This window comes from Amphibalanus amphitrite, unplaced genomic scaffold (genome assembly GCF_019059575.1).
Source record: "Amphibalanus amphitrite isolate SeventyFive unplaced genomic scaffold, NRLGWU_Aamphi_draft 000289F_arrow, whole genome shotgun sequence".
Taxonomy (NCBI): domain Eukaryota; kingdom Metazoa; phylum Arthropoda; class Thecostraca; order Balanomorpha; family Balanidae; genus Amphibalanus; species Amphibalanus amphitrite.
In genome coordinates, this window is record NW_024881784.1 from 196,228 (window position 1) to 713,879 (window position 517,652).

General features: G+C 52.6%; 17 protein-coding genes and 1 non-coding gene across 67 annotated transcripts; 10 read left to right on the top strand and 8 right to left on the bottom strand.

Annotated features, from left to right (window-relative positions):
* Nucleotides 1–4,974: 4,974 nt before the first annotated feature.
* Nucleotides 4,975–23,520, top strand: LOC122387558 (DNA topoisomerase 2-binding protein 1-A-like). 2 transcript variants are annotated; one of them, XM_043377876.1, is made up of 20 exons: nucleotides 4,975–5,137; nucleotides 6,253–6,365; nucleotides 6,499–6,644; nucleotides 7,003–7,138; nucleotides 7,443–7,550; nucleotides 11,135–11,336; nucleotides 11,663–11,760; nucleotides 12,071–12,206; nucleotides 12,571–12,702; nucleotides 12,964–13,040; nucleotides 16,284–16,692; nucleotides 16,884–17,095; nucleotides 17,337–17,476; nucleotides 17,721–18,270; nucleotides 18,580–18,696; nucleotides 19,032–19,191; nucleotides 19,409–19,630; nucleotides 21,698–22,101; nucleotides 22,436–22,556; nucleotides 22,800–23,520. In XM_043377876.1, the coding sequence occupies exons 2-20, from the start codon at nucleotides 6,255–6,257 to the stop codon at nucleotides 23,129–23,131; spliced, it is 3,813 nt and encodes a 1,270-aa protein (XP_043233811.1). In that variant the 5' UTR covers nucleotides 4,975–5,137; nucleotides 6,253–6,254; the 3' UTR covers nucleotides 23,132–23,520. The 2 variants fall into 2 exon arrangements, with proteins under 2 accessions (XP_043233811.1, XP_043233810.1); XM_043377875.1 differs by lacking the exon at nucleotides 4,975–5,137 and adding an exon at nucleotides 5,523–5,543.
* On the top strand, nucleotides 13,187–13,268 carry Trnas-cga. Its single transcript has one exon. It is a non-coding gene; the product is annotated as a tRNA-Ser (tRNA).
* Nucleotides 23,521–24,423: 903 nt separating the features above from the next.
* On the top strand, nucleotides 24,424–27,372 carry LOC122387548 (glutathione S-transferase class-mu 26 kDa isozyme 47-like). The gene is made up of 3 exons (XM_043377850.1): nucleotides 24,424–24,956; nucleotides 26,072–26,272; nucleotides 26,674–27,372. The coding sequence occupies exons 1-3, from the start codon at nucleotides 24,852–24,854 to the stop codon at nucleotides 27,031–27,033; spliced, it is 666 nt and encodes a 221-aa protein (XP_043233785.1). The 5' UTR covers nucleotides 24,424–24,851; the 3' UTR covers nucleotides 27,034–27,372.
* Nucleotides 27,373–27,770: 398 nt separating this feature from the next.
* Nucleotides 27,771–61,445, top strand: LOC122387551 (cell cycle checkpoint control protein RAD9A-like). Of its 8 annotated transcripts, none has more exons than XM_043377858.1 (10): nucleotides 27,771–27,886; nucleotides 43,319–43,425; nucleotides 56,185–56,241; nucleotides 56,581–56,786; nucleotides 57,058–57,222; nucleotides 57,447–57,603; nucleotides 57,941–58,112; nucleotides 58,554–58,692; nucleotides 59,031–59,154; nucleotides 60,876–61,445. In XM_043377858.1, exons 2-10 carry the CDS (start codon nucleotides 43,374–43,376, stop codon nucleotides 61,091–61,093), a joined length of 1,290 nt encoding a protein of 429 aa, XP_043233793.1. In that variant the 5' UTR covers nucleotides 27,771–27,886; nucleotides 43,319–43,373; the 3' UTR covers nucleotides 61,094–61,445. The 8 variants fall into 8 exon arrangements, with proteins under 8 accessions (XP_043233793.1, XP_043233794.1, XP_043233797.1 ...); XM_043377859.1 differs by having other exon boundaries at nucleotides 27,794–27,886; nucleotides 43,319–43,455; XM_043377862.1 differs by lacking the exon at nucleotides 27,771–27,886 and having other exon boundaries at nucleotides 56,196–56,241.
* LOC122387549 (ubiquitin conjugation factor E4 A-like) lies at nucleotides 61,348–69,824 on the bottom strand. 3 transcript variants are annotated; one of them, XR_006257619.1, is made up of 10 exons: nucleotides 69,526–69,798; nucleotides 67,080–68,401; nucleotides 66,500–66,743; nucleotides 65,914–66,214; nucleotides 65,444–65,644; nucleotides 65,110–65,248; nucleotides 64,155–64,461; nucleotides 63,621–63,783; nucleotides 62,336–62,540; nucleotides 61,348–61,989 (listed from the first exon to the last, which is right to left on the bottom strand). XR_006257619.1 is itself a non-coding variant. In XM_043377852.1 (10 exons), exons 2-10 carry the CDS (start codon nucleotides 68,394–68,396, stop codon nucleotides 61,848–61,850), a joined length of 2,967 nt encoding a protein of 988 aa, XP_043233787.1. In that variant the 5' UTR covers nucleotides 68,397–68,401; nucleotides 69,526–69,824; the 3' UTR covers nucleotides 61,348–61,847. The 3 variants fall into 3 exon arrangements, 2 of the variants coding, with proteins under 2 accessions (XP_043233787.1, XP_043233788.1); XM_043377852.1 differs by having other exon boundaries at nucleotides 64,207–64,461; nucleotides 69,526–69,824; XM_043377853.1 differs by having other exon boundaries at nucleotides 64,207–64,461; nucleotides 69,734–69,813.
* A 372-nt stretch (nucleotides 69,825–70,196) lies between these two features.
* On the top strand, nucleotides 70,197–80,717 carry LOC122387550 (tyrosine-protein phosphatase non-receptor type 23-like). The gene is made up of 10 exons (XM_043377854.1): nucleotides 70,197–70,241; nucleotides 70,534–70,801; nucleotides 71,064–71,259; nucleotides 71,620–71,769; nucleotides 71,976–72,173; nucleotides 72,445–72,627; nucleotides 72,911–73,018; nucleotides 73,168–73,334; nucleotides 77,990–78,149; nucleotides 78,902–80,717. Exons 2-10 carry the CDS (start codon nucleotides 70,566–70,568, stop codon nucleotides 80,348–80,350), a joined length of 2,847 nt encoding a protein of 948 aa, XP_043233789.1. The 5' UTR covers nucleotides 70,197–70,241; nucleotides 70,534–70,565; the 3' UTR covers nucleotides 80,351–80,717.
* A 6,346-nt stretch (nucleotides 80,718–87,063) lies between these two features.
* LOC122387542 (unconventional myosin-XIX-like) lies at nucleotides 87,064–125,234 on the bottom strand. Of its 2 annotated transcripts, none has more exons than XM_043377834.1 (3): nucleotides 125,002–125,234; nucleotides 89,210–91,164; nucleotides 87,064–88,866 (listed from the first exon to the last, which is right to left on the bottom strand). In XM_043377834.1, the coding sequence occupies exons 2-3, from the start codon at nucleotides 91,112–91,114 to the stop codon at nucleotides 88,102–88,104; spliced, it is 2,670 nt and encodes an 889-aa protein (XP_043233769.1). In that variant the 5' UTR covers nucleotides 91,115–91,164; nucleotides 125,002–125,234; the 3' UTR covers nucleotides 87,064–88,101. The 2 variants fall into 2 exon arrangements, with proteins under 2 accessions (XP_043233769.1, XP_043233770.1); XM_043377835.1 differs by lacking the exon at nucleotides 125,002–125,234 and adding an exon at nucleotides 91,730–92,043.
* On the top strand, nucleotides 124,944–127,772 carry LOC122387546 (NADH dehydrogenase [ubiquinone] 1 alpha subcomplex assembly factor 3-like). Of its 8 annotated transcripts, none has more exons than XM_043377845.1 (5): nucleotides 125,402–125,436; nucleotides 125,710–125,970; nucleotides 126,268–126,412; nucleotides 126,737–126,902; nucleotides 127,042–127,772. In XM_043377845.1, the coding sequence occupies exons 2-5, from the start codon at nucleotides 125,912–125,914 to the stop codon at nucleotides 127,269–127,271; spliced, it is 600 nt and encodes a 199-aa protein (XP_043233780.1). In that variant the 5' UTR covers nucleotides 125,402–125,436; nucleotides 125,710–125,911; the 3' UTR covers nucleotides 127,272–127,772. The 8 variants fall into 8 exon arrangements, with proteins under 8 accessions (XP_043233778.1, XP_043233779.1, XP_043233780.1 ...); XM_043377842.1 differs by lacking the exon at nucleotides 125,710–125,970 and adding an exon at nucleotides 126,023–126,085 and having other exon boundaries at nucleotides 125,413–125,436; XM_043377848.1 differs by having other exon boundaries at nucleotides 125,416–125,436; nucleotides 125,719–125,970.
* Nucleotides 127,758–138,237, bottom strand: LOC122387545 (muskelin-like). Of its 3 annotated transcripts, none has more exons than XM_043377839.1 (15): nucleotides 138,127–138,237; nucleotides 136,854–136,927; nucleotides 136,257–136,326; nucleotides 135,838–135,980; nucleotides 134,778–134,976; nucleotides 133,748–134,047; nucleotides 133,121–133,255; nucleotides 132,257–132,370; nucleotides 131,883–132,049; nucleotides 131,402–131,573; nucleotides 130,856–131,056; nucleotides 130,234–130,313; nucleotides 129,956–130,067; nucleotides 129,476–129,615; nucleotides 127,758–129,096 (listed from the first exon to the last, which is right to left on the bottom strand). In XM_043377839.1, exons 2-15 carry the CDS (start codon nucleotides 136,922–136,924, stop codon nucleotides 128,823–128,825), a joined length of 2,178 nt encoding a protein of 725 aa, XP_043233774.1. In that variant the 5' UTR covers nucleotides 136,925–136,927; nucleotides 138,127–138,237; the 3' UTR covers nucleotides 127,758–128,822. The 3 variants fall into 3 exon arrangements, with proteins under 3 accessions (XP_043233774.1, XP_043233775.1, XP_043233776.1); XM_043377840.1 differs by having other exon boundaries at nucleotides 138,187–138,236; XM_043377841.1 differs by lacking the exons at nucleotides 136,854–136,927; nucleotides 138,127–138,237 and adding an exon at nucleotides 136,683–136,757.
* Nucleotides 138,238–138,416: 179 nt separating this feature from the next.
* Nucleotides 138,417–147,606, top strand: LOC122387544 (pre-rRNA-processing protein TSR1 homolog). Of its 2 annotated transcripts, none has more exons than XM_043377836.1 (14): nucleotides 138,417–138,653; nucleotides 140,157–140,272; nucleotides 140,565–140,835; nucleotides 141,116–141,332; nucleotides 141,575–141,784; nucleotides 142,120–142,341; nucleotides 142,783–142,948; nucleotides 143,114–143,335; nucleotides 143,735–143,952; nucleotides 144,170–144,430; nucleotides 144,610–144,720; nucleotides 145,251–145,363; nucleotides 145,527–145,621; nucleotides 146,670–147,606. In XM_043377836.1, exons 2-14 carry the CDS (start codon nucleotides 140,176–140,178, stop codon nucleotides 146,870–146,872), a joined length of 2,406 nt encoding a protein of 801 aa, XP_043233771.1. In that variant the 5' UTR covers nucleotides 138,417–138,653; nucleotides 140,157–140,175; the 3' UTR covers nucleotides 146,873–147,606. The 2 variants fall into 2 exon arrangements, with proteins under 2 accessions (XP_043233771.1, XP_043233772.1); XM_043377837.1 differs by lacking the exon at nucleotides 138,417–138,653 and adding an exon at nucleotides 139,704–139,895.
* Nucleotides 147,607–147,784: 178 nt separating this feature from the next.
* LOC122387559 lies at nucleotides 147,785–153,464 on the bottom strand. Its single transcript, XM_043377877.1, has 5 exons — nucleotides 153,195–153,464; nucleotides 150,725–151,600; nucleotides 150,051–150,351; nucleotides 149,509–149,770; nucleotides 147,785–149,113 (listed from the first exon to the last, which is right to left on the bottom strand). The coding sequence occupies exons 1-5, from the start codon at nucleotides 153,297–153,299 to the stop codon at nucleotides 148,810–148,812; spliced, it is 1,848 nt and encodes a 615-aa protein (XP_043233812.1). The 5' UTR covers nucleotides 153,300–153,464; the 3' UTR covers nucleotides 147,785–148,809.
* A 330-nt stretch (nucleotides 153,465–153,794) lies between these two features.
* LOC122387560 (thiamin pyrophosphokinase 1-like) lies at nucleotides 153,795–155,816 on the top strand. The gene is made up of 2 exons (XM_043377878.1): nucleotides 153,795–153,889; nucleotides 154,371–155,816. Exon 2 carries the CDS (start codon nucleotides 154,372–154,374, stop codon nucleotides 155,137–155,139), a length of 768 nt encoding a protein of 255 aa, XP_043233813.1. The 5' UTR covers nucleotides 153,795–153,889; nucleotide 154,371; the 3' UTR covers nucleotides 155,140–155,816.
* Nucleotides 155,817–170,581: 14,765 nt separating this feature from the next.
* Nucleotides 170,582–371,998, bottom strand: LOC122387537 (nucleolysin TIAR-like). Of its 5 annotated transcripts, XM_043377805.1 has the most exons (13): nucleotides 371,797–371,998; nucleotides 369,398–369,494; nucleotides 358,222–358,317; nucleotides 261,629–261,658; nucleotides 244,683–244,740; nucleotides 210,292–210,379; nucleotides 198,093–198,168; nucleotides 193,022–193,124; nucleotides 183,348–183,528; nucleotides 179,445–179,557; nucleotides 179,264–179,401; nucleotides 174,855–174,969; nucleotides 170,582–172,656 (listed from the first exon to the last, which is right to left on the bottom strand). In XM_043377805.1, the coding sequence occupies exons 1-12, from the start codon at nucleotides 371,820–371,822 to the stop codon at nucleotides 174,887–174,889; spliced, it is 1,089 nt and encodes a 362-aa protein (XP_043233740.1). In that variant the 5' UTR covers nucleotides 371,823–371,998; the 3' UTR covers nucleotides 170,582–172,656; nucleotides 174,855–174,886. The 5 variants fall into 5 exon arrangements, with proteins under 5 accessions (XP_043233740.1, XP_043233736.1, XP_043233741.1 ...); XM_043377801.1 differs by having other exon boundaries at nucleotides 179,264–179,557; nucleotides 371,797–371,994; XM_043377803.1 differs by lacking the exons at nucleotides 170,582–172,656; nucleotides 174,855–174,969 and adding an exon at nucleotides 178,478–179,017 and having other exon boundaries at nucleotides 371,797–371,994.
* A 3,005-nt stretch (nucleotides 371,999–375,003) lies between these two features.
* Nucleotides 375,004–398,063, top strand: LOC122387538 (mucin-5AC-like). 4 transcript variants are annotated; one of them, XM_043377808.1, is made up of 3 exons: nucleotides 375,004–375,227; nucleotides 375,357–375,508; nucleotides 392,735–398,063. In XM_043377808.1, exon 3 carries the CDS (start codon nucleotides 392,831–392,833, stop codon nucleotides 397,748–397,750), a length of 4,920 nt encoding a protein of 1,639 aa, XP_043233743.1. In that variant the 5' UTR covers nucleotides 375,004–375,227; nucleotides 375,357–375,508; nucleotides 392,735–392,830; the 3' UTR covers nucleotides 397,751–398,063. The 4 variants fall into 4 exon arrangements, 3 of the variants coding, with proteins under 3 accessions (XP_043233743.1, XP_043233744.1, XP_043233742.1); XM_043377809.1 differs by lacking the exon at nucleotides 375,357–375,508; XR_006257617.1 differs by lacking the exons at nucleotides 375,004–375,227; nucleotides 392,735–398,063 and adding an exon at nucleotides 375,742–375,857 and having other exon boundaries at nucleotides 375,238–375,508.
* Nucleotides 398,064–399,284: 1,221 nt separating this feature from the next.
* LOC122387539 (nicotinamide/nicotinic acid mononucleotide adenylyltransferase 3-like) lies at nucleotides 399,285–415,278 on the bottom strand. 13 transcript variants are annotated; one of them, XM_043377822.1, is made up of 9 exons: nucleotides 415,073–415,278; nucleotides 412,283–412,399; nucleotides 410,729–410,817; nucleotides 407,711–407,845; nucleotides 407,290–407,463; nucleotides 406,749–406,850; nucleotides 406,166–406,317; nucleotides 405,387–405,547; nucleotides 399,285–400,946 (listed from the first exon to the last, which is right to left on the bottom strand). In XM_043377822.1, exons 2-8 carry the CDS (start codon nucleotides 412,359–412,361, stop codon nucleotides 405,418–405,420), a joined length of 861 nt encoding a protein of 286 aa, XP_043233757.1. In that variant the 5' UTR covers nucleotides 412,362–412,399; nucleotides 415,073–415,278; the 3' UTR covers nucleotides 399,285–400,946; nucleotides 405,387–405,417. The 13 variants fall into 13 exon arrangements, with proteins under 13 accessions (XP_043233757.1, XP_043233749.1, XP_043233752.1 ...); XM_043377814.1 differs by having other exon boundaries at nucleotides 407,711–407,890; nucleotides 415,073–415,166; XM_043377817.1 differs by having other exon boundaries at nucleotides 415,095–415,128.
* Nucleotides 415,279–415,608: 330 nt separating this feature from the next.
* LOC122387541 (cytochrome c oxidase assembly factor 7 homolog) lies at nucleotides 415,609–417,909 on the top strand. 9 transcript variants are annotated; one of them, XM_043377830.1, is made up of 3 exons: nucleotides 415,609–415,772; nucleotides 416,468–416,600; nucleotides 417,085–417,909. In XM_043377830.1, exons 2-3 carry the CDS (start codon nucleotides 416,501–416,503, stop codon nucleotides 417,678–417,680), a joined length of 696 nt encoding a protein of 231 aa, XP_043233765.1. In that variant the 5' UTR covers nucleotides 415,609–415,772; nucleotides 416,468–416,500; the 3' UTR covers nucleotides 417,681–417,909. The 9 variants fall into 9 exon arrangements, with proteins under 9 accessions (XP_043233765.1, XP_043233764.1, XP_043233762.1 ...); XM_043377829.1 differs by having other exon boundaries at nucleotides 415,616–415,772; nucleotides 416,482–416,600; XM_043377827.1 differs by having other exon boundaries at nucleotides 415,634–415,696.
* Nucleotides 417,910–426,350: 8,441 nt separating this feature from the next.
* LOC122387553 (neural/ectodermal development factor IMP-L2-like) lies at nucleotides 426,351–433,439 on the bottom strand. Its single transcript, XM_043377863.1, has 10 exons — nucleotides 433,213–433,439; nucleotides 431,669–431,735; nucleotides 431,328–431,388; nucleotides 430,442–430,581; nucleotides 430,107–430,241; nucleotides 428,184–428,253; nucleotides 427,806–427,905; nucleotides 427,451–427,559; nucleotides 427,046–427,168; nucleotides 426,351–426,786 (listed from the first exon to the last, which is right to left on the bottom strand). The coding sequence occupies exons 2-10, from the start codon at nucleotides 431,732–431,734 to the stop codon at nucleotides 426,775–426,777; spliced, it is 816 nt and encodes a 271-aa protein (XP_043233798.1). The 5' UTR covers nucleotide 431,735; nucleotides 433,213–433,439; the 3' UTR covers nucleotides 426,351–426,774.
* Nucleotides 433,440–450,695: 17,256 nt separating this feature from the next.
* Nucleotides 450,696–502,534, bottom strand: LOC122387554 (tetratricopeptide repeat protein 28-like). Of its 2 annotated transcripts, XM_043377866.1 has the most exons (14): nucleotides 502,283–502,534; nucleotides 482,525–482,672; nucleotides 469,852–470,078; nucleotides 468,253–468,457; nucleotides 464,293–465,435; nucleotides 463,664–463,896; nucleotides 458,439–458,569; nucleotides 457,633–458,127; nucleotides 456,804–457,368; nucleotides 455,052–456,578; nucleotides 454,144–454,783; nucleotides 453,661–453,768; nucleotides 451,566–452,990; nucleotides 451,192–451,534 (listed from the first exon to the last, which is right to left on the bottom strand). In XM_043377866.1, exons 1-14 carry the CDS (start codon nucleotides 502,445–502,447, stop codon nucleotides 451,377–451,379), a joined length of 7,170 nt encoding a protein of 2,389 aa, XP_043233801.1. In that variant the 5' UTR covers nucleotides 502,448–502,534; the 3' UTR covers nucleotides 451,192–451,376. The 2 variants fall into 2 exon arrangements, with proteins under 2 accessions (XP_043233800.1, XP_043233801.1); XM_043377865.1 differs by having other exon boundaries at nucleotides 450,696–452,990.
* Nucleotides 502,535–517,652: the final 15,118 nt, after the last annotated feature.

Sequence of the window (517,652 nt, forward strand, 5' to 3'; positions counted from 1 at the left end):
GGTCCCAGGCGATTCCCCGGGTCGATATCTAGCCGCACCACCACTAACTTCACACGTGCCTCATATCCCTTATCCCTTAATCGTCCCTTAAATGACGGGGCGCGCCAAAAGTGCCTCAGGGGTTCTTCTGATCGCGAAAATAATGGTCCCAGGCGATTCCCCGGGTCGATATCTAGCCGCACCACCACTAACTTCACACGTGCCTCATATCCCTTATCCCTTAATCGTCCCTTAAATGACGGGGCGCGCCAAAAGTGCCTCAGGGGTTCTTCCGATCGCGAAAAGAATGGTCCCAGGCGATTCCCCGGGTCGATATCTAGCCGCACCACCACTAACTTCACACGTGCCTCATATCCCTTATCCCTTAATCGTCCCTTAAATGACGGGGCGCGCCAAAAGTGCCTCAGGGGTTCTTCCGATCGCGAAAAGAATGGTCCCAGGCGATTCCCCGGGTCGATATCTAGCCGCACCACCACTAACTTCACACGTGCCTCATATCCCTTATCCCTTAATCGTCCCTTAAATGACGGGGCGCGCCAAAAGTGCCTCAAGGGTTCTTCCGATCGCGAAAAGAATGGTCCCAGGCGATTCCCCGGGTCGATATCTAGCCGCACCACCACTAACTTCACACGTGCCTCATATCCCTTATCCCTTAATCGTCCCTTAAATGACGGGGCGCGCCAAAAGTGCCTCAGGGGTTCTTCCGATCGCGAAAAGAATGGTCCCAGGCGATTCCCCGGGTCGATATCTAGCCGCACCACCACTAACTTCACACGTGCCTCATATCCCTTATCCCTTAATCGTCCCTTAAATGACGGGGCGCGCCAAAAGTGCCTCAGGGGTTCTTCCGATCGCGAAAAGAATGGTCCCAGGCGATTCCCCGGGTCGATATCTAGCCGCACCACCACTAACTTCACACGTGCCTCATATCCCTTATCCCTTAATCGTCCCTTAAATGACGGGGCGCGCCAAAAGTGCCTCAGGGGCTCTTCCGATCGCGAAAATAATGGTCCCAGGCGATTCCCCGGGTCGATATCTAGCCGCACCACCACTAACTTCACACGTGCCTCATATCCCTTATCCCTTAATCGTCCCTTAAATGACGGGGCGCGCCAAAAGTGCCTCAGGGGCTCTTCCGATCGCGAAAATAATGGTCCCAGGCGATTCCCCGGGTCGATATCTTGCCGCACCACCACTAACTTCACACGTGCCTCATATCCCTTATCCCTTAATCGTCCTTATCCCTTAATCACGTGTGAAGTTAGTGGTGGTGCGGCTAGATATCGACCCGGGGAATCGCCTGGGACCATTATTTTCGCGATCAGAAGAACCCCTGAGACACTTTTGGCGCGCCCCGTCGTTTAAGGGACGATTAAGGGATGAGGGATGTGAGGCACGTGTGAAGTTAGTGGTGGTGCGGCTAGATATCGACCCGGGGAATTGCCTGGGACCATTATTTTCGCGATCGGAAGAACCCCTGAGGCACTTTTGGCGCGCCCCGTCATTTAAGGGACGATTAAGGGATAAGGGATATGAGGCACGTGTGAAGTTAGTGGTGGTGCGGCAAGATATCGACCCGGGGAATCGCCTGGGACCATTATTTTCGCGATCGGAAGAGCCCCTGAGGCACTTTTGGCGCGCCCCGTCATTTAAGGGACGATTAAGGGATAAGGGATATGAGGCACGTGTGAAGTTAGTGGTGGTGCGGCTAGATATCGACCCGGGGAATCGCCTGGGACCATTCTTTTCGCGATCGGAAGAACCCCTGAGGCACTTTTGGCGCGCCCCGTCGTTTAAGGGACGATTAAGGGATGAGGGATGTGAGGCACGTGTGAAGTTAGTGGTGGTGCGGCTAGATATCGACCCGGGGAATTGCCTGGGACCATTATTTTCGCGATCGGAAGAACCCCTGAGGCACTTTTGGCGCGCCCCGTCATTTAAGGGACGATTAAGGGATAAGGGATATGAGGCACGTGTGAAGTTAGTGGTGGTGCGGCAAGATATCGACCCGGGGAATCGCCTGGGACCATTATTTTCGCGATCGGAAGAGCCCCTGAGGCACTTTTGGCGCGCCCCGTCATTTAAGGGACGATTAAGGGATAAGGGATATGAGGCACGTGTGAAGTTAGTGGTGGTGCGGCTAGATATCGACCCGGGGAATCGCCTGGGACCATTCTTTTCGCGATCGGAAGAACCCCTGAGGCACTTTTGGCGCGCCCCGTCATTTAAGGGACGATTAAGGGATAAGGGATATGAGGCACGTGTGAAGTTAGTGGTGGTGCGGCTAGATATCGACCCGGGGAATCGCCTGGGACCATTCTTTTCGCGATCGGAAGAACCCCTGAGGCACTTTTGGCGCGCCCCGTCATTTAAGGGACGATTAAGGGATAAGGGATATGAGGCACGTGTGAAGTTAGTGGTGGTGCGGCTAGATATCGACCCGGGGAATCGCCTGGGACCATTATTTTCGCGATCAGAAGAACCCCTGAGGCACTTTTGGCGCGCCCCGTCATTTAAGGGACGATTAAGGGATAAGGGATATGAGGCACGTGTGAAGTTAGTGGTGGTGCGGCTAGATATCGACCCGGGGAATCGCCTGGGACCATTCTTTTCGCGATCAGAAGAACCCCTGAGGCACTTTTGGCGCGCCCCGTCATTTAAGGGACGATTAAGGGATAAGGGATATGAGGCACGTGTGAAGTTAGTGGTGGTGCGGCTAGATATCGACCCGGGGAATCGCCTGGGACCATTCTTTTCGCGATCGGAAGAACCCCTGAGGCACTTTTGGCGCGCCCCGTCATTTAAGGGACGATTAAGGGATAAGGGATATGAGGCACGTGTGAAGTTAGTGGTGGTGCGGCTAGATATCGACCCGGGGAATCGCCTGGGACCATTCTTTTCGCGATCGGAAGAACCCTTGAGGCACTTTTGGCGCGCCCCGTCATTTAAGGGACGATTAAGGGATAAGGGATATGAGGCACGTGTGAAGTTAGTGGTGGTGCGGCTAGATATCGACCCGGGGAATCGCCTGGGACCATTCTTTTCGCGATCGGAAGAACCCCTGAGGCACTTTTGGCGCGCCCCGTCATTTAAGGGACGATTAAGGGATAAGGGATATGAGGCACGTGTGAAGTTAGTGGTGGTGCGGCTAGATATCGACCCGGGGAATCGCCTGGGACCATTCTTTTCGCGATCGGAAGAACCCCTGAGGCACTTTTGGCGCGCCCCGTCATTTAAGGGACGATTAAGGGATAAGGGATATGAGGCACGTGTGAAGTTAGTGGTGGTGCGGCTAGATATCGACCCGGGGAATCGCCTGGGACCATTATTTTCGCGATCAGAAGAACCCCTGAGGCACTTTTGGCGCGCCCCGTCATTTAAGGGACGATTAAGGGATAAGGGATATGAGGCACGTGTGAAGTTAGTGGTGGTGCGGCTAGATATCGACCCGGGGAATCGCCTGGGACCATTATTTTCGCGATCGGAAGAACCCCTGAGGCACTTTTGGCGCGCCCCGTCGTTTAAGGGACGATTAAGGGATGAGGGATATGAGGCACGTGTGAAGTTAGTGGTGGTGCGGCTAGATATCGACCCGGGGAATCGCCTGGGACCATTATTTTCGCGATCAGAAGAACCCCTGAGGCACTTTTGGCGCGCCCCGTCGTTTAAGGGACGATTAAGGGATGAGGGATGTGAGGCACGTGTGAAGTTAGTGGTGGTGCGGCTAGATATCGACCCGGGGAATCGCCTGGGACCATTCTTTTCGCGATCGGAAGAACCCCTGAGGCACTTTTGGCGCGCCCCGTCATTTACTTTTGGCGCGCCCCGTCATTTAAGGGACGATTAAGGGATAAGGGATATGAGGCACGTGTGAAGTTAGTGGTGGTGCGGCTAGATATCGACCCAGGGAATTGCCTGGGACCATTATTTTCGCGATCAGAAGAACCCCTGAGGCACTTTTGGCGCGCCCCGTCATTTAAGGGACGATTAAGGGATAAGGGATATGAGGCACGTGTGAAGTTAGTGGTGGTGCGGCTAGATATCGACCCGGGGAATCGCCTGGGACCATTCTTTTCGCGATCGGAAGAACCCCTGAGGCACTTTTGGCGCGCCCCGTCGTTTAAGGGACGATTAAGGGATGAGGGATATGAGGCACGTGTGAAGTTAGTGGTGGTGCGGCTAGATATCGACCCGGGGAATCGCCTGGGACCATTATTTTCGCGATCAGAAGAACCCCTGAGGCACTTTTGGCGCGCCCCGTCGTTTAAGGGACGATTAAGGGATGAGGGATGTGAGGCACGTGTGAAGTTAGTGGTGGTGCGGCTAGATATCGACCCGGGGAATTGCCTGGGACCATTATTTTCGCGATCGGAAGAACCCCTGAGGCACTTTTGGCGCGCCCCGTCATTTAAGGGACGATTAAGGGATAAGGGATATGAGGCACGTGTGAAGTTAGTGGTGGTGCGGCTAGATATCGACCCGGGGAATCGCCTGGGACCATTATTTTCGTGATCGGAAGAGCCCCTGAGGCACTTTTGGCGCGCCCCGTCGTTTAAGGGACGATTAAGGGATAAGGGATACCTGCTAGGGCAAAATTAATGTCATATTCGTGCTCCCCGTCCCCGAATTGACCAGATATGACGTTTTCAAGTGATTCGGTACTCGACGCTGAATACGAATCCGAATCCGACGCCAACTTCACGCACATTGGCGGCAATTCCAAGGACCTTGGATGAAGAAGTTGTGATAATCCTAGTGGTATAATTTTTATTAACAGCCTTTTTCCCATGATGTTAGCTAACTTCGGAATTTAGTTTTCAATTTTTCAATAAAATATTTTTTTGATGTTTTTCAAGGTCAAAAATACATCAAAATATACATAATAGTTTTGTTACTGCAAATCTCAACTTTCTACCACTTCGGAAACGATTATAATGGAACTATTTACCAGTAACCAGTAACCACAAATGCAAATTGAAATGTTGTGCCGAATGTTGTTGGGGTCGGATGAAGTTATAATTGAAATATTAATAGCATTGGATCTTGGTGTTGGCACTATTAATTAAGGCATCATAATAGAGGCGTCAATAAATGGTTCTTTGTCTGTGAAGCTTATTTTGACCCTGACAGTAATAGTGTAAGTGGTTCCGTTATGCGAATTACCTTGACCTGTATTTAGGGCCTTGCCTTGACCTATGTAGTGTTATTTCGGAAATCTGAGGGCTGTTCACGAGCCCTATGTGCGGTACTGCGGTTACAGTAGGACTGTACAGTTACACAGATTCCAAGCTCCGCCCACTGTCTCTACTTCAACCTTCCGTCACCGCACACAGCAACCGCTGTGGGACTGGCCACAGCATTGGCTGTGTACGGTCCACTGCACGTAACTGTGTAGTGTGTGACATGTCACACTGACTACCCCTCCCCTACCCCCACGCCTCCTGCGCACACCACACTCAGCAGTGTGCGGTGCCTGTGAACAGCCCTCAAATTTCAATTATAATATCAATATGTACCTGATGCTGATTGCTGAATCAGAATGCGTAAGTTTTCATTTAGCTTTCATTCAGTATGCCCAGCCTGCAAGATGTGAATGGTAGGCGGCTAGGTGCCATTCAGGGGTCAGTTGTACGAGCCAGCCATAGGTGTTCTCAAGGTTATATAAACAGTTTTCCCATACTGACATGTTTTACCAGTCACCAACCTATGTGAATACAACTTGAGTCTTGAACTTGCTGATATTTCATGACCTCATTGTTTGTCCACTGCATTGGAAAAATTCCATGGCAAATCTTTGTTCTAGCATTTTTTTTGTACGAGTATGTTCAAGCAGATAAAATGGAATAAACAAAAGATGACCTAACCTGGTCTTAACTAATCTAGGCTGCCCAATTTAAATATTGTAAATTAACCTTACCATACATACCAAAGATAGTTTGATTGACCCAATAAAAAAGTTAAAAAAGCATGAATGCAGGGCTGAGATTACAAATTTTGTTTGTTTATGTGTAAGGAACAGTTTCACATTTTGCATTTTTTGTAGTTCACACACCAATTCCACCATTAAAAAATGAGAAATGCGTGCCAGCTAACTACATTATTGATTTGAGTGATTTTAAAATTTTAAACTGTCTCTGGATGGTTTATATAGCCTTGCTCTGGATGACAATGTTGTGCTTTTTTTTGCAATATTTCTAAATGACTTCTTAGTTTGTTTCTTGAAAACATAATATCAATGTCTTCTTTTTTCAGAAATGGAGTCTCTCTTGTCTCAAGAAACCCAGGATCAAGTAAATCTCTATTTTGTTCTTCCTAAGGACACTACAGAAACTACTTGCAGTGAAAAGTTGGCATCATCCTATCAGGTAAGGTTTTATGATTATGATGTACTTAGTACTTACTGTTTGCTGAAATCTTTTTACACATGTTTACACTTTGCCACATTTAATGTGAGTATATCCTGACTGTGAATTAACTGATTTTCTAAATGACCCACAGGCATGTCTGGATGTTGGTTTTCCAAGTCAGTGGATAAAAGAAGAAGATGTGCTCAAAATGCAACCAGTCAAGCAAGATGTGTTCATCTGTGACCCATTTGAAGGACTAGGTTTTGACCACTTATCATCTGGAAAATTCAAGTGTGTGTAAGTGTTGATTGTCTACTGTCCAGTCATTCTTCTCCAGCAGCTTTTGATATGTCAAGTATGATGTGTGTTTGTGAGTGTTTGTGTGCTGGGATCTGTTTGACAATGCTACCATTGGAATGTTTGACAAGGGGATGTAATAGCCATCATTAGCCACCAAATGACACCAATGCAAGAATGAACATTATGGTTCCACTGTTATGAAGTATGTGTATAATTGTGTAAGTAGGTTAAGTAGCCAGCTAATGACAGGGTGGCTGTCATGTCGGGCAGGCATTGTGCTCTAAGCACACAAGTGTTAACACATCTATGTTGTCACTTGTCAGTACTGACTGGGTTTATGGTGTTGGCTGTCCAGCAGAGTGCTGGGCCCACCATGCCTGCTGGCCTGTCTGAGTCGCAGCGAACCAGTGCCAGAGCATCCCTATCCCCTCTACACAGCCGCCATGAGAGGCATGGTGGTCACTTCAACTGGATTCCAAAAAACAGAAAAGGTGAGAAATGGACTTGCAATTGTTGTTTATTGTGTCCGCCTGATTTTAAAATGCATGTTCTCAGCTTCACCATAAGCTGATGCTTCAATAGAAGCTGTTGATATTTGATTGCTAATAGCTGAGTTTGATGTCTTTTAGTCAGTGATCAGAATCAATGGATTTCTTAGTACCAGATCCGGCTCTGAGCCGAGGTTACAAGCCACAGCTCTGATTTCGTCTGCCTACTGTCATTGTATTTCCTATTATTTGCCTTCATACTGTTCAATTGGGTGTAATTCTCACACTCTCTGACCACCCGTTTCAGAACCGTCTGCAGCGGCTGGTGCGGCAGATGTCGGGCGTCTACTCGTCCGACTTCCACGAGGGCATCACCCACCTAGTGGCAGGCGTCGTGGCCAGCCCCAAGTACCAGGTCAGTCAGGTGGAGAAAGCTACCTCGTCTGGTGTTACCGTTACTGCAGTGTCCGTCGTAACCAGGCGTTCACTGTGCCATCGGAAGGGTTGGTGCTTCGGTAAATCCCAGCTCGCTGATGTTCGCGACAAATGACTGTATGCCCCATAATACCAATTTCCCGATATAACGGACAGCTGGTGGCGTCCACCGTAAGCTCAGCTTGCCGGTGTCGGCGACAGGTGGCGGGGTCAGCCGTAAGCTCAGTTATCCGGTGTCGCTGACAGGTGGCGGTATCGACCGTTGCTCAGTAGGGTTGTTAAAAAAAAACGAATTTTGGAAAAGTATATGGGCTCATGGCTCATGTGGTGCGGTATTCTTTTCTGAGTCCAATGATACCCCTTTTTTCGAAAAGTATTACTGCTAGGCGCTGCTCAAACGGCTTAAAGAGGACCATGTTACGCCCGCCGACCGGCCGGTGTCAATAAGGGCGAGAATTCGACGCCGCACGGCGGCGGCAGCGCCTTATCGGCACCGCGCGCCACGACATCTGCCGGGCGGCCGGCTGGGCGGTGGGAAGTTACAAGTGCGTGGTCTTATTGCACACGATCGGGGTGAACTATCCCATGTTTTCGGGGCGGAAAGTTTCAGTGCAGCATCGGTGCGTCTGCCACGGTGGTCTTTGTCGATGGTATAGAAAATAACTCAAGCAGAGCTCAGAAAAGACTGAATGATTCCGGGTACTTGTCTCGAAACAATCCGTTTCAAGAATACAGCTGCCTTCTTAACGTACTGTATCACTTGTTAATTCTTCAAAAAGCAAGCTCTGAGAAATAACAGACTTCTTTGCATTGCTGTTGACAATTTAAGTTGCTTTTGGACGGTGGCTCGCAGCCCCAATATGCTGCCGCGTAACTCTATTCCAACGACGAAACGGCAACGTAGCGAGAATCGAAAATTTAACGAAGTAGGTACAACAGGAGCTGGCAAGGCTCCTGCATTGGTCTATCCGTCATGAGTGACACGCCGGGGTAATGTGTCACGTCAGGGCAGAGCTGTGTTCTATGCCGGGTCTGGATTCGGGTCTTGATCGGCATCGGTGGGCACGGCCGCCCTGGCCGGACTGCCGGCGTCGCTTATGCTCGAAGGACTGGATAAACGGCGCTTGATTTATATGAGTAGGTACTCCGGCGAATGTCTCTACTCATGTCTCACTTCGTCACACTGTCAGGGTGGCCACCCTGTCATTCCCAGACATGTTATGTTTTCTTTCGACCCGCTAATCTAAGCTACACCTGGCGTCGATTCTGTTGGCCCAGCATCTGACATCAACGTATCTGAATAATGACATTGGTGACGCCTATGCTCGTCAAAGCCACCCCCAAACTTGGGCCGATGACTGTCGGGTCTCCTCCATATTCTGTCCTTGTGCATACTGCATTGCCAGCCCCTGCTGTACGTACAGGGTGTCTCAAAAGTTCGCTTACAGGTACCAGCCATGCTTTTTTGTCAATAATTCTGAATCAACATGAAATTCACAGTCGAAATTTTGCATGGGCATTGGTAACAACCTTCCTCAAGCAGCTTCATTGTTTTCAAGCGCATTCGACCCTTCATGAGCACACAAAAAGGGTTCACCTCTGACCATGGATCAGGCATGAAAATGGAGGTCGCATACTCGGGTCGGCTGAGAAACTCTCTGCTTCACGAGTAATGGGAATGGTTAGGTCGGAAATGACACATGGCAAAGTGTCGGCGAGGATGAGTACAACATGATGGTCATCTAATAAAAACGGTGGCTAAAATTTTTGAAGGACAAAACCATGCGAGACTAACAGCGCTTTGAACGACCCTTGTACCGCAGCAGACTCGTGCTCCGGAAAGCAGCTGAAAATGCAGTCCTAACTATTGAAAACTGACTAGAAGCTCACAGACAGAGGTTACCCAGTTTCAAAAATTGCAGGTCATCATAAAATAAAGACAAAACATCATTTAAAATTGTTTATAATATCTATAACGCTAAATTTTGAGGGAAAATAATGCGAAAATCGTCAATGCCGAGGACAAGTGACCCTCCAAAAGTGTCAATTAATGTAAAGTTTTATCTAACGAAGTTTCAAGAGGCAGATCTGGAGCAAATAGCTTTCTTTTACACACAAAATCCGGACAAAACCGCACGATGGACAGGTTTTGGCCATTTACAAAGCAGAACCTCTCCTGAGGAAAACACTCCGGAACCCAGCGAAGGTCTTGGCATTGGGAATGACGAGCGTTCGGGATTTGCAAATTTTGCAAAATGTGTCTAAGAAACAGATGGCCGACACATTCTGCTACGATATGCTGCGAAAAATTTGCCCCTGGCACTTCCCATTTGTTCAGGAATGGGGTTGTTTTGAAAAGGAAAATGGTGCTTGGGAGGTCGGCGCCAGTCATTCATGAAGGAGTTAGCGCCAGAGAAGACCTACAAAATACTCACGGATGGTGTCGATGCAAGCTATCGGCTTTCAGGGAGAAGCGGATGTTGCCGGGGAGCTCGTCAAACCTAAATCCGACGCAGAAACTGCGGGGGATTCCCCTACAAGAGCTTGAAAGCTGGTAACCTTTTATCAGCCTCCGGCAGCTGACGGAGTGACGAAAATCGGTATGGGCAAATATTTTTGGAGATACAGCAAAGGGTTTGGTTTCCAACCTTCCGAATCAGTTGTCAAAGCATGCATATTTGTCTAGTGTACACACGGACACCAAAACCTTAGATTTTTGGCCGGTTCTTATATGCTTTATTGACATGGGAAATGTGTAAGCGAACTTTTGAGACACCCTGTATATCGTGAATTTTCGATTCTCGCGAAGTTGCCGTTTCGCCGTTGGAATAAAGTTGCGCGGCAGCATATTGGGGGTGCGAGCCACCGTCAAAAACTAACTTAAATTGTCAACAGCAATGCAAAGAGGTGTGTTATTGCTCAGAGTTTGTTTTTTGAAGAATTAACAAGTGATACGGTACGTTAAGAAGGCAGCTGTATTCTTAAAACGGATTGTTTCGAGGCAACTACCCAGAATCACTCACTCTTTTCTGAGCTCTGCTTGAGTTATTTTCTATACCATCGACACAGACCACCGTGGCAGACGCACCGATGCTGCACTGAAACTTTCCGCCCCGAAAACATGGGATAGCTCACCCCGATCGTGTGCAATAAGACCACGCACTTATAACTTCCCACCGCCCAGCCGGCCGCCCGGCAGATGTCGTGGCGCGCGGTGCCGATAAGGCGCTGCCGCCGGCGCGCGGCGTCGAGTTCTCGCCCTTATTGACACCGGCCGGTCGGCGGGCGTAGCATGGTCCTCTTTAAGCCGTTTGAGGAGCCCCTAACAGTTAATACTTTTCAGAAAAAAGGGCATCATTGGTCTCAGAAAAGAATACCGCACCACATGAGCCATGAGCCCATATACTTTTCCAAAATTCGTTTTTTTTGAACAACCCTATTGCTCAGTTCCTCTGTGTCGCCGACAGGTGGCGGTGTCCGCCGTAAGCTCAATTTGCCGGTGTCCGCCGTAAGCTCAGTTTTCCGGTGTCCACCGTAAGCTCAGTTCCCGGGTGTCGCCGACAGGTGGCGGTGGCGCGCGACGTGCCGGTGATGCGCGCCGCCTGGGTGGACCGGGTGTGGGAGGCCAGCCGGCAGCAGACCGTCTCGGCCACGGACCCGCAGTTCGCCGACCTCGCCTGCCCGCCCTTCCAAGGCCTGTTCGTGTGTGTCAGCCAGATCAGCCGCCGCGACAAGGAGGCCATCAAGCGGCTCATCGAGACCAACGGTGCGTCGTGGGGACTCTCGGTGCTCTGGGTGGGGTCGGATGACGTCCGGTGGGCCGTGTGGTTCCTCGTGCTCACGACTGCTGCGTGTTTTTTTTTTTGGAGGGAAGGGCGGGGATGATGGAATTTCACCGAACGATAGGAGAGGTAGGACTGGACCGGACCTGGCAAGGAGGTAACAACGCTAGCGTGATTCATTCTACTTACATATTCTGGACTGTTGCAGTAGTGTTTTAATGCATTTTAGCTTACCTGCATGGGCCCTACTTTGTGGTATATCGTCTGGGTAATCGCTAAGCTCTCGCCATTTGTCCCTGTCTTGCTTCAGGCGGCAACTACATGACTCAGCTGGAATGCGAGAAGACCAATGTGCTGATCTCACCCTCGGTCGAGGGTGAGAAGGTCACTTTCGCCAGACGCTGGAAGGTGAGAGAAGAACTATTCTCACTTTTCATGTGTAGCTCAGCTCTTTATTGTTGTCCATGGTTGGTGAGCTATGAGACATTGTTTTAGGAATGGATTTACTTTTCAGCGTGATTTCTTCTGGCAAATGCTGGAGTGGCTGTATGGCAGTGGATCTACCATTCCCGTCAGATACCGTGCGTGATTCCCGAGTGGCTGTCGCCGTGTGTTGTACCGGACTCCGGAGTTGCCGTGTGACATCGTCTCCCGTCTCCATCAGATACCGTGTGTGGTTCCGGAGTGGCAATATGACAGTGTCTCCGGTCTCCGTCAGATTCCGTGCGTGGTTCCCGAGTGGCTGTATGACAGCGTGGAGCGCGGCTCCTGTCTCCCGATGGAGCAGTACACGACATCGGACAAGATGGCCAAGCGTTCCTCCACGCCCACCAAGAACCATACCATGGCGAGCGGTAGGTCTCGCTTGTCAGAACCGACTTAAAATTGTATTGCTTTCTTTGCCAGTTGAAAGAAGTAAATGAGAAGTCGCACACGATGTTAGCGAGCGATAATGCAGGGTAATATATCTGTGTAAATTTGTCCAACTTGAATTCTTTTCGGGCAAAGTAAGCGGATGATTAGGTGGTGCTAGTTTGTTAGTAAACCTAATTCTCAAACATTGTAACATAGCATGTGATTGCCCAACGATGTGCTGCATGAAGAGTACCCATTCGGAGCTTGTTGCAAGTTCCGTATCGCATCGGCACAAAGAGCACCGGTCTGATTTCTGTCTGCTGGTGCCCGCCTGACGGCTGACTGATGGCTGGGCCCCCTTAGCAGGCGAGCTGGCCGACCTCACCATGAGCACCATAGTGGGTGCCAACGAGAGTCGGCTGAACCCCGTCAACGAGACGTTGATGAACGAGACGGCGTCGTTCGCCGTGCCGGCACCGGCGCCCTCGCCCGCCCGTGAGTCCGCCCGCCTAATCAAACACACGCTCTCGGTGGTAGTTGATGTTTGGTGATTGCTAAATGTGCCGTTATTTCACCGTAGACTCACGTAGTGCTGTGCTTGCTGGAGTGTTTGCCTCATTTTTTTTTCATAGTTTGTGGCTGAAGCCTAATACTGAAGAACAGAATCCTGTTGTTCGTCTAACCAGCCAGGTCGTTGATTGTCGTACTTTGTAAGAAATGCATTACAAAAGCTCATTTATGTTTGATTTTCTGCAGAGGAGGAACTGGCTGAGCTGGACAGGGTCGACCTGCAGGAGGTGGCCAAGGCAGGCGAGTTCCTGGACGGATGCAAGGTAAGCAAACTGTCTCAATGCTAATCGTGGTTTTCACGTATGTTTGATGCGTTAGGAGGGAGGGGGGGGGGAGTGCGCTCTCAACACATCGTTTTAGGAGGATCCTCCCTCCGTCCTCGATAACGCTTTTCTTCCATGTGGTCGTAGCAGTCGTGGCCGAGTGGTTAAGGCGTCAGACTCGAAATCTGATGGGGTCTCCCCGCACAGGTTCGAATCCTGTCGGCTGCGTAGCTCTTTTCAGTTCTTGGGGTTATCAGACCAATCGTCGCAGCTATGGTATCAAGTGGTCGTTTGCATATTTCGTTTTTCACATTTTGCCTTTGTTGTGGACGTATGTGTTGTGCGGGTTCCAATTGGGATCTGCATTGTCGAAAATTTTGCCTTTGGTTAGACGTAATTACAGTGACTTACACATCTTGGGGAGTTCACCAAAATGTACCGTTATTCTTGTATGCCATAGAAGCTAGAGCGCTGCGAAGTGGGCTAGGTAGACTAGTTTCAACTTCAAGTATGGCATGACATTCATCTTTCAGCTTGTGACAGCTGCGTTTGGCATCTACGGGGGAAAATGAAAATTAAAAATTCAAAACCTGTCAAAACCACTCGGATGGCACCTTCCGGCATGGAAGTGTGCTTGCCTCTGACTGCGTCTAATGGTCCACAGGCTCGGCCCACAGGAGTTCGTATGCAGCGGCGTATTTAGAAAATCGCGAAGGGGGGGGGGGCAAGGGTTTGGAGGGCGCCACCTCACCCAAAGAGGGCGCCATACGGTCGCGAGATTAAAATCCTTAACGATCGCTCAGCGGACGGGGAGGCCTTTTTTACTACGCCACCAGTTTTTTTGCGTACCTTGGTATAGGTTATGCTGCATTGATTTCGCATCGTGTGTATTTTGTTTTTACTCCAGGTCACAAAAGGTCAAGTCACCCGCTCAGACTATGCTTAAAACTTGTTTTAAAGTTAGGTCACTCGACATAATTGCCTGATGACCTTGCTTTTAGCGACTATGGTTTGCATTTTATAGAGCACGTGTAAAAGCAATTTACCAAAAGGTGTGCCCCTTTCGCTCACCCAGTTGCCTCCCCCAACAGGAAAAAAAACGGAAGCTCGTAGCGTAGTGGCACCTTTTTCGGATTTTTTTTTTTTAAACCGCATGTCTGAAGAAATGTCCTGGCGCGGGTTAATCTCATACGTGACGAAAAGGTTGCAAGTGATTGGCATAGGTACTAAGTTCCTACTAAAGAAGTGTTGTTGAAGTGCGCGCCGGAGGCGCGCGAAATTTTTGAAAACAACCTTTTCCTCCGCTTTTTAGGCACATCTTTTACGTGCTCACTGTTCAAAACTCTTCTCGCTCTTTTACCAAATTTGAAGTTGTACTGTAAAAATGTCTAAGGTTTAGTGGGGCCGGTGCCACACAAACTGTATAGGAAGCTTCGCCCATGAGTGACGATGTAGAAAAGTTTATTGGCGGTGGCATACACACCAGACCACCATATCGGATTGATACCGGAGCGCGAGGTGCGTAAACACAAGCGCACAACGAGAAGGCGGCAGCAACAGAAAGATAAACCATAACAGTACTGTTCCTCATGAGATCGATTAGCCTCCTCGGGCTTATCCAAATTACCTCGACCAGCCCTCATGACCTTCTCACAGATGCATACAGTGTTGAGTACCTAAATAACCAGCTTCAATCACCGAAACTTCAGGTGCCTGCGGTTGCGGCCGAACCTGTTGACAATACTTATCGTGATCCATATAAATGTCATGATGCACATAAAGTAAGATCAATCCGTTAAGACCAAAGACGTGTTTTATGCATGGTCCAGAGCGTATACAGTTTTGGTAAACTTCATTCATTATGCTGAATGCACGTTCATTTGTGGCAGTTTTCACAGGAAAGACATCAAATATGTGCAAGAGAACTGCTAAGTTGGGAAACATGCCAAAGGAGTAGATAAATTATAGGAGAGCAGCGATCAACGGAGGTCGCCAATTGAGGTAGAAGGGCTGCGATCGACATGAGGTCGCTAATAGGTAGGAGAGCCCCGATCAACATCCTGAGTTTCGACAGGAGGGCACCGAAAGGTAGGAGGGTGGCGAGCAGCAGGAGGGCGCCAATGGATAGAAGGGCGGCGATCAACAGGTGGGCGCCAATAGGTAGGAGGGCCCCGATCAACAACCAACAGGAGGATGTCACCAGGTGAGAGGGCGGCAAGGAATAGGAGAACACCAATAGATAGAAAGGTGGCGATCAACAAGAGGTCGCCAATGGGTAGTAGGGCGGTCATCAACAGGAAGTCGCCAATGAGTGGAAGGGTGACGATCAACAGGAGGATGGCAATGGTGAGGAGGGTGCTTTTGCCCAAAAGGATGACATTGAACAGGAGGGGACCTGTGAGGAGGGCGCCAATTTAACAGGAAAGTACCAGTGGATAGCAGGGCGGTGATCAACAGGAGGGCGCGAGTGGTTAGGAAGGCGGCGATTAACACGATGGCGCCAATAGGTAGAGGGGCCCCGATTAACATTCAACAGGGGAGACTAGGGAACCAACAGGTAGGAGGGCGCCAATGTCTAGAAGGGTGGCACTCAACTAGAGGGTGCCAAAAGGGAGGAGGGCGGCCATCAAAATTTCACGAGGACGCAATAGGTGGGAGGGCGCCGACCAGTGCAGCAGAAGGGCAGCAATGTGTAGCACGGTGGCGACCTACAGGTGGGCGCCTTCGGGTGAGTGGGCGCCTATTTACAGGAGAGCGCCAATAGGTAGGAGTACACCGATCAAATGAGGGCGCCAGTGGGCAGGAGGGCAGTGATCAACAGGCTTACATAGGCAACTACCGCTACGCTTAGAGAGCTACAGCCTACAAATGCGGTTGGAGGGCGCCCGAGGGAGCCCTCCAATCGTATTTGGAGGGCGTATTTGGAATGGCGCCCTCCGAGGGCGCCCTCCAACTGTATTTTCCCTGCAAACACATTCGCGTTTGGAGGGCGCCTTTGGCGCCATCCAGTCGCGATTGTTTTTCGATTCGATTCTATCACAATCGCAAAGGGCGCCTTCGGCGCCCAAGGGTTCAGTGACCCCCCCCCCCTGCCTACGCCCCTGGTCGTGTGTGTCGGTGGGGACGTACTCAGCTCAGCACGCTTTGCTGAGCAGTGATAACAGCTCTCCCTCCTATCCCGCAGGTGGACTGTATCGGTCTGAGGTGTCAGGTCCCTGGCTAACCGTCCTCCCCGACTCGCAGGTGCACTGTATCGGCCTGGACGCGCGCCGGGACGACAAGCTGCGCCGGCTGCTCAACACCTCGGGCGCCATGCGCTTCTCCCAGCTGCTGCCCTCTGTGACGCACGTGGTGGTGGCGGGCGGCGCGGGCGTGCCGGAGGCGGCGGCGGCCGCCGCCTGGCGCCCGCACCTGGTCACCCTGCGCTGGGTACTGGCCAGCTGGCGCGCCGGCCGGCCGCTGCCGGAGGCCGAGTTTCTGCCGCCGGGGGTGGCGCCGCCCGAGCCGCCGGCCGGGGGTGGCTCCGGAGCCGGTCAGCCGGGCCCGGAGCCGGAGCCGGACGCGGCCGGAGAGGAGACGGTGCTGCCGGGTGCCGAGACCACCGCCGCCGGCGAGGATACCATGCTCGAGGCCACGCAGACTCTGTTTGGAGGTGGGTGGGCATAGTGAGCCTGTTGGGAGGCGTTTGGAGGTCACGTGCACGTTATTCGGAGGTACTAGTTGGGTCGGGGGAGGTGCAGCGGGCGGGCACGCAGACCGGCTCAGTATGTAGCCACAGTCAGACTGTGGCTGACTATGACTGCGGCGGCTGAATGTGACTGACTGTGACTGCGACTGTTGCAGGGCTGCGGTTCCACCTGAGCCGCCACCTGGACGACCAGTCGCTCCAGGAAGCGGTGTACATTCTGGAGGAGCACGGCGGCCGCCAGGTGCCGGAGCCGACCGCGGCCCGGTTCACCGTGGTACCGCTGGTCCACCCGGCCTCGCCAGAGGACCCCGAACCCGACGCTCTGGTTACACTGGCCTACCTACAGCACTGCGTCGAGGCCGATAAGGTGGGTCTCGCGGGCATGGCTGAGCGAGATGGCATGGTTGATAATGTCTTCAACCTTTTTTCTCCTGGGTCCCTGACAAATGTGTAATGATCGTAACCAGTTTTAACGTGATGTTTTTACAGTTCGCGTATCTCTTTGTGTTGTCCTCTATTTTCGTTACTGTGCTGGTCGACCAGAGTTCTGTGGGCGCCGGCGCGCACGACCGCTGTCTAATGAATGCGTCTGCGCGCTGTGTTGCCAGCTGCTAGAGCCGGAGTACTTCCACCGGCCGATCAGCACCACCGAGCACGACATCCTGACCGGCTGTGTGCTGGGCATCAGCTCCTACAGCGGCCGCGAGCGGCAGTACCTGGCGCTGCTCGGCGAGAGCATGGGCGCAGAGTGAGTCATGGCGCAGACGCTGAAACATAGATGGCATGCAGGGGAATGGAGATGCAAGTGGTGTCGCACGTGACGCTCACGGACTTACCAGGGACGGGATATCTGTGTGGATTTCAGCTTAGCTATGTCGTGTTTTGCTTAGCATATATGAAACAGCATGATAATGGCGTCTGATGGTCTTCGCCATACCATCTGACCGTGTCGGATGGTCTGTGTGTGACGCCGATACCGCCCGCGTCCGCAGGTTCCAGGAGGTGTTTGCCCGCCGCGACAACCCGTCCAAGCACGCGCGCGCCTCCACCCACCTGGTGTGCCAGGCGGCCGAGGGCCACAAGTACGCCGCCGCCCGCAAGTGGGGCCTGCCGGCCGTCAGCCGCGAGTGGCTGCGAGCGTGCGCCGCCGCCGGCCGCCGGCTGCCCACCGACGAGTACGCCGTGGAGGGCGGCGCCGAGTCGACGGTGGCGTCTGTGACTTCCAGCGCCGTGTCGGCGGCGCCGGCCCACACCCCGGCACCGGCCGCCCCCGCCCCCGCCGCCGTCCCGGCCGGCGGCCTGCCCAGCTTCATGCAGCCGCCGGTGGAGCTGACGCCGGTGCGGCCGCCGCAGCTGCCGCCGGCCGACTCGGTGGCGCGCGCGGCGGCGGCGGACGGCACGGCAGACATGGCCACGCCGCAGACGCCGTACGGAGCGCTGGTGGCCGGCTCCAACCCCAGCAGATCGACACGGAAGGCCTGGAAACGCTGGGTGGACGCCATGGAGGAGACGCCCGAGAACAAACGGCGCCGCGTCAGCACGGTACGGCGAGGGGAGGGACAGGGGCCGGGGAGTGGAACAGAGTGAACCGGGGCTGGCGGTGGGACGGAATGGGACGGGTAGGAACCGGGGGTGGGACGGGTAGGAATCGGGAATGGGACGGGGTAAGATTTCCGGGAATGGGAAGGATGGGACAGCTAGTGGGACGAGAAAGTGGAAGGAAAATGGGATGATGGGGTTGAACGATGGAACGACCTTCCGAATGTGGGATGAAATGATATTGGATAACAATTTCGCTTTTTTGGGGTGCTGGTTAAGCAGCACACCGTCTAACGATGCCTGTGTTTACAGCCCATGTCCCAGCTGGTGGTACAGTATTTCAAAACCAACTTCAGCCAGAGAGACAGCCAGGCCGACCCCAGTGCGTCCACTGAAAACAGTCCCGTCGTCAACTCGGAAGATGTCAACGTAAGACCGTGAAATCACCCGATATTTCGGTTGATGACAATAATTGTTAACATTTTGTTTTTCTCACTCAGAACTGTAGGTACTCGGTAACATGGCTTGAAATTTGAAGACATATAAACAGCATTGTATCATTATCAGTATGTTGATGGCCTCTTGTAAACATGGTTGGAAATGTAGTGTTTTCATCCATGGTTGTATAATTGTGGGCTCAGTCTGCTTTCGTTTAAACCCTGTATCTTACGAGCTTCGATTGATTTATTGCAGAGTTCCACGTCATTGTTCGTGTTCTGCCCAGCCGCACTGTGTTGACATGCAGTTTGCTGCCGTCCCGCCAGGCGGCGCTTCAGTCTGAGGCGGCCGGATCCGGACGTACCCCTGCCTCTGCCGTGAAGAGTTCCAAACCCGGCCCGTCGACGGGCACGGCGCCTCGGACGCTGCACAAACGTGGCCGTCCGCCGGCGGCTGAGCTGGGCAGCAGTCCCTGTCTGGGGAACGGTGAGCGGCGGCTGGGGAGAGGCAGATGGTGGCGCTGTCAGTAATTCTGTTTATTGGGGAGAGGCAGAGGGGACGCGACTTTCAGTAATTCTATTTATTGAGCCACTTGGCTTCGTTTCGTCGTTCATTAACCACCACTTGGCGCTGAGTCACTGTCTGTGAGTGGCCGGTTGGTTGTGTCCCCGCCGACGCCAATGACGGCTGCCCTGTCCGACAGGCTCGGTCCGGGACCGCGGCGCGACCGCCGAGCCGCCGGCCGCCGACCGCACCGTCACAGAGGAGGGGGAGGCGGCCGGCGACGTCAGCCGGCAGCTGGCCGAGCTGAACCGGCTGGTGTCGCGGCGCAGCGCCGACGGCAGCGGCGCCAGCGGCGAGCACCGCATGCCGGCCGGCCTGCTGGACCCGCCGCCGGCCGTGGGCGGCTCCGAGTCGGCGCCACGTCAGTACCCCGTCTGCTCCTCCCTGTCCCACCGCCCGGGGAGAGGCCGGGGTCCATGACCCACCGGCAGGGGGAGGGTATGGTTCTGCTGCCCAGCCCGCCATCGCGGTTCCTTGGCCCACCGTCGCTGTGAGAATGTCCCTGGCCCCAATCTCTGCCGGGTAGGGGGTCCCTGGCTCCACCGTCTACCGGGGCGGGGGTCCCTGGCTCCACCGTCTGCTCTACTGTAGTCCGCTAGTCGCCAGTCACGGCGCTCTGTTCCCTGTCGGCGGTCTGTCATGTGCCGTGTCCGGTGACCTGATATCGTGTCTGGCCCCTGTCGATCCGTCCGTGTCCGGTTACCTGATATCGTGTCTGGCCTCTGTGCCGTGTAATTCGTGCCGGTCGGCTGGTCGTGTCACCAACTCCGCCAGCGCGATAGACCGTGTCGGTCGGCACGATCCGGCTCGGAAAGGGCAGAGCACTTTCCGAGCTGTTTCCATTATCGGCACTGCATGCTACCGTGGTGTGCATATCGTGGATGCGGTACCAAGTGTCCGGTCCGTAGGAGCTAAAAACAACCTGGTCAACACCTATTCCAGCCATTCATCAACGAAGGACAAGACCCATTAGCCTCGCCTATTAATGAACACCACTTAGCCCATTGAGGTTACGCTGGATATTTAGTTGCAGCTGTAGGCCCACCGTTTAGGCTATCATGCCACAGCCTGTCCTTGGTTGGACCACAAGCTTCCATTCCTATGGCGACGATTTCAGTCAATGGCCATCCGGTCCTGATAGGTCTGATAGCGGGAGGTGCTCGCCGCCACGTCGGGTCTTCAGGTTGTAAAAACTTATCTATTTATTGACAGACCAAAGCCTCGGTCCTTGAACTGATACACACATCAGAAAACGACTTGATCAATCCAGTACGTACCAGCTAGCAGCCTTACCCGGTCTCTTCTCTGCTGTCTTTGACACGTTGCTGTTGTATAGTAAGATCGGTGCTGAATTACTTTGATGATAATCGTGTTTGTACATTTATGTGTTTTTTGTAGTGTTTGTTGTACACATTTATAATTAGGCCCTGCATATTCCGCTACAAATGAATGATTATAGGAAACAATTCAGTGACTTCCCACGAGCATTATATGTTGCCCTATTTACTTTTTTATCAATTTACCCCGCGTTCTCTTGGACGAGGAATATTCTACGTCGTCCGGCCAATCCCGTTCCATAACCGCAGCCAAGCCCCCCACTGACCTTGAACGTGATTGGCTGGACGACGTAGAATCTTCGTCGCCCGAGAGACATCGAACGCGGGGTTAGTCCGAACCTTTTGAATGGAAGGATTTCCAAGGACAGAGCCTGCGAAGCGAAGCTTGTTGCGTTGACCCTGCCCTCTACCCTCCGATCGCGCAAATCCGGTTCTGTGGCAGAATTTGGAGTCCAAAGTTTAACGTGCGCATGTAGTCGCGCACGGCCGATCCCCTAACTGACTTCGCCTGGCTACGGCCTGCCATCAACCGCAACCATACCTGTCAAGAGGCCCATAAACGTCAAGCGCCCGTCGCGCTTCGAACCCGGACTGTTGTGACCGGAAACGCGTCCTCTCACCACGTGGAGTCTGACGCTGTACCGACTGAGCTACGGGACCGCTATTGGGAATTAAAAGCAAGTTTTTGTGACCACGAAACAAAGCACATAAGCTTATGATCAGCACAGTTAGTGGGCAGTGGGTGTCAATAACCGCGGCCACTCCGCGTGTCAGAACTGTGTGCCGTTGTCCCGTCCTACTGCTGCCGAGAAGGCTAGGCGGCTCTCAAGATCGGCTATTCTGTCTCTGTGTAAACTAAGGCGAAAGGGTGTTTGTTCGCGGTACTGTGGTATGTTTGCCCATTTATCAAAGCTGTTTGATTGTCGCGTTGGAGGTTCGGGTTATGTCAACAGTCAACAGTGTGCTGTTTCGTTTACGCTTCTGTATTTATGATGCGTCATCCTTCCTCCCAGCCCATGTCGTTTCAACGTATGCAACGGGGCTCAACGCATATTACATGGCCGTGACCTGGGCTGACCATGGTGTTCCAGAGGCCATGGAGCTCAACACGCAGGGAACGGCAGTGACCTGGGACGACCCGCGCGAACGGCAGGCTCGTAACAATCTCATGCAAGAGGAGGCCGCCCGCCAGGATGCCGAGAACGTGTCTCCCAACGTTCCGGCGGCGCCGGCCGCCGCTGCCGCCAAGTGTCCGGTGGCTCCGGTGCTGGTGTTCTCGGGCCTGGAGCCGGCGGAGCGGAGCCGCTACACGGCGCTGGCCGAGCGTCTGGGCGGCTCCGTGCTGGACTCGGCCACACTGGAGCCGAGTGCCACACACCTGGTGACGGCGCGGCCCAACCGCAGCGAAAAACACCTGGCCGCCGTGGCCTCCGGCCGCTGGCTCCTGCAGCCCGGCTACCTGGACGCGTGCGAGCGCGCCGGACGCTTCCTCAAGGTGAGACTGGCGGGCGGGACTGGCGGGCGCCGCGCAGGGAAGGATGGGGAGTCACTTGTCAGGCTGATGGGGCGCTGTACTTACCGTGAGAGACACTTAGTGTGCTTTGGAGAGGCGGAGTAGGAGTGATGAATGTCTTCACTTGCGTAGTCACTCGTTTGCCAGCTGGAACTTGCAAGAATATTCCGATCACCATTTAAACAACCGGAAAGGATAAGTCTGACGCCTTGCTGACTTCGGCGTAGAGGCAGGCGCCCCTTGGTGTTTAGTAAACGCACACAGCTTTTAGGGCCTTGAGCTGACCTGTTCTGATCGCTCCGTTTGCCCGCCACAGGAGGACGGGTTCGAGTGGGGAGACCCGGAGTGTCTGCGGGCGGCCGGGCTCTCAAAGGACTCCACCGAGTACAAACTCTCCACCGCCGCCTACAGGTGGCGACGGAAAATCCAGGACGAAGGTAATTGAGTGTCAGAATCCTCGTCATCTCGCGATAATCGACTCTTGTTTTCTTTTAAGCCTTTTGTTGGTTATTATAGTCGGTAAGCGATTATTGCGACAATTGCACTATAGCTTCATACTCTTTAAACCTACCTGACGTGTTCCGGATGCTGCTTTCGATAGTGACCTGCCCTGACCTTTTCCAGACAACCATGCGTATTCCACTCCATATTGTTACCTGACATGCCCTGACGTCTGGCAGGTATCCCGGGCGCGTTCCACTCGATGGTGGCGGTGCTGCTGACGGCCAGGGAGCGCAGTCGGGCGTTCGAGCGGCTGGTGACGGCCGGCGGCGGCCGCGCCGCCTCCCTGGACCAGCTGCGCCGCCGGCCCACGGACGTCACCCACGTGTTCATCGAGCCGGCGCGCGCCGACAAGCGCCAGCTGACGGCCGAGCTGTGGCGCGAGCTGGCCGAGCGCCGGCTGCCCTGCCTGCAGCCCGTCTACCTGAACGAGTGCCTGACGGCGGCCGCGGCGCCGCGCACCGAGGACTGGCTGCTCGACGAGTACAAACGGCTCCTGGCCGAGACGTGACGCGCCGGGAGCGGACAGATGGGGCGGACGGACCGCGCCGGGACCGTCGGACGGGGAACCGTCCCTGGCACCGGCTGAGGAGTGACGTCTCGCTCAGACGGTGGGCGAGCCCCGTCCGTGTGGGGAGCACTCCGTGAGCGGTAAGCGCCGTGCTCTCACGGAAAGGGTATCTCCCCAGCCAGCCATGTGTGCACATTGTGTACCGATTGAAGTGTTTGTGAGTGTGGAAATATCGGATGTCGCCTCTTCACTGCCTATCCTGAAGCGTTGTGGTTCTTTTTCCATAGGCTTCGTATTTTCGCGAATGAAGCCGTGATATTCGTTGTCATGCTTTCCAGTATGAATGAGATTGGGATGGAAATAAAGCAGGTATACCTTTTACTAATCTACCCTTACGTTTGAGCATATTGCATCACTATTGCAAAGGGCGGCACAGCCAAATCAAGCGCTCTGGAATGAGATGAAGGTGACAGTTGGCAAAGGAAGGATTCTACACATTGCGCTTTTAAGGGCGGGCAGCGATCGGATAAAGTTCGAAAACATTTAGAACTTCCGCAGACCGCACAGTAACAGCGTTGAATAAGCGAACACGTCTTGTGCTGCTCGGCACGATACACTGATGCAGCCATCGACACTCGCGACTCGCGAGATCTTCACTTAGCATCCCTCATCATACTCTAACTCCGTGACCACAATGGCGGACACTACACATTCGCCGAACAGGAGGTATCCCGGCGGATCGGTGACAGAATGGCTCTCGGCACACCGCTAGGCACTCCCGGACACGGCGGGTATACGCCATCACCTCTGGCCATACTGTCACTGATCGCTCACAGAGGTGCAAACATTGCGGAACCCGCCGCACAGGCAGCTGCTTAACATACCGCGGAATGTTCTGTGTGGCCGATGCAAGCTGATGCCGATATCCGCCTAGTACCAAGGTCGGCGAGCTTTAGACATCGTTTACATCGACATATGTATCGAATTCGATCAGATGACACCGAATTTGTAACCATAAACAAGTTCTAATTGAGAGCCGGTCGTGTTACGCGGTTCACCAGACTAGCGCTTGTTAAACTGCCGCAATAGGAACATGTTTCGGGGGTGCTGTACTGACGTGTGTATGTACATACATAGCTATGGCACATAGGCAAGCTTGTGAAGAAAGTGCTTAGTGCTATGGTTAGCAAAGATATTAAAGTCGACGACCCTCGGAGTTATGCGTTAGAAGTGTGGCCCTCCCGGATCTATTTTGTCATCGATATTTGTGTCAGTGATGTATAACTTCAAGGTGATTGCCAATTGCCATTATTGCCCGACTGGGTCAGCCATTCTGCAATCACAGCCGTGAACTCGGGCTGCGATTCTTGTTTCGTTTGAATGCTAACCTCGGGAGGGCTGAAGACGCTTGAATTGGTATTCCCGCTGGCTCGCAGTGCTTGGATCCCGGTATCATTTATTAGCGGTCGGCGCGGACAAAAACCGGGGAGGCGGCGTGGCCTTGGTGCTGGCGTTAGGGAGGTGCGATGACCGCCGCCGCCGCGCGTCCCGCCCGTGAGTCAGCACGTTTGGAGTGCCGGCGCGTCGTCAGGGGGCGGGGCCAGCGGCTCGGCGCAGGAGAGCGATCGGAGGTGTGCCGCCGCGTCGCGGCCCAGTCCGACCGGAGCCGACCGGCCAGCCGCCCGCCCGACCGACCCAGTCAGCGCCAGGAGCTGTCGCCATGCCGTCCATTTTCGGCTACTGGACTCTGAGGGGACTCGGCCAGGCCAGTCGCTTCATCCTCGAGTACACTGGCGAGGAGTACCAGGATGTCCGCTTCGACGCGGTGAGTAGCACCCGTGTGCCCGGGTGGGTACCGCGGGCTCGGCGGCGCGTTTACGGTTCTGCCGGGCGGACCCATCCCTATAAACCAGGAACAGTTGAGAACCTAAATTTCCCATCTTTGCACTCGATACCTGATAGTTCAGGATCCTCTAGCATGTTATTGCATCTCCAACGCTTATTTTCATTATCGTGTTGCTGTCCCGTAATTACCAAATGCGACAACAAATAAGCGATATCCATCTACGACAGCCTATTGCCACGTCATGGCGCTATTCGAACCGGGGAACGGCACTTACGATTAGGGTGAGGCAGGCCATCTAGTCGATACCATGACTGAGTGACGCCTGCCGAGCTCATCCTGCGTCCCCGTGGCAGTAGCCGTATTTTCCCAGTCCACCCTCCCCTCCCCTTCACCTCTCCCCTCGCCCCGCAGCGGAAATGGTCTGTTGTGTTGTGCACCGACGAGGGATCCCCGCGGTGGCAGATCGCTGGGGCCGGGCCTGGGGTCACCTTGCCAGCCGAGCGGCAGCGAAGCAGTACAGCGGTGGCCGCTGGAATCCATAATTGGGCCCAGGGACAACCGGTGTCCTTAGAATGCGGCCGCTCTGTCGGGGGAGGGGCTTTGGTCGGGTTAGTGGAACGAACAGACGACGCAGGGAAGCATGGAAATGGGGATTAAATCCGTATCCAGAAATGATGTGTTTTATCCCTGCGGGGGTTTCCGACTGATTCACGCGGAATATTCCTACAAAAACGATTTGAGAGAGGGCTGCTTCAGATAATCTTTCGGGTTGAGCGTTTGGCTCAATCTGCGACTAAAATTTCACTGTCGAAGTGTCGACGGCTGATATTTATATCGGGTCACTATCAGACATGTCACTTCCCACTTTTTAAACGAAATGATGAAAAACACACCCGTAGGTTATAGGTATAGTGAATGGTTGCGTTTTGCGTTGATGCATATCGTCTGTAAGTTTTTTTTTGTATCATAGAAAAAAGCGTGCACAACACGTCATTTCTATCCTTTTTTTTGGGTACGGTGATAGGTATATCCATTGTTGATTGTTCGCCACCTGTCATAGCAAGTAACGTGTGATTTGTCTCTGTAATTTGCAGATTAACGCCAAAGAGAAATGGCAGGAGGAGAAGACCAAGAACCCGCATGGACTCGAGTTTCCCAACCTGCCGTTCTACGTGGACGGCGACATCAAGCTGACCCAGAGCGCCGCCATCCTGCATCACCTGGCCAAGAAGCACGGCCTGGCCGGCGCCAACACAGAGGAGGAGTGGCGCCGCCTCGACTTGCTCGAGGGCGTGGTGAGTGCTGCAGCGAGGGGAGGGGTCAGGGGATGCTGGCCGCACATCGGTCGGAGGCGGGTCCCGGTGTGTCTCGGACTCTCCGCTCAACACGGCGGACGGCTGTATATGTACATCTGTAGCTGTGGCTGCAGCGCTAAATGCGTCGTCTTGTCCCGATACGGTCCCGACATCGGATGCTGGTTCAGTGCCGAGCCTGAAAGGCTCTCTGATTATATGTGCTGTCTTTTCTCAAAACCTCGAATGGTTCGTGATTCGTCATAATACAATGCCGTCTCTTCGTACGACGAATTAATGCTTTACTTTCTCCTCCTTGTGGTGTGGTGGCCCAATATTTAACGGCACCCTGACCGCTGCAGCTTCTGTATGCTCACTATGCGCCTCTCTGCCGCTCGTTCCAGCTGGGTGACGTGCGGATGACGTTCGCGTGGCTCTGCTACGGCTGCCGGGACGAGGCCAGCTTCAGCGCCCAGCGGCCCGTCATGAGGGAGCGCGTCACGCCCGTCATCAAACAGCTGAGCGCCTCGCTCGGCTCCAAACAGTGGCTGCTCGGCGACAAGATCAGCTACATCGACTTCCTGCTGTACGACGTGCTCTCCAACTGGCTGGAGCTGGAGAAGGACCTGCTGGACGAGCTGCCGAACCTACAGCAGTTCAGGGCCCGTTTCGAGGCGCTGCCCGCCATCAAGACCTACATGCAGTCGGAGCGTTTCATTAAGTGGCCGCTGAGCGGGCCAGACGCCTTCTTCGGCGGCAAGTAGGGTCGTCGCCGCTGGGCTCTCACGCCGAGTGCCGCGCTCCATACCCGACTCCATAAGCGGCTTCAGTGGCGCAGCGAGCAGTCGAGGCCACTCCAAGGCTCACCGCTGCCTCACCAACTGACCGAGCCGGCCGGTGTGCCACCGCCTCCATCGTACTGATGGAAACACTTCCGACCACCCATCGGACTGATGGAAACACTTCCGACCATCCATCGGTGATCGGACTAATGGAGACGCCTCCGACCACCCATCGGACGGTCTTTTCAATCACCTCACCGAGTGGTCAGTGGTATCGTCACTATCATTTGAATTCGATGTTAATAAAATGTCTTCGCCCAATTCGTGTTTGAAGCGTGGATTTTAAGACATCGGGGGAGCGACTCGGTTGGCATGCGTCTACCGGACCGACTGGAACCTGGGCCCTGTTTCACGAGTCGCGACACACCGCTGCCTGACGCCACCGGGTATTAGCGTCCGGTTTCCACGGACCATGGAGGCGCAAGCAGGGTTGCCGATATTTGCTTACGTTTCGCATGTCCTGCACGGCTGCGATCGAATTGCTTGAACTGCGAAGGCCGAAGGTCAGAGAGGGCATCGAATGAATACGTCCGTGAACGAATGATATTTTATTTTTATTACTTTGTAGTGCCTTATCGAAAGGATATGGCAGCATAACAGAAGGTACCAAATTTTCCAAATAATGGCGCTACAAAGACAACCTAACTTGATGAAGTTGCAAAAATATAGTGATTAGTGAATATTTGACGTATATGAATATGTATGGACAAATTTTCAGTGATAATCTTGATATTTAGAATCATTTTGATGCAACAATACAATTTTTTGCAAGAATATTATTGTAATGTACTCGTGATGCCGGCGGCTGCGCTACCGCCGACACCCGTGCAATCCTCCAACAGCCGTCTGCCACCCAGCTGTGGTGGTCCAACTATTATCTTTACTTTACTTTGGCATCCGGTGGACAGGGAATGCATCACCTTTGGGCACACACGGTTGGGTCGCGCACCCTCGTGGGTTGCGGTGTGCATTACACCGTCTTAATTGCAAGTTACGTTATTATTACATTTACGTTACGTTGATGTTTAAACTCCGTGACTCATTCATTATCTCCGTCTTTCGTCTCTCGTCTCGAATGTCTCTCTCTGCCAAACAAGATAAAGATTTCTGCTCCGTTATTATTTACATAAAACAAGTATAACGCCAAAGAATGAAACAAGACTGCTCGGGAATGTACGTCTACGGGAAATTACGTCGCCTCAGAATAAACGCGCAGATTAGCCTAACATACCCTAACACGCGCAATCTACACATTTACTTTACCTTGCTCCTAGCCTAGCTAGGGAGGCGGGGTGAGCACAAAGCCCCATCCTCCGGGTCAGCGGGACACCTACCTCGAGCGAAGCCACCACACGAGAGCCCCGATCGGCCGGTGCTCACGCGTTATAACCCAGCTCGAGGCGGGAGTCGGAACGGTCAGCCCGCCCGAGGTGAAAGCCAGCCTCGCGTTCCGACGCGGCGCCCGTCGACCAGGAAAACCTATTCCTACAGGCGCGGGCTTTACATAAATACCCCCTTCTCCGCAAGGTGGGTTAAATCCCCTTACTTCCGGGGAGGGGGTCTTTAGTAAAGCCTTACAATCGACAGACTAAGACGTTCCGAAATGCACAGATCGCGATAACATAGTAGCAGGGATACGGAGCAGCCTTCAAGCGGAGCAACAGCAAGTCATACACACATTAGACATGTTTACAGACATCAAACATATACTCAGATCAGACATTCAGATGCATGAGAGTAGCAGCGTTCGGCCACCTCTGGGGCGGCATTCCCTGCTCTGCGGCAGCGGGCGGCAGCAGATAGCAGGCAGCCGGTGCAGCAGCTTCGGGCCGCAGCAGGCGGGCTTCTGGCAGCGGGCAAGCAGCCGGCAGCCGGCAGGCAGCGGGCAGGCAGCCGGCAGCGGGCAGGCAGCCGGCAGCGGGTAGCAGCAGACAGCAGGCAGCCGGCAGCAGCTTCGGGCCGCAGCAGGCGGGCTGCTGGCAGCGGGCAAGCAGCCTGCAGAGGGCAGGCAGCCGGCAGCGGGCGGCAGCAGACAGCAGGCAGCTGGTTCGGGCCGCAGTAGGCGGGCTGCTGGCAGCGGGTAAGCAGCCGGCAGCGGGCAGCAGCAGACAGCAGGCAGCCGGTGCAGCAGCTTCGGGCCGCAGCAGGCGGGCTGCTGGCAGCGGGCAAGCAGCCGGCAGCAGGCAGCAGCAGACAGCAGGCAGGCAGCCTGCAGCAGCCTCGGGCCGCAGCGGGCGGGCTGCTGGCAGCGGGCAAGCAGCCGGCAGCGGGCAGGCAATGCAGCCGGCAGTGGACGGTACTCGGCAGCTTCGGGCCGCAGCAGGCGCGCTGCTGGCAGCGGGCAAGCAGCCTGCAGAGGGCAGGCCGCCGGCAGCGGGCGGCAGCAGACAGCAGGCAGCCGTTTCGGGCCGCAGTAGGCGGGCTGCTGGCAGCGGGCAAGCAGCCGGCAGCAGCAGCAGCAGCAGACAGCAGGCAGGCAGCCGGCAGCAGCTTCGGGCCGCAGCAGACGGGCTGCTGGCAGCGGGCAAGCAGCCCGCAGAGGGCAGGCAGCCGGCAGCGGGCGGCAGCAGACATCAGGCAGCCGGTTCGGGCCGCAGTAGGCGGGCTGCTGGCAGCGGGCAAGCAGCCGGCAGCGGGCAGCAGCAGACCGCAGGCAGGCGGCATGCAGCTGGCGGGCTGCTGGCAGCGGGCAAGCAGCCGGCAGCGGGCAGGCAGCCGGCAGCGGGCAGCAGCAGACAGCAGGCAGGCGGCATGCAGCTGGCGGGCTGCTGGCAGCGGGCAAGCAGCCGGCAGAGGGCAGGCAGCCGGCAGCAGGCGGCAGCAGACAGCAGGCAGCCGGCTCGGGCCGCAGTAGGCGGGCTGTTTCGTCCGCAGCAGGCGGGCTACTTCGTCGGCAGCAGGCGGGCTGCAGGCAGCGGGCAGGTAGCCGGCAGAGGGGCTGCAGCCGGCAGCAGGCGGCAGCAGACAGCAGGCAGCCGGCTCGGGCCGCAGTAGGCGGGCTGTTTCGTCCGCAGCAGGCGGGCTACTTCGTCGGCAGCAGGCGGGCTGCAGGCAGCGGGCAGGTAGCCGGCAGAGGGGCTGCAGCCGGCAGCAGGCGGCAGGCCCGGACCGCAGCAGTGGGCGAAGGAGCCCGGGCTGCAGCAGCAGACCGCAGCAGTGGGCGGCGGAGCCCGGGCTGCAGCATCAGATCGCCATAGTGGGGCGCAGCGGTGGGTGGCACCGCTTGGCTGCCACCGCAGGGGGCAGCACCCGGTCGGGTGCAGCAGCTCCTTTCCTTGAGCCGCCTCTGTTGGCGGCTCCCAGGCTGATCCAGCAGCAGGCCGCCCGCAGCGCCACCTGTAGTCGTAGGGTCTTCCACCACCGGCGGCGGCCTCGGCTGGTGACGCCCTCTTGGTCGCGCCGTCTGCTGCCACTTGGTGGCGCTAGCAGCGACGCTCTCTCGGCGAGCGCCCTCTTGGTCGCGCCGTCTGCTGCCACTTGGTGGCGCTAGCAGCGACGCTCTCTCTCGCTCGCTTCAGGCGGCGGACGGCAGGCGGCGCCCGTGGCGACGACGCTCGGTACTCCGGCGGCGGCGTCCTTGGCTGGTGACTCTCTCATGGTCGCGCCGACTGCTGCCACTAGGTGGCGCTAGCGGCGGCGCTCTCTCGGCGACACCTCTCTCCTTGCGGCGCGCGGCGGACGACGGCGTGATGCCTCCGACATTCCGACCGACGCCTCCATTCCTCTCTCTCGTCCTTCTCTCGCGGCGGCGCGGCGACTCCCTCTCTCTATCGCGGCGGGCGGCGGTCGGCGGCGCGGCGCTCCGGCGGCGGCGCCCTCGGACGGCGGCGCCCTCGTTTGGCGGCGCCCTTTTGCGTCGCCCTCAGCTGGCGACGCTCTCTCGGCGGCACCGCTATTCTCTAGACTCGCGGAGGACGGCGGTGCGACGGATTGCGGCGCCCTCGGATGGCGGCGCCCTCAGCTGGCGACGCCCTACTTTGTCACTTCCTTCTACCGCGACGGCGTCATCTGCTGCTACTTCTGTTCACTTCCTTCTACCGCGACGGCGTCATCTGCTGCTACTTCTGTTCACTTCCTTCTACCGCGACGGCATCATCTGCTGCTACTTCTGTTCACTTCCTTCATCCGCGACGGCGTCATTTGCTGCTACTTCTGTTCACTTCCTTCTACCGCGACGGCGTCATCTGCAGCTACTTCTGTTCACTTCCTTCTACCGCGACGACGTCATCTGCTGCTACTTCTGTTCACTTCCTTCAACCGCGACGGCGTCATCTGCTGCTACTTCTGGTCATCTGCTGCTACTTTCGCGACGGCGTCATCTACTGCTACTTCTGGTCATCTGCTGCTACTTTCTTCATCTCTACCGCGGCGGACGGCGGGGCGGCTGGGCGGCGCTCGTGTCGCGCCTTCACTCGATCGACGGCGGTGCTGGCGTTGACGCCCTCACTTTGCGGCGATTACTGCGGCGTCCTCATGACGACGCTTATAACGCCTCCATTTGGCGGCGTCCTCATGGCGACACACTTCACAACCTCTCTGCATCCGCGACGGCTTCTACTTCCTCCTCTTCTCTGCTACCGCGACGACGACATCCTCTCTCTTTCGGCTTTCCGACGGCGACATTGACCGAGCCGAGAGCGACGCGGCTCCCAGTCGTGTAGGGCGATCTGTCCACACCCAGCGGCTCTCGTCGGCGATCGCCAGCCGTGTACCTGACGATAAAAACAAACAACTCGGCAGAAAAATGTTCGATATGCAATGCCTAGCTAAACAGTTACATCACATTCATCACACCTCGCACATTTAAACGTTTCTAATTAACAAATTACATAACACTTCATAATATCTCGCACACACAACGTTTCATACCTTTGTCACAGAGCACATGCTTAATTTAATTTGCCTGATGAAAGGAGAGAGTATTGGATGTATGGAAGGATAAACGGTACATACCAGCCGCGGTCATAGGGGCACCTCTGGTTGTTAAAGACGGCTTACATCGGCCGTGGGGCGTGACATCACAACACCGCGGATGATTGTCCGTAATTCTTGGCCCTTTTCCGATTGATGGTCGGACTTTAAATCTGCAAGCTTCGATCGTTAATGAAATTTGTATTCCATGAGAAACTGGTTAAGACTGAACTTTTCCGAAATTGTACGTTTAACACGTCACAGTCGACCATCCGACCTGACCACGTGAGCGGCCGTCTCAGTGGTCACAGGTATTGACCGGTATGATCATGCTAAACGGGCCATTTATTTCGCAAAACAAATCATTTAAATTTCCTTCCGCCTAAACTGAGTTTAGAGCGACATTACCAGTGGTCACAGGTAATGGTCGGCATGATCATGCTGAATGGGCCATGAAATTTTGCACAAACAAGTCATTTAAATTTATGTCCGTCTAAACTGAGTTTAGAGCGGCATCTCTCGTGGCCGGCCCTTTGGTAACGGTTCAGTGACAGAGCCGACTGTGGGTCGGGTCACCGTCACTGGCACATGGCGAGCGGGAAGTGATTAGATTGTGCGTGGGATCTGGTGAAAGAGAAAGTGGGACATGGTTCGACTCCCACTGCGCAGAGAAGCGGGTCAAATGTGCGTGCGGCGCAGCGCCGATGGCTGTGAAAGCCAGGAAGAGGAAATGACCGATCGCTGAGAGCGCAGAGATGCGGGTCGAATGTGCGTGCGGCGCAGCGCCGATAACTGGGCGAACCAGGAAGAAGAAATGACTGATCGCTGAGATAATGAGCGGGACCGGGATGGAATTGACTGGGAGACGAGGCTCTGGCGCATTTCGCCCATGGAGGATAATAGTCTGCGGAATTGCGGTACCGCATTCCACTAGTCTCCGCCATTACAGCGCTCCGACGCATGCCCAGCGGCGCTGGAATAATGGATTGGGACGACTGGCCAAACAGCAAACACACCGGCTAGGTCGGGGACCAGCGATCAGGCGGTCGGCGCTGGCGCTGAGGATAACGTCGGACCGGCGGTGTTGGACTCGGTGCACTCAATGCGTCGTCCGAATCGCCATCTGGACCTTCGGGTGAGGAATGCTCGGATGATGCTCCTGATGATAAATGTAGTCCATCGGTGGACTCCATTGTTACGGACTCCCTGGCCGAGTCGTAATCGGACGGGGTACTGGCCGGTGCCGAGGAGATCGGCGATTCCTCTGCTGGTGACTTTGGTGGATCGGGCGGCTTTGCCCGTTGAGGCCGGTTTATCGGCCGACTGGAACCATGGTCATGGACCGACTCAGTATCCCAATCAATAGCGGAGTTTCGGGATGATGGCCGACTTTCATTGACCTCTGGCGCAGCCTCAGCGTGACCACCTGCAGGAGGCGATGAGTTCTGATGCTGGCCTTTATCATTTCGTTTGTCCAACGGGGAGCGCTGCTGTTTGATACGATCGACATGCACCAATTGCATACGCCCCGTGGTTTTGTCTTTGATCAGATAGTTCACATTGCCGAACTTGGCAATCACCACAAATCCAGGTTTCCACAACATGGCCAGCTTACGTGTTTCCCCGCCTGTCAATTTCGGGGTATACAAAAGCACATCCTGACCGATTTCGAAGGTTCTGAGCCTGGCCTTTGAGTTGATGCGCCGCCGGTTTCGCTCATTTGCAGTCCCCATTCGTTTCTGGACCTCCGCAAATGCTAAGTGCGTGTGCCGTAGTAGCTCATCTACATGTTGGGAATATTTTCGCCACTCTGGAGGAGGATCGTTGAGCAGCAGAGCATCCGGTGGCAGCGTGGGACGCCTGCCATACACAAGGTGGTAGGGAGAGTATCCGGTGGCGGAATGAACCGATGAATTAATGGCCATCATACATGAAGCGACAAACAAATCCCAATTTTCATGACCGGATGACACAAATTTGGCAAGAACATCCGCGATCACGCGGTGTGTCCTTTCGATTTTGCCTTGACTGGCCGGATGATAGAATGTGTTGGTGCGTGAATCAATTCCGAGTAGACGATAGACTTGTGACATCACCTCACCGACAAATTCCTTTCCTGAATCGGACACAATCTGACAGCACCCGTGGCGAAAGAAAACGCTACGAGTCAGTGCCGCGGCAACCTCCTTGGCCGTTCGATTTGGTAAGGGAATGAGCTCTACCCAGCGGCTGTAACAGCAAACGGCTGTCAAGAGCACGGTATTTCCACGATCGGTGGCGGGTAGACCTGTCATAAAGTCAATGCTCACCTTTTGAAACGGGCGTGTCGCCTGGTAGTTGTCTTGAATGGGCGCTCGGCCCTTGAAACCGGCGGATCGTTGCTCACATTGGGAGCAAGACTGTACAGTGGATCTAGTTAGGATCTCCAGACGTAACTAGATGGCGTTGAGCCTTAGTCGAGTCCATGTCAAATTCAAGGGGAGGTCAGTACCGAGCTGGGCCCGGTGGGGAGGTGGGGAGGGGCGAGGTCACGGTGCGGGTGACCTGTCAAACAGCCCCGGCGCAGCTAGGCGCTGCCGTAGGCAAAGCACGCATTCTAGCCGGTTCGCTGTTCCATATCGCGGTGGCGGGCCTGGCGGCCCGTAGCCTGGCTGCTTGGAAGGAAAGGATAAAGGCATGGGTTTGCCGTGGTCGGTTCATCTATTGTCACCTATATGACGCACTCAAAGTGCTGCATATGTGATGTTGGTAATGCATGATGCTATGGTATAGGTATTATTGTTGGTAATGATTGTGATGTTGGTAATGCAGCTGGCAGTGGAATACTAGCGAGTGCTCCGAGCGCCGAATAGCTCAAAGGATTAAGATTCTAAATATAGCCTGAAATTTTCATTGAAGATAATTCCAGCACCAGAAATATCCTTCACCAGTTTTGGACTGGCTGGTGTTTCTTGCGTAGAGCGCCTTTTGACAAATAATTGTCATGGAGGCAATTTTTTTTTTTGTATGACGGGTCACATCGGACTAAGGTCAAATTTAGTCGCTAAAAGGTGATGAGAAAAAGTGGACGAGTATCGCATTTTTGTGCATAAGGTTTCGTATTAAAAAACTAAGCCAAAATAAGTTAAACAATAAACAAATTCATAAGAATATATGACCTGAAACTAGCTTCTGTTTTGTATGATCATGATTGGGTGTAAGACCCCGGTCCAGCCTGGTTCAACCCGGTCTAATGTGTGCTGGAAATGAGGCCGCTTTCTGGTCCAGGCGTTTTATTATCCGGGCGTCCAGCGTTTAGCCTTTCGAGACCCACTCAGGGTCGCGGTTGTTTTCGCCGCGCGCCCCAGTCGAGATGCAAAGTTAATAGTCACACGAAGCTTATTTAGGGCCAGCCAAACCAGCCTAATCTGGAGTCACTGTTAAATGTGTGCATATAGATGAAAGAAAAAGGTTTTGTAGAATCGATTAGTTTCGAAGTCGTATATTCAGGGGCCTCAAATAAAGTTCGTGTGACTATCCAACTTTGCATCTCGAATGGGCCGAGCGGCGAAAACAACCGCGGCTCTGAGAGGGTCCCGAAAGGCTAAGCGCTGGACGGGGCTAACCCACCTGGAGAATAAAACGCCGGGACCAGAAAGCGGCCTCATTTTCAGCACCTGGTTCGGCTCCCTCATTTACCTTCGGGCTTGGCCTCGTGACATTCACAGACGTCAGACATTCAACAAACAATTTTGGCAGAAACACTATCCAGCAAGCTGCGCAGGGGCGCAGGGTGACAGGTGTTCGTAGCGTTGGGGCTGGGTGATCTGTGTGCCGAGTGCGGTGTCGTGGGTTCGAGCCCCACACGGCTCTGGTTTCATCTAGACACTAGCCAAAACCTTTCCTTTTACTGCAATACTGACAAGCACGGTGATTTATCTTTCCCGATATCCTCTTAACAAAGTCAAAATTGTCGCACCCATATATTTATTTTAATGTTTTGCTGAGTTTCATGAGTTTTCATTTTTTATTTTTGGTCGTTTCTCTGGACCCATTTCAACTCGTGATTCTTTTCGATCCGACAAAAACCCATCAAGGCTGAGCGTGCCAAATAGTGCCTAATGAAAGAAATTATGCAACTGAATATAAATTTTAGAAAAGCCTTTCAGATCATGCAAGGATCGACTGAAAGTATAGGTCCTAGATTTCAATTATGTTTGGTTAACATTTTTGCTGCAAGTTTGAGGCGTTGCCTTTCGCTTGCCCGTTTGTTTGAGATAGCTATTCCCTTCAGTCGCATTCTTGCTGGCTTCACATGAACAGGGTGTTGTTTCAACGGCGATCGCAGGACGCTGCTATTACTACGTGTCAAATTGGGTTTCCATGGAGACGTCAACAAGCCCATTGCTCCAACACTACCACAAGTGTGACGTCAGCAGATATCACCGGTGAAACACCACCCTGGATACCACCATACCTGAGGGAGCGCACCCGCAACCAGCATCCCCTCCCCTCAGCCGCGGCGCAGTGGCGGGCGGCCCACTCCCGGCGCTACGCACGCTCCACGCCGCGATAGCAGCGCGTCACCCCTCCCCCTCCCTCCTTCCCCCACAATGACCGGTGACCTCGCTCCCCCCGGGAGTTGGACTCGCCCTACCCCGACCGTAGCGCCACGTGGTGGCTCTGGAGATCTTAAATAGACCCACTGTACATGCTGGCACACATCTGCACGCATGTCTGGCCAGAAATACCGTGGTCTCAGCGCGTTTAGCATGGCTCGGGCGCCTCTGTGGCCGCCCATAGGTCCCTCGTGATAGCCTTTGAGCAGTAATTCGCACCACTGTTTAGGCACAACTCGGACCCGCTTGCCCTTAGCGCCTTTTGCGTATGTTAAAACGCCGTTTTCGTCGAATTGGTAACTTTTGTATCGTATCGGTCCCATGGTTTGTTTGTCCATTTCCATGCCGCGCATTATCCTTTGCAGCTGCTCGTCTGAAAGCTGCTCTTGCTTCCATTCCCCCAGGGAATAGGAGCCGAGACCTGCTTCCATAACGGCACACACCGGATCTTTGGGCGCATCCAAATCGATATCGGCAGTCTCTATACCCACCTCCTGTTTCAACGTTGTCCAGGAGACGCGGGTGAGACCATCCACATGTGGTATTTTCTGGCCAGGAATATGTTGGATGGTGAAGTCATAATCCAACAATGAGATGGCGTCTCGGGCCAGCCGAGCGGAGGAGTGTTTGGGATCTTTCACTGATTTGAGAAGATGCTTCACGGCAACATTGTCACAATACAATGTGAAATGCCGCCCTTGCAAATACTTTCGAAATTTATCGGTGACCGCAAATACCACGGCTAGGGATTCGCGGGCATAAATAGGTTGGCATATTTCTGACGGTGTCAGCACACGACTGGCATATGCGATGGGGTGTGTTCCGTCTGGGAAGACCTGTTGCAGCACCGCGCCTATGGCTCGGTCACTCGCATCGGTATATACTTCAAATGGGTATTTGCCGGAGAAATCTGGATATCTGAGCACTGGGGCCGTCGTCAAGATGGTTTTCAAGGATTTAAACGACTCAGCACATTGATCGTCAAACACAAATGGTACGTTCTTCTTCAATAAGTTGATCAATGGTAGGGCGATCTTTGCATAATTCGGAACAAAGCGACGATAGAAAGCCGTGATCCCTAAGAAAGCTCGGGTTTCCGACTTGTTTGTGGGCGGGGAGATCTTCGTGATGGCGGATACTTTGCTGTCGTCCACACGCACTCCCTGCGGCGTGATGACGTGCCCCAAGAGTTTGATGGAATTGCGAAGTAGGTTGGTTTTGCTCGGCTTGTATTTCACGCCATATTGTTGAGCCAATCGGAATACCCTTTCAAGCACTTCCAGGTGCTCAGACTCATTCGGGGTGGCACAGATGAGATCGTCCAAATAGCAGCGCACTTTGCCCGTGGCCAGCACGGGACTGTATATCTGATCAACAACTCTTTGCAATGTTTCTGATGCTCCCTTTAGCCCCATGAGGACCACCTTCGGTGTAAAGTCTCCCAATTCAGTGGTGAACGAGGCGTACTTTGCGCATTCGGGTCGGATTCTAAGTTGCCAAAAGGATTTTGTCATGTCCATGGAGGAAAACCATCCTCTATGGCGCCCCAAATCTTCAAGAATCTGATGCATGTTCGGCAAGGGATACCGAATAGGTTCTGTGACGGCATTTAACTTTACAAATGATTGCACTAGACGATATTGATCTGACTTTGATGTTGCACCGGCCTTTTTCACCAACAAAACGGGAGATCGATAGCCCTCATATGCCGGCTCAATTAGTTCATGTTTCAGCATGAGCTCCAGCTGACGGCGCAGCTCCTCCCTCTCAAATTCAGAACATCGATAAGGCCGGCAATACACTGGTTCAGAGTCAGGCTGGATTTTTATGGTGTGGGTCGCAATGGGGATCTGACCCAGGTCGAAATCGTGTGAAGCGAATATGCTCTCGTAGTCACACAGAAGCGTCTCGACCCGCTTTCGCAATTCCTCCGGCAGATGTTTAAGATCGAAGTTTTGGAGGAATGCGTCTCGGCTGTCCCAGCGCCCCGCCCATCTAGGACGGCTCGTCCTCTCTCCAGCCCGCAGGGCATCGGCGCTCGCAGCTTTCTCCCTTGTTGGTGTTTCGGCCCCTGAAGGTGAAAGTTGGCCGAAATTCACCGTCGCGACGCATCCCTCAACGTGCGTGGTGGTACCGAGCACATATCCTGTCGGCAGTTCGACAGTCTGGTCGGTTGGATTGCAGAGTTGGATTTGGATATATCCAGCCTCGCTGGTTTCCCCGATGAGGTCACCCACTCTTAGAAAGGGGTACGTCGTATTGGAAGGATCCAACGGAGTGAATTCGACAATTTGTCGTCCTGGTTTTAGAAGATCCGATTTAACAGTTAAAATGACACCTTGGAAGGGTTGGATAGTTACTGCCTGCGTTGTCATCACGGCCCTCGGGCCATTGTAGCCCCCGCAACGTGACGTGAAGGGCACCTTTTCCTCTCCCACTTGTACGCAGTTGTCGGCTGCTCGTAAAATAAGATTTGCCTCCCTAATGAAATCAATGCCCAAAATACACGGAAACGGGATTCCGGTAATAACATGAACTTTCGCCGAGGTAGTTTGATTTCCAATTTTAATAGGCATGTCCGCTTCTCCCAGGTCCGGGAGCAAGTTACCGGTGACTGATCGGAGCTGAATTTTAGTTGATGATCGCAAAGTCGGTTTATGTATCATCTGGCTCCAGGCAGTGCTCGAAATGAGTGTTGCCGCTGAGCCTGAATCGACAAGGGCGGTCAGATTTTGTCCTAGAATTTGTACAGGGATATGAGGCAAGTCTGCTTTTCTTAGCATTATGTGATTTATGGATATCTCCTGATCAGGGCCGGAAAATGACTCCGCTCTGGAAGGGTCAGACACCGTCTTGGCGAGCGGCTTCAAAGCCGGTGCTGGCCGTTTAAAGCGGGCATTCCAGCATGTGACGGAAACGGTCCCCTTTCATTGCCCGGGCGCACGGTGCTCATCGGAGGCGGGCCTCTCCACATCATTCGTGGGGGAAACGCCCCGGTGGGGCGGGTAGGTCTGGCGGGGTGGCCAGCTGTCGCTCCGGACCGCGGGAAGCGGGCCTGGTACGGGACCCCCGGAGCGAAGGCCTGATCATATGCCAGCTTCTGGCAGTGACGCCACATATGGGGACCACCACAATAGTTGCACCCCCCACGAGGTCCAAGTTGCGCCTGTCCGGACGGCATTGGAGGCCGCACAATTGGGTACTGAGGTAGTCGGGGATGAAATCCGACTGCGTTCACCATCTCATAATGTCCCTCTGCACCGGCGGCACTCCAGTCAGGAATCGGATAATCAGGACCATTTCCATCAGCCACGCCAGCTGACGCGGCAAGGTTGTAATCATCCCCCATAGGGAAATCAGCCCAAAACGGCTGATTTGCGCTGTAGGGAGCGGCGGCGGCCATTTGGTCCCGCACCAGTTCCGTTGTTTCAGCCATGTAGGCCGAGACAGTGGTTTTCAACTCGGCCATCTGTTTTTGCAACTGGCCCATCGCCTCCGTGCTGTCGCTGCCGCTGGTAATCATATTCACCTGGCCACCATACCTCTCTCTTTGGGCTTGGTCGAACGACTCTTTTCGAGCTAATTCGATCACGGCCTGCTCCATGGTTTTAATGTCCTTCAGATTGAGGTACTCCAGAAGGTGCTGGCGGAGTCCCTTCTGGAAATGTTGGTAGACCAGGGAATCGGCCACCTCCTGACTGGTCGGCTCGGAAGAATGTACAAGAGAAGGCCAGAGTTTAATTGCCATTCCCTTTACGCGTTGAGCGTAGGCTCGCACACCTTCCTTTTCACCTTGATGGCAATTAACCAGATCCATGAGCGTGGTTAGGGAGTCAGCCGACCTCTGGAAACGTTCTCGCAGGGCAAGCCGGAATTCCTCCCAATGCGCGCCTAGCGCCGGGGAGGTCGTACTCAGCCCTTTCCCTTCCAAGAATGTCCGGTAAAAGGCTTTGGCCGAGCCTTGCAGGCGCATAGGCATGACCTGCATAAGGTCGCCGCCGTCCAAATTGCCCAGCGTGGCGGCACCTGCAGCTGACTCCAGAAAGTCACGAACCGTGACGCCTCCTCGCTCCTCTCGATCAGGGTCGTACACAACCACCTCCCGGAGGGCACCGAGGTTTTTTGGTCCCCGAGCCGGTGGTGACACGTAAGGGTCGCGGTCCGCTTGACCTCGGCCCGTATACATTTGTCCTTGGTAGGGACTACGGGATGCGGCGCCGATACCACTGACCCCTAAGCGAGCGGCCTGCGGCGGCAATCCCGACCCGGTCAGTCGTCCGGGCAGAGGCGGCGGAGGAGGCCTGGGCCGTAACAGCCCAGAGCGAGGTGTAACGCCCCCGCCGGCCTGATCGGCCCCATAATAGGGTCCATACTCATATGTATAGTCAGATTCATCTCCCTCTGGCCGCGGTGGGGCAGTCGGGTTCTCCTGCCCCCCTGGTTTATCGGAGGGTGAAATTGGTGAGGCGCCCGGGGGAGGCATTGCCAATTACAAAGGTGAAGTGAGACAACTACGTCACGACACACGACTCTTAACCTCCAACGGTACTCACTCGGTGTTGATCAAGAGCGACCGGAGTGAATACCTGCAGGTGTAGAAGAGTCCCGTATCGTTGCCGTGGATCGTCTCTGATGACAATTTGCCAACCCTGCGGGAGAACAGAACATCAGCAGCAATATGACCCTTCGAGTTCCGTGATAGTGAAAGTAATCAGCGCTGTCTTCCTAAATTTCTCATGCCTACTCGCGCACACACAGCATCATTATTACCGCTGTCTAGATAACGTTATTGACGAGATGACAAATTTTAACCATTTTAACGACCTCCAGTAAGGTCGGTAGTGACAACTATAAGTTTATGAAAAACGAAGGTCACTGGCGAGCACGACAAAAGGATTTCGAGCATTTGTACTTCATGCACCATAAAACTTTAAACTTTGATGCCCAGCAAGAATTTAATATTTTTACATAGGTCATAGGTTTGTCGGCCTATCAACGTTCAAACGATTTTTGATGAATAGGTACATTTCAATAACAAAACTCAGCATATTTTGTATGATGCTTCTGCAACATTTAAGCAAACCTCAGGTTATACTTAACGAGGAAACCAACGATAATCTCGATCACATAATTACGATTTGGTAAGGCTTTACAATTTCCTGTCTAGCAAAGATTGATTTGACCACTTATAGGGTTTTGAAAAACGCGAAAATCATCAGTGAGTATGAGTAGATCAAAAGTTCTCTAGCATTTCATTCATAGCAATGGTTTTCAGGCATAACAATAAATTGAAGTTCTCTTCAGGACAGGCCTTTATCCGTGACGAAAACATTTCAATTTCATCACTCGCACAACATTCAATTATATCAATCATATACTTTCATCAATCAATCATACGGTTCGCCGTTTATCGGTCAGATATTTCCTCCCACCTATGTCTCATTATTGCAGTCGTCAACAAAATTTTCCTAATGAATTTTGGTGGCTGGCTCGCTCGATTGTCCCTGAGTAATGAATATTTCACGGAGTGAGCAAATTAAATCGGCACATCGACTGGGGCTGTTCGGTCGAGATTTACGGGCTTCTCCAACCAACTAATGCAGTTTAAGACTTATATAGCGGTCGGACAAGGGTCACACCGACTACAGCACAAAGCGCACGCAAGACAAGCTAGTTCGGTCGAGACTTATGGGCTTCTCTATATCAAGAGAAGGGATCGCTGCCGACTTGCACAACATGCCGCCCAAACAACAGGTGTCTGGGTCGCGGATTTACGGGCTTCTCCAACCAACTAACGCAGTTTAAGACTTATATAGTGGCTGAACAAGGGTCACACCGACTGACATGATTGTGCACGCGAACTAGCCTGCTCGGTCGAGACTTACGGGCTTCTCCATATCAGAAGAAGGCTCACTGCCGACTTGAGCGCAATGTGCACACGTAACAGCGATTCCCGGCCGATGCACCAAATTTATGTAATGTACTCGTGATGCCGGCGGCTGCGCTACCGCCGACACCCGTGCAATCCTCCAACAGCCGTCTGCCACCCAGCTGTGGTGGTCCAACTATTATCTTTACTTTACTTTGGCATCCGGTGGACAGGGAATGCATCACCTTTGGGCACACACGGTTGGGTCGCGCACCCTCGTGGGTTGCGGTGTGCATTACACCGTCTTAATTGCAAGTTACGTTATTATTACATTTACGTTACGTTGATGTTTAAACTCCGTGACTCATTCATTATCTCCGTCTTTCGTCTCTCGTCTCGAATGTCTCTCTCTGCCAAACAAGATAAAGATTTCTGCTCCGTTATTATTTACATAAAACAAGTATAACGCCAAAGAATGAAACAAGACTGCTCGGGAATGTACGTCTACGGGAAATTACGTCGCCTCAGAATAAACGCGCAGATTAGCCTAACATACCCTAACACGCGCAATCTACACATTTACTTTACCTTGCTCCTAGCCTAGCTAGGGAGGCGGGGTGAGCACAAAGCCCCATCCTCCGGGTCAGCGGGACACCTACCTCGAGCGAAGCCACCACACGAGAGCCCCGATCGGCCGGTGCTCACGCGTTATAACCCAGCTCGAGGCGGGAGTCGGAACGGTCAGCCCGCCCGAGGTGAAAGCCAGCCTCGCGTTCCGACGCGGCGCCCGTCGACCAGGAAAACCTATTCCTACAGGCGCGGGCTTTACATTATTTGAAAAATTTCAAAATGTAATGCTCGTGCTTCGGTGCTTCAAGCCTTGAATGTACGGAATAATACTCTACGTCATTCTTCTGCAATTTCTTTCTCATCGCTGTGAGTTTGAGTTTGGCTTTGCTGTAACTTGTAAGTTCGGTTAGTGCGGTAACTTTGGAATATTTTTTAGATATGGTTCGACGCGTTTTATGCTCATTTTTTTTTGTGATTTTCCACGGTGCCTATAAAGTGCTTATTCCATGATAAGCTCAAGCTGTACACTTACTGTGTACTCTATGAACAATATTGATATAGGGTACCTACACTGTATAGGTATTCAATCTCTGTTACAATTATACAGGTGCCTCGGCTCATATGGGTATAAATGGAATTATTCAGGTTTAAAAGCGGAAAGGAATTGGTATACCTGTAACGAATTAAATCACACTCTGTATTGAAACCCATGTTGAAAAGAGAATACTTCAAGCATCGATTTCAGCCAAAAAAGAACAAAAACGTCCGATCAAGAACTTCAGACTTCAGAATCACTCGAAACTAGCCGACAACAACAATAAGGCGCAAAATACCAGCCTTGACAAAGATCACGTGGCTCACCACGACCGCACCTCCCAGCGCGGCAAAAACACTCAACTCCAATTCGCACGTCCGTGACATCAATTAAATGCAACACAACAAAACGACGCAGATCTAATAGGGAGTCACAACTAAATTCACAACATCCTCCCCGCCTTTGGATTGCCTTGACAATCCAAACCTATTTTGCCTCAATCCGTCCAGCCCTTTCTCATTCGAACTGTCTATGAGGGGACAGAGGTAAGAAGAGGAGTGCGCTGCCTGCTGCTGTCAGGTGGAGGGCATCAGTCGAGTAGTCCCAAGTCATAGAGTCTCTGGACTGCCCGGGTCCTCAAGTGCCCTCCCTGGGTTCGAACCTCAGCAGACCTGGTCACCCCATCTCTGCCAGGGAACAGCTTAGTGACGGTCCCCATCCATCACCCACTTCATCCGGGGAACGTTATCCTCCCTGACGAGCACCACCGACCCCGGCTGTAGCTGACCTTGATGCGAAAACTTGCGCACCGAGTGAGGGAGGTTCCGCAAGTACTCATCCCTCCAGACCGTCCAGAAACGGTTCAGACGCCTCTCGCGTACCCTAGCCCTGTCGGAGAGCGCTCTACCACTTACCGCTTCTGGATCCTCCAGCAGCCTGGCCTGGAAGCCGGCGCCACGTCCAGTGAGGAAATGAGTGGGCGTCAGTGGACTCTCGCAGTCGATCGCGTCAGTCACCTGAGTCAGTGGACGTGAATTCACACATGACTCGACCTCAGTTAGCACAGTCTCTAACTCCATTTGAGTGAGACATCTTGTGCCGAGCGACTTCCTGAGTCCCACCTTCACGGAGCGCACCAGTCGCTCCCACCAACCGCCCCACCACGGTGAGTTTGGCACGATAAACTTCCACCGGGGAGCGAGATGGCCAAAGTACCGCTGCATCAGCTGATCGGCTCCGCTGAACCTTCGCGCGTTATCTGAATAGATAACTGACGGCAGAGTCCTTCTGGCAGCGAAACGCCTGAGCGCCATCAAAAAGTCAGCCTGTGACAGTGATCCTGTCAACTGCAGATGCACTGCGCGTGTTACAGCGCAGGTGAATAGGCACACATAGAACTTTCTTCGCGGGCAGTCCACCGCGAAAATCGGCCCCGCGAAATCCACTCCTGTGACCGAGAACGGCGGCGCACGGGTTACCCTGTCGCGAGGGAGCGGCGCCGCCGGCTCGTTACACTGGACAGCATCCTGCCGCTGACAAACCAAACACGAGCGTTTGATGCGCTTTGCCAGGCAGCGGAGACCCACGATCCAAAAGGCCGCTCGGAGTGCAGTGATCAGAGTAGACACACCACAGTGGCACATCATACGATGGTGGTCCCACACCAGCAGTTCGGCCACCCGTCCCTTTGGAAGCAAAACAGGGTGTCGCTCCTCACTGGTCAGCTCAGACTCCTGAAGCCTGCTCCCGATTCTCAGGAGCCCGTCGTCGCCTATGAAGGGGGACAGACGGTGTACCCTCGAACTTTTAGGTACTGGCTTGCCCCGTTGTAGGGCGCTGAACTTCGCTGCAAAGGCCAGTCGTTGTTCCTCTCGCAGCAGCAGGTGCCTGGCCGCCACCAACTCCTCGGCCGAGAGATCGCCAGTGGACCGATTGTGACGCCCAGACCGCGCGTTGTGGCGGAAGCGGTTCACCCAAGCCACCACTCTGACCGCCTTGTTCATAGACGACCAGCGGCTGCAGTCGAATATTGGGGCACTCTGTGCCGCAGTCACCAGAGCTGGGAGGCCGGCGCTCCCAACCACCGAGACACCGGCATCATCCAGCTCGCACGACAGAAGTGTTGCCTCCGGCAGCTCTTCACTGGACACGAGAGGCACTGACTCATCAGCCCCGGGACGAGCCTGAGGCGTAGCCAGCCACCTGGGACCACGGAACCACAGCTCCGATCCGCTCAGACACTCAGCCGATACTCCGCGGGTCGTCAGATCTGCTGGGTTCTCCTCACCTGGACAATGAGACCAGTCCGACGGAGCGGTCAGACCCTGTACCTCCGTCACTCGATTTGCAACAAATTGCTTCCATCGCCTAGGCTCGCCACGGATCCATCCTAGTGCGATCATCGAGTCTGTCCAGCACCGAGTCTCTGTGTCATCAGGAATCCTCAGAGCCTGCCTCACAAGAACGGCTAGGCGTGCAGCCAGCAGACTTCCCAGTAGCTCAAGTCGTGGCAGAGTAACACTCTTCAGTGGCGCCAACCTCGCCTTGGCCATGACCAAGGTCACCTCAATAGAGCCATCTGACTGGGAGACCCGGAGGTAGACCGCTGCCCCGTAGCCCTTAGGAGAGGCGTCACCGAAGGCGTGAATCGAAACGCCAGCACCACGGTTCCAGCCCTCAGTCGAGTAGCAGCGGGGAATGTGAATCTGCTGGAGCAGCTCCAGATCTTTCAGCCACTCCATGAACATCAGGCTGGACTGCGAGGGAAGCTCATCATCCCACCCAATACCGAGCTTCCACAGCTCCTGGAAGATGCGTTTTGCAACCATCACGAACGGAGCAACAAACCCCAAGGGGTCGAATAGCCGAGCTATGCAGCTCAGCACCACACGCTTGGTCGGAGTCACATCAGCAGGGACAGTGAGGCCCTCGAACGAGAAGACGTCCTCAGCTGGACTCCAACTCACCCCCAGGACCTTCACACTCTCGAGCTCGCCTGTGCCAGAGGCAGCGTGAGCCTTGTCGAACATCACTGAGCTGTTTGACGTGCACTTCGTCAGGGTCATACCGGCGTCAGCCATCACGGTCTGAGCCTCCGTCAGCAGAGCGCTCGCCTCCTGCTCAGAGTCGGCTCCCGAAAGGAGGTCATCAACATAAAAGTTCTCGAGCATCTCAGTTATCGCGCGAGAGGAGGGATACCTTGAAAGGTGATAGCGGATAGTCGCGTTCAACAAGAACGGACTGGAGCTGACCCCAAAGGTCACCCTTCGAAAGCGCATCACCCGCTTCCGACCCTCATGAATCCAGAGGAACCTGTGAGCGTCCCTGTCTTCCTTCCTGAGGCCCACCTGCAGGAAGGCTTTGCTGATGTCCGCCGTCACGGCCACCTTCCAGCGTCTGAAACGAAGCAGCACGTCTACAAGACTGGGAATCAGACACGGTCCCACCTCAAGGCAATCGTTGAGCGAGACACCATTGGGACCGGTTGCAGAAGCGTCAAACACCGGTCTCACCCGAGTGGAAGTGCTGGATTCCTTTACAACAGGACGGTGAGGCAGGTAGAAGCAAGGATAAGGACCATCCAGCTCGAGGCTGGGAACCTCCTCCACCACACCCGCCTGCTCCATCTCCTGGAGTGCCTCCGAATAGGCCACTCCCAGCTCTGGGTCTCTGTCCAGCCGACGAGACAGACCCGACAGGCGCGCCTCAGCGGCGGACCTGTTCTCTTGGAGCTTCTTTTCGCTGCCAGCCTTCCACGGCAGCGCCACCTCGTACCTACCATCAACTTTGCTCACAGATGCATCAAAGTGGGTAAGCACCTCAGAATCGGTCTCCTCTGGCTCACTGATCCCAATCCCTTCGAGGGACCACAACCGCCTCAGAGACTGCTCGTGAATGTCACCAAGACACAGCAGACTTGTGGCGCTGCCCACCGTCCTAGCACCATCTGGCGCACTCACCTTACCGGAGATGATCCACCCCAGTGCGGTCTCCTGCGCCACGGGTCCCCCTTCCAGCCGAATCTCACCCTGTTCCATCAGATCCCAGTAGCAGTCCAGCCCCACCAGTATGTCTACAGTCAGTTGTCTGTCAGAGGGCGGATCAGCCAGCTCCAGGTGACTGAAGGACTGCAGCACAGCTGCAGCAGGCATGCGTGGGCGCTGGAGTGGCATGCATATCACAGGGATCCTGATAGCCTGAACGGAAAGGGCTGTCGGAGAGGCTACATTGGAGCCAATCATCTCCACTCGGTACACATCTCTGTGCTCAGCAGATGAGCCAGTCCCTCCAAATGCCACATAGGACACTGTCTCAGAGCCTACCCACTCGGGCTCAGCTGACTTAACGAGTCTGTCACTGACATATGTCCTATCACTACCTGTATCGAAAAGCGCAGTGGCTTCTACTCGCTGTCCGCCGCGACCTACTACAGTTACACGAGCGGTGGGCAGCATTGTGCAGCTCCTCTCTAGACCACCACTCTTGCATGACAGGGATGGATGCTGAGCTGGGTTTGAGCCACTGCTACGGATACTGCTATCACTGGCTCCTGTCGCACCCCCTTGATCGCGCTGCATACCCCCTCCATGTAGCTTGAAACAGCACACTACATTGTGCCGTCCACCACACTCAGCGCACACTGCCCCACACTTTCGTGCAACATGCCCAGCATGCAAGCAGCGGAAACACAGTCCTGCCTGTCGGATGGCATCTCTACGCTCGGGGACAGACAAGGGCTGAAGCTTGACACATACCTCAGGCTGGTGTGTCTGACCACAGAAAGGGCACCCCGGACTCGCTCCTGACTGCAGAGCTGCTGCTGCTGGCACCCTTTCACGCGGCTCCTTCTTCCTCCTTTGCTGAGGGCCGTTTGTGGTCTTCGGTCGACTCTCGGTGGACGCAGCAGTCTCTCGAGGAGACGCCACCTGTAGTCTGCTGAACGCACAGGATCGCTCCCTGCGGTTGATCTCTTCAGACAGGAAGCTCATCAGCCAATCCAGGTCCGACTCCCTGCCACAGCCCTCACGGGCCCACTCGAGGCGAATGTCTGGGGTCAGCTTCGACAGAATCAGAGGGACCAGAACAATACCATAACGGTCACCTCCGACATCCAGTGATGCCAAGCTGCGAATGTGGACCTGAAGACGGTCTTGAAGCTCTCGAAGGGATGGGACGCTCGAGGATGACGCCTCCGGAACAGAGAGCAGCTGTTGAATGTGGGAGAAGATAACCACCTCCTTCCTCCCAAATCTCTTCATCAGCAGGTCGCAAGCACTGCTGTAGTTTGCTCCAGTCAGAGGCAAACCAGCGACACTCTCCTTGGCTTCATCCACGAGGAATGATCTCAGATAAGCGAATTTGGTCACTTCAGGCAGATCAGCATTGTGCACTGCGGCCTCAAAACACTCCCAGAAGGACTGCCACTGCAGCACATCTCCTCCAAACTTTGGTAGTTCTAGTTTGGGTAGCTGCAGGTGGCCTGTTTGCGAGGATCCAATAGAACTTGAGGGCTGCTTGCTCAGTACAGCACAGGGGGGTACGCTCCGGCTGTTAAAGGAAATAGTTCACTTTTTAACATGGGTTTTGAACTGGAATAGCAGTTCCGTAGCTTGGGCTGAGACGAGCATAAATCAGGAGCTTTTACAGCCCAACGATCACCCTAGGCAAAGATATTCTATTTCTCGTCCCGAAAAAGGTGTCTTGCGTTGAGGATGTGTGCCTTGCATATATTTCCATCCAGTATGAAAAGAGCATGGGTCCCGAAAATTCTTCAGAAACTAGAGAAATTATCTACGAGAACTCTAGAGAAATTCTCGTACTGATCAATTAGGACATTCAGGGGAACATTATCAGATCGAGCAGATCGCCCAAATGCCGGTGGCTGCGATAATTTCTCTGTTTCTGAAGAATTTTCGGGACCCATGCTCTTTTCATACTGGATCGCTTGTGCCTTACAGAAACTGAAAAGTTCTTCCTATATCAAAATATAGAAAAGAAATATTTTGTTATAAAAAGGTTTTATTTTCTTTGCTGATTATTTTGAACATAAAAAATAATAAATCGTTGCAAAAAAAATAATTTTGTGAAAGTGAACTATTTCCTTTAAGCATTATGAAAAATGGTGACAGACGTTTGTGGAGGATTGTCGACGAGCTCTTGTTCCGTGAGCAGTACTTACACGCTAGCGGAAAATTCACCAATCAGCGCTCGGCGGTACTCGACGCTGATTGGTCCGACGCTCGTGACGAAATTGCGGGGGACCGCAGTTATTCTCTATGGACCCGAATAGGCTTTTGGATTTCGGAGGGGTTTCTTTAAAATTATATGCTGTTTCGAGCTGTTTTCGGCTCTCTCTATCGTCTGGAGGTTTCGAAAGATGCTCTCCAGAGATGGCGCTAGTAAGTTTGGCTGACATGACGTCATGCTTAAAAGTGATGGGTTTTGTGAGAGCAAATTTAATAATAGTTGAAAATTTTGTACTTTTGCTAAATTGAGAAAAAATAAATATACAATTGTTCAAAACAGCGTTTTCCTCATTCATCCTTCATTGTTTTGAGAGAAATATAGACAGTTTAAATCTTTTTTCTTGACCGCAATTCGCACACGCACTAAATTAAAAGCTGGAGTTTTGTGTGTTCGTAAATCGTGATTTGAGAAAATAAATTGACAATAATCTTTTGCACTTTTGCTTTACAATCATTTTTTAATGCAGATGAATGCATAAATTATTCAAAAATAGGCATATCTGTGAAACATTATGATTTTCCACAAGCAAATTTTCTAAAAACTTGAACTACTTACAACTGACGAACGCATCCAATAATCTGGATGTCTTAGGATGAGTTCGTCATTTTTTTCCCAAGGAAATACGATACAGTTTAAGCTACTTTACCGATTTATTAGGGTACTTTTGCCAATGAATTATTAAATAAATGACAACAATTAATCTCATTATCAACCATACTCGCAAGAATTTTCTTCGCATAAGCGCGAACACATCCGCGCTTTCATGAAAAGTAACGCCTGTAGATGTCAGGACTGCTGCTTTATGTTTCGCAAGGTGGCGCAGCGCGCAGGGTACCGACTACCGAGGCTGAGGTCTCCAGACTTTCCACCACGATTTAGCTTGGAAATGGCCAATGGGGAAGGTCTCACCAAAAAAACGGACGCCCTTTTACACAGCTGCAAAACGAGAATGAATTATTGGCATAGCTGACCATACGTCCCCTCCCCCTCTCCGCCCCAGCTCAATTGGAAATATCGCCTATTTTCCTTAGTCAGTTATATTTTGACTAATTTCTCCACTCTTCCCAGTAAACCTTAACATGCATGATGCAGATGTCCACTGCGTAAGTCGTGTGCTTGCGTAAGTGTGCCAACTATATAGTGCTGCCTACACTCTACAGTGCCTACTGCTTCCACCATTGTCGTTATAATTGGTGATTCTCAGGTCAAAAGTTACACAGTGGTCTCAGAGAACAATAGAGTTTCAACAAATTAACGATTCAAACCGTTGCATTCTACTTATATTCCGGTCAGTTCTGCTACTAAACGATTCCGGCAAAACACTCTTTAGCTTATGTATTAGCGAACCACCACACAAAATTCGCCCAATCAATGGTCAGTTATTACTGCTGGGCTGAACCGTCATACGCTATATAGCCTATTGCAGTCAATATTTTCAGAACGATACCGACTGACGAAACACAACGTATTCGCGGATTCGCACATACGTTGGCACCCAGGTGGCCTGTCAGCAGCCGCACAAATTGAGATGGTACACCGTAAAGCATGCCTTTCCACACAGGCACAAGCATAGAGACACAAATTCTCAAAATCCAAACTTATTCCAATACTGGTCAAATACTAATAGGCATAAAGTTTTGAGGTTTTCTCATGTTCATTCTTCTTTCAACACACGCGGCAGACTGCAGCAGAACATCTCACAGAGCTGCGCTGGATGCAGTCATGAGCTGGGACACGGTTTGTGACCAATGGCCGATCGGGGGTGCCAGCCTCCTCCCGGCACGCGATGCACTGGCCGCCGCGCAGTCGATGTCGGGGCACCGCCGGCATTCGCCGACAGGGTTCCATCCGATTCGGTGTATTGGTGGCAGCCCGAACAGTGACCCACGCGAAGCTGGTGGACGTTGTTGTTGTTGTTGTTTGACCCCCCGGCTACCGCCGGGGCGGTAGCGTAGCCGACCCGCTCTTGTGGGCCATGTATCCGGCGGCCAAGGCCGCCACCACGTCGTCGCGCCGGACATCGTAGGCCGCGCCGATGATGTTGCCCAGCGCACGGAGCCGGGGGCCGTACAGGCACGGGCATTCCAGCAACACGTGCGCCGGGGTGTCCGCTGCTTCAGAGCAGACTAGGCAGCGGCCCGCAGGGCATTACTTGTCGTCGCATTGAGCGCACTCAGGTGTAGGTCTTCGACCAATCCGGTGGAGGTACTGCTCCGATCGGGCCCAGTGGCCAGACCGGAGCTGGTGGATGTCGACGGCCTCCTCCCTGGTGGCGGTCCGGACCGGGGCGGGGGCGCGGTCCCCCATGACGGTGCGGTACCAACCGGCCGGCCAGTCCGCCTGCCACTTCCTCTTGGAGTGCCGCGCGACAGCCCGCGTAAGAGTGCGGACATCCACCGGCGTTGACTGCTGGGGGAGAGCGGCCGCCTCCTTGGCCAGGGCGTCCGCTCTTTCATTACCGGCGAGCCCACAGTGGGCCGGGACCCATTGCAGCGTGACCGTGCTGCCGTCGGCCGTCATGCGCCGGAGCTGGGCCCACAGCCTGGCGCCCAGTGTCGAGGCCTGGGCCGCAGCGCCTCCAGCCAGGAGCAGCAGAGCCGCCTTCGAGTCGTGGACGAGCTGGTGGACGTCGATGGCCGATGAGCGATGCCCTTCCGCGACCGGCGGTGGCAGTCGGTCCCACATCAAGAACAGATACCAGTCATGCGGTCAGTCGGCGACGGCGCGGTCGCGAGCCGATCTGATGGTCGCGCGGTGGGCGTTGCCGACGTCCACCGGGACCGTCGACTGGGGGAGCGCGGCCGCCTCTTGGCCGCCGCCTCTGGTCGGCGCGCTCGTTGCGCTGTGGGACGGCATCCACTGCAAGTCGTTCACTGTGAAGCGGTCGTTTGACCGGGCCTGGCAGGCGGGGAAAGGGGGCCTCAGATGAAGTAAAACCATCCCTCAGGCCAGCTTGAGCTGGCTCTCCACCTCACCATGTTAGATAAGCGGACATCCTCGTGATCATCGCAGCGATGATTGCCAATTGGTGTGTCATTATGGGAGAGGATGCCAGCCTCCTTTGCAAGATAGTCTGCCTTTAATATAGTGCAGCCCGACCCATTGCCTGTGGCAGCAGACTGGGATTGATAATGCAGTGCAGGACACACCAAACGTAAGCGGCCATCTGTACCCCCTGTGCAGTAGGGCTGACTCAAGAGCCCAGAGTTGCCCTCCCCCACCATTCTGTGCACGTGATAACTGGATGGGGCATGCCATGGTCAGCATCTGTTCAAAAGCTGCCCTAAGCATGTAAAGCTCCACTGGCATGCTTGAGCATGGTCACAGTCAGTTCTCACTTCTCAGTTGAACCTCCAATGGAAACCCATCACAAAGTAGAGATCAGGGCGCCTCTCACACTGCAGCACACTCAACGACTGAGGCACCATCTCTGTGGCATCTCATCACTTGCAGGTGGTTCTTGCCAGGAGCAATGCCAGCCACGCACATCAGGTGATAACAGCAGTGTACAACTGCCATCTACAAGCATCCATGTTCTTTCTGGTTTTCTCTTGTTGAGATCCACTGCCATGCATGAACTTGATGGGCTTTTGCTGCGCTCCTCCCATGTGCAGACAGGTTTCTGCTGAAACAAAGCAAAACAAATGTGATTAATAATGGCCCTGTTTCACCATCCAGACACTGTGTGCACTGGTAGCTACGGCATACCATAGCATCACTCAAATGACATTGCATGTGATACCTTAGTTTATGATGAATCACGTTTGGAACAGAGTGAGAGGTTCTGAAAAACCGTACCAAGAACAGAGGTTTGAGTTCAAATACTGCTAGCATGCTGCTGGTGCTGGTACCGCAGCGTGCTAGCGTTCTGGGATGCTGTCATAGCTTAGCGTCACAGTGAAGTTTGTTGACACTGCCATGGAAACCCAATGCTCTGACACACGCAGCGCACTGCAGTGCTCTGCCGTGAAACACCACCCATGAACGTTGGTTGCATTGGCATGACCAGGATCGGAGCAGTGTGGCAGACAGTGATTTTAATTTTAATTGCACTTCCTAGAGATTAACAAGTTGTTGGTGAAATTGCTATTCATTATTCCTATTACCATTGTCTAAATTTCACATTTCAAGACAGCATTGACATGTTATATAAAATAAGGTTTAGACTTCAGGTGGTCCCGGATTCAGTTTAAGTAGCACAAGGGCAAAAATTAAAAAATTGTCAAAAAATATTTAAAAAATACCTGCCTTCATCAACACCTCATCTAATGACATGCAATGCAATCAAACACAACAATTGTGGCCCTAAAAGCAAAAACCGTTTGAATAACAATGTCAATGTAATATTTTGCAACCGCTGCACCATTACTGTCACGTACGCTATCCCTAGATTGGTTGCTGGTAAGTAGTGGTTGTCGTCATCAACTCGTCATGCAGCAGCTGATTGGGATGGGCGGGGCCTATTTTTATCCAGACGATAGAGAGAGCCCTGTTTTCGAGTTGAGTGTTTTTGCCGCGCTGGGAGGTGTGGTCGTGGTGGCACTCGGGTTTATATAGCCTTGGTACAGCATCAGCTCTGTTCAGCATATCAGTTATCCCCTCTCGGAACTCGGCAGCACTCTCAATATCATCTAGCATCTCTGCCTCTGAGGGGAAACTGAGCTCGGCTTCTGACTGTGCTTCATCCAACAGTGCCAGTCTTTTCTCACAATCACCTTTAGCTGTCTGAAGGGCGCTTACATCAATGTCTTGGCACTCGAGCAACTCCTCCAACTTACGGCGACAGCGACTCATCCATCCTCGCGCTGCCGCTCTCTTTCGAAGCTTCTCAGTGCTCATCTTGACGCGAGATCACAAAACGAAAATCAAAGATCCCGTTCCCGAGCGTTTCGGCACCAAATATAACGAATTAAATCACACTCTGTATTGAAACCCATGTTGAAAAGAGAATACTTCAAGCATCGATTTCAGCCAAAAAAGAACAAAAACGTCCGATCAAGAACTTCAGACTTCAGAATCACTCGAAACTAGCCGACAACAACAATAAGGCGCAAAATACCAGCCTTGACAAAGATCACGTGGCTCACCACGACCACACCTCCCAGCGCGGCAAAAACACTCAACTCCAATTCGCACGTCCGTGACATCAATTAAATGCAACACAACAAAACGACGCAGATCTAATAGGGAGTCACAACTAAATTCACAACAATACCTAACCCATATTTGCTCAATATAAAAGTGGCTGCCATCTGATGAGAAGCATATTCTGCAAATAATTGCTGAGCACTTACCGCTCCCTGATTTAGATGTGACTTTGATATCGACCTGATATCACCTAGATTTGTTTTAGATGGTGTGTGATTTGCAGTCAACTAGAACCAGCTGCTGAATAATTAGCTGATAGTGCTTTAACATCCATTTGGCGCACATATGTTGTAATCAGTACAAAAAGAGCATGCTCCCAAAAACAATATAACCTCCCTCACCTGACCGGTATTAGTAAGCCTGGCGTCCCAGGAAGATGCCAGATTGGGACGATGGAGATATATAGACCAAAACAAACCTGACCTGACCTAACCATACCTACAACCTACAAACCTACAACCTACAACCTACAAACCTACAACCTACCCTACAAACCTATAACCTACCCTACAAACCTACAAACCTACACCTACAACATCTGGCATCTTCCTGGGATGCCAGGCTTACTTATACCACCTGACCTAACCAAATCTAACTGGCCTTAATCCTACCTGGCCATTTTTGACCATTTTTACTGGGTCATGGCCATACTCTTTTCATACTGGATTTCAATGCACACATTTGGCACTGAAACTGCAGTTGGCCCGCAGCCCATATTCTATAAAGGCATTGTATTCAGTATTCAAACAGATGTACCTAACCAGAGGACGGTCTGCCTTATGCCCTCAACTCAGCCAACTCAGTCAATTTATTTATCTACTATACTATTTGTTCATTGGCTTTATATTTTGTAATAATGGTATGACTTTTTTACATTGTATGTCCAGTGAAAATACTGAATAAGGAACTTTTCACACACTTAAAGGAAGATGTATTTTTTACATGTGCTCTTGTTTCCCCTTTGTGCTGTAAATGTCAAAGATAAGTTGTAATTGGCATGTCATACTGGCTCAGAAAATGTCAAAGATAAGTTGTAATTGGCATGTTACCTCAAGTTAAACATTTTTTGCATACAAATACCAAGCTTCACCTTAGGTTTACCTGTAAGTAGGTAAGTTATATTTGCTAATGACCTTTCAGACTTTTCCATCTTTTTAGTGTAATTTCTCCTTCATTGTTATCACTTCTGCCATCAGTTTGTCTGCAGAGAGCATTGACAATGCAGTGTATTATACCGGGATCAAATATCAAAGGTGAGTTAAATGTTACTATTTAGAAACACATAGCATGCTATTGCTATGTTTATTATTTATTCTTCTTCTTTCCCCTGTTTAAGCCAAAGTGTTCTTTGTAGTGTTAATATTTTTCACTCATTTCTGTTCAGCGCCTGAAAGCATTTTGTTGCCCCTTGGGTATCTTTCATTGCTAAACTTTGTGAACTATGTGATGTCTCTCAGAGGCATGTTATTATTGTGATGTCCAGTGCTCATGATAGTTTTGCTTAGAACATCATCTTGGATGTAGGTAGTCCTGCTCTAATAGCACTTGGCTGACGGCCCGGCGCCTCTGCCGGTTCCGCCGCCGTCCGGCAGTGTTTGGCCGCGCCGTGCACGCGCTGGCCAGGATCGGTGACGAGCTGTACGTGGACCCGGAGAGGACGGCCGTCTCGCTGCGCACCGTCAACTCGTCACGATCGGCGTACGCGTCGGTCGAATTCCAGCCGACCTTCTTCGCGCAGTACCAGTGCGGCGCTGGTGCCGGCGGCCAGGAGCCCGTCAAGTGCAAAGTGGCCCTCAAGGTAAGATATCCTCCAGGAAGGTCGGGTGTCCTAACTATCACCTATTATGAACCCAGTTGGTCAGTCTGGATAGATGCGCCAGTCCATGGCATTTGAAAACATTTCTATGAGGTACATATGTCAGAATGATCTACAGTTACCTATTGAATGGTCTTGTTTTTGAATGTAGTGGACATCCTAGGATAAATGAAATGTGAAACACTGGTGTTTGTTATTTCTAGGCTTGTTTTTCGGTGTTGGGCCTGACGGCAATATTCGCCACTGTTTCCAGGCATGTTTGTCGGTTTTTCGGTCTCTGGCATCGCTGGACAAGTCAGTGGAGCGTTGCAGAATAGCCCTGGAAGAGAGCAACTCCCGTATGGTCGTGCAGCTGGAATGCAAACACAAAATAAAGAAAACCTATCACATCGCCTTCATAGAATGTGAAACACTGCAGGCATGTAAAATACTGGATTGGATGGATTGCTACAGTCATCTGTGACTGGAAAATACGCGCACTAACAATATTTAGGCGTCGTAGCGCCATGCTAACACAGTGCTATCAGTCTGTTTCCGCGGTGTCTGGCATCTGTCGGCGAGTTTTACCGTTGCTCTGATGGCGCCGAGTCCACCATCCCGCTGAGCCGTTTGCTGGTCCGACGGTCCCGTCCGTCTCCGCAGGCGGTGTACTCGCCGAGCGAGGCGTCCAACCGTCTGACGGCGGCGCCGCGCCTGCTGGTGGACGCGGCGGCCAACTTCCTCACCGGCCAGGAGGAGGTGACGCTAGCCGTCTCCCACCGGCAGCTCGGCCTCCGCAACTACACCGACGACGAACCGGGTACGACCGCTGCGCCGGTCACCGCGAGTGGGGTACAGGTACTATACACTCCATAACGATAGACACGGCGCATCAGAGGCGGACCTCGAGCCGCATAGTGTTGGGGGCTGGGTTACATTGGATTGAGCATTGGAAGCGCTGTCTCTGTTGTAACCACGATACGATAGGTTTAATAATGACTTAGTTTCCGTGGTTGGAGCTGTAATGGCACTCGGGACTTGAAGCTGTTGACTGCAGCAAACGACCGTACTCTTCCGTTGATGTGCCCCACATCCATCCACAGCGGTCACCCCTCCCAAACCGACACGGATTCTGACCTCGTGTGTCCGTCCGTCAGACCCGGGGAAGGCGATCCGCACAGCCCTAGCTCTGAACCCAGCCGAGTTCGACGGCTACTCGATCGGCGCAGAGTGCGAGGTCACCTTCTGCCTGCGCGAGCTGCGCGCTGTGCTGCTCTTCAGTGAGCCACTGGCGGCGCCCCTCACAGTCAACTTCGACGGACCCGGACGGTGAGAAGGGGAGGGAGGGGTGATGCGGGGGATCGGGCGGAAAGAAGAAGAAAGGGAGGGAGGGGGCGGATGCAGAGGGAGAGAGGGAGGGAAAGTGAGTACGAGACACGAGTTCGCGTTTATAGAATGCGAAACACTACAGCTGGTATACTTATACTTAAAATACTTATAATGGATAGCTACAGTCTCATGACTGGAAAATAAGCGCACTAACATTATGTACAGTAACATAATCTAACAAATCTCGTAGTAACCGGAGAGTTGGAGGGAAACTGTTAGGACCGTCCCGTCAGAGTTCAGACCCATCCCCCACTGACCGTCCCGTCCGGGCCGACCTTTTCCCACTAACCTACCCCTACCCCTACTCTACTACTACTACCTACTAACCTACCTACCCCTACTGACACCCCTCTCTTTCTGACCGTCCCGTCGCTCCGTCAGGCCCATCGTGTTCTGCTGCTCGGCGCCGTCCACCCTAGAGGCGCACTTTGTACTGGCCACTCTGGCCGAGCGGACCGAGTCGCAGGCGGGCTCGCAGCCGGCGCCGGCCGCCGGCGTCACAGCCCACACGGGGAACGGGGTGAGTCCAACGGCTAGAGCGTGTTCCGATTGCCGAATAAATACGGTGTCTTATGTTACAGCTCAGCATCACTTGCGGATAAGATAGGGTTCGAAATTAAATTGCTTTCAAAATATCGAGTTAAATGTTATTATCAGACATGTACCCGGAGTTGTGATGGTGGCAAGTGAGCAAAATTTCAAGACATCGCATTGACCATTCAATGCATTATTCTCCTTCGGCCACGTTGTGACGTTGTGATGAGTTGGTATTTGGTAGTGACTGGTGACGGTGGTAACTCGTGACGATGGTGATGACGCCGTGATGGTCTTGTGAAGGTCGGCCTGTCCGTCTCCCAGGATCACGTGTCGGCGGCCGCGACGTCCCACAACGGGACTCTGAGCGGCATAGTGCGGCCCAACAGCCGGTGTAACGGGCGCGTCTCGGACACACCGACCCCGCGCCTCAACCCCGGACAACCAGGTGAGACTCCCCAGTGGCGAGTGCTCACTCTCCGACAGGGAGTGAAATGTTCGGCCCTTCCTCTTCTCGGCATTTTAGATTCTCGACTTGCAGGTTAGGTGCCGTAAATGAGTGTACCGTAAACTGGGGTGGCTTTGAACTTCCGGGTGACTTTGAACGCCGTTCACTTCTTAGAGGGAATCACAAATATCTTAAAAATGTGAATTATAAATGCAGCCATGTTTTTTTACAGATAAGAATGCACATTTTTGAAAATGTACATGACATATTGGAAGATATGTACCTTAGTACATAGGAGTAAAAAATCAAAAACTAAATCAATGTTTTTAGCTTTTTGAGATATACCCGTAAACTTCCATATGGCATGGACTAGTCATTATGGTCATGGAACGGAATGACATATTTTTGCCATCCTCGATGGTTGTCCTATATTGCCTAATCATAATTTTTTAGCTTGCTTGAGCATGGCCAATGCTGTGAAGGGATTTGTAAAAGCATGACATTTTTGGAACTTTGCTGGGGTGACTTTGAACGTGTTCAATGTAGCCCCGGTGACATGCATGCCTGACTTGTTGTTCAAAAGACTTGTTGATCAAAGTAACCCCACCAAAATACACTGCATACATTTTGCGCTACAAGATAGGGGTGTAACAGAGATCGACCAGCTGGTGTGCATTGTGCAAGCTAAGCCAGCCTGACATGGACAGGAAGGGCAGGCTCCACTTCAAGAGTGAGGAGCTCTCACCGTCACCATACAAACTGATGCTGGGGTAAACTCATGACTGACGTGTTCTGACGCTAGCAGGTGTACCTAGTGTTAAGTGTTAGTATTAAGGTGTTAAGTCGGGTGTCAAGTGTTAACTGTGTCCAAGGATACTCTGTACTCAGGTGTTCTCAGGTGTTCTCAGGTGTATTTCATGCATGCAGACCTAGTCGAGTGCATGCATCACACTTGAGTTGAGTTGAGTTGAATCAAGTGATTTCATATCCTGTGAGTGTTGCTCCACAGTGCCTATGCAAGTGTTAAGGTGAGTAAGTAAGGTGTTTGCCATGAAAGATGCTTCTTTTTACTCACTGTCTGTGTGCTAATTTCTGTGAATATGGTGTTTGATTCATCAGCAGAGGCTGCTACAAGAAGTTGTGTTTTTTTGCTTGACGAGCTCGCCTTGTTTTGACTACTACCCCCAGAAGGACTTTTGCAGGCATAAATTGTTTTTGGCCTCTTTTTTAAAAAGCATCAGGGTGTTCAAAGCCACCCCAACCGGCACGAGAAATTGCACACCTACTGAGATAAATGATGAAAAACACAGACTGTTCAAATTCACCCCATTGCATGGTGACTTTGAACACCAGACATTTTTTTTTTAAAATAGGGAAATGGCCATACCTAATTTTTTGTTGACACCATGGATGGATAAGGCCAGACTCAGCCCACAAAATAGTCCATGTTTCACATTCCTATCTACAGTAGCTTTCAAGATATTCACCGATAAGTCTCAAAACTGTCCAAAGTCGCCCCGTTTTACGGTAATTGGAACTCTTTCCATCTAAAGCTGTTTTTATATTTGATTCTGCACTGCATCGCTACCTCATTCTGCCGTATCAACGTCCAGTTGACTGCATAAACCGCGTGCCGTTTACGCCCGGGTGTTCTGACCTCACTGTCCACCCACGATGATGGCTGTTTGCTGTGTGTGACGCCTCCGCCGTCTGTCTGGCAGCGTGCACCAGCACACCTCTGGACCTGGAGCCGGGCGCTGGCGACGGTCCGCCGCCGTCCCCGCCCTCTGCCGCGGCGGACGGCGATGACGCCATTCCCGGCACGCCGCCGGCCAAGCGGGCCAAGTTCACCTTCCAGCGGTGCTTCAACCTGACCATGGACCCGCTACGGGTGCCCGGCCACGAGCGGGTGCTGGCGCCCGACTCTGACGAGGATTGACGGACCGGCACGCTGTCGGACCGGGCGGCACAGGGCGTGCTCCGGCCCGCGGCGCAGGGGATGAGGGGAACGCGGCTGTGATTCGTGAATCGTGATACCGTGGCAGTACAAAGAACGGCGGCGTGGGGAGAGAAACCACGTCCGCCACCGGGTGGGTCTCACGGCGAGGTCTGGTCGGCGCATGGTCTATCCCCACGGTGTTTTTGCGGGTAATGTCGATGTAAGTAAAATCGACCTTTGTTGCCATTATTCCATTTTCATGCCTTGTTCACCAATTGTTGTGTATTGTCTCATAGATAATCAATTTTCATACGTGATGTGCACTCCAGGTAATAAACAACATAAAACATAACTGCAACTGACTGCACCAGCAATCTGAGCCCGCCGTCACATAGCGAAACCGATCCACACGCAAACACCGGCTCCAGGGCTGCCATACGCACAGAGCGCTGCCACACGGACCGACCAGCGGCCTCCGACAAGTACTCTAGCAGCTCAGAGACGCGGCGGGCGGCACACATACAGCTGGTGGATGGCAATATCTGGCCTCATAACCCGGGAAACCACGCACCCCGGCTGATAATCTGAATGTTACGCTCGCACGCCGTATATACATTTTCTAGTAGACCCTCTTCGGTTTCCAGGCCACGTAGGCTGGAATGTTTCTGCGGTCACTGTGAGCGGCCGGCGGCACGGAACGCATCTGGTCCACGCACCGATCACCGGTCACAGCTCACCAGTCACGGGTCACAGGTCACCGGTCGCCGGCGGAGCGCTCGGCCAGCTTCTGTCGGCGCCACTCCTCGATCTCCGCCTTGAGCTCGGCGGCCGGCTCCACCTGCTCCATGGTAAGCGGCTTCCGGTTGAACGGGTCCGACTGGTCCGACAGAAGGTGCCTGTGGCGGCGGACGGAGAGGGGCGGGTCAGTCGTACTGCCGTGGTATACGACCAACACATTTCAAAGCACGGTGATAAAGCGTAGGTGCTTTGCGAGATGGCATCGAACGAACGTCTCGATACGAAAATAACTAAGGAGTAAACCCATCAGCAGGACATTCCCTTATCGCAACATAAAGCCTCTGAAGGTCATCGTCTGGCGAAGGTCTACCTGTCAGATTTAACTGACTTTAGTGGACCGGTTACAGACTCACCGGGATGGGGCGTTAAATACCTGACAGCTGTAGCGATGGTGAACCCGTCACACAAACTCACCAGGCAATAGTGCTTCTGTCGTAAACTCACCGTGCGATGGTGGACCTGTCGCAGATGATGCCGGACGTGGGCAGCCGTACCGGGTCCGCCATCAGGCTGGAGATGATGGGGTCCAGGAAGTGGTCGGGCGCCTGCGCGGCCAGGTCCTCCTCGGCTTTGAGCGCGGCGCCCGAGCCGGCCACCTGAGCGGCCACCGACTCCACGGCCGGGATCAGCTGGCCCTGGCCGATCCGCGCTGGTGGGACACACAATCAAAGAGTCAGTAAAGGCTAAAGAGTACAGCTGAGCACAGAGAGACAAACAGCCACCGACCCAACGACCGGGATCCGCTGGTTCTGGCCGATCCGGGCTGGTGGGACGCACCGATTCACAATACGAAGTACAAAACAATAAAGCATTCCACGGCCGATACTACCACCAGTAAAACGCCTTTTGGGCGAAGAACGAGCGAGCGAGATAGTGAGCCCTGCACGTGCGGAAGGGCGAGAGGGTGCTTCCAACGGGCTTGCGCAAAGCACTCTTCTAACTGGTCGCCAGCGGTGTGCCAAATTTGAACGCAATCGGCCCAGCCGTTCCTGAGATCTGGAAGCGGCATTCTGCACGTGCGCACGTGCAAACGGGGTCCAAAATGACTTTTGCACGGCACCCTACTAACTGGTCCCCAACCGTGTACCAAATTTGAGCGCAATCGGCCCAGCCGTTCTCGAGATCTGGAAACGTCCCCTGCACGTGCGCACGTGCAGTAGCACCCTAACCGCAACACATGGGAATGCATTGCCTGGTGGGTGCCTACCTGTATGCCAAGTTTCAGCGAAGTCGCCCCAGTAATTACCGAGTTACTGAAATGGGAACAAATTTGGCACCTCTTATTGTTGTATTTTGCACGTGCACTGGGGGTGACCCACATGCATCGAGAGTATCCTATTTTGGGTAGAAGGGATGCTGCTACCCTACAAAAATTACCGCAAGTCAATCGCCCAAGCGGCTGCTGAGATATGAGCCTCTCAAAATCACTACTTTTGCAAAACAGCTTGAACACCCTTGACTTTTCACGTGGCACGTGCCACGACGGTCACTGAGATGTATCAAAAGTAGTCAATTACGGGGTAGAAGGGATGGGGCTACCCAACAAAAAAGACCGCAGGCCAATCGGTCCAGCGGTTGCTGAGATATAAGCCTCTCAAAAGCGTTACAGGCCGGGCCGGGCCGCTCATACTTAGATTTTTCCGTTATATTGAAAAGACTCACTTCGCTCGCTGCGCTCGCTCGCTCGTAATAATCCCTCTCTCCACTCGCGGTAGCGGCGGCGTCTTACCGAGCACTTGGATGGCGTCTGTGAAAAGCTGCGGCGAGTAGGAGCGCTCGTCGGCCGCCACCGCCGCGCAGAACTGCTCACACTCCAGCTGGGTGTAGATCTTGCAGATACCAGTCACCAACTCGCCCGGCTTGAAGTCGTAGTCGTCAGAGGTGTCGCGTACCTGGCAAGTGGAGGGAGCAGACGGGTGTCACTTGCACATTTCGACCGTTAGGTAGCTTTCACGATCCCCCCTCCCTGATAGTCTTTTGGTACCGGAAAAGTGTCAAGGCCGCAGCCTACCGAGTTAAATATGTTAACACCTTTTTGCTCATGACGCGCACAAGTTTATCATCTGCAAGCGTCCACCAGAGTAGAAAGGCAGTAAGTCAAATATTGCAGTTCATCTATGATAAACACTGGTTTATATAGCTGAGTGAAGTGAAAAACTTCAGTTACGGCTCCAGCTCAATTGGATCGTAATGCTGCTCACTGTAACTGACCATGAGCTCCCTCTGTTTCGGCTCACCCCGAGCTCCCCGCGTTTGGGCCCACCTTGAGCTCCCCACGTCTGGACGCGCCCCGAGCTCCCCGCGTTTGGGCCCACCTTGAGCTCCCTGCGTTTGGGTCCGACCAGCTGCAGCAGGAAGTAGTTGAGCATGGCCACCACGCGGTCCACGATGGCCGGCTGCAGAAAGATGGAGCGGATCCCCGAGGTGAGCATCTCCAGCGCGCTGATCGTCTCCCGCGCCATGATGTTGTGGAAGCGCGCCAGCATGCCCATGTGCCGGAAGTTGGCCTCCTGCTGGTGTCGCTGCTGGGCCGGCAGGGCGCTGTACTCCTCCGTCTGACGGTGCTGGACCTGGACGTGGGAAGGGGAGGTGGTCAGGGCGCTGTACTCCTCCGTCTGACGGTGCTGCAGCTGGTGGGAGAGGAGAGGAGGGGGGAGTATGCTCAGATCGCTGTACTCCGTCTGACGATGCTGCAGCTGGTGGGAGAGGAGAGGAGGGGGGAGTATGCTCAGAGCGCTGTACTCCGTCTGACGATGCTGCAGCTGGTGGGAGAGGAGAGGAGGGGGGAGTATGCTCAGAGCGCTGTACTCCGTCTGACGATGCTGCAGCTGGTGGGAGAGGAGAGCTGGAGGGGGGAGTATGCTCAGAGCGCTGTACTCCGTCTGACGGTGCTCTACCTGGAAGGGGGAGGGGTCAGGGTGCTGTACTCCTCCGTCTGCGGTCTGACGGTGCTACACCTGGTGGGGAGAGAGGGGGGGGCGTTCCACGCTCAAAGGCCAGGCAAGGCGGTGTACTCCTTTGTTTGACAGTGTTGTACCTGGTAAGAAGGGAGAGGGATGTTCAATGCCCTCAAGGCATTGAATTGGCAGGGCGCTCGCTGAACTCTTCCGACTGGCGGTGCTGGAGCTGAATACACGGATAAAATCGTATTGAGGGACCCCGCTGGTAACCTGCCGGCTAATACTGTCGCGTAGCTGTGTTTAAGATCGAGTCTTTACCTGGTCCCTGAGCTGCGTCATGTAGCTGAGCGCCTCGTCCAGAAGAAAGACGGCGTCGTTCATCAGCAGGTTGATGAAGCGCAGGAAGATTGGAGGTGTCGCCGAGTCCATGTCCCGTTCGGCCGACTCGGACAGAGAGCTGCAAGGAGCATCGGAGGGTAATCGACGGTGATCAACCCAGCACTAGTACGTGTAAATCAGTTAGGAAATGTAAGAACTAAAAACAATTCAGCGAGTGCGAATGCTCAACTGACACGCTTGCGCTCCCCCTCCAGCCTCCTGACTCCTAGCGTTGCCCTAAAAAATCGCGCCATACCTTATACAGCGTACTTACAAGAACATGTTTCGGTGCCGGTCGACGCTCCAGAGGTACTTCATGATGACGTACATGGGCCGCCGGTAGTTGAACTTCTCCTCGAACTGCACGCTCTGGCCGGTCATCTCGATGCTGACGAACACGTGCAGCAGGGCGGGCACTACCTGGTCGGCCAGCTCGTGCGACAGGAACAGCTGCTGTCGCTGGTAGCCGGCGCTCCTGCGGCCGGACGTGGGGTGGTCACTGGGGGTGACCGGCTGGGACTGCATGTACGACAGAAATCAATGGAGGCGCTTGTTGTTGAGCTTCTCTTTCATACAACTGCTGACTGTAGCCGTCTTTGACATCATTGAACAGATTTATCACCCCTGTGAAAACTATGTTAGCAGACACAGTTTAATTGATTTAACCCTACACACTACAGCGGCATCTACCTCAACACCGCGCAGACGACCTCCTTCGCCCCACACTCGCCCTTCCCCACTCACAATAGGCCGTGGCCGTGCTCCTCTCCAAAGTCGGGCAGCAGCACCTCCAGACAGGCGGCCAGCTGGGCGCGCAGGTGCGGGTTGCGCATCCGCTCCGTGGAGCCCATAAAGACGAGGATAAATGAGAACATGTGTCGGCAGGCGTCGGGCGCCACGCTCCACTGCTCGGGGGTGAAGCGGCCCACGGCCAGCAGGTGGGAGGTCAGGTTGTCGGCCAGCATCTCGGGGATGCAGGAGAGGCTCGGGTGGACTGGGGACGGGAGCGGGAACGTCAGCTCGCGGCGGCTCCGCAGCGGCTCGTCTGCGAACGGAAACGGACCGAGTCACAACCGTGGAAGCTGATATATGAAACGCAACCAGATGTTCACGGGTGATTGAGGTAAGTCGTATTGGAAGAAATCACTGGAACCAACAGATATCCACATGGAAGCAAAGTTATCACAATATCATCGATCAATCTAACAGATAATCACATAAGATTGCGGCAGAGGACGTCTGCGCATCTGTCGCGCCGTACCCGCGCCCATCCCGGTGCCCACGGCTGCTCGGCTCGCCCCGGTCAGCGCCGCGGGCACCTACTACCTACCGTCTGCGGGCCGGGCGGCCTGCTGCGTCAGCCACACGGCCGTGGCCGTCAGGAACTGCGAGGCGTGCTCGGTGCGGCTGGGCTCCGTCAGCGCCGCCTTCAGGCACAGGTAGCGCTGCATCAGACCCTCGAACCGGCCCTTGATGCCCTCCAGCTCGGCGTCCTGGCCGGCGGCCTGAGTCAGCGCGTCCCGGTACACGCGCTGCATCCGGCCCAGCTCGCCGTTCAGCTTCGACAGCTTGTCCTGGCGGCACGGACAGAGCGCGGCGGCACGCTCAGCGACCACGGAAGTACACGGCGGCAGGCCAGTGACCGGTCGGAATAGCCCGGAAACGCAGCTGCACGAGGTAGGTAGCACGGGAATCAACACAAAACACTGATTCATGGCCGCAAAGCTATGTAACACTCGGACAGCAATAGCAAAGGATTGCAAATAGAACACAAGGACAAGAACGAACGCATTGAATGATAACTGAAAACCTGATAATGAGTGGAGGCTTAGAAGAAAATAAAGCATTGACCATGTTTAGCACAGTACCGAAAATTCCTAATACAGATACACAGCGGCGTCAGTCATTACCTGCAGCACCTTGAGTCCCAGCTGGAGCGTCTTATGACAGAGATAGAAGCACTCGGTGCGAAAGTTGAACTTGCCGGGAGCGGGCGGCGGCGCGTCCTCTGGCCTCGGCACCAGGCACGTCTCCTTGTCCAGGTCAGCCAGGTGCTGCCACCGAGCCGCCTGCTGCTCCTCGGAGGTGGGCATCGGCGCGGCGCAGTAGGTCGGGTCCACCTCCAGCAGCTTGGGGCTGTCCAGGTCGCGGACGAACGGCAGCGACAGCCGCAGCAGCACCGAGCCCAGGTTGAGCATGAAGCCGTCGGGCGCCATGTGGCCGCCGCTGCCGTCCATGTCCGTGTGCCAGATTTTGGCGCGGCCGGCGTTGGCGCGCAGGCAGGCGGCGATCCAGCGCAGCAGCAGCTGCCGCGCCCGGCCGCCGCAGCGCAGGATGTTCTCAAATACCTTGTGCACCGTCTCGGCGATGAACCGCTCCGACGTCCAGATGCTGCTGTTGACCACGTCGACGCTCTGCTGGGTCAGCGTCACCGGCTGGTCGAAGAACTCTCCGACTGGGTTCAGCGCCGAAGGCCAGAGCAGCGAGCCGAGCGGCACGCGACAGTAGAGCACACCGCCCAGCGACAGCGTGTCGGGCACCTCGCTCAGCGAGACCAGCGTCTCGGCCAGCGGCGCCATCGTCGACATGAACGTGGCCAGGCTGTACACGAACCGGTCCATGTTCATCAGCGAGCCCTTGGTCTCGCCAACCACTCGCTGGATGTACTGGAACGTCTCCTGGAATATGTCGCGCAGCGGCGCCTCCTCCTCCACGAGCCGCAGCACCACCGCGCGCAGGAAGTCGTCGAACCAGCCGTCGATGGCCAGGTGCGCGCGCAGCGACTCGAAGAAGCTGCGCCGGTTCTCCATGCCGAAAATATCCGGCTGCTGGAGCACGGTGGAGCCGTTCTGCACGATCAGCTCGCGGACGGCGGCGCGCTGTTCGTCGGGCAGCTGGGTGGACGTCTCGGCCGCCACCCGGCCGCTGCACCTCACCAGGTAGGTCCAGGCGTCGCCCTCGTCTGCCGGCCGGTCGGTGACCATGAGCCGCTCAAAGACCGCCTCCTGCAGCGTGTCCAGAGAGAGCGGCGCCCCGGAGGCGGTCAGCTCGGGCAGCAGCAGCGGCGCCGGCCCGGAGCCGGCCGCCGCCAGCCGCCGGCCCGTGACGCCGAACAGCCGCTCCAACAGCAGCGTGCTGCGGTCCGGCGCCGGTCCAGAGGAGCAGGCCGACTTGGCCGGCAGCTCGGCCGCCGCCCGGTCCCGCGGCTGCTGGTCCTGCTCAGACATCCCCTCTGAAATGCACCAGACAGACACTACAATCAGAGGGAGGTGTAGACTAATGCAGACAGATGTGGTGCTCATTCACATTTGAATTGTCACCAGAGAACAAAAGCAGCGAAGTCAAATATATTTATTATTCATACCCAGCTATGAGCTAGTGTCTAGAGGGTATGTAATACAAACTACTCTGTGTAGTTCATTTGCCCCTAGTCTGATAGGAACAACCAAAGTTGGTACTAGTAACTAACCAGATTTTGGTGCTTACTATGCCTGTGGACATGTTACACTTAAATATTCCCTTAATTGCTATAGAATCAGTGCAGCTTTGGTTCCAAACCAGAAAATATCCAGTAAAGATAAATGCCACTGAAAATACACTGCATTCATTTTTCACCACTTCAGTTGAAAATGAAAGTGCATCCTGCTAGTAAGCTTCTATTCTTTTTAGACATTATGAATGTCAAGCTGAAGCATACTGCATAGGTATGTACTAATTGTCCTTCCAGTTATTTACTGATTAAATACCTATATGCACTTTGTACATGACATATAGGTACCTAACTAAGGTTATTGACTCATTTTACCATTCAAAATTTCCACAGATGAAAACTGCTTAGCAAAAACTTGTCATAGATCAATCTAGTTTTGATATTAAGAAAAATAACTATAACATCTGACTAGGGTAGGTAACCATGAATATGATCCATGGTCCTACGATACATGCTTGATGCTATGCTATCTCAAGAAGCTTTATGCAGATTAACAATATTGGGTATCACAGGCAGATCCAAAAAGATGGTCTCCTATGCAGGCTATGCTACAGGATGCATACCTTCCCTTAACGTCTTTTATTTCCAAGAACTCCTAGGGTTTCTATTCCTATATGCCCTTCGGCCTCCTGTGCGGTTTTTGTGCAGTTTCCTGAGCACATTTTCCGAAATAAAATTAGTTCAATTTTCTTTCTATTCTTGAAAAACAACAAATTTTCACCAAATTATGGTGCAGCTAGAAGGCGTTTGCCCAAAGGCCTCCCTCACACACCACATCCTCTCAGGTTTGGGTTACGATTTGCCAGTGATGAGTGAATATCATTCAGCAATAACAAATCACAATGTCCTGGGCCAAAAATTCTTACCAATGCAATAAGTGCTCGCCAATTTACGATGGTTTTGTTTATCTTCCACTGATAATCCAAACTGAAATCATCTATGCTGCAGCAAGGCAAGCTGTGGCTTTAAGATACTTTGGTATTGTGATTGGTATGAACTGGTCAGTTTACGTGCTCTGTATGTAAAACAACAAGCTTATTATGAAGATAACTGCTGATTCACAAATTGAAATACCTGTCTATAATTTGCAAAAATTACTCCTCCTCTGCAAGGCTCGTGCAGCAAATAAAATAAGCAATAATGTGGACAATCACGACGCAAATGTAGTGTCATTTTTGTCTTTTGTTTTATTGCTGCCATATCTCCGTTCGGCATATGAAAAATTGAAAAATGAGGGAATATTATCCGGAATCACTGGTAATTATCTGGCATTGCAGGGACCATCGATGCAATTAGCCACATTTTTAGATTTATTTTGCTTCACTAATAGCTCTCGTTTTCATGTCTGTTTTGCACAGCGTCAGCCACATAACATACACCGAATGATCCGGGTAATCCCGAATAATTATCCCTTATTTTCCAGATGCCGAACGCAGGGCAAGCTGCTTTCGTGTTTATTTTGGTCATGGACGGTCTGGATCGTCTGGATCAAGGTCTGGGTCCAAGGCAGGGTCGTGATCACGGTCATTGAATACTAGGTTGTGATCACGGTCATTGTCGTGATTTTGGTTGTGTTTGATGGGTAGGTGTTTTTGGCCATATTTGGCAAGTGTTTAGATGGTATATGCGGTTTCATTTTGATAATTTTCTGCAAGTTAACATTCCTAAGAGCTTCTGAGAGCAGTCTACGTGGGTCTCGAATTGGAATTGAATGCACGCTATTGCTTTTTTATATTCTTATGCTTATAGGTACAAATCAAGGCACAACATAAAATTATTGTTACAGCCTCAGATTTAGGGCATAAACATGTATACTGTACAGATAGTATTTCGTTCACTTCACCTTCCATTTCCCCTGGTACTTGAAATTACAGGTGTCCTGTCTCAGCTACCTACTGCGTAAGTGATGCTGAACAAGCTGCGGGTGGCAGTGTATAGCGCTGTTGGTGGCCAGGAGGAGCCAATTGCTGCGGGGCCTCGACCACCAGCCGATGAGCGTCTGCCCAAGTTTCCCTACAGCCGGCCATCATTCCTGCGGCTGGCTTCAGAGGATGAGGTCCAGGTGGCGGCAGACAGGTCAATCAGACCCATCATGGTGCCCAGAGATATCTCCTGCATGCCCTGGATGGCTGGATATGCAGAGTGAGTCACTGTGATCATGAAAAGTCTTGTAACCAGGACGTTGTGCTGCATGAAATATGAAAAATACATTCTGAAAAATGACTTCACCAATGTTAAGATATTTTGTGGAGCTTTGCATAATAAGTACCTAAGTGTTAGGTGGCTGGGTAAAAAAGATTAGGAAAATTGGATTGACTGGATTTTGAAATCATGTCAGTTTTGTAGCTAGGTGTAATGAGATGTAGGGCTGGCAGTTCACATAGATTTGCTGTTTCTTTTACAGGGCAGTGAATGCTGGGAAAAGCAAGCGTAATGAGGACACTGCACATCTGCACGTGGGCTCACTGCACCGGCCGGACGAGAGAGGCTCTGACACAGGCGCTCGCTCCGTGCCCTACTACTACTTTGGCCTGTTTGATGGTCATGCTGGCCACGGGGCGTCGACGGCTGCCGCCAACCAGCTCCACCACATTGTGCATGTCAGTTGAAGGAATTAATTGGCTCATGGAACATTCCCTTGGCAGGGGGCTGTTTCCTAGCAATCTTACTCATATGTTTCTAGGAATGATATGGGGCTGTAGTGTAGCTAATGTTTGCAATGCTTATGATTCATAAATCATACCAGTTGGTTATTGATTCTAATAGTGCTGGAATCGGGCACCTGATTGATATGGATATGCTTTTATCTGTGCTACCAATATAGTTACAAAAGGAGTTAAAGTTTTCTGAAAGTCCTCGCATCAAAGACCCCAGTAAACGCCGATTTGGCACCGGCCTGCCCTAGCCGTCTGTCGCCGTTTCCGCGTTTTCTGACCGCCTCTGACGGTCGTGTCCCGCAGGAGCGGCTGATGGACATAGTGGAGCACCTGCTGCCGCCGGACGGGGCGCCCGAGCCGGCCGCGCGCACAGACTTCTTCTGGGTGTCGTCCAGAGAGCTCTCCGTGGACAAACTGGTCACGGGCGCGCTCGAGGCCGCCTTCAACGAGATGGTGAGTGACGACCGAAAACATAAAATATAACATCTGTCCTCTAAGCATATCAGTTATGTAGAGATAAGTTAACACATCAAGCAACTACATAACTTTCAGCGCCCCGCATCATGTTTATTCATTTTTTTTTTCATTCGTGCCACTCTCACATGTCGCACCCTCTGTTTTAACGCTCTGTTGACTCTCGCGGCGCCGCCACCCGCCAGGACGAGCAGATTGCCGAGGACCGCCGCCGGTATGACATGCGCGGCGGCTGCACGGCGCTGGTGGCGCTCTTCCTGCTCGGTCGGCTGTATGTGGCCAACGCAGGCGACTCCCGCGCCGTCGTCTGCCGCCGCGGCCGCGCCATGGTCGCCTCGCACGACTTCACGCCCGAGACGGAGCGGCAGCGCGTCAGACAGCTGGTCAGTGCGGATGGGGAGGGTGTCGGTGGGTCAACCAGCTGGGTAAGGGTGGCAGTGGGCAACCGGGGGTTCATGGGAGTATGCTGGGTAGCCGGTGAGCAGGCGGACACCGCCTGTTGCTGCTATATTCTAGAAAGTTTCATATTTGCTTATACTCTGATGTATTTTCGATTATGTTTGCCATTCTCCGGTAATTTGTACGCGTCTTACATAAACAGGTGCCGTGCGTTGGACACTGACCTTTCCTGTGCCATCCTCCGAATATCATCAGGCGAGTCGGCAGCCGTCACTGTGCGGCGGCGAGTTCACGCACCTCGAGTTCTGCCGGCGGCTAACGCGGCGCGACCTCGGCCAGCGCGTGCTCTACCGGGACGCCCACATGACCGGCTGGGCGTACAAGACGGTCACAGAGAGCGACATCAAGTTCCCCGTGGTCTGCGGCGAGGGCAAACGCGTAAGTGAAGACAAAAGTGGAAACAGATACGTCGCATATATTCTGAACTCGGAGCGCGGCATTGGTGATAATTATGTGTCTAAGAAAATCATGCTGATGCTTTATTCGACTGTAGATGATATTCTGTCATCGATCGAATCATTTATTAGTGTGCAGTCAGCAGTGTGCACTATATCTGATAGCACCACCCAATCAATCATTATTTATGTGTCAAAATGAACGTCGTGCCCCCGGTGGCCGTGCGAGCATCCATGACTGTTGACCGCGCCCCACCCGCCCCCAGAGCCGCGTGTGCGCCACGATTGGCGTGACTCGTGGGTTCGGCGACCACAACCTGCGCGCTCAGAACACCAACGTCTACGTGAAGCCGTTCCTCCTGTCACAACCCGAGGTAAGTTCACCGAACACCGCCGGTACGAGACTCGTCAACCATGGCTTCTCACTTTTTTGGCGTCTCGCCACGCTGCCATTTCGATTCGGTTTCTGTTCGGTTAGCTCACTACCCCTGGATGATCCTTGTCCCCTGTCTCCCGGTGCCAGGTGCTCATCATTAATCTGGAGGAGGAGGCGGCCGTGACCGAGTCGGACGTGCTGGTGATGGCCACCGACGGCCTCTGGGACGTGGTCTCCAACCAGCGGATGGCCGAGCTGGTCGAACGGGCGCTCAGCCACTTCCCGGCGCACGACCAGAGCATGCGCCGATACAGGTGAGCGGGGGCGGGGGACAGCTCAGCACTCCTGCCGGCCGGTCTGCTGCCTTATAGGAGGACCGGGTAATGCACTGCACTGATCCCGTCAGGACGTGTATATCGTAGGGTGTCGGCGGTAACTGGTACCCTGGGCTGTGTGTGCCCTTCAGCTGCATGTCGGCCAGGAGCGTAACTCTGTGTTTTTCATTGTTGACGTTTTACTGCAGTGCAGGGGGGGGGGGGGGGTGCGCTCTGGCCTTTCAACATTACGAAAAGTGGAGACATTTGCGCTAGCGCTGTCATGAGTGCCGTGAGCATTCCGAACAACAAATGCAGTTATCCCTCCAATCAGCGCAAGTCAATACTTGACGCCCATTGGCTGATAACTGATAAGCCAGTAACGATTTTGGGGGCCAGAACGTTAGAGGTAACCTATGGCAGCATGGGCGTTCAGCTTAGGACTTGATTTTGATATTATTTAGGCCAGTCTGATAAAAACTTGGATCGCTTATGAAAGCTGCAAGTCAATCTTGGAGTGGTCCAACAAGTTTTTTTTCTGAAATAATTCGTTCAAAAATGCACAGTGCATATAAATAAATGAGTTAGACAGGAAGCAGTTGGCAGGATTTAATGGCAGGAGTTAGACAGGAAATGAGACAGGAGGGAAAATGAGTTATTAGATGCATACTCATGCCAAATGTGCCCCGTTACCATGGCGACCCGAGTTTGTTAACAGTATAGTAGACAAGCGGTTGTGCCACTTGCTCCGCGACGTGGTCATAAAATGCGGCAGCAGCCAATTTGCTTTCGAACGGTGTTCGTTTCAAATTGATGTGTCGCCTGTAAGCAGAGATACAGACGGATACGCGGAGAGGAAAATGTAGAACGAAAGAACTGTTCGGAGGGCTAAGTTGGATAAAATTTGGGTGATACGGGTCAAGTCAGGGCAAGGTGGTTATCCCCTCTCACATTGGGTCAGGCCAGGTCACCTTCGGTCATGCCAGGTCGTAAAGGTTACCTCGTGTCACATTGGATCAGTGTGGACCACACTTCTCCTACTTCTACCCCTACCACTAACGCCTGCCACTACCCATAACGCTACTCCTACAAAAAAAAAAAACAACAACAACAACAAAAACAAAAAAGGAATGATTCGCGTTTGATTCAGCCAAAACGAGTGAACGATTCTTTTTTCGATTCAATTAAAAAATCCCTGATTCAGGAATAGTATTGTGTTTGTTGTGCTCTTTTTGTTGTCATGCAATTATCATCACATGGCAGTATCGTTGATAATGAACTACGTTAACTTCACTTTTTTAGTTCATGAACTTTTTTTATTCAAACCCTGATTCCCAATGCGTTTGATTCAATCATGGCTTGTGAATCGAACAATCCTGACGGTGAATCAAACCTTTTTGATTCAACAAATTTTGTTTGATTCAATATTCAATCCAATCGATTCAATCACGGGTGAATCGAACACCAGTCTGGTCAGAAGAGCGCTAACTTCGGCTGCAGAGGCACTTTTATGAACTGGTGAGTGGTGGGGCGCTCCATCTAATCTAGCCAAGTGTGCCGTTTTTTACAATGTTAATGACATATGGCCTAACCCGGACGGGCGATAGCAAGAAACCGACGCGCAGAAAAAAAGAGAGGAGATATGCCGACCCTCATACACATGATTTCATAAACAGTTTATGCTCTCCGCCTATCACAAGTGCAAAGTATTTGACGGAATCCACACAGCACGTCTGGCATATCCTTTTATCCGCATACGTTTCTGATAATATAAACGTTCTCCGGACCGTTATGGCTATACGGCTCGGTATCTCATGGTATAAACAGCGATTCGTCCTTGGCGCGGCGGGCGCTTCTCGTCCCTCGCGGGCAGTCTCTCGCGATGTCCAGTCACGGTAGCGTCATGCTCCGGGCCCTGCTGCTCTGGGGGACGCTCGGCCCGCTGCTGTGCGGGCCGTCAGCTGCCGAGCCGGTGCCGGCGGCCGTCACTCTGGAGCAGCTCAGCTCTGAGCTGGCCCGGCTCGTGGAGAGCTCGGTCAGCTCGGCGGCCTCCGAGCCCCTGCTGCGGGTCGCCGAGGCACTCACCGGCCTCCAGTCGAGCCTGGCGGACATCTCGTCCCGGCTGGATGCCGCCGCCGCCTTCCAGCTCCGCGTGGAGCAGGCGCACGCCGAGACACACACCCGTCTGCGCTCTCTGGAGGAATCTCTGCAGGGTACCTACGGCACGGCGGCCGGCGGGTCGGACAACCTGGCTGTGACGACTGAGGTCACTCTCGGCTCTGACGAGATCACCCCGGACAGCGCGGACGTCACGGAGTCCGGCTCGAGGGGTGTGGACTGTCCTGACGGGAATGGCACCGCCGACCACCAGACGACTGCCACCGCGGCTCCATCGCCACCCAGCAGGGTAGCGCTGGGCCAGCCGTGTTTAAGCGATACTGAATGTTCCGAGGTGCAGCCGAATACGGAGTGCGGCGAGCGGCGCGTATGCGCGTGCGTGGCCGGCTACCGCCAGGTGTCTGCCGGTGAGTGTCGCCGCCGCTCCGAGCTCAGCCAGCCCTGCGCCGAGGACGCCGACTGTCTTTTGCCTGACGCCGTATGCGCGGATGGCGTTTGCGATTGTGTTCCAGGCTTCTGGAATCGACTCAACACTAGCTGCCGGCGCTTATCTCAGTCATCAGAGGGCGGGAAGTGCGCTGGCGATCCAGACTGTGACACCGGTCTCGAATGTTTATCAGGAAGATGCAAGTGCAAAGCGGCCGTCCACGGTCAATACGAGTTCCGCGTCGCGGGCTCGTACAACTGCTCGGTCGGCACAGTGGAGCTGCGTGTCAGTGGTGGCGACTGGGGCTTCGTGTGTGACGACGGGTGGGGACTTGTGGACGCCACCGTGTTCTGCCGCTCGCTGGGCTTTGAGTCGGGCAAGGGGTACGGCGGAGCGAGGTACGGCCGCGGCTCCAACTTCTACATGGACGAGGTGGACTGCGACGGCTCGGAGCCGCACCTCCTGCGCTGCGCCTACGACGGCTGGGGCCGCCACAACTGCAACGCCGGCGAGGTGTCGTCCGTGGTCTGCTCGCACTTTGCTTGAGCGCACACTGTCTCACTCGTACGTGTGTGTTCGTGCGTACATACAGCCTTCAGCACACTGCGTGGTAGGTATTCGCTTTTCGACAAAACCGATAACATCTCAAAGGATATGTTATCAGTCGGTCAGAAATCATTGCACATAGATGCGCCATGCCCCACTCTTTCGATTGGGTCTATCACTGAACAAAGTGTGCGCCTAGTGTGGCAACAAAAAGTAAAAGTTTGTTTTTGGGGCAAATATATACTTTTGTGTATTGTTGCCAAATTGGAAGGAAAATGTATACCATGATAATCTAAATCTAAGGTACGGAGCCTCGCGCGTCTTGCTGTTACGATTTCAGAGTGACCGATAGCACATTATTCGAATTATTATTGGTTTTGTCGAAAAAAAGAATGCCTGCCACGCAGTGTGCAGAGGACTGTACCTATGTGTGGCCGTGCTAGTGTGCATGTATCAGACCCAGACTTTGGGCCTGGTTTTGGAGGCTATGTGCAATAAACTGAGGTAAATAAATAAAGGTAGCTAAAAAAGGACTCGAAGGGGAACCCTAGAATCGTTAGGGTCACGCGCTGCAGAAGGGCGCCAAAACTGGCTCGCGGGGCGCCTTCAGAAACCAATGGGACAACCTACCGGCCTAGAGGTGCTGCTCTAGCAACAGCGATGACAAAAAGTATTGACCAAAGGGGCGCTTCAACCGTCTCGTGGGTCGCGTTAATGAATGTTGAATGGGCGCCGCCCTGCCGGGCGAGGGGCGCCATGATTTGCCAAATAGATTTGTTTGGTTTGTTGGGTTAGGCCCATTAGGCCTGACGAGACCATTTCAGGGCCGGAAGGATGATAGGAATCAGGGGGAGATATTGGTCTGGGCGGGAACCCTAGTGAGCCACCTGGGCTGAGCCCATCCAATGAGACAGGCCACCCAGCCCTCTGGTACTCACTGCACCGGCTACGGGCGTGCTCCTGTGGAAACTTCCCGCATGGGATACAGGTGCCTGTCCAGTCCGGAACGGGGGGCTGAGGTGTGGAGAATGATTTGACTGTCCTGAGGATGGAAATGATGGAACGATTATGCAAAATAGATGTCATCATTCACTAGTATGGGGCACTAATTTTGGTTTGAGGAGCGCCTTTTTAACCAATGGGGCGCTTAACCTAGCAGTTTTAGTTCTTATGTGCGCTGTTCTTACAAGAGGGGCGACATAAGAAGCACTACTCAGAGCGGCGATGGTAACGACTCGAGGAGGACCCTTATGAGTCGGTGGGTTCTTTTCCCTCTTGCAGGCGCCTTTCTGGGCTTAAAGCGCCTGTGTTGGGGGGGAGGAGGGGGGATAAAAGTCGCGATGGCAAACGGAGTATTGGGGCGGCAGACTGCTTCCCCAAAAGTAGGTATACAAAGCTACGCTGCTAATATCGGCCGACTGCCGGTTCAGGTAGTTTAGGCACTACGTACCGTGTTTCCGCCAGGTGTACGTATATCACCCGGTAACGGTACTATACGGATAGCGGTACTATGTGTCCGCCAGGTGTATATCGGCCGATAACAAAGGTACTATGTGTCCGCCAGGTGTATATCGGCCGCCCAGGAGCTGGTGATGGCCGCGCGCGGAAAGCTGCGGGACAACCGCCAGTGGCGCCGATCGGACGGCTCGCCGGCCACCGTGGACGACATCAGTGTCTTCGTCATCCCGCTGCTGGCCTATCGGGAGGAGCACCTCCAGTGGAAGGTACGTCCTCGTGCTCCCCCTGTTGGCCTACCGGGAGGAGCACCTGCAGTGGAAGGTACGTCCTCGTGCTCCCCCTGCTGGGAGGAGCACCTGCAGTGGAAGGTACGTCCTCGTGCTTCCCCTGCTGGGAGGAGCACCTCCAGTGGAAGGTACGTCCTCTTGTTCCCCCTGGTGGGAGGAGCACCTCCAGTGGAAGGTACGTCCTCGTGCTCCCCCTGCTGGGAGGAGCACCTCCAGTGGAAGGTACGTCCTCGTGCTCCCCGTACCGGGAGGAGCACCTGCAGTGGAAGGTACGTCCTCGTGTTCCCCCTGCTGGGAGGAGCACCTCCAGTGGAAGGTACGTCCTCGTGCTCCCCCTACCGAGAGTAGCACGTCCAGTGGAAGGTACGTCCTCGTGCTCCCCCTGCCGGGAGGAGCACCTGCAGTGGAAGGTACGTCCTCGTGCTCCCCCGGCTGGGAGGAGCACCTGCAGTGGAAGGTACGTCCTCGTGCTCCCCCTGCTGGGAGGAGCACCTCCAGTGGAGCGTACGCCGGCGAGGCCCGTACCGCGGGGCTGTCCTACAGTGTCTGCTCACGGAGGGTCTATGTTACGTGTTGGATTTTGTGTTTGCTCAGCAGTCAGCACTGGGTTATGCAGATTGTGTTGCTAATATGTCAAGCGCGTTTAATAGACACTAGGGTCTCTTTGCCATGCATGTGTTGGTCCTGGCTTCTGCGGGGCGGTGCACTGATTCGTTGCGCCCGTTTGGCAGGCGGCGAATGCCCCTTCAGCTCCAGTGCTATGTCCGCCGCTCACCAACGGCCTGTGCCCGGAGCGGGCCACCGCGGCTGGCGAGGGCTCGGCGCCGGACCGGAGCGGCCAGCCGCCGGCCGCTGACGATCACCGCGACTACGACCCCGCCGCGGCCGCGCCGCCGCTGGACGCCGGAGACGGGGGCCCGCAGGAGCTGGTGCGTCCCGCGGTCCCCCGGCCGGCGCACACGGTGCTGGGGACAGTGGGCGGGTCTGACGGCCGGCCGACCGGCGACGGACCGCCGCCGGTGAGCGGCGGGCCCGCGGCTCCGGCGGACGGGCTGTTGGGGTCTGCCCTGTGTGGTACTGCGGTGAGCACGCACCCCGCCACTGCCGCGGGGACAGTCCCGCCCAGAGCAGGGGGTACTCCGTCTGCCGGCTCAGTGACACACCCAGTGCCTTATAGTCCAGCGGTACCGGTGTCCACTGTCTCAGAGGTAGCTGTGACCTCTGGCCCAGCTGCGACACCCGTGTTCCCCAGCCCAGCGGCGCCTGTGCTCCCTGTCATAGTGGTGCCCACTGCCCCCAACACATTGGTGTCGTCCGTTCCAAGCAGTGCCAACGTTCGCGATCCACCCACCACAGCAGTATCTGTATCTTCCACTCCAGCGGCAAGTGCCTCAGCGGCACCAGTGGCGGAGTCCGTTCTCCCTGCCCCCGCGGCACCACCTGCATCAGTTCTCCCCTCTAGCCAGGTGGTGGCACCGGTAGTGCCCGCTCTCCCCGACCCGGTACCCTCACCTGCAGTATCCGTCCTCCCCAGTAGTCCGGTGGTGCCAACGGTAGTGCCCGTTCTCTCCGACTCGATGACGTCGGTCGCTCCGTCTAGCTCAACTGATCACACCCCGCCCGACCCAGCTGCGTCGCCCGATACCATTCCAGCAGTGCCGCCTCTCGCTGCCGCGGCGGCAGTGTCATCTCACGGCTCAGTATTGGTTGACGCATCTTCTCCGGCAGTCTCTGACCCTCCCACCGCGTTAGGTTCTGCTCCCTCCTCCTCCTCAGTAGTCCATACCAGCTCATCTCGGGTGGTGAACGTCCCCTCTTCCCATGTAGAAGCCGCTCCTCCCTCCCCAGTAGTACCTGCTCCTCCCTCCCCCGTAGTGCCAGTGCCCTCCGTCCCTGGAGTGACCGCCTCTCCGTCCCCAGTAGTTCCCGCCCTCTCCGTCCCAGCGGCACCGGTCACCGCCCCAGTACCGTCCTCCGCTCCCAGTCCGTCCAGTCCTTCGGCACTCCCGTCCGGGCCGGAGGAGCCGTCTGCCGCTCCGCTGATCGTGGGCCAGACCGTCCCGCCGACCCTGGTACAGACTGTACCCCGGTCCAGCGTCCAGCTGCTACCCCCTGCCCCGGCCCCGGCCCCGGCGCAGGAGCAGGAGCAGGAGCAGTCGCCGAGCGACCCGCCTGGCTAGGGTTAGGTCCTATCTCACCGGCCGGACGGGGAGTCGGGGGCTGCGGGAGCAGTGCAGTGTGATACTGTAATCCTATTAAACCGTGCCTTATCGAGACAGCCCTATCAATAGACAGGCATATCACAAACACCTGTGTTGGTTAGCGTAGTCAATTTATTTATTACAGTCGCCTAGCTCTGCTGTGTCTGACGTTTCGTGTTCACATCTTGTAGCGTGTTCTGAAACTCAGAATTCTCACTACTTACACGGTTTGTGTTGTTACTTATGTGTTAGATGAAATAACGAGAGGTAATTGAAATAGTTGCTTTGGCAAGTTGATCCACAGAGCTCAAGGAATAATGTTTTTTTTTTTTGCGTACTAAGGACAGACACTTGTGCTGGTCTGGCCAAAACGACAAAGTGCACAAACTCTGAATATATTGTCGGTAACAACTCCGTCACCACCCGGTGCCGACGAGGTCGCAATCACAACTCAGCGCGGAACTCCCCGCTCCGCGCGCCGTCCCGATTCCCGCCAGACTCCCAGCCGGCCCGCCGGCAGCCCCAGCCGCCGGCGCCGGGCCTCAGGCGATCACGTGATCCGTGGTCATGCCCCGCGGCCCGGGCCAGGCGAACGGAGCAGCCGGCACCGGCCGATGAGGTGCCAACCTAGTGGAGATGCAAACCCATCACATCTCCCCCTCCCCCACAGTCACATCTGCTCACATTTCCTCGATTAACCGTTTCACGCGCCTTCTCACACGCGTGGATCGTCTCAACCCGAGCGGGGCCGACGGCGCCGCGGCCGCAGGCTCCCTCTGCTGGAGCACCGGCGGCGGCCGGCTCACCACCGGTGGCACGCACTGAGCCAGTTCGTCAGGGATGGCATGGCCATAACGACGCCGCAGATGCCTACGATTTCGCGTCAGCACACGCCCGCTGGACAACCGCACAAAATACCTCCGATGGGGCCCAACCTCACACACGACACCGTAACGGTCCCACCGCCCGGTGCGGTCGTCCTGGACAGACACCTGGTTACCGACGGCCAGTGGCTCCAGGTCCCGAGCCTGCCGGTTATAGAGGTCGTCCGCGCGCTGCTGTTGCTCCGACAGGCGGCCAGCGGCCGCATCGGCAGCGATCTGCCACTCGGGGGCGAAGCTCCGCCGATGAGCAGGCAGCGTGTCTCTCACTGGATGTCCGAAGACGATCTGTGCTGGCGACCTTCCTCCTCTCCCGGGGGTGTTGCGGTGCTGTAGAATTCCTCTTGTCCACCGTTCCTCGTCCAGTTGATTCCTGCAATCATCCCAACAGCACCGGATCAGTTTCTTGGCGGCCTTCACCGCTGCCTCCGCCCTCCCGTTAGATTGGGGGTAGTGGGGAGATGACCGTCTATGCTCCACACCCCACCGACACAGAAAGTCTTGGAACGCCTTGGATGCGAACTGGGGCCCTCCGTCTGACATGATCCATTGAGGTACACCCACTTGACAAAAGATCTCACGCATTGCTGACATCAGCTGTTTAGCCTGTGCACAGTTCCCCAGCAACTTGATGAAGCGCCACCCCGAAAATCCGTCTACAGCAATCAGGTACTTACGCCCAGCGTGTTCTGCAAAGTCAAGATCAAGTGACTGGAACGGTCGCTGTGTAGGCTGGTGGTGTAGGACGGTCTCTCGCTGCTGTGACGGGAGCTGGGCCTGGCAGTTCCGACAGCTTCGTGTCACGTTCTCGACATCGGCGTCCATTCCGGGCCAGTAGGCGACCTGACGAGCTCGGCTCTTCGTCCTCTCCTTGCCCAGGTGTCCGTCGTGGAGGGCAGCTAGCCGCTAGGACGGCCTTGCGCAGCTCCTGTGGGATAACCAGCCTGCACCCACATACCACGAGTCCGTCATCGACAGACAGTCGGTCACGAACAGTCCAATATCTGCGGATAGATTCTGGTGTGTCATTCTTGGTCTGGGGGAACCCTTCTTCAATAGTGCGTTTCAATGACTGATACTCGGGGTCATACAGGGCAGCGCGGCGTACCTCGTCCAGCCTGACGTCGGTGCCTGACGCGTGCAGCTCTGCGGCTACGACCGCGCACACCCGGAGCGATGCGGCGTCCTCACCAACCTCGTCCCCCGGCTCAGGATCCTGGACCGGTGCTCGGGAGAGAGCGTCCGGCGCGACATGTTCAGCTCCAGCCCGCCAGCTGGCGGTGAAGACGCCAGCTTCACCGATCTTCATCCGAAGTCTCTGAAGGCGTGGGTTTTCGATCTCGTCCATCATCTTGCTGTTGAGTATCGGAACGAGAGGGCGGTGGTCAGTCAGAATCTGGAACAACGGCAGCCCGCTGAGGAAGATATGACACTTCCGCACCGCCCATGCCACACTCAAGGCCTCCAGCTCTATTACTGCGTACCTTGTCTCGGCATCGCTCAGGAAGCGTGACCCTGCTTGAATCACGCGCCAGGTGCCGTCGGGATGAGCCTGACGAAGGACGAACCCTAGCCCCCGCGCTCGGCTGGCGTCCGTCTCCAGCCGGGTTGGTAGCTTCGGGTCGTAGAAGGCGAGAGTTGGAAGAGAAGTCAGGGCGGCCTTGGCCTTGTCGAATGCCAGCTGATGGTTCTCGTCCCAGATGAACTCGCGCCGTGAGCTGAGGAGGCTGCGGAGGGGCGTCAGCAGTTCGGCTACGTCGTCCACGAAGTAAGCCACCTGGTTGACGAGCCCGAAGAAGCTCCTGACCTCAGTCAAGTTGCTGGGTGTCGGGAACTGTGAGAGGGCTTCAGTGAGCTGCGGGTCTGGTCGGTAGCCGTCCCCGGACACGATGAATCCAGCAAACTTGACAGTCTGCTGTGCCAGCTGCAGCTTGCTGGCGTTGAGAGAGACTCCCCGATCCTGGCAACGCTGCAGGAACTGCCGCACGTGCTGAAGATGCTCCGATCTGGTGCGGCTGAAGATGATCACGTCATCCACCACTTTTCTGAAGCCGGTCAGTCCCTCAAACGCCTCATCCATTCTGCGGTTGTAGTGCTCGGATATAGAGGTCACTCCGTACGGGGCCCTGAGAAACGCGAAGCGTCCGAAGGGGGTGATGAAGGTGGTCAAGAGTCTGCTGTCCTCAGCCAGAGGGCACTGATGGTACCCTTTCAGGGCGTCGAATACGGTGAACCAACGCGCCTCAGACGAACGGATGGAGGCGACTTCTTCGATCGGTGTGGGCGACTGGTACCGCTCCCGCCGAACAAACTTGTTTAGCTGAGATAGGTCCACGCATAGCCGCACACCTGCGCCTCCCTTCTTGGGCGTTACTACGATGGGGGCACACCATTCGGTGGGAGCAGTGACTCGGCAGATGACTCCCTCTGCCTCCAGTCGATCAAGTTCTGCCTTCAGTGGTTCCCGTAGGGACAGCGGGATGCGCCGAGGGGTCGTCACGCAGAACGGCCGGGCATCCTGTTGGAGGTGAATGGTAAACTTTTCCCCTGGCATCGTGCGAATGTGGCCATCAAACACTCGTTCGAACTCCGACATCAGCCGATATCGGTCAGTGTACTCACGTGACTCTGGTGAGTGGTCGCTCCCGGCAGGTCTCTGAATGCTGGTTGGGTCCTGGGCGTTCTCTAACCCTCCAGCAGGAGGCGGCGTCAGCGGGCCCGCCAGGTCGGCCGTCGTGCTGGGGTTGGCCGTTGGCGTGCAGTGGCCGACTCCAGCGGTCGGATCGGGACCCGAGCTCAGGCGGCGCTCTGCGGTGGCGGCAGTGGTGGACTCCGGCTTCCCTACCGCCGCGATCTGCCGGGGGTAGTCTGCTGGGATGAGCTTCAGGGTCCTCGTGACCTCCCAGGACAGTAGAAGTCCTCTGACTCCCGGCAGAATGTGTACCTCCTCCTCTGCTTGGATGTCCCCCAGTGCGATGGTGACCGGCAGAATCCCCACCGACGGGATGACGCTCCCATTGGTCGCGCGCGGGTGGTGCACTGGTCGGCGGAGATCCTCCCGGGACGCCCCCAGCTGTGCCAAGAGGTCCTCGCCGCCCACCGACAGGTCAGCCCCGGTGTCAGGGAGGGCGTCCACGGTCACTCTCCGGTTCCCTGCCTCCACCCGGACGGACACCCTCGGGGCTCCCTCGGCAGCGGTAGACGCGATGATCGCAGAGGTTGAGGGCCACGGCGGCCCGCCCTGGACTTGTGAGCCCGGGAACGGCCTCACCTGCGTCGATCGGCAGACGCTGGCAAAGTGGCCGACCCTCCCGCATGCGCGGCACTCCCGGCCCCGGGCGGGACAGTCGTTACCGCGCCGGTGGACGTACCCGCAGCTGGCGCAGCGGTCGCCCCCAGGAGTCGCCGGGGCAGACTGCCGCTGTGACGGTCGCCCCGTCGAGGGCTGAGCTGCGGGACCGGGCCGCCGGTCATGGACCTGCTGCGGGCCGCACACGCGACACGCCGCCGGTGGGGAGAGATCGTGATGACCTCTTGGCTGGCCCTGGTCGAAGGTCGCGTCGCGGTCCACGCAAGCGACGGTGGCGTCGGGCCCTCGGATCCTCGAGGCGTCTCGGTACGCTGCCTCCTCCGACCTGCAGAGAGATATAGCGGCGGACAGAGAGAGTTTGGGGATGGCACAGAGCTTTTGGACGGTCTCTGCCGACCTCAGACCAATAACAATACGATCCCGTATCAGTGATTCATTGCACGACGAGCAAAATTTACAAGATCGAGACAAGTCACGGAGACATGTAAGAAAATCATCAAAGGTCTCCCCCTCACCCTGAACTCTGCTGTTGAACCGCTTTCGCTCAAGGACCTCATTCACCTGGCCAATGGCGTACGTCTCTAGCTGTGCCAGCACAGCGTTGACGTCCTGTCGTTCCTCTGGAGTCAGGGGCAAGTTCCGAACGACGCGGTTCGTGTCGTCCGTCAGACACGATCGGAGGGCGGCCATCTGAGCGTTCGGCTGCATGCTGGCGATGCCGGCGAGGAGGTAAAAGTCGTCCCATCTCTCCTTCCAGGAGCGGAACGCGTCGCCCCGATCCGTCGACAGATCCAGACGGTCCGGCTGCGCGGCTCTTCCCAGCCACGATGTGTTGTTCTGTTGCGTCCCGGCCGCCGCTGTCGTCGCAGGCTGAACGGCTCCAGCCACCGCCGCCTCCTGTGCCACCTCCAGTTCTTGACGCTCGTCAGGCATTTTCAGCGTTACGTTATTTTACTGCAGGTTTACGTTAATGACCACCGACCGCGCCATGTGCTGGTCTGGCCAAAACGACAAAGTGCACAAACTCTGAATATATTGTCGGTAACAACTCCGTCACCACCCGGTGCCGACGAGGTCGCAATCACAACTCAGCGCGGAACTCCCCGCTCCGCGCGCCGTCCCGATTCCCGCCAGACTCCCAGCCGGCCCGCCGGCAGCCCCAGCCGCCGGCGCCGGGCCTCAGGCGATCACGTGATCCGTGGTCATGCCCCGCGGCCCGGGCCAGGCGAACGGAGCAGCCGGCACCGGCCGATGAGGTGCCAACCTAGTGGAGATGCAAACCCATCACAACACTGTCGATTGCTTCACTTATGATTTATGAACGCTTTTGACAAGTTTATGATCCTACTTTCTTATTGGCTCCATGTTGTTGCCGATCGCTGTTTATTTTTGTTTGTTAAATGATGTTTATCTTATTCTACCTCCTTTCGTGCTATGAAGTCTCTGCATCAGTACAGCACATCAACATATTCTAGAAAACTTTTTGCTTTTTGTGAAATTGAAGATGTGTTATCGCTCAATGTTTTAGATATTGATATTTTCGTTATGTTATAGTAAGACGGTTTGGGTATGGAAAATAGCGAACCATCCGCTACGTGCATAAAGTGTCATGTTTTTTGCCTGCGTAACAGTAAGTGCAGGCCTGTGTGCCGCGTTTTATACCGTGCTTCAGTTTGCATGACATGATACACGCCTTTTGAGTATTCATGACCGCGTCAATGAACTTGTTACACGGCTTCTGTTTATGTACGTTTATACTCCAAAGCCAGAATACCCGTGGGCCGTGTTACTCCGAGTACCAGAGAACTGCAACTGATTTTACGTCGTAAATAAAGAATGCAACAAACACATGACATATGGATGTTCCTTCCAGGCCGGATTAGGTAAACTGAACAGTGGTACAGGCGGTGTGACACAAGACTGCCGTACACGTTCCGGTTCATCAGTCGTCACTGGATGTGTCTACTGATGGTTTGATGACTATCATAATGGTGCTGTCTTATAACCATGGTCCTCAGCATAAACTGATGATCATCCACTTCCGGTTGTATAAGACTATTTCTAAGACGAATCTTGAATGTAGGCTACGAGAGCTCAGCTGTGCTCCCAGGTCCGGGGCGTGACCTGTCTTCATAACTATAGCGATATTTCGTCTCGGAACACGCCAACGAAATATTCAAATATTGTCCACTACCTACATATTGACCGTAATGCCGCAACTTATATTAAAACGGGTCCGAAGCTGAAACACTACCAAAGCTCCTCTGTGGAAGCTTCGGGGAAATGTTCGCCATGTGGCGCTATGACTTGCCTTTCGGCGAATAGAGCTAATCGCGGATCACCTCCAGTAGCCACTGATGCACACTGAATCCACCAGAGGGCTGAGCGATCACGGCGTCGGCGTCCGTGCTTACCGGGTGCAACAGAAACGCGTCCTCGCACGGTGCGGTCACTGGTGGCACCGGTTGTCGTCTGAGGCATTCGCCAGGGCAAACATCGCACACTATACAGCGAATATATTGCAACAACATGTCTCGACATAGCAGCGTACGAAAAATAAAGTTTGGCACAAGACAATCTAAGGAATTATAGATTACCATTGGTCGTAATTCGGCACAACGGACATCGAAGATAACCACATCACTCACTACTGAAAGTGGCTACCGCCCAGGACGAGACAATATCAGTATAAATTGCACTTGCCTCTCTTCCTAAAAATAGTGCTGCCAGCTCACTGGATGGCAGGAGTGAGACTTCTCCTATTATGACTTCTATTATGACTACATGCTGCCACTACGCCTGGCATGTAAAGCAACTGAGCAAACTCTCTGGCACAGACTGTTCCCATCTTCATCCACATTTGGACCCTGCGTAAAGCGTGTGGCACCACGCACCTCACATCTCCACTTTAAGTACCTACCGCAGGTACCGACGGCGATCGCTCGATTCGAGAGACCCCGTCGCCGCGCAGTTACGGGCCGACCACAACTGATCTGGTTAGTACACACGCGAACAACGGCAAGAGTATCACCGACTACGGGCCGCCGGCCTACCGACTGTGGCACCTGCACCCGTCTCCAGCTCGACTGAAAGCTCATGTCAAAAGGCAAATGGTACCCAGCAATCCGCAGTGCTAACACCAACATACTAATTCCCTTTCGGTTTCAGGTTTCATGTAGGACGACATAGCTGGAAGTAGATAATTTGATCATGTTGACAATTTGATCCTTTAAGAGGTTACTCGACGGCGTCAAAAATATTACCCACACAGCCTACAACCAGTGCGCCACTTGAGCAATTAAAACAGACTCATCAAACTAAAACCCAACGGCAAAGAATACCAGAGACAGAATACCCGACTTCGGGTGTTAGTAATAGCTACAAATGGCAGATATCGACTTGGTCACCGATCTACATAAAACCGGACCCGCACGTCAACTTCACGCATCACACAGCACTAGCTACCTATACCTCACCTACACCTCTAGCCTCTAGCGGACGACTACGGTCAGCCTGGCGCCGGTAGCGGCAGTGCGCGGTCACACCAAGTCCACCAGACCGGCCGGAACCAGGAACCGCGGCAGCTCGCACGAGAACGGCAGGCACGTGCGCCGCGTGTGGAACGGCAGGCGGTCGGCGAACACGTGCCGCACCGACACGATGCCGCGTGCCATGTGCAGCGGTTTGCCGGCCAGCAGACTGTCCGGGGGCAGCGGCCGGAGCTGGGGCGGCGCCGCGCCGGCCGGCGGGCTCGGCGTGCCCGCTCCGCTGCCCGCCTGCCAGCGGCGCTCCTCGCCCGGCGGCGACTCCAGACTGCAGACTCCCGAGTCGAGGCAGCTGACTCCCGAGTCGGCGCCGTCCGACACCATCGAGTCGGTGAGGTCACGCCGATGCCGGCGGGCCGCCTCCAGCCGGCGCCGGTAGCAGCGCTGCAGCACGGCCGCCGCGCGCTGCCGCCGCCGGCCGGCCAGCCAGGCGCGCACACACCGCTGTAGTGTGAGCGCGGCGCGCAGCCGGCGGCACTGTCTCCGCGCCAGCCAGCCGCGTGTGTGCCGCTGCAGGGTGACGGCCGCCCGCAGCCGGCCGTAGCGCCGCCGCGCCAGCCAGCCGCGCACCCAGCGCTGCACGTGCAGGGCGGCGCGCAGCCGGCGGCGGCGGCGCCAGCAGCGCTGCAGCCGACCGGCGGCGCTGCGGCGCGCCAGCTGACACAGGTCGCCCAGCCGGTACCAGGCGCCCCGCGTCAGGAACACGTGACCGGTGCCGACACGTACCCCGGGGTCGTCCGGCGTCCACCGCTCGATCGTCTGAAAACGGACACACGAAACGTCTCTGAGATATCAGGCAATATGCATGATTATGCGGCAATTATCACATTAGCTCAGTAATTCCAGGAGAGATGTTAACCGAATTGGTCTCCAATAATAACTGTGCGATATATTTGAGCTCTTATTGGCTTATGGTGCACCAGGGTTGTGCCAAAGTGGGCAACTATTTGGTGAACTAACTATTAGGAGTTCCCCTGTGCTAGCAGCTGGTTACCGGTTGGTGGCTGTTACTTGTCATACAGTTCATGCGTGATCAGTTATTTGATGGACTGTGAATTGCCAAATGGTTTGGTCAGAATGCACAGAATATAGGAGTACGCACCTGTGTGAGTAGCAGGTTGTTTGGCCGCGGCTCGGCGCGCTGCCGCAGCTCCACCAGCTCCGTGTAGCGGGCCACAAACTCGGCCGGAGTCAGACGGAACGGGAAACCAGCGGCGCTGAGCCGGGCTGTGGCCAGCACTCCGGCGGCGCGCAGCTGGCGCCGCATGTACGCGTCGGCCACCAGGCCGGGCGCGCCGGCGCCGTTGGGCCGCACGCAGCGCACAAACTGCACGTCGGAGCCGTCCAGCCGGCGCAGCAGCGCTCCCACCGACAGCTGCAGGCGCGCCAGCACCGTGTTGCGGCGGCGCGCGCCGCGCGGCGTGCCCGGCGCCGCCGCCGGCGACGGCAGCTGGCGCACTAGCCACTCCGAGCTGCCCGCCAGCAGCGCCGTCAGCGTCGCGTCCACACGGTCGCGGTTCTTGGCGACCAGCGCGCGCGCGTCGTACGACACAGGTCCGCAGAAGTGGCGCACGGTGAAGGTGTGCTCGCCGCCGGCGCCGGGGGCCGCGCAGGCGGCGCGCTGCGCCTCGGCGCTCAGCTGACTGGCCGACACCACCTGACGCAGCCCGCTGGCCTCGTCCAGCGCGCCGAACACGGACGGCGCCGGCCCGTCCAGCGCCACCAGCAGCCGGCCGTTGTCTGGGTACTCCAGCCTGGCGCCGATCAGACCCTCCTCGAGAAAGGCGGCCTCCAGCCGGCGCAGAAAAGACGCCAGGAAGAACTGTTGCAGCCGCTCGTTAGCGTAGTTGATACACAGCTGCTCCAGACTGTTGGTCTCGAGACTCTCGAACCCGGAGATGTCGAGCAGCGAGATGGCGCGCGGCGCCGCGCTGCCCGAGGCGATCTGGCCGTTGATCCACTCCACCAGCCAGCGGAACAGGCCGTCGTATAGCTCGCGCACCAGACAGTCGCGGCGCGCCAGCAACTCCTGCTCTGTTTGACAGGGCCGGCGCACCACGCTGCTGCGGCCGGCCGCCAGCTGCTGCTCCGTCAGCGTCTCGGCCAGCTGGGGCGCGCTGACACCCAGCAGCCGGGCCGCCCACTGCAGCGCCGCGTCGTCCTCCACCTCGAACTGGTCGTCTGTGCGCGCCACCACCCGCAGCCGACTGAGGTGCAGCAGGGCGGCCAGCACGGCGAACACGGCTGCGCGCTGCTCCCCGCTCAGGCCCAGCTCGGCCATCGCCGACTCGGTCACCGCGAAGTCGGTCGCGTCCGCGTCACAGGCGTGGCCCGAGAGTTCGCTGAGCGAGGCGTGCCGATCGAGTCCGAGCGCGTGCAGCGAGCCGGCCGGCAGTCCGGCCACCATTTGGTAGAAGATGTGGAAGCTGCGCTCACCGGCGCCGCGCCACATGACGCGCGTTTTCTCGAACAGGCAGGTGTGTACGGCACCGCCGCGCAGCCGGCCGCCGCCGTACTCCAGCCGGAACAGCTTGCAGAAGCGGCTGCTGTTGCCGTTGTTGGTGGTGCGCGCGTTTCCGAACGCCTCGAGCAGCGGGTTGGAGACGTTCAGCTTCTGCTCGACGGTCCGGCCGGTGCCCTGGCTGCCGCTGGCCTCCAGCTGCACCAGGTAGTGCAGCAGCCGGTGCGCCGAGAACGTCTTGCCGGCGCCGCTCTCGCCGCTGATGATGACGGTCTGGTCGGTGCCTGCCTGCAGGCCGTGGTGCGCCGTCTGCGCGATGGAATGCACGTGCGCCGGCAGCGGGCCGCGCGCTCCGTCCCGGCGCCGGATCAGCTCATTCAGCGCCGGGTCTTCGGCGCCGGCCACGTCCTCGAACGGGTTCACGGCGATCAAATTGGAGCCAGCCCATGTGTAAATGATCTTGGAGAGCAGTCTCCTTTTCAGAAACTCAATGATGCTCTCCTCCGAGACACATGGAAGCTTCCCGAGGTCGGACGTTTCGGTCATGGTGCCTAAAGTGATTGAGTTTCTGACAGCCTCGCCGTTCCTAGTGCCACCTAAAACAAACATATCATGGGAATTACAGATGAGATGTTCTTACTGCATATGCTAAATATGCCTTAACTAAATGTCTACAATTATACAAACACAAATTATGCTTAGGTACACCAAACTCAAGGCAGCATGTCTATTGCTGACATTGACATGTAAGTTGGCAAGTATGCATAAATATATCAAGAAGCCTAACAGCATGGTTTGAATGAAAAAATAAAATAAAAATTATAGTGAGTTGAAGGCGATGTTTACATATCTAAGAAAGTGGATATGTAAATTTTGAATGTATCACTTTATAGGTAGTGGATGTTATCCATGTCATTAAATTCACCAGAGCTCCATAAACACTTGGTAGCTCTAACTGACAGTTGGTTTTTAAAGCTAAAATCCAAATGAAACTAAAAAAAACAACAAGCAGATTAAAACCAATTAACTCAAGCCCAAAACAAACAAATACAGTGCAAATGCAATTAATATTTCAATATCTGGATCAGGCAGAAGGTAAAAATTGCCCTTTCCACTCTGACACTGGGCTCAAAATTGATTAAAACACATACTTTCACTTACCATATAGTGACCTAGAAAATTGTCCATATGAGCACTGACCATGAAAAACAGGTATATACTAGCAGGATTCCAGAATTTAACTTAACAAAAAATAGGCACCTAGCCTGGTATATGTATACATGGAGTAAGAATGGAAGGTTAGTAGGATGCAGGTTGGAATGGTGGGATATAGGTTGTGGGCTTAAGGTTGGTAGGTTGGTAGGTTGTAAGTTGTAGGTTAGAAGGTAGGGTTAGGTCAGGCATTGACCTCTAGAAGTCTTTTTTGGGTCAATGAGGTCAGGTTAGATTGTTTTTTTCTTCACCATAGGGGACGACGGTGAAAACCGGGCGCCTGGGGCGATTTGATCAAGGTTCGTGAAATTTACACGTGACGTTTGGCATATAGAAGGCCCTTGGAGTGGGAGAAGTTCCAAATGTCACGTGACTAATATGCCCTCCGGCGCCCTGTTTTCACCGGCGTCCACCATAGGTACTTAATCTTCACAATTCACATTTAACCCTAAAGGACCTAACCTTACCACACTCTGCAGGTGGTTAACTGTTAAGTGTAATTTATCAATATTCTATGTCAATGTAAAAAATATTGTATCAATTTGTTGTGTTTAAGCTTAGAAGGATGTGTTCTACCCTTTCATTCTTATTTTGAGAATTCCTACTGTTCTTAGAGGGTACTTACGGCTCGTACCATCGTACCTACACAAACCAGCAGCATTGAAAAAAAATCAATAGACCAATTTCAAACCTGATTTCAAATTCAATCAAACTCGAATAGGTCAGGTGGGCGCAAAATGACCTCACACTTCGCAGTCGGCGCGCCCCTAATAACCTAACCCCCAACAAACAAACTCGAATAGGTAGGTAGGTATCTACTCCAAGATTCTTACAGATAGCCTACCTAGTACCTACGATTTGTATCTGATCAGTCGGGCACACTGTGGTATTTCCGATCCATTTATGGAAACGTTTCCATTTTTGGAACAATGTTCCAAAAATGGATACGCCGTTTCCAAAAATAGAAACGATCTGTTCCATAAATGGAGACGCTGTGTGCATCGCTACCTTCACGGTTCGTCGGAAGGTCATCTCAGGCTCAAAAGAAACGACATATACCATTCGAAAGCTGACGGTGAGCTGAATCCAAAAATGTAATTTTTATCAAAATCGATCGATGGCCTTTTTTGAAAAATGCGTTTTTGTAAAAACTTAATAATCTTTTATTCAACGGGCTGTCCTGGACATTCTTGAAAACATAAACATGTATTTTTGAGTTCCAGTGAAAGCTGAATGCCAAAAGAACAATATTTAGCGAAGCAACATTTCCAAACATTAATATGCGTCTCCCACAGCCGAAAATAAGGCGCAATCACACAGCTCAGAGTCACGATGGACCAAAGTCAGCCACACAGAAGCGTGAAATGACCCTTATCGACTCGCAGACCCGGCGCTCTAGGCCCGCCTGACCGGCCACGGAAAGAACGTTCGGCTCTCGTTCTACTAAACAAATGTCATATTTGTCAGTTTAAAAGTCCACATCGCTATTAAAGTTATTCAGGATACCTGTGAAGAAAATTCATTGTTCTGTCATCCTCACATCATGCATTAATTTGCATTTTTTCATGTCTACTTTGCTCAATTGAGCTTGGTATCATGCCCATATAAGGAAAATTGGCCGCGCTGAAATGTCAGAGGCTGCACCGGCCTCAGCTCGGGTGGAGTGGGGGTAGCGCCCGGCGGGGCAGGGTAACCTTTGACCGGTCGCACGGCCGAGCAGCTGTCACCAGTACAGCCTCTGACAGTGAAACCCCGCTCACTTCCCCTGCGCGGGCACTGATCGCAGCTGGATGGAACAAAACATGCATAAGAAAAATGTAAATTAAAGCATGTTGTAAATCGAGCAGAACAATGAATTTTCTTCACAGGTATCCTGAATAACTTTAATAGCGATGTGGACAGCTAAACTGACAAATATGACATTTGTTTAGTTGAACGAGAGCCGAACGTTCTTTCCGTGACCGGTCAGGCGAGCCGAGAGCGCCGGGTCTGCGAGTCGATAAGGGTCATTTCACGCTTCTGTGTGGCTGACTTTGGTCCATCGTGACACTGAGCTGTGTGATTGCGCCTTATTTTCGGCTGTGGGAGACGCATATTAACGTTTGGAAATATTGCTTCGCTAAATATTGTTCTTTTGGCGTTCAGCTTTCACTGGAACTCAAAAATACATGTTTATGTTTTCAAGAATGTCCGGGACAGCCCGTTGAACAAAAGATTATTAAGTTTTTACAAAAACGCAATTTTCAAAAAAGGCCATCGATCGATTTTTATAAAAAATACATTTTTGGATTCAGCTCACCGTCAGCTTTCGAATGGTATATACCGTTTCTTTTGAGGCTGAGATGACCTTCCGACGAACCGTGCCTTTAAAGCAAACTGGGCATTGATTGGTGCAATTTGGCATGCGCAGGATGCCACCAATCGACAGCCAGCATTCTAGTTTATGTTCCTGTTCTCCGACTTTCCGATCAGAAAATCGAAAGTTGACGAACGAGGCGATGCTTATAACATGTTGACGTGATAAAAAATTCACAGGTTTTTCTAATCGAAAATAAAAACATTTATGAATATTTTGAACAAAAAATAACGTTTTTAACAGACTACTGAAAGACTGACCCATTGATTGGAACAACCACATCACCGGGAACTTCAGTTTTTCATTCATTATCACGCTGCGTTTTCCGGTGTACCAGCGGCCTGGTGGTCGTCAATCTTTTATTAAATCGCATGAAAGTTGTTGCAAAGCCCTATTTGGAGACTTAAGTGGGCATTTTATGATATTTCAAATGTGCTGAATATGATCGTAGGCTCGGATCAACGTAAATCTCCGTGCAAATACGTAAAAAGCAGGATGGAAATAAGGTCTGCACCGTCGTCACACCAAATACCATTGCATTCTGACGATGAATTTATTCATTCTAGCTCATGTGTAACATGGATATTAATTTTATATATTGAAATGATATCTACGCTTTATGTATTGCCCACTTTGGACCACATCTGTCCAGTAGTTTCTGGGAAATCTTAGTTTTAGTTGACTTTTGAATGTGCTCAAGTTGCGGCTCGTAAGGTATTATTATCGAACCCGGCGTCCAAGGTAACTGCCGAGAGCCGAGATGCTAAACCAGTCCAAAAACATCAAATTTTTAGTTGCATGTGAATTTTAAAAACACATTTAAGCTAAGTTTGCACACATTTGAACTTCAGCGTTTCTATTTTTGGAACATCGGCGTTTCCATTTTTGGAAACTAAGTCTCCATAAATGGATACGATTCAGGAACATTTTAAAGACGTGAATTTTAATGCATACGACAGCTTTCCATGCAAGAAGACAAGTGCTTTTGGTGTATCTGAGCTTGTTTTACGCGAAACAGTTGTTATACATCGAATCCAGCCACCCTTGGCAAGAAAATATGTGCGGAGATGTTAGCGTTTCTATTTATGGAACGAGCGTTTCCATTTTTGGAACAGAAGAGTAGTCAAAATTGGAAACGTTTCCAATAATAGAAACGTCTCCATAAATGAATCGGAGATACCACAGTGCGCCCGACTGTGATTGCCTCAAAATTCAAATTGAAATCGCCTCAGCCCACGGTACATAGAATACTAGGTAACACCGGTTTGTCCGCTCAACACAGGGCCAATGGTCACCACTTTCTTCAGCTGACGTCTGTGACCTTGAGCTGACCTAGGATGATAAACAGCTGACAATTTAGGCCATTTGGAGCTCACTTGACAGCTGAAGAGCGTGATTTAAAATATAAATATTTGTCAGGCACTGACAAAAGATATTATTCACCAGTCATTTTTTAAGCACATTCTGTCATAAATTAGCTGACTCCCTCTGGTCTTCCACACGGCAGAAAATGTAAGTGCAAATTATGCCGTCTTGAAGTGAGCCAAACGCTTATGATACACATGATCGTTTCTCTCAGATCACAACGGAAACTGCGAGAAAACAAGAGAGAGTCGGACTCTACAAATGAATGAATTTGTAAGAAAAATAGCTGTATTTTTTCCTGTGGAAATGTTGACTTTGAAAACATTGGCCATCAACTTTAAAATTGCCCCCAAAGCTGAAAATGTGTGAATTGACAAAACAGGCAATCTGGCTGTTTTTGCCCAAGTTTGTTCATGATTGAGAGAGATTCGATGCGAAAATGCACTGATATATACTTTTGAAAGCGAGGTCTCGATCAGTGTATTAATTTTGATTTTTAACTTAACGCTAGTCCCACTGTTCCCTCCAAGAAAATATATTTGTCAATTTTTCAATAATCATATTATTCGTCATTGCTTTAAAAATAAAGAGAGTCGGACCGTAATTCTTTCAAAATGACTGATCGTGCTCAATATCTATCGGAATATATCAACAGATTGGCCAGACTCATTGGCTAAATATGTTTAAATTGCATTTTTCTTACTTTCTGCAGATTTTCCTGCAAAATTTTACTGTAGTTTAAGCTGCGTTTCCTGCAGATTGTGTTCACAGACCAATGGGAGACAAGTATTTCTTCATCAACAGGTTTATTCGCCATCAATTGGTCTAGCGGGTGTTTTTCGTATGCGCAGCTTATGTCACAGCTGCGTAAGAACACGTTCGCTTTAAATCATTATGGGTATTTCTTTTCGGAATATCAAAGGTAAATGTTGATTGTTTCATAAGATTTGTGGTGGCGCCGGTGGCGGGATTATCGTCATTAGCTAATTACTTGATATATTTTAATGGGGAGTGGTGTAATGCCCGCACGACTGTTGACTTTCATTGTAATTGCTTGAGCTGGTTCCTGGGCCGCCTCAGATAGCAGGATTGTGTGTCAAGTAGGTATCATGGCCTGACAGGAAGGTGGGTTCCCAGACCCCTAGCTCAATATTAATCTCAGATGAAGCCCGTATATATGTCTTAGAGCTTGTTCAAGTTTTAACCTCACCTACATATAACCTAACATAACCTGAAATAACCAGACATGCTAGAACCCTTATTTTGGTCAAATGCTGATGAGCAGAAAAATATTTACTTTTTGACGATTTGCCATGCCTACCTATTGCTATGTCTGGATGAGGGTTTCTCGGTTACTGTGTAGATAAACTATGGTGAAGATAAAAAATATCATCTACCCTAGCCTAACCTTTGCGTAGGTACTAAACTACCACTTTTGGTAAATGTTCAGAAAGTGATTCACTTTTCAGGCATACATTTTGTACATTCTTGCACTATTTGACATCCTGAATCCAGATATGATATTTACATGTGATACAAATACAAAACAAAAATCAAACCTTACCTAACCCCATGCCAGACTGGAAAACATCCATACACTACGCCGGATGCCCGTGAGACCATCTTGCGCCAAAATTCGGCGCAAGCGATTTTGCGCCGAAATTTCTGAGTGATTTGAGCCAAAAATTAGGTGCCTATTTCAATGTGTGCGAAAATTAAGCCCTTTTCATATAAAGCACATGTGCACATATACTGATCAAGGCTATATCAACCAGGCAGAGTGTTTCGGGGCTTTGTACGCTATCCCATGTTTGAGCGTCTGAATTGGTTTTTATTTCCACGTAAACCCAATACCTCGGTGGGAGCCAGCGAGGGCCCGGCAGCGGAGCAGCACGTGCTCCGGCACATCAGCCTCTTCTCGGCTCACGCTGCAGAGCGCCGCTGGGCATCGCTTGTCTGGGCACTGCTGACACGCGGCGGAGTGGAGACAGCCGATTCGGTGCCGTATTGGAGCGAGCTGCCCCGGTGGCCCGCCCTCATCTGGTGCAGCCCCCTCCAAAGTCATATGGCAGCATGGGCGTGACTTTTCCTACTAGCCCATAGGGTTGCGTGTTAAAATGCGACTTTTCGCGCTCGATTTTCAAGGTTTCGTAGTGTGGGCATCCACATACAAAGTATGTCAAAAGATAGCTACAACATTTTTATTTCCATTTTTGGGACGAAAAGTTCAAGCCCATCCAACCGTTTTCGAGATATTCGTCTATATATGACCCCATGTTTTTGATACATCGGAAGGTCCTGTGTTCGAATCTCGGACAGATCAAAACTTTTATCGTTAATGTGCGGCAAACCATTGCTGCAAAGTAAAGTAGGGGTGAGCGCGCTGGTGATGGAGGGTTGTTAGTTGGCATACCTGACCTTTGATTCAAGCCGAATTTTGTGGCACCAACCTCATTTTCAGGTCAGGTCAGGTCACTGACCTATGACGTCATAAGTGAACCTCTGCACGGTCTAAAAAACGTAACATAGCAACTCCATCAATTCAAGGAGATCTATCACAGGTAGATGAAACTTACAGAACTTATCAAACTCCCTTATTCTCAAAAGTCGTTAACTTCGGATTTCTCCTAAGGGTCACCTAACGTCAGGTCGGTCAGGTGATCTGGCCATTATAAGCCGATGGGGGGGGGGGATATAGAGACAGCTATTTTGGCGCTGACAGTGATCTTAGACGGAAAAGACACAAATAGACTCAGAAAGACCTGCCGAATTGAATAACGTGCAACTTGATCTCATCATGAGGTAATGACCTGACCTGACCTTGGACGGAGGTCAACATCCTAAATTGACCTCATCCATACAAAAAGCATATCATTCGACGTGGCTGAGCATCACGAACACGATGGTGTCAAAATTGCAGCTCTGATACCATTTTAGGCGACTACCGAACAATCCACTTCCTGGTATGCCAATGCTTTTATTATCTAAAGACGATGAGCATTGAACATTCTCATATATCCAAACATGCCACTTTGGGTTACAGAGTAAGTGGTTCCCAATCGTACTTACTACACGTTCCACACATCACACTACCGCTCGTAATTGCAATGCAAATAAGCTTTGGCTCGTTGAAAATAAACTTTGGCATTGGAAGATGTCACGGTATTACACTAAACATTGACCACAATTAGATATCAGGTATCAATATCAGTAACATTCAGCTCATCCTCAACACATAACAATCAGACGGAGAACACTACGGTAAACCTCAAAGAGGTTTTGGCCATGGTAGGCAATGAGGCATAGCTGCGAGCAGGATCTTCGATCTGAGAAAACATGAAGATGAAATTACATGCATCACACTTGCAATAAAAACAAACGCAAGTGATACTTATCTTTGAAAAATCAGGATGAAAGAACATGAACCTATTTGAAAACATAACAAGCATTATCAGAGGAACAGTTAATGCATGGTTATTTAAAAGACCTGTTAATATTAAGGTAGTGGATTGTTAACAGGATCTTAGAATGGTCGAGAGATGTTACCTTCAGAAGGGTTTCCTTTTGTGGTCACACATTATTGATGTTAACAAATGAATACTGGGTGGTGCACACCCTGAAAGTGACAGCTTCACACAAGCTGTTGTCTATGTTGAAAACTAGGCTTCCTTCCTGTTCAGATTAAGACAGTTGATGGCACCTTTGGTTAGCTTTGTTCAAGGAAGCATTCATTTTGCCAGTGTCGGTAGGGCAGCCTGGCTACATATAGGAATCTTGAGCCAGGCACAGCATACATGTAGTAGTGCACGTCTTGTCCTGAAAAAGGATCAGAGATATATGGCTAAGGAAGTCATGAATGGAATTGACTCAGGCTGCTCTGAAGATGATTGACCACAAAGACATGGCTATTGTGAAAGCCCTGAAATAACTTATGAACTGGTGTGTTTTGAGTGAAGTGGAATATCAAGAACAGCATTAAAAAAGAAAAAGTAAAAATTGACCTAAAAATTATCTTCCATGTTTAGTTTCAATCACCTAAATCTTACGCGTTTTCATACAAACTAAAATTACCAAGAAATTGCACAATTATCACTAGCATGTGGCAACAAATGCTTCTTTCTACTTACTATCCACTTTCATGGATGCAGGATGCATGTGTTTTGATTTCATTATCACAGCAGTCAGCAACACAGTTGTACGAGATGCTTACACAAAGTATTATGTTATATATTGATGTTATTCAGCTAGAGCCTGGGACAGTGATGTTGTATTGTTAAGTTTGTTCAAAACCATTGTCCCAAAATTTGCCAGTTTTGGGTGGGGAATGATATCCAACTGAAATCAATTTTCCACTTTCATCTCCAATTTTCAAGAACAATTTTTCACTCTGAAATAAAATTTTGGGACACTGTTCACTGTTCATAAGTCATAACACCAGCTTCATTTCTTAGTAATGATAGCTTTCAGAAGACTTCAGTCTTCCTTCATCAGCCTGTCAGGGCTCTAAAAATACATACAAACGAGTAGTGACCAACATAGAAAAGACAATACACAAATGTCGTACGAAAGCTGCCATTGCAAATAGATAAAGCTGGTGTACACAATCTTTGCGATACGATTATACCAAATATGCTCACAGCTAAGTCGAAAGGTGTCGCCATGCACCACAATTGATAAAATTCCGGACATGCCTAAGAGCTGGACTTTTTGCACGCGTTCCCCGCCAGGGGGCGCCACTGAAGAAGCACCCTCTGACGTCACGATAAAACTGCGCGCACTGTGCGCACGGTTCTGTAAGCAAGTAATATAGTGGTGGTTTCATGGTGGAAATTGGAATAAGTATTTTGACGTTGTAAAATTTTAAGCCGTTTTTGTGAAATTAATTGGTAAATGCATTTCAAAAGTATTTATTTAAAGTGTGAAAGGAGAATAATTTGGAGAATATGGATATTTTTGTTCCAATAGCTTATTATGTGAGACATGATCGGTACTAACGGGTACTTCTAAGAAGTAGTGAAGAAGTACCAAACAGCCTGCTCGGCTACGATCGTCAGCTGTCCTTTGGAGCTGGACTTCAGCATATTTACGTCTGGACAACGAGTTGCGGGGAAAAGTGCTGATTGTGTTGCAGTTTTAGGAGCCGGTGATTAGGCTGGATTTTTGGGTTACTTTTTCGTTCTGATTCATGTATTTCATAGTGTTTGGCTTTTGAATATTTTAGTTCTTCCAGATAAATATTACTTGCCTTACAACTTTTGTAAAAACGTTTCATTTTTTTTTATAAGCCGACGTTCAGAGTCCTAAAAATACATCAGCACTACAATCATTGTAAACAAACAAATGGAGCACCACTTGGCTCTGTTCCAAGGCCATTTTTAGTTTATCTGGTGGTTTTCTTGCTCTTGTACGTCGTTTTGTTGGATGTTTTGAATCCCTTAAGATTGACTTATATCATATTTAAGAAGCATGTTGACTGAAAACAATCTGAAGTACCCAGGAGGCTGACAGAGGTCCTGACTACTGAGCAATATCAATATCAAGTTGAACAAGTTATTAAATTTTGGTTGATAAACGCAAGGTGATCGGGCTCATATATCAGCAAGAAAAAGTAAAATTAAAAGAGCTTATTGTCCAAAAACAAGCTACAATATTGCAGACCTTGGAGCAATACTGAAGAGCACGCTGAGCAGGATCATGCCAGAAAATGTTGACTGATGAGCGCATATTGATGTATTGGTATGAATATTGAATGATAACTTACAACAGCAAGATAAATTAGTGCTAACTATCAAGTTAAAATCTAGAATGAATGGACTTGGGCAGTTTTACTATGCTTAGATGCTATGCAGATTGTAATGTGCATCAGGTACTCAGTGTCTGGCAAATGAAACATGCGATCATTCCGTTGCTACTGGAGTAGAAAGCTTGGATCACTAAATCCACTTTATGTTTATTTTGATTTTTGATGTTAATCATCATCACTGTATTTCTTGAAAAAAGGATTGTAGTAAAATTGTCAATGTGACAATCCATGCAACGATGTGATCATATTATGTGTTCATAGTCATTCGTGATAGTCATTATTGGTCCAATATACAATGGCAAAGCTCTCAGTCTCAGCGTTTCTTCCTGTGGATGGTCGGCAGTGACTCAGAGCTTAGAAGCAGGTATTAGCTTTCTTCACAGGGCTGGGATAAAAAGTACTGAGGGTCATCTTCCACCAAGGAACTCTACTTTGACATGGTATGAGATGTAGGCACAAGTAGGTAGGTGCTCAGTTCCTATAGTCAGTAGTGTATGTTTAGTCGGGTTAGCTTAGATTAGATTGTTAGTTTTTTAATTTGCCAAATGTCCATAAAAATGTGACCTGAGCAATGAGCATACCTGAACCTGACTAACCTGACAGCTGACCTAACCTCAATCATCACACATATTTGCAGCCTACCCAAGACCTGCATGGCAGTAGCACCCAGTTATAGGTAGGTACTCGCCCTAACTCAATCTTACCTGCTAACCTTCAACTTGCCAAAAGTTAGCTCACATTGCCAAGCTGCGTCCAGGGAAACAGTCAACTGAGGAACTGGCTCATTGGGTGGCTGGTGTGAGTCTGTGCATTTAAAGTGTTTTTTTCTCTGAAGCTGCTCTGCACTGCTGTATGTCATGTTAGATGCTCAGAAAATGTGGGAAATGATTACTAAGCTACTTTAATGCTTTGTTAATGCTCGAGACATGAACAAGTACAGATCCTGCAGGGTACAGCTATGAGTTAGGTGCTAGGTGAGTATGTTATGTGAATGTGCTGTTCCCTGTTTGACTGTAAGTATAAAAACAAGCACAGAGTCACAGTTATATTTAATCTCCACATAAACATACAACAAAACCGGCCATATAGTCTAACTCCGAACACACCACAGATAACTTAAGCCTTTGTAGGCACAAAAATGTTTTGATTAACAGGACAGGTTTACAATATATCCTCTGTCCTTGGGGGATCTTGCTGCCAAGTTCAGGTATGAATTATGATGACTGAACTTCAGGATTGATCAACCTTTTCTTAGCCACTGCTTATATACGAGAAAGACCAAATGCTTGTTTGTTTTGATTTACAGGACATGTATACAATATATCCTCTGTCCTTGGGGGATCTTGCTGCCAAGTTGAGGTACGATGACTGAACTTCAGGATTGATCAACCTTTTCTTAGCCACTGCTTATAAACGAGAAAGACCAAATGCTTGTTTGTAAACTGCGTTGAAAATTTAATGATCCACCTTCAATTCTGACATGAAGGCACAAATGAAATAGTTCCCTCTCCTTTTGGAATACACAAAGCAAAATAATTAATAAATTTTAGTGGATGGACAAGAGCAATTAGCATAGCTTCCCCTCAAGTTAACTTCTGGCACTGTTGATGAATTATACTGACGCTTATTCGCTTCATATTTTGTAACAAACGCGCTAAAACTGCAATATAACAGCACTATATGCTTCTTGGCAAAATGCAATAGTATTAAAAATTTAGCCCTGATGGCATTCATTCTTGGTGGAAACGTAATCACAAAATATTTTGTAGTAACTATTAAATTCCGGCCGAAAACAGTGCACGGTTTAAAAAAGAATCACTCCAATGACGGTCCATTCTTGCGGTCCTGAAATCGCCACTATTTCCGGCCTCTCCAACGCAACTCGTTGTCCAGACGTAAATATGCTGGACTTCAACGCTGTAAAAAAAATATGTGCTGAATTAATTTTTAGTTTCACCAAAATATGAGCAATTTATCATTTCTTTTTCACTTTTGTAATTATTGTTGAGTGAAGAGATATGTTGCTAGTTCTGACAATATAAATTATTAATTAAAAAAACGAAATGCGACGGTAAGTATCTGCTACTAAATTATCACTTAAACCAAATACATGAAGAATCTTGCTACCATTGCTTATAAAACGTGCTTATCAATACACAAATGTTTTATTTCAGACGAGAAGGATTCATTTGCCTGAAGTCTTGCGTCATGTGCTACTGCTTTGATTCCAAAGACGCTCTCCGGGTCGGGGTAATTTAGTTCTTCATCGATCGATAAGATTTTGATTCCATTGATATCCAAATTTCCCACAGCCGGCAATGGGAATCTCCTGTCGGTGTAAACGCCACGATAGTCCCATCCAACTCAAACACTGGGGAATATCCCCGCACTTTTGAGGACGGAAATCTATGGACCTGCTCGAAAAATAGTGGATAAGATACGGCGAGTTTTATGGTTGGGTCTCCCTTCCGAGGCACATATTTACGGGGGATATTGGGTCATATTCCCCCGGTCATATTCCCTGTGAAGGTGCCCAGGTTGCTGCCGCTCGAATTTTGGTCGCCTACTTAACAAAACCTCCGTTGGTGCCATCTCAGTTTCCTCGAGGTCAGGCAACCTTCACACGCCGTTGGCTACCTTGGCTGGCCGGCGACTCGTTCCCCTCGTGGCGACGCTCTTGACATCCAGTCAAAAGTTGGAGTGGCTGGCGCCCCCAGTGGGGGCCGGGGAAGGGGCAGTGGGCCTCCACGTTGCTCTCTTCCCGAGCCTATGGTGACTTGGCTCAACTCTCCTCAATAGAATCTGGATTCTGCACGCTGTATTAACATGGGCGTAGACACCACTACGGACAATACGGACAGTGGGTGTGACAATCAGTAGTGCCATTCATATAGAGGGTGTCATATATGAGCGGAGAGGCAACAGTACAGCTGAGCGGAGAGACAACATTAAAACAACAGTACAGCTGGCGTTGCATGGAGCTGCAGGCAACCGGACAGCGGAGGCTTGCGAAAAATAAACAATTCGTCACTTCAACGTATAAACAATAGTAAAAGCAACATAAACACACATTCTCATGGTCGAACCCATGCACTAGCGGCTCACGGCGGGCACAGGCACGCAGTGCGGTAGCGGTACCGGATCACACGTCATGGGCGTTGTCTCAGCATAGGTTGTTCGCAATCTAGTTGAAGCCTAAGAAGACGGCCAGTGGGGTCTCACTGATGCTGAGGCGACCTCGGAGACGATGCGTCGCCCCTCCTGTCGGCGACCTGCGGTGAGCAGGACTCCAGATAGCTGTCTGGCACGTTGCCGACACTGCCAGACGCTGTCAGCAGGCCTCACTTCTGCAAGTGATGTGCAGATGGACGCCAGGTGACTTCGTCTGCAGGCGATTCCGGAGACCGCGGCCTCACCAGGCAGTACCACCTGCATCGCCATGTCGGTGTTTCTAGAAATGGAAAAATAACAGTATCGGTGAAGGACAAGCAATACAATGTATTCTGTTTTCCTCTCTTGCAGGTATACGTAATCTACAATTATCATTGTTCCTATTTCATTCAACTGAACCTGAAAATTCCATATTGGCACATTGTTTGACTAAATCTGTGTAGTTGGAAACAGGGGCGACGCCACGGTGCGACGACTGGAGGGGACATTGACCATTTTGGAGGGGCTCGGACCATTTCAAGTTGATTCTTTCCATGCAACGCCATAGGCGTAATGTTAAAAATTTTAAAAAGTGGAGGGACGAGATCCCCTCCGTCCCCCCCCCCCTGTGGCGACGCCCTTGGTTGGGAAGCAGATTGTTTGAAATACATGTTTGGCTGAACAGTGCAGAAAATCTTTCATTGATCACTATAGCTGCAACAAAAAGACTGAGACAGAAAACATTTGCGCTTACCTGGCTCCTTAGACAGTCCCGCGCAACGGAAGTGGTACCATTTATCACAGCCGTCGCATCTGACCATTGGTGCTGCACTGATGCTGCTGCACTCCCCACATTCCCAGTACATTAGGAGCGTGTTGGCTGTGAAAAGATTACATGAGTCATGGCGCATACATGAATAGTAAGATGTTTTATATGTTTAACATCGCATAGCAAAGACAAAACAGCTGGGAGTCAAGTGTAAGCCAAAGTGTAAGCCCTGCCATGTTTTGCAGACTGGATTTTAAGCAAGAAAAGCTTTGCTAAAAATGACGCTTGACGAAGCCTCATCCTACTGGGCTGTCTGACATGTCTCCCTGTAAAAAGCATGTGGCCCTTATATTGTATATATGATGAATATGTTAATAATGCAGAGAAAACACAGTATAAATTATACCCAACGTTTCATCTTAATCGACTTTGTCAAGGGTGTTTGAACAGCTTGAGATGAGTGAAGTGTAAGGGTACCTAGGTACATCTGAAAATAAACTGAATCTGCGTTCAATAAACATTGATTTTGATAATACATTTCACAACTCAACTGCTAATAAGTTAGCACGACAGATAACTAACAATCGCATGAAGAACTTCTTGATTCGCCTTGACATCACATTGTCGGGCCTTGGTAACAACTGGATTTCCATTACGTCATGGGTGATGATGTCACACCACGGGTGACGTTTCACTGCTGCTGCTGCTGTCCACGGACGGCAGCGTTTGTGAGTGGAAAACAGTAGCAACATTGTAAATGAAGGCAGTATTGGCGCTTATGCTGCATATGAAATTTATAACAACATGTTGATATCAATATTAGTGAATGTTTATTTTTGTTACTTTTCATAAACCCTCCATTTCAGGGTCTGCATGCAAAATTTCTGTTATTTTAGGGTCAAGCTATTGTACTAAGGGATTTATTTTGGCAATTAAGTCATTTGTTAGGTTGTAAGGCTTCATAAACTTTTAGTTGAGGTTGGTATCCACTATCCAGTTGCAGCTATAATTGTGTCATATTTTGTATCATTTTCTGAACATGTAAACACCTACCTATATGAATTCAAATATTGTGATTGTAGAAAAGCAGTTACCCTCACATTGCAGCGGGGATTAGAACAATTAACCACACTTGTTATACAAAAAGCCTGTTTGCCATCAATTTTGGGAATTCAAATTGGGTATTGGTAAGGTAGATGTAGCACAAGCTGCCCGATGCACGAGAATGGGTCTTTCTAACCAAACCTTACCTAACCTGACCTACAACCTACAGCCTTAAACCTAAAATTTACAACCTACGACCTAGTCCTACGGTATGGCATATCACAACAGCTTGTGCTACGTCTGCTACCATGACCCAACTTTGTGCCAATTCATACCAACTTGGGATGACAGTCACTGCAGATGTGTGCTGACCATGCAGGTCTTTGTTACAATTGCAATTCTATTGTGTTACAGGTTCAGCATTCTACAGCTGCGACCCGCCATGGCTGGGCCACCGCGGCGGCATCACCTTCAGGGTGGACCTGCCCATGGCCACCCGCCGGTCGGACCCGCCTGCAGTCTGCAGGGAAGCTGCCCTGCGAGCCATTGCAGAGCTCCCGCACCCGGACGTCACTATCTGGTCGGACGGCTCGGCTCGCGGCGGACGGAACAGGGCGGCGCAGGCGCTGATCCAGTTCCACCACCTCAACAGAGAAGAGACCGTGCGCGCTCCTGCAGGGGCGGTCTGCTCCAGCCTAAGAGCAGAACTGACCGCCATGCGCGAGGCGTTCGCGGCTGTGGCCGGCCTGGAGGACGGGGAGTTGGCATCGACCAAGTCGGTCCGCCTCCTCACCTCACCGACTCAAGGTCTGGGCTCCAACTACTCGGCCGCGGCCCAGCTAACTAGACCATGGCCCTGGCCGCCGAGGTGTGGAGGCTGCTGAGTGCTGAGCACCCTCGCCGAGAACGGCACCGAGACGGTGCTCCAGTGGGTGCCAGGCTATGCCGGGCTGGACGGCAACGAAACCGCCGACCGCCTGGCTGGCGAGGCCACGGCGGGCGACCAAGACAGCGCACCGATCGACCTGTCGAGTGCGCGGGCCGCCGTCATGCGCCATGTCCGGGAGCTGTCGCGACAGAGGGCAACCGCTGCCCACCCGCACCCGGACCCCACGCCTGGTCACGACTCCCTGGCGCGCTGGGGGTCGGTGACGCTGTCCCAGCTGAGGACCGGCACATCACCGCTGACCCGTGATACGCTCCACAAGATTGGCCCGGAAGTCGACGACGAATGCCCCGCGTGCGGGGAGCCCGACAGCGCGGCGCACCTACTGACCGATTGTCCGGCCTATGAGGCGGCCCGCCGCCGCCGCTGGGGTGTCGACCCTCGCCTGGTCGACGTCCTCGGCGGCCCGGCGACGAAGGTCGTCACCTTCATCGAGGATGTTGGGCGGACCGAGCCGCCGCTCGACCCGCCTGCGCCGCCGCCCCCCTGAGCGGGTTGGCGGTGGGATGCAGAAGAAGAAGAAGAAGAAGCAACTGCCAGCGCGCCACGGCGGCGAAGCCGAGTTCCGCCGCTGGACACCCGCGCAATGGCCAGCACAGACAAGAGACAACCGAATCACAACACCTACAATTACGTTATTGTTATGGTATTGACATTGTTACAATTAACCCTGCTCTTTCGAGCGTGGATGCACGCTGAAATTGTCGCATAATTCCATGCAGCTTCCACCCTTCTGCAATACAAAGTTTGAATACAAAGTAGTCTTGCAATAGGTTTAGAACTTATGTGCAGATTGTCGATGCTGGTTGACTTGATGATTGGAATTGTGTTTACCTGTTTCATCTGTTTTGACTTAAATATATGGCCATGGACTATGGCCTACCTTGGGAAGTGTCTCTGATTTCAACAAAACATTTTTCATCAGGATACGCTGCAGGGTACATAGTACATACGTAGTGAAAATTTTGAGCATGTATGGGTGCGCATGTGGAGATGTAGACTGCGAATGAGACGGACTACGACGGTTTTTGAACCAATTAAATCTGATTGACAACATAATGTAGGACTAAAAACTGACTGTCAGAAGAATATTCACAGAATATTCACTTCACCCGGTACAACGAAAAGGGAAAGTCAGGGAACAGAGGCAGGTTACATCTCGAAGATCAATCAAATTGCAGGTGCCGATTGGTTATGGATCATCGCAGCTCAAGGTACTGCCTTGTGCTGCTTTATTGTTAACTGAAATTGCTTCCACCTTGTATTGAAAGAAGTCATTATGGAAGATTTTAAAAAGGTTCTTGAAAAATTTAAAAACTTTGAATTTATATTTCTGCAGAATTATACACCCGTATCATTCTTTACATGTCAATATTAGTATATTATCTAGCATATAAGAAAATAGTGGCCTCAAGTTTCTAGAAAATATCTGATTTTGCTCTCTGGGCCAATGCAGATCCCTAAAAAGTTAGGAGCCGTCTTCATTATTTAATGTATAAAACCAAATAAATTATCACTGCTCAAAATAGGAAGAAATGACAAATGAAAAAAAAGTTTTCCTACAGCGCTGCAATCCAGATTTCAAGATAGTGATGGGCACACTAGAAAGCAAGTAAAAGTACTCCACAAGGTAAAAGTAAGAAAGAAGAATATCCTTATACTGTTTCAGAATTGGGTTACAAATATTTTTTATGTGTTTTAAATACCCAAAGCAATCGATTCCACAATCAGTCTTGATGATATTATATGGTTTTTGTATGGTGTTGGTGGTACTTGAATGACCAACGTCAGTACATGTCCATCACCTTTCGATATTTCCGTGGTGCTCGCTCCCATTTCATAGCTGCTCACGGTGTTTTCTGCTGACGTCATATGGTGCTGCTCCACTAGCGCCACCATACGGCGTCAGCTGGCGAATTATCCAGTTAATACCAGAGCCCACATTGTCGTCCGAACGAATGTTGTCTGAAGTTACACATTTGTTTTTTCTGCGCAGCATTTGTGTTTGCCATTTACCGCACTAAATGTTCGCCAGCGGTGGTGACTTTTCCTTACCTGCTCACGAAACGTCACACACGACATGACGTCACCCGAAGACGTCATCAAAAAGTCCAGCTCTTAGGCGTGTCCGAAACCGGACACGCCTAAGAGCTGGACTTTTTGATGACGTCTTCGGGTGACGTCATGTCCTGTGTGACGTTTCGTGAGCAGGTAAGGAAAAGTCACCACCGCTGGCGAACATTGGTGCGGTAAATGGCAAACACAAATGCTGCGCAGAAAAGACAAATGTGTAACTTAAGACAACATTCGTGGACATGCCTAAGAGCTGGACTTTTTGCACGCGTTCCCCGCCAGGGGGCGCCACTGAGGAAGCACCCTCTGACGTCACGATAAAACTGCGCGCACTGTGCGCACGGTTCTGTAAGCAAGTAATATAGTGGTGGTTTAATGGTGGAAATTGGAATAAGTATTTGAACGTTGTAAATTTTCAAGCCGTTTTTGTGAAAGTAAGTAGCAAATGCATTTCAAAAGTATTTATTTAAAGTGTGAAATGAGAATAATTAGAAGGACATGGATATTTTTGTTCCAATAGCCTATTATGTGAGAAATGATCGGTACTAACGGGTACTTCTAAGAAGTAGTGAAGAAGTACCAAACAGCCTGCTCGGCTACGATCGTCAGCTGTCCTTTGGAGCTGGACTTCAACGCTGTAAAACAAAATATGTGCTGAATTAATTTTTAGTTTCACCAAAATATAAGCAATTTATCATTTCTTTTTCACTTTTGTAATTATTGTTGAGTGAAGAGACATGTTGCTAGTTCTGACAATATAAATTATTAATAAAAAAAACGAAATGCGACGGTAAGTATCTGCTACTAAATTATCACTGTAACCAAATACATGGAGAATCTTGCTACCATTGCTTATAAAACGTGCTTATCAATACACAAATGTTTTATTTTAGACAAGAAGGATTTATTTGCCTGAAGTCTTGCGTCATGTGCTACTGCTTTGATTCCAAAGACGCTCTCCGGGTCGGGGTAATTTAGTTCTTCATCGATCGATAAGAGATTTTGATTCCATTGATATCCAAATTGATAAGCTCGGCACCATGGAGTAAGGGCGTCCCCACAGGGGTGACGCAGGAAATATGAATGGCGTTTACACCGACAGTAGTTTCCCACAGCCGGCAATGGGAATCTCCTGTCGGTGTAAACGCCACTATAGTCCCATCCAACTCAAACACTGGGGAATATCCCCGCACTTTTGAGGACGGAAATCTATGGACCTGCTCGAAAAATAGTGGATAAGATACGGCGAGCTTTCAGTTTTATGGTTGGGTCTCCCTTCCGAGGCACATATTTACGGGGGATATTGGGTCATATTCCCCCGGCGTCCTGATGATCGGCGCCCAGCTCAACGTCGAAGGCGCACTGATACGCGGCACTGCTATGAGCTATCTGTGAAGGTGCCCAGGTTGCTGCCGCTCGAATTTTGGTCGCCTACTTAACAAAACCTCCGTTGGTGCCATCTCAGTTTCCTCGAGATCAGGCAACCTTCACACGCCGTTGGCTACCTTGGCTGGCCGGCGACTCGTTCCCCTCGTGGCGACGCTCTTGACATCCAGTCAAAAGTTGGAGTGGCTGGCGCCCCCAGTGGGGGCCGGGGAAGGGGCAGTGGGCCTCCACGTTGCTCTCTTCCCGAGCCTATGGTGACTTGGCTCAACTCTCCTCAATAGAATCTGGATTCTGCACGCTGTATTAACATGGGCGTAGACACCACTACGGACAATACGGGCAGTGGGTGTGACAATCAGTAGTGCCATTCATATAGAGGGTGTCATATATGAGCGGAGAGGCAACAGTACAGCTGAGCGGAGAGACAACATTAAAACAACAGTACAGCTGGCGTTGCATGGAGCTGCAGGCAACCGGACAGCGGAGGCTTGCGAAAAATAAACAATTCGTCACTTCAACGTATAAACAATAGTATAAAAAGCAACATAAACACATATTCTCATGGTCGAACCCATGCACTAGCGGCTCACGGCGGGCACAGGCACGCAGTGCGGTAGCGGTACCGGATCACACGTCATGGGCGTTGTCTCAGCATAGGTTGTTATGAGCGGAGAGGCAACAGTACAGCTGAGCGGAGAGACAACATTAAAACAACAGTACAGCTGGCGTTGCATGGAGCTGCAGGCAACCGGACAGCGGAGGCTTGCGAAAAATAAACAATTCGTCACTTCAACGTATAAACAATAGTAAAAGCAACATAAACACATATTCTCATGGTCGAACCCATGCACTAGCGGCTCACGGCGGGCACAGGCACGCAGTGCGGTAGCGGTACCGGATCACACGTCATGGGCGTTGTCTCAGCAATCAGCATAAGTTGCTATGAGCGGAGAGGCAACAGTACAGCTGAGCGGAGAGACAACATTAAAACAACAGTACAGCTGGCGTTGCATGGAGCTGCAGGCAACCGGACAGCGGAAGCTTGCGAAAAATAAACAATTCGTCACTTCAACGTACAAACAATAGTAAAAGCAACATAAACACATATTCTCATGGTCGAACCCATGCACTAGCGGCTCACGGCGGGCACAGGCACGCAGTGCGGTAGCGGTACCGGATCACACGTCATGGGCGTTGTCTCAGCATAGGTTGTTCGCAATCTAGTTGAAGCCTAAGAAGACGGCCAGTGGGGTCTCACTGCTGCTGAGGCGACCTCGGAGACGATGCGTCGCCCCTCCTGTCGGCGACCTGCGGTGAGCAGGACTCCAGATAGCTGTCTGGCACGTTGCCGACACTGCCAGACGCTGTCAGCAGGCCTCACTGCTGCAAGTGATGTGCAGATGGATGCCAGGTGACTTCGTCTGCAGGCGATTCCGGAGACTGCGGCCTCACCAGGCAGTACCACCTGCATCGCCATGTCGGTGTTTCTAGAAATGGAAAAATAACAGCATCGGTGAAGGACAAGCAATACAATGCATTCTGTTTTCCTCTCTTGCAGGTATACGTAATCCACAATTATCATTGTTCCTATTTCATTCAACTGAACCTGAAAATTCCATATTGGCACATTGTTTGAATAAATTTGTGTAGTTGGGAACAGGGGCGACGCCACGGTGCGACGACTGGAGGGGACATTGACCAATTTGGAGGGGACGAGGACCATTTCAAGTCGATTCTTTCCATGCAACGCCATAGGCGTAATGTTGAAATTTTAAAAAGTGGAGGGGACGAGATCCCCTCCGTCCCCCCCCCCTGTTGCGACGCCCTTGGTTGGGAGGCAGATTGTTTGAAATACATGTTTGGTTGAACAGTGCGGAAAATATTTCATTGATCACTATAGCTGCAACAAAAATACTGAGACAGAAAACATTTGCGCTTACCTGGCTCCTTAGTCAGTCCCGCACAATGGAAGTGGTACCATTTATCGCAGCCGTCGCATCCGACCATTGGTGCTGCACTGATGCTGCTGCACTCCCCACATTCCCAGTACCTTAGGAGCGTCTTGGCTGTGAAAAGATTACATGAGTCATGGCGCATACATGAATAGTAAGATGTTTTATATGTTTAACATCGCATAGCAAAGACACAACAGCTGGGAGTCAAGTGTAAGCCAAAGTGTAAGCCCTGCCATGTTTTGCAGACTAGATTTTAAGCAAGAAAAGCTTTGCTAAAAATGACGCTTGACGAAGCCTCATCCTACTGGGCTGTCTGACATGTCTCCCTGTAAAAAGCATGTGGCCCTTATATTGTATATATGATGAATATGTGAATAATGCAGAGAAAACACAGCATAAATTATACCCAACGTTTCATCTTAATCGACTTTGTCAAGGGTGTTTGAACAGCTTGAGATGAGTAAAGTGTAAGGGTACCTAGGTACATCTGAAAATAAACTGAATCTGCGTTCAATAAACATTGATTTTGATAATACATTTCACGAATCAACTGCTAATAACAATCATACTAAAATAGCACGACAGATAACTAACAATCGCATGAAGAACTTCTTGATATTCGCCTTGACATTGTCGTCCGAACGAATGTTGTCTTAAGTTACACATTTGTCTTTTCTGCGCAGCATTTGTGTTTGCCATTTACCGCACCAATGTTCGCCAGCGGTGGTGACTTTTCCTTACCTGCTCACGAAACGTCACACAGGACATGACGTCACCCGAAGACGTCATCAAAAAGTCCAGCTCTTAGGCGTGTCCACATTCGTTCGGACGACAATGTCAAGGCGAATATCAAGAAGTTCTTCATGCGATTGTTAGTTATCTGTCGTGCTATTTTAGTATGATTGTTATTAGCAGTTGATTCGTGAAATGTATTATCAAAATCAATGTTTATTGAACGCAGATTCAGTTTATTTTCAGATGTACCTAGGTACCCTTACACTTTACTCATCTCAAGCTGTTCAAACACCCTTGACAAAGTCGATTAAGATGAAACGTTGGGTATAATTTATGCTGTGTTTTCTCTGCATTATTCACATATTCATCATATATACAATATAAGGGCCACATGCTTTTTACAGGGAGACATGTCAGACAGCCCAGTAGGATGAGGCTTCGTCAAGCGTCATTTTTAGCAAAGCTTTTCTTGCTTAAAATCTAGTCTGCAAAACATGGCAGGGCTTACACTTTGGCTTACACTTGACTCCCAGCTGTTGTGTCTTTGCTATGCGATGTTAAACATATAAAACATCTTACTATTCATGTATGCGCCATGACTCATGTAATCTTTTCACAGCCAAGACGCTCCTAAGGTACTGGGAATGTGGGGAGTGCAGCAGCATCAGTGCAGCACCAATGGTCGGATGCGACGGCTGCGATAAATGGTACCACTTCCATTGTGCGGGACTGACTAAGGAGCCAGGTAAGCGCAAATGTTTTCTGTCTCAGTATTTTTGTTGCAGCTATAGTGATCAATGAAATATTTTCCGCACTGTTCAACCAAACATGTATTTCAAACAATCTGCCTCCCAACCAAGGGCGTCGCAACAGGGGGGGGGGGGGACGGAGGGGATCTCGTCCCCTCCACTTTTTAAAATTTCAACATTACGCCTATGGCGTTGCATGGAAAGAATCGACTTGAAATGGTCCTCGTCCCCTCCAAATTGGTCAATGTCCCCTCCAGTCGTCGCACCGTGGCGTCGCCCCTGTTCCCAACTACACAAATTTATTCAAACAATGTGCCAATATGGAATTTTCAGGTTCAGTTGAATGAAATAGGAACAATGATAATTGTGGATTACGTATACCTGCAAGAGAGGAAAACAGAATGCATTGTATTGCTTGTCCTTCACCGATGCTGTTATTTTTCCATTTCTAGAAACACCGACATGGCGATGCAGGTGGTACTGCCTGGTGAGGCCGCAGTCTCCGGAATCGCCTGCAGACGAAGTCACCTGGCATCCATCTGCACATCACTTGCAGCAGTGAGGCCTGCTGACAGCGTCTGGCAGTGTCGGCAACGTGCCAGACAGCTATCTGGAGTCCTGCTCACCGCAGGTCGCCGACAGGAGGGGCGACGCATCGTCTCCGAGGTCGCCTCAGCAGCAGTGAGACCCCACTGGCCGTCTTCTTAGGCTTCAACTAGATTGCGAACAACCTATGCTGAGACAACGCCCATGACGTGTGATCCGGTACCGCTACCGCACTGCGTGCCTGTGCCCGCCGTGAGCCGCTAGTGCATGGGTTCGACCATGAGAATATGTGTTTATGTTGCTTTTACTATTGTTTGTACGTTGAAGTGACGAATTGTTTATTTTTCGCAAGCTTCCGCTGTCCGGTTGCCTGCAGCTCCATGCAACGCCAGCTGTACTGTTGTTTTAATGTTGTCTCTCCGCTCAGCTGTACTGTTGCCTCTCCGCTCATAGCAACTTATGCTGATTGCTGAGACAACGCCCATGACGTGTGATCCGGTACCGCTACCGCACTGCGTGCCTGTGCCCGCCGTGAGCCGCTAGTGCATGGGTTCGACCATGAGAATATGTGTTTATGTTGCTTTTACTATTGTTTATACGTTGAAGTGACGAATTGTTTATTTTTCGCAAGCCTCCGCTGTCCGGTTGCCTGCAGCTCCATGCAACGCCAGCTGTACTGTTGTTTTAATGTTGTCTCTCCGCTCAGCTGTACTGTTGCCTCTCCGCTCATAACAACCTATGCTGAGACAACGCCCATGACGTGTGATCCGGTACCGCTACCGCACTGCGTGCCTGTGCCCGCCGTGAGCCGCTAGTGCATGGGTTCGACCATGAGAATATGTGTTTATGTTGCTTTTTATACTATTGTTTATACGTTGAAGTGACGAATTGTTTATTTTTCGCAAGCCTCCGCTGTCCGGTTGCCTGCAGCTCCATGCAACGCCAGCTGTACTGTTGTTTTAATGTTGTCTCTCCGCTCAGCTGTACTGTTGCCTCTCCGCTCATATATGACACCCTCTATATGAATGGCACTACTGATTGTCACACCCACTGCCCGTATTGTCCGTAGTGGTGTCTACGCCCATGTTAATACAGCGTGCAGAATCCAGATTCTATTGAGGAGAGTTGAGCCAAGTCACCATAGGCTCGGGAAGAGAGCAACGTGGAGGCCCACTGCCCCTTCCCCGGCCCCCACTGGGGGCGCCAGCCACTCCAACTTTTGACTGGATGTCAAGAGCGTCGCCACGAGGGGAACGAGTCTCCGGCCAGCCAAGGTAGCCAACGGCGTGTGAAGGTTGCCTGATCTCGAGGAAACTGAGATGGCACCAACGGAGGTTTTGTTAAGTAGGCGACCAAAATTCGAGCGGCAGCAACCTGGGCACCTTCACAGATAGCTCATAGCAGTGCCGCGTATCAGTGCGCCTTCGACGTTGAGCTGGGCGCCGATCATCAGGACGCCGGGGGAATATGACCCAATATCCCCCGTAAATATGTGCCTCGGAAGGGAGACCCAACCATAAAACTGAAAGCTCGCCGTATCTTATCCACTATTTTTCGAGCAGGTCCATAGATTTCCGTCCTCAAAAGTGCGGGGATATTCCCCAGTGTTTGAGTTGGATGGGACTATAGTGGCGTTTACACCGACAGGAGATTCCCATTGCCGGCTGTGGGAAACTACTGTCGGTGTAAACGCCATTCATATTTCCTGCGTCACCCCTGTGGGGACGCCCTTACTCCATGGTGCCGAGCTTATCAATTTGGATATCAATGGAATCAAAATCTCTTATCGATCGATGAAGAACTAAATTACCCCGACCCGGAGAGCGTCTTTGGAATCAAAGCAGTAGCACATGACGCAAGACTTCAGGCAAATAAATCCTTCTTGTCTAAAATAAAACATTTGTGTATTGATAAGCACGTTTTATAAGCAATGGTAGCAAGATTCTCCATGTATTTGGTTACAGTGATAATTTAGTAGCAGATACTTACCGTCGCATTTCGTTTTTTTTATTAATAATTTATATTGTCAGAACTAGCAACATGTCTCTTCACTCAACAATAATTACAAAAGTGAAAAAGAAATGATAAATTGCTTATATTTTGGTGAAACTAAAAATTAATTCAGCACATATTTTGTTTTACAGCGTTGAAGTCCAGCTCCAAAGGACAGCTGACGATCGTAGCCGAGCAGGCTGTTTGGTACTTCTTCACTACTTCTTAGAAGTACCCGTTAGTACCGATCATTTCTCACATAATAGGCTATTGGAACAAAAATATCCATGTCCTTCTAATTATTCTCATTTCACACTTTAAATAAATACTTTTGAAATGCATTTGCTACTTACTTTCACAAAAACGGCTTGAAAATTTACAACGTTCAAATACTTATTCCAATTTCCACCATTAAACCACCACTATATTACTTGCTTACAGAACCGTGCGCACAGTGCGCGCAGTTTTATCGTGACGTCAGAGGGTGCTTCCTCAGTGGCGCCCCCTGGCGGGGAACGCGTGCAAAAAGTCCAGCTCTTAGGCATGTCCACGAATGTTGTCTTAAGTTACACATTTGTCTTTTCTGCGCAGCATTTGTGTTTGCCATTTACCGCACCAATGTTCGCCAGCGGTGGTGACTTTTCCTTACCTGCTCACGAAACGTCACACAGGACATGACGTCACCCGAAGACGTCATGTCCTGTGTGACGTTTCGTGAGCAGGTAAGGAAAAGTCACCACCGCTGGCGAACATTGGTGCGGTAAATGGCAAACACAAATGCTGCGCAGAAAAGACAAATGTGTAACTTAAGACAACATTCGTTCGGACGACAATGTCAAGGCGAATATCAAGAAGTTCTTCATGCGATTGTTAGTTATCTGTCGTGCTATTTTAGTATGATTGTTATTAGCAGTTGATTCGTGAAATGTATTATCAAAATCAATGTTTATTGAACGCAGATTCAGTTTATTTTCAGATGTACCTAGGTACCCTTACACTTTACTCATCTCAAGCTGTTCAAACACCCTTGACAAAGTCGATTAAGATGAAACGTTGGGTATAATTTATGCTGTGTTTTCTCTGCATTATTCACATATTCATCATATATACAATATAAGGGCCACATGCTTTTTACAGGGAGACATGTCAGACAGCCCAGTAGGATGAGGCTTCGTCAAGCGTCATTTTTAGCAAAGCTTTTCTTGCTTAAAATCTAGTCTGCAAAACATGGCAGGGCTTACACTTTGGCTTACACTTGACTCCCAGCTGTTGTGTCTTTGCTATGCGATGTTAAACATATAAAACATCTTACTATTCATGTATGCGCCATGACTCATGTAATCTTTTCACAGCCAAGACGCTCCTAAGGTACTGGGAATGTGGGGAGTGCAGCAGCATCAGTGCAGCACCAATGGTCGGATGCGACGGCTGCGATAAATGGTACCACTTCCATTGTGCGGGACTGACTAAGGAGCCAGGTAAGCGCAAATGTTTTCTGTCTCAGTATTTTTGTTGCAGCTATAGTGATCAATGAAATATTTTCCGCACTGTTCAACCAAACATGTATTTCAAACAATCTGCCTCCCAACCAAGGGCGTCGCAACAGGGGGGGGGGGGACGGAGGGGATCTCGTCCCCTCCACTTTTTAAAATTTCAACATTACGCCTATGGCGTTGCATGGAAAGAATCGACTTGAAATGGTCCTCGTCCCCTCCAAATTGGTCAATGTCCCCTCCAGTCGTCGCACCGTGGCGTCGCCCCTGTTCCCAACTACACAAATTTATTCAAACAATGTGCCAATATGGAATTTTCAGGTTCAGTTGAATGAAATAGGAACAATGATAATTGTGGATTACGTATACCTGCAAGAGAGGAAAACAGAATGCATTGTATTGCTTGTCCTTCACCGATGCTGTTATTTTTCCATTTCTAGAAACACCGACATGGCGATGCAGGTGGTACTGCCTGGTGAGGCCGCAGTCTCCGGAATCGCCTGCAGACGAAGTCACCTGGCATCCATCTGCACATCACTTGCAGCAGTGAGGCCTGCTGACAGCGTCTGGCAGTGTCGGCAACGTGCCAGACAGCTATCTGGAGTCCTGCTCACCGCAGGTCGCCGACAGGAGGGGCGACGCATCGTCTCCGAGGTCGCCTCAGCAGCAGTGAGACCCCACTGGCCGTCTTCTTAGGCTTCAACTAGATTGCGAACAACCTATGCTGAGACAACGCCCATGACGTGTGATCCGGTACCGCTACCGCACTGCGTGCCTGTGCCCGCCGTGAGCCGCTAGTGCATGGGTTCGACCATGAGAATATGTGTTTATGTTGCTTTTACTATTGTTTGTACGTTGAAGTGACGAATTGTTTATTTTTCGCAAGCTTCCGCTGTCCGGTTGCCTGCAGCTCCATGCAACGCCAGCTGTACTGTTGTTTTAATGTTGTCTCTCCGCTCAGCTGTACTGTTGCCTCTCCGCTCATAGCAACTTATGCTGATTGCTGAGACAACGCCCATGACGTGTGATCCGGTACCGCTACCGCACTGCGTGCCTGTGCCCGCCGTGAGCCGCTAGTGCATGGGTTCGACCATGAGAATATGTGTTTATGTTGCTTTTACTATTGTTTATACGTTGAAGTGACGAATTGTTTATTTTTCGCAAGCCTCCGCTGTCCGGTTGCCTGCAGCTCCATGCAACGCCAGCTGTACTGTTGTTTTAATGTTGTCTCTCCGCTCAGCTGTACTGTTGCCTCTCCGCTCATAACAACCTATGCTGAGACAACGCCCATGACGTGTGATCCGGTACCGCTACCGCACTGCGTGCCTGTGCCCGCCGTGAGCCGCTAGTGCATGGGTTCGACCATGAGAATATGTGTTTATGTTGCTTTTTATACTATTGTTTATACGTTGAAGTGACGAATTGTTTATTTTTCGCAAGCCTCCGCTGTCCGGTTGCCTGCAGCTCCATGCAACGCCAGCTGTACTGTTGTTTTAATGTTGTCTCTCCGCTCAGCTGTACTGTTGCCTCTCCGCTCATATATGACACCCTCTATATGAATGGCACTACTGATTGTCACACCCACTGCCCGTATTGTCCGTAGTGGTGTCTACGCCCATGTTAATACAGCGTGCAGAATCCAGATTCTATTGAGGAGAGTTGAGCCAAGTCACCATAGGCTCGGGAAGAGAGCAACGTGGAGGCCCACTGCCCCTTCCCCGGCCCCCACTGGGGGCGCCAGCCACTCCAACTTTTGACTGGATGTCAAGAGCGTCGCCACGAGGGGAACGAGTCGCCGGCCAGCCAAGGTAGCCAACGGCGTGTGAAGGTTGCCTGATCTCGAGGAAACTGAGATGGCACCAACGGAGGTTTTGTTAAGTAGGCGACCAAAATTCGAGCGGCAGCAACCTGGGCACCTTCACAGATAGCTCATAGCAGTGCCGCGTATCAGTGCGCCTTCGACGTTGAGCTGGGCGCCGATCATCAGGACGCCGGGGGAATATGACCCAATATCCCCCGTAAATATGTGCCTCGGAAGGGAGACCCAACCATAAAACTGAAAGCTCGCCGTATCTTATCCACTATTTTTCGAGCAGGTCCATAGATTTCCGTCCTCAAAAGTGCGGGGATATTCCCCAGTGTTTGAGTTGGATGGGACTATAGTGGCGTTTACACCGACAGGAGATTCCCATTGCCGGCTGTGGGAAACTACTGTCGGTGTAAACGCCATTCATATTTCCTGCGTCACCCCTGTGGGGACGCCCTTACTCCATGGTGCCGAGCTTATCAATTTGGATATCAATGGAATCAAAATCTCTTATCGATCGATGAAGAACTAAATTACCCCGACCCGGAGAGCGTCTTTGGAATCAAAGCAGTAGCACATGACGCAAGACTTCAGGCAAATAAATCCTTCTTGTCTAAAATAAAACATTTGTGTATTGATAAGCACGTTTTATAAGCAATGGTAGCAAGATTCTCCATGTATTTGGTTACAGTGATAATTTAGTAGCAGATACTTACCGTCGCATTTCGTTTTTTTTATTAATAATTTATATTGTCAGAACTAGCAACATGTCTCTTCACTCAACAATAATTACAAAAGTGAAAAAGAAATGATAAATTGCTTATATTTTGGTGAAACTAAAAATTAATTCAGCACATATTTTGTTTTACAGCGTTGAAGTCCAGCTCCAAAGGACAGCTGACGATCGTAGCCGAGCAGGCTGTTTGGTACTTCTTCACTACTTCTTAGAAGTACCCGTTAGTACCGATCATTTCTCACATAATAGGCTATTGGAACAAAAATATCCATGTCCTTCTAATTATTCTCATTTCACACTTTAAATAAATACTTTTGAAATGCATTTGCTACTTACTTTCACAAAAACGGCTTGAAAATTTACAACGTTCAAATACTTATTCCAATTTCCACCATTAAACCACCACTATATTACTTGCTTACAGAACCGTGCGCACAGTGCGCGCAGTTTTATCGTGACGTCAGAGGGTGCTTCCTCAGTGGCGCCCCCTGGCGGGGAACGCGTGCAAAAAGTCCAGCTCTTAGGCATGTCCGTGAAACCATAAGCCGCCTTGTGTATAAATATGAAGCGCAATGTATTGAAACACGAGCGCCAGATGCGCCGCGCTTCAGCGCAGCCATATCCTAGGATAATTTTCGGTATGTAGTAAAAAGCTCCCAGTTCTAGTTGTATTTCTAGATGATATAGTATAATTCTAGTATATACTAGGAAAAACTTTGGAGTACCCGACTCTTTAGTGCCCTGATCTGGTGTACCGAAATGGCATCCTCTCGGTCGTCTCCGGGGAGAGGGAGCGGCGGCGTGCTCCCGAGGAGTGGCTTGAATAGTGATTCTGAGCAGTTGTCGCGCCACTGATGCGAGGCCGCACAATGAACCGCCCTGGTCAGCGATCGGGCGTTTGAGGGCAGGGCGGCCGCCAGTTTTGCCAGATCGTCCACGCTCTCATTCCCCTCGATACTGCAGTGGGCAGGAACCCACTGCTATTGCTTAACGACGCTTGGCGACGTTCAACAAGGTTTTCCATGCCTATCTCTACGCCGAAGGTTGAGGCCTCACCTGGGCGGCCGTTCCTCCGCTGAGTAGACTCAGGGCGGCTCGCCAGTTCGAGCACGCGACGCCCGGGGCGGGGACGTCTCGTCCCGCAACCTCTCCAGGGCTGCCCACGGGGCGAATCTGCTGCTAGATTGACCAGCGTACCGCATAAATTTGGTGACTGTCTTTCGCCAAAAAATTATGCGACCGCCCTACACCGAAAAATTCGTCCGCCGCCATGCGCTGAATTCGGGGCATGCGAAGTTACGCCGGACGTGCGCTTAAATTTTCGGCGCAATTCCGCCACTACGCCGGACATATTCGGCTTAACGTGTATTTTTTCCAGTCTGGACCCCATGTTGCATATTCATATGAACCGTAGATCAGATATTTTTTGAACAAATACCCATATTTCATCCTTTCAGCATGCCTACAACCTACTAAACAGCCTTGGTATCAACCTACCATTCGTACTTTATCTACACATACATATTGATATATGGGGTATGTTTGGTTCAGTAGGTTATAGTAGGTCCAGAGGCGGATCCAGCTCAGAGTTTTTTTTTGGGGGGGGGGCAAACCATAACAATTTATCGATTATTTCCATGCATCGTCCATAGGCGTAATGTTAAAATTATGCCGTTGGGGGGGGGGCAAATGCCCATTTTGCCCCCCCTGGATCCGCCACTGAGTAGGTCAGGTGCCTACATGCTATCATTTGTCATGCTTTGATTTCAGGTGGTGTGTCTTGTGGGCTTTATAGTGGGCTTTGTGGCCCTCTCTAAGTGCAAGGGTTAAGTGTTGATGCACATAATGCAATGTGTTTTTTTTTCCATGGGCGCAGGAACCTCACGTAAAGTGTGGTGGGGGAGGGGGGCAGAGAACTTCAATGTCACTTTGTGGGAACCCCAATACCCCTATGAACAAATTCTTTGCAGTTTCGTGCTTATCTCACCTTGCCGAACAATTTCTTGCTCTTAGTTTTGAATTTAAATGAAAAATAAATATTTTACTTTAAAAATTAGCATAGCTGAAAAGTGGGGACACCCCTCCCCGATCCTAGGCCTATGTTTTTTTCCTTAATGGTACAAATCATCCAGATTCATATGAGAAGGGTAGGTAGCTACCTACAAAATCAAATCAATGCCTCAATTGTTTATTGTTTTATTACAATAAGTCCCTCCTCTGCCAATCACACTAAACTATCTACTGTCACAATACAGTGTGCGTCATGATTTCTCAACTCTATGCATACAATATATTTCCATTTGTCAATCACATATTGTTTTTTTTTACAGGCTTTCCGGTTATGACTGAGGCCAGCATCTCACGTGTCCTGGCTACGCCAAATCACTGCGGATGCCGGATGCCGAGGACCGGAGAGCCAACCGCTTTTAGGCGTGAGCTCTGTGGCGTGGCTCGAGTGATCACCAGGTTCTGACGGCTACGGCGCCGTCGACCTGGTTGAATAGCTGGGGCCTGGACGAGGGTGCCCTTAGTACGGTGGTCGATCGGTTACGTCCGAGGGGCGCTCGAACACGCTGCCGTCGCGTGGCTGCCGGCGGCCGCCCCCTCGCACGTGAATCTCCTGGAGCGAGGACTGCGGGAGGCGGCCGCATCATCACCTGTGTCCGCGCTCAACACCGTGCCACGCACTAATGGCGGAAGCCCGACTTTCTCCGATGGAGGAGAGAAGCTGGACGCTGGCTGCCAGGCTGCTGGGGAGGGCGCTGGGTCTGCCATCAGGGGACCCCCTGCGCGCGACCGCCGAGGCCTCGGCACCGGCGCGCCTGCCTTCGGTCCGAGGCTGGAGATTGCGAGGCCGCCAGGCCTGGGCGAGAGCGAGAATCCCACCGTGGCAACAGACGGCTGGCGTCACCTTCCGGTTGGACGTGTGCCCGATCCGGGCTGGGGCCACGGCGGCGGAAAGGGAAAGCGCGGCTACGCTGCACCTCGCGTTCCTGCCCCTGTGTGCTGTCCGGCTTTGGACGGACGGATCTGTGGAGGGCGGAGTCTTCAGGCGCTGGGCGGGAGCCGTGCTGGTCTGGCTGGACGAAGAGGTCGAGGAACTGCGGGTCCCGGCCGGAGAGATGTGCTATAGCTACCGCGCGGAGATGGTGGCGCTGGTGACCGGTCCGGAGACCGTACTCGAAAGAGACAGAGACCAGGACCTGCGGTCCGTACCTATCTGCTAACCGTGCGGTAGTGCTGGTGTAGTGCAACATTTTTGGATGGCTAGCTCCATTTCACGATTAAATAGCTGGTACGTTTCAGTGCTTGCAGGTGGCGTGACGAACAATGTATCTGTTGGCCACTTCTGCGGCCGCTGCCATTTTCCACTCGAAGGCGGGCGCGCTGTTTGGCTGGGCCGGCAGGATGTTCCCATTATGTGTCGACGACAAAGCGAGTATATTCATGTTCTTTTAATGCACAGAAGTCTGTTGTATATCTGAAGTTTTTTTTAGGTTGACGATGGCGAAGGGCAGATTCATCTTCTCTCTTTCATTTGTGTTGCCACTTTAGCGTTCATGTTTGTCATAAGTGTCCTGGTCCGGTTTGGTTGTCATCTTTATTCGTGATGTATTTTATTTTACGAACATGCTGGTGATCAATGCAATACACTTTTGATTAATAATACTGCTTTAGCTCTGATCCTTTGTGGTATGTCTTGATTGTACTAACTGCGATGTTACTGCGATAGTGATTTTTCCTCACCAAAATATGCAGGCAACAAATGTAAATGCTGCCAAAAGTTTGTCATTGCGTGATGTATCTAAAAGACATCAACTTTCTGAACGTGGTCGTGTACTACGCAACCGGAAACTCAATAGGACGTGGAATGCTGTGAAGCAAAACTACAGAAGTGAGGCTGGCCACGCCAAAATCAAGTGAGATATGTCTAGCCTTTCTTCAGCCGCCAAGGCTTCGACAGACTATCCGCGGGTTCGGTGTCTCGAACTACGAAGATTCAACGTCGTCCGGCCAATCCTGGTTAAGGTCAGCGGGGACTTAGCTGTGGTTATGGAACAGGATTGGCCGTCCGAGAGACTCCGAACCTGGGGTATGTTGCAGCACAGCTATGTCGACCGAGTGTCGTCGCAGGCTGCCCCACTCGACGAGAAAAAGTAAAACCGTCCCGTCCTAGGCTGACTAGGCTTAGCTAGTTGGCAGCACAGTCGCGCCGGCAGGGGGCAGTGCCACAACCAGCCGACTGATATTTTCGTGTGACGTCAGAACCGGTGCCTCCCTGCCTCAGCCCAAGCCTCGCTTTGACTTCAACTTACCGTGCGATGAATATCAGAATCAACCACACTTTTAAGGTGATAAAACAAGCTCAAACATCTACATTAGAATTCGCTGAGATAATCACATCTCAGTATAAGCCTGTGTAATAAAAATCAACTAAAACCAACGCCTTTCACATAAATTGAGACAAGAACGAAACTTCGTTTCTGAAAAATGCCTGAGGCGAAAATCCTTATATCCCCGCGTTCGATGTCTTTCGGACCACGAAGATTCTACACCGTCCGGCCAATCCCGTTCAAGATCAGTGGGGGCTCGACTGCAGTTATGGAACGTGATTGGCTAAACGGCGTAGAATCTTCATCGTCCGAAAGACATCAAACGCGGGGTATGACTCGTACGCGTCATTAACGTATAGAAAAGTAGAGGTAGGCGTGTAGTAAATTGTTATACCTGCCATGGACCTTGCCTGCCATGTTATATCAATATTGTCAAATATTAATTAAAATATTTCAACTCCTTTGATTTGTTCCTAGCCTTTTGAATGTCAAATGCAGCGATACTTCCAGTGTGTAAACGAATTACTGATAAAATGTCAAACTACTTAGGTGCATGGCATGTAATTCGTTGCAGGTTTTTAATTTTTAATCCTCATTTTTTCATTATCCTCATTCTTTCATCTTGCTTCCATCACCTTGGAAGCTTGGTGGGAGTTCATTTCGTTCATTTGGTTCAACACTTCATTTCAGAGTGAATAGAATTCTATTTTTCGTCAAATTTCCACCAAAGTTGGACAGAGGAAGCGCGCCTGGCACACTGCTCCACTGTCCTAAATTGAAATCGTCTTGCAAATATTGCCTTCTCTGAATGATTCACTCTCATTGCTGTTACATAATTCTGGCCAAGGCCCCTAAAGATTGTCTTGTTTTTTGTGATAACTGATTTTCAGTTATGATGCTGAATAGATGGAAATTGTTTTCCTCATGCTTCTATGGTGCAGCAAAACAAAGGTAATTTTGATGTTTATGGGAGTATTTGGTTGTGACTTTTTTCTGTTTGCAGTTTTAGTGTGAATATATTTTACTCAATGTTGAGAACCCCGAGACTCTGCTCACCTGACAATAGGTAATCTTATGACATTAAGTTGAGCACAATATTCAAGGGTCTAAATCAGTTATTGAATATACCTATAGTTATTGATGATAAGGTGACAGTTACCTAGTCCTGTTCGCTGTGCTCAACTTTGATTTGTGTGAAGATGGCCAATTGTGCTTTATAGTGAGTGTTAATTGATATTTTCTCTGTAGTGTTTGCAGCTCAGTGAAGACAAGAGGTCTTTCTGTGACACCTCAGAGGCTTGAGTACTCAGAGCACAATGAAGACCAGAAGACCACAGTCACATTCCTCAACAGGGAGATGGGAGACATGATCAGTGTGGATGGAATCAGCCAGGTACCTAAATACCATCCCTGATCTCTGAATGGACTGTTAGTAAAATGTGGCATTTGCTCAGGCAAAGAGATGTAGCTATCATATGATATCAAGGCCTACTTCTAGTTTCTCTGAGCTAAGCATGGTTTCACTTCCTATCTGGCTCTTATCTGAGCTAACTCAATTGCTGAGTCAGCTGATGTGATGCCTTGTCTTCTAACTGAACTGACCTTTCACCAGGACATAGGCTCAAATTGATGAAATGAAAATCCTATCTAAGCATTTACTTTGAAAAGGCTGAGATGGTTTGACCACCAGTTATCACTGTTCTCCTACCTCTCACAGTATGGATTTCACCTGAACTCTGGTGTGGTGGTGCTGGGGCCGATGGCCGTCTTCCCGCGCACGGTGCTCGGTTGGAACGTACCCTCGGCACCGCACATCACGCCCGCCTCGCTGGCGCTGTTCGCCATCCTGGAGCCGCGTCTGGACTGCCTCGTCATCGGCACAGGTCAGCAGCTGGAGCCTCGCTCCACCGGGCCCAGCGGGCGTGGGGTCCCGACGTCTGTTACGATATTATTAGAAAGAACATCTGCCATCACTGTTGACGGGTTACCGGTTGCGTTACCAACCCCGGCCGTTTTTCACAGGCGACCGCGGCACCACTGTCAGCAAAGAGGTGATCGCCTTCCTGCGTCAGAAGAAGATCTCGTTCGAGATCCTGCCGACGGAGCAGGCGGCGGCCACGTTCAACTTTATGAACCTGGAGCGGCGCTGCGTGGCCGGCGCGCTCATCCCGCCCGTCGACGTGCGGCTGGTGGATCGCGACTACGAGCAGCACCAGAAAAGCCAGCGGCAGGCGCTGCTCGAGGAGCCCTAGTGGCGCCGGCCGGCTGGAGTGCAGTAATAGCGAGTGATAGTGCCGCGGTGGTGACATTGTGTGGCCCTGGAGCGGTATGTAATGAGACGGCCGGGGGATGCCTGATAGCCGTAACAGCGATGGCGCCCCAGAGAACTCTTTAGCCGTGGACAAAGCGCGGAACGCCGAGTGTGCCAAGTCACAACGGCCTGCCGACAACTCCGTAATGTCTGTTCAAGGACATTTGTGTACTTTTCGGTCTAATGTTACATGACTCATGAGCATTACTGACCTCAGAATATGTTCTGTGACATGAGTCAAATGTGTTGCCATTTATCATGGGTGTGCCGCTAGTTCACAACTAGGCGCCTGGTCGGAAGGCTTTATTTATATGCCTATTGCCTACGAGTATAAACGTGTACCCAGGTTTGCAGTGTGGTGTGCGTATAATTTTGCTCATCGTTTCGATCGCTCCTAGTCTGTCGAATACCCAGTAAGACAGCATGCTTATGAACATTGCAATTCGATGTATTTCGGCACGTTCGATAGAAACATTCCGCTCACACGCAGGACACAGTCTCCTGAGACCAGTGGCTCAAGCGACAAAAACGGTCGCGACTCCAGACTGACTAGTCTCGCACAAACATTCGAGTCGCCCTTTCACAAACCATGAGCGAATAACTCGAAAACGAATCACTTTTAAAGCATCGCAGCCAGCTGCAGACATTCGCCATGCCAGACGTGCCAGCTGCCAGACATTTGAAAAATGAGATTACTGGGCGGAAGAAGTACGGTGCTCCGGAGATAGCATCAGTTATGGTTTATGAAGGTTACTGATGCGAGACAATTTGTCGACGGAGCGCACGTCTAGCCCAGTGCATTGTGGCTCGGTCGAATGACCGTAAAGCTCTCTTTTTATCACCGAGAATATTCGATAGACAATTCATACCGTTCAGTCGGGCTGCAGCTGACACATGACTCACGCACAACGCGCAGGGTTTTACTCGACATTCAGTCCGCTTAATCATACAACCTGCGTCACCGGCAGGAGGCGGTAAACGTGTCGCTGTCTGGCAATCTCGGGGCAGGCCCGCGTCCGTGTCACTTAAAACACCACAAATGTCTCAACGGTAAGACCAGATAGCCGAAACTGCGAGGCACCGGTCGTAGTACTACATCTCCACGAGGCAGTACATATTTACTGGAAGGACAAGGCCGTTGCGAGTTCAACTCTCGCTAAGCTGACTCAATGGTCAATTGAAGTCGACCTCGAACACTCCACCCAGACGGCGACGTCATTCTTGCTTCATCCGTGAGCATATGTAACACCCCGTGGAAGTATGGCTCGAACAACCGAAACATCTCGCACGTATAGTCCGAACAGTCAATGTAACCGTGCAATCCTTCTCAGCGCTCGTTCAGTCACACCGCCAGGTATCAAACAGTTGGGCCTCGCACTCCCAGCGCTCGAGCAGAGGTCCAAGCCAGGCGATCGCAGTGCTCCCGGATCGGAGCAGCCGCCCGTTAGGTCGTTTGTGCCGCTCGGTCCGACAGATGTCTGTACGGTGGCGCTCACTTATCCAGTCGGATCAAGTCGGTCAGGTTGGAGCGCGGCTGCGCCATCTCGGCCGGAAAGAACACGGTCAGCTGGTCGAAGAGCCGCGAGCGGGCGGCGCGGCGCGGCTCCGGGTCGGCCGGGTCGGCGGCCGGCGGCGCGAACAGCCGGCCGGCAAGCAGCTGAAACTGGCGCTCCTGCTCGGCATCCGCGTGGTCGACGGCGGCGGCCACCTCCGTCTGCAGGTACTGCAGCGCGGCCACCGGGTCCGACGGCACCAGCTCCTCGAACCTGACCGGGCGGCAACAACACGGTCAGTATTGGGGCAGGCACCAGCAGCTCCTCGAACCTGGCAGGGCGGCAACACGGTCAGTATTGGCGCAGACACCAGCTCCTCGAACCTGACAAAGCGGAAACAGCACGTCAAAGAGGGCCAGGTCATGGCCAGCTTAGGCGAAACAGCACACCTCCAGGAAGAGCCAGGGCTAGTTGAGGCGCAACCCAGTAGGTACGGTCAGGGCCAGGCCATGCACCAGGTTAATAAATAGGTTACCTTTCTGCGAAATTCGCACACAATTCTACGAACAGAATGAAGGAATTCTATTGATCGCCCGATACATTCGCTCACAATCCGTTCCAGCCCATCGGACAGGCGACTGTGGCGACCTACCTTTGTTTCCTGAGCAGCAGCCTGCACTGCCGCAGGACTTCCGAACAGGTAGGTCGGGTGAGCTTCAGACGCCAGAAATCGTCCAGACGCATCTTTGGGTTGCCCTTGCGGCCTGGGTTGCCACCAAACAGGTAGAATATCTATAAAGGGACAGACATATACGACGTTAACGCCAAATAGGACAACCCATTTGACATCACAGACGTCAGATGGACACACGCCGGCGGCGGTGGACACACGACTCACGTCGCTGATGAAGTTCCGTAAACACTCGTTACTCCGTTGGCACGCACAATGAACGCATTCTCGTTTGATAACATTTTATAATGACGAACACGTTATTTTTGGAAGTTCTGCGAAAATCACGAGCGAATACCTCCCAGCTAGCTGCACAGTGCACACTATGACCCCGATGAGAAATACTGACCATGTTCGGACTAGGTATTTCGTGGCAGTGTGACTATCGGCTGAACTACGCACCTTTCGTATGTGGTCAAACACCAGCTGGTGTGCGAACCGCGGGCACGGCTCCACCAGCGGTTTGGAGTCGTCCGATCCGCTCGGCTCAGCACGGTTCCGGTAGATGCACGACCTGACGGTGCATTATATGTAGGACAGACCGTGAACGGGACGTAACAATCGCTGAATAAAAAAAATCAAAGAGCACTGTGCCAGCCACAACAGGGAGCATGGTTGGCGGAATGCGCAGACCCGGTAGCTCGGGGATGAAAATCAAACCAGGTGCTACCAGTACTCACCACCTATTCTGTTTGATGTCATACACCCAGAACGAGTTCTTCAGGTTATCCTCCTTCTTTTCTTTGTCTTTGCTCAGCCCCTGAAATGATAACAGGAGCTAGTAAAAATGATAACATCTGACCATTTATCGTGGATCATAGACCTCTGTACACCTCAACGTACAGAGGTGACTCATGGATATTCATCAAACACTCACCTGTTAGTCTCTGTTCCACATGTTTTACTTACAGTAAAAAGATGCAAGTGTATCAGAAGTACTACCGTGACGCATGAAACAGCGTTGGAAATCCACGTGAAATACAGTGTACTGTGTAACGCACCGTCCTGACGGAACCCGTTCCCTTTCCTTGTCCACTATCTCTCCAAACCACCGAGAGGAAGTGTATCTCGGCCTCCCTTCCCTTCAGTCCCCCCTCTCACACCCACCGAGAGGACGTGTATCTCGACCTTCCTCTCCGTCCCCCCTCTCGCACCCACCGAGAGGACGTGTATCTCGACCTTCCTCTCCGTCCCCCCTCTCGCACCCACCGAGAGGACGTGTATCTCGGCCTCCCTCCCCTTCAGTCTCCCCCTCTCGCACCCACCGAGATGACGTGTATCTCGCCCCCCTCTCGTACCCACCGAGAGGACGTGAATCTCGGCCTGCTGGACGTCGATGGTGGCGCGCTGCGTGGTGCCCGCCGCCGGCACGTCCACGCTGCCGTCGCCGCGCGTGCCGTCCGATATCATCGTCAGCTCGTCTGTATCGGGCGAGTAGGTGAAAAAGTCGTTCAGGTACTCCTTGCTCCGCTGGCCAGCGAGGATGTACAACTTACGACTCTTCTGCGGGGCGGACAGGCACACGGCGGGGTCAGACTTGGTGTGGGCGACCGGACTAGACTAGCAGACCGGGCGGGTGGTGACTGAACCTCAGAGGCTTGATGTTTCAAATGATTTGCGATACATAACTGTTATAACTACAGTGTAAGTGAGTGAACCTCCTGTTGCTTCCAAAACAACACCAGGTTTGTTATGCCACTACATACCTTAACCTGACCATGACAAAGGCAAACATACCTAATACAAAACATACAGAAGCATGTCCTGCGTGTGTTGAGGGGCAGATAAAACATACAGATTACAGAAGCGTGCCTGCCGTGGGCCGAGGGGCAGACGCGACACACCCACCTGGTCGAAGAGCATGCAGTGGGAGACCCGGGAGCGGATCGTGCCCGGTCCCGGGTGGTACGAGTCGGCACGCAGGCGGGTCCACGTGCTGGTCGCCACGTGGTACGCGTACAGGCCCGAAAACACCGGGTCCACTGAGCTCAACGTACCCGTCCGATCATCCAGCGAGCTCCTGAGAATGGCATCACATCAGAGTTCAGGGGAGGGACGGGACACGGTGACCGACCAGTGAACTCCCGGAGACGTCTCAAGCACTTAGTGCCAACATCAGCTTCATTAAAAGCTATCTCTAGGTGTAAATATGTAATCATTGAAAAGGTTCCATGGCTTTCCATATGCATACTGTACCGCACCTTTGAAACAGAATCGAATCTCTGTTATAAGTTCTCTTGACGCAACACGTGAATTAGCGCTGATGACAGGCGACACCCAGGCAAATGGAGTCCCTTAAAATAAGAAACAAGCGGCTGAACGAACTCACGGCGCGGTACAGGTCAGCTCGCGGCCGCCGAACACGTAGAGCGTGCGGCTCACGGGGTCCAGGCACATCTGGTGGTCGAAGATGAGCGCCGGCCCGCCCATACTGGCCGTGTCGTCTGTGATGAGGGTCCACCGGCCACACGGGATGTCGTACATGTAAAAATCGCCCTGCAGACGGAGCCAGGCCGGAACGTCAGCTACTATACGCTAAGACAGCAAAGGCATTGATTTTGGATATCCTACATTCAATAAAAATACATCGAATGATAAGTAAAGCCTTGACTTCAGAGAACTTCATGCAGATCGATGACCATGTTGAAAACCATAGGCGCCCGATAAGGGCCCACTAAAGGTACACCATCGGCCTCTGCGTACCTTGAGGTTTTCGGGGATGCGTTGCGCTGAGTCGACGTAACGTCCGAGCGTGAACAGCTGCTGTCGCTCCACGTCCAGACACATCTTGTGGCAGCTGCGAGCTGTGGGACCGCCCTGGAATCACATCCGCACGGCTCCACTCAGTTACAGGGTTCTCCACTGCGACGGGCGAGCTTATAGAGGACACGGTGGTGACGCCTCTCAGATACGGGATTTCTACCGCGATCGGAGGACTCTGGGAGACCTGGGCCCTGTTCATGAAGTCTGCGGTCGCTGCGGCCGGCCGCAGGTTCTAAGCCCCGCCCATTTTTGAAACGTCATCACTCACTCGGCCGCAGCAGCGTTCCATGAACAGCGTCTGCTGCCGAAATAGTTTCCGACAATTGTTTACAGCTGACGCACACCCGGCTACATAATTTGTTTACAAAATCGTCTCCATGACAACACGGCTTGCGCCTATTTGACTTCAGTGCGCCAAGTTCACTGCAATTAGTTTTCTTGCGGCTCGGCGGTTGCTGGATTGCGGCCGCAGCGACCGCCGGGGTTCATGAACAGGGCCCTGGCACGGAATACGGCTCGGATGTAGCGAAGGCGGTGATAAGTCGTACTGTTCTCGGCCTGGGCGACCACCAGCCTGAAAATAACGGCCTGTATGCGTTCTGCACACTGTATGACGTATACCGTGTATAAACGATGACTACCCAGCAGGTCTGGAGACCGGCGATGGGCACCGACCTCTGACCCACGCCCACTGACCTCTGTTGACCTCTGACCTCCACCCACTGACCTTGGCCCACTGACCTCTGACCTTGGCCCACTGACCTCTGACCCTGGCCCACTGACCTCTGACCCTGACCCACTGACCTCTGTCGAGGTGTCGGCCGACAGCCTGGTCCACTGTCCCTGTCGGATATAGAAGGCCCACAGGTCGGACAGGTCCTGCGTGCCGTCCCAGCCGCCGAACAGGTACATCACCTCGTGGGTCGGGTCGAAACACATCTGAAACGAGGCCACGTCAGTCTATCGGTGGTCGCTGCGACAGAGAATAGAGCGCCGCAGTTCCCATCCGAGGGAGATGAGAGATGAGCACGACATACACAGCACGATGAGGAGGCAGATGCATTCGGCACACACAATGTCAACTCATTGCGGAGCTCCTGTAATAAAAGCAAAAAGATATGAGCCAGTAGGTTGGTGCTCTGACGTGGTGTCCGCCGCGCATGCCGGGTCGCCCGGCGACAACTGTCCCCCCTTCCCCTCCCCACTGACCTGGTGCCCCCTTCCCCTCTCCCCACTGACCTGGTGCCCCCTTCCCCTCTCCCCACTGACCTGGTGCCCCCGCGGTCGCTCGGTGCCCACTCCAGCCCCTTCTGCCCCTGTTCTCCCCCCCCCCCCTCCACTGACCTGGTGTCCGCCGCGCATGCCGGGCCGCTCGGCGCCCACCCCGTCCCCCCCACACTGAGCTGGTGTCCCCCTCCCCCCCCCACTGACCTGGTGTCCGCCGCGCATGCCGGGCCGCTCGGCGCCCGGCTCCGGCACGATGGGCCGCCACTCTGGCCGGTACTCGTGCTGGTTGATGTACTCGCTGAAGAGGCCGCTCTCCTGCGCGCGCTGGACGGCCTCCTCGGTGGCGGCAAAGTCTCCGCGCTCCACCAGCGACTCGAACAGCTCCGTCAGCAGCGGCGCCTCCAGCTGGACGCGCGTGCGCTTCTGCAGCGAGCTGAACGCCTCGCCGTAGTTGTGCTGCCGGAAGTGCTTCAGACACAGCCGGATCGCCTCCTTTTCCCGGTACTGCCGCGGGGGAGGGGGGTGGGTGAGGCCGTCAGCTGACGAGGGACGTGCGACGCCGGGATGGGACGGAAGCCCTGGTGGCGCAGTCGGTTAAGGCGTCGACCCGCGGTGCGGGCGGTGCCGGGTTCGGGTTCGATTCCCGGTTCCGCCCGTTCCGCGGGCGTCGTCCCCGGCTGTGTCACCAGGTGTGGGGTAGGCTCCCACTTCAGCCGTAGCCTGGGGGGTGGGGGAACATGGGCTAGGAGGAGGAGGAGCCCTCCTGTAAATGGGCATACATGAGCCCGTTGGAGGGAGCCCTGAATAAAAATAAAAAAATAAAATAAAAAAAGGGCAGTTAACGAAGGGCATTTACCAGATTAGCACGTCAAACTCACAACTGTAAGATATGACGCCCCGTGATTTAAGTGAAAATAATTATTGATGAAAATGAATGCACTTATAACTTAAACGACCATTATTCGCGCAGAAATGTTGCGCATATCTTATGTTAAAAGTGCGGGACATAAAATCACATCAAGCAACTACAACGTAGTGATCAACTATACCAGTTACCACAGCAGGAAATAAATTGAAAACCCTATGAAACTCATGAACGCAGCTGCTATTTGACATAAAAAAACACCTCGCACTTTTAACAAAGTATTTTCCCGAGCAGGTCAGCACTATCCGAATACAGTGACCTCTCCACGGAACACAGCGACACTTCAGTGCTGTATCTTCCTCGACTTACGGCGTTGAACCAGTTCATGTGGGGCAGCACGGTGTCGTGGTCGTCGACGCCCCACAGCTCGACGTACCAGATGCTGTAGTTGAAGCTGGGCCCCCACGAGTGCAGCGGCACCACCTTGATGTACTGGCAGGGGAACGGGTTGTTCTCCAGCTTGTAGCGCAGGTAGAACGTCTCCGGCTGGTTGTCATTCTTCAAACCGCTGTGTCAACCAAAAAGGCACTATGAGCCTAACAGCTGTTTTCGTCTGGTAAAGCTTATCAGCCATCTCTAGCCATACGTCTAGCATCCTAGTAGGTATGCAAGGACCTACCAAACGGGACACGGACACAGCGACCAGGTTCTTATAATATCAAGAAGCAGCAGGGCAAAACGCTTGATGTTTGGATTTTCCCATGCTTTTGTTACACCAGCGACACTAACAAAATGAAGTGTTTGTGCCACCATCTCCAAAACTGCGGATCAGGAGGTAACTGACCGATGTTATTCCAGCCCTGCTCCCCCCCCCCCCCAGACACTAACGTCCAGGGTATATTAACACGCCGGCCGACTCGGGTTGGTAGCGGTAAACGGAGCCGACAGTGAAATCCGAGCCGACAGCGCAGGAGCAAAGCAATATCAGCCGCCACGATCAGTGGCGGCGGAGGGGAGGAGAGGGGGAGCGGGTGACGGGAGAAGGGGCAGGTGCAGTAGGGAGGGGTACCGAAAGCTGAGACCACACGCGAGCGAGACGACGCACGGCGGTAAGACAAGGACGACTAACGGAACCGCTGGTCAAAAGGATGAGACTGAAATGTCAATTCGATGACGTTGAATGTAAATTAAATGTTCGAAAGAAGATATTTAAATATCTGAAAAATAATGTCACATGCAATAACATAATGCTGTCTGAAAAAGGTAAAATAACGATATGCATGAAAGAGGCAGCGAAAGTGTACATCATGCGGCATCCTCCATGCCTAGAATTGCTCGAACAAAGAAGTAACAAAAAGTAACACCTTCCGCCTCCTCCTACATTCCAGCAAAAGTGGATGTGTGAAAGCGATTTAGTAATGTCACCCACCTGTCCAGAAGCTCAATCAGATTGTCTTCGCAGAGACCACCGTACACTTTGAACTTTTTCAGATTACACACATGCGTCTTTTCGTACTTTCCAAACGTAATGGTTCTTACAATGGCCGGCTGTTTTAGCTTCAGGGTGATGTACTGTAAATAAACGAAAAGTAATCAGGCACAGCCGCCTAACCAATGCAAACGAACAATTATGTGATATAGCTGATTATAAACAGCACCAAGGACATGAGTAAATAACGGACTGCTATCGCTAGTCTTCCGTACCTCTTCGTACACATTCCTCATACATCATACATTAGTACCTTTAGATAGGTACCTGACATGCATGATGTAAATATGTAAGACAATTTGAAATGGGGAAATCAGTGGACCGCAGTCACTGCAGTGCAAACAATGACAGGATCATACCTGAGGTGGGTTGTTGTTTTCTGATGACCATCTTGAAGCCTGGTCGTTTGGCTTGTCCTCAGCAATATTCCTGAAGAACAGAGTTAACATGCTAATTATAAACACACATGTACTCAGAACTACTGAATGAGTGCAGAATGAAGTTAAATGAAGAAATTGTCGAGTACATGCCCTACAGGACATCGTGCCTCTTTCCCCTATTACATGAAGATGAGAACATAATCCAAAATAAACTTTTGTTACATGTAGAAAGAAATGTGGCTGAAAAATCAAATCCTGAGTAAGCTATGACATTCACTTTTCCAAGCAGTCACTGTAAACAGTTGATATCTTGTTAATGCTTAGGATGCTGACAAGTATATCTGTTATCACCATTGTTAAACAGGCTAATATTGCCACACTACTGCTATCATGCAAGCAACTAACATTTCAGTAATCTATAATAACGTGTAGTAGGTATACAAAACTAAGCAAATGTGGCTGAATGCATCAGGAAATGTTGATTTAAAAATCAAATCCTGAGTAAGCTATGTCATTTAGCTTTCCAAACCCAGTTGACACAACACCAGTAGACTAGAAGGATGAACAGCACTTTACTTTGGCAAATAACTCCCAGAAAAGCTTGAGTAATCATGGATGGAGTATGTGAGCTTCACAGTTTGATCCATTTCCTGGAAAAAAGGAAACACAGTGTAAAATCAGCAGTACCTATTGATCGCTACAAAGTTGGCACCTGGCACAACAAACCTGAAACCACATCATATCATTTCAGTGCAGACAGACAAAAAGTCAGTGAAAATATGGCATCTGCCAAGCTGTCAATAGCTCCTTCTTCAGCAGCTGCATGTATGGTGTTCAGTTATGGAATCGGAGCCCTTGGGTGACTGCAGATATTGACACCAATCTGATACACATGCATAGTCTAGCATTATTTGACCACAGAACTTGTAACCCTTTGCCATAAAAATTTGTTTATCTCAAGTGTTGGGTAGATGTTAGGTACCTATAGGAAAAGGTGTTAGTGTGTGTTCACCCAAACAACAAGACAAGGCAAATTTCAACAAGTTCTTAATCTCAGAAGTCAGATCACAGATGTGAGCCCCAGCCTCCACTAGCTCTTGCTTAGGTGCATAGTTGGAACTTTGTGCTGGATTGGGGATGCCCAAACTCTACCTATTCCAAACTGGCTTAGCTTTGAAGCCATAACAGACAGCACTAGCAGAGGTCAAGTTATCTGCTATGGCGGCAGTAACATTTGTTGCGCCAAGACACTCTTGGCTCAGCAGAGTCTACCTATGCTCAGGTGTGTGCTGACATTCATTCATCCATTCATTTGTTTATTGACCATGGGTATGTATTGGGGGGGGAGAGCCACAGACATGGTATTTAAAAATGATGAAAGGCAATACAGGATAAAACACAAGCAAATATTGCACATGCAATTCAAGACCCAGCTCTTAGCTTGCCAAGTGACAGGTGTGCACCCCATTCCTGAACCAATTCATCCAATTCAACAAAATCTGGAACTAATTTCCTGTTCCTTAGCCTCTATGCATTCAGGAACCTACATAGGTTCTTGGTAGGAATACCATGACACCAGAAAATGGCAACTTTTCCAAGCTTGCGAATTGCAACGCGCATCAGTAGAGTACCTAGGTACCTGCACGAGCAGCAACTGTCACACATTTCAAAAGCCATATGTACCATAAGGCATGAACTTTAAGGAATTAAATAATAAACTATTGCATCACAAGCACTTAGCATACTCGCGCAGTGCAAACTGCAAAGTGCCCGTTAGGCGTCGAGGCCGCCCGTATGGCGTATACGCGCTTCACCATTGATATTGATTGAAAATTGAAATAAACTTTACCTCAGCTTCTTTTTCCTTAAGTTTTGCAGTCGGTTTTCTCAAATTCCTGTGTTTTCAGACCTATAGAAACTGCAGCCACAGCTTGATTTGTTTTCCGTTTTTCCAAGGTGTTTTCTCAGTGTTTTACAATCAAGTTCTTTCCTTTGATATTTCGATTATTTGTGAAGTTATTACTGTAAATGACGTCATTTTCAACAAAATAAAATGGTTTGACTAAATTCAGACAGTGATTTCCCGCAAATTAATGCAAATATTAAACTGTAAATACATCAGCACAAGTTAATCACTTTTTAATGTAGTGGATAATGAAAAACATAAAACTATCGAAATAAAAAGTATAAAACGCTTAAGCCTTACAACATGTAACCTTACAATTTATTACACTTCTTGCGCAGGCAAGACAATATGCTGTATGCTGCAAGCGCCAACCACGTGTTACACAAATTTCTTGTGTTTCCCATGTTGATTCGTGTGCTTGTTTGTGTGGGAGCTTACAAGCGCTGCGTATATATTTAATGATTTTCAGAGTAAGTATTTTCATTTTTCCCTATATCATTCTGCATTTTTTCTGTAGCGGCTGTGCCATATTCCGTGTCAGCTGCAAAACAGAACCTTAGGTAGGTACTCTTGATTTGTCTTTCACAAATTCAATGATACCTACATTTGTGTTTTGTGTCAATGGCTGTTAATATTTTACCATATTGGTTGCATGCATAGAATTTGTGTACATCATCACCTGTAGAACCAGTTAATTGGCTTGAGGTTGATGATTTGAGGTTGATATTAATAATAAGAATTGAGGTTCTGTGGAGTTCAAACCTTGACCTATACTTATGAGAATGATTGAGATAGGCTTGAACTGGAGGCCAAGCTACACTATGCGTTGTCTGAGTGCTGTTCACGGGCACCTGCGGTAACTGCGGTAGCTGCGGTAGATCGCAGGCTGTAAGTCCCGCCCACTTGTGCGCACGTCATCACGCGTTCGTCTGAGGCGGCCGTGTCAATTTTCCGCCCAAGTTACACGAATGTGCAACTGCCGCGCCACTTTGCATGACAAATGGTTTCTGCGGCCGCTGCGGTCGGATCGTTTCGACCGCAGGAGACGCAGGCGACCGCAGCCGTATGACGTCACACCACCCGCCCCATCCCCACTTTCTGTGACGTCATTACCCGGCTGACCGCCGAGCCGCAGCTACCGCAGGTGCCCGTGAACAGCACTCTGCATGCAATATTTGCGGATTTGCATTTTTTTGTGTAATATCGTTCTAGAAAAAAAGTTAAAAACCATTAACTTTTACATTAGTTATATTCAAAAGTTACTGAATCTCTTTTATGAACTAAAATTTAGGGTACAAAACACCACAAAAACATAATATCCTTCCTTTTTCTAGAACGAGCACTGAGCAGAGTGTCAGTGGTTTTAATATGAATCAATAATCATGATATGTTTTGCTAATTGTTTGTAATACTGTTAAATTTTGCCTGCCAAGATTTGCAATACTCAGATAGCCTGGGAATCTAAGAATGAAATGTGTGAAATAAGATAAGTGATAATGAATTCATGACTAATCTTACTTCACACATTTCATTTTGACTATGACTATATGACTATAGTATAATGATGACTGTAATAATGTATAGAGAATGACTATATTGTAATCTCTTTACATGAGTTCCCTTCTTCATACCTCATACTTGGTTACTCAAGGTCTGCTCAGTTGTTTTGTTATACTGAAAGACATGTTTTGTTGGAATATTGCTTACAACTGGTGAGTGGTGATCAGTAAATGTGGTGAATAAATGTGCAAAAGTGGTATCTTGTGTAATGCATATGAGTACCTGGGTAGGTAGGTACATCTAGCATCTTGGACCTGGTTCCTAACCAATCTTAATCAATGGAAAGTGTAGCAACTGGCAAGGAATGAATATCAATCTAACCATTGGTAGGGAATCTGAGAATATGTCTAGATCATAACTGATGCTGTTTGCTAGAAGTAAGCTGATTAAACATTAAATTCAATTATTTACAGGTAATTTAAAACTTGAAAAATGCATTCTCATAGAGCATCAAATTTGAAACAGCAAAATAAACAACATAAGACTGGGAGACATAAGAGCAACAGGTCTCTAGACAACATCAGCAAGGGTAAGTTATGTCTGGTTTGCTTTCACATTATCATATACATTTTAGTGCATCCTACCCATAGTGTTGCTGTCATAATATCAGCAACATTCTTTTTTCATTGAAAATGAACTGATCCTGCATAAGTCACTTCATTTATATTATCTTTCCTCTATTTTTGTGGTGGTATATATGACACACTTTGTCTCAAGAAGAATCCTTACCTCACTTGAAGATTGAACTGATATGTAATGAACCCTGGACCACATGCCGAACAGCTGACACTGATATGGTGTGACGCGACGCTGACTCACAGGCAAGGTTCAGCTGAAGGCGCTCACCCGGCGGAAGCAGCACGAGCAGAAGCGCCATGAGCGCCGGCTGCTGGCGCGCCAGCTGCGCGACAACAAGCGCCAGGAGGCGCTGCAGCGCGCCCGGTGGCGCGGCACGGCCGACACGCCGCCGCTGCTGGTGGCCGTGGTGGCGCTGCACCAGGCGGCCGCCGCCCAGTCGGCGCTCCGCCTGCTGACGGCCGCCGACCCCGACGTCACCGTCACCCGCTCCGAACAGGGCGTCACCCACATCAGGTCAGCGAGCGACAATCTGGGGGACTGGCTGGGAAGAGGTACATCTCTGTTGCGATCCTCTGGCTCTGAAACACCACTGCCAGGTGTTACCATCAGTTTTGTTATTAGTGTTATTTATACATATACGGTCACTGTTCAGTTGCAGTGCAGAGCTGTAGGTGTCTCATACATTGTATTTTTATGGTGATGGTGCGAGTCTCTCAGTCTCTGTCACACGTTTCTTGTCCGTGGCGAGTGGCCTGCTCTCCGCCCTGACCGGTCCCTGGCCCGCCGTCGGCAGTGTGCCGCGCCTGAAGAAGCGCGTGGCGCTGCTCTGCCCGCCCGCCGGAGACCTGTACGCCGTGCTGGACGCGGCCAAGGTGGCCGACGCGGTGCTCTTCCTGCTCGCTCCTGATGGCGCTGACGAGGCCGGCACGCGGCTCTTGTCGGCTGTGTTCGCACACGGCGTCTCCTCGTGCGCGCAGGCCGTGCTCGGGCTGAGCGAGGCCACGCCAAAGGTCAGCGGCGGGGTAGTTTAGGGACAGCTAGGAATGGTGACTTACTGCAGCCCCTGTCAAATGAAAACGCCGTTAGCTGCTCTGTCAGCCCTCGCCGTCCTGGAATGAACTTGTTCCTAAGTTTTAAGACGTTCAGTTTGCAACTGTTCTTGCGACTGTTTTTCATGATCCATTATGGTGTTTGTGCCTCACGTGATCATGAAGCCCGCTGTGTGAATGACGCCGTCCGTAATCTTCGCCAGCGTCAGAGCGAGGCCAAGAAGGCGATCCAGAAGCAGCTGGAGCGGTGGTTCGCCGGCCGCGACTGTCGGCTGCAGGCCCTGTCGGCGCCGTCGGACGCGGCCGCGCTGCTGCACCACCTGAGCAGCGGCCGACTGCGGCCGGTCACCTTCCGCGAGCGGCGGCCCCACCTGCTGGCCGAGCGGCTCGAGTTCACGCCGGACCCGCAGCAGGTCAGTGTGTGTGTGTGGGGGGGGGGGGGGGTGGAGGTGCACTCCGGACCCGCAGCGGTTCAATGGGGAGGGGGGGGGGGACACTGAGGACCCTCAGCCGGCCAGTGGGGAGAGATAGGGCATCCGATCCCGCAGCAGGTCAGTTGGGATTACACTACAATCTGAACAGATCAGGAGATTATGAGTTCCTTAGCATCTCCTATTGAATTCCGTCTGTTCTTCTAGATCATTCCTCTGGAAGTTGAACCATAGTAACTGATGTCCGTTTCAGCGAGATTAGGCTTTGTTGCGTCCTCGCGGACTGCGCGTTACCAACCAGTGTGCTCTCTGCGCAGGCTGGCTACGGCACGCTGTCGGTGTCTGGCTACCTGCGGGGCCGGCGGCCGCTCTCCGCCAGCCGGTTGGTGCACGTCAGCGGCTGGGGTGACTTCCAGATGTCGGAGATCACGGCGCCCAGCGACCCGCACCCGCTGACGGTGCGGCGACGGCCCGACGCCGATCAGGCTATGACCGAGGCCGGCGAGACGGTGCTGAGCCGCGCCGACCCCGCCACACAGGTCAGTTACAGACGCCGGCACCCAGGTCAGTCGCAGACCACAGACCAGACCAGACCCGCCTCATAGGTCAGTTACAGTGTACAGATCAAACCAAATCTCGCCACACAGGTCAGTTACAGTCTACAGACCAGACCATTTGCTTCATTACACAGGTCAGTCACAGCCTGCAGACCTGCCTCACAGGTCAGTTGGAGACCTTGCCAGACTAGACCATTTTAAAGACCGGGGAGCTGATGGTACTGTGCCGTTTTGACCTCGCCACTCATGGCAGCTACACCCGACCACCTCCGTGCTTCACTACCTGTCCAAGCGCTCCACTGTCCGCACTTGAACATCCTTATCCACCCTGGCCTTACTACCACCCCTCCCTTTATTTGCCCTCACCGCAGCCCGCATCTTACCCACCTGACCGCACCTGCGCCCGTCCGTTGCCGCCGCCAGGAGTCGCTGCAATCTGAGAACGTGCCCGATGACGACATGGATGGCGACGATCCGTGGCCGGAGGATGACGCGCTCAGGGACGCCGAGACACTGAACAAGGTGGCGCGCAAGAAGCGCGTGCCCAAGGGCATGTCCGAGTATCAGGCGGCCTGGATCATCGACAGCGGTCAGTGCGACTCCCCTTCTCATAGGGTAGCGGGTGTGTCAGTCGCCTACGAGCATTGAGTGGACAGGCTCCGGTCCTACGAAACTATTTTGCCCCCGCTCCACAGACGGTGAGGAAGTGCGCGCCAGTGATATGACCTGTCCTTCCTCTTCCCCCGCTCCACAGACGGCGAGGAAGTGGGCGCCTCCGACTCCGACGACGGTATGTCGTGTGACGAGGAGGGCGGCGAGGCGGGCCCGGCGGCCGCCGACGAGCCGGCCTCCGACGGAGAGGAGACGGGAGACGCGGCCGAGACGGCCACCGTGTCCGAGGCGCCCGTCGACGACGACAAGTACGACCGCGACATGGACATGGACGAGGAGGAGGCCACGCTCAAACGCATCAAAGGTCAGTCACACACACCGACAATCTAACAATGACAGTCAACGAGAACAAGTTGGTACCAAATGTGTGATGGGCCCCACTACACACCAACCGCGGAGGAATCACTAAATGATGTATGTTATCTACCTACTAAGCGGTGTGGGGCCAGCTGCATGTAACGGTGTCTGACAGTGTGTGCCAGTATCCTAACGGTATATGTCAGTATAACGGCGATTTGGGGCATCATGCGGCATTGTTTGGCAGCATCTGGCGATATCTGATGATGTCTGTTGTTGTCTGACAGCATCCGAAGTTGCTTGTGAATTAACCTGACAGTGCCTGCTTAATTAGCTGGCGGTGTCTTGTCTGGTGTTATATACCGCTGTTTGTTAGTGTCTGACTGGTGCCATCGTTTTGCGACAGAGGCGCGTGAAGACGAGATGTTCCCGGACGAGATTGACACGCCCAAAGAGGTGCCGGCCCGGGTGCGGTTCCAGAAGTACCGCGGCCTGGCGTCGTTCCGCGGCTCGTCCTGGGACCCCAAGGAGAATCTGCCGGCAGAGTACGCCCGCTGCTTCCAGTTCGCCAACTTTGAGCGCACGCGGCGCCAGGCACTCAAAGAGGAGACCGATGGTGCCCAGGTGAGATGACAGCGGGGGCAGAGGGACAGACTGACGGAGGACGGAAATGGGTGAGTGTGTATCGGGATGGTGCCGAGACTGATTAGCCGCGGCGGTGCAGGTCAGATGTCAACTCTGAATTCCGGGCGCTCAAAAATCTCATCATCAGGCAACGTCATTGGTCGACGTCTCTCGACTTGCTTGACCCGATCTGACGTGACTCCTCTCCCAATTACAGCCGGGCCAGTACGTCACTGTGAAGCTGGTGTCGGTGCCGTCGCACCTGTGGCTCAGCCGGGACCCGGCGGCGCCGCTAGTGCTGTTCGGACTGCTGGCGCACGAGCAGAAGATGTCGGTGATCAACTGCGTGCTGCAGCGCCACTCGGCCGGTCACCAGCGGCCCATCAGAGCCAAGGAGAGGCTCATCTTCCACGTGGGCTTCCGGCGGTTCGGCGCGGCGCCCATCTTCAGCCAGCACACCAACGGAGACAAACACAAGGTAGCGCCGAGTTTAAAACTACGGCGTCTGGGCTATACATAGACTATTGACTTGTTGTATCTACTATCTATGAGCGTCTTATAAGAAATATCTGTTGCTGATGTCACCCTCCCCTCCCCCCCCCCGCTGTTCGTAGCACGCTGTCTGACCCCCTCGTCTGGTCTCGTGGTGTGCCGCAGATGGAGCGGTTCTTCCGCGCCGACCAGGCCGTGGTGGCCACGTTCTTTGCCCCCATCACCTACGGACCGGCGCCGGTGCTGGTGCTGCATGAGGACAGGGAAGGAAACCAGGTACGGGACCGGGGACAGGGACGAGAACCAGGTACGGGACCGGGGAATTAGGGACTGTAAACCAGGTACGGAGGGGAAGGGACAGGGGCGGGAACCAGGTACGGGACGAAGGGATGAGGACGGGAACCGGGTACGGAGGGAGGGGACAGGGGCGGGAACCGGGCACGGGACGGAGGTACAGGGGTGGACACCAGGTACGAAATAGAGGACAGAGACGGGAACCAGGTACGGGATGAAGGAACATGGATCAGGTACGAAATGGAAGGACGGACATGAAAGCCAGGCATGGACCGGATGGTCACATTGACGAAAAAACATAAACAAAATGAGCTGGTTAACCCACACCGATTTAAGGACATGAAGCCAGGCCTCTGAGGGGTCGCGCAAACTATATTTAGCTTTGATGATTGTGTGGGGTTGACTGCAGCTCTGTGCCTGCTGTTCGGTTGTCGGAGAGCTTGTTCGGAGTGTCCCCCTTCCGACCGCGCGACCTCTCCACTGACCAGCTGTGTTCTGGCGGGCACCGACAGGACCTGGTGGCCACCGGTTCGATCCTCTCCGTCAACCCGGACCGGATCGTCACCAAGCGCGTGGTGCTCAGCGGACACCCGTTCAAGATCAACAAACGCTCGGCGGTGGCCAGGTAACGAACGGCCGAGGGCGAGACGGAGGCGTTACACTAGGGGCTTGACTTGTGTTGGTTCACAGCCACATAAAGTAGGAAGCTCAATGATGAACACGCCATAGTCATAGTGGAACATGGAGACGACTGCATGTTTTGACCAGGCCACGTGTTTCGTTTGCAGGTATATGTTCTTCAACCGTGAGGATATATTGTGGTTCAAGCCCATCGAACTGAAGACCAAGTACGGCCGGAGAGGAAACATCAAGGAGCCTCTGGGTAAGCACTCTACAGTCTGAAAACCATTAACACGCGCAGTGGAAGGGTTGCGAGTACTACGCCCAGTGGAAGGGGGGGGCGGATGTCGCCCCCCCCCCCCTAAGATCTCAGCTCCCACTGGAGCTAGAAAGACGAAATTTGGAGGGTAGGTGGGGGCTATGGGGAACTCTGTTGTGTGTGAATTTCATGACCCTAGGTCAATATCTTCAAGGTCAAATGAGGTCAAATGTGGTCAAATCTGCCATATGAGCGACTTTTTTGCGTTTACACGCCGATAACTCAAAAAGTTACCGGCCGATTTTCTTTTTTCTTTCACTATACGAAAGGACAAACATTTGTTAGTATGTATGGTGAATTTCTAGATAATCCAGCAATAATTATGGCAGGTAGAAGCCTGCTAAGAGTAAGATGTCGCCGGCTGAAGCGGGATCGGCGGACGCGGGAAACGCGGCAATCACAAATTTTGTGTTTACACACTCATAACTCAAGTTGTTACCGGCCGATTTTCAAAATTCTTTGATCATATGATTGCCTGTACATTTCTCAATCTTCTCACCGACTTTGACGCGAATCTAACTTAACCAGCGGTAAGGAGCGCGATGTAAAGACGGAACTGTCCCGCCCCGGCACAGTCTACAATTCAGGCGGCGCGTAACGGCTAGCGCCGGCCGCCGCGCCGCCGCGCCGCCGCGGCGGCAGGATGTTTGACTTTACACCGCTATTACTAGAAAAGTTGTGAACCGATTTTCTTATTTCTTGCACGAGAAGATCCGCAATTCAATTCTGGACAGGTAGCCGAAGTTTCACATTAATATTATGTTTGCGGCGCGAGTTATTGGCGAAAAACAGGAGGGGTGGGCGAAATCCGCCCCCCCCCCCCTTCCACTGCGCGTGTTAACCGTACCGGTCCGAGTGCTTTTTTTTCTTCTTTTTTCACCATTGCTATTTGCTGGTTTAGTAGAATCTTCCCCGGTCCCTCCTTACTTGGCGCTCCCATGGCGTTACGATGAGCTCGGCCTGCGTCTGACGCGCCACCTCGCTCCGTCAGGTACACACGGACACATGAAGGTGGTGTTCAACGGGCCCATCAACTCGCAGGACACGATCCTGCTGAACCTCTACAAGCGCGTCTTCCCCAAGTGGACGTACGACCCGCACGTGGCGGCACCGGCGGCGCTGTACCGGCCGGGTGGCGAGACTGGCGCGCTGCCGGCGCTACCTGAGGGAGATGAGGACGAGGATATGGAGTGACCTGGGCAGTGTGGGGTCATTGGTGACCGGAGCAATGCTGCCGCCTCTCCCTGAGGGAGCGGAGGACACGGAGTAATTACTGCGACAATGTGCCGTTACCAGTGACGGCAGTGAGGTGTGGCGCGCGGTGAACACTGAACATAACACCTGGTGACTCAGCCTGACGCCCTCCTTCAGCTGAATGAAACCGTGGTGCTGCGCGCCGCAGGACAGTCGTTATGTGGCACAGGAAAGGACTCGTGTCACGAGACAAATATGTCGGTATTTAACATCAAGAACTATGATGACGTGCCTTCAACGCTATGTGGCTGTTACGCCAGTTTTATCACCAGCCTGTGGGCGTGGCAGGTCAGCTCATTGACATGTCACCCGACTATGAAGTTTGATGTGTTGCTCACCTAGTTGTTCCGTGCCCTAGCGAGTTGTTGTCCAATGTGTAACGCCACTCGCATCACAATGGTACTGCCGATGCAGCTGATGTGGCGTCCCCACTCAGTATACGCGCAAGCCGACGCTGACGTCTGTACAACTTGACCGTACCCGACGGAGTCTGCCACATAATGTACGGAGGCCGTTTGATCAGGTCGGTCATATGAAACCTCATCTAGTTGCGCGTCTGAGTGTGTACCATGGCAGGGTTTGCTGGGCTGCTGTGTACTTGAACAGGTGGGGCGGGCTCTATTGTTGAACATATGTACGTGGAGCGGATGTTGAAATATATGCCCCGTACCGACTATTCCGTACAGGATTCCCGAACAGTGGTTGGGAGGGACGGTGAGAGACAGGGTGACGAAATTAAGTGATATTTTGGTTTTAGGGGTGCCCGCTTAGATGACAGAAGAACAGCTTCGTGAAATCATCGTCATTCAGGTGCCACCAACTACAAAACTAGAGGCTGAGTTAAATATGGAACACATTAGTCAGCCCCGACTATATTTATTCAGTCAATGCCAACAACGTCCATATACTGGAGAATAAGTTAACAATTCGCGCCACAAAGTAACAACGCACAACACCCAACTCAGGCGATGGAAGCTGCGCTATTGTACAGCTTTGCACAGCCAGCAAATCGCCGGGCCAATTCGAAAAGCCTAGCTTCGCTCGCATCCCCACTCTCCACTTTGTCGGATCCCAATACCAACACAGTAGCCCCAGGTATCCTGTGTGTACAAACGTACTGGCATCGCCGGGACATCACCCTGTACTCGGAACATTCACAACCCATAGATTGTTGCCCGGAAAAAGACACCCTGTTGGCCCACATAGTCCCGTGGCCATATATCGTATAAAATTACTCCTTACAAAAATAGTTTCGTAGTTAGTGATACATCACCATCAACACCGGATCACTGGCAGACATTACAAGGCACAGCACGCCGTTACCTTCAGACGGGATACCGACAGAAACTGCCCCACTAGGTGGCTGACCCGCTGACACAGCGGCAGTAACCTACTTAACCCATGTGTCCACCCAGCGCCGCATATAGGATCACAAGACACATCTGTCCACGACTCCACGCCCCAGAAGTCGATATTCGGCGAACATTATCGGCGAACAACTTGCCCATTGTGAAAAGGGCAGTAATCATACGAATATCAACAACATTCAGCAAAACTGACTGACAACCACAAAGCTGCGCCCGTCTCAGGCAGACCAGTCGCTTGTCTAGCCTCAAAGCTATCGCCCAGACCAGGTTTGGTGTTGAGCCCCATAATGAAACTGACCTACTCTCTATTCTGCCGGCCCAGCCGATCAACCAGATCGGTAGCCCGTCTTCAGCGACTCACCAGATTCACCAAGCCGCATTCATAGCCTGCAAAACCTACACAAGGATGCCTCACCGAGCCCAGTAGACACTCAAATACAGTCGGGTCCCGATCAGTCCCGATTCCCCTCAGCAGTTTGTCTGACGGCAGCCAGCAGCCAGCAGCGGCTCCTAGAGCGCCATCAGGTCCAGCAGGCTGTTGAGCTTGCCGCTGAGGTACTCTGTGTGTCCGGGCCGCAGCTGGGCGAGCAGTGTCGCCGGCAGGCCGGCCAGGCTGCTGCGCGCTCCCAGCAGCGCGCCGCACAGCGTGCCCCGCACGCTGGCCCGGCCGCCCTGCAGAGTAACCAGGGTGACCAGGCGGCGCCAGTCGAGCGGACCCGCGGCTGACGACCGCTCCTCGCGCCGGCAGCCGAGCCGCAGCGCCGCGACTGCCACCGAGAGCGTGGCCAGGACGCCGCCTTCGCTCGGATCCACGCTGCCGAAAACCGGGGAGGGAGTAACTGATCACAACAGGGCACCGACAGCGACGGCCGTAAACGGTCATAGATTACTGAGACAGGACCTATGACAAAATTCAGATCAGCTGAAAATAATCAAGATATCCTAGGATACATAGATCCATGCAGTGATTATATGCCTTGAGATCATACCAAGCAAAGAATGACAGTCTACTCTAGAATTTATAAAATTGAAATTGGAATCAAAGAGGGACTGACTGAAGAGGCGTCTTTTATGCAAAAAAAAAAACGACAGAAAAAAAGACATCAATTTTGAAACACAGATACAGTGAATTATTCAACACCACAGCAGAGTGCTGTCAGCAGACAATGTCCATCGGTCTGGCCGCGCGCTCCGCCGCGCCGGTCTCACCTGCCGCTCTCCGTGTCCAGCAGGCTCTGTTCTAGGGCCTTCCGCTCCTCCTCCCCCGCCGTGAACTCTCCGGCCAGCGAGGCGGCCGTGCGCAGCGCCTCCTCCAGCTGGTCCGCAGAGTGCGCGGCGCCCTGCAGCAGCTGCGCCACCAGCGCCGCCAGCGCCACACACGCCGCCACACACACGGGCGCCGCGTGTGTGGTCAGACAGACCCGCTGCGCGTTACCGGCCACCTCGGAGAGGTCGTGGAAGCGCGGGATTCCTGTCAAAGAATGGACCATACACGCTCAACGGGATATGACAGCACGGTCACGGGCGTCTGTGGTAATGTCGGCAAGAACATTACATCATTAATTCACATTTCTTTACTGTTGCATGGTGACGCGAGAGAAAAGTCTTGGCAATCACAAAAGCAAACAATCGGTGCAGTGTCGTCCTACCTTCACTAATTTAATTGAAAACTGTAAAAAAGGGTCTAGATCATATCCCAACCTTCAGCATCCTCAACCTGTCATAACCCCAAATCGTTCACAGCCACTCACCGCAAATGACGGCCATCGGCAGGCAGCCGTCGTCGGCCGCCGCCGCCGAGGTGCCGGGCCGCGCCGGACTCAGGTTGTTGTTGGCCGAGCTGGCGACGCCGGCGGCTCGGCGTGCGGCCGCGTGCGGCGACTCTGTGAAGCCGTCCGTGTCGATGGCCCGCACCACGTGCAGGTCTGCGGCCGGCCGGCGGGCGTCGGCCACCTCTGGCAGGCCGCGCTCTCGCCAGCTGTGCAGCCGCTGCGCCAGGTCCAGCTCGTCGAGCACGCCGCCCCAGTGGAGCAGCGAGTCGAGCGCCACCAGCTGTCGGACACCACGGGCGGCACCCGGCGGTCAGCAGCCGCGCCAGACACGGAGACATTTGTTACAGAACTCAGCGCCTCCGACTCTTATGACAGAGGTTAGCATTGTCGTCTGGTATCAGCCATTCAACTGATGCCGGCAGAATTAGTGGCTACTGGGTACTGTCAGACGAGGAAACTGCTGTACCTTCCGGTAAAATAATGAACTCACTACGGCAAATACGGCTACGCTACCCATCACCAAAGAAATCTAGCTAGCAAGACAGATACAGACAAGACCTGTCGTGCATAGGTCGTAAGTTCAGCACTGAATTTAGCAGAGGTGGATCATCCAGCCGACAAGTGGACTCACACGGCTCCATTCGGCCACTCACCATGAGGTCAGTGTTGCTGGTCCAGTCGCCGTCTCTGTAGCGCACGCGCCGCTCGTCCCGCACCGTGTCGGCCAGTGTGTACTCGGCCGAGTAGTGGAAGCGGCACTGGTCGCCGCTCAGGCCGTCCGTGGCCAGGCCGAGCGCGTCGCCCAGCGCGCCGCCGTACAGCAGGCCCACCACGGCGTCCCGCAGTCGCTCCGGCTCCAGTCGCGAGGCGCCCGACGGCGGCAGCAGCGGCGTACGCGTGCGCCGGCCCGTCTCCACCTTCTGCGCCTGCAGCTGGGCGAACTGGCCGCGCGCCGGCGCGTTCTGCCGCGTGAACACGGCCTGCGCCGACACCGGCGGCGCCACGCTCGGTGCCGGCGCTGCCTCGCGCAGCTGAGCGAGCACATTGTCTGAGCCGGCCTCGTAGATGGTGCTCAGGAACTTGTTGCCGTCGACGAGCAGCACGTCCAGGCTGGGGCTGGTGCCCAGGGAGGTCGGCAGCAGCGACAGCTGGTTGTGGGAGGCGTTCAGCTTCTGCAGGCCAGGAATGTCACCGATGTCGTCCGGCAGCCGCTGGAACTGGTTGTGCGAGATGTCGAGCACACAGAGTTTGCGCATGTTTGTGATGTTGCGAGGCAAAGCCGACAGCAGGTTGAACGACACATTCAGCTCTTCCAGGTGGAAGAAGAGCGCGATGCTCTCAGGCAGTTCCTTGATCCGGTTGTGACTGAGGTTGAGGTGCTGAAGATGTGGCAGCCGCAGTGGTAGCTCCACGGGCAGTGTGGTGATGAGGTTGAATGACACATTGACACGCTCGTAGAGAGACACCTCGTCCACAATTTCCCAGGGAAGATCGGTGAGGCAGCCCTCGATGTCCTCGCCTTGGGTGTGCTGCGAAATTAGGATTGGTAAGCCAGGTGTGTACTATTGGTCTAAAATAAGGGCCCAGGCGACCTGTAGTTCGGGTGTGGTGAATACCCTCACCCTCGCCACAACTCGAGTGGGCTGGGCGAGGGTAAGGGTATGGGTATTCACCGCATCAAAACTACAGGTCACCTGGGCCCTTAACTTGAGACCAATAGTGCATGAACAAGACTCTAACATCACTTTTTTGTTTGGCGACTACTGATAATCCTCAAAACCATTAGTCATTTGCTAAAGTGCAAATAAGCACAAAGAAATGCAGAGTCAGAGTCGATCAGGGTCGACAGTTCTGTCTGGACTCTGGAGTTGGAGTCAGGATTACATGGCTCAAAGTCATGCTTGGCAGCTGTCTGCTAGAAAGTTTTGCTTTCGCTGACCTCCACAAAACAGATCTTGTCACAGCTAGGGGCTAGGGCTATACTTCTGTTTTGGATAAGCATTTACAGCAGGGTTACAACTTACAGAGTAGATTTGACTCTGCAGCTCTGGTATAACCATATATGGTCACAGGTCACACCAATTACTCAAGCTATAATGATAAAAGTTTGGATGGTCACAATATGGAAAAATTGAAATTATTTGAAAACATCTGAATGGCTAGTGTCACATATTGACCTGGTAGTAAGAGACTCTGCAGCATACCCGGCCTTGCATGATACAGGGAGGCTCTGCCATGGATGCTGTGCTGTGAGATAGGCGTGTGTGCAAGTGTAACTTTAAAGCTGATACACCATGTCCATGTGACTCTGTGACTGTGTTGCTGAGCCCAGCACACCCTTCCTAAGTGACTGGTGAGAAACAATCGACAACACCTCAATAGATGGCCTGCATCTCTGTGAGGTATAGAGTATAGACCCTGCTGCTCCCCACCCAGCCCTCCCTGTGTGTAACTGTACAGTATGTGGGCTCCACCATAGTATGGTGTGAGAACTGAGGGGCTGTTATAAGTCAGTATGTCACTGGCACAGACTGGCAGGCTGCACCTTCTTCTTCTTCGTGGATTAGGGCACGTAGCCGTCAGGCTCAAGCATCCAACCAGGCTGCAGCACATTTGACTCAACTGAAGAGACCCCCAAACTAGCCCACCCCATGTGTACTAGAGCTGGGCTCCATCATTCTCATGATTTAGACTGCCATTGAGACCAATCTATACACAGTACATTTTTTTGAAAGCTCATGACCATCCATCACTTGACAATGGCCAATGGAGTCTGATGAGATCAGGGACCCCACGGCCCACCCCTGGCTGGCATAATGAGTCATTGTTAATGACTTTCAATTCTGATTCCCAAACTGAATACGGTAAGTTAAGTAAGCACAAGTTGTTAGAAGTTGGTGAAATGTTACAAACAGACAAGCACAAGTTTTCTTGCATCAACATTTAACCAGCATTTACCACACCATGTTTTCAGTTTTGTTGTATAAGGCAAACAAGACACTAGATCAAGATACCTAGTCAAAAAATCAACCTACAGTCCTACAGTGTAAATTTTGAGCATCTCTGACACACGCGTACTAGCAAGTTAAGTTATCCGCAATAAAGTTATCAGTAGGTACTCACTCTAACATATGAAGAATGAGATAACTTCTTGCTTATATCCAGTTCACGTTTATTGGCCAATGAAGCCATCAACACATCTTGTTCGTGACTTTGGTTGTTGCCCATGGTCAAAAAGAATGAACAAATTAATTGCTCATCATCACAACAACCTCATTCCTTTCGGAAACGGACGAAAAATGAATTGTTTATCTTCTTCCCAAAAACTCAATGAGAGACCCCCACACCATCCCCTTGCTTCCCCTCACTTCCGCACCTTGACCATGCATAAGCACACGTCAAATGATGAGGTATTATGTCAAATGTAAATACAAAATAAGATCACTATTGCGTCATTGAAACAATAAAAACAAGACAATAAGAACTTCATTGGAACCAGGAACATAAAAAATAGATCATATCTAAGTTGAAATTTTGGCTAAATTGAAAAAATCGAAACTTTAAAAATATCTTTGATGAATTACGTTTCTATTGAAAAGCATTGGTTCAAATTCATGCAACCATTGGATCGATAGCTATGACGTCATTAAACTTTTCATGCTGTCGTATATTTTTTTTCGGTGAAACTTTGAGTTGTAGCACTTCTGACGCACGCGAGACGATGAACGCCGCAAAATAACGCAATGTGGGCGGGGACGGCGGGGGATATCCGGTGCGGTGCAGAGTAAAGATCCGGTCATCAGAGTGCTTGGAATTGGGTGAGTTGTTTGTAGTTACCTTATGTTGCCGGCCCTCATAATTATTACAGTCATGGTCAAGAGATCCAAGTGTCCGTTAACGGTTGCTGGTACAACACATCAGGTTATCACTTACCTATCTGACGCTAATTGTTTGGTTAGGTATGCTTTCACTGATTTGCCAGTTCAAGTTGTGCTCATTTATTTCAAGATTCTCATTATTTATAGACATTCCTTATCTATGTAGCCCCAACAACACTAGGCAGTCAAGTTCTTTTGTTAGTGTCCATCTCGGGGCCGGAAATTTTCACCTCCAACTCTATGCGAAGCGGGGCATATACCTAACATCAGGCAGGCAATGCGCGTTGGTTTCCTCATCCTCCTCTACCCTTCCCGGTCTGAAGTTTCCAATGGCAATGCCTTATCTCTATGCTACGCACATTCGTGTGGTTCTGTATAACTGTCATCGAAACATCTGACCTAACCCATGTGGCATCCACAGCATGTCGACGAACGACGCGGAGAAAACCGCAAGGGTCTGGCGCCCCGTCGAAGTCCTTACGTACTTGGACGCCCCTGGCGGAGCAGACTACGCCTGCCTGCTTCTGAATCGTCCCGTAGATGGCAGGGAGGTGGAGGTTTCGCGCGTTTGGAACCGCGCGAGCCTTCGCTTGTCTGTGGACGGCGGAACAAACGTGCTCAGGAAATTAATAGAGGATCGGGACAAGCTCGCGCTGGAAGCCGCCAAACTGCCGGATTTCATAACGGGGGATTTCGATTCAATCACGGACGAGACACGGGCGTTCTTTAGCGGTTGTCGTTTCATCGCGACACCGGATCAAGACGAGACGGACTTCACCAAGGCGCTGCGGGTGGCGGCGGAGCGCGGCCCGGCTCACCTGGCCTGGGTGACCGTGGTGGCGGAGAACACTGGCCGCATTGACCAGGTGCTGGCCAACATCAACACGCTGTTCACGGCGCGCACGCTGCTCGCGGCGCCCGTGTACCTACTGGCGGCCGAGTCGCTGTCGTTCCTGCTGCCGTCGGGCCGCCACGAGATCCACCTGCCGCCCGAGCTGCGCTCCGACTGGTGCTCGCTGGTGCCGGTGGGCGCGCCGGCGGCGGCCGTCACCACCAGCGGCCTCCGGTGGGACCTGGCCGGACAGCCGATGGCGTTCGGCCAGCTGATCAGCACCTCCAACCGGCCCGTCAGCGAACTGGTGACGGTGGACACCTCCGAGCCGCTGCTGTTCTCCGTGGCCCTTCCCTGACCGCGCGGAGCCCGGCCGACCGCTGCGGCTGTCCCCGGGTGGGCGGGGTGACCCGACCCCGGCCGGTCGTCCCTGTAGTGTTACTCACCATGTAAACTCGAGGAACGTGCTGTCCCATGTAATTGCAGGGGACGTAGTGGTTTGTAAATGAAACTTGTCATTTACAGCGTAACCATCACTCGATGGGATTCATTATGAACTCGATTTGAGGTGTGATTTTTCGGTGATCTCGCTTATGTACGACATATCGTGCGTTATCGTTCGCAGGGGCTGTTATTGAGTCGTACTTAATTGAAAGTTGCGCAACATGCCGTTTACTAGTCTTCCGTTTAAATTGTTAAGGAATTCGGATGCTTTGATAATTGTATTTTGAAGTATGCATAACGTGAATTTGATAAAAGCATGTTATTCATAATCATGTACGTATCACTCGTGCCCACTCATATACAGGCCGGCATCTAGCGAGTAAAATTCACTTCAGTATTCGATACGCCAGCCGTTCTGCTCAATCGTTCGCCGTGTCTTACGATGGCAATGAAGCTGATTTAATGGTATGTCGGCAACTGATATAAGGTACCCTCGTACTTATTGGAGAGCTGCTTCGCTTGCCATTGGTTGATTTCGGAATGAAGTGTTGCATGATTGAGGCAAAGAATAAACGGGGTCAGGTCGCTTGACATCAGTTTATTTTACGCAATTTTTCAAAGCAATATCAATTTCAAAACAAAAGCAAGCAAGATTCAAAACAATATCTTGCTTGCTGCAAGCGGTCAGCTACGCTCGACAGGCCGTTTAATTGGGAAAGTCAAGTCGCCCAGTTTCACTCAGGAGTGGGGCATACCGTCGTCGGCAGGTGACGTGGTGCAAGCCGAGTTATTTGCCCCTTCATCGCTTCGCGCTTCGTCACTTTTGAACTATAGCTCTAAAACGAGTGTGGACGCTCCGAGACGCCGTGCATTGAAACATGAAGGGGTATTAAAAAAATTACAATTTTACTTTTAGAACCTCCAGTCAAACGCTGACTAAGGAATAATCGTCTCCGGATTTCTGGATACAAAACGCTTTCGACAAAACATAAACAAACCATTTCAATGTTTCCCCGTTCAGTTTAACTTTATTTTTATATTCCAGAGACGGAAGGATTATAGGAATTAGGGGGCAGACATTGGCCCGGGCGGGCACCCTGGTGACTCGTGGTGGGGCCCCACCCAGTGGACAGGCCAACCAGCCCCCCCCCTAGCAGTCACCGCACCCGGCTACGGGTCTGCTCGAGAGCTATCCGCATGGCCCATGCGGCATGGGATAAAGTTCCCTCCACGGTTACATATATAGAGAACTCTTCCCCCCCCCCCCCCCAGCCCGGAACAGGGGATGGAGGCGTAGAGGAGAAGGATTTGGCTATCGTGAGGATGGAAACGACGGAACGGAGGATTCAGTTAAAAATATCTAGGGAAAGGTCATGTGAGTCGACTCGAGACTGAGCTCAGGTGCCGATAACCACAATCCATCCGCGCTCCATCGTTCCAAAATCCAAACATCATGAACTAGAGCTTACAATTCAGACGATAGATGTCGCACAAGGACAGCGCCTGATCGATGCTGTGCCGGATGGCTCGTGCGCACACTGTTCCAAGTGTCCCAGGTTATATGTATAAGGTTTCAGAATTCAGATGCGGGCAAATTATTTTCAAATGCAATAAAATGTAACCACTAACTAGATGACATATTGGGACGACATTTTCAGGTGATGAGGAGTTTTCCATCAAGTTACTAAGGTTAAAGCTCATATTGAGATTTGAGACCCATGGCATTAGGTACCTATCATTTTGAACAGTAACTTCTGGCCGTCACCAAGACCTAAGTGAAAAATTTGCTAAAGATTTTGTTTAAATATCTTAGGAACTGCATTGGCAATGGATGGACTGCAATTTCGTACCTTTTATGTACTCTGTGTGCACGTTTCCTACATATATCTTTCAAAATTCAAATGTTATTTAGGACGAAAAACTCAGATGACCAATTACAATAAGACCATATTAAAATTCAAAGGTCAAGGTGGAGCATCGGCCCTTGCATGGAGTGTATAAAACTTATCTAATTTGCGTGATCATTTGCTGATTATTTTAACTGATCATTTACCTACGGCGTCAAAATAGCAGTAGGTATCCATATTTCCCCTACTCCCTAGTTGCTAACTTCTGACAATGCTGAGCTCACGTGGCCGATCTGACGTCAGGTTGGTAGGTAGGTATTGCCATGCATTGCCTACCAGACATGTTCTACCAGACCAGCTAATGCACGGGATGCGGGGCACGTATATACGACTACTTTACGGAAAGCTCATCATTTGTGATAGTCATGAGCTGGACGTGTAGGCTTTAGCTTTTATGTAGACTTATAATGGCTGATATCCTACGAGCCAGTGTGAGCATCGCCCATGCTCGCAGTTGTGCTACGCTGCCTGCGCTGTACCTACCTATATAATTACAAATATGTCAGCTACTGCAGTATCCGTCCCTGCATTGTACATCAGCCTTGGGGTGGCTGTCTTGACAGATCGCTCGTCTTTCACAGCAAGCTGTTGTGGTTGTCTTAAGTTACTGTTGCGCGGAACCATCAGCATTCATTGGCCGTAACAAAGAACTCCGCCTCCGTTAAATTTACGTTCGAAGCAAGCCTTAAAATTAGTGGTGGTCTGAACGTCCGGCGGCCGGCCCGGCCGGCCTGTCACCCGATTGTAAGAAACCCACCGCCGGCATGAGTTGTGGTGACTGTGAAAAATATCTCGGCCCAAACGGCACTACAAAGTGGACTGGAAATGCTCGCCACGGCAAGCAAATTGGAGCTGCATTGTACCGCATGAAGAAAGAGGCTTAGATAGAAGTTACAGATGTCTTAGAAAATGACACGTTTTGTGCAGAAGTTCCACTTACAACAGCAGCTCATTGCATGCGACGACACGCCTTGCAGAGCCATCCAAAACATGCGTCTGAACTCTGAGGCAATAAACATACAATTGCAGATTAGCTCTCATGGAGCGCACAGCCCTCCAGTAAAAGGGTGGTTAGTTAACCGATGTGTTTTTGGCATAATAACTTTGAATGACAGAGACACGCCAATAAAATGACCCATTACCCAATAGAAATGATAAGAGGGTTCGTGCGGACACTTCGGCAACGGTTTTCAACAACCATTAGACGTACTTTCATGAAAGCAGATCGAGATCGACTATTGTGAAGTTGGCAACTAACCACTTAGTGCCTGGAGGGCCGTATTTAAATACCTACCCCGAACATTAATCGGTAAGTAAGCAGGGGAGAGTGGGGTAAGACTCTCATTTTCCCTTTAGGGAAAATGAAAAGCACTCTCCGCATAATTGCATCCACGATTGAGATATGTGTGCATTAGGAGACCAACTATTTCTCCTTCTTTGCGAGCTGGAAATTGTGCGTTATCACCTATACGTACAGTGTAGGTGTATGTAGGTGTAGTGTGCGACACAGATGTTTAAAAAAGTCTTGCAAAAGGGCGTCTTACCCATGGGGTGGGTAAAACGCCCCGGGGAGGGGCGTGTTACTTTATACTAATCTTATATGCTTACTTATACTAACCTCACTTACCTGATACTTACCTTATATTATAGTCAACTTATAGTCGGAGCCGATTATGGAAGTAAAGCCGGAGCCGGAGTCGGAGCCACCGAAAATCCATCGACTTCGCAGCGGTCATAGCCTTGTTGCAGTCATTCAAGGTCTGCCGAGTCTGAGTCGGAATTGGAGTCTATCGGAGTCGACAGTCGGAGCCCGGAGTTAAGAGTCGAAGTTTTTTTGGAAACCGGAGTCGGTGTCGGCATTGGAGGCGTCGAAAAGGCATAGATTCCGCAGCCCTGACGCAAACAGTGAATTGTATGGGGGGGGGAGGTGTCTTACCCTCAACTACTAAATATGTTTGAGCTCCATTTTTTTTTTCAAGAGATTCAATCATGAGGCACAAACAAACTAGTTGCAGCACGTAAAGCCCCTCTATGAGTTATGGACAAAATGCATCGGCAACGTAATTTAACCCTCGCCGGACCTATTGGTTTTCTACATACGCGCCGGCCGAGGGGGGGGGGGGCGGGTGCGACCCCCCCTCGCCGTTTCGCCCCTGATGGAGCTAGCGCGTCGCGGAAAAAACGAGCGTGTGTGCCGTTACGAGACGCAGAGATTGGTACCCGATTTTAAGGTCCTAGGTCAACCGGTGACCTCTGAGGTCAGGTCAAGTGCCCCAGGGTACGGTTCAGTTTTTGGTGAATAACTTCGCAAAAAACGGCCGCAGAGCCGCGATTTTGGCAGCATCGTGTTCGCCTTGCTCAGGCGCGTCGAATGATATACTTGTTGTTCGGGTCAGGTCAACTTAGGGTGTTGACCTCAGTCAAGGTCAGGTCAGCACCCCCAGGTCACGAAGCTGGTCGAAAGAGGTCATGTCGCATATCATTCGATTCGTCAGGTCTTCCTGAGTCCATTGGTGGCTTTCCCGACTCGCTAGCTCAATTTGATCGGGAGTTATTGACGAAAAACTAATATGACCTTGATGACGTCATAAATGACGTCACGGAAGGTCAACATTGCAAAAGTGACGCATCTAACCTTGCAAGGAGTGCATCAAATCACGATTCTGTGTGCTTGAGATAGTTGGAGATCGTTTCCGGCGCCAGAATAGCAGTTTGAATTTTTCCCCATTGACTTATAATGGTGAGGTCACGAAAATGAGTAATGACCTGACCTCATATGACCTTTAGGAAAAATCCGAGATATACAAGTTGTGAGACTCATAATGGATACTAGATCCTGCAAGTTTCATTTCCCTGTGACATCTCCTCTGGCAGTGAGGGCGTTGCGAAGTTGCGACATCTGAAGACCGTGCAGAGGTTCACTTATGACGTCATAGGTCAGTGACCTGACCTGACCCAAAAATGCGGTTGGTGTCAAAAGATGCGGCTTGGATCAAAGGTCAGGTATGCCAAGTTTCAGCTCTCTATCGCCAGCGTGTTCGGAGCTATCGCGAAAAAACCCTATGGAGGGGGGGCGGCACCCGCCCCCCCCCCCCCTCGGCCGGCGAGGGTTAAATGGCCTCTCCCAGTTATTAGATGGAAAACAGTGGGACAAAAATGTATATAAAAAAAATATGTAAGAACATAAGAATGCACATCGCCTGCAAACAACACCACCTCGGAACCGAAAATATTGCCACTACAAACAAAACGCAGAAAGAAACGTTGCAAGAACTTATACAAATATACCTAACAGGTATATGTATATTAACAGTTTACCTGCTAAATCGAAAGGGCGTCTTACCCCACCTTGGCGTCTTACCCCACTCTTCCCTATTAATCGGAGCCTTTTTAATGACTTGCCCTTTTAGACACCTAAGCATTTTTAGATTTGGAAGGCATAGTGCAGTCTTCTCACTTTTTCGACTTTTTTGCGTTTGATGAGCCTATTCGCGTCCGACTTCCTCCGTAAGTATCTAACCATTGAATTGAAAATAGTAATATAGGAAAAGCCGAGTACTGTACCTAATTTGAAAATAGTAATGATAGAAAATCATAAAATGTACTTTTTCTGTGGTGCCGTATAAACCAAAGTGCAGAGTCATACTAGATCACCATAAAACCACAAAACATTTTGTTTGCAAAAATTTGAATCCACTTTCTTTTCTGCGAAAGGCTGAAAGGCTGAAGCATCTGGCTATTCCCACGCCCTCTCCAGGATGACAAAAACGGCCTGTTGGCGAACTGTTTCGGTGTGTGGACGGCCCGCCGCGGTGGCGCCCGATGTTTTGTGCGGCGGTCTGTCCGACCCACGGTGTCCACTGCGCCCTCTCTGATTGGTCGAGCTCAGGTGGCCCGGGTGGACTGTGAGCAGCTGCCGCACGTCGCTCCCCGTAAATGATTAAGCAGCGCCCGGGCGACCGTCCTGTGGTCCCAGTGTGACCCGCTGGGCCCGACACCCGCTCCCTCCGCCCATCTCGGCGGGTACCGCATGGCGCAGCGATGGACAGAGGACAGCTGTGGGTTTTGGCATGTGTGCCTGACTGTACCCGACTGTAGTCGAGTCATAGATAACATGATTCATGTTATCTATGGTCGAGTATATACAGTTTGATCTATAGGAACTCATCCGCCGGTCACCTATGCCTCAGCAGTTCAGCACTGGCAGCAGCCGCCTGGCACCGTTAGACTGTGCCGCATGACACAAGTGCTTAGCGGTACAGCCTATCCACGCCGAAACGCACATGTGCTAGCGGACATGGGCAGTTTGTCAGCCACGAACAAAATCGTCTTGGCATCCAAATAAATAAGGACTTAATGCAATGAAGATCGGAAGCGGCATCAATGCCGCGGTGAATGCATGGAGCCCAGTGACCTGGCTCGGATCGGCGGCTGGCGCGGGCCGCAGGGCAGGGAGTGGTTCAAGACGGGAACGTGGACCGGGGGCTGGGCGAGTGTGATCACTTGTCGCGTTGCGTACATACGTCGCCTATTCAAAGTGCTCTGCAGACTTTGTTCAGTAAGATGCCCAAAAGATTAAATATCACTTAGTTACATACCAAGATACCAAATTATTGCTTCCACATAACGTCATTATAGGAACAGCGAAGGCCCAAAAAATAAACAAAAATAAAAGTCTAACATCTCGAAAACCGGTGAATACTTTTCAGTTTTCGGTGAAATTTGGTAGAGATTCGTTTTTGCTCTTTCTGAACCACAGTGTATCACCTTTATGCCAATTCATAAACTTTTTTGAAGGTGGGAGGGTCCCTTTAAAGTGATGCAAATACCTCACTTCAGAAAGAGCATAAATGAATATCTAGGTACTAAATTTCCCCGAAACGTGTCCACCTTTTTTCAAATATGACTTTTCAATTTGGGCCTGTGTTATTCCTGTTAGGTGCGTCATAAAGCGCGCGGCAATGACCTGCCAGTAAGGAACACATGAGCAGGCGCCGCCGAGCTCCATTACATACACCTGCCTGCAGGAGCGTTTGATGAACTCGTGCATTATCTCCTCGGGACGCTCATGGGAAATTGTCTGTTCGATTGGGTAGGACCCACTGCGCCCGTTCCACGAGGGCTACGCCTCTTCAGGGAATCATTCGTCTTTATACTGCTGATTAAACACGGGTATTAGACCCTCCCCTGAATCCCTTGGCTGGCATTCTCAATGACTTAAAAACCAATAAAGCTGTCGAAGCAGCGAAACCTTACGAGCTTTCTTTTCTTTGCCAACATTTCTGTCTTATCCTATTAGCTATTTTCTAGACATATGCCTATGCGTTGAGATCGTTCGAATGAGTGAAAATCTTTTGGATGTGTGAAGCTACAAAAAAGAAACACTGAATGCAATAGTTGATTTTATTTGTCATGCATCAATCAGTTCCGTAAATCAGATATGCTGCTGATGTCACAATGATCCTACAATAGTTTGATAGCTAAAATATTGTGCTAAGTAAATAGTTACGGCTCTCGCGAGATTAAGCGGTAGGTTTTGCAATTTTACATTTCCGGTTATATCTCAGAAACTAATCGATCTACGATGAAGACATTTTACATGCTCATGGCCAGTCTGTGAACCAACAAGCCGATCGCATCTTCAACACTTACAAGCTTAAGACGACGAAGATATAGCCTAAAGTACACTAAATTTTCTAGGTGCAAAACCTACCGCTGAAACCCGCGAGACCTGTACCTACAGAAGTCTTTGCATCTTTTACCGCATGGCCTTGGTATGGGGCATACACAGGTATGGGTATGCCCAATACCCGTACAAGTGTGATAATTGATGTGAGCTCAAGTTCATTGATGTGACATTGACAGTCCCATGAAGCAAGGCTGGTACAGCTGAGCTCATTTTGGCATAATTTCTCATCATTGTCGGGCTTAGCGCTAGGCCAGTGTGAACTAATTTCCAGCTCGTATGCTAATATCCGTCTCACAGCGCCACTAGCATTGGCAGTTCCAGGACAGTTCCACCTCCATCGGTGCGCCAGTGGCTGACACGGAAGGACGTCACACGAACAGCCTCACATATAGCCAGGCCCGGCTGCGCTGGTATGTTGGAGTCGGCTTATCGGCTATCACATCCGGTTAGGCACGCTCTCGGAGAACGGAATCACACAATGCTGCAGACACTGGGCAAGAGGACATGTGAAAGCGTAGGCGGTTTTCGGAGTCTAATATTTCACAGCCGCTTTAGCGATAGTGCCGGGGAAGCCGACAGGGACAGCTCGTAATATTGCCACCCTCAGACACGGTCAGAGATTAGAGAAACACTCCCAGCAAATAGACTGGGGATCAGAAGCCGTTGTTTCAGCAAAATATTTTCCTTTTTCGAAGATGACCTTGATATGCATGTAAGGTTAATATCCCCGGCCAAGGACAGGGTGCCTGATTTATTTTCACTTTTACTTTTAGGTGCCTATCTTTTATTGTATCTTTATTGTAGATAGACGGCCGGGATTTTTGAACATGCTCTTTTCGTATTAAAAGCTCTTCCAGCTTCAAAATTTTGATTTTCTTTTGGTATCAAAGACTCATCGCAGTAGCATTCAACAGGAACATAAACAAATACAGGTTGCAAGACAAATGCAAGTTATATTCGGCTATCCGGCTACCGCTAGAGCCTAGAGGTGTATCTGATATCCGCCAGAGGATGCTGTCTGAATTTTGGATGTTAAATTCTTGGAAAAACTTAATAATACGCACTGCCAGCCTTTTTCTTGAGAGTAAGCACAGCGTGTGCCTGTACCTATTGGAGGCGGGAGTGTTTGTTGTTTGTCGTGGCGACGTGCGCCGCGGGTCCACGCCACCTATTCGGGGAACGGCGAGGCCCGCACGAACGGACCTGACGTGACGGCCGATCTGATAATCTGCCGGGCAGCAGCCGCGTGTCGCCCCTCCGCAGCGTCGCGCCGCTATCGTGACGGCCGCGCCGCGCCACGCCGCGCCGCCTGTGTCGTCAATATGGGGCGAGGTCGGCGGCGGCGGCGGCGGCGGGCCGGACGCTCCCTCCGGCGACACCCAGCTGCGTCAGACGGCCGTGCGTGGGGACGGGCGCGGTCTCTGCCGAGCGCGCACAACACCCGCACAGGGACGGGACGTGCGGCACTCCTGAGTGGGCATGTCGCACGAAAAGCAGCTTCCGATCAGCAGAGGGTAGGTAGCTTGTTGGCGATCATTCTGTCCAGCAAACAAGTCAGGCTAAGGTAAACATGAGACGGCATTTTTACCTATTACCTACTTAGTTTAAGAATGTAGTCCTACTACCTCACCGCTATCCTCCATACCTCAGCCCTCTGTCTGGTCCCAGGTGCACCAGCAACTGTCCCCATCCCCTACCTTGACCCAGCGCGGCTGTCCCCAGTACCATGTGCCCCAGCAGCGCCGGCCGGGCGGCGTCGCAGCTGCCGTGGCCACGGCGCGCTACATCAGTCTGAAGGCCCGTTAGCGGGCGGTGGCTGCCGGTGCGCCGGCGGCCGTACCGTATGCAAACTGGCGGCAGGAGACATCGCGGCCGGCTGCGATGTGTCTGTCCGGCCGGCAGTGTCTCATAAACTGCACCGCCGGCCGCGCACCACCGCCAGACGGCCGTGGCTGGGACCGCGGGCACCGCCAGCACAGCCGCGCCGCGGCCGGCCAACGCAGCCGTCATGGGCCGGCTGGTCAGCCCACAGCCGCCTACGCCCTGATAATAGGGGAATACCGACAGATAGAACGGCGAGCAGCCCCCACAGGCACACCGACACCGCCATTGTGACGAAATGTCTTCGGCCCGAGAAAATATTAGTGAAACGTCACGGATCGTAGGCGCAAAGTAGAGGAGGAGTTCTTTCTGAAACAATTGATTCACTTCGCCGTATGCATTCATCATATGACCATCATTCTTTGAAGACCACTACGACTGCGAAACCGAATAATCGGCGACCGCGAGAGGTATGAACAGTGGCTTGACCAAGGCTATAGAACTCCAGGTAAGGACACCAGCCGTTTGACCTTGAACGCCGCCGGCCGGCCGATGACGTCATTGGAGGCAAGCCGGCTCGGCGGACACATAAGGCGAATGCATATCGGAGGGGCGTTGGAACGTTGCAGGAGCCGGGGAGACATTTCAATTTTAATGTGGTTGCATACCACCATTATGTTGATTGATCTACAGACTGCATTCTTATAAACCTCGATGCATCCTAGGCCCATGGATGGTGCGCACATTGTAGAAAGATCACCCCGTCCGAGCACAATTGTACTCATGGGCGTATAACCATCAGAGGTAATGCCTGAACGTAGGCAAACATAATTGGTCTGTCATATTGTTTAGGAATATAAAATCTTAATGGACATTATTGAGGATATGATCTCTACATTACGGGAATTCACTAATTACTACGGCCCATATAGGGGCACCGCCGGAGCTGTTGTTTTACCATCGGTCCCAGGCAACTCCAGGGAGCTGCAGTACCCGGCGGCCAAAGCGGCCACCTCGTCGACTCGCAGGTCCTGTGGGATTCCGTGATGCTTCAGTGATTCACCCACAGAATCACGGGTATAGCAGTAGGATGTGGGGTTAGGTGGCTGTCCACCTCTTCCTTGTAGGTACAACGTAATACAGCGCCTGGTCCCGCCGAAGCTCGGTATCGACCGTGACTTATTCATAACTGGCGGATCCAGGAAGCGGTCTTGGACACTGCGGGGGCTTACCCCAAAAAGGTTTCTCCTAATTGATTTAAAAAAACTCGGATGATTTCGATTCCTTGCGTACTGTTGTGCAGTGTGATTAACCAACATTTCCTAAGAAAAATTGTGAAGTTCTTTTATTCTCGAAAATCGATTTCGGGCGCTGCCCCGGTTGTGGGGAAAGACATTTGCCCCAAATGCCTTCCCCTGGATCCGCCAGTGGGTTGCCACACCCCGAGCCTAACTAAAAACGTCTTCAAACCCCACCAGAAACCGATGGTAAGGTGAATTTAAATCCAATAACTCATCTCTGTCTGCCCGCCTAAATATACTACACATGGTACGGCACCCGGCCCTGACGCAGCTTTGAGCCGATCGTGACATTTTCGGCTTTCCCGGCCCAAGCTCGATTAGAAACGTTCTCCTTCCCCACCCGACTGCTGATGTCAATTAAAATTCAATGCCTCATCTCTGTCTGCCCGCCGATAACCCATTCATTGCACACCTTTCAGCGCCCGGCCCCGCCAGAAGCATCCTAGCGCGCTGAGCAGTTGCCTCCAGCCGCGTCATCCCGAGGCCCCGCGCGGCCCATAACTGAATACATTGCGCGAATAGCCGTGTCGCCCCCCTGGGCTTGACAATCAAGATTTTTTTGAAGAAAGTCAGGCGCTAGAACTTGCCGAATGCCGATGCATAGGTCATTGTACCATTTCAGTCGATTTCTAAGAAATCATCTCGAGCAACAGTTGAGCAGGCAGCAGCTAATCCCCTTGAATATTGAAGCACTAAGGTAATACGATTTCTTTTTAACCTTCACCCGGATGGGGGGGGGGGGGTTGGCCACATCTGCCAGTTTTTTTTTTGCGAGCGTAAAGAAAACCATGCGGAGAGCGGCCCCGCAAAACTTGGTGTAGCTTATGATACATCAATTTCGCATCGTGTGTGAAATTTTTGACTCCAGGTCACATAAGCTCAGGTCACCAGGTCAAGTTAAGTGACCATACCTCTAAAAACTTTGTGATTCGGTCATTCCTACAGCATACATTTCAGAAGTTTAAAACTCAGGCTATTGCATGAAAGAATCAGCACCAAAAAATTTGCATATCTCGGAATTTTGATATCGGTGACCTAAGGTCGGGTCAATGTTGTGACATCTCCATCATAAGTCAATGGGAGAAAATTGAAGTGCTCTTCTTTTGGCCAAAAATCACCACATCGGGACACTGATGAATATAGGTAACACACTGAACCGGAAAATTGCACCTGTTTGCCCCTAAGGTCATCTCAGGTCATGAAACGTCTTCAACAGTTCTTAAAAAAAGTCAGGATAGAAGCATGTAGAGCGCTGAAAACACCAGTAATGTGCTTAGCTCAACAATACGAATCGAATGACGTCAGACATGCAACGCCACATGCCTTTTCCGTGAAACCCGAGGTCAAATTTTGAAGTTGACCTTTTCACGTCAAATTATGATTCATTCAACGCGTATCGACGAGACAAGCGCGATGCCAGTAAGATCAGCGTAATACGAGTACATGTTTGGACTGGAGTCAAAAGTTATTACACAAAAACCTATTCCGCAAAAACGTCAAATTTTGAGTTTTTGCCCTCTGGGCCTCGTTTCATAAAGCCAGTCCGTACCTAACTTACGGCGGTTTTTGGTCTTGTATTGCAAGTGCATGTGAAGCGATGACGTTAGTTTGAATCGTTGAATTTATTTATCTTGCAAGCATGAACAAAAGGGTGAAGGGTTAGGGGAAATAAATTTATCGCTTCACATGCACTTGCAATACAAGACCAAAAACCGGCGTAAGTTACGGACTCGCTTTATGAAACGAGGCCCTGGAGCCTAAATCGTTTATCACAGGTCAGATCTGAAAACAATGCTTAGAAAGACCTTTGAAAGAGCTATCGAATGCGCTTTTCCGCTGCGCTGTAACTTTGTTGGTTCCCGACTTACGCGCTGATTTGTGAAAAACTGTCAAAAATCGGGAACGAAAATTCGTGCAAATTTTACCTTTGGTGACCTCCAGTGACCTCAGCAATGACCTGATCAAAAATGACATTTATGCTTCTGAATATCTTACGGCAAACTATCTATTTTTTTCGCGTCTTTCAAGCTTCCTTACTTTCCGAGATGACCTGGCGTGGCCAAAAAGCCCCCCCCCCCCACATGGCGAAGTTGGCTGAGAGGTCCATCCGGGCGCGGGTTAACTGCCTCCCAGAAGTTCAATCGTGAATCGATAGTGAGAACTTGTCCGCAGTAATTGACACAGAAAAGGTCAGGTCATGCCATGAGGACACTTGGTGCCAGCATTCAACCATTTAAATTCTCTGAAGGTCATGTCCAAAGCATGCAGTAAAAGAATGTTGTACAATGTCACACAATGTATGTTGTACAATGTACAATGTTTAGCCGACGTCCGATGGCGCGCCGTAAAAAGTTAGCAGCACGGCGAGACGGAAGGATTCGGTTTGAAAGGCTGGAAGATGTTCACAAATAAAGGAGTTTGGTGCCGTCTGATATCGTGAGTAATGATCCACGTTAGCATTTTGTTTATAGAATGTTGTAACCAGCCCATAACCAAGCAGCCAGATAACAACCTCATGGAACTGTTTCTCTATAAACCCCCTGACCGTATATGGTGGTAAGCGGTGCCGTGTCCAGCCGTGACCAGACGAGCTATACCATCATCTCAACACAATGAGGTCACTGCAGGGCGGGCAGACCAGGGGAGTGGGAAGGAATCTTCAGCAAATCTTCTTAGCAATACCTCCAATCCAAGTGCGTGAATGCTGGAACCCGAGCTCAACGGAAACCGAACCCGAGCGAGGGCACGAACGTATGAGCCACTATAATAAACACTATAATAAATAAAGTCATATACCAAACCTCCCAATATTCTTCAAGCCTTAACAAAATCTGTAAAGGCTTCTTTTTTAAATAGCTTCAGCTTCTGTAGGTTATGTAGGTTTAGGTAGTCATCCCCACCATGGCGAGGCTGGCTAAGAACCAGCCGCTCAGGCGGTGACTAACTATAACGGTCGCTACTCAAACCGTTCCCAACTTACAAACCGTTCAGGGCCAAAATTCAGGCGTACCACCATTTGTCGAGCATTATAGAGCCCACCGGCAGACCTATAGTATAGGGTGCGGCCAGTCCAGTCCGCTGCAGCTGCAGCCACGTCCGGCGCCCCACGGAGGCCGGTTCAGTAGGTACCCTGTAAGTACTTGCAACCGCACCTCCGCTCCCATACGAAGACCAGTCCAGTCCGCTGCATTTGCAGCTTCAGCTCGCAGCCGTGCAGAGTGCTACTGCCCCATGGTCGCCGTCCAACACATTGACATAGCGGCCCCGGTAAGTCGCTGCAGTTTACACCAGCGGCCGGATAATCGCCGTGTCAGTCGGCGGAATTTCCGCCGTGGCCGTGTGTGCCTTCTGGGTCATTAGGGTCGATGTGGGCCGTGCATGAGCCGGACGGCCGCCGTCCTCCTCCCTCTCCCTTCTCCGTGGCTCTCTCTTCAGGAGCCGGACCTGTCTACCATCGGAATTAATTACCAGCCGCCAAATTATGATAGAAGGCAGGGGCACGAACGCTCGCGTGCCCACCGTCCCGGCATGTGTCACACGCCAATGGTAATTGACTGCGCGAAAATGCTGGACGGACTGTATATACCGCTCGCTCGCAGGACAGTATCATCTGATGTGCTCCTCGCTAGACACGATAGCTAATACCACAAATAGTGGACATTACCTTATACCGGCGTCCAGAGCCCTAGGTACCTATATGTTGTTATGCTTGGATCTGCACCTACCTTTACTTCATGTGCAGACATACCTAAGTAACCAATGCAATGGTTGTTAGAGCACTTGCCATTTGCCAACCAACCTATAAGAGGAAGTATGACGGCATGAATTTTCCATTGTTCATGCATATGCGTCATGCTTTTGACCTGATCGCTTGCCCTGACCTTGGCTTGAGGTGAACTTTTCATGTTAACCTTTCAAAGTCAAATTACAGTTCATTTAACGCGTCTCTACCAGAGAAAGACGATGGTGGCAAAATAAATGTTATGCAAAAATTGAGTATTTTTTAGCGGGGCAAACTCCTTCTACTTTGGCGGTTTCCGCCTTCTAGGGCCAAACCGTTGACCTGAGGTCGTGGCGAAAGAGTTTTGAATGAGTTATCGAACGCCTTTTCCCGCAACGTAATTGCTTCTTTGTTTCACGAATTATGTGCCGGTCTGTGAAGAAAAATGTGAAAAAAGAAAATTTGACGATACGTTTTGCCTTTGATGACCTCTGCTCTCTAGTGACCTCAACATTGGCCTGAGCTAAAACAGATGACATCCTATTTCTTTAAGAACTTATGGGGGGCTATCGAGTGTTTTTTCGCGTCTATCTAGCCTTCTCCGTTCGTGAAATAATCAGGTGTGGCCATAAAGCCCCTTCCCCGGCCCCCACCCTGGCTAAGTTGGCTGAGACCGACACCTTGGCGCTAATTGTACACCTCAGCTAGCCGAAGGCTTCAGTTCGGAAAAGGATATCTAAGAGTGCCAGTCGTCAGTCGTTGGTCCAATTTCTTAGTTCGAAACCACGGACGGCCTCCTCAGTCCCCTCTCCTGCCCTACGTTGAAAAATGGTGCGATCCGGTACCCAAAGTTCATAGCGGCCTGGGCCCTTCTGAGGTCAGCCAGACGATAGAAGAAAAATCAGCCAAAGACAGCCTGGTTTTCCCCGCTTTATTCTCACCTCCGTATCGTAGGTAGTCACTACAGTCTATGTACACTTGCATATTATACAAACCACTGTTTTTTTCTTCTGGGAGGCGGCGCCGGCGACCTGGCGCCTCCAGGGGGACACGTCGGCAGACCTGGCGCGCTGGCCGGGCAGCCCTCGTGGCTGGGTCGTCCGACCGGGTCCGATCGCGACGCACGACACGCAACAAATGCACGCGCATGTACACAGGCGCACACCCACCCCATCACACACAAACACACACACACACCGACACAGCAGCGGCCACCGTCTGCCGGGGACACCCAGTCGGCAGCTCTCCCGTCCGCCCGCAGGGCACTGGTATCAAAACTGAACGGTACAAAACCACGGCGGCGACGGCAGCGGCGGCCAGCCGAGGGTGCGGCGCCGCGCAATTTCGAACCGAGGACAGGCGGTACCGGCCCGACGGGGACGCCCAACGGAAGAGGCGGCGCGCTGCTGGCAGGTCAGAGGCTATCGGTAGCCTCGAGGCAGGACACAGACTGCATAGATGCCGCCGTAGACGCGAGTTCCGGAGCAGAAAGACGCGGTTTCCTTCGATTCCCATGTGGTGATAAGCCAACGCCGCGCATATGTATATCCCTCTGGTGTCAACAACGTTCGCTACATCATCACATATACCAACACCGCACAGTGACGCCGCGCTAATCTCTCTGTAACAGTGCATATCTCTCGTATTTGCCTCCGTGCTGATCTAACCATGCAAGATAATTTTACGTATTTGGCATCAGGCGGCATGTTCAGTTTCCTGGTAACAAATGTCCAAACAGTCCGCACCTGAGTCGGCGGGAGGTCGGTAAACGTCAACTCAACACGCTGCTGAGACCTGGCAGGCGCGCTGCCCCTAGTAGCTACAGCATCTATTCCTCCCGGCGCCGCCCACCGGACGGGCCCGTGCGGCGACCACGAACACCCACCTCTCACCGTAACGGCGTCGAGCGAGGGGCCCACGGCGACCGCGCACCCTACCAACAAAGCAGCACCATCGCAGCGAGGGGGTGGCGGCCGCGCACCCCGCGAAAACCCGCACATACACGCGCGCACACACACCGGCAGTACCTCCAGCCACGGGCCGCCAGAGCGCCGCACACGGGCACACGCGGCGCAGGCGCTGCCGCTCTCTGCGCGCTGAGCAAACGGCACAGGTGCCGGCCCGCCGGCGCAGCACACGGTAACACCAACGGCTAGCCTCTAGCACGGCTCGAACACAGAACACGACTCTCTTAGCGCTATGTGTGGGACACACGGTAACTTAACGGCTACTTAACCTAAGCTACGCCACGCCCGGCGCCTGGCACTACACTAGGTCTCTCTGCTTACGCCTAGGACACGGCATCACCACCTGGCGGGGGCTTTGTTTGTACACACATCGACATGCAGCCGCGCGGCTCGGAGTCGCCGCTCGGTACCCACCACACAGACTTAGCAAAATAGAGGCCCCGGCCGGCGGCCGTCCCGTCCGGGGCGACCACGGATCGTCGCGGGCCGCCGGGAACGGCCCACCCGTCAACTCAGGCCGCGCAAAAATAATGCCCCAGTAACGCGCCTCTGGCCAGTAACGAGTCAGCAGTCTCCGCTTGAAAACAGAAACTTGAGCCCGATTGTCTTCCCGATGGAATGTCAGAAGGTCGCGTAAGCCGTCGTCTGAATCCCGCAGTCGTCGATCATGTCTTCGCATGCCTGCGTGTGCGTGGACGTGTACATCTCTGCTTATCCTAGTATATATTGCAACCATGCCGGGCTCTGTGTGTAATGTATCGATGAACATGTCGCTGGCATGGATCGAATGCTGTCTGACGTTTGTATGTGTGTGTCTGTGTGTGTGTATGTGTGTGTGTGTGTTGCTGTGTGTGGTGGCTGGAGGCGACGGCGGCGGCCGCGCTGGTCTGAGCGGGTCGGTCTCCCTGGCGCTCTCCTGTCGCTCCAACTGCGCCGGCCGGCCGCGCGCCCCGCCTCGCTCGCATATATCACACTGCAAACGCGGCGCTGACCGGTCCGTGATCCAGGCCGGATCGTTACAGCACCTGGCGACAAACAAAGGGGATCCGTCAACAAACAAACAAAGGAGACGGTTACAGCACCTACCAACAAACAAACAGCCAGGGGCGTTACAGCACCCACCAAAAAACAAACAGAGGGGATCGGTCAACAAACAAACAAAGGAGACGGTTACATCACCTACCAACAAACAAACAGAGGGGCGTTACAAAACCTGTTAACAAACAGAGGGGACGATTACAGCACCTGTCGACAAAAAAAACACAGGGAATCGTTAGAACACCTGTTGACAACCAAAACAAACAAACATACGGGGAGGTTACAGAGACTGCTACAAACAGAGGAGAGGTAACTGCACCAGTCGACCAACAAATAGAGGATAGTTAAAGCACCTGTCAACAAACAAACAGGTAAGTAAGATCGTTACAGCACCTGTCGACAAACAAACATAAGAAATATTTACAGCGCCTGTCGACAAACAAACACAGGGGATCGTTACAGCTACTGTCGAAAAAACAAACATGGGGGATCGTTACATCACTTGCCAGCAAACCGATGCGAGGCTCCCCTCTCCCTCCGTCAGCACGTACAGATGACCGCTCTGTCCTTGCGGTGCGCCCCTCCCCTCCCTTCTCCCGCCGTCAGTTGGTCCACTGACCTGACCGCGCTGTCCCTGCGAGGGTCCCCTCCCCTCTCCCGCCGTCAGTTGGTCCACTGATCTGACCGCGCTGTCCCTGCGAGGGTCCCTCCCCTCCCCTCTCCCGCCGTCAGTTGGTCCACTGTGACTGACCTGACCGCGCTGTCCCTGCGAGGGTCCCCTCCCCTCCCCTCTCCCGCCGTCAGCCCGTCCAGTGACCCGACCACTCTCCCAGTGCCATATCATCCGGGCCGGGCCGGCCGTTATTATTGTTTTATGTGCCCGGGGCGCGTCGTTTTATTACACCTGGTAATGGAAGATACACGCCAACCGCTGACGGCGCGCTGCCCCGTTCAAGATAACGCCGCCGATAGCTGTACCAATTCGGGGGCAGGCTCCTGTGCCAGGTGGGTGGGCGAGCGGCCCTTTCATTATGCATACTGACGGGTGTGCCATAGGACAGCCAATTCTGCCACCGTTCGAGACTGTGTTTTAATTGAAGACAAGCAGCCAATGCTATCTTTGGTAGATAATGCAATGTTTGACAATTACGGCTTTGTCCGACTGCAGAACAAAAACCTCACTTTCTATAGCTATAATTGAAGACCACATTACTATTCTTTTCGATATTTTCCTACGTAAGTATATTTGCATTTGATTTTCATACCATGTATAAATATAGGTTTGACTTATTGAAAAAACTTCTGGTAACAGTTGTTTTTAATAAAAACAAGGTACTTGGCGAATGCTTTCCATTTTGCCGTCTCGTTTGCTTTAAATTGAACACCTCTCAATAAAACGAAAACGGTTCCTACACATAGGAAAAACTGAAAAAGTACTCGCCATGTAGAATACCAGAGTTTCAAGGAAGTGACTTGATCGAGATTTAACATTTCTTTTTTTTACGTTGAGACTTTGGAAAGTACATAGTAATGTGATGAAAGCACGAATAATTATATTTTCATTCTATTTCGACTCTAATGATAGGTGTAGCTCCGAGATACTGGAACTTTTAAAAATGGCTCCACCTTTGAAACGGCGGAGACTTCGAGATTAGACTAATCAGCGGTGCAGCGGCAATCCGACGAGTGCCCATGTAGGCAATCATTATCACGCTATATCGAAACATCCGGGAAAGGGCACCGTTTATCGTCCGACTAAATTAGCACTTACTCCAATGAAGTCCCGCGACAAAAACTCATTTTGGCTGGCAATCCTCCATTACGGAAAGCACCATTCCAGTGAGCCCGGCCGCCATTCTCGCGCACTATTCGAGCGCGCCGGGCACAGAGCTAACGGAAATTACGGCCAATGAGGCGGCCCGGCCTGACCTGGCCGGCGCGACGCTCCGGGCGGACCGACACGGCGGTGGCAAGCCGGCTAGATGGGGCGCCCACGGCGGGGCAGGGACGCTCAGCGCCGTGACTCACTCACCGGGCGAGTTGGCGTTAGATGATTAACGCTGTCGAGCATTAGGACTTAACACTCCCGCCAAGGTGTTACGTAAAACGCTAACGAGGCACTGCAGCCAGAGTGCGACTGTTGACTGACCCATGGAGCTGTTGGACCGGGTATACGCGGACTGACCTGGAACTGTTGGACCGGGTAGGCGGCGCCCATCACGCCCGCCGGCTGCTGCACCATCTGCTGGCCGGCCATGTGCGGCTGGCCGGGCATCGCGTACGGCACCTGCATGCCCATCCTGTGAACAGCCATACACGGTCAGCACTGATCACAGGGGGAGGGGCGATAGTGTCGAGACGCGACGCACCGACACCTCGTTACTATTGTTGGGTGACGTGCAAGATGACTTTGTATCATTTCGTATGTAAAATCAATGATTAATAATATAATGTAAATTATGTTAGCAAATGGCCTCAATTAAATCTAATTGCCGTTTAAATCAAAGCACATCCCTCATTGTGCTTATTTAATGCGTGATTAGGTATAGACGTCAAGGGCAAAAAAGCAACTTTTACGTCTAATATTCATACAGACATCGGGGACAAAAATTTACTGACGTTATTGAGCATTACCTATACTTATTAAAAGATGTCCGCTGAAAATACCCACCTTTATATGCGCATTCAATTCCTCTATTGTGACAACAATGATGCTTGGAGAATCATGCAAAGCAGCGAAAAAGTGTTTGTGTCTTTTCACTGCGTCTTGAACACACAACATCGTAGAATGTAGGCATAATTTACATGCATAGATATAGAGATATTGGCGTTGATCGTTCACACAATTTAACTGAAGCATATTGCTTGAAAAACAAGTTGACTGCACACTACCATTGCATAATATTGCATAATATGGTATATTGCATAACACATATGCATGCGGTTCCATTCACAACATCCTAGATTTATCACTGATGCATCATTGCAATGTTGCCTCTTACTTCAATGATATCTACTGATATTCGTTGGTGATGGTTTAATTCAATGCCACCTCTGCAGTTAAAATGTTGAAGATTTATCTCTTTTCAGGTCATTGATATCAAAGGTACCACGTTCCTTCTGGTCTAGAGCGTTTTATCAACAATAAAGCACATTAGTCAATGTCAAGATGACCGAAAAGGTTTGGCTAAATTCGCACAACTGCGCTGGATTTAGAATTAAATTTCGTTCAGCCCTTGCGAGGGCAAACCTACCTCGTGCAGCTGAGTATTTCCGTTTACATCGGGTCGTCTGCAGTTCGGGTGAAACTAAACGCCAAACTACACACAACCATGCACTAGTTATATGTATAAATGATGAACCTAGAAACCCGAAGGAGACCGATAAACTGCCGCGAACAAATTATTACTTTTTTACATTATGTGCGGCGCGTCTGTGTGCATTTGTACACTGTACCGGATAACACGATATGTGTGTATCTGTACGTTAACTGTACCAGATAACACGTCTGTGTGTATCTGAACGTTTGCTGGGCCGGATAAAACGTCACTGTGCACTGTGTCATACCTTCAACATCTACTTGCACACTGTGGCCGATAACACGCCTACATCCACTGCAATTTACTGTGCCGTCTGCACGCAATATGCATAATGCCGGATAACGCACACTCAGTACAGAGCTGTATTTGTATTGTGCATGCTAATCGCTGCAGCTGCGTCTCGCACAGGTTCTGTGATGACTGATGCATAAGTGATGCATATTGCTCATCCCGGCCTTGCCACCGTGTTACACATTGAACAATTGGTATTTACGTACTAATCTAAGAAACCATTAACGTTGAAACAAGTATCTTCATTTCCGATCTGAATTATTCAAGTTTAATTGTACTTGCAGAATAAGAATATTAAACATTGATCTGAAGAAAGCAGGTGGCAACTACCCAAAACAAAGCGTCTTTCGCTGCAGATCTTAGCGGGAGAGCAAAGGCGGGACAAAACAAAGCACCCGTTTCAGGTGCTAACACTGGAACAAATCGCATTATCTGAGCCTCCACTAGCAGCCTGCGATAGTGAATAAGACGTAAAATTAAGTGGCGAATCAAGATTTACGAGAGCTCTTCGCTAGCGGCTTTACTGAGGGCAAGTCATCAAACAAAAGCTCGTTCACACTACCGGGTCCTAACAAGGCTGTCATAGGCAAAATAGCATTACGAGGCGAAAGTACTCAGAGAGGATTACCAGCATCTCCACTTGGGAACAATGGCGTCTGTATTTTTTTCCACTGTTGATCCGCAGGATTAAATATGCGTGCGAATGAGGCAAACAGTTTGAGACCGTCAAAATGATAACTGAATTATCTTCCAAAGAATAGTGTGTTGGGGTAGGAGAGAACGGCCGGCATTCTCACCCCCGCAGATGGCCGAGTACGACCATCCCAGACGGTTCGGCAGACGGGATCTCCCAGCACTACACGAGCCTACATACCCCTGTCCGTGGTCAGACTGACCTGCCCTGGTCATCCGCGGACGGTGTGAGGCGCGGAGCCGGTCCCCATCCCCTCAGATGGTCCGTCACCCCGCCGGGCGGCGACTGATCCACCGTCGACGGCGGCCCCGCGGCGTCCGAGGTCCTCTCCCAGCCATACAGGCCATGGTTTAAACATGAGCCGGCCGCCCGCCCGGCCGCCGCCGCACCGCGCCGCCTTCAAAGCAGCATAACAACGCGTGTGAATGTGCATGAATATTTAACTGGTGGCTGCCGTGGCGGCTAAGAAGGCGGCGTTTTTCTGCGGCCGGGACGGTGCGGCGGCCGGTCCATGGCCGTGGCGCGCGGCGCCGGACGCGAGACGGACGGCGCCGGTCCGCCCGGTACGGCGACGTGCCACGCCGCTGAATGGGCCTCATCTATCCTGTCCGCCGCCGGACGTCATATATAACGGCCGCTCGGACAGTGTCTCCAGCTCCTCAAACAAAGCGCTCATCTGGACCGGCACGATTGTTTTCAGACTCTTGGTTTCAATGAAAACGGAGCTGCAAAGCCCTTTGCAAGTGATCATTTTGGACATCTACCGTATTTGCATTCCTGCTTTTGAAGTTATGATGAAGGACACTATTCAACTAACATTTTTCAGAGATGAATTCCGAATGGTTGACGTGACGCCAAATAACGATTGTGCTCTTGTCAGGTGCAATACGCTGCTCTTGCATTGAATATGTTAGCATCATCTTCGATACGGCCGTATACTGTATGAAAGCGTCAGCTCTAATAGTTAGTTATATAAAATAGAAAAGGGTTACCTGATCGTTCTGACCGAAATGAGTCATAACGAAACAGCGTTTTATTCACCCGTTCAGAGAGATAGAGCCTTGGGTCACCGCCCCTGGGATGGTCCGCGGATTCCCCTGCCCTGCTCGGTGCACGGTCCCGCTGCCGAGTCCGCGCCGCTCCGGGCCGCTGCGCCGGACCAGCACGCACGGCCTGGGAGCGAGTCCCTCCCCCGGCGCGGCGCCGCCGGCCGGACGGGCATATTTGGCGATTTGATTAGAGTTTTTATATGACAGCGCCGAGGACGGCCTGATTTCCCGCGGGACAAGGACAGATCCTCGTCAGTAGCAGCGCCTGCTCGGTGAGCGCTGCGCCGCGCCCGACCGCCGCCGGCGCGCTCACAAAAGGAGCTGGCTTAGTTAAAACAAACTTCTCCGCACGTAATGCCGACAGATCGTAAAGCGCCCTCGGTAAGAGCACCCAGCTCACCCACCGCTCAGTCCAGACCGGCAACTCAATTAGCCGCGCGGGAGGCCAGTGAAAGTTTGGACACTGAATGTTGTATTTGTGTGCCACTATTCGCGGTGTCTGAGTGCACCGCGCGGGCAGTGTGCCGGCGGTGCACAGTCACGTCTGTCACAATGCACAGGATGGGACGCGTGCTGACAGGTACGGAGCGGCGCGGCCGGGCCGGCCGGGGCGCCGCCACTCCCTGTCCGGCAGCTCTGAGACGCTGCCGACATGCACCGGCGGACGGGCCTTCCGACGGTCATACCATGCCGCCGAGCCGGGCCGGCCGGCCAGTCGGACCCCACCAACGTTCACACAAACACACAGCCACACATAGACGCACAGTGGAGCTGCCCGGCCACCCTGGGGCGCAGGCGGCGGCCGGCTCCTTAGCCCGGTCCGTCTCTGTCCATCAGATCGAGCGCGTCTGCCGACACGGGCCGACACCGGCCACCTGGTCTCAGTCTCAGTGCGGCGCGCGCCGCCGCACCGGCCACCCACTACGACGGCGGTCCGCCCTGCGGTCCACCCTGCGGTCCGCCCTGCGCTCCTCCGAAGTTCGGCGGCATGCCACTAAAAAGAACCAAATAAAACCAAGTAAACAAAAGCTGACGACTGCCGCCCAGCAGCCCGCTCGAGAAAACAAACTGGTCAAAGGGCAACAATGATAATAAACCAGAGCCAGGGATGCAGCAGCGCTCATTCCTTCCAGATGCAATAATCAACAACGTAATCAAAATGCGAGGTACTGATAGAGAGAGAGAGGCGCCGAGTGGCAAAATGTGGGGTGCGGGCGGTGCGGGCGCGTGCAGCACTCACCCCTGCTGGTAGCCGTACTGGTAGCCGTACTGGATGCCGTAGCCCTGCATGCCCTGCATCTGCGCGGCGGCCGGGTAGCCCTGCGGGTACCAGTAGCCCATCTGGCCGTAGCCGTTGTACGGGTACTGGGCGCCGGCGGCCGGCAGCGGCGCGAAGCCGGCCGGGCCGCCGGCGGCCGGCGCGTGGTTCGGGTCGCCCGACTCCTTGCCCCAGGAGCACTTGACCAGCTGGCCGTTGATCTCGGTGTTGTGCACAGAGACGATGGCGTTGGTGGCCGACTCTTTGGTGGAGAACCTGCAAGGAGTGGGGGGGGGGGGATGTCGGTCAGAGGGCGACTGACGGGGGGGGGGGGGGCAGTCTGTGGGGTTCTGCGTCTATCAGAAGTCAGCTGAGGGGTTCAGAGTCTGTCAGCGGCCGTCTGAGGGGCCCTGTCAGAGGCCACGGCCGAGTGGAGGTCGGGTCGGCTGTCCGGCTGCCGTCCGGACAGGGTCCCTCCCGGTCCGTCTGACAGCGGCGCCCTCCAATCAGCCGGCCCGGCCCTATCGGCGCTCGGAGTCAGTTCGGGTCCCGTGCGAGCCGCTGACCCCGCCGGTCGCCTCAGGCCATCAGCGGGCGGACCCGGCGAAATGCACTGACGGCCATCGAGCCCGACAACACCACCCCGATACATCGGGCGAGGCTGTACGGCGGGCCATCGGCGCCGATAAAACAGCCGTAAAGCCCGCCCGGGGGCTGGCGCACTCCGCCCAAGACGCCTGCTTAGTCAAACAATCTAAAACCGATGCATACATCTGGGCGCAGCACGTCCGACGGCCGCTCCGGTCGATGCTTAGGTCGTCCTCGGACGAGCACGTATCAACAGAAGAGCCGACACGAGGCACGCGATGGCTTCATTGTATAACCCGACGCGGCGCGGCGGCGGCGTATCGTCAATCCGTCATCTGGGCAGCGCATAAATCAGCTGCAAATAAGGCCCATTGCGAGCCGGTGCGCGCCGCGATGGATCGGCCGGTGGCGACGGCACCCGATCGACTTTCCGGCCGCGTATGAGTGCCGCCGGCCCGCGGGGTGGGGACCGGGGGAGGGGAGGGGGAGGGCGCAGCTGGAGCACCGCACCCGACCGCGGGGAATCCCACCCATATACCCGCCGGAGAAATGGTCAGGTGCTCCCCGGCTGAGAAAGCTCAGTACATTTCTCCGATATTTTATCGCTGAACAGCAAAGAGTTACCTTTTCATTTGCTTTGAAATAGACGGCACGCTATTCAGGTATTTTTTTAGGTGCAAGAACACATTGATCCATATGATTGGAACAGACGGAGTCAAACAGAACTTCCCGGTTTTCCATGTTGCGACAGCTGCTGTGCCGCAGAGGCGCCTGGTAACAGCGGCCGGCGGCACAGCCCGACACACTGGCCTTGGCGTGTGACCGAGCGGTGGCCCTGCCGAGAGCCAGGCGCCGCCAACGTATTGGCCGCGCACACGGCCGTATTGGTCCGATTATTGATGTGTGTGCCTTCAGCGTCCTGCTCCCGCTGGGAGAGTTGCAAAACACAGACCTCCGCACCGGCCTGAGGTAATGCTCTAGTTTCAGTAACTTCACGGCCTAAGTTAGTGATATCTACGGGTTCAACTGTAAACTTAAATGTAAACCCGTATGGGCGGACCATCAACCTGTACACGACTGTACTGCAAATAAGACCCGCTATTTTAGTCCCTCGTGCTTTATTTTCGCCAACGACTGAGCAGCTTCTTTCATTCATGCGCTGACTTCCAATGTTAAAATAAGCTTCATCTATAAATTCCTATCCCACGCCACTTTTCAGACCAGTCAATCAATTGATCTCTGACACTAAGGTCCGGCCGGTTACATAAGACCGGTCCGGGGCGGTCCCTGCGGGGACGCGGTCTCGTTCGGACCAGCCGGGCGGTGCCACCGGCAGGCGAAATGGACCGACCCGGAGCGCGCCGCGCGCCGCGTTAACTTTTAACCTGGCCCACCAGCACCGTGCATCAATGACTGATCCGTGCTGCCCATAACGAATGAAGCCCGCCGGCCGCTGAACAAATCAAATTTGGCCGACGGGAGCGTGGGGAGAGGTGCGGCCATCGACGGAGCGCAGACCCGCGGCCGAGCCCGCCCCGGTCAGCGGAGGGGCGCGGCAGGCGCGGCGGCCGGTGACAGAGACGGCCGGCGCGGCGGCTGGTGACAGAGATGGCGGGCGCGGCGGCTGGTGACAGAGACGGCCGCCGCCGGCGGCCGGTGACAGAGACGGCGGGCGCGGCGGCCAGTGACAGAGACGGCCGGCGCGGCGGCTGGTGACAGAGACGGCGGGCGCGGCGGCTGGTGACAGAGACGGCCGCGGCGGGCGCGGCGGCCGGTGACAGAGACGGCCGGCGCGGCGGCCAGTGACCGGCCCGGTCGGTGGCCGGGGTCACGCCGGGCCGGGCTGGGGCGACGTGCTGCCCTCCGGCGGATTAGCCGGTGACGACAAGGGTCGGCCATCAGGGGCGGCGGCCGGCCTGTCGGCGGCGGCCGTCTGCGGCCTGTCCGCCGGTACACCGGCCGCGGTGGCTGGGGCGGGGTCACAGTTCAGCCCCCAGGACCGCCCCGCCGCGCCGGGCCAGTCTCCGGGTCCTGCAGCCGGCCGGTACCGCCCTGTCGTCAGCGACAACTGACGGCCCGGGACAGTTAATTGGGCGGGCTACATGGCGGTAATGCATGGCGCCGATCCAGGGCTGTCAGCTCACTGGAGCTCATATGGGCGGCGGTGCCAGCGGGCTCCGGCGTGGGATCCGGCGGGCCGCGAGGTGCTCCCCCAGGGGACTTGACCTCCCCGTGACCCAGCCGGCTCGGGAACGCCCTATCGGTGACACTGACGTCAATGGATAGATAGCGGTCATATTCCCCCAGAAGCCGAGATCCAGATCTAAAAGGTCAAACTTCTCGACAGCCAATGGCCCAAGTCCCAGTCAAAGCGCAATAGATCACCAATGAGTTAGCCAACATGTGATGTTTATACCCGACCAAACGGGATCCCCATGGTCCATCTGGGGCCTAGCAATGCCCACAACCGCTCCCACAGCCACCGGTGTGCTGCCCCCATTCCGACAATACAAGGCATGACTTTCCCCACACCGCATGCCATATGTCAACGTAGGCGCCCCGCCGATCACCCATCGAACAAAAAACCTAGCGACAACGCCCATGGGAAATACACACTAAAGAGGCAACACATCCATTAATCACAATCGCTGCGACGAAACGATAAACGAGAGCCTAGCGACCGCACCGCTGCGTTACTCCAGCGGACGAGTGTAGTTTGCAAGAGGCAATTAACTTGTTTGCGACAAGATGAAAGGCAAGCGAGCCGCGCAGCATGTCATATGGCCAACTTTACCGGAGCAAATACATAACTTGAGTAACTGCACGACACTAATGACTGACTCAGCCAGCGAAATCGATAGCTGGACGAGCCAGAAATGAAAACTACCATCAGAGTGCCGCTATTTAGAGCGACGGAAAAAATGAATGATTATAGTACACACACGTCAAAAACAAACGGGTAAAAATGAAATCGTACTTCAGCTCAGAGTGGGAGGCCATTTAATCACATAATGTCACTCCAAGCCGGGAATGATCATTGATCAGTCCACCCCATCCAAACATCGCTGCAGAAGAGGGACTGGCTCGCCTATTCCGCCACATTCTCGCTCTGTCCCATCCCGTCCCCCCGTCCCCCCCCCGTCCCCCCACGACAGCAGTAATCGGCTGCGACACACCGGCCAGCCGGCGACACGACATTCCTCTCTGGACACGCGGCACGCTAAATTGCATCAACCCACGTCAGAGCCGGCACGTGCGAGCCAATGGTGCAGCGGCGCTCTGCATCCCCCACCTTCCATAACTCTCCCCTGGTCACCCAGCTACACGGCCACTTTAACGGCACACGGAGAAGCGGCAACATTGCAACTAACTGACAAGAACACAGCCCCGTCCTGTTTGACAAGTCGCAGCTGCTCAGTTCACTCACTACCGTATCCGCGGCATCTCCATGCCATAATTACGGCGGTGGATGGCTCACCTGACGAAGGCGTATCCCTTGTCCTTGAAGACCCGGATCTCGTGTATGAGGCCGTACGGACTGAAGGTCTTCTGTATGAGCTCCTCGGAGAGGCCCAGCGTCACGCCGCCGCAGTAGACAGTGAAGTTGGTCGGCGAGCTCTGGTTGAACACTTCCTCGTAACTGAGCGGCTTCGCGTTGGCTGAAACATAGAGGGACTGGGATTTAGACGTGATGAACTAAATCAGTGATCAGTCTAAACTAAAACAAGACGCACAGCTATCTCATCCACGGCAAAGCGACACGCAATAAGTTAGGTCGTTATCACAATCCGGACATGGCAACGTCTGATAAACACACTCGGGGACCAAAACGTGACACTCCCAGGCGGCGATTCCACAGACTGAGCCCTCCGCACCAGCCGAGGCGGGAACGGGGAACGGCAGGCCGCAGGGCCTCGTCAGTCGCTAAGGCACGTTTCAGACGCCCGCCAGACAGGTTCATCACAGCCGCCAGCGCCGCAGGTGGAGCCGCGCACCACATAAACCCCACTTTAGCGGAATAGAGGGCCGCCACACGGAGCCTCAGACTAGGATATTTATAGCCAAGAAATCGGCCCATTTGGGAGTCCATGGAGCCGCCGGCGTACCGATGAGCCATGTCAATACATAATACACCCGGCGGAATGCCTAGTCTCAGTGACCCAGAGAGCCCTTCGGCACCTGGGACGCTGCGCTCGGGATCCGTCCACCGAACTGGCAGCCAGACAGCCGGCGGTGGCGGAAACAACACTTGCTAAACGGGGTTATGTAATCCTCCAAACACTAAACGAAGGGTAGGTAAGTAGCTCCTGACAAATCGTCGCCATTGCGTAAAATGTGATAAATGAAATGCGCTTCAAACGATAACTACGACACCGTGCCGACTGTGGCTTATTTGTTGCATCTACGCAGCGATAGCGAGCTGGTAGCTGTCAAAGCCGGGAGAACTGAAACTGACTGGTAGTCGTCAGGATTTCCCAGCGGACGAAGGGCCGGACGCCGGTCAGGTCAGGAGTCACCCAGCTGTCAATCAGGGGCCTGGGCTGTCTATGTCACCTGCGCCCATCCCACACCGTGTCACTACCGTCCGCCACATACCATCCTCCCCTACGGGCCACGTGACCGCCCCACGGGCGCCACCGTGCGCCCCGCTTCGGGCACGTGACCACCGGCGACCCGGGCGGCGCGGCGGCGTGCGGGGCGGCCGTTGGCGGCGCAGACGGCCGTGCTGGCGTGGCGAGCACGGCCGATAGACGTGTCGAGCGGCCACGCCCGGCCTGCGGCGGCCGCATAAAAAGGCCGTAAACTGGCCACCTCGGTGAGTCCCGGCGGACCGGCGACGGCGGCGGAGGGTCACCGACGGCACGCCACCGACGGGCACTGGACGTCACTGGTGGCCACTGGAGGTCACTGAACGTCACTGACGGTCAATAGACGTCACTGGTGGATACTGGAGGTCACGGGATGTCAATGAACGTCACTGGACACCACTGACGGTTACTGACGGTCCCTGGAGGATACCACAAAGGTCACGAACAGCCGAATCGAAGATGTTCGACACAGATCACTAACGGGCAGGGGGTCGTGGAGTTCACCCCGCCAGCAGCGCCATTTGAGCTTCTGCTGACGAAGGGTCGGTTCCGGCCTGCGTCCACACGAAGCGGAGGTCGCGCCCGTCCGCATTGTTCACCTGTCATTTTCCACAGGGTGAGCGATATCGACCGCGCCCCTCCGCCCCGCCCGTAAACAGTGACCCGGGGGAGGGCGCGGGGGGGGGGCGGCCCGTCGCAGAATTAGCTCCATAACGTCGGTGTAAACTGGAGCACTCATTACCTGGCGCTGTGCGCGGCGCACGGCCGGAACGTATAGGCATACCCGCCGCGGGGCTCACTGCGCAGTGCGCACCGAGCTCCGGCGCCGCACAAGTCATTAAAGAAGCCGTGCAACTTTACCTAAAAGTGAGCCCTTTCAGATAAAGTCGTCGCATAGGGCGCGGTTCGTTAGCTGAGTGAATACTGAGGAAGTGCCGAGCGACCGGTGAACGGGTCTCCGTAGGTGTATAGTACCGTCAGCCGGGTCTGCCGGCCGCCGGCCGATCGTCAGGCCCGCTCGCTCGGATGAATGGTCTTAGTTTGCAAGGCGTGCAGCTTGTCTCCGCTCGGGCACCAACTCAAAACGATCAATTATATTCCGCCGTGCGCGCCTGCAGAGGTACAAAGCTCTAATTAAAAACTTCTGCGTCGCCGCCGGCATTTAATCAACGCAACGGTCTCGAGGAGGGTGTTCGAAGCATTCGCCCAATTAACAACAGACAATAATATGGGCCCGGGACCAAAGCGGCGCCGTTCCGCGGCCGGCAGAGACGCTTTGGAGTGGGCCGAGTTTTGGATGAGCCTGAAGGCCGGCTCGCCGATCAGGTCCGCAGAGTTCAACGCCCACCGGCTGACACCCCTCCGTGGTGACCGGGTCACAGAGTCGTGTAAACCGTGCACCCACGCCGTGGCATCTTCCATTGGGGACCTACTGCGTGCCGGGGTCGGAAGGTGTGCCGGATACTGTGCGCACTGCGCAGGGGTCGCAGAACCAGTCGGGAATCGGTCGGGAGGGGGTCATTCGGAGGCTGTGCGCCGGGGTCGGTGCCAGCGGCCAGCGGCATGCATTTAAAGCGCCTGCTCTGTACATTGCATCGGCGTGGCGAGACGGCGATCAGACGAAACTACTGCCGGGTCAATCGCAAACGGAGCGGCTGGCAGGTCCGGGTCTACCGGGTCAATCGCAGCGGCTGACCCCTGCACTCTGGCGCCACGCGCTTGGCTGAGGCCAAAGGACGAGGGCGGGGAGAGAGAGAGAGAGAGAGAGAGAGAGAGAGAGAGAGAGAGAGAGAGAGAGAGAGAGAGAGAGAGAGAGGGGCATTCGCATTTTTGTTCTGGTTCAAACTGAGATAAGGCTAAGAGACTCGTGAAGAGCCAATACATACAATGGACAAGCAGAAGCTACTGTCATGACGCCAATTTACCTGCCGCTCCACATCAATCAAGAAGGGGCACTCGATGGCTCGAGTGGGTATCCACTCCGTGGCTGGATCTATACACACACGCAGGCGACAGTGGCGGGCGCGGCGCGCACACCGCGCTTCGATAACACACTCGCATGGCACATCGATAAGCACCCTCCCACACCATCGACAGAGCCCCCCCCCCCCCGGCACACCGTCCATCAATGGGCGGCGTCCAATACAAACGACACGTCGGCGGTCGGCGGTCGACCCTGTGCGGCGCCCCGGAGCGGTGTGTCCCGACCGGTCAGCTCGGCCGTCTCCGCCACCATTTATCGAGCAGCGCCGGAACGGGCCGCCCGCCGCAGTGACAGCCGGCTTCCGCGCCGGTTAGTGGTCGGACCGGGCCGCCGCAGCCGCAGCCGCCCGGGGCCGGCGCAGCTGCCACAGCCGCTTCCCGTGCGGGACGCGATCGAGGGCCGCCTTCCGGGCCGTGTCCGCTGCAGTGTCCGCCGGCACTGTGCGGAGCGGCTCCGCCGAGCGACAGCCGAACAATGGAACCGGAGAAACGCCGACTCAACCCGACTACCGGATCCGGCGGCCACCAGCAGCCAGCACGACAAAAACGAACAGCCAACAACGTCCGAACTCGACATCAACCCCAACCGCTCTGGTCCAATGTAACCCCGGCAGTAACAACTCAGAATCTTTAGCAGAAGTGTAATCATCCATCCTTTGGACATGGGTACAGCGTTATCTTTCCTGCGTTGTCCACTGGCAGTTGACACGATGATTTGCGACTATGCCCATGACAGCATGGCACGCAACTCCTTTCGCGAGTGGATATCATTCCGTAGCACCCTCTGTTCTCTGTTGATTCAAGGAGCGACAGCCGCCGACTCCCACCAACCAGTGTTCGCCACGGGCCGCAAAATCCCAGTCCAGCCCGGCCCAGGCCCATGGGTTCACAGCCCGGCCCAGCCCGAGCCCATTCATGGTAAAAGCGTCAAAGCCCAGCCCGGCCCAGCCGGTCAAAATGAATGGATTAAAAATTAATGACACCACACAGGCATCCATAGGTATTAGCAAACAACAATCTTTTGCTAGCAGCATGCACAATGCACATTGCATGTGTGCTTTATTAACTCGTTTGCGATTGCTCTACATGCGATTAACTCGTCTTGCACAGTAATAAGCCGTGTATGTAGTTATAGTTATTGTCTCAGTTGCGAACCCCCGACTCAACTTAACAGTCCCTGGCCCAGCCCATCCACAGCCCATCGATCCTGCATATTTGAGGGCCCAGCCCAGCCCGTAGCCCAGCCCAGCCCATGGCTCATTGGGCTGGCCCGGCCCATAACGAACACTGCCACCAACGGCGGTAAGCCCGTCTTCCACAGAGGAGGAGGAGGAGGAGGAGGAGGAGGAGGAGGAGGAGGAGGAGGAGGAGGAGGAGGAGGAGGAGGAGGAGGAGGAGGAGGAGGAGGAGGAGGAGGAGGAGGAGGAGGAGGAGGAGGAGGAGGAGGAGGAGGAGGAGGAGGAGGAGGAGGAGGAGGAGGAGGAGGAGGAGGAGGAGGAGGAGGAGGAGGAGGAGGAGGAGGAGGAGGAGGAGGAGGAGGAGGAGGAGGAGGAGGAGGAGGACTCTGCCGCCGCGTGGTGCGCGGACGACTACCAGTCGGCCCCATGCGACACTAACTGGTATATAATGGCGTCCGCACCACGCCGGCCGCTGATCTCACTAATTATGAATAATTTCAGATGAGCCAGCTAATTAAATTATGAGCACTTAGCGCCATAAAAAGGATGCTTTACAGATGCAGATAACGAGGTAACAGTAGCATAAAGGCTAGATTAAGTTTGTATTCGAGTCGTAACTCTTGCCGAAACGGTTTGATTAGGTGTATCTCTGCCGCGTTTCTGTTATCGTAACGGTCTTAATCTAATAATTTGAACGTTGTTAACAGACCAAATGCAGTAATTCTGGCAACATCTTAGAAGCAAAAACAACGATGCCAAGAATTTCATTGCAAATATAGGAATAGTTTCCGGTCTCGTTGGCATGGTAAATGAGAATCCACCACGTCGAGTGCTGACGTCCTCAGTGAAATGGAAGCCATGAAAATAGTTATCCCAGTAACATAGACATTTCCTATAAAGTCAGCATTACTCTATCAATACCGTCCAATATTTTGTTCGGTGAACAGATCGGTACGCCACCCAATACCCCGTGAAGATCAAGCCACTCAATCAAAGACTCGGCGGTGCTGTGATGGTTTTAGCGGAAACGCCCGCGGGGGATTCCTCGGGCTGTTCCGTGAACAATGAAACATGATCCGCTTTATTTATTGTCAAAATTGAATGTCAACTTCACAGCGGCATTTCCAACAAAATCCCATTTCTACGTCAATGGGTGTTGTGAGTCCGTTGCTATGTTGTTTGATTTTGGAGGATGTTGCCCTGTCCGGGGATAGCACGATTGGGATAAAATCACAGAATGATCTAGCTTCGCCGGCAGCCAGTTAGTCATTCTCCACCCATTACCTTGGACAAACCGGACAAACGTCACCCAGGCTGAGCCATCAGTTAACCTCGATTAATAATGCTGCACCAAAATATCAAGCTGATATAATAAAAAAATAAGATGATTATTTGAGGTTGTGATCATACTGTCAAGTGGAGGTGGTACAGGCAAGTCTACAGGGGTAAATCAGTAATGTTTCTTTCAGACCGTTGCGCGTCATGATCGGTTCGAACGTTCACCCCACTCCATGTCGTTAGCATTTCAGCACTGGCGGTGCTCATGCCCCCCGATGTACCCCTCCCTCCTCGGGCCACTGGCGACGCCCATGCAGCCTATGCCCCCTCCCCCTCCCGCCGGTGGGGTTCTCAGTAGCGCTCAGCGCACGGCCGTTCGGCCGGTACGGCCTGGTGACTGGACTGCACGACAGCCGGTCATACTCGGCCACTTGCCGAGTGGTAAATGATAGGGTCACGTCGCAGACGGCGGCGGCCGGCGGTCGCAGCGCTGCTCGACCGTGTTCCGAGTGATACCGCACTCCGCCTTGGACCGAGCATGGAACATCAAAGGTGGGCGGCGGGCGGCAAAGCGCAGCCGGAGGTCATCACTGGTCGGCGCCTCTGCAGCGCCGCCGGCCGGCTCATACCGACTGCCCTGTGCAAACAGTAATTAGTCACAGCGAGGGCTCATTTCATAATGCGGCTGGGGCGGTCACAGCCGGCGGCGCGTGCTACGCCATCGGTCACGCGCGCCGCTGTGTCACTGGCGGCGGCGGCGGAGCGCCTCATGAGCCGGCCGCCGGAGTCGGAGTCGGAGTCGGCTCCCACCGGCGGCGGCCGTCGCGGCGCGGCCGGGACAAAGGCGCGCTCATTGGCCGCTAATCGATGCCGCCCGGACGGCCGGCGACGGAAACTGAAGAGCTGCCGCCGCCGCCGGCCCGGTGGCCATTCTTTACCGGCGCTCATAACGACACCGGATGGAAAAACAATCGGTCCGCCCGCCCCTGGTGCCCGGTGTCGGCGGCGCTGGGCCGGCGGGCCGGGCCGGACCGGACCGTCCGCCGCGGATCGGACCGGGCCGGATCGGCGGACCGGACCGGGCCGGATCGGCGGATCGGCTACAACCGGACATTTCCTTAGGAGGCTGAAAACACACACTGCTTACGATGGGAACACGAGTACCCACATTTTTGCAAGAAGTGAGTCAACAGCTGCTGAAGCCGCTATTTATCATATATCCGCTCATTTGCTGTTGACAACCAACGCTCAAAGTGACGTGCCGATGTTGTCGGAGGAGCATCAGCTTCGATTGATTTACGTTTGCATTCCCCTTGTTCACATTCATAGCACGTATCAAGGAGGGAAGAAACAATCCAAGTTTTCATGCGTTCTCATGCTTCATTTGGTTTACTGCTTCTACCATCGATCTCGCTGCTATCAAGTCCCATCGAACATGAGGCACAACACCAGCTCTCGTGACCACGGCACGCAACAGCCTCCCATGAGGCCGCCAACGACCGCCGGCTCACCCCAACTTGGAGACAAACTCATCCGGGCATTTATTATTGGTCGTGGCTGGCCGCAGCGGCTCCTCTAAGCGCCACTCCAACCACATCCGGGCCAGTTATCGGCGGCAACATCAAACGAATCGAAAAACTTGGTCGAAGCCGCCACATAAAACGGCAACTCGCCGAGAAACATGGACTCCTCGGGCCGATCAGCGGCACAGACGTCGCCGTGAAAACAGCGCCGCAACTGCGGACGGCGCCGATACGATAGCGTGCAGGTCGCGACCGTGGCGAGCGAGCATCCCAGTGTCGTGGACGACTCGGCTGCAGCGGTGGCGGCAGCGTCGCGCCATAACCGTGCCGGCCGCGCCATAACTCGCCTTTCGCTGACGTGTTGGTCGCCGCCGTCGGCATGCGCCCGAGCCGTAACCGCGCCATCATTTCATGCGCGGCTTTGTTTGCGCCGCCAGTGTCATGGAAACATGTCGGTAAATTATCTGGGGCGCCGGGGGAGGGGCGGCTACGCGGGCCGGCGGACCATCAGCTCGCCCCACCACAGCACTGACACCACGGTCGGCGCGGCCACTCGCGTGCAGGATCACTCCAGATCCGCCATTATTGTCTCAATAGTACAGCATTACGTGAGGTGCAGCTAGACTTAAACCGACAGCGATATTTCTTTGGCAGGCCTTTTGGAAATAGATATGACAAACATTTGCGGAGGAATAACTATAAAGTGAAAGCCATTAAAAACAAGCTTTGTCACTAAGCTAGTTTTGAGAGACAACGCTACATCGTAACGCAAGCATGATGGAGCATAAATGTGTCAAGAACAAGAAAAACACATCCGATACGGACGGTGCATTTTCAGCACGGAAAAAGGATACCGCGCCGAGCGCACATATGAAGACAACTCTGCTGTAATTCGATTCCCGAACAACAAGATCGCGACTCGCTAAGAAAATAAAGGCCTCGAGAACGGCTTATTTTGAGCACGGTCGCCCGAAACCTGAGTGGCACGCATTGCAGGGTCTCTTCCAAAGCATTCCATTAGCTGTAACTCAATAAGGAGTGACGAACATCTCCCACGGGATGGTCAGTAGACTGTAGAACCGTGAATAAATACGTCCACCTCCTTCCAGTACAGTGCAAGCTCAAAACAAAACTAAATAGACCAACAAATACGTGTCCAAGTAGGACAGCCATCTCGCCTCCGTGGTCAACTCAATTATGAGTCTGAAGGGAGCGGACACACTCAGCACTGATCCTGTTCTCAGCTAACTAGGTGAAGCCGAAGACCATTGACATGCCACAACTAGAGCACATCATTTGTGCAGCCGTATTGGGATGTTGACGCTCAAAGTAGCACATTTGGCCACCAGAGTGATTTAAGCAGAAACGGATAAGAGATTTACTGTTGTCAAGTGACAATTTTGATGAACGCGCCCAGCACTCCACACGAGCAGCCTAAGGATTTACAGACTGGCTGGGGTTACATAATCAGTAAACGATTGACAAAACGGCGCCTTCATCGATCCGCTGCCTTTCTGCTAAGATTGTCCATTTTTAAGTGCTTTGAAATTACCTTGGTATGATCATCTAGTTGACGAGTGTAGCTAGGTATTCTTCAAGACATGTGACGGCAAAACTTCGCTCTGCATGCCAGCATAATGGACAAGAGCCGAAGGGAACGCGGAGAGAAAAAGGAAGCGGGCGAGAGATAGAGAGGACAGGAGGGAAGTAGTAGGGAAGAGTAATGATGAAAGCGAAAGAGGAAGTGAGAGAGTCAGATGACGCGGGTTCAAGACGGGATGGATTTTAAAGCTGGGTCGGCTCTGGGCCGGCACATAAATACGGGCGGTGAGTGTGACCGTCAACGGCGGGTCGGTCCGGCCGAGGCAGGATCACAGAAGCCACCCGCACCGCTGCCAGGGGCGACACAGCACCGATATTGGGGGAGAAGGAAAGAAAGGAGGGAGGGGAGAGAGGGTGGAAGAGAAAAAGAGAGAGATAGAGAGCGAATAGGAAAGAGAAAGGAGAGAGAGGGAAAGAAAGAGGGAGCCAAGCTTTGAGAAATCGCGACGAATCGGAATTGGAGACTGTCCGATCATCGCCGTGTCGAATGTGACGGCTCTGGCCGGTCGCCTGTCATCCCAGCAATCAGAGCAGTCACAACTGGAGCCCCGCGCGCCGCCTGGCCTGTCAGCGCGGCCGATGACAGAGCTGTCATAGCATAGCCGTCACCCAGCTGTCACCGACCTCACCACCTGATGCCGATCGGGCCGCGCGAGCACGAGCCGCCTCCAGACACCTTATCGCCGACACTCGTTGCATATTCAGGGCCTGAGCACACTCTAATGGTTTTCCTAACACCAATGAATATGTATGGTGATGCACGCTAAGCTGCGGGAGACGCACCATCAAAAGCCAGATAAGAACTGGCCCATCCGCGGTAATGTGACGAAAGAACGGCACGGCGCCGCCGTAACGACCGGCCGCTTCCTGCCGAGCGCCGGCCGGTCATCACTGGCTGGCGGTGTGTGTACGGAGGGGGGGGGGGAGAGAGCCCCGGGACGGCACACAGAGGGGGGGGGGGGGTGGCGCACATAGGGGACGGCACAGCGCGCTACTCACGGTCGTTTTTGGGAGCCGGCGGCTTGCGCGTGGCCCAGTTGGTTCGGATATTTCTGCTGCCCAGATACTGCCCGCTCATGGCTGTGATCGCGTTTTCCGCCTCCTGAAAGAACACAAGCGCGTGTGTTAGTGGTGTGCGTGCGTTTCCACAGACAATGGTGAGGGCAGATACGCGCGCACACAAACGTCTGAGCTTGACCCGGTTGGGACGGGATGCGGACTGTCAGACTGGCACTTAAACACGACCTCCTCCGACGGCACAGCAAACACACATCGCGCCGAACAAAGACCGGACGGAAGGGTCCCCATTTGGCGGTGCCTCCATTCTCCGTGTGTGTGTGAGCCGGCCCAGACTGAGGCACCAAAGCCCGTGCCATGAAGCAGCCCGGTCTGCCTGCCCACCGACCACCGCGCCGCGACCAGTTGGTTTCTTTCTCCGAGACGGTCACGGCGGTACAACAGAGGTCATTCGAGGGCCATCCCATTGCCTGGGCGGCACCATTGCGGCGAATGTGATGTTGCCGTTCGGCAGGGTAGTACCGGCGCCCCATGTCGGCCGCTATGAATGACTAAGTTACGGCACACACGGCGCAGTCCCGGATGATTGAGTTTTCATGTCATTAAACCTGCCGCCCAGACCATGAATTCCGGAGTGCCTGAGGCGATGAGCGCGGCGGGGGATGAGGCACGCGGACGAACAAGACACCTCGTCTCGGCTCATAGCTAGCGGTGTCAGATGACGGGCGTTGTCGCCGTTGGCAACCGCCGAAACGATTGCGGCTGGGAGACCATGCCAAGTGAAGTGTCGTATCAAAAGTCATTGAGTAAAAAGGTTTCATTGATTGTTCAGCATTCAGTACATAGATCGAGACAAGTAAATCAATGTCATTTTCCTAGCTACCAGACACATCAGTGTGGGACACCTTTTTCCCATCCGGCTGGCAGCACTGACGGCGTTTCGGAGCGGACCGACCGACCGTTCGAACGTCCTCAGCCCTAAGCCCCATTCCGGTGTGTAGCGATCACCAGTCGGCCGGAAGAGCGGCACGGACAGCCCGCGAAGGCCGGCGACTCCCCATTAACCCGAGTGGCTGGGCGGCCGGCGAAGTCAGAGGCCAAGACCCGGGGTGGGGCGCCAGATTTGACGTCTGAGGCTACGGTCGGGGAGGAGAGGCAAAAGGAGCTCAATGGAGCGGGATAGTAGAAACGGAAACCAATGAGCGGCGACATCATCGGAAAGCAATGTCTTATTGATCTTCGATATCCGTAATCCCAAAATTGGTGCTATGGGGAAAAACAGGAACCATTTTTTTTTCACGGATCACAATGTGCATGCCTTTAACAATGTTAGGAATAGGATGCAGCTATACACACTGCACAGTGCACGTAAGTACCTTGGATATAGTCAGTAGTCCCCGATGGAAAAAGCAACCATCATCGTATTTTATTTATTTGCAATTTCGGAGTGATTCACGCAAGACAGTTGTAGTTTGGAAAGCTTTTGTTTACCTTGATAGTAAATGAGACGAGCTGATTTTGTCGAAATCAATCCATCGGATACAATCCGACTTACCGAGGACGTTGTAATGGAAAAGAAGAGTTCAATGACGGGTCGCTGTGCACATAATACACAAAACATTTCCCAGATAAATCCAAATACCTAAATCCCAATGATCACGACGAGCAGAATAGAGCTAATAATCTCAATGGTTCAAGAGGGGCAGATTACATTCTCTTTTTTAATCTTACTCTGTTCGGGCATAGCACGTGGGCGTAACATGAGTAAAATATTACGATAATAAGTCCAACCTTTTGGAAACATAATGTCAGAAGCAGCGCAGTGCACTCATATATAACTCGCCATAAGACATAAAACATAACCGTATCATCTCGCCCTTATTGCTTCATTTATCTCAATCCGCTTGCCTAGCTTTCTCAGTTCTCATTACGACGAATGGGCGTCAAATGTGCGGCCCGCTGGACCATAAAACTCGTGCCACAAACGGAGAGCGGCCGACTAGGGGCGGTGGCGACGACTGTTAGTGCTGGCGCAGAGACGCGTCACTGCTGCACTCTGGGGCTGGGACAGTAGGGAGACAGCGAGAGGCAGGAGACAGAGATAGAGGCAGAGACGCGGCACTGCTGCACTCTGGAAGCGGGGACAGCGAGGGGCAAGAGACAGAGACAGAGGTAGAGACAGAAACAGAGGCAGAGACAGAGACGTGGCACTGCTCCATTCTTGAGGAGCTGAAACATCAGCGCCTCAGAGTACGAAAATGGTGAAAAGCAGGAGACAGACAGATATAAATACAAAAAAAAAAAAACAGAGCAAGGTACGCAGATAAATAGACACATCGCAGTCAGAACAGAAACAAACAGAAAGCCTGACACATGGGAAATATAAAATAAGTGAAAACTTGGATGTATGTGGATTGGAATGCGGCGATAAAGAGGGCTTAGGCAGTAGCACTGAACTAGGACCAACGCCGCCGGCAGATAGCAACCGGATACGCATCCTGGCGAGATAGAGCGAGGCAGAGCGAGAGGGGAGCAGTTTGAAGACTCGCAAAATTTCGACAACAAAACAAAGTTGGACTAATTAGTAGCAATTTGCATGCGACTGCGCGCCAACGGCATGGCGTGGACCACGTCTGCCAGGCTACCGAGGTTAGAAAGTCACCCGGCGGCGCCGGCACCCAATATATACGAGACGTTTAATTACACTATTTTCCCTATTGCCCCCGTAACTGACGCTGAGGGCGCACTAATTCCACACTTGCGGAGACCGCGACTGAGTGAGCGGCCCAAATTGGCCGAGCCATTTAAAGAAACACCGCCCGCTGGACTGGGGCGACGGTGCTATGGGCTCCAGCCGGCGCTAGCGTGGCAGTTAGCAGGGAGGCTACCTGAGGGAAGCGGAGCGCCTCAACGGGACAACACCGCCAGACTGCCGAACAACCAGAGAGGAACGCTGATCGGCAGTGACTCATTATCTACCCACAGTGAGAGCATGGACTGACACAAAGAGTACTGTGAGGCATCCACAACGCAGCACGGGACGCCACCGGTGCTGATAGGGGTCCCGACATATACCCACGTCAGTAAATCAGCGCGGGACTTCAGGCGCACTTCCTCTGTCTGAACTTCGTCGTCTCTGTCTCGTATAATTTATTTTGACGGATAGTCGTGGTATCCAGCTGAGCACGGAAACCGGTGAGTCCCCGCCCGTTTAAGAAGCTGACTGGCTGGTTTAATGACTGCCTCACGCTCTCAGCTATTCCGCGCTACAACGACTGAGTTGAAAGTTAACTGGAAACGTCTGCATACTATTCACAGAGTTATGGTGTTACTATATTCACTGAATCGTTCAGCATCTTGCCCTTTAATATTTTCAATCCGTGACTCCGAAACAGCCCACAGCAGGACAGCACACGACATCTCAATACAAGACAAAACACGATGACATCTGACATCGGACAGAACACACGGACATATCAAGACATGACAGAGCACACAGACATCTCACAGCATACAACGCAAGCTCTGCCGCAACGGATACTTAGAATCACATGTATAAGTCATCAGAGACACAAAGCTGGAGGAACTTTTCAAACCAGTCTACTGCAGGAGTTTATGTCAACCCTCAATTCCAGGTGGCAGGTCGTGGGCTAGCAATGAACAGAACAGCAGCGCAGCAGCCAACTTGCGAAAATAACCACCTCTGCTAAAACATCGCGTCTCGCTCCTGGACCTCCGTGGGGATGGCTGAGGAGAGAACAGAGTCCTACTCTCCACACTCATAATTCTTTCCGGCCCCGTCACGGCTCGAGTTTTCGTGCTGCACACGCCTCTCGTACGCTAACTCAAAGACAAACCGACAGAGCACGAGAGGGTGAACACGAGAATGACCGCAGCTATGTTCTAAATGAAACTTCTTCAGTGAAAACAGGTCACCCCACCCACGTTCGACACACGAAATGACAAATCTTGAAAACGTAATAATGTCCCGGGAACGACCAAACATGATGCTTAGTTTTAGGGACCGAATCAATCATGCTGTCCCTCAATAATACAACATTCGGCGTTGGAACACCCTGGCGAAGTCTTCTGATGTCACAAAATCCTGGCCAAGTCTTCTGAAGCCACATGTTTCTCGCCAGCAGCGAATGACGAATATCCCGAGAAACAGTCTGACGGCAAATTATTTTGAATTATTTTTGAACACGCCGAGCAGGGATAAAAACGAGTCATTTAACAAACCAATAAAGCCAGATTACGCTCATTGCGAGCAATTAGGTAAGTACCTACCTACAAATGACGGTCCTGAACATAGTTACAAAAGATGCTGGTTTGTCTAGCACAAGAAATGGGTCCAACAAAGTGGATTACAAACCGTCCTGACCTCGGCCGAAAACTTGACCCTGACAAACAGAGTCAGACTAGATATAACTTTTGAAAAGGGACGAACCATGAAGATTAATGGCGGAACCAAATGGTCTGTTGCATGCGCTATGGAATCCAGGAGATAATATACATCTTCCAAGGCAGTCACTTCTTCACCACTCTGATAAGTTGTTCCAACTATGGTGAAGATTGTGCGGAAGTTCAGACCCATTTGCCAAACTAGACAATGAACATTGATACTTGTTTAGACGACTGGGAAAACACAGTAAAGAAGAAAAAACTGGACGTCGATGACGTGTGTATCCCTCAAATGCTGAAGTTCATGCGGTTTGATGCACTAAGTGGTTTATGACAGGGAAAGGGTGAAACACTAATGAGCAGTATTAAAACTCCATTAAAACAGAGGTAATATAAGTTTTAATGAAGTGACTAACATATAGGTACCGTTGGCAAATCACACGGCATAATCACACAGGCACCGGCACCAGCAACAATGACAGGCTCTCTGCTATAATAATGCCTAACACATACCTAGTCGTCACCCGTCAGCACCCGCGTGGCCACAGATTAGCTGTGGCCATAGAGACACTCACAGGCCTAGTGACACTCACAAGTCACAGTGGTACTCCCAAAGACAGACTACTGCGAGGAGCGCAGCGGTACTCACCATCTTTTTGACGAAGGAGACGAACCCGTAGCCTTTGGACTTTTGCGTCTGAGGATCACGGACCACTCGACAGTCTCTGCAACAAAGGACAATACGGGGTCAGTAGCGCCGGCGACATACTGGGACCTACCGCGGCACCGCCTCCCTACAGCTGACATGTGCGACTTTTACTAACCGCCAAGGATGGAAGCAGAGGCGAACCAGGTGAACAGCAACGCCTTTTCGACAGAAAATTACCGCTGCCCTGTTTGGGCCAACACGGGCGCGGCCGCCCGAGGCCGGCGCGCGGCCGACCTCATGTATGCTCATCAGACGGCGGGTCATCACCGGCCGTCCAATCAGCCGGCCGGCAGCCAGATAGCGCGCCCGTTTGGGCCAATAAATGACCGCCGGCCAAATCAGCGTCCAGCCGCCGCCCGGCTATTGGCGGCCGCCGCGGTCGGCAGAGCAGCGCCCGGCTCGGCCATGCGCTGGGAGCGGGCGGCGCTCCGCTCAGGTCGGCGGCGCTCGACTCAGGTTGGAGGCGCTCTGCTCAGGTCGGCGGCATGGCGCTCGCTCCACATACCTACTCAATGCCGTTGCCGCCGACAGCCAGCAGGGAACGCCAACAACGATCGGTCCCCGATACCGGCACGGAGCAGGCCGTGCGCCACCGTCGCCGCCACGTCCGCTCCATCGGCCGACAAAGTTGAACAATGCACTCTCCAAGATTCGGTCCGGCCGACGACGCAAGACCGGCCTCAACTGCGTCGTTCGTATTCAGTTAAGCCTCCTATCGCAGGCGGATCTAAATTTGATTGCACTAATGCACCAATTACATAAACAGGCGCGCGCGGCGCCCGCTGAGGAAAAACAGGAGCGGCGGCCCGACAGGAGGGGAGGGCCGGGCCGGGCGGGGACAGGCGGAGGGCTGAGGGAGGGGGAAGGAGGGCCCATCCAGGCAGGCAGCTGACCCAGTGAGCGAAAAAGCGGCGCAGCGCGGCGGCGGGGCAGGGTAGGATAGACCATGACGAATTCAAACTGGAATAATCTTACTGACAGTAATAGCAGTTGCCGATAACAGCAACAGTATTTGTACCGTATCATGCATCAAATTTGCAAATTAATCATGATGTAGGCATGCATTTTCCTCGTGAAGCGATGGCATGAATTGATTGCACGACCAGAGAAGCCGAACCCAGAGTCGGGAGTCGGGACTACATAGGGCTGGCCGTGACCGGCGCTGACCCCGACCCGCTGGGCCGGCCGGCCGGAGCATTAGTTTGTCTGTGGCGATGTGGTGCCAGGAGGCCCAGGCGACGTTGTCATGCCACTACGGAAAACAATGCCGCGCCGGAGCGGCCATTGTGGCGGCGGCCGCCGGCCGGCCACGCAATCAGCCCGGCTGGAGCACGCCCTAATGCCGGGCGCAAACAGCCAAATCCGCGGATACGTGCCGGTGAAGGGGCAGTGATTGCCCAGCCGTATCATTAGGGTATTCAGGCGGGGGTCGGGCCGTGAGGGCCGGCCGGGCCGAGTGGCCCGCCGGCCGGCCGGGGGTGCGGTCGATGGTCGGCCATACAGGGGTGCCCGGGGCGCAGGGTACGACCCCCGCCGGACGCTCACCCCGGCGAGCCGCCACTGTGTCGGCCGCAGGCATGCACGCGCCGCTGTGTGTGTGTATGTGTGTCGGCGGTGTGTGTGCGGCCCGCCGCCAGTAATTACCGTCGTGATGGCGCCGGCCGCGGCCAACGGCGCGGGCCAATGGCACCCGGCCACGACACGCCACCGCCGTACCGTCCGAACACGGACCACAGCACAGGGGCACACACTGGCCGCAGACCAGCGCCTTCTCACGGACCGGACGCATCCAAATCGACTTTCGTTTAGCGTGCTTGGCGGCCTGAAGACGCCATGAGCTTCCTAAGGAGCTATATCCGTTATTCGCCAGCGGACAGTTAGCACGGACAAATGTCGCCGGTCGCCGGAGCCCGCTCGAATTCGATCCCATTGCCGGCAACAAACGGCAAATACATTCCGAGCGGCCCAGCGCAGCCGATCAACAAACGAGCCGACTCGATCCGAGTCAACGACTCTGGTCTCCATGGAGCGCGGCAAGAGTCGGCGAACCACGGGCCCTTCAAACAAACTAATTGTCGTCTTTTGGGCTTCGATTGCGCCCTTTTCTCTGTACCTCGCACATATGTAGGTACTACCAAATCTCTACTCCCTACATATGTATATTAAGTATACATATGCAGGTTATGTGCCTATCAGCACATAACCTGCTTGAATTGATTAATGAATCAAATCGCCCAGGGAAGTATCGGTATAAATCACGAAGGACGTACATTTCAACCAAAAAATTGGCCATAAATTCACACCACCTGGAGGGACTAAGGCTCGTGATCCCGTCAACCACAGACTATCCCCATCAGGAGTCTCGTGTATCGAACAACAGAGTGACTCGAACCCAGGTTCTCAAACCACCGGGAGTCTACACCACTAACTGAGCTACGGGGCGGAGCATTGTGAAGTTCATTTAACTAACAAGATCCCTCATCTTATTGCTAAGCAGCTGCCTATTTGTCTATCTGTCTGCCGGTCTCGTCTCTCCTTTCTCCCAGATTCGCCACCCCTCCAGCCTGTTTCTTCTCGTCCGTTTCCTTCCGTTCGCACTTGTCGTCGTCGGCGCGGCCTCCGTTCGGCAGGGCGGTGACAAACGAGCTCGCCGACGCGCGGAAAACACCGGCACGAAATCCAGCCGGCCGCATGAATTCCCGCCCTGCGACGCTGTAATTTTATGCAGCCAGCACCAATAGTTTAAGCGCCACTGAAAATAGACAGTAAAGAATGAAAGCAAAGATTAATTGTCGGGAAAAGTAGGTGAGATACGCCGCTTAGGACTGTTGTTATGCAAATGAGACAGACTGAAGCCAGTCAAGCAAAACAAAACCACAAAATAAAACACCACGAGCAGCAAACCGCAGCGGGGTTCCTCAGAACAGTAGCACGCGACAGAGGCAAATGGGTCGTGAGTCACAAAATGAAGCCGCTAATTATTAACTACTCAGCACTGAGCGCACCAAGGAAAACACGACCATTCTTTGTAGAGCAAATTGTCTTGAAAGAGAAGGCTGAAATTAAAATAGCTCCACAGCTAGAACAAAAAGAAGAGACAACACTCAACACCAGAGCATGCCAAAAAGAAGACGAGTGGAGCAGAGAAAAGGATCAAAAATAGAATAGTTAGCACTGGACCGCAGAGTTCCTCATGATCTCGCTCACGACCAACATTTCCTAAAATAAATGTAAGAAACACCCCACTCAGAAGACCACTAAGCGAAACAATCACTTACGGAGGCAGTAGCGCAGGCTCCGGTACGGGACTATGGCACACTGCGCTCAGCGGCGCGAGCTAGCCAGGTGAAATGTGCTAATTTCAGTAAGTGGACGGCTATGGCGACGACGATCGTAAACGGAGTGCTTTGGCGAGCGGTAGGGAAGACGGCCATCGCCCGGCGTGAGAGATTGCCGGCTCACTGGCGGCCGTCACGGGCCGGGGACCATCACAGAGAGGACCGTCACGGGCCGGGTACCGCCACAGAGAGGGACCGTCTCGGGCCGGGCCGCGTCACAGAGGGGACCGGGTGCCGTCATACAGGGTGGGGCAGAAAGATTTACCTCTTGATTTTCTTAAATATTTCGGCCCCGAACAAAGATATCAAATTGATTTCTGGCACATATTTGCAGTAACATGTACACATCTCAGCGACGGCATAATGACTCAATATGGTCACCTTTGTCCTTCACCACTGCTTCGAATCGTCCCTCTGCGGAGGGGCACGAGCGCCGCACTGTGTCCCCGCCAAGATTCGACGGTGCCGTCTCGAGGGCCAGCTTCAGGGCGGCGATTCTGCTGTGTGGCACTGCACACACCCTCCTCTCTCAGATGGCCCAGATTGCGAAGTCCATCGGGTTCAGGTCTGGACTTGATGATGGCCGAATGTCTTTGTCCCAGAACCCAGGCATGTGGGTCTTCCACCACGGTTGAGCGATGTTGGCCGTTTGCGGCGGCGCACCGTCCTGGACGAAGACGTATCCGTCTCAGAACGACTGAGTGACCCAAGACAAAGCATGTTCCTCCAGCAGATGGACTTGAACCTCTGAATTCACTTTCACAGCCTCCTTGATGAAGACCAAGGCTCCTTTTGAGCCGTCGGATGCGACGGTAGCCCAAACCATGACACCAGCAGGCTTCAAGCAACAAAAAATGGTGCGAATAGCAGGATCAATGCTGGATGGACCATCTGCCAAAATGTTGACGCTTTGGGAGTGTCTCTGGGGCTCAGGCATGAACATGTTGTCATTGGACCAGCAGAATGCCTTGTTACCGGCGCTCCTGATCTCCTCCAATGTCTTTTGGATCCTGTGTAGCCGGTTTTCTCTGGATGCCGCCGAAATTAGGTGTCGACGTTGCATCCTGTATGACATAAAGCCTAAGCCGTCGTTTATGATTCTCTTGGCGGTTCTGGGCTAAACAGAGAGTTCCCTTGGCAGTTTGCGCATGCTTCGCCTAGGAATTGAAACACCTTCTTGTGCACGATATAAACTAGCTTTTTGAAGCGGAAATCCCTTGTTCTGCCTGGCATGTACTTCGACGACACTAACACTGTCTTTTTAAGTCATTTAATTATACTGCAAACAGTTTTTACGGCAACACCGAGCTGTTTGGCAACGCTTCGGGAGCTGTGGCCAACCTACTTCAGCGCCGCAATTTGGGCTCACTTAGTCATCTTCGCCATAGCTCACCAACAACTATTACAAAAGGTAAAAACGATCTTAAAGTTGATACATGAGTCAGTTGGGAAGCTGCATGTAAATTTTATCAAAATCCGTTCATAACTTTTTAAGCAATGGACTGAAAACAAACAGGTAAATCTTTCTGCCCCACCCTGTAGAGGAGACCGGGTACCGCCACAGAGGGGACCGGGTACCGTCACAGAGAAGAGAGGTACCGGGTACCACCTCAGAGGGGACCGGGTACCACCAAAGAGGGGGTCGGCTACCGTCACAGAGGAGGCCGGGTACTGTCACAGGGGGGGGGGGACCGGGTACTGTCACAGGGGGACCGGGTACTGTCACAGAGGGGACCGGGTACCGCCACAGAGAAGTACCGGGTACCACCTCAGAGGCGATCAGAGGCGACCGGGTACCGCCACAGGGGGGGGGGGGACCGGGTACTGTCACAGGGGGGGGGGGGACCGGGTACTGTCACAGAGGGGACCGGGTAATGTCACAGGGGGGACCATAGAGGCAGGGCATCGTCACTGGCCGGAGACCGGGCCGTGATCCGTCACTTAGGAGACATGGGCAGTGTCACAGGGCAAAAACACGAAGACGTCTAGAAGACTTTGTGAACTAAACCCCGTCACAGAGGATACGCAAGGACCCTATGAAAGATGACTGCACCTACAACGGGGATTTACCCACCACAAAGATCACGAACAAGGAGAGATCTCTCGCGCAGAGATCACCGGCGCGACGCGCCACACCGCCGGCGAGGGAGCGTCACACCGGGCCCGAGTCCCAGGGCAGCCGTGCTCCGCATCGGCCAGGTAAAAAATGCATAAGCCCGCCGGCCGACTTTGGATTGGTCGCAGCTAGCGGGGATCTGAATAATGAATGGGTCGCTTGAAATGCCCGCAGCGGCGGAGCGAAGGCAGCCTACCTCGACAAACACGGCGGCTGAACCGCCGAGCTGATCGTTGGTCTGTTTTGATACGGTCCCCCGAGCCGACGTCGTGGTGTGGAGAGACGGAGAAGCCTGAGAAGAAAGAGGAGAGCGAGAGGGAGGGAGGGAAAGAGGGAGAATGAGAGAGGAAGACAAAAGATAAATGGAATGCGAGACAAGGAAGGAAAGAGGAATATACACAAAGACAGGTAAATAAGATATAGGACAGCAGTGAAAGACCAACGACAGATACAAGAAGTAAATGAGGTAGCTGGACACAAAGGCCTACCACAGGCCGCATATCACTTAGCCCAATCGACCGCAGTATTTTCCTTCCTTGAAACAGAGGGAATAATTGACAGTGAGATGAACTTCGAGCAATTTTCGCTTGTAAGCGTTACATTTGTTGAAGCCACTGGGCTGGCTGACCAGTTTGGTGTTGTGTTCCATCCCCAGCACTGCTGGATCTTCGCACAAGGTCAAGTATCCACGACAGAGCAATGACAGCCTGCCACCACACCGCCATGGCGTCCCCCTTCTCACGTGCCGTCCTCCAGCGACCACGAGGGCCAACATTTGCTCAGCGAATATTTGACGGCTGTGACGGACGGACGGACGGACGGGCGGTTATGTGAGCGCTGAACAGACGAGTTGGCGGACGGACAGACGGACGGACGGTGGACGGCAGGAAGGCGTGTGGGCGCGCGAGCTCGGTCGGTCAGGTAGTCAAAGCCCCGCGTCCGTTGGAATACCAATCGTTCGGAGACGGGCGGCGGCCGCTGTCAGCGAATAGCGCCATCAGTGGGCGGCGCGGTCCGCGCGCCGGGGACGACGGGCCGACTCGTCACCGCCGGCCAGCGTCGAGAGCGACACCAAAGCCGAGTCGAGTGACCGGCCATTAGATGCGCCAACAGACGGCGGCGGCCAGAGCGGGGCGGCACGCGCGGCAGCCGGGCCGCCCACAGACGGCCGCGCCGCGCCGGCTGTTTATTTGAGCGCCGCTGGTCCGTGCGGACGGCCTCATCGCACGGCGTTTCCGGCGCTTAAACACATCTCAGGAAATGAGATCCCGTCGCCAGCCGGCCGTAGGAGAGAGGCTGCGGCGACAGTCGCCACCCGAGCGGATACCTGCCGTCTGACTCCAGTCACTGCACCGCCAGATATCTGCCGGTCCCGACAGATACCACCGGTCGGCTGGCTACAGTCAACATTTCTCCAGGTACACTCGGGGGCAGATTGATGTTCCACAACTCTTTATCCACCGGGTTCCTATGGCTCAGCATTGGCAGCAGCCGCCTGGTACCGGTAGACTGTGCCGCTTCACTTACTTGTCAAGCGGCACAGCCTACCCACCTGTATGACACCGGTCTGGGTCGGTGGCTGGAAGGCGATGTGGGCCGCCTGTGACGTCAGCGCAGCGGTGAGGGCCGAGCCCGGAGGCATGGCTCGGGTCGGCGCGGCGCGGCGGCTGGCGACGACTGGGGAGTGAGGTGGGGTGGGAGCACGGACATCGCGTGGCTGAGCGAGTGTAGTTATCTTTCGCATCTCAAGGCGCCAATTATTCTACCTAACAATTGTGCTAAAGCAGTTGTTAAAATGTCCTATCCCCAAGACAGCGCCTATCATCATACTTGCAATGCACATTACGACACAATTCAGCGTGGCAATGGGACAGCCGATAGAACTTATGTCACTCGTGCATCGAGGTGCGGAGCTATATTTTATATAACACATTAGTATTAAGGCCTTGATTGAGCAGATTGGTGTCTATTGTTTCGCACGGCAATCGTCCAGAGACGTGGGAACTGGGGGTTATGAGTAGTGCCGCAGCCAACGCTCCAATTTAAAGCGATTATTACTGTTGCTCTAATACATGTATGTGGTCGCAGCCTCCAATAGCAAACCGTTCCAACTAGGAGCCAAAAAGTCGGCCACTCAGGGGGGTTCGAACCGGGCTTCTCCCACCGGCCAATCCACGACACGAGCGTTCATCCACTGAGCTACCGAGAATGGCCCTCGTCCGCACAAAACAAAATGACATTCACCCGCTGACCGCCAATGACAGTATTGTGACATTTGATCGCGTTTGACCGCGGCGGGTGGTCGCTGGTTTCGGCAGCTCAGTGGATACACGCTAGCGTCGTGGGGTGACCGGTTGGAGAAACCCGGTTCGAACCGTCCCAGGTGCGCGACTTATTTGTTCCTAGATGGAACGGTTTGCTATTGGTGGCTGCGACCACACATTAGAGGAACATAAGAGTTTTAAAGTTGGGACACCGCGCTATCCAAAAACCCCAGTTCCCACGTCTCTGGACGATTGCTGTGCGAAATAATAGACACCAATGAGCTCAATCAAGGCCTTAATACATATCTGTTAAAAACAATGTAGCTCCGCAACTCGATGCACGTGTGATATAAATTCTATCGGCTGTCCCAATGTCACGTTTAAGTGTGTCGTAATGTGCATGGCAAGTATGATGATAGGCGCTGTCTTGGGGATAGGACATTTTAACAACTGCTTTAGCACAATTGTTAGGTAGAATAATTGGCGCCTTGAGACGCGAAAGTTAACTACACTCGCTCAGCAGCGCGATGGTCCGTGCTCCCACCCCACCTCACTCCCCAGCCCTCGCCAGCCGCCGCGCCGCGCCGACCCGAGCCATGCCTCCGGGCTCGGCCCTCACCGCTGCGCTGACGTCACAGGCGGCCCACATCGCCTTCCAGCCACCGACCCAGACCGGTGTCATACAGGTGGGTAGGCTGTGCCGCTTGACAAGTAAGTGAAGCGGCACAGTCTACCGGTACCAGGCGGCTGCTGCCAATGCTGAGCCATAGGAACCCGGTGGATAAAGAGTTGTGGAACATCAATCTGCCCCCGAGTGTACCTATCAGCCATCTTGGGTTACCGCCAGACCAGATACTCGTCGGTCGGCTATGGTTACCGCCAGACCAGATACCGTCGGTCGGCTATGGTTACCGCCAGACCTGTCCGCCGGTCGGTCAGCTACAGTTACAGTCTGTCCTGAGTGTCCACATACCTACCGTTCGACCATCATACACTCACTGCCTGTGCAGATACCCGCCGCTGGGCCTGCTACATCTACCGTCCGAGCGCCGACAGGGCAGATCCGCTCCGCAGACCGGCGTCCGATCCAGCCTTTCCGATCGAACAAAGATGGCCAAATTGAAATTCGGCGCGCGGAGTTGTTGGGCTGGCTCGGCCGGCCCGGTGAATGCCGAGCCGATTTTAATGAGGACAGCGGGAGGACCGCGGTAGGCGGAGGCGGGGACGGCGGAACAGACCTTAGCTTCACCACTCAATGGCTGCAGTGGCATGATCTTCGGCGCTCAACAGTATGACGGGTTAAGTGACGTTTAAATGGCATCTGACGTTTGCTTCAATTTCATCTTAAGCTTCGTTTTTTTTTTGTACGGAGCATAAATCTTGCTGAATGGTTCCGTTGTTTTAACATTTATTTTTAGATTTAAGCATGCTAACTTCTAACTTAAATCTTTGTACGGGTAGATCCCCGAATCAAACATCAGTGTAAACCTTTCGAAAACTATGACCACCATACTGTCCGCCAAACAGAGTGATAGCACCGATAAACCTTGGACTTTTTCTGCATACTTATTTTTAAAGTGACCATCCCACCTTAACATAAGTTTTGAGCTGATATAGCCAAATTGGTGGCCATGGCCTGCAAATACCGGTTTGGGCACTCACAACATCGAAAAATGCTTTAATTCGGAGATATGGAATTTCAAACTTGCAGTTTTTGGATTCTAAGGGGATAATGCATTGGAATGCCCCCTTATAATTTGTGACGTCAGCGGAGATCTAACGATTTTTAAATCTTAGACTAAAACTATCGTTAACACGTGGTGGTATACACTGCTTTGCGCGTAACGTCTGCCGCACTTCGAGGCTGCCAAATTATTGCTTTCAAATAAGTCGCTAGGAACAGCGGAGATCCCAAAAAGTAAACAAAAGTAAATCTTGAAAACCAGTGACTATTTTTCGGTGAAATTTGGTAGATATTCATTTTTGATCTTTCCGAACCAAGGGACCAATTTTTTATGCCAATTCATTAACTTTTTTGAAGGTGGGAGGGTCCCTTAAGTGCAAAACATCCCCGCATTTACATGGATGAAGACTCCGGCCTGAAATACTACCGCGGCTGTGATTAGCAGCACATCACTAGCAAAAAAAAAAGAGCACCGAACATTTATGTACCAGGTAAGTACCTATTTATCTACGATTATCATTAAGGGCTCAATCTCTTCATAACGATTTGCAACACTCTTATTGAGCCTTATGTTGATGTCCAGCGCTCGGAGCGGCACGGAGACCTCAGGACTATGAGGCCCAGCTGGTCAGCGCTACAGCTCAGCTGGGCAGCACCAGCCCTACCCAACTGGTCACCACTGCCGCTCAGCTGGGCAGCACCAGCCCCACCCTGCTGGTCACCACTGCCGCTCAGCTGGTCAGCACTGCCCCTCAGCTGGGCGGCACCAGTCCCACCCTGCTGGTCACCAATGCCGCTCAGCTGAGCGGCACCAGTCCCACCCAGCTGGTCACCACTGCCGCTCAGCTGCACCAGTCCCACCTGCTGGTCACCACTGCCGCTCAGCTGGGCAGCACCAGCCCCGCCCGCCGCCGCCCGCCTAACGGCCAACATCACCGGTGCCACGCGCCGCACCAGCACCTAATAAGCCGGCAATGAATTTAATCTCCTACGAACCGAGCACGCGTCGAGAGGTAATGAAAACCAACAACACATCCGCCCCCGGGAACTTGTTTTTGTCTCGAAGTTGCAAAGCTCTGAAAGTTTGTTTTTCAATAACCTCCCTTGCTTATCATCAGAGGTGCAGCTATCACCATGCAAGAGAGCACGGAATGCATTTGAAGCACCGGGGAGCCAGTAACCGATCAATCGGTTCAGAACAAAGAACGAAAGCACTTTGTCAGAATGAATTCGAATGCTTTTCCTTAAGCCGGCGCAGCCTCTCTCTTGCTCTCATTTTGCTCCAGGCACGTCCAGATTAGCAACCGGTCTCCAACAATGCATACGTAATTCCAATCAGTTATGATAACTAGGACTTGAATTAGAAACTTGGCTCGAGGATCCCAATCGTGTCTGAAGGGATAAATTTCCGCTCATACTGAGTGCATCAGCATTCCGGGCCGGGCTCTGTCCGGCGCAACTCTGTTTGAGTTTTGAAATGTTTGGCGTTGGACGCCGGATAACTGAGTTTCATATCCCCAGGTACCGTGGCCGCGAGCCGAGTTTGGCCAAACGTAGCCAACTCCGAGACACCGGCCGCATCCCGCCGAGCAGCAATCGCGGCGAGCGGCCGGGCCCGATCGGCGGCCAGCAAAGTCAGGCACCGATCGCGGAGCCGCGCTGCCGTGCCGCGTCCAACGTGACACTCCGCGGCTGGCAAGGGCAGGCCGTAATACAGCGTTAATCGACAGCTACCCATTTAACTACCTGCTCTGTCAGATGGTCTGGTCTGCCGCTGGTCTGTGGTAGGTGTGACAGCGACTGATAGGAGCGGCAGTTAGCGCGTCGTATGAAGGGCCCTCTCTTCTTCACCCGTAGGAGCAGTAAGGCTCTCCCAAACGTCCTCCCTGCTAATAGCCTCTTCCTCCCTGTCGGCATTTATGTGAAACCTCTAAAATTGTGGTTCGGGAAATGTGGAAATAACCATCTGACATAAATTTCATCACAATAACGAACAGCACTCTTCAATGGTGAAATGTCTCTAATGGAATTACCAGCACCAACAGCAGCAGCTGTTAGATTTCAAATGCACATAGCTGAGGTTTGATCAATAGCAAAGCCGAAAAAGAAAATAACAAGCCTTACAAGCCTTGGCAGCAAACACCGATAAATCCTAAGCAGGCGGTGCCTACATGCCGGGCCAGGCATCCCATTTCCTCTCCACCCGAGCGTCTCCGGTTTTATTTCATCAAACTTTCCGACAAGCCATATTTCATAGTACGCATTTACCTTTTGGAGAGGGTTATCACCGTCACCGCGCGCCCTCCATCAAAGTCGGCGGCGGAGGCGAGCGACGGCGAGAGAGAGAGAGAGAGAGAGAGAGAGAGAGAGAGAGAGAGAGAGAGAGAGAGAGAGAGAGAGAGAGAGAGAGAGAGAGAGAGAGAGAGAGAGCCGGCGAGTGTGTGGCGATCCACGCGAGGCTCACCGTCGCGCCGCCCGCTGGTCTCGTGCGCCGTTCACCGGGCGCTAACCGAATGTTTTGTTCCGTCGCGGGCCAGCTCAAAATACACCTTCGATCGCGCGCGGCGAGACCGCGTGTGAGCGCGCCCGGAGAGATCTGACGGTGTTCCAAAATAAATTGAAGGCGGCGCCGCAGTGCGCAGTGCCGTAATGGAGAGATCTGCTGCCACTTATGTCTCGCTGAGTGCGGCCCGCATCAAAACAAACCGGGCGGGGTCGGCGCCGCTGCGATACTCACGAGATCTCGCCGAACGGAGCGAAGGCGTCCCGCAGGGTGTGCGTCTCGATCTCAGGACTGAGGTCGCCGACGAATATGTGAAAATGCTCTGAAACGAGAGAAGGAGAAAATCAACATTTATGTCTCAGTAAAAATTCCCTCTCACCACACACGAACACAACCGGAGCTCAACACGGGACCCAGGAATTGTCTCGTCTCACACACATACACACAGGTCAGCGCCGGTTACTGTGTGCGGTGACGATGAGAGCGCAGGTCCATCTGACGACGCCTTCCGCCGTGCGCAGCTCGGCCGGCCTGGGACACTGCAGCTCGGCCCGCCGGGACATGGGGGCCGCCAAACGAGCCAAGTTAGCCGTCCGGACGGCCGGGCGGGGCGGCGCGGCGAGCCGCAGTGTCAATACGGAGCCGACACGCCGTAAACAGGGGCGCCGCGCCGCGCCGCGCCGGTCGGCGGCGGGCGTGGCCGGCGGGGCGGGGCGCGGCGCGGCGCGGCGGGGTGGGGACGGTCGCCGGGTATCGCAGCTCGTGCCGCTCCCACGCCCCGCTGCGGCCACTCTCAGCGCCCCAGGCAAACAGACGGAGCCGGGGATTAACACTGCCCGGCGGCCGGCAGGCAGGACTGCCGCCCAAGCCCGATAGCTGGCACGGTGCGACGCTGCCCCCCACCAACACCTGGAGACCCACTACACACTCATTATATCAACAAGCGCAAGCAAACAGGACAATATACCCCGGTAATGCAAAACTTAATTATTGATAAAACACTTTATTTTGTCGAGACGACACCTATGGGAGAAATTAACTGGACAAATTGGGAAGCTTAACTCTGGGTTAGCGTTCTTTCAGGCGAAACGGGCTTGATGGTGTGATGTCTGGGAACGCTTAACATTTTTAATCTGCAGCTACGCATCGGGCGAGCACGAATAACACACGTACTTAACCACCACCACGTCCCTAACCAATTTGGGCAGCTCACCAACAGTTTGCTCCCATTTGGATAGCTTTCATTTTCTACATATATGAACGGCTATTTCAGTAGCGGAACAAACAATGGCTACCGGCCAATATGGAGGTGAGCCATCATATGGTAAAACGATTGGGTGCAGCCCCACTTTCAATCAAAGACAATCTAGCCGTTCACAAATCGCTCGGTCCACAAACATGAATACGACATTATGCAGTAATAACCCAGCGACGAAAACAAAGGGAAACATATTCAGGACAAAAAATGTATCAACGTTAGTGACGGAAAACTGCTGCACGAAGAACGCAGGCTATTCGTGCACGAATACTCGTACAGCCTATTCGTCAACGAAACAAAGGCGAAATAACCGTGAACAGCATACAATTTTTTTACCCATTTCAACACAAAAGGATTGGGACTGTTTCATTTTTGTATGAAAACTTGAACGTTACAGCTGCCATGCTACCTATTCATCAGTTTTTATACAACTCGAATGTAATCGTAGTTTTTCATTAATACGTTGGTAAAAAACGCAATTTTTCGAGATATTCAGTAAAAGCTTTGATGGTAGTCATACGTTAGATCCATTCTTTTAACAGAAAAGAGCGATGCTCTTACTAAGAAGCATCTTTACATAAATGAATGAAGAAGAAAATAGAAAGAAGCCACTTCAACACAAAAATATGTAAAAAGACAGTATTTGATGAGCCATGCTAGCTCGAAACCTGAAAATATGTACCTACTTAACAAGCCCATTGATATTCCTCAGCTGACTTAGTCCTAAAATCTTTGCAAAGGAAAATCGATAAATAAATGCCTCGAATTGCTAAGCAACGGGTTTTTTTAACAGCGGGCCGGCAATGGGCGTCGTTTAGCCCCTTTGGGCGTTCCCGTGGCAGCCGGGTCCCTGGGATCAGAGCCCTTCGCTAAGCTGAGCCAATTTGGTGGACCCTGCCGCCTCCCATCCGATCTCGCAATTCTTGTTCACCGGCGGAATTTAGATCGAATGCCTGCCGGTGTGCTGGGTTCAGCCGGGCCCTGCCAGTCGACTGACCTTTCCCACCGCGGAGGGCCGGCGCCGGTGCGTGGCGTGACGGCGGCAGCCGGCCCGTGACCGGCCACACGTGCCGGCCGTGACCACAGGTGCCGGCCGTGATGGCCCACAGGTGCGCAGCAGGACACCGGCCACGTACCCAGAGCCGACGGTCCCGCCGTCCGCCCCGCTCGGCCACCGCGGACGGTGATATTAGAATTTCATAACTTGGAATCTTTCTAAGGCAGATTTTACTGTTAACCATAAGTAGGTACGACTCCACATATTGCAGTTTCTACAGCAGATGAAAAACTTAGTTCAGGTGTATTATTGAGGAATTCTAAGCTCCAGCTCTGCAGACAGTGTGCTTTGAGTGTCATCGCTCTGTCGTACTGAAGGATGCTGGGCCGCGCCTCTCCTTTCGCTCCCGTCTGCGGCCGGCCCTCTCCGCGGGTCCGTCGGCGCGATGCGGCGGCTATATCCCGGTCTTCGGTAGCTTATTTCCGGCGCAGCTCGGGCCGGCGGCGCCATTCGGACCGGCCATTGGCCGAATACGCCCGCCAAACCAAGACAAATAACGGACAGCGTCGGATAAGACGCTTTAATCACGGCGACACGACCAACTCCTGGGGGAAATAAGCAGGCAGATCGGCCGACAGCGGTGAGCACCTCGGCCGGGCCATTACCGGCGGCGCACCAGCCAGCAGCCGGCGCCGGCGGCGAGGTCATTTGCGGCGCCTCCTACGGGGCACCAAACGAAGAGCAATGCTCCTCACGATGCTGCGTTCGTTGCCGGGAAAGGCGATAGAGAGGAGAGGAGGCTCGAGCAGCGGCGCGGGATAATCAGCTAAGCGGCTCTGACCATTGACTGGCGAACATACATGACAGGAGAATTTGTGTAACATTGAACAGCATCGGCGTGTGAGCTGACCAGGTTCGGCCCGGGCACACCAGAGGGGCAGCGCGCCGGTCGGGTTGATCACCAGAATGCTGCACGGACCCGTCTGTACCATTAGGCGGGCCCAGCTGTGCCATTAGGCACACCCAGGCGGGCCATTCGACCGGCCAGTTTTGCGATGGAGCGCATCCAGCGCTTTCCCTCCGAGAGGTCGGTGTCTGTCGGCCCTCGCAGCTACCCATCCGGATGAGGCGTGCAGGCCGCCACCAGCGGCGCGCGGCTGACATTTCGGGCATTAACTATTGAGCCGAGTGTCGAGCCGGGCGGGTCGACGGTGCGGAGCGGCCGTCCGGGTGCGTCGGATTGGCCGCGCCGCGCCGCGATGGCCTTCATTCGCAGCTACGCCAGATTGCATGTATTTTGGATGCTGCCGAACAAATGCAATGAATGCTACATCGTGAAAAATGGAAGCAATTAACACGATGCGACCGATCCACAGCTGGCGAGAGATGTACATATGTTGATTACAAGGTTGGATGAATTTTTCCCCTTGAGGTCCAGTCGCAGCAGACTGGGCCGCAAAAAAGGCTCAACGAAATCGCCACCGAAACACTTTCCCAAGAAAGCCCGTGAGACTCCTTGAATATGCGAACTTTACAACCAAAGTCGGGCGAAGCACACATTTTCACGCCTGAATTTATGTCCGAAACTCACACTGTCGGAAGTGTCGGGAATAAAGGCCGACATTAGATGCACTCGCCGGGCCGACTGCGGCGCCGCGGCAAACTTTTGATTCGGCGAATGTGTTTCTGCTGAATTCGGGACACCTCATTCGGGCCCATATTTTTCACGCCACATCCCACTACTAGCCCAGTCAGAATGGGGTGGATCCGGCCTTAAAGTCGCCCGTTTAGCTGATCAGCAAGAGCGCTAAAAGCCAATAACCTCTGATGACATCAAACAAGATCGTACGCTTCTGGCTCAAGCCATTTTCTCTGCAGCGAGCATGTCTAACGTAGCCGTCTGATATATGTTGAGGAAGCGCATTTAACTCGGCTGTCACTTTCACGTGATGTATGAAATGATAGACGCCGTCATATGTGCGAAAATAGCAGCGGATGAATAATCACCGCATTCCAAACCAGATGAAAACATTGTCACCCTCACCACGACAACATAGTTGCTCATTTGTCTCGAGTGCGTTTAGAAGGTACATTTGTTTGCTATGTAATCGAAATCGAAGGTAAGTTGTACGTCGAAGGTAACGGAAACTAAAAATGTGCCCTAGCATTAGGAATATGATTTTAAAATATCAGTGAGTGTACGCGCCTCACATTCTGTGAGGATTTATCCCTTCCGATGATGGGTCGTTGTGAGCCGTCAGTGGTATCTAGACGCTATGCAGCTACATATTACCTGAGCGCGTTTCCGGCAGGCCGAGTCGGCCGCTCGGGAGCAGTAGCTACGTGCCGAGTTACATCTGAAGCCGAGCCGACGGCCGCGCCCGGCCGGCCCATCGGCGCCAATGGACGAGCGCGACCGCACGCGCATACTAACCGGGCCCCGGTCAATTGAGAGCCGTCACCGGACACATGCCCGCGCTAAGCTGCCGTTACATGGCCGGCGAGCCGCGCACACAGCTGCGGCTACATGTCCTTCCGGGAGCCGTCCTAACAGCCTCAGCAGCTACTACGTGATTTTCGAAAATTACACTAATGTGAATTGAAGATGGATTGGCAAACGTAAAAAAGTGAATTTTAGCAAAAAGGCTACTGTGTAAAAAATGCATGTCGCCGAAAATAGGGCATGCGAACGGAATGTCGCACAACTACATAGGTCAACAACCCTGCAGCCATGCATTCGTCTAAAAAACTCTAATGGCAACGAGACACTGTCAAACGCCGAATGATGTGCGACATCACTTGGCACACCTTCCGGATGTAAGTTGACCCCGGCGACACCTATCACGACGCCCGGGGTCGCTGGGGCCCGAACTGCGCTGCCCGCCCAGGGGCAGGTGTGCCGGACCTCCACCGGCACGAGTCGGCTGTAATTCGTCTGATTGCCAAACTCGGTAAACCCGCGCCCGATCGGCGACCGGCGGCCGATTGTACCATTCTCCCGGCAAGTTTCCTCTCTAGCAGCCGGGTCTATTGTGGAAACGTCGCCGGAGGGGCCAGCTGGGCTCCAAGGGCCGCCGAATTTCTCCACCATTGAATTGACCGAACTGTCTTTCTATTAAAGTCTTAAGCCAATGGGACTTCTATTGTGCTCTTCCAGCTACGTGAAGTTAATCCGAAACAATTCCGGCAAAATGAAGAATAAATTAGATCAGCTAGGAAGGGCACGCGCCAATCGGACTCTCGGTCGAGACAATAACTTATGTGAGGACACGGAACCCAGAGCAGGGGACCGGCGCGTGCCGGCCACCGCTCCGCTCCACTCCACTCCGTTCCGCTCCGGCGCCCTCCCTCAGGTACTCGCTGCGCCCGGTCGGACGCGTTCAATCGGGCCGCTCGCATCGAACAGAGGAGCGAACGGGCGCATTAATCGGCCCGGAATATCCGCCGGGCCGCGGCGCCCTCGTGAAGCGCGGATCGGATGCGGCGCGGACGTCCTTTCAGGGCGGCGGCGGCGCTCGGATGAAGCCGACAGCAATGTGACTCGGCGGCGGCGGGCCAGCCCCCAGCTGCACGGACCAATCTGACCTCTGCGGCAGGTCGCCCGGCGGCCGGCCACTTTACCCAGGAAACGATCGGCCCGCAAAATCCGGCTGCCATTGTCCGACACGGCCAATACAGCGTCCCCAGACAGGGGGAACTCTACAGACGGCCATCGCGACTCGATGAGCTCCGTTTCGTTATTAATATAAACTCACGGGAACTCGGCAAAAGTTAGGCATTATTAACAAAACGGTGAAATTAGCGTACGGCGAGGCGACATTACAGAACACCATAATTGCATGAACAGCTAGAGCTCAGAAGTTGAGTAGTAGCTCATAAATAGAGTCGCTGAATAGAGCAGCAGCCACCACCACGATGAGCCAAGCCCGGGCAGACATATCTATACGGCAATGCCTTAGCGCGAACGTCGAACAAGCCTGCATCTTGACCAGTTCAATTCCAACAGGATTCGTTCCGAAATAAGTATTTGGTCGGGAATAAGATAGTATCAAGGGATTTAGCCAGACGCGGGAATCTTTTTCGACCGTCAAGAATTTGGCCATAAATGACGAAAATACTTATTGCCCGGCACGATATACGGACCCACTAAGCAATACATAACCTGCTAAAGGCAAAGCTTATACGGCCCCGGATTGCATTTAATGTCTAAGGATAACGAGCTGCGATAACAAGACAAAATTAATGAGCATAAGCTGTACCCGCCGACATTGCTATTACGAAACACAGAGCCGTCACGCTGGAACTGCATCGTTACTTGGCCAGAGACTGCAGCAGGCCTGCCTGCCTGCACCGGTAGACTGCCACGCAGTGCGTGACTGTTCAGCGGTGCAGTCTACCCCCGCAGGTAGCGGCAGGCGGCCGGCGCCGCGCGGCAGCGGGAAGGCCATGCCAACGGCGCCGCTCGACAGGCGCCGCATCGCCCGATCGGTGTTTATCCTGCCGTCAAGGAGCGCGGCTCAAACCGGCCAGTTTAACATTAGCAAACAACAGCGTCACCCCGAGCGGGTACTTGATGTGGGAGCCGAGTGGACTCCAGTGTGTTGACAGCGGCCGGCGGCGGCGCGTCACCGTCGCAGGCGGCCCCCGATGGCCGCCCGTATCGGCCGCCGCTGCCGACGCCGCGGCGTCAGATAAGCCGCCGCCGCCGTCACTCTCATTATATCGTCGGCGGGCAGGTAATCTTTTGGGACGGGTCGGCTCGTCGTTCCATCTCCTGTGCTTACGGCGCGTGCTCCTCGGGGGCCGGCGGCGCGCCGGTCGGGGACCGAGCGCCGCGCGCCGCTGATGGCGAGAACATGGGCACGCCGCGCCGCAGATGAGCGCTCAGGCCCAGCGCCGGACAGAGCGCCGGGGCGGCGCACAGGAAGACAGAGCAGTCGGCGCCGCAGACGGACCGACGGCCGCCCATCCCACCCTCCCAGACCAATGAGACGGACGGAAAGATGGACAATGAAAGACGTCCTTTGGGAGGAGCGACGATCGCAAAGAGCTCGGCTGTCCGAAGAAAATGAGCCGATGAATCATTCTGAGAAAAGAATGACCAGTCACTAGTCTACCCTAGAAAAGCGGAAGTTAAACAACCATTAGTCTCTGTGCTTATAAATGGGCCTACAAAACACCAGGTCACCACTCGACGAATAAAAGGCGGCAGGAAGATCAGGCACGATGAGCGGATCTCGACAGGGCGCGGGCGGCCGGGCGCCGGGGACACGGGCACGGATTGGACGGACGGGACACCGACACGGCCGGCCGGTCGGTGTCGTCCCGCTGAGCCACGGTACGCTGACGCCGATATATGGCGTCACTTTCAGCCCTTTGTTTTCCCAGACGGCGCTAAGACGCGATAAGAGCGTCATTATGCAGTTCCGCAGCATGTAAGACATTCGTTTCAGCCACAAGGAACCCTCGCGGATGCTCAATGCGCTTCACTCAGCCTAGTGAAACAGCTCGGTGACGACATCGCCGAATAAAGGACGAACCATTCCGACGACCTTTGCGCGATTGTTTACGACCGGTGCAATCAACTGAGTGATACCAATCCCGCTCGCTCGACTGATCACAGCTGCTTTACCGGGCAAGGGGAAATAACAACTGTACATGTATAAAGAGACGGCGGAGACGACACATCAAAGAAGGGTAAACTCCTTCGGAGATAGATAAATACGTTCTGTCGATGAGCCAGAAGCCAATGCATGCTATTTGATCAAGCGTTCGGTCATATTTCATGGCGTTTTGACAATCATTGCCTGCAATAGCATGAATTCACGCGAGGTTATTCGTGTGGCAATGCTATCACCAGCGGACGGCCTCAGAGACCGTATTTAAAGGATCGCCTCAGCACCGCAGGTGCGGCGGCTCTGTCCAATGGTGAGATACCACAGCCGGAGCGGAGCTTAAATAACCCAACGGGGAGGTGAATACGCAGACTCGGCCGGCTGAAATCCAAAGATATTGGCCGACATGGCTGGTGCAGATTGAATTTCGCGGAGGTTTGCCGGCTGCGCGGACACGAATGAATGTCGCCGGCGGCCGGACCGGTGGGCGGTGAGGCCGACCAGAGCGGCCGCCCCTCCCCACCCGCTCGGTATTCCGCGTAACGGAGCAGAGAGCGCCCTCCACCCATGCATATTTATTTACTGCATGCGGCCAATTTCCGGACAGACGCCCACTTGAACGAGTTCTGTGCAATCAGCGCTAGGTGGCACCGCGGTGGCGGTGAAGCTGGCATCCACTGAGTGATGGCTTTGATCGGAGGCGACTGATTTCTGGTCAGCGCCGGGGCTTCTGCCGGGACGGCGGCGACCGGCACCCAAAGACATCCGTGGCGGCACAGAGCCTCAGCCGGATGCACAGTAACTGTGACTGGTTCATGCCGGCGCGGACTGGTGAGAACCAATAAGAGCCATACCACATACATACAAGTGCTATATTTGTACCGTAACAGGCAACGCTGGAACAGAAGATCGAAATACATACGACTCGTCTACATAAATGTAGACAGCAAAGACACTCCTTTCTATGAGAATCACACTGGTTTCCATTTCTGTTGAACGTGGTCTGCAAGTGTCCACCGTCAGTGTAAAACCGTCCCATGCTATCTTCCGCTTCGGCCTCCGCCAGCACTCAGGCGTGCCACTCCATGAATCATGGCGCCAACGTTAACTGTCGACTTTGCGATGTCGCAGCCCGGAACAGCGGCCCGGGAGTCACAGCATGCCGCCGCGACACGCCGCTGAAGGGTGCGCGGCACGTCCCGGCGGGCGGGGGACGATTATAGCGCACACCTGAGCAGCGCTGCTGCTGCCGCGCCACGCGTTCCGCCCCGAATGCAGTATTCACGAGGCGGCCGAGTAAATGATGGGCAGGGAAAGGTGGCCGGCTGGCTGGCCTATTGATCGCCGAGGGCCGTGCTGTGTCCCTGTAGGTCTCATCAGGCCCGCTCCCATAGCGCCGGCGGCGCTCCCACCGCTCGATATATGTACACTGACGGCGCGAGCGGGCAGGGCGTGCGGCCGCGCGGCGACCAGCATTCCACCGGCGCCGGGCCGCCGCCCAAACGGCCGCCCGGCGCCCGGAGCGGCGCCTTTTACGGCCGCCACCGTGGCAGCGCGTTTTACAATGGCACGGATCGTGACCTTTTTCGTTGGGGTCCACCGGGCGCCGACTGCCGCTGCCCTCTGCTGACGGCCGCGACTGCTGGCCGGCCCGGAGACTGCAATATCCGTCCGCCCGCAATGGCCTGGCGACCGCGGAACGCCGCGCCGTCCGAGTCCGGAGATCGGCCAACGCGGCACCAGCAGGGCTTCCTCTCACCGTGAGAAACACGGCACCTAAAGACAGCGACTGGAGGAGCGATCAGAGACTGAGCCACGCTCTCCGTGGAGGGTCAGCGGGCGGCCTCAAAAGCAGCTGGGTAACTGCCGTGACGGCGGCAGAGCGGTCTTCTCCACAGACACTAGCCAGACAGCACTCGAAAAACGTCCGGCCAGCCTGGTCACTCTGGGTAATCGAACGAGGCAGTCGGACGAATCACCGACGATGCCCAGACACCCAAACGAGACACAAGACAGCCAGCGCTGCACGACACCCAAACAACTTCCAGACAGCATTCAGACGACACAAATAGCACTCCGTCCGGGAGCCGGACTCCTCGCGACTGGCCAGTGAGCAGCCACTGCAAAACGCATTCCAAAAGTAAACAGGACATACCGGCTGTTCAATTTCCCCGACCGGGTCCCAATATTAGGTTACTATTTGCCGGGCTGACGGGTGAAAGGCCGTTCCCAAGCGGAGCCGCTGATCGCCGGCCCAAGTTTTCCGAACACAGGCGCGACAGCGGCCGAGATCTCAGAGCGAAAGAAATTGTCACCGAGAAGCGCCCAACACATAAAGCAGACGAGCAAATCAAACTGGCTGGAAATAGGCCAAGCTATCAGAGAGGCACGGTCTGAAGAGAGCTCCTAACAGCGCTTTCGCATAAATGAGGGAGAAGGAACGGCGCCAGAAACGCCTAGATTTCCGTCCACATGAGGAAAAGAATGTGGCCGAATAGAAAGACAAAAGAAAAATGGCACAATCGCATGGCGCGGGAACGGCCGATATTCCAGCTTGTGGCTAACAAGACTAGAATTGTGGCACACAAAGGCTGACCAGAAATATGCAACCAAATTATTGACGCGAGGATGACAAATCATCAAACAGCCTTCCTCAACAGTACGAGGGCCAGCGACACAAGTGAATGTGTAATGCTGAATGCCGGATGACCGACTGGGGGCCACCAGCGGCCGCTGAGCCTCAGTGGGGGCCACGCGGCCGACCCGGGCCGGGCAGACGAGGCCCAGAGCGATATTTTGATACGCTCGGCTGGCGCGGCGGTTAGCCGGCGGAAAGGAGCCATCGGCGCCGGGCGGCCGCATGGCGTCCCCGGCCGGCGCCGCCAGCGGCGGACAGTGCCGGACACACCCCATCGCCGCGCGGCCGACGGCGAAACAGGCGAGCACCGGTCGATCCCAGACGGACAGTGGCGCGACCAACGGAGCGTGACGCCGGCGTCACGCCGCCCAGACAGAGGCGTCACAGCACCGTGCCACTGGCCCGCCGCAGCCGTTTGGGGCCATGGCCGGGCTTTCAAAGCCGGCTACTGGGCCGGCGATGGCGCCCTTACAGTCGTCTGGTTTGTGATGGGGGTACCAGCGAGCGTGACGGCCCCATAGCGGCCGCTGCAGACGCCCACGGCCTGACGATGTCGTCCTGGCCGTCCCTCGAGACACGGCCGAGCAGGGCGCGGCCCGCGGCGCACACAGCACACTCCCCGTACAACAATACAGCACCGGTGCCATCCGTCAGTATCTGTGCGCGCTGACAACGGCTGCGGCACTACATCATGTGCCGTCACCGTCCAGAGAGGGCTGCGACACGGTGAGGTCTGCCGGCGCCGCCTCTATCACAGATGAGAGCGCGGCGCCGCCGATACCGGATAGGTAACAGTGCCGCGTCTTCAGACCAGCGAACCGACAATTCACGGCACCTAGAACCGCGTCACTTGGCCAATGGAGGCAAAAACGGCGTGAACGATCCCGCAGGACCGTGGTTGGCACATTTCTCCCCATTTCGGCGACCCGACAGGCTAACACCGTGACACGCGGCTCATATCCCTACAACGCACCCATAAATTTGGCCGATTCAGGCGGCATAAATTATCGCCAAGGGCCCACCGGCCGTGGAATGGAAATCTGATCGCCAATTGACGATATATTGCTTCCGACAAATTTATAATTAAACCTTTAAAAGTGTCGTTGTGATTGTATTTTACTGCGGAGCTCTGTTCCTAATATCCCGGCGAGTGGTGGCAGCGAGTGTGTGAACTATTGGAGCGTTGGGTCAGACCGGCCAACGCGCCGGGGAGGGCGCCACTAGCACTGGGAGGGGACAAAGCGAATCCGGACCGACTAGACTGCTGAAACGCCGGAGGCAGGGAGATGCACAGCAAAGGACATATTGGGCTTAAAATGCACATCATGTTAAGTGTAGAGCGGAGGCCAGAAAAGTGGAATAATGTGATAAACAAAAACAGAAAGATCAGATTCAGAACTGGACAGAGTGAGCTGGATATAGTGAGCTGGATAGAGTGAGCAAGTGCGACTTAACAAAGAAGATGGTGATGGCGAAAAGGCTGTAAGAAAACATACATGCATGAAATAGAAATGACAAATGGAAACAAGTTCATGAGACACGAACGCTGCCGCAGTGGAACTGTGTTAATTGCCGCATTGGCGCAAAAACAACTGACAATTGAAGCATACAGATACAAAATAGCAAAAAGAAGAAAACTACCAAGTAAAAAGATGAAACTATACTTGAAAGAGATACGATAAAACAGAAAAAAGAGATCAAAGGAAAATGGTTAAGAGAAGAGAGACAGAAAAATAGTGGACACCCGTAAAAAAATGGCCGGGATCTGAGCTGAGAGGACGGCTGCGGCGGCGGGCCGGCTGTGTGCAACGGCGTCCAATCAGGGAGCGATAGGAGGGAGCCGGCGCGCTGAGCCGCCGCTCGGCCGATCTACGAGCGGGCCGATGACGCCGCGCGCCGACTCGGCGCCGCAGATGGAACTCGCCTGTTTTGATGCCGGTCCGGTCGCCACTGATAAAAACAGAGCTCATCGCGTCACCGGCCGGCCCGCGCACGCTGCGCACGTTCCTCCATTTCTCATCGGCGACGGCGCCAAACAATTTGTAGGCGATGCGCCTTCCGGCACGGGCCGGCCTGCCGGGCGCGGCTGGGGCCGCCACCACACAGTTCCGCAGGGCCGAGCCGACAGTACTCGCGGTAATGTCCTTCGGTGGACGGAGAGTCGTGCCAGTGGCCTGGCAGCAGGCATAAACACACCACTACGTCACCATTAGCGTGCGTCGGGAGCGGCGGCCGGCCGGCGCGCGGCGGCCGCCGTCCACAGTCGCCAGATAATGTCGTTAGCCGACCGAGAGAATGACCGGCCGAGCGCCGGTGGGCCCCGCGGGGGCTGTGCCGTCGGCTAAACAGCCGCCAACTTGCGCCGCAATGGACCGAGCGCAGAGACCGCCGTCTCCGTGCGTCACCACGGTCCCGGCAGGCGGACCGGCGGCGCCACCAGTCACCAGACCCCGATGGCCGTCCTCAGAGCTGCTGGGCGTACCCGGCCAGGTCACCGGACCCGGTCAAATGGGCTCCGACCACAACGGCTAGACAGCTGGACGGGGAAGACCAGCTCGGTCCCGTGGGGGGAGGCCGGACCGGCGCCGGCAGTCAGCCCGAATTGACTTGTGACCATGGGGAGGCGTCCTGAGGCGCCGGCCGAACACCACCGCCCACCGCCACCGCCGCGGGCCGGACGGTGCCAGTCGGACATGCAGTCGGTCGCGGCGGACTGCACCAGGACAGTGGGCCGGTCCGGAGCCCGGCACCGGGTCAGTTCAACCAGCGATGGGTCATCGCCGACAGAGGGGTGACACGGGCCGGCTCCGCCCCTCTGCCCGCCGCGCCAGGAGCCCGCCGCCCGGGCCAAGCGGCGCTCCTAAAGGCCGCCATTGGACGCCAGGCCCCGTCAAATAGCAAATGTAACGGAACGTAGTGAATGGCGCGGGCCGGGCCGTAATTTAGGGCCGGTCGTTCTGGCGGCGCGGACGGCGCTCGTTCTCTGCGCAGAGTGGCGCGCCGGAGACATTAAGGCGATTTCCGCAGACGGCGGCGACACCGCGGTGTAACCCCAATGCCATCTCACGGCCTCTCCAGTGCGGTCCAGAACACGGAAACGTCGTCCGTACGCCAAAATCTAGGCGGTTTTTGAACAGGAGTTGCTGTGGTTCTCCCTAGATGAGACTCTGAAAATGTTTGTTTGTAAGAATGATATTTCCTAGTAACATCAGGCCACCGTCATGCGAGCAGTATGTTCTGTGACTCTAGGCTAAATATTGTGACAGAAAAACTTAGGGAAAACTCACGTTTATGAGCTCGATAGGTTATTACATAGGTTGGCATGCTAGATACTTGGTGGGCAGAAGGTGATACATAAGAGCGTCTAGTTACACTACGCTGTTTCGCTGAACTGCCTCGTGTTTCCTTAAAGGCATTAATAAAAGTGACTAAAATTAAACATGACACACAACAGGAAACACAAACATTGATGCAGGTCTACAGGAAAAAGCGAGGTCAGGCTTAAGTACTTCTAGCAGGTGTTAAAGTTGATTTGACATTTTTTTTTTGACAATCAATTAACCAGGAAATAAGCAAAAGTGTGGGTAACTTTCAGAGAGCATACATACAACTGAAGTCTTCAAACACTGGTAGGACTGGTAATATTAGGTATAGTTGAAGTTGTCGACACAGATCTTTGAGTTTTGACGAGTCTTTGAAGATCTTCATAAATATCTATAAAACATATCGATCTCACTAAGAAATAACTTCAGGGGAGATATAAGTGAATGTGCACTGCCCTTACTCATGCTGCAAAGCTAACACCATCACATCACACCCATACGAACAGGAATTAGCATCGTGCTGAACTGCAGACCCTGGACCGGCCATGCCATTGGTGGTGCATGAATAATGCGGGTCGAGTTGTCCGGACAATATCAATAGCATCGTGACTCGTGAGTCAAGTTTGAACATTGCTCCTAATGAGGGTAGTATTGCAAAGCATATCCTGCTGAATATTTTAGCGGCATGTCAGGAGGCGCGCTACCTAGGAATGTTTATAGTCTGAACAGCGAACTCGGGGCGCATAAAGCGGCCGTGCGCGGCCCTCGCTGTAAATTGCATGAAACACTTGGACGAACTGTGCACCAGGTGAACCGGAACGTGACAACGAGCGAGCAATTATCGAGACTGGACTGGCGATTTATTGTTTCAGAGAGTCTAGGTCGATCTGAATTCGACCTTAATCACGCGGTTCAAGAGAGCAGCATCTTGCTGCATTATTACCACCTTCGCTTTACCTTACGCATGTGAGGCTAGTTAGCTCCTAGAATCCAGATCTAAAGACAAGAAAAAAAAACAATCAGAGGTTCCCCAGAAATGAGGACTCTTCAAAGGCGCGCGGCAGCAGCCCATCCCGTCGCAATATAGAGTGAAGGCGGACAGTCTAGCGATACCTACTACCAGTAAAGAACCAGGCGCTTCCACCATCCGTTGTAAAGTACCTCTTACAAACTATGCGATCGGGAAACCAGGGTTTGCTACTTATATATTAATTTTGAACAAGGCGAAGCGTACAACGAATTAGCAGAACCGTTCGAGCTGCGTAACAGTTACATTACTAATAGCTTATGCATATCTAGCTCGAAAATCTAGCTCAAAATACTTCACTGCAAAACGTTATCACTGACATTGCTTGCATAAACTACCACGACTTAAACCGTGGCAACGATCTACACACAATTATGCTGGCACTTTCAATCTAGGTACACCACTGCTATTTGCTGTTCCAGAGCATCAGACAGCGCACACCGTAACTGCTCGCTTAGGCTTCCGGCGCACTCGACGCCACCAAAGTAGCCTGATCAATTTTTGTCATCGGCCCACAGGCTTCAGCTCTCCTTTCAAAGTCCGGGCGCTCTTTGATACTCCTTTGATAGCTTGAGCACTCAGCAATAACGAAATAAATTGCCTCCATCTTCCTAAGCCCGATTTAAGGTTTCAAGAAATAGAGTCGAGGTTTCTTTAGTAAAAGACATGGAGCGAAGTATTTCAACAACCAGCCAGGCACGGTAACGAAATAATAACGAAATGACACGGTAACTACCCACTAATCGACATATAGAAGCAACAGATCTGGAATGCGTGAATACAACTGCACAGATAATATACTTAAAGCCGTCTAACAATGGCATCCGAGCGGTGGACTGTTCATTTCCAAACAAACAGCCTGCTATGCAATTATGGTGGGCCCAGCCAAAGACAGTGCATCAACTTTGGCCGGCAGGCTCAATAGGCTATCAGGCTGGCTTTGAGCTGCCGTCAGGCGCAGGCCCGACTTGAGTTGATGCGGTGGTGGGAGGCGGGACGGCAGAGAGCCGCCGTGACCGAGACACACGCGCGCCCTGGGCCTGAAAATAGCAGCCGCACCCGCGGCGCCGCGGGGGAGGGACGGACGGAACACGTGGAGAAATATATAGGGATAAATATAAGCACTACCAGAGGCTAGAGATGGGAGGCGACATTTATTGTGAGGTAATTTTCAACGCAAGTGCTGTCACGCTCATTTCAAGGCAATTAGCACAATTGCCAACGGGAAATTGATCAATGGATCGTGGCACAGAGTTGACAGCCAAATGCGCCTATCAACGGCAATCTTACAAATGCAGCTGAAATCCAGCTGACATTGCCAGCAAACTCGACACGACCCTCGTTACGTCTCCGCGCGTTCCATACCACACTCTCCGACCGTTTTCCTCTACCAAAGGTATCCCGTTTGCCCCACAATACAGAGTGCAGTGCGTCAGTCTCCCGCAAACGGCAGACGCCGGCCGTCCGAGAGCACCATTTTGCATGATACGGGCGCCGTAAATTTGCCCACAGCGTGCGCGGCATTATTCAGGCACCTGAATGGCTTCCTCACGGCGGTTGGTCCGTGCCGATGGACGGGGAGCAGCCGCTCCGGTCTCTGAGGACGGGGCGCGGCTGGCCGTGCAGGTCCCCGGTCACCGCCGCGCCGGCCGCCGCACCACGTCTCGTCAGCGCCAGTGCCGCGGCGCCGCAACTGATGCGCGGCTCTGGGGACCGCAGGCGGACGGCCGCCGGCCTCTCTCATCACAGACGGCGCGCCGCTCCGCCGCCCGGCGAGCCATTTCGGTGTCACGCAGACACACCTAAATCACCTCTTGATGGCCTAAATAACAGAAAAAAGGATAGCAGCCGGAAAGCATTGCGGCTGTAAAGACGCAAATACAAGCGTCGGCGCGTGTCTTCTAACAGAAGAACAACCAAATGAATCCAGCGTCGCAGATGTATTTCGTATTTTCGTCAACTGGCTGGCGATTGCTGCCGCTAACAAAAGCCGACGACGTCGAGACGCGGCGTGTGGCAACCGAACCAGAAGAGGGCGATTTCCGCCTCTGAACCGATTCGGCACAGACTGACTCTATGCCGCCCAGAACGATATCCAGCAGATAAAGGGATGAATTAAAACATTTGAAATTCGTAACCATAGGAGATTAGCACCCCTACTATGATTATCAAGTAAATCATGCATTCAGTAATTATCTAAGGGTAGAAAAACCAATCAACATCAATTGAGGTCCTGTGAATAACGCTAAATCTTACATATAAAGATAGGTTGCCGGACGCCTATGCATACATCGTACAAACGCCTATCTTTGAAACTCAATATACCAAGGTTTTAAAACTAAAAATATAAGAGACCGCACAGGTAAAATCAGCCATATGATTAGTCATCCGAAGACATTACGATCGGCGGGCTGGCAGATGACGATGACTGAGTGAAGCGAGAAGAACGCGAGTTCGCCGGCAGCGTTCTCCACTCTCCTGCCTCCTTGTAGCCCGTCTAACTGAGGTCATGTCGCGGCCTCGACTGAGCATCGACCACACAGTGTGGCCGGGCTAGAGCGGCCGGCGGGACAGGCCAGTGCGCGGACCCCCTGACCCCGAGAAACTATTCCTATCCGCTACATCGGACAAGAATCGGAAATGAATGTTAAACGCCTGAGTAGTTGGCATGATTTAAATATTCGCGACTTCTAAGTGAAATTTTGATTAGCTTCCTTGGAAAGCCGAAAAGGAATAGCTAAAAACAGATTGCATTTAAATATGAAAGAGCATGTAATAAGAAGAATATACCTAGCTCGGCAACAAAAGAAATACGACACCTGGAAACGGCATTATTCAATAAGCCAATAAATGCACCTAAAAATGACAAGACTGTTCTCCACAGAAGCTTACAAAATAAAAATGAAAAAACTTTCTAAAAACGTTTCCGCAGGAATGCCTTCCCACTTAGCTGCCGGGTAAAGAAGACAGTGAGGACCAATGTGTGATCAACATGCCAATAATTTGCGCGGCCCCTCTCGTCCAACGGAGGGTCCGCACTTCCACCGTCGGCGCCGAGGCCGACGAGAGCCGAAAACAATCGACGCGCCGAACGGGACGACAAATAACGCACGACGATATTAATCCAGACCGGCAAACGAACTGAAACAAACAGAAACATCGGCGCGCGGAGGGGCGGTAGCGAAAATAGCCGGCCGGCTGCCTCAGGAGGCGGCGCTTCCTCTGCTCACTGCGGCGCGCTCCACCCGGACAGCCGCGGCCGTCGGCCACCAGCCCAGAGCGGGATCAGAGGCGGCTCTGTTTCAATCAGAATTATCGCGAGCTCCACTCGGGAGGGCACATCAAAGTCGGCAGCCGGGCCGGATAGATGTTTTGCGCTGCGCCGCTGGCCGGCCGGCGCTGGGCAGCCGGCGGGTGACCCGTCTCGGACCAGAGCCCGAGGCGGTGACCCCGCTCAGATCAGAGCCCCGCGGCCGGCGGCGCCAATCAGCGGCCGCACCTGGACGGCGCTCTGGTCGGATCAGACAGCGGTGGACACAGTGCTGCTCCTAGCTCAGAGCCGCGGGCTGGTGGACGTCAGTTTCCCGGTTATCTGATTGATCTAGCCAGCATGCGTGTAGTACGGCGAAGGACAGCCGGAGCTCACTGCCTTTAACCTCATCTGATCTGAACGCTGCACAGAGAGATGGCAAAGGACACTGTGGCTATTCGATGTCCACCAATGTTATTGTAGTGCTTTGTTTGAAAGTGTGAAACATGTTTAACCCGCTGAGCCACCGTTGGAAACAAGTTTCCTCTTGACGCCTAATCATGTTAAAAAATATGTTGACTAATTTCGCGTCAAGGAAAAGTTTCTATTCAAAATTTAGTTTTATTTTATTCTTGAACTGAGACATTCGCACGTGTGCCTTTGTCAAGACTCACGTGCCAGCAAGGGCAGCCTCAGCAGTGCCATATAAACTACCCCGACTTTTCCAGTTCCGAGCCGGCGGTGCTGAGTAACCTGTCCGCGAGGCTGTAAATCGCCCGGGTCATACCATCAGACGCCGTCGTTTCGCTCTGCATTTCTCGCCAGTAGACCCCCGGCCGGAAGGCGTTAAAGGTCAACGGGTGATGACGACCGCGGGCCCGGTGGCGGTACAGGAAAGGTCACCGGCGGCGCGCACGGAAGGACTGGGACAGCGGGCGCGCGGCGGCTCCTACCTGACTTGTTGGACGAGCCGGCCTTGCTGTGCGGCGGCGAGCCGTCCATCTTGTGCTGCGCCACAGGGATGGGCGCCGGGTTGGCCATGGTGGTGATGGTCGGCGCGCCGGGCATCATCAGCGTGGGCATGGCGGCCAGCATGGCCGTCAGGTGCTGGCGCTCCAGGCTGGCGCGCACGTACGGATCCGCGTCTATCTTGGCGGCGGCCAGCTGCGCGCCCTGCTTTCCGAACACGACGTGGAAGGGGGCGTGGGCCTCCAGGGTGGCGGCGTGCGGTGGCGGCGGCGGGCGGCTGTGACGGCGGGCGGCAGCGGCAGTAGCTGGCGAGGCACGGTCACATGCGCGTGCCGGACTGGCGTCAGGAACGTGCGCCCCGGGCCACAGCAGCAGACGCACTGGTGGCGCGGCCGCCGACGGTGCCGGCTCGTCGGCCCGCCGCCGCCGCCGCCGCCAACCCATGCGCAATGCCGACACGGCCGGTGTAACGTCGAAAATCGATGGTCAACGAAAAGTGGTCTCAGCGCCGGCGGCGCGCGGTGACCGAACGGCGCCGGTGCTCGTGATAATGGACAGCCATCGACGGTGTGACAGCCGCTGTAGGTCGACCCCCGTACGTCCGTCCGGCTTCTCTCGTCAGCCGGGCCGACCAGGTGACACACCGTGCGGTGTGTGTGTAGGGGAGGGGTGAGTGTGTGTCGGAGGCTCAATAGCGCCTTCTTTGTCGTGCGCCGGCGGCGGTGCCGGCGTTGGAAACGCGAACGAAGGAGAGCAGGCCGGGCGGGCGATACATTACAAATGAACGCCGCCGGCGCGCTAAGACGGATGACGCCACCGAGCGAGTGACGCGCCGAAAATGGATCGCGCGGCTAACACGTAGGCCACGGCGGCCGGCCGGCCCGCCGGCCCCGCCGATCGCACCAAACGGCGAACGTGCCGAGCGCAGCGCCCGAGGCGCCCAGTCCCCGCCGGGCAGAGGCGCTCCTTTGAGTTCGATTTCCCAACTGTTATGAGAGAACGTTGCGATGCTTTTTCTTCAAACATTGGAAGGCTTTAGTGAAATGCCCGATGCTGCCTCAAAGCCGACATGACAGCATAACCGCAGCTGCTCTTGCAATCAGAACCCTGTGAAACCATGCGCAAATAAAATTGCAGCTCAACGGGATATTTTTCAAATAAGTCAGCGGATTCGAAGAGGGCTTATTTGAGCGGTGCAGTGCACGGTCGAATGACGACGACAGGGCGACATTTTCAGGGAGCTCTGGCCGAAATGTTGGGCCCAAAACATATGGCCAGCTCTGCAGCTCAGGCTGGCGGGCCGCCTCTCAGACTTCTCGGAGCGGCCTCCAAAGCCGATGATTGGAGGGTGCTAACTTCCGGCCTTAATGCTGAGCACGAGATATACAATCACCTCGATATTGGAATCCGGATGTAGTCTCAAACTTGTGATATGAAAGCAAACATCAGTGTTAGCACATTTAGCCAACTAGCAAACTAGCCGAGCCGCCGTCTATATATAACACAGGTGGAAGTTCGGCCTGTTAAATCGACTGCTCACTTTCCACGCAGACGCCATTGTTCTGCGCGCATTACTCGCTGATATGCGCGCTATCTGACCCGCCAGTGTTGCTGTATGCTCTTCGGCGCGGCGCGGCTGGCGGTCTCCGCCACTGGATGGGTCGGCCGGCGCGGATGGAAGCCGACCCGCCCTCCGGCACGGGAGTGCTGAAGGCCCTCGGGCGGCGACGGCGAGGGGCGGCCGATCCCCGGGGATTGCGGCGGCTCCCCTCGCGGCCGGCGGCGCCCGTGCGTGCTCCGCCGCCCCGGCCCCTCTGTAGACCGAGCGCTCAACTAGGGCGAGCAGCGCCGCAGAGCGGAGGGCAGGGGACGGCGCCACAGAACGAACGGAAGGGGCGAGCGCGATATGAATTGAGCGGAAGGGAAGGAAAGCAATGATGAAATAGAGTACACGGAATGAGAGAGACAAACAGACGAAAGATGAGAGCTGGAACAAAGGAGAAGTGGCCTGATGGCTAGGGAGGGACAAGGACAAACAGCGATGTCACCGAATAGGCCTGGCGAGACGGTGCCGAAGCGGCCCTCGATCATCACCTGACGTTAATTTTCTGCGCAAACCGTCCGCGGGAGATGAGGAACGTAACGAGATGGAAAGCGTTGCCCTACACTTTCACGAAAGCCAGGGTGGTTACTGGTTTAATAACTAGTTTGAGTAGCACGCAGCTATGTGGGGACATGCATTGATAACGAAAATAGGAGATAGTCACAAGAGAATCAATCTTATCCCGAGCGTGGCAGCCATGACGGCCAGGTCCCATCAGCTAGTCGGAGATTTCACGGTCCAGCCGGTATGAGATGGACCGGCGGGGTGGGCGATGACGGGCTGACGGGCTGCGGCGGTTACTGACGGACGGTGACAGACTCACTGCGCCGCCACGACCCGCACTGCGGCCGGTCAGTCGCCGGGCAAACTCATAGCGCCATGAATAAGTCAGCTCAGGCTTGAAACTATACCAGTTATGACCAGAATTCCTCGGGCGACACGGCGCACTGGCCCCTAAATAGTGGAATGGATCGGCCGCTGGCAGTACCTGTTTATGACGGCCGCCCGCGACGGGCCGCCATCGACCCGTCACCGACACGGAACACACAAGGTTATGGCGTACGACGGCATTAACATGGCCTACCAATGCTCCCCAGGTCTGACTTGAATCTTACACGGGCGCCACTCTATTAGCTAATGGAAATTCACCGGCAACACTTCCCGAAACACAGCACAAACACGGATTCACACCCCTGCAGTATCGGGTAAACCAGGCCATTAGGCGTCTGTTGGCTGGCCAATCAGTGAAAACAAAATGTATTTTGAAAGAGCGCCATTGAACGATAATCGCTTGAAAGCACGATGGGTTGGAAATAAAAAACGACTAATAGATATGTGAAAGTTATCGCAAGGTCCTGAAAAGTGGTACGACTTAACTATGTAGTTTATAATAGCTCAAAGCCGGCTTGGGGAAAACGATGTGGGGGGGGGGGGGGATATGGGTCAAACCAGAGCAGGTATTCATTACATTTGAAAGCATGTTTTTAAACACGTAAATAAGCGATATGAATGTAGCGCATAGACGATAGGTGAAGATACAAACACTATTCTTATCAGCATTTTTGTGTAAAATATTACATACATATGCTAAAACGTATTGAAATTGGACACTGCGCAATGCCTACTAAGCCGAATCCCCTGCCGAAGAGCAGCTGGCTGTCGCACAGACTGCCCGCCAGTCTATCCACCTGCTCCAGTCCTCCATCCCTCTGTCCACCCGGTCCCGCTCCGCCCCTCTCTCTGTCCACGCCGCGCGCGCGGCACCATCGGCCGCGGCACACGCACCTCGTCAATGGCCTAACGACCGCAGCACAAATAACCGCCCGCCAGGGCCTATTTCAAGACGGCTTTTGTTGCGATAAGTGTAAACATTTTGTCATTATAGCCGTAATAAAGCTTTTGTCGCCGTCGGACAGGGCCATTACGGTATGGCCGGAGCGGCGTCCATCAATAGTGGAGCCGCACGGCCGATAGCGCTCCTAGGTGCCGCCGGCCGGCGCTAACGACCGGCGGCCGCCGCGCGCCGTCCCAGCGGCCGCTGGGTCGCCGCCTCATGGGCGTCCGCCGCGACTCACGATGGTCGGCAGAGTCCAGCGGTGTCCCGAGCAGTCTCCGAGTTCTACCGTTGGCGACCGACGGCGGTCTCTTGAGATGTGTCTGGGTGTCGGGCCATCTACCGCAGGCGGATGTCCTATAGCGTGTGAGCGCCGTTTTTTGGGCGTTGTGGCCGGAGCCGTCTGTGGCCAGTCGCAGCTGCGATCATCCCCGTCTCAGCCGTCCCGAGGGAAAGGCATGGCGACACTTGTGTCAGTCCAGTTCTCAAAGTCGCCATCGTCGGCAGCTGGTCACTTTCAGCCAGCTTCCGGCATGCCGGAGCCATACCATCCGAGCGACAGAGCCCAGCTCCAGCATGGTGTCAGTCAGACGGAATGGCGTTTGCGGAGGGACTTCCCTGGCGCCCATCGACACTATGTCCTATTCAGCCTGGCTGCCCTGCCTTCATCCCTGTTCCCAACTCGACGGATGCCGCCTCAGCCCTGCACCGCTCCATTACTGCCGGTCGGGTCATCGCCGTCCGTTTGCCGACTGTCGGTGACGGTCTGTCGGGTGACGATGTCGTCATCGACCGTCATTAGTCGTCACAAGTCGTCATCGAGTCGGCGCGGCCGGCCGTGTAGCCTGCGCGCCGGTTCAAAGGGCCGTCGGCCGCCGGACCGCCGGCCACTGACGGCCATTCGGCGCTCGTACGTCATGCCCATTACACTTAATAAGCCGGTTCTTAGAACGGCTTTATACGGTCGGCACGTCCCCGTTCGCTCGGGCTAACACGAGTTTTACCACTCGTCACCGGCGGCGAGGGGCGCGGCCTCTGGCGACACACCGTTCAGAACGATACCCGATGGCAGGACGGTGCACAGAAAGGCAGAGCGAGAACAAGGCGGGAACAAAGCGAGAACAAGGCGGGAACAGAGCAAGATGGGAGCGAGAACAGAGGTGAACAGAACGAAAACGGAGCGAGCCGACACAGTGTGAGGACGAACAATGCCAGACAGCTGCTCTTGATTTGACTTGTGTACGCCTCAATCCAATCACGAGAAACCAATCTAGTGACTGAATTACATAAGTCATTCACCATTCCTCGCCCAATGCACCTTCAATAGTTCGTGTCTCGAACTGTTAATTCGATTCCGTATGCCCTTTGCGACGCCGGTGACACGAGTGTCCTGCTCCCAAACTCGTTGATTCTGTGTTCATTTGTCAGCGCAGCTCTGGTCTGCGTGCAGCGCTGGCCGCCCGGGGTCTGTGCCGAGACCAGAGATGACCTGGTGACCTCTGGTCGGCGGCCGGTGGACACGGCACAGGGGACGGCCGGCGGCACACACAGATGACCGCCATCTCGCCGAGACGGCCGGCCGCCCGGGACCGACGGAAAGTCGGCGCTCGGCGATGGCTCCTGGACACGCGGCCCGTCCGGCACACAGGGCCCGGCCGGACGGAACAGAGCGGCCGTCCACCGCACCAAATGGACGGCCGTCCCTCAAATGGTGATTTGATGGCAATGGACAAAATAATACATTCATACGTTTTGCATTATGAAATTTGTTTTTGGGCAGAATTTGACAGCTCACTGCAAATGGATTGCATTATACGTCTCTTGATAAAATGTGAAAAATGATCCACTTTGTAACCCTCGTTACTACATACGTTAGATTTGATTTCAGCATGATCTCCAAAATGCTACCATCTCTCAAGGTAAGGCTTCTCGCAGTATTAAAATGCTAACCGTTGCGCGACTTCTAGAGCACGTTAGATTGCGCCCGTTCCAGGCGGGTTAATAATGAAGAGCCGGCACGCAGCTCGCGCTGGCTGATTTTACGAAGCGTCCGCGGGTGAGTGATCCGGGTATCCGACTGTGTGACGGGCACAGCGGAGCGGCAGGCGCGGCGAGCGATCGCCCGACCCAGCCGTCAGACAGTGCGGAGCTCGGCCGAGACCGGGTACATACCGGGCACCGCTCCGATGGCGAGTCTCAACACCAGCTGCGACCGGGCCAGTCGACCCCGCTGGGTACGCGGCTCTATCAACTGCGGACGCAGGAGTCGCCGAGGCGTCGTCGCGCCAGGGTACGGGTCGTCGCCGCGCCAGGGTGCGGGTCGTCGCCGCGCCAGGGTGCGGGTCGTCGCCGCGCCAGGGTGCGGGTCGTCGCCGCGCCCCATTCGGCGCCTCACATCGCCTGCATAAGTAACGGCCGGCTCATGTCCGGCGCAGCGCCAGTTAGTTGTTCAAGTTTGCACGAGCTCCCGCCGACAGACGCTAATGGGCGGCTCGGCAGACTGGCAGAGAGCACGGCCGACAGGAATTACGGCCCGGCGTCGGGCACGGCGACCCGTGTACGGACCGTCAGCGGCGGAGGGAACCGGTGTACAGCCCGTCAGTGACGGAGGGGACCGGTCCCACCGCCCGCCAGCACCAGAGGGGGCTGATCCTTTGGGCTGTCCCGGCGGCAGACGCCTCATGGCGGACAGGCAGACTGCTTTCCCTGTTAATGTGGTGGGAATACCCACTGTAGAGCCAAACTGAACAGCGCCAGGAGCATGCTATAATTTAGTCACGCGGGGCGGACAAGGACACTGCGATGCGTGATATGACCTTACAACACTGATAATTAGCACAACACTGATAATTAGCTTAAATGCTATGGAATATTTGAACCTTTGCTTTTATGAGGCATTACCACAAACCATGATGACACCTTATCTGTTTTTCGATGTTAAGGACATAAAAGGAGCAAAGGAATAAGTGTCCGGTTGACATAAGAAAATTGTCATCATCAGCCGGGACATCGCCCAGCAACACGTCAGAACAGAGCGCTGCTCCGGTCCAGAACCGCTCCTGATTAATCATGCCGAGTCCGTCGTCTGTCTTGAATTGGGCGTGACGTTGTTACGAATGATTTAAATAAAAGTCGCTCAGCTGCATGTAGCAACTAGCAACGGACATGTTTCACTGTAGACGTAGAACTCAGCGTGGGTTTGTTTTCAGAAGCAGCATCAGAGTCACAGGATCAGTGACATAACAGCACCATTAGCCATTCCCAGCCAAATGTTGTGAAGGCTGAGAATAGCCCTTCAGATCAAGTGCTAGCTGGTGCCAGCCTATATCAAACAGTTACCATGAGCTCTGGCAGGTACCAGCGACCGACGACGGGCCTTCAGCATTAGAAACAGTGGTGTGATCTCGCGAGGGCTGGGAAACACTTCCAAAGCTTTCAGCGTCCTCGCCAAACGGTCGGTCGGCGGGTGCGCCACCAGAGACGGGATAGGACCGAGTGAACTCGGCGTCTGGCTGTGCCTGGGGCTACAGAGGGCATCTCCGTGTAATAGCCCGGCTGCGGGTCGTGTCTGGAATAACACTTAGTGCCCCGCTATTTGCATAATTTATTTACCGATGGAAAGATAATACCAGACACTGCCCTGTAGCAATAAAATCAGCGGGAGCAAACGCCATCGTTTTTACAGCACTGCACATTCCCGAAAGTATTGACACATGGCACATAACATGTAACTAATGACGGGAGAGCGGCAATATTGGCGACTGTGCGACGTTTATTACAGCTAACAGAGTTTTATGGTGTCGGCGTCCGAGCACCCATCACGGCGGCCGGCCCATCACCTGTGACTCTGTTACCGGCGCCGGCTTGTTCCTACTGTCCATCCGAGGATACCGGCTGTCGCAATCAGTGCCGACCACCGATCTATTGTCACGGGGCGGTGACATGTGCTCAGGCCACCGGCCGACGTGTGTTGAACAAACACAAACACTGCCGAGAGCGCCACCGGGGACCGGTGCGGCGCCGGGCCCGGTCAGCGCGGGGACGGGGCCGCCCGACGGCGGTGCTATGACGAGACCTGGGGTCGTGGAGAAGTCCACCGGTGAAAGTGCGAGCACATGATCGAGACCAGGGGTGGCGGTCGTTATAGCGTGGGAGAGGCCCAGCTCTGCGGTCCCATTCGGACCCGGTCTGGTCGAGGAGAGTCGGTCTGTGACCGTCTGGTGACCCGCGGCCGGTCAGAAGGGCGGCTGCTCGGAGATCAGAGAGGCGGCTGCTCGGAGATCAGAGAGGCGGCTGCTCGGAGGGCAGAGGGGCGGCTGCTCGGAGGGCGGCCAGCGGCGGCGTCCGGTGCCGTCTCGGCGCCGGACGCGACTCTGGCGACCGTCACCAGAATGGTCCGGCCGTGACCGCGCCCGGCCACTGCAGATTAGCCGGCGGACGGAGCACTTCCGTGAACGGCTGCCGGACGCCCGCCCGCGCCGCCTGAGTGATTTGAATAGTGTGGGCCGTCGCCGCGGGCGTGCGCCCCCATCCGAGCGGTGGCCTGCTCGGCCGGCCGGCCCACATCCGGCCGACCCGAGAGGGCACATTTCTCGTGCACGTGCCCGCCGACCGCGGCCGTAAACTAGCGGCCGCTTCCCGCGAATGGACCACAAAGTCTCGGATCATCGCGGACAATCACTAACGCGAACTGTATGACAGCAACACTTGCCAGGTCGGCCGGCACAGCGGCCGCCGTATGCCTCACTTCATTTTACAGCTCACAAGCCCCGGTCAACAAATTGTCTCCGGCGCGCGAATGGGTTTTAATTTTCCTCGCTTGTCCGGGCGGTGAGCGATGGCTCCCCGGTGAGGAGGCCGCTGATATGGCAGCGCAATGCGAACTGGTTGGCGGCTGTGAATTTCTCACTACCTGAGTCGAACCGGAATCTAAATGTCACCGGCGTCGGCCGTCTCTCGATTGGACGGCGCGTGTCGGCCGAACAATAGTTGGAACTAGTTCCCTGTCAGGTAAGTAGGATTCCGCTCCAGCTGCAGCGAGCACGGCGAGTTCAGTGCGCCGAACATGATCCCCTCATTTCGGCCTCACCTCCGGCCGGCCGGCTGGCCGGGCTGATTGGGCCGACGCACATATCTCCGCTCTGAGCCGGATCAAATCGCCGCCTGACGGCATCCCCGTCCCAGTTACCGGGGGCGCCGAGACCACCCGATCGGCCCGTCTCGCCGGCCCCCCACTTTACGGCGTCTTAAATCGATAGCTTATTACTGGCCATGATTAGCGTCACTTTGAGCTAAACTTGGGGAATCTTTCTCGCAAAGTTGCCTGGTTATCGGCGTCGGAGCGCGAGTGACGGCTCCATTATAAGCACCGGCTAATCACGCACAATTATCATGGCTAGCCTGACGGACACTGTACGGTGGACGGCCCTACAACGAGTGGCCGATGAGCAGTGCCCGGAAGGTAGTTGTGACATCCAGGCAGTCCGGAATGGGAGGGATACATGTACTTCCCGCAGCCAATGGAGATGCCATGGGAGGAGAGAGAGGAGGACACGCGGCCATTAGAAGAGCGACCGATCATGGTCGGCATTGGCAGTCTCAGAACTACTTCTAAATATAAGGGCCACAGCCACCCATCCATACCTACCAACAGATGACATACGGACAGGCAACGCAGGCTGACTGTCAGGGCTGCGCAAATGAGATATCCCACGGACGAACTAACTAACAAGAGGAACAAACAGCGCTATCATATACGGAAATGGAATCATTAGTCACCAGAATAGTGAGTGAGCTAATCAATTGGTCAACACTTCGTGCCGAGCGGGCATTAACGAGTCTGAGCCAGCTAAAGCCCAGCATTAAAATAAACTGCAGCACCTTCGAGAAATCACTGAGCGTAGTGCCAGCACAGTGGCTGCACTAAGCACTGACCATGAGGGGTAGCACGCAATGCAGCGCGTCAAGCCGTCACGGAAACAGTGCACCGCTCGGGCCGCACGGCTCAACACGGCCCAAGTGACTATCCTGCTCGGCATCGCATCGGCATCGCATCGACATCGCCATTGGCAGCAGTGTTTCACAAAGGCCAGGCAGACGAAGTGTCAGCTCCTCCATGTCCCTGGTAACAGTCTATCGCCGCATCATCGGCCGGCTCCGTTCGATCTCTGTCGGGTGGCTGGGCCGGTCGAGGTCAGCCGGGGTCAGCCCGTCGGCCGCAGGTCACCACATCAAACGGCGCCGGCCGTCGCGCTCCGAGCGCCGGCCGCAGTCGACCGCGGCTAAATGTTTAATTAGCAGGTGCCGGCAGCAGCAGGCGCGCTTGGACGGCTGAGCGGGCGCGCCGGCTCGCTGGCCGCCGCTCGATTCATCGCGTCGAGCGGTGCAATATCTCTGACTGGTGGGCCCACGGGATCGGCCGTCACGACCCGATGGCCGCCGGCAAACTGAGCTGCATAATTTACCCGTCTCCATTAAACAGCACCGTATAACTACATAAACGCTGCCATTTTTAAGCGACTGTTCCAGCTGGATATTCCAGAAACACTTTATCGTATGCTAGACACCGAGATGGTCTCTAAGGCTTTCAGGTTCGGAGCCATTTTACGAGTTGGCCTAAGGGCCTCACTTAGGGCTGAGCGACCTCCGCCGTCCAGGACGGGGCGACGCGCGCAGCTGGGACTGGTGGCAGCGACTCGAGCGAACTGACGTGAGTTCACTCGTCAGTTCACCCAGGAGAGGCCGCCACGGCGGCGCCCTCCCCGCCAGGAGTGTCATAGCGTCAGGGCTGTCCATTTCCCAATGACCTACCCGACAGCAGTTCCATCCGACCAGCCCAGATGCCGCCAATATACCTGCCAGGAGAGGTCACTGGCCATTCCGTCCCTCCCGATACTGACCAGCCGACCCTGCCCTGTTCCCAGCAGGCGGTCCCCGGTCGCGGTCCCGCCGGCCCGGCCGGGGACCTGCCGTGCTGACGGCGCTCCCAGCAGGCCGGCCGGGTGGGGCTGTGCCACCATCGACTCCGACGCCATCAGCCTCCCGTTGATCCCCTCGGATCCGGCCACGTCCCTCGCCGGACCAGAAGCCGCACAGGAAAAACAATTACGCAGATCACGATAATCGCCAGCAGATCTAAAGTAATATCAATGGGCTCTGGCATTAGCGCTGACGTGCCCGGCGCCAACAAGCAATGACACGAGATGTATTTGTCGGTAATAACGCGCGGCGACGTCGTGCGCCGTATATCGCCGGCGGCCGGCGGCGCTGCGTGCCCGGCGGCACGCGAGCCGCCCGCTGGGGCACGCGGCGCGGATAAACGCGCCCGTATCATCACTGTGTGCCGTGTCCCGGCCAGGTAATGGGTCTCCAGTCGCACGGTGCGTGGTGCCCGCGCCGCGGCGGCCCGGCCGGCATTAGCATGCCGGTGCCGAGACAGGGCCAGGACGCGCCACCGGGTATCATTGCCGCCATATATCTGGTGGTGCGGCGCTCATGGAGCGGTGCTCGCTCAGTGCAGTCATCCATTCCGGCCGCGCCGCCGCCGCTGTTTGCCTCCGACGGCGGAGAATTAACTTAGAAATGCAGTAAGGCACGGCAGCCTCAATTTTGCAGCATTTTCCCAAGGTGCCGATTCATCATGCAATATTTAAGTAGTTGAGAAATTCAAGATCGTGCCCGACAAGTTGATTCGATACAGTCAGCTATTCCTCTTAAACTACCATAATTCATGGTGCTATATTTGTTCAGAGAACTTGGTGGTAATATAGTGAAATAGGAAAGCACTATCCCTTAGATAAGTCCTAAAATTGCATCTTTCGGGAAAAGCCATGATCTCAGGATTTCCTAAAAGTCATTATAGAAATCCTTTTTTTACAACATTCATAAGCGCCATGAAAGTCCAGCAGCAGAACATTGGAAGCGGCCATGTCTCATTTCTCATTTTCATTTTTTTCTTCTCATTTTCATTGTTCATGACGTTCACTGTTACGCGACACAGTTTTTGGATTGTTTTGTTCGCAACCCATTCTGCTGACTTTTTATTCTGTTACGAATTTATTGAAAAGCTCCAATGTAATACACAAAGCCATAGACAATTTTGCAATACAATACCAAGCAAGTAAAACGAGATGATCACCACAAACAGCAGATTCTACCACAAAACCAACAAAAGAAACCACGCGGCACGAACAGCTGCGCAACTCCTTCAGCCCTCCCATAGCCTAATACTGATCAATAAGTAGCGGTTATCCGAGCTGTGGTTTTGACTGAACTACCGCCGAATTGTCCGGGCAATAATCGTATCGAATAAGCCGGGCATCACACATCACACACAGAGAAAAAATCACCCCAAAAAATAGGGTACTACAGAGTACCGATTCTGCACTACTATTTCGGGTATGTTTACCTTAAAAATGCAGGTAATCACATCCCAGTCGTGTCTTGCTACCACCATAATCAAGGTACCCGAATTCCATTACATCTTTTTCCTACTCTTGATTTTCCGTTCATTCGAAGACGCTTTTCAGGGTACACCGCTATTTGAGGTAACGCTACGCAATTATTACGGGTAGTAATACACTACTTTCGGGTTTTTGTACCATGCCCCAGGTTCATTTACCTCGTATTTTGGGGTAGTGTAACCTATTATGAGCGCATAAATATGGGTCGGATAACCCAATGTGGTGTAAATGTACGCCAATCGCTCTGCAGAGTGCCAAATCTGTACCATTTTTGCGGGTACCACGGTTCTGAGGGTTTCGTAACCAGGTGCTCGTATCCAGTGTCATCAGGTACTTGTACACCACGCGTCGGTTCTGCTACATTCCGCTACGCAGTTCACCGGAACAATCTGCTAAAATACGCACACCGCAGTATCCCGCGCCCCGCTGGGCTATTCAGCCATACGCGCCCTGCTGGGGGGGGCAGATTCTGCCCCCCCCTGTCTAACTTCCGAACCGATGGTCGTAGAAAGACGGGGAAAACGCCGGCCGGCGGACGCCGCCGGCCGGCGTTTGCCGGGACGGCCGGCGATTCCAGCGATCTGTTTGGTCGAGCGCTTAGTTGGTAGGAAGCTGGTAGGCATTTTTGTAAATTGAAAAGTATGATGTTTTAAAATAATTTTCCTTTACAGAATCGCTTAAATGAATTATTCGTTGAGAATAAAGGCGTCTTGCACGACAAAATATTTGTATTTCGTGTCGCTTAGTTGCGCCATCTGTTATATACCAACGTTGGTATATTCGTTATCCTAGCAGAGGTGGGGATGGAATCGAAAAATTTTCGTTTTTTCTTGCGTCGCAAGCAATTTTAAAAAATCGTACTTGACTTTCCAAACACATGCATGTGTTGTCACATGTGACATGGTCATTTGGCTTTATTTCAGCCACACTCGTTTGCACTCACCTGGTGTCTGGTACTGTTCCTTGACGGCGTTTCTTGACATCCCAGTGCTGTTTCTTGTTGACTTGACGGCTTGGTGCCCTTGCAAAACACGATCCACCACCACACTCGACCGGGAAAGAAAGTCGCGCAGCTCACTTGCACAATAAAACGCGTGAAACGCCATTAGCACTCGCCGTGCGGCTCCCAGCCTCACACACACACACCCATCACGCCGGTCACGGCGGCACAAACTGAAAGCCTGCGCGCCAAAACAGTCAAACGCGGAACGATGATTGGTGGAGAGCAACACCCTTCTGCGCATGCGCGACTTAGGTCACGCCCCCTGAGTTTCTGACAGCATCAGGTAAAATTACTAACAAAAAGGTAACTCTACCTAAAAATTAGTCAGAAAACCGCATTTAAGTACTTATACACCCTTGTGAGTTGATGCATGTTACAGGTACCTGCTTTTCAGTGACAAGTAGTAAAAAAACATGCTGCCAGAGTAGCTCTATCATGACCGATTCTGATTTTTCGGGTAAAGATACCACTCTGTTTGTTAATGATACCCCGAATTTGCAGGGTACTGTGAACCTTGAAGGTACATTTACTAGTATGTGTGTAAAAAGAACCATTGGTGTACGGGAACCCCAAATAAATGGTGTGTAACTATTCCTATTCAGGTTTTCATACCTGAGAAATAAGGGTACTGGTACTCCTCATATGTAAAAAAATCCCATAGAGGGGTAATTATTTTTCTGTGTGCAGGCGTCGAGATCAGTCCAGACCGGCCGGCGCTGGAGCTTCTCTGGAACCGGTGGACCCAGGGGACAGGCGCTTCTTCGAACAACTTGCGATGCCTGGCAGCGATTCCTCATGAATTCAAGTCCAGAAAGTTGGTTTCCGTCGCCGCCGACTGACGCAAAGGCTTTCAGTGTCGACCTTTGGCGGCCACAGGGGGCGCCCGGCGGGACAGCGACCTGATCGGCGTCCTCACCCGGCCGGCACCGAGCTCTCGGCGTGTATCACTGCTCGGTGGAACTCATCGCCCTCTCACCACCGGGGAAATAAACGCTAACAATGCTCACCTTAAAATAGCCACTTATCGGTTATCAACGTTAGAAAACTTCGTCAGTTGCCACAGTTATCAAATTGATATGCCTCCAGAAAACTTAACCTTCTCAGTTCTCATGTTAAAAGCCTCAGTGCTCTACAGCTTTCAAACTCACCATCCACATAATATGCAAATTATACCCCTTTCGACAACCCGCAAGATCGTATTGTTTTGTGACCAGGATCGGCGACATCTTAGCTATTTGGAGGTACGATTGACATTTACCTACAGAAAGCGTTAAACTCACTGGGGCGTCAGCAGGCATCTGTGACAGAGCTACAGTGTACGTTGCCGCAATTAAATCTGTAAAAGAGATATGGTGCGCACTGCCAGTGTCCTTCCGTGACAATACTGCGGTGCGCACTGTCGCCACTCAGCTCGTCTTGCGCTGAGTCGGCGCTCATTCGACACAGTCGGGGCAGGCACGCCCAGTTCGCTGGTATTTCCATATCAACTGGCACGGAGACACGTGTCTTCGTCGGACCAGCGAATGTCACAGTCGAGGAGCTAACGTCACAGCCGACGAGCTAACGTCACAACCGGCGAGCTAGCGTCACAGCCGACGAGTTAACGTCATAGCTGTGGTGGCATCCTGCTGCCGAGCTGACGTCAATTATCACTCCCTGACGGGCAAACTATGAACTGACAGGTGCGTGGGTATCCATCCATGTGGTGAATGACTTCACTATAGCGGCTCTAAGAGAGGGGCAGAGAGGGGCCTATGACTTTGCCGCAGCGTCTGAACTGTTGTTTTTCTCGCATAAAAAGACAAGAGAGCGACAGTTTGAAAACAATACGATTTTTACTCCACAAAGCACAAGAACACAAATTTTCTGATTTCTCCCTGGAAAATGATAAAATTGGTAGAGTACAATTGGTAGAGTGTATGTATACTACCCGAAGCGTTAAGTGTCCAATTTTTCTTATCCAATAATGAATACTTGTGATTTGCTAGGTTTGTTACTGCAAACATCTAGTAAAACATAAATAGATAACATTGGCATGGAAACTATTCCCCAACTTCATTATGACTTCACAATAGACGGTTAGTAATAAGTGTTGAAATTTCAAATGATACCCTATATCGTATGCAATATGTACTGAAAATTTTCAACAGTTGACTGGAAATATAAAAAATTCATGTATCTTAATGTTATACAGCTCAAAAGAGAAGTTTCTTTTTACGACGGCCGGCAATGCTCAAACAATGTAGAAGGCAACACAACTCTGGAAAATGACCATTCTAGGGTTACACCAGGCATTTGTCGATAGATCAGAACAAAACGTTTAATTTGCGATGCTGTAAGTTCAGGAACATGATGGCTTATCATACATGAAACGTTGTGCCACTATTGTTGTAGGTTGGATAGACAGAAAGACACTCTGTTCTCGCACACAACTGAGCTTCTGACCAGCACAAAGGCTTTTACAAAACTCCCTGTAGCAGCTCTGGCATCTAGGATAGGCCGCCAAGACAGGATAACTAAACATCTATGAAAAAATGTTCATTGGAGACACGTCTGAGTACGAGCCAGTGACACCTGCCCTGAAAAGTGACACCAGCGGTGTTGTTGACTGTCTCATTGGACAGCGCTGGGTCCAGTGGTACTCACTGCTTGTGTCGACCTTCGTCTGTGCGCCCGGTGTTGTCGCCCAATTCACTTTCAACTCCTGAAAGACACAGAAAAGACAAGTTTGAAGTCCATAACGAATGTGTCAAAAGAAGATTGTTGAAGGATATGCCGAGAGACTAAATGGCGGCCTTATGTGTTTATTTCGCAGACTTATCAAAACGGGCGTACCTATAAGCATTACAAATAGATCCCAGATAAACATTCTAAAACAGTACCTTCCGCATCTTTCACATTTACACTTATAAATCTGCCTCCAAGAAAATGGAAGCTAGTCAACTTGCATCCCAAATTTTTGCAATAATTCAGAATAGTTGCAAATAATTTCTCACCGGCAATCCCAACCCATGGGGAGAGCTTAAAGAAACAAGCGGGAAATTTTCAAAGCACAAATGATTTTCATGGCACGAATGAAATTTTCACGCACAAATGACTGCATCGCACAGTCAACGACCGGTCACTGCCACTGCGGCAAATACCGATCAGTGGGAAAGCCTTTGATGTTTTAACTTACTTCCCACTGGGATATGTTCGAGAGGAATGTGCATATTCAAGCCCGATTCATTCGTTCAATTATATTATTGGTTGAGGCTGGCAGATTGTCGGAAATGCCTTAGAATATTCAGTAAAGGCCTCACACTTCTTACAGCATGCAAAATCGAAAGAAAACTAAAAATACCTAGAGAAAATATCAGAGCAAAGTCACCATTGCGGTTGTCGAGAATGACTCATGATTGCACCTATCGCGGCACCCGAGTCCCTGGGTGCTCGTTATAGCAGTGGGACCGTAAGAGGCAGACCATGTTCAAGTCATGCCGCATGCGCCAGCTGGCCGTCGGCCCAGATCGACAATTGCCTTTCGACTAGAATTGCTGCGATTGATATCACGCTTAGCAGCATTAAATGAGCAACAGCCAGCGGTGAAAATACTGGTGTGAATTATGAAATGTCGCAGGTCACTATATGGAGCTCATCTCAGTCTAAAACTAAACAAGAGTGAATAGAAACACAGCAAAATGAAAAAAAAATCAGCTGTTTCGCTTCAGAGCTGTTTCGTTTGACTCGCGCTTCAGTGCCGTGCACACTGGTCGGATACGCCCTCACGAGAGGCCACGGGCGATTCCGGAGTTTCGGATTATTTTTTATATAGATCGATTTGAAATTGATCAAATTATTATAATTAGGCCAAAAAAACTAATCCGGGTGACCAAAAATAACTGTAATCAGCCCCCGAAGATGGGGTATCCCAGAACTCGGAAACTGACGCGGAGCAAGATGTTTCTTGAGCCGGATATTCAGAGTCTTATTGCTGATAGACACCAAATTGAAATCCCACATATTATGCATCAAAATGTTCGTTATGAAGTTGCCGACTGGTCAGTGCACAATTTTTGGTATACTTTTTCCCTAACTAAGATTTACTGTAGCTTTTTTATGAAGGCTCTCCTACAGTGATTCTGGAATATAACTGCAAAGTTTAGGTAAGGAAACAACAGGTAGTCCCATCTAGTTCCACTCTGATTTTTTGTGAGATGAAGCAGGATTTAAATTTACACCAGGGCAACATAAAAGCTAACTGCGCATATTTGCGCAAAATTTGCAGGAGCCGCTCTTCCTACCCAACTACCGCCCGCCCCGCCCCAGTTTCGGCTCAGCCGCCGCGCCCGGCTTACGCTGACCTGTCTGGCCTGCACGCATCCATGCGTAGTTAGTTGACTGGTCATTAAAAACAGATGCGCTTGAGTTTATGAATTTGGTGAAAAAGCGCGTTTTATGTATGCATTTATGTATGTATTGACATCAAAAGCCTTCCACATATTGCGTGGCGAATGGCGATTACGGCTTGCATTTAGAGAGCCTTGCTATTGACAACCATCACTCGGCTGAAGAAAGTGGAAATTGAAACCTTCGTGTCGTGAATATAAGACGCTGCAAATATAGGACACCTGTCACTGACGTCGGGTTACCTTGGGCCGTCTTTTTACATTAGATCACAATTCCGGTATTTAACCCTGGCCGGACCGATTGGTTTTCTATATTGACCGGGGAGGGTTGGTACAACTCCCTCGCCGTTTCGCCTCTAATTGAGCTAGAGCCTCGCGGAAAAAAAACGAGCGAGTGTGCCGTTATAAGACGCACGATTACTAACCGATTTTAAGGTCTTAGGTCAGCCAGTGACCTCTTAGGTCAGGTAAGTGCCACAAGGCACGGGCTCGGTTTTAGGTTAATTACTTTGCCAAAAATGGTCGCACTGCCGCGATTTTGGCATCATCGTGTTTGTCTAGCTCAGGCGCGTTGAATGCTATACTTGGTGTTCGGGTGAAGTCAACTTAAGGTGTTAACCTCGGGTCAAGGTCAGGTCGGAGCCCCTCAGGTCACGAAAATGGTTAAAGGAGGTCATATCGCATATCATTCGATTCGGCAGGTCTTCCTGAGTCCAATGGTGGCTTTCCCGACTCTCTAGCTCCATCTGATCAGGAGTTATTGACGAAAAACTTATATGGCCTTAGTGACGTCATAAATGACGTCACACAAAGTCAACAATGCTAAAGTGAAGCACTGGACCTTGCACGGAGTGCATGAAACCATTCCCGGTGCCCGAATAGCAGCTCCCGATTTCCCTTGTTGACTTAAAGTGGTGCTAGATCCTGTATGATACTCAATTATGACGTCATAACTTAACAGATTCACGTCATATATTTAGTGCTTGACATCCAAATGATAGCTTACATATGACAGAGAAGGTATGCAAAGTTTTATGAAGTTTGCTTCACTAGTTGTGGAATAACAAGCAAAAAACTTTTGCGGAAAGGCCGCTGGCCTCTCGCTGGAGCGTTTCCGACCAGTGTGCCGTGGCGCGCTGTTCGCACAGCTCTGAGGACGGCAAGAGGGTAGACTGTCCCGGCGTACAAGGGTGTCTTGCGGCACAGTCTATAGATTCAGGTCAGAAAATACCGCTCGACGACCAGCGGCCAGTTTCTGAATAATTCCAAACGCGTGGAAGCTAACGGATATTTCTTACAGTACAGCCGACTCAAGGTGAACAAGATATAGCATCTAACTGAGAAGAAACCAGCCCGTAGCCTTGCAAAGGCCAACCAACACAATGCATAAAAAAACATGAAAGCGGTCACCCGCAACACGCAAACAGACAGACACGACTGTGAAATAGTTTCGCTTGCCATGCTAGAACCCGAAATTGATTGTGTGCAGCTGTATTCTGCACACAATCAAATATGCAACTAAAAGCCAACCAGTGCCGTCAGGGGCTGTCCGGTAAATACATTCGGTGCCGTCTGGGGCTGTCCGGTGGATGTGCCGTCTGGAGCTGTCCGGTGCCGTCTGGAGACTGGGACTGTCCGGTGGATGCGTCCGGTGCTGTCTGGTTGTCCGCTGGATGTTCCCATTGTCGTCTAGCCTGGCGAATGCCGCGCGCCGCTCCCAGCTCACGAACCGATGGGCGGCGTGCGGCTGGCGTGCCGGCCGTGCATGTGACGCGTGTCGACGGATGGCCGCCGGCCTCCGTCCCATGTCCGGCCGAGCGGCTCCGCTCACCGTCCGCTGATGAGATACTAACTGGCGGACGAACAGGCAAACGGACAGACGGACGGATGGACGGTCGGACGGACGGATGGACATACACACAGACAGACAGAAAAACAGACAGACACACGGACATACAGACAGGTAAACAGTTATAGACGGACAGAAGGACATCCAGCCATACAGCCTGCCATACAGACAAACTGACAGACAAACAATTACTGTGCAAGATTAACAGACGCTTAAACACATACAATACATACATGGGCAGAACGGGCGTTGTTTAACGACACAAACAACGCCCTTGCGCGAGGGACGGTTCATGAATTTCTGTCCGCAAGCAGTCCGTCGAAACAATAAGCTTACAGGATACGGCAGGCTAGCGATTCAATAGTATCAGTCACGAATTCGATCAAGGTATAAATGATGACTTCTTGCGAGAAGATTGGACAGGCATCCGTCTTAATAACAACATTGCCTACTTGTTATTTAAAACTGAGATAAACAAAAAATGTGTTCAATTAAGCATGCTCGACGACGTAAATTTAATCATTTATATGAACCAGAACCACGCACCAAAATATGATAAGTAAACAGTTACAAAGCGTGGCGAGCTCATATGAAGAAGATATTAGCAATTGTGGCGGCTCATGTTTCGCGGATGCTCGACCGCGCTCGAAAGAAACGTCGAGAGACATTCAAGGTGACCGGGAGGCGAGTTTCGCTCGGCGCTGGTGCGACCACCGGCAGTGCCATCCAGCGCGGTCTTGGCAGCCGCCGTCCGGCAGCCTAATGCGGCTGTTTTGGCAGAGGAACACAGCGGAGCGGTCCGTTTCTTCCAATGGCAACGCCCGATGTCTCCTCCCACAAGAAAAGAGTGCTCTATTCTCGGCGCACCAAATTACATATTTAGAATACCAAATGGCGTGGGGAGTATGGCGGCAGAGGCCGCGCGGCGGCGCTCGCAGGACGACGCGACTCCGGCCGCCGATGTAAACACCTGCAATAATAATGCGGTCCGCCGCCGACGGCGTGTCGCCCCGTGTATTTGGATACAGGACAGAATGCAGCGAGACGCCTGGCAGCATCACAGTCGCTCTGCCGGCGATACCGATCCACCAGAGACGTCTGCTGACCGGCAGAACACCCGGCCCGGCTATGAGTTTATATTGTCGGCCGCCACTCAGCTCGACACGCTGTGTTCTCTGGTATAAATCATGACGCAAAAGCAATGAGTGAGTGCGCAAAAAAAGGTACATTCATCAAACGCTCGTAGCATGATATTCTCTGCTTCTTTTACACAATGTTTGGTGTCGAATCAACTGTCGAATCCATCGAACACATTGAGTTTGAGCCCATTTACTACCCCGCCTGGTCAGTTCCTCAGCAGACCTCTCAGCGACTGTCGCCCTTCCCTCTCGGGCGGACGGTGCCGCGATCCGCGGCCATTTTAACCAGTTTCAATAAGCCGGCGTGCGCGACGCATGCTGAGCGCGACCGGTGCTGCTGACCGGCGGCCACATAAATGATGCGGCGGCGCGTCGGTCCGCGGCCGAAATCAGGCCCGTCAGCAGAGCGGCCGTAAAAACAGCGCACGACAGCCGCCGCGTGAGAACTCAATTAGGACGGCGAATCAGAGCCGCCCGCCGGCCGGCCGGCCGGGCCGTGGCGTGCCGGCGGAGCCCCGGCCGCCGTTTAAGCCGCGAGTTGACGGTGGGCCGCGAGCGACCGGGTGAGTGTGAACGTTTGGGGACTGGGGAGTGTCGCGCGCAGCCGACACAGAGCCAGTGCACCGCAGTTAGCAGCTGATCGGAGAACGTGCAACAAGATCATATTACCTAGCGTGTATTCGGCATCTGAGAAATGAGGGATAATTTTCCGGGATCACCGGGATTAGTCGGCGTTTTAGGCTGACACCTCGCACAACGGACATGAGAACGAGTAATAGAACCATTAGCGAAACAATAGCAATGTAAAAACATGACTAATTGCATCGATGGTCCCTGCAATACCAAATAATTACCGGTGATCTCGGAAAATGATAATTCATTTTCCAGATGCAGAAAGCACGCCTGCCGCCTGGACGACTTTGCCCAGAATGTTCCCAGCCATAGGAGGAGTAAAAGGTGAGAAACAAATATCCCAAAAACTGAAGCAGCATAATGACGATAAGGACTTCATGTTACCACAACAATGTAAAGGTATCACAGAATTTTCAGGCAAAATAAACGAATGGATAAAGAGGCCCTGCAGCAATCCCGCCAGGAAATCCGCGACAGAAAGGTCGGAGAGCCGAAGAACAAAGAGAGCCGGCGCGCCGGCGGAAAGTCGTGCCGGTAATTATCGGCCCGTCGGCGCGGCCGGGGCGGCCGGACCGCCGCAGTCGACGGTGCGTGCCATCGCGCGGTGCCGGCAGCGCGGAACGGGTCGATGGCGCCGACCGGCCGACCACGGCCCGGTTGACACTAGCGCGGACAAAACCCACCGAGGAAACGCGGACATCTACCGTCGGACGTCTACATATAGCCAACCTTCCCGAACACGGCGTGGAGCTTTGAAAGGCTGGCGGCTGTTTGGCAGTGTCAGTGCCGGCGGCCGTGGCAGTTCATGCGTGTCGGGTGTTCATCGCCATAATTTGATGTCGCTCAGCGAGCTGGTCTGATGTCGAGTCAAACATCCGCGTAATTATGAATTTATTCTGAGTCTGGTCATAGCCGTGACCTCTCCCTCGGCGCATATCATTGAGATGGGCAATAACGCATTCTTGCGCCCGGGAAATGAAGCAAATTTGGCCAGAGCAGAACCGATACATGCTGGTGAGTATGGCTGTATGTATAATCCATAGTTCTTTAGGAATCAATAGGATTATGTTTATCTCAACAGGTCTGTTACATTCAATTGGCGAAAAATCGCAGGCTGTCACTGAACCATAACTGCCCAGCAATTCACGAATTCACAATGCCAGAGCCCGCGCTAGGCGGCCCTCGACCTGCACCCGAGGTGGGCCGTAACTACCCGATCGAGGTACGACGCTATACACGAGCGGAATCGGGATAACACGTAAATGCACCGGCCTGGAGCGCACTGGGCGCCATTTCTCCTTCCTGCGCAGGGTGGAGCGGCAGCGGTGAGCAATGATCGGCCGTAGCCACCGGCCATCTGACCGCCGTCGGAGAGGTGCCCCGATCACTCAGCGCGCCGACCCGAGGAGAAACTGTTGCTGCCTGGCCACCGTGGCCGTACCCCGGCGCAGCGGCCAATGGCACTCCGGCGCAGCGGCCAATGCAACCCCTGCCAATGGAACCCCGGCGCAGTCATCAGGGGCACTCGAACCACCATCCACCACGGTAGCCATGACTGATGCACTGCTGGATATCGAATGTCGCCTCGGCTACCACGGGAGGTCACTGTCCTCACCCGGAGACCACTTCCGACCTTACCATCTACTGTCATCAGGTTTAAGGTAAGAGCTTCCATCGGTCAATATTTCATCCTAAGAAAAGCTTCCATCGGTATAGCTCTAGCAAAGTTTTTATCTAATTCAGTCGTCAACGGGATTTACATCAGTAAAAGACGCGTAAAAGGAAAACATTTTAACCAGCGCACGTAATGTTCGTTGAATTCAAAATCAAAACTGCTCATATCCGGAAAATAAGGCGTTTCTTTACAAAGCGTACAAATCCGAAATGAGCTTGCATCAACTTCGACAGTTCGTTTCTCAGTCTGGATACCTCAGTGAGAAGCATAGCTACCGCGAACTAGCCCGCGAGCTGTCCTCCCCCGCATCGCTCGCGGCGTATGTCACTGAACCACCACCCCTCTCCGAGAACTTCCCAACACACTGAACAGAGCCGCCAGTCTCCGACAGTATGTTCAGACTACCACATCCTCAGACAACATGCGCCGGACAACTTGAACGAACGCCGCCGCCTGTGAATACACTGAAACTTTTGTCGTCTGCCACCGCCTCCGGCGATTCGGCTTCCGCGCTGTGATTGGACGTTTGGAAAGGCCGCAGCCGTACAGGAGCTGCCGGTTTGCTATTGTGCCAACACGGCTCTCAAAGCTGAGGGCGCAGTCTCCTGAATCGTTCCCGTGGATGGCCTGGCGACGCCGGTGAGACAGCACACAGCGATGGTTGAATTTACGACCGGGCCAGCGCCGCTCCCAGTGCCAGAGTCGCGCTCGGCCGGCGAGGACAGGCGATGGGCGATGGGCGACCGACGAGGGACGATGGTGGGTGGCTTGGCGCTGCAGAAGGTAGCGATTCAGGCCGCCGAGTGGACAGCAGGGTCGGAGCCCCGGGCGGTGTCGGAGATGGCCAACGCTACTAGCCAAATGGCAGGAGACCGTGCCGGAGTGCGACATCCTGATATGTTTATCGTGTATCCCGCTTGTTATCAGAAGACTGCAAGCTGTTTTATGAAAAAGCGAAGAGGGCTGTAAAAACTAGCCTTTTATCAAGTGTGTGGCATCAACCTGACACTGAAGGTAAAAAACAGCCCGATAAGGCCGTAAATGCCCCGGGACGATAATGCTGCCATTAATTTATCACTGGACTGTGATGGGATATCGTTTGTCTCCCCGCGAGAGGCACCAGCCAGTCGTACACGGCTGCGGGCTGGGTACCGACACATGTGAGAGAACAGTGGCACCGGGTGAGCTCCAAGACACACTTTTCCGATTCCAGCTGTGATTGGGTCCGGAAATGTGTTTGCGAACTGCAATAAATGCTGGCAGTCCCGAAGTTGGCGGTCGTATTGACTAAGTCAGGCTTTTATTTGCAATGATTTCGTTTCGAACAGTGATGAAACTACAATCGAGGAGCTACAAGTTATTCAAACAATCTACGAGCCTCCACATGGCGAGGCGCGCGACTGGGCGGACCGTTCGGCTGGCGGCTCGGCCCGATGAGGCTCCGACTGGCTGCCTCCGCTCGCCCGGGCGACGTACCTCCAGCGTGCGGCACCCGAGTTCAGGCGGCACATTGGAGCTGGCGTCTAAATAATTCAATTGAAATCCTACGGAAGTGGTTTGAGCGTAGCGAATAGTTCAATAGAAGAAGTTGAGTTTAGCCTCGCGAGACCCCAAAGGCAAGGAAGGTGGTCAGCGTGGTCCGTAATTCGGCCCCTCCGGAATTATGCCTTTGTGCTGCGCTGACCGTCTCTGAACCCACTCCTCTGCTGCCGGCGCCTGTTCCAGCTGGCTATATGAAATTAGATTTGGTTGGATAGCAGCACACAACCGCCGCGCTGCAGTTCTCCGGCCCTGCCGGCGGGAGTGTGTCCATCTGCAGTCCACAGTCAGTCCAGACACCTGCGCACCACACTGCACTGGGCGCCTGGCGAGCCCGCGGTGCCGTCCGGCCCGCTCCGCAGCGCCGCCGCACCGTGCACATTCGGGCCGGTGCTGGGATAGACACCGGGCCGCTGTCAGTGGGGGGGAGGCTGGAGGGGGGGGGGGGCGCTCCGCCGGCATCCAGCGCCCATCTGGCGACCCTAACGGCCGCCGATCGCACCGCGGCTTATTCAACAGTAGCGGTGCCTCCACATGCTAACAGCCCCATTTCTCGGCTAAACGAGCATCTGTAGCGGATCCCGGCCCAAATTACACGCTTCTGCCATCACCGCCACATGGGTAAACAAAAATATAAAGATGAAAATGGTGTCGGGTTGCGCGGTCGTCTCGCATATGTAGCGACGCCGGCTGCGACCGCGGAACGTGCCGCCCGCTTCAACTGAGCGAATCACTCGTCGGGATGTGCGTCTCTCGCCGCCGCCCGCCGCCGCCCGGGGCGCCGGGCCGACCGGTGGCCGCTGTGCGTGATATTACCGGCAGTTGGCCGCTTTTAATACCTGTTTCATTAAAGGAGGTGGCCTCGGAATAGGTTTGTTTGCCTCACGATTGGTCCCCGGTGACCAGTGGGGCACTCAGGTGCGGTGTTGGGCCCACGCCGTGGCACGCGCCGGGTGGCTGGTCGTGAGACGGTAACCGCTCCCCTGAGCCGCTCACGGCAGGAAGCCGCGGCCCAGTCACAGGCTCCAACAGCTCCATGCAGTGGGGTCTGAAAACCAATGGAAACTAGCCATGACCCGTACCGAGCTAACCGTCGCAGGTTGCCCGCCTCATCCGATGGGTAGGTTTGCCTTGAAGTCCAGTGCAAACATACATATTCACGACAGCGGTACGGACAAGCTACGACCATCCAAAAGACAGTCACGTACACGACAGTACCGGACTAGTCAACAGCTAATAGCCCATTGCGCGGCTCGGCCCTCGGTGGTCGCAGGGGTCCCGGTGCGTGCACAGAGAAAGCACGGACGCGTTTCTCTGTCGTGCTCGGCGGCCAAGTAAACAGAGTCATTTCACGAAGGCAATGCGCTCCAGCGCACCATAAACCGCAATGTAAAAACCAAGTTGGAACTGACAGCCGGCCTAGACAAGAAACTAAGAGGTCCCAAAACGCTGAGCATATTAGGAAGATGACAAAACACATATACTGGTAAAAAATGCAGCTCTAATGGTTTTAAACAGATGCATTGTATGATGATGACAGCGCTTGTTTACCAGATGCATTTCGGGACCTCCTTTCAAAACGCGAATAGCTGACTGCTGAGTCTGCTGGTTTTCCATTACCCTGCTAGAAACGCTTCCGCCTGACCTGGCTTCCAAGCAACTGTATCAAGTGCCTGTGGCCAAGTAGCCTTATGAGGATTCAAAGGAGCACGGCAATAACTCAGGGATTTTCTTTGGGCGAAGTAAAAAACTTTGTGCCAGCACCATTGACATTGTTACAGGACGAATTTTGCGATGTTTGTCGTCCATAATGAGCATTTTGGTTAACGGTACTGTGGCTTTTATAGAGTGAGATATCGGCGAAATGAAAAAAAAAATCAGTGGGCATACTCGTAACTACTTCTTACAACTCCTTCGGGTTTGTGCGGTAAAGTGATTCTTTCGGTAGATCGATTTATAAGACTGGGTTCGCAATGACGAAATGTTGATAATATTGTCGACATGAAGACCACCATATTATTCCAGAAACAAGAAGTGTAAGTTAAGTACAGCAGTGCTCGTACAAACACTCCCGCATCACAATGAGCAGCTCAGTTTACTTCTTCAGGGGAGGAGAGGAGTTGCAAGCATGGGACGAACAATCGTTAAGCAGTTAATTTTTTTGTGTCTCATCTTGTCCACAGTAGCGGCGGAACAGCTTCAATTAAGGGGGGGGGGCACTGCCGACTTTTGGTCCCATTCTTTACATGCAATGCCCATAGGGCTATGTAATGTTACAATGCCAAAATCAAAGGGGGGCACGGTGCCCCGGTGCCCTCCCCGTTCCGCCGCCTATGCTTGTCCAATCTATAAATGATCTCTGTTTGCACCTGTAATCAAACTGCGAAGAGAGTTGGCAAATGTACTGAGTTCCCGTGAATCAATTAAATGAATTAGCCTCCGGCTGGTTTTCCGGCTGGCGAATGGAGTTCGAATGGGAGCGGACCTTACTAATGGGCTCTGAGTAGCAGGGCGAGAAGCGCGCCGCCAGTGATACGGCCGGCCGGCCCGCTCCGACCGACAAACTTGGGCCATGCAAATGTCCTGGAAACGTCTCACGGGTCCCAAATTGAATACGGGCAAGTTTCCGAGCGTCAATATTCCGGCGTCGATTCACGGATCTCCCGGAAAACTTGGGAGGAGCAGGGGCGCTGGCCGGCGAGCGTGGGACGCGGGGCCGCCAGGCGACCCAGTCCGGCTCAGAGGACGGCGACCGGTGTTCCGGGGTTTACTACGGCGTTCAAAAAGTCGCCGGACGAGACCATACACACGCCCAGGACGGATTTGCTCTCACTTCGGCTTTCAACACCCTTTGCATGCATCAGCCAGAGCCCAATGATCCTAAGGCATAAGAGTGATCTTGCTAAATAACTCTTTTTGCCGCCCTCAAACCACAGCATCGACGCCGATTCACCGTCGCGAAACTCCCTCCATGCATGCACATGCAATTACAGGCCTATGAACTTTCGCAAATCGTTTGGGGCGAGATCTCAGCCGCAAGATGGGAGATAGGTTTTCAAAAGCCTCTCGCGCAGCAACTAAGGAAGCGTCGGATATGTAGAGCAGAGCGTTGTTGCAGAGCAGCGACGGAGTAGCGACCTAAATCCCAGTCAGAGTGTGGCTTGCATCAAGAAGCTCAGGGAAATAAGAAAAACAATTTTACTGCTGAGGCATGACTCCACCTAAGGGATTCAGCATAAGATGGATTCAACATATAACATATTCGGCCAAATGAAAACATTACATACGAGTACATATTTTGGGGAGCCACGTCGATGATGTGAATCATTGATTTGGAGCATCATATGTCTTTGCGTTATGAATTCCTATGCACAGTGGTGGTGCATCCAAAGCAATCCAATACATAGTGGTTACAAAATGTACCCACCTTCTCAACCGCTATACAGTGCTCTGTTTTGATTAAAAAAGCAAAACAAGCTGCAAAATGCATCAGGCAATGATATTTAAAATTGTATTATGTATTAGAAAGGTGTGTACATAATACGACCTTAGCATAGCATAACATACTTTTGAGTGTCAAAAGTAATTACAAGCTGTGAAAAAAGATCATAGGAACCACAAATTTACAATTATTTGTCACCTTATCGTCATTCAACCAGCACAAGCCGCATTTTGTATAAATGAAAAGTCCTGACCCTATCATGGTGGTCTCCACGTTACAGCCATTTTTGTATTATTCAAACTGTGTCCCGCACTGCCTCTCACTTTTATACGGGCGGCGGCTACTGCTTCGCAGAAGCTATCTCTGGCAGCCTCCAAGGTCTCGGAACCGCTGCGGTTTGCCCAGTAGATCGTGAGATCTCGCCTACACCGTGGCCAACATATTTTATGCAAAGGCGCCGTTTGTTCTCGCCGCCGGCAGATCTGTCTCTCCTTTGTCCGCGGTTTTCGGTGCGGCCGACTGGGCCCGTTTGGGCGGTCCTCATGATGTGGATGGCCGGAGAACAGTCACTAGCGCCACTGCTACCGGCGCCGCCGCCGCCGCGCTGCCTCAATTTGTATGTTAACGCCGAGTAATAGATGTCACCGGAGTGAAAGCGGCGCTCGCCGGCGCGAGTGGCCAGCCATAATACAGAGCCATGACAAATGGACACCGGCGCCCGGTAATAAATGCGCCCGCTAATGAAGCGCGCCAATATCTCGGCCGCGCCGGCTCCGGTCGCCGCGCGCCGCACCTCGCCGCGCGGGCACAGTTGCGGTGCCGTGCGCGACAGACGTGCATAATTAGAGCGGCGACCGTCGACAGCCGGCGGCCGGGCCATTTGTCCGTCCCGCCGCGGGGAGACGGTCGCGCCGTGACCGGGCGGGCGGGCGAACTCTACACCGCCCGCGCTGCGCGGACGCAGGGGCACACGGTGGCACTAGAGCCGTCCGTCCTAATATTCACCGCGACAGATGAAACGGACACGACACAGGGGGTGCGAACGTGAACCATATCCGGCGGGCCTGTAACCACGTGAGGTGAGCTACCGAGAAGACATATCCAGGCCGTGTCAGATACTAAATGAGCTTCCTAGTTGAAATTCAGAACCACGTTCGGCTTGATGACATGAACTACGGGAAATGACTTCAGTAACAAACTTATTGTCTCCATCTGTCGTTGGTTATTATTTTCCAGCACATTTATTTTCGACGGATAGAGACGTTTCTTAGAAATGAAGTTAAACTTATTTTCCTCCTACCCTATCAACATTTGGGCTATTTTTCATTTGGTGTGAAACGCCTTCACACGACTAGCACCCACACAGTATATAGCTAATTAAATAACAGGCTCCTTCTTTACTTAGCTCTGAGCCATACCCAATTCTGCGCTTGCCGTGCAGGCGCGCTGCTCGCCGACTCCACTGCCGGCCTCGTACGTATCGCGTCGACAATTCCATGCCCACATGGATCCAATTGGACGCACTCACCGGCGCAGGCATCGGCAGAAACTACTCACTTTATTCTTCGGAGCGAGGCGGCGAAGTTTAAACGCGAGCCTTAACGAGGCGTACATTCGCTACCTGGAACTATCCGGGGCGGGAGAAATGGCGGCCGCTGTGGCCGGCCCGGTAATGGTCGCACTAACAGTGCCGCCTGTTACCGAGCAAACGGCGCCGGCCGCGCTCCCATGGCGCCGATACCGCCGCCGGCCGTGACCGCGGCGCGCCGGCCACAGCCAGCCGCCCGAGGCAGCCGAGAGCGGCCCGGGACAGCACGGGCAGCCCACAGTAGCAGCGAGAGCAGCGGGCCAGGGAAAAGCAAAAGACGGAGCTAGGGAGATCCATGGAAATCAAATTCCGTGCGAAACAGCTGGGAGACGTGGAAGCGGGCTGCCGACAGTGAGAGCGGCTGCGCAGACCGTGCGCTCACTGGCAGCGTAAAGACACAGTCCCCCGCCCTACTGTCACAAAAGAGCCCGCTTCGGAGACACCACACATCATCCAACAGCCGGCAGGCCGGCGGGTCGCCATGTTTAAACACTCCCCGGAGCTTCTCCGTGTCGCTCGCAGACAAAAACACAGCGACTTGCAACTGCGCGAGTAAAAACGCCCGCCGCACCTGGGCTGTTTTCTGTGCGGTGCCGGCGGCGCTCCGGTGCGCTGTAATCAAAAGCTGGGCCCGCCGCTCGGCGCTCGTCCAGGTGGGCCAGCGCGCGCCGAGTACAGCTCTGCACCAGGCCGGCTTCTCATTCCATCCCGCTCCCCCGGGCGCCAACAGATTGAAAGAATGGAGATTGCGTTCTGGCAAACGTGCAGATTGGATCAACACCATACATAAAGTACAGAAAACCAGTCCCGCGCGGACCCATAGTTCAGCCGGGGCTCGGCTCGACATCAGCCATCCGTCTTCACTTGCTCTAAACATGATATGCGCGCGGCGGCCGGCCCGCGGAGGGATTTGGCCCGCGAGTGCGCGCTGCCTTATTGAAGTCGGGCGATTTTGACCTGGCGGAGCGGCGGTGCAGCCAGCGCGCGCTGCCACCGGCCGAGGCGCGCTCCATTCCTCCTGAGATACGCCCATTTGAAAAACAATTGCATATCGTATGAGCAGCGGGACCATAGCCGGTCCGTAATCGAGCCGCGAGACGGCGGCGCCGGCTAACAGCGTTACCTAGCTCGGTCGTCCGGAGGGCCCCGGGGGCCGGCCAGCACGACACGGCGCAGAAACGGAGACAGAACACGGGCGCCGGAGGCAGCAGCGGCATGACGATGACATGTCATGTCATGACATAGCGTGATGACATGGCAGACCACACGAAACGAGAACGGGGACGAGCCAGGAATATGAAACGGAGCGACAGCGTGTTCATGTGGCGCGTGGGTGGACGGCGGGCGGCCAGGGACCGTCAGTGGCCGGTCGTCAGGTCGTCGCCGACGGCCGCTCGACTGGACTGCGCTCATTACGCCGCGCCGACGACTAACGACCCAGGCTGACGACAGGCGCGGAGGACGGAGGCTAACGGAGCGCGATAGACCGGCGGCGGATGGCCGCGGCGTCCGCGGAGCGCCGAGATCGCCAGGGACCGACGGCAGGCAGCACGGAACACCGTCCGACACGGCCGGGAGAGATGGTGGAACACGGAGAATGACTGTAGGCAACGAGCGCAACTAAAAAGGTGGGCGGTAGGGGAACGTGGAAGACCGCAGGACGATGGACGGAAAGGAGCGACGGAAGATTCCCCATGGCAGCGGAAAATAGCTGACGCTAGAGGCAACAACAGAAGACTACAATACTGCAAGGACCGCCGACAGTGAAAAGGACGGCTATCTGATCGAAAAAAGTCATAATGATAGAAGGCAAATGATATGGCCGGGTCTGAGCAGGAGAAAAAAAAACTGAAAGCCGTTTAGCGTCTGATCGACGTCTCATCGACGACGCTACCCAGCCACTGTAAGTACAGCAGTCAGCACAAGATGTTGTTGCATAAGTACGAGCAATAGTTGTTTATATGGGGCGTGTAATTGTACTTATCGGTAGAAAGGTTCCGGTGCGGAAGTGGGACGACACTAGGACGGCAGTGGGACGGCACTAGGACGGCAGTGGGACGGTAGTAGGACGGCAGTGGGATGGCAGTAGGACGGTAGTAGGACGGCAGTGGGACGGCACTAGGACGGCAGTGGGACGGCACAGGACGGCAGTGGGACGGCACAGGACTGCAGTGGGACGGCAGTGGGACGGCACTAGGGCGGCAGTGGGACGGTAGTAGGACGGCAGTGGGACGGCACTAGGGCGGCAGTGGGACAGCAGAGGACGGCAGTAGGACGGCAGTGGGACGGCACTAGGACTGCAGCGTCACGCCAGGACGCTGCAGGAAGCCAGTAAGACGGTGATGGTGGCGTGCCACCGCGGCCGATCGGAGCGTTCCGTGCCGCTGATGACAGCCGGTGAGTCGGGACGGCACGCCCCCGGCCCCGACTGTCCCCGTCGCCGGCGACCCCGTAGCCCCGACCACCGCCGACTCAGTCAACTGGGTGACAGCAATCGACCCGAACTCCCTAAGACCGATCACCACCTGCCGGAATCAAGCCCGCACGTCGGCAAAGTTTTGACGCAATGACTGTTTTCCCTTTCAATACTAGCACATCGCTTACTTTTTAGTGTAAGATATTCGTGGTTTTTAGACATTTGAGCAGCTGGAGGATCCGTTGTCATTTTTCTCATATAGAAAAAATTAACAATGTCTTACAAGAAAATAAAAGTTTTTACAACCCAGCAACGCATACGGAGACGAAATACCAGCACTTCAATTGGAGGAGCTATTTGGGGAACCACTCCCTGCAGCGTTTCTGCAACCGCTAATGGTCTAAGTCCGATGCGGTTCCATACCGGATCCATCGACCGGCTCCATATCCGTTTCACAACGGCTCCACAACGGTCCCTGCAGGTTGCCCAATAGGCGGTCTCACACAAATAGATGGGACATCTTTAATAAAGAAATAAACAAACTGTCCATAAACGATAATGGGATGTATAGATGATCACTGCTCGTCGACCAGAGACACTGATCTATGGTCCGTCCAATGGCAGAGCTTCGCCACTGGCACAGAGGCCGCGCTTACAACTCTGGCCACCCTACCCGTCAGCAAACAGGCAGAACTTCCACTCCTACTTGACTGGACGCAGTCGATTCCGACTCTCACCACCCTACCTGACCTGATGGCAGCTGTATTCCGACTGTGATCATCCTACCTGACCTGATAGCGGCTGGATTCCGATTTCCGACTGTGATCACTGATCATCCTACCTAACCTGACAGCCGCTGAATTCCGACTGTGATCATCCTACCTGACCTGATGGCAGCTGGATTCCGACCGTGATCATCCTACCTGATCTAGCAGCAGGTAAGCTGGACTCACCTGAAACAAGAGAGACAAGGTCAGAGCTCGCCAGTCCAACACACTGAATGGAGCATGGAACACCACATTTCAATGCAATCATTTGCATTTAGACAAGGAGCCTTGAATTTACATATGTCAAGGTAATTATTTCGGAAATCAGGGTCACGTATTTTACATTTATTCATGCCCGTACATTTTTGTACATTATTATGGATAATTCAAAGATTTCAGCCCGCCGGACCCGTCCACTGTAAGCCGGCCAGGCCGTTCGACAGCCCCGCAGCGCGACTGGACCAGCCCACCGTCCGGTGACCGGCATTATTACCTAATAGGTGCAGGTGGGCCCAACACTTGGCGATCGGAGACTGATACGGTGGGGACCATCTGTACCGCCGCCCCCCTCTCCCCAACACTGACCGACCTGCCTTCGCGGGAGGGGGGGGGGGGAGGGCGCCGCACGCAAAGCCCACATTAGAATATGGCGGATGATTACAGAGTCGTACAGCCGGTGGCGACCGACCGCGCCCAATCCCATGATTGCCCTCGGGCCAGCTGGCCGAGGACTGGGAGCACTGGTGACCGCGGCAGCGGCGGCACCAGCCCGACCTCCCGGCCAGGCCGGTCCCCCAGGGCCTGGCGACTGCAGGCGCAGGTGCCACGTCTTGTCCCTCCGGCGCGGCGGCCGTCGCCCGAAACGAGAGTGGAGGCGCCACTGAGCGTCGTCCCAGCCCACAGCTCCCGGTGTAGCGCCATCCCCTCTGTGACCCCAATTTCGGACCTCTCTAAGCACCGGGCGTGGTTTTTCACCGCAGTAGACGCTCGCCACACTCAGCGAACAGGCTCTCGCGACTAATGTGAGCTAGTAGCCGACGGCAGTTCACATCTATATTTCAGAGTGCATTCAAACTCCTCCAACTACTGCGTGCACTAAAACAGAGACTGAACTTTCCACTTTTCCGTCTAGTTGGGCCAAGTTTCATACCTTGTCGCGAACACCTGCTTTCCTAACAGATGCCTACTTAGCTCAAACAAGCCCCACGCTGTACTTAAGCTGTTAGAACTGTTGACACGTGTAACATATCAGGATCTTCTCTGCTTCACAGAGACTTTGAAATAAGCGCACGCCATCTTCAGAGGGTTTCATGTTGTTTCATTTTACAGTGCCGCAGAAAAAGCGGGATCCAAGTCGCTACTGAGACGATACCAGGTGACGGGTTAAAAGGCGGACCACTTCATTTCGGTCCCCAGGGCCTGTGACAGGGTTCGCCGAGCGGTTCCTATCACGTAACACATGGGTAACAGAACACCGCAACACCGACCGACAACAAAGTAGACCAGGGCAAACACCGGCCTGACAGGACTTTCAGGCCGCTCCTTCAGGAGTGGGATGAGCACGGACTTCCGGGGGGAGCGTGAGTTGACGAGTTTAATTCTTCATTGGTTGCATGCTTTAACCCCCACCCTGGTGGGGTCTGTTTATAACGCGACCTGGTGGGGGGGGGGGGTATTTCCCCCCCCCCTCGTATCTCCGAAACTACTGGACGGATCCGTAAAATTCAAAATGAATTCGAAAGCCCTGTCAAATTTGTCGAGGGAAATCCAAGTTTCATTGACCATCTCGGGGTCACCGATAACGTCACAGGTCAGGTCAAAGATAAAATGTTTTGCCGTTCACGGGTCTTCTAGGAAATGCGCTATAACATCGAGTAAAACACATTTCATCGAAAATCAGCAAAAGGACGTCAGAGTACAGGTCTCGCGGGTTTTAACAATAGGTTTTGCACCTAAAAAATTAAGTGTACTTCAGGCTATATCTTCGTCGTCTTAAGCTTTTAAGTGTTGAAGATGCGATCGACTTGTTGGGTAACAAGCCAGCCATGATCGTGTAAAATGGCTTCGTAGATCGATTAGTTTCTGAGATATAACCGGAAATGTAAAAGTGCAAAACCTACCGCTTAATCTCGCGAGAGCCGTACATATGTTGCCATCAGAGGCCACTGATAGGGGAGAGTGGGGTAAGATGCCCAGGGTGGGAAAGACGCCCCACCCCCTCTAGCGGCGAAACAAAGAATTGAACCCGGAAATTAATGTTCTTAGCGTAAAGCGGAAGCCTGCCTTGTTAACTGCACAAAAATTCGCGAAGCTCAGTTGGGCAACGGCTGGCTGGTGAATGCATGTTTTTTATTTGCTGCTTTCGAAAAATATTTTGGTGTTAAAACATTGTAAATATCAAAGAAGGTAGATAATTTTTGCGTCCCTTGATATAGTCGTGATACATTAACATGCGTGTACTGTGTCCCAAACAGTTTGTTTCAGGGTGTAGTTTTATGGCTAACATATTGTACTGATTTAATGTTACTTCGGTACCTTGGGGTAAGATGCCCCCTGTCCTGATGGGGAAAGACGCCCCCCTAAATCCGTAGGCTGTCCTTCAAGCAGCCCGTCAAATCATTTATTACATGCTTGTGATGAGAGACAAAAGCCGATCTGGGACTATTGAGAGTTCAGTACGGTCGGGTGCTCCCCATGCCGGTCTCTCGGCCCACACAGCGACTTTTTGGGCGGCATCCGACTCTGAGAGCCCTCACGACGGCCTCGGTGGGCCCCATTATTGGCTCCAGGGCCCCTCACGATATCCTTTGAGGGCTCCCACGTTGGCTCCACGGGCCGCGCTGGCATCTGAGGTCCCCACGATGGGCTCGAGGGCCCTCAAGCATCATGAAGACCTATGTATAAGGGCCCCACAGTGGTCTCCGAACGCCACCACGGAAGCTTGTTTGGCCGCGCTGGACTATGATGACCCTAACGATGACCTCTGAAGCACCTTACGACCACTTTTGAGGGCCCTTACGATGACGTTTGGTGTCTACTGCAGGCTCGAAGGGACTACTGATTCGTTCAGGCGATTCACGTGCCCATTTATGTCACTTATAGTGCAGGGGGCATCTTCCCCAACGCCAGGGGGCGTCTTCCCCACCCTGTGGGGTAAGATGCCCCCTTTGACTTCTTCAGGAAAATGCTTTATAGCAAAAAAAGTTATCATATTTCAGGCACGAAAGTGTTATGTTTTTGGAGAAAAATGATGTCGACTTCCGTTGAAACTCCAAGTTTTTGCTTTCCGATCGTCATTTTCGAATAATATATGACATAGTAAAACCCTGGGCATCTTTCCCCACTCTCCCCTAATACCAGGTCAGGTCACAGGTCAGGTCACCAGGAGTCAGCACATACATCCAATTTTACTAGGGCTGTGCGATGCATGTTTTATGGCCATTTTCGGGCATTAAATGTCCCAAGGGTCACCTGACCATCATGACAGCTGGATCGGTATGGCTCTGCTGGCCGCTGGATAACCTCGGTATGTTTTCAGCCTCGCCTGCCTGTCACCTACGCTATCTCCAACACAGTACGCTACTTCCAACTCTCGATAACAGAACTCTTAAAGATAGTCGAGATAGCTTATACAGGTACGATAAAATATGTGTCAAATGAAGTAAGCACTATAAAACACCAACATGATTAATGATACTCCAAATGCAATAACCATAATCATTTCATCCATTCCAACAGTATCACTCGAGACCAGAAGAAGCCCCCATGCCATCACTACGTCGACAAAAGTCTGTATTACCAGCAAACTCAAACCAACACCAACACCATCACCAAGAGCAAGAATCACGCGGCAGGGCAGCGGACGGCGGCCCATCGCGTGTCCCGGCCCATAGAGCGCGCTCACATGTCAGACTTACTCCGGCCAGTGCCAGCAGAGAGGGACACGGCTGCACGTACACATCTCGGACGGCCAAATTATGCATGGTCCGGGCGGCGGGCGCCTCTGCCGCCGCGCCGTGCCGGGACAGATCCACAGTGCACGTGCCGTCTAACCGGCGCCACAGACCGAGCTCCCAGCCGCCTCCCAGCCACGTTCGAGCGGGGCCGGAGCGGCAGATGGAGCGCGTGCCTGCAGTGAGCGCTGCTCCGGTCCGAGGGAGAGACTCACCCGCTCGGCCGACCGGCCACGGTCCCAGCGACTGGCGGCCATTAGCCAAGTGTTCGCAGGGTCATGGGGCACACCTGAACGCCGAGTCACCCAGAGGATAAGGGATAGACGCCGGGAGGAGACTACATAAGGATAACGGACTTGGGAACAACCTGAACCCAGAGAGGCCACGACGGGAGCTGGAGGAAGGAGCGACCAGACGCTGCGACGTCGGGAAAATAATGGCGTGCCAAAGAAACGACACCGAACGGCTCTGCAGACAGCCGGAACGGGGCGGACTAGTCGAACACACGCGGAGCGGGCTAGTCGATTTACTACTTTAATCCGCTATGAAGTATAGATCCAAGACCGGGACATAATCACACATACCCCTGCGCCCGGTGTTGCTGGGGTTGACGGCTGACGCTGGATGTTTATCCCGCCCCGGGGCTGACGACTGCGTTAGGCGCGGCGCCTGCAGACCATCCGCTCCGGCGGCGCCATCATCGCTCCAGAGAGAAGCACAAACCCTCAAAGACGTCATCAATTAGTGAACGCTACGGTGAGCGTTTTCAGCGCCGAGGCGGGCCCGGCGACTCGTGGTGCTCACGAGGCGAAAAAATGGCCCCCACCATTACACCTCCGTCCCGAGCGCCAAACGGAAGAAAATAGGACGTGATGGCGCTGTTTTCATCTAGCATACACTATAATAAAGACGAGCATTTCATCAACACCAAGAAAAAGACTAAAGCCAGCGCTGTTTCTTTAAGCCCGTCGGGCAAAGAAACAAATTCACCAGCGTTTAGTACCTCAGAGAAAAGGCAATGTCTCAAAAGAAGAGTGCTGTTTTTTCCGTATATTAGCACAACGGAACGAACTCTGCGTACTCCACCAAAGGGTTGCGTCTCATTAAATCCGGCGCTGAATGACTGGCCGGGAGTGGGGAGCCCGGGGCGCGCTCAGTCACTCGTTGGACACACACAGAGCGCAGCCAAGCCTGCAGAGCGAACTAAACAATTCACCGTGTTTGTCTGCGCGGAGACTAGGCGCCGAGGCCCGGCTCCCAGTTGTCGCTGCGAGCGGGAAGCGCTGGGACGAGCGCGGGCCGCCGCCGCCGCTGTCTCCGGCCGGCAGGGCGCGCCGCCACTCCGCCGTCCCACCCTGCCAAATGACGCCGTTCGCACGCGCGCCATCCACACGCCAGCCGCTGCCTTGTGACAGAACGCGAGTGAGACGGCGTCGCATGAAATCCAATAGCACTTATGCGCCATAGCCGGGGCCGTTTCCGCGCCGGGAGGCGGTCGGCAGAGGTGCCGTTCTGGCACTTGGTTGCAGCCGTAAGCTGCCCCGGCCCGGCCTGGCACCAGCCCTCCGGGCGGCAGCACCTTTCGCCGCCAAACATCTCAGAGCGCGCCGGCAGTGATTTGTTTCCTCCGAGATAAGCTACGTGCTTCATTTACAGGGCAACGGAAAGAGGCTTACGGAAATTGGAAAGTGGGCAGGTGAAGAATTGGTATTCATTGAATACCTTCCGAGGCGTATCCATCAATTACTTTGAGCCCCAGTCAGATGATGATAGAGCCGGTCAATCACAGGGCGTCCGACACAAAGACGGACGAGCCGAGACGGGACGGACGGCCGCTGACTTCCTGCGAACGGGGCGCCGGCGCGAGCGCGGCCACCAGACGGCGCCGCACGCGACGGCCATCACTTAGAGGCCCACCTTCCTGCTGCCGCTGTAATATCCCGACAGAGACGGCCTCGGGCGCAACCTCAACGCCGCCCGCCGGCAGCCAGCGGCAATAATTAACGCCATACATCACACCCGAGACGTGATCACCTTCTGCTTAGTGGCTGGCCGGGCAGTTTCTCAAACAGTCGGCCCTGTGAGGGAGTGCGCCCCGGGGTGCGACAACCGGCCCTCCGGGCGCACCAGCTACCGAGCACCATCTACAGCCGGCCCAGCGGGAGCCGGATGATGGAAATCCTACCATAGCAGCACCGGCGAACGCTGATGTCAAACAATAATTAGAACAGCGGCGTGCCCCGTGCCATCTCCCACCAGGGGCGTTAGACACTTTATCCCATTAACCCAATAAATTGCTACCTATACATTACACGTTAAGTACGTGTGGCAACAAGAATGCAGGACACGGGCAGTGCATGCACTGTGAAGACAGCACAGTGTAAAAACTAAAAAGGCTCACATCGCGTTGTTACGATACCTTTGAAATCGTAACAGCGTGAAATATAGTAGATTCTATCGCACGCTTATAAAAAATATTTAATATTATCCTGCAAAGTATAAAAAAGAGATGCAAAAGGGCTGTAAAGTGTCGTAAAGAGCTGTAACAACAATCAGTATTCCTTTTTTATAATGCTGCATAAATTGTGGTTGACAGCTCTCCGAGGAGACCGACCACCTGGTCACACAGCCCCAAAAGACGGTAATACATTTTTTGAAAATGACGACTCAAGTGTCATAGACATTTGTTTGTAGGCCTTTATCGGTGGTAAGGAGCGCGGCCTGTGTGCGTGTTGGACGGTGGTGGGGGACGGCGGCGCGCGGCAGAGCCCAAGCGCGCCCACAGGCTCACTCACACGAGACGGGAGCCATTCGGCCGCAGACGCTGGCGCGGGAAGGATGTGTTTGACTGCCCTCCGCCATCCCAGAGCTCCACCTCTTTATCTCATTATACCTAGCATGTTAAGTTCATACCTCGGTGTACCCTATTCGCGTGTGTCGCTGTGAACTGGTATTGCCACTTCACAAAACACGATCTCCATTTTGATGATATACAACTAGACCAGATGTTTGCGAGGAATCTGATGGTATCATTCATGAAATTGGAATAATTCAAGTTTTTGATATATTTTCAATTTTAAGTACAGCATGTATTTTTTGGCGACGTCGTAAGAACACTGGATATTAGACATCGGATGCTAAACAGAATCATACAACATGCCATTTAAAACACTTTCTTTTTCATAATGTCTGATATATAGGCATAATTATGCCTCGGAAACATATTCGATAACCATATTCAATTTCCTGGATATTGGACCAGTATAACGCCTTTTGGGGCGACTAACGGAGCGAGCGAGAGGGTGGGCCTTGCACGTGCGAAATTGCGAGGGGGTACCTCCAACTGACTTGTGCATGGCATCCTACTAACCGGTCTCTAGCGATGTGCCAAATTTGGGCACAATCGGCCCAGCCGTTCTCGAGATCTGGAAGCGGCACCCTGCACGTGCGCACGTGTAAAATGGGTCCCAACTGACTTGTGCACGGCACCCTACTAACCGGTCCCTAACTGTGTACCAAATTTGAGGGTAATTGGTCGAGCCGTTCTCGAGATCTGGAAACGACCCCTGCACGTGCGCACGTGCAGCAGCGCCCCAACTCTAGCACATGGATATGCAGTGCCTAGTGGGTGCCTACCTACATGCCAACTTTCAGCGCAATCGGCCAAGTAGTTACCGAGATATTGCAACAATTACAAAACGGACACCTCTTCGTTTTGCACGTGGCACGTGCATAAGGGGTCACCCACATGCATCAGGAATAGTCCAATACTTGGTAGAAGGAATGAAGCTACCCTACAAAAATTAACGCGTGTAAATCGGTCAAGTGGTTGCTGAGATATAAGCCTCGCAAAAGCGTGACCACGGCCGGCCGCTCATACTCAGAAATTTCCGTTAATCTAAGGAAAGACTACGCTCGCTTCGCTCGCTCCGTAATAACCATACTCGACTGGTTGATATTATCGCCTACCCTACCCTGGTTCGAGTGGTGCTAGGTTTGTCCCGATCGGCCCAGTGCAGTGGTTGGTCGGCGTCGAGGGTGGCGGTCGAGGAGTGTTGTCCCCCGTCCCCTCCCTCACTGGGCCGACGGCCGGATCGCTGCCACTTTGCGGCCAACCCGTCCGCCCCATGCTGCAGCTCGTAGGTCGCCGGCCATTCGAATCCTTAGCTCTTTAGGGGGAGGGGCACCTTTTACCAAAAAGTACAAGCATATTTTTGCCCTGCATCCTTAAAATAGTTTCCACCGTTGCCGCGCCATTGGTGTCAAACCTAATTCATTGATAGCTAAATGTTGATGTTTTGCGATGATGCTGACATCATACAAAAAATGTAGAAATAAAAAACTCGTATTTTTCTCGTGCTATTGACATTTACACCTTGTTGATAATGCTGATGAAAATAGGTAATGGAGGATTGTCGAGTCCGGATGTTTTGTTGTCTCGCTACAATAAGCCTTAAGTCTCATGCTGAGTGTCGTGACTGATGCTTGCTTCTTTCTTAACCCTCCCCCGTATTGGTGTTTTTCCAGCCATGAACTATAAGGGGGGGGGGTCCGTTGGACCCCCCCCTTGCCGTTTCGCCCCTGATCGAGCTAGAGCTTCGCGGAAAAAACGAGCGTGTTGCCCGTGACGAGAGGAAGCCGATGATACCTAATTTTAAGGTCCTAGGTCATTGGTTGACCTTGCAGGTCAGGTCAATGACCCAAAAGTCGGGAAAATCGGGACCTGTTAGAACGTCGTACAGTGTGGCTGCTAAGGGGTTTTTCGGGGCGCTGATCACGAATATCAAGTTAGTTTTGATCACAGATGATGTCTTTATGCATTTAGTCAAGGTCGGGTCAGGTCAGGTCAGGTCAACCAGTAGGGGTCCTGCCGGGTATTCCTAGTAGGTGTCAACCGCCTCTGACAGCTTCGTAACATGTTACGAAGGCACCAAAACTACTTCGTAAATGTTCATAGGTTGCTAAATTCGAATTCAGCTCCAAAAACTGGCCTAGAAACATGTAAAACTCGAAAAAGTGAACCGAGGTCACCAAAGGTCAATGACCTGACCTGACCTTCAGGTGACCTTGACACCCACCCTAATGCATGGGGGCAACGTCATATCACATGTTTGAACGCTTGAAACCACGAAAAGACTGCAAACGCGCGGCTAATGCGAGCCGACATACGCCGAATCGCGATTCCGGCCAAACATGGTCTCGAAAAGTAGGTCACAGGTCAAAGGTCATTGGGGTCAGGGTCATGAAATTTTCAGGGCAGGTGTAAAATTGATTAACGCGAGGGTACTGAAAGTTTCGTCGCGATCGGCCGCTTTTTACGCGAGTTATTCTTGAAAAACCATGGGGGGTCCGTTCGACCCCCCCCCCCCTATACGGGCGAGGGTTAACTCGCACCAAATATTTTTTAACGTCTTACTGCAGTTTTCTAGTGTTGTCAAAGGCATGTGTGATACATCACTGCTAGTAATGTTCGGCTTATCTTGAATAAAGACAGACACTTGATAAATAGACATAAATATCTTATTCATGAAAGTACCTAAAACATACATAGTACTTGTCAGTTGTTTAAACGTAACTAGATGCACAGCCATCTGAACGCAAGCTTTACAAAAAGACCAATGGAATGCTATGACTGAACCGCCACATTCCTTTTAAAAAAGTCTACAAGCCTTTCAAGGCTGGCTGCCCGGTATCACAGCCCTGTGCAGCACCGCGTGGACTTCACGCTGCTGAGAGGCAGCAGGTGTTACTGGCAAGTGGCAGGGTCACCGCTGGTCCAGCGGGTCGGCCTTCTGCAGTCACCATAGGATCCCCAGCACTCCGAGCGCGCTGACCAGCGCTGTGCCAGTCAGAATCCACCCAAACGTCCAGAGGCCGAACCGAGCCAGCGCCGCCGCCGACCCGGCCAACAAGACGGCGTGGGCGGCCGCCCAGACCAGCAGCGGCCAGCGGCGGACCAGCAGCGGCCAGCGGCGGACCAGCAGCAGGACGACCAGCGCCAGGAGCGAGGCAGATGTCAGCAGGGTGCCCGCCGCCGCCAGCGCCGCGCAGGAGGCCCGCAGCCGACCCTCCACCTGACCGACGGTGTCGGTCCATTTCAGCTTGAAATGGACCGACGCAGTCCATTTCAAGCTGACCATGCCTCCACAGAGCAGGGCGCAGACCACCATACACCGTTTCCTCACATACAGGCGGGCTGCGCGCCCGTGTTCCAGGTCCAAAGGCCGATACATCGCTGTGTTGACCGATCACAGGTCACACAGCGGCCGGCCCTTGGAACGTTCCGGATTGTTGCGGATCGATCGGCCGCCGCCCCCACTTCACGGCGCTACGTAAGCGACTGACGGTCTCGGGTTGCCGCTAGGTAGCAGAGGCGCCGCTAGGTGGCAGCACGCGTCGCGTCGGCGCCGTCTGTGCATGCCGCGGCGACCACGTCACTGTCGGAATGTGTTGCGCCGCTCGGCACTGGAGTGAGGTGCCCGGTGCCGGGCGCGCAGATGCACACGGCCGATGGGAGGGTTTACAGACGTCGAGCGAGCACTCCGTCGCGCTTCAAGCAGTGAGATACCTTGTGAACAATTATTCGAGGATGTTGTGTTGTGACATAGCTGATGAACTGTATCGTCGTTATCAAAGCCTGTTTGTTTGTTAGCACTGGAGGGCGAGATGTGCGTACTTGCTCAATGGTGGGTTTCGGCGGAGTTCCTCGGGGCACAATCATCGTTCAGGAGATGCGCATTTTGCGCAATCATGGGTTAGTTGCTTCATGCATCAGCATTCAATATAAAATGAGTCTGCGATAATTATTCACGGTGTTTTGGTGACACTTTTGCGTAGGACTGCGGCTGTTTGTTTTTAATTGTTGTTTTCCTCCTTTTCCATTTCTTTTGTATTTCGCAGTGCTTGCGGTGACATGTTGGGCTGGCGCCGGGCTGCGGGCGGGCGGAATGGGCTATTTTTATTTTTTTCCCTTTCTTGTTTATTTTATTTTCGTCTTAAAAATCTAAAACTAAATCAAAAATTTTAGACAGGACGGCGGGGCCACGGGCGTCAAATTTGCAAGTCTTATTACGATACCACACGCCTGCAGGCCCTGCATAGGTACGCTTCATCATGAGAAGCGTAACGAAGTTTTCGCAAATACCTAATGTCGAAAGGCGAGAGGAAAGAGGCAAGAGCCGCGGGTGGGCAGCGGCGGGCATGAGTAGTTGCATGTCTTCCAAGAATATACATATTCATTTTGGAAAGCATTGTTAGACACATCAGCTAGCCGTTTTGAACACCCAGGATAAAACAAGTAGGAGGATTGTAATATTATGCATCCCCATGGGTAGGGCGATTAAGCTGTTTACTGACAGTCGCTGGCAAATGCAAATTACTGTCATGGCTTACGCAGAAATGCCCTCATCATTTAGCAAAAAAAAGGCCAATACCAAAACGTCAAAGACCCCTGTTCACCGCTGTGAAGATTCCAATCGATTGTTGAATTACTCCTTTCGTACATGCAACAAAAACGATGCATATCATATGATATTGAACAAAATGAATAATGAATATATGACATGTGATATAGAAACATAAAGGGTAGAAACACCTAACACAAGGGATGAGAATAATGTGATTACGCCGCAAAAAGCCAATATGGTAAATGGCTGGGTGAGTCCTGGGCAGGATCTGGCGGCCACAGGACGGGAGGCACTCCTGCCGCGCGGCGGTGGCCTGCTGTTTCCCTGCGGACACGGACATGAAGTAGCTAAGACAGCTCGGCTGGCGGCGGCAGACGGATGCCACCCGAGGACACAGGCGGCAGCCGCAGCCTGTTTACGTCAGCGGCTCATACGCGGCTGACGCGCACCACCGACCGTCGGATAAATTAGCGGCATCAGACCAGCCTAAGTGGATTACGCCGTCCATTACCCAGTTATCACTTTATTCAATTCACGTGCGTGTCTGCAGCGGCGCGCGGCGGTGGGCGGCGCGCAGTAGGCAGCGCGTGACCGGCGCGGCGGCGCCGGCGGCCCGGTCAACAGTCGCTCCGCCGGCCGCCACATGGCCCCCTGCTAATTGTGTTGGCCGCCGCTCTCATTTGCCGGAGAGTAGCGCCGCTCTGGGCCGTGGTTGGGGATGGTAAGGTCGCAGGGGGGGGGGGGTGCAGTAGCGCGCGGCTTTGGCCCGAAGTTGGGGGTGGCAGGGTCGCGGGGGTGGGGTGGGGGTGCAGCAGCGCTACTGAGAGCGGGGTTAGACAGGACAGTTAAGGAAGGATTTGCTCACTGTTCGGCCGTACTCTAAAAAACATCGGTTTGGAATGAAGAAAAAGTATATCCTTCAAAGATACAGCCTATCAGATCACGACAGTAAGCTGGCGAAAAGCAAGAATGTGGGCGTCAAGAGGAACTTCCTGACAATCATGGCACTATTTCCCAATTACAACATACATGGTGCAACTTATAGCAGCAGGAAGTGCAAGGGTTTCATAGATGCACAGCAGAAAGTGATTACGAGGCCAAGCACCAGCAGGTATGATCATAGTTCGAAGAAGGAGGCAACTATAAAATACAAATGAAAAAGCACCATGCCAGTTAACACTGAAAATCAATATACCTGTATGTAGAATTGAAGCACCACTACCGACTACACTATCATAAAATCGAAGAACTGCTTCAAAACAAGGATGGTGACATCCCGTTTAAGGACCATTTAGCCAGTGCTGTGGACACAGTACACTGTGACGGGATTATCCCGTATAAAGTGGCGGTCCGTGGCATACTGCCGCCGGCAGTGGCCCCTCAAAGGTCAGGGCGACCGCTAACAGCGCAAACTTAACATAAACAACGCCAGCCGACAGCTCTTTGTGATAAACTTCCAGCCTACACGGTCGCTTACAGTGCGGCTGTTTATTTTTCGACTAGCCTGTGTCCCGGCACCTGATTTTATATTTCATTTTTGAAATGAAATATCATGTCATGGGGTTCATGTGTGAGAACAATCCGCTAAAATGTTGGAAAGGCTGTACACATTTGGTACTTCAACTAAAAAAAAAAAGATAAATCATTGCTGTTCAAGAAATCGGACTTATGAAGCCTCGAGGATCAAGTGAGCTGACCATTGTCAGCTCACTTGATCCTCGTTTATAAAAAAACACATGTTGGTTTCCTTGTTGAAACAATAAATGCACCCACGCCTAAATGCGTACAAAAATAATATAAAAAACGACAATATATTCAAATACACAATTAATTGTGTTTTTGAATATATTGTCGTTTTATATATATATATCTGTCATGGATAACACACAAGTACAAAAATAACTTTGGACACGACCTTATCACACAAATGAATAGAAGAGCAAAAGCAGCAAAACCAGGCGATGATTATGGGCTTTAATAATGTATTTTTTTCAACTTCTGCTGCTTAAATCACGAAAATATATTCGTTCGATTGAAATTGAGACAGTTGATGTTTATCGATGCTCTATAATAGCGATCATGGAAATAGCAGCAAAGGGCAGCCCAGAGGCCAGACCTAAGCTACGGCAGGTCTGACGACATCACTGGGAGAAGGACAGGACTAGAACAAACGACGCAGGGGACGAGGCCCTATATAATAGAAATACGGCAAAGGCAGATGACCGAGAGCATAACAAGGACCAGTAGCAAGACCAGGACCAGGACCAGGAGCAGGATCAGGACCAGGACCAGGACAAGGAGCAGGACCAGGACCACCGCTGAGCGTGACCCGGGAGCAAGTGTCCTCACGCCGCTGAGGGCGACGCGTCGACACATGCTCGGCAGTCTATCCACTAATGTCGGCTCGGTATCGTCACGAACAACACACTCGACTAATTACCGGCCGCAGTACAGCCGTGGAGGAGAGGGGCGGTCGGGGGGGGGGCAGTCTGGGGGGGGGAGGAGCCAGACGGAGGCAAAAAAGGTACTGGCTCTCGACGGCAGGGGAGGTGGAAGATGATCGTCCACAAAGCCTCGGATCCACGGCCGTCCAAGTCTCCATGGAATGTTTGACAATGTCCGGTGTCATAGAGCAACGCAGCCGACACAGCGTGAGTGACATCAGCTCCCTTGGATTGGTCCCAGCTCCCTTCCCCCGCCCCCTCCGGTTAACTGTTAGGACTGTTGAAACTGGACACACTACGACCACGCCTTACAGTGAATGGACCGCTAACGGAACGAAACAGAAGAATAGCCTTTGTTCCAGTACAATGCAGGTTGCAGTCGTAGTTGGGGCATTCCACGTCAAATCGAACAAAAATCGGCTGTTTTGCACCTTACCATCAGCGATTTCATTATAAATTTGTGAGCGAGTTCCTGTGTCCCCCCGAACATTACATTGATGTTTTTTGCACATTCTGACCACAGGTCTTCTAAATATAGGGCATCGAATTTTTACAAAATGTTGCATCTTTATATTTTTGAACGACCATAACTTTGGTTGTACTTGTTTGATTTGAATGAAATAAACCTTACTGTTTAGATCATTTCTTAAGCATTTGTTTAGAATTGCACCTACTTAAATATATGACCTTGAAATTTGCTTAACTCTGTTCTTAAGCACAAAAATTGAAATAGCAAAAAACACGTCACCTTCGATTTGGCTAATTTTCATATATTTTATTGCCTACCATATTCTTAACAGCCTGTGAAAAAATTAGAGTGGGCCATTCATAAGTTTTGAAGAAAATGGCACATATGCAAACGTATGTTAGCACGCGCAGTGGAGGGGGAAGAGTGAATTTCGCCCCACCCCTCCTGTTTTTCGCCAATATCTCATAGTATTAATGCAAAATTAATTATAGCTACCTGTCAAAAATTGAATTGCACATCTCATCGTGCAAGCAAGAAGAAAATCGGTTCACAACTGGTCTAGTAATAGCGGTGTAAAGTGAACATCCTGTCGCCGCGGCGACTCGGCGACTCGACAGCCGGCGCCGACCGCTAGCCGCCGCCTGAATTGTAGACTGTGCCGGGACGGGACGGAACGGAACGGTTCCGTCTTTACATCGCGCTCCTTACCGCTGATTACGTTCGATTCGCGTCAAATTTTGTGAGAAGACTAAGAAATGTACAGGCAATCTTATGGTGTAAGAATTTTGAAAATCGGTTGAAACAATTGAAATATGAACGTGTAAACACAAAATTGTGATTGCTGCGTTTCCCGCGTCGGCCGATCCCGCCTCAGCCGGCGACATGTTACTCTTAGCAGGTCTCTAACTGCCATATTTATTATTGGATTAACTAGAAATTCCCCATACATACTCAAAAATGTATATTCTTTGGTATAGTGAAGATAAAAAGACGTGAAGATATCGTCGCGTGATAATGTTTTCGTTGAATTTTTGGCTTCATGATGCATTTCCACACGGCTCAAAATTCACCGCAAAATACCGTTTGCCTGAGACACTTTTACTATGGAACTTGAATGCTTGACTACGATGACTATGTATTTCCATTCTCGCAGAGTTTGGGATATCACTAATCAGCAATCATTCATTTCAGGAAGTGTACACAAGCAAGCATGTCTTGACTCTGTCTTTCAAGGTCACGCGCGGTTGCGTGATGTTGATGCATGAAAACGGCGTTTGCCGCGAGAGTTATGAATGGCCCACTCCAATTTTTTCACAGATGGTTAGGAACATTGTGACGGACATAATATGTAAAAATTACCCGAATCGAAGGTGACGTGTTTTTTGCTATTTAAATTTTTCTGTTTTAATTCAAGGTCAAATGCATTTCAAGGTCACTTCAATTTAATTTTGTAATTAAAAATCAAAGCCTTATCAATTGCCTACAAGACCCTGTTAATATCATTTTGATACCAGAAAAGGAACCAGAGTTATAGACATTTAAAAAATTGATGTGTGGCATTTTTGGCTGTATTCGATGACCTATATCTCAGCGATACTTTATCAAATTTCGAAAATAATATACGTAACTCAGTTTTGAACCATGCCCAGTCTGCCTACAAATTTTCAGAAAAATCGAAGGGGATGACGGATTTCGGTGTTTGATTTGACGTGGAATGCCCCAGTTTGCCCACCCAGATCGGCTGCTGAATCGGACAATTATTGGATTATACCTACAATGGTACCTTTGGCTACACTGACGAGCGGTCCTGCTGCATAAGATTTAACATTGAAGAACGGCTTACAAGCTTTGGTCATGTACTGCGCCATGGAGACTAACATGCTTTCTCAGTTGTGCATATGGGTCCAGAGCTGCAACCCCGTGGGATTAGTATATTTTCTTTTTCGTTCCAGGACAGCCGTGATGACTGTAGGGAACTGTGCCTACTGGAACAACGTCGCTAAAGTAAAATAGCTGAGTACCTACACATAACTAAACAAAATAGTCGTCAGGATTCAGCGTACAACGTTGCGTAATGCGTATCGAGAGGTTTAGAGAAATTATTTCAACTACGCATTAAAGACGAAGACATGCCTTCAATTCTAATCAGTTTTAAGCCATTCACATAATCTCGCAAATTAGAAGACGAGACCCATTTGCGACAGGCATCTTTGATCAGACAATATGAATCCTCCTTCTAAGCACAGTCAATTCATCGCATGAGCATTGTATAGCAGCAAAAAGATCCTGCTCTGCTCTGATCGTCACAGTGCGACAACAGGAAGTTAATTCACACCGAACATCTTACCATCGTGACCTTTGTCGTATAAGTAAACATCAAACAATATTGATATTGCTACGCTACTTACGTCAGCCGTCAGTAATAAAATAAGTTATGTCTGCAAACAGGAGCTAATTTTACTTTCTGCCGGAGCACCGGTTACCTCTATGGGTAGTCACCCATCCTCTCATCCCCTGACGGCGGACTCCTCTACAGCACAGCAGCCGCATCTGTCTCATCAGCGTCCGTTTCCGCGCCAGCCCCCAGCACGGTGACCCGGCAGACCGTGACCGAGACGGCAGGCACACTCACGCCATATTTGCCGAGGCGTTTGCCGGTGTTTGTCCAGCGGATGCCGCCTTACGCAACGAGGATGGTAGTTAGCCGCGGACCCTATTAGCACTGCGGCTTAGGTGAGAGCCACCAGAGCACACCAGGAAGGGGCGCCGCAGGATCGGTCACTTAGGTAACAGCTCGTACGCAGTTAAATCCAGTAAAGGGCGCTTCCCACGAATAAATTGTTCTTTAATGGCAGCTCCTTGGTTACCAAGAGCGTTACAGCCGATACATGGTCGTCCGGTTTAGACATTATCAAAGCCATAAGATGCAAATGCTGCAACATTAACCGGGTTAACGAGGAAAAAGAGCTGAAGCGTGGAGCAACATCCATTAAGCTAGATAAAACAAAAAATAGGAAAGAACTTACTAATGCGTCAGTGCCTTACAGAGATCCCCTAAAAGTAGCAATAACGAGCCGTAACACTTACGAACAGTAAAACACCACTTATGCATTATTTAACCATTATTATCCTTCGGTCATTCTTATCTATAAATCTAAGAGCTGTGAAGTGCATGGAGTATCAAACTATTAGAAATATTACATCATAATCATCGGCGTCCGCGGAAGGGAAGATGGGTCCAATTCGTTGCGAGAGTCTACCGTAGGTGACCTGTCCTCCGGCTAGAGAAGCCGAGAGGGTACCATACTGATGAAATGGAGAGTATAAGCTAGAGCCCAACCATCGACCATTCAACCATAGGAGTGCGCGATTTTTCTTCGCGAATCTGTCCGGCGCAGCTTCCCGACGCTGCCACAGATGTCGCGACGGTCGGACCGGGCCGGAGAGTGGCGGAGATGGAGCCACCGCAGGTCCGGGCAGACGTCCCGAAACTCCGGCCGGACGAACGCTCCGGGCGGCAGCCGAGTAAACACAAACAGTGCTGCCGTATAACCCACAATAGAGGCGATAGGCTACAGTCACATGATTTGAAAAATATGAGAGCTGAGGCCAGTTTTACCAAAAAATACCAGCCGGCCGCCGAAATAAAATATCCAGCCGAAAAAATAGACGCCACACGGCCACGAGTTTCACCAACAAAAAATTCCAGCAGACTTCGGACGGAAATTATTTGTCGCCGGTAGTCAGCTGATATTCTGTTACGATATCAAATTACGATATGTCAAGGAGATTAATAAATCATTTTAAGCATGTTTTCAATCAAATTGAAGCGTGATTTCTAATGCAAATGCTATATACATTTCGAAATATTATTATCGTAAATTATTACATTATTTTCAAGAGTAATAACAACAAAGTAGAGCATTATCAACTTTCATATCTATATTAACATTCTGGTGCCCAGCAAAAGCCAATACAATACAAAACTACCAAATTGTAAACGTAGGCACGTCATTCATAAAGGTGACGTAGGGAAGCTTGCATTTAAGGCAAATTTAAGATGGATCTTTTTTCCTGTCAGCCTATTATATTAATTTTTACAATACCTTCAACTTGTTATGTACCTTTTTGGTCTGTTTTTAGTCGCACCTTGTAGAAAATCATCGTGTAGACCGAGAACGCAATGTGTGGACCTCCAGCTATGAGGTGGGGACTAGATGAGACCCACTCCAGTGGCAGTGGAACACCTTCAATTAAGGGGGCGCTGCCGACTTTTGGTCTCATTCTTTCCATGCAACGCCCATAGGGCTAATATTAAAATGTCAAAATCAAAGGGGGGGCACGGTGCCCCGGTGCCCTAACCGTTCCGCCGCCTATGAGTCCCGCTCCCGACAGATCCGGGAGCCGCACCTCTTTCCTAGCTTTCAAAAGAGCGGCAAATAAGCGGTCAGCATTGCTCCCAGAGACGCCACCTGAAGCTGGACGGACGACGGACAGTTCCGCTGCCGAGCGATTGAAGTTGAACTGCGGTGCTACGAGGCGGCTTCGCGTGCACTGCATTAGCACCTTCAAGCGGGAGTAAGAGGGCTAACGAACTCACCAAGTGTTGTATATATGTAAAGCATTGTGCAAAGGCGAGTGTCCTACCTTAGGAAAATACCTACCCAGATTAACTGTTGCACCGCGGTCATTGCAGGGCTGAGGGTACGTCGTTCGCTCCGCTTCGGCGAGGTGGAGGTCAGACTGCCCGGCTAGGTGGTTTTAGCCGATATGCAGGCCCCGTTTGCCGGGCCCGGTCGAGAAGAAGGAACGCCACACAGCAAAGAATATTTGCTCCGGGCCCGCTACACTGGTCCGGCTCGTAAGTCGTAACAAATTAACAATACCTGCGCTAGCGTCGTCGACCGTCGTTCGACTGCGCCCAGTACCGCTCAGTGGATAGTCCTGCCGAACTCCTCTGCGTGTGCCCAGATCATTCGTTGCGCGCGGACACAATCGTCCGACGGAGACCGCTGTGCATTATGATCGGGTGTTCACCACCTTGGTCGCCGGCTTTCACACCCAGCCGAGCCGTCTGGCTACGCCCCAAATGATCGTCTAAGCCTTTCGATTGGTTTGTAACTCGGGTCTAATATCGAAATGTTTGGAAGTTAGGACATGTTAAATCCGTGTTCATGAACAAACATACATTATGCAACTAAAACGCTTTACTTACTTTAACTTTTCTAGGCTGATGACAAGGCATACATCTATTTCATTGCAATATTTCTAAAATGTAAATAAATCATGAGCAATGAGCATAAAAAACAGCGATCCACTAGAAGCTAGTGTGGATATCCACTGACGTAGGTCGCCTCGTACTGGCGCAGCTCGTAGCTCGTCCAGCAGCGCCAGCGTCTACCGCACCCGGCCGCCCGCCTGCACTATCAGCCGCTGGAAATTGCTGCGCTGCCGCTCCAACATTAGCTTGACCGCCTGGCCGGCCCGGCGGATGCGCGCCGTCCGACGCACGCAGTGTACGTCTTCAACAGCGCCGGGATGTCGTACGACACGACCGCGTCCACTGCGTCCACGTCAATACCGCGCGCTATAGCCTCGAGCACACCAGCGCGGCCATCTCAGCTAGCGCGTGCCGCCGCCGGCACGCCGGCACTACCCCACAGAACTCAGTCACGCGCGTGCCCAGCACAGACAGCGGTAGCTCCAGCTGGTGCGCCACCTCGTTCCAGTTGACCAACACGAGCGAGCGTCGCCAGTCGGGCTGTCGGAGCAAATGGTGCATCAGCAGCGGCTTCAGCGGCTGCGGCGCCACCACGCTGAACGACTCGCTCAGCTCGGCCGGCGTGGTGAACCTGCCGACGAACTGACCGGGCAGTGCGACGGCGGCGGCCGCCGTGCCGACCACCAGCAGTCGCGGCTGGAACAGCGACATTCGCTCCAGCTTCTCCGGCCTCCGGGTTCTGTGACAGGGTGGCCAAGAATGGCAGCTTCTGAAGCGGCAGGTGAGGCGCGCAGACGGCGGCGGCCGTCAGCCGGCCGGCGATGCAGGGCGGCGGGCCGTGGCCGCCGCCACTCGCTCCACCGCTTTCAGCCAGCCCGTCTCGGCCATCTCGATCACCCGGTCGGCTTCGTCGATCACCAGGTAGCGCAGGTGCGGTAGCGAGAAGCCCTCGGCGCTGGTTATGTGATCCATCAGTCAGCCGGGAGTGCTCACCAAGATCAGCCAGGGAGGCCGGGCCGCGCGGCCCCACCGCCACCAGTTGGCGCCCCCTCGTGCCACTGTGTCTCCACCCAGCAGCTGGACGCAGAGCGGCGTGTCGGCGTCGTACTGGCGGAACACGGCGGGCACCGAGCGGCCGGCCGGCGCCGAGACTCAGAGGTCGGCCGGTGGCAGTGGCGACTCTGCGGCCGCCAGCAGCTCGGGCAGCACGGTCACCTGCACCAGGAACACCTGTTCGATGCCCTCGGCGGCCAGCCGGGCGCGCAGCTCGGGGCAGAGCGCCGGCAGATTGGCCGGCGCCGGCCGCCGGTCGCCAATCGGCTGCAGGTGCGCCAGCCAGTCGGGCAGCGCACGCGGTGCACGGTCTGTCGGCTCGAGCGCTCCACCTCGTCCAGCACGGTGAAGTCGTCAGCGGCGGCGTCTCCGTCCGACTCGGAGGTGTCCTCACTGTCGTTATTGGCGACGGCGGCTGCCGCTGTGCGCTCAGTCAGGTCGGCCATCACAGCAACACTCGCCGATGATTGGCGTCATCGAAACCGTCGGACGATGGTGGATTCATCGCCGTTTTTGCAGCAGAGACTGGAAAAACCTCAGCAATAAACAAGGAAAAAACTCATAACATGCCACAGCCTGCAATTTTGCATATTGTTATTATATTTCTCACATGACAGAAAATATTGGCTGCTTTATTCTAGGAACTGGCATGAAAAACATAAGCTAAAATCAAGCTAAGTGAATTATTATTGTATTTCAACATGAGACTGGGAAAAAATCCTTGTCACTGTCAACATGACCAGTGTAACGGATGGGCTGCATGAACATTTCGGCGCATGATCTGAAAACTCTGTGAGCAGAAATTTCAGCGCTGAGGTGAACAAATAACATTGCGGCCGCAATTTGCCTGGTGCCTCCACAATTTGGCAAAACTAGCTCATAATACTTACAGCCAGTTTTAACATGATCCCTGCATGACTCATGCATGCAAGATACACATGCATTCAATATCAGCACAGTGCACACACAACAGTTATGGATTCATTTACATTTTACAACATTACTATCATTTTCTTTTCCTTCAATATTGGCAGCATGACTTGCTGAGCTCAGTGGCACAATCTTACGACAGCAAGTTTGTTCGGGTTCGCAACCATGCAAACTTTGCACGTTTGGCTTCAAAAACAAGCCTTTATACATTTCCTTCATGCTATTCAATTTCTTTTTTTAAATTTACTGTCATTGATCTTGAAAATCTTGCCATTTTGGTCTTAGCCATGTCAATTGCACCTTCCCTATTCCGCACAGCTCAAGTAAGTTCCACCCAAAAGTAGTAGTGGTATCAGTAGTTGGCGCCTTGCATTGTCAAATGTAGCTGAATATGTGAAAACAGTGACATATTTATTTAAAATCTTGAGTCCAATGAGCCTACCCTCTCTGCCTCTCCTTCCAGCATTTTGTTCAAGCACCTTCAATTTTCGAAAATGATCTTCCATCATTATTTTCCACTTCCGTGCGACTCGCACAAGCAATGAACTTGTAAGCTGACCACTAGTTAATAATGTGCTATCATCTTGCTGTTGGGTGCTTGTAGCAAAAAGATAATATAAACGAAAAAACTAACACCACAACACCAAACACCAGTCTTGTTGGTTCCTTTTGGTCCTGCCTGGTGACAAAGGCTCTTTCTTTACGCAATATCATCAGTATTCCTCTTCTAATCTTGAAGCCCAGATGCTTTACAAATTGGCCATGAATGATACTAAATTATTATATCAACTGGGATGCGCAAATCACGACAATTAGTAACAAATGAGGCCAATTGTTCCAACACGACATCAAAAAAATAGACGGGGTCGCCCGTCTATTTTTTGGGCTGTTTTTCTACAAATAATGGCGCAAAATAACACTCCATTAATGCCGCATTTGCCGTTGGTGAAACTCATTGGCTATTTTTCTGGCTGATACTTTTTCACGCCGGCGGATATTTTCTCGCCTGGTTGGTGAAACTCGTCGGCTGGTTTTTGACAGAAAAATTGCGCCGGGCTGCTATTTTTCTGTTGGTAAAACTGGCCTCTGTGCTATTTTTTACTAGAGGCAACGGGGCTCACGAACGCGCTACCGGTAGTTGTGCCGGTGCGCTTCAGAGCTTACGGCTACCGAAGCCATCAAAATTATATAGCATATAGGATCTCACGAGTGTTTCGATGGCAACGTCACATAAAACCATCGCGATCACCGGAGTCTGACCTGCGAACTGGTCGTGATGCTGGTGACGATGAAAGCAGCAGCCCAAGTGTCAGCAGCGACAGTTAGGCAGCTGATCAGAGCAGCGGCAGCAGTTCGCAGCTGGTCAGAGCAGCTGCCGAACCGGTCACACTAGCTCAGAGTGCGAACCAGCTGCTGAAACCCGCCAGCCAGCTGAAACTCACCTGCTATTGATTGATGCTCGATTCGGCTCAAATTCCTCTGGCCACCAGGCTAGATAGGAATACGCTCGTCAATCATATTTACCGAATCCCTCCTTCACATTGGGCGATCGCTGACTACGTCCACACACTGCCCTGGGTAAAATGTAATCGTCTCGCAACGTACTCAGGCAAAATGTGATTGTTCTAATGATGCAGCAAGGCGGTACCTTTCCATTGTACCGTTAGCGAACCCAGCGCCGTCGGGGCCGCACCCGAGCCCCGGACAGCGCCGAGGCTCGTCGAGATGGTGACTGGGTGGGTGGTAGGCTGTGCCGCCGCACACGAGTGTCGCGCGGTACAGACCGGCCACCAGGCGGCTGCTGGAGACCGGGCGGGCGGGCGGCGCGGGAGACGGTCCGGCGGCACAGGGAGGGACGATCAGGCGGCTGCCGAGGAGTTTAGTGGTTCGCTGAAACTGCCTCGCTACCGGCATCAACCCATGCAAGGGAGCTGATGTTAATCTGTGTTGAGCGGCCGCTTCCTTTAATCTGTTATATCATCTTTTAATTGTTTCGGTTTCACCGCGGAACCAATGCATACATAGATATCGGTATATATCGCAGATAGATATTGGCAGCCGCACTAACATAAAATGTCATGCTGGGCGTAGGTTTAAATGAGCTCGCAAGTTCATCAGCATTTCATAGCTTGATCATGTTGCAAATTTTTCGATATCAATCACAATCACCATAGGACAGCGTTATACATAAGCCAGCTTTACCGAGCGAATTCGGGTTATTATGACATAATAATTCCGAGCAAAGGTAAGCACGGGCTACCATAGCTGTTTACTGAAGGATTATGCAATGAATATGGGCTTTACGGTTCATGACAAGCGAGATATTGAGCTTTATAGCCATGCTTACGACAGAGGCAAACATAAATTAGATGAAAGAGACTCGTATTTTAGCGATAATGAGGCATACAAGACCACCAAGCGCCTACAGAAAAAGCCCTTTTCTTAATGTTTTACTTTTCAAAACGGCTCTCCTGGATGAGCCCAACATTATACACGGAGATGTGCTCGAGCCACACATAATTGACGCAGGGTGACAACGCCTGCCCCAAGAGAGAGTTTGGACAGCGGCGGGATGACAGCGGCGGTATGGAAGCAGCGGTATGACAGCAGTGGGATGACAGCAGTGGGATGACAATGGCGGTATGACAGCGGCGGGATGACAGCGGCGGTATGACAGCGGCGGTATGACAGCGGCGGAATGACAGCGGTGCAGTGACGTGAGACGAGGGGAAGGGCGTAACAGCTTCTGGTGACGAGGGTGGCGCTGGCGACAGGAGCAGAGGGGAGGGTGGCGGGGCGGAGGGGAGGGTGGCGCCGGCGACAGGGGCGGAGCAGGGGGAGACGGCGACGGGGCGGAGGGAGCGGAGGGGAGGGTGGTAGGGCGGAGGGGGCGGAGGGGGATGGAGACGGCGACGGGGCGGAGGGGGACGGCGACAGGGGCGGAGGGGAGGGTGGTGGGGCGGAGGGGAGGGTGGTGGGGCGGAGGGAGCGGAGGGGGAGGGCGGCAGCGTGCGGCGGCAGGAGCGGCGGTTGTCGGACGACTCTGTCGATCAGCAGTCAGAACAGGTCCACGCGTCCGCTGGCGTCTTTTAGACGGCAGCGGCGCCACAGTCACTGTGCGGGCGGATAAACAAGGGTCTCGGCAGCCGTCGCAGTACAACACGGACGCGCCACTCCGGCCGGGCCTCCGCGTCATACCGTAAGGTTTTGGGAAACGCTCTGCATCCGAACTACTAGAAATACAGCAGACTGGTGGGTAACATATAAACGGAAAACGCACACGGCTGCTGGCAACAGATAACGGTTGAAGCCTTCTAGCAATAGTCTTGCTGCATTGCAGTCAGGAATTTCTATTAAAGTCGTTGGGCGGTGCCATTCGGAATTCTGTGCGGTGTCAATAATACCAGGTGCTGGGACGGTGATGTCAGACGGCGGCTCTGCTGTGCCGCCAGTTCCACCGGTAAGTACCCACCAGCGCGGTGACCAGCACGGCGCTGTCGCCGACACCGAGCTTGTCGGCGCGACTCGCCGGCCGACTGCCACAATTTATCGGCCAGTCCGGGACTGAATCATGCCGCACGTCCCATCGGGCGTGTACAATGGCGCCCGCGTCCAAGGACCGCTGACTAACGAGTCATTCGAATGCAAATGTCGGCCGTAGCAGAGGAACATTCCACTTTTCAGACGGCTACTAGCCCGTGTCCAGACGACAGAGACAAATGTGCAGTGCTCGCGATTCCGTGTTACATATGAACAGCTGTGCGGACAGTAGGACTTTATATCAGCGTGGAGATCGTGAGAGTTATCCATCCGGCAGCCCAGCGTCAATCGTGTTATGCAGATCACAGATACGACAAGCACGGTAACGAGTCGCAAATAAGGCTCAGTTCACACTATGCACGAAGGGTGAGAAAATCTGAACGGTGACGCCCGTGTGATGTCAGATCCTCATTGATGGCCGCATTACACAACCCGCAAGGTTTGCGAGTGTGAGTGCGTTACACTGGCCGCGGTCGTGAACCCCTCCAAGGGAAGACGACGCGGCTGTCATCGGCCATCTTCTCCAGATCTGGGTCAAATCTCCAATTTTCCCGCACCGCGCCGGAGAAAATTCCGAGTGTCAAACTTCAAACCAAAGCCGAGACAACAGCGTTGGTGGCCGCCGTCGGTGGGATTCGGCCCCCTAATCCCGTCCTCTCCGGGAGCCGCGGCGTCCGTGGAGCAGAAACTATCCGGGAACTCGGCAATCTGGCCGGCCCGATAGCCCGACGTCGGCTTCATCTCCTTCAATTTGTCCCTTATCGCGGATGCCAAGACATCGCGAAGACGAGCGAGTGACATCGGCTGAATGGCGTCTCACACCCACACAGGCAGACAGCACAGACAGAAACACGAACGGATACACATTGTGCTGCACTCTTGTCGTTCGATAATCCAACACCGACAATTGACATTGACCTCTTAACTGAATCAGAAAGAGCACCACCAAACAGCCTTCATGAGCACAAACATGCACGATCAGGCACGACGTTGCGATAATAAACACTGTTATCACTGATGAGCACTGCGCAGCCATAATCCGATGTCATTTTCAACCGATGACCGTCGATTTCGCGCGGCATTGATCCAAATTAAGACCAACCAAATGCAGATTGGCCAAATCCGCTCAAACGGCGATAAGGCAAGACACTACAGCGGAAACCTATAGCGTTCAGGACAATTCAACCGCCTTCTACTACATCGACACGTGCGGCTCCAACAAAAGAGCTTGGCAGTGTCTCTAGGGCCGTGAAATTTCCGACCAAATGAAAGCTTACTGAACAATGGAAGCCTTCGATAGCATTGACAACTTTCTGTTCTCCGATCCCACGGGAACTCAAGACACCACGAACGGTTCAGAAAGTGCGGTGCGATGTTCCTTAATAGATAAACAGGATTTACTATAAGCAGCAGTGAAAGAAAAATGTCAAAACCACAGGAAAATAAAACGATCCAAGGATGAAGATAAGTATCTTATTGTTCTACTCGCCGTAATTGCTAAAGTATAAACAAAATGATGTTATGTAAATGAAATAAAGTTGCGCATAGAAACGGGTTCGTGAATAGAACTCAGTAGATACAGTACCTGGCTAATGTAACCGCCCTAAAAAGCGATAAGAGCCGACTAGATACAATGCTGCCTTCAGGATGAGCACAGGAGCATGTTTTTTGTCGTCTATGGAGGTCACAGCCGCTATTCCTTTATGCCGACCCATTTCCCCAACTCGTCCGCGGCAACGCACCTGCCGGGCAAGGGCGGCGTCGTTGTTAATGCACAAGGAAAAATTAGTTTTCCAACAGCGACAGGAAGCGTCGGCGATGTGGCGTGTTGGCCAACTGGAGAGACGACGGCATCGGACGCTCCGGGCCACCAGATAAACTACCGGCCAACTTTTTCAACTGCCCCCGAGAACAGCGCCGTACGTGCCGAGCAAACTTAGCGCGCTTACTCACCAAAACAGCGTCCGCCGAAAGTCAATTACACGCCAGAGAATGGATGGACTGTCGGCTAGCGGCGGCCGAGGACTGGAGCACACGCGCCGCTGACGAGACTCCCGATAGATATGTTTTCAGCGGTGTTGACAGAGACGCAAGAAAACAGCACCATTAGTTTTCAATGAGGCGGCCGCCGAGAAGCCGCGTCGCTTCCGGAGGCGGCGGCTGAGACGGAGACGGTAGTAGCAGCTGAGCCACCGCGGGGACTCAGAACTCACTGAGCGGCGGCGGCGGCCGGGCGGTCTCTCCGTCTCGGGCCGGTCCCGTCACAGAGCCGCGGACTGCCGGCCGGTCCCCATCGACCGACGGGCCGTCAGCCGGCCGGCGGCCGAGCCGGGCGGGTCGGGACACTTCATCACGGCCGCCCGGAAGCGGGTCAGATCGCCGGGATATCGGCACATGACGAACTGCCACCCGGCCGTTTACAGCCGGCCCCTCATGAATATGCAGATCCGGCGGCCGCCAGTGGCCGGCGGACGTCCAGACCGCTCGAAATTTGAGACGGTCATCGGGTCGGATCAAGCCCTGACAAATATCCTTAGATGAGCTCACTGTCTTTCGAAGAATGGTCGCTTCCAACCGGAAAGATCAGAGGTACGCAGTTCAAATGATAATTTAATAAAAGGAAAAAAAAAACACGACGCATAAGTAAAGAAAGCTTATCGGCAGGCGGAGGTTTTTTATCGATCAACTTCTTCGAGGAAGCCATAAAAGTAGAAAGCGCCTCATATGATGTACCCAAAATATAAATGTAATAAAAAAGCAACGTACCAAATGTACTTTAACGCGTTATTGACTTCACTGTGATAAAAGCATTCGATCTTAGTGAATCTTCTCCGGACTCCATTGTCGACATGGGTAAGTCCGGCGCGACTAGCTGCGCTCCTTTAGTGGCACGACCTGTCCAACAGGGTTTCCGTGGAGGTCGTACGCGGTAAGCCGGGACGGGGAGCCGCTCGTTCGGAGCCGGGAGACCGACGGCCGGCTCCCATTCTGGTCGGGTAGCCGCCGCCTCCCGGGAGCCTCCCATGGGCGTCATCGGCCCGCGCGCCGGCAGAGACTTCACGGAACACTCCGGGAGTCGGCCGCTCGGCCCGGCTGCCGCCGCAGCGCTGAAGGTGGCCCGGAGCTGGGTCAGAGAGGGCGGCGCTGTGTCAGAATGGTCTGTCTGCTGAATATCCACAGGCGCCGCCCGATGATCCGCCTCCGCAGCCATCCAACCTACCCCAGCCTCGGCCAGCTGCGACGCCAACGCAAAGTAATCACGCCGAAAGCATCGCCAAAGTCCCGCTGACCTTTCTAAGAGGATGTCGCCGTTAACGTGTCCGCTAAGACCCGTTCATGGCAGCACAGCCAGTATACTGCCCTCCTCACTGTCCGATGGCTCCATAGCCGACGCCGACGACAGAACGAGGACGAGCTTACGACCGCAGCGTCATTTATGCCGCGTCATTTTAATCCTATTTCCTCTACTCAGACATGCCTCTATTTTTAACTATTTCAGCAAACATGTTATCGTAAGCCCAGCACCCAACAACGCACAACTTCGTTTGAAGCCTTTCATAACGTGCCTAGTCATACACAATGGGAGGGCGGGTTAAAGTTCAAATTTAGACGAGACCTGTACGAGGGATTTTCCGCTGGCGTTTTTAACCCGCGCACCGACGGGGGTCTGCGTCAACTTAGTACCGACGGGGGGGGGGGGGGCGGATGACCGCCCCCCCTGAGATCTCGAGAACGAAGCAAGATAGCGACAAGCGGTAAACGGCATCGGATACGCACGGACAAGGTCTACAATTTTTACTAAGGTCATTTTCAGGTCAGGTCAAAGATGACGTCACAGGGGTCGAAAAAGTCAAAATGGCGGCGCTAGATATGGAGAGGGTTTTTCTCGAATAACTTTCGAAGTAGTCAAGATAGGAACAAACTAAGGGCATTATCGTGATCCTCTCGTCAATCCGCATCGAATGATATATATGTTGACCTCGAAAGGTCAAGGTCAAAGGTTGACCTCAGGTCACGTGACCTCGAGGTCATCATGTATATCATTCGATGCGTCTTGACGAGCTGAACACAATGAGACCATCCGCACGGCTGTATCTTGTTCCTGTAAGGAGTTATTGGCAAAAAACCTTTGGTGACCTTTGATGACGTCACATGACCTTACAGCTGCCCAACAGCAAAACAGACCTCAAGGTAGTGAAGGTTGATCGTATGTGAAGTCATGTATGGTATATGGGGCCATTCCGACCCGTTTTAGTGGTAAAAACAGGGAGTTGATTTTTCCCCCATTGACTTATAATGGGGAGGTCGCGAAATTGACCTGACCTTAGGTCACCGACATCAAAATTCCGAGATATACAAATTGTAGCTACTAATGACCTAATAACATCCTGCGACTTTCAAAGGCCTCCGACATCTACTGTAGCTCTGGCACGGTGACAAAGTTGCAAAAAAGTGACTTGAGGTTGGGTCATTCAAAGTGACCTGGTGACCTGACCTTAAAAGTTAGGAGGTTCAAACTTGCACACCATGTGTAAAATTGATAAGAGAATAGTCATACCAAATTTCGCGGCGCTACGCGCCGCGGTTTTCTCGCTATCCGCGAAAAACCTCAGGGGGGCGGATATCCGCCCCCCCCCCCCGTCGGTGCGCGGGTTAAACATCGATACAACGCCAGTCATGCCCATATCCAGTGGGAAAGTAAAAAAAAAAACAACATGGGGAAGAAAATCACTGACGCACCACCGCGCCATTCTGCTGGCTCCACCGGCACCGCAAAACTGAGGCCATGTTTCACCTCCATGCAGTTGCTTTTCTTCTACTCGAAACCTGCGTCTCCTCCATTCTTCCTCGAGTCTAAGATCTGCGCCGCCATCTCGTCTATACGTTCATCTCCGCTTGTCTCAGCTGCCGGGCCGCAGGCGGTGACGGCGGTAATTGACATAGCTTCAGCGCGTTCGGACCAGCTTCACAAACCATAACGAGTCACTGGGCTGGCCGTTGGGCGTCTTAATTAGGTAATGGAACGGGGCGGGACGGGACGGGACGGCGCGGCGCGGGCGGGGAAGGAAGGGGGGCGGGGACAGACACAGACGGTGCCTCCCCGAGGACGTCTCAGGGCGGGCGCATAAGCTACCGGAGACGCAGGTGGCTTCTGCAGCGGCAAATTGTTTCTAAATCATTGTGTGGAATGGCGGCGAGCGGGCGCACATAAATCCACCGCCGCCGTCCAGCGACCGCGGCCGAGCGGCCGGGCGCCGACGCAGGCCTGCGGGCGGCGGGAAACCCCAGCTCCGCCAGCCGCATCGACACCATACAGCGACAACAAGTAACTGGGGAAGTGCGATCAGCTTTGACTTTATACAAGGCACATCCAGCTTTATGTTCCTTTTGACCCCAAATTTTTACTAGCTCTATACGTTTCAACGTAAGTCCAACACCACAAAGGTAGTCCTATGTGTCATTTTTGTGTGATCAATTCATTATCTATGTTTACTTAACCGCCTATGTTTTTTTTTTGGGGGGGGGCAGTTTACTGGAGCGATACCATATTGCAATCATGTTGCAGATATTTTGAATGTTTCTTCGATCTAGAAACTGCGACCCAGCATCATAAACAATATCAAACTAGGGTAATTGAAGTAAGACAGGATATTAACCACGTGCTGTCGTCCCGTGCTTCTCGTTGATGTGCATTTCGACTAGCATCTCAGACCACCAGCTCGCTGACTGTAATTGAGTTTAAACATTCCGGTAGATTATCTGCTGCATATTCTCCGGCCAGCTCGAGCCTCACAGCCACGAATTTTACAGAATGACTGGCCGCCGGGGACGCATCGTGAAAAGTGGATGCAAAATAGCCACTGCATCACAAGTTTAGAGACAATTACTACACGATGGGGACTAATTTCTGGAGCCCGTGTAATTTGGGAGTCTGCCTTTGTAACCCTGGAGTTTTGTGGTCGCATTTAGCGGCAATTACTGTGACCCAGGAGCGTAAGATAAGCCGCAGTCAGCTTTATTTATGGGTTTCTGAAAAATAAGCCACAACACAAACATAATCCATATAAGCGCACAACACAAGGCAACAAGCTGTTCGAAGGAGGCCGACCCCGTATTGCAGCCCCCGCAGTGCTCCCACAAGCAGAGACCAAATCACAGCAGCGGAGTCCCGCAAGCTGCGAGCGGGACACCGAAGCGAGGCGACGCACCATTCCCAATGCAGCTGATCATATCGGGTGATATATCATTTAATCTGTGACGGCGGCGTGGCGCTGCTGAGTAATCAAACCTAATACCCCCTCCATCACAACACCACTTCTTGAAATTAGGGCGCAGGATCCGGCGGCGCCTTGCTGACCTTTGGAGGCCGCACGCCTCTCATCACGAAATCATGACCGAGGCCAGAGGTGGTTTGCATGGGCTGCGCGTCCTGCCGGCGGCACAGACCATTTGCAGCCATCAACTGATATGAATGGATAAAGCCGCACGAGGCGTGGCCTGCCCACCCGGAGCGGACGCCCCTCCCCGCGGACAGCCCCCTCCGAGACGTCACCCTTCGACCGGTCAGATTGCCGCCGACGTGCAGACTGAGCGTGACATTTTGTCGGTACCCGCAGAGCGGTTAGTGACCTGGATGACGCGCGCCTCGCATATCTATTGTTAGTAGGTTGGCCTACGCGGCAGAGAATCCGACGTGCTTGATCCTTCCACAGAATTTAAGGCAAATGTCAATGTTTCTCTTTTACTGTGTAAACTATGATACAATTTCAGCGTTACAGTCCACGGCCCACGGCGGAAAAACGGCCCGCTCAGCTGTCGTGCGCTCTACTAACCATAGGACGCCGCCTTAAGAGACGCCCATGTAAAAAGAAACTGTCCCAGCCGCGCGGCTAAATCGCGAACGGAAGACGCCATTTCCGTCGACCAGCATCGCCAGAAACGACACCGCAGCAGAATCGCCACTGAGCTGTGCAGTCACCGACAGGGGACTCTTCCATAGCGACAGTCTCACACCCGCGGCCATCGACCGAGAGTCGTCCCATTGTCTGCCGCAATATCCGACAGGCAAAAACCATAACCGGTACGCACAGCGCGCAGGAACGCGCGCGGCCACGGCTCTCTGTCGGCCCTGGGCCCTATTTGCAGCTGAGGGCGGCCGCGGGAGGGGAGGGTGGGCCCGTCAGGGCGGCGTGCCCCGCGGCGCCGCCGCCGCTGGTCGATGCGGGACGCGGCGGCCGCTGCCGCTGGCGTGGCCGGCCGCTCCCAGAGGGCCCGCCATGTAACAAATAACCGATCTGGGCCGACACAATAACACACCGCCGGCCAGCGGCCGGACCCGGCCGCCAGTCAATGAAACGGTCTTCGGCGACGGCTGTGCCCCGATGGAAGGGTGACTGCAGATAACGGCGAGAAGACCAACTGACCCAGCTATCGGGGAGGCGCCTGGTCAATGAAGCTCCCGTCTCAGCACCGCAAAACTATTTTATGTTTGTTATAGATGGCATCGTCGAAACAAAAAAATTAAGAGAGAGTTAGACAGGGTAGGGAGGGAGAGGGAGAGGAAGAAGAGAGAGAGAGAGAGAGAGAGAGAGAGAGAGAGAGAGAGAGAGAGAGAGAGAGAGAGAGAGAGAGAGAGAGAGAGAGAGAGAGAGAGAGAGAGAGAGAGAGAGAGCGAAGTCAGAGGCGCGCCTATTTGTCCCTAAGTCCGCCGTGGCGGCACTGGGGCCGACCAGGCAGCACCGCGTGCCACCGTTTTGCATAATTCACGCACGTCGGTGTAATCTGATTAAAGGTCAATATGTGCGGCGCGCGGCAGAGCGGCCCGCCGCACAGTGGGCCGATATGCCATTCTAGCGCGACAGGGCCTGAATCTTCGAACGGAACCCTTGGTTTTTCGCGAGTAATTCGCGTAAAAAGCGGCCGATCGCAACGAAACTTTCAGTACCCTCGCGATAACTACTTTTACAGCTAACCTGAAAATTTCATGACCCTGACTTTAATGATCTTTGATCTGTGACCTTCTTTCGAGACCATGTTTGGCCGGAATCGCAATTCAGCGTATGTCGGCTCGCATTAGCCGCGGGTTTGCAGTCTTTTCTTGGTTTAAAGCGTTCAAACATGGGATATTATGCTGCTCCCATGCATTAGGGTGGGTGTCAAGGTCACCAGAAGGTCAGATAAGGTCACTGACCTTTGATGAACTTGGTTCCCTTTTTCGAGTTTTACATGTTTCTAGGGTAGTTTTTGGAGCTGAATTCGAATCTAGCAACCATTTGAACATTTACTATGTAGATTTGGTGCCTTCGTAACATGTTACAAAGCTGTCAGAGGCGGTTGCCACCTACTGCAAATACCCGGCCAAACCCTTACTGATTGACCTGACCTGACCTGACCCGACCTGGCCTAAATGTATGAAGACATCATCTATGATCGTAAATAACATTATATTCGTGATCAGCACCCAAAAAAACTCATAGCAGCCACCCTTTACGACGTTCTAACAGGTCCCGATTTTCCCGACTTTTGGGTCATTGACCTGACCTGGAAGGTCAACCGATGACCTAGGACCTTACAATTGGGTATCATCAGCTTCCTCTTGTCACGGGCAACACGCTCGTCTTTTCCGCGAAGCTCTAGCTCGATCAGGGGCGAAGCGGCGGGGTGGGGTCCAACGGACCCCTTATGTACGTTCGTGGCTGGAAAAACACCACTAGGGGTGAGGGTTGAGCCAAATCTGAGGGTTTATTCCAGAAAGACCGCTAAAAGAGCAATTGAATGCACTTTGCCGCGACGATGTAGCTCTATTGGCCCCCGAGGTATGGGCCGATTTTCGAGAAATGTTGATATATGCAACATTTTACCTTTGATGACCTCTGGTGACGTGACATTTGACCTGACCTAGAAATGACTGATTACTCCATCTGGAATTTCGGGCGCTCTTTCGAATGCCACTTACTACGTGTCGCTATGTTGCCTAAGAGCCGAGTTAGAAGGGGAGTGTTCAATCAACACCTCCCGGCCCGGCGCGTTTGACGCCGAGCACCGGTCCGGCGCGGGTTGATGTTTGGCTGCTACATCCAAAGTCGCAAAAAGTCGCAAAAAATGACTGTTGGATCTTGTAGTGCAATGAATCATTGACATGTAGCGAGATTTTCGAAGCGGTACTCTGCGGTACTTTTTTAAAAGTCTATTTGTGTGTGACATCAATTATGTGAAATTATATTTTCGTCTTTAAATCTTTGCGGTGCCAATACATGATAATCAAGTAAGAGTTCGCCATTTTCATGTGGTTATGTGTGTTCTGCAGACCCGGAGCTATCGTTTGATGTACATAAATGTGGAATTCCTCCTCAAATTGTGATTGTTTTCGTGGATCAAAGATACGTTGTCGAAGAGTGCGGGGGACGAGTTCGGTCCAAACGATTCCGAAGTTCGTGTTTAAGCTGAGTTTTCGCCATGAAATAGCAATTGTGTTGGAAAACAAAGACCACAGCAATGTAGTATGATCATTTTTGAACAAATTGGTATAGGTTTCATTGCACATCCACAAAGTTCGATTTTTTACCCATGTCGTGCTAGACCTGGCGACCGGCCCAGTGTGCGCCGGCCAGCGACAGAGGAGGCGCGCGCGTCAGGCGACGGGCCGGAACGGGCGCCGAAACGCACCGCCGCGCCGGCCCGCCGCCGGAACAGAGCCCAACGGGAGCCGATGGCAGCCGGCGACACCTTCGATCGGCCGCCGGAGCAATGGCGCGCACATCCCGGCCGCACTCACTGCGGCTCGGCGCCATTAGAGGAGACGAAATCAAAACTTCAGTAGCGTCCACAGAGAGTGATTCACAATGATTTATCTAGCTCCGAGGAGTGGAAAGTCATCGGAGAGGGGCAAAAAGTGGCCGCCTGTCGTCCTCGGCGTCCAGTGTTGGATCGGTGTGTCGGCGGCCGTACTCGTGTAACAGTGGCCCACACTCCGGAACGGCAGTCAGAGGGCACCCAGAGTCGACAGCGGCTGGTCGGCACACCAGGACCGCCATTGGGCGAGGGCAGTAATCCCACCTGGTATGCGTGTGTATGCCCGACGTCTACACTGGCAACTATTCATGAAAAAGACGCCCAACTACAGGGAACTATCGGTCGGACACCCCTGCCGGGCCGCGCTGGGAGTAGCTGAACGTATTCTCATGGTCGGCGACACGTACAATAATCTCCGACGGTCGATATCAGCACAAAAAACATACCTATTTCCTCCAGCGTCACAAAAAAACGTCCCATCGCCACACATCACGGAAAGGGAGCCGAGCACGGGAGAAATGGACCCAGTCGTCACATCGAGCGCACACTTATAAATGCATGGCTGATTGGCCGGTCGACACGGCCAGCCGGGCGGCGGCGAGGGTGGCGCGGTCGTGTGCCGCGTACACCACATCATTACGGGTGGCGCCGGCCGAAGCGGCTGCCGACAGGCGCTGTCAGCGCCGGCTTAAGTTGCCAGCCCGTATCGGCTCTCGTGACGGCAAAGCCGACGGCCTAGGGCCGAGGACCGTATCAGCCCAGATTCAGCCGGCGAAAATGTCAAACACGGGCGGCGGCGAGCGGAGGGGCGCCGCGCTCAAATGAGCAGGTGAGCGAGCTGTTTCGAATGATAGCATGTTGGCCATCAGCGGCAGCACGTGTGTCCGCTGGCGGTCGTGCTCCGCGCCGTCAGGGCGGCGGCCGTTTCCGGCAGCGGCCGGCCGCCGCTACCGTTTTCCGCGGCGGCCTGCAGACCATATCGCCGCGTACATCGTGCCGCAACGACCCGGCCGACTGCCGGGGCGCGCGCGTAAACCGACTTTATCGGCGAACCATCCGGCGCTGTGGCAAACGCGGCGCGGCTGTACCCGCTGACCGCCGCCGGCGCGCCGCAAACGCCACCCGCCGACACAATGAAGCCATCGGGCGGGCCGGCGCGTCATATCATGACTCCCAGCCGTCCCCTGGACCAGTCATCAGCCACTGGGGACGGCCCGCCGAGGGGGGGGGGGGGGGGGGCAGACATAACACCGGCCTGCGACATCCCAGCATCGGCCGGCGGGGTCAGGTCAGACCCAGCGGGGACCACTGCGACAGCATCAGATGGCGAGCGCGCCGCTCCGCTCCAGAATCACAATGAGCCGACCGACCTTCGACAGAGCGCCCGCGGACGATCGGAACACGCAGGGGAGACTTGGAGGGACGCCGTCGGCCGCTGGCGGACCGACCGGCCACTCTGGAATGGGGCCTGGTCGGCGTCTGGTGGCCTCACCAAGCACAGACCAGCAGCGCTGGCTCCACTATCCGCCCGCAGTCAGTGAGGTGCGGACGGCCGTTATAGCCAGTTCTGCCGCGTGGAGCCTGTTAGTACCGAACGGCACACCACCCCAGTGGACGGCCATCTCGCCTCGCTGCGCCCCCCAGACTGACATACTGACATACATCGCCTCTCCATGACATCAGTGACCGGCCGGCAGCACCATCTCCATCGGGCGCTATCACAGGCCACGGGCGCAGACCTGCCCCGCCCTACTCCACGGAACGCTGCGTCCCGCGGCCGCTCGGCGTGTCCCACCACGCGGTGCCGGTATTGATGCAGCCGCGTCTGTGGAGTCGCGCCCAGCCAGGCGTACGGTTCCCATTTCGGCAGCCACGCACCCGTCCGCCGGGCCGGAGCTGGGGGGGGGGGGGCGGAGCGAGGACGGGGGGGGGGCGGAGCGAGGACGGGGGCCGGGCGGTCGCGTTGGGAAACGCTGCCGAGCAAGAACGTCTCCGGACTCGGCGACAGCGGGCGGGCGTGGCGGCGACTGTGGCCGGTCTGGGAGATGGACAGACGGGCCAGACCCAGGCCTTGGACGGCCCACGATACGGCTACGGTCAGAGGACCGGGACGTGCGCACGGCAGGGATCGTGACCAGGACCACGGACGGGCGGAGGAAACAAAGGGACGCCTAGGAACGGGATCAGAGAGAAAGTCGCAAATAGGGAGATAAGGAGCCGAAAGGAGGCCTAAGAGGAGATGGACGAAAATGAAGAAATGTGGAAATAAGAGGAGAGACGAAGATGTTTCGCACTTGACACTCGTTTACGCCCATTTTTTCAAAACTTCATTAAGAGCTACAAAACTAACTATCATGTGGTTTGTAGCTTGTAGTAACAAAACTACAAAAGTACATTACATACAAAACAACAATCTACACTGCATTACCAAATTGAGGTCTAACAACACCAATGTCACCGGGTGATTCCAAATGATAAGAAAGGATTCATCTCCAAGCGATTTCATATCACCATGTGGAAGCGAATGTCAATGGAGGCCAGAATCTGAACACATGTGGTTGTAAATAAAGTCCATGCTCGACGAAGGGAAATCAGCGTGACGGTCTCAGAATTTAACCCGGCAGGCGGTGGGCCTACCAGCCACCTTCCACGCGGTGGGGGGGGGATTTTTTTTGCCCCCCCCCCGTATCTCCGAAACTACTGGACGGATCCGGAAAATTCAAACGGCGTTCGATAGCCCTGTCAAATTTGTCGAGGGAAACCAAATTTCATTGACCTCGGGGTCACCGATGACGTCACAGGTCAGGTCAAAGATAAAATGTTTCACCGTTCACAGGGCTTCTAGGGAAAGCGCTATAACACCGAGTAAAACGCATTTTGTCGAAAATCAGCGATAAGGCGTCAGTTGTCTAGTACATATGTTGATATTAGAGGTCACTGGTCATACCAGGTCAGGTCACAGGTCAGGTCACCAAAGGTCACCAAGGGTCACCACATGAGCCCAACTTTACTAAGGTTATGTGATGCATGTTTTATGGCCAGTTTTTCATTTCCAACTCAATGGTGTTGGTTATAAGACCATCAGGTACGGTTTAGGTCACTTTCTGGTGGAGGTCAGGTCAAGGTCAGGTCAAAAAAGGTCAAATTTCAAAGTTGATATTTTTGCATAAAATGGGTATCGATTCGATACAGCTCGTCACGGGGAGTCTAATGGTGGTCTTTGTTTTGCGCTACGAGGTCTAGAATTGCTAAAAATTGAGTTTGAAAATTTGACGTCATCAATTTTGAACAGTTTTTTTCGCTATAACTTGGCCAAAAAACGAGGTATCGATCTCAAATTTGGTATGTAGATAGAAGGCGATAGGGACTATCACATATATTCCGTTTTTTTTCGAAATTCAAAAAACTTTTTGGATTTTTTGGCTATTATATTCGAAAAATCTATTTTTTGATTTTTGGGGGTCAAAATCCAAAAAAATCGAAAAACCGAAATAACAGTTTTGTAGCCCTTTTGATTTCACACCTTTTATTTCCTAAACATTTTTCTGTATCTCTAAAGCTGTAGGCCTGACAGCTCTTCCCGCGAAACCTTTTTTTGGGTCGAAAATGGCAAAAATGACGTCACTCTTACGTCATTAGCGGCCAACCTATCATAGCCTTTGGAAAAATTTTTGGTCACCATGTGTGCTAGCTGCTCCCGGGAGGGTACTGAAAGTTTGGTGACGATCGGCGCAGCGGTTCTCGAGATATATCGAAAAAAGTAAAGGGGGGCAAAAAAATGCCCCCCCCCCCCCGCCTGGAAGGTTAAATTCACTATTTCATCAGTTCATCACTGACTTTCCCTTGGCACCCTAAATATGGCTTTAATTATGTCCGTGCCAGCCTATATCAAAGTAAGTACGCCTGAGCCATCCACGCATAACAAAACACAAAGTAAATCAGTATTCAGACACCTATCGCATAACGGCAGCAAGAGTCTCAGCCGGCAAAACCGTAGTAAAAACAATGAAACTTAAATGAAAACTGGCTGTGCCAGCAGTCGACACATAGTTAAGAAGCTTAACACAGATTATATCTCAAACAGCGCAGTGTTAACTACAAGAAAACTTGAGTTACGCACCAGGTTCAAAGGATACAAAAGATTTACTCGAAGCTCGTAAGACAGAAGTGCACTAATAGAAAGATCCTTTCAGGCTGTCTTCGCTCACAAAGTGGAATGAAATGGTCTGCACAGTAGGTAAAACTCTGTCAGTTCATTAAAACTGATTGCATTACAGTCGCGCACGATGCTAGTCGGTAAAATCCGAGGGCGGAAGCGCCCACATATCCCTGCCGAGCGACCTTCGAAATATAGCCTCACAAGTTGCAGCGAATTGAGCAGCTTGTTCCTGCCGACTGCATGGAGTTGGGATCAGTTGCCGTCGAAATATAACCCTGTAAATAGTGTCACGGACGAGACAGGTCGATCGGCCCAGCCGACGGGAACTTGGCCCATAGGTCACACACGGGCCGGCCGGCCGGGGCGCGGGGGCGCGGGGCCGCCGCGCCGGCTGAGGTCAGCCTCCGGGTCGGCCGGTCGGCCACCGCCGGGTCACCGGGGTCACACCAGATGGGCAGCCGGCCAAACAGCCCGCCCAGAATCCCCCGACTCAGACCGCGCCGGTCGCGTCCGTATTGATAGCCTCCGTCCAACTTTATCCCAGATGTGTTCCGCATCAGCCGGCCGGCCGGCGCTGTGGAGCGCGGCTCTCGCGACACTAGCTCTGTCCGCGTCAGAAGCGTCCTCAGCGACTCCCGCAGGACGTGTGGCCCCCAGCCGACAGCCGCCTCATACCTTCCCGGCCACGTTTCCAATATAGTGCGCGCGCCCGGCGCCGCTGTCATCCATCACACTATCGGCCTGATCAGGACGGACAAATGCGCACGCTGTGGGGTCCCGCGTCGAGCCCGACGCCGCCAGAGACCGGCGCGACTGTCGACCGACTTTTTAGCGGTCGGCCCGGGGAGGCGGGTGACGGGACACGCCGTGGGTACAGGAGGGAGGGACGCGGGGCGGAGTCGACATGGCGCGGGGGCGGGCCTCCAGGACAGGACGCAGGGGGAACGTGGGGTGCCGCGGCAGAGACGGAGCGGAGACGGAAAACGGTGGCCGGGAGCAGCCGAGAAATATCACATACCTACGTCCCATCGCGAATCGTGAATGTCACTCATATGTATCATCTTGAATATAATAAACAAGCAACTGGATATGATTAGCAGTAAGACGCAAATACGGCGGCACACAGAAGGCGGTAAAGGCGATTAACCAAAAGTGCCATTTGAGGTTACAAAACAATGTAATCTGGTGATCAGCAGAATTCTGAGTTTTGTTTATAGATGGAGAAGATCTAACATCAAGAGACAAGTAACTTAACTAAATGGACATCAAATTATCAGACCCATCGGCGGGCAAAAAACACTCTAAAACCACGGACTACCGCGTGGCCTCAACCACGGACGAGAACCTGCGGCCAGCCCTGAGAACGAGGGGGACCACAGCCCAGTCTACGAGCAGCCGGCGGGGCGGGGAGCAGCTGGCGCGATCAACACCGCAAACAGGCGCCGAAAGACCTTACAAAGACCCCCCCCCCCATCTTCCTCACCGCGAGGGAGAAAGGTAGGGAGAGGAGTCCAGGCACAATCTGCGGCGAGTCTGGCCGCGCGATCGTCCGCGGAATGCTTAATAACCAGCATCGCCAGAGTAATCGACAAATGTAGTGCATCGAGGCGGTATGTTAATGGGTTTGCGTCCCATCAATTCGCGGTGGACACAAAGGAATGAGCAAATGTCAACAGACAAAAACAATAAAACACATTCCAACGTCAGAGATGAAAGCCGTGTTTAATCTTAGCTCATATGATGTGCCCAATAACCATGCATGTGTTCTATCACATTGTTCCCGTATTTAACGCTTTGGGTTCAGCTCACAAAACTCTCTATAACAGCGGCGAGTGAGCCGCTCACTAGCAGCCCTCCTCTATCGCTCCCTTTCCGTGGCGAGGCGTCGTCAAGAGAGAAGCGTGACCCGCCGGTCGGCCGCGTCACAGGAAATGAAGCTAGCGACGATCTGTCAGCGTCTGCCGGCGTCCGGCCGGGTCGCAGAGAGGTCGCAGAGGTCAACGGACATGTCGGAGGAGTCTCGACGCATCAGCAGTGAGGCTTGAAGAAACCGCGAGGACTCCAGTTGGCTGTCATGAGCCGCAAAGATTGTGAGAATAAGGGATTAAAATTATGATTTAAGGGGCGGCGAGGACTGAGGTTTGCAGTGAGAGTTACTAGTCATGAGGACTAAAAGTCAGCGATGAGGTCTTAGCGATGGTGAAAAATAGTGGTGAGAGCTTAAGGGTTATGTCGATTAAGGGCTGATTCAGAGAGGCCGAGAGATTAGCGGAGAGACTTAGGGAAGTGGTACATGCTGCAAGGCAGCAAGAATATGATTTGTTCATATTGGTGAGTGCAGTCTTACATAAATGCAGTCTTGAGGTCCTCCCAAAATATAATAGGTAATATAATAGGTATAATAGTTAACTGAATATCACGATTAATGTAAGTGATTGGAGTTTACTAACACGGCATAATGACAAGAAAATATACATAAAAAGTTGGGCAGTTATGAGAGCATTGACTAATGAGCCATCACTAAAGAGGACCGATGTTGAGTACGAACTCAGCTTTGTCGGCATTACTGTCTCACATCCAGCAGAATAAATCAGCACACTGCAGCACGGTTTGCTGGAGTCATCCCTTATCGTCGAGATAGGCCTGCTATAGCTGGATATTCTCAATTTGAAACGTTATCAATCTTGCATTGATCGAGCCGTTGTCGAATTTGTCTGAGTGAGATTGACTGCATCTGATTTGTGGATACACCATTAACTCCGGGGAGCGCCGCGTCTGACCCGCTCACAGGGCCCGAGGGTGAGCTCTCTGAGCTCTCCGAGACGTGATGGGCATCTCACAGAGGCTCCACCTCACCCACACGGGGTCGGCTCACACTAGCCTGGCAACAATGTCCGTGTAGAACTCGGCCGTCCAACAACTATCCCGGCTCGTCCAATGAACTCGAATCGGCTTCACTTACAATAGTTCATTCGTGTCTGGTACGCCCACACTGCAGACTTGTGTCGCGGTAAAGGCAGATGTGACCGCAAAGCTTTTGCATTTAAATGGAAAAGTCGAGTCTATGAGCTGCTATAACTTGTCTGGAGGAGTCTAGCCTTGCTTTGCATATTGTCGCTTTAGTGCTAATTGGCTGAGGAGTTGAGTGTTACGAGACATTCAGGGCCGGCTGTGGTCGGTCAGTGCCGCCGACACCGCCGAGTGCTGCTCCCAGCTCCACGGACCGCGGCCGCTTCACAAGGCCCCAGCGTTCCAACAACACGCCGCTCGCCGGCCTCTGTTTGCTCACATCCCCACTCTGCCGGCGCTCCGCCCCTCTCTCCTCGTCCCAAACTCTCTCCTCCCATCCATCTTGGGCTTAGGGCGGCCGGCTCATGGCGGCGCACATTGCCGACGGTTTTATAATAGACCGGCGATAAATTCTGTCACCCACACCAGGCACGCACACACGCGGAAGGAGAGCCAATTTCAGGCAAGCGTTCTGGCACTCCCCATTTGGTTTTGCATTTTCCCTGGCATACTTTGTTGTGTGTCTTCAGCAGAAAACAATCTTTAAAGGTATCCTTCAAGTTATTAAATTCCAAGCCAGACTATGATCAACATATTGTACATTTATTGCTATACATTTTGACAAGAAAGCAATCATACGCGTCAAATTACGTTCATTCGGCTTTTCTGAAAACACTTCAAAACTACAACAGATCCGTCACCAGCCAACAGCGTGAGGCCAAGGCCACAAAGCACACACCTCTGAAAGAACTGTTGAAATCCCTCTCATTCGACAGGGCGGTGTGTGTGTGTGGGGGGGGGAGGGCTCTCCCCACGGCAGCTCACCAGACGGCTCACGTCGACCGGTCATTCAAGAGCTGGCGCTGCGCTCCAGACGACCGTGCTGGGTGTCTGTCGGTCTGTCGGGCCGGCTGGAGCGGCAGACCGTCGACCAGACCTGCTAATGGTGGGCGGTCGGCATCGTCCGACCGACCGGACCGCGGCGAGCAGACGGCCCCGGTCGCAACCCTGTTTAATGCGCCACTCCGCCGGCCCGGCCGAGCAGACGGGCGCCCCGACCCTGAGAGCCAGATTGGTGGGCCGGGTATAACTCAGCCGTGCGCCCTGACGTCGGTGAGCCCCCGCACCACCCCGACCCGACCGCCCTCCGCCTCAGGCGAGAGTGACCGCGAGACGGCAGCCGAGCCGACCCCAAAATACAGAGACATACTGTAAGCCACCCAAACCGCAGAGTTATTCTGGTTTCCAGCATATTTCAGAATCAGCTTCTAGAGAGAATGCAGTTGGAACATCCCTAAAGGCAACAGTGTGTCGTGTGATTTACGGACTTGGGTATCAAACGGTTGCCGATGGACAGAGAAATGTGCTGCGATTACCATTCTGGACCTTGATGGCAAGATAGCTTCACGAACCACAATCTATTCAAGATGATACGCACGTCTGTTTCATGGCATATACATAACTCGTCAAACTTCGACGTAAGGTATTCCCTGGCAGCATGGTATGCTTAGCGTCCATCGTAAAATTGTGTAGATCATCAACGAGAGTGAGGTCGGGTTTCCAAATCAAATGTGCGTCTCGTTTTGGCCAGGAGTCGGTCGAACGGCACCCGCGGGAGGCGCGGACGAGTGGCTGCGGAATGGGCAGGTCATCATCGATATACCGGCACTCGGCAGCGACACCACTACCCGGGTCACTGTTAGGGCCCGTGTCGGAGTCAGTCGCGGCAGCTAAAATAGGCTATCGGCCACCCGATGGCATAGAGGAACGGGACTTTCAAGTGAACGTAATATGGTAGAAAAACACGGAACAAATAGTGCATGGACGCGTTTCGATTATTAAATCTTCATCAGCATGACATAATCACAGAGAAAACAAGATGATTATGTCATGCTGATGAAGATTTAATAATCGAAACGCGTCCATGCACTATTTGTTCCGTGTTTTTCTACTTGTCGAACGTAATATGTCACAACAATGGCCGCGCAACTCACCACAAAGTCAATCTCTTCTGTGTGATGGTGCCTGAACAATAATAAAACTTAATTCCTGCTTGTAAAGCTGAAGCTGTATTCGTGAGGCTACTTCAGCGAAACATGATTTCACCTCCGCAGCCAGCTCTTTCTGCACGCCTACCTTTAGTTCATAGCGGACCGGGCGACGAATTCAATATTGTCCCGCTGGGCCCGGCCTGGAAGGTCAATATTTGGTCAGGGGCCGGCGCGATCGGCCGGGACCAGATAGGTCAGCACGACCGTCCGTCCAAGGGCCGGCAGCCGATCAAACACGAGAGCGTACGTCGCGCCGACGTGTCACAAACGGCGGACGAACAGCTTTCCGAAACGTTAGCTAAGCAATGAGAATTCGCATTTCTCATACTCGCACCTTTGCATTGAATGTGCATTGCTATCAGGTTCGTGCATGTTAAGACAAATTGTTTTTTTTCAGTAAAACGAACTCTAGTCGGAAAACACTGGCTGATCTTCAAAAGAAGTCGGAAGATGAAATTGATGAGGCACAACACACATTTGATCCGGAAGAGAACGGAACATAATTGATAAGAGATGCGTAGAGCTATTGAAACTCGTTCAGATACTCTCAGAAATATAATTAGGCAGCGGCATCATCGAGCACGTTCAAGAAGGTAGACTCATTTCGGTTTTAATTTCAACTCAGGCAATATAATGGTAATGAAGTGAAACCTGTTGGCATTAAGAAAACTACACCAGCCTTCATGATGCCTTCTATGCAATTCTAGGCTTCTAATTCAGCCAGGTTTTCATGCGTGGACATGGGTTTTGGTTAAGTGCTTCTTGACTTCTGCGACGGAAAGACGATGTTAACCTTCCGCCAGTGGGTAAATACTAAATAACCCAGTACTAACATGCTAAATGCACATCAATGGCAGCAGTCCGCGGTCCGGCGCTGGCGCGCTACGGCGGCGGCGTCACTGCGGCGCTGGAGACGGGCGCTAATCCGTCCGGCCGGAAATGGCTCATGTTCCTCCTGATTTGTGGCGGCACCATCACAAACACGGACACATGACCCACTTGGCCGCGTATGAACAGCGCCAAACCGACGGGATAATCCCCACCGGCGACCCTCTTCGAGGCCCTGTTTACCAAGCCGATGGGGATATAGTGTTTGTATAGCAGACTATCCACTAAACAACGGTACGAGGAAATGTGCTACATTTCAACACAAGAACCTTTGAAGAGATAATACTACTCATGGTACTTCAAGGATATTCCAGGGTAGGTACACAAATGCTAAAAAGAAGAGGCATTGTTAAAACAACAGATACATAACCGTATCCACACGGATAACCATAACTACACGGATCGAAACACGCAACCACTGTTAATTGTTTGAAAAAAGGCATTGGGTTCGGTATCCGGAAGTTTTTAACAAACAGCGCGGCAGCTTCTAATATTATATCTTCGAAATCCTCTATTGAACAGACTTAGTTCAATGCACCCTTGCGCCTCAGCTTCTACAGAAACGGAAAGATGAGAAGTGGCTCGTCTAGATCCCTTCAGCCGTCATAAGACGCCTTAATCTAACCACGTGTCGCCAGTCGCCGGTCCGACCGACATCTCGGTATGACAGCTAATGCCCGCCGGACAGCACCCTTCATCTCTCCTGACCGATAAATTAAGTCGATTCTTCCTAACGAGCCGGTCAATTAAGCGGCCTTTACGTCGGCCGGCGCCGGCTATCCGTTGGGGGGAGGGGAGGGAGGGGTACAGGGGGAGGGGAGACGCACCAGACCAGTGCTCGTCCATCACGACTGGCAGACTTTGAGCCTCGCCGTCGTTAGCCACACTTCGGCGGCGACCGTTCAGTGGCCGAGCGCTTGATAAAACGCTAAATTATACGCGAATAAGTACAGTGATGGCCGCCTTTATAGCGCTGTGATGAATGCACTACTGGTCTGACAGGTAAAATAAATGCCCCGCCGCTAAATAACGGAAATCATGATTTCGCCGCGCGGGCCTCGGAAGCCATGAAGAATGGGTGCCACTTGGTGTGCTCTCGGTGGCGACCGGCGGACACAGAGCAGAGCTCCGCTGACACCGGACAGAGGACAAACCGCACCGGACAGAGGGCAGACCGCACCGCACAGAGCACAGAACACACGGGTCATGGAACAGGCCACCGCTGACACAGAGCAGAGCTCCGCTGACACCGGACAGAGGGCAGACGGCGACGCACAGAGTACAGACCACACGGGTCATGGAACAGGCCACCGCTGACACAGAGCAGAGCTCCGCTGACACCGGACAGAGGGCAGACGGCGCCGCACAGAGTACAGACCACACGGGTCATGGAACAGACCACCGCTGACACAGAGCAGAGCTCCGCTGACACCGGACAGAGAGCAGACGGCGCCGCACAGAGTACAGACCACACGGGTCATGGAACAGGCCACCGCTGACACAGAGCAGAGCTCCGCTGACACCGGACAGAGGAGACCGCGCCGAACAGAGAGTGTACCACACGAGACGTAACAGGCCGCCGCTGACACAGAGCAGAGCTCCGCTGACACCGGACAGAGGGCGGACGGCGCCGCACAGAGTACAGACCACACGGGTCATGGAACAGGCCACCGCTGACACAGAGCAGAGCTCCGCTGACACCGGACAGAGGGCAGACGGCGCCGCACAGAGTACAGACCACACGGGTCATGGAACAGGCCACCGCTGACACAGAGCAGAGCTCCGCTGACACCGGACAGAGGAGACCGCGCCGAACAGAGAGTGTACCACACGAGACGTAACAGGCCGCCGCTGACACAGAGCAGAGCTCCGCTGACACCGGACAGAGGGCGGACGGCGCCGCACAGAGTACAGATCACACGGGCCATGGAACAGGCCACCGCTGACACAGAGCAGAGCTCCACTGACACCGGACAGAGGGCAGACGGCGCCGGACAGAGTACAGACCACACGGGTCATGGAACAGGCCACCGCTGACACAGAGCAGAGCTCCGCTGACACCGGACAGAGGGCAGACGGCGACGCACAGAGGGCAGACCACACGGGTCATGGAACAGGCCACCGCTGACACAGAGCAGAGCTCCGCTGACACCGGACAGAGGGCAGACGGCGACGCACAGAGGGCAGACCACACGGGTCATGGAACAGGCCACCGCTGACACAGAGCAGAGCTCCGCTGACACCGGACAGAGGGCAGACGGCGCCGGACAGAGATCAGACGACACGGGACAAACAGCAGAGCTCTGCTGACAGGACAGAGGGCAGACCACACCGGACAGAGATCAGACGACACGGGAAGCCGCTGACACCAGACACGTGCTCTCGGTGGACAGAGCAGACACAGAGCAGACCAACTCACTCAAACTAAACTCAGACACAGAGCAGAGAGCATACCGACTCAGACATAGAGCAGGCTGCCAATGACACCAGGCAGAGAACAGCACAGAGCAGACTGTCACTGACAACGAGCATATGTAGAGCAGACCAACTCAGACATATGTAGAGCAGACCCCACTGCCACCGGACATAGAGCACACCCCAATGGCACCAGACACAGAGAAGACCGTCACTGACACAAGACACAGAGCCGACTGTCACATACACCAGACACAGAACAGACCCACTGTCACTGGACACAGGCCGACGGTGCCGACCAGGTCAACGCATACACGGAGGCCAAGGCCCTGTGAAGAACGGAGCTAGCCTTCATCCGTGTGCATCTACCAACCGTCCCTCCACAAACAGCACGATGAGCGCCGCCTCTTACACGTCGCGTCACATCCCCCACCTGCGATCCTTCTCCGCGCTAATAGAACGGCTTCGTAACTGGAAATAATGGCCAAGGACGACACAATTTCCGGCGCCGCCACGCGGCCAGCACGGCGAATGCCCAGACATCCACGGGGACGGCAGAAGACATTCAGCTTCATCGACAGGACACAGAGGCACACAGAGGCGAACTAAGGAGGGGATAGAGCGGCAACAGACCAGACCAGTCGACGGGCTTATGATATAATAATTGCCGTTTTGTATGTGTGGTGGAAAAGTAGTAATAAGGAGAATAGCCATTAGCCGCCCAGAAACAGAAAGCGTAGGATCAATCACTACGATGCACTTTAACGGATTGAACGAACACTTTAACAAACAAAATAACGACGAAACGGATGGTGAACCCAATTGAGTGTTCAGTGCAGAACAAATCAAAAGAAGTGCGGAATTGTGTTAAGTCATAAGATGTTATCGAGACTATATCCACAGTGGCGACTCAGTCGCTCACCAAGAAAATATCAATATATTTGCAAGTATCTATTCAATCAATGTTCAGACCAGCAAAGCCCAACCACTGTGAATTGATTTGACCAGTGAGCACTCAAATGAAGACATTCATATTGAGTGAGCGGTTCACGCATCACTTATCGCCGGCAAAAAGAGCAATGCTCTTTGACATAACGTAATACTCGTCATAAATAAGAACCCATCACTGCAAACGGTGCTGAACTATTGATTCCGAATCATTCGTAAACATCAAAAGGAAAAATGATGCTCGTAAATTCTATGAAACGCTTCATTAGTCAATGCCTTTGTCCATTCCACGTCGACGTCGTGTTTTCATTCGTAGAGTTCCCTGAATTTCAGAGAGCATCCATTCATAGAGGGAGAGCCAGCACAGCCATTCGGGGTGAGTAATGTACCTAATTACCGTCCGGAATGTGCTAAGTGGCATTAAAAACAATCGCGCACTTTGGCAATTTGCTGAGCATCCAGTGCTGACAACACTCGTTAGCAGGCTGTCTGCCATTACGGAGATAAGAGCCAGGCAAAACAAGTGATATAGTGCAGATGATGAGAATGGAAAGACAGAGGACAGCGGGAGAGGGAGGAAGACTAATTGGAGGCAGAAACGAGGACATCAAGGGAAAATGTGGGACGAAAAGAGTGAGTGAGCAACAGACCAGAGGCAAAGGAAAGAGATGCGAAGTGTGAACCGCATGTGAACCCAAACGATTCTTCAAGCTGAAAAAAATTCATCGCCGGGCATGTTAAGAACCAAGACGTCTTGTTTTAACTTGTTGTTTTAACAAGTAATAACATCTGCAAGACCTAGCATGTATTTTTTCGTCCAATATGTCGCCTCCCCCAACACTCCCTGTGAGCGTGACGCAGCGTGGACGGCTGAACATTCTGTAAATCTCCATCCACTTCTGTTCTGGCGCAGAATTGGTGGGGCGATCAGCGCGCCGTCGCGTCGGTCGGGAGCGGCTGATGGCGGGGACGATTGGGGCGCCGCCCCCCTCTGCCCCCACCGCCCGAGGGCCACTCGCCCTGGACCGCTCACAATGGGGCACGCCGCCATCGACCGGGCGCTAACCGGGCCGATTCGGGGGCCGACCCTGTGGGCCGACAGCCGCCTCGGGCCGGGGCGCAGAGAGGAGCCTTAAGAAATGGGACGGCACCGCGCGTCGAACAGAGACCGGAACAGTGGAGGGGTGGGAGCCGCACGAGCATTGCGCACCGGATAGATCAGCCACTATTACACACATAAATAGGACTGGCCAGAGCAAAGGCCTTGGTAAAGAATTAAAGGATTTATGTCATATAAAAATAAGCATTGCCTTCATTTCAAAAGCAACTCGTGAGACATGTATAACTTCATCGAAGAGTCGTCGCGATAAAACAGCTGGACGTCGACTCAGATATTGGTCCTGAACGCCTTTAACGGTTGGTAGAGCTACGAGCACGTCAATTCTGGCGTCTAGTTATACCAAAATAGGGTCCGCTATTTTCCCGACAATTCACGATTGCCTTTTAGTTACAAAGACTCTGGGCAGCTGGACGCGAGGAAAAGCCGTGCAGCGCCAGACCATCGTGTCCAGTATTCATTCATCATGGTGGTTCTGACGAAAGCTCGTCTGGAGTCGGCACCAGCTCGCTGGTAGGTACACAACGATCCGCTTCACTACTTTCGTTACCAGCTGCATCATTCTTATAGTTCAGCGGGGTTCCGTGGTCAGGTGCAATCCATTCAACTCGCGTCATAACCCCAACACTCGTTGACCAGCTGCTACACGTAATCACTCGATCGGTCCGCATCTAGGCTGCGATAAATTTCGCGTGAGCATTGCAAAACAAGGTTTGTTCCAACAGGTTTCACAACAAGTTGACTTCTTTAATAATTACGCACCAACATTTTAAAATAATATATCCTTATTTTCAGATAAAGATCGTCGAATTCGGTGACGGGAACTTCCCACACTGAATACTGTATCCTGTCTTGTGTATACTTAAAATATGGAACGGAACATGATTGAGCATGCTACTGAATGCCACGTCCCGCCTATTACAGAAATGAATGGTTCCATAACGTGACGCTCACGCGTGTTTCTGTGTTTACGTATAATATACGGGTCATGCAAGGAGCCATTCTCTCTCAATAATGTGTGCTTACAGCAGACACACACAGAACCAGAATCTTACGGGAAAACCATACCTGTGTGTCAGGAAACTTTGGATAGTGAGCTTCGATCCTCCGAACTCCTTCAACAGCAAACCTTCAATGCCACCAAAGAAACTCTCAATCAAAGTAATGGATGCCTGGCTGTCTGAAAATCGATTTGAATCGCCTGGTCAACTATCGCCACACGGACAGAGGGTAATTACCATTGTCCGAGGCCATCGATCACACGTGGGACCCTTCAGGCGGCTCAGCAAACAGCAAATAGGGCGGGCTCCCGCTGCATTGAGGCCAATCTGGAGCTGGTATCGGAGACAATACCATGTGCGGGGTAGGAACGGGTTGTGCTTGGGGAAAGCGACTCGCAGGACGCCTGGAGGCGTTTAGTGAAAAGGAAACTGAGAAGTTGGGATAATAGGCGACAAGACCTATCGCAATCACCAGGCAGTTCCTTCCAGACCCAGACTGTCAGACTGCGTCCCCTAAAGACCCAGTCTGTCAATCCCTATAGACCCAGTCTGTCAGACTGTCCTCCAGAACTTGTGTGTCAGATTGTATCCCATTCAGACCCAGACTGACAGACTGCGTCTCCTCTTAGATTCGACCTGCCGGTGTCCTGAGTGTCGGTCTGCCCGACTCGTCTGTCGCCTGCCGGCAGTCCCACGGCGACTCGGCGCCATCAGCGGCGACCGCTCCCGGAATAGCCTGAGGCGGTCAGTTCGCAACCGTCCGGGCCGGCGCACCTCGCCGCCAAGGTCGACAGGCCACGGGAGGAGCCCCGTGTCCCGTCCGCGATCGTATGGTGATGTCAGAGCGAAAACCTCGCGCAGGTAACAAATCAGCGCCCATAAATATATTTGAACAAAGTTGATGAAAGTTGATAACTGAAGTTATTCGAGGTTCGATTAGTTATGAACCAACGCAATCATACGCTTCAAACATAAAACTTGCGGCACCAAACGCTTAATTCTGGGTCAAGTGGGTACCGTTTTAAGCCACCCAGCCCGGCGCCCGATCGCGATGGTCTGCGATGCACGGCGTGCTAAAGGGCGGGATATACCACTGTAACGCCGTCGGTCAGCGGGCGCGCTCCAACCAGCAGTACGAGCGGTAACGGTGCTATCGTAGCGCGCTTACCGGGTCCGACCGACCACTACCGGCCGCAGACATGTGTAATCTAATTCAGCGCGCGCCGCCAATCGAGGTAAGAGCCGACGATGGCCGCTGCAGCGACAGAGGCCCGCCGCCCGCGCGTCCCCGCACTGCTGAGGCAGGGATCCCCCGTCCCCACCCCACGCGTCCCCACACTGCCGCGACAGCTGACGGGATCCCCCACCCCCCTCCGCCCCGCGCGTCCCCACTCCTCGGCAAGTCCCTGGTCCCAGCCCCAGGCCAGCGGTAACTGACGACACGTGACCGATCAACCTAAAGAACAGTACGACAGGTCGGACTGGCCCTCCATGATCCGCTTAATCCTCCTTATTAATGTATGTATTTCTCCAAACATGCGGCAGTGCCGAGCTCAGGCGGCAGTGGTTCGTATACCACCCAGCCAGACAACACGTTTGAAGTGAGCCAGCGTCAAAGGCGGCTCTGCGTGTATTTGGGGACTGGTGCTGACGCGGCGGGCCCGATGCTGACGCGAACGCTGCGCTGGCTGTCGTTTGTCGCGGTTTCCACGCCGGGAGAGTCAGCTGGGCCGGCGCCGAGGATGGTAGGTATACTGCGCCGGCGACACTGCTGCCCGGCGGGACAGTCTAACTTCCAGGCAGTAGGCGGGTAACGGCGAACCGCGACGGTAAAGGAGGGAAATAAACGAAAGTCTCACCGTCCTCGCACACGACAAAACGCAATGGTTCGCATCTGGGTTCGCATGCAACAACGAGCATTTTAATGAGTCTGCCTTCCACACACCTGAAGTTGTCTGATAACGCAAACATTTATTGTTTTTGTGTGTAGCAAGAGCGGAAGCACACTATCAGCCAAAGTTCCATTTTTCATCCTCCCTGAGGAGAAGTAGTCATCTGTATGCACCAGTCGTTAGGAATCGAGCGACCGAGACACCATTTATCATTCATAATTGAACTTCGGTAGGATATATGGGTGTGTTCTTGCCTCTATGTCCTTGGATGCAACTAAACGCTTAGGTACTGTAAAAAAAAAATCCGGGAAAGACAAACGTCCGAACAGATTGCCAACAACTGAAATGTGTGCAACAAAGTCCTCCTACTTAGGACATGTCGAGCAAATACCAGCAGCCATGATCTCTTATATCATGAGCTATATTTGAATATTGCGATTTTTTGCTCACATACCTATTACCTACCTATATTTTTCATATGGAGCTCTTGAATATAGCATCTTGTCATGGATTTGACGCGACGTCCATTTTGATGCACATCAAAACGGGCCGACTATCTAATGTGACAACATTGAGTTCGGAGGCAGGGACAACGTGCCAAATTGGCGACCAGCCTCCCACAGCCCACCCAGGACAGCGTCCACAGCAGTCTCTCCGACTCGGCAGTGCTCGTCGATGAAATGGAGTCGCTCCGGACCATAAAGCTAACACGGCCACGGGGGGGGCCGGCCAGGTGACCCCCCCCCTATCTACCACCCCAGCCTCAGCTCGACCAGCCAGCTGCAAACGTCGATAGCCGCTGCAAGCAGCAGCGCGACAGAACGCGCGCCGCGCAACCTAATAAAAGTGCCACCTTACATTCCGGCACGCAAGCCTGCCGGAACAAATTCGCCAACTTTCACAGTCAGACGGGACCGGCACCAAGTTGGCGAACCCGATGGCCGACCGGCAGCTCTCCGGTCCCTAACTCGGGGCCGAACGACGCGCGGCACGGTCCCCAGGGACGCGGCACGCCTCAGCCCGCCGGTCGAAAAAAGAAGGGAGTTTCGGCAAGACTGGCATTGGTTTTGAATGCAACGAGCTGTCAGCTGACCATGAGCCCCGTCATGCTCCACGGAGCCGCGCTGTGTCGACGGACTGTCTATAAGGTGCGCTCGAAGCACCTTTAGTGGCCCCTGGCGTAGAAGTTTGGTCTACCGCCAGAGAGGCCCGATTGGTCCGCAGAACACTTACCTAAAAGAACCGAGCGCGCAAAGTCGGTTTATACCCCGTGTTTCTTATTACGGAACATATGAACAGGCCATAGGCTTATATCACCAAACATATCGCAGCCAAAGCATTTCCAGTACTCCATGACAGCGCACTAGCGTATGGTGATGTCCAGGCCGCGTGTTCGGGGCAGCGGACCTATGTGGGATGCAGGGGACCCTGAGTGGCACCAGCGTGCGGTATGCGGTGTGTCAGACAGACACAGGAAGGCGTTGAAGGGAGACTAACCTGACCGCGTGTTCCGACACAGGGAGCTCTTGAAGTGACACTAACTATCCGCGTGTTCAGACACAGGGAGGCGCAGGAGCGATACCGGTGGGCGGTGTGTTCTGACACAGGGAATCGCGTTGGCGCGGCACCGGTGGAGTGGGAGGTGTTGGAGCAGCACCGGTGGACAGTGTGAGGTGTCGGACACATTGGGGGAGGGGCAGGGGAGGTGTTGGAGCAGCACCGGTGGACAGTGTGAGTGTCGGACACAAAGGGGGAGCGGCAGGGGGAGGTGTTGGAGCAGCACCGGTGGGCGGTGTGAGGTGTCGGACACATTGGGGGAGCGGCAGGGGAAGGTGTTGGAGCAGCACCGGTGGGCGGTGTGAGGTGTCGGACACAAAGGGGGAGCGGCAGGGGAAGGTGTTGGAGCAGCACCGGTGGGCGGTGTGAGGTGTCGGACACAAAGGGGGAGCGGCAGGGGAAGGTGTTGGAGCAGCACCGGTGGGCGGTGTGAGTGTCGGACACATCGGGGGAGGTGTTGGAGCAGCACCGGTGGACAGTGTGAGGTGTCGGACACATCGGGGGAGCGGCAGGGGGAGGTGTTGGAGCAGCACCGGTGGACAGTGTGAGGTGTCGGACACATTGGGGGAGCGGCAGGGGGAGGTGTTGGAGCAGCACCGGTGGACAGTGTGAGATGTCGGACACAAAGGGGGAGGGGCAGGGGGAGGTGTTGGAGCACCACCGGTGGACAGTGTGAGGTGTCGGACACATCGGGGGAGGGGCAGGGGGAGGTGTTGGAGCAGCACCGGTGGGCGGTGTGAGGTGCCGGACACATCGGGGGAGGGGCAGGGGGAGGTGTTGGAGCAGCACCGGTGGGCGGTGTGAGTGTCGGACACAAAGGGGGAGGGGCAGGGGGAGGTGTTGGAGCAGCACCGGTGGACAGTGTGAGGTGTCGGACACATTGGGGGAGCGGCAGGGGGAGGTGTTGGAGCACCACCGGTGGACAGTGTGAGATGTCGCACACATTGGGGGATGGGCAGGGGGAGGTGTTGGAGCACCACCGGTGGGCGGTGTGAGGTGCCGGACACATTGGGGGAGGGGCAGGGGGAGGTGTTGGAGCGGCACCGGTGGACAGTGTGAGGTGTCGGACACATTGGGGGAGGGGCAGGGGGAGGTGTTGGAGCAGCACCGGTGGGCGGTGTGAGTGTCGGACACATTGGGGGAGGGGCAGGGGGAGGTGTTGGAGCAGCACCGGTGGACAGTGTGAGGTGTCGGACACAAAGGGGGAGGGGCAGGGGGAGGTGTTGGAGCACCACCGGTGGGCGGTGTGAGGTGTCGGACACATCGGGGGAGGGGTAGGGGGAGGTGTTGGAGCAGCACCGGTGGACAGTGTGAGGTGTCGGACACATTGGGGGAGGGACAGGGGGAGGTGTTGGAGCACCACCGGTGGACAGTGTGAGATGTCGGACACAAAGGGGGAGGGGCGGGGGGGAGGTGTTGGAGCAGCACCGGTGGACAGTGTGAGGTGTCGGACACATCGGGGGAGGTGTTGGAGCAGCACCGGTGGACAGTGTGAGGTGTCGGACACATCGGGGGAGGTGTTGGAGCAGCACCGGTGGACAGTGTGAGGTGTGGGACACAAAGGGGGAGCGGCAGGGGGAGGTGTTGGGGCGGCACCGGTGGACAGTGTGAGGTGTCGGACACAAAGGGGGAGGGGCAGGGGGAGGTGTTGGGGCGGCACCGGTGGACAGTGTGAGGTGTGGGACACAAAGGGGGAGCGGCAGGGGGAGGTGTTGGGGCGGCACCGGTGGGCGGTGTGAGGTGTCGGACACAAAGGGGGAGCGGCAGGGGGAGTTGTTGGAGCACCACCGGTGGGCGGTGTGAGGTGTCGGACACAAAGGGGGAGCGGCAGGGGGAGGTGTTGGAGCAGCACCGGTGGACAGTGTGAGGTGTCGGACACATTGGGGGAGGTGTTGGAGCACCACCGGTGGACAGTGTGAGGTGCCGGACACATCGGGGGAGGTGCTGGGGCGGCACCGGTGGACAGTGTGAGGTGTCGGACACATCGGGGGAGGTGATGGGGCGGCACCGGTGGGCGGTGGGCGGCGTGTCGAACCGGCCAGAGCCGTCGACCAGCTGTCACACTCGGCCGTCGACCGAGCCGTGTCGGCTGACAAACTTTCCCAATATGGCGACCGGGTCGAGTGACGCGGCTCTCGCACCAGAGGGACTGAGGGATAGAGAGACGGAGGGACGGGAGAGGGGACAGAGGAATAGAGGAACAGAGGGACAGAGGGGCGGAGGAACAGAGAGATAGAGGGGCGGAGGGTAGAACACGTCCGGAGAGCGACTGCCGGAGTTCGGGAGCGGGAGGGGGGTCTGCAAGTGGCAGCAAGCGCTAGTATGATCTGGCGCTACAAATACCAGTGAACAACAAAATAAGTGCGTCAACTTGGTAATGAAGCATCGGTCGCCTGTTTTTGGTACCTACGATACTATTTCTTGTAAACTTGCATCTTTTCACAAATGTCAAATCATCAAACCAGCTACCTAGAACACTATACGCTCATTTAAGTCATTTTAGTGGTAAAAAAAAGAAAGTTTAATGATCTTTCAAAGTTTAATGCTTCTCCCGTTCATGTTATGTACGCACTACAGCTTTAAAGTTTGTACATCAAATTGGTGTGTACTTGAAACGGTTCTAGCTATTTAGTTTTACTTTCTTCAAAAGAACTCATTCAAGATCAAAACCATTTTTTTCTGGTCTGAAAAGACTGCGGTCACTGACGTGGAGAGCCACGCACGGTCCCTTACACACGACTGGAAAAGTCGCGGTCGGCTTAACGTCTTTTCAGCTTGTAGGTTACCGCTGCCATACCGGCACCATTAAAATGTTACAAATTGGGTCTGCACTTCAAAACCTCAACCCAGATAACTCGCTCATTCCCAAAAGAAAATGTTCAGCGACAGTGCCACGCCTACAAGCAGCAGCGCCCGGATAGTCACACCAAAACACCCTGCGGATACGAACACATCAGTGAGTGGGCCAGTGCCGCTCGCGACATTACCGGTGACCGCTAGTCGGACAGAATACTGAATGTTGCGACTCAGATGTCCGCTATTTGCATAGCTTCACTCCTGTAATTTTCCTTTTTCAATGAAGTGTGATACAGAGTCATTCTACAACATTTTTAAAAGAAAAGAAAAGCGCATTTTTGGTGGCATGCAATGTTACCCTCTAGAGTAAGTCATAAAATGCAACCAAAGAAAGCTGTTTCACGCACGCCTTTGGGCTGACATTCTCCTGCAGCGGTGCGCGGAAGAAATTATTTTCCTGACGGACCAGCCCCGCACACCTTCAAGCCCCGATGCCAGGACGGCTACCCCCGCTGAGAGCGCGGAGCCGTCCGGAAGCGGCTCAGAGGAGCGGTCTGAAATCCGCCCGGCACCGGCGGCTCTGCGGTGGAGCGCGGAGTGGCGGCCGGCCGCGCTATCCGCCATTTCTGGCCGTTCCGTCCCAGTGAGGATGACGCCGACACGCCGCCGGTTGTAGGCGATCGTCTCGACACGCTCGGCCCCGCAGCCGTGCCGTTTGTCAATGAGCACGTTGCCGCCGATATGGCGCCGCAAAGCCCATGGAGCCGACTCGGCAGGCGAAATTGAAAGCTGCGTCGTCCGGCCCTCAATAAAGCCGACAATCGCGGCTCCAGACAGATTATGGGGATAGCGGTAACTTTTGAAAATAACAGCTTCCCGTGGGGCAACAAAGGCGAACCGAACCCGATCGCACTGGTGGCGGCAGTTGTTAGATCTCATACAGCTGACGGCCGCAGTTTACGATCGCAATCGCAGTCGACATGACAAACTTTCCGAAATTCATGAATCCGATAGCGGTGGGACGCGTCACGATACGTCCGCACGCTGAAGAGTGGAGTCGCGCTTATCTGGCGTCCGGCGGTGACGGCCATCCGTGGCAGCACGGAGGGACAGATCTGGCAGCAGGATACCACAATGCTGATATCAGGCTTGTCGGTCTGGCTGGCGAGACCCAGCTAATCTCGCTCAGAAGCGGAGACACAGCGCGGCGGGATCCGTTAGACAACGGCGCGGAAACTCTGCTATTCAAGCGGTCCTGCACCAACACAAGTAGGAAATCGCATACACTCTTCAGAACACTGCAGTTCGCGGGAAATAACGGCGTCACCGGAGCCGGCCGTCGGTCTCCGCTATTTTCGACCGTACATGCATCAGCCAAAATTGAATGCCGCCCCCTGCAATCGTTAGCTGCGTTTGACGGCGCCGCGCCGTCGGGGGTCGGCCCCGAAACGGGCCAATATGGGCGGCCGCCGGCCGGGCCGTGACAGGCCATGGGAGCTGCAAGACGCTAATGGCTCATTGGCGCCCCTACGGCCGACCAGATTGGCAGAGATCTCGATCGCCGGCCGTTAGCCTTCCAATAAAGCCTTCTCAAACGTACCATTCTCACTGAAATGAGCTGAAACCGGCGGTTCACACCAGTGCCGGCGCTCGGCGGAGGGAAGAAGGCCCTCCGTACGCACGGCACACGCCGAAACAGCGCAGAGAGCTGACAACATCCATCAGATTTATTGGCTCATTCAAAGTTGGTGGATCGCGCGCGATTTGCTAACCGTAACATCGCCTCCGTTTTAGGCCGATGAATATTGAAAGCTTCCTTGAGCGAAACTTGACGCCCATCGGAGTGCACACAATTCGTCTCGTCAAACTTTGACAAGAGTTCATGGATAAGGCTGATAAAACTCGCTTGAGCAGTGGCGTGTAATACAATAACCCGGGGCGATAGTCTCTCCAGTCCACGGAGTTGACAGAATCGAGCACTGTCTAGCCCGGACCGTACTTCATCATCGCACACACTTGAGTAACAAAGCTAGCATATATCCTGGTTACTTGACCAGAGACCGACCTATGAACCTCGATATGTAGCATGAAACATTTTATTAAGTCAGAAAAGGTCGCAATTAAGGATCTCAACAGGAGAAAAAATGTCACTTTCTTATGCATATGAAAATGGAGGGGAACCAGGCGCCTACACAAAGCAGGAGATAGTCGAATGAACCTCATACCGAGGGACCGTAAGCCCCCACGACGGTCGGACACTGCTACGAGAATGAATAGGCCTACCGAAGGTAGGGGCCTGCATGGAGGGGCTGATAGGAGTCCAACACTGCATCGCATCGCGATCTGAAGATAGCCCGAGGGAGGGATTTACTCACATGCAATATCTCTCAGCCATGGTCAAACATAGGTAATACGCACCTGCTCAACATTGGTTTTCCAGTCGGCGCGACAATTTATCGCCGCTGGATGGAATCGTTGTTCAAGGGAGGCGTGTGTCTATCGAATTCGCCGAGACGAAACAAAGGCGATGCTGAACCTCATCAGGAAGAGCATCGGCGCTTCGTCGACTGCTTCGATCGGCTCCAGCGAGCCAGCGAGCTCTGGCCACCACGGCCGGTCGCCGGCCACGCACACACTACCTGCACGAGCGCTCAGTATTCTGGAGTTGTTTCTAGTTATCCAAATAGCACTACAATCGAAGCGGGCTTGTCTTTGGCACGGCGCTGTGGCATGTCAATGAGAGGCCGTGCGCGGCCGGGGCCCCGTTCGACCGCGGCGGTCCGCCTTCGAGGGGCGGGTCCAATCGCCTCTCCCGCTGGGGCATTCCACGTCAAATCGAACAAAAATCGGCTGTTTTGCACCTTACCATCAGCGATTTCATTATAAATTTGTGAGCGAGTTCCTATGTGGCCCCTGACATTACATTGATGTTCTTTGCACATTCTGACCACAGGTCTTCTAAATATAGGGCATCAAATTTTTACAAAATGTTGCATCTTTATATTTTTGAACGACCATAACTTTGGTTGTACTTGTTTGATTTGAATGAAATAAACCTTACTGTTTAGGTAATTTCTTAAGCATTTGTTTAGAATTGCACCTACTTAAATATATGACCTTGAAATTTGCTTAACTCTGTTCTTAAGCACAAATATTGAAATAGCAAAAAACACGTCACCTTCGATTTGGCTCATTTTCATATATTTTATTGCCTACCATATTCTTAACAACCTGTGAAAAAATTAGAGTGGGCCATTCATAAGTTTTGAAGAAAATTGCACATATGCAAACGTATGTTAGCACGCGCAGTGGAGGGGGAAGAGCGAATTTCGCCCACCCCTCCCGTTTTTCGCCAATATCTCATAAGATTAATGCGAAATTAATTATGGCTACCTGTCAAGAATTGAATTGGACATCTCATCGTGCAAGCAATAAGAAAATCGGTTCACAACTGTTCTAGTAATAGCGGTGTAAAGTGAACATCCTGTCGCCGCAGCGACGCGGCGACTCGGCAGCCGGCGCCGACCGCTACGCGCCGCCTGAATTGTAGACTGTGCCGGGACGGGACGGAACGGTTCCGTCTTTACATCGCGCTCCCTACCGCTGATTACGTTCGATTCGCGTCAAATTTTGTGAGAAGACTAAGAAATGTACAGGCAATCTTATGGTGAAAGAATTTTGAAAATCAGTTGGTAAACAATTAAAATATGAACGTGTAAACACAAAATTGTTATTGCTGCGTTTCCCGCACCGGCCGAGCCCGCCTCAGCCGGCGACATGTTACTCTTAGCAGGCCTCTAACTGCCATATTTATTATTGGATTAACTAGAAATTCCCCATTCATACTAAAAAGTTATGTTCTTTCGTATAGTGAAGATCAAAAGACGTGAGGATATCGTTCCGTGATAATGTTTTCGTTGAATTTACTTCATGATGCATTTCCACACGGCTCAAAATTCACCGCAAAATACCGTTTGCCTGAGACACTTACTATGGAACGTGAATGCTTGACTACGATGACTATGCATTTCCATTCTCGCAGAGTTTGGGATATCACATTCATTTCAGAAAGTGTACACAAGCAAGCATATCTTGACTCTGTCTTTCAAGGTCACGCGCGGTTGCGTGATGTTGATGCATGAAAACGGCGTTTGCCGCGAAAGTTATGAATGGCCCACTCCAATTTTTTCACAGATGGTTAGGAACATTATGACGAACATAATATGTAAAAATTACCCAAATCGAAGGTGACGTGTTTTTTGCTATTTAAATTTTTCTGTTTTAATTCAAGGTCAAATGCATTTCAATGTCACTTCAATTTAATTTTATAATTAAAAATCAAAGCCTTATCAATTGCCTATAAGACCCTGTTAATATCATTTTGATAACAGAAAAGGAACCAGAGTTATAGCCATTTAAAAAATTGATGTGTGGTATTTTTCGCTATATTCGATGACCTATATCTCAGCGATACGTTATCAAATTTCGAAAATATTATACGTAACTCAGTTTTGAACCATGCCCAGTCTGCCTACAAATTTTCAGAAAAATCGGAGGGGATGACGGATTTCGGTGTTTGATTTGACGTGGAATGCCCCCGCTACAACAAAATGAGGAAACATGGACGGCACAAATGAGTTTCGATTTGGCTGAAAAGTGCCAAAAAGAGTAGAAAGAAAACATAAGTTGTATGTGGACCACGAAACAGTAGTAAGCGAATCGGGGAACGTTTTTTTCTTCTTACATCTTCTAAGATTCGGTATCACTCTAAAAAGTGACGTTAGTGCTTTGATGTCTAGAACTCCACTACAGGTAGAGAACAATAACAAAAGATAGCTTTACCATGACTTATGGGCTTTAAAAAAATCCTTCCTGCTCTCTGCCAAACGCGGTAAGGAAGAAATCTGACACCCACCTCTTAGTTCTTAAAACCTTAACTCGGAGGCATCGCATTGTAACAGTGATGTAAAGTGACCGCATTTGCAGAATGGCAAGACACCCTACCGGTATTTCATAAACAGAGCGTTCCAAAAGTCCAAAAAGGTCGTTCTGATAGAAAGAAGTTCATTCCACCGACGCGAGTCACGACTCCCCATTCCTGATGTAAGTTACCCCGCAGAGAAATCTTTTACGCTAGGCCAACGGCTTCCTCCAAATGGAAGAAAGCCATGGCATGTCACAATCAATCATTCCAAATATCTACCATAAACTATTCGCTAATTTGCATATCAAAACGCCTCGTCTGCGAACAATTATGGTTCGGCCATTTGATTTCAGCCGTCCCGTGCCGACCATCCTGGCCCCTTTCTGGCTCCCTCCCCCAACAATAAATCGTCGCGGCTGGGATCGACTGCAGCGCCCACGCAAACCAATCAGCGAGTCTAATAAACATTTGGAACGGCGACCGGCGCCGACGGCCAAGGGCCTCTTCCAAAGACGAACGAGCAGGAACAAACTTCCAGTGTACACAAACGAAAATTCATGATGGAACGGGCGGCGGGCCGGCCGTCAATCGTCGGATACATCGCCGGCCGCCGGGGCTCGGTTACCGCGGGCGGCCCGCGCACATGGCATCCCCTGCCTGTGACGCTCGCCCCTCCCCGCGGCAGCTGGGTGTACGTAGTCTCGTAATCTGGGAGCGGCGGCCGCGGTCCGGTCCGGCCGCGGAGACCAATCGGACCGCCATCGGCATCGACCCCGCGCCGCCGCCGCCGCGGCAGACCCACAAAAAGCGCCGCCGGCGATTCTCCGACTGTCAGCCGGCGGCGATGATGAGCGGCCTCGCTACCAAACACGACCCGCTGGCGACCGGAGCCGGACCGGGCTACCAAACACGACCCGCTCCCGAGCGGAACCGGACCCGGCCACCAAACAACAAACAGGGACCCGCTCCCGAGCGGAGCCACCAAGCACAACCCGAGCGGAACCACCGAACACGCTCTGCTCCTGAGAGGAGTCCCAAGCACGACCCGGATGAGACCAATGAGACCAAGTCCGGCTGAGCGGTTTGGAAAACCTTATTAGAACTGGGGAAACTATTCAACGAAACGGAACATGGATAGGGTTTGGACAGCTCAGCACTGGATAAATAAGCGATCCCAACAGCAAAACCAGCCTTCGGAAAAAGCGTTCAATCAAAAGGATGGCGCGGATAGGCAGATACCGCGAATGACAGGTCGGCGGGCCATGACAGACCGATACAGCAGGGAGTGGACCAAGAGGGTAGAACTATGGCAAACGCGTGATGGCGGCCCAGCCTCTCCCCAACGGAGATGGCTCCGGACTGAAATGGGTTACTGGGCCACTGGGCTACTGGTTGACTCAAATGGGGCTGAACCGTGCCCATCCGGCCCGATCGCCGTCACTAATTCACCCGATGCCCGGAGAGCGCATCAGCTGCCGATGGACGAGGGGCGCGCCTGGCCCTCCGGACAGCCTGGCTGGGGCCGGGCAGGAGCGGTCACCGGGGTGGTCATCGCCAAACCTGAGGAACGCGCGCACTGTACAGACAGACACCCCCTGACTAGTATGGAGCCAGCTGGTTCCAATTCTAACAGACGCAAATGTTCATTGGCCCGTTCCCAAATTCCTCGAAGGCACTTCAGTGATAAATGTATTGGACAGGGACCCTGAAATAGTTGAGGTGCGCCCACCTAACGTTCAGCCCTGTTCACCACTCCGTTGCGGGCCGTCTCACATCAGACGCTGCCAGTTGGTAACCAGCCGGCCGGGCCGATTACAGCTCGGGGAGCGTGTCCCGATGCGGCGGCGGCGGCGGCTCTGTCGGCGGGACAGCGCGGTCGTCGGGCCGACGTCAGCCCGCGGCGGCGGCCGACGTCAGCCGACACAAGCCTCCGGTAATGGCAGCCGCCGACCACAGGGCGCTGGACGAGCCGACGACTCGTCTCCACAGACCGCCACTCGGCTCCGGTGGCGGGAACAGACGGCCACTCGGCTCCGGTGGCGGGAACAGAGCGCGGGCAGAGCGCCGGGGGAGCGCCGCCGCCCAGCTCTGTCCGGAAGACGTCTGCAGGCGGCGGCGGGTGGAGCCGGTGCGGGCCGATGCTCCGGCCGGGATCGGGCGGATCAGCCTCCCACCGCGAGCCGAGTGGCCGCCGGCCGGGTCACCGGGTCCGAGACCGGCTCAAATGGAGACCGGCCGCCCCGCCCGCCCAGAGACAAATGGGACCGGGAGAGAGCGGCACAGGAGGCCAGCTCATGACCCCAGCTAAGGCCTGTATTTGTAAACTAGAATATCAACCACTGAAAGCCAAGCGATTCAATACGTAATGAGCACATCCGTCAGCGTGTAACTGCAACATTCGAACTGATACAGGTATGGATGAACGTCATGAATTCAAATTAATTTGCGGCATTCCTGAGCCACACAAAAAATATGATAACAATGACGATTTGGGAAAAGCAATTTGGGAAAATCGGTAGCAGCAGGCCACGCAGAGTGTTATTAATCGTGAGATATCAAGGCACTGCGTGACTTATGACGCGCCGTCTTCCCTAATGCATGTATATGTAGTAAATCAACAAATCTAATATAATGTAATGGCGTCTGCGATGGGCGTTTCCGTGCCGTGTCCGGAGCCTCTGGCGGCCAGAGGCAGCGCCACTGATGTTCCACTGGCCCAGTGACGCAAATGAGCCGGCGGCAACAGCGGGAAGCGGCCGGAGGCGGGGCGCGAGCAGAAGGGGGAGGGGCAGAGGGGCGGAGGACGGCGGAAAGATTAACCCGAAAAGCGAGAGCCGGACGACGGGCGAACCGACAGTAACATCACAGGGCAGTAGACAGCGGATATCGGAATGAAGAAAACGGGCATCGGATTGCGAGAGGCAGGGACGGAAGGGAGATGCAGGACCATGCTGCCGGCACTGCGTGCCCGAACAGCGGTCGACGAGCTGATGTAAGGTCTGATGCCCAGATGCCGGCCGCGCCGCCTCCTATCCACTGATAACATGCAAATTGCGGTGTGCGGAGTGGGACCGCCTCCCCGGCTGGAGGGACCGCCGGCGACCGGCCGGGAAATTCCGCGTGTCTCCGGACGGTGACGGGCGCTCTAATGGTGGTCCGCGCTGGCCGGGGAGGGCCGTCGGTCGCCGCCACACACAGCAGGCGTCATCCATCGCCGGCGGCCGGCGGCGGCACGGAGCGCGCCCGGAGGGACGGGGGGAGGGGGCGGCCGCGGCCCGATCGGTCGCGCCCGCTGACAGGCCGTCAGCGGGCCCGTGCCGCCATCAGCGCCGGCCACTATCGGCGGCGCCAGCAGCCGCGCCGGCCGGCGCCGCTGCTCTAATAACAGCGCCGGCAACTGACTGGTCAATCATTACCCGCTGCCGAGTGGCCATTCAATTACCTATCCAATTACTAGGTGATGGCCGCGAGATATGATAGCCTCCACAGGTCATTTTCCGGGTGCGAGCCAGCGGTGGAGGGAGATCATCAGACTGGAGCCGGCGGACACAGCCGGCCGACAGGCAGACGGATGGCAGACGGTACGACGCCGCCAGACACGGGCGCAGGTGGCTCCGATACAGGGCAGATGGCCGGCGTCATGACCGGTGCCAGCATCGCATGCGCTCTGCAGCCTGAGCAGAATTTATGTGCGAGGATTAGCCGAATCAACAGGATCCACTAGGCATCATCAGGCGGCAAATACCAGCCGCATCAGGGAGACGTATCTGCCTGTGTCGCGGGGGAGACAAACGACATCTGGATGAGCCGGAGGGCGTCACGGCCGGACGGGCGATACCTCAGGGAGGAGACGCCGCCTCCGCGGAGACAAATGGGCCGCGCTGGGTCGGCCGAGCAGCCCGGACCCGGGGCGACGCGGAGCGCTGTGGACCGCCCCGGCCGCTCAGAACACGGACGTCACTCACGGACGTGATGACCCGACTCGGCCGGCAAAGGTCACGGACCCAACAGCGAGTCCGGTCATCGGTTCAGGTCAGACAGCTGTCGCCGCCGGTCCGTCCCGGCGGTTACGTCTGCGGAGCCCGGACTCCACCCCGGTTACGTCTGCTGGACTCGAACTCCACGCCGTCTCGATCAGCGGGGCCTGCTTCCTTATCGGTCCCGTCTGCTCGGCCAAACTCCACGCTGTCTCCGTCTGCGCTGCGAGCTCGGGTTCCTTGCCTGTCCCTGCCGGGTCGAGCTCCCTGCCGGCCCCGTTTGCCGAGCCGGGCTCATTGTCCACTCCGTCTACCGGACGTTAATTGCCGCTGTTCAATCATGGGTGTAGTTTGTCGAAATCAATCTAATGTCGTTACGTTTATACATATAAATGGGCAATATATAAACATAAGTACATTTTCAGTTCATATAGGACTCAAGAATATACCTAATGCATAACGTAATATTCCAAGAACGATCTGAGGCCGATAGACGTCTCCGACAGTTCATATAAATTTGTTATCTCCATTCCTTTATGAAACTTCGTCCCAGCTGAGATCAGGTTAGCCAAGCTCAGCTCGATCTTCAATCGAGATTCTCACCAGTATAACGACATCGAAAAGATGCCAAAACCTCTGCAGTCAGCGTCATAATCAATGTGACGGCTTTCAATATCGTCTTCCTCCAGCCAAAGTTAAAATCCGTCAAAATTTGACTAGGTTATGGCAGGAAGGCTGGCATAACGATTAGTTTCATCCGCAAAAAGCAGTTGTGATTTCGGCGCACAATCTTGTGGATTTCATTTTACAGCATAATATGGGGGCTTAGTACAGCGTGCATCAGAAAGTCGTGAGCCGGCTCTGTCGTTTTCCGAGGGCAAAGGGTTGCTCAACAGAAATACATTTAAATGACATCAGACGTTGGCTGACAAAATCGACCTGAGAAACAGCCGTCCAGAGGACTCCGCCTCCCCGCGGTGGACGGTGGGGGGAAGGCCGGCCATGGCCGACCCCAGGCATGTGCGGCCCGCAAGCTGCACAAGCAAACCAAATGGAGTCCGAACTGCCCCCGACGTGCGGGGTGCCGTGGTGCTGGTGCCCTGCGGCCCCGCCGTCTCGCAGCCGTTCCGGTGGCGCCGGGGGACTGGCAGCCCCCTGGTGCCGTCGTCATCCTACCAGACCACCATCATCTACACATCTCCGCGGGTTCGGGCGCGCCGTGTGGCACCGGCGTGGCCCGGCCCGCGTAGATAAGTGAGGCCAGACACCCCCGTCGTGAGGCCCGACGGCGGGGGTCTGCGAGACCGTGGCCCGAGGGTGCCCCGGGGCGGCAACAGCCGGCGCGCCAAGAACCGGAGATACCGCCACAACTGCCAAGTCCGAAGCCGCCTGCTGCTGGTCAGCTGGAACGCGGAGGGAGTCCTCAACAAGACCGGAGAGCTCAGCCGCTGGCTGTCGGACATGAAGGTGGACGTGGTGGCACTTCAAGAGGCCCAGTTGGCGGGCGGAGCGCTGGCAGTGCCGGGATACCAGACGGCCGCGGTAACGCGGAGGGCCCGTGGCAGGCGAGGTCAGGGGTCGTTCCGAGGAGGAGACGTCGCTATCCTCGTCAGGAACGGCCTCAACTTCCAGACCATCCGGGAGTCGCCTCTCCAGCCGCAGGACGACACTACCGAGTGGTGCGCCATACGCGTCATCTTGAGCGCACCAAGACCAACCACCCAACTCAGACACCACCTCGACATCTACAACGTCTACCGCCCGCCCATCAGGACGTCCGCGACTGACGAGCGGGTGGACTTCTTCTCACTGGAGGCCTTCCCGACCCTGGACAACGTCATCATCATGGGAGACGTTAACGGTCACCACCCCGCCTGGGATGTTCATTGTTATAACCCAGACGAGGTCGGCCGACGCGTCTATGACTGGGTCAGCGAGAAGGACTGGCAGGTCCTCAACACCGGCGCATCGACAAGGAGCGGCTACGGAGAGGAGGCACAGCACAGCACCCCGGACGTCGCGCTGGCACACAGCAACCTGGCGCGGCGCTGCACGTGGCAAGCCGGAACAGACCTGGGCAGCGATCATCTGCCTCAGGTCATCACGGCTGCTATCTCCGGCTCTCGCCCTCGCCGAATCAGGAAGGAGCGCTGGGCCTTCCACAAGGCCGACTGGGCTGGCTTTGCCGCTGCCTGTGAGGTGGCGGCTGGTGCCATGTCCGGGGAGGACTCTGTGGAGCGGCTCGCCACGGCCTTCAGCGGTGCCATCAGCGGAGCGAGCGGGAAATACATCCCGCGGGGCGCTCGCGCAGACCCGCAGCCGTGGGCTCTCGACGAGGAGCTGGTGCGAGCCGTGGCAGAGCGCCGGGCAGCGAGGACAGCCGTCCAGGTGGACCCGTCTCCGGAGAACCAGGCTCTCTGGAAGGAGAAGAAGCGGAGAGCTGCGGACGCTGAGGTGGAGGCCAGGCAGCGCTCGTTCCGCAAGTTCGCCTCGACAGAACTCAACCGACCGGCGGCACTCGGACGTGTGACGAAGCTGCTGAGGAAGATGGAGGGTGCAGTGATGGACGCCTGTCCTGGCCAGGCAGTGAGCGGGGACCGCGGCCAGCTGGTCGCGGAGGACCGCTCCAAGGCCGAGGCGTTCGTCCGCACCTACGCCAGCGTCAGCCGCCACACCCGCCATCGTAAGAGGGACCGAGCCGTGAAGGCCAACCTGAAGAGAGCCCACGCGGACCCGTGCATCTGCGAGGGACAGCGGAGCGACGCCTGCCGACCCTTCTCTAGACAAGAGATGCTGGACCAGATGCGGAAAATGAAGAACAAGAAAGCGCCGGGGATGGACGGTGTCTGCACCGAACATCTGCGCCACCTGGGTCCACTCGCCCAGGAGGTGATGCTACGCCTGTTCAACCTGTCATGGCGCTCCGCTGAAGTCCCGTCCGTCTGGAGAAGGGCGGTCATCATACCGATTCCCAAGGCCGGGAAAGACCCACAGGACGTCACAAGCTACCGGCCCATCTCGCTGACCAGCCACATCGCGAAGCTGATGGAGCGGATGGTGTCGGCGAGGGTGACGCACCTGCTGGACCGCGACAACGTCATCCCGGCCGAGCAAGTGGGCTTCAGGCGCGGTCGATCGGCGGAGGAGAACCTGGGACGCCTCATCCAGGAAGTCCAGGATGGATGGAACCTGCCAGCCCCGAAGGGACGTCCATCCGACGGCAAGACAGCCGCCAGGTTCGTACTCACCGCCTACGACTTCTCCAGAGCCTACGATGTGATCGACCACCAGATGCTGCGTCTGAAGATGCTGCACCGACTCCCACGGTGTTACGCAACGTGGATCTTCCACTTCCTGCGAGACCGACGTGCATGCGCGGAGGTCAATGGCGTCCGCAGCAGCAGCCGTCCCTTCCGAGCGGGCCTCCCCCAGGGCTCCGTGCTCGCCCCGACCCTGTTCACCCTGTGGTCGGCGGACTTGGTGGAGGAGCTCCGGAAGGTTGACGGCACATCGATCTACATGTACGCCGACGACACCGCCACCCTCAGCTCCGGAGCGACCATTGCGCAAGCGAAGGTACGCGCTCAGAGAGCTGCAGACGTGATGGCGGCCTGGGCGCGGAAGTGGAAGATGCGGCTGGCGGGCAGCAAGACGCAGGTCCTGGTGCTGTCCCAACGGCACGAAGATGCCCGCGACATCGTGCTGAGGGTGGACGGCACGGCAGTCAAGGGCACCCGACATCTCCATCTGCTCGGCGTGACCTTTGACAGATTGCTCCACTTCGGGGAGCACTGCTCTCGTCTCCGCCGCAAGGTGAAGCCGCGTGTGGCCCAGCTGAGGAAGCTGACGGCGCGCTCGTGGGGCCTGCAAGAGCCGCAGCTGCGAACCGTCGCCAACGGTTACGTCCGTGGTGCACTCGAGTACGCGGCGGCGGCATGGCTCCCGGCGGCGTCGGAGTCGCACGTGGAGCTGCTTGAGAGGGAGATGCGTGCCACAGCGCGCGTCGTGACCGGCTGCCCGATCAGCACGCCGAGAGACCCGCTGATGGCGGAGGCCGGCATGGTCCCGGTCCGGGCGCGCAGGGAGGCGTTGGCCGTCAGGCTGACCGCCACTGCGGCGTCGCAGAGGACCGATGACCCTCTCCGTGAGGTAGCAGCGAGGACAGCCCCCCGACGACTGCGGACCACCACCGGCTGGCGTGATGTGGGACGGGAGGCCCTCACCCGGCTTGGTCTTCAGGAGACACCCGTGGAGGAGCGACTTCACATCACCCTCCCTCCATGGTCGGACTGTTCGGGGGTGGCGATCCGGCTGGACGTCGGCGCGGCTATTAGCAGGGAGGCACGCGACGAGGTCCGCCGGGCGGCGGTCGAAGAACACCTCGCGACCCTGCCAGACCAGGCGACCTGGATCTGGAGCGACGGCTCGGCAGAGGGCGGTGTCGCGTCCGGGGGCAGTGGTGCCCTGATCACCCTGCCCTCTGGAGAAGAGAGGACGACCCGGACGCCGGCCGGCGCCGTCTGCAGTAGCACCCGCGCCGAGCTGGTGGCGATGCGTGCCGCTCTGGAGGAGGTGCAGCAGCTGGAGGACGCAACGTCTGCGACCCCGCTGGTGCTCTGCACCGACTCCCAGGCTGCGCTCGCCACGCTCGCGACGGGCGCCGGAGAACAGCGGACGACGCTGGGAGCCGAGATATGACGCCTGCTCCTGGCGGCCCCGGACAGACCGACATGGCTGCAGTGGGTCCCGGCCCACTGTGGCCTCCCAGGCAACGAACGGGCGGACGAGCTGGCCAAGGAGGCCTCCAGCTTACCACAGGCAGCCGCGCCTGTGGACGTCCGCAGCCTCACTAAGGCAGTCGGCCGCGCCGCCTCCAAGGCCTGGCGAGATCGCTGGCCCGACAGCTTCTTCAGGCGGATTATGAGAGACAGGTTCCCGACACCTGTCCTCAACGAGACGAGGGAAGACGCGGTGAATGTGCACCAGCTTCGAGCGGGCCACTGGGGGCTCTCGTCGAGCTACCTGCACAGGATCGGCCGTCGCCCAACACCGACCTGCCAGCAGTGCGAGGACCTGAAGTGCCCGGCGGCACTGTGTCTGGTCTGCCGAGAGGAGGCCGACACGCCGGAGCACGTGCTGCTGCACTGCCCCTGCCTGGCGGGCAAGCGACTACGCCTGTTCGGGACCATACACCCCGATGCGACTCGGCTGCGGGACGGCGGGGCCGTGGCGGCGCTGGCCCGCGGCTTCCTCCGCCACCGAGAGCCTGCGGGCTACGGCCGGCCGTAGGCCGGCCCGCGGGGAAACAACAACAACAACAACAACCTGAGAAACAAGCATCAACCAGCCAAAACATTGTTTTTACGAATTAGGTCTCACGCTCACACTATGACCCATCCCCGTGGCCCGCATCCTATACACTTGGAGCCGCCGCGCCGGTGCACTGAACGGTCGGAGTTGGCGCCGAGCGATGGCCTGAAAGATAGGCTGTACCGCAGCGCACCGATGTAATGCGGAACGGACACCACGGTGCCAGAGTCGCAGGCGCCGAATGCGTATGAAACGATTTCTCGTCGCTCGCTGCATTTCCACCTACCATACAGATTTGAGGCACCTGACAATTAAAGACGGTCGTGGAAATCAAGCACAAATGGTACAATTCAAATCAGCGATAGGAAGGCGGAATGTCTCGCCTGACGCTAAAAATAATAGAAAGCACAGAAGTCGGGTTGGGGCAAAACATTTGCATACCAGCTTCGCATTACATTATTTTGTAGCCAACCAACGATACAGCAACAGTTGTCAGCTCCCGAAGTCCAGGAGGATGCTAAAATATTCATCGCCGGGTAAATGAAATATTGCAATTTACCGCCGTATCCATTACATAGCACTGTAAAACAACATCGAATGTGATTGGAAGCAGGATTGCGGCGTATGACATGTCATGAACTGGATATGGATAAATGCTACCGAAAATAAAACCAATCACCCCAAGAAGCCGAACTGCGCAAAAAGCTGACGAAAGTTCGGACCTGGATTCACAAAGCGCCCGTTTTGGCCCGCCCCACAGCGTTTGATCGCGTCCGTCCGGGCCAGCCGTCAGCACCGGTCCGCTCTCGGGCCGGCCGGTGCGGTCCCATCCGACCCACCGCAGCCCGCCGGCCCGGCTGTTCCGCCATCGACCCGTCGCCAGAACCAGCCACTCCGGTCTTGTTTATCGCCGCTTCACCAGTTGACGGCGGCCAACTTCGAGCCAACTCTGTCGCCGGCCGCATTTGCATGTTATCAGCGCGCGGCGATTAAACTGATCACGGTCGATGTGGCCGTATGGGCCATCGTCCGGCCGAGATGGTCGTCTGCTGGCGAAGCGACCGACCGACCGACCGACCGACCAGCCGGCCGGCCGACCGACCGACAGTCCCACAGTGCGGCTCATGACGCGGCCCTGCTCTATGTAGGGGACTGAAGGGACAGCTCCAGTGGTCAGGACAGCATGGGGATTGTAAATAACGCACTACCCCGTGGTTCACACAAAATGATCGTTACCTCATGATCTACTTTTGACTTTATAATGACCCCTGAATGAGCGACGGTGGCAATGTTGCAATAACAACTCGGCACAACCAAGCAGGCAAAACCAAGCACAATTCATTCAGGGACGCTCGATTTTATTTTGTTTTTCATTTGTTTGTTTTTAATGCCACAAAATTAATATATCAGCCAAGACAAGCTTTTAGACCGGCTTGCCTATAATTCGTTCTTTTTTTTTAACAAAATGACTGTTTATGAATGGCAGCATGAATGCTTCAAGTCTGTGTCCAAATACGTCGCACTATTAAAGTGAGAAGATGTCGAAATATTATCCTACATCCCCCGGAGCGCCGATTTGTTTGTTTGTTGGTGGAGATTTATTACAGTGACAGATAACCACTGAGGTTGACGGAGATGGCAGGCTACCGCCTCCCAGCTCCTTTGAATGCTCTCCCGAAGAAGCCCGAATGCCGCTGCATCATATCTTAGCCGCATCAGTACATAAAGCACAGACCCCCGGGTCCTGCTAACCGTTCATTCATGCGGCATCTGAACACAAGATCGCCACGGCAGCACACAGGCGGCTTCCTGGACATGGCGATGTTGGCGGTAATGTTGAACCACCTTGGTCGACCGGCTATCAGCCGCAGTCACCTGATTACCGGTACCCCCATCTCGGCGGTGGGGGCGGAGGGGGGGGGGGAGCTAAGCCGGCACAGTGGTCATGGTAGGCACTGTGCGACTCGTCAGCAGATGGCTATGGACTAGTCTGTCCTCCAGCGGCACCTTAGCAGCTCATATGTCAAATATTTCTGACCCGAGATTTCATCCAAAAATTCCTCGTGCATTTCTCCCCTCGCCCCCAAGAAGTGCGATGCAAAACACGTTTACCTACCATGACAAATCACGCATTAAACACGCTGAAGATGCTCAGGGTTGTAATGGTGATACCAATAAATGGGGCAAAATTATGGAACACTTTGACCTAGGCTTAATGCGAATTTATTTGACCAAGCACTTCTGATCAATGTAGTTTTTATTTTTTAATGAATATGAAAATAAATTAAATTCTTCGTTTAATTAGACAGACAGCAACACAACAAAAGGGCACCACGGCCTGTCCAAAATTGTACCGCCCACCAGTCTTGTCCTGTCTGTTCAGGTTTTAAAGACGTTTACCAACACCTTGCTATCAAGAGGACCATCAATCCCTCGTTTCAGTGAGGGCTACCAAAATGCTAGTCGCGCACAGATGACTGAAAATCTTCCTTTTGACGCCCCGGGTTGGTCAGCGCGTGGACTAAAGCGCGCATTGCGTTTCGATGAAAGCACTTGCCGCCGCATAATGACATTTATGCAAGACGATAAGCTATGGAGCTAAGCTAAGCACACTTAACGGATTCCCAGAGAAGCCATACCACGAAGTGCAGCTGAACGCCAACTCGATGATGGCACAGCTTGACGGTCGCCATGTTTCTAAAAGCAGTCGCTGACTTATCGAGTGCTCCAGGAACCAGCCCAACGACAGTGTGCCGCAGATGAAGGTCAACGATATACAGCACTAACTATACACGAATAAAGCGAATATCAACAAGTTCGTAAAATCATTTCTAATGAATATCAACAATAAATGAATAACAGTGTGGCAAGTATCTAGATGATGTTGTTTGGCTGAAAACATTTCGGACACTCCTAATCGATTTTCATTAATGCTACCCACAATGACATGCCCGCATTCTTTTTTATAACAAGCAGTTCATTCAGAAAAGATTGACTGAAACGTTACATCTATTAGTGAAACGGTGACGTTTAGTCTGCGTGGCTAATATGGAGCGTAAAACGAACTGGGGCATGTCCCGTTCAACCACTGGACTCTGACACGCCACATACACCCAGCTGGCGACAATACCGAGTGGTGATGACTACTCGGCCTGATCGCCTGACAACGCGGCCCGTTTCCAACAACAGCCACGGTAATTAGCAACTGCGGCTAAACAGTGCATCGCAAGCAACGAGAAGCCATAAAACATCCTCGTAAGCAAACCAAACCGAACAAAAACACTTCCCCGTGCCATTGGCTGACTGCAGCAAATCGAAAATGAGCCTAAATGGTCCTAAACCTTAAATGTGGACTTCTAAAGCCATAAATATCCGGAAATGTTGGGTTATTTAATACTGAGACAACATCGAAACAGGGAAATCAATGAATGGAGAGTGCTCTATATTTAGCCTGAGGGCCATGCCTATATTGATGACGTGTTGGCTCGCCGACGGGACGGCCCGCGAGTCCCCGGTCTGAGTGAGCGAATTTTCGGCCAGCGCAGACCGAGACGGCACAGTCGGCCTGATTTGGTCATTTTACAAGGCTCTGATGCATAGGGCTCGATCGCGGTAGCGACATCCTCCGCTATACCAATTACCGGTGTCGCCTAGCCAGTGCGACTGAGATCATGGATTGAAAGCACGGGTCGTGACACCTGTTTCAGCACCTGTAACTGCACCACCGTTCAGCTTCAGCTAATACCGAATCCCACTGAAATACCGACACGTCTAGACATGAGGATACCGTGAGCAGTTACCGAAAACACACAGCTAATACAGCTGCCCGACTCAGGTCGACGGGTTCAACACCAGCCAACTCGTCTGACAGCTGCGTAATCGTGTCTCTTTCGTGAGCGGCCTCACCTTCCGGTGCGATCACCACACCGCGCCGAGCCCTCCCCTTCACCAACGTCCCATACCGCTCGGGTACCGTCCGAGCCCTCCCCTTCACCAACGTCCCACACCGCTCGGGTCCCGCCGCCGCCCTCCCCTTCACCAACGTCCCACACCGCTCGGGTACCGTCCGAGCCCTCCCCTTCACCAACGTCCCATACCGCTCGGGTACCGTCCGAGCCCTCCCCTTCACCAACGTCCCACACCGCTCGGGTCCCGCCGCCGCCTCCCTGCGCCGCTGGGCCCGCGCTCCGCCAGAGACGGCGTCGGACAGCCCGCTCGGACGTGAGGACCGGGTCGGGACCAACAGAGCGAGAACAGCCGGTCCGGCGGACCGCGGACCACGCAGTCAGCCACAGACGGTCGCCCCGTCTCCCACAAACACTTCCGTGCTGCACACACGTTACTGCTAGGTCGAACAGAGAACTCGTAGTAAAGGACCTGGCGTGCCCTGGAAGCGCACATCCCAAAATCCAAAAAAGTACCTACCCTAACGAACGGGCCTAACCCATACCCTTCCATGCTTCCTTGGCCTGATAAGACATGAAGGCGACAGGCGGACTTCAGTATAAAATCACTGAATGTCGTCATGTGAGTTAATACCACGATTTGAGAGTCCGACCGCAGACTTCGGGTCGTCAGTCGGCCACAGGTCAGCCGACCAAAGATCGCGCCGATCTGTTTGACGGTATCAGACTTGACCCAAGACGACGACGCCCGACAACCGAGAGCAGACTCAGACGCGGCCGCGCACCGGCCGCGCTGCAGTGGCGCAGCCAGAACTCTGGCGACGGGGGTGAGAGACGTTCGCGATGGGCCCCCCCAGCAAAGTGCCCCCCCCCTCAACCTAATGGGGGCCCCTTACCAACAACGAAAGTTCAGATCATTGTCCTGATCATTACCAGCCAAATCGGGGAAAAGGACAAATATCTCTTGATCTGAAGAGGCACGTAAAAAACAACAGCATATTTACAGAAACACGACCATTCTGCCCATATTTGATGGACAGCGTGCAATTGATGGCCAGCGGCCACTCAAATGGTCGGGCTAGGTCAAAAAGCTTTTAAAAAAGCTCAACATCAGTTTTTCGACTATTACTTTTGATATAGGAGACGAGGTAGAGTAATGAAATTGTCTTGAAGGTGTTAGATCATACATACGGATGAGTTGATGACCATCATGAACTTCTCAAGTAGGTAGGTAAGGGCATGACCTTGATCTGCGGTCACATTTTGAAGTTCAACTTTTTATGTGAAATTATAGGTGTTAACATTCGATGCATGTTAACGAGAGAATGATGACGAAGTAAATGTCTCATAATTTTTCTCACCAAAGTTCTTGCAAAAGTTTTTAGCAAAACTATTTTGGTAAAATGCGACTATTTAGATGGTTTTGCCCTCCGCTCTGTAGCCAAACCATTGACATGAGGCATTGAGGTCAAATCTTAAAAGCGACAGCGTTTTGAAAGGCCTATCGAATGAGTTGTTCCGCGAAGCTCTAGCTCTTTGGTTCACGAGTTATACGGTTATTTGTGAAAATATAAAAACTAGATTTTTTTTCGTCGTAATCTTGTCTTCGTGTTTATCATAATTTTATCATAATTTCATCTTCGATGACCTCAGCGATGACCTTATCGAAAAATGACCTCTACGATTCTGAAGCATCCTACAGCTATCTGTTGCTTTTCTCGTCTTTCTAGCCTTCTTAAACTATGATCGGGTCGACGGGTTTGGCCGATACGCCCCCCCCCCCCGCCCATGGCTGATTGCACGCGTTAGAGACTAGAGAGCTATCGAACCCATGCTTGCAGCGCGCTATAGCTTTATATGTCCTCGAGTGTCGAAATAGGCGAAACTTTTCCTTCGATGAACATGATGACGTGGGCTTTGGTCTGAACTGCAACATGACTGAAGTAATTTCTTTATGATTTTCGACGCTCTTTAGAAAGCCGCCTAACCGCCGCACTTGTCGCTACGTGACCCTGGAGTCAGGTTAGAAGGGAATATTCAAACACCCCTCAGGGGCGTAAAACTGGAAAGCCTGGGGCCCTGCTCTGCGGGGCGCGGTCGAGCGAGGCTAGTGCCAGCTCGGGATGTTTACAAGCCCACGTAAAGCCCTCAAGAATCTGCATAGAGCACAGGCCTTTCAAGACTTAGGGGGTTAGCTATCAACAATCGACATGGTCTTTTGAGACCTGCGTGGTGGCTATCAGAGGTCGGTGCCGGTGGGCCCCTCAAAAGCCGGTGCAGGAGCCTCAGATGTCAGTTTGGAGCCATCATGGACCGGTGTGGAGTCCTGATGAATACCTAGGCGTCAAACCCCTAGACGTTAGGGTGGGGCCGGGCGGTGAGGCAGGCACAGGCCTGAAGAGAAGAGGAATTTTCAGATGTCGGCTTGGCATCTTAAGGGCCCTGCATGCGCCTTCTCAGAGGCTGACATATCGTACCGCGGGACCTCCATGAGCCTCAAAAACCTCTATGGGCCCCCTCACGCCTGGGGTATGCTTGCTTCCTAGTTCCTGAAGCATAAAATCTCTGAATCTTGAGATGGGCCCATTAGACATGAACTGGGCCCTCAATATACATGTGGTGAGTTGACCTATATCAAACATGATATCGGCTCAATCAGGATTGGGATAGGCCCTCTCAGACCCAGACCAGGCACGGAGTACGGACCCTCCCACACATAGGATGATCATTTCATTCCTGGGATGAGTCTTCTCAGGCCTGAACTGGGCCCTCTCAGACCTGAAATGGGCCCCTCTCAGGGCTGAAGTGGACCCTCTCAGGCCTCAAATAGGTCCTCTAGGGCCTGAAATGGGCCCTCTCAGGCCTGACATTAGCCCTCTCAGATCTGAAATGGGCCCTCTCAGACCTGAAATGGTCCCTATCATGTCTAAAAAAGGGCCCCTCATACCGTAACTGGGCCATCTCAGGTCTGAAATGGTGCCTCTTATGCCTGAAATGGGCCCCTCTCAGGCCTCAAACGGGCCCTCTCTGGCCTCAAACGGGCTCTCTCTGGCCTCAAACAGGCCCTCTAGGGCATGAAATGAGCCCTCTCAAGCTTGAAATGGGCCCCCTCAGGCCTGAAATGGCCCCTCTCAGGCCTGAAATGGGCCCCTCTCAGGCCTGAAATGGGCCCTATCAGGCCTCAAACATGCCCTCTAGGGCCTGAAATGGACCCCTTCAGGCCTGAAATGGGCCCTCACAGGCATTAAATGGGCCCTCTCAGGCCTGAAATGGGCCCCTCTCAAGCCTCAAACAGCCCCTCTAGGGCCTGAAATGGACCCTCTCAAGCTTCAACTGGGCCCCTTCAGGCCTGAAATGGGCCCTCACAGACCTGAAATGGGCCCTCACAGACCTGAAATGGGCCCTCTCAGGCCTGAAGTGGCCCTCTCATGCCATGGAACGGGCCCTCCTAGGCCTTGGATGCACCCCCTTAAATCATAAAATGGGACTATAAATCCTAAAGGGGGGCTATCAGGCCTGAAAACTGTTTTTCAGTCCTATGACAAACCTTGACATTAGTGATAAAAAATTGTCAGGCTGCATAACGTTACAGTTCGAATCGACGGTGGGCCCCTAGGATAAGAGACGGGGGTGAGATCTCACCCCTTTCACCCCCCCCCCTGGCTGCGCCACTGCGGCGCGCTGGTTAGGTGTGGTGGGAGGCTCCGATATAGCGGCGGTCGGCACGCGCTGTCACCGGACAAGGGGCGGACCCGAGCACACTGTGCGTGCCCGGTACCAAGAGCACGCAGACACCGCACGCGAGCAGTAGCGTGATTTTGGGACAGCCGACATGACATGTCACAGTGTAACGTGAACTGATGTGACGTTGGCGACTTTGTTAGGCAGTGCGTTTTGTAAATGGAAGTGTCATGTTTCAACTAGGATACCTAATGCACTCGTTGCAAAATTCATTTGGCATGCTTCCACTCGTGGCCAGCGCGCGGTCAGGAATCTATGGTAACCTTCCCCGGTCTTGCCTTCTCATAACGCATTTTGACAAGTCTTGCCATTCGCTAACTTTAAGCACAGAAGTCGATTGACTATAATTTGAGACCGGACTGCTACAACTATTAGGGGAATTCGCATCGACTAATCATATCTAAACCATGTCACTGGACCACCATACCATCTAAGCGATTAATTGAAAATGAGGCAATGGAAATGAAGTTCGAATGACGACAAACCTATGAATATTGCATTCTGTTGTAGGGCTAGGGCCTAGGGGCAATGTACCCTTTGAACCGTTGCCATCAAAAGTTTTTGTGAGAGAGCTATGCATGATGTATAAACTAGTTATGTAACTGAGAAATGCGCCCTAAGCGAGTCGTGCAACTACCTACCAGGTGAAAGTGTTTATTTATAGACGTCATGTGTCATGCACACACTGAGACTGAAGGCTATTCTAAATATCGTAGGTAAGTAGGTACAAACTCAACGGGTTATGGGAAATACTCGGCGATATCAGAGAAAAAAATACCATGAGCTTATCCGTTTATAATCAGAAAAAATATATATAAAAATGAGCTAGCTTACGCAATCGTGAAGGAAGACCCATACATACTTACATGGTGAACAAAAAGACTACCAAAGTCCAAAACTGTTTCTGCTAGTTCTGCTTTTGTACACACTCGATTTATTTCTAACTTCTGATACCTACGACCATGTGGAAGTGGGTGGCTTCACTTGCTGACAGTTACTAGCGAGCCGATGTTCTTATCAGTTAGGTGGCATCCAAACATAAATGTGGCATCGTTTTGTAACACCGTCCTGATCTTTCCACAAAACAGCGAGCAACAAACTGATGAAGCATTTAAAACATAAATATTTCCATTTCATACTACACCACTGACCAACCAGTACCTACATATTGCCATCAGGTACTTAACAGCAGCCCATGCAGAAAAAAACGTTACAAGTCGGCGGTCAGTGGCTGCCGATTCGTCCTGGGAATTTCCGTGGGAATGGGATGATGGGGCACGTTTGCGCAGCTGTCAGCGGACTGAGCGGAGGCAGCGGGACTGGTCGGGACGACACTGTCATCCGTCCGTCCGTCTGTCGGTGTACAACACTGTCTCCGGGCGGGTGTCGGGAGACAGCGCTCTAGTCCACCCGGGTGTCGGGGGGCCGAGCGTGCGGCGACAGGACACAGACCTCGTGGGCTGACAGTGACTCACTGGCATTGAGCACCAGAGTAGGGCATTTTGAGGTCTATTGAGAAGACTGATCGTGATCCATCATACAACTCATCACTGAACAAAGTCTCGACCTCGACCCGAACCGACATAACTCGGCCTGACCAGTCATAAGTCGCCACCCGGCCCGGCCCAGCCGCACCGGGAGCCCGGGAACTCCCCGGCCGACTGGCCGGCCGGTCGGCACGCCGAGCGCACGTGCCCGGCACACGAGCTGCGTGCCCCCTCCCCAGCGGCTGCGTGCCGACGCGTGTCCGGTCTGCCCGTGCGGGCGGCGCCTACCTTGTGCGAGAGGCCGGCGGCCGGCGGCGGCGCGCTGCCCGGGTACGGCCCGCCCAGCAGGCTCGGCAGCGGGATGGGCACAAACACCATCTTGAGGTCCGCCAGGGCTGCGGCTGGTGCTGCTGACTCGGCCGGCCAGCGCTCACTCCGGACGGACGCGCTCCGACGAGAGCGGGCGAGCGGGCGCTGCAACCGGCGCGGCGCGGCGCTCCCTCCGCCAACAGGGGGCACCGAGGGCGAGCGGGCACAGCGCCGCACAGAGCACCCGGCCAGCAGTCGACAGCGCCGCAGCCACCGTCCGACACTCGCCGCCGTACAATGCGGGCCGCCGCTGACGGGCGCCGCCCGCCCGCCGCCGCCGGAGAGAGGGAGAGAGGAGCACATCGATTTTCGCCGCCGGCGCCTCACCCGTCGTCAAATATTGTACTTCGAAGCGTGGAAGATACGGCATCATTAATGGCGATTCGTGCGGGAGGTGGAAGCGGTGGCCGATGTCAGCTGGCGGCGCCCGTCTGCCGCCCGTGGCGCCGGCCGGCCAGCAGAATCCATCAGCACGAGATGGCCAGCGGACGGCCGCCCTCACATAAAAACGGGCCTGGTCCCCGCGGGCTGAGCGGAGACGGCACCAGAACAGGGCGGCAACACGGCCGGGGCGGGCCGAGCGCTCAGGACTGGGAGCCCGGACCGAGCGCAGCACTCTGCAGAACGGCCTGAGCAGAGGAGCCGACATGGCGCCACGGGGAGCTGGCAGGAGCTGACAGCCGGGTGGCAACGCCGGGCGGCCCACACGAACCGAGGATCACACGAAAATAGCAAACTATTCGAGACAAACCCCAATGCAGATGAGGTTGTCCCATTTTGTCACCTTATTGGGGCTTAAGGAAGCGCCGACTACCATCGTTATTTGTGGCCATAACGTAGAGGTCGTCACATCAACTATTATTGTAATAAAAGAGCGCACTGCAGTGAACTGTTCAATAACGTTCTTTGAAATGATGACATGTTGGGATGCAGCAAATGTCGACTGCTCCAAAATGACGATCTCCCACTTTATGTTCCAGTCACCCATTGCCCTTCAGCGTCTCCATGCCGTCATCACCTGCCGATCAGCCCGGCCCTGCGGCGTAGGCCGGCCGCCGTCTTTGTGACGGTCGACGTTCGTTCGTTCCGTGCGGCGGCGGCGGTGGGCGCGCCGTCACGGTCGGCGCCGCCGGTTTCAGGATGACAGAGTGCGCCCGGCCGTACCAGCGGGCCACAATGAGCACGCGGCCACCCGCCGCCGGGAACGGAGAGCCGCGCGGCCCGGGGAGGGGAGGAGGGGAGGGGCGGGTGACGGGTCACGCGCAGTGAGACAGGAGGAGCCGGGTGGGGGACAGACAGGGAGACAGGCCTGTGCCCGGTGAGGAGGTCTCTGTCATGCTACATAGCAGCAAGGAAAGACAAAATGTGAGTTACTATTGTGAAACCGTCAAAATTGGGAGCAACACTTTATACATGCGTTCATTTCAAGAACATGGCAGTGCCTAAGCGTTCTAATTTTTCTTACATCAATTCGAGAGCGAGACACCTACTTTCTCGATCTATTGCCCTCAAGAAAAAAAAATATGATGGCTAATTCGAGCCAAAAGAATCGCCGTAGCTATGCGAACAGCACACTGGCCTGAAATGAAATTCCGTATGCCTCGCAAGCATTTCGGTATTATTTGTCACTTGAGGTTCGACGCGGCAGTGGAATAGGCCTGCTGATAGAATTCGGCAGCTCTATATCGGGCCCTGCTCGCTCCGTGATCTACCGGGTTTAGCGCCTAATATCGTTCGCCCTTTAAAGTGGCCGCTGTCCCTGAAAGCTTTACGAGCCATCGGCGTCGGTCGTTTGGCGCGGGCCGGCCGGTCGGACGGGCGACGGAGGGGCCGCCGCCGCCGCAGCCTCCGCCGGGCCCACGCCCTGCTCAGCTCTCCACGCCGCCACCAGCCCAGCGCCAATCGATCCCGTCCACAGATGAATCATGAACGAGAATCGGTCAGAGGAAATGAGGTGCCTTATCCATACAGCGCTGCCGCCGCGGAAGATAAACACCACTGTCCGGTGCGCGGCTCAGTGCGCGGTCTCGCCGCCGACCATCCGACAGTCGGCGCCCGACTCTCTCCTGTCGACCGCGACGGTCGGCGCTCCGTCGGCCGACAGCCGGTGGGAAAACGGCCCCGGGCCGCGGCCGGCCACAACTGCGGCGGCCTAGTACGAGCCGATAAATCCCATCGGGACCGCATCCGCGCAGATGGAGCGGCCGCCGGCGCCGCTGGCAGAACTCGTCCAGAGTGCCGACAGAGGCGCGAACAAAGTGCCGGCGCCGACAGAGAGCGCCGCCGGCCATACAGCGAGTGGGACCGACCGTGAATGGAAAACAGAGCAGCCGACCTGACACGGGCGGCCGCGTAGTATCGGAAAATGAATGTAGATGGCAGCACAAACGACGGCCTGGACTGTTAGAGTGTACCGCATGGCACACTCCTCGAAGTGAATGGCGCATCGGCTCCAGCCAGACAGCACAAGGCGCGGCAGTCCATAGTTTTGAATCCCTGGAGCGCTACACTGATGAGGGACAAAAGCAAGGGGTAGGAAAAAATAAATGCTTAGTGACAGTTACACCATCATTCGATAAGCGTGACAACATCATTACCATAAAAAATATGTATTGCATATCGTGAAGCAATTAGTATTGTTAAATACATATGTGGTTTCCTTATGCAGTTAGCACACAATGGCCCACACCAGTCACCCACTCTTGACACCCCTGGGCCACCAGCTGTGTTCGGCCCCGTAGGCCGTAGTTACCTTGAGTACCTACGCTGGCGACCAGACCCGTGAGTGTCCTTTGCCAGGTGATCAGCAGCGCTCACTTCCCATCTGTTATGCAGACGTGAAACTCGGCGCAGTTCCGCCGCCAGGAGCCCACTTTCGCCACCAAACGAGGCCACATAGCAAGGTATTCAAGTTTACGCGCCCACTGAGCCGGCCGACTAGGCACGCTCGGAATGCATTATATAAGCCCAGGGATGTCGGCACGACAGAGGACAGCGTTTGGCTATTCCCGTACACGGCTGCTTCAGTTCCTCAATAACCACGTAGCAAATGTCGCTGTCTGTAATAATCAGCATATCAACATAATAACAGAAATTCAGCAGGTCGTGATGATAGACACCATTCCCGTCCCTTATGAGAGGCCGAGACAACTGCCTCTCCATCACATCTAGACTTCACCAATAGAGCCTCTTCACGATCAGTTTTAATGACCAAGGAAATCGTTCCATCCTTGAGACCGTATTTGGAGAGGAAGTGGAGACAGCTGTTTCGCGACAAATGCCTATAGTCAGGGTAACGCCGAGGGACGTGGGGATGTGGGGAGGAGGCCCTCGTAGTCGGGAGACGTAGCAGGGCGCGGGGGAGGGAGGGCCGGGGACGGGGACGCGGGGGGGGGGGAGAGAGACGGAAGCGGTCGGAGACGCCGGATATCGCCCGAGGTCGCTCTAGCCCGTCCCTCCACGGAGCGGATATAGGCGCCGCGGCCTGCCCCTTCCCCGCGCCTAGTCAGACATCGGAGGGCATCGTGCTGGGGGTTATAGTCGGGAGCTCCCCTGTCGCGATTACGCCTCGCTGATTTCGTCGTGCTAGTCGATTAAAAAGTCAAACGTCACGATATCCATTCAGCCCGCGATAAATGTCATTCGTTACTGACAAGAACGAATCCAGTACCAGGTCTGCCTGATATCCTACAATAAGTAAAAATTTGCCGTCCCTGAAAGATATGCCTAGAAGAAAGGAAACTGACGGCCAGCATGAGGCCCTTTAACCACAAAATAACCTCGAGCAGCAGATAGTATTTAAGGCCCACCTTTGCACTGTCACCGAGGCGCTGGTAAAAGGTCGTCCTAAATATTGTAGCGTCAGACGTTCATTGCATTAATTATTCCTCGCATGGAGCATGATATAAGCATTCGCATACCTAACATCACCTATATATATTGAGACGGGTTACACAGCACATTGGGTGGACGCGTTTCGTCTAAATGACTTTTTCGACACCCTCTCGGAAATTAAAACAATACAAACACACAAGAATAAAACTAGCACAGCAGTCTCACACTCTGTAGAAATACAGCATGCTAAGAATGCGCATTACTACAAATGATAACCTTCGATAAAAACTATTTGTCGGTACACAGCTACTGTTACATAATCATCGACGAGAATAAAAATAGCACACTTATAACGACTCGAACGGTAAGTTTTTTAAGTCAAGTTTTTAATGCTGAACACTGCTGCTGATTTTGCCCACTTAATAAACCCTACCCTGGTATTGATCGTATCGTTCGTTGTAATAAATGCCGCTTCGGTCGCTCTCCGACATCCCTTGTTCCCACAATTCGCTAACACTTTCGCCCCGTCCCAATTTGGCAAATGACTAGTGGAATGTGCGTGAACAACAAAGGCACTGTGGTCGGCGTCGTTTCGTATGTCTCGCTTGTGCTCTTTTAAGCGTGTTTGGATTCCCCTACCAGTTTCTCCAATATAAGATTTGTCGCAGTTGCCACACGGTACCTGATAAACTACGCTAAGTTCTCTATTTCTAGAAGTTTTCTTTTGAGTTAACTCACCTATCTTCTTTCCAGTGGTCAGTGCCACCTTGAAGCCTGTCGTTTCGAGTTTCTGAGTGATGCTTTCGGCTACTTTTGAGTTCGGTATTGAAATAAATCGTGTGTCTTTCTTTCGAGCTGTTTCGTTCCTCGTTTTGTTTCGAATGTCTAAAGCCTTCTTTTTCAAACGAATGAGAAGACCCTTTGGGTACTTCAGCTTCATGAAAGATGAAAAGATATGCCGGATTTCGTCATCGAGATATTCTTCGCTGCATATCCGGAAAGCCCTTAAAAAGAACCCCAAGACTATCCCACTTTTGACCCTCTCGTTATGGCCTGAAAAATAATGAACGTAGTCTTCCTTATTTGTAGGTTTACGATACACTTTGAATTTTGCATGACTACCACTTCGTACTACTTCGGTATCTAAGAAGGGAATGGAGCCGTTTCTCTCTGTTTCTATAGTGAACTGGATATTTGGGTCAACCGCGTTCAGTTCGTCAAGTTTCGTTTTCAAGTCAATGTCTTTTGGCGCTACAACTAAGACGTCGTCAACATATCGCACCCACAATACATTTTCACCCATGATATTTTGGTACCTGTGTTTTTCTAGCCACTCCATATAAAGGCAAGCAGCCACCGGACTGAGAGGCGATCCCATAGCTAGCCCGCTGTGCTGAACATACTCATCTGACTCGAACCTGAATCCTCCAAATTTCATGCACATTGATACAAGGCTAATATAGTCAGATTTTGCGAGCGGTAACTGATCTGAATCCATCTTTTCGACTACATTTTTGATAACCCTAAGGGCATCATCTACTGGTACATTAGTAAAGAGAGACTTCACGTCAAAGCTGGCCAGGTACTTATCTGTTAAGTCGGTGTTCTTAAGTCGTTCGATCAGATCGTCGCTGTTTCGTAAGTGTGCATCACTGACCGCCCCCAGGTTCGCGGTGAGCGGCTTCGCAAGTGTTTTCGCTAGTCGATGGGGTGCGCTACCGATGCCGGATGTAATCGGTCGTAATGGTATGCCGTCTTTATGCAGTTTCGGGAGGCCGCGCATCTTCGGTGCTTCTGGTGCTTCCTCTAGTAGGTGTAACATGTTTTTGCCTTTCTCTGTTTTCTTCAGAACTTTTCTTGCGTCTTTATTGAACTGTTTGCTGATCTTGTCAACGAATCCATGCGGCTTTTTTGTGTACGTATCACTGTCGTCGAGAAGAACTTGCATTTTTTCTACGTAGTCTATTTTGTTGATGATCACCACTCCTCCTCCTTTATCTGCGGGAGTGATCACTATGGACGGATCATCCGCTAACGTTTTGAGTGCCTTCATATAACGTCTGGGTAGCTTGTCTGGCTCACTATCAGCTAGTGCCTTGCAACATAAAATGATACCTTGAATGAATCCTTTTTCTATATCATCTTCGCTGCTCTTGTAATTCCGCTGGACGTGCTCCATGTAACTGTTCCTATCCTTTCCAGAGTCGAATTTCATACCCAATGCTAAGGCATCCTTTTCGTCATCACTTAACTGCCGAGACGAAAGATTGGTCAGAATATCAACGTTACCCACTTCTTTCCAGGGACTTGTTTCACAAAGCGTCCGTAGTTTTCGTGTCAGATTCGTCTTCTGGCTGTCGTTAAAGTCGCTAAGTTTCGTTCGTAACGCTGCAGGTAGCGGTAATCCCTTGACATCATCGCGTAGTTCGTATATTTTGTTCTGCAGATCAGTACACGCTTCTTCTAGATATCTTCGAGCTGAATCACCAAACGGATGAGCTTTACTTTTGTTCTTGAGATATTGTGGAGCTGATTTAGGTAACACCTGTTCCACTAAACATTCACGAAGAAATTTCAGGCGGTTTAAACTGCTTGCTAGTTTTTTCTTGGTGTGGTATTCTTTCATTTCCGTGCTGCTTATTCCGCTCATGTCTGACAAGTTGAGTAGTAATAGACAAATATATATATTGAGACGGGTTACACAGCACATTGGGTGGACGCGTTTCGTCTAAATGACTTTTTCGACACCCTCTCGGAAATTAAAACAATACAAACACACAAGAATAAAACTAGCACAGCAGTCTCACACTCTGTAGAAATACAGCATGCTAAGAACAAAAGTAAAGAACAAAAGTAAAGCTCATCCGTTTGGTGATTCAGCTCGAAGATATCTAGAAGAAGCGTGTACTGATCTGCAGAACAAAATATACGAACTACGCGATGATGTCAAGGGATTACCGCTACCTGCAGCGTTACGAACGAAACTTAGCGACTTTAACGACAGCCAGAAGACGAATCTGACACGAAAACTACGGACGCTTTGTGAAACAAGTCCCTGGAAAGAAGTGGGTAACGTTGATATTCTGACCAATCTTTCGTCTCGGCAGTTAAGTGATGACGAAAAGGATGCCTTAGCATTGGGTATGAAATTCGACTCTGGAAAGGATAGGAACAGTTACATGGAGCACGTCCAGCGGAATTACAAGAGCAGCGAAGATGATATAGAAAAAGGATTCATTCAAGGTATCATTTTATGTTGCAAGGCACTAGCTGATAGTGAGCCAGACAAGCTACCCAGACGTTATATGAAGGCACTCAAAACGTTAGCGGATGATCCGTCCATAGTGATCACTCCCGCAGATAAAGGAGGAGGAGTGGTGATCATCAACAAAATAGACTACGTAGAAAAAATGCAAGTTCTTCTCGACGACAGTGATACGTACACAAAAAAGCCGCATGGATTCGTTGACAAGATCAGCAAACAGTTCAATAAAGACGCAAGAAAAGTTCTGAAGAAAACAGAGAAAGGCAAAAACATGTTACACCTACTAGAGGAAGCACCAGAAGCACCGAAGATGCGCGGCCTCCCGAAACTGCATAAAGACGGCATACCATTACGACCGATTACATCCGGCATCGGTAGCGCACCCCATCGACTAGCGAAAACACTTGCGAAGCCGCTCACCGCGAACCTGGGGGCGGTCAGTGATGCACACTTACGAAACAGCGACGATCTGATCGAACGACTTAAGAACACCGACTTAACAGATAAGTACCTGGCCAGCTTTGACGTGAAGTCTCTCTTTACTAATGTACCAGTAGATGATGCCCTTAGGGTTATCAAAAATGTAGTCGAAAAGATGGATTCAGATCAGTTACCGCTCGCAAAATCTGACTATATTAGCCTTGTATCAATGTGCATGAAATTTGGAGGATTCAGGTTCGAGTCAGATGAGTATGTTCAGCACAGCGGGCTAGCTATGGGATCGCCTCTCAGTCCGGTGGCTGCTTGCCTTTATATGGAGTGGCTAGAAAAACACAGGTACCAAAATATCATGGGTGAAAATGTATTGTGGGTGCGATATGTTGACGACGTCTTAGTTGTAGCGCCAAAAGACATTGACTTGAAAACGAAACTTGACGAACTGAACGCGGTTGACCCAAATATCCAGTTCACTATAGAAACAGAGAGAAACGGCTCCATTCCCTTCTTAGATACCGAAGTAGTACGAAGTGGTAGTCATGCAAAATTCAAAGTGTATCGTAAACCTACAAATAAGGAAGACTACGTTCATTATTTTTCAGGCCATAACGAGAGGGTCAAAAGTGGGATAGTCTTGGGGTTCTTTTTAAGGGCTTTCCGGATATGCAGCGAAGAATATCTCGATGACGAAATCCGGCATATCTTTTCATCTTTCATGAAGCTGAAGTACCCAAAGGGTCTTCTCATTCGTTTGAAAAAGAAGGCTTTAGACATTCGAAACAAAACGAGGAACGAAACAGCTCGAAAGAAAGACACACGATTTATTTCAATACCGAACTCAAAAGTAGCCGAAAGCATCACTCAGAAACTCGAAACGACAGGCTTCAAGGTGGCACTGACCACTGGAAAGAAGATAGGTGAGTTAACTCAAAAGAAAACTTCTAGAAATAGAGAACTTAGCGTAGTTTATCAGGTACCGTGTGGCAACTGCGACAAATCTTATATTGGAGAAACTGGTAGGGGAATCCAAACACGCTTAAAAGAGCACAAGCGAGACATACGAAACGACGCCGACCACAGTGCCTTTGTTGTTCACGCACATTCCACTAGTCATTTGCCAAATTGGGACGGGGCGAAAGTGTTAGCGAATTGTGGGAACAAGGGATGTCGGAGAGCGACCGAAGCGGCATTTATTACAACGAACGATACGATCAATACCAGGGTAGGGTTTATTAAGTGGGCAAAATCAGCAGCAGTGTTCAGCATTAAAAACTTGACTTAAAAAACTTACCGTTCGAGTCGTTATAAGTGTGCTATTTTTATTCTCGTCGATGATTATGTAACAGTAGCTGTGTACCGACAAATAGTTTTTATCGAAGGTTATCATTTGTAGTAATGCGCATTCTTAGCATGCTGTATTTCTACAGAGTGTGAGACTGCTGTGCTAGTTTTATTCTTGTGTGTTTGTATTGTTTTAATTTCCGAGAGGGTGTCGAAAAAGTCATTTAGACGAAACGCGTCCACCCAATGTGCTGTGTAACCCGTCTCAATATATATATTTGTCTATTACTACCTAACATCACCTGTTCATAACCGCACTCCATTCTTTTAAAAAGTCTGATTTTTGCACATGGCGATCAATATAGATTGGAATTTGTCAGAAGTCCGTATATTTCACCGCGTTTGAAACTGTTAGCATCATCAACGCTCCCCACGCTGGATAGGTAAGGCGCCGCGGGCCGCGAGTCGGCCTCAATGTTCAGCGGCACAGTCTACTTTCCAGGCGTTCACACTAGTGCCATCTAGCGACAGCGGCCCTTATCACCCGAGCGGGTGGGCGGCGGGCACGCGACCTATTCGCTAACCGCACCGCACATCGGAATCTGACAGCGCCACGGTCACCGGTGTGGGTCGGGCCACATTAGTGGCAGCCGCCGCCACACCGCCGGCGACTATCGGCCACACGGCGACGGCGATATTGGTCTGCGCACGCCGGCTGCGGTCGGGTCACAAAGGAGACGGCGGCCAGGTTTCCAGACATAGCGAGGGGGTTGAACGTGGCAGTGGCAGCAGTTACTTGAAAACGGTCGGATGTAGGAATTGAAACAGCTTATTTGGGTAGCTTCGAAGGTTAAGCAGGCATAGCACCAATACGAAGCTTGTAGTTTAACTCCGAATAACCACTGTCATTAGCGACATCTCCCGGACGACATTGGCATACCAAATAGGTACTTACTGCACACAAGAGAGCACTCGATGGAACTCAATAGTTGGTGCAGTGTAAGCTATGGTGGACGGCGGCGGCATAGAAGATGTAATGGTGTGCCATGGGATGTGGAAGATATCTGTTGCCTCGGAACGCAGGGGTACCATTGGCCGGTCATTTGTAGTGCATCAGAGGCCACATTGGGTCACATGGCGCCGTGACCAGCACCGTCGATACGACCTGACCCCACCGGGGCGGCCATTCGTCCACGGCCAGCCGGCGCCACACCGTCTGCCAGCTCCCTTTATCGCCACGAAGGGACCCCGGAACAGGCGCACCTGCCGGGCTCGTGGAATCGTAATGACCCGCTGCGTGATGTGCCTGCGTACGAACGAAGATGGGAGCCATGGGCAGCCGATTCGTGTGTGCTTTACACTCATAATTCATCCATTGTTTGATGTCAGACAGACCTATGAATTACGCCTGAATGACACTCGACTCCCTAATTGCAGGGGTGAACTCTAACCACCTGGCTAGCCGTCCATTATCATTTTCAGTGTTCCTCAGGTCTGATCGTCCTCCGTTCTGGACTTTTCCCATGACCTTTCCGGGGTCTGCCGCCTACCCCTCCCTGTCCCCTCAGACTCCCACCGACCCCGTCCCCGGTTCGTCAAGCCTGGTCTGTCGCCCTGGGTCCCTCAGCGTGTCCCTTCGCCCCGGCCCGTCATCGCTGGCTCGCCGCCGCGCCTGCCTGTCGACCGTGCGCCGGGGTTCATTAGGGTAGGGCGCACTTCGGGCCGGCGGCGCGCCACACGGCACCATGCATAATACAGGCGGGCCGGCAGCCGGGCAGCCTGGGAGCCGGCCTGTGCGCGCCGCGCCGGAGGCGAGAATGGCACGGCATGGATACGGCATCGACACGGCCGGCAGACACGAGGGGTGGGGGAGAGAACCATCCGTCCTACCTCCAGTGACTGTCCAGTGTCCGTCCCACCAATGCACAACTACACAACGAGAGAGCCGCAGGTAGGTCACTGTCTCAACACGAGTATCTACACATCAGCAATCAATTACCTACTGAAAAACACCAGAACATGGCATGTCGGTTACTGTTAAAAGGCCACCCCTTTAGTCGTTCGGGCTAAATTTATATGGACGCCAGCAAATACTTCGTTGCGTGTTCGGCGACCCGAGCTCATGTCAGTTGCCACTGAACTACCTGCAAGCATCGCAATATGTATATCTGACTGGGCTAATGACGTTAGATGTGGCCATGGATCGATCAGCGAACGGCGGGCCGGCGCGGCTAACTGCCGGTCCGTCCGCGCCCATCACCCCGGTCCATGTGGATGTGCCATAGAGGCCGACCGGCGCGCTGCAAACACTGGTTAAAAATGCACCGCCCGGTAGTCGGCGGCGCCGCTGACCGGTCGTCACGTGCCGGTCCGCGCGGCAAATGTCCGCACAAAGGGCCGACTGACGGGCGAGCGACGAACCGTCCACGCGCCGCCGGCAACCGCACTGGAGAAACGTAATAGCACCCGCCAACCATGAATTAGACGGCCTAAATCATACTAATGCCCGAACCTTTACCACACACAGCTTTACACATGCCGCCCAGCGAGCGCCACCGAATTACAGCGCGGCAACTAGCGGCAGCACCTATCTTTAAGCCCTGTATACAGGCGACTATCATTATTAACTGCCAGTTGACACGAGGAAAGCGGGACGAAAACAAAGGAGAATATTTGATAACACGAACACTATTGGAGTTCGTGCTACTTTGCTTGGTGAAAACGTTTATTTGGATAATGAAACGATTCGGGTACCTATGCATCAAGGAAAAAAAATAAAACAACACGTTAAAAAGCCGAATTATGTTCACTGCACAATTCTAACAATTTTAACACAATGTACCGTAGACTTAGGCATGCTCACTCCCCCCGCTGATGCCTTGCCATAAGAATGGGTCTGGATTACAGTCGCTAGTTTTGTTGAATGTTAGTTAGGTATTGGTCGGCTCTCAGCAGTCACCAGTCACCACTACTCGATCTTGAAACCGAAAATACGAGCATATCCATAGCATTTGCAATGCAATTGATCTGAGAACGTCCGAGATGAATACAAACATGAATACAAATGCCAAGCCAAACATCCACAGTCGTGCAAGTGAGCGCTGAGTTGTCGCCAAGGAGGACAATCCTTGCCAGCCACATGTTGTCTGAAGATGACAGTGTCGCCGGATCGGAACGGCCATCCGCCCGCGGCGTGCCGACCGATCCTCCACTCCCGTGCCGGCGCCGCTCCTCTGTGGGGGACGGGACGGAAGCACGACTCGAAGGGGGCCGGCACAAACGCGGCCGTGGACAACTGTACGGGAACGTCTCACGGGAACGTCCTCTGCACTACCGGGAACGGTTCACGCATGCCCCACATCGGCAGGAATAACCGATAGGTACCTAAAAGGACAACTAAGAGACGTCCGTGAGATAAAACAGTCCAAGTAGCTCTCGCCACTGTGATGGGGCCCAGCAATGTCATGTCACGGCTACTCAGTAACCTGTGTCAATTCTGCACGGTGTCACTTCTTGCCAAGAACGGTGGCACTCATGAGTCGGGAGTCAGGGCCTACCCCCCCCCCCCCCCCGCTGTAAAGAAACAGCAATGACGACGCCGACCTTACCAAGAAGTTCTTGGTAAGGTCGGCGTCGTCAGTGCTGGTTCTATGCCTACAGCGGGAGGATAGGCCCTGACTCCTGAGTATGATAGTTGGGGTCCATGCTAAGGGTAAGACGGAACGAAGCAAGGGTTGCTTAAATCAGCCACCTCCGTTGAGTGGGACGAAGAACGGTTCCGAGTCAAACACCTTCCAGTATAGCAAAGCGCGGCCTCCTCGTCTGTCAGTTCGTGACAGTCCCCACTCTACCCCCATCCCCGCGCTAAGCGACTCAGAGTCTGTCCAGTGTCCACAGAGTGTCCCGCAGGCCAGACCAATTTAGATTCAGCTCTAAATATAGCCAGAGTTGACACGAGCTGACTCTGCGCAGACCCAGCTCATACACTTCTCAATGTCAGCTCGGGCGTGTCCAGATCAAGCGACATCAGAACGATTCATGCACGGAGCTAATGAGCAGTGTCCGAATAGAACCGGTAACGGCGGTCACAGACTTCTACGAACGTTAATTAAATATCCCGCCCAAAACGAGCGTCCTCCAATCATAATCAGTTATCGATGTTGGTAATTTGGACTAAGCGTTTCGCGGAAGTACCAGCTGACGCTATTGGACCACCATTACTGAAATGGTTTAACTTGCACAGCAACTTCGCCGCAGTACGTAACGACATTACCTACGCTGGTAAAGTGGATTTAACTGGGCGGCGCTGCTTTCACGCGGGTATGACGTCTGGATCGAGGCAAACCGTCACCGAACCTCGGTCAGTTTCAGCAGATTTCAAGGATGCTCCAGGTGTTGAGAGAGCTAATAGTATACCTGAATGCCATGCTTGGCGAGCCCCGGCGAATATGGCACCCCAGCGGATAGGGAACAGAGCATCGGTGAACCCAGATGGAGCCCTGCCGCCGGCCACCGCTCACTGGGCGGCAGCCGCCCCGTGCCCGCCCGACCGTGATTTAGCGCCGCCACGACAGGCCGAGCTCCGCGCGGCGCACCGCCGGCCCTGATAGATAAATAACATCCCGATCTGCATAATGGAACGTCTGGGGGCGCCGTTCGCAGCTGCGGAGCCCTAAGTTTCCGTTACGACCCAATCAGGACATTAAAGACGGCGCTGATCGAACGGGAGACCCGTCAAAATCATCCGGTCGGATTAAACCATCCATTCACAGTTCGACATTACGACGCCGGCTGGCGGACACCGGTGCGCGACCGGACGACTCGCGACATCGCCCCTCCGCGGCCGGCGTGGACACTGACCAGCAGAATGTCGCGGCCCGGCGACTCTTCTCCAGCCATGACTCAGCCGTCTGTCGGCGCCCATGACTCGGCGATCTTCCCAGGTCGTACGGCTCGGTCGGTCCGTAAGCACAGCATAAAGCCCTCCGGGACAGGAGTTCGTCCTCCCCTATACACCCATACTCACCACCGTAATAGCGGAGGGGGCCCGCCGCCCCTCGGTCATTTTTCAGTGTTCGCTGACAATCAAAACTGTTAATGGCAGCGAGCAGGGGGAGGCCATAGGACATCGCGACACACAGCGTCGCCTTTTAGACGTCCAACCACCAAGGCGCCGCGTTTCCTGGTGCTCTTACAGACGTTGAGATGATATCCCCATAAACACATATGCACACTTGAAAGGAATTCAGATTTCTTAGTACGATTATGCGATACGCAGACTCTTAAACCGTTCTGCCGCTTTGCTCGATTGCCGTCCCGGTGAGTCCTTTACGTCTGTCGTCTAGCCAAAGTCTCTGGTCCATTTCACCCTCTAGTCTAATCTTTCTCTTCTCCCTGCTTCATCCCCTCGCTCTATCCCTGAGCTCATCTAACGCTCTATCCGTGTCGCTCTATCCCGGAGTGCACCGTGCCGCCCCATCCCGGTTCCGCGGCGGCCCATACCCTGCTCATTGATTTCGGCCCAGTTCGCGCGTCCGACCCCGCTCGTGTAATTAATTACTGGGCGCCGGCGCCGGCTGTAAAATTTCCCGCGCCGCGCCGGTCCGCCGACGACCATCGCTCGCTCCTCACACACCAGGCAGAGTTACGGCCGGTACGGGTGCGTGACGCCGCCTCACAGATTGTCAGAGAATCCTCCTCAAACGGCCAGTGCGTGCCGTGATCCTACAGATTGTCAGAAAATCCACCTCAGACGGCCGAGGCGTGGTACGATACCACAAATTGTTAGATAATTACTTGGACGGACATTGGGCGAAAAAAAAATACACGCAGCACAAGGGCTTGTCCTGACACGACAGTTTTGCATTGTTATCGTACTAGGAAACCGAAAAGATTGGGTAACCGGTAGTATCCGTTTTTGCTTTTTGTGCTGTCTGCGATGTTTCATTTCGGGCGCTGTGCTGTAAATGCGCCGGCGGTGAGCGGAAATTGCAACTCTATTACTCATCTTCCCTCCATCCGGGCGCGTCACATTTGTTTCTGGCCTACAGCTGTTGCCAGCGGTGCGCCGCGAAGGAGCACCGGCGGCCCACGCGCCAGGCCGACTCTGCGCCCAGCTGCATCGATTCCACACGACATTTGGCAAATCAGACGGGCCACGTTTAAACAGGCCGGGGAGAGCCGGCTCGCCGCCAGTCGAGCGAGTAGAGTCAGCGTGGCGCTAATAACAAACTGTTCCACCAACAGTTCGTACCGGCAGGCTGGCTGCAATCGCCGTGGCAATAGGACGCTTCCAAATAGGTATTCCATGAAATATTTATGTGCGCTTGTGTCCTATGAAGCTAAACCATCATGTAGATAAACGGTGGTTAACTGTTACCGGGCGTTTGTAATGCATCAAAACCACCTCGTTACTAACGGTCTTAGTGTGAATCAGAAAAAAAAAACGGTGCATACTAAGCTCTACGCGTAAAGCGGCACTAACACACGTGTAGGTGCATAAATAACTAGCATACCTATGCTGTTTTCCCCTGGCAGCAGCACGTCACACGGCGAAACGTTTGACAGATTTCGGTTATTGCTGAGAGCGAGTTGTTTTATCTCGTGGTGGTGTGCATGAGTTTAGCACACAAAGCGTAATAACTATTAAAAATACAGCTGCTAAATAATGTTGCCGAACCAAGTACCTTATTGCTCATCATCACAACAGGGGTTGAAGCTCCTCAGGGGTTTAAAATGTCTCATGTCTGTAAAACCCCACTTGATGATGGACAGCCCAGCTTTTCACCGGGTGAACAAAAAAGTTTGCACGCAAGTCAAAATGTGAGATTTAGTCCATCATGTGATAGCTCCCTGTTCACAGAGCTTAACATAGAGCTAAACCATGTTCCATGAGTTAGACTAATTCAGCAAGTCGCGCAGGACTGTTAGAATTCTCCAATTTAACGGTGGGTTATTTCATTAGTTCACAGGATTTCTGTTTGGGGCACCTCATACGGGACCAGCCCCTTGTTCCTGTTCGCCCATACACCGCTAGCTCTAAACGAGTTACTGCGCCTCACGCCATTTCTGTAGCCAGATTTCGACCAACTGTCTGTTACGGCCTGTGTGTTACGCTGAGGGGACAGGCCCCGACCGATCTCCAGTCCACCCAGTGTCTTGTTTCTGGTCGAGAACACGCTAGCTAGTCGACCGCTCCTCTGTTCATGTTATGCAACTGGGCACTGGCCTCTGGGAGGCACTCACCTACCTAGGAGCTGCGCGGTGGTAGCGCCACCTACGTACCCACCGCCGCCGTCGCCCGACGGCGACGGCGCTGCGGCGAGTGTGCGGCCGTCGCCGCCTCCGGCGCGGGATCCACCTAAATCGGCGGCCCAGTGTCGCTTCGTACTGATTAAGCCGGCACTTAAGCAGCGGGAGTTGTACTGAAGTAATGTACAATCGCTGCGTCCACAATGCCGTCAGCACGGCGAGTTCGGTGGGTTCCGTTGTGCGCCGTCCCACCCGTCCCAGCCGTCACCTCCCGGCGGCCGCCCGCCCCGACCCACAGCGCGACGCAGCACGCCGCTCGGACCCACCTTGTCGAACAGTTTGCGCCTGTTCATCGTGTTGATGGCCATCTCCGCCGTGGACGGGTCGCCGAACTCAACGAAGCAGTACGGGTCGGAGGCGCTCTGAAAGCAGACGGCGTGGTGTGCCCGTCACTGGACCCAGACGCCCCCCCCCCCCTCCTCGCAGTCTCCCCTACCACTGCACTGCACACTGCACAGTGAACACAGGGACAAGACCAGGCCCAACATACTCGTACGGACCTACAGGCCTCGAGAACACTATTCAAGGCAATACTGTAACATCTGATTGACAAGTGAAGTGTGCTGCAAGCTTTCCCGTGCCAGTACCTGCATGTAATTGAAATCGCTAGCCCATGTGTGATAACCTATGTGTGTAAAATTGCGACGGCTGGTGCAAGTGTGGTGAATAAATAACGTAACTGAAACGGCATATGAATTACTTCCATGGCTTTAACATTTAGTTTGTTAAGGAATCCGGGCTATTTGGGAGTTTGCGTCCATTATCCATTTTGGAATGGATCGTTGAAAGACGGCGAGCATGAGTAAAAAAAAAAAACGCACAGCTTGGTGGTTTCGATTTTAGGGCATCCAATGGCGGCAATGATCGGTGACGACGGACACCACATCACTGCAACATTCAACAAAAAGGCGTGGCGAGAGGAAGAATCGTGACTAACCGATCAGTGGCGGATCCAGGATTTTCACTGGGGAGGGGCTGCAGGTCATAATTGGGCGCCACGCCCCGGATGGGCGCCATAGTCGCATCGTATTGGCGCTGAAATATTGGCGCCCAGTGGCCCTGACAAGAGGCGCCCAGGATCAGTATGTACAGTGACACCACACGATTGGAAATATCGGTGCGGAGCGTACTGAAACGACGTTATTCGACTGATTTTTGCATCCTAGTCCTAGTATGCGGCACTCCGATGAGTTGCGAATTGAAAATTGGCGCCACTGCGCCTTCGGCGCAGTGGCGCCAGTTTTCCTTGGGTGGGGGCTGCCAGCCCCGCAGCCCCCCCCCCTGGATCCGCCACTGTAACCGATACCCTACTATACTCGCCTCCAACAGCCCACACACTGGCCCGTATACCGGTCAACTTTGACACTATAACTCCTAAAAGCACAACTCCCTGACAGTGAATGACCTCGCTTGCCAAGTCACGCCATTCTGAACCGCCCGGCTCATCCAAATTCACGCCATCACATTGATGCAGGTCGTCCGGTGTACTAGGTTCCGCGTGATATTGGAACTGACCCCGGGCATCGCATAGGCTCTGGCTCCGTGGCATGCATAAGTCGATGCGGGAGGCCCGCGAGAATACACTGGAGTGGCTCCACGAGACACAGTGGACCACCTTATACACAAATCGAAAGTTACCCGTGAATCAATTATTGTTAACCTTCCAGGCGGTGGGGAGGGGCATTTTTTGCCCCCCACCCCCTTTAGTTTTTTCGATATATCTCGAGAACCGCTGCGCCGATCGTCACCAAACTTTCAGCACCCTCCCGGGAGTAGCCAGCGCACATGGTGACCAAACATTTTTCCAAAGGCTATGATAGGTTGGCCGCTAATGACGTCAGAGTGATGTCATTTTTGCCATTTTCGACCCAAAAAAGGTTTCGCGGAAAGAGCTCTCAGGCCTACAGCTTAAGAGATACAGAAAAATGTTTCAGACATAAAAGGTGTGGAATCAAGAGGGCTACAAAACTGCTATTTCGCTTTATCGATTTTTTTTTATTTTGACCCCCAAAAATAAAAAATAGATTTTTTGAATATAATAGCCTAAAAAACCAAAAAGTTTTTTGAATTTCGAAAAAAAACCGGAATATATGTGATATTCCCTACTACCTTCTATCTACATACCAAATTTGAGATCAATACCTCTTTTTTTGACCAAGTTATAGGCTATAGCGAAAAAAACTGTTCAAAATTGATGACGTCAAATTTTCAAACTCAATTTATAGCAATTCTAGACCTCGTAGCGCAAAACAAAGACCACCATTAGACTCCCCGTGACGAGCTGCATCGAATCAATACCCATTTTATGCAACAATATCAACTTTGAAATTTGACCTTTTTTGACCTGACCTTGACCTGACCTCCACCAGACAGTGACCTAAACCGTACCTGATGGTCTTATAACCAATACCATTGAGTTGGAAATGAAAAACTGGCCATAAAACATGCATCGCACAACCTTAGTAAAGTTGGGTTCATGTGGTGACCTTTGGTGACCTGACCTGTGACCTGACCTGGTATTTCGAAGCGTCTCGACGAGAGGAAACCGATCTTAGCAAGATAAACCGTTGTACCTTTCTTGAGTCAAAGGTAATTGAAGAAAAACATTTTTTAAACGGCTATTTTTCCAGTTTTTACCCTCTGGAGGCTAAATCTGTGGACACACTCCAGAAAGAGCGCTAAAATAGCTATCGGATGCGTTTTCCGAGGCGCTGTAGCTTTCTTGGTTGCCGAATTATGCGCCGGTGTTTCAAAAAAAAATGTTGAAATAGACAATATGTTATCTTTGATGACCTCTGGTGATCCGACCTTTGAATTCTGACCTAAAAAATGACCCAGCATATTATCCTCCTGATTTCGGACGTTTGGACGTTCCTGGGCCGCGTATCGCTACGTGGCCCAGGAGCCGATTAGAAGGGAGGTGAACACCCCCGGCCCGGCGAGGTTGGCGCCGAGCACCGGTCCGGCGTGGGTTACTGACCTGCCAGCCACATGTCAGAGCCTAAGATAGGAGTATACGAATCACCAGGACTGAAAGTGGTTAGGTTAACGTCCCTACAGCTAGAACCAAAGACGCAGTGCTCGGGCCCATTCCTTATCGAAAATCCATCGACTCCGCAGCCCTGGCACGAACACACCATTGTTTACCAGAAAAAGGTAAAGTACGTTTGCTGATAATACCAAAAATGGGAAGATTAGGTCACGAAAGAAGTTTTGGCTAGTGGCTGCTGCATGACAAGCTCCGTTTAGCGATAAAACGTCCGTCAGTCTATTAACTACTTCATTTCCAGCATCTGAAGTCATTCGCATACGGCATGACATTGTGACAAGCCCTGTTTAGCGATAAAACGCCTCGTCAGTCTATTTTATTCTCTACTTTGACTTTAAAGTACCTATCAGGTCATTTTCATTTAATGACCAGCATTTTAAAAACATTAACAGCAGTTTCAATAAAAGTGAAACTTAGAGTGAAGGGTAAAAATTCATATCTTAAATACTTTATCTACACTATACTCACACGGGTGTCGTATATACATAGCCCTGTTAGGGCATGAACCCATCAAATAATTACGAAATTTTAGCACCTTTTGGTAAGAATGGCCTTGATATCCTAAAATCAATCATTGCATCCCCACCAATAAAAAAGTGAGCCCGTGATAGCAAACATGGCCTACGAAGTACGCAGTTCGCAACACCAACCAAGGTGCCGATGCACTTATAATTTCAATACCAAAAGCAGCGTTTTAAATAGTTTCCTATATTGCCTGCCGAACACAATGAAGTCTGGCGTTGTTTCCCTATAGCCCGTGCGATGCACTATTACTAATCAATGCCACTTTTATCAGACCTATAGTCGCTGCCATTTATCTACGGGAACTGTTCTCGCGTCATGTTATTGCTCTCATTTCTCACAATTACACCACATCTCCGAACCTCGCTATTTACATTTATTAGCAGAGCAATGCCTCACGGCGTAGCGTCCGATACGGCATTTCCGTAATGGATATACGCATAGTAGCCTGGTGGGTATAAATCAACAGTGACCTATTGCGTAGGTCACACATCGTCAAGCACAGCAGCGCACGGATTATGTAACATACCACAGGTGAATCCCTACCAAATGAAGAAAGAAAATGTTTACAAGCAGCCAAAAGAAAACACAATACAGTAAACAGTAGCGTCGGAACTTCAACATTGCAGAAGCGCAATAGTAACCACATAAATCGGTTCTATTGATATTTCCACCCGCGTATAACGTCTGATTTCTCAGCGAAGTTCTAAATTATCTGTAAATTTTATTTAACTTTAAAGGGAATAGTTCACTTTCACGAAATTAGTTTTTTGGAATGGATTTATGATTTTTATGCTCAAAATGATCAGCAAAGAATATAAAACCTTTTTATAAAAAAGATTATTTTCTATATTTTAATATAGGAAGAACTCTTCAGTTTTAAAAGAGCGAAATGACCCCTGCAAGGCACACATCCCTGAAGTAAGGCACCTTTTTCGGGACCAGAAATGGAATATATTTGCCTAGGGTGATCGTTGGGCCGTAAAAGCTCCTGATTTGTGCTTGTCTCAGCTCAAGCTACGGAACTGCTATTCCGGTTCAAAACCCCATGGTGAACTATTTCCTTTAAGACTATTTAAATATAGTGGTAAAAAATATTTTGCTGATGAGATTTCGCATTGTTTACTTTTCAAGTAGGTATGGCTTGAGCTGGAAAGTAAGCACAACACTTTCGATTATTTTCTTAATAGCTTTTGACCTCGATATGTAATTAGAGGTTATGAGGAGCCGAGAACAAGCAAGGTGCTCGGTCTCCACCCACATCCTCACACATTTGGTAGTTGGAGTTTACCGACGGCAGGGCGGCGGTTGAGTTGCGTTTAGATACAGAGTCAGGTTTGCTTTCACCAGGCAGAAATCAATCATGCATTTCATTTTCGATATGAACTGAAGACATAAGCGTATCCGCAAACATCGCACACAATGAACATGCACTGACGGATCCAGAAAAGTGGCTTTGGAAGCTGTGGGGGGCGTACTCTGTAAAAAAAAAGTTCTACAAATTCGAAAAAAAACTCGGAATCGCTTGCTTTTGCCGCTGTTGTGCAGTTTAACCCGCGCCGTGCTGGGGGGGGGGCGTTTTTACGCCCCCCCCCCTCAGGTTTTTCGCGAATATCTCAAAAACGGCGGCGCGCAGCGCCGCCGTTTTTGGTACACGTGTTCCTACATCATTTCCGCACATGTTGTGAAAATTTCAGACCTAGGCCGTTCAAGGTCAGGTCACCAGGTCACGTCAAGTGACCTTACCTCAGAAAAAGTTCAAAGGCTCGCTATAGCTACACCGACTGAACGATCACTTTGAAACTTTCAGCGATTGATATGAGTAACAGTATGTATAAAATGTATATCTCGGATTTTTGATATCTGTGACCTAAGGTCAGGTCAATTTTGAGACCTCTCCATTATAAGTCAATGGGAGAAAATTGAAATGCGCCTCTTTTGGACGAATATCATTCAAAACGCTCTCAAACATCGGTTCATAGGTAAACATGACACACTGAATAGGAAAAATGCACCTGTGACCCCACTGTGTGCCCCTGAGGTCATCTCAGGTCATGAACGGTCGCCAGCAGTTTTTTGGCTATAACTTTTGATAGAGACGTGCTAGAGCGGTGAAAACACGTCAGATGTGTTCAGCTCGACGATACGGATCGACTAATATGCAACATGACCCTTTTCGGTCAGGTCATGACCTTGACCTGAGGTCAAATTTTCAAAATGACCTTTCAAGGTCAACGAATAGTTCATTCGACGCGTCTCGACGAGAGGAACACGATGCTGGCAAAAGTAATGTCATGGCGCTTATGAGTCAAAAGTTATTGACGAAAAAACGTTTTTCGTAAAAACGGCTATTTTTGGAGTTTTTGCCCTCTGGAGGCTAAACCGTTGACCTGAGGTCAAATCTGAGAACATTACTCAGAAAGGTCTGTAAAAGGGCTATCGAATGCGCTTTTCCGCGGCGCTGTAGCTCTATCGGTTCCCGAGATACCCGTTGGCAGTTTCCAAAATGTTGAAATAGTCAACATTTTACCTTTGGTGACCTCTGGTGACCTGACCTTTGACCTGACCCAAAAAATGACCGAAGTGTTTTCGTCCTTATTTTTGACGCTCTTTCGATTGCCGCTTACCGCGTGTCGCTACGTGGCCCAGGAGCCGAGTTAGACGGGGGGCGTGAAAACGCCCCCCCCCCCAGCACTCGGCGGAAAGTTCAGGCCACCAGCACGGCGCGGGTTAAAGCAAACTTTACCAATACAGTTGCTAAGTTTCCGGTTCAGCGAGGAACATGACAAATATTCACCGAGTTCGGATCCTGTAGGAGAGAAAAATGTCCCAAATGCCCTCTCCGATCCGCCAGTGTATACATCTTCCTGAGGAGAGAAAAATCAACGCCGAAAACTTTCAAACCACGTTCACCTTGAATCCATCCACTTTAGCAGACTAGCTTCCAAGTACCTGAAAAAGATAACGTTCCACCAAACCCACTAAACACAATCTTGCAGTTGTAGATTTGCGACCTCAGGAGCTCTTAAAGTTTCTGTTAGTAGAGAGAAGCGAGGCAGGCATCCGCGCCTTTTTGGTGACACCACAGGCATCTTCGGCAACGGGGTCACTGGCAGATAACTGCCGTGACCGACACGACTGATCTGACCATTCTCAACTTCGGACGAGAGCACCGGCGCCACCCATCGGCGGGCTCGGATCAGCGCTGTGTGGCATCCCGTTGTCTTGTCAGCCCTCCACGCTGCGGCTCTTCTTCTTCAGCAGCACCATCGCTAACCATTAGTAAATCATTGCCAAATTGGCCCGGTCAATCAATGAATGAAAGTTTGGCCGCCCAAATATACTGGACGGTTCCTCAAGACGGACGGACGTATGCCAACACAACCAAAGCATCCTTGTACAATGTAGATTATACATGTAGGTACATTGTACATTGTACATACGATACACATAAGAATTAGGATCCAAACGCACACATCATACAATCGCAACTTCACGTTAAAAAGAAAAAGAAAATCTGATGGATCCCAACAAGATGGCTTTCACGGATCCACTTAAAATAGTTGGCCAACCAATAGCATAGATCATTAGGTAAAATATATGGCTATTCTGATTGAGAATGCATCGAGATACAGAAAGTCTATGCCATAATTCGATCGTTATCGATCACTGACAAGGTACTAAGGTAGGTAAAAGAAGCTGCACTAAAACTAATTTCTATTCATGGAATGAACCCGAGCCAGCCTTGCTTGCACTGAGCATTATGAGCTCATTTCAAAGCAAACCAGCATCCATATTGTCGGGAGGCTCTAAAACCACAATACTAGTTACAATGAAGAAGATTGGATAATATTGAAATGAGCCGCGAGGCATAGAAACGATCAGCCGACAAACGTTTAAACTTTGGCATCTACATAAATGCTCCCGTTTCTCGGGACCGCGCGATCAGATGGTAAGGGGGTCGAGGACTGCGCAATGAGCTCTGCTTACCTTCAATCCAAGCCTTGGCTCGGTCAATCCGTCCATTCAAATTTTGAGTTATTTCTTTTTTGCAAATATCATTAACTACTTGATACATGTGCTCATTAAAGAAGGGATGAACAAATAGAAAACAATGAATCAATAGAACGCATAATATGTCTTCAAAATACTTCAAAAACACTTCACACCTGAGAAACGAAGCAAGCCTGTATGTTTTATTTGGTGCCAGTCGTTGGACCAAATGAAATGACGCTCGGATGGTGGCATTACTTCATTGGGGTTTAAGAGCGCGTCAACTACAGGTCATTTATGTTGGTGGAATTGTAGTGAGACAAAACACAACAGCAAAAATGAGAAAGCACGCAATAAATCTATGACGGCAAACCAACATCAATCCGGTTCCTTGGAAACCAAAGACCGAGTCGTGTTTTCTTTGGAGATTCATTATGAAGCCATAATGTCGTGATTGTTTGGGAGCCAAAATGACTGATGCGTTCTACGTCGAATTTTCATTAACTCCCATCAGAGAGAAAAGTGAGTCCTATGGAAGCCATTGCGAGAGCGAGGTACCTGTTCGCTAGATCAACATTTCGCGGGATACATAACTGCAATTTCAAAGCACAGGAGTTGTAGCAAGAACATGTTGAACCGTCAATGAGGAGTCCTAAGATTTAATTGGTCTTGGGTCATCAGAGTACAAACAATGCGCGGTAATGTCAAATGTTCAATTTTAAGCCTGAAAGCAATATTTCTGCAATATTTTCTGCTGAAACCTTTAAAATTTGTACGCATATTAGCGCCCGCGCCCCACTGGGGGGGGGGGGCTGTTCATAGCCCCCCCCCCTCCCGTTTTTCTGCAATAACTTCCAAACCACTGACGTATCGACGCCAAACTTTCAGTAGGTACCTTTGGCTGCATCAATTTGACACCTTGTGTCAAAATTTGAACTTCGTACGGCCGAACATGACGTCAGAGTGACGTCATGTTCGGCCGATTTCGACGCAAAACATTGAACCACGGCAATCGCTCCCAAGAGCTCAGTTTTTGAGCTAGATCCAAGTTCTTTGCATGAAAGCACTCAAAACTGACTGCGCTATCAAACTGCAATCTCGGATTGTCAAAATTTTTTGAAAATTGTATAAAATAATATTCAAAATTTATATTTTTATATTTTTTCAAAAAGTTTTTTGACTTTTCGAAAAAAAAAACGGAATATATGTGACAGAACGCAGGCTTATGACTATCGCTAGCAAGTTTTAGCTAAATATCTTCAAAAATGGCCAAGTTATACGCATTATTGCAAAAAATTCACAATTATTAATTTTTATAATCAATTTTTCAGTACGTATTTGACATCGTATACCAATATAAACAGCACCATCGTGTTCCTGAGCTCAAACTGCATCCAATAGACACCGTTTTTGTTGAAAAAATTAAACTTCAAAATTTTAACTTTTTTGACCTGAAAGTGACCTGACCTAAGCTAAATTCGACTCAAAATGACCTCGAATGACACATACGACATCAAATTCGAAATATATGGCCTAAATGGACCATAAAACATGTGTCACGTGACCGACGCATGATATAATATTTCCGTGACCTGTGATGACCTGACCCTGACCTGAAAATCAAAGTACATGTTTGGTACCCTCAAGGTATCTAGGGCATCTGTTCACGAGTGTGTAAACCAAAAATGAGCCTGATCTGACTTGTAAGACGGCGGCCAGAGCCCAAAATGTGAACAAGCTGAAATGCTAATAATTTTTACTTTGACCTGACCTGTGACGTCATCGGTGACCTCGAGGTCAATGAAATTAGGTTTCTTTCGACAGTTTTTCCGGGGCTATCAGACGCCGTTTAAATTTTGACGATCGGCCCAGTAGTTTCGGAGTTAGGAGGGGGGGCTATGGAGAGCCCCCCCCCCCCCTCAGTAGGGCGTGTTATACGCAGATCCCAGTGGGGCGCGGGTTAGGGAACATCATGTGGCCAAAAACACTTTGGCTTCGTACATTTTGTTATTTAAAGCTTAGATCTCCCCCAGTTAGGGCGAGGATGCGAATGATCTAAGAACTAAGAAGCGATCAAATAAACATTACAGCTTTCCTAAAATACTGAATGAGAATCGGACATTCGGGAGAGGCGCAGATAGTGCGATCTGGAAGGTGCCGAAAACTGGAAACGACTGTGTGAGCCGAACCAACGCAGGCCTCCGGTCACTCTGAAAGATCGGGCTATGCGGCGGCTAAGGGCACGCGACCGGCCTCGAGTCAAACACCACCACTGAACACAAGGAACAGGAATCCTGACAAACCGGCAACGAGCTTAAACTAAGAGAGAAAATGTAAAATGTTACCGAGCCCGATGCACGCCAGAAGTCACTCCCAGGCGACGCCACTCCGGCATCTGTAGAGGAAAGTGAAGGTTCATTTAGCCCCTATGTGGAAGAAATCATAACGCTAATAAAAGGAGAGTAATATTGATTGGAAAACAACGGTAAGAATAAATGTTACATTAATCGGATTTACACGGCATAAAAACGTCCACGATAAGGTAGCAACGGTTACTCAAGTTCTGATAAGGAATAATGTAAAACTGGCTTACCGATTTTGCTAGTCCGATGCGGAAGCTTTCCACGATAGACCACTGCGGCTTTGCGGTCAGCAAAACGGCAAAAAAACAGCGAGGGCCGCACAGTGAAGGGCAGCATGCAGTGCCCTACTACGGACGTCAACCAAACAATGGATCGGCATGAGTGACAGCTTCAGACAGGGTAGGACTTGAAAGAGATTGGGATTGGGAAGTCGACACTCCAATACTAGTAGAACGCGGGTTATTGAAGCCAATAGATAAAATGTGAAAGCTTACCTGAATGAGATTATAATGTGTTTACTTATCCCCTCAGGGATAAGCACCAGCTTATTAAGTAGGTTCGTCCAATCAGCCCCGGAATGTCTGTACAATTGGCTAAGTTCAAGATACTGGCTTTATGAATTAAACATCTATATCCATTTGAAGCAGCTAATGGGAATAGTTCCTAATGCTGTTCTTTTCAGTAAATGTCTTGATATCTTCTGCTGAGAAAAGCATCATTAATTTATAAGCATTGAAGAGTTGAACTGAAGGATATACAGGGTTATATAATAATTGAAAAAAGGTTCTTCCTTAACTGATAAATCTAGAAAAATAGTGAAGCAACGTGTGCCAATTTACATAGCTTACAGTATAATTATCAAGTTTAAGTTGTTATGCACATCAGTTAGTTTGATGACCAGACCAAAAGCCACACTTTGGTGTTGTTCCAGTTGGCAGTGGTATGTGATTAGGGGCACTCATACATGGTCTAATTTCCCAAAAGAAGTAAAAATATACCTTTTGCTGCATCCATTGGTCCACCATCCCATCAAAGAATAAAAAAGTACCTACTCTGGTAATTCGTCGCGTGTTTTCCGGCATCGCCAGCTCCATTGTTGCTCATAACACAGAGAAAAGTAAAAATAATACCTTGGTCTCGGATCCATCTGTAGACCCTTGCCAACACCATGCATGGCCTCAGTGTGTTAAAGATAATTAAAGTGTACAGACCTGGCTGTATACTTTTTACCACACCAGACGAGTCTGTGAAAAAAGAGTGATGGTACTAAGAATTGAGCCCTCAGTGTCACACTAGTTCCCCAATTGTAGGTATGAGTATACTGACACAGAAATAAACACCAGCACACTGATCAACAGATGGATATTTGATATGTCTGCACTAAGCAAGTGGATACCCTTATCTTAAAAGTGAGGGATGCCTGAGATAAGTACACTTGCTTTCAATAATTACCAACACATTTCAAAGCAGCGCTGATGTTTTGCCTGCATTAAGGAAACAAAGACAAAATCTTACCTCAGCAATAATTTTGCAGCTCTTCACTTGACCTATGGTGCTGAAGAGTGCAATGACAAGATCCTCAGTGACAGCTGGATCCAGGTTTCCAACATAGCTGGAATAAACCAGAATACCAAATCAATACATATGCTAATCAGAAGGTACCTAGTCTAATAGGTACAGCCAATGATGGCGTGCCAATTTATTTCAATAGGTATTGATATGTATTCACACCACACACCTATATTTTATAAATAAAAACATTTTATGACGGTACACCGTTATCTACATTTCAAGGTAAAAATGAATATATTTATATCTTTCTACTGCCGATTTATAACAGACTTCTGCTTATAGTTTTGCTGTACCGTAAAATGGGGTGTTAAGGGACAGTGGGGTGTTAAGGGACAGTTGCATGGGAAAAACTTTGAGTCATATTAACTTCCTAATTTGAGAAGGTTCAATAAAAACTTCAGTGTGGTAGTTGACACTGTTTTGCTCTTGACCATAGGAGAAAATGGTATGGTTTTTCATGCAAGTGATTTGGTTCAAAAATGGATTTGAAAATCATGCTACATTTTCACAAAATTGAAACATCTCCAAAACTCTGTGTGTACCACATAAACTAGTGGGTGTACAGGGAAAATGAATGCATAGGTGTATTGTCACATGTATTGCACATGTTTCCTGAAAAACTTGTGCAAATCCACCCATTCATTCATCATCCTCTTCCTCTTTTCCGGATACATGCATATTTTGAGGTGGATGTGGGGTGCTAAGGAACAGGGAAGAAAAAATAAAAATAATATCTAAATATAATTTAATTAAGTAGGCATGGAAAACACCAAATTCCACATAAAATGCTGGCAAGTTCATGCTTTTATCTCCAATACATCTTAAGTTATGTAACAAAACATCTCAACACTCTTTTACAATGATGGGTCAATGGAGACTGATGTAAGTAAATGTGATGTCATCATAAAAAGGCTAAAACAAAGAGGGCAACATAATGACAAGTGACAAGCTTCAACATGGGTTTTTATTGATGACAGAAGATTACTTTTTGGTTCTGTTTACCTTATAATTAGCACATTTTCCACAAGCGTAAACAGCATTACACGTAATTGGCTAAAAAGGTCATTAGTGGTGAATGAACCTGACTTGTTTTGTGACAGAATATGCAAAACATTTCAATAAATAAATTGTGTGCCCTTCCACACCCCAATTGTGGGCATTTGATGACCATTTCTTGGAATAATATAGGTGTCCCTTAACACCCCACATTGGGGTGCTAAGGGACAGTGATGAAAAATAATAAAAAATAATATGCAGGCATAAATCTTAAAAACTTAAATGTGGCAGGCATGTAAAGCACCAAATTCCACATAAAATGCTGACAATTTGATGCTTCTATCTCCAACCCTTCTTGAGTTATATAACAAAACACCTCAAAACTGTCCCTTAACACCCCGTTTTACGGTATTTGTATTTTCATCGTCAGCAATGCATGGTTATTTGAATCTTATAGTTTATGTTGTTATTGAACATCAAAAGCAAATGCTGACAGAAAGGGCAAATTTATTAATCTGCTTATTCATACATGGTAGGTAAGGTAAATAAGGAACTTTAAGCATAGGAAATATAGTGATTGTCAATGAAAAATATTACTATCCTAAAGGCTGAGCTACAATATGCGTGACCATCCAGGAAATTCAAATTATGTACATGATCTGCAGTTCTGTGATTGCGAGACTCCCTTGATATCGGTTTCTGCGATTTTCCAGAGCTTCCGTGAATTATTGTATGCTGACGTAATAATAACAACTAATAAATGGTTTCGCAACAAACACCTAAGTTTGCTGTCTTCTATACTATTTTATTGATAATTAGTTTATTTTGTTATAAAACATCAAAAACACATGAAAATTAAAAAAACAATTATTAATTATGTCACTTGGATTCATACTGTCCGCCACCAAGTGCGCCAACAACTGTCTCATATCACGCAATCTCTCAGATTCTGCAAACAAGTTTGTAGCTCTGTACTGAACGTCCGGGATTTCCTTGACTGAATCTGCGTGACCCCAGTGTAGCCGACCCTGTGTATTTCCTATAAGCTGAACTTGACCTGCGTACCGATTTTCTGCAAAACCCGCAAACTCGCAGATCACGGACGTAGGATCCTGCGTTGTGTAGCTAGACCTTAATCCAGACCATAGAGCGAGTCAAATAACACAGTACCTAGCAACTTTTTAAATGTGACAAACCATCTGAAATCACTACCTCAATAACATATATTAATAAGAAACAGGCAGTGGCTAGCAAATAATAATTAGGTATTTTCTACACATCAAAAGTAAAATCACCAGCTTGCGCTACATCAACATCATGACATGATGATCGCAATCCAAACTTACAGCGTGCGTTTCGTAGCGTCGCACATAGTGGAAGGCAAAATGCTGTAACTTGAAAATTATTCAAATATCATAAGCAGCGTCAATTTCGACTCTGTCATAAAATCATTAGCTATTCAATAAAAAAAAAACATTCAAGATGCTTTTCCCCCCTAAGAGGCGGGAACGTCGCGCCACAAACGCCGCCAACGCCGCCAAACCACAAAATAATTTCAAGGATTTGTATAAAAATAAAATATCTATTATGGATAAATATTACGTCATCGAATAGAATCTAAAAACTGAATGCAAAGTGCATGTGACTATGCACTGTGACTATAAAAAAATTAAAAAATGTATAAATGTATGTATAATGTATGCATGTATATAAATGTAAAAGGTAGAATGTTAAATGTATACTCAAAGATCAAAGTAAAAAACATTAGTGTCTTTAGTTATTGTTTGAAGTTGTGTTGGCAGTTGCAGTCTGCCGTGTGCACTCTGTGACTTACATCGAGATGGTTCAAACAAGAATCTTGGTTCAAAACAAGATTCTTGTTCAAAACAGACATCTTCGACAGCTACCACGCAGTTACCTGTAGTTTTTTTCAGAATGTGTTTGGCTCGATTCGAAGCTCATTATTGAAGCTCTCCGTGAGTTTTGGCAGCTTCAGCGTCTGGCTAAGAATTTATTTTACAATTTGGTACAATTCTACAAAGGCACAATTTGGAATCGAATATTTTAGCGGTATGCCGCTAAAATATTCGATTCAAAACTTCTCTACAAATGCATGGAAATTCAAAAATGAGCAAGAGACGGTTATTACGTCATGAAGACGTCATTCGTGGCTGGTGGCAGCTGCCACCCAATGTCCGTTTTAACCCTCGCCGGAACTATTGGTTTTCTACCAAGGCCCTATATACCAGGTAGGGTCGTCCGGCGATTCTACCTTTTCGTGACGTCAGCTCGTGACGTCATTTGGAGTCAAGTCTCGAAGCCCCGTTCAATCTCCATGTAAATGAGCGATTTTCGAAGCACTGTAGAATGAAGTCTGCACAAGATATATCAAACCTAAGTATCTTATCTGAAAGAGCAGACAATTTTCTGCAAGTTATCTATTACCTGTTTTTCGCTAAATCTTTTGCTTTTTTCACATGTCCCCCCCCCATGTCTCCGCAGCCTCCCTGCCGCCGGCCGCCGCGCGGTCGCGGTAGTGTAGTGGTTAGCGTGCCCGCGCAGTATTCCGAAGGTCCCGAGTTCGAATCTATGCGGTGCGGAACTTTAATTGCAATTCCAAGCTGAATATACGCACATCCATAATAAATTATTATTCGTATAGCTAAACTGTCACCAAGCTATCCATATAAATTGACTTCACCCAAAATATCGGCAAGATTCTATTAAAATATAAATTCAAATATGGCGGCTTGGACTGCCGCGTGCGTTAGGCTCCGCCCATAGCTCCGCCCACATGCGTGACGTCATTCGTGTTAGTGGACACGCAGATAGATAGGGGACGACATGGGCCTGGTTTTCTACATACGCGCCGGCCGAAGGGGGGGCGGGTACGACCCCCCCCCCCTCGCCGTTTCACCCCTGGTGAAGCTAGCGCGTCGAGGAAAAAACGAGCGCGGAGCGTGTGCGCCGTTACGAGACGCAGAGATTGGTACCCGATTTTAAGGTCCTAGGTCAACCGGTGACCTCTGAGGTCAGGTCAAGTGTCCCAAGATACGGTTCAGTTTTTGGTGAATAACTTCGCAAAAAAACGGCTGCAGAGCCGCGATTTTGGCAGCATCGTGTTCGTCTCGCTCAGGCGCGTCGAATGATATACTTTTTGTTTGGGTCAGGTCAACTTAGGGTGTTGACCTCAGGTCAAGGTCAGGTCAGCGCCCCCAGGTCACGAAGTTGGTCGAAAGAGGTCATGTCGCATATCATTCGATTCGGCACGTCTTCCTGAGTCCATTGGTGGCTTTCCCGACTCGCTAGCTCAATTTGATCGGGAGTTATATTGACGAAAAACTAATATGAGCTTAATGACGTCATAAATGACGTCACGCAAGGTCAACATTGCAAAAGTGACGCATCTAACCTTGCAAGGAGTGCATCAAATCACGATTCTGTGTACTTGAGATAGTTGGAGATCGTTCCCGGCGCCAGAATAGCAATTTTCATTTTGAGATACCTGCGAAAAACCACATGAGGGGTGTTCAAGCACACAACCCCCCCCCCCCCCCCCCCCCCCGCGGGTTAACCATCGCATCGCCCGTATAGGGGGAAGGGGTCGAACGGACTCCCCTCCGTTTTTCGCGAATAACTCGCGTAAAAAGGAGCCGATCGCGACAAAACTTTCAGTACCCTCGCGTTCATCAATTTTACACCTACCCTGAAAATTTCATGACCCTGACCTAAATGATCTTTGACCTGTGAGTCCTACTTTTCGAGACCATGTTTGGCGGGAATCGCGATTCGGCGTATGTCAGCTCGCATGAGCCGCGCGTTTGCGATCTTTTCGTGGTTTCAAGCGTTCAAACAAGTGGTATGATGCAAAGTATGTATGATGCTGGTCCATTAGGGTGGGTGTCAAGGTCAGCTGAAGGTCAGGTCAGGTCATTGACCTTTGACGACCTCGGTTCACTTTTTCGAGTTTTACATGTTTCTAGGCTAGTTTTTGGAGCTGAATTCGAAGTTAGCAACCATATGAACATTTACGAAGTAACATATGATTTCAAGCTTTTACGACTAGACATCTTAATTCAAGGTAGGTACGTTTTTCGGCTACTAGTCGTTTATTGTTAAACAATAAACGACTAGTAGCCGAAAAACGTATCTACCTTGGGTTTAGGAAGTAGTTTTTGTGCCTTCGTAACATGCTACGAAGCTGTCAAAGGCGGTTGACACCTACTACAAATACTTAGGTACTCGGCAGGATTTCTACTGGTTGACCTGACCTGCCCTGACCCGACCTGGCCTAAATGCATGAAGACATCATCTGTGATCAACGCTAACATGATATTCGTGATCAGCACCCCGAAAAACCTCATTGCAGCTACTCTTTACGGCGTTCTAAAGGGTCCCGATTTCCCCTACTTTTGGGTCATTGACCCGACCTGGAAAGTTAGCCAATGACTAAGGACCTTAGCCTGGCAGGCGGTGGGCCTCCCGGCCACCTTCCGCGCAGTGTGTGTGTGTGTGGGGGGGGGCACTTTTTTGCCCCCCCCCCCCGTGTTAATGGCGCCCGCGGTCCGCATTGAATCCCTCACCCTTCCTTTGATGCCACACGTCAGCAGCTCTAGCTGAGTCGGACTTGCACCTCTAGCTGAGTCGGGCGAGTGCCGATGTGGCAGCTGGCCGCGGTCACGTGACCGAGCGTGACCCTTGTGCGGGCCGAGTAGAGGGCGTTGTTTTGTGCCCGGTGTGCTGAGGGGCGGACGTGTGAGCTGGAGCTGCGCGAAATGTAAGTGGATTTTGTATTTGAATTATACTTTGTTCTTTCTTGATATTGCTATAAACATGCTGATCGATTCATTAACGTAATATAGTTGTTTGTTCGAGTTTGATTTATGTACGTGTTTACTTTCGCTAGGCAGAGTGAGCACCGCGGAGTCGGGCTGCTCGTGAGTCCGGGGATGTTTGGCGGCCGAGCTGTGGCTGTGGGTTCCCCCGTGACGGACTGTGTGGACGGAGCGATCTTCGTGATGAGATCGACTTGTTGAGCGCCGGAGACGTGAACAGCCGGTATGTCAAACGTTGCGTCTGAATTACTGTACGAAGTTGCCCGAATTGTTAAGTGTTAATTAATCGAGTAAATGATAGCGCTAATAGTAATTTTGGTTCTAGAATTGCAGCAATATTTATTTCATGTAATGTTCAATGCACGGCTCACAATATGTCGTTTTGTTCGGACATGTCGGTTGTGGACGTGATTGTGTACTGACCGGTGCATTGTCTGTGTGTTTGTGTCCGGGCAGTAACGGACAGTTTCGGACTGCCTCGAGAGCTGATGCAGACGAATAGAGGTCCAGTTGACGGCACAGCGTGTGTGACTACGAGGGCGCTCGGTTTGGCCCACGGCTGAGGCCGTGGCGGCTACACCCCGTATCTCCAAAACTACTGGACGGATCCGTAAAATTCAAACGGCGTTCGATAGCCCTGTAAAATTTGTCGAGAGAAACAATTTCATTGACCTCAGGGTCACCGATGACGTCACAGGTCAGGTCAAAGATAAAATGTTTTACCGTTCACGGGTCTTCTAGGGAATGCGCTATAACACCGAGTAAAACGCATTTTGAGTAAAACGCAAATCAGCGATAGGGCGTTAGATGCCTAGTACATATGTTGCTATAAGAGGTCACTGATAATACCAGTTCAGGTCACAGGTTAGGTTACCAAGTCAGCACATGAAGCCAACTTATTATGCGATGCATGTTTTATGGCCAATTTTTCATTTCCAACTCAATGGTGTTAGTTATAAGACCATCAGGCACGGTTTATGTCATTTTCTGGTGGAGGTCAGGTCAAGGTCAGGTCAAAAAAGGTCAAAGTTTAAAGTTGATGGTTATGCATAAAATTGGTATTGATTCGATGCAGCTCGTCACGGGTAGTCTAATGGTGGTCTTTGTATTGCGCTACGAGGTCTAGAATTGCTAAAAATTGAGTTTGAAAATTTGACGTCATCAATTTTAAACAGTTTTTTCGCTTAACTTGGCCAAAAAGGAGGTATCGATCTCAAAGTTGGTATGTGGATAGAAGGCGGTAGGTAGTTAGTAGGTGCTATCACTTATATTCCGTTTTTTTTCGAAATTCAAAACACTTTTTGGATTTTTCGGCTATTATATTCAACCAACAATTTCAACAATCCGAGATAGCAGTATTGTAGTTAATTCTGCACCTTTTATGTCTATTTTTTTTTTGGTATCTCTAAAGCTGTAGGCCTGATAGCTCTTCCCGCGAAACCTTTTTTGGGTTGAAAATGGCAGAATGACGTCACTGTGACGTCATTAGAGGCCAACATATCATAATCTTTGGAAATTTTTTGTCAATGTGCAAAAGCTATTTACGAGAGGATACTGAAAGTTTGATGAAGATCGGCGCAGCGGTTCTGGAGATATCTCGAAAAAAAACTTAAGGGGAGGCAAAAAATGCCCCCCCCCCCCTACCGCCTGGAAGGTTAAAATTGGGTATCATCGGCTTCCTCTCGTCACGGGCAGCACGCTCATTTTTCCGCAAAGCTCTAGCTCGATCAGGCGAGAAACAGCAACAGGGGGGGGGGGTCCAACGGACCCTCCCCGTATACGTTCGCGGCTGGAAAAAACACCAATACGGGCGAGGGTTAAGGCACAAAGCAAGCACAAAGTGTCCGAACAAATTTTGGGAAAACTTCTTTTCACACAGTTATCGTGCAGTCCGAATCGAGTGAGCGGTTCAGTCCATGGTAGTTATACTGTAGAACTATACATGGCATTGTACTGCAAGTTCCACAGCATGACATCACCATTGTTCCATTCAGTCAATGAATCGTGAATTAATCAATCTTCAATTTATTATGCGTCTTTTCGAGAGACCAAATACAACATACCTACCTACAGTAGAATATAAGACACAACAGACAACAGTTGAACATAATGACTATGTAGCTCCAAAACGCACGTATGGAATTTATCGGGAATAATTCACATGTTAACCCTCGCCCGTAAACGGTGTTTTGCCACCTTCGCCCATGCAGGGGGGGGGGGGGTTGGTGCGACCCCCCCCCCTGGCGTTTGAAAACGGAGCGTCGTAGAGCTTAGCGGAAAAACCCACGGATTGCTCTCAACGAGATCTCGCGATTGGTGGTATATTTTTTGGTCCTAGGTCAACATTTGACCTACTTATGACCGGTCAAAGGTCAAATTTTCGGAAAAATCTAACGTTTTCAGATTTCCGCGCCGATTGCGGCAAAACGGTAAGAGATATCGACTTGCAACCTTCACTATCGTGATCCTTGATCAATTCTCTATCGTTTGGTGTGTATTTCGATGTCATAACTCTAAAAATGATGCGCTGGGAGCATCGGAAGTCTGCAAGGTCATTTGTGCATTGGGTCACGTCAGGCGTGTGACGTCACTGACCTGACCCTGACCCAAAATGAACTACAAGAAACAACCGACGATGCCTGAAATGGATAGCAAATTCGAATTCAGGGCATTAAAATACCCCGAAAAGGCATACAAGTGCAAAAAGTCATTACAGGTCAACCGAGGTCACTGACCTTACCTTGACCTTTAGTAACCTTCAAAATGTCAACGGACATTGTGCCAATGTCAAATCAGCCAGTTGTGATTATAAAACAATCCATCAGGTCAGTCGGCATTTATACCAATGTGAAGCAATCTCCAATTTAGCGTAAATCTGGCCGGAGGTTGTTCCCTTTATGACGTCATAACTCCGTGACCTGACATGACCTTGACAAAAAAAAATTACCAAAAGTTGCGCAAAGGATGCCCCAAAAGGTACTGAAAATTTGAGCAGGCTATCTGAAACGGTTCGGCGTGCAGCTAAGAAAAACCTCAGGGGGGGGGGGGGTTACATGGGCGAGGGTTAACATCAAGGTTAAAATTAGGCAACGTTTGATTTTCTCAGGTTCAGTTTTGCCGGTTTCGCTGGCTAAAACGCGTGCTTAGTTGAAAAAAACGTACTTGGAGCCAAACACCTTTTGAAAAAACTAAGTTATAGGAAATCATTGGCGGACCCTGAAAGGTGGTCTCGGACGTTGCGGGGAGCGGGCATGCAAATTACTTACCTACCTTGTGGGAGGCTATTGATGTCAACACATACATACATACATGCACACATACATGCACACATACATACATACATACATACATACATACATACATACATACATACATACATGCATACATACATACATACATACATACATACATACATACATACATACATACATACATACATACATACATGGGGCAAGTCTTTCTCGTTGAGTCTTCGAGTGTTGAGGTACTGAAGCAATGAGCAGTGTTCGCCATGGGCCGGGCCAGCCCAATGGGCCATGGGCTGGGCTGGGCCCTCAAATATGAAGGATCGATGGGCTGTGGATGGGCTGGGCCAAGAACTATAAAGTGGAGTCAGGGGTTCGCTACTGAGACTTCATTTTTGACGGGCTGGGCCGGGCTGGGCTTTGACGCTTTTACCAGGAATGGGCTCGGGCTGGGCCGGGCTGTGAACCCATGGGCCTGGGCTGGGCTGGACTGAGATTTTGCGGCCCGTGGCGAACACTGGTACTGAGTCTCGAGGCCGAGACCGTACAAGCTGTAGCTTTGGTAGAGCAAATTCACTAGTTATGAGGATGGCGTGGCTAGGGGCTGTCACGCTCATTGTCCAGCATGACCCAGAGACCATGTCTGGGGGACATCTCTGAGGACGTGACTTCCCGCCCCGCCTCCAAATCTCTATACATACCTAGCTGTGCTTTCACCACTGTAAAAAGTACACGTGGAAATAGAGGGCATCCGACATTTGAGACATTTGCTTCTTGGCTCTCCGGCAGGATCCAAAGTTGATAAAAATGTTGTTGTTTTTCTCGCATAGAAGCTTAACAACTTTTGTAGAAAAAGTTCGCAATAAAGTGCTCGGGAAAGGCCCCGCAGAGCAGAGCATTCAATACAACCATTGGGATCCACCAATCACGTAGAAAGTCGAGGTTCAGGAATCAGGGTTCAACCAATGTGCAGGTAAGGCATCAGAATTCCTCCTCCACGCTCAAAAACTTTTCGGCTGCACTATCGGCTTCCGTAAGCGTCGATGACCCAACTGCACGGCTTATCAATGTGAGCATGATGTGCCCCAAGCCGCCCTTTGTGCACCCGGAGGCTCTCCCTTACGGAGCGGGGACACGCATGAGCAGACACTTCGGTCAGGATCCAGTCGCAGACATGTCGACAATGTCTGACAGCGACACGTTTCTGGCCTCGCCACACTGTGAAACCAGCCTGAATTTAATATAAATAAAGTTCATCAAGGCTAAGATTTCTATGCTCATTGCCTACCTTCTGATTTCGCAGCCAAGTGCCGACATACCTACATAAAGGGCGCACAAGCCGATGTGCGCATAGATATAATAAGCAACATCTCCTGCTGTCGTGCGGAATAGTAAACGGCCGACAGGGTAACGTCTAAATTTGTTTTTTCCTACATGCCGGGGTATGTCTTAAGCACAGCACGAGCCGGGCAGTAAAACTATGACCAAGAAACTGTCGGTGTCAAAATGCCATGTTATTTGATAGGCCGGGCAGGAAACAAAAGTTTACTGCCCGAGTTTACTGCCCAGGGCAATGACCTCTAAACTACAGTTTATCGCATTAGTCGAGAGGAGGTATAATTGACAGGGAATGTATAATTGACATCATTATTGCATGATATTTGCCGCGTAAAATTAGAAAACTAATATTTTTTGGTAAATATCTGCTCTGCTTATCAAGGGTTTTGAAATATTTTGTATTGGTTACAAAGCCGAAATTATGGTAAGAATGCACCTACTAATCGAAATCCGTTATCGCTTGTTGTCTCATCTTCGTTTGATATGTCCAGTGGTCCACTGATGCCTTGGGCCTGAGTTAATGCGTTTTTATTTGGCAGTTGTAGTCCTTTCCTCGAAACAAACATGTTAAACATGGAAAATATAATGTATTTAACGAACGTTTAGCCATAGGGCATATCAGCAAAGTACGATTAAATAAATAAAGCAAAGATTCTTGCAAGAGCACTGGGAAAATTCGCGTTTAATCACTAGGAATATTATACCTTCTTCTTGTTGTTATGTCTGGCAAATCATTCAAGTATTATGTTTCTTGGATATCCATTTGTTGTGCCATTCTGAGATGATATTTTCAGACGTGATTCTTTTTGAAGTAAGGTATTTTGATGCATTTTCTTCTATAAATTTCCTTTAACCCGCGCACCGACGGGGGTCTGCGCCAACTTAGTACCGACGGGGGGGGGGGGGGCGGATGACCGCCCCCCCCCCCTGAGATCTCGAGAACGAAGCAAGATAGCGACAAGCGGTAAACGGCATCGGATACGCACGGTCAAGATCTACAATTTTTACAAAGGTCATTTTCAGGTCAGGTCAAAGATGACGTCACAGGGGTCGAAAAAGTCAAAATGGCGGCGCTAGATATAGAGAGAGTTTTTCTCGAATAACTTTCGAATTAGTCAAGATAGGAACAAACTAAGGGCATCATCGTGATCCTCTCGTCAATCCGCATCGAATGATATATATGTTGACCTCGAAAGGTCAAGGTCAAAGGTTGACCTCAGGTCACGTGACCTCGAGGTCATCATGCATATCATTCGATGCGTCTTGACGAGCTGAACACAATGAGACCATCCACGCGTCTGTATCTTGTTCCTGTACGGAGTTATTGGCCAAAAACCTTTGGTGACCTTTGATGACCTCACATGACCTCACAGCTGCCCAACAGCAAAACAGACCTCAAGGTAGTGAAGGTTGATCGTATATAAAGTCATGTATGGTATATGGGGCCATTCCGACCCGTTTTAGTGGTAAAAACAGGGAGTTGGTTTTTCCCCCATTGACTTATAATGGGGAGGTCGCGAAATTGACCTGACCTTAGGTCACCGATATCAAAATTCCGAGATATACAAATTGTAGCTACTAATGACCTAATAACATCCTGCGACTTTCAAAGGCCTCCGACATCTACTGTAGCTCTGGCACGGTGACAAAGTTGCAAAAAAGTGACTTGAGGTTGGGTCATTCAAAGTGACCTGGTGACCTGACCTTGAAAGGTAGGAGGTTCAAACTTGCACACCATGTGTAAAATTGATAAGGGAATAGTCATACCAAATTTCGCGGCGCTACGCGCCGCGGTTTTCCCGCTATTCGCGAAAAACCTCAGGGGGGGCGGATATCCCCCCCCGTCGGTGCGCGGGTTAAGGCTTTATCCACAGCAGTAGTGCAATCATTGTTAGGAAAATATGGACAAAACAATTGCATAAAAGTGTCACCAAAACCTGTCGAAACTAACCTAGCAGGTATGCGGCATGTAGGAAAAATCTTACTGACCTCAGCCGTACGAAATTATTTGGAAACTCGGCTTGCAAAATTTGACTCCGGCCCTCGTGCTTCGCACTCGGGCCTACGTCAATTTTGCAAACCTCGTTTCCAAATAATTTCGTCGGCCCGGTCAGTAATATATAATCTTCGCCATACGAGTGTATGTCGATTATGTCAGCGCTGTTGTGCAGCACACACGGGTGGAGAATGTTTGAAAAAGTTACCCCGGCCGGCGACCGAAAGTCAGAAAGACGATGATGCTCAAATATTTGTCAACGGTTATCAACAAACCCCTATTCTGTGGCATAGAATAATGGATGTCTGCGTACGTTTTTAGGGGAAACTGCTGCACGCAGGTGCGGAAGATTTCGTAATTGTTACAACAATTTTGCAACACGCCTTAAAATTTCGGACGCATGTCACCTAGTGCTAGGTCAGGTCATCAGGTCAAATTTGCTGGATGATCGTGCTAAAAATGCCATCATGCCCTTTGCAAAGCTTATTCCGTGGAACTTGCAACCTCCCCCACAAAACAAAATGTCAAATTTGACCGTTTTGACCCTCTTATTGATTTGAGCTCGCACCTGAAATATTATTCGCAACCGAGCCTTAAACGAGTAATCGAATGTTTTGTTTGCAGTGTTTAAGCTCCGTTATGTTCATGAACTGTGAGAAAAGTTGTCGGAGAACGCTAAAATCAGAGAAATTTGGCTTTTGATGATCTATGATGATTTTATAATTGAGCTTGCCTAAAACATGACCAGATTTCTCTAGTCACGTTTGTCGCTCTTTCAAACGTCGTTCCGCTTCTCGCCTCGTAGCCCAGCAGCCGAGTTAGAAGGAGTGTGAAAAGCCCACCTCTCGACTCAACGTGTTACGATTAGGCCACCACCCTGGCGGCCTTGGAGGAGCCTTGAGCCCCAGCAGCTCGTCCTTCTATCTCACTGATATTACACGGCCCTTAAATATGATTTACTTCTGTTTGATGAAACATGTCGGGCTCCGCGATGAAAAGACTTAAAAACATCAAGCTCCAAAATGAAAATAAAGTAAATTTTCAAGAACTTTTCAAGGTAGATAAGAATAATGAGAGACACTTTTATAGATGGCAGTTTTTTCGTATGGAGACAGCTTTTAGGATTTACAAAAGTGGAAAAAGTTACCCCGGCCGCGCCGGGGTCGGCTGAAAGTTACCCCGGCCACGGCCGGGGTGGCCGGGGTAGGTTCTCCACCCATGGCAGCACACATCACTCTGTCGTGTGGGGAAATCTGCGTTCAGACCTTTGCTGGCACTGTCAGCGACCGTGAAAGCTCTAAATACCAAGCATGGCTATTACGTAATGCTCCTGTGGCCAAACGCTCGTTTTTTATTGGTCATTACCGTGTCTGCAGGGCCAGAGCCTTCCCAATAGGATGCAACAGCCAAGGCGATGCAGTTAAGGACTTGATATTTTGATGTAATCGCGTCAATTTTCTGTATGTGATGATAAAGATGAGGTGGCACTTGAATTCGGTCTGTAGATCATACATATGCAGTACTGCGTAATAATTGTCGGTATAATCAGATCAAAAGTGGAAGATATCCAACTGACATTCACCTGATAACCGTCTCTTGAAAAGGTTAGGCTTAACTCGTGAACTGAGAAGGGTGTCAACAAAACCGAATGTTTCTTTTCACTTAGTGGTTGGAAAGGCCTTAATATGATTTTGAAATGACTTGGTGTGTTACTGGTATCAAGGCATGCTCGTAGTTTCACTTTTCCATTAAAACCATGTCTTGATGGACGTATAAACTGTCAATAAGCTGGGAGTCCGGCCGCTGCAGCTCTGCTCTCATGAGCCGAAATGCAGCCGGTCCGGTCCGGTGGGAAGTGGCCGGCTCCGGAGGACCGGACACTCCGGTCCCATGTCCGGTGGCACGTGCCGCCATGTGACACGGGGCGCGGCCTCCTACACCGGCTCCCGTGACCCGCCGCCCCGCCCCGCGCCGACCGGTCCCCGAGCTGCACAGAGCTGCCGGGAGAAACGATGTAAGTGGCACGGCAGACTGCACCGTCAACGAGACGACTGCGCCGAGACCGCCGGCCAGGCGACATTCCAATCGGCTCGGAAAACAGTCGGTGTAACAGCGGCTTAATAAGAGGAATCTGAAACATTTTCTGATGTCCTGATTTTTTTCAATGGTAGGTACCATGGATGATATAACACTCATTATCTCATCCATGGTAGGTACCTTATAAATTGAATTCAATGGAGTAATGAACCAGTCCATGAATCAATGAAATAATGAAACTAATAAACCTTCGCATAACTCTTTTATTCCACAGAATAATCCGAAAGGCTTTTCATTGTATCGGATATCAGATTTCTTTTTTAAAATTATCTTTTGTGATTACACCTTGATCATGTATAGTTACTTTTCGGATTATTCTCTGGGATAATAATATCTAACTCACAAGTCCATATATTTCGGATGATGTTGCTCACCCTTGGTCACTGGACAAAATAAAAACAATTACATATATATGAGCCAAGGGTGAGCAACATCATCCGAAATATACGGACTTGTGAGTTAGATATTTTTATCCCAGAGAATAATCCGAAAAGTAACTATACATAGCTAATTTCCTGGGAAAAAAAATGACTTTAAAACAACATATTACACCTTATCATTGAGCAACCAACTCTTCGACTTCATCGTTAAAACTCTGCACTCTGAATATTGTTGGTCCTCCGGACATTAAGCATAGTATGATCTATACATGTACCTATTTTTCCGGTGCGATGCGGATATATAGCTACAATAATAGAACATCACTTTAGCGATGTTCTTCCCTGTTAACAAAAAAAAAAAAAACATGGATGCCACCAGGTGTTCAGCAATCATGCAATGTTCCAGCTCTGTGTTAAAATTGGACGAGCCGATCTCTGCCAGCTGATGCGATAGGTGAAAACTAAAGCTGGACTCAAGTCCGCGCAAGTTTGAGCCCTCAGAAAGTAAAAGCTACGTTTTACCGGTACCTAAATCCTCCGTTACCGGGACCGGAGCACGGGTTACGCAGACACTGTGAACTTCCCCTTCGCTGCTTCCAAAAGTTAGCACGCTGCCGATCATAGGCCGCTCCACACGGGTGTTTGGGCGGTCCCTCAGAATGGACGGCGCTCGAAACCGCGCGGTGTGACCGCCGCCGGCCGCGCCGGTAAGAGATAGGGTCAGTCGTCTCCTCGGCCCGTGATACGTCAGTACAGGCTCGTCTTGTTACCTCAAAACAGCATAATCACATCACATTACGCTTTGTTGTGTATTGGTAATGTTTCGGAGAACAGAATATGCCAAAATTATCTTTCGGCATGTTTTATCTATATGGCACAAAATCAAAGAGGCGAATCGATCGGTGGTTATAAAGGACAGCATCTCAAAGTTTCGGAGCATAGGCGTAGGAACAGGGGGGGCCAGGTGGGCAAGTGCCCACCCACTTTTCGAGGTGGGGGGGCCAACCATGTGTTTTGGCCCACCCACTTTTTACTCGAGGCCCCTCGTCTCGATTTGAGAGGACGTCGTCGCCTTCCAGAATAAACAAACTCGGTAAAAATAAGTTCCACGAATCCCCACGGACTCCAAGGGGCCGTGATGGATCCAAGGAGGCCCTCTGTTCATACTTGTCAGTCGAAGTCCCTGAGACTGATGGCCTGAGAGACCCTAGTGGATCTGAGGAGGCCCCAATATCCACTGCATCTGGGGAGGCCCCTGACACTGGCGGTCTGGGAGGCCCCTCTATCCACACTAGTCAGAGGTCTGAGACTGGTGGTCTGGGAGGCCCCTCCATCCACACTAGTCAGAATAGGCCCCTGGCACTGGCGGTCTAGCCGAGGCCCCCTACCCTCACTAGTCAGAGGAGGCCCCTCTATCCTCAATAGTCAGAAGAGGCCCCTGAGACTGATGGTCTGGGAGGCCTATCCATCTACACTTTAGTCAGAGGAGGCCCCTGAGACTGATGACCTGAGAGGCCCTTATAAGCACACCAGGCAGAAGAGGCCCATGAGACTGATAGACTGAGAGGCCCTTCTATTCATACTGACCACAGGGGACCCCCAAAACTTTCGGTCTGGGAGGTCCCTCAATCCGGCACCAGTCAGAAGAGTCCCCTGAGAGTGATGGCCTGGGAAGCCCTTATATTCACACTAGGGAGAGGAGGCCCCTGAGACTGATGGTATGAGAGGCCCTCATATTCACACCAGTCAGAAGAGGCCCCCGAGGCTGATGGCTGTGAGGCCCTTCTGTTCATATAACTGGCCACTGGAGGCCCCTGAAACCGGTGGTCTGGGAGGTCCCTATGTATATCCACACTAGTCAAAAGAGGCCCCTGAGACAGATGGTTTGAGAGGCTCTTATATTCATACCGGCCACAAGAGGCCCCTGAGACTGATAGTCAGAGAGGTCCACTCCTAATGAATCTGAGGGGGCCCTCTATCCACATTTACACTTTTCTAGGGAGGCCCCCGAGACTGATGGCCTGAGAGGCCCTTTTATTTATACTGTCCACAGGAGCCCCCTGAGATTAATGGTCTGAGAGGCTCTTCTATTTATACTAACCAGAGGAGGCCCCTAGGATTGATGGTCTAACAGGCCCTTCCATTTATACTAGCCAGAGAAGGCCCATGAGACGGATGGTCTGAGAGGCTCTTCTATTCAAACTAGGCAGATGAGGCCCCTGAGAATGATAGTCCGAAGAGCATTGCGGCGGCAACTGGCCGTGGCCATCTTTCGGCTCGGTAGGGCCCCACAGAGCTCATGAGAGCACCTCAAGGGCTCCTAAGTAGACACGCTTATGCCCATAAGGGTGCCACGCCGGCTTCTGAAGGCTCCTTGTAGGCATCTAAGGGCCCTTTCCGGCCTCTAACGGCTCCACCCGCCTCACGCCTGTGATGGCTTCACACCAGTGTTTATGAGCGCCACACAGCGGCGCCTTTGAGGGTCATACTACATAGTGTCTCTTAGGGCCCTATATTGGTGGCTCTGGGGGCCCCACACCGGCTCCTCTGTGGGTCGCCACACCTGCGCATCTCAAGGCTCTATAGGTACATCTGAAGGACCCACACCGACACCTCTGAGGGCCCCACACCAGTATCTCGGAGCTCTGAAGGCCCCACACCGGTGACTCTGAGGACTCACCGGCTCCTGAGAACGCCATGTTGATGTCTAACGGCTCCACAAGGCCACTGAAGGCACCACACAAGCTCTCACTGAGCTCTTATGTCCATGTACCGGCCTCTGAGAGATTTAAGCCAGCGCATTCATAGAGTCCACACCAGCAATTGTAAGGGCTTCACATTGAAGTATCTGAGGGTTCCACACCGGTGTCTCTAAGGGCCACATACCGGGCACCGGCATCTCTGAGGGCCCCATACCGGCATCTCCGAGGGTCCACATCTGGCGGGCACCCATCAGCGACTGAAGGTCCCACACTGTCGACTCCGAGAGCGCCATCTGCGTCTGGGAGCACCATGCCCTCTCGAAGAACCACAGCGGCTCCTCCGTACGAAAGATGGGTGTCTGCATGCCAAAGGGGAGCGGTTCTGAGACAGTAGGGCACCTACGTGTAATAGAGGGGCGCCTATGAAGCCCATAGGGGCGCCTCAATGCGAAAGAGGGGCGCCTCTGAGGCATACATATATGGGCGTCCACATACAATAGAGGTCTGCAAATTGCAATTGATCAATGCCATGGGGGTGCATTCATAAGAAACAGGGGCGCCGGCATGGCAAAGAGAGGCGCCTTCAAGTGTCCATAAAAGAGAGACGCCTATGACAAGCGCACATTGTATGCGACAACGGGGCGACTGTGGGACCTATAGGGATGTCTCTGATGACTATGCATAGGGCGCTTATATGCCAAAGAGGGCGCCTATGAAGCTAATGGGGGCACCTGGGAAACGAGGAAGACATTTGTGTAAGGGTTTTCAGGGGTCATGCGCCGTTTGCGGCAAATAGATTCTAAAAAAATCGGAGGGGGAATAAGTTTTAAAAATGGTGCGGACTTTCCGCACTGTTCGCTTAAGCGGTTACGCCCCTGGGTACATCTGCCCGATCTCAGAAGCTAGATTTGGAGGTCATACTTGAAAGCAGCCAGCAGGACGAGGCAAAAGTTGGAGGCCCCTGAAAATAGGAGGCCCCCTGGAAAAGGAGGCCCCTTGACAGAGTGGCCCACCCACTTTTCATGACGTTCCTACGCCCGTGTTTCGGAGCGTTCCTTAAAAATAAAGATGCTATTTAAAATTCGAGAAAAAATGTTCAGGCTCATTGCCATTATCTCACTAGATCTTTCTTCGATATAAGTAATAGGTTCAGCTTGTTGATCTGATCGAAGAAATGCCTACCGTAAACCCATTTCCAAGGCCTCGTAAGAATACAACAGTAACCGACTGCACAAGATAATGTTATCGGTCTGAATAATGGTCTGGATCAGACTGGCCTTCCACTTCCGAGCTCGATGGCAGCACAACCAATCGAGGAAGACCGGCTCCTTGATCACTGGCTGAGCAGCGAGCAGCCGGTGCTCCCTAGTCCCTCTTGTGCAGATCAGCAGTCACCCGCCGCCGCGCCGGCTCAGACCGTCACACGATATAGGGACCGTCCCGTCCCGTCCCGACTCATCGCGACAAGAGGAAACCGCGTGTTCTGGTACAACCATAAACTTGTTACCTTTTCCGGTCTTTGAAATGCCACCCGTCAAGGACCACTGGCAAAATTTCTCATTTAGCTGATCACTTCTTGGACCAGCGGAAACAATACATGGAGAGGAATATCTAATTTAATCGAGAAAATGTGTGGAAGTGAAATCTCCAACAACGCCCGAATAAATGCCAAGGAATGTCTGCAATAGATTTAGGTACAGTGATGATTATGTGGTGACAATAGGGACTCGTTTTTCTTTTCCACACGTGCTTATGTATCTCATCCGCAAACGAAAGCAAAACAGCATATTTCATCCGGATGAGCCAGTTATCGTATAAATTAATATCCAATTGGTCAATCTATAATTCGAAATCATCCCGATATTCCATTCACTGTCTGTTCTAAAAATTTCATTAATCATTCGAAAAAAAACTCAAATCGCACTGATAAATGTAGCGTAATCCCTAGGTGCCTTATAAAAATTGCTACATTGTCTGTGCGCAGCAGGACAACAGAGCATTCTTCAGTGCCCTCGCAGCTCGATTTCTAAATATTTTATCCAGTAGAGGCATAGGTAAGTAAGAATTGGGTAAGGTTACGCCATCGGGTCGGCGCTCCGGGTTTCGAACTTCACGCGATCCCGTTACCACATCCGGCCATCCCGGACGCTCACAGAAAAAAGAACACCAACTATCGGGCATTGCGTGACGGAACGAAATAATTAGCTGAGCAAAGCAAATAACAATCTCACTGATCAGACATCGCAAACAATGCGGCTGAGAGCACTAGAAAGAGTTTGTGGTGCCATAGGCGGCGGAACGGAGAGGGCACCGGGGCGCCGTGCCCCCCTTTGATTTTGGCATTTTAACATGGGCGTAGGAACCTCACGAAAAGTGGGGGGGCCAGCGAAACTTCAATGTCACTTTGTGGGAGCCCCAATACCCCTATGAAGAAATTCTTTGCAGTTTTGTGCTCATCTCACCTTGCTGAACGATTTCCTGCTCTTAGTTTTGTATTTGAATCAAAAATAAAGATTTTACTTTGAAAAATGTCTGAAAAGTGGGGGGGCCATGGCCCCCCCGGCCCCCCCTGTTCCTACGCCTATGCATTTTAACATCACCCCTATGGGCGTTGCATGAAAAGAATGGGACCAAAAGTTGGCAGTGCCCCCCCCCCCCCTTTGAAGGTGTTCCGCCGCTACTGTGTGGTGCGACTCTAACGTCACAAGTAGATACTTTTCTGATAACTAGCAGTCAGCAGTACATAGGTAAAACATAGCACAGACCGTGCCTTATAAATTACAAAGCATACCTACAATTTGGCGGATTTTTTACACGGCCGCTTTTGGTTGATAAAGTACAACAGTAAAAGACTAGAGTGAAAACAGCCGAGTCTGATCATTTGCAGTGGAGACAAATGTTTGGGGTAAACGGTTACATAATCTGGACAAGGCTGCTTATGAAATCAGTAGGGAAATACATGTAATCTGGTGTAGAAAAGACAAGAAGAGAGCACAGACAGACGTACAGACAATGCCCTGCCGTATACCGGCTCATCTGGCACCAGCAAGGGAAAGTGGTCAATCGGCTGTAATGGAATGCAAGGTCCGCAGAATTAAGCCAAAGCACCCTTCACATTTCCGGAAGGAACTGGTTCCGCGTGTTTCAGTGCACGCAGGGATTGACGAACTCTGACCAGTTGCATTAGCCTGCCTTCAAACTGGTCTGGATTGTCTATTCGTCAGTAAAGCCAGAATATGTATGAAAGAGAGTGGGCCGTGGGCGACGCTTCAAATTTCTTACATATCGGCTTTTGAATGGGTTTTTATCTCCAATGCTTGCTACTCGCTTCACCTTTTCTTGTCAAAACGACAAACATCAGTGGACAATGAAGAAACTGTATACCTAATATCTTTGGGACAATAACTCATCGCCTTATAATCCCATCGGGGCAATAACTCATTCCAATTACCGGGCTCTATGTGGACTTCACGCCCAACGCTTTGGGTACTGGGATAGGGCTATTGAAGGGCGAGTGGATGCTTCCATTTCCAGCTTGACTCGCAGTTACATTTTTAAGGCGCAACATAAGTTTTGACGTTGTCTGAAGCCTCCACAAGTCATCTTTATATGTGTTACAGAAAGTATGAGAAATCCGTTAGTTTGCAACGACCCTAGGGTCGTTGCAACCACCTTAGGGTCGTTGCAACCACCCTAGTTTGTATGTGAAATCGACGATGCATTAGGCGCCTCATTCAATCGCTGCATTTATAACATCCTTTTTTTGCTAAATGATGACGTTAGGTGACCTGGAATGATGCATTTATATTTAAGTTTTAGTGCCGATATCGCCCACATGTTGTTGTCGATCCTCCCACAGGTTTTGCTGGAGGATCTCACGCAGGTTTTTAATGGGATTTAAGTGGGCATTGTCATCCGATGACTCCTCTTTCACCCAGGGGTACTTCTCGTTGCCACGGAAGAATTGTTGGTCGCGCTGCAGTTCCATCCTCCTCGGGGTGATTTTCGACCTCTCATATACCTATGTACATATAACAGTTATGTTGCATACCTGCTAAGTGTCAGGCTCAGTCTTGGGTGAGATCTCGTGATGCTATCACTGCTCTTTTACCGGACGCTGTGTTACAAGAATCGTCGAGTGAAAATTTTGAGGGCAAATATTATTTTTATCTCCAATGTGAGAAAACGTGAGAAATAAAAGTTCCCATTGCATTCAACTGTGTTGAATGCGAAATCGGTCATCACCAGAATGACCAACGTAACTACAACAAAGGATACAACTCGCACTAAAACTAAAGCCTCAGATTAGCGTCATGGCCGTGCCAAAATGATCAACCACCCCAAACATTTGTTTCACACGTATAAACAAGATGGAAACAATTTCTACCAATATGAAATTCTCTTGCAGTGCATCATATTGCTAAATATATCTACAGCCGGGCCCCAGGAGCAGATAGTGCCGGGGTGCCGGCAGCCCGCCAGAAATTCATGGTAATATGTCGTCAGGATCGCGATCAGTTTGCTCTTCCAATATGTCAAACGGCGTTTCAGTTATTGTCCTTCCCGGTTCGAGTTGGCGGGTGGCCGCCGTGAGACTTTCACTCTCACCGGGCTCGCTGCCGGCGGTGCCTGCACGAGCCGTTTTTATTCAGACTCGAGAATGCTTCATCCCCCCCGCTCCGGTATCTGGTAAAAAATCGCGTATCTGAGCCTGCTCGCGCCAAACTGGATCTTGAGCGGCCGAAAGGAGGCCGCGGTGACGGGCGGACGCTCACTTTCGCGACGGGGGGCGCTGACGGTGCCGCAGAGAAACCGCCCCGCTCCCGTGGCCAAAACCGGAAGGGCCACTGCACGACGCCGGCCGGCGGCGAGGGTACATTTATGGCCGGCGCCGGACGCATCTCCAGTCAGTGTGTGAGTGAGCCCGGCGGCGACCGGAGCCGAGAGCGAGACAAACGGACAGAGCTGCCAGCGGAGCGCCACCGGCAGCGAGTGCCGAGAGGCCGCACCATGACCAAGGTGACCACCGCAGTGCCGCCGAGGGAGTGTGCGGGTGGAGACTGGTGACACACAGCTGCCGAGGGCTGCCACAGCTCGTGCGAAGGCCGTGTGCTTCGATAGTGCTTCATGTGCATTTCTTCCTACTGCAGATAAGAAGGCAGTTGCCGGTTGGAAGGATAATTATTGACAACTGTGTGCCTATAGGAATCTAACGTGACTAATTCGATAATGTATGAGGTTAACAATTAAATTTCGACTCATTGTAATGAAGTGCAGAGTAGCATAACTGCATGTAGCGTTTAGTAGTGCTTTTAAACATACTGCGAACGATTGATTGTAGTCGTTTTAACCAGACCTCGTTAAGCTTGTAATTGATTAAAACATTAGCTTTAGGTACTCTGTGAAGGTTTGTCATAGCTAATGCAATTGTTCCAAGAGCTCACACCAGAATGTTCGGGCAATGATGGCTAAGTTTGGACAGACACTCAAAACACAAAAGATAAAATAAGAATAAGAAATATATAGGGGGACGAGAAATTAGGCGATGTCTTAACTATCTGACATTACATTACATAGCATAATATATGTACTGTGTCATATGAACAGTCACGCAATAGGTTTCTTCTATCTATCATCGTCTCCATTTGCCGCAATGACTGATTGCTGATGAAGCATTGTGTCTGCCCGCAGAGGAGCCTGGCCGCCCTGATAGCGGCGGGGCTGGTGGCCGCCTGCGCGGCGGCCGAGCCGTCCGCCGCCGACACCTCTCTGCCCAGCGACTCCAAAATGGACCGCATGCTGGTGGGCTGGGACGCCTCGGCGCTGGCAGACATGCCCGCGGCCGCTCCGGTCGCCCGCGAGGACCGCAAGACGGACCGCACGCTCGGACTCGCCGCCGCCTACTACGCCTACCAAAACCTGCCGGGCGTGGACTTCTTGCGGCGGGAAGACTCTGCTGCCCTGGGAGGCGGCCTCATGCTCTCTAGAAACGACGAGGAAGGCTTTACCAGGGTGGGCGGAGGCGCTCCAGCCGGGCCGCAGGAGCGCAGCGGCGGCAAAGGACACGGACAGGCTCACGGTCGTCAGCACGGGTTTGGGCCGCGCCCGAGGCCCGCCAGCCACGGCGGGTACCCGGGCCCAGTGCCGGGATCTCACTACGGCGGCCAGCCGCAGGGTGGAATTGGTCTCGGCGCGCACGGAGCCGGAGGACACGGCAAGTACCCCGCGGCAATTAAAGGCCCCTCTCACTACGGAGGGGGTCCGGGAGGTCACGGCAAGTACCCCGCGGCAATTAAAGGCCCCTCTCACTACGGAGGAGGGCGTCCGGGAGGGCGCGGCCACGGAAAGGGACGTCCAGGACATGGACCCGGAGGGCGCCCGGGAGGATTCGGTCTAGGAGGACGTCCGGGAGGACACGGCTTTGGAGGACGCCCGAAAGGACATGGTCACGGCGGAGGACGCCCAGGCGGAATCGGATTCGGAGGGCACCCGAAAGGACCAGGTTTCGGAGGACACCCGAAAGGACGCGGCCACGGAGGAGGGTACCCGGCGCCCGTTAAGGGCTCGTCTCATTACGGAGGAGGACGCCCGGGAGGTCACGGCAAGTACCCCGCGGCAATTAAAGGCCCCTCTCACTACGGAGGAGGACACGGTCACGGCGGAGCCGGCGGCGGCGGAGGAAAGTACCCAGCTGCCCTGAAGGGCCCGTCTCACTATGGAGGGGGACACTCGGGAGGGCACGGTCACGGAAAGTACCCAGCACCCGTGCAGGGCCCGTCTCACTACGGCGCTCCGGCTCACCCTGCTCCGATTCACCCCGCACCGGTTCATCCCGCCCCGGTTCACCCCGCACCTGTTCATCCCGCTCCGGTTCATCCCGCTCCGGTTCACCCCGTTCCAGTCCACCCTGCTCCGGTGCCCGGCCACGGCATTCCCAGACATCCCCAGCCTAAGGGCGCCCCGGTTCACCCAGCACCCGTGCATGGCCATGACGCCCCCAGGCACCCGGCGCCTCACGCCGCCTTCGCCGACGACCAGCACTCCGGGTTCGGTCCGCCCAAGAACGCCATCTCTCTGCCCGGCCCCGTGATTGAATCAGCAGGAGAGGTCAGAGGTCACCACGGCGGAGGGCCTGGCCCGGTCCACCCGCCACCCGTCGGCCGACCCCACCAGGACAGCGGCCGGCCGCAGCACGACGTCGGTCCCGTTCACCCAGTCCCGACGCCGCAGTTCTCCGGAGGCCGGCCACCGGCCCCTCAGGGCGGATTCGTTCCCAGTATAAGTCATCAGGCTCCCCAGATCCCGCCAATTTTCCGGGACGATGTCCAGGTAAACCCGCAGTTTCCTCCCTCGCCACCACCGCCGTCTCAGTTCTCCTCTAAGCCGCCACCGCAGTTCCATAGCCAGTTCAGCTCGCCGCCTCCCCCTGCACACCCGAGCCCGTCCCCGCCGTTTGGCACTCAGTTCCAGCAGGACCAGACCAGCTTCAGTCTCGGACCGGTCCGCTCACCGTCCGTGCAGGTCGGCTCCTCCGAGATCGGCCACTCCAGCTCACTGGGAGCCATCCGCGAGGTGTCCGGTCCCGTCTTCTCCCAGCAGGCTGGCATCGTCTCCAACAACCTTGGTCCCCTGCGGGAGGTATCCCGACCGAGCCAGCCGCAGGGCTTCAACCGGCAGCCCAAGTTCAACAGTCAGCTCAGCTCTGCCAACGAGATTGTCCGACCAGTCGAGTCTGCGAACCTCGGACCGGTGAGGGAGACTGCCGGTCCCGTTACCAGCCAGACCGCCGCCGACGGAGCCGGCTCCCCACTGCTGCAGTCACAGACGGTGGCCGACCTGCTGGGCGGACCGGCCTACGAGTATACGCAGCCCGCGGCCGAGCCAGTAGCCGCTGACAGCGACGGGGCGCCGCTCTACGGCAGCGCCGGCTCGGCGGCCGCCAACCGCGTACCCGCTCCCGTCGGCAGCAGCGACGAAGTCGTCTTGGTGGACGAAGACGGATGGCAGCCAATGAACGACGCCCCGACTCACAGCCTGAGCGCGAGCCGACCGGTCGGAGGACAGTTCGTCTCCCAGTCGGGCCCTACGGTTTCTCTGTCCGATCCGGTACCTGTGCCCAACAGTCTGGGTTTCGTCGGGCAGTCCCTGTCAGAGCCCAAGGAGATCCCCAGCACTCTCGCTCTAACAGGAGACTCGCTCTCTAACGCCAGACCAGTTCCCAGTCCTATTGGCCTCACTGGAAATGTTCTATCCGACGCACGGCCGGTCTCCGGCAGCTCTGGTTTTGCCGGCCAGTCACTGTCGCAGCCACGGCCGATCGGCGCTCCTCAGCCGGTGGGCCGTCTGCCGATCGACGTCAGCGCTGCTCTGAGTGACACCAACGCCAACAATGGCCTCTACCTGCCGCCACCGCGCGCCGCTACCGCTAGCGGCGTCATCAACCCGCCCATCCACATCAACACGGGCCGCGGCGGTGGCGGCTCTCAGCCATCCTCCGATGCCGGCTTACTGGACCTCTACAGCTCCGGATCGTCTGGAGCACCAACCGTGGCTCAGGTGCTGCTCTCCGTGGCTGAAGACGACAGAGCAGCGGACGAAGAAGACGACGCCGACATCAGCGCGTCTAGCAGTGTTACCAGCGGCGTGGTGGCCACAGCGGAAGAGGAGGAAGAGAAGAAGTCAGAGAGCAAAAATGGAGTTCGGAGACCCGGCCGGGGGCGAGCCATCCTCAGTAAACCAAACCAGACCACCTCTTCCGAGAGGGTTAAGTTTTCTGGAAGACGAAGGCCTGTCGTCAACGCAAACATACAGCCACGTAACCCGAACGTGGTTCGTGTTCCCACCAGCAGCCCCGCAGCCACAACACTTCCATCAGGTCTCAGCGGCCCTGTCAGCAGCGCCCTGGCCAACCTCTCTGCACGTATGAAGGCGCGTGAGCAGGCCCGTCGCCGCGGGCCGGCTTCTGCCACGGCGGTCTCTATCGTTAGCGTGTCCTCGACGGCGACCACCCGCACAGTACTGAGCCCCACCACGACGCAGGCGCTGCCACTCCGGGTCACATCCATCACCTCCACCGTGTCGGTGGGAGTCACCTCCGCCACCACTTCACCGAGCGGCAGCTCTGCGGCCACCACCAGGGTGTTCCGAGGCAGCACGTTCACCATCTCACCGACCAGGACGCTGCAGATCGCACAGGCCACGTCGACACGGTCATCGTTTGTCCCCGTCAGCAGCCTGCCCCCAGCGACGTTCAGTCCCCAGCCGACGTCAACCACTCTCAGGAGCCCGCAGTCAACCACAACGACCAGTTTCGTGCAGCCGACGCTCTCCTTCAGTCTGTCCAGTCCCACTCCCGCAGCATTCAGCCGCTCACAGCCGAGCCCCACGGTCTTCAGCCGTCCGCTGACGACGTCTTCAACGTTCAGCCGCCCCCGTCCGACTCCCACCGCCTTCCGGGCGACGACGTCCACCGGCTGGCGGTTCGCGCACCGTCCCATCAGCTGGAGCTTCTCCGCCGCAACGGACGACGATAAGGGCACCCTGTCGGTGACCCGCGGAGGCGACCAGTCCAACACCGTCTTCAGCTCCGAGGACAACTCATCTTCTGAGAACAAGGCTAACGTTGGAGCAGTCGCCACCACCGTCACCAACTCACCAGCGCCTGCGACGAAACCCTCTCCAACGCCGACGATCTCCCTGTCCCAGACCACTACCACCACGGCTCCAGCCAGTCTCGAGCTAGCAGCAACCATCCCGACGATCAGCAGCTCGGACAACTCTCTGGATAGCAAAAACGAGTGGGAGGGCGGCTTCTCTCCCAGCCTGACCCCCGCCAGTCAGCCTCAGGGAGCAGTGAGCACGTCCTTCCCCAGCATCACTCTGCAGGCAACCGTTACAGACGAGGTTCCGGCGGTGACGGAGACATCCTCTGTTGAGGCGACGTCTGCCACTCCTGTCACACCTTCCCCTACCACCAGTCCGTTCAACGTCCGCCGGCCGTCCCGCGGCAGGAGGCCCGGCAGTCGGCGCAGGTTCAGGCCCAGCGCTGCACGGACGCCCTTCAGCAAGAAGGAAACCAACACCCCCGTTTTCAAAGTCGGGTTCAAGCAGCAGCCTGTGAAGCCGCGGAAGCCGTTCACTAACGCTGCCCAGCTGAGACCTACCGCCAACACTGACACCCCGGTAGAACCACTTTCCACTGAAGCTGAGGAAACTACCCCCACCAGCCAGCCGGAGGTGGAATCCACCGACGCGCCGACGCCCGAGACAACCCCGGCTACAGTGAGCACCACACCACGGGTCTCCCAGCGAGGTCAGCGCTGGGGCCAGCGTAAGGGTGTGCGGGCCCGCGGCCAGCGGCGCTACCAGGGCCGGCGGAGGTACTTTACCACCACCGAGGCTCCCGAAAAGAGCGGCGAAGTCGCAGCTCAGTCCACCGGTACCGCCGTCATCGGACAGACCACGCCCAGGACCATCCGCATCCGGCGCAAGAAGCTGATCCGCAGGAAGAAGCCGGCCGCGCTGAAGAAGGAGGAGCCGGAGGCGGAGGAGGAAGACGAGGAGGCGGGTACCCAGAGCGCTAGCCGCACGCGCTCGCAGCCGCCGTCCGGTCGCCGACGCCCGTTCCGTCGGGGTGGGCCGTCGTTCCGGCGCCGGAGGCGGTTTAGGGGCGACCAGCAGGGGGATGATGACGCAGAGGAGCAGTAGAAAAGACTCAGCACTTAACTGGGATGCAGTAGACCAATAATGATCCCAGCGAACTGATGAATCACGTCATAGGCCCGTGGTGGTATCACGAGTCATGACTTCGCCTTTTGTACCGGTCTGATGTAAGCGTCAGATATTGTTAATTGTCCGTACCCTGGACATTTTGTATTCCAGTGTTGCAAGCCTGCAGGGCCATTAACATGTGCTGTTTGTTGTTGCTGTATGGTACCGGAATTGTTATTGTTATGTGCCTATTTAAACATGTTTACATGTGCTGTATGAAGAGGTGTTTGAAATAAATAGATGAAAGGCATGTTCTCTGTTCAAAAGGGAATGGAAAGAGACCTAATGAATCGCCGCACAGGACGATGCACCAGAACATGATGTGTGCGAGGGGAGCAAATTAAATGGACAGCTGAACAACAGCTATGACAAAAGCAGCACAAGTGTGAATAGATAGGTATCGTATTGCCAAGGTCAGGAACATCGACCAAAGTGAAATCATTCAGATCGGGTAAATGGAAATCTTGAAAGCAGCCGTTTTCTATTCGGCCATGGTTTTTGGCTGGTAACATAAAGCTGACAAATCTGCAGAGCATTATGCACATTTCCACACACAAAGCGTGGAAACGTAATTGGGCATAAATCCGAGCAAAGGATCGTCAGACTGGGGACGGTTGACACGATCATTCAATGGTAAATATAATCAATTAGGGGAAAAGTCGGCCATCAAGCGCAGTTCAAAGCAGGTTAACGCAGAGATCTCTCATCAGGCGTGAGGCGAATGTCATGCGAGTGCTCGTTATGCTCGCTGAGCCCAAGAAGTAGGACAATTTTTTTTAATTGGTGAGAATTCCTAAGGATGTTGGGGATATTTATGAAACGACGCATCAGCAAAACCATTTGACCCGTCCGCAGTGGGGTTGGGATGATCGGGCCTCGTCTGCATCACGTCACTTAACCCATTAAAAAACAAGCCTGTAGTTTGTCCAGTTTCGCCTCAGCCATATCCGACGATTCAACATAGAAAAGCGGACAGCTTAGCATTCTTTAATGCACCGGTTTGTTTACTTTCAAACGACTAACTGTCGCTTTCAACTCTCCCTGAGCTACATGACTATTTCGTCTATAAGATCATATTGGTATTTGATTACCGCGTCTCGAGGTACGAACGTAAATCGTTGGACAGACTAATCCCTCAACAAGCGCCGAGTTTCTAACGACAAAAGCTCGGGGCAAACCCGTCATGCCATTTACGGGCGCAGATAGCGGATGTCAGCCAGAGTTTCTCCCAAGCATTGCTGATGAGTTACACAGATCTGAAGATCGCGTTTCTGTCATGAGCCATCCTGACGTGCGGCCGCAGTCGTGACCCAAAGAAAATGCCTCCGATCCGCGGACGATGGCCCGTCCATCCACCACATAGTGACCACAGCGACGTCCGTGCGCGGCCGTATTTATGAGTTGCACAACACCATCCGCCAGCAGGATGCAAATCTCAGAGATGCTGCAATACTCAACAAGAAACTCGAACGTTCGTGCGTGTATGTATTCAACTCCGTCAGCTTTGCACTGTGTTCGTACCGAGACCTACTCCCGCAATACTTTGTTCTAAAACCGCAGCCGACAAAAATATAAGCTCGATTATCACATTTCGCTGAAGTACTACACACGACTACGTGAAAATCCAAGGCTTGAACAAAGCACAAGATTTTCATGACACATCCGCCGATCCTATTACAGCCTCTGATCAGATCCTGCGAATCGTTAGCTTGTCCCTATATTGCACGTGATTTAAGTACCAACTACTTACTACTGAAGAATCGGAACCTGAAGCATAAAAAGCCGTTCTAGTCCTGAGAGGGAGTAAGCGAGGCAAACATGAAGTAAAAAGCCTGAGTGTGGACACGGATACCGTAGGAATATGTAGAAAGCAGAGATACGAGCATTACCGCGTGAGACGCGAGTGTAAGGTAGGGGAGGCAGAAGCAACACTGAGAGCCGAGTGGCGGACGGACAATTTCACTGGAAGCTGGGCGGCAGCCGAGCGCTACATGTCACCGCTGGCCGCTGGGTAACGGGAGTCGTTCGTCGAAACAGCACACCTTAGCCTACCTGACTCGAAACGTTCAGCGACGCAACTATCTATCCACCCTATCGACCCACTCCCGATGTTTCCGCCACTTCCCGCCAGTCTGCCGCGCTGTCCACTCCATCAGCCACACATCCTTCCTCTACCATTTCGGTACTACCCTGAGCTGAGCCACAGGCCCTCCGTCGCCGGCACTCCGTCAGAGGTATAGCGTCTAACGGGTCCCGCTCCCCGCCAGCCTCCTTGCCCAGACGCCGCGACGCGGACGGTGACGCGGGTGTCCTGCGCGGTCAGTTACGTCAGGTGTGCAGCCGAGGCGCGCGCGTCGTGCATATGCTCAAACACGCCGGGGAGATCTCACCAGACCGGTTGTCACGCTGCACAGCACGCATACCGGCCCCGTGGCCCTGCGAGGGGCGCGCCCTACCTGCCCTCCGCAGCCGGGCAGCCCAGCCGGCAGCAGCAGCGCGCCCAGAGCCGGCAGCCGGCCGGTGAGAGCCGCGCGGTCATTCCTGTTGGACGGCGCAGGTGCGCCCGGTCCTGCCGATCCCGCGATCTGCCGATCGGCAGCCGCTGGCCGGCTCGACCGCTCTCACTTTCAGTAGGTACGGCACGGGCCGGACACCCCGCCGGCCGTGCAGCGTGCACCAGCGAAAGTCGGCCGGAGACGGGCAGGACAGGTCCGACACGGGGCCAGCCGCCCACACGGACGGCGGCTCGAGCGGTTCCGCAGATTCCGGACGCGCCGCTACCGAGTCGCAAACGCTCGCACGTCGCTCGTGCGCGCTGCGTGTCGCCGTGAGCTCCGCGCCGACCCAGTGGAGAAGCAGGAGCGCTGTGTGGGAGCGCGGTCCGTTACAGCGGCGGACACTAACCGTTCGTGCAGCAGCAGGCGGCGCTACAGAATGCAGAGGGGCGCGGGTCGTCGGGAGGGTCGAGCGGCGGTCGGCCGACCGTGCGGGCGGCGGCCTACACATAGTCGCGGCGACTGACGGGTCGCGCCGAGCCGGGCACACAGGTCAGGCAGCCGGGACACGAGGCGCACCCCTTCAGGCGGCCGGCGGCCGGCACCGGCGACGGCGCCTCGCTCCAGGCCGGCGCCGCCTGCGAACCAGCCGACACAGCCGGTCAGCCGGGGGAGGCAGTACGAGGCACAGCACGAGACACCGACTGAGGCACACTACGGGACGAGGCACAGAGCGCGGGACCTGAGAGAGGGCGGGACATACATACAGATCAGTCAGACGGACATCGATGTTACAGAACTACGTAATACTACAGTCTGACGGAAATCACAGGAGAGCAAGCCATCTTACATAGCATACCGGAAGGGGGAGGGCAGCCAGCGGAGAAATGTATCTACGTAGCACAACTGAGAGCGAGGGAAAGAGAGGACTATCTGAACGCAGCGACCGATAGGTCCATGCCGAACGGGCACCGCAGACGAATTGACCTGAAGACGAGTTAGTAGAACTTATGGTGGCAAGGACGGGATGGGGGCTAAAAATAAAATAACTGAACAAGGGAGGACATAACGGGCAGAACAGAACATGGTACGTCGGCGTAGAGGAAGAACAGAGAAAGGATGGGCAAGGAAAGACGGGGTTGGTTAACACAAACCTGGACATTGACAGGACAGGACAGGACAGGGAATAACATGACACGTCACGGATGACAGGGAAATAAGCAACGTAAAAAAGAAGGCGACCTTGGTAGCACAAAACAAAACAGATAAGGGGACCGTTTGAAATGTGTGCAATGTTAGCAACTGCAAAACTTGTCCAAACAAACACCACAATCGGCAATTCGTATTTGTATTTGGCACTTACTTGCGGTTTGGCACTCCCACAATCCAGACAGTACAACACTGGTACCAGCAGGGCTTAGCTAGGGAATGCAGTACACTACAGTGCTAATGGTCCTAATTTCACTACCTAACACAGCACTAAGACAACTATCATGTAGTTACTATATGTCCAGTAACTGTGCGTTTAAAACCGGAAACGAATTTCTACAGATACAAATCCCCTGTACGGGCTCGGCCGATACATTTCCATACAGATACGCTCATGTCTCACAAAACCCGCACCCAAGGCGGTGTCACGAATATATTAGTATGATGCAAAAAGTGCAAAAACTGTGCGTAGGTTTATACTTCCCCACGACCTGTCCAGTCCACGGTATCATGCAGTATATCCAACCAGTCACGGTCGGAATCACCCATGTCGAGATCCTCGTCTCTAATTGCACCAGCCGATGATTAGAGTCGCAGCACAGGAACAAGAAGCATGGGGCAAGGATAATAATATGAAGAAAGGCGAAATCGACGTTAAAATTAGCATAATTATTGAACACCACAGCTAAGCTATAGCGGCAGAAAAACACAGGATGAACGGAAATGAATGCGGTTCGTATTGCCTCGAGAGCATCACTCCAACGCATTCAGGCCTTTCATCACGTGCCACGCGACACCACTACGATACATGCCGCACGTAAAGAAGGTGCACTTGGTAAGGCTTTGAGATATATCCACTTCCTCAACAGCTAGCGTAAGGTAACGTTCTTAAGATAAGGGTTCCAGCAACCAGTAGCGATTAAAACCCTAACGACCGCCCCTGACCAGGAAGTGGTTGAGCTCACTCGGTCTGAGTCTGGCAGCTAGGTCGCTCTGACAGCTGACAGCTGAGTCACTCTGGCAGCTGGCAGCTGACAGCTGGGTGGTCGGTCTGACAGCTGACAGCTGGGTCGCTATTACAGCTGACAGCTGGATGGTAGGTTTGACAGCTAGGGACATTCACATTTCGCTGTATCCCAAATTACTCGTGGCTGGAGCCCTTACCTTGAGACCAATAGTACCAGATCAGAACATGCCAGCGAAAGATGAATACATATGTCGCAGACAGTCATTTGTAGGCAGCAATAAGTGCGGTGTTACACATAGCATAGCGAACACTTTCAGAAAACCTCAACACCACAAGCAAAGTGATGGTTTCAACTTAAAAGAACGATGAGAGAAAGACAGGTATTCTCTGTACGCAGAACGTAAAAATACATCGCACAACAGCCCTCGATAAGAAATGGATAGTTCAAGTATCACAGCAGGTTATGCGAATATGCAAAGCAACACTCCACTCAAACCCACGCAAAACCACGCAGTTGTAGCACAAATAAATGGTTTAGTAATGGCTAAACAGCAGGCATTTTCATCTTCTAGCCTTTTGTATTAGTTAAGCAGCTTTCAGCATGCCCGAAAGAGCCACTTTTTTTTTGTCAATGGAAGTACCAGCGTCCAGCTGAAAAGTTATGTCTGGCCTTCATCAGTCTCGAGAAAATTACTTCTTTAATATAAAGAGCGTATGAATTATCGCAGGTAGAGTAACGCCAATGCAGTGTTGAACTTCACTGAGAGTCGAAAAGCGAAACTCAGCCTTCAAAATATAATACGAAAAAAAAAAACGTTTGCCACTGCCGTGTAGTCACACCTTTGCACATTTACCACCAAGCAAAGCTCAACGAGGATCCACTGAACGTTTTGACACACATTTGGCACCTTTGATTAGTTCCAACCAGTCCAGGTATCCTTCACGTGGCTCGCAATACCCAGCTTTCAGAGCTCAATACGCCACTATCCCATATCCCTCCCACATCCATAGCCCTCCGACATTCATCGCGTATAAAGCTACCTCATATGTCAAACATGAAATCTACAAATGTCAAAAGTGGGGACTACGTGCCCCTAGGACTTCACAGGCGGCGTGCAGGGTCGGAAACGCAGACCGAGCATTGAATATTGCAGGCTCGAGGCCATCGTAATATTATGTACAATCCTACACAGACACAACAAACAGGTGGCGCTAGCTATGACCGGTTCGCAGGTTAGAACATCAGAGGATGCCGGCCAATCAATTTACCGGCCATTAAACCCGTATCATGCTGGATATGATTGTCTCACAGTACGTCATGAGCCAAGTTATGGATAAACAATTTTACGCATATGCTGAAATGCAGGTAAAGATAGCTGAATGTGCTTATTAGAAAGTAGAAGCCAATAGAGAAACTGGAGACAAGGTAAATAAATGAGCGTGTAACTTAACATTGAGGATGGATAAGAAAACGATTCCATTCAAAAGTTGCTTCATATCGATCTCATCGATTCACTATCGAATCGAATCCTTTAAAAACTACGCATTTTCCATAAGAAACCTTAAAACTTGGCAGCTTGGCTGCAGCTGCGTTCTTTGTACCTATTCTACGGAAGGCCTCGACCGTTTGGCACGCTACAGAAGCACATAAGCAGGGTGAATCACAATACAACTTCAGCGCCATAAATATTACTAATCGGTGAAGCGCAGGTGGTCATATTTAGACATATACAGGGGTGCGCTCATTCGAGCGGCGAGAAGTCTTTCTCCCGCGAGCCACATCAGCCGGCCGTGTAGTCTGCTGTGCCTTCCCTGCCCGCTGTGCCGTCTCAGTCGGCCGCGAGGTCTGTTGTGCCGTTTCTGCCCACCGCGGTGCCTTTCGTGCCTTCTCTTTCCGCTGTGACGTCTGCTGTGCCTTCTCTGACCGCTGTGACGTTTGTTGTGCCGTCTCTGTCGGCCGTGGCGCCTGCCGTACCGTCTTTGCCGGCAGTTGAGTTTGTTGTGCCGTATCTGTGCGCATTGGCCTGTGTTGTTCCGTCTCTGTCTGCCGTGTCGTCTGTTGAGCCCTCTCTTTCGGCCGCGCCCCCTGCGTCCACCAGGCCCTCTGGTGCGCTGACAGCGGCGCGCCCGTCGGCCGGCTCTGTCAGAGATACGTCTCTCGGCCGCCGATCACGACGATACCGTCCTCCCGCACCTCGATCCGGATCAGCTCCCCGTCCGGGTACGGATCCTTCTCCGGGCCGACCGGACCGGGGGCGCCACTGGCGGGGGCAGGCTCGCCTGCAGAACTCGTCTGGGAGCGTCTCTGGTCCGCGCTAATAGACGGGGAAGGCGGCGACGGCGGCGGCGGATTGCCGTCACCGTCCAGCTCGTCATTGGAGTTAGTGTTGATGTCGGGCAGTGACGTGCAGTTCATCTGCACGATTCTCTCAGGAAGAGGTGGCGGCGACTCGACCTTTCCGTCCCTCTCGGTTTCTGTGTTAGTCGGCGGCTGCTCGCAGCCCCCACGGTCGGTGGTGTCTCTCTCCGAGGCCGGCACCGGCTCGGAGTCGGTCCCATTCGGGTCGCCGTCGCAGCCCCGTCCGTCCACACCAGCACGGTCCACCTGGTTCGGCTCGGAGGTGCCGCGATCAGTAGTATCCCCACTCGGAGACCCGTGGGGCTGCTGCCCGTCTAAGCCCCGTTCACAGTCCCCCTCCCTCTGGGCCGCTATGTCGCCAGCGCGAGACTCGCGAGGACCCGGCTGGTCACCGTCTCCGTTCGTTTCACAGTCACCTTCCTCGGACTGCCGCGGCCCATCACCCTCCCCGTCATCTGCGCATTGTCTGGACGTGTCCACCGCCGTCTCCGACGGCCCCCGACCGCCCTCCCCCTCCGGCGGCCCGTCGGCCGCGACGCTCACCTTGGCTGCCGGCTCGGGGCGCACGCGGCGGCTAGAGCCGGGCTTCTTTTCGCCGGCTCGCTTCCAGGTCCGGCCGCGCACGTTTTCCGGCGGCGGGGTCGTCCGCGGCGTCTGTGCAGATGTCGGCTGTGCCGTTTCGCACGCCGGCTGCGAGCGGTCGTCTGGAGTGGTGCCGGGGGTGGTCAGAGTGACGGTCGGCCGCGACTCGCAGTAGGTCATGTCCACATCGCACGGTGACGGGGTGAGGAACGAGGGCGGCATACCGGGCACCAGCAGCAGCGACAGAGGCCGCACGTACTCACTGCGCGTCCACGGCGGCCGCAGGGGCAGACAGAGCCAGACTCAGTCAGCACACAGAGCCAGACTCAGTCAGCACAGTACGGGAATAGGGAGGGGCAGGCGCGACACAGATGGTGCCCCCAGATACGATGCAGATCAAGGTGACGGCACACTTGATTGTCATATGTCATATCATGACATACTTTTTATGAGGTTACCAAAAATGCTAGGTAACTTCAATCAGAAACAAATTAAACATGAAGCAAACACTTTAACGTTAAACCTTAAGGTGAAAACTACAGAAAAAGCCAAAGTTCAAATGCAGCTTGCTTCCACAAATGGCGACAGAACAGGCCTATCTCTCCATTTTTTTTTTTTATATTTCGTGCGCAGTTATCAATTATAAACCCGACTGAAAATAACGATCCACGCTGCTACAACACATTGACAGTTGGCCTAAAATAGCTGTATAACAGCTCAGAGACTCTCCCGCCGCTCACCTGCTGGCCCCGTACAGGCCGCGCTGGTGTACATAGTTGATGACCGGGTCGGGCATCAGGTACTTGACGCTCTCACACCGGCCCAGCGCGCGGCGGATTCGCGACGAGCTCACCTCGTTGGCGATCCACTCGGTCACCAGTTCGATGTTACGCTGGGGGCAGCGGAGAAAATATACACTTTGTCATCAGGACAGAGGAGATATCCACTCGGTTACCCGCTGTTATGCTGGAAACAGGGGAGATATTATCTGGGATAATAGCTCAAAGCTGGCAAATAGCATCGATACTTAAGTCAATTCTCATCACAAGCACCGTTACACAATACACATTGTACCAGGAAACGCTCAATGAATTCATGTTCTAAATTTAGCTAGGATCATACAATGACCAGGAGGGAAGGCGAGTGTAATAAGAACAAAAGCATTATTCAGGACGTCCAACAAATACAAAATTCATACACGTTGCGTCATTAAAGCTGTCTTGAACTGACACCCGCAGCGGGTTTGCAGATGCAGCGGGTGACCCGCTGCAGTTGGCGGCTCCTTCAGCCGCACTCGTCATTAGTCTAGCCCTCAGAACGTACCTGCAGTCGGGTGAGGACGTCCGACTCGTAGATGAACCTCAGAGGGTTGCTCCCCTCCCTCGTGATCACCACCAGGCCATAGGCGCCGACAATCGCCTCGATCTGAAGATGGAAAGGCAGCAAATGACCAACTGCTGCCGAGACCTGAGCATTGTTTGGTCGCTGTTTTCAAAAGTGTCTACAAAACACACTATATAGGCGGTTACGTGCCAGTTCGCAAACCAGTTAGCAGTTCACAAGGGCCAAGCAAAGACTGTGTTCTTTTCGAATAACGGAACGAGCAACTCGAGTAAGTTGCATCGATGATTGAAAGAACAAGTATTCGTTCTCATAAAAAGCTACTACCGAACAGCTCCTTGGATAAACATTATGACAGCCGAGTAATTCATTACGGACGAGTTCATAATTTTAACGATCCTGTTGAATGTTGCTGTTCCTACGGTCAAGCTAGGAAATCCAAATACCCGTAACAGCGTCCCTGAACTGAGGACAGCGCTACTGTGCCAGTAACAGCGTTTCCCGACATCGCCGCATCACTCACATCCTCGTCTTTCCAGAGTCCGGGTCTGTCGAACGACTCGAGCAGGTCGCCCCCGCAGAGCAGTTTCACGTGCAGCTGCTCGGAGCCGAGCTCGCTCGCCCAGGACAGGCCGTCCGTCCGCTGGCGCTTGGTGCTGTTGTCCAGGTTACCGTTCACGATGGAGTCGATCAGCTCCTGTAACGGCAACGGATACACATCATCGTGTTGGTACATGCACATTGCACTGCCCGCCCGGGTCGCAGAATATTTGATGATTTGTTGTGCATTAGTACTCAAAGAAGCCAGAAAATGTATCCACCCGACAAGAGAAATTATCCATCTGTTTTCGGTAGGCAGCTGTGTGTCGCGGTATACTACTGAGTCCAATCACTGACGCTCCCCGTAGTTTCGCTCGGCGGTGCTGTGAGAACGCTCCGTTTACCTGGTGGTGGTGCAGCACCTGCCGCGTGGGCGTCCAGCCGGTCTGGCGGCACTCCCAGTCGGAGAGGTGGATCCAGTTGGAGGTCTGCAGCGAGCGGCGCACCATCTCGCACCGGTCCGACGCCGAGGCCAGGTCCTGCGGCCGCAACCCCAACGGTCGGACACGGCCCGCGACCGTACACTACCAATGCACTATGGTTGGAAACGGCCTCACCGATGGCCGTGGGCAATTTCGGAATATATGTATATTTGGGGTGTCATTCTGTTGGAAATTGATGAAATGTTTTGAATTGGGCAGAAAAAATTATTTAGTTGCGCATTTAGTCTCCATTATTGTACGTGGAATCGGGAGTTTCTGACAGTGACTTTTTTGGTGCGCCGTCAAAGGTTTAAACAACCGCGCTGGTGATAGCATGTGGAGTACCTCCATGACGTTGTAAAACTGGATTTTTATATATCAAAATAATCCTTGTTATGTTGGCTATCGAGTGGAGTGACTCTTTTTCCCATGCGTGTTCAAAATCAGGAACGGCATTGCATTCTGTTTGCAGTGTCACCACAGCAATATTTGCAAAATTGCGTTTATGTTTCATTGGACATACAAAAAGTTCTCCATCGACCTCCATTGAGCTTTTTGGCAGAATAAATCTCTGTTCAATTCTGCGTAAGGGGAACGTAAAAGCAGACTGCGCACTTGTGCGCAAAATCGTCCGTGAAGCTTCATCTCCCGAGGCGTACCTACCCGTCGCTTCGTTAGCACCAGGTCGGCTCGTCAGTCTTGCAATCGCTTATCCTTATAAATGATGGTAAGAAGCAGGGTTTCGGAGTCGCGGTGGCGCCAAATCCGACTCCGACTACGACTCCGACTCCTGACTCGTTGCCATGACTCCGGCCGACTCTGTCTCCGACTCCGGACCCCTGCCAGTGTTTCGGAGTCGCGATGGAGCTGTTCCGATTCGGACCGACTCCGACTTCCACTGCGGGCTCCTGACCGACCCCGACTCCGACTCCGACTCCTGGCTCGTTGCCACGACTCTGGGCGACTCTGACTCCGACTCCGACTCTGACTCCGACTCCGACTCTGACTTCGACTCCGCACCCCTCGTAAGAAGTAACTGCTCGCCCCTGCACCTGGAGTATGAATATCGTGCAAACGTGTATGGATATCCTGGAGTATGGATATGGATATCCACTGACAGAACAGACATACAGACATGCTGTAAACTCCATTACACTGCCAATACCATGGCAAATCAAATGGCTATCTATGGTTTTTGATCATCGTTCTACATTTTCCAAAATCTTGAACTGAATGCTGGCAATGTCTCGTGACTACTTCACGACCATGACGCATGCATTTCTGAAATTGATCTTTTTTCAACCAGCCACGTACTCGTATGATAAAATGAATGTCACCATCGTGTTCTACGCCCAAAAGTACCCATAAAACATGTGTCATGCATGGGCTGCGAATAGGTACCAGTTTTAATTTTCGGGGTTATGTGCTTACCTGATTGACCTGACTTTGACCCTGGCCAGTGGCCTATGCTTGACTGACCCCTACATTGATCTGACACTCTTTTAGCACTTATATGAAGGGTTGTGACAATTGTGACAGTTGTGACAGATTGTTTAGGACCAACTGATGACTGAATTTATTTAGGACCAACTGATGACGATATAATCGAAACGCGAAACGCGAGGCACCGATTGCGAGGTTCTAAAGTCCATGCTACTGAAAGCCCGATTTTAAGTGTTTGACCTGACCTTGACCCGACCTGTGACCTCGAAATTCAGCTTTAAAGTATTCATGTGAATCGTCTCGTCGCGTTCTTCTTTCGTTTGCCGCGCCTCGTGCGTTTCGCTGCGCCTATTTGTTCGCGAGTTATCGGCTGGGGGCGTTGAACGCCCCCCCCCCGGCAAACGGTGGATGGGGGAAATACCCCAGCAACTGCCGGGTTAATCTGACGCATGTTTTGTCATTTGATCGTCATTTTATTTCTTACTTTTTAGCCCAATCTAAAAAAAAAATCATAAATACTCTTTCTCCAAATTTTTGACCATTTATGACCAATAGTAAGACACTGTGCGTCACTACGTTGATATGTCTCGCCCTAAAGCATAACAACAATATCCATTCAGTAATAGCAGTATTCAAAACATGTTCAAAATGCCTCGCGATATCGATAACATAACGAAAGACATAGGCGACTTATGACATACTTGCAATGATGACGTCACACACGCGTGACGTGACGTGACCTCGTCATTTCTGAGTTACTGTATGATACACGAAAGACACTGGTATACCTATGCAAAGTTTCATCGCAGTCGGTCAACGCATTAACAAGTTATGGGCAAAACATTTTTTCGCGTTGACCCCCGGCCATCCGTGAGGCCGTTTCCAACCATAGTGCAATGACACGGCTGGACACTTTGGTGGGATAAGGCAGGCACAAGGGCACTGCAGACGGACACAGTCAGATACTATAGTACGATGAGGCAGGAGTTACGACATCACAGACGGACACGGTTGGATACTATGGTAGGATAAGGTCGGAGTTAGTTTAGAATCCGGACACCAAGGTAGGAGGTTCGACACCACGTTCAAAGCGGATGTTATTCGTACACTACTGGCGAAAACGGTCAGAGCTCGAGCGTTCAGTTGAGTTCGGATGGTAGGTATGATCAGAGTTAAGACACTTCGGTCAGAATTCGGACGTTGCAGTCGGGAACGCTTGGAATTCGGACATTGCGGCGGTCAGAAAAAGGGCGCTACAATCGAATTCTTCAGAGTTAGGACACTACGACCGGGAACAAAGCAACAGTAAACGCGGCGTCAGTCGTCCCATATTCCCCGTTTGAACGTTTGTCATTGAATGATGATATTGTAAGCTGACGAAACAATGAAAATGTAGCCTGATACTGCTTAGTGCTTATCAAATGATTAATGTCAATGAAGAAAAATCCCTAAGACTGTATATCTTTTCTAGTTAAGGAAGGACCAACCAAACCTTACCTTCTTTCCATAGGAGTCATGCACTGGAGACATGAGTCCAGCCACCACTTGGTACTTGCCCATTCTATGAAGGTAGTCTCTGGCTATCTCTGTTGGAAGAGACAAGTTTGGGCATTGCTGCATCAGATAACCATGAACACTAAACAGCTTATAACCAACATTAATGATGAAAGTGATATATTGGTTGACAGCACTTGTTTAGCCAATTATTCATCCTAGGGCCGCAGAGCTGACTTGAGAAAAAAAACTATGTAGGTACAAATGTAGGCATTCTTTTGCTGGGACCTAGGAGAAAACAATTTTAAATATGAAAACAATTAACCCGCGCCCCGTAGGGCTACCGGCGGACCCTACCACCCGTAGGGGGGGGGGGGGGGGCGTTTCGGCCCCCCCTTAAGATCTCGGAAAGTTACCGGCCGATTTTCAAAATTCAAACGGCGTTTGATAGCCCTACCCGGGAACTACCTTGTGACCAAATTTCATTGACCTAGGTCAAACCGATGACGTCACAGGTCAGGTCAAAGGTCAGATTTTCACCGTTCACAGGCAATTCAAGAAATGTGCTGTGAAATCGAGTAAATTGGTAATTTATTGAAAACCATCGATGGTATATTGTTCGTCAAACACATACTTTGCTATCTGAGGTCACTGATACCAGGTCAGGTCGCAGCGAGGTCAGGTCACCGGGGGTCACAATATGAATGTGTCGTGTGATACATGTTTTATGGTCAATTTTACATGACAAATGCGATTATGTGGGTTAGGCAGCCTTTGGGGCCAGCCTAGGTCACGTTTTGGTGAAGGTCAGGTCAAGGTCAGGTCAAATTAGGTCAAATTTCAAAGTTGATATTTTTGCATAAAATGGGTATCCATTCGATGCAGCTCGTCACGGGGAGTCTAATGGTGGTCTTTGTTTTGCTCTACGAATTCTAGAATTGCCAAAAATTGAGTTTGAAAATTTGACGTCATCATTTTTGAACAGTTTTTTCGCTATAACTTGGCCAAAAAACGAGGTATCGATCTGAAATTTGGTATGTAGATAGAAGACGGTAGGTACTATCACATGTATTCCGGTTTTTTCGAAACTCAAAAAACTTTTTTGATTTTTTGGCTAATATATAAAAAAATGCTTTTTTGATTTTTGGGGATCAAAACTCAAAAATTTCAAAAATCCGAGATAGCAGTTTTGTAGCCCTGTCAATTCTACACCTTTTATGTCTTGATCATTTTTTCTGTATCTTCAAAGCTGTAGGCCTGACAGGTCTTCTCGCGAAGGTCTTTTTTCGGTCGAAAATGACAGAACATGACGTCACTCTGACGTCATTTGTGGCCAACCTATCACAGCCTCTGGAAAAAATTTTTGGTCACAATGTGTAAAATTGATGCCCGGAGGGGTCCTGAAAGTTTGGTAGCGATATCTTAAGCCGTTTAGGAGATATCGACCGAAAAGGACAGGGGGGGCCGTTTCGCCCCCCCCCCCTACGGGGCGCGGGTTAAGTGAAAAAGACAGCTAGTCATATTACAAACCAAGCCACAAATACTCATTGGCATTACCAAATATCCTTAGATGCATATGGGTTGGTGGATTGAAGGACCCACAGGCAAGAAGAATTATCTTCTTTGGGGTGGTCATGTTGTCTTGTTCCCTTTGCTTCAGGAAAACTGCAGCATCTGCAAACATTGCAGAAATTGAATTAACATGTTTAAACACTACTAGCTATCAAATCACTACAGATCAAGTGACACTGATGAAAGCATGGGCATCTATTTCACTCTATCATGCATGTCATTTGCAGCAAGTCTTCCTGATCATTGGAATGGAAATGGAATACTGGTCTACTCTAATATCATGAGCATCAATTTGCAATAGTAGATACCTACTACCTATCATGACTGGTAGTTCAATGTGTTACTTTGTACTAAGAGGGTGTTTGATTTAAGTGGCTTGTCCAACATTGCATAGGTACACAGAAATATGTCATATACGATGCATTTTTAGTGGGATAGTGACTAGTGCTGGGCTGTCATTTAATTGGTAATGTGATGAGCCTAGTCAGTCTCAGACCAGACTGCAAAACAAGGTATCTCATGTCAACACAATCTCATTGGTGCAACAGAGACACACAGCTGGTGTGCTGTGTCAGTGTGGTGTGGATTTATTGTGGTGTGGTAGCGGTGCAGGTTTAGAGTGGAGTGGTGGAGGCTAACTGGGTGCCATGCAAAACTGCTGTTCTGACATAGTTATCAATGGAAATCATTAATCTGAAACATAAATGGTTAGCCAAGTGCAACTTGCCCTCTCATTGCAATTTTCTCCAAAAACAAATGTTTCATGAGTTTGTGGGAAGATTTATACTTACTTACTTACTTATACTTATAAAATGCGGAATTTAGGAAGGCCTTTTGGCCTCTTGGATCCGGACGTGACGAGCTTTGTGTCAGTGTGTCACTGCATCAGTCGTTGGAATGTATGGTGTACTTGGCGTGAGCCCAGTGTTCGTCAAGCCTGGCCTTGAAGCTATTGACTGAGGGCGCATCGACGACAGCGGATGGCAGAGAGTTCCAGTCGTTCAGGACTCGTATGCTGAAGGCGTTCCGCCGCACTCTGGAGACAGCTCTTGGCTTGGACAGCTTCCACTCATGCCCTCGAGTTCTGGTCGTCGTCGCCGCAGTGAAGAACTGAGATGGGTCAACATCCACTCCCCGTCGAAGCACCTGGTAAACCGAGATCATGTCGCCTCGTCGGCGCCGATAGTAGAGCGATGGCAAATTCAGGCTCCGGAGTCTCTCCTCGTATGGCAGGTGGCGGATGCTGGCAACCATCATTTATAAGCTGTGTTTGGTGAAACCCCTTTAGGCAGGTGCAGATTTCCAGCCTGGTTGATGTCAGCTGGTGGCTGGTGCATATTTGTCACCCTGGTTGGTGAAGCTCATCAGCCATGCTACCATGCTTTGCATTTATAGGCTGGGCCTGAACAGGGAGCCTAGATGTTTGGAAGCCAAATCAAAGCTGTTATTGTTTACATGAGGCGACAACACCAAAAAAAAAAATTGAAAGGCCACACACAGACAAGATCAATATACATTGATATAGAAATAAACATAGGTAACACAATCAACACAGCACTGGTGACATCATAGCTTCTACTACAGTGATATCTAGGTGGTGTTTCAGGACAGAGCGCTGCAGTGCGCTGCACGCGTCAACATGTTGGGTATCCATGGAAACATCACAAACTTGGAAGCCTCGCAATGCTGAAGCGTCAAGCCAAATTAGTCTTGAAAGCCCACAAACACCGCACCAGCACGCTGCGCGGCTGCAGCTCATGCTGTTCGGATAGTGAAACAGGGCTCTAATTTACAGTAGGTAACCTAACCACCACAAGACTGATGCTGAGTTGATGCCTGATGACATCAGCACTTGCACTACTGCTAATATTTGCAATACCGATATATGTTGACTTCCACGTACCCAGCAAAAGTATGAAAAAACAAGGATTTGATATATAGATGGCCTTGGATTTAATCACATCAAAGGTTAACAATTTGCAGCAAAACTTGAACAATTTCAACCAATCGATGCAACACCGCAACACCAAAAAATAATTATGCAAAAAAGAAGAGTGTGGCTTTTGCCAAATTCAAGGTCACCAGCTTCAAGGTCATCGAATCACAATGGGAATAAAAGCGCTGCAAATTATTTGTAGCTCAATGGCATGCACAGCACATAACACGAATAGCAAAATCAATTGGAAATTATCGTAAGTAGATGCTAAAAAAGTAAATATTTTTACTCATGGTCAGTAACTATCTTTTTTCACTTTTTAACAGCAACACGGCCTTTTGAGAGTGCCATTAGGTAGTAGTTACATCATACCTATCATAAGGTTTGATCGATAAACAACGTTTTATTTTCGCAGATATTTACACAGTCTTGCGAAACTGTTATCTTAGCTTTAACAGGATTTCATTTAAAAAATATTAGGAAATCGAACAAAGCAAAATTACCAGCAAAAAAAGGTATTTTTACAAAAGACGGCTTAGCGTATGATAGCCAGGCTGACGGAAATAAGCAGCAAAGTAGTAAGATCACAAATAGGGTTCATATACTGCGCTCTAGTGACAAAATTGAGCATTGAATGTGTTGTGATATTGGACGTGATATCACATAAGATAGTACTCTGAGGGGTATTTATTTACTTTAGGACCGGCAGCCTTTACTTGCGTCGCGAACCCCAAGTGATAGTAAGAAGCATATCACATGACATAATTTGACCTTTTGATTTCATAGCTGATAGTCATTCATGGCACAAACAAGTTTAAATGCACCAATACAATATTTACCGTCACCGCCGTAGATCCCCACCGAATGCGTACTCCACCGGCCACGCACTGCGCTCCAAGACTTAGTGAATACACATTAACGATAATATTCAACTGTGAGGAAAGTGACGTCATGAAATTTCTCGTCGCGAAGCAGCGGCAGTGCCGAAGGCAATGCCTTAGGAGAGATTACAGGCAATGGTAGGTCAAATATTTTTAGGTTAAGTGGTTGTGTATTTGGCTTCAGGCCGAAGGCCTGAAGCCTAATGCACAATCACTTAACCTAAAAATATTTGACCTACCATTGCTTGCAATCTATTCATGCGAGCAACTTTTTCCTTATCCCCGGGTAGGCAAATATCAGTAGGTCAGGTTAGGTAAGGTTAGGTTATGTTCTGATAATTTTTTCCGTGTTTAATTTGCTATCCTACCCCATTTGCTCCCCCACCCAAAAACCCCGGTTCCCAACCTTTTCCCTGTTTTGTTTGGTATTATGACGTCATTTTCATTGAATTAAACATGCACACATTTTTCCTTTTCGCAAATGGCAACGGCGTCAACACGTTGTTTATATCCTAATCGCCGCATTCGTACAATGTCGTCCATAATCATTTCGTCGGTGCCTATATATGGCCTTGCGTCGGTGTACGTTACGTGACGCGGGGTGAGATGGCTGGATTTTATCAAGTTTTTGTGTGACTTTTTGCAGTTTTGGTGACATGTAAGTATCATTTCTTGATTAAGGATGTCAAATAATGGAAGATTGTCGAAAATTTCCCTTTGAAAAAGCGTGCCGGTCCTAAAGTAAATATTTACCCTTTGAGGTCCAGTTTTGAGGTTTGTTTTTGCTTTCAGTCTTGTGTTTGAAATCGATGACATTGTTTCATGGATATTTTTCGGTTTTGGTGATTGGCATAGGTTTTTGTAGCATTCGAATGTAGACCGATCACTCAGACGTATGGTTTGGTCATTGGTGATGTTACATAATAGACTATCCTATCACTATACCGATACTGACTTGTGAGGCTTCGGTCAGCTTTAATGGAAAGTGTGAATGTCTAACGTCAATTCAGTCTCTTTGGAATAAAGTGCCTTCAGGAATAAGAGACCGATTTGGGCAGTGAGATATTTGGGAACTCCGGTCCCAAAAATGGGAAGTGGGAACGTTCCTATATTTGGGTACTCATGACCATAGTTCTGCCTACTGAGGGTATAGTGAAGTGAAGGTCAAACCTGGACTGAAACACACTTTATCTTCTCAGTCTCTAGGCTTCATGGAAGATGAAATGGTACTGATATGAGAGCTATAAGTATAATGTATATGGAAATTGGAACAATTGTATATGCTTAACACCATTGCTGCAGGGAATTAATGCCTTTCATGTTATTTGCATCTGCATGGTATTTTTCTTTCAGCTTTTTATTTTCAGATATCTTCAGCAAGCAAACATGTCCTTTGATCTGAAGTCAGAGAAGGATGTAAAAGAATATGTTGAAAATTTGGGCATTGAATATAGATTTGGATGTTATAGTGAAAAGAAACCTGAAAGTGAGTTGTTTCTACATTTATGAATTATAACTAGTGCCTCTGCTTACTGCTAAATCACCTGGTATAATGTAATGTGTTGCTCTGTAACTATATTTTGTTTAAAAAATGCATAGAGCTTAGTGTTATTGCTGTCTGCTTTTAGCACAATGTAGTAAGTCCATTTCACTTTTGTTTTGTTAATTTTATTTCTTTTTTTTAGTTCATTCTTATCAGTTTTTATATGTTGCATGATTGGGGTTGTGTTTGATGGATAAGTGTACCTACTTGACGCAGAATTGCCACTGGGGCGGGAGTGGGGCCGTGGGCATGGATAGACAAAGCATCATAGATATCAGATGACCTAGAGCTGGCATTCAAATGCATGATTGATGATTGCTCTTGTTAATACAAAGATCAACAATGCTTATTGCTCATCATGGAAGCATTTTGTGATCTGTGTTCAATTTGGTCATTTTAAGTGGATAACCCAGCTGATGCCTCCCAGGCTGTCACCTATTGGCCGACTACTTTGAGGGGATTAAGAAGGACTTTGAGCGAGCAGCAATAGTCTACAAGAGCACATGCGACGACTATGGGTTGGCTGAAAGCTGCCACAAGTATGCCTCATATGCGTTCACGGGCAAAGGCTGCAAACAGGACGTGGAAGGTGCGATGCGCTACTTCACGCGCGGCTGCGAGGCCGGCGGTATGCAGTCGTGTCTGAACGCGGGCCTGATGCACCTGACGGGCGCCACTTCCAACGGCCAGACCAAGGACGTTCCACGAGCCTTGGAGCTCATCGAGAAGAGCTGTGCCGGCAACAACCCGACGGGCTGCTACTACCTGTCCGGCCTCTACATCAGCGGCGTCAAGGGCCACCACGAGAAGGACATGAAGACGGCGTTCCGGCATGCCCTCAAAGCCTGCGAGCTGGGCAACATGTACGCGTGCTCGAATGTCAGCCAGATGTATCGGAAAGGCGACGGCGTGGAAAAGAACGAAAAACTGGGCGCCGAGTTCAAGCAGCGTGCTTTGGACATGCAGGAGCAGGTCAAGAGCCAGCTCAATGTCGGCTTCCAGCAGGGTGCCGAGGGATCATGATCCCGGTGTGGTTGGCTTTGTAGTTTCTGTTTGTGATAAATGTGAATGCAACGAATTTTTGTTGTACATGGCCTAATCAGAATGTTACATTCTGATCATTTTAAGCAGTCAATAGCGTTGTTGCTTGTTATTGTTTAATGAACGCAACATTAAGACGCTTTATTGCCGATGATATAAGTCACTGGCTGTAGTCGAGGAAATCCAACAATAATAAACAAAACATATGTTCTTTGTTTTTTTTTTTACTGCACCATTTTTCGTTTTCGCTGTTTTTAACGGAACCAGGGCAAGAAACAGAACATGACGTAAGTCGTGGAACATCGCACGAAGGCTCGCTAGCTTAGGGGGCAAATAAAGGACCGCATCAATGAACTCGAATTGATTCGAGTTCTGAGTACAGCGTGAACGTCACATTTAACATTCTACTAGTTTCTCCTTTCTCGTCGGCTATCCACTGATCCAATAAAGATGCAAAATCACACGAGAGCTAGCAAAATCAAAGACGCTGTCGATATTTTTAGGATTCGCCGCCGGAGAACCGCCGCCCTGCCCCAGTGATGGTGCCGCCGTGGTAACAGGGTCGCGCTGACCCAGTCTGCTCGGGAAGCCCTGGCTCCACCGATCGCTGATTGTTCCCTCCGTTCCCGGCTCCGTCCGTGGCGACGCTAATGAAACCGCGGTCCCCACCCAATGAGCCATCGTCAGTCTTCCCGGTGAATTGCCCGAACCAGGCACCGAGGTCAAAGTGTGTGACGTGCACCCGAAACACCCATGATGAAGTTCGCTACTCAGTTCAGGCAATTGATTGTTTCCGTGAAAATGTTTGGTTTATGTAGGTACACAAACTGCGCAAACTACCTAATACCTATTTTTACATGGTGTCTTGATGCTTCTTCTCTACATAAATGCACGTGAGAACTTCCGGGAATTTCATTGAGCGGTTGCGCCCGTTGCGCTACTGGCATTTTAACCCGCGCCCTGCTGGGGGAGGGGCAGGGGCAGATCCAGGAAAACTCCAAAGGGAGGGTCATGAATCGAAGTGGTGCCCCTACCCTATACCCAAAATTAAAAACTCAACGGATTTCGTCCACTTCATTTTGGTGGTGCCCCCATTTTCAGTTTTTTTATTTTTAGTCAGTATCTTAGCTCTTAGCCACAACCACATTTACCAATTGTAAGCAAGTATATATGAATGTGCTATGTGTATATATGTTGTGGACGCTGAGTAGTGAGTACTTACCAGGAACGTTATCAGGTAAGCAAATCGTTGTCAGTCCGACGAACTTGACCCTGGCGTCTAAAGGGTCTGTCCTTGACACTTCAGGCTTGTCAGGGGGCAGGGGCACCAAAGTCCTTCCAGGGACACCACAAACCTGTCAGGGGCACCTACGGCCTTGTAGGGGCGCCACAGGCCCGCCAGGGACACCACAGGCCTGCCAGGAAGCAGGGGCACCACAGGTCTAGCAAGTATACACGACAGGCCTGTCAGGGGCACAACGGGCCTGTTGGGCCCATGAGCACCCCTAGGGGCAGGGGCACCACAGTCCTTCCAGGGGCACCGCAGGCCTGTGAGGGGCACCAGCGGCCTAGTAGGTGCACCAGTCAACACAGGCCTGCCAGGGGCACCACAGACCTGCCAGGGGCACCAGAGGCCTGCCAGGAGCACCACCGACCTCGCAGGGGTAACATGGGCCTGTCAGGGCCCAGGGGCACCACGGGCTTGTCGAGAGGCACTTCAGGCTTTTCAGGGGCGCCATAGTCCTCTCCGGGCGCAGGGGTAGCAGGGGCACCAGAGGCCTGCCAGGGGGCACTACAGGCCTAGCAAGGGCACCACTGGTCTATCAGGGGCACCACGAGCCTGTCATAGCCAGGCATCTCAGGCTTGTCAAGGCCCAGGGGCACCACAGGTCTGTGAGGGGCACCAGCGACCTAGCAGGGGCACCAGTCAACACAGGTCTGCCAGGGGCGCCACAGACCTGCCAGGGGCACCACAGACCTGCCAGGGGCACCACCGGCCTCGCAGGGGCACCTTGGGCCTGTCAGGGGCACCACGGGCCTGCCGAGGGGCACTTCAGACTTTTCAGGGGCACCAGTCCTCTCCGGGCGCAAGGGCACCAGAGGCCTGTTAGGGGCACCAGAGGCCTGCCAGGGGCACCAGCGGCCTAGCAAGGGCACCAGAGGCCTGCCAGGGGCACCACAGGCCTAACAAGGGCACCACGGGCCTGTCAGGGGCACGGCACCTCAGGCTTGTCAGGGCCCAGGGACACCACAGTCCTTCCAAGGGCACCACAAGCCTGTCAGGGGCACCAGAGGCCTGCCAGGGGCACCACAGGCCTAGCAAGGGCACCACTGGCCTGTCAGGGGCACCTCAGGCTTGTCAGGGCCCAGGGACACCACAGTCCTTCCAGGGGCATTACAAGCCTGTCAGGGGCACCAGAGGCCTAGCAAGGGCACCACAGGCCTGCCATGGACACCACAGGCCTGCCAGGGGCACCACCGGCCTTGCAGGGGCGCCTCAGGCCTGTCAGGGGCACCACGTGCCTGCCGGGGACACTTAAGGCTTGTCAGGGGCGTTACAGTCCTGTCAGGGCCCAGGGGCACCAGGCCCGTGGTGTCCCTGTTAGGCCTGTGGTGCCCCTGGCGGTCCTGTGGTGCCCCTGTCAGGACTGTGATACCCCTGATAGGCCGGTGGTGCCCCTGGCAGGTCTTTGGGCCCCCGGGCCTCAAGGGGGGGGGGCATGACCCATGTGACCCCCCCTTGGATCCGCCCCTGGGGAGGGGAGGGGGTTGAACACCTCGTGCGATTTTTGGCACACCTTACCATGCATCTTTTTTTGCACATATTGGGAAATTTTAGAGTAAGGTCAGGCCAGTAGGTCACGTCAAGTGACCTCACCTCAGAAAAAAAGTTGTCATGCTTGCCATGCAGCTACACCGAGTGAGGATCCCTTGAACATTCAGCGATTATAAGAACAGCTGTATGTTCAAAATGTTTATCTCGGAATTGTGATATCGGTGACCTATGGTCAGGTCAATTTTGCGCCCTGTCGATTAGGGATAAGTCAATGGGAGAACCCCTTTTAGACGAACGTCATTCGAACACCGAAATATAAGTGACCATGACACGTTGAACCAGAAAATGACACATGTGGCCCTTTCGTACCTATGTCCCTGAGGTCATCTCGGGTCACGAATGGTGTCCAACAGTTTTTCGCCAATGCCTAGGTACATACCTATCTATTGATAGTAAAACGCTACAGCGATGAAAACGCTTTAGATATGTGACGATACGGATCATGACGGTACGGATCGACTGATATGCAACACGACCTTTTCCGGTCAGATCACGGGTCATGACCGTTTGACCTAACATCAAATTTTTAAGCTGACCTTCCAAGGTCAAAGTACAATTTATTCTAAGCGTCCCGTCGAGAGGAGCACTGTGGTGGTAAAAGTGAGCGCGCGCAAGTTTTGAGTCAAAACTGTTAGTTCAAGAAACGTCTATTTTGACTGTTTTTGCCCCTGAGTAGGGTAAGGTGCATGCCTAATTAGCGACCCCCTTAATTTGAACCGTCATTGCTCACGCTCTGTGGGTGCCACTGTGTTATTGGCCTGATTTTCGGAGAGATCGTTCATTTTTCTATTAAAATATAGTCATTTTCTGCCCCAATAGGTATTCACTAACTTATTTGTAGTGAGCATTTTTGGCAAACCATTGCAAAAAACGCTAATAGGGAACTCTTCCCGATTAGCGACCGGGGAGGGTCGCTAATAAGTCTATGGGTTTCCCCATATTAAAAATGGCAAAAAAATGCGACGCCGGAAAAGATGAAATATGATCTCAAAAAGATAACCTATACGCAAAGCACTCAATCACTCGAACAGGAACGTTTATCCAACACATTTACGTGAGTAAAAACTGATTACGTGATGCACCGAAGGCGAAAAGAAGGCGGAAACCCACGTTTTGCGGGCTATCTTGTATGATATTCGAGGTCCGCCCTGAATTCGGCACACCTGCAGTCGGTGACGACATTTGGCATCCCCTGCCACACATTGCAAGCTTCAGCAACACCTCATTTTCATTTCTCTCTTTTCCCCTTTCTTTCCCTTCTTGAGCTATTTGCGACCATGTCAGGCGCAAATAGGAAATATGAGTTGCGACACATTTTTAACCGCCATGCTGTGCACAGTTGAGCGATTCACTATGGGAAAACGGCAATCGATTAAAAAAGGAATGTCGAATCAGAATAAAAAAGGTGCATCATCCTAATGTGCATCGCTTTTCATCAGAGAGGGCCCAAACACACACGTTTTGGATAAGAAATTCGTCATTTTCATTTAACCCTCGCCCGCACATGCCATTTTCCCATCCTAGAACGCACATGGGGGGGGGGGTGGTTGCCACCCCCCCCGCGCCATTTCGTTCCTGTTGGAGATAGAGCTTAGCAGTAAAAACCAAAAAGATTCTTTGGGAAGAGACGAATCCAATGATACCCAGTTTTACCTTCTCAGGTCAGTCATTGACCTTCCAGGTCAGGTCAAACTAAAAAATGTTGCTGTTTTGGGTCACCGTTGGATATCAAGTGCGCTGCTTATCAAATACCGATGACGATGCTGTTTTCTGGTGCCAAGCCAGCTAGAACCTCTTTGTCACACTATCCGACCAGAATTTTGCTGCTGAGGTCATTTCAGGTCAAGTTAGGTCAAGGTCAATTATATGTGTTTGTATGTCTGTGTGTGTCTGTGTGTATACTGATGTGTGCACCGATTGTTTTTGGGTCCATATCACATGAAGTCATGATCTGAGAAGCTTTTACCAAAAATGCAGTCAAAAAACTTCAAAAAAAGTAAATTCAGCTTGCCTAAAACGCAATTATCTTAGATGACCTAGGTTGACCTTGACCCTGACCTTGACCCCTGTACATCGTCGAACAACACGTTCCATGATAGGTGGGAGGTAAGACTGGCAAAAAAGGCCGAAATCAAGGTGTCAAAAGCTCACAAGACCCATGGCAAACGCAAGATGTTGAGAATTGGCCATTTGGGTCATGACATGACCTGACAAACAAGGTCATATCTCCGAAACCAAAAATCACAGAAACTTGAAATTTTCAATGGACATCAAGAAAGGATAAACGAGCAGCTATACGAAAAATCAGCCTTCTAGCTCTAAAAATGTTGAGTGCAGAGCAGAAAGACTGCCTGGGGGGGGGGGGTGGCAACCACCCCCCCCATGTGCGGGCGAGGGTTAAACTGACCTGAAACGTCCCACCAGAAACATCGACGACCGGAAAATAATTTAATTTGATAACCAAAGTATGGCTGACCTTTTGACGATGCTTTTACCCCGTTTTCTCCTGCCAGTTTTTCTGTAGGGAGGTAGGTCGCAAATCGGAAAGGGTCGCTAATTAGGCACCTTACCCTACCGTAGGTCAAATTTGGGGGCAGGCTGGAAAAAACGTTAAAAGAGCTATAAAGTGCATTTTTCCGCGGCGCTGTAGCTCTATTCGTATTCGCCGCCGTGTGGCGGTTCACTACATGGTGGTTTCCATTGGCGGCGGAACGGGGAGGGCACCGGGGCACCGTGCCCCCCTTTGATTTTGGCATTTTAACAGTAGCCCTATGGGAGTTGCATGGAAAGAATGGGACCAAAAGTCGGCAGTGCCCCCTAAATTGAAGGTGTTCCGCCGCTACTGGTGGTCGCTTGTAGCCATGCAGGTAAGTCCAGTGCAATAAGTCTAGTTTAGTACAATAGGGTAACTGTGGGGAAAACGCACCCCTGGGTTAAACGCCTCCCCTAAAAAAATCGTATTTCTTATCGACGGATAGGTGTTTTATCCTGTCTTTCAGAACAGTCAGCTGCTTGTTTACGTAGGTCTCTATTTCCGGTTCTGCGTCTTGAGGAGCAGCGTGGGTAGGTGCTGATGTTGGTTTTGGGTGTTGTTTTTGTTGTTTTTACAGAAGATTCCTAAGATTTTGATGCCCTCTTTATATCACAAAACTTGCTATTATACACATCACTCAAAACTGCGTTTTATTGTCATTCTGTTGAATGTATTATGCTGCGGCGTTAGTGGCGCGTTTTTTGTCAATATTTTGTTGACCGGAAATGGAGTGGATGGGGCAAGACGCCTACTCGATGCATGGGGCAAGACGCCCCCAGTTTTCTGAAAGGGGGGCGTTTTGCACGGTGGGGAGAGTGCATGGTAGCGCCCTGTAGGTCGGGGTCGAAAAGGCCTCTCCCTGTCCTTTTTTGCTGATATATCCTAAACGACTGCAGATATCGTCACCAAACTTTCAGGACTCCTCCGGGCATCCATTTTACACATTGCAACAAAATTTTATTCCAAAGGCTATGACATGTTGACCACAAATGACGTCAGAATGACGTCAAGTTCTGCCATGTTCATCATTTTCTGTTGATGGAAGGGGTAGGGGCGCTTTGCACATGGGTGTGGGCGTATTACCCAGGGTATGGGGCAAAACGCCCTTTTGTAAGGGTATGCGAAAACTTTTTTGGGGGGTTAAATACCACACGCAGGTGTCTTTTCTTGGTCTCAAAGCGTAGTGAAAAGAATGAGCTACATGATGGTGCCCAAAGGTTTAAGTAATCTGTGTTGGGTTGAGTGTCAGAAGGTTTCGCGCTTAAGGGGGGCGTTTTTGACCTATTCACCCTAATGGTTAGGAATGAGTTCTACATGTTATAAATGTAGCAGTGATATGTAGCAGTGATGGTATCGACTTGCACTGCCGCCCTACACTAGGTAGGTACCATGGGCGGCGCCACCGGGGGGGACGGGGGGGACAGGTCCCCCGCTATCGAAAGTTAGGGGGGTACAGTACCCCCCTATCGGCGAGGCCCGTTCAATAGTTGATAATAATGCATTGTAGAGTTATCCGTCGCATTTAATGCATCGTTGGTTAATCAAGGCAGATTCTGAGTAAAGATTGCTGTTGGGATGTATCGCAGGGGGTCCTGGTCATCTGCAAAAGGTGCATGGAGCTGTGATGCCTGTAGTTATAAGGTGATCGGCAGCCGGCAGGGCCTCGGGGATCGTGCCCCCCCCCCTTCTTGGGGCGCCAGGCAGGGTTATTACCTCCCCACCCCACTCCACTGCCAGACCCCATTGCCGACAAAACCAAGTTTACTGAAATTCCATAGAGTTCCGTTACTATATGGATATTTTCCATTCCTAATTAGTCAAATTCAAGCATGGCAGTTCTACCACAGGAACTATTTGAAATCTATGCCATTTAAACCCAGCACTTGTGGGGACAAGTGTTCGGATAGATCACAGGCATGACCAAAAAAGCACGCAGTAGCCCAAGACCTTATAATTGGGTAGCATCGGCTCCCTCTCGTCAAGGGGTTCGATAGCACTCGTTTTTTTTTTCTGCAAAACTAAGCTCGGTCGGCGGCCGAACGGCTGGGGGTCTAATCGAGCCCCCCCCTCTCCCCTTCTTACGTCAGCGGCTGTGAAAATGCCATTACCAGCTGTTGAAACATGGCAGTTGCTTTTGCATGAGTGCACGAAAGGGTTTTAGGTACGTGATACGTGAAAGGTTCTACATGAAAATTGAGATACACCAGCTTACCAAATTGTGCTCACTGTGGTGCGCTCGGTTTTACCTTGACTAGTCTTTGAATTCTGGGGTGAAACAGACCAGTCAAGAAACCTGTTCCATAAGGAGAGCCACTAATGCTAAAGAGATGAGGGATGAGGTTTCCAGAGACCTTCATTACCTCCCAAAGGGGGTGCCCCGCCATTTGCCAATCCCTGCTGTAGTTGTTACGATTGGAGGGTGAATATGAGAACGACTGCAGGTCGTGCCAGCTCGATCATGACGAACACAATGGTGCCGACATCACAGCTCTACTGCCATTTTTGACGAAGTTAATCAACAAGGACCGGAATCCTACCCTGGGGCATTTCACCTGCAGAGGTCGCCGGACCTGAGACCCTTTCACTCAATTTTTTTCAACGGTGCATGCGCTCGTTTTTTCCCGCGAAGCTCTTGGTAAGTAAAATCCATCAGAAAGTGTGAACAAATAACGGCTGGTGACCTTCCATGACCTAGCATGACCTTTTGAGTGACCACTGACCACCGATGACATGACCACTGACGGCTAGCCATTAGCTGCACCCTGCCCGTTGCATATGGATCAGGTAGTGATGTCATGATTCTGAAATTATATTGCAGTTTTGACGCACTTGTTAGAACAGAAGACATTCCCACTTTTCCTCCATGACTATATGATGGTGAAGCCATGAAGCTGACCAGACGTAAGATCGAAAATTTTAAAGTACGAAACGTAAGAATAGCTACTCATCATACCTAAGCAATTCGCAGCTTGTAGGAAACCAGCTTTAAGTTGGCAAGACTGCAAATTTTGATTTAGAGGCAAGGAGGCCTGAAAAGGTGATCGATCTTAAGTGTCCTAGGATAAGTTTGGAAACGGGATGCACCATTCGATGTGTTTTGGGCTTTGCCAAGTTTCACGGCATTACGTGCCTCGTTTTTTTTTTTGCATATACGATCAGTATCTACTTTTGGGATTTTCGGTCAGGCAAGTCCCCCGTCCCCCCCTATCGAAAACCCGTGGCGCCGCCCCTGGTAGGTACGAATATTTTATACGGCGTCTGCCATTATAGAACAGGGAACACATTGCACATTGATTGTGTATTTCATCACTGAATTCAATTCATAGAACACAACGTATCTTCACAGTATGCGATTGCCGCCGACTCTGAGTCGCTGGCCTTAATCATAACAATGGGTGGACTAGCACAGTATGTGATCACTGTGTCGGAACGGGTGTCTCATCTGGTGGCTGATGCGGACCCGACTCTCGGATTGGCGAACCCGACTCGGGAACGGACGGGTCCGGCTTGGGGACCGGCGGACCCGCCTCGTGGACTGGTGGGTCCGCCTCCGGGACCCGGGGGTCCGACTGGTGGATCCAACTCTGGGTCCGGCTCGAGGACTGGCTGGCCTGGCTCGGACCGTCTCGGAGTTCACACGACAGTTCAGTCCACGGCTCTCGTCAATCCATGAGACGCCTCCAACGGTGTGCCACAGCAGCTGCCGTCTACTTACCGGCCTGGAAACAACAGACGGTCCCGGTCAACCGAAACTCGGCTCACATATGGACTGCAGATGAGTGGAAGATGGTCTGACCCTGAACCGAATGGGTTAACCTGAACTGAACTGAACTGAGCTCTGATTTCGAACGATCCCACAGTGACACACCAGTTGAGGGTCATTAGATTTTAACCTGAACGGACCTTTTTAGATTTTAACCTTAAACGTTGACCTCGATTGGTTAATAGCTGTGACCTTGAAGGGGACATAGCTCTGACCTTGAACGGGTAGAGGAAGGTCGTCACTGAGTCGGACGAGATCTCGTTGCTGGCGATACACTGGTACTGGCCCATGTCGGACCACTGAAGGTCGTCGATGATCAAGTCCCCGCTGGGGGTCACCTGAAGCACCGGGAGAGAGGTCACGCCTGGTATGGAGGTCATCGGGCTAGGACGCCTATCAGGCACACTACACTGGGTAGAAAACAAATCCGCATAAGATATTTAGCCCCTGACTGACTGATCATAAGGGGCTGATTAACGGATAAATTAAAATATCGGCAGACCTTGACTCTGTAACCGTCGAACGATTTTTTGTCAACATTCCGTGATTCCCTGTCTACGTCGACCAAACGTGCTTCTACCATCAGAATTTCCGTGATTTCGTGAATATCATCTACCTACCGTGATTCTGCCCGATCCGGTCTCCAGCGGCTGGTAGTTCCGTGTCCAGCTAATAGATGGCGCTGGGAAGCCGCTGGTGATGCAAACCAAGCGAGCCTGGGTGCCCATCCTGGAAATGTTTTAAGCGCTACTCAGTACTCTTCTATTTATCTAAATGTATGCTTTCCATAGATTTGATAGGTAATCCAGCATTCGAATAAGGCATGCAGTAGCAAAGGCTTGGACATGGTACAAATGTGCATGCATTAGGATATCATTGCAAGGCACGTAATAGCTAGGTATGCATCGTGACCGTTTGCTCATTAGGCCGGCTAGGTTAAGTAGATAATTGTTGCGGCTGATTCGTTTCACTCACATGGCGAGAATCTTTGGTCGCCACTGGACGACGCGGACAGCCTGGAACGGCGAGCCCTTGGCCTCCTCGCAGGCCAGGATGGACTCCTCGCTCAGCGGCTCTGTCGTAAAATTAGTCGGTCGGGAGTCATCGGCTTAGACACCGATATGAGAAATTTAATCGTAATATTTTGAAAAAAGTTAAATATAGGGAATGCCAACCGAAATGCATTTCTGCCCTATCAGATGTAAAGGTTTGTAAGTGTTTATAGCATTTGGAAACATAGATAAATCAATTTTTGTCATTGCTTAATAATAATGCATTAATAATTCTATTGACTGCTTCCATAGTCAGACGTCATGCTGTTTTGTCCTTATTTTGGCTAATTCCTATGGTTACCTGTAACGTAGAGCTGCGTTGTGGAGCTGGCGACCTCACTGGGCGTTCTTCCTTGGCAGGTATACTCGCCCTGGAGACAGATGAACGGGTCAAATGTCTTATGTATGTAAACGGGTGATGAGCTGCGGGACTGCAGGTTCAGTCGCCGGTACGAACAAAACATAAACGGCGATACGGATCACACCCTGGCTCGGTCAGCTGTGCCTTATTTTGCAGAGTGTGCAGATGAAACTGAGGAGATTCCAGCTGTGAAGCGGAATGAATTAGTATGACCGTTTTGGTTCCAAGGAATTCGTTAAAAGAAAACAGTTTCTCTGTGACCTGGCCGACAGACAGGGCTGTTGAAAACATCAGTCTTTTTTTCCCCAATATAGTTTCCAATTGTAGCTGTTACTGATATAACGGATAGCCTATTGCTTCTGACTTTCTGAGTTTGCCAGGTTCGGGTTGGGGAGAGGTTGTCGGTCGATAATGTTTTACGTTTCATTGTTAGGTGTAAAATAGCCGTTTTCACGACGGCCATCTGGTACACATTTGGTGCACATCTGGTACAGATTAGGTGAAGATTTGGTCAAATCAGGTTCAGTGTGTCTCTTAGCAGCTATCAGCTAGGGTTGCACTAATTGCTTAATGCTTATATGCCTGCTTTGTCATATTATCAGAGAGCATCATCGATTAAAACACTGAAACATATTCATAAAATGAAGATATTTGCTGTAAAAGAAATTAGGTGCAGATTTGGTCAAATCAGGTGCATTCGCCGGATAGCCCGTCGTGAAAACGGCTAATATACGGCTTGCAAGTTCTAACAGAAAGTAACGTTCCAGACTTTAGTTGTAGCTACTGCGATCTTCGAGATATATCGTTGGTTTACTTTCAACAGATGACCGATTGTGTACGCATCTTTTGAAATGGAAACTACTTTTATTGAAACACCAGCCCAGTCTCCATTATTATCCACCAGGTACCAGATACCTATTTGGTTTGGTATTATGGTATTATGTAACAACAAGCGAATACGTAAGACGGCAGCTGACCGGTTGTTTTGCCAGTACCGTTTCCACCTTTCTTTGACCCTGAGCGGTAACGGTGCCAGTGACAGCCCCCGGCCCGACATTTCGTCGTGGGTGCAGACCCAACGGCAAACCGGCTTTACCGATATCAATTTTTGACACCGTATTTGGGAACAGTCGTGTAATACCCGACACGAATACCTTTACCAGGGCACCGGTTACAAGGGCAATGTGTTTCGATGGCTGTATCTTGATTCGTGAGACGCCTTTACATGAACGAAGGCTTTATTTTGTACCGATAAGCATTCCTGAAGCTTCACCATTCGTTTTCCCTTTTCCAGATGCCAAATAGGACCGATTTGGTGAGCCCTCCACACATTGCTAGGTTTCAGCGACGATGCTTTGTTCTGGATGGCACGATAGAAATGCCCGTTTCTATTAAGCCAGCAGGGGACGCCCATTTGTCTGAGCCCGTGGACAAGGAGGCTGATGCATTGCAAGCCTTTGTAACAGACAGACGTGTAGAAGTTTCCTTGGATCTTTCCCTATTACATGGATTGATTATTCCTGTAGGTTGCCGTGCAATCCATTGGAGTGGCCGTCTGGCGCCATTCGATATACTGAAGCCCAATTATATTGACCGCAAATTTGCCTGCACCAATATCGCCTTTGCAAAGGCCTCATTTAACTTTCGAATGCTGAATAAATCGAATCACACATAATCCCAGCTAGTTATTTTCTGGTGTGCCCTGATCTGGAGATTGGGTAATTATTGGTATCTGATACCGATGCTGCTCAGTGCTCACGGCGCGGCGGCCACGAAGGCTGACCTGATCGGAGGGGCTGACACAGTCGAGGTGCCAGACTGACCTGGTCGGCGGGGCTGACACGGTCGAGGTACCAGACTGACCTGATCAGAGGGGCTGACACAGTCGAGGTACAGCCGGGCGCGGGTCGCCCCGATACTTGTGGCCGAGTCCAGCGGCAGAGGCTCCATACCCGACAGCTCGCTCCGCAGCTCGGCGAGCTTGTCACTCGCCCGGTCCTGAAGACATGTTACATGAACATTTCAAGGTTCTTCGAAAAAAAAGAAGAAAATAGTTCATTTCATTCACGGTTGTCATTCCATTCACGGACGGTTGTCATTTTTAAAGATGTGCTTTCGCCAGATATTCTGTATAGTGACGAGTGACGACATGGCATTGGTATATACCGACTGTGTGCGGCACCGGCCTCGCGTCTCACCTGGGCATGGACGGCCTTCCCCCTGAGCCACTGGACCACAGGCGGCGGTGAGCCCATGAACTCGCACTCAATCATCGCTGAGCCCGACTGGCGGGTCGTCTTCAGCGGGCCGGTGGCCTCCCCCAGCTGTAGGAACTCGCCTGCGGGCAGCACGGGGACATACAGACACGGTCAGCGGGCCGGTGGCCTCCCCCAGCTGTAGGAACTCGCCTGCGGGCAGCACGGGGACATACAGACACGGTCAGCGGGCCGGTGGCCTCCCCCAGCTGTAGGAACTCGCCTGCGGGCAGCACGGGGACATACAGACACGGTCAGCGGGCCGGTGGCCTCCCCCAGCTGTAGGAACTCGCCTGCGGGCAACACGGGGACATACAGACACGGTCAGCGGGCCGGTGGCCTCCCCCAGCTGTATAGGAACTCGCCTGCGGGCAACACGGGGACATACAGACACGGTCAGCGGGCCGGTGGCCTCCCCCAGCTGTATAGGAACTCGCCTGCGGGCAACACGGGGACATACAGACACGGTCAGCGGGCCGGTGGCCTCCCCCAGCTGTAGGAACTCGCCTGCGGGCAGCACGGGGACATACAGACACGGTCAGCGGGCCGGTGGCCTCCCCCAGCTGTAGGAACTCGCCTGCGGGCAGCACGGGGACATACAGACACGGCTCCGCTGGGGAGGGGTATCGGGTATACATTGGACCCGTTAGTGTCTGCTGACTAAGGCGAATTCGTCATGGGTGCTAATCGCCTAATGCCAGCATCAACGCCTCAGATACGTTGTTGCGATACTCAACTCTGAATTGCTTCAGTTGCGGTACTGAATAATCCGATTGCGCTTTAGTGAGGCTGTTTCGTGCAGCAGAAGATGTCGGTATTGCGAACTTACCCAGTTCGGTAGATGCAGGAGCTCGTCTGCTCATCCGACCTGGCGGTGCCCTCGCTAGGATCTATATGGAAATGGTCAGTAATGAAGTTAGTGAAGGCACATTTGCCTCGGCTTGAATAAATATTGCAATCAGTTACCTCATTTACGATTCGCTATTGGTACGGAAACTCGGGACGGAAAATAGAAAGAATGCCACGGGAAGATAGTTTTTATTTAGTTCTGTCAGGTGTTTGCCTACATTTAAACAAGTCAAGCCAATGGGTGGCCGCTGTCCTGGCACTATGCAATAATTTTTCACAGTTATTTCCTTTAACATGACTGTGCAACATAGCGGCGAATACCTGTGATGTGATCGCTGTGAGACAGAGCAGCAGCCGCACCGCCCATCGTCCCACGGAGCTGGTCATCCTGCGGGACACAGCCACGTCGGTCACCGGGAGTACATCCAGACACCGTTAAACATTCGGACAGGCCCGCCGAGATACGGCGACACCCGTGTACGCTCGGCCGCCGAATACTGACACCTCGGCCGCCACTGCCATAACGGACCGACTACGCATTTAGGCGGTGACATCGGCGCCTCAAATGGCTACCCTACACGTGTCCATGGATGATTGAAGTCGTGTCAGACGGGCCCGCGCTCGTATGATAGCTGGGGTCCGCGCGACGCTGGACAAACACCCAATACCGTTCGACTGTGGTCACTCGTCTTCATGCAAATGTATCGTACTATGCAGTGGTGCAAACCCTAATCCATGAAGCCGCCGTTCATCTTTTCTTTTTCAACACGAGATAGACACGAGGGGTTGGTGCTTTGGGCCTGATTCGAGGTATTTCTCTCACTGCGCTCCATGAAAGCTAAGATGAAGGGGTTCATGCCACGGCTATAAAATAATTATTGGCCAGAAATACAATGCGCAGTAGGTGCATGGGGTGAAGAATTTCGACGGATTCCTGCATCACCATTGCACTCCGCTTGTGACGGCTAGGCGAGAACAACTTACTGACTGCCTATAGCCTGATGCACGCATGCATAATACAGGTAGAGAGGAGTCCAGGAACCTGAGGCGACGGACGGGTACTTCCCGTGAGCAGATGGTGGAGGCCCAGTGGGGACTGAAATTATGCTGAGCTGACTAGCTGCCTGCAGGGAAACTCAGCGCTCTCAGGTGCAGCCCAGCCGTGAGTTTTAAAAGGGACGACCCGCCTTAACGATACATTGCTAGTTAAGACCCCCAGAGGTCAATCAAGGACCATTGAAAATATAGACGTAAATTATACGTTCCAACTCGCTAAACGTATCCTTAATCCTGTGGTGACTAAGAACGATTTGACCCCAGGTCATCGTTGCAAGGGATTGTTCTTCGTTCTATAGCTGTTTAGGTGCGCGCTGCCGTCTGATCGCGTCGATGTCATTCCATGCTTACCAAACGTTCTTAAGATCCTTCAAATTTTCGTAGCCCGATAGCCCGGTAACAGGAAGGCCTCACAGTATTTTGCAGCACTAGATAAGTAAATGAGACAGTGATTTTGTGATGTCATTAAAACAAGTGAATTATTTGCATGTTTTGTTTCTTCGTGCTATCATCGCGAAGAAAAACAAGGTGTCTTTCTTAGCGAGGTTATTAAATACAGTTTGTGAGTATTTTTAGCCTATCAACATCGGTCAACTGTTAACGTGCCTATGATGTATACGGTGCTGAACATTGGACACTGCACATGGTGAACACGCCTCACCAAAGTTAGCCGACTGATACTGCAGCAATGCGCGCGCCCGCAGGTCTACGCAAAAAAAAAGAATAGCGAGCGCTGTGGCGACCAATGCTGCCTAACGGTCGGAGCCTGACATTCAGAACTGAGGGCACTGATAACACCGAGAACTGACCTGAACTGTGCTGTTGTGTCGGCCGGGGGACGTCCGATGGCGGTGTGGTCTGCCCGGGGCTCTGTGCTGGTCTCCGGCCGGAGGTGGCGGCCCCGGATATATGGGGAGCGCCCGGCCGCCCCAGCGCAGGCGCCCAGCCACCGCGGTCTCCCCACGGCGCCAGCCAGCCGGTCCGCTGACCGCTCTCAGCCGAGCCGGCGGCGCGAGACAGCTGTGAGAAGCCGGACATGGCCCCCTCGTTATCTGGCCCTGCCGATGGTCAACTCCCTGACAGGCGTGCCACGGGGAGGGCCTCGTAATTACGTTTTGGGTAGGAAGTGGCAACTCGCGTGACAATAACGTCGTTTCCCGACCCTGGCCGTGCTTCTGAACGAAAAGATGCATCGCTTAGGCTGAGAGGATTAGGATATGATGAGAAAAGGAAACGGTGCAGTTGAAATTTTGAAAATGTTAATGATTTTAAAGCATGCCGAGATGTCCGCTATGCGTTAGCGTAGGTGTGTGCGTGTCAAAAAAAAAAAAAAACATTACAGACCATTGCACTGACGGATCCAAGGGGCCCCCTCGCATCGCCCAATGTCGATGAAAATTTATGGTTTCTCTTTAATAGAATGAAAAGTAAATAGCTTTTATTGGAAAAATAGCTTTTAACCCGCGCCCCGCTGGGGGGGGGGGGGGCGTAGAATCTGCCCCCTCCCGTTTTTCGCCAATAACTTCTAAACGCGTTATGCTAGCGACGCCAAACTTTTAGTACCTTATTAAACATCAATTTAACACGTTTCCTGAAAATTTGAGCGAAATCCGTCGAACAATTTTTGAGAAAATGACGTTAAAGTGACGTCATGTCACCCATTTTCGCCTCAAAAACGGCAAAATTTCAAACGCCGCTAACATCTTCATTTTTAAAGGAATCAAGACGTTACAAAAAGATTATAAGTGATTCTACTTTGTCTATCTAATGACTATCTCGGTTTTTGAAAATTTTGGATTTTGTCCCCTTTTTTGTTAAAAAACTGACTTTTTTGGGAAAATAATTATAAAATCCAAAAATTTTTAGTGTATCGCAAAAAAAAAACAGAATATATGTCAGAGAAGTATTCTATGTGAACCCACATACCAATTTTTAGAAGAATCGGTTTAAAAATGTGGGAGTTATTAAAAAATTTATTACGGATCACCACACACAAATTTTTTGAAAAATATTTTTTTTGGAAATTCTAGACCTCGTACGGAAACAAAAATAGCACCATTCGATACGCCGTAAAAAACTGCTTCAGATAGACACCTTTTTAGGTCGTAACAACCAACTTCAAAATTTGACCTCACTTGACCTGACCTTGACCTGACCTCGACCTGAAATTCATCCATAGGTGGTCGATATCACTTATTGAGTGTGCCTATTGAATTTTATGAATAAAATGACCCATAAAACATGTGTCGCACATGCCCTTTTCCATATTTTGTTTTTGGTGACCTGACCTGACCTGACCTGACCTTGACCTTGACCTTTGAATGCTATTGTATGCAACGAATATTGTCTTGGTAGTCTAAGAACACGTTTTGGGCAATCAGTCTCAGTCCATTCTTCGGCAACTACGGTGCAAGACCGATACTTTTTTTTTTATTCAGGCCACCCTCCAACGGGCACTTATTTCCCATTTACAGGAGGGCTTCTCCTCCTCCTGACCCTTGTTCCCCCACCCCCAGGCTACGGCTGAAGTGGGAGCCTACCCCACACCTGGTGACACAGCCGGGGACGACGCCAGCGGAACGGGCGGAACCGGGAATCGAACCCGAACCCGGCACCGCCCGCACCGCGGGTCGACGCCATAACCGACTGCGCCACCAGGGCCAGGGCCTATTTTAACATGTTAACTGGGGTGGCAAAACCCACCCCAGTGGTGCGGTTTTCCACCCCAGTCGTCTTACTTTGCCACCCCAGTGAAAAACAGCCCAAAAGTCCGCCCACATATATTGGCTGCCGACAATCACGGATGCGACACATTCTTGGGGCGCAACTCAGCTTGACAGGGGGAAAAGGGCTCACTGAGGCGCCACCACCACCAATGGGGGTGCCCTCTCACTACTGGGGGTGCCCTGCCGCAAGTGCAACTGTGGCGCCCTACTTCGATTGGGACACACTACCGGCAATGGGGCGCCCTACCAGCACTTGGGCGCCTACCACGACTGAAGTGTCCTATCAACATTGGGGCGCCCAGACACGATTGGGGCGCCAACCACCTTTGGGCGCCCTATCAGAAATGGGACGCCGTACCACTACTGCGGCGTCGTAACACTACTGTGACGTTCCGCTGGTGCTGGGGCGCCCTAAGTTTCTGGTGCACCCTACCGCCACGAGGCGCCCTACCACCACTGGGGCGCCCACCACTACTTGGGCGCCCTACCACTACTCCGGCGCCCTGCTACAACCGGGGCGCCCTACCATCACTGGGCGCCCTGACACAGCTGGGGCGCCCTATCACAACGGGTGCACCTTACCACAACTGAGGTGCCGTACCACTACTGGGGCGCATTTACTCTAGCAGTAAGTCAAGTAACTAACTCGCCCTTACTGCCACTACTGGGGCGCTATGCCACAACTGAGACGCCTTACAACCAGTGGATCGCCCACCGCTGTTTGGGCTCAATGCCGCTACTGGGGCTTCATTACACTACTGAGGGGTGCCCCGTCACGCCTGGGGCGCCCTACCGAGACTGGAGCGCCCTGTCACTACTGGGGCGCCCCTCAGGGACGCCATACCGCTACTGGATTGTCCTACTATTCAGGCGCCTTACCACAACTGAGAAGATATCTCGGTTGAGGTATCAATGGCGCATCGATGACAAATAGCAATATACAAATTACAACACTGGTCAGTGGTCACCAATGCATCTTTCTTGGCATTACAGAGCCATAAGCTCTTCAAAATCTGGAGAGCGTCTCGAGGCAGTGGCGTGGCGAGATATTGGCCGCAAAATTGAATTGTGATGTGGCTTTGAGACTGGCCGCGTGATCAACAGCGGATTTTCAAACGCACGTGCACGCATTGCTTCTGACGAGGGTATTTCCAAGAGAAAAATCTGGCGGGCGGCGGTTTAATCCTCGCCCGTATTGGTGTTTTTCCAGCCGCGGACGTATAGGGGAAGGGGGGGGGGGGGCGTTAGACCCCCCACCTTGCCGTTTTGCCCCTGATTGAGCTAGAGCTTCGCGGAAAAAACGAGCGTGTTGCCCGTGACGAGAGAAAGCCGATGATATCCAATTTTAAGGTCCTAGGTCATCGGTTGACCTTCCAGGTCAGATCAATGACCCAAAAGTCGAGAAAATCGGGACCTGTTAGAACGTCGTAAAGGGTGGCTCCTATGGGGTTTTTCGGGGTGCTGATGACGAATATCATGTTAGTTATGATCATAGATGATTCTTCATGCATTTAGGCCAGGTCGGGTCAGGTCAGGTCAGGTCAACCGGTAAGGGTTTTGCCGGGTATTCGTAGTAAGTGGCAACCGCCTCTGACAGCTTCGTAACATGTAGTGAAGGCACCAAAACTACATCGTTAATGTTCAAATGATTGCTAAATTCGAATTCAGCTCCAAAAACTAGCCTAGAAACAAGTAAAACTCCAAAAAGTGAACTGAGGACATCAAAGATCAATGACCTGACCTGACCTTCCAGTGACCTTGACACCCACCCTAATGCTGGCATGGGAGCAACATCATATCACATGCTTGAACGCTTGAAACCACGAAAAGACTGCAAACGCGCGCCTAATGCGAGCCGACACGCCGAATCGCGATTCCGACCAAACATGGTCTTGAAAAGTAGGTCACTGGTCAAAGGTCATTAGGGTCAGGGTCATAAAATTTTCAGGGTAGGTGTAAAATTGATTATCGTGAGGGTACCAAAAGTTTCGTCGCGATCGGTCGCTTTTTACGCGAGTTATTCGCGAAAAACCGAGAGGGGTCCGTTTGACCCCCTCCCCTATCCTGGCGACCGGTTAAGTGACCTCGAGTGACGCCGCTGCCTTGGGATGGGAAGGTGTTTTGTTTATCATGGACGGATCGGGGGGGGAGGGATTTTAGGGCCATCGGCATAAGCAGTAAAAGTTCTCTGACGAAAGGGGGTTGCACCATGCACAGCCGACTTTTGGCTGAATTCTTTCCATGCAGCGCCCGAAAGGGCTATGTTAGAAAAAAAAACTATGCCAATAAACGCCTCCAGACACTTTCCCGAAACATTAGCCCTTACGTACTACCGTCACAAATAAAAGATTAAAAACTATGCCAATAAACGCCTCCAGACACTTTCCCGAAACATTAGCCCTTACGTACTACCGTCACAAATAAAAGATTCTGAGACTCGATTGTGTCGCCCCCCCCCCATCGAAATGCTGCGCACATCAGCATTTCGGTGGGGGGGGGGGCCACACAAGAGACAGGGGCGCCACCACTGCCTGGCCACCCCAGTCAAATTGTCTTAAAATAGGCCCTGACCAGGGCCGCATGCTGTTTACCTACTTAAGCAAAAACATTGGGCTCTTAAGATCCGCCTTGTTAAGAGCTTTCGATTGCCGTTTTCCCCGTCTTTCTACGACCATCGGTTCGGAAGTTAGAGGGGGGGGGGGCAGAATCTGCCGCCCCCCAGCAGGGCGCGTATGGCTGAATAGCCCAGCGGGCACGGGTTAACTGAAAGTAGTGCACAATGAATGGGAATCACAGAAGTTTTTGGAATTTAGAGAAACGTTCTGGAGGTATGCACTGTGCCCTCTCCAAAGCGTCCGAGGGGCCTTCTTTCCGGATCTGCCTACGGCTCTTTGATCTTGTAAGACATTTTTGAGCATGGTTAGCACCTTTATCCAAAAGAAATGTAAGTATTACGAATAAATGCGATTAAGAAACGGCACAATTGCATACGATTGAATTTGCGGGATAGTGTTAGAAAAATAGAGCCACTTTTCGAATCCACTTATTGAAACAAGCCCCTTTCATTCGGTATGTGTTCTACAACATCGCTCTCTTACCGTATTTATGGGTATTGTGTATGATTGGATAGATCAATAGCATCATATATCCGAGATGTCATATGGCACTGTGAGTATTTTGGGGTACACAATACGCATTTTATATCATGTGACACCACAGTCATTGTAAATCACATTTTCTCATCCACTGATGCTGGTTTTTAGTTTTTCCCACATTTCTCTGATTCCGATTTTATCAACTTCTGTAGACTAACTAATGCATATTATTGCTACCAAATACCAATACATATACCTAACCACCGTCTTCCGTTGGATTATTTGTCCGCGAGGTGAGACAACTGCAATTATCTTATTTTCCTTCGTATGAGGTCAGCAGTCTTCATGTTTTAGTTTGCTGAGCCCTGTCATCGCTTCCTTGAAAAGAGTAACAAACATTCGTATTTTCATCTAAGTCATAAATTAGCCACATAAATTAGTCTTAAAGGACCCGTGAAGACATAAGGGCAGATATTGCTCAGTTTTGGGATATACTAATTGCTCGTCTATTTTTCTTTTTTTTTGTACGGTTCATGTGGCTTTGCGGGGATATTTCCATTTACAGGTAGCGAATTTTTCATCATAGTGCTTTACACAAGCCGCACGGAATGACCTATGGATGACCTTACCTAAATCCAGAGCAGTTCAATTAGTTTGCCTCTTTACAACTCAGCTATAATGTCACAAGTTAAACTTGACTAGCAGAACGAATTGAGGAGCGTCCAATCAACATTGATCCGTGGTGGATAATGCATGCAATGATGATACAATTATGGAGACTGAATAACGGTCAAAGGTGGCACCAAGGTCTTCAAAATGAGGTTTACACGGTTCACCCAGCAATACTGTAACCGTCATCAGCTTTTTACACTTCGCTGTACCCTCAACCTTGTGTAAGCTCCGGTTGGACATATAATACCAAAGCAATTACCGCTGTAATTAGAAACTCATTCCGCACGGAAGCACTTAGGTTTTTACAACTTCTTGAAGTTATGCAATGTGAAGGAAAGCTGACAAGGAGCGGTGGTGGCTGTTAATTGACATGCGACATTCACCAAATGCGTCGCCGGGGAGAAACGAGTTCACTGGGTGTTGACGGGTACTATAAAGCAGCGCGACACTGACCCATCCAGACACCGCCGCCGGGTCACAGAGGAAAGCAACAACAGGAGAGCACTGACCCAAAATCCATAGTCGGCGGAGCGGGGTGGCACCGGGGCACCGTGCCCCCTTGTTTCTGCCATTTTAACATTAGCCCTATTGGACGTTGCATGGAAAGAATTGGAACCGAGTCGGCAGTGCCCCCCCCCCCCCCCCCGTACTTGAAGGTGTTCCGCCGCTACTGCCAAAAACCAGCTGAAGCTTCACTCAACGTATTACTATTTTTCGATGACGGCTATATTCAAAATATCCGGAACAGAAAATTGCAATACCTTTTACCATGCTTTGAAGATACAACCGAGAGACAAATATAAGCTACAAATGTGGTGGGCCCTCGCGTTTCACGTTATCATCCAGAGCTTCAGTCAGCGGTCTGTGCAGGTCAGTCGACTGTCAGGTCTTTGACAGACAGCCGAGCTCGTTACCTGTTGACGCACACTGGTGCGCGCTCGAACCTTTGGCCCGCCTCCGTAACACCAGGGAAGTTCGACAAACTTAATAACACGCTGGCCGCCCGGCTGCAGCAGGTAGCTCGACCGACTGCACAGCGAAATTCCCGCTCGGAGTGATACCTTCGATTAAGAAATGGGCGGCGAAGTTAGCGGATTACGTCACAAACACTGAACAGACCAGGGACAGACCACACAAAGGTCACGAAGGGTCGGCGCCGAATCGGTCCGAACCGTTTCCGATCTAACTATAGCCAAATGGTCGGCCGTGTGTCAATTGACGCACCGCATTGTAGAGGAACACAATGGAAGGCTATACCCATTCTTGTTTGGTTTATGCATGTTCTATTCAGTGACGTGAAAAGACGGTAAAGAGAACAACTAAAAACACAGTCGTGCCTGCTAGTTGTTTATTGAAGGTAAAATTGAAGGTAGCTGTGTTACCTTTTTTGCGGATGCAAACAAAAAGTTCAAGAGCTCAAACTTTTGCAAAAGTTGCGGCTTTTGCGCAAACTTCTGCGGATCCACACCATGGTGTGGAGCCGATAATGGCCATGTTTCAGAGAAAAGCCAATAGCCAAAATTTCTCATTTATTCTTCAAAGCTGTATGAAAGGAAACTTTCCCCGCCGTCAAATAGCATAAAATAACCCTCAGCATTCCGCCTGGAGCATTTAGGTATTGAAGCAAGCTTCCAAGCTCGCCTTGCTCGATGCGTCGTTTTATCGTTTAAATTTGATTGGAAATGACAATAATCAACAATATGTTACGCTTACATCACTTTGCGAGTTTACCACCGCCCTCCAACAGCTGACTGAATTGAATCACCTGATAAAACAGCTCCTGCTGTTAGCTTGGCTGTTAGTCCAGGGTGGGCGGAAGGTGTCTCTGCGATGGTTTCTAAGTTGAGATTTGTTTTCGTACCTAATTATGAATATTAGTTACAATACATGAGAGGGGTTTACTGCTAATGAATAAGACATTAAGAGGCATGTCCAAGAGATACCATACCGGACAACCCATAGTGATCAATGAAGTTAGATAAAACGGCGTAACGCATTTGGATCGGAAGTGGTGGAAGGTGATGGCTGCACTTGATTGCAGGTAGGAACCGGCTTACTTATGTTATGCCTGCCCTAAAACTTTTGAAGCATTCGACTCTCGATTTTTTTTTTGCCTACGGTGAGCCGGTTTTGTGAGCCGAGAGAAAAAGTTTACCACGTCCACGGCGATCTAGCTGGAGCCATTTTCGGCATTTTGTTGACAGCTGCCTTTTGGACTTCTGCATTTGCCTACATGCGATGATCAAGAGTCACTGAGGACCTAACTGGAGCAGCATGAGGGAGGTGAAGGCGCCAAGCGTCTACATTGATGTTTGGGAGCTCAGATTGTTTCTATGTACTGCCATAACATGGATTTCCATAAATTATGCTTAATTAGGGGTCCCAAAGTTAGACCATGTCCCCCATGTCCTCCGCGGCCGCCAATGCAAGTCGCACATCATGCCTATTGCAGGTAAAGGCGACCGTCTAGCTCAGTCCGGACATTAAGTCAGCACAGCGCCGGTCACATGCGGGCCGTCCATTTGCATATCACCGTGCCTCGGATGGGCACGATGGCCTCGACAGACAGCATGTCCAGCGAGACTGCCCGGTGCGGGGCAAGATGCGCCGCCTGTCGATGAACCAATGTTCATATATGATGGGCCGAAGTTCTGGCAGATATATCAGGTGTGCACTGTGTGGATATCTTCGATGGCATGCGCTTGTTGGCTCTATCCAAGCGTATTTTCGCAGTTCAGGTAGTTTGATGGACGTTTAACCTGACCCTCGCTTATCATACAAATGAAGCTCAGGGGACTAGGTATCCGATTATTTAAGCGGCGCTTTACTGTCAAGGCTCCCTGGAACTTGGAAGTGCAAACATGAAAACAGTTTTATTGTTAAAAGTTCGAAGAGATCGAAAAGTAACACTTTATAGAGATAAAAAAGTAAAAACGTATCATTTGTCATTAACGCTAAAAACAATAACACACATTCAACGTGAGAGGAATTCATAACACAAGTCGAATATGTTGTTATTGCAGAGATTTCAATGCACCTAGCTTCGTGCATCCATTTATCGTATCTGCACAAGACATAACACCTAACCATATCCATCAATATCTACAAAGCTACGCACATTATCCCGTATTCTATGTATAAAAGTAACAACATGATTTATTGTTTCTGATGAATTATATAAAACAGGAGCGTATCCATGCGCTCCTTCGAGTTGTACTGGCACAGCGCTGGTCAGTGAACAAGTATGCATAAGCAATTTAATATGCACCCATAAACATTGCACGGCACATTGTTTTACTTCTCGCTTCAGTCCAGCGCAGGGTCAGACCAATGGAGCTTATCCCGCATTACTTGGCTTTTCACTGCGATCGTCCCCGCTGCTCCAGCTGGGCACACACTGACGGTATCCTGCCAGCCCCCCTCACTGCCGCGGGGGTCAGCCGGCGAGTAGGGCGGCGGCGGTTCGTCGGGCACCACAGCTGCCCCCAGCCGCTCCCACTGGCACTGGTACTGGCGCGGCGTCAACGGCTGCGGCCGCGCCGGCTCGCTCTGCGGTAACCCGGCGCCGTCAGCAGCTGCGCCGGCCGGTGGCGGCTGCGGCTGCGGCTCGCAGGCCTCCTCGGGCGGCGGAGCTCCGAGCTCCGATCTCGGCGGGCGGCTCAGGGACGCCTCTGTCGCCGGAGGGACGGTATCTGTCGGCGCCAGTGACGGCCCGGCCTCGGAGTACTCGGGCGGCGGGTCACACTGAGCTGCCGGGCCGGCAGCGGACGGCCTCCAGCCGGTCTGATGCAGCAGCCACAGGGCCGGGTCCAGCGGCTGCCATGCGCTGAGTCCCGGGGCAGGCGGCCGCCGCCACTGTGGCACGCCGTAGCCCGTCGGTGGTGCGGCGTCCAGCCTTAGCCGGCCCGCTGTCGCTAAGTAGTGAGGGCGAGCCGGACGGCCGCAGCGGCTCTGATGCGTCGGAACTGCTATCGGTGCGGCCACCTCTCGGCTGCCAGTTCCCCCTGCCAGGTCCTCCTCTTCAGTATAGTCCGGCGGAACCATGGGGTTGTCGACGCCCCGCCGCTGCTCGGCTTCTGCCGTCACGGTGGCCAGCTCGGTGGCCGCTCCGTCCCACCGCCGTCGAGTCCTGGCCTCTCGTTTGGCGCTCACCAGGTGGTCGCGCAGACACGGCGCGTAGAAGCACACCAGCACCACACCGGCCACGGTCAGGCAGAACGCCAGCACAGTGATGATGAGCGCCATGACGGCCGGCGGCGCCGCTGCGCGCCCCGACACCCCTCGGCGCCGACTGGCAGCTGCACCGGCCGGCCTGCATAGCCGATCGAATCATGTGACCGGCACTGGCGGCCCCCAAGGCCTGTCATGGTGACGGCGGCGGCCGGCGGCGCCGGCACGGGGCGACAACCACTGCTCGTCCGTAAGTTTCCTGGTAGGCCGCTGCACGCGCTGCTCAATGTCAGTGTGGAGGAAGACAAGGATAGGGCTGTCAATCAGTCCGCTTCCGGCTACAAGTGTCAGGTCCCGGTATATGCGCATAAGGGATCACGAATGAAACTCAGATGCCTTATGCCTTAGCTCGGCTCAGCCCCAAACCCGCCTACCGTGCGTTGGTCACGGTGTACGACCGCGGTGCTCACCATTCTATACAGTGGAAACTGTTGCGCCTGAAAAAAGTCAGAGGAGTGGCTTATACGAACACTTATCAGTCTTAACTACCCGCATACGAATCCTTTCCGTCTCCGCTCGCTTGCGATTTGGCATTTACAAAATGGGGGCAAACGACTTCTGAAGGTGGGAGTCCGTCTCTTGCACACTTAAAATGTCTCAAAATCAAAGCTGAAAATACAAAAAACTGTTGTGTAGCGGAAATGGCTAGCCAAAGATAACAGTTCTACTGTTTCTGGGCTAGCATTTAAAAATGTTCACAAGCCACCGTTGGACAAACTGTATGAGCACATAGGTATTAGGTAAGTACAATATCAGGTTTTGGAAATTTTCCCATGTTTTGGACACATATTATGAAGGGGCAAAAATAAACGTTTGCCCTCCTCCAAAAGTTTCTTGTGGGATGATGCCTCCTTTGCCGCCCCGTATCCGTCGCCCCGGAAGCAGCCATTTAACCCGCGCCCTGGTGTGTGTGTGTGTGGGGGGGGGGGGCTATTTTTTGCCCCCCCCCCCCAACTCCAGACTTTTCGATGTATCTCCAGAACCGCGGCACCGATCGTCACCAAAGTCTCATTACCTACCCTCCCGGACATTAATTGTACACATTGTGCCCAAAAATTATTCCAAAGGCTATGATAGGTTGGCCGCAAATGACGTCAGAGTGATATCATGTTCTGCCGTTTTCTACCCAAAAAAGGTTTCGCAGGGATAAGCTGTCAGGCCTATAACTTTGAAGATACAGAAAAACCGTTAAAACAAAAAAGGTGTGGAACTACCAGGGCTATCAATATTTTATCTTCAAATTTTGAAATTTTCGATTTTTGACTCCTAAAAGTGAAAAAAGTTTTTGAATACAGTAGCCACAAAATCCAAAAGTTTTTCGATTTTCGAAAAAAAACGGAATATATGTGATAGCCTCTACCGAATTCTATTTTTGGCCTGACATTGACCTGACCTTTACCAGGAAGTGACCTAAACCGTTCCTGATGGTCTTATAACCAACACCATTAAGTTGGAAATTAAAAATGGCCATTAAACATGCATCACACAGCCCTAGTAGAATTGGGTTCATGTGCTGACAATTGGTGACCTGACCTGTGACCTGACCTGGCATTATCAGTGACCTTTAATAGCATTATATGTAGGTATACTGATGCCCTACTGCTGATTTTCGATGAAATGCGTCTTACTCGATGTTATAGCGCATTCCCTAGAAGACCCGTGAACGGCAAAACATTTTATCTTTGACCTGACCTGTGACGTCATCGGTGACCCCGAGGTCAATGAAATTGGCAATCCCTCAACAAATTTAACGGAGCTTTTAAACGCCGTTTAATATTTGCGGATTCGTCCAGTAAATTCGGAGATACGAGGGGGAATAGGCCCCCCAACAGGTCGCGTTATAAGCAGGCCCCACCAGGGCGCGGGTTAAGGCCTGGGCGGCCGCTGCGTCACATCGACGCTTATAATGGCTCCAAAACGAGGTTGAAGAGATGGGAACTTATACTGAAGGCAAACACTTGTCTTTTAACCCTCGCCGGACTTATTGGTTTTCTATATCCGCGCCGGCCGATGGAGGGGGGGGGGGGGCGGGTACGACCCCCCTCGCCGTTTCACCCCTGGTGGAACTAGCGCGTCGCGGAAAAAATGAGCGTGTCCGCCGTTACGAGACGCGGATATTGATGCCCGATTTTAAGGTCCTAGGTCAACCGGTGATCTCTGAGGTCAGGTCAAGTGCCCCAAGGTATGTACGGTTCCGTTTTTGGTGAATAACTTCGCAAAAACGGTCGCAGAGCCGCGATTTTGGCAGCATCGTGTTCGCCACGCTCAGGCGCGTCGAATGATATACTTTTTGTTTTGGTGAGGTCAACTTAGGGTGTTGACATCAGGTCACGGTCAGGTCAGCACCCCCAGGTCACGAAGCTGGTCGAAGGAGGTCATGTCGCATATCATTCGATTTGGCAGGTCTTCCTGAGTCCATTCGTGGCTTTCCCGACTCGCTAGCTCAATTTGATCGGGAGTTATTGACGTAAAAACTAATATGACCATGATGACGTCATAAATGACGTCACGCAAGGTCAGCATTGCAAAAGTGACGCATCTAACCCTGCAAGGAGTGCATCAAATCACGATTCTGTGTGCTTGAGATAGTTAGAGATCGTTCCCGGCGCCAGAATAGCAGTTTTCATTTTTCCCCAATGACTTATAATGGTGAGGTCACGAAAATGACCTGACCTCATATGACCTTTAGGAAAAATCCGAGATATACAAGTCGTGAGACTCGTAATGAATACTAGATCCTGCAAGTTTCATTTCCCTGTGAAAGCTCCTCTGGCAGTGAGGGCGTTGCGAAGTTGCGACATCTGAAGACCGTGCAGAGGTTCACTTATGACGTCACAGGTCAGTGACCCGACCTGACCCGAAAATACGGTTGGTGTCAAAAGATCTGGCTTGAATTAAAGGTCAGATATGCAAAGTTTCAGCTCTCATCGCCAGCCTGTTCGGAGCTATCACGAAAAAACCGTGGGGGGGGGCACCCGCCCCCCCCCCTCGGCCGGCGAAGGTTAACCCGCGAGTTGCTGGGGGGGGGCGTTAAACGCCCCCACTTTTTTCGCCGGGCCATAGCATAAAAACGGCGCGCCGCAGGCGCGCCAAATTTTGGGTACCTGTAGGGAATTGATTGAAGTTTATTGTGACAAAGTTTCAAAAAAATCGGTCGGAAAATTTTTGAGATATCGAGGTTTTAGTGACGTCATGATTTTTGAATTTTCGACCAAAAACGGCGTATGTTCAAAAAATCATATAAAATCACAGAATAGACATACAGACATGCCGTAAACGCCATTAGACTGCCAATACCATGAACAATCAAATGGCTATCTTCGATTATTGATTATCGTTCCGCATTTTCCAAAATCTTCAACTGAATCTTGACAATTTCTCGTAACTACTTCACGACTATGATACATGCATTTCTTAAATTAAACTTTTTTAGCCAAACACGTACACATATGATAAAATGAATGTCACCATCGTGTTCTACGCCCCAAATTACCCATAAAACATGTGTCACGGGCTGCGAATATCAGTTTTGATTTTCGGGGATATGTGCCTACCCGGTTGACCTGACCTTGACCCTGACCTATGCTTGACTGACCCCTACATGGAGCTGACACTCTTGTAGGCCTTATACGATGGATTGTGCACCATTTTGACAGAGTTTATGACGAGAGGCGCCCATTGCGAAGTCCTGAAGTCCATGCTACTGAAAGGCCGATTTCAGGTGTTTGACCTGACCTTGACCCGACCTGTGACCTCAAAACTCAACTTTAAAGTACTCATCTGAAGCGTCTCGTCGCGCTCTTTCGTTTGCCGCCTCGTGCGTTTCGCTGCGCCTATTGGTTCTCGAGTTATCGGCTGGGGGCGTTTAACGCCCCCCCCCAGCAAACGGTGGGTGGCGAAATACCCCAGCAACTGCCGGGTTAACTCTCGCCAGACCTATTGTTTTCTACAAACACGACGGCCGAGGGGGGGGGGGAGTGTACAACCCCCTCGCCGTTTCGCCCCTGATGGAGCTAGAGCGTCGCAGAAAAAAAACGAGCGTGTGCGCCGTTACGAGACGCAGCGATTGGTACCCGACTTTAGGGTCTTAGGTCAGCTGGTGACCTGTGAGGTCAGTTCAGGTGGCCCAAGGTACGGGCTCGGTTTTTGGCAAATAACTTCGCAAAAAATGGCCGCAGAGCCGCGGTTTTGACAGCATCGTGTTTGCCTTGCTCAGGCACGTCGAATAGTATGCTTTTTGTTTGGGTGAGGTCAACTTGAGGTGTTGACCTAGGGTCACGGTAGGTAAGGTCAGAGCCTCCCAGGCCATGAACTTGGTCGAAGAAGGTCATGTCGCATGTCAATCGATTTGGCAGATCTTCCGAGTTAATTGGTGTTCTTTCCGTCTTGATAGCTCAATTTGATTAGGAGTTATTGACGAACAACTCTTATGATCCTACATGTAGTAGCGTCATCAACATGCTACTGGAGACCATGTGAAACACGACCTTTTTCGATTAGATCATGAGTGACCTTGACCTGAGGTCAAATTTGAAACTTTTTGACCCGCGCCGTGCTGGTGGCCTGTGTTATCCTTGCCGTGCTGGGGGGGGGGGGGGGAGGGTTCACGCCTCCCCTCTAACTCGGCTCCTGGGCCACTTCAAGTGACCTCACCTCATTAAAAGTTTCAATGTTTGCCATAGCTACACCGAGTGACTGATTGCTTTGAAACTTTCAGCGATTTATAAGAACAATAGTATGTACAAAATGAATATATCTCATAATTTTTGTATCGGTGACCTAAAGTCAGGTCAATTTTGCGACCTCCGCATTAGGTAGGTAAGTATAAGTCAATGGGAGAAAATTAAAAGGTGCCTCTTTTGGACGGAAGCCGTTACAAGCACTCTCAAACAATGAATTATAAGTAACTTGGACACACTGAACATGAAAATGGTACCCGTGACCCTTGTTTATGCCCCTGAGGTCATCTCAGGTCACGAATGGTATCTAACAGTTTTTCGCAAATAACTTTTAATAGAGGCACACTAGTGCGATGAAAACGCCTTGGATGTATTCGGCTCGACGATTCGGATCGGCTGATATGCCACACGACCGTTTTGGGTCAGGTCATGACCTTGACCTGAGGTCAACTTTTTAAGTTGACCTTTAACCCGCGCCCCGCTGGGCTATTCAGCCATACGCGCCCTGCTGGGGGGGGGGGGGGGGCAGATTCTGCTCTCCTGTCTAACTTCCGAACCGATGGTCGTAGAAAGACGGGGAAAACGGCAATCGAAAGCTCTCAACAAGGCGGATCTTAAGAGCCCAAATTTTTTTGCTTAAGTAGGTCAGAGGTCAGGTCAAAGTCAGGTCAAGGGTACAAAATGCAAGTTTCTACAGTATCGGCCTTGCACCGTAGTTGCCGAAGAATGGACTGAGACTGATTGCCCAAAACGTGTTCTTAGACTACCAAGACAATATTCGTTGCACACAATGTCATTCAAAGGTCAAGGTCAAGGTCAGGTCAGGTCAGGTCAGGTCACCAAAAACAAAATATAGAAAAGGGCATGTGCGACACATGTTTTATGGGTCATTTTACTCATGGAATTCAATAGGCACACTCAATAAGTGATATGGACCACCTCTGGATGAAATTCAGATCGAGGTCAGGTCAAGGTCAGGTCAAGTGAGGTCAAATTTTGAAGTTGGTTGTTAAGGCCTAAAAAGGTGTCTATCCGATGCAGTTTTTCACGGCGAATCGAATGGTGCTATTCTTATTTCCGTGCGAGGTCTAGAACTTCCAAAAAATCATTTTTCAAAATTTTTGTGTGTCGTGACGTCATAAAATTTTGAATAACTCCCACATTTTTGAACCGATTCCTCTAAAAATTGGTATGTAGGTGCACATAGACCACTTCTTTGACATATATTCCGGTTTTTTCGATAAACTCAAAATTTTGGATTTTATAAATATTTTCCCAAAAAAGTCAGTTTTTTGGAAAAATTTTGGCCAAAATCCAAAATTTTCAAAAAACCGAGATAGCCATTTGATAGACAAAGTAGAATCACGTATAACCTTTTTTGTTACGTCTTGTTTCCTTTAAAAATGAAGAAGTTAGCGGCGTTTGAAATTTTGCCGTTTTTTAGGCGAAAATGGCGAACATGACGTCACTAAAACGTCAATTTCTCAAAAATTTTCCGACGGATTTCGCTCAAATTTTCAGGGAAAGTGTCAAATTGATGTATGATAAGGTACTGAAAGTTTGACGTCGCTGGCGTAACGCGTTTAGAAGTTATTGGCGAAAAGCGGGAGGGGGGCAGATTCTGCCCCCCCCCCCCCAGCGGGGCGCGGGTTAAAGGTCAAATTATAGTTCATTCAATTATAGTTCATTCATTCGTCAAATTCGCTTGAGTCAAAAGTTATTGCAGTCAAACTTTTTCCGAAAAAATCGGTTATTTGGGCAGTTTTTCCAACGCTAAGGGCATAACTCAGAAAGACCGTTAATAGGGCTATCGAATGCGCGTTTCCGCGGCGCTGTAGCTCTATGGGTTCCCGAGTTATGCATTGGCTTCTTGGAAATTGTCCACATTCGACCTGAAAATCGACGAAATTTTGCCTTCAATGACCTCTGGTGACCTGACCTTTGACCTGAACAAAAAAGTGACCAAAGCGTTTTCGCTATCATTTTGGGTGTCTTTCGAACGCCGCCTTCCGCGTAAGTCGCTACGTGGCCCAGGGGCGAGTTAGAAGGGGGTATTCAAACACTCCCCACCCCTCGGCCCTCAGCAGGGCGTGGAAATACAGGTACCCCAGCGGGGCGCGGATTATAATGGAGAGGTCGCAAAATTGACCTGACCTTAAACGAACAGGTGTAACCAAAAACAACGGTGGCGGGCAATTCGCCAAAACCTGGGGGGGGGGGGCGTAAAACGCACAGCACTCGCGGGTTAAGGTCAAAATGTAATTTACTCAAAACGTTTACACGAGAGGAAGACAATGCTGGTAAAAGTACACTCTTGCAAGTTTTGAGAGAAAAGATGGTTTAGAAAACCGTTCCAGCAAAAAACGTCTATTTTGGCCGTTTTTGCCCTCCGCGGGACACTAAATCGTTGACCTTAGACCATGTCTGAGAGCATGTTCAGAAAAAGTGTTAGGACCTTTAATGCTATCAAATGTGTTTTTTTTTCCGCCGCGCTGTAGCGTTTCCTATTTCCGAGCTATGCGCCGGTTTGTCGAAAAATGTCAAAATATTCAAAATAGGCGAAATTTAGCCCTTGACAACCTCTGGTGACCTGGGCGGTGTTTCACCGACGCTGCCAGCGCATCTCGTCACACTGCTGACGCCACACCTGTGGTAGTGTTGGAGCAGTGGGCTCCGTGTGTGACGTCAGCTCGCGAGATGCGCTGGCAGCGTGCTGGCAGCGTCCGTGAAGCACCGCCCTGACCTTTAACCTCACCTAAAAATTACAAGCAGGCACCAATATGTTATATGAGTTTAATACCACTTCAGGTAATGAATATCAGTTGAAATATTAAACGACGTCACATCCATATTCTGCACGAGGAACCATTCCTCTAAAGAAAAAGGGAAGTGAAACCCCACGAGGGTTTATTGGGCAGGCATGAATTTGTACGATATCATACAGCAAGTTAGCAATCTCAACATATAGATGGCAGCACAACCGCCGTACATATCACGACACAAACAGCGGGCATGAAGTGAGTACGGTGGTGACCAGCCACACATTTGGCAACTCGATATTTCGTACGGGGACCCGCAGTTGCTACTGTACAGCGACCCTGAGTAAATTGTCCCAGCACACTCACAGGGAACAAAAATAAGCTGTCAGAGGGCACGCACAGAAAATTTCAGCTGCTCTTACACAGGGACCGGCAGTCGGATATCAATGTTATCGGTTGTTACTGGACAGGACAGACGGCTAGAGTTGGGGTTCGTGTACAGTAGCAACTGCGGGTCCCCGTACACTCATCACAACAAAATAAAATATCGCACGCGAGAAACATCGCATAGGCACTTGAGCTCACATGAATATAACATCGAACGAGCGTCACACAAGGCACATGTCACGACGGCAGCTAGCACTCTGCCGGCGGGTGGCCCGTCTGGGTGAGACCCTTCTGGCCAGCCGCCTTCTGTTTGGCCCAGGCCAGTTTGGCAGGCCGCCGCAGTGTCCTGGCCCGGTCGGCCTCGTCCTTGCCACCCAGCACCTGGTCCATGTACTCGGCTATCTGATCCGTTTGGTGGCGCGTGCTCACAGAGATCCCCTGCGACTCGGGCTCGAAGCACGGGTTAAACACGCCGAACGCGTCGCCGCCGGCGCCGGCCGCCAGCAGGTGCTCCTTGCTGGCCACGCGGCTGAGCGCGGCCGCGTCGCGGTGCACCTCGGCGGCCGCGTAGAAGGAGAGCTCGCCGCCGCGCGGCTGCGACGGCGAGTAGCTCGAGTAGTTGGAGTCGGTCATGGAGCGGCCGTCGCCGTCGTCCCGCCGCGAGAGGTCGCTGCTGCCCGACGGTGACGACTTGCAGCTGCCGGCCGCCAGCTGCTCGAGCAGCGAGCCCTGGTGCGGGTGCGGCCCCGACCACGGCTTGGGACCGACGCGCTTCGGCGGCACCGGCGGCGCCTTCGGTTTGAAGTCGGGCTTGGTGGGGCCGGCGGCCACACTGTCGCCCGACACGGACAGCTTGTCGAAGCCACCGAACTCGTCCGAGGCGCCGCCGGCGGCGTCCACGTCCACTCCGCGCTCGTGCGCCGACATGAGCAGCTTAGAGAGCGGCGGCGCCAGGCCCAGGCCGATGCTGCGCTCGTGGTAGACGTCCGTGATGGGTAGTTCTCGCAGACGGCTCATCTGGGTGGCGATGATGTGGTCCTGAATGCTCTTGTGGCCGAGGCCCTTTCCTGCGCCGCCCAGCTCGTCGGCGCCGCGCATCAGGTCGTCGACGGGACCGGCGGCCGGCCGCTGCTGCCGCCCGCCGGCCAGCTGCCGCTCGTTGGAGCGGTCCCGCCGAGCGCGCTGCGTCGCCGTCGGCGCAGGAGCGGCGGCGCCGGCGGCCGCGGGGGCAGCGCTGGAGGGCGCCGGCCTCCGCAGCTCAGTACGCACGCTCAGCTTGTCCAGCTGCCCACCGACGGCCGCGTGGTTCAGCTTGAGCGTGGTGGACGCGCCGGCCGTCTTGTAGACGCTGCGCACGGGCCGCACGGTGCCGGGCGCGCGCCGTGGGCCCAGGTCTGAGTCGGAGCTCTGCGACTCGAACCCGGAGCTGGCGTGCGAGCCCGTCTTCTGGAGCAGCCGGGCGCCGCGGTTCAGGCCGGCGCTGACGTCGGCCACAGCGCGGTTGAGGAGGGGCGGCGGCGGCGGCGCGGCCGGCGCCGGCGCGGCGACCGTCTGCCGCCGGGTGGTGGCCTGTCCGTTCTCCCAGTCAGCCATACTGCTGGCGCTGCTGGAACTGTCCGGCCGCCGCTCGCCGCTGTACAGCGAGCGGATCTTGTTCTGGTGGCTCAGCGTCAGACTGAGCCGCGGGCTCGGCTGCGGCGAGCCCGTCTCGGCCGGGCTGGGGTGTTGGCTCCGCACGCTCCGCAGCCCCTTCTGCACGGCGTCCACCGGGCTGGGGGTGAATGCCGCGTCACTCTCGCGCCCCTTGGGGTGCGGCGGGTGGTCGAGGGTGCTACTGCGCGCGCCGTCTGGCTCGCCGCGGCGGCGCACGTAGCTGCTGAAGGCGCCCGAGCCGAGCACGAGCGGTCGCTGCGGCGCCGGGCCGAATGGGGACGGGTCGGCGGCCGGCGGTGGCGGCAGCTCGTCGTCGCTCTCCTCGTCACTTGTGTCGGCAGACGACGAGAACTCAATCTCCAGACTCTTCGGTGCCTCTTGCGTGTCTGTAGAGAAATAAACAGAGTCAAGTGCTAAATCAGGCCGACTGTTTTACACTGGTGACATTATGATAAACTATATCTGGTAAACCACGGTCAAGTTGTGCCGAGTATCGCCAGTGCAATTTCGATACCGGCATGAGCTCCGACCTTGAGACACCCATATGCCACCAGTCAGCGAATGGCATGCTAATCGCATATTCCACGCCTCAGTTGAATGACAATGGACACGAACAACCCTTGTTCGCTGCTTTGCGAGAACAGCTCAAAAGTCAAAATACGAATGCTTGCAGTGCCCTGGCCAGGTATAATGTTACACAAAGCAATTCAGGAGCATTGGCAACTGGCCTACACAAAGACAAAGAACCACGATTCCATGGATCTGATTTGATACATCGAATCGCTAGCCACCAAAATTGGGAAAACAGAGCAAAACAACAAGCTGATTCTTTATACTAGCGGAAAAATAGCAAAATAGGCGTATCTTCGTAAAGTCCAACATAAGTTACAAGTGTCATTTCAACCACGATGATAAATTGACTTTTACCACTGAAATGTGGACACGACATGTTACCAACATTGTTTTGCACTACTGCAAAGATGTTTCCTTATCGATGCAGTCACGTGATTCCTGAGTCATGCACGTGCTATTGCCATGCATTATTCAGACGCTTACCAAATAAAGCTAGCAGGGCCTGTAGGGCGAACTGGATATGGCGCTTGTTGGCATTCTTGCCGGTCCTGAGGTGGACTTCGTCTCTTCCGACTTCCATTAAATCAAACCCTGTAGAAGTACATTGTTGTTAGTAACAAGACCATGCGTTTATGGCGGTAATTCCGACTTTGTTTCTATAGCATGGCCTACTTAATCACGAATCTTTGATGAGCGTCGGCGGCAGCGCCGCATGCAATAAGTCGTCAGGTACAGGGAAAATACAGTACACCGAAACAGGTGCCTGGCTGGTCGCCCAGTATTCCTCGATAATTGAATAACAATGCAGCACAATGTACGACAGGAATCAGACATAGTGTTGTCAATTGAACCACATGCCAGACATTCAATGGCTTTGATTCTTTGCGAAAGTGTGCTGACAGTGCACACTCCATATACTCGAGACTGAGAGACGAATGCCGCTGTGGGCCTGTGTCGCCTACTCACCGAGCGAGGCGAGCAGCTCGTGGCAGCCGCTGACCCTCCACAGCCGGACGCTGACGGTGGTCTCGATGGTGTCCGAGTCGGTGTCTGTGGCGGCGGCCGGCTGGCCGAGCAGGCCGCGGATCACGCCGATCACCTCCTCGGCCTGGTCGCGGTGCGCCAGCAGCTTACACAGCGCCGACAGAGAGGCGGGCGACAGGCCGAGCAGCGCCTGCAGACTGGCCGAGCACTGGGTCAGCCGCTGGCCCGGGTCCGACTGCGGGAAAAACACAGAGCTCGGGATCCCGTTGGCGGCCGGCTCGAACCGGAAGCCCACCGAGATGAGCAGCTCCTTCCAGCCGCTCAGACCGTTCACCTTGCTCTCGATCGACTTCTGGGTGGTGTACATGGCGTTCTTGTGGCCGCGGTGGATGCGCTGCAGAGACTTCTCCATGAGGTGGAGTGTGACGCGCAGCGCGTCACGGCACTTGTCCGGCTGCTGCAGCAGCTCGCACAGCGCCTGCCCCATCAGCGCCACCTTGTTGGTGAGCTTGACGTCCGTGCCCACCAGCAGGTAGCCCGCCCAGTTGGCCGGGTGCGCGAAGTGCTTCGTGTTCTGCACAGTCTGCATGGCGTCGTTAAGCGCGCGACTGACTCGGGCCCCCTGAAAAAGGTGAAAAGGTCAGAGACGTCTCAATGGCGAACTGACACGCAACCGAGTAAAACAAAGGACAATTAGCATACTGTGGCAAATGTCCTAATTTCATTGTTTCAGAACGCTATACCACAACATTCACAATGTTTCGTACTACAATGAACGCCAGACAACAAAAACGTAAGCGTGGCTCAATATGCCACTCAATAAGGCAATAAGCATGGCTTCACGAAAATACTTGGGTTACGAGCCACGTTTGTACCGTAGTGTAACTAACCTGGAGCAGCGATGAGTAGAACGTGCGGTAGAGGATCTTGACGGCAGTGTCTGTGACCGGCCACAGCGAGACGAGCACGCACTGAGCCCCGGCGGCGAGCAGCGCGCGCGTCAGACCCACCACGCCGTCCGAGCTGGCGCGGCCGTGGTGGTCGCGCGTGTGGCACGAGCTCACCACCACCAGTTTTGCGGTCAGCTTCAGGCTGAGGATGTCGGCGGCGGTGAGCAGGAACTCGGAGAGCGGCGGTAGGTCGCTGGTGGAGGCCGCCTCCGACTGGTCGTCCTCCTGCAGCGAGTCCGCCTGAGAGCCATGCAGCGACGGCGGCCGCTTCGAGTGGCGCGCGTCCACGAACTCGCCGGGCGACAGCACCACCGCCGACAGCTTCCACGACACGTGCGTGGCGAAGTGGATGCACTCCATCTGGGCCAGCTGCTGGAGGAGCGCCTCCTTGGAGGCGGCCGCGCCCGTCACCGGCTCCGTCTGCAGCATCTCGGCCACGATGTTGGCCTCCTGTTCGGCGTACGGGATGTCGGTCCAGCCCCACTGCTCACTGAGCGCCGACGGCAGGCGCGGGTTGCCCACCACCAGCGCCGAGGTGTGCTCGCCGCTCGTCTTGGCGGCGCGCGACGAGCGCCCGTTGGTACGCAGCGTGCTGATGGAAGGTACCAGGATCAGGTTGTAGCGCTCGCAGAGGAACTCACTGCTGTCGGGACCCTTCAGTACCGGGAACGGCACCAGGTACAGGTCACCCTCGAGCACCAGCATCAGGTCGCGCGGGTAAGCGCTGGACGGCAGGTGCTCCTCCATGGGCGCGATCAGCAGCTCGTACAGAGAGCGCAGACATTGCGGGCCCTGCCAGGCGGCGCGACGCGAGCGGACCGATCCAGCGCGACTCTGGGAGCCGCTGGCCATCGAGCCCGTCACGCTGCCCAGGCTGCACGAGAAGGCGCTGAACATGCTGCTCAGGCTGTAGTTGGACGAGTTGCACACGTGGTTGCGGTTGACCATGCGCAGAAAGCCGGTCTTGTCGCCCTCCTGGTTGAGCCGGTCGCCGAGCTCCTCCAGGTGCTGCTGCCACATGTCTCCCGCGTCGGTGTCTTCCGATCTCGCCATGCCGGCCGTCTGCAGCTCAACGCCCAGCGCCTCGCGCACCGACCGGATGTAGGACTCGAGCAGCGTGCCAGAGGTGCCCGAGCTGTCCGCAGACGTGCCGCCGTCGTCACGCTGCGCCTCAGTCTCACTGACGTTGATCTGGTGGAACTTGACGATACCGCGGCCGGGCACGATGAGCCAGCTGTAGAGGAAGCCGGCCGCCAGACTGTAGTAGAGGACGGTGGCCTTCTGGCGGCCGACCGCCTCCACGATCTGCTCCACAGAGGTGGGCGTGTTGTCGTCGACGCGCGTGAAGCGGCTGCTGCTGAAGCCGCTGTTTGAGCGCTCCAGTAGCAGATCGGCGAAGGCCCGCGTCCGACTTCGCTCGGCAACCACCAGCGCCTCGTCGTGACAGCCCAGGGAGACCAGTACTCGCTGCGAAAAACGATTAGGGACATCGTCAAACACCGTTGTAAAAGTCGTGCGCTGGCTGGCATGTGTCTGTGTTATCAGGAAGATATGTAACTCAAGGTTGCAATGCGGACATCAAGAGGCTGAGTCGATAGCATGTTGATTGTTCATGATGTTCGCTAGGATTACCTTCTCATATCCTTAGAGACAAACGAGATATTCTTACGAGATCGCGGATTGTTTACCCACCTGGAGTGCCTGGAAGGCGGCCGTCTGGAGATCGTACAGCCCCAGTCGGTGCTGGCTGGTGCCGCGAGCCTCGCGGCGCACACCCTCCAGCAGGAAGGCGGCCCGCTCCAGCTGGGTCTGCGCGCCAGACAGGTCGCCGTGGCCCCAGAGCGCCAGGCCGAGCCGGTGTCGCAGGCGAGCCTCCTCCTCACGCCGGCTCAGCTGCTCGGCGATCTGCAGACCCTGCTGCAGGTAGGCGATCGCCTGCGTGGTGTTACCCAGAGCGTGGTGGATGCGGCCCAGGCTGGCGTAGGCCGCCGTCTTGGCCGCCTTGTCGTTAATCTGGGCGGCTACGCTCAGCTGCTGCTCCAGGTGGGTGACGGCCTGCTCGAAACTGCCGAGCGATTCGTGCGCGGCGCCCAGGTTACCGTGCGCCCGCGCCTGACCGGCCGCGTGTCCCGAACGTCCCGAGATGGCCGCGTCCAGCTGGTGGAACTCGAGCGCCGCCTGGAAGTCGCCCATCTGCTGGTGGACGCAGCCCAAACCGCTGGCGGCCTCGGCCTCCATGACGGCGTCCTCCAGCTCTCTGAGAAGCGGCGAGCGGGGTAGAAAAGCTCAGCACAGAGTTGGGGCGCGCAGAGGGGCGGGCACTTTTACTGCTGAAATGAATATGGTTTTCTGCATTTTCAAACAATCCATAAACTTCCAAACAATGTTTCATAAGTGTATAAGCAGACATGCCATTACCCACGTTTAATGCAAATTATCATAGTTCACCCCAACATACAATGAATATGTGCATGTCCCGTACACAAATACCGCAGTTAACCCTCCCGACCCGTCTGCTCACCTGGCGATGTTGAGCTGATGATCGAGACACGAGATGGCCTGCTCGAAGTTACCCAGTTTGCCGTGGATGTCCCCAAGCTCTCCGTAAGCGGACGCCTTGGCCTGCGGGTTGTGCACCTCGTGCGAGACGACTAGTCGCTTCTCGTAGCAGACCAGCGCCTGCTGGAGGTTGCCGAGGCTCTTGTGACTGCCGCCCAGACCACGGTACGCCCGCTCCTGGTCCTTGGTCGACTTCAGCTTCAGCGCGATGCTGAGGAACTGCTCGTGGCACTTGATGGCCTCCTCGTAGTCGCCGATGGCGTCGTAGCAGTCGCCCAGGTTTCCGAAGGAGCGCGCCTTGTCCATGAGGGCGGCGCCCGTGGGGATCTGCTCCAGGGTGGCCAGCTGCTGCTCAAAGTAGCCGATGGCGTCCTCGAAGTGGGACATGTTGAGTCGCGCGATACCCAGGTTACCGAACGCCTGGGCCTCCATAATGGCGTCCCGGAGATCCTTCGCCCTGTCAGAGGACATCATATTATGCAATCAGTCTGGGTGTCTTTTTAAGAATTAGGCATACCCACCTCCTACATGTAGTGTTCACTATAAAACGACATTGCTCAATGCCTTTATACCAAGCCATGTTGCGCTCACTTAGGCATGCAATCACTTTTGTTCGAGCGGAATCTATAGTCATAAGTAACAAAGTTCCCTGTTGTCGGGAGCGACACGGGGCCATTGAAGACAACATGCATTGGCAGCTCCATTGATCTAATGTACCCCACTGACAGTCGCAGATGTCTGCCGGCTGTGCCGCCGGCAGTCACATACCTGTCCAGCTGCTCCTCGTAGCACTTGATGGCGTTTGTGTAGTTGGCCAGCGACATGTGCACGGCGCCCAGGTGTCCGTGCGCCTTGCACTCGCCGCGAAGGTCGGCCATCTCCTGGCGAATCGTCAGCTCCTGCGACAGAGGAAGGGAGCAGTAAGGGTACTGTCACAGGGCTGAGCAGGGGAGGAGGGTTACGGCCATCTCCTGGCGAATAGTCAGCTACTGTGACAGAAGGATGGGAGCAGTCAGGGTACTGTCACAGGGCTGAGCAGGGGAGGAGGGTTACGGCCATCTCCTGGCGACTCGTCAGCTCCTGCGACAGAAGGATGAAACAGTTAGGGTACTGTCACAGGACTAGGGTCACGACAGGTCGGGCGTCTCCTGGCAAATGACTAGCTCCTGCGGACGAGGCCGAGGCAGCCTGGTCACGGCACTGTTGGGTAGGGTGAGATGACACTGGCAGTCGCCTTTTAGACGGTAATGGAGCCGTCGGAGCACTGTCACAGGGCGGGGGGGGGGGGAGTACACCACAATCCATGAGTGTTCTGGTTTCGTTAACCGCATGCATAAAAAGCTCGGGAAGCCCAAACTGGCTGGGTTAATACTAATCTGAGCAATCAGGACAAGCCGCGAAAACGTTAGCTTCTGGAAATGAGGTTAACGATATTTTTCAATGCATCGATCCTGCGGTTTGCGTGTGTGACATCCTTGAACGGGCCGCCATTTCCTACTGAGCTCATTGCTGACATGTACTCGAGCTCAAGGCTAAGGATATCGCCCGATCTGACGCACAACGTGGGCTGCTTGGCGCTTCTGAGAACCGTACCGTCAACGCACAACTATATCATCTTCGCACCCATTTACCCGACATATTTTCCCGGAAAATCAACAGAAGAAACGATGAAATATGGCCCGCTCCACAACATCAATTACACTTCGAGGAACAAAAGGCGAGGGTTAAACTGTAAATATATCGCACTTTTTTAGACGCTTCGCTACATGTCCTGATGTGAAAATCCCCTTGCACCTTACACTATGTTAAGTGCATATATGAAGTCGAGGCCTTTCCGAGTTTCTCGGTACCGAAAGGCATCTTTTCCATTAGTCACACTTTCATGCCCAATGGTGCCGCAAAAAGTGTTTAAAATACCAACACCCGTCTGACTGGACTCCAATCGAGCTGCCAACTGCTTGCGGAATCACATCGCTAACTAGTCCCTGGCCGGAGACGGCTGTGCACTGTGCAGCCCCACCTGGTCATCGGCATATCCCAAGCTAGGCATTACAGAGGAGCAACGACAAAGGGAACGACAAGAGCTTCTCTATGAACCTAACCTTGGCTCTACATGGGTACCTAATAACTCATCATGTTTATATTAAAAAGGACCCTCAAGTGATAGCCAGGTGGTCATACGTGACTCTCTCTTGCACGACTCCGTGTGACTGAATGCCTCCGATTTTTCTTAAAATATGTTTGCAAATTGCTACAGCATCGGGAACACAAAGGGCACAGTATCCATTCCATAATGCCTCCAGCCTGTTTCTGCAGCTGTCTGGCCGGTCGGAGCGGTGTCGAGCCTTCCACAGTGCAGAGAGTAGCGACACCGCGACATGCCGTCAGCGGCCGATGCGGCCAGGCTGCGGTCTGCCGCTGCAGATGAACAGAAATTCCAAACCAGCGGCTACAGCCGGGCCACCGGCGAAACCTTCGCTTAGTCGGAGACGGTATTTTTACACTAGCAGAACATTCCACCAATACCTTGTTCTTGTGTCGTCACATAGCAGCGGCTGCAGTATCGAGATGTCAGATTATCGCCGATAAGACGCCGTCCAGATGCTGGGGTTCACCCGGGCCCGCCGTCCGTCCGGCCGTCCGTCCGGCCGTATCGGGCGATGACGTCATCCAACTGGCATGGCCGCCGCCGCCTCACCGCCCCAGCCCGAGCGGCGCGAGCGTCACGGCATAGACAGAACCGCCTCACAACACCCCTGCAGAGCCCCATTCGAACGGTGTCGCGCTGCATGTTTCAACCCCACGCCAGTTTAAATTTCACAGGCACCAGCTTCAGCCATCATTTCAAACCTCTTGAGTGCTGCGTCGTTTTCGCGGAAGCACTCTGCCATCGTTTCGGCTCGGTCTATTTGCGTCATTTGTTCGCGGCGTTTACGGGGCGGCAGCTCGGTGGCAGTGGACCGGTGTCCGGTGCGTGACCGAGTGCGGTCGGTCAGTGGAGCACCAGAGGTCCACGGTCCGCCCTGCTGACGGCTTTGTTAGCAGGCGCGGACGGACGGACGGACGAGCAGACGGACAGACAAACGGAAGGACGGGCAGGTGGACAGGACAGACGGACTGACTGACGGGCGGACGGACTGACAGAGGGACAGACGGACAGACAGGCACGGTGCTGGCGCCAGTTCGACCGACTGGTAGAGCGAGAAACGTATCGGGCACCGCTTCGACAGACAGACTGACTGACAGACTGTCACACAGACCAAGACCGACCGCCCGACAGACTGACAGACAGACAGACAGACGGATCGGGCGCCGGCTCGACAGACTGACTGACAGAGTGTCACAGTGCCGCCGCAGCACCGCCGGCCAACCGGCAAAACCAGCCCATGTCGGGCTCCAATGGCGTGGAAAAATACTGCAGCGAATCGTGCTGGGCGCCCATCGGCTGCATACATTACCCACCGGGCCACTTTGGTTTCAGGCGGGCCGCTGCAGCGACTGTTCGCATTCCGCCGACTCCTGCTTCGTCATGGTTTCGTAATCCTGATGAAGCAGCCGCCTTGTGATGCATTTTTGCAGCTCTCCACCGTTCGCTTCAATAAAGAATGTCCGGCGGTTGACGTGCGATGCGTCACTGCATCACTTGGGCTCATGTTGGTGTTTCGGGCGATACCGCTTTATCTGTAGTTATCGAGGTGTCGTGTTAGTTTTATGCCAGCGTCGCAGTCACCGGCCGCCCCACGACATTCCGCTACGGGGATATCTTTCTATCGCACACTGCAGTCTCCGACGCGAGGCCCTCTGTTGTGTGGCGTTGCAGTCGCCGTGGCCAATTCGCTGAAACCCCAGCCGGGTCGGGGTTCGACACGAGTATCCAGTTCAGGAGTCGGCCAGTGCAGGCTGCCCGTTGTTCTAGTTACCGCTCTGGCCTGTCATTACGGGGTAACTCGCCAGCGCCGCCGCCCCGGCCGCGCTGCAGCAGAGCGGTCGGTCGGTCGGTCGGCCGCCTCCCGGTCCGCTCTGTAATTGCGCGGCAGCTCAGCAGCGCTGGATCCGTGGGCCGGCGATTTCTCACCTCTCTGCCGCTCTGCCGGCGGCGGCCGCGCTCAGTCCCGCTCTCTCCAGGTACTCTCGGGTCGAAGAGACCGCTCTGAGGAGGTGGATAATAGGGCTTTCGAGCCCCCTTGCCTTCCTAGACACCCCCTCCGAACAGAGCCTTCTTATGGTCTTCACAACAGCCCGAGTCCATGCTCAGCCTCGTAAAGCTCAGATCTGGCTACCTGAGATCATCAGATTATCACGAAATCTGGCACGGAATCTAATCCGCTAACAATGACCAAGTCCACGGGGACGGAGGTACGACTGCATTCCGATCTAAAACGTTACACGGAACGGATGTGTGTCTAAACGTGGCGACACCTTAAACCAACATTCTAAAGCTTCACTGCAACGACGTGCTACATGACTTCGCAATTTACGAACAAAACTCCAGCTCGCTGTAAGACGCTACAGGGTCAGTGGGGCGTAGGGAATCTTCCAACAAACAGTAGCGGCTATTTTTGGTCGGGCGTTGGAAATAGCCTTGACAAATTACTTGATCATACTCTGGAACGCTTAGGCACGCCATGACCAGCTTCAGGCGCCTGCTTCGGTTAACTGGCGCGTTTCGCAAGCATCTGAGCTCCAATGCCGCGGCCCTGCTGTGCATGGTCAGCCGCGGCGGAGCAGCCTCCCGGTGGCGGATTGCACAACTTTGTTTAATGAAGCTGGCGTCGGGCGCCGGCGGCGGCTGCCGGCCGCGCTGTAACGGGCCTGATACGTTTCATTATCTGCCATTATGCCGACCGGCCGGTGCTGTTAATGCCATTAGCCGGCGCTGGCGGAGGGCGGCCCGTCTCGGCGCGTCCGGCGGACGCGGAGGGGAGACGGCGCTCGGGGCGCGTACGCTGCCATTCAGTGCCCACCGGCCGGCAACCATTCATCAGCGTGCGTCGGCAGTTCCGGCGGCTCCGTCCCCGGCTGCAGGAGTCTGCACGCCGGCCGTAGACTGGCACTAGGCCCTAGATCCGGTGACACGTGAGAGCACAGCGCCCCTCTGCCCTCCACCGCGGCGGGCCCGCCTGTCACGCAGCCCGGGCGCTCATAAGCCGTCCCACCACGCCGCGGTGAGCCACCGCAGCTCGGCCCGGGCCGGCCGCAGCCGCCGTAGAGCTGCAGCCCGCCCCGCGGCGCCCCGAATACTAATTAGCCGACCGTTCGGCGCTCGTAAGCGTCGACAAACACCGTCGGAAAACACACGCACGCAAGATCAACAGGCCGATTAGCGGCGCTCAAATAGCGCCCAAGTTCAGACGCTCGTTCAGCGGGGTGAAAACGACCGACGGAGGCGTAGGTTCACAGATGATGTTGGCGGCGCGTGAGCCCTCCCAGGCGAGAGCTACGAGCTGCAGCCGCCGCTGGGAGCAGCAGCCCCAACGGCCGCATAACCTAACCTCGGCAACAAAAATGATGCGGCAACGCACAGGCGAAGCAAATGAAGCATTCAAGGTCACGCCCGCCCGCAATTTCGATAATCACCGTTGAGCGGAGGCAGCAAAAATGACGACCATCACCAGCGGTCATTATCTGGTAGCAGATTATCCCCCGAGCGCGCTGTGCAGCCGACCGGATGGGCCGATTGCTGCGCGCAGTGCGTGAACACTGATCACATTTGGCGGCGAGCCGGGCCTCCGGCGTTACGCAATCGCCAGTCAAGGCCCTCTGCAGGAACAATGCACGGCATTTACAGAGATGCAATCAGCCTATACCCAGGTGACATAATTGGCTGACAGGTGATACTACGAGGGATTAGCCGAGCATCGACAGATCGGCGGTAGCCGTGCCGAGGCGCCACAAACCCGTCCGGCGTCCGGCACCAGTTTCCTCCCCCGCCCCGCTGCCAGCCGCGCTGCCCCCCCTCCCCCCACCCCGCACACGACGCGCGCGTCACTCACCTGAGTGTGGAAGCCGAGCGCCTTGTCGAACTGGCGGAGCACGCGGTGCGCCATGCCGAGCGCGCCGTACGCGCACGCCTCCAGGGGCCGGTCGCGGCTCTGCTTGGCCGCCGCCAGCTGCTTGTGGTAGTAGGGCACCGCCTCGTCAAACTGGGCCATCTTCATCAGCGCGTCGCCCATGTTGCCCAGAGCGCGGAACGTGCCCTGCGTGTGCTTCATCATGTGCGCGATCGCTGCCGAAGGAGGACAGTTACCGTCACGTACTGCGGAAATGACAGACCGACAGCGAGCTGCAGGGCGACCGTCAGGTCGGTCAGGACGCTGCAGACGGTGCAGAATGCTAACGAGATTACCGTGAACCGAGAAAAGACATAAACCATACCAGCACAAGCGCAACGCTTGTAATATCTTTATTTTTAGTTCGATTAAACTCACCAAGCAGTTTCCATGTACCTCCCCTCAATAAATCATCTACAAATGCAAATGGCTTATAAAGTATGCGGTTCAGCGAATGCAAACATGCCAGAGGCTTCTGAAGCCAGGATCAATAACAGCTAGTGCATGCACGATTGTTGCATAGTTCGTCGTTCAAACGTCGAAGCTTCTGAAAAGTATCTCAGGTCACTTACCGTGGAAGAACTTTTGGCACTCGAGGGCCTTCTCGTAGTTTCCGAGCGCGGCGTGCGCCAGGCCCAGGTTGCAGTAGGCGCGTCCCATGCTCATCTTGTCCTGCAGGTCCTTGGCGAGTGCCAGGTCCTGGTCGTAGTAGCGCACCGCCTCGCTGTAGTTAGCCAGGCAGTAGTGGGCGTAGCCGAGGAAATGGCACGCCTTCGCCTCGCCCTCGACGTCCTGCAGCTCCTGGGAGAGCATCAGGTACTGCTCGTAGTAGGGCACGGCCAGCGCGAACTCGCCGCGCGAGCTGTGGCAGTTGCCCAGGTTGCAGAGCGCGCACGCCTCCCCGGCCGTGTCCTTGAGCTCCCTGGCGATGTTCAGGTGGCTCAGGTAGTGGAGCAGTGCCATCTCGTGCATGCCCAGCGCCTGGTAGGCCACCGCCAGATTGCCATGGGTGGACGCCTCACTGCTGCGGTCGTTCACCTCCTTGCTGATGGTCAGCTCCTGCTTGTGGTACTTGATGGCCTGCTCGTAGTAGCCCATGGAGCTGTAGGCGTTACCGATGTTGCCGTAGGCGCGGCCCATGCCGGCCCGGTCCTGCAGCAGGCGCGCGATGTTCAGGTGCGCCTGGTGCAACTTCAGCGCGGCGTCATGGTCGCCCAGCAGCTGGTACACGATGCCCAGGTTGGAGCAGGCGCGGCCCTCGGCCGTGCGGTCCTTGGTGCTGAGCGCCATGTCCAGCTGCTTCTCGTGCCACTTCTTGGCCTGCGAGTAGTCGGCCAGGCAGCGCGCCGCGTGCCCGAGGCCGGCGTAGGCGCGCGCCTCGATGGTGCGGTCGCGCAGCTGCTGGGCGATGCGCAACACTTGCTGGTGGAAGGTGATGGCCTGGTCGAAGCTGCGCCGGTAGTGGTGCGAGCTGCCCAGGTTGCTGAAGGCGCGCGCCTCCTCCACCTTGTTGCCCAACTGTTTGGAGATGCGCAGGTGCTCCATGTGACAGTCCACGGCGTTGTCGAAGTCGCCCATGGCCAGGTAGACGGCGCCCACGTTGCCAATCTCGCGCGCCTCCTGCAGCTGGTCACCCAGCTGTCGCACCAGCTGGACGCACTGTTTGTGCGAGGCCAGCGCGTTCGGGTAGTCGCTGATGGCGGTGTACACGTGGCCTGCGGACGGGAAGGGAGCGGCCGGTCACCGGGCTGCGGGGTCGGAGACGGAGGTGCGGAGTCGATCACGCAACACTCGAGTCGGTGTGCGGCTGTTCGGTGGGACACCCGCGGCGATAGCGGTGAGGTCAGGCGAGCGGCGGCCGCCGGCGGAGGCGCGGCGCGGAGGACCGGGCCGGGCCGGGCCGGGGGCGGACACGGAGCCGGTGCCGCTCCTATCGGCACCGACATCGGCCCCGACCAGCCTCCCAGACCGTGTGCGCCACAGCTTCGCACGCAAGCTGAATAATCAATAGCTCAAAATAGGACTCGTCCAACAGCCAGAAATTACCATGGACAATTATGTCATGTTTATTGGCATAATGGAGGACTATTATGATAAGTGGAAGTTGAAAATTCAGCACATCGACAATACTTAGAATTGACCTGGTTTCCCTTTTGAACACGAACTAAATTCATTCGTGTGTAACCGCAAACAATGAATATGCATATATTAGAACAAAATTGGCTTCAAGACTGGTTTCACAGTAAATGGGCGAATCCTTTCAATAGTATTTTCCGGTACGAATTCCCATTGTTCATTGGCAGTCCAGACGACATGGCATTTGAATTGCATTGCCGTGTTTCCGCCACCGTTCGATATATGTCGCGATTGGAGCGGACAATGGCGCTCCATCGACCGTTCCGTATTTAGACGGCCCGGCCACTAGCCAGCCGGATTCACAGCGGCGCGCTGCTGCATAAATCGGCAAACAGCCACATTCCTGTCACCGCGGGGAACTTTATCCGACAAAAGAAGCTAATTTCAAATTAGGAATCACTCGATTGAAAAGATAATGGAGAGCTTTACCGGAGGTAATGACCCGGCGCATCTCGACTCCGGCGCGGCTCGACGCACCAGAAGCAGCCCTCAATTAATCCGGTCTAACGGACCACGGAGAAACCCAGCAGCCCAGACGAGACCAAAAACTAAAACAAAAACGCCGCTGGCCGGCCGACGCCATCTGGTCGGCCGGCACCGCGGAGAAAAGCCGAGGAAGCCCAGCCGCGAGCTGGCTGCGAGCCACGAGTGAGCCACTCAGTTCATATCCCGGCTCAGAGAATTTGTATCGTTTGATGAGTGGTTAGTGTCGGACCACTTGAACGACTCGCAAACACTCATAGTTACGAACTGTTGCTTCTTAACCCTCGCCCGCACATGGGGGGGGGGGGGTGGTTGCCACCCCCCCAGGCAGTCTTTCTGCTCTGCACTCAACATTTTTAGAGCTAGAAGGCTGATTTTTCGTATAGCTGCTCGTCCATCCTTTCTTAATGTCCACTGAAAATTTCAAGTTTCTGTGATTTTTGGTTTCGGAGATATGACCTTGTTTTTCAGGTCATGTCATGACCCAAATGGCCAATTCTCAACATCTTGCGTTTGCCATGGGCCTTGTGAGCTTTTGACACCCTGATTTCGGCCTTTTTTGCCAGTCTTACCTCCCACCTATCATGGAACATGTTGTTCGACGATGTACAGGGGTCAAGGTCAGGGTCAAGGTCAACCTAGGTCATCTAAGATAATTGCGTTTTAGGCAAGCTGAATTTACTTTTTGTGAAGTTTTTTGACTGCATTTTTGGTAAAAGCTTCTCAGATCATGATTTCATGTGATATGGACCCAAAAACAATCGGTGCACACATCAGTATACACACAGACACACACAGACATACAAACACATATAATTGACCTTGACCTAACTTGACCTGAAATGACCTCAGCAGCAAAATTCTGGTCGGATAGTGTGACAAAGAGGTTCTAGCTGGCTTGGCACCAGAAAACAGCATCGTCATCGGTATTTGATAAGCAGCGCACTTGATATCCAACGGTGACCCAAAACAGCAACATTTTTTAGTTTGACCTGACCTGGAAGGTCAATGACTAACCTGAGAAGGTAAAACTGGGTATCATTGGATTCGTCTCTTCCCAAAGAACCTTTTTGGTCTTTACTGCTAAGCTCTATCTCCAACAGGAACGAAATGGCGCGGGGGGGGGGGGGTGGCAACCACCCCCCCCCCCATGTGCGTTCTAGGATGGGAAAATGGCATGTGCGGGCGAGGGTTAAGAGCATATCTTTTAGACATGCGTTCTCGCAGTTGCTTGGAGTGGGTAGGACCTAGGATGTTACCGTGGATCGATCGGAAGGACCTGGAGAGCCGTTGGAGGGTCAGATTGGCCGTGAGGAGCAGCCTGGGGTTGCTGGTCGAACTGACCACAGCCAGGTCAGTCTTGCCGGCAGTCGCCGCCACCGCTCCAAACTCAGCGCGGCAAAGCGGCCCGTTTTTGCCTATCCTCGCTGCTAATTTATGCCGGCAGGGCATTAGGGGCTGCCTATCAGCCATCGGGGCCGCACAGCGGCGCACACGGGCGGCGACGGCCCGGCGCCGGCGGCCGCCACCAAAAACTGGACCGTTTCCGCGCCACCGGCTAATTTCCGGCGGGACGGCGCGGCCCGCCCGCTCGGCGGGAGGGCGTGTCCCGCGCACTCGGCCTCTGCAGAGGAGAAGGAGAGGAGCTGAGCGCCGGAGAGAGGGACGGGAGTGGGATGCAAACAAGAGACGGTAGGCGGGCCGGCGAAACGGGACACCGTGGACGGGACACCACCTCCCGTGACAGGAGGCGGAGACGAGCGGTCGCGACGAAAAACACCACAAAGAAGAATGCATGCACAAATGCGCCGTAAGCCGGGATTCAGACTCTGAACACCGGGCCTCCAACTGGGGACTCTGGCCTCGGCCAGCGGGTCTCTAATGGCGCGGGCGCCGGTAGCGGCGGTACGTACCGAGACTGGTGAGTGCCGCCGCCGCCGCCTGCGTGTCCTTGCACTTCATGGCCAGCACCAGCTGGTAGCGGTGCGACGTCAGCGCCTCCTTGAAGTTCCCCTTGCTGAAGTAGGCCGAGCCGAGGTTGCCGTGCGCCCGACACTCTCCGGCAATGTCGCCCAGAGACTTGGCCACGCTCAGGTCCTGCTGCATGTAGCTGATAGCCTGCGGCACAGATCGGGGAGAGCCGGGGTTAAGCTGGGTTGGTACTGGCCGCTATAGATGCGTGACACCTCCCTAATACAAACAGTATGTTGAGGCAAATAGGGCACTATTTACTTTAGTACTCCTTTAACAAGACTGGGACGATCACGAGCTATAGCAATTCCAAGTGAAAGTGAAGGGACATTATTAACTGACTCTATTTGGTGTTGTTTGTTGGAGTTTTACTGGCGGTGTATGAAATTCAACAGAACAAGTATGAAATCCAAAAATGAGTTCAGAGAAGTGTGCACCCGACAAGCTCCTCGTATAAAACCTAACTAACTTTGCTGAATTCAAAATCTTCAACCTATAGCAGTACATCTTCAGAAGTTATGACGCGTCTATACTTATATAGTAGCGACACATTTTGAAGCTCTCAAAACCATACAGTTACCGAACGTTTAGCATATGATGCAGTCGTTCAATTATAGATACTCGAACCTGTGTCTGACTGTTAACGATTCAAGGTATAGGTATTATGGGAAATGATTGAACACGATTGGTTAAAAAAAAACTGATAAACGCGGCTATTAGCCCGACACTACAATCCAGCGCCTATCACAGCCACTCTGAGCAGCATTGATGGACCTCACGCCACCTGAAGCTGTGACTGCGCCAAAGACCTCAGTGTGCTTCGATCGGCATCAGATGACCGCTTCAGCAAAAAGCGGCGGTAAAAGAGTTTTGCTGTAACGTTATCATGCTATCGGGACCTGCACTTTGGGGTTAGATATATATGCTAATATTGAAGGTCGGGGTTTGCTAATAAAGAAGTAGCATTTGGATAACTAATGAGAAGTCCCGATGCACAAAGAGACGCTTCCATATAGTGTGCAGTCAGCAAAATAGTTATTTTTGGGTAAAAGACACGGCTGATTGTTTCTGTATTATTATGTTTGATTGGATGCATCATTGGCTTCTATTAAACACCATTTAGTGGTTACGATTTCTAGTCAGACAAAAGCCAACCAAACCGCAAACATCGCTCAGCACTTTCACCGATTGGCACAGCGTTTCACGTCTTAATTGTCCGAAATGACCTTTGCGGCAAGGCAGTTTCGGAATCAGCCCATCGCGCGGCACCTGGCAGTGGCAGCGGGTCGCTGCATGCTCATTGCTCAGTGCTTTAGGAATATGCATGAATCGGAAACTGGGTGGAGTGGAAAATACCACCGGGTGGCACTTTTAAGCCGACAAAATCGACCAGCCTAGTGTTAGCCTTCCGTCCTTCCCTGACGATCCTGTCCAGATAGTGCGATGGCCCCTGAAGCTGATCAGCAGGCACCGAATCAGACCGGGCGCTGACGAGCGGTGACATTTGGACGGGTGGGTGTGCGACGGCACGTGCCACCCACCTTATCCAGCGAGTTCATCGCCCAGTAGGCGGACGACAGAGCCGAGAAGACGCTCCCCCGCAGCTTCAGGCTGCAGGTGCCGATCTTGAGCGCCGACTCGAGCACCACCACGGCGGCACTGTACTTGCCGGCGGCCAGCAGCTCCTGGCCGATGACGGAGATGATGACGAACGGCGACATGTCGAGCCGCATCGCCTGCAGCTGCCGGTAGGTCGGCTCCAGGGTCGCTGCCGGTCACAGAGGAGGACAGGGTCAGGCTCGGCTGACGGTCGTACGCTCACAACTGCAGCCATGAGAAAAGCAGTTAAAGTGAGGCCATATAGAAATACCAATGAATGTTGTCCGAAAAAAATGAGCAAGAAACACGATTGATTCATGACTGTAGGTGAAACGCAATGGTGCGATATTGGCAGGTTTAACGTTCCTGATACATAGCTTTTACGAAAGTTAGAGCTTGAAAGGAATGTCGGGTCAATCACTTTATCTTCCGTTCGACAGGGTCAAGGCATTAGCTCGTCAAATGTGTCAGAAATTTCTGGATGAACAGCTTTTAGAGGCAAGGTCAGCCGGCGTCCGCAGCTGCCTCGATGAATTTCCCTATACGGCACTGTGCTGTGACCGATGTAATTTTAATTGATCGCCCTCCATCGGGCGTCCCAGCCGCGCCATGATTTACACAACTGATGTGTGATTTACCGTGATCGATTCAAGCCATGTGCGCCAATCGACCTGGAAGCAGGCCCACTAGCAAGGACGAGGTGTAAATTTCGAAAATGGGTCATTAAAATCCCATCAGAGGCCAAGCTTGTCGGTTTCTCACAAGGAGATAAGGCGGCTACGGGCACTTTCACGTAATGGGCGGCCTTTTGGCCTGTAAAATGACGGTTGACAAGCGCAGCCGAACGAGAACAAGGTGGTCCGCAGTAAGTGGCAGCGTCGGCATGTCTGGAGAAAGGGAGAGTCACCCGGACTGCTGACTCAGGGGTCAGACGACAAGGCTGGCACGACGCCCGCCGAGGATATTCGCTCTTTGTAAAATAAGAAAATGACGGGACACTTGGCATAATCGTATTTTGGTCGACATCGTGACCACTCACGTATGATGTAGGAGTGACAAAGTGAGAACAGTCTGCATTTCTACTAGTTTTACTGACTGATGGCAATGTAATGACGGTCGGGTTCCACTTCATTCTTCTTCAATATTGCCAGTAACAGAGCAAATACGAGAAAAAAACGCTTTGACGCCGTTTCTCCTTGTGTCTGGGTGTATGAATCCATTGCAGTTATAAAGTGGTGTGTGAAGGTCACCAGTTCACCTGCTTCGTCGTACCCCTGCAGAATTGTGCACCATGAGACGGGCCTTCAACGATTATCTGATCTGATGCGAACCACTATGGCGTCATATTCCGTCCTCGAAACCACCCCTCGTTCAAACCGGGCACACTTGCACAACAATGACGTTACAGGAACTTCAGTCGAGTACATACTCCTCGACGCAGCAACCGATCATCCATTTATCGTGATCATAGCTACTGATATGTAAAATCGCAAAACTACAGTTTTTTGTCGTCTTATTGCAGAAGTTTGAACGCAAACAAGAAACTAACATTCTTCTGATGAACAATGAATGTAACCATATGAGCATGCGTCCGCTGCAGCGTCCCCGATGGACTCCCGTGGCGTCCCCTTCACACGCACTCCCGGACATCGCCACGCCCGTCATCTCCCGCGCGGCCTTCCCAGTCTCCCGGCCGCCGGCGCCCGAGCATTGTCATCGCATACAATGCAATTACCCGCTCGGGAAAAACGGGTAATGCTCTTTTGATGGGTGTTGTGTCAGCACGGCGATAATGGCCGTCGGCCGCCGGTCGCGCCGCTGCAGGCAGGCGCGTTCATATGTAAATGGCCGCCGCGGATGGGCCGTCGTGCCGCGCGCTGCGCCCGGGGGTGCCGCAGCGGCGGCGAGGACGGCCGCCGAGCCGACGTGTCCTGCCCACGGCGCCAGTGACAGCACCCGGGACCGGCCATGTCGGCGGAGCACGCGGCGCCCACGGTCCGACAGTCACGGAACGCCAATGAGCGGCTCCGGCCTGGCGATCGGCGACGGGCCGCTCCTCAAAGGACGGCTCAGTGGGCCCGCCGAACAGAACACTTCCCGATTCCGAGGGTAATTTTAGCAGCTCCGGCTGAAGCGAGTCCACTAATACTCAGCTTACTTCAATAAAAACACACGATTTAAAATTTGCATGTAATGGGACTTCCAGGGATTAAATTTCCCAAATACCTTTCGCGATCAACAACTTCCTTGATATGACAGCCTAACCGCTACCAGGCAGTCGTGAGCAGTATGGCGGCCTGCCCGTGCAGCTTTGGGCGGCGGCTCGGCCCGGTCCGTCCTCGGCGGCCTGCCAAAGGACCGCGCACGGCACGCTACCGTGTCACGAGCACCAGCCGACGCTGCCCGTGCCCGCCCGACCGGCCGGCCGGCCGCGCTGAGCCGAGCGAGGCCGGACCGACTGGCGAACGGCTCGCAGCGGCGTCTGCCACGGAGCAGGTCGGCTCACGGCGGCGTCTGCCTGGGGTCGGCCGGCCGGCGGCGCCCTGTGATTGAGCCGGCCGACACCGGCGTCCCTGTGATGGAGCCGCCCGAAAACAGCTACGGGGCCTGTGGCGGTGCCGGCGCCCACCGACAAACAGGGCTCCGGACGGCCAGCGGCTCCGCCTTGGCGATGCCGACCGGAGATTGGTTTGAAGTGAGCTTAGCGACGATATTATCCCCTCTGCCGTGCCCTACACTGTTGTAAGGTAGTAGGTACAGTCGTGTACAGGTTGATGGTCCCCTATTGTATTACACATCATGAAGCACTTCCACACAGTTATGTGGCTATTCCGTGCCCCGTTGTCAATATGATTAAACGAATGATCATTGTGGTCATCACAAGCACGCACACGAGCACACACAATCACACACACGCATACATGCACGCTTTGCAGTCATACACAGGTAAGATATGCAAGCTCAAATGACCAGCCAGATTCTCTACATTTCTAGCCTATTCCACTCCGTTGCCTCCCTAGCAGATGTAGCCGCAGCTCCTTTTTAAACTGGGCTCCTGTTCGACATCGTATCGCGGCTGGCAAATCGTTGTATGCGACTACAATATGGTACAGGAAGCGGCGCCTGCCCGACTCGGACCGAATCGCCGGCGTGATAAGGTGGTCGGCGTTACGGGTGATACGCTGGTGGACGTCCCTGCGTGTGACCAGGCCACCAGCAATACATTCGGGTTGCGATGACAGCAGCATCCGTTTCAGCAGGGCGAGGCCGTGATAGAGGTACATGTTCTCGGCAGTAAGCCAGTCCAGTTGATAAAGTACATCGCTAATGTGCGCAGATTTCCTCCGTCCCGATAAAACGCGTGCGGCAAAGTTTAACACTTTTTGAATACGCTTCATCTGACTGCTGCCGCACACACCATAAACCACCAGACAGTATAAAAGGCGTGAGATGCCTAGGCCCTGAATGAGTGTCAGCAGGGTGGACTGAGGCAGACTGTGCCTGCTGTGGCTCAGTCCGCACAACATTCCGGTACATCGCTGCACTACATTGTCCACATGAGGGGTAAAAGTCATGTGCTGGTCAAATGTGACACCCAGGTTGAGGACAGTGGCGGAAGCGGCGACATCGGCATCCATGAATTTAATGTTGACTGGTCCGAGACGTTGAATATTTTGACGCGAGCCAAGAATGATAAACTGTGTTTTCTGTGCATTGATTTTGATGCCATTTTTGCTGAACCACCGAGAGAGCAAAGCCAGGTTGTGTTCCATTTGCTGCACCAGGGAGCCGATGTCGCCGATCCCACCAGAGACCGCCACCTGAGTGTCGTCCGCATATTGCACCACGTGCGCGCCGTCCGTGTACAGAGGTAAATCGTTCGCGTAAATCGAGAATAGCAGAGGCCCGAGCGCGGAACCCTGATACGTACCAATGTGGTTCGGAAGCACAGCTGACGTCACGCTTCCACCCAAGTTATCCTGTATTTGAACTTGCTGGTAGTGGCCGTCGAGATAACTAGTGAACCAGCGTGTATCTACCCCATAGAGTTCAAGTTTTCGGAGCAAAGAGTCATGCGGTATTACATCAAAGCACTTCGAACAGTCGAGGAGGCACAAAAGCGTGATTTTGCTGCGGTCCATGGCAGTAAACACATGGTCGGTAACAGATAAAAGTGCTGTGTCAGTCGAATGGTAGGACCTGAAACCATGCTGATTTGACGAGAACAGGTGATGAGCCGTGAAGAAGTAAAACAGTTGCTCGTAGACAACACGTTCGACTATCTTTGCTATTGTGGGTAAGATAGAGATGGGCCGGTAGTTAGTTGTGTCTGTGGACTTGGACGACTTTTGAATCGGATGAACGAGAGCTAGTTTCCATGAGCCTGGAACATGTTGTGACACGAGGCTACTGTTGACTATATGTGTAAGAACATGACAAAGTGATGGCAGACCTATCTTGATAAAACGTATACAAAGTCCGTCGGCGCCACACGCAGCAGAGTTACGCATCCGGGAGATAACACGGCACAGGTCGTCTGGCGAGATGGGCGCCACCTGGAACCGGCCGGTGGCCACCCGAGGTAGGCGGACCGGCAGCTCTGGCCCGGACGTGTCCACCTGACGGGCCGTATCGGGACCAACACTCACAAAGTAGCGGTTGAGCGCGTCTGCGTCCGCGCTGGGGGTGGATCGTGTCGGCCGTTTCGACCCGATGACAGGCCGGACCACGCGCCACATACCGCTCGGTCCCGCCTCACGCAGCCGCCGATCCAGCTCCTCACGGGCATGGGCGGCGCCACCGGGGGGGACGGGGGGGACAGGTCCCCCGCTATCGAAAGTTAGGGGGGTACAGTACCCCCCTATCGGCGAGGCCCGTTCAATAGTTGATAATAATGCATTGTAGAGTTATCCGTCGCATTTAATGCATCGTTGGTTAATCAAGGCAGATTCTGAGTAAAGATTGCTGTTGGGATGTATCGCAGGGGGTCCTGGTCATCTGCAAAAGGTGCATGGAGCTGTGATGCCTGTAGTTATAAGGTGATCGGCAGCCGGCAGGGCCTCGGGGATCGTGCCCCCCCCCCTTCTTGGGGCGCCAGGCAGGGTTATTACCTCCCCACCCCACTCCACTGCCAGACCCCATTGCCGACAAAACCAAGTTTACTGAAATTCCATAGAGTTCCGTTACTATATGGATATTTTCCATTCCTAATTAGTCAAATTCAAGCATGGCAGTTCTACCACAGGAACTATTTGAAATCTATGCCATTTAAACCCAGCACTTGTGGGGACAAGTGTTCGGATAGATCACAGGCATGACCAAAAAAGCACGCAGTAGCCCAAGACCTTATAATTGGGTAGCATCGGCTCCCTCTCGTCAAGGGGTTCGATAGCACTCGTTTTTTTTTTCTGCAAAACTAAGCTCGGTCGGCGGCCGAACGGCTGGGGGTCTAATCGAGCCCCCCCCTCTCCCCTTCTTACGTCAGCGGCTGTGAAAATGCCATTACCAGCTGTTGAAACATGGCAGTTGCTTTTGCATGAGTGCACGAAAGGGTTTTAGGTACGTGATACGTGAAAGGTTCTACATGAAAATTGAGATACACCAGCTTACCAAATTGTGCTCACTGTGGTGCGCTCGGTTTTACCTTGACTAGTCTTTGAATTCTGGGGTGAAACAGACCAGTCAAGAAACCTGTTCCATAAGGAGAGCCACTAATGCTAAAGAGATGAGGGATGAGGTTTCCAGAGACCTTCATTACCTCCCAAAGGGGGTGCCCCGCCATTTGCCAATCCCTGCTGTAGTTGTTACGATTGGAGGGTGAATATGAGAACGACTGCAGGTCGTGCCAGCTCGATCATGACGAACACAATGGTGCCGACATCACAGCTCTACTGCCATTTTTGACGAAGTTAATCAACAAGGACCGGAATCCTACCCTGGGGCATTTCACCTGCAGAGGTCGCCGGACCTGAGACCCTTTCACTCAATTTTTTTCAACGGTGCATGCGCTCGTTTTTTCCCGCGAAGCTCTTGGTAAGTAAAATCCATCAGAAAGTGTGAACAAATAACGGCTGGTGACCTTCCATGACCTAGCATGACCTTTTGAGTGACCACTGACCACCGATGACATGACCACTGACGGCTAGCCATTAGCTGCACCCTGCCCGTTGCATATGGATCAGGTAGTGATGTCATGATTCTGAAATTATATTGCAGTTTTGACGCACTTGTTAGAACAGAAGACATTCCCACTTTTCCTCCATGACTATATGATGGTGAAGCCATGAAGCTGACCAGACGTAAGATCGAAAATTTTAAAGTACGAAACGTAAGAATAGCTACTCATCATACCTAAGCAATTCGCAGCTTGTAGGAAACCAGCTTTAAGTTGGCAAGACTGCAAATTTTGATTTAGAGGCAAGGAGGCCTGAAAAGGTGATCGATCTTAAGTGTCCTAGGATAAGTTTGGAAACGGGATGCACCATTCGATGTGTTTTGGGCTTTGCCAAGTTTCACGGCATTACGTGCCTCGTTTTTTTTTTTGCATATACGATCAGTATCTACTTTTGGGATTTTCGGTCAGGCAAGTCCCCCGTCCCCCCCTATCGAAAACCCGTGGCGCCGCCCCTGCTCACGGGTGTCCCGCCGAATCGCCGACCGTACCTGTCGGTTTAGGCACTTGTAGCTGTCATCGCGTGCTCGGAGAGCCGCACGTCGTCTCGCCATTAGGTCTCTGGTGTCACTGGTAGTAAAAGGCGCTGTCGGGTTAAACACTTTGCGCCGCTTGATAGGTGCTACAGTGTCAAGTAAGGGTCGTGTCACAGCTAAAAAGTAGTCCCACTGCACCTCTGGGTTATCACTGGTGAACACCGGGCTCCAGTCCACCGCAGCCAACAGCCGGTTCACTTCGTCCCTGTCCAACCGCGACCAGCAGCGCGCCGTCACTGCACTCTCCCGTGGCCTGTAGTTGGGTAGAGGCAGGAGCGCGCGGGTCCAGTTGTGCGGGCTGTAGGTACAGTTCAGTGTGCCGGCCCGGGCCGCGCCGTGGGTGGTGCAGATCAGGTCTATTGTTGAGCCGGACGATGGATAGGTGGGGCCGGTCACGTGCTGCTTGAAGGAGTAGGCGGTCAGCAGCTGACGCAGTCTGGTGCTAGCGGTCGTGTCACCGCTGATGTTAATGTTGAGGTCCCCGGCTATCACGATCGGCCCGCTGTGACGGGTCAGCACGTGCTGGATCTGCTCCTCCAGCTCGTCCAGGTCAGCCGACACCTGGGCCTGGGTCTGTACCGGCGGCCGGTACGCCGCGCAGACCATCACTCGGTGGGAGCCGGCTCGGAGCTGCACCCAGAGCGACTCCAGCTTAGAGCCGGCCACAGGTGGGCCGGGCCGCTCCATGGTAGTCAGCTCGAGCGACTCCCTGGCTGCTATGGCTACGCCGCCGTATCCTCTGTTGTCGGGTCGGTCTCGCCGGACAAGCTGGTAGCCAGGGATGGGCACAAGTCGGTTGGGTGTTGTAGGTCGCATCCATGTCTCGTTGAGTACAATGACGTCATACCCGTGCTCCTCGATGTCATGTCGAAGTTCGAGTAGCTTCGGTTTCAGGCTCTGGATGTTGATCTGGCCGATGTATAGCTCCCCCGGCCGCGGCGCGGTCCGCCAGATGCGGCCGCCCCGGGAGCCCCGCCGCCTGCTCCTCGCTCCCCTCCGCCGCGGCCGGCCAGCCGCACCCCTGTCGGGGTCGGTCACAGGCACAGCCGCAGGCGGGGTCGCGACCTCCGGTGGCGCGGGAACGCGGGCAGACTCAGATGGGGCGGCCCGGACCCGGGCAGGTCGGGTGGTTATCACGCGGTTTCTCAGCTGATCGGTGACCGGGCCGCTCAGGGCGCCGCCGGGTCGCCTACACCGAGCATAAGGCGGGGCCGGGGCCGGAGCAGCGGCTAGCACCAGCAGACGGGCGACGGCCAGCACGGCCAGGCACCGGAGCAGCTCCGGATGCATCTCGACAGGTGAGCTGATCTGGAAGGGCTTGTCTAGGCCGCAAACGTCTCGTCGGCAGCAGGCATCGGCGAGCCGACAGGCCGACAGCGCACCCCACCCGCTACGCCACGATCCGTCACCGAGACACCGTCCCCCCCTACTCTTTATCCACCGGGTTCCTATGGCTCAGCACGGGCAGCAGCCGCCTGGTACCGGTAGGCTGTGCCGCATGACCCGAGAGTGAAGCGGCACAGCCTACTCACACTGTATGACACCGGCTCGGGTCGCCTGGTAGAGCGATTTGACCGGACGCTGCGTTACACCGGCTGGGGGGGGGGGGGGGGGGGGGGGGGGGGGTAAGGGTCAGGCCTGTCTATTTGGCTCGGCTCGGTGGATGAGGCGGGCTGGAGTGTGGTGTGGGGCGAGGGTGATGTGGGGAGGGAGTGAGCGGACCTGGGGCTGGGTTTGTGTGTGGTCACTTGTCGCTAGAACCGATCGTAATCCACCCTCCAAAAATTCGCTTTAGAGATATTCACAAAACCCAGGGGGGTTCAAACACCCATCTCCCAAGTGGGGTGCGGAAGGACAGGTAAGGGTCCATACGGTCTCCTCATGAATTGCAGCAAAGAAAGAAAACAGACCTGTCACCAAATAATCTTTCTGAAAAGTGGACTAATCGCATAGCCTCGGACATAGAAATAAATATCCAGCACGCGAAGCGTCTCGAACCGGGCCTCTCACTACCGGTCAGTTTGACAGTCTAGCACTCCTACGCTGAGCTACACCGGATGGTGGCCACGGGCGGGGCAAAGTCTGGCCGGGCGGGCGGCGGGGCCGGGAGGTCGGCAGCAAAGTCAATGAATGTTTTTGTGGTTTCGGGTGCCGGTCGCTCTAGCTTGGTGGAATGATGATGGATCATTGGCAAAACTTTCAACGTGGAGTCCCGGTTCGAGCCTCATCGGGGCTCCGGCTACTTTTCCGAGTTAGGATCTGGTTTGATTTTAGTGGTTGCGAGCCATTTATACGGTTTTATATCTTCATGTCGATTGTCGATTGATTGGTTGATTCATTAATTCGTTCATTTAATACATGTCGACATTTAGCATACGAATTGACATCCAGGATCAATCCGATCAATCTACCATTTTCATAAGCGTATTGCCTAAATATCATGCATATATGTGGCACAAGACCTATGGTTGCCTCGATACCGTGCCAAATCACGTTTTGCACAATGCACAAGTAAATTATATTCGCTGGGTCTTCCGTGCATTGTGCTTAGCAAAAACAGGAATGCAATAGGGTTGGGACCTATCTGCATGCTCTGTATGTTTTGGTAAAATAAAAAAGCTCAGAATTTTTAATGATTTAATTTAAAATCACTTTGTTAAAAAAATGCCTAGTTAGTTCAGAAATTAATTATTTGTGGCTGAAAACAACTTGCTTCTGATTGGTCGGGCTAATCATGACGTCACATGTAGGTATATAACTGTCTGTATATTTGGCGCAGTTGAGACATACATTTTCTATGTATTTTCCTATGGTAAATCGGAGTGATTGGTCGTGTTTTCAGTGTCTCTTTATTTTGCGCTGGTATTGCGTGGCTAAGAAGTTTTATCAAGAATGGCATATACTAAAATGTTCCTTTAATAATGGAGCTTCAATATCTGTGAGTTTTATTGGCAAGCGAAAACTGATTTCGCCGTTATTTTATCTGGAAATTACTCATTTTTTTTAGGTCAATATTCAAAGTATTTTACGGGAACAAGTTGGCACTTTTCTTGATTTTTGCACTCAAATCGCGTGCGATTCAACTGTATTGGAACTTGCAAAGAAGCTTGGTGATTAATTAACTGTGTTGTTATGGCACTGTTTGCAAAGCATGGATAATGAAACTCTGCCAAAGACTTAGCTACATAGCAATGCCTCAAGTAATACGCAGGAGGAACAGAATTCAGAGTCCGATCGAGAAGAATCGGCGCAAATGCTACGAAGACCAGGCAGCTCTGATACAATAGCTAGTCGTCTCACTACTCTCACTCCATTAGACCAGCTGATTCCTGACAGCACCGACTCGGATGCAAAGATGGAGCTCATCTTCCAAGCCAGAAACCAGTTCTTTGATGGAAGATGTGATGCTGCCTCTGTCTCTGCTTTGTTGGCCACTTTGGACGGGGCGGAGCTCCGCTCCTTGCGTGAGCGGTTATTCGCCTGTCATCCTATGTATCCTATGTATCCTATGTACATGTTTGTATGTCCTATGTATGTTTGTTTTAAAAACGTTGCAGCGGCGCTGAGAACTGCAGTCTTAGATCTGGGTATGTTTGGCATCTGCAACTCTTCATATACACATTAACCCTATTTCGGACGGGGAGACCTTTCAGGATTTTCTTGTACAATTGCCAAACGCCGCGAGACATTCAGCTCATATTTGGTGACTTTTCCTAAATGCTCATTGCGCACATCTCAGCAAAAAAAAAAAAAAAAAAATGCCGGGTCAGGTCAGGTCAGGTAACCAGAGCGGGTTTGTTGACCCCACCTCAGAAAAGTTTGCAAACACGTCAGAGCTTGAGTTTTTCACGAAGTTATTTCCTCTCATCAAGTCTTTAAAACAGTACCTGCAGTATGTGTCGTTTGTATATCTCAGAATTTTTGATCTGTGAGTTGTGACCTGAGGTTAGGTCAGAGTCGTGACCTTTACATTGCAAGCCTATGGAAAAGTATTGAAATGCGACCTGCACCTCTAGTAAACGAGTCAAAACCACCCAATTCTTTAAGAATTATGACAAATTATCTTATCTGTAATGATCCAGGTGCCGTTTACTGACAGGGACACCGGAGAGGGTTATCTGAGCCGAGATCATGTGAGGTGATATCTACCATACATCAATGCTCACAATACTTACAATATTGACAATGCTTTTGCTTACAACACTTACAATACTTACGATGAGACCAGCAAGCACTCTGCCGTTACAGTTCTAACTTCTGCTTCGAAAAACGACGTTACACACATTCGCTGCCAGCATAACATGTATTGTTTGACAGTAACAAAATACAATTGACATCTGAACCCCAAACGGACCGCCATCCACTCAAATTTTATAACCCTGACCGGTCAGGGGGCGAATGGAGGTCATTTCCTGGGCATTACACTCAGCCCTTGCACAAAATATCTCACCTCACAGTGATCATTACAACAATAGCACCGACTTGATAGTGGATTTCAAAGTACTTGCATCAGCTCTTCCTGCTATTGCAGACGATCACCTCCTCAGGGTAATGTTGTTCGGGACATGAACGAAGATCGTTTTCGGAGTTTCATAAGTGCTACTGCAACAGCCTGGCACAAAACAGGACTTGTACGCTCTTCTCTGCACTTTGCCCTTCAGTATATCACAAAAGAATTGTTTAGAATCCATCTTACGCTTCTTTCACAGTCTCCCTTGCCACCGTAGGGCGTAGATAGATTGCTGTTGCTGGTAAGTTAAGGCACGGTAGATAGAAATTACCTCGGTTCTCAACGCCTTAAGTTATTTTCATAAAAAAGAACAAATAAATGATCAATAAGATGACAGAAATGTAAACATTTTAATCGTAAAGTAGTCCAAATATTGGAATGAGCTTTTGCTTTTCAGCATCCTCCGATTCATCATCTTTATCATTTGAAAATTTGAGGTACATAAAATGTTTATCACGCGCTCATGTTAAGTGGGAATATAGTACACGGCAGACACATCATTTTTTGACACTGAACATTTCATCCGTAAATGTTTTAGCATAATTTAAAGTTAAAAACAGCGCGAATGGCAGAGTGAAGCAAACAACATCTTTCACCCATTGATATAACATGTAATCTGTGGTGCGCCAGATGCGCCATTATTTGTCAACCGCAGAAGGTGACATGTGACGTAACAGCATCAAGAGCATCTTTTTTTCAAGAACTTTTCAAAACAAGTTTCCTATCTTTCTCTCCCCATTTCTCTCAGCTTATTGATTTTATGAGGCAATGGTATGCACCATAAATTCTGTGAAAATAGTTTGATCATTTTCATGCATTCTTAAAAAATCGAGTTCCCAACCCCATTGTTAAGCGACGCAAAATGTGCAATGCAGCAAGTGACCACACACACCCGCCCAGCCCCCATGGTCCACCAACACGCCCCACACCACTCGCCAGCCCACGCCAACCACCGAGACGAGCCCCTCCCCCCGCGCTGGTCTGACGCGACAGCTGGTCTACAAAGCGCTCCACCCGGCGACCCGAGCCGATGTCAAACGGCGTGGGTAGACTGTGCCGCTTCACTCTCGGGTCATGCTGCACAGCCTACCGGTACCAGGCGGCTGCTGCCAATGCTGAGCCATAGGAACCCGGTGGATAAAGAGTAGGGGACCATCAACCTGTACACGACTGTACCCACGTCCACCGAGCGACCCCTCACTTGTCCTTTACTGTACCGAAAAGACTTTCGGCTGGCCACGGGCGAAGCAGCCAAGGAGTCCGAAATAAAGTTTAGGTAGCATGGACTGTGGTTTTGTTACAAATGCAAGACTTCAAAAATTAAGGCTCGCGACTCACAGTCACACTCGAGCCTCTATTCAGGTTTCGCGATCTGTCCTCACCCCTGTCGGACTCACCTCTAAGTGGCGATTTCATGGCGGCCTCCACCAGGCCGGAGAGCAGCTGCATCGACTTGGGGTCCTGCGCCAGGCCCTGGCTGAAGGCCGCCAGCGCCTCGCCATGGCGACCCATGCACTGGAGCGCCACGCCTTGTCGGTAGTACGCCTGAAAAACAGAGGAGGTTCGGGTCAGTGGGACATGTCAGCTATCGACTCAGGGGAATGCAGAACCTCCTCAAAGCGTACAGAAGGGTACAGATACATGCGGGCCTGGTCGGGACCAGCTGGCGGGACACCTTGGGTCGGTTAGCGCAACTTATTCTAACGGTGAAGTTGGTCTACGGCAATCGGAGACAACTTGGCTGCGTGCACCCCGTCATCTTCCCAAACCATTGTGCAGTCTGAGCATGGTAAACGCATGGTACGATCCATTCCATGCCAGAGAGCGTAAGAGCCTGAATGACACCGCGATGATGAATGCCTCCATGGTAATGATTGCGCAAGTCGGTAGCAGCACCCCTTGGCGAGCCACCACCATGTGATCAGCATATTCGAAAAAGTATGATAAATGACCGATGACAACCTTTTTGGGACAGGTGGAAAGCCATCCGGCGACAGGCGACAGCCTAGTATGACAAACGAGCGCCCAGTAGAAAGGAGCGTAAGCCGCTACGAATGCTGAACACTTTTGTTGCCCGCTCACTGATATGCAAACAGCGTCCGTGTCCAGAGCGGACTTCAAAGCAAAAACCGCCGCCGCACGCCACGACAGCAGTGTCGCCACGAGCCACTAATTTTTAGATGGCGCCTGAACATCCCGTTGGCTTAGTTCACCCCGCCCAGGACGATGACGGCAGCCCAGGAGCCCCTGCTGGGCTCGCTCGTCGGCCCAGAACGGCCGGTCCACCCTGCCCGGCCCCGTTCGGACCCGGCTCCGGCCGAGGACTGTCCGTTTTCCGGCGGCCGTTGGCGTGACAATCGCGTCCGTCCCGCAGTCGCTGTCCGGCGCCCGGTCACGGAAGCTGCACCTTTGATGGATCGCCGGCCGCCGCCCGGCGCCGCCGAGAAAGCCGGTCCCATCGCGGCAGATAACCCAATAGCGCCGCCGGCAGACTGACACACAAACGGCGGCACGGACCGCGGCGCATCGGTGCCACCGACCGGCGCCGCCCCTCACGATAATTCGGCAATTCGGACAGGTAACTGCCTTGCGTGCGTGCACCGGTAGTCAATAATGATTCCGTAAAACTATGAGTTGATTGGAGAATGCTGAATGACCGTTGGGGTGTAACTTTCCCTACTCGTGTTGGGCAGGAAGCTGGCGGTGCAGGGCTCATCGGGAGCGCCGGCGGCCAGCCGCAGTCCGGGCGGCCCGTGCAGCCTGCGCTCGTCCTCCCTCACCGCTCTGCAGGCTCATTGTCGAGAGCAGAGCGGCCCGGCCGGGCAGGGGCGCCAAACTCAAGTTTAAATTGCCGGCCTGGCCGAGCGGGCGGCCATTTGCCTGTCTGGATGTTTAATAATTTCAGGGTCGATTGCTTCTGTATGGAGAGGAGCGCTGTAGGCCAGGAATGCGCCATTAGAGCTGGGCCCACCGCGGCCGGCCGGTGGGTGCACGGTGAGTCGTGCTGCGCTCCGCCACTCTGCCCTGCTCTCCGCTCTGTCCGGCCGGCAGGTGTCAGCGCTGCGCCTCCGTCTCCGCTGCCAGTCTGGCCGACGGCCTGACTGAGACGAGTCTCGCTTTCTACTGGAAAGCGGCCCTGGAGCCACATCGGCCATGCACGCGGCCGCCGTAACACCGTCGGCTGTCAGTTGGCTAGACGCGTCCTGTCAGCAAAAAGATGCATCCGCACCGCTCCCCGCCTCCTCCCGAATACATGCATTGGTCTGATCATAAGCAGCTCACATTCCATCGGGCTAACTCTGGCGCGCCGGTTACAGCACGAGAGCACGAGCGGCCCGCGGGCTCCGACTCAAACCAGCGACATTCCTGGCGCTGACGACCTTGTCCGGCGGCTTCACCGACGAGACTTCCCTGTCCCGCATTCCCGGCCGGGCAGCGGCCGCGCCGGTGGCCCAGAACGGAGCCGACACCGCCGGCCGCTGTCGGGAGCGTGCCGCCCGCCTCCCAGAGCGTCCCGCGAGAGATGGCCGTGCCGACCAGCAGCGCGCCGCCGCTGACGACCCACGGCCGATCCGGGCCGGCCGAGCCGCTGCCGAACCTGTTTGGACCTCCGATCGGCTGCTACAGTCCGGTCAGCGGCACGATTCGCTTGGTGAACCGTCTCAGTCGCTTGGAGACGGGACCTGGCGCAGTCCCTCCAGAGAGCAGGCCAGCGGCAGGGACGGCCTCCCGTCGGGTCGGACAGTGGCGAGGTGTCAGATTTGAAACTGACGATCACAGCTGTCCGCCCCACTCTGGCTCAAGAGGGTCCGGTTCCATCTGGCCGACACATTCCTGAGATGCCGGCCAGAGGCGGCGGCAGCGACGGCGGTAGCCGCGCTGTCGGCGGCTGGGAGCGGACGCTGCTCGGCGGCTGGGAGCGGACGCTGCCGGGACTGGTCGACGGAGAGAACCGCGCTCCATCGGGCGGCGGGCGGAGGGCGGCCGGCGGGCGCGGGCGCTGCAGCCTCCCCGTCCGCCGCCGCCTCCCTCCCAGATAGAGGGAGAGGCCTATAATCAGCGGGCGGCGGGCAGTGCCGGCGGCCGGTGCACGCGCCGACGCCGGCCGCCGCGCGCCGCCCACGGCCCTCCCCTGAGCCGCGCCGCTCGACCGACAAAGAGCGCTCGGCGGCGCTGTGCCGCCCAGCCGGGCGCGGCGCATCATTAGCCGGGCCGGCGCCGGCGCCGCCGACCGCTAACCACAGAGTGAGTGTCTCGGCCGGTCACAGTCGTCATCACGGCCGCCGGCCTCGGTCAGTGACACCGTTCCCCACGGAGCGCCGGAGTGGCGCGCAGAGACCTTCGGACTGAGGGGGAGCGGATAGAGCGCTGAGGGGCCACGCCAACTCCGGCCACCACCAGCCCCAGGGGAAGTCCACAACACTGAACCGCCCACAGCTATACCATCTGCCAGCGCCAAACGAGTAGAATCAAAACCAGTAGCAGTGATTCTTTTTCGTTGGTTATTTTGCTGACATGAGTGTCTATCATATTGTGTACAAATGTAGCCAGTGCTCCAGCAGTACTAAGCCCCAGCGCTATGCAGGGATGACATGTGGGACGATCACGCCCAGCTCAGCGTGAAAAATGTAGGAGAGAGTCGGCATCCGAATGAGCGGGAGCCGACGCCTGGGGAGAGAAGTCAGTCCTCATGATGTCGGGAGACACGGCCAGGGACAGAGAAAAAGAGGCGGCTAACAAACGCATCTGTCTTGTTATTCTCCGCTTTCGCCCGTGGGTTCTCTAACAAGCGCTGTGAGCGCGGGCAGGCCGCCGGCTCTGGCAGTTATTCAGCTTCTAGCCGGTGATTAAGCTGCCAGCGCGCCGCACGTCGGGGAAACGGGCGCCGCAACAAAACACCAGCCGGCGCGGCTGACGTCACCGACGGGGCTGCGTGCGCCGGCCGCGCGCGGACGGCCGGGACCCGGAGCCGGGGCCGGAGACCAGCAGCTCCGGCCGGCCGGCCACCGCGGCCAGACAGCCGTGTGACGATCCAGCCGCTCGGCCAGGCGCACCGGCCTCTCCGCCCAGCTGGAAAAGGGGATCAATGGGCCCTGCTCGGCGCCGCCAAAGAATGCCGCTCGAGCATGAGAGCCTGTCGGGCCGGCGTCCGCAGCTGAGCGGCGCCCGGACGGCCGGGCCGTATCGACGGCCGAATCACGCTGCCGGCCAAAGGTCGGCGGACAGGCGCATCCTGGCCGGCCCCACGCTCTTCTCATACCGGATCCCGGCCATTGGACCAGGAATCCCGCCGGTAAATGAGAGGAGCTCGGACGGATGACCAAAGGAACTTTGTCAAACACTGTCATTTGCCGCTACAATTACAGACAAATCTGCGCTTTAATTACATAGAATTACCCGGGATCAAAGACTGCGATGCCCAGTCAGAAGTGTAGGTTTCGTTTCCCACAGGAAACGAGGCATCAATAAATTGCGGGTTTCATTTGAAACCGAAAACAAAAGTTATTAGTCGAATGACAGAGCAGAACGGATGCTCAAAATTTGCATTTGACCTTACCATGACATCTCAAAATGAATCGTTACCGCAGCTCTGTGAACTGCTAACGATAAATAACAAGTAGAATAATAAATAGCAAGAGTAGCTCGACAATTCAGACAGGCAAAAATGTCTTCCCCCAAAAAACTTTTGGCTGAGTTGTTCAAAAACCGATTCAACTGCTTAGAATGCGCCACCTGCAAATTACCATACCAGCCGCACTTTTGCGTGTGTCATGCCATCGGACCTTGTTTTATTAGTGTGTTTAGTTGCGCCCAACATAATCGTAACGTGCCATTGGTGCCACATTGAGCGGTGTCATCACAGCCAAACACGCTCGGCTGCTGGGGCACAGTTTGGATTAGTGATGTCAATTACGGAAAATCGGAATACCGATACCAAACCAAATACCAGCCAAAACCACGGGAAAATACCGAAACCAAACCAACTTGGGAAACTGAGGGGAATACCAACTTTTTACCGATTTCTTAGCCTCTTATACATTAGTGAGGGCTTATGATACCAACAAAATACCAAACACATTACGATTGAAATACCAAACACCAAGTTGGTATCGGTTTGGTATCGGTATACCAAAAAGTTGGTATCCGATTGACATCTCTAGTTTGGATGTGACCGTCTTAAGTTCTTTGTCCGTCCGTCCGTCCATCCGTCTGTCACCGCTTCCTCTGCCGGTACCGGTGACACCGGACGAGGGCGGCTGTCGTGCTGCGGTCGCGCCGGCCGACCGTGGGAGCCAACCGTCCGTCCGTCGGTCGGTCGGTCGGTCCGGGTGGTCGCTGCGGTGCCCAGAGGTCGGCCGGCCGGCCGGCGGCGGTCAGGGGTCGGGCCGACGCCGCGCTCCCCGGTCCGTCTCTGTTTGTCCTCGGACGCGACACTGCTCATTATCAGTTCACTCGGGGCCTGGCAGCGCCGTCCGGCGGCCGCCGTGTCGCCCGTTTGAAAAACAGCCGGCGGCGGCGGCGGTGTGCCGAGCGTCAGAGTGGGGGCCGTCCGTCCGCGGCGGCTGATTAATCGGCGGGGCACTAATGACTGGTCTGTCACGGCAGGACGGCGCAGCGGAGAGGACGGTGCGGTGGACAGCAGGTGCGGGAGACAAAGCAGTACGGAGGACAGGACAGTATGGCGGACACAGGACAGGACAGTACGGTGCGTTAGACAGGACGGCGGGCGCAGCTGTATGTACGGAGCAGTGGACACAGGACACTGGACAGGACAGCAGTTAGCACAGCGGACGAGGCCGCGGTACACGAAAGAGGGTGGTCGAGTGGAGAAGATTCAACCGGCTGGGTGCCGTGGGAGCCAGTAAAGATGGAAATGGCTTCAGCGGCGTGGGACGGAAATAATGGGAAATAATGGGTTCGGCTGGGTCAAATGGATCGGAATGAGCCGACGAACACAGAAGATCAAAGGAGGCAAACCCGGATAAAGCCGCCTACATGTCCGTTCTGAAAACCCGTAGAACAATTAGCATTGTACGAGCTTACAACAGATAATCATTGGACTCGTTTCAGCCCAATCTGTAGCGAAGAATTTACAAACAGTGTTCGATAGACCAGCCAACATGTTGAGCTGCGTGAGTGCCCGCGTGTGACTGCTTTCGTCTGCCGAGGGTGGAGGGCTGTTACTCGCCCGCTGCTGGGGATACGGTGACGCCTCCACTCAGGCGTGCTGCTGTCTTCTCTTTCACTCGGGAAGCGCAAACAGATAGTGTGGAGAAAGCCACCTCAGCTATCAGATAGCCGTCTGAGCCACTCTGGAACCGCCCTTCACCGCCTCACACCGCCCTCAGCCACCGCCCGGCTTCCAAACTCGGTGCGGCCCGGCCTCCGAAGACATCAATACGTCCAAACGGACCCATCCAGGGCGGCCTCGGAGTCGCCCGCACCGCCCCGGTTGCAAATTCCCAATAGTGCTACACGCTACGCACAGCCCGGGCGGGTGACGTCAGGGTGTCGTCACTCGCGTACGGGGCATGCGCATGGGGGCCCGCTCGGCTCTGGAGACGCCGGCGGCAGGCGGCTCAGATCTGCACGGCCGATGGGAGGGGGTTCCGAGATGTGCACGGCCGATGGGAGGGCTCGAAGACCACTGCTCTGATGCTTTAGTCAACTACACTGCGAACGATTTATCGGGTTTATCCGACGCAAGGGAAGTTGCGGCGAAAGAACCTGAGGTTGTTGCGTCATGCAGCATTATGGTAATCGAAATGTACTCTGCTCGTGCGGTGCGAGTTGGAGTGTTGGCTCGGTGGTAGGGCAAGCTGTGCACGGCTGGTGGCAGGTTTTGAGGACCAACATTCCACCAAGGCTCAAGTAAGCGTATCCGTCGTGAATGATTTACGCACCAGATGTTTGACAAAGCAAATGACCTCAAACAAGTGACACCGAAAAGCGAGATGCTATACGTTATTGCAACGTAGGTGAACGAGATGCACTCGCATCAATTACGAGTTTGACGGCAGCTGTAGCTGATCCGTTTATACCAAGGCTATAGAACGTTTATACATAGTGTTCGGCGGTGTCCCTGGGTTTAGGTAAGTTGAGGTAGAAGAACAGCAAATTTCCAGCCAGTTTCTCAACTCTTCTCGGGTTTTGACGTTACATCTCAAAGCCAAATCTTTGCAGTTCACGTGGATGTTCAAAATGCCTGAAGATTCATTTTTTTTCCGAAAAAAAGATCCTTTTCCATCGAACACCACAGGTGCAGAAACAACACTACCCACAAATCCAACACGAATTACAGTCTAACAGGTCTAACAACATCACGGTCAAATTCAACACCCAGCGCACCGACTCGCTCTATCGTCTGAAGGAAGATAGGCCCCTCTTGCACGAAGACACAAGTCAAAATCGTTTTCAACTTTCAAGTGATTCTAAATGGTCCGCACTCCGCACTCCGCAGACCATCAATATCGAATATGAATCTCAATCTAAATACGTTACCAAGATTATAGACATATACGTCCAAGAAGACTGCGAATTCGGGATGAGTCTCCGTGCAAGAGGGGCCTATCTTCATACAGACGATGGATTGAGTCAGCGCAGCGCACCCAACAAACGCCAGCAATAGCCCCCTCGAATTCGCGCCTTAGGTCCGCGCTTGGATAATTAACAAGGTAATTATCCATGGTCCGCGTGTGGTTCGTGCATAGACTCGTATATTGTCCTCGTAAGTTTCCTTAACCTGTATCTGGACTAGCGAATAGACCCCACCTCGTCTAACAATTTCTTGGCTGATAGATGTGACGTCATATAGCCCGCACGCCAATGAGCGTGGCGTCAGGCTATGACGTCATCTCCCGCGACAACCAGCCACTCAGCGCTGGAGGTGCGTAGCGTGTAGCATTATTGGGAATTTGCGCCCCGGTTGCCGCGCCGGTCTGCCCTCCCGACCTGCGTCCATCCCTACCCGTCCGGACTGGGACCGGGCCGGCTCCACCCCCTGTCCAGCCCCGGGCCGCTCGGGGCCGGGCGTCGCGCCGACCGGCCGCTCATGACTATGCATCAGCAGACGATGCGTGTGGCCGGGAAGCGTCGCCCGCGGAGCGCGTGCGGCCCGGCGCCGCGCAGCTGGCGGCCGTTCACAGCCGGCCCGCCCGCCGTGACCCCGGTCGGGTCAGCGTTGGGAAACCGAGCCGTCACGAGCGGCGCCAATTGTCGCCGTGGCCCGGTGAAAGGTCGCGGTGTGGCGGGCCGGGTGAGGCGCGGGTCACACCGTGCGACACAACGCCGGCGACCGCGTGACGCCGCTCGGAGTGTACTGTCGGCGGACCCCACGCGGGGTGATCTGTCGGCCGGCAGTGTCCGCGATGTGGTGACCGGCTCACCTCCGCGGCATGTGGGCAGGGGAGGCGCGCTGCAGCCTCCACCCGAGCGACACGGCGTCCTCGGTCGTGCCAACAGCCTGATGAATATTGAACAGCCATGTGAGCACCTCGCAGTCGTGTTCTTGTCGCGCGCTCACCAGCGGGTGTCAGTGAGGCAGGCCGATCCCCGCTCGGCGGTACACTGACACACACATACACACGTGTCGTGCATCTGCAGTCGGCAGAGGCGGCCCACTTGGCGCCGTCCGCTGCGCGCGGCCGTGTCCGGGCGCCGGCCGGTCACCGGGCAGCCGACAGCCCGGCTCGCACAATGGCACGTCGACGGCGGCGACCGGCGCTGCAGTCATTTGTCTCCGTCCGGCCACCGACGTCGGCGCGCGGGACGACGGCCAACGCCGGCCAGAGTGCACTCGGCCGGCATTGTATGCTGATGGGGGACGGACAACGGCGTCAGCGGCACATTCCCGCGCCCGCCGCGGCCCGCAAGGCAGCGGTGACTGCACGAACTCGGTGACACCGGCAGGCAGGATGGCAGGTAGTGAGCGGGGATAGTCGCAGTGGTGGGGAGAACGGCATAGAGATCTTCCTAAAATGATAGACAAAAATCGGTTAACTGCGAGAGAAACAATCGGCACCTAAACCGTACCACAGATAGTGTTCTCAAATTATGAACGGAAACAAAGAAATGGCGGGGTCTTCTATGAAGTGTATGGATAGAACCAGGTAATATATACAGCAGTAGGTCAGTAACAGCCTTGGAGGCCGTATTGGGGAAACAGTCGCGGCAGCTGCTGAAGGGCAGACTGAGAACAAACCCCGCCCCAACTTCTCGGACAAAGGCGCGGACAAGTGCTATTACCGAGGGGTTCGCGCAAAGAATGGGGAGCGGCCAAAACCTGACAGGGCCAAAGACAGTTGGTGACATACCAGGGAAATAAGCTAAAATTAGAGTGCTCTATTTATTGCTCCTGCCCCATGTTGAAGAGATACCCCTAAAAGCGTGATCTTTTATCGGCCCTTACGCAGCAAGGCAGTACTTCTCAGGCCGGTGGATGGTATCAATAGAAAGAGAATGCGTCAAAGATTAACATGAATTAATTAAAATAACATCAAAATGTTAATTAAGCGTGGAAATTAGTCCCAAACTTAAGCTAATTATTGCTCCTACCTCGGCGACGGCGCTCCCCGCAGTCAGCGGAGAAGCTAAAATAAAAGCCACCATCCTCCTCCGTAAGTCAATTTTAGAGCGGCCGAGTGGGCCGATGCGGGGCCACCAAACTGAGGTGAGACGTGGCTAGCAATTGCGAACTGCCATAGAAATCAATATCTTAAGACGTACAATATGGGATGATTACTCTGAAGCAGGAGTGAAAGCATGAGTAGCTAGCAAGAAACGAAATGCATAGATTGGTTGAATTATGTACAATAGGCACAGCTCAGATGAAGCCATTTCTTTGATGTTGACATTTGACATAACCCTTTCTCTCCTCACCTACGACCTAAGTACGTTGGCAGTTACCGGCATAGTTTTTTTTTAGCACGAGTGTAATTCGCCATCGGACCGCAATGCATGTTGCTAGGCTGCTGCAATTACAACGAACATACGAATACTGCCTTCATTTGTAGACGTTTGTTTTTTAGGCGGTCTTTGACGTACAAGGGGGCATACCTGTCGACAACTTGAGTTTCTCCGAATTTCAAAAACTCCCAGAATTCCAATTCCTTATGCACTGTTGTAGGTACAGCTATGTTCACAAGTTTTCGTTTCCTCCTGCTCTAAAAAGGATGATATTTGTCGATTTCGTGCGTCGCTGATAGAAGGGTGCGTTTAATAATTAGGCCCAACGCTTTCTGCATCCGCGAGTACCTTGAAAAGGGAACAACAGTTTCCATTTATTACACTATGGGACAAGTGACAAAATGACCACCGCAACACGCATGAAACGGAGCTCATATTCCTAAAAATGTCTACAATCACTTCTTTTCTGACACTATTAGCAAATACCATCTCAAGTTAGGTGGTTGACAGACAGTCAATGGAGATCTGGGGAGACTGAGTGATGCCAATTCACCACTTAACTGATAATGAGGGCCGAGGGAAGAGAAACATGCAACATGCACAACTGACAACTTGACAAGTGACAAAACACTACCACTATTGCGCATTGCACAACAAATTACAGCAGCCAGCCCAAAAATGCTTTTGGTGGCTAATTGCAAAACAAGTCACTAATAAATGTCTTAGTTGCAGCTGAACACTGCACAATGATCACACTGTTCACACATTGAGTGAGATGCCACAGGTGGTTTGAATCACACTTTGGTACAACTGCAAATCTGAAGTGTTGTCATGAGGTTCATGCCTCCATGATCACAGCACTTTGGTTGTGGTTGGCATAACACTTGTAGTCTGCAGAGTTCCACATGAACTGCAGACACCTCATCTGGTGGTCTTCATGTTGCTCAACTTCTTCAGGAGGCAAATGTCGACCACCCAGCGGAAGCATGGTCCTGCAGAAAAGAAAGGTAATGCATAAGGTACAAACATTATCTGCTGAAACAGCCCCTTCTGTTTGCTGTTATTAAACTTTTAACATAACATAACAACATGTATTCCATGTATATTACATTTGTTGAAGTAAAATACTGCCCGCTATTTCAAAACCAGAATATGAAATTATATTGTGGCATAATTCACATGCTCAGCTATCAGTATAATTAATTTAAAATTTGGCATATTCTATATAACACATTCATAGAATGTTCTACTTCACGTCACAAGGACTCACAATCTTTCTGTTGGGTGTTTGATTGACGCATTAACTAGGTTTGTCTTAGGTTTTATTATTGCAAAAAATTCATATTGCATTATTGTATCAAAATACTGCCAGCAATAACAAAACAAGAACATGAAATGTCAATGAGCAAGCCGCCTTTCCTAAAAATGGATTACTTTGAAAAGAATTTTAGTTTCTTTTAAGGAAAAGGAGAAATGATTATCAGGTTATTATCAAAAACCACTCAACCAGCAAGTGGCTGGGTGGTTTCACAGCAAACATCAAGCCAAAACATATGCTTACATTTATCTAACAATTGAGTCATTTGACTACACAAGGATATGTGAGCAAAATAAGAATCCAATCATCCAATGTTGACTTCCTTGCAAAGTTTATGCCTTATTTTATGAAAATGTGTCACTAGAATATGATACTTATCATCGAATATTATTTAATTTACGATTTATTTCGATCGGAACGCACATGGGGTCCCGCGCCATTTTCGTCGACGATAAATATGATCGTGTTTCATGAAGAGATAAGGGGTTTCAATGGTCTTTCAAAGCAATAATTTGATGCAAAAATTTGTAGGAAATAATATAAAGCTGGTTCAAATGGCCATCAACCATTTAAAACACCGAAAATACTCACAACTCCGTCCCGACGACCACGCAGCACCGCGCACGCCACACTACTGGCACAATGCCAAAACTGCCGTCACAGCAGAAATGTTTTTTTTTTCTCGATTGCAATTGTGGAATTATTTATTAAACAGAAGATTATCTTTCCGAAAAACCGACTGATTTCATACACAGATGCATGGAAAATAAAAAAAATCCCGGTAAGTTTATTTGTATCGTTTTGTCGATTTTGACATGCTCCTAGTTTGCAGCCATATTTCGATATGTTCTACAGGGAGTTCAGAATTATTTCAGGACCAATCTTTTCCTCATTCATTTTCCCGTCGATCATGAAATTTTTAGAGCGGAACAATTAGTTTCCAGGCGGTCCGAGCGGTTTTCGTGAGAAGGGTGCAAAAATCGGCGTCATTTTTAGAGCCTCGACACCAGCTCAACACAGGACCCTATGGGAGACGGTGAAGTAGCGGGAGCAATAAATAGAGCGCTCTAATTTTAGCTTATTTCCCTGGTGTGTCACCGACTGAAGACGGAAAGCTGGTCGTCCGTGGGACGAACGATGGTGTCCGCGGAGATTTGGTAGCACCGCCATTTGTCACCTCAGCGCGCTGAGGTCACCTGTGTGGCTGACGTCACTGGCCGGCTGGCGACAAGTGGACGCGCTTTACAGGCGATGGAGGCAGGCGGTTAGCACCGGGGTGGCCTGCGACGTCATGGTGGGGACTGGGGTGGTGGTTGAATGGGAAGGGACAGGGGTGAAAATGATACGGACGCGCCGGTGCAGTATTTGGTGTTAGCGTAATGCCCTCCACTGCAGTTTCTCAGTGGTAGTTTTTTGGTCAGCATAGCAGTCTCCTCGTACTCGCCGCGCGCTCAGTCCGCCTCGGGATACTGTTGTAGTCACTGATGCAGTCTCCGCCGCGCCCGAGCCATGTTGGTGCTAGCGCTCTGTTACAATGCAGTCTCCAGCGTGCGGGTTGCGCCGCCTCGGCATTTTTACTTTGATATGACTCCTTTATGAGGGTCAGCCATGCCTCTCAGAGAGAAAACTCAACATTCTATTGATCTATGCGTAGAAATGAATGCCTCCCAAGTCATTCCTTTGGATGTTTATGCTCTTGAATTTGCCTCTTCATCTAGAGCACGAAAGACCAATCAATCGTAGTTGAACTGTTCCAACAAACCGTTTTATTGAACTACAAAAAGTCAACGATGAACTTCTTCCGACAACTCAGTCATGACTATCTCAAGCGATGGTTGAAGCAAAAACGCGGCCATTAATTTGAATAAGTAGCACAGCAGTTCCTTTGTCGTAAAGACATCGACGCTGCCACAGTTTTGCCGCGGGCGGTTCGACGTGACCGCGCGCTAAATAACGCTACCGACCCCGGGCTGACAGGGGTCAACTGGCAATTACATCTCCGCGCGTGCAATTAGGGCATCCGCCGGCGGAGTGGCGCGCCATAATTAGCCGCGCGGCCGTGTCGGCGGTAATTTCACCCGCTCAGAGGCACCGCCGACATTCCAGTGGCCTGTGTGACGTCCGCGGCCACCGCGGCCAGCCCTCCGCGGCCACTGTGGGCTCTGCACCAGCGCCAACCGTCTGCGGCTCCTGCGGCCTCTGCACTAGCCGTCTGCAGCCTCTGTGGCTGCCGCAACGAAGGTTCGCGGCCACTGCGGCCACCGCATCGAATGTCCGTGGTCAGTAAGTCCCAGGCCATCCTACGCCACGACCTCCCAAATCCTCAGCGGTCCATGCAATCCCAGCGGTGCGCCTCCATCCCGTACGGACCTCTCCTGCCGAAACAGCTCCGCGGGACTCTAGAAATTGGCGTCGGAGGCAATTCTCCGAGTCTCCACGGCGTCCTAGAAGCTCCCCGAGGCTCCATTGGCGCTCGATGAGCCGAGGCTCCAATGGCGTCCGACGCGGCCAGTAACGATGAGGAAGCGGCGGGTCTCGGCATACCATCCGTAGTGCACCACTCAGCGGCGCGGCGGCGCGGCCATTTATTGGTGGTGGAGTGGGCCGCCACCACCCGGCCAGGAATCCGCCGCCGCCGTATTGAAGCGGGCCGCCGCTGCCGACCGGGCCGGCGCGCCGGGGCGCGGCTTTGTGGCCGCGCTCACGCCTCGGCAGGCCGCCTTACAGCGTCCGATACATCGGGTCGAGGAATTTCACGCCCTATCATTCCCACTCGGGCTCGGGCGGCCGCTGATTCACGGCCCCGTGTCAGCGGGCGCCGACAGAGGGCGTTTTTGCCGGCGTCGGCCGCGCGACTGGCGCGTCGATGGTGAATGGTCGCCAATGCAGCGGAGAAATGGCGGCGGTAGCAGCGGTCCCGACGGCGCCGGTATCGGCCCTGGGCCGCCTCTCAGCCGGCGCGGCGGCCGGCCCGAGGTGTCGGTGTCGGGTCACACCGCCGGCGCGTCTCCCCGGCCAACAATGGCCGATCACCAATCGACGCGCGTCGCGTCGCGTCGTTTTTGTGCCGTCGGCGCGGCGCCGGAGCCCGGCGGCGGGCCATTACAGGGGTGGGCCGCGCTGCCTTGGCCGTCATTTCGGCCCCATTATACAACTGCCATGCCGACTGGTGCCACTTTTTCCCGCCGTTTTTACGTGGCTCGGACAATGGCAGATAACGCCATAAAAGGGAATGACTGTCCGGTCGTAAAGGTTTGGCTGATTGTGTCGGAAATCGGATCGGTCGCGCGAGTTCTCGGGAGGGGGATGGGGTAACAATCGCAGATAGCACTACGTCGCTCCATCCACGATGTGATAATGAGAGTCGACCTGTCTGAGGCGCCGCCGCCAGCCGAGCCGCGCGATACCGCACTGAAAGGCGCGCGATAACCCCGCACCAGCCGCGTGCAGCATCTCAGCGTCCATCGGTCCAGGAGATAACCCCGACAGGCCGATAGTCTGATCAGCTGGCGCCCAGCGGACGAGATCAGACCGATCAGAGGCGCTCAGCGGCGCAGTCCCTCGGCACAATGGCAGACCGGAACACAGGCGCAGACCCGAGACATAGGGCCGACTCTGACAGCACCATAACGAGCGAGGGGACGGTTTTCCTTCCAAGAAGCGCTGTCTTGGCGTGAGAGGAGACTCCAGGAATGTGTCGCTTTGTCGCTTTGTGTTGTGGTCTGGAAGCTGGCGGAGGACAGCGGGGTTTCGAGGTAGTTATACTTGGTCGTAAACGTTAACAGCAATAAACCGCGCCTCGAGAACAGGCGAGAGGACTGCCTGCCAGAGTTCCGATCTGACCGCGCCTGACCTTCGGCCGCCGAGCCGGATATATCGGTCCGGTCTAAGCCTCTACAATCACCACTCACCAGTCCTTATCCACCCAATACTTCCCGTATACTAATCCCTGACTAAACCCAACAACTATTGCCACCATATCCAGGCCACTAGACGTCACGACATCGTCTGGAAAACTCGGCACTTCCGTCCACAGGTGAGCGTGGTCTCGCCCATTCGTCTTGCCTAGGAACGAAGGCTGAGCTGCGCGCAGCCTTTTCTCGGTACCTGTCGGCGCGGCCGGGTCGGCCGAGCGGGCGCGGGTCGGCCGAGCGGGCGCGGGTCGGCCGGTGACCCCCGTCCGGGCGCCGGTCACCGATACCATCTGCCGGTCGACCGAGAGCGCCGCCCATCCGGCCATCTACAGCTGACTAATTAAGATCTGTCATGCACCGTCCGAACGGACCGGCCGGCCCGACCCGCGCGCCGCACGCAACGGACCGGCGTCGGCGGCCCCGGTCGGCGGAGAACCTCGCCCGGTCCGCGGAGACCCTCGCCCGGTCCGCGGAGAACCTCGCCCGGTCGGTGGAGACTGGAGACCCTCGCCCGACTGGCGGAGAACCTCACCCGGTCCGCGGAGACGGCCTCGCCCGGTCGGTGGAGACTGGAGACCCTCGCCCGGCCGGCGGAGAGCCTCGCCCGGTCCGCGGAGACCCTCGCCCGGTCCGCGGAGACCCTCGCCCGGTCCGCGGAGAATCTCGCCCGGTCGGTGGAGACTGGAGACCCTCGCCCGGTCGGTGGAGACTGGAGACCCTCGCCCGGCCGGCGGAGAGCCTCGCCCGGTCCGCGGAGACCCTCGCCCGGTCCGCGGAGACCCTCGCCCGGCCGGCGGAGAGCCTCGCCCGGTCGGCGGAGAATTTCGCCCCGTCGCGAGAGTCTGGTCCTGTGGGCACGGACCAGCTTTTCTTGGGACACGATATTTGGCTTTCCTTGGTCAAAAGATAAACCAACTTTCAAATGGATGGATATGGTCTCTGTTTTTGAAACAGTCCTTTGAATTCAAATTTGTGAAAGCCACATATCGTTACACGTTATGTTCATAACCTTGTGAAATAAGAAATGGTGTGCTCCCAGTTCAAGGAGATGCAAAGAAGACGCTGGTATTTTCTTCCAAAACTAGTGAGGCTTCACGATCGGGATTAACAAACGCGGTTACCACTCACCAAGTAAAAAAGGTAACATGCATCCTATTGTGAATTGATGATGGGCGACTGTTTTTTACCTCAACGAACATTAACTCCAAAGCCATGCGCATTAGTCATGGACGGCTATCAAAGTAGTATTCATGGGATATTTGTCATAGGCTAACCACATTTATGTGATTTATCATTATGCTCTCCGGTGTAATTTGGTACACCGGTATGCCTACGATGGTATGTCTCCCTACGATGCTACCTGGCCAGCTTATGCAGTCCTGCTGAACCATCAGGGCCCTTGATAGCTCTCAGAACAGGGTCAACTCCTGCTGTGCCGGCCCCTGTTGGAGCGAAGGAGGGAGGGAGAGAGGGGAGGAGGGGGAGAGGGAGGGAGGGAGGGAGGGAGGGAGGGAAGGCGGCTGTTGACGGCTGCCGGCCGCCATCCCGACCCCGCGCTCCCTCGCACCGTTCGCGCTGACATCAAAACAAGACATTAGCCGGCCGGTGGTGAACAGGTGCCCTGTCGGCCGGCCGGCCAAACAGCGGATCAGCCCGGCCCAGGGACGGCCCAGAGCGCCCGCGCAACACGGATGATCCTATGGTCCTGAAAGTGACCGGGCAGATTTATCTCCGGATCCTCTGTCGCTCCAAGACTGCTGAACCGAAACGGTGGCAGAATTAGCGTCGAGTATATCCGCTGCGGATAGCTGTCAAACAGGGAACTGCACTTCAGCCAAAATGGGAATGGCTAGTTTTAAAATGTGTGGAAACCTGAAGCGGTAAGTTGATATCATGTTTGTCCACTATCATAACAGGAAACTTACCCTCATAAAGATGCCTTCAACGATACAACTTGGCCCTTGATTCCTAATAATGACATAGTAGGCGAGAGCTTTATTACTTTTTTATTTTACAGGCCCACATAATTATTGGCAATGTGAAGGTCCTCGAGGGCTTACGAATACAACTACAGCTAAAACGTCTCAACTAACCAGGGATATGTAAAAACATAGACCAAGGTAAGAATGGGCCCATCCTTTCTCGGTGTAATAAAATGAAATACCAGCTGAACGATGAAAATACCCATCCAGAAAGGTCATCAAATCGTGCCTAGCACCTTCGATCAACCATAATATTATGGTTCCTAATATTATATTATGGTCGGCGGGCGTCCCGGGCGTCCCGGGACGATCCTCGCCTGAGGCGGTGAGGGGAGACCGGGCGTCCCCTTCTGTCGCGTTGTGTCGCTACCAGTTTCAAGCCCGTCCAAGGGGTGCAGTGGGTGTGTTGAGTGTGTAGTGTCGTGCGTCTGCCGTCTCCTCTTCTGACAATGTAAGTTTCTGCCATGTTGTGTACTTAACTATAATCAGAAAATTGATCCGAATTATTGCAACAAGCATTAACGGCTAAATATGTAGGTGATATGCACTAAAATATCTGAACTGAAATAGGATACTCACTGAATTAACCCATAGCCTCACTATTTCTATCCTTTTGCTAAGACTGGCTCGTCTTTACACATCTGGCCATAATGCCTGATTGTGATTATACGAATGGCATTTAATTTCAGCCTTCATGAAGTTCAGCCCAGCAATAATACGCGATACGAGACTCGACGGACGACATCCTCGCTCAAGATGTGTAGCTGGAGGCAAACGGATGTTGACGGCTTTATTTTATTATTTTTATTTAAAATAAAAATAATATTTGCGATTATTTTCGCCGATATTTTTTGTTCGTGGTTACCAAAATACACTGAATGAATGAATGAATGAAACGGAACGGCGGCCGACGACGTGAGTGACTCAGTGACGTGGCGTGACGTCAGCTTGTGATGATATGATATGATGTGACTGTGACGTGTTGTGTGGATGACTTGAAAAGCTATTGACTGTGATATAAATATTAAGAAATATTTTTTTTAGAAATATTTTTTTTTTTAAAGAAATATATACATTTTTAAAAGAAATATTTGTGTTCAGATAATTTTTTGTGAATACTGACTTGGATGGTGACACTGAAACACCTATTTCGATCCACCAGGAACGGCAGTGGCGGCGGCACCACCAGCAGCGGCGGTGGCAACAGCAACTTATATGGCCTTGGCAGCAGCAACGGCAGGAACGTTGAACGTGACGCTAACGCTGGCAACGAGGGCGGCACCGTGTAACATGTCTCTCATCTCATGTCAAGTGTCTGTCATCTGAATATTGAAGTGAATATACCTACGCTGAAATGAAACTTTCGTAACTATTAACTTATCGATGTACGAGGAGGGATGAAAAACGAGCTGTTTTAAGCTGCAAAAGAACTTACAACCAATAGGTGGTATATGGAGTCCTCGCGTGGGACAGCCGATAATCTGCCATTTGCGACAAGCTGCGATTGATTGCATATGGGCAGCCCGCCAGCCCATATGCTTACCAAATGGGGCAGCCCACGTGGTTACCACAGGGGCAGCCCATATAGTTACCACACGGGGCAGCCCATATGGTTACCACATGGGGCAGCCCATATAGTTACCACATGGGACAGCCCATATAGTTACCACATGGGGCAGCCCACATGGTTACCACATGGGGCAGCCCATATGGTTACCACATGGGGCAGCCCATATGGTTACCATGCAGAAACACCTTCCAAATATGTGTGGTGCCCATATGGGCAGCCCATGTGGGCACCATGTGAAATAGATGGGCATGCCCATATGGTTACCACATGGTTATGATATGTGTGTGTTATGTGGGATGTTGTTCGTAGAGTGGTAAAACAGAATCATTTTAACATTTTCACTTCTATTGAAATAAACAATGCTGCTGGATCCGAACTTTTACCAGCCCTCTCAGTGCCTAAGCTAATGAAAACCAAAATCCTGTGGAAACAGATCTGGCGTTAACCCGGCAGTTGCTGGGGTATTTCGCCACCCACCGTTTGCTGGGGGGGGGGGGGGCGTCAAACGCCCCCAGCCGATAACTCGAGAACCAATAGGCGCAGCGAAACGCACGAGGCGGCAAACGAAAGAGCGCGACGAGACGCTTCAGATGAGTACTTTAAAGTTGAATTTTGAGGTCACAGGTCGGGTCAAGGTCAGGTCAAACACCTGAAATCGGGCTTTCAGTAGCATGGACTTCAGGACTTCGCAATGGGCGCCTCTCGCCATAAACTCTGTCAAAACGGTGCACAATCCATCTTATAAGGCCTACAAGAGTGTCAGCTCTATGTAGGGGTCAGTCAAGCATAGGTCAGGGTCAAGGTCAGGTCAACCGGGTAGGCACATATCCCCGAAAATCAAAACTGATATTCGCAGCCTGTGACACATGTTTTATAGGTAATTTGGGGCGTAGAACACGATGGTGACATTTATTTTATCATATGTGTACGTGTTTGGCTCAAAAAGTTCAATTTAAGAAATTCATGTATCATGGTCGTGAAGTAGTCACGAAAAACTGCCAAGATTCAGTTCAAGATTATGGAAAATGCGGAACGATAATCAATAATCGAAGATAGCCATTTGATTGATCATGGTATTGGCGGTCTAATGGCGTTTACAGCATGTCTGTATGTCTATTCTGTGATTTTATATGATTTTTTGAACATATGCCGTTTTTGGTCGAAAACTCAGAAATCATGACGTCACTAAAACTTCGATATCTCAAAAATTTTCCGACCGATTTTTTTGAAACTTTGTCACAATAAACTTCAATCAATTCCCTACAGGTACCCAAAATTTGGCGCGCGTTTTTATGCTATGGCCCGGCGAAAAAAGTGGGGGCGTTTAACGCCCCCCCCCCAGCAACTCGCGGGTTAAACATCAAGAGAGACAAATAGCTCTCCTGGCGGTCGATAAAGCAGCTTCCCAGTTTCTCCCGTGACCTTTCAGCACGACACTGTAGTCGCGACTCATATCTCCTACATACCTGGGCTTGTGCCTCTGCGCTGGGCGCCTTTTTGCCGGGCCGTTCTAGCAGCGCTGTATCGCTCTGTCCACAGACGCTGCCCTGTTTCTGTTCACCAGCCTGCTTCTTACGCAGGATGCCCCTCGCGGGCAGCACACCATAGTCACTGTTCACACTGCGCGACATGGCTCACACACCCTCACACTCACACACGCACACGGCCGCCTGCCTCCGAGCGTTCACCGAGCCATTTGGGGCCGGCCGGCACTGACGCTGCCCGGCGCACTACTGGCAGCGCGCCGCGCCGCCCGGCCGCTCGGCCGGCCGGCCGCGCGCGCTCGGCGAAGGCCGGGAGCCGCCGCTCGGGCTGGCCGGCCGGCCGGTCGGCGGGCCGCCCCGTGCCGCACATTCCAGTCGGAGTGCCGGCGGCGGCGGCCGCTGGCCGACACGCAGCGCCGCCCGGCCGGCCACGTGGGGCGCAGCGGGCGCCGACGTCGTCCGCCGCCGCCGACAGCACGGCCCAGCGGGCGGCGCGGCGCTGAGCGGTCCGCCCGCCGGCGCGACGCACGGGGACACCGACACGGGCTAACACTGCCGGCAGTCGCTGACACTGCCGGCGGGGCAGGCGGCGGGTGGAGCTGCGACGGGGTTCATGTTATTTGTGGTGGTTCATGGACTGGTTTACACACTGATGAGCTCTCACGTTATGAAGTGTTGATGACAGTCAACAAGGAATTCATTGCGGCGCTCGCCGCTGGTCGGTAGATTGTTATCCGACGCTACTTATCATCATGTCTTGGCCCGGGGTCCCGCCGAGGGCTCTCACACCGAGGGGTTCGATGATCTAGCCAAGGGGTCCAACACCCAGTCTGGATTAATACAGCCGCCGAGTAGAAAATACGACAGATGAAAAGCAATCGAACACAGCTTTTGACAACTGATCACGAACACAGTGTTTGGTTGCCAAGTGGCGCTGTGTATAGGTGAACAATTTGTCAAACCATCAGACGGACCGATTACCGCGTTGACGGCTCCCCGGGTGACGTCAACGCCGACGGCCGGCTGCCCGCCTGCTGTTCCCGCTCGTCTCTGCCGGCACTGTGTTCGGTGCCGACGGCGGCGGCCCGCCTGCTGAGCCCCGCTGTCTACGCCTCCGTCGACGCCGTGGTCGGGCCGGCGGCCGGCTGCCCGCCTGCCGTTCCCGCTGTTTACGTCTCCACCTGCTGAGCCCCGCTGTCTCCGTCTCCGTCGACGCCGTGGTCGGTGCCGACGGCCGGCTGCCCACCTGCTGAGCCCCGCTGTCTACGTCTCCGTCGACGCCGTGGTCGGTGCCGACGGCCGGCTGCCCACCTGCTGAGCCCCGCTGTCTCCGTCTCCGTCGACGCCGTGGTCGGTGCCGACGGCCGGCTGCCCGCCTGCCGTTCCCGCTCGTCTCTGCCGTCACTGTGTTCGGTGCCGACGGCCGGCTGCCCGCCTGCCGTTCCCGCTCGTCTCTGCCGGCACTGTGTTCGGTGCCGACGGTGGCAGCCCGCCTGCTGAGCCCCGCTGTCTACGCCTCCGTCGACGCCGTGGTCGGGCCGACGGCCGGCTGCCCGCCTGCCGTTCCCGCTGTCTACGTCTCCACCTGCTGAGCCCCGCTGTCTCCGTCTCCGTCGACGCCGTGGTCGGTGCCGACGGCCGGCTGCCCACCTGCTGAGCCCCGCTGTCTACGTCTCCGTCGACGCCGTGGTCGGTGCCGACGGCCGGCTGCCCACCTGCTGAGCCCCGCTGTCTACGTCTCCGTCGACGCCGTGGTCGGTGCCGACGGCCGGCTGCCCACCTGCTGAGCCCCGCTGTCTCCGTCTCCGTCGACGCCGTGGTCGGTGCCGGCGGTCGGCTGCCCACCTGCTGAGCCCCGCTGTCTACGTCTCCGTCGACGCCGTGGTCGGGCCGACGGCCGGCTGCCCACCTGCTGAGCCCCGCTGTCTACGTCTCCGTCAGCGCCGTGGTCGGGCCGACGGCCGGCGGCCCGCCTGCCATTCCCGCTGTCTACGTCTCCACCTGCTGAGCCCCGCTGTCTCCGTCTCCGTCGACGCCGTGGTCGGGCCGACAGCCGGCTGCCCACCTGCTGAGCCCCGCTGTCTACGTCTCCGTCGACGCCGTGGTCAGGCCGACGGCCGGCTGCCCACCTGCTGAGCCCCGCTGTCTACGTCTCCGTCGACGCCGTGGTCGGTGCCGACGGCCGGCTGCCCACCTGCTGAGCCCCGCTGTCTACGTCTCCGTCGACGCCGTGGTCGGTGCCGACGGCCGGCTGCCCGCCTGCTGAGCCCCGCTGTCTACGTCTCCGTCGACGCCGTGGTCGGTGCCGACGGCCGGCTGCCCGCCTGCTGTTCCCGCTCGTCTCTGCCAGCACTGTGTTCGGTGCCGACGGCGGCAGCCCGCCTGCTGAGCCCCGCTGTCTACGCCTCCGTGGACGCCGTGGTCGGGCCGACGGCCGGCTGCCCGCCTGCCGTTCTCGCTGTCTACGTCTCCACCTGCTGAGCCCCGCTGTCTACGTCTCCGTCGACGCCGTGGTCGGTGCCGACGGCCGGCTGCCCACCTGCTGAGCCCCCTGTCTACGTCTCCGTCGACGCCGTGGTTGGTGCCGACGGCCGGCTGCCCACCTGCTGAGCCCCGCTGTCTACGTCTCCGTCGACGCCGTGGTCGGTGCCGACGGCCGGCGGCCCGCCTGCTGAGCCCCGCTGTCTCCGTCTCCGTCGACGCCGTGGTCGGTGCCGACGGCCGGCTGCCCACCTGCTGAGCCCCGCTGTCTACGTCTCCGTCGACGCCGTGGTCGGTGCCGGCGGCCGGCTGCTCACCTGCTGAGCCCCGCTGTCTACGTCTCCGTCGACGCCGTGGTTGGTGCCGACAGCCGACTACCCGCCTGCTGAGCCCCGCTGTCTACGTCTCCGTCGACGCCGTGGTCGGTGCCGGCGGCCGGCTGCCCGCCTGCCGTTCCCGCTCGTCTCTGCCGGCGCTGTGTTCGGTGCCGACGGCGGCGGCTGTCCGTCTGCGTCCCCGGTCGTCTGTCTGCGCCATGGTCGTCGGTGCCGGCGGCCGGCTGCCTGGCTGCCGTCCCTGCTCGTTGTCGGCGTCGTGGCCGGCTGCCTGCGCCGTTGGCGGTGCCGGCGGCCGGCTGTCTGCCCGCCTGACGTCCACGGTCGTCGGTCCTCAGACGGGCGACTGACGTCCTCGCTCGTCTCTGGTCGTCGCTCGTCTCCGTCGACGCTGGTTTGGTGGTCGGCGTGTAGTGGGCGGTACAGGTGATCAAGTGTTTGGGTACTATTGCCTTGTGCTTGGGGCTTCCGAGGGGAGGGAGAGCTGGGGTTTGGATGCGACGGGGGGGGGGCTGTTTGGATCTGGGATTACGACCGGGCTTCCGGGGTGGCGGCTGGGGGATGGGGATGGGGGGGGGGGTCGGGGCGTCGGCTTGGGTTTGTTAAACTCTTCGTGTGACGTAAGGTACTCTTTTAAGTGTCAGCAGTGAATGCAAGTAGTTTTAGAGTTCAGATGTATTTATCCATGTGTATTCTTTCTGCTACGTTCTGCTTTGCCATTTGTTTTGTTTTTGTTTTTGTCAGTTTCCGTAAGTTTAAATCGTTTAATTTTACCGTCTATCTGAGTTATTTTGTTATATGCATTGTTTGGTCTTGTTGTTTGATTGTTTTGTTATGTGAATGTTCTGTTTATCGCCCGTCGCCGCGCCACCGACATCTGCTGAGCGTCATTTCACTTTCTTCAGGTCCCGGGTGCCGGGCTGCTTCAGTTGGGTCGGCGGCGTCTACACCAGACACGTCAACACATTCTAGATCTTCAAGCGGAAGCCACAACAACCACATCATCGTATCACACGTAAATATAAATTCCATCACATCTCGCTGCCGACTTGACGAGCTATCCTACTTTTCCTCTCTTCACGAGATCGACATACTGGGACTTTCTGAGACAAAGCTTGACGACACAGTACACCCTTCTCTTTACACCCTTGACAACTTTCATGACCCATTAACTAAACATAGGAATAGAAATGGGGGAGGGGTGGCTATGTACGTTCGCAGTAATATTCCGGTTAAACGACTCTTTCATCTCGAACATCACGACTATGAATGGATTTGGTGTCTGATAAAATTAGGTAAATTTAGTGTAATAGTGTGCACAGTATACCTTCCTCCGAATATGACCGCACCACAGCATACTAATTTCTTAGAAAACTTAAACGAATCCATAACCCTAGCTCAAGTCCACTCACCAGACAATATTGTTATTTTGGGAGATTTTAATGCTGGAAACACATATCTCAACTCAGACTTATTTAACCATAGCCCCGTAACACCATTTGAAATTACCCTACAGGATGAACTTTATTCACTCAACCTCAAGCAGCTCATTAATCAACCCACACGTTATGCAGACACCAGTGTTACCAATTTACGCGATCTTCTTATAGTATCAAACCCAGAAATGGTCCTTGACAGTGGTACACTTCCTCCTTTTTCAAAAATTGATCATTTACCAATATTTGCCTGTCTTAACATAAGTCGCCCCTCCAGCGTAACATATTCCATTAAACTATGGGACTACAGACATATGGACGCAGACAAACTGACACGACTTTTGATGGACACTGACTGGGACAGACTTTTGGACTGTGACTTGGACGACGCAGCATATAACTTGACTGACGCTCTATTAACTGCAGCCAAAGCAGCCATTCCAAGTCGGAAAATTACAATAAAATCTCACGACAAACCATGGCTTACCATTGAACTTAAACGAGAAATACGCAAGCGGAATAGGCTTTTCAACATAGCAAAAAGACGTAACACGGACGATGACTGGGAACGATGGAGACGACAGCGAAACAAGACCACAGAGACAAACCAAAGACTTAAAAATAGACACATACAAAACCAAATTGACAAACTTCTTGACCATAAAAAGGACCCACGATCATATTACAAAATTTTAAACAGTATTATCGGAAAAAGGACTCATCGTAGCATGCCACCGCTTATAAATCAAGACGGCATACCAATCTCAGACGACTTTGACAAAGCGACAATCTTAAATGACCACTTTGCATCCCAGACTCGACTAGACACACACAACTTGCAAATGCCTGAAATCCCTATTCCTGTTCCCCCTATTCCTCCGCTAACGGATGTCCAAGTCACCGAGCCCGAAGTTCTCAAAATTCTAAATTCCTTAGACATCAACAAGGCAACAGGCCCGGACAAAATTCCTAACAAATTATTAAAAATGTGTGCACTTTTACTTGCTGAACCTCTGTCCAAACTCTTTAACAAATCACTTCAACTAGGAAGGTTCCCCTCACTTTGGAAAAAAGCCTGTGTCACTCCAATCTTCAAGCAAAAGGGATCTAGCTCAGATCCAACAAACTATCGTCCTATTAGTCTTCTTCCCAATCTCTCTAAAATTCTCGAAAAAATCGTTTTTTCCAAGATATATTCTCATTTGAATGGAAACAACTTACTTTCAGAAAAACAAAGTGGATATCGTCCGGGCCATAGCACACAAATTCAGCTCTTGTATCTAACTCACCAGCTATACTCTGCTCTAAACAAAAGTCAAAACTTTACAGCTATCTATCTTGACATCTCGAAATATTTTGATAAAATTTGGCATGATGGACTCCTTTTAAAATGCAAAATCGAGTGCAATATTTCCGGTTCTCTGCTAGCCTGGCTTAACTCTTACCTTACAGATCGCGAACAGGTTGTTCGTGTTGGAAACAGTCTATCATCATCCCAAAAAATACTATCCGGTTGCCCCCAGGGCTCGGTGCTTGGACCTCTTCTGGCCTTAATTTACCTCAACGATCTATCAAACAAGACCAAAAATGACGCTCTCTTTTACGCTGACGACACTTCACTTTACTCTTCCCATCCCCACGACAGTCAGGATCATAGACGCTCCTTGCAGAACGACCTGGACGAGATTAAACGATATGGGACTGACTGGGCCATCACCTTCAACGCTAAAAAGACACTACAACAGACATTTACAAACCGACGAGACAGCTGTCCTCCAGCACTCACATTTGACGGGCAGGACATACCGACCGTGACAAGTCATAAACATCTCGGACTGACACTCTCGACGGACCTTCACTTTCGCGCACACATCAATAACGTCATTCGGACAATTAACATTCTCCTAGGACCGATATATCCCGTGGCTAAGCTTCTTCCTAGACCAGTCTTGAACAACATTTACTCTACCTATATAACACCTCATTTCGACTATTGTGATATTGTTTACGACGGACATTTGACATCAACTGACGCCATCCGACTCCAGACGCTTCAGAACCGCTGTGCCAGACTTGTAACAGGGACGCTTTATCGAACACCAACTACCGCATTACTTACCGAACTAGGATGGGAACGACTTGAGACAAGACGATTAATTCATAAGCTTCTATTCTTTCACAGACTTTACTTCAATCATCCTCCTCTCCCTTCATACATTAAAGACATATTGACAGAAACCAGACAAGACGCCACGGGACTTAGACTTCGCAATGCTCAATCTCTTACTTTCCCCCCTACCAATCTCACTTCTTTCTATAGAGCCTTTTTTCCTTCGACAATAAGACTCTGGAATACTCTCCCAGACACATTGCGTAACACCTCATCCCGCTCCGCTTTTGCTCGTCAAGTCTGGCAGCGATTTGGGGCACCAGAGCCACCCACTTTCTTTTCTTTCGGCAACAAAACGCGTAACACACTACACACACGATTGAGAGTGGGCATGACGACTCTCAAGGCACACCTGTTCAATATACAACACCCCAACACACCCAGCCCAGATGTGTTTGCGGTTATCACGATGAGAACACAACTCACTTCATACTCTGGTGCCCACTTTACCATACACAAAGAGTAAAACTTATAAATGCAGTTCGAATCATCACTCCCAATTTTGACAATTTCTCAGCAAAATTAAAACTTGATACCCTTCTCTTTGCAAAAGACTTAAACAAGCATCAAGGCACACAAATCACCCATCACCTTCAGACATTTATTGTAGAGACAAATCGGTTTACCAATACAACATAACTGTTTAGTTAGTGCATTTAAGTACCATTGATATTAATGCAACACACTGCTTACATAACACTACACTACATTACAAAACACAAAACATGACACTATGACGCAAGCTGGCCCGATTGGAGTCGTCCGTCGCCTGGGGCCGGGTACTGTCTGCTTTTTTGGCTCGGCGGGTTTCGGGCGGGGTCGACGCTTTCTGATACTTTGGTTTGGTCATGTGTTCTTTGTTTAACTTAATTGGAGAGGCGCCTTTGATTTAAGCTTTTTGCTTTTGCGCCAATCCTCTATTGTTTTGTTCGTTGTTCTTGTTTACATATGGAAAAAAAATACAATGAACTGAAATACAATGAACTGAACGGTCTGCCACGTCTGTCTGCCACGCCAGCATATTGACAGTTCCGGTGCACTGCTCGCTGCGGGACTGACCTCCACGACCGCCCCGCGTCTTTCCGAGAGCCCGGCCGACGTCACCGCTCGGCACGCAAATAGGCGCGCTCGCCGCCGCTCAGACGGTCGCCATTTGCATACAGTTTCAATTATTCGGTCGTATTTGTAATGAACTCTGCCGTGCCTGTCATTATGGTCCTTTAAGGGAGGAGCGCGCTGGGACGCGAAGGGACATGGGGGACGAAAATAGGAATCTGATGGGACGCAGCGGGGTGCCAAAAGCAATAGAACGTGCTCAGTAGGAAGTCTGGAGAAGTGTAGGACCAAACTGGGTCACTTACGCGACACAGTATAATGAAAACATGTAAGAGTTTGATTAGATACGGTGAGCGTAGTACGGAATTGCAGGAACATAGTTGAACATATCGGTATGATTCCTTAGCGTATTTGAGCACGGCGAGAGAACGGAATACCAGGGTGAAACTAAGACACAACTGATATCGCGGAATCTATGCAAAAGGGATGAGATGCGTTTCTGGAAACACTGAAATAGTACGAAACGCACGATGACCGATGGTTCACTGGGAACTTTCTGCATTATAATACGACGCAGTTATATTCAACGAAGTTGGCACATGCATCACGATGAACAGTAGTTATTCGAAGGAATGTCTATTATGGAGGAAGCGCCGCCCTGCAGCAGCGCAGACGGCACACGAGGAGGCGCGCGAGAGAGCCGGCCGTTCCTGATACTATCGTGTGTGGCGTGAATCACGGAAGCACCATCGCGTGGAGCGATGCGAGGCCCGTGCAGGGAGCAGCGTGCGCCCGCAGATAACTCAGCGCAACGCCTATTCCTTAAACACACTGCCGATGCATTTCGGGGAAAGTATGTGGCCCGCCTGGGGCGCGCCTGACGCGAGCGGGCCGGCGGGAGGCATCATCTGCAGGGGCGGCGCCGCGCCGGCCGCCGGCGGCGGTCGGGGGTCCGCGGCCGGCCGGCCGGCGCGGGGCACCTGTCGAACGGCCACCGCCGGAGCCCGCCCGGTCGGAATGTGCTGCAGTGCACGCCAGTCCGCTGCAGCCGCGCCAGCTCGGCGGCGACGCTGCTGCCACCTGGGCGGCGCTCCGAGCACCTCCCGGGAGGCGCCCCGCGGAGCGCTGCAGTGAACTGTGTCAGCGGACCGCGCGCCGGCCGTCTCTAGGACCAGCGCGGCGGACCGCGCCACAGTGTGGCCAAACGCCAGATTAGCGCGAATTTAATCAAAAAACGAATTTTGGAATTTTGACTTTTTATACCTATCAGTTGATAGGAAATTGTCCAAAGTATGTCAATATCACAATACTTTGGTTCAATGTCTTCCTTTCGGTGTCCAAAAAGCTAGCTAAAGTGGACACACGCAATGCCGGTCCCGGCTGTGCTGAACTCGTCGAAAATCCGCGTCACGTTTACAACACATTTTCGGGCGTAATTGTCGGAGAGGTTTGGAAATAAATGGAGTGGCATATGGCTACTGAGCCTATATTTGATAGTATACCCGAATTCTATAGGTGTCCTTGGATTAGCCGATGAGTTATGCTCATTTTAAACTTACCTTTTCAGACATCCCCTGAAAACACTGTCCATCGTAAAAACGTAGAGATATAAGAAAATGGCCAAAAAACTCCGCGCCAAATCTACCATGAGAAGATTTGCCACACTTTTCTGGACATGATCCATTTAAGAAACCCTGCCCCAACCTGCCCCCGGGGCCTTTGGCTCAGCTTTGAACGTATCGGGTTGGCCCGCCCGGGGAGGTCCGGCTACAGGGTGGGCGCGGCGGCGGCTCTGTAACGTTACGTGGATGGCTCAACCGCTGTATCTCTGACTTATAATATTGCAGAATACGGTCACCAATGAATAAATCTTGGCAATTTTTCAACCCTCGCCCATATAGGGGGTGAGGGTGGGGGTCGAACGCACCCCTCTCGGTTTTTCGCAAAAAGCTCGCGTAAAAAGCGGCCGATCGCGACGAAACTTTCAGTATCCTCGAGTTTATCAACACCTACCCTTTCAATTTCACGACCTTGACCCCAACGACCTTTGACCTGTGACCTATTTCTCGAGACCATGTTTGGCCGGAATCGCGATTCGGCGTATGTTTGCTTGCATTAGCCGCGCGTTTGCAGTCTTTTCGTGGTTTAACCCTCGCCGGACCTATTGGTTTTCTACATACGCGCCGGCCGAGGGGGGGGGGGCGGGTACGACCCCCCCTCGCCGTTTCGCCCCTGGTGGAGCTAGCGCGTCGCGGAAAAAACGAGCGTGTGCGCCGTTACGAGACGCAGAGATTGGTACCCGATTTTAAGGTCCTAGGTCAACTGGTGACCTCTGAGGTCAGGTCAAGTGCCCCAGGGTACGGTTCAGTTTTTGGTGAATAACTTCGCAAAAAACGGCCCCAGAGCGCCGATTTTGGCAGCATTGTGTTCGCCTCGCTCAGGCGCGTCGAATGATATACCTTTTGTCCGGGTCAGGTCAACTTGGGGTGTTGACCTCAGGTCAAGGTCAGGTCAGCGCCCCCAGGTCACGAAGTTGGTCGAAAGAGGTCATGTCGCATATCATTCGATTCGGCAGGCCTTCCTGAGTCCATTGGTGCCTTTCCCGACTCGCTAGCTCAATTTGATCAAGAGTTATTGACGAAAAACTAATTTGACCTTGATGACGTCATAAATGACGTCACGCAAGGTCAACATTGCAAAGGTGACGCATCTAACCTTGCAAGGAGTGCATCAAATCACGATTCTGTGTGCTTGAGATAGTTGGAGATCGTTCCCGGCGCCAGAATAGCAGTTTGAATTTTTCCCCATTGACTTATAATGGTGAGGTCACGAAAATGACCTGACCTCATATGACCTTTAGGAAAAATCCGAGATATATAAGTTGTGGGAATCATAATGGATACTAGATCCTGCAAGTTTCATTTCCCTGTGACATCTCCTCTGGCAGTGAGGGCGTTGCGAAGTTGCGACATCTGAAGACCGTGCAGAGGTTCACTTATGACGTCATAGGTCAGTGACCTGACCTGACCCAAAAATGCGGTTGGTGTCAAAAGATCCGGCTTGGATCAAAGGTCAGGTATGCCAAGTTTCAGCTCTCTATCGCCAGCGTGTTCGGAGCTATCGCGAAAAAACCCTATGGGGGGGGGGGGCGGCACCCGCCCCCCCCTCGGCCGGCGAGGGTTAAAGCGTCTTAACATGTGATATTGTGATGTTGGTCCCATGCATTTTGGTCGGTGTCAAGATCACTTGAAGGTCAGGTCAGTTCAATGACCTTTGATGACCTCGGTTCACCTTTTTTAGTTTTACATGCTTCCAGGCTAGTTTTTGGAGCTGATTTCGAATTTAGTAACCATTTGAACATTTAGGAAGAAGTTTTGGTGCCTTCATAGCATGCAACGCAGCTGTCAGTGGCGGTTGACACTCCTATCAGTTATGAATACCCGGCAGCAGGCCTACTGGTTGGCCTGACCTGACCTGACCCACCTACGTTCGCGGTTAGCAAAACACGAATACGGGCGAGGGTTAATCACATGACGGTCAGTTCTGACCCCAGTCAGAGTCGGAATCGGAATCAATTTTGGAATCCGGACCAAGACTCGTAGTCTGAGTCACCGAAAATCCATCGACTGCGTGGACTTGCCATGGCTGCAGAGTCAGAGTCCGAGTCGATCGTAGTCGACAGTTTTGCCCGGAGTCAGAGTTGAAATTGACTTTTGAAAGCCGTAGTCGGAGTCGGAGTAACTCCATCGACTTCACAGCCCTGGGAAGCACATCATCCGTCGTAAGCTAGTTCTCCTTACTTTTAGAGGCGGAACTATGCCATAATATGTGAGGAAGCATTTATAATGCATCGTAGAAGGTCTCACGTAGGTTAAGTGTCAATTTTGAAACCAGGGAACCATTTTCAACGGATGCGAGCAGCGCTGGGATTAAATTCGCGCTAAACTGGTGTTTGGCCACACTGTGCGCGCGCCGGCCGAGCCAGTCACTGCCGAACAGCATCACCTCCGGGAGGTGCGGAGACGACCCGCCGAGTGCGTAGGCTGTTCGAGCGGGGAGACGCGCCGCAGTCCGATCCGCTTCCGGTGATGTGGGTCAGCCTACATCAGTTTCACAGCGGACTATCAGCGCCGAATGAGCAGATCATTGGCAGAATCGCAGCTCCAAACGCGGCCCCAATGAACGCGCTCCATCATCGGAGGGCGTGTGAGCCATCAGTATGTATGGAAATACCGCGCCGTTAACCGCCTCCCCGGACAAATAAAAGCCGCAATTAGAGCACCATTCGCTCGTAACATCTCCAACGCGCTTTCACCAACACCCACCGCATATGCCTAACAGAGACGGGTATGAAGACAGAGAGGCCTGGAGCGAATGGGATTCGACAACAAAGCCGTCAACGCAGCGCGGCGGCTGTTCCTGGGTGCTCCGAGTCGGACCGGTTACAAATACACACTCGACACGCTACTGTCGGCAATGCTGACGCTTTATAAGTGTATAAATCCTAACTATTAGTGCGATGTAGCCCCTTGTCCTTTCCCTGTCCACCAGGCCAGCAAGACAGCAACAGTAGATGTGAGATGCAACACCATTACTCCAACTGCAGGCGGATATGGTTGTCAATTAGGGAAGAGACGTTTGCCGAGGTGACAACGAAAACACTTCCAATCACGTCCTTGGAAAAACTGCGATTGCTGCAAGGCACCGACTGGATGTGATCGCAGTGATGTGTCAGCGGCAGGGCTGCGGAGTCGGAGTCGGAGTCGGAGTCGGCGGAGTCGGTCGGCGTCGACAGTTGTGACCGGAGTCGGAGTCGGAGTCACCGAAAATCTGTCGACTCCGCAGCCCTGCTAGGTCTGCGGAGTCGGAGTCGGGAGTTGGAGTCGGTCGGAGTCGACAATTCTGCCCGGAGTCGGAGTCGGAGTCGGAGCCGGTTTTTGAAAGCCTGAGTCGGGGTCGGAGTCGGAGTCGCCGAAAATCCATCGACTCCGCAGCCCTGGTCAGCGGTGTCCGTCTCCAGTGGCGAGCCCTGCCACGGGTGGCCGACCGCATCCCACGGCACGGGACACGCCCCAGCTGCCAGCGTCAGTGGTCAAACAAAGGCGCGTTCCATTGCCAGCTGACGGTCATGTTCACAGAAAGCAGCTTTCCGTTGTTTGACTTGTTGATCACACATGAACGCCGTCAAAACTGCAGAACAGGATCCATTCCACTGGTGGCGGCTCACAGCCGGCTCGGCTCGATGCATCACGCCTGAATAACGAACAACAATGCGGCCCGTCTCCGGGCAGTCGCCGCGACGCTGCATGCAAACGAATCACGGCCTCGCCATGCCGATGCTAACCAGCGCACAACAGGGCGGCAGACGGCAGTGCCGACGGCTGCCGGCACCCGGGAACAGGCCTGGCGACAGCAAACAACCGACAGCCGGGCTATTTATGGAACCGATAGTGTTTGTATTTGCATTGGGATTTATTCGGCAAGCCATCAGAAGGAACGTGATCCACCAAAAAACGGAGGGTAAGAAAAACTCGACTCGTGCCGCTTAGCCAAATCTGTATACATGGTATTTTTGTCTTTCCCATTAGCTCAATGCTCATGTTATGGATAAACATGAGCATTGAGCAAGTACATGGATATACTTGATCCAAGCAAATCTTCAAATACTGAATTGAAAATTGTCCTCAGCCTGACAGACTAACACCATTACAGCTTAAGTGAGGGCTCGACAGTGAGGCACTTTCGACTTCAGCCCGCCTTTTCACTCGGAGGATTGCGTCCTTGCCTACACCGCACAAAAACCGCGCTCCTCGTGGCGTGACAATTCGTCGATGTCGATCCTCCCAGCGCCACGATCAATTTCGGCCGAGAGGCCATATCTGCCCAACACATCACCCCATCTACGCGTTGACAGGTCCGCGCGCTGCCGGCGCAGCGTCACCCGAGCCTGCGTGTACCGGCAGTGACCGCCTCGCTCCCAGTCACAGTGCAGTGCCAGGTGACAGGTGCACGTTTGGCCCCCTCCCGTCCGCGGTGAGCCGGGCTGGCGGTGCATCTGGCCGATCCCAGCGGGGCACCTGCGCCCCTCCGTCCCGCTGACGGCACAGACAAATCGCTACACGCGCTCCGCGGCCTGCAGGGGCGCGGCGGCGACCCGTCCGGTCGGTGGGAGAGACTCCGTCAGCTGGTCCGGGGAGGGGGGGGGGGGGGTGACGGAGACCGGCACTGTCCGCTGTGCACGTGGTGCCCTGCACGGGCCGGGCCCGGATGGGCAGCGGTCACAGGCCGCGACCTCCCCCGCACCGCACGGTGTCGGACAGAGCGGAGAGCAGGGACAGAGGGAGGGAGCCGAGTGCCGCCGAGATGAGGAGCAGGCAGTGAGCGGGCCTCAGAGCCGGGTCACGACCCGGGCGGGGCCGCCGCGTTCCGGGGTCGGCCGCGTCACTGGCCTCGACCGCGGCACCCGGCGGCGGGCAGCGCCACCGACAGCACATTGACACAGCACTGACACGGTGCTGACACTGCATTGACACGGCACTGACACTGCTGACACGGTGATGACACGGCTCTATCGCGGGGATACGAATGACACCGACCACTGGGATCGAAAATTCCATCATAGACGGTGCTCTTTTCTGCACGACTATGATGATAACGTGAGAAATTCATGCGCTTCTCATGCAGTATCATTTCGAATAACCCAATCTACGAGCATTTCTCACTTCGGACCGAGAGCACTATTTTTTAGAGCACTATCATCGCAACATACACTCCTTAAAGAGGCATCCCCAGTTAACTTGGAGCTCTCCTTCCCTCCCGCCGTCTGCCAGTGTTTCCCGGGAACCCACGTCAGCCGTGCTCACCAGATCACCGACCGGGCCAGCCTCGAGGGCGGCTGTGATTCATCGGGCCGACCGCCCCATGTTAGAGACTCAGCTGGAATGCCGCCGCAAGGTCCGTGCTCCAAATCATATAACGACGATGATATACTGCACATCTCAACAACCCTAAAAAAGGTTGTCTCAGATGTCAATGGGTACCTACGTCCGCTTGTCCTCTCTTCAAAATTAGTCACGTGGCACAGATGCTCATCAAAAGATGTTTTTTCACACTCTGCATTTAGAATAAAAAGCATTCGTCAATGATACGGATATAGTTTTTTTTTTGTCATCGAGAACCTAAGCAAAATGACACTGGTCAGTGCTCCGCTATACCAAAAATTCGATCATATATCGTCCGACATGGCTAAAATGCCACCAGGCTGCTATTCTAACGCAGTTGTCTATGCTCCCTCAATACCACACTGTGGCTCATCGGCCCATTGCGTGTGTCATGCGCGATCGCCGCCGACTTGTAAAAATGGCGCTGCGGCGACGCGTCACGTCCTGTGGCGATACGTGGCGCACGGCGGGACAAAACCGGCGCACGGTGGAACAAAGCCGTCTGGTAGGGCGGTCATTAGTGGCGGCGCCGGTGGTGAGGATGCGGCCAACGATCGGTTTGGCCCGGCCGCGTCTGGTCGAAGATCGCAGAACCTCTGTTCCGGCTTCAGTCGATCGGGGAACAGCGACATCAAGGGTGGGAAGAGAGGGTGGAAAGACTGAGCTAAACTGCTTGGATGGTGCATACCGGGAAGGAAAGAACTGAAATTATGAAAGGAAGCAGAAACAAGAGACGAGGCAGGATTATTGAGCATGATAATAAGAAAAAATATAAAATACCGGTGAACGTAGACAAGAGAGAGAGAAAGCAATTAGACAGAGAGAGAGAAGAGAGAGAGAGAGAGAGAGAGAGAGAGAGAGAGAGAGAGAAGAGAGAGAGAGAAGAGGGAGCAGACGACACAGACAGACAGACAGATATAGAGATAGAGAGTA

What these genes read in the sequence shown, in the direction of transcription:
- LOC122387558 (XM_043377875.1), top strand. An exon ending in GAACCATACCATGGCGAGCG is followed by an intron (nt 12,207 to 12,570) that starts GTAGGTCTCGCT and finishes GGGCCCCCTTAG; the next exon opens with CAGGCGAGCTGGCCGACCTC. An exon ending in GCGCCGGACGCTTCCTCAAG is followed by an intron (nt 22,102 to 22,435) that starts GTGAGACTGGCG and finishes TGCCCGCCACAG; the next exon opens with GAGGACGGGTTCGAGTGGGG.
- LOC122387548 (XM_043377850.1), top strand. Translation starts at nt 24,852, where the DNA reads ATGCCGTCCATTTTCGGCTACTGGACTCTGAGGGGACTCGGCCAGGCC. An exon ending in AGGATGTCCGCTTCGACGCG is followed by an intron (nt 24,957 to 26,071) that starts GTGAGTAGCACC and finishes TGTAATTTGCAG; the next exon opens with ATTAACGCCAAAGAGAAATG. An exon ending in TCGACTTGCTCGAGGGCGTG is followed by an intron (nt 26,273 to 26,673) that starts GTGAGTGCTGCA and finishes CGCTCGTTCCAG; the next exon opens with CTGGGTGACGTGCGGATGAC.
- LOC122387551 (XM_043377859.1), top strand. Translation starts at nt 43,374, where the DNA reads ATGTACGGAATAATACTCTACGTCATTCTTCTGCAATTTCTTTCTCAT. An exon ending in GTTTGGCTTTGCTGTAACTT is followed by an intron (nt 43,456 to 56,184) that starts GTAAGTTCGGTT and finishes TTCTGCCATCAG; the next exon opens with TTTGTCTGCAGAGAGCATTG. An exon ending in AACTTCGACGGACCCGGACG is followed by an intron (nt 58,113 to 58,553) that starts GTGAGAAGGGGA and finishes TCGCTCCGTCAG; the next exon opens with GCCCATCGTGTTCTGCTGCT.
- LOC122387549 (XM_043377852.1), bottom strand. Translation starts at nt 68,396, where the DNA reads ATGTCTGAGCAGGACCAGCAGCCGCGGGACCGGGCGGCGGCCGAGCTG. An exon ending in TGGGACTCAAGGTGCTGCAG is followed by an intron (nt 66,744 to 67,079) that starts GTAATGACTGAC and finishes CCGTGCCGCCAG; the next exon opens with GACAAGCTGTCGAAGCTGAA. An exon ending in CGGCACCGAAACATGTTCTT is followed by an intron (nt 65,249 to 65,443) that starts GTAAGTACGCTG and finishes TGCTCCTTGCAG; the next exon opens with CTCTCTGTCCGAGTCGGCCG.
- LOC122387550 (XM_043377854.1), top strand. Translation starts at nt 70,566, where the DNA reads ATGCTGAACAAGCTGCGGGTGGCAGTGTATAGCGCTGTTGGTGGCCAG. An exon ending in AGCTCCACCACATTGTGCAT is followed by an intron (nt 71,260 to 71,619) that starts GTCAGTTGAAGG and finishes CGTGTCCCGCAG; the next exon opens with GAGCGGCTGATGGACATAGT. An exon ending in TCCTCCTGTCACAACCCGAG is followed by an intron (nt 73,019 to 73,167) that starts GTAAGTTCACCG and finishes TCCCGGTGCCAG; the next exon opens with GTGCTCATCATTAATCTGGA.
- LOC122387542 (XM_043377834.1), bottom strand. Translation starts at nt 91,114, where the DNA reads ATGACCGAAACGTCCGACCTCGGGAAGCTTCCATGTGTCTCGGAGGAG. An exon ending in ACAACCTGCTACTCACACAG is followed by an intron (nt 88,867 to 89,209) that starts GTGCGTACTCCT and finishes GTCCGTTTTCAG; the next exon opens with ACGATCGAGCGGTGGACGCC.
- LOC122387546 (XM_043377844.1), top strand. Translation starts at nt 125,912, where the DNA reads ATGATGCTGAATAGATGGAAATTGTTTTCCTCATGCTTCTATGGTGCA. An exon ending in TATGGTGCAGCAAAACAAAG is followed by an intron (nt 125,971 to 126,267) that starts GTAATTTTGATG and finishes TTTTCTCTGTAG; the next exon opens with TGTTTGCAGCTCAGTGAAGA. An exon ending in GTGTGGATGGAATCAGCCAG is followed by an intron (nt 126,413 to 126,736) that starts GTACCTAAATAC and finishes TACCTCTCACAG; the next exon opens with TATGGATTTCACCTGAACTC.
- LOC122387545 (XM_043377839.1), bottom strand. Translation starts at nt 136,924, where the DNA reads ATGGATCAAACTGTGAAGCTCACATACTCCATCCATGATTACTCAAGC. An exon ending in ACTGCATGCTCTTCGACCAG is followed by an intron (nt 131,057 to 131,401) that starts GTGGGTGTGTCG and finishes TCCGCCCCGCAG; the next exon opens with AAGAGTCGTAAGTTGTACAT. An exon ending in CCGAGATTCACGTCCTCTCG is followed by an intron (nt 130,314 to 130,855) that starts GTGGGTACGAGA and finishes TTATCATTTCAG; the next exon opens with GGGCTGAGCAAAGACAAAGA.
- LOC122387544 (XM_043377836.1), top strand. Translation starts at nt 140,176, where the DNA reads ATGCATTCTCATAGAGCATCAAATTTGAAACAGCAAAATAAACAACAT. An exon ending in CACGCTCAAACGCATCAAAG is followed by an intron (nt 143,336 to 143,734) that starts GTCAGTCACACA and finishes GTTTTGCGACAG; the next exon opens with AGGCGCGTGAAGACGAGATG. An exon ending in CCAACGGAGACAAACACAAG is followed by an intron (nt 144,431 to 144,609) that starts GTAGCGCCGAGT and finishes GGTGTGCCGCAG; the next exon opens with ATGGAGCGGTTCTTCCGCGC.
- LOC122387559 (XM_043377877.1), bottom strand. Translation starts at nt 153,299, where the DNA reads ATGGGCAACAACCAAAGTCACGAACAAGATGTGTTGATGGCTTCATTG. An exon ending in CCAGCAACACTGACCTCATG is followed by an intron (nt 150,352 to 150,724) that starts GTGAGTGGCCGA and finishes GGTGTCCGACAG; the next exon opens with CTGGTGGCGCTCGACTCGCT. An exon ending in GCCGATGGCCGTCATTTGCG is followed by an intron (nt 149,771 to 150,050) that starts GTGAGTGGCTGT and finishes ATTCTTTGACAG; the next exon opens with GAATCCCGCGCTTCCACGAC.
- LOC122387560 (XM_043377878.1), top strand. Translation starts at nt 154,372, where the DNA reads ATGTCGACGAACGACGCGGAGAAAACCGCAAGGGTCTGGCGCCCCGTC.
- LOC122387537 (XM_043377801.1), bottom strand. Translation starts at nt 371,822, where the DNA reads ATGTGCGACGCTACGAAACGCACGCT. An exon ending in GGCGCAAACTGTTCGACAAG is followed by an intron (nt 261,659 to 358,221) that starts GTGGGTCCGAGC and finishes CTCTTGTTTCAG; the next exon opens with GTGAGTCCAGCTTACCTGCT. An exon ending in CTTACCTGCTGCTAGATCAG is followed by an intron (nt 244,741 to 261,628) that starts GTAGGATGATCA and finishes TGTGTCTTTCAG; the next exon opens with GAGTTGAAAGTGAATTGGGC.
- LOC122387538 (XM_043377807.1), top strand. Translation starts at nt 391,925, where the DNA reads ATGGCCGGCGCCGGACGCATCTCCAGTCAGTGTGTGAGTGAGCCCGGC. An exon ending in GAGGCCGCACCATGACCAAG is followed by an intron (nt 392,063 to 392,734) that starts GTGACCACCGCA and finishes GTCTGCCCGCAG; the next exon opens with AGGAGCCTGGCCGCCCTGAT.
- LOC122387539 (XM_043377810.1), bottom strand. An exon ending in AGGTGCTGCACCACCACCAG is followed by an intron (nt 407,464 to 407,710) that starts GTAAACGGAGCG and finishes TTGCCGTTACAG; the next exon opens with GAGCTGATCGACTCCATCGT. An exon ending in GACTCTGGAAAGACGAGGAT is followed by an intron (nt 406,851 to 407,289) that starts GTGAGTGATGCG and finishes TTCCATCTTCAG; the next exon opens with ATCGAGGCGATTGTCGGCGC.
- LOC122387541 (XM_043377825.1), top strand. Translation starts at nt 415,647, where the DNA reads ATGTCGTCCATAATCATTTCGTCGGTGCCTATATATGGCCTTGCGTCG. An exon ending in ATATATGGCCTTGCGTCGGT is followed by an intron (nt 415,697 to 416,481) that starts GTACGTTACGTG and finishes TTTTATTTTCAG; the next exon opens with ATATCTTCAGCAAGCAAACA. An exon ending in TAGTGAAAAGAAACCTGAAA is followed by an intron (nt 416,601 to 417,084) that starts GTGAGTTGTTTC and finishes GATGCCTCCCAG; the next exon opens with GCTGTCACCTATTGGCCGAC.
- LOC122387553 (XM_043377863.1), bottom strand. Translation starts at nt 431,734, where the DNA reads ATGACCAGCTCCGTGGGACGATGGGCGGTGCGGCTGCTGCTCTGTCTC. An exon ending in TCCTGCATCTACCGAACTGG is followed by an intron (nt 430,582 to 431,327) that starts GTAAGTTCGCAA and finishes TGCTGCCCGCAG; the next exon opens with GCGAGTTCCTACAGCTGGGG. An exon ending in CCGGATCGGGCAGAATCACG is followed by an intron (nt 427,169 to 427,450) that starts GTAGGTAGATGA and finishes CCGGTGCTTCAG; the next exon opens with GTGACCCCCAGCGGGGACTT.
- LOC122387554 (XM_043377865.1), bottom strand. Translation starts at nt 502,447, where the DNA reads ATGTCGCGCAGTGTGAACAGTGACTATGGTGTGCTGCCCGCGAGGGGC. An exon ending in TACGAGGAGCAGCTGGACAG is followed by an intron (nt 458,128 to 458,438) that starts GTATGTGACTGC and finishes GTCCTCTGACAG; the next exon opens with GGCGAAGGATCTCCGGGACG. An exon ending in CATCAGCTCAACATCGCCAG is followed by an intron (nt 457,369 to 457,632) that starts GTGAGCAGACGG and finishes GCCGCTTCTCAG; the next exon opens with AGAGCTGGAGGACGCCGTCA.